This window comes from Pseudophryne corroboree, chromosome 5 (genome assembly GCF_028390025.1).
Source record: "Pseudophryne corroboree isolate aPseCor3 chromosome 5, aPseCor3.hap2, whole genome shotgun sequence".
In the NCBI taxonomy this organism is placed as follows: domain Eukaryota; kingdom Metazoa; phylum Chordata; class Amphibia; order Anura; family Myobatrachidae; genus Pseudophryne; species Pseudophryne corroboree.
The window spans coordinates 104,079,526-104,656,241 of NC_086448.1; the positions used below are offsets into that span (position 1 = coordinate 104,079,526).

General features: G+C 46.2%; 1 protein-coding gene, 1 long non-coding RNA gene and 1 pseudogene across 2 annotated transcripts; 2 read left to right on the top strand and 1 right to left on the bottom strand.

Moving 5' to 3' along the window:
* Positions 1-43,409: 43,409 nt before the first annotated feature.
* On the top strand, positions 43,410-384,077 carry LOC134927292 (macrophage mannose receptor 1-like). Its single transcript, XM_063921538.1, has 30 exons — positions 43,410-43,627; positions 64,436-64,831; positions 116,244-116,417; positions 131,664-131,825; positions 138,855-138,968; positions 140,364-140,507; positions 141,928-142,110; positions 143,688-143,845; positions 144,494-144,604; positions 158,927-159,042; positions 187,959-188,107; positions 195,106-195,305; positions 219,800-219,930; positions 229,248-229,335; positions 233,805-233,949; positions 294,137-294,178; positions 296,794-296,957; positions 298,401-298,468; positions 299,791-299,891; positions 305,367-305,509; positions 310,886-311,000; positions 318,841-319,007; positions 320,392-320,494; positions 326,475-326,707; positions 357,250-357,415; positions 370,910-371,059; positions 372,384-372,500; positions 374,438-374,605; positions 381,430-381,465; positions 382,924-384,077. Exons 1-30 carry the CDS (start codon positions 43,570-43,572, stop codon positions 383,163-383,165), a joined length of 4,344 nt encoding a protein of 1,447 aa, XP_063777608.1. The 5' UTR covers positions 43,410-43,569; the 3' UTR covers positions 383,166-384,077.
* Positions 269,755-390,521, bottom strand: LOC134927293 (uncharacterized). Its single transcript, XR_010177596.1, has 4 exons — positions 389,010-390,521; positions 380,418-380,548; positions 270,042-270,110; positions 269,755-269,965 (listed from the first exon to the last, which is right to left on the bottom strand). It is a non-coding gene; the product is annotated as an uncharacterized LOC134927293 (long non-coding RNA).
* Positions 390,522-452,690: 62,169 nt separating this feature from the next.
* On the top strand, positions 452,691-452,808 carry LOC134930447 (5S ribosomal RNA; annotated as a pseudogene).
* Positions 452,809-576,716: the final 123,908 nt, after the last annotated feature.

Genomic DNA, 576,716 nt, shown 5'->3' on the forward strand with positions numbered 1-576,716 from the left:
GTTTTGCAGTTTGCTGACACAGTGACCACCAGTATACTATATATAGCAGTACGGTACGGAAGGCCACTGCTGTACCTACCTCTGTGTCGTCATTAAGTATACTATCCATCTACATTCTATACCTGTGGTGCATTTTAGTTTTGCAGTTTGCTGACACAGTGACCACCAGTATACTATATATAGCAGTACGGTACGGAAGGCCACTGCTGTACCTACCTCTGTGTTGTCATTAAGTATACTATCCATCTACATTCTATACCTGTGGTGCATTTTAGTTTTGCAGTTTGCTGACACAGTGACCACCAGTATACTATATATAGCAGTACGGTACGGAAGGCCACTGCTGTACCTACCTCTGTGTTGTCATTAAGTATACTATCCATCTACATTCTATACCTGTGGTGCATTTTAGTTTTGCAGTTTGCTGACACAGTGACCACCAGTATACTATATATAGCAGTACGGTACGGAAGGCCACTGCTGTACCTACCTCTGTGTTGTCATTAAGTATACTATCCATCTACATTCTATACCTGTGGTGCATTTTAGTTTTGCAGTTTGCTGACACAGTGACCACCAGTATACTATATATAGCAGTACGGTACGGAAGGCCACTGCTGTACCTACCTCTGTGTCGTCATTAAGTATACTATCCATCTACATTCTATACCTGTGGTGCATTTTAGTTTTGCAGTTTGCTGACACAGTGACCACCAGTATACTATATATAGCAGTACGGTACGGAAGGCCACTGCTGTACCTACCTCTGTGTCGTCATTAAGTATACTATCCATCTACATTCTATACCTGTGGTGCATTTTAGTTTTGCAGTTTGCTGACACAGTGACCACCAGTATACTATATATAGCAGTACGGAAGGCCAATGCTGTACCTACCTCTGTGTCGTCATTAAGTATACTATCCATCTACATTCTATACCTGTGGTGCATTTTAGTTTTGCAGTTTGCTGACACAGTGACCACCAGTATACTATATATAGCAGTACGGAAGGCCAATGCTGTACCTACCTCTGTGTCGTCATTAAGTATACTATCCATCTACATTCTATACCTGTGGTACATTTTAGTTTTGCAGTTTGCTGACACAGTGACCACCAGTATACTATATATAGCAGTACAGTTCGGAAGGCCACTGCTGTACCTACCTCTGTGTCGTCATTAAGTATAATATCCATCTACATTCTATACCTGTGGTGCATTTTAGTTTTGCAGTTTGCTGACACAGTGACCACCAGTATACTATATATAGCAGTACGGTACGGAAGGCTACTGCTGTACCTACCTCTGTGTCGTCATTAAGTATACTATCCATCTACATTCTATACCTGTGGTGCATTTTAGTTTTTCAGTTTACTGACACAGTGACCACCAGTATACTATATATAGCAGTACGGTACGGAAGGCCACTGCTGTACCTACCTCTGTGTTGTCATTAAGTATACTATCCATCTACATTCTATACCTGTGGTGCATTTTAGTTTTGCAGTTTGCTGACACAGTGACCACCAGTATACTATATATAGCAGTACGGAAGGCCACTGCTGTACCTACCTCTGTGTCGTCATTAAGTATACTATCCATCTACATTCTATACCTGTGGTGCATTTTAGTATTGCAGTTTGCTGACACAGTGACCACCAGTATACTATATATAGCAGTACGGTATAGAAGGCCACTGCTGTACCTACCTCTGTGTCATCATTAAGTATACTATCCATCTACATTCTATACCTGTGGTGCATTTTAGTTTTGCAGTTTGCTGACACAGTGACCACCAGTATACTATATATAGCAGTACGGAAGGCCACTGCTGTACCTACCTCTGTGTCGTCATTAAGTATACTATCCATCTACATTCTATACCTGTGGTGCATTTTAGTTTTGCAGTTTGCTGACACAGTGACAACCAGTATACTATATATAGCAGTACGGTACGGAAGGCCACTGCTGTACCTACCTCTGTGTCGTCATTAAGTATACTATCCATCTACATTCTATACCTGTGGTGCATTTTAGTTTTGCAGTTTGCTGACACAGTGACCACCAGTATACTATATATAGCAGTACGGTACGGAAGGCCACTGCTGTACCTACCTCTGTGTCGTCATTAAGTATACTATCCATCTACATTCTGTACCTGTGGTGCATTTTAGTTTTGCAGTTTGCTGACACAGTGACCACCAGTATACTATATATAGCAGTACGGTACGGAAGGCCACTGCTGTACCTACCTCTGTGTCGTCATTAAGTATACTATCCATCTACATTCTATACCTGTGGTGCATTTTAGTTTTGCAGTTTGCTGACACAGTGACCACCAGTATACTATATATAGCAGTACGGTACGGAAGGCCACTGCTGTACCTACCTCTGTGTCGTCATTAAGTATACTGTCCATCTACATTCTATACCTGTGGTGCATTTTAGTTTTGCAGTTTGCTGACACAGTGACCACCAGTATACTATATATAGCAGTACGGTACGGAAGGCCACTGCTGTACCTACCTCTGTGTCATCATTAAGTATACTATCCATCTACATTCTATACCTGTGGTGCATTTTAGTTTTGCAGTTTGCTGACACAGTGACCACCAGTATACTATATATAGCAGTACGGTACGGAAGGCCACTCCTGTACCTACCTCTGTGTCGTCATTAAGTATACTGTCCATCTACATTCTATACCTGTGGTGCATTTTAGTTTTGCAGTTTGCTGACACAGTGACCACCAGTATACTATATATAGCAGTACGGTACGGAAGGCCACTGCTGTACCTACCTCTGTGTCGTCATTAAGTATACTATCCATCTACATTCTATACCTGTGGTGCATTTTAGTTTTGCAGTTTGCTGACACAGTGACCACCAGTATACTATATATAGCAGTACGGTACAGAAGGCCACTGCTGTACCTACCTCTGTGTCGTCATTAAGTATACTATCCATCTACATTCTATACCTGTGGTACATTTTAGTTTTGCAGTTTGCTGACACAGTGACCACCAGTATACTATATATAGCAGTACGGTACGGAAGGCCACTGCTGTACCTACCTCTGTGTCGTCATTAAGTATAATATCCATCTACATTCTATACCTGTGGTGCATTTTAGTTTTGCAGTTTGCTGACACAGTGACCACCAGTATACTATATATAGCAGTACGGTACGGAAGGCCACTGCTGTACCTACCTCTGTGTCGTCATTAAGTATACTATCCATCTACATTCTATACCTGTGGTGCATTTTAGTTTTGCAGTTTACTGACACAGTGACCACCAGTATACTATATATAGCAGTACGGTACGGAAGGCCACTGCTGTACCTACCTCTGTGTTGTCATTAAGTATACTATCCATCTACATTCTATACCTGTGGTGCATTTTAGTTTTGCAGTTTGCTGACACAGTGACCACCAGTATACTATATATAGCAGTACGGAAGGCCACTGCTGTACCTACCTCTGTGTCGTCATTAAGTATACTATCCATCTACATTCTATACCTGTGGTGCATTTTAGTTTTGCAGTTTGCTGACACAGTGACCACCAGTATACTATAAATAGCAGTACGGTACGGAAGGCCACTGCTGTACCTACCTCTGTGTCGTCATTAAGTATACTATCCATCTACATTCTATACCTTTGGTACATTTTAGTTTTGCAGTTTGCTGACACAGTGACCACCAGTATACTATATATAGCAGTACGGTACGGAAGGCCACTGCTGTACCTACCTCTGTGTCGTCATTAAGTATAATATCCATCTACATTCTATACCTGTGGTGCATTTTAGTTTTGCAGTTTGCTGACACAGTGACCACCAGTATACTATATATAGCAGTACGGTACGGAAGGCCACTGCTGTACCTACCTCTGTGTCGTCATTAAGTATACTATCCATCTACATTCTATACCTGTGGTGCATTTTAGTTTTGCAGTTTACTGACACAGTGACCACCAGTATACTATATATAGCAGTACGGTACGGAAGGCCACTGCTGTACCTACCTCTGTGTCGTCATTAAGTATACTATCCATCTACATTCTATACCTGTGGTACATTTTAGTTTTGCAGTTTGCTGACACAGTGACCACCAGTATACTATATATAGCAGTACGGTACAGAAGGCCACTGCTGCACCTACCTCTGTGTCATCATTAAGTATACTATCCATCCATATTCTGTACCTGTGGTGCATTTTAGTTTTGCTGTTTGCTTACACAGTGACCACCAGTATACTATATATAGCAGTACGGTACGGAAGGCCACTGCTGTACCTACCTCTGTGTCGTCATTAAGTATACTATCCATCTACATTCTATACCTGTGGTGCATTTTAGTTTTGCAGTTTGCTGACACAGTGACCACCAGTATACTATATATAGCAGTACGGTATGGAAGGCCACTGCTGTACCTACCTCTGTGTCGTCATTAAGTATACTATCCATCTACATTCTATACCTGTGGTGCATTTTAGTTTTGCAGTTTGCTGACACAGTGACCACCAGTATACTATATATAGCAGTACGGTACGGAAGGCCACTGCTGTACCTACCTCTGTGTCGTCATTAAGTATACTATCCATCTACATTCTATACCTGTGGTGCATTTTAGTTTTGCAGTTTGCTGACACAGTGACCACCAGTATACTATATATAGCAGTACGGTACGGAAGGCCACTGCTGTACCTACCTCTGTGTTGTCATTAAGTATACTATCCATCTACATTCTATACCTGTGGTGCATTTTAGTTTTGCAGTTTGCTGACACAGTGACCACCAGTATACTATATATAGCAGTACGGTACGGAAGGCCACTGCTGTACCTACCTCTGTGTTGTCATTAAGTATACTACCCATGTACATTCTATACCTGTGGTGCATTTTAGTTTTGCAGTTTGCTGACACAGTGACCACCAGTATACTATATATAGCAGTACGGTACGGAAGGCCACTGCTGTACCTACCTCTGTGTCGTCATTAAGTATACTATCCATCTACATTCTGTACCTGTGGTGCATTTTAGTTTTGCAGTTTGCTGACACAGTGACCACCAGTATACTATATATAGCAGTACGGTACGGAAGGCCACTGCTGTACCTACCTCTGTGTCATCATTAAGTATACTATCCATCTACATTCTATACCTGTGGTGCATTTTAGTTTTGCAGTTTGCTGACACACTGACCACCAGTATACTATATATAGCAGTACGGTACAGAAGGCCACTGCTGTACCTACCTCTGTGTCGTCATTAAGTATACTATCCATCTACATTCTATACCTGTGGTGCATTTTAGTTTTGCAGTTTGCTGACACAGTGACCACCAGTATACTATATATAGCAGTACGGTACGGAAGGCCACTGCTGTACCTACCTCTGTGTCGTCATTAAGTATACTATCCATCTACATTCTATACCTGTGGTACATTTTAGTTTTGCAGTTTGCTGACACAGTAACCACCAGTATACTATATATAGCAGTACGGTACGGAAGGCCACTGCTGTACCTACCTCTGTGTCGTCATTAAGTATAATATCCATCTACATTCTATACCTGTGGTGCATTTTAGTTTTGCAGTTTGCTGACACAGTGACCACCAGTATACTATATATAGCAGTACGGTACGGAAGGCCACTGCTGTACCTACCTCTGTGTCGTCATTAAGTATACTATCCATCTACATTCTATACCTGTGGTGCATTTTAGTTTTGCAGTTTACTGACACAGTGACCACCAGTATACTATATGTAGCAGTACGGTACGGAAGGCCACTGCTGTACCTACCTCTGTGTTGTCATTAAGTATACTATCCATCTACATTCTATACCTGTGGTGCATTTTAGTTTTGCAGTTTGCTGACACAGTGACCACCAGTATACTATATATAGCAGTACGGAAGGCCACTGCTGTACCTACCTCTGTGTTGTCATTAAGTATACTATCCATCTACATTCTATACCTGTGGTGCATTTTAGTTTTGCAGTTTGCTGACACAGTGACCACCAGTATACTATATATAGCAGTACGGTACGGAAGGCCACTGCTGTACCTACCTCTGTGTCGTCATTAAGTATACTATCCATCTACATTCTATACCTGTGGTGCATTTTAGTTTTGCAGTTTGCTGACACAGTGACCACCAGTATACTATATATAGCAGTACGGTACGGAAGGCCACTGCTGTACCTACCTCTGTGTCGTCATTAAGTATACTATCCATCTACATTCTATACCTGTGGTGCATTTTAGTTTTGCAGTTTGTTGACACAGTGACCACCAGTATACTATATATAGCAGTACGGTACGGAAGGCCACTGCTGTACCTACCTCTGTGTCGTCATTAAGTATGCTATCCATCTACATTCTATACCTGTGGTGCATTTTAGTTTTAGTTTGCTGACACAGTGACCACCAGTATACTATATATAGCAGTACGGTACGGAAGGCCACTACTGTACCTACCTCTGTGTTGTCATTAAGTATACTATCCATCTACATTCTATACCTGTGGTGCATTTTAGTTTTGCAGTTTGCTGACACAGTGACCACCAGTATACTATATATAGCAGTACGGAAGGCCACTGCTGTACCTACCTCTGTGTCGTCATTAAGTATACTATCCATCTACATTCTCTACCTGTGGTGCATTTTAGTTTTGCAGTTTGCGGACACAGTGACCACCAGTATATATAGCAGTACGGTACGGAAGGCCACTGCTCTACCTACCTCTGTGTCGTCAAGTATACTATCCATCCATACCTGTGGTGAATTTCAGTTGTGCGCAGTATATATAGTAGTAGGCCATTGCTATTGATAGTTACTGGCATATAATTCCACACATTAAAAAATGGAGAACAAAAATGTGGAGGTTAAAATAGGGAAAGATCAAGATCCACTTCCACCTCGTGCTGAAGCTGCTGCCACTAGTCATGGCCGAGACGATGAAATGCCATCAACGTCGTCTGCCAAGGCCGATGGCCAATGTCATAGTAGAGAGCATGTAAAATCCAAAAAACAAAAGTTCAGTAAAATGACCCAAAAATCTAAATTAAAAGCGTCTGAGGAGAAGCGTAAACTTGCCAATATGCCATTTACGACACTGAGTGGCAAGGAACAGCTGAGGCTCTGGCCTATGTTCATGGCTAGTGGTTCAGCTTCACCTGAGGATGGAAGCACTCATCCTCTCGCTAGAAAAATGAAAAGACTTAAGCTGGCAAAAGCACAGCAAAGAACTGTGCGTTCTTCTAAATCACAAATCCCCAAGGAGAGTCCAATTGTGTCGGTTGCGATGCCTGACCTTCCCAACACTGGACGGGAAGAGCTTGCGCCTTCCACCATTTGCACGCCCCCTGCAAGTGCTGGAAGGTGCACCTGCAGTCCAGTTCCTGATAGTCAAATTGAAGATGTCACTGTTGAAGTACACCAGGATGAGGATATGGGTGTTGCTGGCGCAGGGGAGGAAATTGACAAGGAGGATTCTGATGGTGAGGTGGTTTGTTTAAGTCAGGCACCCGGGGAGACACCAGTTGTCCGTGGGACGAATATGGCCATTAACATGCCTGGTCAAAATACAAAAAAAATCAGCTCTTCGGTGTGGTATTATTTCAACACAAATGCGGACAACAGGTGTCAAGCCGTGTGTTGCCTTTGCCAAGCTGTAATAAGTAGGGGTAAGGACGTTAACCACCTCGGAACATCCTCCCTTATACGTCACCTGCAGCGCATTCATCATAAGTCAGTGACAAGTTCAAAAACTTTGGGTGACAGCGGAAGCAGTCCACTGACCACTAAATCCCTTCCTCTTGTAACCAAGCTCCTACAAACCACACCACCAACTCCCTCAGTGTCAATTTCCTCCTTACCCAGGAAAGCCAATAGTCCTGCAGGCCATGTCACTGGCAAGTCTGACGAGTCCTCTCCTGCCTGGGATTCCTCCGATGCATCCTTGAGTGTAACGCCTACTGCTGCTGGCGCTGCTGTTGTAGCTGCTGGGAGTCGATCGTCATCCCAGAGGGGAAGTCGGAAGACCACTTGTACTACTTCCAGTAAGCAATTGACTGTCCAACAGTCCTTTGCGAGGAAGATGAAATATCACAGCAGTCATCCTGCTGCAAAGCAGATAACTCAGGCCTTGGCAGCCTGGGCGGTGAGAAACGTGGTTCCGGTATCCACCGTTAATTCAGAGCCAACTAGAGACTTGATTGAGGTACTGTGTCCCCGGTACCAAATACCATCTAGGTTCCATTTCTCTAGGCAGGCGGTACCGAAAATGTACACAGACCTCAGAAAAAGACTCACCAGTGTCCTAAAAAATGCAGTTGTACCCAATGTCCACTTAACCACGGACATGTGGACAAGTGGAGCAGGGCAGACTCAGGACTATATGACTGTGACAGCCCACTGGGTAGATGTATTGCCTCCCGCAGCAAGAACAGCAGCGGCGGCACCAGTAGCAGCATCTCGCAAATGCCAACTCGTTCCTAGGCAGGCTACGCTTTGTATCACCGCTTTCCAGAAGAGGCACACAGCTGACAACCTCTTACGGAAACTGAGGAACATCATCGCAGAATGGCTTACCCCAATTGGACTCTCCTGGGGATTTGTGACATCGGACAACGCCAGCAATATTGTGCGTGCATTACATCTGGGCAAATTCCAGCATGTCCCATGTTTTGCACATACATTGAATTTGGTGGTGCAGAATTATTTAAAAAACGACAGGGGCATGCAAGAGATGCTGTTGGTGGCCCGAAGAATTGCGGGCCACTTTCGGCATTCAGCCACCACGTACAGAAGACTGGAGCACCACCAAACATTCCTGAACCTGCCCTGCCATCATCTGAAGCAAGAGGTGGTAACAAGGTGGAATTCAACCCTCTATATGCTTTAGAGGATGGAGGAGCAGCAAAAGGCCATTCAAGCCTATACATCTGCCCACAATATAGGCAAAGGAGGGGGAATGCACCTCACTCAAGCGCAGTGGAGAATGATTTCAACGTTGTGCAAGGTTCTGCAACCCTTTGAACTTGCCACACGTGAAGTCAGTTCAGACACTGCCAGCCTGAGTCAGGTCATTCCCCTCATCAGGCTTTTGTAGAAGAAGCTGGAGACATTGAGGGAGGAGCTAAAACAGAGCGATTCCACTAGGCATGTGGGACTTGTGGATGGAGCCCTTAATTCGCTTAACCAGGATTCACGGGTGGTCAATCTGTTGAAATCAGAGCACTACATTTTGGCCACCGTGCTCGATCCTAGATTTAAAACCTACGTTGTATCTCTCTTTCCGGCAGACACAAGTCTGTAGAGGTTCAAAGACCTGCTGGTGAGAAAATTGTCAAGTCAAGCGGAACGTGACCCGTCAACATCTCCTCCTTCACATTCTCCCGCAACTGGGGGTGCGAGGAAAAGGCTAAGAATTCCGAGCCCACCCGCTGGCGCTGATGCAGGGCAGTCTGGAGCGAGTGCTGACATCTGGTCCGGACTGAAGGACTTGCCAACGATTACTGACATGTCGTCTACTGTCACTTCATATGATTCTCTCACCATTGAAAGAATGGTGGAGGATTATATGAGTGACCGCATCCAAGTAGGCACGTCAGACAGTCCGTACGTATACTGGCAGGAAAAAGAGGCAATTTGGAGGCCCTTGCACAAACTGGCTTTATTCTACCTAAGTTGCCCTCCCTCCAGTGTGTACTCCGAAAGAGTGTTTAGTGCAGCCGCTCACCTTGTCAGCAATCGGCGTACGAGGTTACTTCCAGAAAATGTGGAGAAGATGATGTTCATCAAAATTAATTATAATCAATTCCTCCGTGGAGACATTCACCAGCAGCAATTGCCTCCACAAAGTACACAAGGACCTGAGATGGTGGATTCCAGTGGGGACGAATTAATAATCTGTGAGGAGAGGGATGTACACAGTGAAAGGGGTGAGGAATCGGAGGATGATGATGAGGTGGACATCTTGCCTCTGTAGAGCCAGTTTGTGCAAGGAGAGATTGATTGCTTCTTTTTTTGGTGGGGGCCCAAACCAACCAGTCATTTCAGTCACAGTCGTGTGGCAGACCCTGTCGCGGAAATTATGGGTTCGTTAAAGTGTGCATGTCCTGTTTATACAACATAAGGGTGGGTGGGATGGCCCAAGGACAATTCCATCTTGCACCTCTTTTTTCTTTCATTTTTCTTTGCATCATGTGCTGTTTGGGGACAATTTTTTTGAAGTGCCATCCTGCCTGACACTGTAGTGCCACTCCTAGATGGGCCAGGTGTTTGTGTCGGCCACTTGTGTCGCTTAGCTTAGTCACACAGCGACCTTGGTGCGCCTCTTTTTTTCTTTGCATCATGTGCTGTTTGGGGACTATTTTTTTGAAGTGCCATCCTGCCTGACACTGCAGTGCCACTCCTAGATGGGCCAGGTGTTTGTGTCGGCCACTTGTGTCGCTTAGCTTAGCCATCCAGCGACCTCTGTGCAAATTTTAGGACTTAAAATAATATTGCGAGGTGTGAGGTGTTCAGAATAGACTGGAAATGAGTGGAAATTATGGTTATTGAGGTTAATAAAACTATGGGATTAAAATGACCCCCAAATTCTATGATTTAAGCTATTTTTTAGGGTTTTTTGTAAAAAACACCCGAATCCAAAACACACCCGAATCCGACAAAAAAATTTCGGTGAGGGTTTGCCAAAACGCGTCCGAATCCAAAACACGGCCGCGGAACCGAATCCAAAACCAAAACACAAAACCCGAAAAATGTCCGGTGCACATCACTAGTCATAATGTGTAAGGCACATTATGTTTATAAGGACATTAATAAGGTGTCTCATATGTGTAAGGGGCATTACTGTGTGGAATGTGTGTAAATGCATTACTAATGTGTGGCATTATGGCCCTCATTCCGAGTTGATCGCTCGCTAACTGCTTTTAGCAGCCATGCAAATGCTATGCCGCCGCCCTCTGGGAGTGTATCTTAGCTTAGCAGAAGTGCGAACGAAAGGATCGCAGAGCGGCTACAAAATAATTTTGTGCAGCTTCAGAGTAGCTCCAGACTTACTCCTAGCTTGCGTTCACTGCAGACTATTTAGTTCCTATTTTGATGTCACGAACACGCCCTGCGTTGGGCCAGTCATGCCTGCGTTTCCCCAGGCATGCCTGCGTTTTTTCACTCACTCTCAGAAAACGGTCAGTTACCTCCCAGAAACAGAAAAAAGAAGAAAAAATTGCTGCGCCTATGTCTACCAGTTATAAATTATGCAGGACTGATATCCTCAACCTGGAATTAAGTGTCAAATGTACGTACGCCTCTATAAGGAGTTGTGTGCTACTCCTGAGCTAGAAGGATCGAAAAGAAAGAAGAAAGAATGAAAGAATGAAATGAGCGCCTCTATTTAACCCTTTTCTTTTCGAACCTCCCAGAAACGCCCACTTCATGTCAAGCACTCTGCGGCAAGCAGTGCGACTGAAAAGCTTCGCTAGACCTTGTGTGAAACTACTTCGGCTGTTGTGAAAGTACGTCGCGCGTTGCGCATTGCGGCACTTACGCATGCGCAGAAGTGCCGCTTTTTTGACTAAACTCTGCGCTGCGAATGAAAACTGCTAGCGAACAACTCGGAATGACCACCTATGTGTATAAGGTGCTCTACTATGTGGCGTTGCGTATAGAAAGGGCACTTCTGTGTCATCTAATGTGAATAAAGAGCAATAGGGTGTGGTGTAATGTGAATAAGGAGCAATTCAGTGTGATGTAATGTGAATAAGGGGATCTACTATGAGGAGTAACGTTTATAAGGTAAAGTGATACTACTGTGGGATGTAATATGAGTTATGGACACTATCGCATGATCATATGTGAATAATGTTGCAGTACTGTGTGGCGTAATTGGAATTGGGGTTATTGTGTGGCCACGCCCCTTGCCAACAAAAACACACCCCTTTTTGGGCTGTGCGCCAAATGTGCGAACTGTTCCTATTTAAAATATAGGGGGTACAAGGTCAGAGGCGGAACCAGCGGTGGTGCTAGGGGGCACTAGCCAAAATCTTGCCTAGGGCATCATATTGGTTAGGGCCGGCTCTGCCTGTGTATCTAAAACGGCTTCCTCAGGGGAAGAGCTCTCTCCATTTTCTGACATATCACAAACGTGCACTTTCACACCACAATCATACAGGGGAGGTATCGGAGACAGACCCACACTAAAATCTGTCAGAGAAACGCAGAGAGATTTGCCAGTTCACACACTGCGCCCTATATGAAGAGAATTGTATATGTATATTTATTATACAAAACCTTCAGCGCTTTATTTCAATATTAGGCACTCTCACCTAATGTAATAACCCCCCCCCCCATCCCCCTCTATAACACCCTGGTACTTGTTTCAGCATTGTTATGAGGAAACAGTGTCTGTCAGCTTCTCTCTGTGATCTGCAGGAGAAAATGGCGCTGAGTGAGTGTCTGGCAAGTCTGAGGAGAAGCCCCGCCTCCTGTAATAGTCCTGCCTCAGCAACAATGATTTTTATACTGGCTGGGGTTTGTAAATCAGAGGCTATACATGTATTTACCGTTTTTCCCGTGAGAGTAAGGATTTTTCATGCAGCTCAGGGCGCCCCCCTCCGCGCCCTGCACCTTGTGTTGTGAAGGGCTGTGTGTTTTGAGATGCATGGTCGTGCAGCGTCCCGCCGCTGCGCTGTACCTTTTTACCGCCAACGATGACTGGAGGGCCCCTCTCTTGTAGGTCTCCGGTGATATACTCACCACTCTTCTGACTTCTGGCTGTGTTAGGGGGTGGCGGCAGTGCTGTGGGAGTGAGTGCTAGCCAGGCTTGGGCTATGTTCAGTACCCCTCAGGAGCTAATGGTGTCCTGTCAGCGGAAGCAGAGCCATGAAACTTAATGAGAAGTTGGTTCCTACTTCCTCCTCTAAGTCCCACGAAACAGGGAAGCTGTTGCCAGCAGCTTCCCTGTAAAATAAAAAACCTAATAAAGTCTCTGTAGAGCTCCACTAGCGTGCGTCCAGTCTCACCGGGCACATTTTCTAAACTGAGGTCTGGAGGAGGGGCATAGAGGGAGGAGCCAGTTCACACTGTAAAAAAGTGCTGAAGGCTCCTGCGGACCCGTCTATACCTCATGGTACTAAATGGACCCCAGCATCCTCTAGGACGTTAGATAAAAATTTATTATGCTATGTGTTTTTTTCACTCTTTCTTGCATGTACTGAAAAAATATGAGACATCATTGAAAGAGGCATTTAGCACAGTACTGATGAAAGTTCTATTGGAAAAAATTGAGGATTTTGGATTCTATGTTTTAAAGGGACAGTACATGTCATAAAGGAAAGTGATTACATTTGGTCCTAGCGCCATCTAAGGATTCACTCACCTTTTACATCTAATTTCTCAAGAAAAAGTATGCCTTTTTGCAGATGACTCAAAGGTATGCAACAGGGTAGACACGCCAGGAGGGGTTTGTAGGAGGATCTAGGTAGACTGGTCAAAAATGTGGCAACTTCAGTTTAATACCAAATCATGCACTTGAGTTTCATTAGCACAAAGGCCAAATAAAGAATTAACAGCACTATAATGGAAACTACTGAGGAGGATTGGGACCAATATATATCAGGTCGAGTATCCCTTATCCAAAATGCTTGAGATCAGAAGCATTTTGGATAATGAATTACTCCGTATTTCGGAATATAAAAAAAAAAAAATTGCCCCCACTATAATGCCAGATACAAGTAATACCCCCAGTATAGTGCCCCTGCCATCCTCACCCATTCACCTTCCCCCTCATCCAGTCACCTGCCGCCTGCCACCAGGGCCGCAATCGTGGGGGGAGGGGGGGGAGGGACTGGGCGCACAGCAGTCAGGCTTGGCCTCTCTGACAGTGAGCGGAGTGCCCGGGCAGCTCATGCCACTGTCTTGAAGTCAGCCAGCCACAGAACCTGTGTCATTTTTATGTATCCAGAATTAAAGGGATGGGGTGGCAACCCTACATGCAGTGCTTTATTGAAAATGTCCTTCCCAAGATGGTCACCGCCACAGAGAAGACAGTTATTAAAGATACTAGAGGAGGCCTCATAACTGTCTACTCTGAGACGGCAGCCATTTTTGGAGGGTCGTTTTCAGTAGTTTGAAAGCAGGCAGGCGCAAACAATGCTGCTGTCCCCGCCTGGACATTAGCGTACTTGCATCTAGGGGAGGAGAGCGGCCTCCGGCTCTGTCTTTCCAGCAGCGCGATCTGCCCCCAGCTCCAGCCAGCATAAACAGCATAGTCAGGTCAGCAAGACAGAGGAGCTCAGAGTGCAGAGACACCCTGCCCCTGCTCACTGGCTGCCCCAACAAAAGGCCAGCACCCTACTCTGGTATTGGCACTACTGTATTTTCTCCTACATCTATGTGGTGTGTGTACAGTGTGCTGCTGTGTGAGTGTGTGTGTACAGTGTGCTGCTGTGTGAGTGTGTGTGTGTACAGTGTGCTGCTGTGTGACAGGGACACCACTGGATTGCCAGGAGCGGGGCCCGGTGATATAAGAGGCCGGGCAGGTGGGCAGAGCAGCATCGTGCTGCAGGTGAGATGCTGGGCGGGAGGTGATGGAGTCGCTCCCTTGCTCGCTGCTCTCGCTGGCCGTGCTATGTGTGCTGGGGGCCATGCTGCTGGCCTGTGATGGGAGCCTCCTCCTCAGCCTCGGTCTGCTGCCCCTGCTCCAGCCCACTCCCATCCTCGCTCTCTGCTGATGGCCGGAGCCCGTTCCTGCCCGCGGTGCTGCTGCCGCTGGGGGGTGGCGGCTGCTGAGCCGGCCCCTGGTCATCCTATGGAGCACGGATGAGGTGGGCTAAATCTCGAATCGGGGGCCGGAGCTGGACAGACACCTCTAACCTGGTCAGTGTTCTGGCTCAATTTCCTGCCAATGGACCACATTAGAAGAACCCCTGGCCAGGGCCACAAAAGGATGCGGTTTGGGCCGCATGCGGTCCGTGTGCCACAAGTTTAACACCCCTGCTGCATAGTTATTAGCGACAGAAGGGGTGGGGGTAGGAGACAGAAACAGTCAGGAGATGCTGGGTTTCAAAAAAGGGGGGAAGCTGCAAGTTAAGTAATTAAAACAGGTAATTGACAAATGCCAACAGCACCCGACCTTGAAGCGCTATGTGCGATGCACCCTCCGCACACACCTATTTATGGCCCTGTGAATCGCATCAAATCCCACCCGTCTCTATGAACACCTACTGGGCAGGGGTGTGATGCTCTTCTTTCACTTTCCTCTTCCAATATATAGAACAACTCTGGTAACCAAGCTCCTTTGTACCTGTTCTTTCCATACCTCCCAGAAGCAAGATGAAAACTATTGCTATGACCTATTGGTGTAGATCCTGGTTGGTAGTAACAGGTACTAGTGAAATTGAGGTTAGTCCACACTGGTTCTTAACCAGGCTTGCAGGTTGTTGATAACAGCGGTAACACACTGTGATAATTGACGGAAACTCTGCAATGGTATAAACTTTCTAGTTTTTTGAAAATGAGTCATTTGCACTACTGGCGCTAATAATGAGAATTAGTAAAAATACATTCCTTCAATACTTATGACAGTGAAGTAGTCGTTCTGTATGCAGTATTTGTTCCACAATATTCATCCATAAGCCAATGTCAGAAATCGTTAATGCAGCATTGCCTGGACAACGTGACGACGTCACCACAAGGCGCCCCCGCACGCCAGGTAGCCGCTGACCCGCCCGGTGCTCAGGTGGCACGGATTATGGTGATTACACAAGTATTTCAGGAGGGTGAGTTATGTTATTCATGTTGTATGTGTCTACTTTTGTATGCTGCATCATATCCTGACGACGGTGCATGCTGGCACCGAAACGTTGATATAATGAAGTGATATAATGCTGAATTTCAATACACGGTTTTTGCATTTATCAAAGCCTCTGAGCGCTGTCCCATATCGATTTATATATATATATATATATATATATATATAAAATGAAACTATAACTATATCATGGGCACTTTAAGAGAGGAGGATGCTCGTGTGCTGCCTCCTCCGTTCGGGCCACCTCCTCTCTGCCAGCAGCGCTGGAGAGTCTGAGCAATAGAGAGCTCAGACTCTACTGCATATGCGCAGATCACGGGGATGATGGCATGGCAGCAATTTTCCCATTGATTTCTCTGGTGCGCATGTGCAGAACACTGTGAAAATGGCCACTGCGCTATTTTCACGGTGGTTCCACAGCGTTGCTGACATCAGTGCGGGATTCCGGAGGGTTAAGTATTCAAAAAATGGTTGCAGCGTGTGCGGTGGGGTCCCCCTCTGAGTCCCTGGCTTGTATACAGAATGTGTGGTGAATTAAACAAAAGTCACTGGTGACTCTTTCTAAACATATGTGGAGATATTACTCGGACTCCTGAGGGAAACGCACTCTTTTGCAAGTGACTTGTTTTTAGTGCATTAATCACATGAAAGATCAGCGCTCCCTAATTCCTGGATCTCTGCACCAGCAGGAGAGAATAGACAGAATATGCACAGTGTCTTCGGAAACCGAGTGTCCTGTTAATTCCAGGAAGTGAATGTTATTTCCTTTTCCTATAATCAGAAGTGTAAAAGTGAAACTTTAAATGGACCTTTCAACTGCACCTCCCTCTTAAAAAATGTGATGATTTTAGAGTAACTGTGGAGAACCAGAGGATATTAACTGGTTGCTGACCTTTGACTGCAACATTTAATGTTGAAAATCCTTTCTGAATGACACGATAACTGTCATTTCGTATTGTTGCTATTTGTGGAAATTATCTACCGCCAAAATGTATCAAAATCACATCCAAAAGGAGCCGGTCCCTGCGAGGTGCGCATCACCGGCCACTTCATTACTATGGGGCGATTTCAGACCTGACCGCTGCTGTGCGTTTTTGCACAGCAGGTGATCAGGTCTGAACTGAGCATGCATATGCACCACAATGCGCAGGCGCGACGGATCGCAGCAACGGGGATCGCCAGGCAGCGATGGGATGGTACGAAAATCCGAACGCACTGGCGATCGCAAAGAGATTGACAGGAAGAGGGTGTTTGTGGGTGGCAACTGACTGTTTTTAAGCAGTGCCCGGAAAAACGCAGGAGGGACCAGGCGTTTGGAGGGAGGGTTTCTGACGTCAGCTCCGGCCCTGATCATTGCACTGATTTTGCGAAGTGCAGCCCATAGACTCCAGATGGCATTAGCTCCTGGGGCCAAACTCTGGAATAAATCTGATAGCTTCACAGCCCCCATAAACACCTCCTTAATACATACAGGTATTTGCGGCAGCGCCGTAACTACCTATGTGCCAGGTGTGTCTGGCACACAGCGCAGTTACACTGAGGGCGCACGGCGAGCAGCATGTAATGAGTCAAATTGACTCATTACATGCCGCCTCTGCTGGGTGCCGTGCGCCGCGCTGGAGGGAGAGCAGCGCCGGAGGCAGAGAAGGAGGAGGAGGGAGGGGGACTTGAGCCGCAGCAGTGCTATGTCATTGGTAGCGGCGCCGCTGCAGCACTCCCCTCTCCTTCTGTATTGGCTGCCCGGCACTGCTGTGAATGCTGGGATGCGGTTCTTTCATCCCAGCATTCTCAGCAGCGGCCAGCCAATACGGAAGGAGAGGGGAGTGCTGCAGCAGCGCCGCTACCAATGACATAGCGCTGCTGCGGCTCAAGTCCCCCTCCCTTCTCCTCCTTCTCCACTGTGGCTGCCCAGGATCTCTGCCAGCATGAGGAGCCTGAGAGATGGTAAGTATATAGCTCTCTCTTTCTGTCTCTCTCTCTTTCTTTCTTTCTCTGTCTCTCTCCCCTTCTGTCTCTCTCTCCTTTTCTCTCTCTCTCTCTCTGGTGTCTGTCTGCCGCAATGTGTAAAAAGGGGGACTGGCTGCCGCAATGTGTAAAAAGGGGGACTGGCTGCCGCAATGTGTAAAAAGGGGGACTGGCTGCCGTAATGTGTAAAAAGGGGGACGCTGTCTGCCATAATGTGTACAAATAGGGGATGCTGTCTGCCGTAATGTGTAATAAGGGTGACGCTGTCTGCCGTAATGTGTAATAAGGGGGACTCTGTCTGCCGTAATGTGTAATAAGGGGGACATTGTCTGCCGTAATGTGTAATAAGGGGGACGCTGTCTGCCGTAATGTGTAATAAGGGGGACGTTGTCTGCAGTAATGTTTAAAAAAGGGGATGCCATCTGCCGTAATGTGTAATAAGGGGGACTCTGTCTGCCGTAATGTGTAATAAAGGGGACGTTGTCTGCCGTAATGTGTAAAAAGGGGGACGCTGTCTGCCTTAATGTGTAAAAAGGGGGACGCTGTCTGCCGTAATGTGTAATAAGGGGGACGTTGTCTGCCGTAATGTGTAAAAAAGGGGATGCCGTCTGCCGTAATGTGTAATAAGGGGGACTGTATGCCGTAATGTGTAGAAAGGGGGACGCTGTGTGTCGTAATGTGTAATAAGGGGGACGTTGTCTGCCGTAATGTGTAAAAAAGGGGATGCCGTCTGCCGTAATGTGTAATAAGGGGGACTCTGTCTGCTGTAATGTGTAATAAGGGGGACTGTCTGCCGTAATGTGTAAAAAGGGGGACGCTGTCTGCCGTAATGTGTAAAAAGGGGGACACTGTCTGCCGTAATGTGTAAAAAGGCACGCCTTCTGCCGTAATTTGTAAAAAGGGGCTCTACCCGGTGTAGTGGCTCTACTGTGCAGCGTAATTTGAATAATTGAGACTACTATGCACCGTAGTATGAATTGGCATTATTTTTTGGCCACGCCCCTTCCCCATGAAGCCACGCCCCTATATATTTTTTGCGCGCCTCCGCCGCGCACTGCTCCTGTCTTGCGTAGGGGGGGCGCCAATGCCATTTCTTGCACACAGCGCCAAAATACCTAGTTACGGCACTGATTTGCGGTATCTCCCAAACAAATGGGTGTTTCCGGGGGATATGCCACAAATATAGTGTGATAAATAGGCGCCAAAGTGAGATATACTAGTATAGACAGGTGTAATAAGTTTATGCTATGGGGAGGTTTATAAACGAAAAAAAAATAGGATTTTGATAACCTATCGGTTAATCCTTTTCTCCTAGTCCGTAGAGGATGCTGGGGATGACATCAATACCATGGGGTATAGACGGGATCCGCAGGAGACATGGGCACTCTAAAGACTTTTCATTGGGTGTGAAATGGCTCCCCCCTCTATGCCCCTCCTCCAGGCCTCAGTTGTAGGAACTGTGCCCAGGGAGACTGACATTTCGAGGAAAGGAATTACTTAACTAGTGGTGAGATATCTATCAACTCACACCCTCAACCATGCCGCACACATGGCATTCAACATAACACACGCCAACAGGCATGAACTAATTGCAGCAACATGCTGAAACCAAGATAATAACTAAACTGCAGGTAAAGTATGCACTGGGACGGGCGCCCAGCATCCTCTACGGACTAGGAGAAAAGGATTTACCGGTAGGTTATCAAAATCATATTTTCTCTCATACATCCTAGAGGATGCTGGGGACGATATCAAGACCATGGGGTCTATACCAAAGTTCCAGTACGGGCGGGAGAGTGCGGATGACCCTGCAGCACCGATTGACCAAACTTTAGGTCCTCATCGGCCAAGGTGTCAAACTTGTAGAACTTAGCAAATGTGTTTTACCCTGACCAAGTAGCTGCTCGACAAAGTTGTAATGCCGAGACCCCCCGGGCAGCCGCCCAGGATGAGCCCACCTTCCTAGTGGAGTGGGCCTTTACTGACATCGGTAACGGAAATCCAGCCGTAGTATGAGCTTGCTGAATGGTATTTATAATCCAACGTGCAATAGTCTGCTTGGAAGCAGGACAGCCAATCTTGTTGTGATCATACAGGACAAACAGAGCCTCTGTTTTCCGTATACGAGCTGTTCTAGCAACATAGATTTTCAACGCTCTAACCACATCTAGAGACTTTGAATCAGTGAATGTGTCAGTAACTACTGGCACCATAATAGGTTGGTTTATGTGAAAAGCAGAAACCACCTTAGGAAGAAAATGTTGTCGAGTTCGCAACTCTGCCCTATCTTCATGGAAAATCAGGTAAGGGCTCTTGTGAGACAAGGCCCCCAATTCAGACACCCGCCTTGCGGATGCCAATGCCAAAAGCATCACCACTTTCCAAGTGAGAAACTTCAACCCTATCTTTTGTAGAGGCTCAAACCAATCCGATTGAAGGGACTGCAATACCACGTTAAGGTCCCATGGTGCCACTGGAGGCACGAATGGAGGCTGGATGTGCAGAACCCTTTTCACGAAGGTCTGAAACTCTGGAAGAGAGGCAAATTGTTTTTGGAAGAACACTGACAAGGCCAAAATCTGGACCTTGATTGATCCCAATCGTAGGCCCACCTCCACACCATCCTGCAAAAAAATGGAGAAAACGTCCTAAGTGAAACTCTTCCGAAGGAGCCTTCTTGGATTCACACCAAGACACATATTTTCTCCAAATACGGTGGTAATGTTTTGACATTACTCCCTTTATGGCCTGAATAAGGGTGGGGATAACCTCCTTAGGAATACCCTTCCTGGCTAGGATTGGGCGCTCAACAGACATGCTGTCAAACGTAGCCACGGTAAGTCTTGGTACACACACGGCCCCTGCTCCTATGAGTAACTGCTGAAGATCTGGGTACCAAGCCCTGCTTGGCCAGTCTGGGGCAATGAAGATTGCTCGAACCCTTGTCTTTCTTATGATCCTGAGTACTTTTGGGATCAGCGCAAGTGGAGGGAAAACATACACTGACGGAAACACCCAGTGGGTCACCAGAGCATCCACTGCTACTGCTTGAGGGTCTCTCGACCTGGAACAGTATCTCTGAAGCTTCTTGTTGAGACGAGACGCCATCATGTCTATTTGAGGAAATCCCCAAAGACTTGTCACCTCTGCGAAGACTTCTTAGTGGAGGCCCCACTCTCCTGGATGGAGATCGTGTCTGCTGGGGAAGTCTGCTCCCAGTTGTCTACTCCCGGAATGAATATTGCCGACAGAGCTTGTATTTGTTTTTCTGCCCAGTGGAGGATTTTTGTCGCCTCTGCCATTGCCGCTCTGCTTTTCGTTCCGCCCTGCCTGTTTATGTGTGCGACTGCTGTTACATTGTCTGCCTGGATCTGCACGGGACGGTCTTGAAGAAGATGTACCGCTTGTAGAAGGCCGTTGTAAATGGCTCTTAGCTCCAGAACGTTTATGTGAAGGCAGGCTTCCTGTTGTGACCAACGTCCCTGGAAGTTTTCTCCCTGAGAGACTGCTCCCCAGCCTCGGAGACTTGCATCCGTGGTTACTGAGACCCAGTTCTGAATCACGAATCTGCATCCCTCTAGCAGGTGAGAGCTGTGCAACCACCACAGGAGTGAAATCCTGTCTTTTTACGACAGGATTATCTTTCTGTGCATGTGTAGGTGTGACCCCGACCATTTGTACAACAGGTCCCACTGGAATACTCTGGCATGGAACCTGCCAAACTGTATGGCCTCGTAGGCCGCCACCATCTTCCCCAACATCCGAATGCACTGATGGATCGACACACTTGATGGTTTCAATATCTGTTTTACCATTTTCTGGATTTCCAGAGCCTTTTCCAGCTGAAGAAATACTCTCTGAACTTCTGTGTTCAGAATCATCCCGAGGAAAGACAACCTTGTTGTCGGTTCCAACTGTGACTTTGGGTAATTTATGATCCACCCGTGTTGTTGGAGTATTGACAGGGAGAGGGATATGTTTTGTAATAACTGCTCCCTGGATCTCGCCTTTATCAGGAGGTCGTCCAGATAAGGGATTATGTTGACTCCTTTCTGACGAAGGAGGACCATCATCTCCGCCATCACCTTGGTGAATCCCTCGGCACCATGGAGAGACCGAAAGGTAACGTCTGGAATTGGTAATGGCAATCCTGAATCGTGAATCTCAGATAAGCCTGGTGAGGAGGATAAATGGGAACATGCAGGTAAGCATCCTTTGTGTCCACAGACACCAAGTAGTCCCCCTCCTCCAGACTGGCAATCACCACCCGAAGTGCTTCCATCTTGAACTTGATCCTTTTCAGGAAGAAATTAAGATCTTTTAGATTTAAGATCGGTCTGACCGAGCTGTCCGGCTTCGGATCAACAAAGAGGCATGAATAAAAACCCGCCCTTGTTGTGACAATGGTACCAGGACTATGACCTGGTCTTGACATAATTTTTGGATTGCCGCTGTTACTGCTTCTCTCTCTGGCGGAGAAGCTGGCAAGGTCGATTTGAAAAATCGGCATGGGGGAACATCTTGAAACTCTAGTTTGTATCCCTGGGATACTATTTGCAACACCCAGGGGTCCAGGCCAGATAGAAGCCAATCCTGGCTGAAGAGTTTGAGATGTGCCCCCACCCGAGCGGCCTCCCGCAAGGGAGTTTCAGCGTCATGCTGGGGGTTTGGCAGAATTAGGGGTATACTTTTGCTTTTGGGAACCTGGAGCCGGTGTGGGCTTCTTTCCCCTTCCCCTTCCCCTACCTGCAAAGAAGGGGGAACCTCTCGTCTTTTTGTATTTATTGGGCCGAAAGGACTGCATTTGCGGGTGATAGGTCTTTTTTTTTGCCGGTGCAGACGCAGAAGGCAAAAATGTTGACTTACCTGTGGTAGCCGCCGAGACTAACGCATCCAGGCCATCACCAAATAAGGCCTCACCTTTATATGGGAGAGCCTCCATGTTTCTTTTGGAATCTGCATCCGCGTTCCACTGGCGAATCCATAAGTCCCGCCTAGCCGATACTGCCATGGTAGCGGCTTGTGAACTCAAGAGTCCAATATCCTTCATTGCTTCCAGCATGTAGGTGGCAGCGTCCTTGATATTCCCTAACTTAAGGAGTATCTCATCTTTATCAATCGTGTCAATTTCTGATGACACGCTTTCTAACCATTTTTCAACAGCGCGACTCACCCATGCGCAGGCAATAGTGGGCCTGAGCAGTGTACCATTGGTAACATAAATAGATTATAATGTTGTTTCCATTTTGCGGACTGCCGGCTCTTTAAGAGAAGCCGTGCCAGGAGCAGGGAGAATTACCTTCTTTGTGCACTGTCTAACACAGGGGGTGACTCCCATTTTTTCCTGTCTTCAATAGGGAAAGGATAAACTATGTGAATCCTTTTGGAAAACAATTTTTTTTTATCAGGATTCACCCACATCCCTTCAAACAGAGCATTTAGTCCGTGTGAAGGAGGGAACGTGACTTTGGTTTTCTTTTCCTTACATAAATAAGCTTTCTCGTGAGGTACAGGAGTGCTTTCTGTAACCTCCAACACATCCCTTATAGCCACAATCATATATTGTATACTTTTTGCCAATTTATGATCTATCTCTCTGGATTCACTATCGTCGACACAAGAATCAGAATCCGTGTCGGTATCAGTGTTTACAACATTTGCAAATGGTCTCTTATGTGACCCAGAGGGGCCGCCCGCATAAGGAATAACAGCATCCTGAAAAATCACATCTTCCACAGATTTTCTCCAGCATGCAGCCTTAGATTCAGACTTATCCAATCTACGGTTAATCAGATGCATAATGTCACGTAGCTCTTTCACCCATGCAGGCTCTTGGTGTGCCGATAGCGCCACCACATTACAACTCTATGTCCCTAAAATGGCTTCCTCCGGGGAAGAACTCCCTACCTCAGACATGCCTCACACTTGTACAGCACTCACAGACACACTGGACTTATTTGGGGACAGACCCACAGTAAAATCTGTCAGAGGGACACAGTATAGGAGCAGCCAGCCCACAACCCCAGCGCCTGTATTTAATGTCTGTGAACACAGAATGCCCACTGACATGCAGCGCTCTTTACACAGTAAAACACATTTGTAAAGCACCCAAATCGCTTTGTGCGCCCCTTATTTACACCCTGAATACTTGTAGTCAGAAGTGGAGGAGGACCAGCTATATCTCTGCAGCCTGAGGAGAGAGAGAGAAAATGGTGCTGAGCAGTGTGCTGGCTGCCTGAGGAAAAAGCTCCGCCCTTTTTACCTCAGAGACTGTTTGTAATATTTATACTGGTGAGGGTAGGGCTGTGCCTGGGCATCTTATGCCCCCTATTAGCCAGTTTATAGAGGTATTTTGCTGCCCAGGGCACCGCCCTCCCTGCGCCCTGCACCCTGCAGTGCCTGTGTGTGTGGGCAGCAATGGCGCGCTGCGCACCCGCCAGCCGCGTCGTACCTCAGCCGTCACTTACTTGATTGAAGTTCAATTTTCTCATACTCACCTGTCTTCTGAATTCTGGCTCTGTGAGCGGGGTGACGGCGTGCTGTGGGAGTGAGCATCTAGACACGGCTAGCGTTCAGTTCCCTTCAGGAGCTAATGGTGTCCTGTCAGCCAGAAGCAGAGCCATGAAACTCTGAGGAAGTTGGTTCTGCTTCTGCCCCCTCAGTCCCACGAAGCAGGGAGTCTGATGCCAGCAGATCTCCCTGAAAATAAAAAACCTAACATAAGTCTTTTCAGAGAAACTCAGTAGAGCTCCTCAGAGTGCATCCAGTCTGCCTGGGCACACTTCTAAAACTGAGGTCTGGAGAAGGAGCATAGAGGGAGGAGCCAGTTCACACCCAATGAAAAGTCTTTAGAGTGCCCATGTCTCCTGCGGATCCCATCTATACCCCCATGGTCTTGATGTCGTCCCCAGCATCCTCTAGGACGTATGAGAAATTTAGGTAACTGTAATCTACAAATCGTGGCATCATCAAATACTCCTTCTATTTTACAGTATCAGTACCTGGGTTCCAATGTATAGACAGACAATGCTTAGGTCGACAGTCAATAGGTCAACCCTATACGGTCGACATGCATTAAGTCGACATGGACAAAAGGTCGACCTGGAAAAGTTTGACAGGTACAAAAGGTCGACAGGTTCAAATGTCGGCATGTCAGTGGTCGACACAAGATGACAACACTTTTTAAGGGGTTTTTGCATCTTTTTTTTTTACACCTTTTTCATACTTTACTATCCACGTGGACTAGGATTGGGAATAGCAACCAGTGGCGAGTGCAGTGAGGCGCCTTGAGGCGAGCCATGCAAGGGATGCGGTACACAACTACACTTTTTGAAATGTTGTTTTGAACATTTCTCATGTCGATCTTTTCATATGTTGACATTTTGTCTGTCAACATTTGCACGTGTCAACCTTCCATAGGTCGACATTTTGTCCATGTCGACTTTTTTGTCAGTCGACCTAATGCATGTCGACTTTATGGGTACGACCTAATGACTACCGACCTAGATATTGGAGATCTTCTATATCACACCCTCGGTACCTGGTAGAGCACACCCATTTTTAGCCTATGGTGCCTTGTATGCTTGCCTTTGGCCCCAAGTCCAAGTCACATTGGAAAAAGTATCCATATCAGTGGGGTATCTAACATGTTCACTACATGCAGAAATAGGTATACATGGAAATTAATGGAACAGTGAAATTAGAAAACATCTTAAAAAATAAAGATAAAAACAGCCCATTCCCCCTACCCTCCAAAAATACAAAATCCTCAACTTTCTTCCTACTAAAATGGTGGAACAAGAAGTGTTAGGGTTCCCTTCCAGAGTGCTAACAAGCCCCAGGTTGGTTGATGTATGGCTATAACGGATCCCGTTATATCAGCTTTACTGACAGAAAAACGCAAAAAAAACAACAACATTGCTTACTGTACCAATAAAAATGAAAAATGTTTATTTGTAATCCAGTGGGATCTTTATCTTGTGATCCACAGTGAAATTATCTTTGCTTAGAATCCAATGCATTATCTTTTTTATAAATAATGCAAACTGCTCAGCTTGGAGCCTGCAGGGGAATATGTGAACAGAAGACTGTTAACGATGATGAAGTAGACTTTGTTAACGATCTTCCTGGTAAGAGTGATGCTGCACAAACACAATTATTTTGTATATTTTGTCTATGACAATTCAGGCTCCCAGATATTTTGAAAATGCAAACCCATATTTCACAATAATAGCATACAGGGGAGAGAGCCAGATAACAATAGTATTATGCCTATGCCCTATAATGCAGTTTTATATTTCTTACGCAATCATTTTATACTGCGCTTGTTTCTCCCCTCTCTTCTTGGAAAGATACATCATCATTTCATGTATTTTAGAACAAAAACAGCAGCTAATCTGTGCAATAATCATTTTTCCACCTTCCGGTCAGCCACACTGAGAATGGCAAATGGTCTGTCTTACCTGTGTCACTATTTCTCAAAGCTCATGATGTTTTACGTTATATTCTCCTCTTTTATGTAAATCCTGTATAGTACAGGTTGAGTATCCCACATTGGCGTTTCTATAATGGGTGCAATGCGGTGCACACGGGCCACTGGGTCCAGGGGGGACCCACACCGCACCCATTTTAATCCTTACCTTTCCAGAGTCCAGCGCCGGGAGCTGTGATCGCACTGTAAATCGCAGCCAAAATGGCCGCCGCCCATGCGTGGTAGCCAAATTGGTTTCCGGATCATGGCGGGCGCCATGTTTCCGGAGACCTGCGCATGCACAGTAGACTCTGGCACAATGCCGGAGTCTACAGCGCCGTGCAGAAGAGGGGACACAGCCGGAGGTGCACACTGGCCCCCTCCTCTGTAGAAACGTCCCTGGTATCCCATATCCAAATATTCCTAAATACAAAATATTCCGAAATACGGAATTTTTGGAGTGAGAGTGAGATAGTGAAACCTTTGTTTCCTGATGGCTCAATGTACACAAAGTTTGTTTAATACACAAAGTTATTAAAAATATGGTATTAAATTACCTTCAGGCTGTGTGTATAAGGTGTATATGTAACAAGGTGTGGTATAATGAGAACTATGGCAATTACAATGTATCATAATATGAACTGGAGGAGCATTATGTGGCACAACATAACCTGGGGCACTACAATGTGACATAATATGAAGTGGGGGCAGTGTGTGGCATGATGTAATCTGGGGTACTACAATGTTGCATAATGAGAATTGAGAACACTATGATATTGCATGATGTGTCTTTCAGCCACAGTTATCAAGTATCCAGTCTTCAGTGTTCTTCAGCCAGAGTTATTAAGTATCCAGTTTCATCCTAAGAGTCAGTCGCCATAGACATCAAACAAGTATTCCAATCCTACACTCTAGTTCCATCTCTTCATCTGAAGAACCTCCGGGAACATCAAAACCAGTCTCGTGACCGTGACATACAGTATTGTGCATAGGGAGCACAACATTGTAGTATAATGTGACCAGGAGGCACTACAACGTGGCAATATATGAACTGGAGCCAATGTGTGGCATAATATAAACTGGAGGCACTACAATATTGCATAATATGAACTGGAGGCCATGTGTTGTAAAGTGGCATAATGTCAACTGGAAGCAACGTGTTACGTAATGTGAACTGGACACACTACAAATGTGGCATAATATGAACTGAAGGCCATGTCTGGCATAAAGCGATAATGGGGCACTATAATGTGGCATAATATGAACTGGAGGCCATGTGTGGCATAATGCGATAATGGGGCACTATAATGTGGCATAATATGAACTGGAGTCCATGTGTGGCATAATGCGATAATGGGGCACTATAATGTGGCATAATATGAACTGGATGTCATGTGTGGCAAAATGTGATATTGGGGTACTATAATGTAAGCATATTATGAACTTGAGGCCATTAGGGGTGATTCAGATCTGATTGCTGTGCTGCGTTCAGATAGTCACTGCCCAAGGGAAGTGTATATTCACCGTACATGTGTGCAATCGCATGTGTACGCCGAGCTGCTAAAAATCCCTCAGTCAATGGACAGCTACAAATCTGTTCGCACCTCACTCACCACTGAATGATTTTTGCACTGTGTGCAGTCTGTACGCAGCTTAGGACTTACTCCTACAGTGCGATGAGAACAGGCTGATCGGGTCTGGAGCTGACGTCACACACCCTTCCTGAAAATGCTTGGGAACGCCTGCGTTTTCCCTGACACTCCCAGAAAATGGTCAGTTATCACCCACAAATGGCCTCTTCCTGTCAATCAGCATGTAAAGGGCTGTGCATTTTTTGCACCAGCCTGTCGCTGACCGGCGATGCTGTTTGCCGACGCGTGTGCGCATTGCGGTGCATATACATGCACAGTCTATTGCTGATTGTCCGCTGTGCGAAAACGCACAGCAGCAATCAGATCCGAATCACCCCTCATGTTTGGTTTAATGTGAACTACTGTAGGTGCACCGTGTGGCATAATGGAAAATATGGCACTACCATAATATAAATAATCTAGGTCATTAAGATGTTACATAAAAATAATAAGGGCATTACTAAAATATAAATCACTGCATTGGAGACCCCGTCAAAATGTTGCTGTGGGGCCACTAACTTCTAGTTACGCCCCTGCTGGCAGGTAATCCTTTATCTATTTAACTTCTGATTGATTCAGTTTTTGCAATATAACAACTGCAGCAGGAACTGAACCAGGAGCCAGGGTACCGATCCTCTGAGAGGGATGTGGTACGGTATGTTGACAGTCATGATGTCAGCATTCATCATGTTGACATGGTCATAATATTGACATTCATTATGTAGACAGTGATGAAATGTTGACATGTTAGAAATATTGACATATTGCCCTTGGTGTGGTGATTTGCCTGTTCCTGATGTCAGCTCTAGCTAGGCCTATGGGGCCAGTGCCAGATTAAGGTCCACATGGGCCTGGAGCTGACATTTTTGACGGGCCTATTGTGTATTGCGCAGTGGGTGTGATTAGCGTCACAGGGAATATTTTACGGTGTGGACATGGGGTGATGTGGCATACTACATCACTGCACTTCCTTCCCACACTACATCTCTTCACTATATCACTACTACAGTACATACGTACTATGGGGGTCATTCTGACCAGCGGTTCTTCGCTGTGGTGCGAACGGGTCAGAACTGCACGTGCGCGGCGGCTGCAATGCGCACGCGCGTTGTTGCCCATCGACAGCCGTCGCCGGGCAACGACCAGAAGAGAGAAGAAAGTGATCGCTAGCGCGATCGCAAGGAGATTGACAGCAGGGAGGCGTTCCGGGGCGGATACTCACCGTTTTCCGGGCGTGGAGATCCAAACGCAGGCGTGACCAAACGTTTGGAGGGCGGTTGTCTGATGTCAATCCCAGGACCTTCATCCCTGGATCCATCGCACAGGGTAAGTAAGTCTCACCCTGGTCTTGTTTTGTAGAAAACTTTTTTAGTATAGCAGGGCTGCACAAGCGATCCCAGCCCTGCTATGTTATAATACACTCCCCCATAGGCGGCGTCAGGTTGATCGCACGAGCAGCAAAAAATTGCTACATGCGATCAACTCGAAATGACCCCCTATGAGGCATATTTATCACAATCCACATCAGAGATGTGGATGGGATGCGATAAATTCAACCAAAATCGCATTGTGATAATTGAATACATCATAAGGATGTATCAATTATCACATAAAGGGGCAGAGCTTGCGAGAAAGCTCCGTCCCCGAAAATCCAGTTACAACAATTCTCAGGGTATTCTTCATGAAAATGGCCCTGAGATTGTAAAGCACATGTACCACCACCGGCTAACAACCACCACCCCCCATCCCTGTGACCCTTTAGGCCTCAGGAGTTTTTGTTAATAATTGTTTCCCAGACTGAGTCCTCACATGCTCCCTCCATGATGTGCTTTGCTTTATTTCATGATTTGTTGTCGTCTTCCATGGCATGCTTTTTTGTCAATGTTAATGTATAAATATTCTCATACACCACACACAGATGTGTACACACAGTCTCTCATGCAGTATTGTACTGTACAAACACAGACACTATCATACACAAACATGCCCACACACCATGCACATGTATACACATTATCACATAAAAACATGTGATTTAATAATGTACACTGAAACATATTGTTCATACATAAAAAAAAAAAAATAGCCCAAATATCAACAGATACAGTAGTATCTGACTTACTAGTGGGAAATGTGGTTGGGAATGTACACCACCCCAGCCAGACCCTCATGCAGCCTGCCCACCTGGAAGCCCTGAGCCGGCAGCTGCTGCTCCTGCCCAGCTAATGGCACCTGGAAGTGCCAGCAAGCCAAAGCAGATGGCAGCCTCTGGTTTGCGTTCCACAGTGGAGTGAAAATCCTGGAAGCGTTGCAGCCAGCCCAGCAGACGTATGAATTACCCTGGGCCGGCAGAGCCGAGAACGGGACTGGCCCAGCGGAGACTTAAGGTGCATACACACTGGGCGTTTTTGCCCAGCGTGTATGCACAGAGATGATGGCTGACATCGCTGGGCTGAAAAGCGCTCAGTGCGTACACACTAAGCGCTTTTCCCCCCGCCCAGCAAAGTCAGCGGGGGTGAACGGCTTTCCATAGCTATGGAAAGCCGCTCACCCCGCCGTTCATCTACTGGTAATACCAGTAGATGAACGGTGGCCGCCAGCGATGAAGCGTAAGCGCTCATCGCCGGGGCATACACACTGTGCGGCTTTGAGCTGAAAGCAGCTCAACACACCAAAAGTGACCTGCTCTCAGCTCACAATCGCCCAGTGTGTATGGGTCTTTACAGTGTAGATGAATCCGACACTCTCCTAGCAGAAGCCTGTCCCCCAATGATTAAACAATTTCCCAACAGACAATAAAGAGCTCTCATATCACTCTACTCCTACCAGGCATCCTCTGGCACTAACACACCCACTATAAGCTGAAGGGTTAATACAGGCAGAACACAGGGCCCAATGTAACGGCACCTACATCAGCTTCTACCTGGGCACATCCTCCCCTCTCTACTCCACAGCGGCCTCTATCTGACCTCAGAACCCAGCACTTGCCTGCTACCAGCCCAGCTGAAGCAACTTAACAAGGGGTCTCACCCATGGCAGTGTCACCCGCGGCTGCTCCAGCTGACCAGGGCGCTGCACGGCTCCTCTCTCAGTTGGTGCTGGGTGGCTCCTCTCCTTGCGGCGCTCCCACCATCAGACTCTCCTCCTGAAATGTCTCCGGCAGGGCAGGCTTTCCGGGTCTGACTCCTGGGGGTCCTCCAGACAGGGTGCTCACTGCGGGGCTCCTCTCTCACTGCCTGCGCCGCGCCCGGGTAATGCAGCCGGGCTCGTCTCTGGCCCTGCCTCTCCCAGCATCCTCTGATCTCCTCCATCCTTCCAGAGCAGGTGCGGGTCCTTGTTCCCCGGTGGTGGAACTCATCAGGGTCCATCGGTGCGGCGCATCCCTGCCCTCCAGCATTCAGGCAGCCGCAGCCTATCCACAGCCGGGGTCCTGACAGTCATAACTCGGACTGACATAGGAGAGAGAGGCTTCTGTCGGACGGCTGCGGGCAGGGGTAATTACTAGGTGGTGTTATTTTGGATGGGCGGAAGGGGAGTGAGATGGGCTGTAGTGGTGACAGGAAAAATGTTTTCCTGTCACCACTTGCTGAACTGCCTGGGATGCTTTGGGCCTATTTTCAATGAGGGGCCTGGAGCTGCAGCTCCATCCGCCCCATTGTTAATCCGGCCCTGTATGGGGCCGGTGGTCACGTGACTGTTACTTCCAGGTCAGACTTCTGATCCTCCAGCATTTCAGTATTCCTCCCCTAAACCTAATTCCTACTCCTAACTTTCTATCTATTGCTTAACCCTACCCACCTTCCCGTGCAGCCTAATCCTATCCTGCCACTAGTGCCTACCCTCCCATCTGCAGGACATTGTGGTATTGACATTTTGAATGTCAACATTGTAAATGTAGTCCTAATGACTACATTCCCTTTGAGAGACATATTGTAAGGGCATAGTAATGTCAGCAGCTCCTGGTGTAATAAGTACTGATAGGCTGGGTGAAACGTGACCAGAGTGTCATGACTGTTTGTTATGTGAAGTCTGTGGGGGTAACTGAAGGACTATGTGTGGAGTTGGCTGGTTTGAAGGGAGCAGTGCGATGGAGAGGCAAAGAGCAATCCCTGACCGGGAATCAAACCCGGTCTCGGCAGAGAGCCGTATCCTGACCACTGGAACACCAGGGACTTTGGTGTTGATGACAGGATGGTCAATGTAGTAGGGAGGAGTGTAGTAGTGGATTAACCGGCTGAGTACTGGATGGATACGGTGGGTAATAATATAACACTCTCCTTACTTGATAAGTAATATGGCAGGGTGATGAGCGAGAGTTAATAGGACCAATGTTGAGCAAGGTTTGGCTGGAACCAATGATGATACTTTGGGATAAAAACCAAACTGGAGGTCTGACCGAGCTGGATCTGGGAGAACTGGACTGGAACCAGATTGTAATGCAACCAAACTGGAACAGGACAAACCAGATTAGAATGCAACTGTACTAGAACCGGACTTGAGTAAAACCGGACTGGTACAAGACAGACCGGATTCGAAAGCAACTTTACTGGAACTGGACTTCAGTGCAACTGGACTGGAGTGCAACCGGACTGGAACAGGACAAACCGGATTGGAGTGCAACTGGACTGGAACAGGACAAACTGGGCTGGAATGCAACTGCTCAAAGGATTACAGGTATTAAGGTAATATCTGTAACTCTGGGAAGCTCAGCTACTAGACTCACACACTGAGCTGTGTGATTCATGGAACTGGCAGATTCTGAAACTCAGGTCTCCTTACTTATACCCCTTGGTGCTTGAGGATTGGGGGATAGAGTCAGGTGATTCAGGTAGTCTCTGTCTGGCTCAGGAGTGGATGGATCATGGTCAAGTGATCAGAACCTGTCACATCAGTAATCCAGGTTAGGCTCTGATGTGGATTGAGGCCTAGCAGGCCGGGAATAACTGAAGCCTAAACACCAGGCATCAGAGCACTATGGAGAATCAGATGCTGAACTGAGGAATTCTCACACAGGTGACTTGATTATGGTTTTACACTGCAGCTTGTGTGCTGAACTGTGAAGCAGGTGCATATTCGCAAAGTATATTGGGCTGCAGAGCAGATGCAGGCTTGCAGGAAATACTGAGGTAAGTACACAGAACATGAATGATTTAGTCAGGACCGTGACACAGAGTTTGTGTGAGTTGGTTAGACAGAATGTATCAGTCCAAGATGGTGGCACTCATGATACAGAGCAGCTGCAACCGCCAGGAGAGGAATGCCAGCCACATTTACAGATAAGTGATAAATAACAGACTCAGGGAGGGATGTAAAATATGGTCAAAACCCAGAAACATGGTTTGACAAAGCTCCAGAACGTTTTGCTTATGGGCTTTTTTTCCCATAGTGTCCAGAGAGGGATCAAATAGGATCCTTCCCAGTGTTCCCTGAATGCACAGAAGGAGTCCTGGGTCATAAACCCGGGTGTGCTTATCAGGGCCATAACTAGGGGTGTGTGAGTGCAAGGCTCTGTGGGTGGCACCTTCGCTTCCCATCAGCCCTTTCTTCTGGCTAGCTGGGTGCATGGCTCATTGCCACGTATCATTGTGGCAGTGCCGCCTAGAGTGACCCACTCTGGGCATGCCATGTACCCTGTCACCTGTAAGTGCAGCTGCTGTTTTATCGCACAGGACATCTCTAAACTTATGCTGATGCTGCAAGAGGCGGGATGTTTTGCATTTTCTTGATACCTCCCACCCTCAGGCGTCTCACAAGGACACAGATGGCAGCAAAGTGACATCCCTAGACCCAGTAACGGAGACCCGAACTCTGATGTATGACACTGGCATTCCTTACGGATTGCTTTTTCTTACTACCTGCCCCATTCTTGGCTATCTATTGTGTAACATCCATTCGGATGTGTCTGCAATCCAGGCTGCTGAACTCCAGTAACAGTTACCAGACACCCTTCCCGTGGCACCATTAACTCTACCAGAATTTTATACAAGACTGGCTCATAACAGTAGTTAGTGCAGCCTGCCATATTGTTCTTCAGCGTTCCTGGCAGTGGCAGGACAGTACTGGATTAATGGGAGGGGGCCAAGCGATTGCCTGTGGGCTCCCACACTATCCATCTCTTTACGTGAATACTGTAGGTGCCCAGAGGCACCTGGCCCCATTGTCCATAGGTATTCATTGCAACAGTATCCCCTGGCCATGGAAGTAGATTCCTCCATGATAAAAGATCTCCAGTGGCTTTATTCCTCCACCCACATGTCCATGGGTCCCCATTGAAGAATACTCCCATCCAGTGGCCTGCAAAGTGCAAACCACTTTTCTCTGACGTCCTAGTGGATGCTGGGGACTCCGTCAGGACCATGGGGATTAGCGGCTCCGCAGGAGACAGGGCACAAAATTTAAAAGTTTGACCACTAGGTGGTGTGCACTGGCTCCTCCCCCTATGACCCTCCTCCAAGCCTCAGTTAGGTATTTGTGCCCGTCCGAGCAGGGTGCAATCTAGGTGGCTCTCCTAAAGAGCTGCTTAGAAAAAGTTTTATTAGGTTTTTTATTTTCAGTGAGTCCTGCTGGCAACAGGCTCACTGCAACGAGGGACTTAGGGGAGAAGAAGTGAACTCACCTGCGTGCAGGATGGATTGGCTTCTTAGGCTACTGGACACTAGCTCCAGAGGGACGATTACAGGTACAGCCTGGATGGGTCACCGGAGCCGCGCCGCCGACCCCCTTGCAGATGCCGAAAAGAGAAGAGGTCCAGAAACCGGCGGCTGAAGACTTCTCAGTCTTCATGAGGTAGCGCACAGCACTGCAGCTGTGCGCCATTGCTCTCGGCACACTTCACACCAACGGTCACTGAGGGTGCAGGGCGCTGGGGGGGGCGCCCTGGGCAGCAATGAGAAATACCTATTCTGGCTAAAATACATCACATATAGCCCCTGGGGCTATATGGATGTATTTAACCCCTGCCAGGTTTTCAGAAAAACCGGGAGAAGAAGCCCGCCGAAAAGGGGGCGGGGCCTATTCTCCTCAGCACACAGCGCCATTTTCCTACACAGCTCCGCTGCTAGGAAGGCTCCCAGGCTCTCCCCTGCACTGCACTACAGAAACAGGGTAAAAACAGAGAGGGGGGGCACTTATTTGGCGATATTAACAATATTTGAGCTGCTATAAGGGGAACACACTTATTTAAGGTTGTCCCTATATATTTATAGCGCTTGGGTGTGTGCTGGCAAACTCTCCCTCTGTCTCCCCAAAGGGCTAGTGGGGTCCTGTCTTCTATCAGAGCATTCCCTGTGTGTCTGCTGTGTGTCGGTACGCGTGTGTCGACATGTATGAGGACGATGTTGCTGTGGAGGCGGAGCAATTGCCTGTAATGGTGATGTCACCCCCTAGGGAGTCGACACCAGAATGGATGGCTTTATTTATGGAATTACGTGATACTGTCAGCACGCTGCAAAGGTCGGTTGACGACATGAGACGGCCGGCAAACCAGTTAGTACCTGTCCAGGCGTCTCAAACACCGTCAGGGGCTGTAAAACGCCCTTTACCTCAGTCGGTCAACACAGACCCAGACACGGACACCGAATCCAGTGTCGACGGTGAAGAAACAAACGTATTTTCCAGTAGGGCCACACGTTATATGATCACGGCAATGAAGGAGGTTTTGCATATCTCTGATACTGCAAGTACCACAAAAAGGGGTATTATGTGGGGTGTGAAAAAACTACCGGTAGTTTTTCCTGAATCAGAGGAATTGAATGAAGTGTGTGATGAAGCGTGGGTTACCCCCGATAGAAAACTGCTAATTTCAAAGAAGTTATTGGCATTATACCCTTTCCCGCCAGAGGTTAGGGCGCGCTGGGAAACACCCCCTAGGGTAGATAAGGCGCTCACACGCTTATCAAAGCAAGTGGCGTTACCGTCGCCAGAGACGGCCGCCCTCAAGGATCCAGCTGATAGGAGGCTGGAGAATACACTAAAAAGTATATACACACATACTGGTGTTATACTGCGACCAGCAATCGCCTCAGCCTGGATGTGCAGTGCTGGCGTGGCTTGGTCGGAGTCACTGACTGAAAATATTGATACCCTGGATAGGGACAGTATTTTACTGACTATAGAGCATTTAAAGGATGCATTTCTATATATGCGAGATGCACAGAGAGATATTTGCACTCTGGCATCAAGAGTAAGTGCGATGTCCATATCTGCCAGAAGAAGTTTATGGACGCGACAGTGGTCAGGTGATGCGGATTCCAAACGGCATATGGAAGTATTGCCGTATAAGGGGGAGGAATTATTTGGGGTCGGTCTATCGGATCTGGTGGCCACGGCAACAGCCGGGAAATCCACCTTTTTACCTCAGGTCACCTCCCAGCAGAAAAAGACGCAGCAAAAGGACATTCATATTTGCCCCGAGGCAAAGGAAAGGGTAAGAGACTGCAGCAAGCAGCTCCTTCCCAGGAGCAGAAGTCCGCCCCGGCTTCTGCAAAGGCCTCAGCATGACGCTGGGACCTTACAAGCGGACTCAGGGGCGGTGGGGGGTCGCCTCAAGAATTTCAGCGCACAGTGGGCTCACTCTCAGGTGGACCCCTGGATCCTGCAGGTAGTATCTCAGGGTTACAGGTTGGAATTCGAGAAGTCTCCCCCTCGCCGGTTCCTAAAGTCTGCTTTGCCAACGTCACAGGGCGACGGTATTGGAAGCCATTCACAAGCTGTATTCTCAGCAGGTGATAGTCAAGGTACCCCTTCTACAACAGGGAAAGGGGTATTACTCCACGCTATTTGTGGTACCGAAGCCGGACGGCTCGGTAAGACCTATTCTAAATCTGAAATCTCTGAACCTGTACATACAAAAATTCAAGTTCAAGATGGAGTCACTCAGAGCAGTGATAGCGAATCTGGAAGAAGGGGACTTTATGGTGTCCTTGGACATCAAGGATGCTTACCTTCATGTCCCAATTTGCCCTTCACACCAAGGGTACCTCAGGTTCGTGGTACAAAACTGTCATTATCAGTTTCAGACGCTGCCGTTTGGATTGTCCACGGCACCCCGGGTCTTTACCAAGGTAATGGCCGAAATGATGATCCTTCTTCGAAGAAAAGGCGTATTAATTATCCCTTACTTGGACGATCTCCTGATAAGGGCAAGATCCAGAGAACAGCTGGAGGTCGGAGTAGCACTAACCCAAGTAGTGCTCCAACAGCACGGGTGGATTCTGAATTTTCCAAAATCCCAACTGATCCCGACGACACGTCTGCTGTTCCTAGGGATGATTCTGGACACTGTTCAGAAAAAGGTATTTCTTCCGGAGGAGAAAGCCAGGGAGTTATCCGAACTCGTCAGGAACCTCCTAAAACCAGGGAGAGTGTCTGTGCATCAATGCACAAGAGTCCTGGGAAAAATGGTGGCTTCTTACGAAGCGATTCCATTCGGCAGATTCCATGCACAAATTTTTCAGTGGGATCTGCTGGACAAATGGTCCGGATCGCATCTGCAGATGCATCAGCGGATAAAATTGTCGACAAGGACAAGGGTGTCTCTACTATGGTGGTTGCAGAGTGCTCATCTGTTAGAGGGCCGCAGATTCGGCATACAGAACTGGGTCCTAGTGACCACGGATGCTAGCCTGAGAGGCTGGGGAGCGGTCACACAGGGAAGAAACTTCCAGGGCGTGTGGTCAAGCCTGGAAACGTCTCTTCACATAAATATACTGGAACTAAGAGCAATCTACAATGCTCTAAGCCGGGCAAAACCTCTGCTTCAGGGTCAGCCGGTGTTGATCCAGTCGGACAACATCACGGCAGTCGCCCACGTAAACAGACAGGGCGGCACAAGAAGCAGGAGGGCAATGACAGAAGCTGCAAGGATTCTTCGCTGGGCAAAAAAATCATGTGATAGCACTGTCAGCAGTGTTCATCCCGGGAGTGGACAACTGGGAAGCAGACTTCCTCAGCAGACACGATCTTCACCCGGGAGAGTGGGGACTTCATCCAGAAGTCTTCCACATGATTGTGGTCCATTGGGAAAGACCAATGGTGGACATGATGGCGTCCCGCCTCAACAAAAAACTGGACAGGTATTGCGCCAGGTCAAGAGACCCTCAGGCAATAGCTGTGGACGCTCTGGTAACACCATGGGTGTACCAGTCAGTGTATGTGTTCCCTCCTCTGCCTCTCATACCCAAGGTACTGAGAATTATACGGCAAAGGGGAGTAAGAACGATACTAGTGGCTCCGGACTGGCCAAGAAGGACTTGGTACCCGGAACTTCAGGAGATGCTCACGGAAGATCCGTGGCCTCTACCTCTAAGAAGGGATCTGCTTCAGCAGGGACCGTGTCTATTCCAAGACTTACCGCGGCTGCGTTTGACGGCATGGCGGTTGAACGCCGGATCCTAAGGGAAAAAGGCATTCCGGAAGAGGTCATCCCTACCCTGGTCAAAGCCAGGAAGGAGGTGACTGCACAACATTATCACCGCATTTGGAGAAAATATGTTGCGTGGTGTGAGGCCAGGAGGGCCCCGACGGAGGAATTTCAACTGGGTCGATTCCTACATTTCCTGCAAACAGGATTGTCTATGGGCCTCAAATTAGGGTCCATTAAGGTTCAAATTTCGGCCCTGTCGATTTTCTTCCAAAAAGAATTGGCTTCAGTTCCTGAAGTCCAGACTTTTGTAAAAGGAGTACTACATATACAGCCCCCGGTTGTGCCCCCAGTGGCACCGTGGGATCTCAATGTAGTTTTGGATTTTCTCAAATCCCATTGGTTTGAGCCACTCAAATCGGTGGATTTGAAATATCTTACATGGAAAGTAACCATGCTACTGGCCCTGGCTTCAGCCAGGAGAGTGTCGGAATTGGCGGCTTTATCGTATAAAAGCCCATATCTGATTTTCCATTCGGACAGGGCAGAATTGAGGACGCGTCCTCAGTTTCTTCCTAAGGTGGTATCAGCGTTTCACCTGAACCAGCCTATTGTGGTGCCTGCGGCTACTAGCGATTTGGAGGATTCCAAGTTGCTGGACGTTGTCAGAGCATTGAAAATATATATTTCAAGGACGGCTGGAGTCAGAAAATCTGACTCGCTGTTTATACTGTATGCACCCAACAAGCTGGGTGCTCCTGCTTCTAAGCAGACGATTGCTCGTTGGATTTGTAGCACAATTCAACTGGCACATTCTGTGGCAGGCCTGCCACAGCCTAAATCTGTCAATGCCCACTCCACAAGGAAGGTGGGCTCATCTTGGGCGGCTGCCCGAGGGGTCTCGGCGTTACAACTCTGCCGAGCAGCTACGTGGTCAGGGGAGAACACGTTTGTAAAATTCTACAAATTTGATACCCTGGCTAAGGAGGACCTGGAGTTCTCTCATTCGGTGCTGCAGAGTCATCCGCACTCTCCCGCCCGTTTGGGAGCTTTGGTATAATCCCCATGGTCCTGACGGAGTCCCCAGCATCCACTAGGACGTCAGAGAAAATAAGAATTTACTCACCGGTAATTCTATTTCTCGTAGTCCGTAGTGGATGCTGGGCGCCCATCCCAAGTGCGGATTGTCTGCAATACTTGAACATAGTTATTGTTACAAAAAAATCGGGTTGTTTATTGTTGTGAGCCATCTTTTCAGAGGCTCCTCTGTTATCATGCTGTTAACTGGGTTCAGATCACAAGTTGTACGGTGTGATTGGTGTGGCTGGTATGAGTCTTACCCGGGATTCAAAATCCTTCCTTATTGTGTACGCTCGTCCGGGCACAGTATCCTAACTGAGGCTTGGAGGAGGGTCATAGGGGGAGGAGCCAGTGCACACCACCTAGTGGTCAAACTTTTAAATTTTGTGCCCTGTCTCCTGCGGAGCCGCTAATCCCCATGGTCCTGACGGAGTCCCCAGCATCCACTACGGACTACGAGAAATAGAATTACCGGTGAGTAAATTCTTATTTTCCAGACCCTGCACACGCTTATGTTAATTACTGACTACTACTACTGACTGTAGTTATGCATTTGTGCACCTTTTCGGGGGAAATTAGATTGTAAGCTCTACTGATGCATAGACTGATACACAGGAATAAACATTCTCTTACTTTACAATGCTGCATAATATGTAGGTTCCATATAAATAAAGGATAACAGTGACAATAAAGTAAGAAAGAATGCTGTCCGACTCCTTACCACCTCTGTCATCACAGTCCTGCTATTGCAATTGGGAGTAAATATGTGAATACAGAGTTGGACGTTGTTAGGGAAGCATCCCATTCTGTGACTGTGGAGTTGCTAATCGTTCTGTAGAGAATATTATCTGTGGTTCACATTTTACTAACTGTACTTCAAAGACAACGCGTCCTGTGTGCAGGAGGAGATACTGAAACTAGTCTAGAACCTGGAAGGATGATGCACGCAAATAATATTGTGCAAAGCACAAGATAAATGAGACGCAACAAATGTTTCATGAGATATTAAGCTTCTGATAGAATTAGAGATAAGTGTAGAGCGATCTGACAGAACTGAATTCTGGGATACCGAGCTGAAATGAGACATAACTCGGTTGTGCACTCCAAACTCGGAACCCAAATGAGGCAAAACATAATTTTCCTGGAAATGCCAGGAGTTTTGTATCATATATAGTTTGTCAAAAATAAGGTACAGTATCCGAATAATGCAGAAGTAGCTGCAGCAGATATCAGAGAGCAGCCCCCATCGGCTTCTATAAGGTATTATGTTTATTGGGGGCTAAATTGCTATTGTAAATGTCCCAGGGTGACATAGGGGGTCATTCCAAGTTGATCGCTCGCTAGCAGTTTATAGCAGCCGTGCAAACGCATTGTCGCCGCCCACTGGGAGTGTATTTTAGCTTAGCAGAAGTGCCAACGGTTGTATCACAGAGCGCCTGCAAAAAATTTTTGTGTAGTTTCAGAGTAGCTCAAAACCTACTCAGCGCTTGCGATCACTTCAGACTATTCAGTTCCGGATTTGACGTCACACACCCACCCACCCAGTGTTCGCCCAGCCACGCCTGCGTTTTCCCTGGCACGCCTGCTTTTTCCCGAACACTCCCTGAAAACAGTCAGTTGCCACCCAGAGATGCCCACTTCATGTAAATCACTCTGCGGCAACCAGTGCGACTGAAATGCATCGCTAGACCCTGTGCAAAACTGCGTCGTTCGTTGTGCCCGTACGTCGCGCATGCGCATTGCACCGCATACGCATAACTGCCATTTTTTAGCCTGATCGCTGCGCTGTGAACAAATGCAGCTAGCAATCAACTCGGAATGACCTCCATAGTGTGCCTGAGTTGCACGCAATGTTAATGTTCATGGAGTCAATTTTCTGCTACGGAAATCCCTAAAAACTCATACGGTGCACGTGTCCATGTCCAATGTTGCACATTCAGGAATGAAACGCCCAGTAATGTGTATGAAAAATATGCTGGGCGTTTCAGGTAAGTGACTGGGAGGTGGCTATTGCGATGTCTTTTGGCCATTTTATTGGGGTGTCACAGGCTTGTTGCTGATGTGGTTGCGTACACAGATGTTTAATCGCTCACACTGGAGGACATACTCCAAAAAATCACTGAATTTTAGATCCTCTCAACTCTTTAGAAGTTTTGATACATCTCCCAATAAGTCTGGTCTCTCAAATGTCAAACCAAGAGAAAGAACATAGTAGCGCATCCCAAACTCCTTGATACCTCAAAGCCATAACTTTGTGTCCTGTAGATCCATGGTGGGGGTGCTATCGTGCCCTCTATGATCAATGTAAGAGACAAAGCTTATTCTAAAGAAATATCCACCGTGAACTACAACGTTCAGTGTATCCCATTCGTAAGTTGGCATATCTGGCAGAGATCAGAGTTGCCAACTCTGCAATTGAAAAGATTGTGAATTCAGATAGAGAAGCTCGGGCTTATCCGTAGTGGGGCACGCTTTGGGTGTGGGTTGGCCAGACAAGATGCATGCTTTACTTTGAAGTGGTGATGTTCCCGAAAGCCCAACACACAGGAAGCAGGTGTGCGGGGCGAAGCGGGGTGGGGGGTACTTTCTCACAAGCATATATCTTGAGGGGAATATAATAAATGTAATTATTTTTTCACACAGACTTCCAATTACAGACAAACATCATGGCCACTTTCTTAAGAAGCCAATGAACCAACATTCATGTTTTTGGACTGTAGGAGAAAACTGAAGCACCCAGAGGCTGTAAGCAGACATAGGCGGAACACATAAACCCCACATCTATAGCACCATGATTGTGCTCACATCCAGTGTCTGCTACCCACAGTCCTTCCTCTCAGTGAAAACTAATTCTATAGTTTGGCAGACATACATTATCAGAGGTGCAGAGAGGGGAAAGGTACTGAGTGATTACCCAGGCCTTTTGGAAAGACTTGGAGGGGGCCCTGGTCAGCTGCTGAGGGGGAGAAATGTCCTTCTTTGCAGTACACAGTATGGCTTTGTGGCACAGCACATAGTACTTTACATTGTTTTGTTCAGAGGTCATGCCTCAAAGATTGGCCATGCCCCCTCAGTACCCAGGCCCTGTTATTGTCTAAAGGGCCCTGTACATTAGCACTTGTAGGTTCAAAATTCTGACAATGGGCCTGATTTAGATGTGGTTGGAGGTGCGCCCTGTGCCGCAAAGTACCAATTATTGATACTTTGCGAATACGCAGGATGGCAGCAGACGGTCAGTGATTGATAGTCTGCTGCCGCTTAAAAAGCAGGGAAGGTGATGAAAATGGAGGCATGTTGCCGCCATTTAGGGGGAGGGGAGAGGCCAGGGATCTCCGTTGTTGCATGGAAATTACCTGACCTCTGCTATGGGTGGCTTGCATGTCCCCATGGGTGCTGCAAGCCGCATGATAGTGAGTGTTCCAATGCCTGCGTCTTAGGTTGGATCAATACTGCAGCATTAGACTTCTGCTTGTAATAGACGCCTTCTGCTGCTTTACCATACAGAGCTATCACTGCTGCTTCCAATTAAGCAGCAGTGATAGCAACTCCAACCACATCTGAATTTGCCCCAATGTGACAGCCAGTCGTGTATCTGTGTTTCGGCAACCTATGCTAGATTCTGTATTTGGCACCCCTGACGCTGACACAGTATAGACAACAAATGAAGAATGACAGGTGTGCAAATCCTTAATCGTATTTTTCTTTCTTGTAAAAGGAAGGATGTTAATGACTGCATTTCAGAATACGTTTTCAAGTGGGTGTTTTTCTCCACCCAGGAGGACATCCTGTTTTGTAATTTAATTCTTTTTTAGAAAGATACTATCGGGAATTTGGGAAATCAGCCTACACCGAAACATCAAATGGCAATAAACTGATTCATACTGTATAAGAAATACTGAAATAAATTCCAAGAAATCATTCAACGTACTGGTCAAGAGGAAAATGCCGTATCATCAGAACTGCAGGCTCGTCTACTGAGCCAATAAGAGAGGACAACAGAATTTAGCTTATGAAAGCAAAGTTAGGACTGGGAGTTCCTGTTTGCCTTAGTGCCCCATGTGACAGGATACTTCCTTATCATTTACAGGCCACAACTTTCCCTGGATGTCGCAGTATGTCAGAAGTCAAGGATCAGTTTGGTTCTCCATCAGTTTTAACTCAAGACTCCTAGGACTGAAGCCTTTACATCTGCACCATTTCTTCCTAGACACTTGGCAGAGTATATAATGAGATTACAATGACTGCCTCCATCATTCTCATACTTCTGTACTTTATCCGCCCATCGCTTCAGCTGGGTGAGTTACCTCCTACCTACCTTTACTGCTGTGATGTGTTGTAGTTTTTGTTGTGTTTACAGGTGGGAATGTGCACAATGACAGAGTCTTATATAATCACTGCTAGGAACAACACAATGCACATAAATGATATGAAAGAACACAAGGTGGACACTATTATACAGTATATGTGCACTATAGCATTTATCTTGCATTCTAATGTACTTACAGTATTTATCTAGTAGTCTATCTATCTATCTATCTATCTATCTATCTATCTATCTATCTATCTATCTTTACATGGTATATGAACAATCGCCATACATAACAATGTCTGCATATACAATTGCTATATGCATACTATAACAACACTGATTACAATTACAGTTGTTATATAGACAACAATTGCTACGTATATACTATACTATAGCAGTACAATAGTATACTATAATATACAATAATTGCTGCTATGATAATATATAATAATTGATACATGTATAGCAGTGTCTATATATACAACAACCATAATGGCTACATGTATAACAACAGCAATATTTCATATATACATATATATATATATATATATATATATATATATACATATATATATCAATTTGGAATTGTAGGCACTCACCAGTAGTTTTTCAACAGGCAAACAGCTGTTTCCTGGTTGTTTGTTCAATGATGTCTTGAAAAAGGTCCTAAGGTGACCGAAACGTCGACATAATATTCATGTATCCGTGAGTTATCATTAAATTTGCCTTTTGAAAAACTACTGGTGAGTGCCTACGATTCCAAATTACTATACACTGGCCTCTGGGGCCCTTTGTGGAGCACCAAACTGTTGTTTTTTTGAAGCCTGGAGTGTGGACTTATTCAAATGTGTATATATATATATATATATATATATATATATACACATATATATATATATATACATATATATATATATATATATATATATATATATATAATTTACAATTGCGTCTGTGGTCAGCTTACATGCTCATGTGCATCCTAGCAAACCGATTGCGGCAAGAGTGCATATGCACGCACCCACCACATTTATAGCACCTAATTCGCAGGTGCGACTATACTCACCTCGGCGCAGCTAACCTTAGACGCGATGCATGCGCATATGCATTGCATGTAAGAGAAACACATCTGTATATATATATATATATATGAACAGAAAGTATGAGCGCAAACAGACGGTAATATACTTTCTTAAATATGTGTATACATATATAAACACACATAGAAAGTCCAGTAGAACTAAAATGTCCACAGAATTAGATGAGAAACAATGTTCCTTAGGTTCACTGACAGCCAATATCGTTTGGAAAGGAAAATTTGTCAGTGTGCACTTCTGGAGCTTCCAGCTGTCGCCTCCCCAATGTTACCCGATCCCGAACGGGTGATAATCCTGACAAAAAATTGAAGAAACAGGGAGCGCCAATAGTGCATTAAAAGAGTACAATGGTTTTTATTTTTTTAAAAATCCAGATCGGTCACAAGTAAAAAACCCGTACCATAAAAGGCGGTCAAACCACCGCTTGTATAACCAGCATAAGATTTTACCCCACTGTGCGAAGCAGTATTCTCGATTTCAAATCCACGACGTCAGACCACGCCCATACGCGTTTCGTCATTCGACTTCGTCAGTAGGCTTGGTCTGAAGTCACAACAAAAATAATAATAATAATAATTTTGTTTTAAATAAATAAATCACTATACAGTTTAACCCATATAACTTACATTCAAATGGGTATAAACATGACATAAAATATAATCAAATCTCTCTAGTGCACAGATAATTAAGAATAATGGATATTATATATCCACATAACAAACAATAATTTATAACAGAGAAATTCATCCAGACATCAAGATATATAAATAAATGGCAGTGGAATACATAAAACCAATTAAATCCAATTATACAAATGAGCAATAACAACATAAATAAGCGAAAATCGCTTAATTTGCTGTTCGACATATTATATTAAATGAAGACATATTGTGCATATCGCGTTGAACAAACACCTCTATATTTAATTCTATTCATCCTAAGAACTCCTTGTTTTGAGAGTAGTGATACTTTTATTGGTTGCAGTAATCGCAATCACTTTTGCGCCTGATACTTGGTATTTCTCCCTGTGCTCCCTTCAGCGTTGGACCTATAACATTAATCCTGCCCCTTATTTTATTTAATCCATCACGTGACTCACGTCACTGCAAAGTGGAACAGCACCCGTTCCGAACATATATATGCATTGTATACAGGTATATGAACCAATCCAAGCATTAATAGACCAGGACTTATTTGAAAAATATGTTAGGACAAGGGGAGAAAGAAATTGACGGGTATATATACACCAATCAATATATTAAAAAAGGGGGAGGGGAGGGGGGGGGAGAGAGGGCTCGCGCTTACTTAAGCACTGAATTTATATAGATAGAAAAGATTGACTGCGGTGGGTTTTATTCCAATCGTGGGGAATATGGAAACAATGATGATAACAACGAAGAAACATAATAAAAATAAGACATAATAAAAAATGATTGCTTGGGCGAGCAAATCCACAAACATAGCTGAACTTCCTCCGTACCACGCACTGTTTATTCTAAGAATAAAGATAAAGATACCTTTGTCAATCACAGCACTCGCAATCACTTTAGCGGCCGACAATGGATGTCTCTCCCTCCGCTCTCTTCAGCGTTTAACACACATCGCGTTACTCTTGACCCTTATATTGTTTAAACCGTCGCATAACTCCCGTCATTGCAGGATAGAACTACACCCCTTCCTAACGTATATGGGCATCGTATACAAGTGTATCAATTAGTCAAGGATGTCAGAAATTTTTTAAAGGACCAGCTCTTGCTCTTATTTTAGTGCTGTATTAATAACGAGAGAGGAAGATTGACCAGTATATGAATCAGTCAGTATTTTAAAGAACGATTGCTTAGACAATATAATCATGGGGATGAAACAATTAACTACGGCTAGTTTTATCCCAACAGTGCTGGATGTAAAAACAAATAACTAATATATAAAAATGAAAAGGAAAATCATGATAAAATTAATAAAGAATAAATCCTCAATTTTTGACATCCTTGACTAATTGATACACTTGTATACGATGCCCATATACGTTAGGAAGGGGTGTAGTTCTATCCTGCAATGACGGGAGTTATGCGACGGTTTAAACAATATAAGGGTCAAGAGTAACGCGATGTGTGTTAAACGCTGAAGAGAGCGGAGGGAGAGACATCCATTGTCGGCCGCTAAAGTGATTGCGAGTGCTGTGATTGACAAAGGTATCTTTATCTTTATTCTTAGAATAAACAGTGCGTGGTACGGAGGAAGTTCAGCTATGTTTGTGGATTTGCTCGCCCAAGCAATCATTTTTTATTATGTCTTATTTTTATTATGTTTCTTCGTTGTTATCATCATTGTTTCCATATTCCCCACGATTGGAATAAAACCCACCGCAGTCAATCTTTTCTATCTATATAAATTCAGTGCTTAAGTAAGCGCGAGCCCTCTCTCCCCCCCCCTCCCCTCCCCCTTTTTTAATATATTGATTGGTGTATATATACCCGTCAATTTCTTTCTCCCCTTGTCCTAACATATTTTTCAAATAAGTCCTGGTCTATTAATGCTTGGATTGGTTCATATACCTGTATACAATGCATATATATGTTCGGAACGGGTGCTGTTCCACTTTGCAGTGACGTGAGTCACGTGATGGATTAAATAAAATAAGGGGCAGGATTAATGTTATAGGTCCAACGCTGAAGGGAGCACAGGGAGAAATACCAAGTATCAGGCGCAAAAGTGATTGCGATTACTGCAACCAATAAAAGTATCACTACTCTCAAAACAAGGAGTTCTTAGGATGAATAGAATTAAATATAGAGGTGTTTGTTCAACGCGATATGCACAATATGTCTTCATTTAATATAATATGTCGAACAGCAAATTAAGCGATTTTCGCTTATTTATGTTGTTATTGCTCATTTGTATAATTGGATTTAATTGGTTTTATGTATTCCACTGCCATTTATTTATATATCTTGATGTCTGGATGAATTTCTCTGTTATAAATTATTGTTTGTTATGTGGATATATAATATCCATTATTCTTAATTATCTGTGCACTAGAGAGATTTGATTATATTTTATGTCATGTTTATACCCATTTGAATGTAAGTTATATGGGTTAAACTGTATAGTGATTTATTTATTTAAAACAAAATTATTATTATTATTATTTTTGTTGTGACTTCAGACCAAGCCTACTGACGAAGTCGAATGACGAAACGCGTATGGGCGTGGTCTGACGTCGTGGATTTGAAATCGAGAATACTGCTTCGCACAGTGGGGTAAAATCTTATGCTGGTTATACAAGCGGTGGTTTGACCGCCTTTTATGGTACGGGTTTTTTACTTGTGACCGATCTGGATTTTTAAAAAAATAAAAACCATTGTACTCTTTTAATGCACTATTGGCGCTCCCTGTTTCTTCAATTTTTTGTCATATATATATATATATATACATATATGCAGAGGGAGAGATAACTGCTACATATACAATTGCTACAAACAGTATATGCTATAATAAGTGTCTACTGTACATATACAATAATTTCTACACATACAACAATGGATATTTATATAAGACCAGCAGTAGCTACATATACATCAATGGCAATACAGGTTGAGTCTCCCATATCCAAAAACTCGATATCTAAAATCTTCTGAAATCCCAAATCTGTGGAGTGTGACTGAGATAGTGACATCTTTGCTTTCCGATGGTTAAATGTACACAAACTTCATGCACAAAATGATTCAAAATATAGCCTTGAGAAAATGTATACAATATTTACATTTATATAAAAAGGTACAGATGGAACCATCAGTTATTTTGGAAACTTTAAGCGCTATTTATGTTGTAGTTAAATATGCGTATAAGGTATAACTGAAACATAAATGCATTTTGTTTTCAGACTTGGGTCCCATCCGCAAGATATCTAAAACACTTAATTTTGCATATGGGAGACTCAACCTGTATATGCATATACAACAATGACTATATATATATATATATATATATATATATTTTAGTACACACATACTGTACACACAATTCCTGCAGTATTTTTTCTGCCCAACTCTTAAAAAGAACATCACCGGCTGTCTGATGTTTTCCGTTTTTTTTTAAAAATTTTAGGACAAGACAGGGTAGTAACTGGCGGTATCCGGACTCTAGGTCAACATCAATTAGGTCGACACTAGAAATAGGTCGACACGGCTATTAGGTCGCATGAATAAGGTCGACATGAAAAAATGTCAACATGAGATTTTCAAATTTTTTATTTTTTTGGACTTTTTCATACTTTTTCATACTTAATACGATCCACGCGGACTATGATTGGGAACGGTAACCTGTGCCGAGTGCAGCGGAGCGAGGCACCTTGCCCGCAGCATGGCGAGCGAAGCGAGCCATGCAAGGGGATGCGGTGCACTAATTGGGGTTCCCGGTCACTTGATGCAGAAAACAACACCAAAAAAAACATTAAAAACTCATATCGACCTTTTTTCATGTTGACTTAATGACCGTGTCGACCTATTTCTAGTGTCGACCATGGGTGTCGACCTAATGGGTGTCGACCTAATTGGTGTCGACCCTGAGTCCCATACCCGTAACTGGCATATGTGACTTCAATTAATACATCAAATGAGTTATCTCATTAAAAAAAAAATACATTGCCACATATACAGTATATCTTATGAAGTTGGAATTGTTGAATTGCTTTAGACATGCAATGTGAGTGTTGGCAGCACTTTGCACTGTTATCTCCATTATAAGGCTAATTACATAATGTGCATATTGCATTGTTAATGAGGTGAATAATATTTTGTTGCATTAAAACATTGTAATTATTTGGATACTTTGTATACACATGCAGTGATTCCCTCTACAAGTGCACTGCTGGACAAGTGAATCCATTGGTGTATTGGTTTATACCCATGCTTTCTGTATTGTGTCTGCCTGCCGAAGGGAACACTACTGCCGTGCATTAGCGATCCTGATGCAGGATGAACGCAGACACCAAAGAGAGGTGTGGATCATTAGCTCTACAAGCAAAAAGTCTACAGTCATTAGATTGACCATTAATGGTCAACATACATTAGGTCGACAAGGTCAAAGGTCGACAAAGTCATCATATTGACATGAAAACGTTTGATAGTATTAAAGGTCGACATTGTCAAAAGGTCGACACGTGAAAAAAAGGTGACACAAAAAAGGTCGACCTAAAATTTGACCTTTTTTTGGTGTCCTTTTCGCCATCAAAGCACGTGGAACCCCACTTAGTGTACCGCGTTCGCTCACCATGCTTCGGGCATAGTGCCTTGCTGCGCTCAGCACAGGTTACTATTCCCAATCGTAGTCCACGTGGATGGTAAAGTATGAAAAAGTTGATGAAAATGCTAAAACCCCCAAAAAAGCTGTGTAGACCTATTGACCATGTCGACCTTTTGATCATGTTGACCTAATGCATGTCGACCATTAGTGGTTGACCTAATTACTGTTGACCTTTTCATGGTTGACTGGATACCCCAAAGAGAATGCTATTTTTATTTTCTTTGTATCTACACTAGTCCAGTTATGCAGATTCATCTTACTTGATGACTGAGCCGCGCGCTGCTGACGTGTCTGTGATTCTATGCCACTGCTAGTAACAGCCCCCCTGGGTGCATCTGAATGTGCAAGGTGAGACTCACTGAGCTCTCATAGATAAATTGGTGAATTTTAAGAGGTAAGGTCTATGGTACTCAATGGTGTAAACCTTTAGGGAGCACCCTTTAATAGTATAGCAGTAGGAGACTCCCATTTCAGTAAGTACAGTTGTCAGGGTGCTCAGGTAACTTCTGCAGGAAACACCCAGGGCAGCCATCAGGGGGGGACTGTGGGGACTTGGGTCCCAGGCCCATACAGGGAGGGGGGCCCACCCTTGGCTCCTACCGCCAATAGCTGTAGAGCTGCACCAGGCTGTGACTCAACATCAGGCTGATCACAGGGAGGACACCTTAAAACAATCTTTATTTGAGCATCAGCTCTCTGTAAACAGTTCCTGTAGGTCCGCAACACTCCATCTATTTGTAACGTCACAACGTATGACATCACATAGGGGTGGAGCAGTATGGCAGAATCTATTTTTTTGTGGGAGGGAGGGGCCCTGTCTATTTTGTCAGTCCCAGACCCCACAATTTCTGATGGCAGCCCTGGAAACATCTATTGTGCCTATGACACAGTATGTCAGTACGTCCATCGCAATCACTCTACATCCGTGTATCTGTGTGTGTGTGTGTGTGTGTGTGTGTGTGTGTGTGTGATACAGTCCAGCAGGGAATACACCCAAGTATCATAGACCTTAGCTTTTAATATTCTGCACTGTACCTATGAGAGCATGCAGGGGTGTCTCTAGAGAGGAGGGGACCTGTGTGCATACTCCATGTGTGGACCCCTCCTCTCCCATAGCCGTCACAACGCTGCTAGTGCTCTGAGCACTGTAGACTCTGGAACAGTGCCAGAGTCTACAGTGCATGCGCAGGACTCTGAAAAATGGCCGCCGCGCCATTTTTTCGGAGTCCTGCGCATGCGCTGTAGGCTCTGGCACTGTGCCCGAGTCTCTAGTGGTCAGTGCGCTAGCAGTGGCGCGACGGCTACGGGAGAGGAGGGGGCCCACACACGGTCAGCAATGGACTCCGGAAAGGTAAATATACGAGAAATGGGTGCAGTTTGTGCGGTGTGGATCCCCCGGGACTCAGGGGCCCGTGTGCACCTCACACACTGCACCCATTATAGAAACGCCAATGCGAGCATGTGACTCTCACTTGTATTTTAGGCACCATCTGCGGTGGGAGTGGGGGGTGGTTGTAGGTTTAGGCACTAAGGGGGAGAGTTAGGGTTAGGGTGCGGGGAAGGGGGCAGTTAGGTTTAGGCACCTCCGGGTGGTGGCTAGGGTTAGACTGCAGTTACGGGAGAGGGGGGAACAATCTTACCTCCCCCCAGGATTTACACTATCGGGACGCCGATGTCGGTATTCTAACTGAATCCAGATGGACTTATAAAAGTACAAACAAAGGCTAGTATTATGGACATATCAGCGTGCATATCAAAATGCATGACTCTAATCCACAATTAGAAATAACATGTAATCCAGAGTTCTTGTGCCCTTGATATTATTACTAATAATAATTGTCTGTCAAACTCACGCTTATGGGTGTACCTGAATAAAGTTTTAGAGTCCAAGGGAACAGTGCAGGGGTTAATTGGCTGGGGGTAGGGTTTTGATGATAACATTTGCATAAGCAGACCCCTCCCACTACTGCCAGGAAGGGACTGATGATGCAAAACATGGTTCTGTCCACCTCACATGAAGCAGGACACAGGTGGGCAACATGCTCTCCCCAATATTCATGAGTCTCCGAGTCATTCCCGGAGAATCGGCAAGCATGTCTTTAGGTTGTATTCTGAAATAGATATAGTCTATTTAACTCATATTCGCCTACTCTCCTGGAAGTTGCAGGTAGTGATGACCGGGTTCGGTTTCCGAGAAACCGAACCCCCCCCGAACTTCACCCTTTTTAGACGGGTCCGAGCCATACTCGGATTCTCCCGTATGGCTCGGTTAACCCGAGCGCGCCCGAACGTCATCATCCCGCTGTCGGATTCTCGCGAGATTCGGATTCTATATAAGCAGCCGCGCGTCGCCGCCATTTTCACACGTGCATTGAGATTGATAGGGAGAGGACGTGGCTGGCGTCCTCTCCGTTTATATAGTTATATACTACACAGTTGATCTGATTGCTTAGCTTATTGTGGGGAGGATTGGGGAGCAGCTGTTAGGAGGAGTACAGTGCAGAGTTTTGCTAATAGTGACCACCAGTTTTTTATCCGTTCTCTGCCTGAAAAAAATGCTCCATACCATATCTGTGCTCAGTGTGCTGCATGATATATCTGTGCTGAGTGCTCACACTGCTTAATTGTGGGGACTGGGGAGCAGCTATAGCAGGAGTACAGTGCACAGTTTTGCTGACAGTGACCACCAGTATACGTTTGTCTGCCTGAAAAACACTCCTGTGGTGTCTTTTTTTTTATACTATAAACGCAGTCTGCTGACAGTGTCCACCAGGTCCATTATACTGTATATAGCAGTACGGTAGGCCACTGCTGTACCTACCTCTGTGTCGTCACTCGTCGCCATAAGTATACTATCCATCCATCTACATTGTATACCTGTGGTGTCTTTTTTTTTAATACTATAAACGCAGTCTGCTGACAGTGTCCACCAGGTCCATTATACTGTATATAGCAGTACGGTAGGCCACTGCTGTACCTACCTCTGTGTCGTCACTCGTCGTCCATAAGTATACTATCCATCCATCTACATTGTATACCTGTGGTGTCTTTTTTTTTTAATACTATAAACGCAGTCTGCTGACAGTGTCCAGCAGGTCCATTATACTGTATATAGCAGTACGGTAGGCCACTGCTGTACCTACCTCTGTGTCGTCACTCGTCGTCCATAAGTATACTATCCATCCATCTACATTGTATACCTGTGGTGTCTTTTTTTCTTTATACTATAAACGCAGTCTGCTGACAGTGTCCACCAGGTCCATTATACTGTATATAGCAGTACGGTAGGCCACTGCTGTACCTACCTCTGTGTCGTCACTCGTCGTCCATAAGTATACTATCCATCCATCTACATTGTATACCTGTGGTGTCTTTTTTTTTATACTATAAACGCAGTCTGCTGACAGTGTCCACCAGGTCCATTATACTGTATATAGCAGTACGGTAGGCCACTGCTGTACCTACCTCTGTGTCGTCACTCGTCGTCCATAAAGTATACTATCCATCCATCTACATTGTATACCTGTGGTGCCTTTTAGTTGTGCGCATTAAAATATGGAGAACAAAAATGTGGAGGTTAAAAAAATAGGGAAAGATCAAGATCCACTTCCACCTCGTGCTGAAGCTGCTGCCACTAGTCATGGCCGAGACGATGAAATGCCATCAACGTCGTCTGCCAAGGCCAATGCCCAATGTCATAGTAGAGAGCATGTAAAATCCAAAACACAAAAGATCAGTAAAATGACCCAAAAATCAAAATTAAAAGCGTCTGAGGAGAAGCGTAAACTTGCCAATATGCCATTTACGACACGGAGTGGCAAGGAACGGCTGAGGCCCTGGCCTATGTTCATGGCTAGTGGTTCAGCTTCACATAAGGATGGAAGCACTCATCCTCTCGCTAGAAAAAAGAAAAGACTTAAGCTGGCAAAAGCACAGCAAAGAACTGTGCGTTCTTCGAAATCACAAATCCCCAAGGAGAGTCCAATTGTGTCGGTTGCGATGCCTGACCTTCCCAACACTGGACGGGAAGAGCTTGCGCCTTCCACCACTTGCACGCCCCCTGCAAGTGCTGGAAGGAGCACCCGCAGTCCAGTTCCTGATAGTCAAATTGAAGATGTCAGTGTTGAAGTACACCAGGATGAGGATATGGGTGTTGCTGGCGCTGGGGAGGAAATTGACAAGGAGGATTCTGATGGTGAGGTGGTTTGTTTAAGTCAGGCACCCGGGGAGACACCTGTTGTCCGTGGGACGAATATGGCCATTGACATGCCTGGTCAAAATACAAAAAAAAATCAGCTCTTCGGTGTGGAATTATTTCAACACAAATGCGGACAACAGGTGTCAAGCCGTGTGTTGCCTTTGTCAAGCTGTAATAAGTAGGGGTAAGGACGTTAACCACCTCGGAACATCCTCACTTATACGTCACCTGCAGCGCATTCATCATAAGTCAGTGACAAGTTCAAAAACTTTGGGCGACAGCGGAAGCAGTCCACTGACCACTAAATCCCTTCCTCGTGTAACCAAGCTCCCACAAACCACACCACCAACTCCCTCAGTGTCAATTTCCTCCTTACCCAGGAAAGCCAATAGTCCTGCAGGCCATGTCACTGGCAAGTCTGACGAGTCCTCTCCTGCCTGGGATTCCTCCGATGCATCCTTGAGTGTAACGCCTACTGCTGCTGGCGCTGCTGTTGTTGCTGCTGGGAGTCGATCGGCATCCCAGAGGGGAAGTCGGAAGACCACTTGTACTACTTCCAGTAAGCAATTGACTGTCCAACAGTCCTTTGCGAGGAAGATGAAATATCACAGCAGTCATCCTGCTGCAAAGCGGATAACTGAGGCCTTGGCAGCCTGGGCGGTGAGAAACGTGGTTCCGGTATCCATCGTTACTTCAGAGCCAACTATAGACTTGATTGAGGTACTGTGTCCCCGGTACCAAATACCATCTAGGTTCCATTTCTCTAGGCAGGCGATACCGAAAATGTACACAGACCTCAGAAAAAGACTCACCAGTGTCCTAAAAAATGCAGTTGTACCCAATGTCCACTTAACCACGGACATGTGGACAAGTGGAGCAGGGCAGACTCAGGACTATATGACTGTGACAGCCCACTGGGTAGATGTATTGCCTCCCGCTGCAAGAACAGCAGCGGCGGCACCAGTAGCAGCATCTCGCAAACGCCAACTCGTTCCTAGGCAGGTTACGCTTTGTATCACCGCTTTCCAGAATACGCACACAGCTGAAAACCTCTTACGGCAACTGAGGAAGATCATCGCAGAATGGCTTACCCCAATTGGACTCTCCTGGGGATTTGTGACATCGGACAACGCCAGCAATATTGTGCGTGCATTACATCTGGGCAAATTCCAGCAAGTCCCATGTTTTGCACATACCTTGAATTTGGTGGTGCAGAATTATTTAAAAAACGACAGGGGCATGCAAGAAATGCTGTCGGTGGCCCGAAGAATTGCGGGCTACTTTCGGCGTTCAGGCACCGCGTACAGAAGACTGGAGCACCACCAAACACACCTGAACCTGCCCTGCCATCATCTGAAGCAGGAGGTGGTAACGAGGTGGAATTCAACCCTCTATATGCTTCAGAGGATGGAGGAGCAGCAAAAGGCCATTCAAGCCTATACATCTGGCCACGATATAGGCAAAGAAGGTGGAATGCACCTGTCTCAAGTGCAGTGGAGAATGATTTCAACGTTGTGCAAGGTTCTGCAACCCTTTGAACTTGCCACACGTGAAGTCAGTTCAGACACTGCCAGCCTGAGTCAGGTCATTCCCCTCATCAGGCTTTTGCAGAAGAAGCTGGAGACATTGAAGGAGGAGCTAAAACAGAGCGATTCCGCTAGGCATGTGGGACTTGTAGATGGAGCCCTTCATTCGCTTAACCAGGATTCACGGGTGGTCAATCTGTTGAAATCAGAGCACTACATTTTGGCCACCGTGCTCGATCCTAGATTTAAAACCTACGTTGTATCTCTCTTTCCGGCAGACACAAGTCTGCAGGGGTTCAAAGACCTGCTGGTGAGAAAATTGTCAAGTCAAGCGGAACGTGACCCGTCAACAGCTCCTCCTTCACATTCTCCCGCAACTGGGGGTGCGAGGAAAAGGCTAAGAATTCCGAGCCCACCCGCTGGCGGTGATGCAGGGCAGTCTGGAGCGAGTGCTGACATCTGGTCCGGACTGAAGGACTTGCCAACGATTACTGACATGTCGTCTACTGTCACTGCATATGATTCTCTCACCATTGAAAGAATGGTGGAGGATTATATGAGTGACCGCATCCAAGTAGGCACGTCAGACAGTCCGTACGTATACTGGCAGGAAAAAGAGGGAATTTGGAGGCCCTTGCAGAAACTGGCTTTATTCTACCTTAGTTGCCCTCCCTCCAGTGTGTACTCCGAAAGAGTGTTTAGTGCCGCCGCTCACCGTGTCAGCAATCGGCGTACGAGGTTACTTCCAGAAAATGTGGAGAAGATGATGTTCATTAAAATTAATTATAATCAATTCCTCCGTGGAGACATTCACCAGCAGCAATTGCCTCCAGAAAGTGCACGGGGACCTGAGATGGTGGATTTCAGTGGGGATGAATTAATAAATCTGTGAGGAGGGGGATGTACACAGTGAAAGGGGTGATGAATCGGACGATGATGATGAGGTGGACATCTAGCCTCTGTAGAGCCAGTTTGTGCAAGGAGAGATTGATTGCTTCTTTTTTGGTGGGGGCCCAAACCAACCAGTCATTTCAGTCACAGTCGTGTGGCAGACCCTGTCGCTGAAATGATGGGTTTGTTAAAGTGTGCATGTCCTGTTTATACAACATAAGGGTGGGTGGGAGGGCCCAAGGACAATTCCATCTTGCACCTCTTTTTTCTTTCATTTTTCTTTGCATCATGTGCTGTTTGGGGACAATTTTTTTGAAGTGCCATCCTGTCTGACACTGCAGTGCCACTCCTAGATGGGCCAGGTGTTTGTGTCGGCCACTTGGGTCGCTTATCTTAGTCACACAGCTACCTCATTGCGCCTCTTTTTTTCTTTGCGTCATGTGCTGTTTGGGGAGTATTTTTTTGAAGGGCCATCCTGCGTGACACTGCAGTGCCACTCCTAGATGGGCCAGGTGTTTGTGTCGGCCACTAGGGTCGCTTAGCTTAGTCACACAGCTACCTCATTGCGCCTCTTTTTTTCTTTGCATCATGTGCTGTTTGGGGAGTATTTTTTTGAAGGGCCATCCTGCGTGACACTGCAGTGCCACTCCTAGATGGGCCAGGTGTTTGTGTCGGCCACTTGTGTCACTTAGCTTAGTCACACAGCGACTTTGGTGCGCCTCTTTTTTTCTTTGCATCATGTGCTGTTTGGGGACTATTTTTTTGAAGTGCCATCCTGCCTGACACTGCAGTGCCACTCCTAGATGGGCCAGGTGTTTGTGACGGCCACTTGTGTCGCTTAGCTTAGCCATCCAGCGAGCTCGGTGCAAGTTTTTGGACTAAAAATAATATTGTGAGGTGTGAGGTGTTCAGAATAGACTGGAAATGAGTGGAAATTATGGTTATTGAGGTTAATAATACTATGGGATCAAAATGACCCCCAAATTCTATGATTTAAGCTGTTTTTTTAGGGTTTTTCGAAAAAAATCCGACAAAAAAATTTCGGTGAGGTTTTGCCAAAACGCGTCCGAATCCAAAACACGGCCGCGGAACCGAATCCAAAACCAAAACCCGAAAAATTTCCGGTGCACATCACTAGTTGCAGGTAGTCCCCTGCACCCCAGGCATGCCGCCCGCTTCCTAGTGAAGCAGGCATGATGGGACTATAATCAATGGAATCAAGGCGCGCTTTAATGATGTGAATCCTGTCATTTTAACCCCATCCCTCCCCATGAACCCTCAAATCGCGACATTTTCCCGTGATGGAGACAGGGCCTAATGATGTGAGAACCTGGCCCCACTCCTGAAATTGCCAGCACCGTCTCCTCTCCAGGCTTCTCCCAGAGAGGAGAAAGAAAATGTTGGCAAGTATAATTTACCTATGATTACCATACAACATACACCTTACTAGAGATGAGCGCCTGAAATTTTTCGGGTTTTGTGTTTTGGTTTTGGGTTCGGTTCCGCGGCCGTGTTTTGGGTTCGAACGCGTTTTGGCAAAACCTCACCGAATTATTTTTGTCGGATTCGGGTGTGTTTTGGATTCGGGTGTTTTTTTCCAAAAACACTAAAAAACAGCTTAAATCATAGAATTTGGGGGTCATTTTGATCCCAAAGTATTATTAACCTCAAAAACCATAATTTACACTCATTTTCAGTCTATTCTGAATACCTCACACCTCACAATATTATTTTTAGTCCTAAAATTTGCACCGAGGTCGCTGTGTGAGTAAGATAAGCGACCCTAGTGGCCGACACAAACACCGGGCCCATCTAGGAGTGGCACTGCAGTGTCACGCAGGATGTCCCTTCCAAAAAACCCTCCCCAAACAGCACATGACGCAAAGAAAAAAAGAGGCGCAATGAGGTAGCTGTGTGAGTAAGATTAGCGACCCTAGTGGCCGACACAAACACCGGGCCCATCTAGGAGTGGCACTGCAGTGTCACGCAGGATGGCCCTTCCAAAAAACCCTCCCCAAACAGCACATGACGCAAAGAAAAAAAGAGGCGCAATGAGGTAGCTGTGTGAGTAAGATTAGCGACCCTAGTGGCCGACACAAACACCGGGCCCATCTAGGAGTGGCATTTTTGTTCTCCATATTTTAATAGGCACAACTAAAAGGCACCTCAGGTAAACAATGGAGATGGATGGATTGGATACTAGTATACAATTATGGACGGGCTGCCGAGTGCCGACACAGAGGTAGCCACAGCCGTGAACTACCGCACTGTACTGTGTCTGCTGCTAATATATAGACTGGTTGATAAAGAGATAGTATACTCGTAACTAGTATGTATGTATAAAGAAAGAAAAAAAAACCACGGTTAGGTCACTGGTATATACAATTATGGACGGGCTGCCGAGTGCCGACACAGAGGTAGCCACAGCCGTGAACTACCGCACTGTACTGTGTCTGCTGCTAATATATAGACTGGTTGATAAAGAGATAGTATACTCGTAACTAGTATGTATGTATAAAGAAAGAAAAAAAAACCACGGTTAGGTCACTGGTATATACAATTATGGACGGGCTGCCGAGTGCCGACACAGAGGTAGCCACAGCCGTGAACTACCGCACTGTACTGTGTCTGCTGCTAATATATAGACTGGTTGATAAAGAGATAGTATACTCGTAACTAGTATGTATGTATAAAGAAAGAAAAAAAAACCACGGTTAGGTGGTATATACAATTATGGACGGGCTGCCGAGTGCCGACACAGAGGTAGCCACAGCCGTGAACTACCGCACTGTACTGTGTCTGCTGCTAATATATAGACTGGTTGATAAAGAGATAGTATACTCGTAACTAGTATGTATGTATAAAGAAAGAAAAAAAAACCACGGTTAGGTCACTGGTATATACAATTATGGACGGGCTGCCGAGTGCCGACACAGAGGTAGCCACAGCCGTGAACTACCGCACTGTACTGTGTCTGCTGCTAATATATAGACTGGTTGATAAAGAGATAGTATACTCGTAACTAGTATGTATGTATAAAGAAAGAAAAAAAAACCACGGTTAGGTCACTGGTATATACAATTATGGACGGGCTGCCGAGTGCCGACACAGAGGTAGCCACAGCCGTGAACTACCGCACTGTACTGTGTCTGCTGCTAATATAGACTGGTTGATAAAGAGATAGTATACTACTAATATTATATACTGGTGGTCAGGTCACTGGTCACTAGTCACACTGGCAGTGGCACTCCTGCAGCAAAAGTGTGCACTGTTTAATTTTAATATAATATTATGTACTCCTGGCTCCTGCTATAACCTATAACTGGCACTGCAGTAGTGCTCCCCAGTCTCCCCCACAATTATAAGCTGTGTGAGCTGAGCAGTCAGACAGATATATAATATATATAGATGATGCAGCACACTGGCCTGAGCCTGAGCAGTGCACACAGATATGGTATGTGACTGACTGAGTCACTGTGTGTATCGCTTTTTTCAGGCAGAGAACGGATATATTAAATAAACTGCACTGTGTGTCTGGTGGTCACTCACTATATAATATATTATGTACTCCTGGCTCCTGCTATAACCTATAACTGGCACTGCAGTAGTGCTCCCCAGTCTCCCCCACAATTATAAGCTGTGTGAGCTGAGCAGTCAGACAGATATATATAATATTATATATAGATAATAGATGATGCAGCACACTGGCCTGAGCCTGAGCAGTGCACACAGATATGGTATGTGACTGACTGAGTCACTGTGTGCTGTGTATCGCTTTTTTCAGGCAGAGAACGGATTATAAATAAAAGTGGTGGTCACTGGTCACTATCAGCAAAACTCTGCACTGTACACTACTGAGTACTCCTAATGCTCCCCAAAATTAGTAAATCAAGTGTCTAAACGGAGAGGACGCCAGCCACGTCCTCTCCCTATCAATCTCAATGCACGTGTGAAAATGGCGGCGACGCGCGGCTCCTTATATAGAATCCGAGTCTCGCGATAGAATCCGAGCCTCGCGAGAATCCGACAGCGTCATGATGACGTTCGGGCGCGCTCGGGTTAACCGAGCAAGGCGGGAAGATCCGAGTCGCTCGGACTCGTGAAAAAAAACATGAAGTTCTGGCGGGTTCGGATTCAGAGAAACCGAACCCGCTCATCTCTACACCTTACATTCGGAGAGTAGTGATGTCACTTGTGTCATGTGATTTAAAGTGTCACTGTTTGCTAATGACACGTACTGTCAGTGAGGAGAACATGAAGATGGTGTCAGTTCCCGTTGATGAATATGCTGTGGAGGCTTCGCTCCACTAGTGATGAATGGGTCTGTTACTTACATGCGGAAACTTTCAGCTTAAAGAGTAGGGGGTAGATTTATTAAAGTGTGGGTTTATAGAAGTGGAAGTGTTGCCCATAGCAACTAATCAGCTTCTACTAAACATTTATCTAGCACCTTCCAGAAAATAATAGCTGGAATCTGATTGGTTGCTATTGGCAACAGCTCCACTTGCCTGTTTTAGAAGCTTTAGTAAATTTACCCCGTGGCCTCTCAATGTAAACATCTACCCATCTCCCTGCTGTCATTCCAAACATATTCTATTATTACACTCTCCCTGATCTTCACAGTTACAGTCACTAGGCCTACGCTCTTACTTGTACGCAGTTACTGTACTCCACAAGAGCTAAGGCCCCCATACACTACAGCGATAGTCTGAGGCTGAAGTCGAAGGCGATTCCCGGGAGTGGTTCCATACGATTCCATACGATTTGGTACATTTTGAATGTGATATATCGTATGCGATCCCAGCCATGCCTGCGGGAACCGACATATCACGAGTGCAGCACTAACGATCTAGGGGAGCCGATCCAACCCGACCCTCACGGTAACGTGCTTCGGATCGCATCGGAAACGCATCCAAAATGCCCGATTTCACCCGCTATATCGTCCCGAATGCACAAAATTGGATGAAATCGGGCATTATCGTTCTAGTGTATGGGGCCCTTTACTCTTAGCAGCTTTTAACTTGTAACGCATTAGTCTGCCTCTACTCTTTTATCACAGCTCAGCTTCTCTTTACTATATCACAGCTCTGCATCTCCTTATTACTGCGATACATCAGAAGATGGCATTAGCTAATGGGTCCACACTTGGTAAATTGGCCATGTTCCCAGTCCCCATCAAAAATAATGGGGACTGCTGTCTGCAGCTTTAGGCTCCCATTTATCAAGCCTTGGAGAGTGATAAATAGCACGGTGATAAAGAACCAACCAATCAGCTCCTAACTTCCATGTCACAGGCTGTGTTTAAAAAATGACAGTTAGGAGCTGATTGGTTGGTACTTTATCACTGTGCTATTTATCACTCTCCAAGGCTTGATAAATCTGGGTTTTAGTCTGCCTGATATTTTTTTAAGTAGCCACTATAGTGAACTCAAATAGAGTCAAGCAGCCAGACACTAGAGAAAGTAAAACTTTGTACTGAGTCAGTGGGCCTAATTCAGACCTGATCGCTGCTGACAGCCGATGGCCATCTCAGCCCAGCGATCGCCTCTGCCTGATTGACAGGCAGAGGCGGTCACTGGGCGGGAGGGGGGGCGGGAGGGGTGGGCCGGCGGATTTGCCCGCCATTTTGGGTTCGCGGTCCGCACAACGTTCGGGGGGGCTGGCCGCGGCGGCTGCGTGACTTCACATGCAGCCGCTGCGACCCGGACAGCGACGGGTAGCTCCCTGCCAACGCGCAGGAGCTGCGCTGGTAGGGAGCTACTCGTCAAGTACAAAGCATCGCCACTGTCCGATGCCTTTGTACTTGTGCGGGGAAGGGCCAGACATGAGGGGCGGACTAGCCCTGTGCTGGGCGTCCCCCCGCATGTCTGAGTAACTGATCGTAGCCGTGCTAAATTTTGCACGGCTACGATCGGGTCTTAATTAGGCCCCGTATGCATTCATAGGGTGCTCAGTCTGCATTGCCCCTGTGTTTGAGTTGAGCTCCATTCATCTGCCTTTGAACAGAAGCAAATTCAGCTTTGACTAGGTCGAGGAAGGCAAGAACCACTTACAGTCACTGATCCCTAAATCACAGACGTGCACATGGGGTGTGCACGGTGTGTGAGCCATCACCATACCTCCCAACATGACCCTCTCCAGGAGGGACAGAATGCTCTGCTCCTGGGCTTCCCTCTTAATTTATGATTGCCATCACCTGCGTGAAACACCTTTCTTATCCAGTAACCTGTTCAATACAGGTTCCAGCAATAATACATTAAGAGGAAAGCCCAGGAGCAGAGCATTGTGTCCCTCCTGGAGAGGGTCATGTTGGGAGGTATGCATCAGCCTTTAGGCAGCCTCAAACTCTACCGTAATTGTCTTTTTGGGTTCACTACGATATTCCGGTGGTCGGGCTCCCGGCGACCAGCATACCGGCGCCGGGAGCCCGACCGCCGGCTTACCAACAGTGTGGCGAGCGCAAATGAGCCCCTTGCGGGCTCGCCACGCTACGCGCGCCACACTATTTTATTCTCCCTCCAGGGGGGTCGTGGACCCCCACGAGGGAAAATAAGTGTCGGTATGCCGGCTGTCAGGCTCCCGGCGCCGGTATGCTGGTCGCTGGGAGCCCGACCGCCGGCATACTGAAGACCACCCGTCTTTTTCCTGCATCTCAGCCGGCTCCCAGGGAAGAGGTGGCCTCTGTAAATCCAAGCTGGTTGATGTGAAATTTCCTTTATCTTGATAAATTAAATTAAAAATGAATCTTCCTCCTCCCTTTGAGCCAACTGAGGTGCGTAGAGGAGACAGTGCTGCCCAGGTGTGTAGTGTTTACAAGGAAAGGGGAGGCTTTTATCTTCTATCTGGGGGCGGGGTTTGGTAGTCTATGTCCAGGGGGAACAGGTGTCAATCTACTGTATGTCCTGAGGCCACTGTCGCACACCCCTTGCTCTGCACCTGCGCTCGCCTTTGATCCCTATTAAAGTTAATTGAAGCCGGTCTTTCTTTGCCAGTCCATCCTGTTTTTGCTTCACTATAACTACTGCAGTCAATGAAGAGCTAATAGATAAATGGGGTAATATTAACAATGGCACTATATTTAAACATCATCAGTTGTAGTTTTTAAAACATGTTTTTGTATGTTTTGACCCATTCATCGTTACTTTGATTTATTTAAATTCAGCTACCAGTGGTGACTGTTCTACCCAGAAGCCCTTGCAGCAGAAGTAATGAGCTGGAGTTCCATTACATGAACTATTGCTCTGTTTTGTCATTATAATATTTTGGCAGCATCCAATCAATTTACAGTTGACATTTTATTTGCCACGGTTAGAGATCATTTGGTTAGAGATCATTTGTGCACTTTTTTTTTTAATGATATAAAATAAGCTCCTATATGTAATGGATCCTGGGCCTTATTCAGATTTGCAAGCAAAGCCAAAAAGCACACAACTGGGCAAAACCATGTTGCACTGCAGGTGGAGCAGATGTAACATGTGCAGAGAGAGATTTAGATTTGGGGCAGTTATATTTTTCTGTGCAGGGTAAATACGGGCTGCTTTTGCATGCATCTCATAAATACTGGACAGTGTTATTTTTACACTGCAATTAAGATTTCAGTTTGAACACACCCCACCTAAATCTAACGCCCTCTACACGTTTTATCAGCCCCACCTGCAGTGCAATATGGTTTTGCCCAGTTGTGTGCTTTTTGGCTTTGCTTGCGACTCTAATCAAGTTCATTAGCCACACTACCAATAGCAAACAGTGTATTAATAAACAATCTTTTTTTTATTCAGACTCGGACACATTTTTAATCTACAATGAAGATCACAAGAAGTGTTTAGAAGGTCAGAATTCCCTCATCTCAGTCACTACATGTAAAGAGAGCAGCAACGCCCAAAAATTCCGATGGATTTCCAAACACCAGCTTATAAATGTAGGATCTTCCCTGTGTCTGGCAACAGCATCGAAGAAAGACATGGCATTAGTGACTTTATACCAATGTGATGGTGCTAGTGAGCTCCAGAAATGGGATTGTAAAAATGATACATTGTTTGGAATCCAGGGGGATAATCTTCACTTGAACTATGGTAACGCAAAAGAAAAAGTTATTCTTTATAAAGGGTCAGGATCATGGAGCCGGTGGAAAATCTTTGGAACTCCAGATGATTTATGTGTTAAGGCCTATGAAGGTAAGGAGCATATATTTTATATATGGTATATGGTTAAGGACATAGATGACATATAGTATCAGGAATGTACATATAAACTGAAAGATTGAAGGGTAGGAAAATGTAAAGTGTATAGATACATTGGTAAACATTTTAAAGCCTATTTATAACAACTTTTGGCAAGTGAAGCGTCATGATGTATCTTGAATCCTCTGTGTAGCAAATATACAAAATCAAGCTGTGTGTGCCTACAGAGCCAGGGCCAGATTAAGGTTTGTGGGGGCCCCATGGCAACAAATTTGTGCCCCTCACTCCACACTCCCCCCCCCCCCCCCCCACTCCCCGGGGGGGCGGAGCAGATTGCGTCCGGGTGCTGCTGGAGTGTCGGAAGTGAAAATAGGGGGAAGACAGGTTGTGTCTGGGTGCTCTGCCTCCTGGAGTGTTGAAAGTGAATGGGGGGTGGGTGTCTGGGTGCCGGATTAAGGCAAGTTTCTCCAGATCCTCCTCTTTCAGGGGCCCCCTAAACCTATAGCTGCAGTGCAAAGCAGGACCACACTGCGAACTGGAGAAGAGAAGAGGGAGGTTGAGTCCGGACGGGGCTACATGGCACTGTGCAGTCAGTGCCAGCATCAGCATGGGAGAGAGGAGCTACCATAGGTGCTGGGAGTGCAGCTGCTGTGGATTCTATAGCTGAGAGGGACCCACCTTCCCGATCAAACGTACATGTGTTATATACATTTTTCATTATTGGGTGGTACATAGGATCCTTACAAACTTTTGCCTTGGGGCCTACAATATATCTAGTTATGCCCTTGGACCTGCTCATTGTAATGTGGCATAAAGTGAACTGGGGGCACTGTAATGTGACATAGTATGAACTGGGTACACTGTATGATACATGATTTGTATTGACAGCCCTGTAATGTGACACAATGTGAACTAGGGCACTACTATGGGGCATAAAATTAACAACGTCTGCGGATAGGTGTCTCTCTAGCATTGGGACAAGGCTCCTTCAAAATATTGCTATGGGACCCACAAAGTTCTGCTGACACCCCTGGGAGGAGACCTGACTATCCAGTAGCCAGCCTATATGGTGAGAGTAACTCAGGCAAGGGACACTGTACGTATGTCGGTCTGTGTAACTACTGTACTACTGTGCGTGTGTGTGTGTGTGTATATGTGTGTGTATGTGTGTGTGTATATATATATATATATATATATATATATATATATACGTACGTACGTACGTACGTACGTACGTACGTACATTGTGCGTGACTATTTACTGCACTGTATGTGTATACTGTATATGTGACTGTATGTATGCATGTATGTGACTGTATATGTTTAGGTGTGTGACTATGTATGTATATCATACCTCCCAACTGTCCCAATATTCGCAGGACAGGCCACAGTGTCCAGCGGTGGTGGTGGGGGGTAGTTGGGAGGATCCTGCACTCGCTGCTCGGCTCCTGCGCACAGTGTCTATTCACGAGAGACAGAGTGGGGGCATGCCCACGAAGCCACGCTCCCTTTATTGAAGCCACATCCCTTTTTGGGCAGGCGTGGCTTTGCCACGGAAGAAGTGTCCATCTTTGCAGGCTCAACATGTTGGGAGGTATGATACATTATATATATATATATATATATATATATATATATATATATAGTGTGTTTATTACTGTATGTATGTGTGTGTATAGGTGTGTTTGTTTGCATGAGTGTGACTGTATGTGTATATATGCACAGTATGACTGTGTGAGACAGTATGTATGTGTATACGTGTGTGATTTTATGTATGTGTGGCTCATACTTGCCTACTTTTGAAAAAGCATTTCAGGGAGATTGTGAAAGTAACACCTATCAGCGCGGACGTGTACTGCTACATCTGAGGGGCGTGTCATGAAAATGACTTACAGCCAAATGTAAATGAGCCCCAAAGTTAGTAAGATCTACTTGGTGAAGAAAAGACACTGATATTTTACAGGATTTGATTATGGATTGTGTTTTACAAGAGGTTACATATACTGTAAGGGGCCACGAGAAACCTTATTTAAAATGCATGTAGCCATAGGGATCATTGTGCCTTATAATCAGTGTAGGGAAATGGCAGTGATGATCCCATTTAAATGTATATACCTGTATCTCTGATTTTTTTTTTTACCAGTTTGATAATGGGGGTAATGTGCAATCAGGGAGATTGTTGGTCTATTCAGGGAGTCAGGGAGATTGCTACTGTTTCAGGGAATCTCCTGCAGAATGGTGTGGCTTTATGTGTGTGACTGTATTGTGTATATATTGTCAAAGTCAGAAAAATATCACTATGCACACTGCCATATTTGCACCTCATGCGAGCTCCCGCTGCGCGTGCAAGAGCTCTCCCGTGCGTGCGCATACTCGCCTTCGCGTGCACCCGCGGGCGCACGATATACGGATTTACGGTAGAGTTTGTATGCGTCTAGCGGGCGACTCAACCGATATATATTTTAACCATATAATGTATTTTGTAGATCATGGTCCCTTTGATAGATTCTGAAAGTTTAGTTAATGTAGCATGTTCATGGACAGAGAGATCCCTCTTTGTCTGATACAAGGGGTCAGACAAGGATTATACAGTGGTGTTTAGTATCCATCGGAAGAGTATTTAATTAGCAATATTCCGGTGTTAGTTTGGAGCAGATTAATCGCTCGTGCGAATAGTTATGGACATAAGAAGTTTATGTCCATTTACTATTATTTGCACTTACTTATCCATGCGGCGGGAAACCTAGTTTCCCACCCACCTGAGCAGTTGGAAGTAGACACAGCCCACCTGTATGAATCAACCTATGACCTTTTGTTTTAGTGCGAAGACGAATTCCTGTGTCCAATGAACAATGAGATTGTAGGGACCATTGAATTGTATTGTGTGTGGGGCATAAATAGACAAGCCGATCTTATCCAGCTCTCACTCTTCAACGGTTCTCATTGCTGATAATCGGGAGCTGGATATCCAAAGGCGCATGCGATCGTTCCCCTTTGTGCGTAAGTTTTTCTCCGCAATCATATTGCCTTTCTTGTTATTCTGAGCCATATCTCTCTCTCTCTCTTCTCTTTCTCTCTCGTTTCTCTTATATAGTTATTGTACTGATATTGTATTTCATGTGTAGTCATCTGGTTAGGTAGTCTATGTTATATTGGTAGTGTATGACTTGTATTGTATTATTCTTTTGAACGTTCATTCATTTCCTTAAAAGGCGTTAGACCCTTAGACCGGTATTGTGTGTTCATTATATTTCAGTGGGTAATAGGAGCGGCTCTATCGCTCAAACAGCTTTAGTGTAAACCCGCTTACTAAGTGTTGCATTCTCATCTTATCACTACACCAAGGTTTACTGCATAATACACTGTTTTATGGTATAGTTATAAAGGTTTAACATTGTGAGCATCTGCGCCGCTGGTGATCTCCTCGTGGTCCCGAGCGTCCGCTACGCTATAGCGAATCATTACGTTAGTCGGCAGCCAATAGCGTGCCTGCCTGTGATCCCTTGGCCGTGAGCGAACGTGGCGCTTGAGCGTCTCGACTACGGATAAGCGATTGTTACGCAACGTGCGTACCCTTACGGTATTCCATACGTTAATAGCGTACATTGTTCTTAGACCTCTTAAAGGGTTTTAAGTAAGATAAATATTTAGCTTTATCAATTGGCGGCTCGTCCGTCCTTCACATATCTCTGCTAGGTAATTCCAGCAGACATTATCCATCAGCAAAGGGCGGGAGATCATATTCCTCGCAGTGCTGTCTGGATAAGCGTCTGCTTCGCTTAGTAAAGGGTGCTGAGGGAATCCGGAACCGGAGGTAAGAACAACACGTTAGTGTCTTTTAAAACTGTTTATTTCTATCTTGCGTACGCACACACGCATATCTGCATTTCTTTTTATTCGTGTATTTTCATATATCACTCTCCTGTTTGCCATTTTATAATTGATAAACGTGCTAAGAGAGATTTGTCGCTATTTCATAGTTAAAGTGTAAAAGTAATACATTAAGGGATAAATTGCAAAGCACGCACGCAGCTCCACCTAAAGATACAAGGAGAGATTGGTGTGGTGCTCGGTAGATGATCAAGGATCATCTACATTGATAAACGTGTTAGTTGTGTTACGGTGGATATCTGCATTGCGTACACGTGTCTCTAACAAAAGGCTGAGACTCGCGCACGCAACTCAAAGGCCGACGCACGCAGCGTATATTACGCAACGGAGTGTCTGGGTACGCCCACGTAACTCATCACACGATAAGTGTTATTTTAGCAGGCGAAGAGGTGGCAGCGCGATAAATAGCGCAAGTCTATTTCAGTGTCCGAAATTTAAGCTAATAGATCCTTCTCCAATTTACAACACATCTGGTCTAAAGGAAAGAAATTTCTGCGCAGAAATAGAAATAGAAACAAAAGTGTACATGTGGTGAGTGTTTGCAATTATATAAGTTTTTACAATTTTGGGGATTGAACCACAGAAATCATCGAGTTCTCGTGAAGTACATACGTGTAAGTGACATACATGGTGGCTAGGGAGGCATCCCTTGTTAAACATATAAAGAGCATTAGAGTGTAGCAGACCAGGAGGTCATATTGTAAGCAGACCAGGAGGTCAGACCAGGAGGTCGCATAACAGACCAGGAGGTCCAGGTACAGCAGACAAGGAAGTCCGCTATAGAGTCAAGTAGCCCAACACCAAGAAGGGTTGGGGCGGAACCCATATAGGCCATAAAGCTCAGGCTGAAGGAATTCGCAGCTGCTGAATGTCGATTCCACTGGTCGCTCCGTACATAAGATTAGTTGCTTATGTACTGAACGATTGTACCGCACGTAATTGTGTGCATTAGTTAGTAACTTGACCTAGTACTATTTGTGTAAAAAAAAAAAGGGTCATAAACGCTATTTGTACATTCTAACGTGATTTGTGTAATTTTTTATTTTTAAAAGGGAAGTTCGCTGGTCACTCAGGAATTATCCAACAACCCCACAGTTACTGGAAAGGGTTAATGCTCTGCGGATCACACTCACATGTTCCAGTAAACAAAGGTTCATAGGGGCCCTGGGTCGAGTACGCCAGCACTATATCAGTGTGAAGGTCGTATTGGTCGGCGTGGGCGAGTAAGTGGGGTACTCGGTAAACCACCACCGTCAACCTATCCTTGAATATTTGGGGGTTTTGTAAGGGTTCGCTGAAGACCCTGATATAAAGGTCAGAGGTAGAGCAAGCAACACCTGCAAATTATGGGGGCCAGTTGTTCAGGAAGGGGGCGATCAACCTCGGTTCGGGTTGATTTAGTGAACCGACCAATCGGGTCGGCAAGGTACGTAATGTGTGAAAAATACGGCTCACACACAGAAGTTTTATGTGATGAATGGGAGAGAATGACGGTACATGACGGGGAGAAGTTCCCAAGAGTAGGCAGCTTTAGCCCAGAAGTGTTACAAAATCTAAGGAGAAGGATATGTCTCATTAAATCAACAAAGAGACGAATCAAACATTATGATTATTTGCAGTTATGGCAACAGGAGGGTGAAATACAGAGAGGATTGGCTCAGGCGGCGGGATCTAATCCTATCAGGAAACTGATAGCCACGGCCCCGCCGCCACCATACATATCAGGAGAGAAATTGGTTGCGGAGAATGACGCATCAGGGGGTAACAAACAGGCACTTAGCAACTGTATAAATGTTAAGGATAATGTTAATAAGTTAACCAATGCAAGTATTAACCCGTGCAAGTTGTACCCTGTTTTGAACTTTCCCCAGGAGTGTGATCAAGAAGACGAAGCATCAACAATATCGGCGCTCTCTCTAGCAGCCACCATATCAGAGACAACAGTAGGCACGGCCCAACCCTTAAGATTAGTAACAAAGGCTCCTAGCGGAGGGACAGGTGAGGTCGTATCAACGGGTAAGTACGGCACCTTACACTATGCTGAAACCATTTCACCACAGGCTGTAGAATCTAATCAGAATGAGGTTATTAAACTTGCTCCCGTTAGGGTAATAGCTGTTCCAAATGGGAAAACGGACACTACAGGAGTCACTCCCATTAGGAACATTGCCATGTATAGCCCATTTTCCAGAATGGAATTAAGAACCATAGTGTCTGAATTCCCTGATCCTAGGAAAGATCTAGTTGCTAGCCAAAAATACATCAGAGACCTAGGAAATACTGTAGAGCCAAATAACAAAGACTGGCAGATATTGCTGAGGGCATGTTTACCCTCCAATGTCGACTCAGCTCAATTTTTAGCTGACTGTGGATTGGATCAGGATGTACCCCTTACAGATGTGTACAACAAAGACAATGTAAAAAGAATAAATTTACAGTTAAAGGAGTATTTCCCAGCTGTAGCCAAATGGAATAGAATTTTTTCCATTAAACAAAAAGAGTCAGAAACAGCTGCTGAGTATTTTCACCGGGCACTATTAGAAATGGCAAAATACACTGGCATAGAGGACATTAGGACCAATGCAAATCATCAAGAAGTAGCAGTATCTGTGCTAATGGATGGTTTAAAAGAAGCATTAAAGACAAGGGTACAGACCACGCAACCATGTTGGCGAGGTCTGTCGGTGGCTACTTTGAGAGAGGCTGCTATTGATCACGACCGGAATATCACCAGACACAGGGAGTCACAAGGTGATAAGTTAATGGCCGTAAGTATACAGGCCCTGACCACAAAGCAGCCTTTGTATAGATCACCAAACCCTGTGGGTAAGTCAAATGTGGTAACATGTTATTTTTGTCATAAACAGGGACACATAGCACGAGATTGTAGAGCGAAAAATTCACAAAGATCATACCAACCCCCTAGACAACGACATGACACACGAAATTGGGATCAGGGTCCACAGAGACGGAGTTATGAGCCACATACAGGGGAAACAAAAAGATATTCCCCAAAAGGAGACTGGCAAACTTCTGGCAGTTCCCATTTAACCCCTTCACAAGTAGTTGCTGCCAGCGGGATTCAGGGAGGTCACCATACCCAATAGGGGTGTGGCCATACCTGTAATCTGCAGCCAGTAAAATTGATTGCAAATCTTGGAAGTGAACCCGAAATTGCAATAAATGTAGCTGGTAAATCATTAAACTTTCTTGTAGATACGGGGGCGGCCAAATCAGTGATAAATTCGACAGTGGGCATGAGAACCACTGGTAAGACAGTTCCAACCATAGGAGTAACGGGAGTAGTCCAGCACTACCCTGTTAGCAAACCAGCCGAGATTACAATAGGGCCGTTACATACCAAGCATTCCTTTTTGCTGGCTGCATCGGCACCGACTAATCTCCTGGGAAGAGACTTATTGTGTAAAATGGGGTGCGTCATTTATTGTACTCCTGAAGGTGTATTCTTGGACATACCTGAGAATCACACTCAGGAAGTGCGAGACATGTTAGACTCCCCATCAAAATTAATGTCACATACCATTATGACAAATAGGACTCCATCCCAAGTAGAAGAAATGACATCCCAGATACCAGAGTCACTTTGGACTAAAGATGGACAGGACACTGGATTAATGGCAAACGTAGCTCCGGTAGTTGTACAAGTAAAAGATGGTAGGATAGCTCCAAAAATCCCACAGTACCCTCTGAAGCCAGAGTTAGGAGTGTATCCCGTAATAGAGCGCTTGCTACAACAGGGCATTCTGGTAAGAACGTCCAGCACTGCCAATAGTCCCATCTTCCCTGTGAAAAAGAGTGGGGGGAGGGGTTACCGGCTAGTGCAGGATCTAAGGGGGATTAACAAAATAGTTGAGAGTCAGTTCCCCGTAGTGCCAAATCCAGCTGTCATCCTTATGCAAATCCCTCCCACTGCAAAATTTTTCACTGTTATTGACCTCTGCTCCGCTTTCTTTTCGGTACCCCTGCATCCTGACAGCCAATATTTGTTTGCATTTACATACAGAGGAGTCCAATACACATGGACTCGATTACCACAAGGTTTCATAGACAGTCCAAGTATATTTTCCCAGGCTTTGCATGATTGTTTACAGTCTTTCCAACCAGAGAGTGGATCAGTATTGATACAGTACGTGGATGATTTACTACTGTGTTCTGATTCAGTGGAAGCATCCCTGAAGGATACGAAACAGCTCCTGTTTCATCTTTCAGACACAGGACACAAGGTTTCCAAAGACAAGTTACAATTATGCCAAACTAAAGTAAAATATTTGGGACACTGTCTAACACAAGGACTGAGACACCTGACCGCTGATAGAATTCAAGCAATTAGAGACATGACTCTGCCACAAACCCAGCAACAGATCAGAACATTTTTAGGAATGTGTGGGTATTGCCGTAACTGGATCCCAGGATTTTCCATTCTAGCATTACCTTTGCAGGAGATGGTTTCCTCAAACAAGCCTGATCGGATTTCGCATACAGACGAGTCCGAGATGGCATTTGAGAGACTTAAACAGTGCCTAACGCAGGCGCCAGCATTAGGTATGCCAGACTATGGGAAACCCTTTGAGCTGTACGGAACAGAAAGTGCTGGTTGCGCGGCAGGCGTCCTAACCCAGAAGCACGGTGATGCCAGCAGGCCAGTAGCATACTACAGCGCTCAGCTAGATACGGTAGCGCGATCCCTCCCCACATGCTTGCGAAGCGTTGCTGCGATAGCATTGCTAGTAACGAAAAGCGAAGATGTAGTGCTAGGTCACAACCTCACAATTCATACACCACATGCAGTGTCAGCCTTGCTAAATTCTGCCCAAACCAGGCACGTCTCATCAGCGCGGTTTACAAGATGGGAATTGGCACTAATGGCCCCCGTAAACATCACCATAAGGAGATGCAGTGCATTAAATCCTGCAACATATCTCCCAGGTGTGCCTGGACAGGCACAAAGGGTGGAGGATGAGAGTGGTGGGGAAGGAGGATTTAATACAAAGGATGACACACATGATTGTATGGAATATTTGACCCAAAATTTCACGGCAAGGCCTGACATCAGTGACAACCCACTAGAAGATGTAGACTTTACTTTCTACACTGACGGTAGTTGTCACAGACAGTCAGACTCGGGAGACTTGTGTACTGGATACGCAGTCGTAGATGACCAAGGCACCATAGAAGCTAAACCGCTAGGCCCACCTCACTCAGCCCAGGTTGCTGAACTGGTCGCCCTAACCAGAGCATGTGAATTGGCTAAGGGCAAGTCAGCCAATATCTACACCGATTCTAGATACGCCTTCGGGGTAGTCCATGATTTCGGAGCCCTATGGCGCCTCAGAAATTTCATGACAGCAGCTGGTACACCGGTAGCGCATGCAGCTCACATCAAAAGGCTTCTAACAGCGATACAGGAACCCGACAGAGTGGCTGTTATCAAGTGTAAAGCACACACATATAGCCAAGACCCAGTATCACTTGGTAACAGCCGAGCAGATGAAGCTGCTAAGTTAGCAGCTGGTACCCCCAGACAGACAGACACCACACAACTGATGGTATTTAATACCATCAACACACAGAAGCTGTGTGAAATGCAAAATTTGTGTTCCACACAGGAAAAGGCAGTCTGGAAGGCAAATGGATATGGCCAGGAGTCCTCAGGACTCTGGACGGATGGACAAGGTAAACCAGTGGCCCCCAGAGCATATCTTCCATGTTTAGCTGAGGCAGCACACGGGCTGACTCATCTGGGCAAGGAGGGAATGTGTAAGTTGGTAAGAGCATATTGGTGCGCCCCAGGATTTTCATCCCATGCAGGTAGGAGAGCAATGTCATGCCTTACCTGTTTGAGAAAGAATATCGGAAAGGCAATACCAACAGAACCATCTCATATCCCACCTACAGGCGGACCTTTTCAGGTAATACAGATTGACTTTATCCAATTACCCCCTTGTCGAAATTTGAAATATGTACTTGTTTGTATAGATGTGTTCTCAAATTGGGTCGAAGCATTTCCGGCGGCCACAAATACCGCTATGTTTACTGCTAAGAAAATTGTGCAGGAATTTGTATGTAGATATGGTATCCCTAGAATAATTGAAAGTGATAGGGGTACCCATTTTACAGGTGATGTCTTTCAAGGAATGTGTAAGTTGATGGGAATTGATAGCAAGCTGCACACTCCATACCGTCCACAGGCGAGTGCGAAGGTGGAAAGAGTGAACAGCACTATTAAAAATAAACTGAGCAAAGTCATGGCAGAAACAGGATTGACATGGCCAGAAGCTTTACCCATTGTACTATACAGCATCAGAACCACTCCCAGGTCCCCTCTTAATCTGTCTCCCTTTGAAATCTTGTTTGGTCGACAACCGCATGTTATGATTAACCCTCAGGATGATTTGAAGTGTAACAATGAAGTGACTGTAAAATACTTGATTAACATGAGTAAACAGCTAAGGAATCAAAATGATAATTTGAAGTTGGTGATTCCTGATTTACCAGATAGTAATTGTCATGACATTGAACCTGGGGATTATGTAATGATACAGAATTTTCTACGCTCAGGTTGCCTTATTGACAGATGGGAAGGACCATACCAAGTCTTATTGACTAGCACTACAGCATTGAAGGTTGCCGAGAGAGAGACTTGGGTTCATTCGTCCCATTGTAAGAAGGTTGCTGATCCAGAGAGGTCCCGTGATAAGGAGCAGACGGTAGAGGAAGTTGTATCACTGGAGTGTCTGTTCCAGGAGGACTGAGGCGGCACCTGAGCATTGAAAATCACAAGATCAAAAGCAGTTGTCGATTCCCTGTTCCCTTTTATTATTTTTCTCCACTTCCCATCCCCTCTCCCTCAAATTATTGATTCCCCCTTCTCATTCTTCTTCGTTTCCTCCTATAAGATGGACTTGCCCCAAGAGACTGTGATCCGGATTTTCCTGTTGACCATGATGTTGACCAGAGCAGTCTGTTCCGGCGAGAGTACCATGGAGGTCGAGAGAGGTTCTGGAATGGGTTCTGATGATAGAGATGGAGGCGTAGTTTCCCAAGAACAACATAATCAACAAGCAAAGGCGAGTATCAGAAAACGATCCGATAACATAGACCATCGAAGGAATTGTGAAGGATTGTTAGCCGAAGAAAACTGTATCTGTAGGCTCTGCGACAATGTAGTTGAGGATGGGTGTATCAAGAAATGCCAATCCAGTTTTAATATCCACATGGACCGGCATCCATTGAGTGACTATCACTCCTTAGTGGGTAATGTGTTAAATCAGACAGATTGTTGGGTATGCTCTCAAGTACCTCAAGGCCATAGTAAATCAGGCTTAGTACCATTTCCTTTAACGATAGGGGAGGTACTTGAGCTAAGTGGTGGGAGGCCGGTGGACAGGAGGTTTAATATCTCCAGTCCTCCTAGTTTGAAGCTCCACCAATATCATGTGGATAGATCCCTAATATGTTTTAACATTTCCAATCCCCGAAAGCCGGGAAATTGGGAAGTGTCATGGAGTAACCAAACCATGACCTTTTCATATAGAGCAGATAGAATGCCGACAGATACAGAGCTTATACGCCACATAGCCAGTAGAGGAAAATCTTTCCGATATAGGTATACCCTAGGAAGTAGGATTACGAGAGTTGGAGAGGTATCACCAGGATACTGTGCACATATCGTACAAACTGATACGTGTACTAGACAGATGGGAGAATTAGGGTTAGGAGATTTCACATGGAAGATGTGTAATATGGTTATGTCCTATTCCGTCCCATATGTTCTCCCCGATGATGCATATTTCATATGCGGGAGGAAGGCGTATAAGTGGCTTGCCCCAAACTCTGAAGGATTGTGTTATATTGGAAAAGTACTGCCTGAGGTAATGACTGTATCACATGCCAAAATGAAAGATATACACCGTGGTGCCCAAGCTCCTTATACTCATACTCATTACGAGCACGTAGTTAAACGGCACCTGATAGAAAGAACAGAGCATCCGGCCTCTGACATGATCCATGAATCCACCGGGATTCAGTTTCTACTTGCGTTAGACATCACTCGCACCGCCAGAGGAGTGTTGAATTATAAATACATATCTGCGCTCGCAAATTTGTTAGACAATATCACAGAAATGTATGACGACACTTTTAGGTATACTGGAAGAGAGCTTCAAGCTTATAAAACAGAACTGGTTCAGCATAGAATGGTTCTTAATTATCTCACGGCAGTGACAGGTGGATATTGTGTCACACTGGCAACGCAGTACGGCGTGAAATGCTGCACATATATAACGAATAGTACTGAGGACCCGGTCGAGGTCATAGACCAAAAGATGGACGACATTCTCCAATTAAAGTGGGAATTTCGCAGGAGACACAATCTCACCCTTGCTGCTGTGGGTAATGAGCTGACTGGTTGGGTGTCATGGTTGAACCCGCGAAATTGGTTCTCTGGTTTAGGAGAATGGGCTCAATGAGTCATAATGGATGTAGGGAAGTTTCTTCTATGTATCTTGGGTGTTGTCATATCGATTGGCTTGATATTTAGATGCGGTCAGGCTTTAATTAAGTGCAAACGTAGTACCAGGGTAATGAGTCTAAGGAGTGAGGAAATTGTAATTCCAATGGATTTGATCTATGACCCAACGGTAGAGACAATGATGTGATGAAAATGCGATTATACGGTCCGTTTCTTTCACCTGTTTTTCCGTTTTCTCCAAGGTAAAAAGACCCACTTGGATGAGGAATTTGATGATCCTGTATACAGACAACTGATGGATTAAAGAAGAAGTTTTGACAACCTTATACACAGATATTTGATGAACTATGCCATAGACCCCCAGTTTCCCTAGAAATTTTAAAATTACGTTAGCCCAACACTTTTGTAAGTCTATGGACATTGACAAAGCTTTTGCTCACACCTATTGGCAAAAGCCCAAAGAAGACTGCATTCAACAGATACCGAACAAGACTTCAACCGACAAATGTTCATTAACCTGACATAGAATACCACTGCATTTACCATAATTGTGTCTTATCTTCACCTCTACAACCTTCAGGTAATAACACACATAGTCGATAGGGAATACCAGCACAGATATCAGCAATCACATATTCCCCCATTCATGTATCATCAACTAAAATGTGCTTCCCCATTTTGTTACAACCACAGCCGAAAAGAGCTCGGTAGAGTTTGGCAGCCCATCCACAGACCCGTACCACGGGATAAGAAGGAATTCGAATGTATACTTCGCAATACCTCGAAGCTTGATTTAAAACACGTACGGCACGATGATATATGACCCCCCAAACATGGATTCATACACACATGCTTCTGCTATCTCACTAGGTCATACCCTTTTCCTACCTTCTCCTCTCCTCCCTTACCCAATCATGGAAAGGTATTTACACTTGACATATATTTTTCTCGTTTTGAAATGTTTTAGGAAGTGGCAGTTATTGTTGACTGCCAAAGGGTGGACTGTCAAAGTCAGAAAAATATCACTATGCACACTGCCATATTTGCACCTCATGCGAGCTCCCGCTGCGCGTGCAAGAGCTCTCCCGTGCGTGCGCATACTCGCCTTCGCGTGCACCCGCGGGCGCACGATATGCGGATTTACGGTAGAGTTTGTATGCGTCTAGCGGGCGACTCAACCGATATATATTTTTACCATATAATGTATTTTGTAGATCATGGTCCCTTTGATAGATTCTGAAAGTTTAGTTAATGTAGCATGTTCATGGACAGAGAGATCCCTCTTTGTCTGATACAAGGGGTCAGACAAGGATTATACAGTGGTGTTTAGTATCCATCGGAAGAGTATTTAATTAGCAATATTCCGGTGTTGGTTTGGAGCAGATTAATCGCTCGTGCGGATAGTTATGGACATAAGAAGTTTATGTCCATTTACTATTATTTGCACTTACTTATCCATGCGGCGGGAAACCTAGTTTCCCACCCACCTGAGCAGTTGGAAGTAGACACAGCCCACCTGTATGAATCAACCTATGACCTTTTGTTTTAGTGCGAAGACGAATTCCTGTGTCCAATGAACAATGAGATTGTAGGGACCATTGAATTGTATTGTGTGTGGGGCATAAATAGACAAGCCGATCTTATCCAGCTCTCACTCTTCAACGGTTCTCATTGCTGATAATCGGGAGCTGGATATCCAGAGGCGCATGCGATCGTTCCCCTTTGTGCGTAAGTTTTTCTCCGCAATCATATTGCCTTTCTTGTTATTCTGAGCCATATCTCTCTCTCTCTCTCTCTTCTCTTTCTCTCTCGTTTCTCTTATATAGTTATTGTACTGATATTGTATTTCATGTGTAGTTATCTGGTTAGGTAGTCTATGTTATATTGGTAGTGTATGACTTGTATTGTATTATTCTTTTGAACGTTCATTCATTTCCTTAAAAGGCGTTAGACCCTTAGACCGGTATTGTGTTTTCATTATATTTCAGTGGGTAATAGGAGCGGCTCTATCGCTCAAACAGCGTTAGTGTAAACCCGCTTACTAAGTGTTGCATTCTCATCTTATCACTACACCAAGGTTTACTGCATAATACACTGTTTTATGGTATAGTTATAAAGGTTTAACATTGTGAGCGTCTGCGCCGCTGGTGATCTCCTCGTGGTCCTGAGCGTCCGCTACGCTATAGCGAATCATTACGTTAGTCGGCAGCCAATAGCGTGCCTGCCTGTGATCCCTTGGCCGTGAGCGAACGTGGCGCTTGAGCGTCTCGACTACGGCTAAGCGATTGTTACGCAACGTGCGTACCCTTACGGTATTCCATACGTTAATAGCGTACATTGTTCTTAGACCTCTTAAAGGGTTTTAAGTAAGATAAATATTTAGCTTTATCAATATGTGTGACTGTATGAATACATGCATGCATGTGACTGTGTAAGTATGCATGTCTGAATGATGTATGTCTGAATGTATGCGACTGTATACAGTATATCTGTATGTATAAGTGTATGGCTATGTATGTATGTATGTATGTATGTATGTATGTATGTATGCACAGCCTCCAACTATCCTGATTTTGATGGGATAATCCTGCTTTTCAGGTACTATACCCTCTTTAGGCTGCTGTATCCCACGGGGAGGAGAAATATGGAGGAAATGCTATTTCTGTACCTGCTCTTCATACAAGGCAGGGGGCAGCACAACCACTGGGAAAGCAATGTACAGTACATGTACCATGCGTGACATGAAATGGATGCATAGCAACCCGGTCCCTGTACCTTAAACCAGCTCTGATGCGTTCTGCTGGGGTGTTGTCAGTGAAGTGGGGTGGTGAGGGGATGTATGTCTGGCTGCTGCTGGGGTGATAGTAACGAACGTGGGTATGAATGTGTCTGGGAGCTGTTGTGGTATTGGGAGTGAATGTGATTTAGGGGGAGTGTGTGTCTGAGTGGTGCTGGGATTTCATACCTCCCAACTGTCCCGATTTTCATGGGACAGTCCCTTTTTCTTTTCTTTTTTTGGGACTGTCCCGCTGTCCCACCCGTGGGCCACAGTGTCCCGCGGTGGGGGGGTGCAGTTGGGAGGCTCCTGTCACTAAGCAGGGCAGCGGTAAATAGACGCTGTGCGCATGCAGATATTGAAAGGTTGGGATGTATGGGATTTGGGTGTTGTTAGTGATGGCACCAACAAGTACTTTACCTCTGGTCTCATGGTATAAACTTTCGCCCCTGCCTGAGAGTGTGAACGCACATGTGATGCCGGCTAATATCTTGAACTTTTTCTTGAGCTGTTCTTGTGATCCAATATGTAGACAATAAGTGGGTAACCAAAACATGAACTTTTTCTTTTATATAGTCATACTGTATGTAACCAAAAACCATTATGTTTCTATTATCCAATGATATAATGTACGTTTTTGTTGCGGTGCCACTAGAATAGTTTGTTTGGTCTTTTCACAAAAGATACCAGTAGAATATCTGCAGAAGGCAATGGTAACATGCACTCTCTGAAGCAGGTTAACACTCTAAGGGGACAGTTCATAAGGTCTGGGCCAGTGAGGAAGGTGTCAGTTACCAGCGCACCTGTAATATGATGCTTGTTCTTCCTCCTGACTTTCCTATTTACTGTAGCTTTTATACAAGATTCATCCACTCCATCTGCATTCCATCACAAACTTACTGTTACCTTACCTGTAGTTAGGTCCTGATGCAGTCATTTCATGTCCACTATCATGCGCATCTGTGACATTTTGAGGGCCGCAGTACCACTGAGTGGGGAGTGGCCACATCTTGACTGCCTCTACCTGGGCCCCACCAGGTCCCTCAGACAAGCTCGGGCTTAGGCAATTAGTACCACACCCTCTCTGCGTCCCTGCCACTATCTACAAAAACCTTTAAACATCCACAAGGAGCCCAGATAAGAAAATGATTACTTTACGCTTGTAAAAATGCTTCTAAAGGTGGGTACACACTGATAGATATATCTGCAGATCAATTGATCTGCAGATATATCTATGGACGGATTGGGCAGTGTGCTGTGCATACACACTGCCCGATCTGTCTGGGACTGACGTCCTGAACTGGGCGGGCGTGTACACACGCCTGCCCAGTTCAGTTGTCAGTCACCGCCGACCGCCGCAGCATGTGTACGGACAGTCGGCTGATCGCCCGTACACACAGCGATGCGCCAATATATCGGTAGATATATTGGCCGTCGGCTGTACTGCGGGGCCGACGCGATATGTCTGTGAACGACGAAGTTCACAGACATGTCGCCCGTACACACTGACCGACACACACTGGCCGACGGACCCGCGATATATCGGTCGTTCAGTAGAACGGCCGATATATCAGCCAGTGTGTACCCACCTTAAGAATCTTTGAAATAGTATATATTATTAGAAGTTATTATTGTTTTGTTTTTATTGCATCAACATATTACTTAGCACTAAACATTGAAGGGACCTTGATACATACAAATAACCTACAATGACATGAAACAGAAATTTAAGATGACCCTGTGCTAACCATCTTATAATCTAAGTAAGAGTTATGGAGTAGATGTGATACATAAGATAGCAGCATAAATTGTTGCTGTTGGGGATACATACTGTATTCATAGATACAGGCAGTATTTTAGTTGCTGACTCCAGCTGCCCGCCGGCTATAGTGTGTAAAGGAGCTGGGCGCACCTCACTACGGGTGGCAACGCTGCAGCTAGCGGTGGGGTTGCCGGGGCTGGAGATAACAGAGGCAGTACGGAAACTGCACAGCGGCAGGTGCTCCACAAAACTGCAGCTAAGAAGCGTGGAGTGTGCCAGAAAGTGACGCTCCTCCGCGCCAGAGAGCCCCTACTGAGTATGCTGATGTGGGGGGTCAAGCACACAGTAAGCCGGTGCCCGTCTGTCTGTACGGCATACCCCCTCACACACCCCCATACCTCCCAACTGTTCCGATTTTCGTGGGACAGTCCTATTTTTTGGGGTCTGTCCCGCTGTCCCACCGGCGAGCCGCAATGTCCCACGGTGGGGGGGGGGGGGGCAGTTGGGAAGCTCCTGTACTCGCTGTTCTGCTTTGTAGAGCAGCGGTGAATAGACACTGTGCGCATGCGCACAGCGTCTATTTAGTGGAGACAGGAGGAGAGGGGCAATCAGGGGGTACGGATTAAGGGGGGGCCCAGGGGGTACGTACCCCGGGCCCCACAGTTTTAGGGGGCTCCCCGGCTGGAGTAGCTCTGGCCCAGCTCTGAAGCTCCCCCGTCCTGCCAGCAACAGCAGCAGCATTGTTCTACAGTCAGCACACGCTGCTGCGTGTTGGCAGGCCTGTGGTGTTGCAGGGAGGCAGCAGCCTCCCTGCTTTCTTCTGCCTGTGCGGGTGTGTAGGGGGGAGCGACCACCCCCTCTGGATTTACCCCTAGCTGAGGGGCCAAAATCCCATTTAAAAAAACACCAATTCCTGGAATTTGCATAAGGGGGCGTGGCCACGAGTCCCGCGATTAGGCCACGCCCCAAACCCGCAGCTGGCACAGCAATGAGATAGGGCCCCCCTGTCTCAAGTGCCCTGGGCCCCCCGGACTCATAATCCGCCCCTGGGGGCATGCCAGCAGCTCACAGAGCGCTGGGCATGCCCCCTCCAGGGCCGGTGCAAGGTTTCTCGGCACCCTAGGCAAAACTTCTGCCTACTGCCCCTTTTTCCTACCTGATCTTCAGGAGAAAGGCATACTGCTGCTCTCCCCCACCCCGTCTGTTGTATGGCTGCTCTCTTCTCCCCATCTCGCCAGTCTGTGTGGTCACCTGCTTCCCCCCCCCCAACCCCACTCTTTTAAATGTCTTCTGTTCTATCCCCTCCACCATCTGTGTGCATGCCAGCTGCTTATCTCCGACCCTCCTCCCTCCCCCAGACTGCTGCTCTCCCCCTCTTTTCTTATTAAATGTAGAGAGTGCACTGTGCAGCCACCTTACCTGCAGGCTGCGATGAGGAGTTGGGACTGAGTAGTCTGTGAAAGAGCCTGGAATGAAGAGCAGCACCGCATGTCACCCCCAGCCAGTACTCCAGGAGCTGTCAAAGTTACTGCCTGTGCCAGGTGGCGCTGGATGCTGCAATACAGGAGCTTGGCAGTCGCGGCTACTGTAGATATGAGTGCCAGGGAGATTGCGGCGGCAGTGAGATGTAGGACCACACTACCTTTTTCATGCAGCTGTAGCAGACCGCCCCTTCAGGTCCCGGCGCCCCTAGGCAGCAGCCTAAAGCTGCCTAGTGGAAGCTCCGGCCCTGGCCCCCTCACTGACGAAAATGGGGTGTGGCTCGCAATCGCGGGTCCTCCCACGAAGCCACACCCCCTTTTTGGGGGTCATGCCCCCCTTTTGCTGCACGTGTGTCCCTCCTTCTGCCTGAAGAAAACTGAGAGGTATGCACCCCTGCCTGTGCCATGCCCATACCATCTGCTTCTGTTCCTAGTCTCCTATAGAATTGCCCAGATCTGTGACTCAATTGACTAACTCCGCCCAGTGTTGTGACTCCCCCGAGCATTAGCAAATGAGGCACAAAGTCACAGATCTGGGCTATTATATAGGAGATTTTTTTCTGGGCAGTTACTTCTTGCAGGAATTTCAGCTTCAGGTCAACTTTGATCTCCATTGTATATCCCAATATGCCCATGATATACCCAACTGATACAGTACAAACAAATGGCATTAGGAAATTTTTCCAGTGTTGGGTGTAGTATATAAGTCAGATATAGGGGTAAATTTACAAAGAATCGGTTTAGGGTGAATTTACAAATTGCCCCTAATCGCTGGAACAAAAAACTCACATTTTCTAACAAGCGTTATCACTTGCGTCTTTTTCTTCCACTGGTGTATTAGTTGCATTGTGGAGTGTTTGATTTTGTGTTGATTTTGGTGCTTTAGTATAGGAAGTCACTTCAGAATTTGCAGTAGAATGCGTCACAAGTTGCACTCCAACACAAATTTACTCACGTTGCAATTTAAAAAATTAGTCGCACTTACGTAGGCTTTGTGGCACCCCTACCTGCTGGTTCCTCTGTTCTGTTGCTTGCTCCAGGGCCCTTATGTCAGCTGGAGCAAAACACAAGAAATCACTTTCTACATTCAGGCTACTGCCATGGTTCTGAGCAGAAAGTGAGCGCAGATGAGTGGATGGGCTTTTATTAGCATTCTGATTGGTTTAATGTAAATTACAATGTATTTCACATGTTGCTTTTTTGGAATTGGTGCATTGAGGTGCAGTTTTTGTGCGACTTTGGTGGCTTTTGATGAGTCTTAGGCAAAAAAAATCTTGTTCAATGTGAAAACGCTCCAAAAATTCAGTGCATTGATTTAGTGCGACTTTGACACGATTTTGGTGATTCTTAGTAAATTTGCAAGTTTTATGATACCAATGTTATTTGGACGATGTTTGCACCAATGGTGAATTTCCACGATTTGGAGTACGAAGTCGCATTTGACATGAGATTTCCATGCATGTTAATCCTTAGTAAATTAGTGATTCACAAAGTTTTTCACACAAAAAAAGGCAAATCTACCAAAATAGACCTTTAGTAAAGTTCTCCCATTACATTAATCTTATAAAACAGTATAACCATATGTGCAGATCCTGTATCAGTCTTTTGAAGATCCAATGCAAACTAAGAGTGAGGAAGTTTTGAAATATAGAACTAATATTATCTTTCAGCATTGAGTAAAATATGCAAAGCTGATCAGTATGTGTATATTTCTAAAATAACCTTGTTTCTGGTTTCCTCTCCAGGGTGTGTCTTTGTGAGGCAGGTCAGTCAGTGACCTGCTTCTTGTTAGGATAGAGTAAAATGCGGGTAGTGTCACCCAACTGTTCCATGTCTCTAAAAATGTCTTTAGCATTTTTTTTTAATAAATAATTTTTCTTCCATTGAAGGACAAGTATTGTTGGCAGAGTGTTCTGGGCTATCTGGTGCAGTCTGGTGACGTCAGTCCATACACTTTGTGACTTAAACAGTAATGCAGGTTTATTTAGTGAACACAGGTGACACAGATGTAACTCTGATAGCGGTAATCAGGAGCCCATATATCACACAAGGTAACAGCATTAGGTAACAGTACTTATCAGGAGATGTCTGTGGTGGTGAAGCATGGAGGACTGCACAGCCGTGCAGTCTGACTTCCACTGTAGAGAAGATGATGCGATGCCCGGATCAGTGTCAGCTCTGGAGCTGGGATGCATGCACTGGAACACTGTGAGTCTCTGTAACTGAGATCTGCTCCCAGTCTCAGCTCTGCACACTTGTACATACAGGACTCTTTCTCTCAGTCTCTGTGTATGTGTGTCACACTCTCCCTGAGATGGAGGAACAGGAATTACATTATAAGACTCCACCTCCAGTGATTCCTGGCACTAGAGGTCTAACACTAGGGGATGCACCCATAGAGTGATACACAGAAGAAGACAGGTACAGAGCACACCATATCCTAACACTCCCCCTCGCTCAAGACTGTCTCCGGTCACAAGTTTAAAGAACATGACATTTTATCAAACAAATCAATAAAGTCACTCCTGTAACCAAAAACATGACGTGAAGCAAAAACAGTAAGAATAAATCAACATTAACCATATTCTAGTCCACATTCCATCAGAAATGCAAGTAGCAAGTGTGATGACAGTCCTTTTGCCAACATGCCGCCAATATTTTCTTCACTTGCAAGATATTCCAGATTGACGGACTTGTTTTCAAACAACTCCCGAACGAAATGATGTCTTATAGCAATGTGCTTAGACCGTCCATGATGCTTTGTGCTACAAGAAAGATCAATTGCTCCCTTGCTATCACACTTTATGTTGATGATCTCTCTGTGGTAAGGAAGGCCTATTTCGCATATAGTCTCTCTTATCCAAAGCGCTTCTTGTGAATTTTCTGTGAGCACCATGTACTCTGCCTCTGTTGTAGAAAGAGCAACTGTGGGTTGTTTTTTTCTTACTTAACATAGAAAGATAGAACATAGAATTTGACGGCAGATAAGAACCACTTGGCCCATCTAGTCTGCCCCTTTTTTGCCTAGCTTACGGCTGCACCTGCTAGTGCGAACAAGTATCCAGTATAAGAATGTCTATCATCCTCATCTGATTCCCAGTTGGCATCACAGAATACTTTTAAGCTGGTATCTGATGATCTTGTAAATTTCAGCTTTCGTGAACTTGTACCTTTTGAGGTACCTTAGTATTCTCTTTACTGCAATCCAGTGTTGTCTCCTAGGATTATTTGTGAACTGGCTTGCCCGACTCACCATGTGTCATGTCAGGTCGTGTCCCAATGCTTTCATACATCAAACTACCAATGGCATTTTGCTGATTGGTGACGTGGCCTTGACCATCTTTGTACTTTTATCAATGGGTGTCACGTCTTGCAAAGTTTGAGGATCCGTCAGCTGAGACTTGCCCAAAGAGGTAGGTGGCTGTGGGTGAACAAGATGAGGGGGTTGGATATAGTTCCTTCGCATGGGACACGGAGCAATGAAGAACGTAGGCGGGGTTGAGAGTCAATGAATAGTATTTATTATATACAGGGCTGAGGTAGAGAACTGTGGCTGGAACACGATGGTTAAAGAACGTAGTTGCGGATAAAGAACTGCAGGTTGTGGCTTGAAAGACGAGGTTGTGAATCATGAACTGCGGAACTGTGGATAGTGGTTAAAAGACGTGGCTGGAGGCAAGAACTGTGGACTGTGATTTGAAAGACGAGACTGTAGATGATGAACTGTGGATGGTAGTTGAAGACGTGGCTGGAGACCAGGACTGTGGTTTGGAGGATGAGGCTGAAGATAACAATCTGCAGGTTGTGGTCGGTGGTACAAAGACGTGGCTGGTGAAGTAGATCTGTGGAGTGTGGCTTGAAAGACGAGGCAGAAGACACGGGGCCGACTGTGCCCAAAGAGTCTTACTGGACCGGGTTTTCCAGGAGCGCTTCCACAGGCATTAGCAGATTAGGAACGGCAGGACTGCAGCAGCAACAGAGAACCGACCAAGCAGAATCAGGAGTAACCAGAATACGACAAGGATCCCGGGAGCACAGGCTAAAGCACCTACAACAGGGTTGTAACTTGAAGCACTGGCGTCCCTGTCCTAAACCAGCCCCCTTTTATAGGGAGAGCTTCCCCTGGATTGGCTGGAAGAAACAGGAAACAGGAACTATGCTTAAAACTTGGTCTCCAACATGGCGGCGCCCAGTAATGCAGACCTTTCTGCAAAGCCACATCGCTCACTGCCTCTGGTCTCCTAGCAACAGCTCAGCAAGAGTGACCCGCTGTAGCGGCGTCCTACCGCCACACGCGGACCCCCTCACCGCCGCCACTGCTGCCCACAGACCCGGTGCAACAGCCCACCTCTGCCGCTGCCCGCACAACGCCAGAGAAGCTAGCCCTGTGGCCCCAGCGTACCGGTAAGACTCCGGAAGCTGACAGTACCCCCCCCCCCCCCTTTGCGGGTGGACTCCGGACACCTATATGGTTTAGTTGGGAATTTAGCATGAAACGTCCGAAGAAGTCTTGGAGCATGGACATCTTCTACTTCTACCCAAGATCTCTCCTCTGGTCCATATCCCTTCCAATCAACAAGGTACTGGAGGCGACCATAATGTCTGCGAGAATCGAGAATCTTGTGAATCTCAAATTCGTCTCCTTGTGCTGATTGGATCTTGGGTGATTTAGGCAAAGCAGCTCTGAATCGATTAAGTACCAAAGGTTTTAAGAGAGAAATATGAAATGCATTAGGGATTCTTAACTGCGGAGGTAATTTCACTTTATAAGCCACAGGATTCAAAACTTTTTCGATTGGGTAGGGCCCAATAAATCTGGGAGCAAAGTTTTTCGTAGGAACCTTTAATCTTAAAAAAAAACAAAAGATAACCCAGCGCAGGCTGATAATATTCAGATATCTGCAGCCTCTAAAGTGGGTATGCTCCTCCCACAAAAAGACAACGAAAGACTAGAAAAAATTCCCCTTCCACAAGTGAAAGGAAAAAATGGAGGCGCTGATATGAGAATATTAATAATACACACGTCTATGACAACATATATAATTAATAATTACTTATTTTATTTTAAGCAATAAAAACAATTTACTTATATATTGATACCGGCCGGTAATTATTTAGGAGTACTTTACATAATGAGTATATTTCTTAAAACTAGATAATATAAAACAAAGATATAAAACAAATTTATCCCTAAAAAAGAGAGGAGAAAATATTGAACAAAAAGGTCCTTAGTAATAGACACTTATCAGGACTTTTAGAATCTATTGCATCAATGTGTATGCCCAGTTCAATGGTAATATTCACTCTTCCCGTCCGCTGGTAGCAGTTCCTTTTAGTGCGGACCTATCTGGAAGTAGGATATGTGCAAATATTGGGCTTTCTTGTGTGCAATATTGAAACTGGATGATAGTTTGTACGGCAGTCTCTTATTTATTAAGGCACAGAGGAGGCACAAATAAGCTTATTTATGCAAGTGGTGATATTACTTCACAGCGGGAGAGCTGTATGGTGATAATTCCATTTATGTGAGGTGTATAATGAAGTGCTCACCTCGTCTTCTCCTCCGAAATATACACCACTTCAAAGCTTGGGTGCCGATGCTGTCTCCAGCGCTAGTCTCTCTCGCAGCCGCTGCTTGGTCTGCTCCCTCTGAGCTGCGGTATCAGACTCTGGGCTGCATGCTGCTTGGAGTCACAGCTGTCTCCTAATGATTCCTCTCTGTGGCTGCAATGTCGATCTCCACAGAGCCCATATGCCGCACAATGATTTGCTATACCCAGCAATACTTCTCCTCCTATATCCACAGGTTTTTTAGCCGTAGAAGGCAAATGAATAAGAAAAATGAATTGCCGGCTTTTGGTAGAGAGTGTAATAAAGGTTTACGCGTTTCTCTGCCTTTGAAACAATTCGGCAGCTTCCTCAGAACCTAATGAGACCTTTAATCTTAGGTTACGTGTGGAAACCCAAACCCGATCTCCTACCTTAAGGCTTGGTACAGCTTTTCGCTTCAGATCTGCATAGGTCTTATACCTCTTAGATGTCTTGAGCAAGGCCTTGTGAATTTGTTTCCAGGTTTCAGTAAATTGTCGAAGTGTTGACTCTGCAGCAGGAACCTTGAGCGTAGGCAGAGGTTGGAAGTCAGGAACTCTCGGATGGTAACCATAATTAATGAAGAATGGAGAAGATTTTGTAGCAGAGTAATAGAGATTGTTATGGGCAAATTCTGCGAACGGGAGGAAGTCCAGCCAGTCGTCCTGTGAGGAGGACATGAATAACTGCAGAAAAGTCTCCAGATCCTGGTTCACTCTCTCTGTTTGACCATCCGTTTGGGGATGATATCCCGAGGAGAAGTTAAATTTCACACCAAGAGCGGAACATAGGGATCTCCACAACTTGGCCACAAACTGAGGACCTCTATCAGACACGAATTACTGCGGTAGACCATTAAGTCGAAAGATCTCTGCTATAAATAATTTTGCCAACTGGGATGCTGATGGAAGATTAGCCAAAGGAACGAAGTGTGCCATTTTAGAGAATCGGTCAACTATGACCCATACGGTGTTCCGTCCACCAGACGTAGGTAAATCAGTAATGAAGTCCATAGAAATATGCATCCATGGTCTTAGTGGCACAGGTAGCGGATGGAGTAACCCGGCTGGTGGACCTTTGGGACTCTTATGCTGGGCACATTTTGGACAGGCTGCCATGAATTCCTGAACGTCAGTCCTGAGATGAGGCCACCAGTAGGAGCGCTGAACGAATTTGCGTGTTTTATGACCGCCTGCATGGCCCATGAAGGAGGAGGAGTGAGCCCATGTAAGAAGTTTTTTGTGAAGATTTGGTGCAACGAAGATCTTTCCTGGAGGAGGAAGTGGAGAGGTATTAGTTGCTTAAAAAGAGGTGGATTCCAGGATGAATTGTTCTTTTGAAAGGTCAGAGGGTTCTTCAGAATTTAGGGAGCGAGATAATGCGTCTGCCTTTTTGTTGAGGGAACCTGGTCGGTAACTAAGTTTAAAGTAAAAACGGGTAAAGAAGAGTGCCCATCTTGCTTGGCCTGGGTTCAGACATCGGGCTGACTGTAGATACAGGAGGTTCTTGTGATCCGTGGTTACCGAGATTGGATGCTGAGCTCCCTCCAACAAATACCTCCACTCCTCAAAGGCCAACTTAATCGCCAGTAATTCCTGTTCCCCAATAGCGTAATTCTGTTCAGCGGGGGGGAAATCTTTGAGAAGAACGCACACGGATTGACCTTCTTGTCTTTGAAGAGCTGGGATAATACTGCTCCTACTCCTACAGTAGAGGCATCAACCTCCACCAAGAACGGACGGCTGAGATCAGGTTGTCGAAGAACTGGAGAGGTCATGAAGGCCTCCTTTAAAAACGAAAAGGCTTCCAAAGCCTCCGGAGACCACTTGGCAGGATCGGCTCCTTTCCTAGTTAATGCGGTTATGGGAGCTTTGACAGAAAAATAATTTTGAATGAATCTTCGGTAGAAGTTAACGAACCCCAGGAAATGTTGAATTCCTTTAAGGGTAGCTGGAAGTGCCCAATCCTGAATCGCCTGGACTTTAGCGGGATCCATTTGTAACCTCTGCCCCGAGAGGATGTAACCGCGGAATGGAATCGTGGGTACTTCGAAGGTGCACTTCTCTAATTTACAGAATAATTGATTCCTTTGTAAATGAGTTAGTACTTATCTGACTTGTTCCCGATCGGGCTTCAGATCCCTAGAAAAAATGAGGATGTCATCCAGATACACTACCAAGCAGTCATAGAGGAGGTCTCTGAAGATTTCGTTAATGAACTCTTGAAAGACGGCTGGGGCATTACATAGGCCAAAAGGCTTTACCAGGTATTCGTAATGACCGTCGCGGGTATTAAATGCCGTCTTCCATTCATCACCTGGACAAATACGTATAAGATTGTAGGCCCCCCGTATGTCCAGCTTAGTAAATACAGTAGCTCCTTTAACACGGTCGAACAGTTCTGGAATCAGGGGTAACGGATATCTGTTCTTAGTTGTTATGTCATTGAGACCTCTATAGTCAATACAGGGCCGCAAACCACCATCCTTCTTTTTGATGAAGAAAAACCCCGCCCCGGCCGGAGATGTGGAAGACCTGATGAACCCTTTATCCAAGTTCTCCCGAATATACTCCGACATGGCCTGTGTCTCGGGAAGTGAGAGAGGGTAGATTCGACCTTGGGGAGGAGTCTTACCAGGTACTAGCTCAATGGGACAATCCCAAGTACGATGCGGGGGCAAGGTGTCCGCCCCATGCTTACTTAAAACATCTTGAAAGCCTTGGTATTCCACAGGAAGGCTGGAAGGACTGGAAGAACAGAGAGGTCTTATTGAAGGTAAACAGTTCTGGAAGCAGTCTTGTCCCCAAGAGAGAACATCCATAGTTTGCCAGTCTATGTGGGGATTGTGTCTGATTAACCATGGAAACCCTAGGATCAGTTCATGAGAGGCTTTAGGAATTACAAGGAAAAAGATTTTTTCTGAATGAAGAACTCCGACCTTCATCTTGAGAGGAATAGTACTAAGGGATATAATACCCTCAGGGATATAACTTCCATCCACCGCAGTAATAGAAAGGGTACGATCCAAAGGAACCGTTTGTATTCCAGATCTTTTGACCAGAGCTGATGTAATGAAGCTTTCGGCGGCTCCAGAGTCGAGTAGTGCTGGGATGAGAAGAGAAGAAGAAGGGAGCTCCAATTGGTTTAACAAGACAGACTCTTTCTTGGTATGTAATTCTGAGAATTCTCCTAGCTTGACCTCTCCAGCACAAGCTAGGAGCGTGCGTTTCCCGGATGTAGATTGCATGTTATGACAAAGTGATCAGATGCACCACAATACAAGCAGAGGTTCCCTTGTCGCCATCTCTGACGTTCTTCGTTGGAGAGGCGGGAGCGGTTGATCTGCATGGGTTCTTCCGCAGTTGGTGATGATGGTTTTGGTGGAAGAACAACTCTAGGCTTAGGGCGATCATACTGCGACCTCTCCATACAGTGTTCTCTGTACCTCAGGTCTAATTTATTGCATAAAGAAATTAATTTATCCAACTTATCAGGTATGTCCTGAGTTGCGAGGTCATCTTTGATCTTTTCGGAGAGACCGCTCCAGAAAGCTGCAATGAGAGCCTCCTCGTTCCAGTTCAGTTCTGAGGAGAGAGTACGAAACTGGATCACGTACTGACTGACCGTACGCGTGCCCTGACGCAGGCGCAGGATCTCCAATGAGGCGGCAGAAGTCCTGCCTGGTTCGTCGAAGATTCTTCGAAAGGTGGCCACGAATTCTGAATAGTTAGACAGGATGGGATCCATCCTCTCCCACAAGGGTGAAGCCCATTCCAATGCTTGCCCGGTAAGTAAAGAAATGATATAAGCTACTTTGGTTTGTGCTGATGGAAAGCTGGCAAACTGTAGTTCGAACTGGATTTCGCGCTGGTTAAGAAACCCGCGGCATTGCTTTGGATTCCCATCGAACTTGCTGGGAGATGGCAAATGCAACCGTGGAAGTGGTACTGGTACAGGAGGAAGCGTGACCAGGGGTGCTAGCAGCTGTAGATACTTGAGGGGCCATCATGGCAACACAGAGAGAGTCGAGACGTTCGGACATATTCTGCATGAACTGCACAATTTGAGATTGTGTGGCCTCCTGCTTACTTAAGCGAGACCAGATATCTGCAGTTGAATCCCCTCCTGAGGCCTGATCACCCGTCGAATCCATTGGGCCAGTGCTTACTGTCACGTCTAGCAAAGTTTGAGGATCCGGCAGCTGAGACTTGCCCAAGGAGGTAGGTGGCTGTGGGTGAACAAGATGAGGGGGTTGGATATAGTTCCTTCGCATGGGACACGGAGCAATGAAGAACGTAGGTGGGGTTGAGAGTCAATGAATAGTATTTATTATATACAGGGCTGAGGTAGAGAACTGTGGCTGGAGCACGATGGTTAAAGAACGTAATTGCGGATAAAGAACTGCAGGTAGTGGCTTGAAAGACGAGGTTGTGAATAATGAACTGCGGAACTGTAGATAGTGGTTAAAAGACGTGGCTGGAGGCAAGAACTGTGGACTGTGATTTGAAAGACGAGACTGTAGATGATAAACTGTGGATGGTAGTTTAAGACGTGGCTGGAGACAAGGACTGTGGACTGTGGTTTGGAGGATGAGGCTGAAGATAAAAATCTGCAGGTTTTGGTCGGTGGTACAAAGACGTGGCTGGTGAAGTAGATCTGTGGAGTGTGGCTTGAAAGACGAGGCAGAAGACCCGGGGCCGACTGTGCCCAAAGAGTCTTACTGGACCGGGTTTTCCAGGAGTGCTTCCACAGGCAGTAGCAGATTAGGAACGGCAGGACTGCAGCAGCAACAGAGAACCGACCAAGCAGGATCAGGAGTAACCAGAATACGACAAGGATCCCGGGAGCACAGGCTAAAGCACCTACAACAGGGTTGTAACTTGAAGCACTGGCGTCCCTGTCCTAAACCAGCCCCCTTTTATAGGGAGAGCTTCCCCTGGATTGGCTGGAAGAAACAGGAAACAGGAACTATGCTTAAAACTTGGTCTCCAACATGGCGGCGCCCAGTAATGCAGACCTTTCTGCAAAGCCACATTGCTCACTGCATCTGGTCTCCTATCAACGGCTCAGCAAGAGTGACCCACTGTAGCGGCGTCCCGCCGCCACGAGCGGAACCCCTCACCGCCGCCACTGCTGCCCACTGACCCGGCGTAACAGCCCACCTCCGCCGCTGCCCGCACACCGCCAGAGAAGCCGGCCCCAGCGTACCTGTAAGACTCAGCGCGCTGACAATGGGAGTACTTACTGGTTTTGCATCTGTCATTCCGTACTTGGAAATCATTGCCTCAATGTATGTTTGTTGGTCAATTGTGACAGTTCCTTCGCGAACAAGATGGATGAGCTATCCCTGCTCATGAGCGATGCAAGGTCGGGCACTGTTGGGTCATCCATCCTATGCTTAACTGAGACGTGGCTGGACGACATAATTGCAGACCCCACACTGTCACTGCCGGGCTACAGCCTCTTCAGGGCCAACCGTGATAAGGACCTCACCGGAAAAACCAGAGGCAGTGGCATCTGCTTCTACATAAACAAAGGGTGGTGCGCCAACATTACGATCCTAAGTAAATCAAGCAGCCACAATTGGAGACGCTCATCATAAACTGCAACCCGTTCTACTCCCCCTGAGAATTTGCCTCAACAGTACTGGTGGGGGTGTATATCCGCCCCAAGCAAGCGCAAACGATGCCCCGCAACAGCTGGCCACCAGGATAACAGGTACAGAGCTCAAATATCCAGACTCACTGCTTATAGTACTTGGAGTCTTCAACAATGCCAACCTGAGCCAGGAGCTACCTAAGTACAAGCAGCAAGTCAAGTGCCATACCAGGAAGAGGCCAACCATGGACCCCTGCTATACTCCATCAAGACAACTTCCCCCGCATAGCCCTATGCCTCTCCGACCACTGCATATTCCATCTGCTCCCTACAAACATCCAGAAGCTGAGGACAGAAAATCCTGTGGTCAGGTTCATCAAACGCTGGACAAGCGTAGCAAAGCTGAAGCTTCAGGCCTGTTTTGACTGCACAGATTGGAGGGTTTTTGAAACTTCTGCTACCGACCTGGATGACCACCAACTTCCCTATCCTGGTCTCCACTCCCAGGCACTGCAGGTGGATCAGAAAGAGGTAGAAGGAATGTTCAGAAGGGGCAAACCTAGGAAAGCCACAGGCCCGGATGGAGTATCGCCATCTGCCCTAACTGTGCTGTTCAGCTTGCCCCGATCTTCTCCAAGATCTTCAACATCTCACTGGAGACGTGCAAGGTCCCCTTTTGCTTTAAATGTTCAACAATCGTCCCGATTCCAAAGAGTGCAGCTGCAAATGACCTAAACGACTACAGACCAATCGCACTAACATCTGTGGCAATGAAAGTGTTTGATCGGCTGGTGCTGAACCACTACAGAGAAGTGACTAACACCCACCTAGAACCCTTGCTGTTCGCATACTGAGTGAACAGGAGTGTCGAGGACGCAGTTAACTTGGGGCTGCATTACATCCTACAGCACCTAGACCGACCGGGCTCTTATGCGAGGGTCCTATTTGTCGACTTCGGTTGGACATTCAACACAATTGTCCCCAGTATCCTGCAAGCCAAACTCCTCTCCTTAGGGGTCCCAGAATCAACATACTTCTGGATCGTCGACTTCCTGACAGCAAGGAAACAGGTGGTGATAGCTGGGTCATTCACGTCTAGTGGGCGCACGATCAGCACAGGGGCCCCTCAAGGATGTGTCCTCTGCCCCCTGCTCTTCTCTCTATGGGGGTGATTCCGAGTTGTTCGCTCGCTAGCTGCTTTTAGCAGCATTGCACACGCTAAGCCGCCGCCTACTGGGAGTGTATCTTAGCATAGCAGAATTGCTAGCGAAAGCTTTGCTAATTTTCTTGTAACGATTACCCCGCAGTTTCTGAGTAGCTCCAGACTTACTCAGCCATTGCGACCAGCTCAGTCCTTTTCGTTCCTGGTTTGACGTCACAAACACACCCAGAGTTTGCCCAACCACTCCCCCGTTTCTCCAGCCACTCCTGCATTTTACAACTCAAACGCCTGCGTTTTTCCGCACACTCCCATAAAACGGCCAGTTTCAGCCCAGAAACACCCACTTCCTGTCAATCACACTACGATCAGCACAGCGATGAAAAAGCTTTGTTATGCCGTGAGTAAAATACCTAACTTTTGTGTAAAATCACTAACCACATGCGCTCTGCGAACCTTGCGCATGCGCAGTAAGTGACTAATCGCAGTATAGCGAAAATCGGCAACGAGCGAATGACCCCCTATATACCAACAACTGCACCTCGGCCGAGCAATCAGTAAAAATTATAAAATATGCAGACAACACCACCGTCATTGGCTTAATCAAGGATGAAGATTAATCTGCATACAGACGCAAAGTGGAACGGCTTACACAGTGGTGTGGCAAGAACAACCTTGACCTGAATCCCCTCAAAACAGTTGAGATGGTGGTGGACTTCAGACGGAAACCCAGTGCCATGCAACCACTCGTAATAGACAACAGCGTGGTTTCGTGCATCGACTTCAATTTCCTATGGTCAAAAATTTCCCGAGACCTCAAATGGGGACCCAACATCAGCACTGTCGTAAAGAAGGCCCAGCAGCGATGTTCTATATGAGGCAACTCAGGAAATGCAACATCCCGCAGAAGCTGCTGCTCATCTTCCACACAGCAATCATAGAATCGGTCCTATGTTCCTCGATCACAGTCTGGTATGGAGCTGCCAATGAGAGTGACAGATGGAGACTGCAAAGGGTGGTGAGGACAGCTGAAAAGATTGTTTGGGCTGACCTCCCTCCCGTCCAGAAATTATACCAGTCAAGGGTCAGGAAGCGAGAGGAGAAAATCGTGGCAGATATGCAGCACCCAGGCCACAAACTGTTTGAACTGCTTTCATCAGGCAGATGCTACAGGTCCATTCCCGCGAAGTTGACCAGATCCATTAAAAGCTTCTTCAGACTAGCTGTCCACCAGCTGAACAATATATAAAAAGTCTAACATGTATAATATGTCAAATATGTTGAGTCTATCATACAGTTGCAATGTGCAGTATGAACTCATACATTGTTAGGCGCCGGGGTCCGCTCGTCGGTGCGGCCCGGCGCCTAGCAACCAGGGACGCCGTGCCCGTACAGCCGCCGGCTCCCTGGCAACGCTAGACGCCGGACGCACGGAGCCGCACGGACCCTAGCAACGGGGACGCCACTGGCGGACCGCGTTCCCCGTTGCTGGGTCCATTTAAATTAGTAAGGGCACCTGTTTCCTGGCCGTGCAGCAAGGCAGCTGCACGGCATTCATGCAATCAGCACTGGCAGCAGTTGATTGGAGGGCTTCGGTTTATATGCTCTTGCAGTGCCTCACACAGACGCCGGTAATAGCTTCCTGCATGCTGTATCTGTTTGCTGAGAGTGTTTCCAGTCCTGCTGTGTCCGGTCGTTCCTGTCCTCAGTTGTCCTGCACTCGGAAGTCGTCATCTGTTCCTAGAGTCCTGACTGAGCACCGTTAAACATCCAGTGGTGTTCGTGAGTCGCGGCGTAGCCGTGTGTTGCGGCTTGGCCGCTTTATTACTTATTATTTATTATTTGTGTTTCGGAGCTTTTGCGGAGGATTCCGCTCCCACAGATCCACTCTGGTATCCAGCGGTGCTGGGTAGGAGTAATGGACTAGTGGATTTTGGTTGTCCTTTTATCTGGCGGTTTTTCCGCGCATACTTCAAGTTTGGTTAGTTAGCTTGTTGCCCTTGGCCTGTTGTAGTCAGAGGTCCTCTTGTCATCATCCTGCCTCGGATTTCCCTTTGTCTCTCACTAAGACCGGGGGGCACCGGAGTTGGGCAGACATAATCCGCCTTTCAAACGTGGCTGCCAGGGGCTCAAGAAACCATAGTCTCGCAAGGGATTTCCGATAGCACGGGTGAGACAATAGAGTTAGGGCGCCAGGGGCAACTAGTCTTTTCTGCTCCCGTAACCAGCATTCCCTTCCAGTACTCTGGCCATTGTCATAAGATCTCCTCCGGTCAGGAGTACTGGAATCATAACATTATTACCGGCCAAACCAAAACTTAAAATTAAACAGGGTTTGATTTTTTCCTTATTCAGTTTTGTAAGAGTTATCGGCCTCATTAATCCCACAGGTTTAGGGCCAAATCCTGGTCAGCTCCTAGTCAGCCAGATTCAAGAACTTACTCAGATGGTTCAGGATCTTTCCCTGCGGGTGAAGTCGCAGGAAGATCTTTTACGAACTTCCCCGAGGGTAGTCCCTGAACCAAAAATGCACTTGCCTGACCGTTTTTCTGGTGATAGGAAGGAGATTTTTAATTTTAAAGAATCCTGTAAACTTTATTTTCGTTTAAGACCGATCTCCTCAGGTACTGAATCTCAGCGGGTTGGAATCATTATTTCTTTGCTCCAGGGGGATCCTCAGACCTGGGCATTTGGTTTAAAAGCAGAGGATCCGGCATTGTTGTCAGTCGACGCTTTTTTGGGGTCTTTAGGGCTTTTGTATGATGACCCTGATAGAGAGGCATCCGCTGAGAGTCAGTTACGCGCTCTCAGACAGGGTAGAAATCCTGCAGAGGTTTATTGTACAGAATTTCGCCGTTGGTCGAACGACTGTTGCTGGAATGACCCAGCCCTGCGCAGTCAGTTTCGCCTCGGCTTATCTGAGTCTATAAAAGACAGTCTCCTTCAGTATCCCGCTCCTGAGACTCTCGATAAACTCATGGAGCTTTCTATTAAGATTGATCGACGTCTCAGAGAGCGGAGGGCTGAAAAAGGAGCACCAGTCAGGACTACTCCATGTGTATTTTCCATTCCTGAGGACGTAGAGGAGCCCATGCAGATGGGTCTCTCCCGACTGTCTCCAGAAGAAAGAGCCAGAAGGCAAAACTCTGGTCTTTGTTTGTACTGTGGGGGTAAGGGACATTTTGCCCGTAATTGTCCGAACAAGTCGGGAAACGCCTCGACCAAGTGAATTGTGAGGGGGTTAACTTTGGTCTGCAGCTTATCTCCTCGAATAACTCCCTTTTAGTCCCAGCTAAAGTTTTCTTTGGCAGCCTCAGTTCTTCGGTGTCGGCTTTTGTCGACAGTGGAGCTGCAGGGAACTTTATGGACTTAACTTGGGCCAAGGCCTTAGGTATTCCTCAGTTAGCCTTGGGTAGGTGTATCACCATGCATGGTTTAGATGGGAGTCCCTTGTCCAATGGGGTTATTTCCCTCTGTACACCTCCTGTACTACTTACGGTAGGAGCTCTTCATTCCGAAAAGATCGAGTTCTTCCTTACCCATTGCCCAGCAGTTCCAGTGGTTCTGGGTCACCCTTGGCTGGCCTTTCATAATCCCACCATTGATTGGCAGTCGGGGGAGATTTCACAATGGGGTACCATCTGTAATAAGGAATGTATTACGTTTCCCGTTAGAATAGCTGCTGCCATTCCCGAACTCATTCCCGTGGAATACCAGGACTTTGTTGATGTGTTTTCCAAGGGCAATGCGGACATTCTGCCTCCCCATCGGCCTTATGATTGTCCTATTGAGCTAATTCCCGGTGCCACATTGCCAAAGGGAAGGTTATATGCTTTATCCGGGCCAGAAACTGCGGCCATGAATGAGTATGTTAAGGAGAGTCTAGGGAAAGGATTTATCAGGCCATCTAAATCCCCTTTAAGTGCAGGCTTCTTCTTTGTGGAGAAAAAAGATGGATCACTCAGACCTTGCATTGACTTTAGAGCCCTGAATAAGATCTCAGTTAAAAATACTTATCCTCTGCCGCTGATTTCTGTCCTCTTTGATCAGCTGCGTTCGGCTGTGATTTTTTCTAAAATTGACCTGAGGGGAGCATATAACCTCATCCGAATCAAGTCTGGAGATGAGTGGAAGACTGCTTTCAGTACTCAGTCGGGTCACTACGAGTATCTGGTGATGCCGTTCGGCTTGTCTAACGCTCCGGCAGTTTTCCAGGATCTCATTAACGATGTGCTCCGTGACTTTCTAGGAAGATTCGTGGTCGTTTACTTAGACGACATCCTGATCTATTCTGACTCAATTGAACAACATGTTACCCAGGTGCGTCAGGTTCTTCAAAAATTACGTGAAAATCATCTATATGCCAAGCTGGAGAAGTGTGAGTTTCATGTCACGGAGGTATCCTTTTTAGGGTACATTATTTCCCCTCGGGGATTCTGCATGGAACCTAAGAAGCTCCAAGCCATCCTTAGTTGGGCGCAACCCACCAACTTAAAAGCAATTCAGCGCTTTTTAGGGTTTGCGAATTATTATAGAAGATTTATTCATTCTTTTTCCGACCTGGTTGCTCCCATGGTGGCACTGACTAAGAAGGGAGCGGATCCTACCAACTGGTCACGTGAAGCTGAGTTATCCTTTCAGGCCTTGAAACAAGCTTTTGTCTCAGCTCCAGTCCTCAGACATCCCAACCCAGAATTGCCCTTCATTGTTGAGGTTGATGCCTCGGAGGTTGGAGTGGGGGCTATCCTATCTCAAAAGGATCCGGAGTCTCTGGAACTACATCCTTGTGCCTTCATGTCCAGGAAATTCTCATCCGCTGAATCCAACTACGATGTTGGTAACCGGGAGTTACTGGCTATTAAATGGGCTTTCGAGGAGTGGAGACATTGGCTTGAGGGAGCAACACATACCATTTCAGTATTGACTGACCACAAAAATCTTCAGTACATCGAATCAGCTAAGCGGCTGAATGCCCGGCAGGCTCGTTGGGCTTTATTTTTTACTCGTTTCAAGTTTATTATCACCTTTAGGCCAGGTTCCAAGAATACCAAGGCGGATGCGCTGTCACGCAGTTTTCTTCCAGTTCATAATAACAGTCCTGTTACTCCCATACTTCCGTCTTCAGTCATTTGGGCAGGCCTCACACAAGATTTATTTACCCAGTTAAAGCAGCTTCAACATCAAGCTCCTGGAAATACTCCTGCTGGTCGTCTTTACGTCCCTGAGTTTTTGAGAGCTACTGTTTTGACTGAATTTCATGATAGCAAAGTTGCCGGGCATCCGGGGATCTCTAAGACTTTGGAATTAGTCTCCCGCTCAGTATGGTGGCCTGGTCTTTCTAAAGACATTAAGGAGTTTGTTTTTTCTTGTCAGGTCTGTGCACAGCATAAGGTTCCCCGTTCCTTGCCTATCGGGCAACTTATGCCCTTAAATGTTCCTCTCAGGCCATGGTCTCATATTTCCATGGATTTTGTGGTAGACCTCCCTCTGTCAGCCGGATTCCGAGTCATATGGGTGGTAGTGGACCGTTTTAGCAAGATGGCTCATTTCATTGCTCTTCCCCGACTGCCATCTGCCCAGGGATTGGTTGTTTTGTTTCTCCGCCATGTTTTCAGACTTCATGGGTTGCCCACTGATATTGTTTCTGATCGGGGTCCACAATTCATTGCACAATTCTGGAAGTCCTTTTGTGCCTCATTAAAGATGAAATTGTCTTTAACATCCGGTTACCATCCCCAATCCAACAGGCAGACCGAGCGAGTTAATCAATCAATCATTAAAACAGTATTTGCGTTTGTACTCAGCCAAACTCCAGAATGATTGGTCCGAGTTTCTTCCTTTGGCGGAGTTTGCTTACAATAATTCTTGTCATTCATCCACTAATGTGTCTCCATTCTTTTCAGTTTTTGGTTTTCACCCCAGAGCTAATTCTTTTTTTCAACATTCTTCTGTTTCCTCGCTAACCTTAACCTCTCATCTCAGAGTCATTTGGAAAAAAGTGCACCTTGCCCTCAGAAAAGCGGCATTTCGAGAGAAAATTTTTTCGGACAGGCTCCGACGTCCTTGCACTTTTAAGGTGGGAGACAGGGTATGGTTGTCGACTCGTAACATTAGACTTCGACAAACCTCAGCTAGATTGGGCCCCAAATTTATTGGACCATTTCATATAATTAAAAAAATCAACCCAGTTGCTTTCCGGTTACGTTTACCAAGAGCTCTCCGGATCGGAAATACGTTCCATTGCTCCCTGTTGAAACCATACGTTTCTTCCAGTAGATTTCCTCGGAAGATCTCTCAGGGGAAATCACCAGTAGATGTACAGGGACAACAGGAGTTCTTGGTGGAGAAGGTTCTCGATTCCAAATTGTCCCGGGGTCGGCTTTATTTTCTGGTGCACTGGAGAGGCTATGGTCCAGAGGAAAGGTCTTGGGTCCTGGATAAGGATCTCCATGCCCCGAGGCTCAAGAGGGCATTTTTTCGGGAATTTCCTCGGAAACCTGGCTTTAGGGGTTCCTTGACCCCTCCTCAAGGGGGGGGTACTGTTAGGCGCCGGGGTCCGCTCGTCGGTGCGGCCCGGCGCCTAGCAACCAGGGACGCCGTGCGCGTACAGCCGCCGGCTCCCTGGCAACGCTAGACGCCGGGCGCACGGAGCCGCACGGACCCTAGCAACGGGGACGCCACTGGCGGACCGCGTTCCCCGTTGCTGGGTCCATTTAAATTAGTAAGGGCACCTGTTTCCTGGCCGTGCAGCAAGGCAGCTGCACGGCATTCATGCAATCAGCACTGGCAGCAGTTGATTGGAGGGCTTCGGTTTATATGCTCTTGCAGTGCCTCACACAGACGCCGGTAATAGCTTCCTGCATGCTGTATCTGTTTGCTGAGAGTGTTTCCAGTCCTGCTGTATCCGGTCGTTCCTGTCCTCAGTTGTCCTGCACTCGGAAGTCGTCATCTGTTCCTAGAGTCCTGACTGAGCACCGTTAAACATCCAGTGGTGTTCGTGAGTCGCGGCGTAGCCGTGTGTTGCGGCTTGGCCGCTTTATTACTTATTATTTATTATTTGTGTTTCGGAGCTTTTGCGGAGGATTCCGCTCCCACAGATCCACTCTGGTATCCAGCGGTGCTGGGTAGGAGTAATGGACTAGTGGATTTTGGTTGTCCTTTTATCTGGCGGTTTTTCCGCGCATACTTTAAGTTTGGTTAGTTAGCTTGTTGCCCTTGGCCTGTTGTAGTCAGAGGTCCTCTTGTCATCATCCTGCCTCGGATTTCCCTTTGTCTCTCACTAAGACCGGGGGGCACCGGAGTTGGGCAGACATAATCCGCCTTTCAAACGTGGCTGCCAGGGGCTCAAGAAACCATAGTCTCGCAAGGGATTTCCGATAGCACGGGTGAGACAATAGAGTTAGGGCGCCAGGGGCAACTAGTCTTTCCTGCTCCCGTAACCAGCATTCCCTTCCAGTACTCTGGCCATTGTCATAAGATCTCCTCCGGTCAGGAGTACTGGAATCATAACATACATGTAATGTATGCTATGTTTCCCCCCCCTTTTTATGCTATGTATTCCCCCTTCATGTTGCTACTTGGCGAAGCACTGTACCGCAAAAAATTCCTAGTGTACGTGAGTACACCTGGCCAATAAATCTGATTCTGATTCATCAATGAGAGTCATGAAATACCTGTAGCCACTGATTGATTCCTCCTCCATTGGACCACACACATCTGAGCTAACTGTTCTATTAACTGAGGGGGTAATTCCAAGTTGATCGCAGCAAGATTTTTTTTTTGCAGTTGGGCAAAACCATGTGCACTGCAGGGGAGGCAGATATAACATTTGCAGAGAGAGTTAGATTTGGGTGGGTTATTTTATTTCTGTGCAGGGTAAATACTGGCTGCTTTATTTTTACACTGCAATTTAGATTGCATATTGAATACACCCCACCCAAATCTAACTCTCTCTGCACATGTTATATCTGCCTCCCCTGCAGTGCACATGGTTTTGCCCAACTGCTAAAAAAAATCCTGCTGCGATTAACTTGGAATTACCCCCTCCCCTGACTGTGGAAATGGGTTGCGAGTTTGCTTGCCTTTTATACAACTCTCACACATGAGTCTTTCAGCGTTGCTCACGGTGATCCCTGTTACCATTCCATCTAGCAGTTTCTGGATGTTGTCATAACCCAGATGACCCAAGCATGTGTGCCACAGCTCCATTGACTGTTTTTCCTCAGTAGCCATCATTGCAGTACACTCCTCAGTGTCCAGGACATATTGGGGGTAATTCATACCTGATCGCTTGCTAGCGTTTTTCAGCTCTGCGATCAGGTCAGAACTGCCCATGCATATGCACCGCAATGTACAGGCGCGTTGCACGGGTACAAAGTGGTTCATTGCTCTGCGATGGGTTTCTGTGAAGTATACATTTGCATGGGCGGTTGCAAGGTGATTGACAGGAAGAAGGCGTTTGTGGGAGGCAACAGACCATTTTCTGTGAGTGTCTGGAAAAATGCAGGCGCGTCCAAGCATTTGCAGGACGGGTGTCTGACGTCAATTCCGGGCCCGGACAGGGTGAAGTGATCGCATCGACTGAGTAAGTCTTGGGCTACTCAGAAACTGCACAAACTCTTTTTGTACCGCTCGGCTGTACATGCGATCGCACACTTGCACAGCTAAAATACACTTCCCGGTGGGCAGTGACTATGCGAACGCAGCACTGCAAAAAAACCCTAGTGAGCAATCAGGTCCGAATTAGGCCCATAGTTGTTTGCAATGGGTTGCTAAAGCAAAAACAGTCCCTCTTTTATTCTGCACCATACACTTGCCCTTCTGAAATTGGACTTTGTAGCCTTTTTTTCTCTAGGACGCTGATGGCAATGAGATTACTTCCTAAATCAGGCACAAACAGATGGGTCCTCCGTTATCTTGGCTGGCTGAGGCGTTAGTCGCGATCGGGCATACGCAGCGTACCGGGTCGCAGATAGGCACGCCTAGTCGCAGAGAGGCGCGCCAAGTCGCAAGGAGGCGCACAGAGCGTTTATCGTTACCTTTTAAGTGTAATACCTGCGATCATCCACCAGATGTCGCTTTTTACAATCACCACTGTGCATGCTTGTGGCCTCCCGTAAAATACAATACTGAAATACATAGTAAGAACTACTTTACTAGTGCATCTCATTACGCTACATTATTTCATATAGTATATACTGTACAGTACAAACGCAAATAGTACAGCAGATGCAAACAAATGTGATAAAGCCACAGTATGGTCCATTTACAGTATTAGGAATATGTGAGTGTCCAAGTCAGATAAATCAACATTAAACCAGTAGTATACACAGACACAAACAGACGTGTTACATGCACATTGTTGCCTATTGATGTTAGGGATATTGTATGTTAGCATCCTAATCCCGTAGCCATTATGGCATAATCAAAACCAATTGATTTATTCATCTGTCAGCGGCGAAATGTCCGAGTGGTGAAGTGTTCCGCTTCCTATGCCTAGAGTCCTGGGTTTGATTCCTAAAGTACGAATGCATGTTAGTTTCTTCCAGACACTTTATTATTTTTTTATTTTTATATCTATCATACTGTAGTATACTTTCACATTCAATACAAGTGTGCACACAAGTTTTACATAAAGCAGGGGCTTTTCTACTGTTAAGGTTCTATGCACCGTACGGTACACATACTGTACTATACAATTCTGTAGCAGGGCAGACTCAATTGAAATGGCTTCTGCCTGTGACTCCTTGCCCCATGGAGGCACTCGGCTACGGAGCAAGTAACAGCACAGGTTTTGCAGGCTATGGGCCAATGCTGAGGGAGCATCACAATCCCCTAGCTAAAATATAGTACACATGGGCGATAGGGATAAGCGAGGTCTATGCACATAACGATACACTGGACTCGATCGCAACGCAAAGTGACAAAATGTTAGAGGCACGTGAACCCCCGCCTTGTGGCAGCACTCTGCTATGGAGCGAGCGACGGTATAGGTTTTGCAGGCTATGGGCCAATGCTGAAGGAGCGTCACAATCCCCTAGCTAAAATACAGTACACAGGAGCGATAGGGATAAGCGAGGTCTATGCACATAATAATACACCGGACTCGATCACATCGCAAAGTGACAAAATGTCCGAGGCACGTGAACCACTACCTCGTGGCTGCACTAGGCTATGGAGCGAGCGATGGTATAGGTTTTGCAGGCTATGGGCCAATGCTGAGGAAGCGTCACAAACCCCTAGCTAAAATACAGTACACAGGGGCAATGAGGTCCCGTAGAATGATCAATTAATAAATACTGTATAGTGTACGGTATACAGACACAAAACAAGGAGTTTAAGCAACAGTGCAGTCTATTGAAATCAGGGATAAAGTACAGAAAAGTAAGTCAGCGGCCAAGTCTCCTAGCCATTAGGGCTTAATCTAAAACCAATGTCAACGGATCACTGCTTACTGTACTTTTAGACATGAGCTTGTGTATCTGTCATGAGTTTTTTTTTTCCCCTGACACTATTTTTTTTTTCTCAGCATGGGAGGTGGGAGCCTTCATTGCTAGCCCACGACGCTTCATGAGAGATTCACAAGTTCATGTGTAAAAGTACTGCAAGAGCGATTCCTTCCCATTGGTGTTGGTTTATGCCTTAGGGGACTCGGATGCTCATACAGTACATGTATTTCAAAAGCACGGTATTTTCCACTGCCTACCCATACCCCCATCGCCCTTCCCCCATGAGAGTCCGCACAGTTCATGCAGTAGACAGGGAGGGAGTTCAGGTCAGGTACAATATGCAAACGCCGATGATCTACAGTACTGTGTTGCTCAGTTAGTTGCAGCAGAATACACTAATTTATACTTATTACCACTGTGTATTGTACTGTATATAGCGGTATGAGTCACTCCTGTAGATTTACTCTCATTTACAGTATGTGAAACTTGTGTGCACCCTTCCATTGAATGTATAACACAGAAAAAAAATAAAAAAGTGAATGTCATGGGAACACCTAAAAAAAAAAAAAAAAAGTTGCCACTTCCTTCCTATTGGTGTTGGTTTATGCCTTAGGGCAGAGGTTCCCAAACTGTGTGCCGTGGCTCCCTGGGGTGCCTCGGGACACTTGCAGGGGTGCCCTGGGTTGATGGTCCAGGACCAATTCAAATTATTCATGGTCAATATAATAGGCAAAACCAGTGCTGGTGGCTGCAAGTCATAAAATATGTGGCCAAACAGAAGCAAATCCTGTCCCTCACCACACAACTGACCCTAAGGATGACATATAAACGCGATCTACTTAATGTAATATTTCTTTCTAAATTTCTCAATAAGAAATTTTTGGCCTAGGGGTGCTGTGAAAAAAAATCTGATACTCTAGGGCGCCGTGATTCAAAAAAGTTTGGAAACCACTGCCTTAGGGGATTCGGACGCTCATACAGTACATGTATTTCAAAAGCAGGGAGGGAGTTCAGGTCAGGTACAATACACAAACGTCGACGATCTACAGTACTGTGTTGCTCAGTTGCATCAGAATACACTAATTTATAGTGGAATGAGTCGCTCCTGCAGATTTACTCTGATTTATGTGAAACCTGTGTGCACCTTTCCATTGAATGTATTACATAAAAAACAAAAAGTGAATGTCACGGGAACACATTAAAAAAAAAAAAAAAAGTTGGCACTTTGGGACTCGAACCCGGGACTCCCAGTGTGGGAGCCTTCATCGCTAGCCCACGACGCTTCATGAGAGATTCACAAGTTCATGTGTAAAAGTACTGCAAAGAGCGATTCCTTCCCATTGGTGCGCTCCTTCCCATTGGTGTTGGTTTATGCCTTAGGGGACTCGGACGCTCATACATGTATTTCAAAAGCACGGTATTTATGCGCTGTACATCCTTTCACACATTAGTTGCGTCTGCATACACAATCTTGTGTCTGCATACACAAGTGTTTTATCATGTTCGTTTGTCTCTGTATAAACTATTTTTTTTAACTCTCTCCGTCTGACTATTGGTCAGTATCTATTAACATTACAGTCATCACTGACCATTTGCCAGAGCTGTAGATCAATCCGCCTCTATTCGATCTAAAGTACTGGATTAGTGGAGCATTAGCCACCCAGTGGTGGAGATGTGTATTGTATGCTGAGTATCTAAACGCGCCTGGAAAAAATGTGTCAGGATGGTCCTAACTGGCGCTAAGCTGCTCGGATGTAACAGATTTCAGAATAAATGTCACCACATTTAAATCAAGAAATAGAAAACCAGCAATTTGAAACACTGTCATACACCACAAGCGCTAAGATGAGATATCACCATAACGTCCCTTTTAGGCTGAGTGACGGATCCTTTCCTCTCAGGTGTATCTCCCATTCAGGTAAACAACTATAGGATTCCCAGGTGTGGATATCATAAAAAACATGAAATAACAAAAACAACCAATGTGTAGTACGTAATGTCAAAACCTATTGATATACATATGATGCCTTTAGATGATTGATATGAATTCAGAGCGTACCCCACTCACACTAAAAGTGGAAGTGTAAAACACATCAAGGTTTCTTTTATAGAGGTAACCTTAATTTATTCATATGGCAGCCGGTGTATCAGAAATAGAGTATCACTCAAACTCAATAATAAATTGTGATAATTCCCTGAAGCGGGCAGGAGATGCGTACCCCAACACTCACACTCTATAAGTGGGCTGTAAACATATAAAGGTATCTTTCTCTCCTTCAAGGGTAATCCAAAAATCGCGTACCACAACTCACAATTTGGAGAACTGTATGACTCCTATCAAGGTATCTTTCAATTTTCATATGAGGATGACGACTGGGAATTTCTAGTGTAGTCTCCCGGCATGAGTCCTAAAGGAATAGAAACAAACCAATGTGTAACAGATCACATATGTCAAACACCTTAAGTGTATAGCAGTTTTTTAATGGTTGAATATGCCCGGGATTCAAACGCCCTTCAAAAGGTGTAAGCTAATGCGTACCCCAACACTCACACTCTAGAGGTGGGTGGTAAACTCATAAAGGTATCTCTTATTTCTCCCAGAGTAATAGATGATAATTCAATGTTGCGTACCCCAACTCACAGTTTGATGTGTTAGAGGACTCCTATCAGGGTATCTTTGGGCTTCAGGTGACCGGTGCAACTTATGTATTTAAATCACGTATTTTTCCGTTAGCCCCCCAAAAAAAGGAAAATGGCAATGCTCATACCAAAGTAGGTAAAAAAGGGGGTTACAGATTTTATTTAACAATACATGCCATTAAAATACACGCATGGAAGACCATGCATAATGGTACATAAGATAAATGAAGACAGATGAATAAAAATGGCAAAGAGAGATGGTAAACTCTTGCAAAAAAAAAGGGAAAAATTTTAAAAAATTGGGAAGCAAAATACAATATTAAAAAATCCGGATAAGATAGCTACTCACACTCCTGTTAATCGACGCGTTTCAGCCCACATCTGGGCCCAGATGTGGGCTGAAACGCGTCGATTAACAGGAGTGTGAGTAGCTATCTTATCCGGATTTTTTATTATTGTATTTTGCTTCCCAATTTTTTAAAATGTTTCCCTTTTTTTTGCAAGAGTTTACCATCTCTCTTTGCCATTTTTATTCATCTGTCTTCATTTATCTTATGTACCATTATGCATGGTCTTCCATGCGTGTATTTTAATGGCATGTATTGTTAAATAAAATCTGTAACCCCCTTTTTTACCTACTTTGGTATGAGCATTGCCATTTTCCTTTTTTTGGGGGGCTAACGGAAAAATACGTGATTTAAATACATAAGTTGCACCGGTCACCTGAAGCCCAAAGATACCCTGATAGGAGTCCTCTAACACATCAAACTGTGAGTTGGGGTACGCAACATTGAATTATCATCTATTACTCTGGGAGAAATAAAAGATACCTTTATGAGTTTACCACCCACCTCTAGAGTGTGAGTGTTGGGGTACGCATTAGCTTACACCTTTTGAAGGGCGTTTGAATCCCGGGCATATTCAACCATTAAAAAACTGCTATACACTTAAGGTGTTTGACATATGTGATCTGTTACACATTGGTTTGTTTCTATTCCTTTATGACTCATGCCGGGAGACTACACTAGAAATTCCCAGTCGTCATCCTCATATGAAAATTGAAAGATACCTTGATAGGAGTCATACAGTTCTCCAAATTGTGAGTTGTGGTACGCGATTTTTGGATTACCCTTGAAGGAGAGAAAGATACCTTTATATGTTTACAGCCCACTTATAGAGTGTGAGTGTTGGGGTACGCATCTCCTGCCCGCTTCAGGGAATTATCACAATTTATTATTGAGTTTGAGTGATACTCTATTTCTGATACACCGGCTGCCATATGAATAAATGAAGGTTACCTCTATAAAAGAAACCTTGATGTGTTTTACACTTCCACTTTTAGTGTGAGTGGGGTACGCTCTGAATTCATATCAATCATCTAAAGGCATCATATGTATATCAATAGGTTTTGACATTACGTACTACACATTGGTTGTTTTTGTTATTTCATGTTTTTTATGATATCCACACCTGGGAATCCTATGGTTGTTTACCTGAATGGGAGATACACCTGAGAGGAAAGGATCCGTCACTCAGCCTAAAAGGGACGTTATGGTGATATCTCATCTTAGCGCTTGTGGTGTATGACAGTGTTTCAAATTGCTGGTTTTCTATATCTAAACGCGCCTGTCTGTGATTAAACTCAGCAACCTAAGCTATCACCTAGGTGTGACTAAACCTCCGTCTAGGTGCAGAAACCGTCAAGATAACGGAGGACCCATCTGTACAACACATCTTAAATCTGTAACAACTATCTCACCTCCAATTCTTAAACGTAATGTGATTGTCACAGCTTGTAATGCAGTAAGGGCCTTATTTGCAATCCCTGTAACTGTAGTGGGAACATACGGTGTTAAAGATTTAAACCAATGCTTATTGCAAGTGCAACGGAAATGTCTAGTGGCCCCTGAGTCCATGTACCAGCGATCCTTCCTGTGACTGTCTGCTACATTCAGTGCTGACTAGCTTGGCTTGTCACGCTGCTTCTGCACGCACAAGTGGCATTTCTCATCTTGCAATCTGAAGCTTTATGTCCTATCTCAGCGGCGCACGCAGGGGGGTTTCTGAGTACCCAGAAACCCCCCCTGATCAGTGCTGGCTGGCAGACACTGTTTGCATTTGTGACCGGAGGACAGCTGTTATGAGCCAGCTGGATGCGCTGACAAGAGAGCAGATGCAGTTAGTATCAGTGTCACTGCCGAGTGCAGTACTTCCGGGTGCCTCTAGATGTCCCCATCTCCATTTGTGGTGTCCACACTGCAAGAAGTCATCCCTGAGCACAAACTGGATGCTGAGCTGACATAAGTCATGCAGCAGCTCAGAGGCAGGAGCACGAAGCGTGGGGGAGAGACCTGTCACAGGGGATTCCAGAGATCTCACTCAGGAGCTGGGATCCTACAGAGGAAGAGTATGTTTGGCTTTGTGTATGATCTATCTACAGTCTCTCTCTCTCGCCATCTCCCTCTCTCCACCCCCCCCCTCTCTCTCTCTCTCTCTCGGTTTCCATCTGTCTCTGTCTATCTATAGCCTCTATCTCTCTCTAGGGGGTTTCTATCTATCTACAGTGTCTCTTTCTTACTCTCCAGGGGCTTCTACATTTATCTTTCTATCAGGATTCTACATCAATCTGGGGACTGGTTTTATATTTATATATATATATATATATATATATACTAGGTGATTCATCGCGCCCTACGGGCGCTCCTCACACCGTCGGAAGGGGCTACGCCCCCGTAACCCCTGCACGTAGTTGTGTGAGTGGGTAAATAGTGCACGACGAAAGTGTGTTTGATGGTGAAGGGGGCGTAAGCCCTTTAGTGGGTGTGAACAGTGGCTGCAGGGCACGATTGTCAGAATGTAGCGGGTGCAGGGGTGACCGCGTATGGGGGAGGGTGTCTGTGGGTGGAGGGGGGGGGGGTGGATGCTGGGGGTGTGTGCGGATTGGAGAGGGGGGCGGGAGGTGGTGGAGGAGGGGCAGGGGAGTGGGGGTGGTGGATGGGGTCTGGATGCAATGTGGGTGGGGTAGCATTGGAGGGGGTGGGGGAGGGGTCGGTGCAAGGCTCTCATGGATGTAGAAGCGGTTTCGGAAGCATTGTGGGTGGGTAAGGGGTGGGTGTGCTTGCGGGTGGTGTTGGGGGTCCGGTGGTGCCGAGGGCAGGTGAGGGGCTGGGGTTCATTGGGTGGGTGAGGTGTAGGTGTAGGGGGTGCGGTGGATGGTGGAGGGGGTCCATAGGTGGTGTAGGGGCGGCCGTGGGTGGGATGAGGTAGGTATCTCCTATATATTAGGACAGATCTGTGACTTTGTGACTCATTGCTAAAGCTGGGTGGAGTCAAAACACTGGGCGGAGTCAAGTTACAGATTTGGCCAAATATATAGGTGAGAATAGGAGAACACTGGCCAAATATATAGGAGAGAATAGGGGAACACAGTGGCCAAATATATAGGGGAGAATAGGAGAACACAGTGGCCAAATATAAAGGGTAGAATAGGAGAACACAGTGGCCAAATATATAGGAGTGAATAGGAGAACACAGTGGAAAAATATATAGGAGAGAATAGGAGAACACAGTGGCCAAATACACTGCTCAAAAAAATAAAGGGAACACTAAAATAACACATCCTAGATCTGAATGAATGAAATATTCTTATTAAATACTTTGTTCTTTACATAGTTGAATGTGCTGACAACAAAATCACACAAAAATTATCAATGGAAATCAAATTTATTAACCCATGGAGGTCTGGATTTGGAGTCACCCTCAAAATTAAAGTAGAAAAACACACAACAGGCTGATCCATCTTTGATGTAATGTCCTTAAAACAAGTCAAAATGATGCTCAGTAGTGTCTGTGGCCTCCTTGTGCCTGTATGACCTCCCTACAATGCCTGGGCATGCTCCTGATGAGGTGGCGGATGGTCTCCTGAGGGATCTCCTCCCAGACCTGGACTAAAGCATCCGCCAACTCCTGGACAGTTTGTGGTGCAATGTGGCATTGGTGGATGGAGCGAGACATGATGTCCCAGATGTGCTCAATTGGATTCAGGTCTGGGGAACGGGCGGGCCAGTCCATAGCATCAATGCCTTCGTCTTGTAGGAACTGCTGACACATTCCAGCCACATGAGGTCTAGCATTGTCTTGCATTAGGAGGAACCCAGGGCCAACCGCACCAGCATATGATCTCACAAAGGGTCTGATGATCTCATCTCGGTACCTAATGGCAGTCAGTCTACCTCTGGCCAGCACATGGAGGGCTGTGCAGCCCCCCAAAGAAATGCCACCCCACACCATTACTGACCCACTGCCAAACCGGTCATGCTGGAGGATGTTACAGGCAGCAGAACGTTCTCCTTGGCGTCTCCAGACTCTATCACGTCTGTCACATGTGCTCAGTGAGAACCTGCTTTCATCTGTGAAGAGCACAGGGCGCCAGTGGCGAATTTGCCAATCTTGGTGTTCTCTGGTAAATGCCAGACGTCCTGCACGGTGTTGGGCTGTAAGCACAACCCCCACCTGTGGGCGTCGGGCCCTCATACCATCCTCATGGAGTCTGATCGTTTGAGTAGACACATGCACATTTGTGGCTTGCTGCAGGTCATTTTGCAGGGCTCTGGCAGTGCTCCTCCTGTTCCTCCTTGCACAAAGGCGGAGGTAGAAGTGCTGCTGCTGGGTTGTTGCCCTCCTACGGCCTCCTCCACGTCTCCTGATGTACTGGCCTGTCTCCTGGTAGTGCCTCCATGCTCTGGACACTACGCTGACAGACACAGCAAACCTTCTTGCCACAGCTCGCATTGATGTGCCATCCTGGATGAGCTGCACTACCTGAGCCACTTGTGTGGGTTGTAGGGAGGTCATACAGGCACGAGGAGGCCACACACACTACTGAGCCTCATTTTGACTTGTTTTAAGGACATTACATCAAAGTTGGATCAGCCTGTAGTGTGTTTTTCCACTTTAATTTTGAGGGTGACTCCAAATCCAGACCTCCATGGGTTAATAAATTTGATTTCCATTGATAATTTTTGTGTGATTTTGTTGTCAGCACATTCAACTATGTAAAGAACAAAGTATTTAATAAGAATATTTCATTCATTCAGATCTAGGATGTGTTATTTTAGTGTTCCCTTTATTTTTTTGAGCAGTGTATGTGTATATATATATATATATATATATATATATAATATAAAATCAAATGGTGCTGCACTACTAGCATACAAACAACATCCACTGCTGTAACACTGTATAATACCCCTTTCACACTGTCAATGCCGGATCCCACACGGGAATTGGAAACAGGTACATCCTGGGTGGGATCCAGCATTGGACGCTGTTGCTGGCTTCCCCGACCCGGCAATATGCTATAGCGGCAGGGGGCGGAGGCGGCTCTGGGAGATGAGATCATCGGTGCGCTGCCTCTCCCAGTTGTAGAGAACGGGTCCCGGGTCGCATCGAGCCCGTTTACGCTGCCATTGACCTGGTATTCAACTCGGGAATAACACTGCTTTATTCCCAGATTGAATTGCCGGGTCAGGCGACCCGGGATTTCAGCTATGGCGCTTTCATACCGCACGCTGACCCATTATATATAATGTATATACTGTATATAGATGTGTCCTGCTATGGTCTTGCTACATCTTGTCATTCAAAATGTGGGACGCATGTTCTCGCTATCCATTAACTGCAACTGAGCACGTCCTACCGTGATGCATAAGTATCACAGTGTGCTAGTAAATGCTTCTTTATGCAGCAACAACATAGCAACACACACATGGAAACCCACCCTTATAAATCCTGCATTTGCCCCTGTATCTTGGGACATACAAAACACTTGAATTTGTGCTTTTTGGACCTTGTGCCCTTTGTGATCAAGGCAGAACCCTCAGTTATGGTCTCGACAGGAATACGTTCTTTGAACTGCAGCAACTTGGCTCTTACAATCTCCATTGTCAGTTTAGTGTCGTTTGACTCTAACGCAACCACCAAAAAATCAAATTCTGGTGTGAGATTCTGTAACATAGCCATTGCAACTTCTTCCTCATCCACCTGTGCCCCCACAGATGCCAACTGCTGAGCTATTGCCAATAACTTATCAATGTAATCATTCCTGTCCTTACTGGCACTCCGTTTCATTCAATATAGCATGCATCTTAAACTTAGCCTTCTATTTAGATCTTTAGCTTCATATGCATTTTGCAGGGCTGTCCACATGTCCTTAGCTGACACTTTCCCACTGACTATTGAATAGACATGCTGCTCCAAAGCTAAACCTATCATCCCGATGGCTCTATCTACATCATCTGGGTTTGGACCTGCTCACAGGCCTATAGTAACCTTCCACAACTTTTCCCGCTAAAGCTGCATCTCCATGGCAAACTTTCAGGTAGCATAGTTCATGTGGTATCCTGTATTATACATCCTTTCTGCACTTGTATAAAATGTCACTTTAAACTGTGTCACTGAAATTATTCAACAGCACTCAGGAGGGTAATCTTCAAGTACACGCGGGTCTGGGCTCGAGACTGGGCCCATAACCTGTTGGCAGAGTGTACTGGGCTATCTGGTGCAGTGATGTCAGTCCACACACTTAGTGACTTAAACAGTAATGCAGGTTTTTTTAATGAACACAGGTGACTCAGATGTAACACTGAGAGCGGTAATCAGGAGCCCATATATCACACAAGGTAACAGCATTAGGTAGCAGTACTTATCAGGAGATGTCTGTGGTGGTGAAGCATGGAGGACTACACAGCCATGCAGTCTGACTTCCACTGTAGAGAAGATGATGTGGTGCCCGACTCAGTGTCAGCTCTGGAGCTAGAATGCATGCACTGGAACACTCTGAGTCTCTGTAGCTGAGATCTGCTCCCAGTCTCAGTTCTGCACAGTTGTACACACAAGACTCTGTCTCTCAATGTGTGTCACACTCCCTGAGATGGAGGAACAGGAACTACATCATAAGACTCCGTCTCCGAGTGACTCCTGGCACTAGAGATCTAACACTAGGGGATGCACCCATAGAGTGATACACAGAAGGAGACCGGTACAGAGTGCACCATATCCTAACAAGTATAACGTAATCTTTCATTGTTCTGGGATATTGTTATTGAGACCAGGGTCACCCTTATTATTGGTGGAAACCTCTTAGCTGGTCCGAGCATATAACTTTGTTGCACTCTACTGCCAGGTCTCTCTTTTGTAAAAAAAAGGATTATCATGGCTCAAAAATGGATACACGAGCATCGTCCATCACAATGAATTTACATTGCCTGGTGTATACTGTAAATGTTGCCTTCTACTCATATTCTACAAACCCAAGTTGAGTCTTTTTGTGTAGGGTTCATTGTGAGGGCAAAGCTTATGTACGTACACTCAGCATGTGTTTGTATTCCAATATACGCTGTAGGGAATCAAACATTATGGGATAGATGGAATGTTTACAATGATATTGATGGGACCAGGAGCGGACTTTATATTCCAAGTACTTTCTGTTTTAAGACCAGTTCTATGTTTTTAATGAATGAAAATGCCCAGCTCTTCAATTCCAAACCATGTTGTACTATTATATTCCACAGAATTCTACACTCTAAAGGGAAATTCTAATGGTCAGCCCTGCGTGTTCCCCTTCAAGTATAATTCCCAGTGGTATGCGGATTGCACGCTTGCAGGAAGGTCCGATGGAAGGCTTTGGTGCTCTTCGACTGCAGAGTACGACAAAGACAAGTTATATGGATTCTGTCCATCTAAAGGTAAGTGTAACCTTTATTCATCATACTAAGATGATGGGGGAAATTCAAGGCTGTACTTGTGGCAGATGACTGTATCTTTCTATACATGTAGCATGTGACCGATGTGTCCTGCTTGGGATGCGTTTAGAAGCCACTTCCTGGGCGCAGCCACTTCCCACATCTTTTTTTCTTCTTTTTTTCTTCTCTTTACTTACCTTGCGTCAAGGAGGTACCCATTACAAATCCCCCCCGAATCAACTGTCTAAAATTAAGAGCATTCCTTATTAAAAATGGCAAATATTCTGATGTAAAAGCCTAAATTAATGATTTTAGAACCTGATGGTAGATTTGATAATTCTTAAATGTAACAATTGTTTTAAAGTAAACACCAATCATTTGCATATGTTCATTATTGTGTCCATAAATACATGAAGGTGTTAGTGCCAAATCAGAACCAAAACACAAAATGAATACAGATCCAAAACCATAACACAGGTATTAATGAATTGATTAGTAATTACAGATGTGCACTTACCCCGTTACTTAATTGGTGCATGGAAAGGTGCTCTCCCATGAGAAAGAAAAGGTAACATATGCAACATGTATAAAAAGGATACTGTTACCGTATAGAGGCCCTGGTTTTACTAGAATGAGATAATATGTGTGAGAAGTATCAGAATGGTAAGGATGGACGATTCTGGACAATGGTATAGTGCACAGGTTCTCAAACTCGGTCCTCAGGACCCCACACAGTGCATGTTTTGCAGGTCTCCTCACAGAATCGCAAGTGAAATAATTAGCTCCACCTGTGGACCTTTTATAATGTGTCAGTGAGTAATTAATACACCTGTGCACTTGCTGGGTTACCTGCAAAACATGCACTGTGTGGGGTCCTGAGGACCGAGTTTGAGAACCACTGGTATAGTGGAAATGTGGTGGCCATGTAATCTATATTGTTGGGTCAGAATGTGTGCTGTGAAATTTATGAGACATAAGCATGGGAGAAAAATAAGATAATACATTGGGATGCATAGAGGAAGATGAAATGGCTAGATGTATTTGTAAAAAACAAAAACTGATAGTTGAAAAAAAATAAGTAGAAGATCCATTGTAATAAGGAATAAAACAATATTCATACTGTTCTATAGAAATGCAGGAATAGATCTCCACTTGGGTTTTAAAGATGATTTTCAGAATTTCCGTAATACAGCAATTACATTCTTAGCCCATTATTGTGCATATTTAAACTCACAGTTGTTTTCCTTTATCCTATACATCTAGATCTAGCTATACTATTCCTCATCCTATTACAATTACCTATTATTACCTTCTATCATACTGTATATACAATTACGTATCTCCACTACCATCTATACTTATGTGATATTCAGTCATTGACAGTCTGTTGCCATATGGGGGGCGGGGAGGGGGCATCAACGGTCTCCGTTAACCAAAATGAAGGCTTGTTGCCGCCGTTTAGGGGGACTTGAGAGGCCAGGGATCTCCGTGGTTGCATGGAGATTTCCTGGCCTCTGCAACAGGTGGCCAATGGTGAGTTAGTGATCCGATGGTGCATCTTAGGATGCAGGTTGGATCACTGCTGCAGCAGGAGGCTTCTGCTTGTAATAGCCGCCTCCTGCTGCATCACCATGCAGAGCTAGAACTGTTGCTTCCAAGGAAGTGATAGTAACTCCAACCACACCTGAATAACCCCCTATTTAATCAACACAACGTTTCATTACAGTTTCCAATATAGGATTCAAGGAGGGATTTTTAAGCACACCAACACAATCTCATGAATGGCCCTTTCCTTCATATTTTTTAAACAAAAACAATTTTTTTTTCCGTAGTCTGTAGACCTTACTGCAACCATGTCAAAAATTAGATTTACAAGTCTTTTTTATTTAGTTTGGAGCGGACAGAGAAATTTGTTTTCAGGATACAGTTCCAAAATGGAACTACAAAGCTAAAGCGTATGCTGATTGACATGTATTTGTGTATTAGCAAAAAGGAGGAGATTTCTCTGTGACTTTCAGTCTACACGATAACTCCTTCTAGTCCAGCCTTTGGGTTGTTATACTGTATGTCACTTGGAACTGGTGGCGCATTGATAAATGGGCTAAATTATGCAACAGGTCAGACAGAATGGGACCAGAATGAGCAGGAAAAACCACAACCAAGGTCAACCTGGCAAAGGACAATACTAGCCAGAATAAAGCATTTATGTTATTTATAATGCTGAATATTATACTATAGCCCCACAGTCATATTATAATCTGATATGGAATGTACCAAATAGTAAGGCTAGCCTTCAAACATCAGTGGTTTGCAGTCATTAATGGTCTGCGGTCTATGGTAAGTGTTTCTGCCATCAATGCCACACCATTGTCGGCAGTAGCACAAGGTTTAAGGACAGGAACGGCACAATGTTGTAGGTCTACGCATGCTCAACCATGTATGGTTCAGAACCATTGATGGTAGAGCATAACCTTTACGATTACACACAGAAAAAAGACAAAATGTAGGTTCACACTTTATATACTAAACACTGCTAATCAGAATTATAATAATACTAAACTGTGAAATCTAACAGAGCAAAATTGAGGTGCTTAGCATAATTTTTGACCAAAAATATGGGCTCACCAATCACAACCAGGTGACCTCATCTGGTGGGTCCCTACAGTCCGAAGATTCAAGTCTAGAGTGCCTCAATTTTCTTCCATGTTAGATCGCAGAGTTTATTATAATTATTCTGAATAGCAGTGTTTAGTATATAGAGTGTACACCAGCATTTTCTGTTTTGTTTTCTGCGTGGAACTACAAGTCTCAGCATGGTGGCACCTCTCATTAAGTTTAGAATTAGGGTGTGCATTCCAGCCCCCTATATAAACTGTATGATTATTGAAAGGCAAGAAGAATAAAAATAGTGATATACAATAGGCTATAGTGTGAAGATATAGTAGTGATACAGGTTGAGTATCCCATATCCAAATATTCCGAAATACGGAATATTCCGAAATACGGACTTTTTTGAGTGAGAGTGAGATAGTGAAACCTTTGTTTTCTGATGGCTCAATGTACACAAACTTTGTTTAATACACAAAGTTATTAAAAATATTGTATTAAATGACCTTCAGGCTGTGTGTATAAGGTGTATATGAAACATAAATGAATTGTGTGAATGTAGACACACTTTGTTTAATGCACAAAGTTATAAAAAATATTGGCTAAAATGACCTTCAGGCTGTGTGTGTAAGGTGTATAGGTAACATAAATGCATTCTGTGTTTAGAGTTAGGTCCCATCACCATAATATCTCATTATGGAATGCAATTATTCCAAAATACGGAAAAATCCCATATCCAAAATACCTCTGGTCCCAAGCATTTTGGATAAGGGATACTCAACCTGTAATGGTGAATAAAAAATATATTAGTGACTAAAACATATTTCTTGAAGTGTGGGGTACACCTCTATCTGCATTCTTTATAGCTGCATTCCAAGTTTTATTGCGCATACGCATTGAAAACATTTGTTACAGCCTTTAAAACATATAGCAGCAATACATTTTTTTTTTTTTATCCCACATGCCATAAATTCTGTATTTTCTCCTAAAGTAGTTTAATATTAAGAGAAAGTAAGGAAGGGAAGGGGGGGGGGGGGGGGGGGGGGGCCCTATGTGTCAACACTATTGTATGTTATTTTAGGCAAAAACAATGCAGATTACCAGCATAACATCAAACATCTGCTCCGGTCATTAACCTTTGCTAATGTTTCTCTCATCAAAAGATCCAGATCACTCTCACTCTCTGATATTTCCTTTTTGTCAGCAAATTGTCTGCTTGTAATAATCTTTCTGGTAAATCCTCATTACACTAAAGGCGAAATTAGTGTTAACGTCTGCATCTGAGTAAGGCCACAAGTTAATTACTGTTTCTTGAAATATCCTTACCTTCGTTGTCATTATTTTTTATTACAATTTTTTTTCTCTGCTCATCAGAACAGTTTAATGTATTCAACCAAAATACACAAATATACTATATTAGGCTGTGAATTTCATACTGTAAATCATGTTCTAAAATTGTGTCTTGGACTTATGCCATCAGTCCCAAATATAATGGGGATCCGGTCTCTAGGTCGACACTATCTAGGTCGACCACTATTGGTCGACAGTAACTAGGCCGACAAGGTTTCTAGGTCGACAGGGTCTCTAGGTCAACAGGTCAAAAGGTCGACATGAGTTTTTCACGATTTTTTTATTTTTTTGAACTTTTTCATACTTAACGATCCACATGGACTACGATTGGAACAGTAATCTGTGCCGAGCGAAGAGGTAGTGGAGCGAGGCACCTTGCCCAAAGCATGGCAAGCAAAGCGAGTCATGTGAGGGGACGTGGTGCACTAATTGGGGTTCCCGGTCACTCTACGAAGAAAACGACACCAAAAAAACATAAAAAACTGTCGACCTAAAGACCCTGTCGACCTAGTTACTGTCGACCAAAAGTGGTCAACCTAGACACTGTTGACCTAGTTACTATCTACCTTCCATACCACACCCATATAATGTAAGCCAAACATGCATAATACGATAAAAGTAAGCAACTTTAATCAGCCACCACCCCTCATAACTTACAGCTTTATCGTTTTTCGATAGTATATCTGATCAATGGGCAGTGGCTTGTTCAGGACTTTAAATAGGGTGATGTCAACTAAAGGATTGGCGGCTGCATGTCTTTCAGTGCAAATATAAAATTCCAAGGGTCGAGGCTGCGCAATCTCAAATAAAAGCAAGTCTCAGAATAAAAAGTGCACATTACTGCTTGCTAGCAGTTTTTTTTGCAGCGCTGCGATCAGATAGTCGCCACCTACAGGGGAGAGTAATTTAACTGTGCAAGTGTGCGATCCCACCGCACAGCAACGATCTGCTTTGTACCCGAGCGACAGGATGTAGTTTGATACTATTACATGTAATGTAATAGCGAGCAATCAGGTCTGAATTAGACCCATAGTCTCCTATACAGTATAGTAATTGGATGAATCATTCAGGTAGTGCCTGGATTTGAAGATATAACGGATGGCACAATTAGCAAACTGTCCCAGTTGTCCTAGTTACATGCATTTCTGACAACAGTTTTGTCCTGGGTATATTAGCCTCTGATTTTGGAAAAGTTGTAGGTTTCCAACAATCTTAGGTTAGTTGCAAATCATCATATACAATATATGGAGCAATAGAGGGTTAGTCAGAGCAAAATTATCAGAAACCTGCCTTGTTAAAAAATGAATCGCCACAAGTTGCCATCCTGAATTTTTTAAGCGTTTATAGTAGAGATGAGCGGGTTCGGTTTCTCTGAATCCGAACCCGCCAGAACTTCATGTTTTTTTTCACGGGTCCGAGCGACTCGGATCTTCCCGCCTTGCTCGGTTAACCCGAGCGCGCCCGAACGTCATCATGACGCTGTCGGATTCTCGCGAGGCTCGGATTCTATCGCGAGACTCGGATTCTATATAAGGAGCCGCGCGTCGCCGCCATTTTCACACGTGCATTGAGATTGATAGGGAGAGGACGTGGCTGGCGTCCTCTCCGTTTAGACACTTGATTTACTAATTTTGGGGAGCATTAGGAGTACTCAGTAGTGTACAGTGCAGAGTTTTGCTGATAGTGACCAGTGACCACCACTTTTATTTATAATCCGTTCTCTGCCTGAAAAAAGCGATACACAGCACACAGTGACTCAGTCACATACATACCATATCTGTGTGCACTGCTCAGGCTCAGGCCAGTGTGCTGCATCATCTATATATATTATATATCTGTCTGACTGCTCAGCTCACACAGCTTATAATTGTGGGGGAGACTGGGGAGCACTACTGCAGTGCCAGTTATAGGTTATAGCAGGAGCCAGGAGTACATAATATTATATTAAAATTAAACAGTGCACACTTTTGCTGCAGGAGTGCCACTGCCAGTGTGACTAGTGACCAGTGACCTGACCACCAGTATATAATATTAGTAGTATACTATCTCTTTATCAACCAGTCTATATTAGCAGCAGACACAGTACAGTGCGGTAGTTCACGGCTGTGGCTACCTCTGTGTCGGCACTCGGCAGCCCGTCCATAATTGTATATACCAGTGACCTAACCGTGGTTTTTTTTTCTTTCTTTATACATACATACTAGTTACGAGTATACTATCTCTTTATCAACCAGTCTATATATTAGCAGCAGACACAGTACAGTGCGGTAGTTCACGGCTGTGGCTACCTCTGTGTCGGCACTCGGCAGCCCGTCCATAATTGTATATACCACCTAACCGTGGTTTTTTTTTTCTTTCTTTATACATACATACTAGTTACGAGTATACTATCTCTTTATCAACCAGTCTATATATTAGCAGCAGACACAGTACAGTGCGGTAGTTCACGGCTGTGGCTACCTCTGTGTCGGCACTCGGCAGCCCGTCCATAATTGTATATACCACCTAACCGTGTTTTTTTTTTCTTTCTTTATACATACATACTAGTTACGAGTATACTATCTCTTTATCAACCAGTCTATATATTAGCAGCAGACACAGTACAGTGCGGTAGTTCACGGCTGTGGCTACCTCTGTGTCGGCACTCGGCAGCCCGTCCATAATTGTATATACCACCTAACCGTGGTTTTTTTTTCTTTCTTTATACATACATACTAGTTACGAGTATACTATCTCTTTATCAACCAGTCTATATATTAGCAGCAGACACAGTACAGTGCGGTAGTTCACGGCTGTGGCTACCTCTGTGTCGGCACTCGGCAGCCCGTCCATAATTGTATACTAGTATCCAATCCATCCATCTCCATTGTTTACCTGAGGTGCCTTTTAGTTGTGCCTATTAAAATATGGAGAACAAAAATGTTGAGGTTCCAAAATTAGGGAAAGATCAAGATCCACTTCCACCTCGTGCTGAAGCTGCTGCCACTAGTCATGGCCGAGACGATGAAATGCCAGCAACGTCGTCTGCCAAGGCCGATGCCCAATGTCATAGTACAGAGCATGTCAAATCCAAAACACCAAATATCAGTAAAAAGCCTCTTTTTTTCTTTGCGTCATGTGCTGTTTGGGGAGGGTTTTTTGGAAGGGACATCCTGCGTGACACTGCAGTGCCACTCCTAGATGGGCCCGGTGTTTGTGTCGGCCACTAGGGTCGCTAATCTTACTCACACAGCTACCTCATTGCGCCTCTTTTTTTCTTTGCGTCATGTGCTGTTTGGGGAGGGTTTTTTGGAAGGGACATCCTGCGTGACACTGCAGTGCCACTCCTAGATGGGCCCGGTGTTTGTGTCGGCCACTAGGGTCGCTTATCTTACTCACACAGCGACCTCGGTGCAAATTTTAGGACTAAAAATAATATTGTGAGGTGTGAGGTATTCAGAATAGACTGAAAATGAGTGTAAATTATGGTTTTTGAGGTTAATAATACTTTGGGATCAAAATGACCCCCAAATTCTATGATTTAAGCTGTTTTTTAGTGTTTTTGGAAAAAAACACCCGAATCCAAAACACACCCGAATCCGACAAAAATAATTCGGTGAGGTTTTGCCAAAACGCGTTCGAACCCAAAACACGGCCGCGGAACCGAACCCAAAACCAAAACACAAAACCCGAAAAATTTCAGGCGCTCATCTCTAGTTTATAGTTACAAATTGCCATACTTAAAACAAATTATATATATAATGTGTGTATTTTAAGTACAGCATGGCACTAGTCACCGTAAATCTATAGGCTGTAACATTCCAGTGTGTTCTTTACTTAAGTTGAGCATACATTTTGCAATATCAGGCTAATTCACTGATTATTGGTGGATTGGGCCAATAATCACATAGTGTGTTGCCGCAACCGTTCAGCAATGATTGGGCAGTCGAGCATGGGAAATCTTCCAACATGTTCAACTGGTCCGATCGTCAATCGGTTGCACTGGACAGTGTTTTCTGCAGCTGACCGTTCAACACTCCCCTGTTCCTTCACAGGGGAGGAACAGGGAAATGTCTCCTCCCCACGGGAGGAGCATAAATATCTCTAGTGGCCACGATATTTGTTGAGTTACAGACTGTCAGATAAAATGTCTATCGGTCTGACAGGCAAATTATCTGACCTTCATCGCCAGATTAAGAGAACGGCGACAGGGGCGGTCTTTAAAGGCCCCCCCCACACTCCTGTTTGAAGTGGAGTAGTCCCCCTCTTGTGGCTCAACTGTTCATTAACAGCGGTCACCAAGGAGGTCCAACGTCTATAGCAGTCCGTTGTGCAGGATAGTGCAGTGTACCAGAGACATTGGGGTATATTCAATTGAAGTCTGATCCATTCCAACATTCATTTGTCGGAATGCATCCGACCTGGCCTATTCAATGGACATCTCAATTCGACTTTTACAAAAGTCGAATTGAGATGTGGGGGGGCGAGATGGGGGAGAGTCGCGAGCAGACGGGGGAGAGCAGCGCTACAGCAGCGGCTATATAGCCGCTGCTGTAGCGCTGCTCTCCCCCATCTGCCCGCGGCTCTCCTCCATCCCTCCTGTCTCACAGCTGCCGCTCTGTCCTCCGTCACAGCCGCCGCTCTGTCCCCCGTCACAGCCACCGCTCTGTCCCCCGTCACAGCCGCCGCTCTGTCCCCTGTCACAGCCGCCGCTGCTCCCCGTCTCCCCCTCTCTCACAGCCGCCGCCGCTTCCCGTCTCCCCTCTCTCACAGCCGCCGCTCACGGCAGCGTCCACCCGGCTCCAGCAAGCGAGGTCTCGCTTGCTGGAGCCGGGTGGACGCTGCTGTGAGTGGCGGCTGTGACATCCTCCAGAGCTGCTCACCCCATCCCTACCTCGGCTCTCCCCGTCTCCGGCGCTGCAGTCCCCATCTCGGTTCGACTTTTTTTAAAGTCGAACTGAGATGGTAGAAAAGGGGTCCAAATCCTGTCGGTTTTGGCCCCGTTTTCGACACAAGCACGTGGATCGGCAGCTATTCCGCCGATCCACATGCTTTTCGACAAGTCGAATTCCACGACTTGTCGAATAGGACTGAATAGGTCAAATAACGATTTGACGTTAAAAAGTCGAAAACTGCCGTCTTTTCGACAGACGGCAGTTTTCGACACCAATTGAATATACCCCATTGACTTTGAGTCGTAGCTCCAGCGCGCTGTTCCGTCCGAGTGTGTGTGTGTCAGTGAAGTGCAGTCAGGGTACGCAGGGGCGGCAGAGTCTCTCCTGTCATACTCCAGTACACTCCAGAGTTTTGACTATACAAATTATTTTGAATAATACAAAGAAGATATTTATATAATTAGAAATATCATTGTGTATTATTCATTTCATCTTTGTATTACAGGTTGAGTATCCCATATCCAAATATTCCGAAATACGGACTTTTTTGAGTGAGAGTGAGATAGTGAAACCTTTGTTTTTTGATGGCTCAATGTACACAAAGTTTGTTTAATACACAAAGTTATTAAAAATATTGTATTAAATGACCTTCAGGCTGTGTATATAAGGTGTATATGAAACATAAATGAATTGTGTGAATGTAGACACACTTTGTTTAATGCACAAAGTTATAAAAAATATTGGCTAAAATTACCTTCAGGCTGTGTGTATAAGGGGTATATGTAACATAAATGCATTCTGTGCTTAGATTTAGGTCCCATCACCATGATATCTCACTATGGTATGCAATTATTCCAAAATACGGAAAAATCCCATATCCAAAATACCTCTGGTCCCAAGCATTTTGGATAAGGGATACTCAACCTGTATTTTAATAAATCTTTATAGTGAAAACTCCCAACCAAATCATATGTGTGTGTAAATCTGGCTCTTATAATAGCCAGTGCCTCCCCAGCCATTGACCTCACCACACCTCACGTGTGTGTGTGTGTGTGTGTGTGTGTGTGTGTGTGTGTGTGTGTATGTATGTATGTGCGTGTGTATGTGTATGTATGTGCGTGTGTATGTGTATGTGTGTACACGGGGGGATGTACCAGCAATTTTAGTAGTAGGGGCCCCCACAACTTCATTGCCCCTGTGCCCCCACCAGCCTTAATACGGCCCTGCTGACCGTGTATGCAGGCCCGCCGCTACCCGCTCAGCGAAGGGATGCAGTGCAGGGAGGCGCTGGGACAGAGAGGCGCTCTTCCTGCTCTGAATCCCTTCACTGCTGCGCCGTCCTGTCCCCCTGCTGCTGCTGTGACTGTCACGGTATGACAGTCACTGGCAGCAGCGCCTGCTGAATGAAAAACCTCCTGCCTCCCCTCCCCGTGTGACAGCGGCTGAGTACGGGACAGAAGGGGGCGGAGCTAAACGGTCCGAAAGGGGGCGGGGCTAAACGGGATAGAAGGGGCGGAGCTACACTGACCAGGCTGCAGTACAGAGGGAGACTGGCTTAGGTAAGTGGTGTGTGTGTGTGTGTGTGTGTGTGTGTGTGTGTGTGTGTGTGTGTGTGTGCGCGCATATGGTGGGTGGGTGTGTATGTGTGTGTATATATGTGTGAATTGTGTGTGTGAGGTATGTCTGCGTACGCGCACTTTATGGATGCTAGTATTGGGGGGGCATTACGTATAATGACGCTACTACTGGGGGAGGCCATTACATGCAAGGACGATACTACTACTAGGGGGGCATTACGTATAAGGACTCTACTACTACAGGGGGGCATTACGTGAAACTACGCTACTACTGGGGTGGCCATTATTTATAAGGACGATACTACTACTAGGGGGGAATTACGTATAAGGATGTTACTACTACTGTGGGTGCACTACGTATAAGGATGCTACTACTACAGGGGGGGCTTTACGCGTAACGACTCTACTACTACTGGGAGGGGGCATTACGCGTAACAACGCTACTACTGCTGGGGGGGGCATTACTTATAAGGACGCTACTACTACTACGGGGGAATTACATATAAGGAGGCTTCTACTGGGGGTGCATTATGTATAAGGACGCTACTACTACTGTGGGGCATTACGTATATGGACGATACTACTATTAGGGGGAATTACGTATAAGGACGCTTTTACTACGGGGGGTGCACTACGTATAAGGACGCTACTACTGCTGGGGGGGGCATTACGTATAAGAACGCTACTACTACTTGGGGGCATTATATATAAGGACGCTACTATTACTGGGGGGGCATTACGTATAAGGATGCTACTACTGGGGGGGCATTATGCATAAGGACGCTACTACTACAGGGGGGGGGGCATTACATGTAAAGATGCTACTACTGGGGGGGGCATTACGTATAAGGACGCTACTAGTACTGTGGGGGGGCATTACGTATAAGGACGCTACTACTACTAGGGGGGAATTACGTACAAGGACGCTTCTACTACTGGGGGTGCACTACGTATAAGGACGCTTCTACTACTGGGGGAGGGCATTACGTATATAAGGACGCGTCTACTACTGGGGGTGCACTACGTATAAGGATGCTACTACTACTCTGGGTGCATTATGTATAAGGATGCTACTACTACTGGGGGGGCACTATGTATAAGGATGCTACTACTACTGGGGGCATTATGTATAAGGATGCTACTACTACTGTGAGTGCATTATGTATAAGGGTGCTACTACTACTGGGGTGCATTACATATAAGGACGCTACTACTACGGGTGGGGCATTACGTATAAGATTAATAAGATTGTGCTACATTGTGGCGTAATTTTAAATGGGGGTACTATTGTGTGGCCATGCCCCTTATTTGTGAGACCACACCCCTTTTCCCGGCGCACGCCAACGGAATATGGGAGGGCGCAATTTTATAGTTTGCAGGGGGGCGCCGAACACCCTAGCACCGGCCCTGCGTGTATGTCAGTATTAACTATGGCCTCTGACAGACGGATGGATAAGGATAGCATAACCTGTGTCTCTTATATTTGCCAAAGGAAACCAAAACAGATATGAAATGTCTGAAAAAATAGAACCTCTATGTATAGAAAAGACAATCTGACCGTTCTGAAACCCTGTTTAAGTTAAAGAATGCTTCTAATATAGAACGAGGAAGTGACCCGATGGTGTAAGCCCAGCACTATACACACTGGTTAGAATGAAAGCGAGTTGCTTCCTTTTTCCTGTCTTCTACATCGGAGGAAAAGGATCACTGCGAACAATAGGCAGCACAAAAATAATTTCACGTGTTAATAAGTCCTCATGCGTTTCATTTCCTTCCACTGACAGGTATCAGAGAGTCGCTGGTTACTTGGCTCCATAGGGATACTCTGTAAGCGAATCTGTGGCAGTAGCAATAAAACTACAGCTGTAGTTTAACGAAAAACAAATTACCAAATTGTTGTACGGTAATTAAGCTGACTTTGCAGATGCATTAGTAACATTCTGTCATTTTTTTAAACAGTACTAAGATTTATTTCTTTTTTGTTTACCAACATTTTTGTTTTATAGTTTTGAATAGCATTTATGTTATCTCATTACATTTGAGGAATCACCTATTTTTTTTCATTTAGTCTTTAAGCTGTTAGTGGCATGTCTTAAATAATAATCATCATCATTTTATTTATATAGTTCTCTTTCTTCAATAGGACTCAGGTACTCTCTGTGTGCATAAACATCCTAGTGATATTTGGTGGACCCTTTCATTCTAACTAAAGCATTCGTTACCTCTAATACCAAGAAATAAAGACACGGAGACTTGAATTTGGCAGAAAAATTGCTAGCTATTTATTTGACCCTAACCATAGCAAACCTGTAAATGAAAACTTTGTTAAAATGCCGATTCAGCCGGCATATGGTGGCAGAAAAAAGAACGGCTCTATTAAACTGATGCTAACCTTAAAATGCTAAAATCAAAACCATCCTAATTTAACTACAAACTATCAAAACGGTAATAGGTGCTAGCTCAACCCCCACAGTGACTACCCAACCTGATGGGTGCCCATACCGCTGCCTCCCGGTCGGGTGGTCGAGCGGTCAATAAGTCGATGGAGGTGAGTGCACCTAAACCACATCAAACTGTAAATCACTACAGCTTACCATACAACTACAAACTGCCGTTCTTTTCCGCCAATAAATAGCCAACGATAAAACCAGCCAACAATTCAATGCCAAGGCACTCCGTGCCCGAACCTCTACCAACAGGGCAGGAAGGCAATTTCACCAACAAGAGAGAAACAAAATGGCCTATCCTTTCCTATATATACTAACCCTCCCCTTTTTCCAAAGGGCTGTACTTCCTTCCAGCTAGGTCCACCCCTCACAAGATGTTTAACTCATTCCTTTCCTATGCTGTCAATTCTCTCTCCTTTGGGTGCCACCTGTGTGTCCAATACAATACAAAACTTTCTAAAAACTTTGCTGTGACTTATTTTTGTAATCTGTAGCTAGGCCTGGGGAACACAACCTACAACCTATCCCTAGAGGTATAAATAACTGTGATAGTTAAGTACAGTAAGTAATACATATGCTTGTCTTATTGTGCCAGTGACATGCAGTATATAACATTAGTTAAACTGAAAAGCCTCATTGCATTATAGGGTACTAGGAGTTAGATGCATCAAACTAGAGATGAGCGGATTCGGATTTACTCGTTTTTTTACGCCAGAATTATCGACATTTCTTATTTTCTGGATTTTTCTTATTGGCTATCCAAAACACGTGACGTCCGATAGCCAATAAGGAGATTCGGGTAAATCCGAGTAAAACCGAACATGCTCATCTCTACATCAAACCTAAACGGAAAAGTGGAGAAGTTGCTCACAGGATCCAATCAGCTTCTAGCTAACATTGTCATGTACATCCTATAAAATGACAGCTGTCAGTTGATTGGTTTCTATGGGCAACTTCTCCATTTGTCTTCTTTAGAAGGTTTGATACACCTCACCTTATGTACTATGGTGGTCATTCCGAGTTGATCGCAGCCAGCAACTTTTTGCTGCTGCTGCGATCAATAGTCCACGCCTATGGGGGAGTGTATTTTAGCTTAGCAGGGCTGCGATCGCTTGTGCAGCCCTGCTAAGCAAAATTTTTTTCACTCAAAACAAGACCAGGCCTGGACATACTTACCCTGTGCGATGGATCCAGCGATGATGGGCTCGGCTTTGACGTCACTCCTCCGCCCTCCGTTCTCCTGGGCACTCCTGCGTTTTACTGACTACTCCCCAAAAACGGCTCCAAACGGTCCGGATCCGCCCTGCACCGCCCTCTTCCTGTCGATCTTCTTTGCGGTCCGTCCTACGACCGATTTCCTCTTTAGCCGCGACGTAACCCGGCGACACCTGTCGCCGGGCAACGACGCGCACGCGCACTGTGGCCGCAGCGCATGCGCATTCTGCACCCATTCGCACCACAGCGATAAACCGCTGCATGCGAATGGGTCGGAATGACACCCTATGTACGCAATGTGCTCTCCCAAAGAACTCCATTATATTGTACTTCACTTAGGCGTGGTTTTGCCTTGTAACTGATTGCCCCTTTAAAAAAAAAAACATCTTGCACCTCCAGCGATCTTGGGCGCCATTACATCCAGCCCCTTAGGGAACACTGATTAGAATGTACAGAGCAGTTCACTGACAGTATTTGTATAACTATAAGAGTTAAAGTACATTTGAGAGGCTATAAGAATGTGTGCTGAACTTATATTGGCTTGGGAAGTATTATTATTATAATTATTATCCTTTATTTATTCAGTGCCACAAGGGGTTCACAGCACCTTACAAAGTACGTAAACAGAAACAGTATGAACAAAGCAATACAAGACATAGCAGATCATGGACAAGGTTTATAAACATTGCTGCACCAGCTGTCATTATACTTGAATTGGCAGCAGGACGGCTAAACCCAAAGGTTTAGTGCTGATTTGGCAGTGGGGAGGTTATGGTACAAGTGAGGGAAGGAAGAGGGCCCTGCTTGTGAGAGCTTACATTCTAAGCCTGCCAGATGCAGACATGGCGCCATTCTGGCGAGTCTGCCTGTATTATTAAAATGGCAATTATTAACTTTACATCAGTCACCTTCATATTTACATATCATTAGTCATTAGTAACCCCTTTGATGTGGATTATGAGTGGGGCTTTTATTTTGTGTGACCTTATGGTCCTAAAATTTCCTAGTGTATGCTTTTATTTGGATATTTGGAATCCTTTATCTAGCACCATCAAAGTCTTGACATAGTAACATAACATAGTAACATAGTATAGTATTTGAGGTTGAATAGAGGCAAATTGGCCATCGTGTTCAACCTGTTTTAAGTTGCTGTCTTAGTAAAACTTTTTTTATTCTCAGCTATCGCTAACAATTGGTGGACAACAGATTCGGTTACCGGTGTCAATTATCAGATTATGGCGGATTCGGCCATTACTTGGTACCAGGCGCGGAGAAGCTGCCAGCAACAGGATGCCGAGTTACTAAGTATAACTGAGCTACACGAGCAGGCTTACATATCAGGTGAGACTCGGGTGGAAGCAGATTTGGTGGGGTCACATCTCATCTTCACAAACCGTTCCCTTCATGTGTGCTCATCACCAACATATAGAAGAGGGAGCAATTGTGAGAGCTGGATTAATAATGATGATACAGCAAGCTAGCCATTTACTATAATACAATGGCATCACTGAGCCATGAGGCACCAAGTGACTATGATACATATTGGTTCAGCTCTCAAAATGTCGCCACATCATACAGTATAAGGGACAGAGCAGAGCTGCTGCACATGCCCAGTGGTAGCAGCTTCTTCTACCAAGTTTGCTGTGTGTGTGGATCTGAGTCCTCAATCCGTGCACTGGACCAGAGAGTAGCTACCAGGAAGAAGAGACAGGAGCCGTACAATGAGGCGGGAGAATGTGAGCTTAGAATGTGCAGTACTGGTTCTATTATTTTTATGTACTTACTTATTATGGTATATTTAACCCTTTCCTGACCACTTTATTATATTATTAAAACGTTTGACACAGCCTATACTAGAGACCATCTATAGTATTAAATATTAAACTGTATTCTGTAAAGTATCCAGTGTATAAAAAGACCAAGGTGTACATTAATGTCCAGGGTCGGTACTAGGTTCTTCTACTGCTCCTCCAGACTTCCGTACTTGCTCTAATATTCCACAGAGCGGGAGATTGTGGACTTCATTTGAAAACCCTCCTGTAGAAATCCTGCGTTTGCCACTGAGACTCCGTTGTATACAGGTCATACTTGTCTATAGTCCAGTGGCGCAGAGAGTGGGAGAGCAGGAACTATTTACCTGGGCCTGGGTGACCCCCCTCCTTTTTACCTGTTAGTCGGCAGCAGCCTCATTCCATAGCCCAGCACACGTTCCTGTATGAAGGGCTGAGGTGGTCCAGGGACGCTGCTGACATTATTTTCCAATTTTTATCACAGCTTTGAAATGGGGGTAAGGTGCAGATGTGATAGAAGACTGTGCTTTGAGCAGATGATGACATCCTCGCAGTATTGCACCCACCTGACCTGGTTTTAGAGAGTTTGTGAGACTCTCCAAGGAGTTAGGGAGAGCACTAATATTTGAGGGAGCCTTCATGACATTCAGAGAGAGCCACAGAGATAATAGAAGTAAATTCTGTATGGATCTGGAAGGCACTGTAAATGATAAAGAAACAGCAAATAGATTAAGTGTTTATTTAGAAAATGTAGTACTGTCATTCTCAAAGTTGCACATACATAATCATATTGATGCTAATAAGAGAATAGTGTCAGACTGGGGCATGAAGGGCCTACCGGGGAAATACATAGGTAAGGGCCCATATTTAGAGGCTTGGCCAACTTATAGTGTATGGTCTGGGCCCCTTGATAAATATATAGAGTAAATACATAGTCCTGTGCAGTATAAGGTAACCTATGTATAGTGTATAATTCAAGTGCGGAGTCTGGAACCTGATCCCTAGAGGAGGATGTGGGCCTCTGGGCAGTGGGGCCCATCGGTGGTTTCCCTTGTACCCCTGTGGGACAGTCCGCCCCTTTAAGAGAACATGTGTAACGCCTGCTGTTTGCTGAGCTCAGTCTGGTGTATAAAAGTGAGGGGAAACCCTTTTCTAAACCCCTTTATTAAACCTTCTTCTGAATGCCAAAAGTAGTTACCACAGCTATTACACATGTCTTGTGTACAAGCCCTTTAATATTCATACACAGACTTTTCCTTTTCAATTGCCCAAGTTGAGTAGTCTTAGGAACAATTTAAAGTAGGCATTAAGAAATGCAGAATCTGGGCAAAATAAGACAATCGCCCAAACCCCATCCAGAAACTTCCCCAAAATGCCCATTGGAGGAAACATTAGCCATTTGTGAGAGCTGCCTTTTCCAGGTCTGCTAATGGAAATTGTCCCATATCGGAGGTATGCTTTTGGATAAATCACAAAACTTATTATAACATACTTGGCATGTCGATATTGATCACATTAACATTCATCATGTCAAAAGTAATGAAATGTCAACATGATTAGAAAGTGGACAAAATGTCCCTTGTGGTCCAGTGGGAACTTACTTGGTATGGCAGGTCCTTTGGCTCCAGCGGTATCTTCCAGGTCCAATGCTTCTGCCAATGAGTATATCCCTAACCCCAACCCTCCCCTTAGTGCCTAACCCTAACCTCCCCTCTCACAGTCAAACCCTAATCCTCCCCCTACTGCAAATCCTAACACTCCCCTCCCATAGCCTGACCCTAACCCTCTCCCTACTGCAAACCCTAACCATCCCCTTCCATAGCCTGACCCTAACCCTCCACCTACTACAAACCCTAACCCTCCCCTTCCATAGCCTGAAACTATCCCTCCTCCTACTGCAAACCCTAACCCTCCCCTTCCATAGCCTGAAACTATCCCTCCTCCTACTGCAAATCCTTACCCTCCCCTGCCATAGCCTGACCCTAACCCTCCCCCTACTGCAAACCCTAACCCTCCCCACCCATAGCCTAATCCTAACCCTCTCCCTACTACAAACCCTAACCCTCCCCTTCCATAGCCCGAAACTATCCCTCCTCCTACTGCAAACCCTAACCCTCCCCTTCCATAGCCTGAAACTATCCCTCCTCCTACTGCAAATCCTTACCCTCCCCTGCAATAGCCTGACCCTAACCCTCCCCCTACTGCAAACCCTAACCCTCCCCACCCATAGCCTAATCCTAACCCTCTCCCTACTACAAACCCTGCCATAGCCTCCCCTGCCATAGCCTGACCCTAACCCTCTCCCTACTGCAAACCCTAACCATCCCCTTCCATAGCCTGACCCTAACCCTCCTCCTACTGCAAATACTAACCCTCCCCTTCCATAGCCTAATCCTAACCCTCTCCCTACTACAAACCCTAACCCTCCCCTTCAATAGCCTGACCCTACCCCTCACCCTACTGCAAATCCTAACCCTCCCCTGCCACAGCCTGACCCTAACCCTCCCCCTACTGCAAACCCTAGCCATCCCCTTCCATAGCCTGACCCTAACCCTCCTCCTACTGCAAATACTAACCCTCCCCACCCATAGCCTAATCCTAACCCTCTCCCTACTACAAACCCTAACCCTCCCCTGCCATAGCCTAATCCTAACCCTCTCCCTACTACAAACCCTAACCCTCCCCTGCCATAGCCTGACCCTAACCCTCCCCCACTGCAAACCCTAACCCTCCCCACCCATAGCCTAACCCTAACCCTCTCCCTACTGCAAATCCTAACCCTCCCCTCCCATAGCCTCACCCTAACCCTCCCCCTACTGCAAATCCTTACCCTCCCCTGCCATAGCCTAATCCTAACCCTCTCCCTACTACAAACCCTGCCATAGCCTCCCCTGCCATAGCCTGACCCTAACCCTCTCCCTACTGCAAACCCTAACCATCCCCTTCCATAGCCTGACCCTAACCCTCCTCCTACTGCAAATACTAACCCTCCCCACCCATAGCCTAATCCTAACCCTCTCCCTACTACAAACCCTAACCCTCCCCTGCCATAGCCTAATCCTAACCCTCTCCCTACTACAAACCCTAACCCTCCCCTGCCATAGCCTGACCCTAACCCTCCCCCACTGCAAACCCTAACCCTCCCCACCCATAGCCTAACCCTAACCCTCTCCCTACTGCAAATCCTAACCCTCCCCTCCCATAGCCTCACCCTAACCCTCCCCCTACTGCAAATCCTTACCCTCCCCTGCCATAGCCTAATCCTAACCCTCTCCCTACTACAAACCCTGCCATAGCCTCCCCTGCCATAGCCTGACCCTAACCCTCTCCCTACTGCAAACCCTAACCATCCCCTTCCATAGCCTGACCCTAACCCTCCTCCTACTGCAAATACTAACCCTCCCCACCCATAGCCTAATCCTAACCCTCTCCCTACTACATACCCTAACCCTCCCCTGCCATAGCCTAATCCTAACCCTCTCCCTACTACAAACCCTAACCCTCCCCTGCCATAGCCTGACCCTAACCCTCCCCACTGCAAACCCTAACCCTCCCCACCCATAGCCTAACCCCAACCCTCTCCCTACTGCAAATCCTAACCCTCCCCTCCCATAGCCTCACCCTAACCCTCCCCCTACTGCAAATCCTTACCCTCCCCTGCCATAGCCTAATCCTAACCCTCTCCCTACTACAACCCCTAACCCTCCTTTTCCATAGCCTAATCCTATCCCTCCCCCTACTGCAAACCTAACCCTCCCCACCCATAGCCTAATCCTAACCCTCCCCCTACTGCAAATCCTTACCCTCCCCTTCCATAGCCTGACCCTAAGCCTCCCCCAACTGCAAATCCTAACCCTCCCCTGCCATAGCCTGACCCTAACCCTCCCCCACTGCAAACCCTAACCCTCCCCACCCATAGCCTAACCCTAACCCTCTCCCTACTGCAAATCCTAACCCTCCCCTCCCATAGCCTCACCCTAACCCTCCCCCTACTGCAAATCCTTACCCTCCCCTGCCATAGCCTAATCCTAACCCTCTCCCTACTACAAACCCTGCCATAGCCTCCCCTGCCATAGCCTGACCCTAACCCTCTCCCTACTGCAAACCCTAACCATCCCCTTCCATAGCCTGACCCTAACCCTCCTCCTACTGCAAATACTAACCCTCCCCACCCATAGCCTAATCCTAACCCTCTCCCTACTACAAACCCTAACCCTCCCCTGCCATAGCCTAATCCTAACCCTCTCCCTACTACAAACCCTAACCCTCCCCTGCCATAGCCTGACCCTAACCCTCCCCCACTGCAAACCCTAACCCTCCCCACCCATAGCCTAACCCTAACCCTCTCCCTACTGCAAATCCTAACCCTCCCCTCCCATAGCCTCACCCTAACCCTCCCCCTACTGCAAATCCTTACCCTCCCCTGCCATAGCCTAATCCTAACCCTCTCCCTACTACAACCCCTAACCCTCCCCTTCCATAGCCTAATCCTATCCCTCCCCCTACTGCAAACCTAACCCTCCCCTCCCATAGCCTCACCCTAACCCTCCCCCTACTGCAAATCCTTACCCTCCCCTGCCATAGCCTAATCCTAACCCTCTCCCTACTACAACCCCTAACCCTCCTCTTCCATAGCCTAATCCTAACCCTCCCCCTACTTCAAATCCTTACCCTCCCCTTCCATAGCCTGACCCTAACCCTCCCCCAACTGCAAATCCTAACCCTCCCCTGCCATAGCCTGACCCTAACCCTCCCCCACTGCAAACCCTAACCCTCCCCACCCATAGCCTAACCCTAACCCTCTCCCTACTGCAAATCCTAACCCTCCCCTCCCATAGCCTCACCCTAACCCTCCCCCTACTGCAAATCCTTACCCTCCCCTGCCATAGCCTAATCCTAACCCTCTCCCTACTACAACCCCTAACCCTCCCCTTCCATAGCCTAATCCTATCCCTCCCCCTACTGCAAACCCTAACCCTCCCCATCCATAGCCTAATCCTAACCCTCCCCCAACTGCAAATCCTAACCCTCCCCTTCCATAGCCTGACCCTATCCCTCTGCTGCTGGTTCGTGCAGAATGTCGACATTTCAGATGTCAATATTGTAATTATGTTGACATTCTGCACATGCCAACATGTTTAATGTTGAAATTTAAAAAAAAAAGTAATATCCTACCTGTAGACATTGTGACGTCAACATTATTTCAACATTGTAAGCATAGACAATGTCACTATGGGGTCTATGTACTAAGCCTTGGATGGAGATAAAATCTCTGGAGATAAAGTACCAGCCAATTGGCTCCTAACTGTCATTTTCAAACACAGCCTGTGGCATAGCAGTTAGGAGCCGATTGGCTGGTACTTTATCTCCAGCGACTTTATCTGCATCCAAGGCTTAGTAAATAGAGCCCTATATCTCCTAATACAGTAATTCGTTTGCCCCTGCAGGGAGCTTTCAAATCCTTCTATGAAAACCAACATCTACTCAGGAAAATAAAATGTCAGCTTGGGAAATCTATCCAGCTTGTCCTCATCTCAGCAATGCACCCAGGGGGTCATTCTGACCCGATCGCACGCTGCAGTTTATCGCAGCGGTGCGATCAGGTCAGAACTGCGCATGCGGTGCACGCTACGATCGTCTCTGCCTGATTGACAGGCAGAGGCGGTCGCTGGGAGGGGGGGCAGAATGGCGGCGCTTGGCCGCCGTTTCGTGGGCGCGGTCCGGCCAACGCAGGCGTGGCCAGACCGAACGGGGGGCGGGCCGCAGCGGCTGCGTGTCAGTGTGAATGATCGTAGCTGTGCTAAATTTCGCACAACTACGATCATCTCTGAATGACCCCCCCAGTCTCTTCTACTACAAACAACAATGTGGGAAACGGTAGCAGAAAACATGGCGCTGGAACACATTAAACAGAATTAGGGAGTGAAGGGACAGCATTAAACATGTAATTCCCAGTATTTAGAGATTGTGGAACTAAACACATACAAAGATAAGTTCTCTTGGCTCACACTATGGGGGTCATTCCGAGTTGTTCGCTCTGTATTTTTTTCTCACAACGGAGCGATTAGTCGCTAATGCGCATGCGCAATGTCCGCAATGCGACTGCGCCAAGTAAATTTGCTATGCAGGTAGGTATTTTACTCACGGCATTACGAGGTTTTTTCTTCGTTCTGCTGATCGTAATGTGATTGACAGGAAGTGGGTGTTTCTGGGCGGAAACTGGCCGTTTTATGGGTGTGTGCGAAAAAACGCTACCGTTTCTGGGAAAAACGCGGGAGTGGCTGGTGAAACGGAGGAGTGTCTGGGCGAACGCTGGGTGTGTTTGTGACGTCAAACCAGGAACGACAAGCACTGAACTGATCGCAGATGCCGAGTAAGTGTGGTGCTACTCAGAAACTGCTAAGAAGTGTCTATTCGCAATTTTGCTAATCTTTCGTTCGCAATTTTGATAAGCTAAGATTCACTCCCAGTAGGCTGTGGCTTAGCGTGTGCAAAGCTGCTAAAAGCAGCTTGCGAGCGAACAACTCGGAATGAGGGCCTATATATGACCCATCATATAATATTTGCTTTTCTTCCATAGGATTAACCAATGACCTCACAACAGCTTTATGGGTTGGACTCAACAGTCTGGACTTTAATGCAGGCTGGCGATGGGACAATGGAAGTCCTTTTCGATATCTGAATTGGGTTCCAGGTGAATATTTATATTTCTGTTTTTAAATGTTTTGTAACATTTTTTGTAATGTTAAAAAACCAGAACCAATTATAATAGTTATCTAGTCTTCCTGTTAGTAAATAGGTAAACTCTAGGAGCGCCAATAGGGAGAGCATGTCAAAGCGTAAACAGCCACGCTCCCAAAAACCATGCCTATTTCAGTGGCATGCCTCCATGGCAACATCTGCTTATGGGGCCATAGCCAGTGATTCACAAAATATGTGACCACGCCCCCCACATATTATGGCCACACCCACCTTAGCATCTGCTGCAAAATAACATCCTCAAACAGTGTCAAAAACATTGAAATGTCAGGATTGGCTGTTCGCATTGATGGATATGTTCTCTTCAAGTTAGTGCCACGTTACCCTGTGGTTCAGCTGCAGGCTGAACAAGTGTTTGGGGTTATTTGTTACCCGCTGATCTGTAACCTCAAGTTGCCTCTGGTGCTTAGGAATCAGAAATGAATTCATATGACACGCTGTAAAAAAATTACGTTAAATTATGAATTCTTTAAATGTAGCACATAAAATAGGACAAAGTCCCCAATGTGTGCTGCCTCTCCTTCAGTCTGCGAGAGTTTTATTATTTTAAAAGTGCTCTTTTGGGAAATACCTGCAGTAACAAAACACAGGGGTATCCTATTTAGTGCGCGTTAATTATTCACATGGAAAAAATGGTCTTTTATTATCACACTTTTTGTCGGTGGCAAATATCTGGCAATTATAGCCATTTTTTCATGTGAAAAATTACCCTTTTTTTGTGCCAAAATACATAGGGTCCGCAAAAAGCCACAGACCTTGGGGGTAATTCCAAGTTGATCGCAGCAGGAATTCTGTTAGCAATTGGGCAAAACCATGTGCACTTCAGGGGAGGCAGATATAACATGTGCAGAGAGAGTTAGATTTGGGTGTGGTGTGTTAAATCTGCAATCTAATTTGCAGTGTAAAAATAAAGCAGCCAGTATTTACTCTGCACAGAAATAAAATAACCCACCCAAATCTAACTCTCTCTGCAAATGTTATATCTTCCCCCCCTGCAGTGCACATGGTTTTGCCCAACTGCTACAAAATTTCCTGCTGCGATCAACTTGGAATTACCCCCCTTATGTGTTCTTGCGGCAGTGATCCCAGAAAAAATGCATATGAATCGGGGATTTGGTTTTGCCTGCCTGGGGCAGATGAAACAAATCCCTGAAAAGTTCCGGCATTGGGGCTAATGGGATAGCCCCTGGCGAGTCAATTAGTTCCGGTAAATTACAGCGGCTAGTTTGATGCCATCCTTAGACATGAGGATCACGTCGTACACACTAATTTTTAATAATCTATTGCTCACTGTCTTTTCTAACTAAAGTCAATTTGTCATCTTCTATAGGAAATCCATCAAATGAACCTGGGAAAAACTGTGCGGTGCTAAACCCTGGGAAAAATGCCAAGTGGGAAAGCAGGGAGTGCGGTCAGAAGTTGGGATACATTTGTAAGAAAGGCAACAGCACCTCGTCTTACATCCCTCCTTCAGGTAGAAGACAAATGACTTATGACTGTATGCAGAAACGTTGCATAATATTTAGAGATGAGCGGATTCGGTTTTACTCGGATTTACCCGGTTCTCAAAACGGCATCTGATTGGCTATCCAAAACACGTGACATCCGTGAGCCAATAAGATGCCATTTTGAGAACCGAGTAAATCCGAGTAAAACCGAATCCGCTCATCTCTAATAATATTATCACTAACCTATATTTATATATAGTACCAATACAATATATATATATATATATATATATATGCAGCACTTTACAGAATTTGTTTAATCGTTTACATATATATTGTCTGGCGGAGATACCGCTGTGCATCATGGGTAAAATGGAATCCTGTTTTACAGTGAAAATGATACACTATTTATAACAAGTCTCCTTTATTGGCGATGAGACATTGCTTTTCATATTGGCATAATTAAAAAGTTCTGATGTAGTCGGTGGTATCACAGGCTGTATATTTGCATCTAGGTTATGTGTATGGGGGGGGGTTGACTTGGTGCACAAGTATTTCTAATATTTTAAATGAGTTAGTGAACCCAGGGGCATAGCCAGAACTTTGTGGGCCCCATAGCAACATATTGATGGCGCCCCTGTACATGTGCTTCTAGAGAGATTCTACTTCACAGCAATTGCTAATGTTATGCCCCATAGTAGTACCCTAGTTCATTTTCTGAACCATAGTAGTGCCGTAGTTCACGTTATGTCACATTGTCGGGCTGAAAGTGCACATTATGGAACATAGTACCCCCAATTTACATTATAACATACAGTGCCAGATGCATCATCGCTTGGAGAGTGAAAAAGTACCAGCCAATCAGCTCCTAAGTGCCATTTTTCAAACACGTCCTGTGACATGGCAGTTAGGACCTGATTGGCTGGTACTTTTTCACTCTCAATTTTATCACTTTCCAAGCGATGATGCATCTGGCCAACAGTGTCCCCAGTTAATGTTGTACCATATTACAGTGCCCCAAATTCATATTATGCTACACTATAGTGCCTCCACTTTATATTTGGTGCATTATAATGCCCCAGTTTATATTATGTAACATTAGAATGCCCTATAGTTCATTTTATACCACATTACAATGAGCAGGTCCAGGGTATACCAAGATATATTGCAGACCCCAAGTCAAAAGTTTGTAAGGGCACCTATGTATCACAAAATGGTGAAAATGTATGTAACGCATGTAACTTTGGTAGAGAAGGTGAGCCCCTCTCAGCTCTGGGCCCCATAGCAGCTGCACTCCCTGCACCTATGGTAGCTATGCCCTTGAGTGAACCCTAACTGTAAGTGGCGGCTTTGAACTTGATGCCTGACTGCAAACCTCAGGAGAGGATGCCTGTGCCTGACAGACGTTTACTCAGAACTCAAACATGTTCTTATGTTTTGTCACAGGGACCAATGATCCCATCTCCTGCCCACCACTCTGGATACCCTATTCTGGGTACTGTTATTCTCTGCATAAAGAGGCCAGGATTTGGAAGGATGCAATGTTAGCATGCAGGAGGGAAGAAGGGGATCTCGTAAGTTTGCACAATATTGGGGAAGCAAGCTTTGTCACCTCACAGTTTGAGTTTGGTAAGTATCAATAAATGAGCAACTATATATAAATTAGCATTAACCATAGACCGCAGCTAGGACAACATTATGCAGTGCTTTCAAACAGAGAAAGAAATAAGCCTGTGCTGAATTGTATTTGCAAAATATCCAAAATTATACATGGCACTAGTATAAGGGGGGAATTCAGTTGTTTTTATCACAGGTTTCCGCACACAGGTGCAAGCATAAATCAGGCCAAAGTGTGTGTCTGTGTGTGTGTGGGGGACATGGGGGGTCATTCCGAGTTGATCGCTCGCTAGCTGCGCAGCAGTGCAAACGCTAAGCCGTCACTCTCTTGGAGTGTGTCTTAGCTTAGCAGAAGTGCGAATGAAAGGATCGCAGCATTGCTACAAAAAAAGATTGTGCAGTTTCTGAGTAGCTCCAGACTTACTCCTAGCTAGCGATCACTTCAGACAGTTTAGTTCCTGTTTTGACGTCACAAACACGCCCTGCGTTCGGCCAGCCACTCCCCCGTTTCCCCAGGCACGCCTGCGTTTGTATCTGACACGCCTGCGTTTTTACACACTCCCCGAAAACGGTCAGTTACCTCCCAGAAGCACCCACTTCCTGTCAATCACTCACCGATTAGCAGTGCGATTGAAAAGCGTCGCTAGACCGTGTGTGAAACTGCATAGTTTTGTGTGAAAGTACGTCGCGCGTGCGCACTGCGCCCTATGCGCATAAATGCTGCTTTTTCACCTAATCGCCGTGCTGCAACCGATAGCAGCCAGCGAACAACTCGGAATGACCCCCATGGTGCGGTACTGGAGAGCATGGCATGGGAGTGAATGCATATTAGGGGCGTAGGGGCTGTTCTGGGGCATGTATGTACGTTACGTCATTATGGCCTCGCTCCTGCCACACAATGCTGAGATCACCGACATTGTGAAGCAGAGAGCCAGGCCATGATGACGCGATTCAGAGCAAATCGTGTCATCGGTCCCTCAAGGGGTGTGGGGGGAGGGGGAGTGGGGAGAAGCGGTGGTCTTGTGTCTGGCTGGTAGTCTTGCCCACTCTTCTCGGGGGGCCGGGAGCACCATGTCTGTCATGGATTCTAAACAAGATGGATGTTGTAATCACTTGTCCTCTCTATTGCAATTTGTGTGTATGTATGTATATATATATATATATATATATATAAAATCAAAAATAAATGTATGTGCTACTAGCTTATATTTTTATCAAAACATTTAAGAGTGCAGTCCACGTCAGTTTATGGCTTACAGGAATTAAGAAGCCGTAACATTGGCTGGAGTCTTAAATGTTTTGATCAAAATATGAACCAATACCTCCTACTTGAGGCCTAACGTATAGATGTATATGGTGATTTTCTATGAAGCACTGACTCCTTCCCGTTAAAATAAAAAAACAGTGTATAAAACACAGGAAAGAGTTCAATAGTGCCATCTGGTGGACAGACATCTCCGTACTGTTTTCAAGAAATTAACAGAACAATAATTTATGGCAAGCACTATCATGAAAACGGCTTTGCTCTTCACTTTACTCTAGTTTTGTCAACATCAAAAATAATTAACTGTTTAAATTCTGTTTTCTAGAAAAAATAGAGTATGTTTGGCTGGGATTAAACGACCTGAAGGTGCAGTTGTTTTTTGAATGGAGTGACGGGTCTCCAGTAACATATACAGTCTGGCAGAGAGGAGAACCATCTCACCTCAATAACAAAGAAGAGGATTGTGTTGCATTATACACTAAGGTGAGACACTGGCCCTTTATATATCATTACATACTGCATTTACTGCAGGAATCAGGGGGAGAAGGAAGGAAGAATGTCAGAGTGAAAGCAAAGCAAAACAAAGCTCAGAGGAGTGTTCCAAAGCTCCTCTGCTTACTACATCCTGTGACTGTGGTTTCCATGGTAGTAACAAAACTTTGCAGATTTTACACCATTATCAATCAGTAAAACCAGTCTGAGCAAAGTAAAGGGAAAGGAAATTACCAAAATGCTTCTTATAACCACATTTTCTCATTGATCTGCTACTTTAAAGTGCTACTTAGTCCAAAGTAAAAATGTTCATGTTTGTTCATTATCATGCCTACCAAGCTAGATTCACATTTTTCTTTGTCATTCCTCCTTATAGCTCCAACAACATAAGTGATTTTTCATGTGGGGTTAGTGAATGAAAAGTTACTCCACTAAAAGCTAAGAACAAATATGGATTGGGAAGTTGGCATTTGCAGGTACCCCCGGGGAACGATATCAATGACTCCTAGGGAATTCATAGGCTCATACAGTTTGGGTCCAGTTACAAAATTGCTCCCTCAACTTTGTGTAGATAAGGGTAAATGTTGTGACTTACACCTGGTGCTAACATTATAAAATGATGTCATCTCCCCACGGCAGGAAGGACATTGGGCAGATCAGATGTGTGAGAAAAAATTGCCCTATATGTGTAAGCGAAAGCCATTGCCAGTTGCCCATGACCAAGTCCCTGTAGACGAGGGGTGTGATAAGGTACTGTACATTATTTAAAGGTCATTTTTAGAGTGTTGCTTTAATATATAACCACATCTGTCATTTACATCCTCTACTGACAAATAATGCAGTGGATTAGGTGTTACAGAAGGAATCTCTGTAAGTCGAAAGTGGCGTGACTTTTAGCCTTAACCATTCTACACAAAAATGAATAGTACATTTTACTGGCGCCCCATAATATTTGTGTCTGATCAGCACTACAATCCTCACTCCATAGTCTGATGATATTGTATTACCTACACTTCCCCCGCCCCCCAACCCCCCGTGTAATAACTGCTTACTTAGCACAAAATCTTAAGTGTACATATTTCTGCTTAAAACGTGTTTGCAAATACCCAATGTTGTGTTGACAGCGGTGTAACTGCTGGAATTTTCCTTTACTGCAGTGGAACATTTAGCATGTAATGAGAATGGAATATCGCATAGATGTTATCCAACCAATGGCATTTTTGTTACTGGAAATACACTGATGGTGTAATGGATCAATGGCGGCTGATGCTGGTTAGGTGATGGGTGACAGTTGGACAACTAAAAACTGAGTGCACCAGTGGCGCTGAAAGTAGAGATGTGCGGCTGGCAATTTTCGTGTTTTGGTTCTAATTCCATTTTCGTGTTTTGGTTTTGGCTTGGTTTTGCCAAAAGCACTCTTTCGTGTTTTGGTTTTGGTTTTGGATCTGGATGATTTTTGAGAGAAAAAACCATAAAAACAGCTAAAATCACAGAATGTGGGGGTAATTTTGCAATCATTTCCACTCATTTCCGGTCTATTCTGAACACCTCACAATATTGTATTTAGGCCTAAAAGTTGCACCGAGGTGGCTGTATGACTAAGCTAAGCGACACAACTTTGCGGCACAAACACCTGGCAGATCTAGGAGTGGCACTGCAGTTGCAGACAAGATGGCACTTAAAAAAAACTAGTCCCCAAACAGCACATGATTCAAAGAAGAAAAAGAGGTGCAATGAGGTAGCTGGATGGCCAAGCTAAGCGACACAAGTGTGCGGCACAAACACCTGGCCCATCTAGGAGTGGCACTGCAGTTACAGACAGGATGGCACTTAAAAAAACTAGAGATGAGCGGGTTCGGTTTCTTTGAATCCGAACCCGCACGAACTTCACTTTTTTTTTCACGGGTCCGAGCGACTCGGATCTTCCCGCCTTGCTCGGTTAACCCGAGCGCGCCCGAACGTCATCATGACGCTGTCGGATTCTCGCGAGACTCGGATTCTATATAAGGAGCCGCGCGTCGCCGCCATTTTCACACGTGCATTGAGATTGATAGGGAGAGGACGTGGCTGGCGTCCTCTCCATTAGAATAGATTAGAAGAGAGAGAGAGAGAGAGATTGTGCAGACAGAGTTTGCCACAGTGACCAGTGCAGTTGTTGTTAAGTTAACTTTTATTTAATATATCCGTTCTCTGCTATATCCCATCACTAATATCCGTTCTCTGCCTGAAAAAAACGATACACAGCAGTCACACAGTGTGACTCAGTCTGTGTGCACTCAGCTCAGCCCAGTGTGCTGCACATCAATGTATAAAAGCTTATAATAATTGTGGGGGAGACTGGGGAGCACTGCAGGTTGTTATAGCAGGAGCCAGGAGTACATAATATTATATTAATTTAAAATTAAACAGTGCACACTTTTGCTGCAGGAGTGCCACTGCCAGTGTGACTAGTGGTGACCAGTGCCTGACCACCAGTATAGTAGTATATTGTTGTATACTATCTCTTTATCAACCAGTCTATATTAGCAGCAGACACAGTACAGTGCGGTAGTTCACGGCTGTGGCTACCTCTGTGTCGGCAGTCGGCACTCGGCAGGCAGTCCGTCCATCCATAATTGTATAATTATATACCACCTAACCGTGGTATTTTTTTTTCTTTCTTTATACCGTCGTCATAGTCATACTAGTTGTTACGAGTATACTACTATCTCTTTATCAACCAGTGTACAGTGCGGTAGTTCACGGCTGTGGCTACCTCTGTGTCGGCAGTCGGCAGGCAGTCCGTCCATCCATAATTGTATTATTATAATATATACCACCTAACCGTGGTTTTTTTTTCATTCTTTATACCGTCATAGTGTCATACTAGTTGTTACGAGTATACTACTATCTCTTTATCAACCAGTGTACAGTGCGGTAGTTCACGGCTGTGGCTACCTCTGTGTCGGCAGTCGGCAGGCAGTCCGTCCATCCATAATTGTATTATAATATATACCACCTAACCGTGGTTTTTTTTTCATTCTTTATACCGTCATAGTGTCATACTAGTTGTTACGAGTATACTACTATCTCTTTATCAACCAGTGTACAGTGCGGTAGTTCACGGCTGTGGCTACCTCTGTGTCGGCAGTCGGCAGGCAGTCCGTCCATCCATAATTGTATTATAATATATACCACCTAACCGTGGTTTTTTTTTCATTCTTTATACCGTCATAGTCAGTCATACTAGTTGTTACGAGTATACTACTATCTCTTTATCAACCAGTGTACAGTGCGGTAGTTCACGGCTGTGGCTACCTCTGTGTCGGCACTCGGCAGGCAGTCCGTCCATCCATAATTGTATTATAATATATACCACCTAACCGTGGTTTTTTTTTCATTCTTTATACCGTCATAGTGTCATACTAGTTGTTACGAGTATACTACTATCTCTTTATCAACCAGTGTACAGTGCGGTAGTTCACGGCTGTGGCTACCTCTGTGTCGGCAGTCGGCAGGCAGTCCGTCCATCCATAATTGTATTATAATATATACCACCTAACCGTGGTTTTTTTTTCATTCTTTATACCGTCATAGTGTCATACTAGTTGTTACGAGTATACTACTATCTCTTTATCAACCAGTGTACAGTGCGGTAGTTCACGGCTGTGGCTACCTCTGTGTCGGCAGTCGGCAGGCAGTCCGTCCATCCATAATTGTATTATAATATATACCACCTAACCGTGGTTTTTTTTTCATTCTTTATACCGTCATAGTCAGTCATACTAGTTGTTACGAGTATACTACTATCTCTTTATCAACCAGTGTACAGTGCGGTAGTTCACGGCTGTGGCTACCTCTGTGTCGGAACTCGGCAGGCAGTCCGTCCATCCATAATTGTATTACAATATATACCACCTAACCGTGGTTTTTTTTTCATTCTTTATACCGTCATAGTCAGTCATACTAGTTGTTACGAGTATACTACTATCTCTTTATCAACCAGTGTACAGTGCGGTAGTTCACGGCTGTGGCTACCTCTGTGTCGGCACTCGGCAGGCAGTCCGTCCATCCATAATTGTATTACAATATATACCACCTAACCGTGGTTTTTTTATACCACCTAACCGTGGCAGTCCGTCCATAATTGTATACTAGTATCCAATCCATCCATCTCCATTGTTTACCTGAGGTGCCTTTTAGTTCTGCCTATAAAATATGGAGAACAAAAAAGTTGAGGTTCCAAAATTAGGGAAAGATCAAGATCCACTTCCACCTCGTGCTGAAGCTGCTGCCACTAGTCATGGCCGAGACGATGAAATGCCAGCAACGTCGTCTGCCAAGGCCGATGCCCAATGTCATAGTACAGAGCATGTCAAATCCAAAACACCAAATATCAGAAAAAAAAGGACTCCAAAACCTAAAATAAAATTGTCGGAGGAGAAGCGTAAACTTGCCAGTATGCCATTTACCACACGGAGTGGCAAGGAACGGCTGAGGCCCTGGCCTATGTTCATGGCTAGTGGTTCAGCTTCACATGAGGATGGAAGCACTCAGCCTCTCGCTAGAAAACTGAAAAGACTCAAGCTGGCAAAAGCACCGCAAAGAACTGTGCGTTCTTTGAAATCCCAAATCCACAAGGAGAGTCCAATTGTGTCGGTTGCGATGCCTGACCTTCCCAACACTGGACGTGAAGAGCATGCGCCTTCCACTATTTGCATGCCCCCTGCAAGTGCTGGAAGGAGCACCCGCAGTCCAGTTCCTGATAGTCAGATTGAAGATGTCAGTGTTGAAGTACACCAGGATGAGGAGGATATGGGTGTTGCTGGCGCTGGGGAGGAAATTGACCAGAAGGATTCTGATGGTGAGGTGGTTTGTTTAAGTCAGGCACCCGGGGAGACACCTGTTGTCCGTGGGAGGAATATGGCCGTTGACATGCCAGGTGAAAATACCAAAAAAATCAGCTCTTCGGTGTGGAGGTATTTCACCAGAAATGCGGACAACAGGTGTCAAGCCGTGTGTTCCCTTTGTCAAGCTGTAATAAGTAGGGGTAAGGACGTTAACCACCTCGGAACATCCTCCCTTATACGTCACCTGCAGCGCATTCATAATAAGTCAGTGACAAGTTCAAAAACTTTGGGTGACAGCGGAAGCAGTCCACTGACCAGTAAATCCCTTCCTCTTGTAACCAAGCTCACGCAAACCACCCCACCAACTCCCTCAGTGTCAATTTCCTCCTTCCCCAGGAATGCCAATAGTCCTGCAGGCCATGTCACTGGCAAGTCTGACGAGTCCTCTCCTGCCTGGGATTCCTCCGATGCATCCTTGCGTGTAACGCCTACTGCTGCTGGCGCTGCTGTTGTTGCCGCTGGGAGTCGATGGTCATCCCAGAGGGGAAGTCGTAAGCCCACTTGTACTACTTCCAGTAAGCAATTGACTGTTCAACAGTCCTTTGCGAGGAAGATGAAATATCACAGCAGTCATCCTACTGCAAAGCGGATAACTGAGTCCTTGACAACTATGTTGGTGTTAGACGTGCGTCCGGTATCCGCTGTTAGTTCACAGGGAACTAGACAATTTATTGAGGCAGTGTGCCCCCGTTACCAAATACCATCTAGGTTCCACTTCTCTAGGCAGGCGATACCGAGAATGTACACGGACGTCAGAAAAAGACTCACCAGTGTCCTAAAAAATGCAGTTGTACCCAATGTCCACTTAACCACGGACATGTGGACAAGTGGAGCAGGGCAGGGTCAGGACTATATGACTGTGACAGCCCACTGGGTAGATGTATGGACTCCCGCCGCAAGAACAGCAGCGGCGGCACCAGTAGCAGCATCTCGCAAACGCCAACTCTTTCCTAGGCAGGCTACGCTTTGTATCACCGCTTTCCAGAATACGCACACAGCTGAAAACCTCTTACGGCAACTGAGGAAGATCATCGCGGAATGGCTTACCCCAATTGGACTCTCCTGTGGATTTGTGGCATCGGACAACGCCAGCAATATTGTGTGTGCATTAAATATGGGCAAATTCCAGCACGTCCCATGTTTTGCACATACCTTGAATTTGGTGGTGCAGAATTTTTTAAAAAACGACAGGGGCGTGCAAGAGATGCTGTCGGTGGCCAGAAAAATTGCGGGACACTTTCGGCGTACAGGCACCACGTACAGAAGACTGGAGCACCACCAAAAACTACTGAACCTGCCCTGCCATCATCTGAAGCAAGAAGTGGTAACGAGGTGGAATTCAACCCTCTATATGCTTCAGAGGTTGGAGGAGCAGCAAAAGGCCATTCAAGCCTATACAATTGAGCACGATATAGGAGATGGAATGCACCTGTCTCAAGTGCAGTGGAGAATGATTTCAACGTTGTGCAAGGTTCTGATGCCCTTTGAACTTGCCACACGTGAAGTCAGTTCAGACACTGCCAGCCTGAGTCAGGTCATTCCCCTCATCAGGCTTTTGCAGAAGAAGCTGGAGGCATTGAAGAAGGAGCTAACACGGAGCGATTCCGCTAGGCATGTGGGACTTGTGGATGCAGCCCTTAATTCGCTTAACAAGGATTCACGGGTGGTCAATCTGTTGAAATCAGAGCACTACATTTTGGCCACCGTGCTCGATCCTAGATTTAAAGCCTACCTTGGATCTCTCTTTCCGGCAGACACAGGTCTGCTGGGGTTGAAAGACCTGCTGGTGACAAAATTGTCAAGTCAAGCGGAACGCGACCTGTCAACATCTCCTCCTTCACATTCTCCCGCAACTGGGGGTGCGAGGAAAAGGCTCAGAATTCCGAGCCCACCCGCTGGCGGTGATGCAGGGCAGTCTGGAGCGACTGCTGATGCTGACATCTGGTCCGGACTGAAGGACCTGACAACGATTACGGACATGTCGTCTACTGTCACTGCATATGATTCTCTCAACATTGATAGAATGGTGGAGGATTATATGAGTGACCGCATCCAAGTAGGCACGTCACACAGTCCGTACTTATACTGGCAGGAAAAAGAGGCAATTTGGAGGCCCTTGCACAAACTGGCTTTATTCTACCTAAGTTGCCCTCCCACAAGTGTGTACTCCGAAAGAGTGTTTAGTGCCGCCGCTCACCTTGTCAGCAATCGGCGTACGAGGTTACATCCAGAAAATGTGGAGAAGATGATGTTCATTAAAATGAATTATAATCAATTCCTCCGCGGAGACATTGACCAGCAGCAATTGCCTCCACAAAGTACACAGGGAGCTGAGATGGTGGATTCCAGTGGGGACGAATTGATAATCTGTGAGGAGGGGGATGTACACGGTGATATATCGGAGGGTGAAGATGAGGTGGACATCTTGCCTCTGTAGAGCCAGTTTGTGCAAGGAGAGATTAATTGCTTCTTTTTTGGGGGGGGTCCAAACCAACCCGTCATATCAGTCACAGTCGTGTGGCAGACCCTGTCACTGAAATGATGGGTTGGTTAAAGTGTGCATGTCCTGTTTTGTTTATACAACATAAGGGTGGGTGGGAGGGCCCAAGGATAATTCCATCTTGCACCTCTTTTTTCTTTTCTTTTTCTTTGCATCATGTGCTGATTGGGGAGGGTTTTTTGGAAGGGACATCCTGCGTGACACTGCAGTGCCACTCCTAGATGGGCCCGGTGTTTGTGTCGGCCACTAGGGTCGCTAATCTTACTCACACAGCTACCTCATTGCGCCTCTTTTTTTCTTTGCGTCATGTGCTGTTTGGGGAGGGTTTTTTGGAAGGGACATCCTGCGTGACACTGCAGTGCCACTCCTAGATGTGCCCGGTGTTTGTGTCGGCCACTAGGGTCGCTAATCTTACTCACACAGTCAGCTACCTCATTGCGCCTCTTTTTTTCTTTGCGTCATGTGCTGTTTGGGGAGGGTTTTTTGGAAGGGCCATCCTGCGTGACACTGCAGTGCCACTCCTAGATGGGCCCGGTGTTTGTGTCGGCCACTAGGGTCGCTAATCTTACTCACACAGCTACCTCATTGCGCCTCTTTTTTTCTTTGCGTCATGTGCTGTTTGGGGAGGGTTTTTTGGAAGGGACATCCTGCGTGACACTGCAGTGCCACTCCTAGATGGGCCCGGTGTTTGTGTCGGCCACTAGGGTCGCTTATCTTACTCACACAGCGACCTCGGTGCAAATTTTAGGACTAAAAATAATATTGTGAGGTGTGAGGTATTCAGAATAGACTGAAAATGAGTGTAAATTATGGTTTTTGAGGTTAATAATACTTTGGGATCAAAATGACCCCCAAATTCTATGATTTAAGCTGTTTTTTAGTGTTTTTGGAAAAAAACACCCGAATCCAAAACACACCCGAATCCGACAAAAATAATTCGGTGAGGTTTTGCCAAAACGCGTTCGAACCCAAAACACGGCCGCGGAACCGAACCCAAAACCAAAACACAAAACCCGAAAAATTTCAGGCGCTCATCTCTAAAAAAAACTAGTCCCCAAACAGCACATGATGCAACGAAGAAAAAGAGGTGCAAGATGGAATTGTCCTTGTGCCCTCCCACCCACCCTTATGTTGTATAAACAGGACATGCACACTTTAACAAACCAATAATTTCAGCGACAGGGTCTGCCACACGACTGTGGCTGAAATGACTGGTTTATTTGGGCCCCCACCAAAAAAGAAGCAATCAATCTCTCCTTACACAAACTGACTCTACAGAGGCAAGATGTCCACCTCATCATCATCCTCCGATTCCTCACTCCTTTCACCGTGTACATCCTCCTCACTGAGTATTAATTTGTCCCCACTTGAATCCACCATCACAGGTTCCTGTGTACTTTCTGGAGGCAATTGCTGGTAAAGGTCTTCCCGGAAGACTTTATAATTCATTTTGATGAACATCATCTTCTCCACATTTTGTGGAAGTAACCTCCTACGCCAATCGTTGACAAGGTTACTGGCTGCACTAAACACTCTTTCGGAGTACACATTGGAGGGGGGGGGTCACTTAGGTAAAATAAAGGCAGTTTGTGCAAGGGCCTCCAAATTGCCTCTTTTTCCTGCCAGTATACGTACGGACTGTCTGACATGCCTACTTGGATGCGGTCACTCATATAATCCTCCACCATTCTTTCAATGGTGACAGAATCATATGCAGTGACAGTAGACATGTCAGTAATCGTTGGCAGGTCCTTCAGTCCGGACCAGATTGTCAGCTTTCGCTCCTGACTTCCCTGCATCACTGCCAGCGGGTGGGCTAGGAAATGTTATCCTTTTCCTCGCAGCCCCAGTGGCGGGAGAAATTGAAGGAGGAGCTGTTGATGGGTCACGTTCCGCTTGAGTTGACAATTTACTAACCAGCAGGTCTTTGCACCTCTGCACATTTGTGTCTGCTGGAAAGGGCGATACAACGTAGGCTTTAAACCTAGGATCGAGCACGGTGGACAAAATGTAGTGCTCTGATTTCAACAGATTGACCACCCTTGAATCCCGGCAAAGCGAATGAAGGGCTCCATCCACAAGTCCCACCAATCGCTCCGTCTTAGCTCCTCCTTCAATTTATCCAGCTACTTCTGCAAAAGCCTGATGAGGGGAATGACCTGAATCAAGAAGGCAGTGTCTGAACTGACTTCACATGTGGCAAGTTCAAAGGGTTGGAGAACCTTGCACAAGAGGGAAATCATTCTCCACTGCGCTTGAGTCAGGTGCATTACCCCTCCTTTGCATATATCGTAGGTGGATGTATAGGCTTGAATGGCCTTTTGCTGCTCCTCCATCCTCTGAAGCATATAGAGTGTTGAATTCCACCTCGTTACCACCTCTTGCTTCAGTTGATGGCGGGGCAGGTTCAGGAGTATTTGCTGGCGCTCCAGTCTTCGGCACGCAGTGGCAGAATGCCAAAAGTGACCCGCAATTTTTCGGGCCACCGACAGCATCTCCTGCAGACCCCTCTCATTTTTCAAAAAATTCTACACCACCAAAATAATTGTATGTGCATAACATGGGACGTGCTGGAATTTGTCCAGTTTTAATGCACGCACAATATTGGTGGCATTGTCCGATATCGCAAATCCCCAGGAGAGTCCAATTGGGTTAAGCCATTCTGCGATGATGTTCCTCAGTTTCCGTAAGAGGTTGTCAGCTGTGTGCCTCTTATGGAAAGCGTGATACATAGCGTAGCCTGCTTAGGAATTATTTGGCGTTTGCTAGATGCTGCTACTGGTGCCACTGCGGGAGGCCATGCATCTACCCAGTGGGCTGTTACAGTCATATAGTCCTTAGTCTGCCCTGTTCCACTTGTCCACATGTCCGTGATTAAGTGGACACTGGATACAACCGCATTTTTTAGGACACTGGTGACTCTTTTTCTCGGTATCGCCTGGCTAGAGAAGTGGAACCTAGATGGGATTTGATACTGGGGACACAGTACCTCAAACAAATCTTTAAGTGACTCTGAACTAATGGTGGATACCGGACGCACCTCTAACACCAACATAGCTGTCAAGGCCTCAGTTATCTGCTTTGCAAAAGGATGACTGCTGTCATATTTCATCTTCCTCACAAAGGACTGTTAGACAGTCAATTGCTTACTGGAAATAGTACAAGTGATCTTCCGACTTCCCCTCTGGGATGACGATCGACTCCCAGCAGCAACAACAGCAGCGGCAGCAACAACAGGCATACCACTCAAGGATCCTATGGAGGAATCCCGGTTAGGAGAGGACTCCTCTGTCTTGACAGTGACCTGGCCTGCAGGACTACGGACGTTCCTGACTGAGGAAGTTGACATTGAGGGAGTTGGTGATGTGGCTTGCATGAGCTTGGGTAAAGGAGGAAGAAGGGATTTAGGTGTCAGTGGACTGCTTACGCTCTTACCTAAAGTTTCTGAACTTGACAGTGACTTCTGATGAATGCGCAGCAAGTGACGTATAAGGGAGGATGTTCCTAGGTGGTTAACATCCTTACCACTACTTATTACAGATTGACAGAGGCAACAGATGGCTTGACACCTGTTGCCCGGATTTGAGGAGAAATAATTCCACACTGAAGAGGTGGCTTTTTTGGTAGTTTGCCCAGGCATCACAATGGGCTTCTTCGTCCCAAAGACAACAGGTGTCTCCCCCGGTGCCTGACTTAAACAAACCACATCACCATCAGAATCCTCATCGTCAACTTCCTCCTCAGCGCCAGCAACACCCATATCCTCATCCTGGTGTACTTCAATAGTGACATCTTCAATTTGAATATCAGGAACTGGACTGTGGGTGCTCCTTCCAGCACTTGCAGGGGGCGTGCAAATGGTGGAAGGAGCCACCTCTTCCCGTCCAGTGTTGGGAAGGTCAGGCATCACAACCGCCGACACACTTGGATTCTCCTTGGGGATTTGTGATACCATGTCAGAGCGCACAGTTCTTTTCTGTGCTCTTTCCAGCTTAACTCTATTAGTTTTTCTAGCGGGAGGAAGAGGGCTTCCATCATCATGTGAAGCTGATCCACTAGCCATGAACATAGGCTAGGGCCTCAGCTGTTCCTTGCCACTCCATGTTGTAAATGGCATATTGGCAAGTTTACGTTTCTCCTCAGACGATTCAAATTTCTTTTTTTGGTTCTTTTTACTTAACTTTGGCTTTTTGGATTTTACACGCCCTCTACTATCACATTGGGCATCTGCCTTGGCAGACGACGTTGATGGAATTTCATCGTCTATGTCATGGCTAGTGGCAGCAGCTTCAGCACTAGGCGGAAGTGGTTTTTCTTGATCTTTCCCTATTTTCTCCTCAAAAGTTTTGTTCTCCATTATTTTTGGGGAGTTATATGAGACAATATGCGTCACAGGAATGACTGGAATTACTGATGGCACAGGACACTAACACTGGTCTGATGCAGCCCAACAGGTTGTTATAATTGTTATACTGCAGCAGTGGATATATATAGCAGCAGCGTATATCTTCACTGGAATTACTGATGACACAGGACACTACCACTGCTCTGATGCAATCCAACAGGTTGTTATAATTGTTATACTGTAGCAGTGGATATATATATAGCAGCAGCGTATATCGTCACTGGAATTACTGATATATATACTGGAATTACTGATATATGGCAGCAGAGAACACCAACACTGTGAATGGCTGGACTGATACAGCACAATACACTGACCAGTGACTACACTGGACTTGCCTGCACAACACAGCACCACTTTACAGCTACAGTGGATATATCTGCCTGGACTGATACAGCACAATACACTGACTACACTGGACTGATCTGCACAACACAGCACCACTTTACAGCTACACTGGATATATGGACTGGACTGAGCAGCACAACACTTGCCACCCCACTTTCCCGCCCCAATAAACAGACACTGAGCACACTGAATACACGTCCTCTCACTCTCCGAGACTGGAGTGAAAATGGCCGCGACGCGCTGCTCCTTATATGGAATCCAAATCCCGCGAGAATCCGACAGCGGGATGATGACGTTTTGCCGCGTTCGGGTTTCCGATTCAAGAGGGAAAATCCGAGCCTGGCTCGGATCCGGACTCAGAAGGCAAAGTTCGGGTGTGGGTGTGTGTGTGTGTGTGTGTGGGGGGGGGGGGGTTCGGTTCTCTGAGAACCGAACCTGCTCATCTATAGCTGAAAGGGATATGGCATGTGACAAGGAGGTGCTGTTACAGTGATCTATAGATTGTTCTGTTGTAGTGATCCAAGGAATGTTCTGTATAAGGAAGATGCTGTTGTAGTGATCTAAGGAAAATACTGTTGTAGTGAAAAAGGAAGATTCTGTATAAGGAAGGTTCTGTTGGATGTAAGTGATCGAAGGAAGGTCCTGTTCTTCACTTTCACATCCTGCGGGCCATAGGCCAACATTGCTGTGTGACCGTGGCATAAGTTAATTCATCCCAGATGCCCGGAGGCAAGATAACTATAGGTGCCCAACACCCCTGCCCCCTGCTATATATTGATAAATAAATGTATGTGTGCATGTATGTATGTATGTATGTATGTATATGTATATATATATAATATGTGTGTGTGTGGAGTGTTCTGATAAAAAAAATGTATATACTGTGTGTGTGTGTGTGTGTGTGTGTGTGTGTGTGTGTGTGTGTGTATGTGTGAGTGTGTGTGTGTATGTGTGTATACATACAGGGGGTCATTCCGAGTTGTTCGCTCGGTAAAAATCTTCGCATCGCAGCGATTTTCCGCTTAATGCGCATGCGCAATGTTCGCACTGCGACTGCGCCAAGTAAATTTGCTATGCAGTTAGTAATTTTACTCACGGCTTTTTCATCGTTCTGGCGATCGTAATGTGATTTACAGGAAATGGGTGTTACTGGGCGGAAACAGGCCGTTTTATGGGCGTGTGGGAGAAAACGCTACCGTTTCCGGAAAAAACGCAGGAGTGGCCGGAGAAACGGAGGAGTGTCTGGGCGAACGCTGGGTGTGTTTGTGACGTCAAACCAGGAACGACAAGCACTGAACTGATCGCAGATGCCGAGTAAGTCTGAAGCTACTCAGAAACTGCTACGAGGTGTGTAATCGCAATATTGCGAATACATCGTTCGCAATTTTAAGATGCTAAGATTCACTCCCAGTAGGCGGCGGCTTAGCGTGAGCAAATCTGCTAAAATCCGCTTGCGAGCGAACAACTCGGAATGACCCCCACAACAATGCATATTAGAACAATACAGGGTACACAGAACTTAACATCACAGAAAACTAAAACAGAGCACAGGTAACACCACAGTTCTCAGTACACACTGAGATGTCAGGAAGCAAAGAAGTAATTGGCATACTGTACTACTGGTGGCGGGCAGCCATAGGAAGAGATGAACAGTCACGAGCAGCAGGAAATGCAGGTATAGACAGTCAAAATCATCAATCATTTGTTTTACTCCTCATGGTGTGTCTACTCTGTTGCAAATCTTTGTGTCATCTGCAAAATGCCATTCTTTCCCTTCCATACCATTTGCAATGTCACCAATCAAGATATTAAAAAGCGCTGGTCCAAGTACAGATACCTGGGGTACTCCACTGGTAACATTTCCCTTCTGTGAATGCACTCCATTTACCACAACTCTCTGTTTTCTATCCTGCAACCAAGATCTTATCCATTCAACTACCTTAGGCCCTCATTCCGAGTTGATTGCTCGCTAGCTACTTTTTGCAGCCGTGCAAACGCATAAGAGCCGCCCACGGTGGAGTGTATTTTCGCTTTGCATGAGTGCGATCGCATGTGCAGCCGAGCGGGACAAAAACGTTTTTTTGCAGTTTCTGAGTAGGTCTGAACGTACTCAGCTCTTGCAATCACTTCAGCCTGTCAGGTCCCGGAATTGACGTCAGACACCCGCCCTGCAAATGCCTGGACACGCCTGGGTTTTCCCTACCACTCCCAGAAAACTGTCAGTTGACACCCATAAACGCCCTCTTTCTGTCAATCTCCTTGCGAACGGTTGTGCGAATGGAATCGTCGCTAGAAGCATTGCATGGCAACAATGCTGTTTGTACCCGTATGATGCGCCTGCGCATTGCGGTGCATACGCATGCGCAGAAGTAACCTGATCGCTGCGCTGCGAACATCGCCAGCGTGCGATCAACTCGGAATGACCCCCTTAGTATCCAATCCCAAGTTTATTTAACACTTTTCAGTATCTATGCCCCCTTCCCCCCCCACTCCTCCTTTATCTATTAATTTTGTCACCCACTTAAAAAGTCAATGCAACCTGGTTGTGCTGATATAATGGGAACATGACAGTGAATTCAGTCACTTCTTTAATTTGAGCTCCTACTGTATGGGGCACATTATGATTGCAAGCATCAAGGTGCTGCACGTAGTGCACCTTGTTGAGTCCAAGGCCCTGATGAGTTTATGGTGTTCTCTGGGCACATCGGAGAGCAGGTCACTTTTGAGTAGATGTAGCTATTACATTTTCTAAAACTTTTTTAAACCTCGTAGCTGCCCTTGAATTGGTCCATTATAGCTATATCTATAGCGTTAGTGTTTCATCCCCCTGTTCCTAATTTTAGCATGATCACACTACAGTATAGCTGCATCACAATGGTATGTTCTGTACATGGATTGTGTTTATATCATATCATCTTATATGTTGACAGGGCTGGAGAAGACATGGCTACTACTGCTACTCTATCAGTGAGTCATCTACAACATTTTCGGAAGCGAACAGCACATGTAATAATAAGGCGGCCTTTCTGATGACTGTTGAAGACAGGTACAGTAAAAAAAATGAAAAACAAAAGCCTGGGTTATCCACAGGGAAACATTACTGAGCTAATATGTGGTCAGTAGGGGGCACTCAGAGTTCGGCTGCGGTACTGGGAGGCACTGCTGCCCATGTCATACACCAGTGATCTGATCTGGCAATAAAGGGTAAAACAATCACATTATCTTAATTATGAATCTGTAACATACTGGCAACTACAGTCACCTATAGTTACATAACTTATAGTAGGAAGGCTCTAAAGCAGGACCACCATCAGGGAGGGACTGCTGGGACTGGAGCCCTGGAGACTAGAGCCATGGGCCTGGACAGAGAGGGGGCCCGCCAATGGCTCCTACCACCTGTGGCAGAACTAGCAGTGGTGCAGCCGATGCATTGCAACGGGCCCCACTGCTAATAAGGCCCTCAGCTAGTGGCTTTATAATGAGTCAAGACTGACTCACTAGTGCGCTGTCACTCTTTGGACCATGACTAAGAAGACACTGTCCAGCCAGAGGAGGGGCAATAGGGCCACCACCATCATTTCTTCCTGGCTCCTCCTGTCTTCTGAGTGACTTGGACTGGCTGGGAGGGGAGGCTGCAGCACCGGGCATGATGTCTCAATTTCGACAGAGTAGATAGGAGGAGCCACATTGCCCCTGTCTGAGTGCAGTGCCAGCCCATCTCACTGACTGAGTGAGCCATGCCAACGATACTACTCTGCCATGGCCCTGGCCCCAGCAGTAAGTAACTCTATGAGTGTCTCTGCTTGCTGTCACCTCACAGCTGTCATCCACTGCCTCTCTCTGTCACTCTCTGCCTTTCACTGTCACCCACTGCCTCTCCCAATGACACTCTGCCTTCCCCTGTCACCCTCTGCTTCTCCCTGTTACCCACTGCCTCTCCTTCACCCACAGCATTCAAGTGAGTACTCAGGGGCACTATGTAGCATACATGGAGGTACTGTGGGGTATATTGGGGGGACTCTGTGGGGCAAGGTAAGAGGCATAATGGCAGCAGAGTGTCAATTTTATTGCAGGGAGCCGCCACAATTTATACTACTTTCACACATTCAGCTGAGTCCTGGGTTTTTGCATGTCAATACTCATCAACCCAAAATTTATGCATGTGTAAATGCATACTACTCGGGACTAAGTCCTGGGTCCCCAACCATGCCCTTTACCAGGGTCAGGCCTTAGAACCAATAGCGTGTCTGAAAGAGGATTAGTTGTCCCAGCATTAATCCGGCCCTGATTATATGGTAACGCTGGTGTAGTCAACGCTGGCACTGTAGGATCATGTGACAATACTGCTAGAGTCAATGTGGCATGATCATGTGACAATACTGCTAGAGTCAATGTGGCATGATCATGTGACAATACTGCTAGAGTCAATGTGGCATGATCATGTGACAATACTGCTAGAGTCAATGTGGCATGATCATGTGACAATACTGCTAGAGTCAATGTGGCATGAGTATTTGGCAATACTGGTAGAGTCAATGCTGGCATGATCACGTGGCAAACTTGATAGAGTCAAGGCCGGCATGATTATGTGGAAATACTGGTAGAGTCGAGGCTGGTATGATCATGTGGCAGTACTGGCAAAATTACTATTATGGTAATCTTAATATAATTAATATGGTGCAATGCTGATATATTTAAAATGTGGCATGGATAATATAATTAGTTTGGGAACTATGTGAATATAATTAGCATTGGACACAGCTGTTATGCTTCATATGGGTGCTGCAAAGTTGGTATATGTAATGTGCTAGTGAAATTAATATGGGTGATCCTTACAGACAGAATCACTGTGTAATAGGCCCTACACACTGGGCGATAATAGTCAAAGATATGAACGATCTCGTCCATATTTGGATGCACTTATATGACGGGGGGAGTGAAGAAACTTCACTCCCCCCGTCACTGCCCCCCCCACCGCCGTATCGGCGTCGGGCGGCTCGGCGGCGGATCGTTAAATGTGTAGGGCCCTTGAGAACTGCTGGCATAATTACTGAGGGTCATTTGCAGAGGCTCTGCTGATAGAAAGTGTGTGGTGTGTTGATGGTATGATCATTGTACAGAGTGGCTGCTGGTATGATGGTACTGTAGCAGTACCGGAATAATGAATACAGCAGAATCCTGCATTGTTAGACACAGCTGATACAATCCCTTTGTGGAAAACATGATGATGTAATCAATGTGACAGTGTATAGAAACTGCTGGTACAAGGTGTAGCGGCATTGTTAGCAATGTGGGGTGGGGGGAGAGCGGCTCTGTCATTTGTATATAGGTACCTCTAAACTAATGGGCCCTACACATCAGGCGACCCGCCGCCGAGGTGCCCGACGGCTGATACGGGCGACCCGGCAGCGGCGTGCCGGGGGGGAGGGGGGGGGCAGTGCATGCTAATATGGGCGAGATTGTTCATATTGGCTTGCATGCATAAGTGACCCTGCACCAACGATGAACGAGCGCGGGGCAGTGCATCGTTCATTGTTGGTGCCTACACACTGAACGATATGAACGAGTTCTCGTTCATTAATGAACAAGAACGTTCATATCGTTTAGTGGTATCAGCAAGTGTGCAGGGCCCTTAAGTCACATAAGGACATTGCTGGTGTAAAATGTGATCTACAGGTATGATCATGGTCACAGAGCGAAGGGGAGAATAATAAATGGGGCTTTTGCAGCATACAGTAGGCGACAACTGTTACTGAGGCAGTTTAGATGAATTCTAATCTTTGGATTTGTGGAGCGGCGCCATTTTCCCGGTGTTTGGCGCATGAATATTAAGGAAATCAGTGGGAGAAGGGTCACTGTGCCATTTTACCAGAGGTCTGCGCATGTGCGCTAGATTTTGAGACAGCGCTAGGGTAGCTACCAGCTAGAGAGGAGGGGGCCCAATTGGAGCCTGCACATGGGCCTCCTCCTCTCTAGACAAGCCCCTAGGTGAGGGTTCCCCCCCAACATGCATAACCAGCCCCACGCTCTGTGAGCTGGTCCTTGTTTAAAAAATACAGGGAGCAAAACGTGTAGGGGTCCCCCATCTTTAATGAACCAGCACCAAGCTTTTGGAGCTGGCCCTGGTTCTAAAAATAATATGGGGGGTGGAATGAGTAGGGGTCCCATCCATATTTTTAGAACCAGCACGTGGCTCCATTATAAGGGATGTAATGACACAGCCAGGGAACACACCTGACGGGGTCCCCCCTGCCAAGGCATTAACCCCCACAAACTAGTCAGCCCAGGCTGGGGACTCCTGAGGAAGTGAGAACCTCCTCAATAAAGGTGCTGGTTCATTAAATCCCGGGGACCCCTACACGTTTTTGTTTCCTGTATTTTTTTGAACATGGGCTGACTCAAAGGGGGGGGGGGGGGGGAACACATTTTTTGTCTCTGATTTTTAAATATTTCTTTACTGTTACACATGGGGCGTGGCCTCACATGAGGGGGCATGCCCTTTTGGCCCAAACCCCCCGTTTTCGACACTCCAGGGGTTCGGGAGATGTGGGCTGCCCCCGGGGAGTGCTGTGGCTGCAGTGCCGACTCCTACACAGTCCAGGAGCCAGGTGCTGCACATAATGTTACAGTGCAGCACCCGGCTCCTGTCACTGAGCAGGAGCAGGCATTTTGTGTGACGCCTCGGCGGATGTCACCAGGGTGTGGCCCTTATCTGATCTGTGCAGACTTCTCCAAATACGCTGCTCACAGTGACATCTGTTTAAAAAGTGTATTTTGTCCAGAGTTTGCTCATTGTTTTTAAACACGTTTCTTAGTAAGTTTCCGTGTTGTATTCTCATCTATTGGAAGTACCCGTGGAGCTGCACTCATCTAGTGTGGCTCCATCGCAGGCGTGTACTCCCGGCGGGACTAGGCGAACCGGCGCCTAGCCCCGCTACGGAAGTGCACATAGACTCTCCCATTAAAGTGAATGGGGCGCGTGCGCATCTCGGATGCGGTGATGGGCACGCCCAGGCCCAGACGGAGCCATGGTTAGCGTGGCTCCATCTGTACTTGTGAGTTGGTTCGATGGTGTATTGACTTACAATATATGTGCAGATTCATCCGTGTTTGCAGTTCAAATCGTGATTTTACTCCCGTGTTTGCCTTTAGTAAATCTCAGAGTTTGAAAAAAAAAAAAAGGCTAAATATGCCTGAGAATGCACACTGGGACCAACATGATTCTTAGTAAATTTTGTTCTACGCGTTTTACCTCTCTGGCCTCCTACAGCTGTAGGGGAGATCTGCAGCCTGCGCTCACTGCTGAGGGACTTTCCGAACTCCCTGTAGAAGAATATCTGCAGAACTAGAAAGGCTTTCTTCCCTGTGAGACTGTTGTTCACCTTTACTCGACTATTAACATGCTCAGACACAGAAAACATTGGCCCTCATTCCGAGTTGATCGGTCGCAAGGCGAATTTAGCAGAGTTACACACGCTAAGCCGCCGCCTACTGGGAGTGAATCTTAGCTTCTTAAAATTGCGACCGATGTATTCGCAATATTGCGATTACAAACTACTTAGCAGTTTCAGAGTAGCTCCAGACTTACTCTGCCTGTGCGATCAGTTCAGTGCTTGTCGTTCCTGGTTGACGTCACAAACACACCCAGCGTTCGCCCAGGCACTCCCACCGTTTCTCCGGCCACTCCTGCGTTTTTTCCGGAAACGGTAGCGTTTTCAGCCACACGCCCCTGAAACGCCGTGTTTCCGCCCAGTAACACCCATTTCCTGTCAATCACATTACGATCGCCGGAGCGAAGAAAAAGCCGTGAGTAAAAATACTTTCTTCATAGTAAAGTTACTTGGCGCAGTCGCAGTGCGAACTTTGCGCATGCGTACTAAGCGGATTTTCACTGCGATGCGATGAAAAAGAACGAGCGAACAACTCGGAATGAGGGCCATTGTCATGAAAAAGTGACATACGATTGCATCACGTATAGTGAATGATGGATTAATTACATTTTTGTTCACATTCAAAATGAAACATGCGGATTTGAGACTTGCTGTTTTCATTTACAGATGCTGAGCACTATGGGACAAAGGGGGTCATTCTGACCCGCTCGCTGCTTTTTGTCGCAGCCGAGCGAACGGGTCCCTACTGCGCATGCCAGACGTCCGAAGGCCATAGCAGGGCTGCGATCACCTCTGCCTGATTGACAGGCAGCGGCGACGATCGCTGGGCGGGAGGGGGCGGAGCGGCGGCCTTTGGCCGCCGTTTCGTGGGAGCGGCCCGGTCAACGCAGGCGTGGCCGGACCGAACGGGGGGCGGGCCGCAGCAGCTGCGTGACGTCACGCGCTGCCGCTGCGGGCCGGGGAGCGTCGAGTAGCTCCTGGCCAGCACACTAAAGCTGCGCTGGCCGGGAGCTACTCTTGAAGTGCAAAGGCATCGCCGCTGTGCGATGCCTTTGCACTTCCGCGGGGGTCCAGCACTGACATGCGGGGCAGACTAGCCCTGTGCTGGGCGTCCCCCCGCATGTCAGTGTGACATTTAAATTTAGCACAGCTACGATCAACTTGGAATGACCCCCAAAGCCTTAGAGTGCCTGACCTTGTAGCCCCTGTTACATTCTGCAAACATCAGCTGATATGTTCTTGCAAAGAACTGTTATCAGTCATTTCAAAATTGCTGATGCTGTATCCAAGCTGCTAAGGCTTCCTGGGGACAGCTGGCCTCAAGAACACAGGCCGATAAGAGGGGAAAACTGTCTGGCAGGTTTTTGAGGAAGCTTTAAGTCAAATAAGCCTCAATGGGACTGAGGGATTGTACTAAGATAAATAGTATCTGTAAGGGTCAGAGGTTTACCAGTAAATTATGGTATTGTGGTGCATTAAGTTGACTTTACGCAGGATACTAATTCCCATACAGAACCGCAATTAAAATTGTGCTGCAATCAGACAGGATATTTGTAATCACCCCTATATTCCTATCCAAAAGGTAACAGTGGCATAATCTATTTAATTTATACTACACATAAGTTTGCTGAATCAAACCTCAGTCATTTTTGTTATAAAACTGTAGTAAAATAGATTAGAGAGAGAGAATGTGAGAATGTGACATACAAATAACTCATAGGGTTAGATTTACTCACCTGACTGCGAAATTAAAAACAAAAATGTTATTAATGCAAAATACATCTGGCATGGGTTTAATATTGCATGGAGAGGACCATGTAGAACTCGAGAAGGCGGCACCCTGGATGAGTTTCACTGAACACTATGGACCCTCATTTACCTATCAGTTCTTCAAATGGTGTCTATACAGTGGCATCACAAAGCGGGTGCGGTGGTGCAGCCGCACCTGGGTGTGACACCAAAATGTGGGCTCCTCCACAGTGACAGGAGCCAGGTGCTGCAGTGTGAAAGTCTGTTACAGAACCCAGCTCTTGTCATAGAAGAGGAGCCGACAGCGCTGGGACACAGTCTCCAGGAACGGCCCAGTAGTGACGATTGCTACGAGACCATGCCCCCTCCATTTACAGCCATGCCCCTTTTTGCCGCGAGCGGCCCCCGGAGTGACGATCCCGGAGACCACGACCCCTTTAATTTCGGCAGAGCCCTCTTTTTTGCAGCGAGCGTGCCAGAGAGCGCTGGGAGATCAAAGGTGCGCACTGGGTGTATCCACACCAGGTAATGCCTCTGTGTCTATATATAGTGCATCCATAAAGTATTCACAGCGCTTCACTTTTTCCACATTTTGTTATGTTACAGCCTTATTTCAAACTGGAATAAAGTCATTTTTTCACAAAAAATTCTACACACAGGGCCTAATTCTGAGTTGATCGCAGCAGCAAATTTGTTAGCAGTTGGGCAAAATCATGGTGGTCATTCCGAGATGTTCGCTCGTTGCCGTTTTTCGCAACACAGCGATTAGGTGGAAAATGCACATGCGCATGGTACGCAGCGCGCATGCGCTAAGTAATTTAACACAAAACTTTGGAAATTTACACAAGCTCGAGCAACGTTTTTTCAACGCTTGAGTGATCGTAGTGTGATTGACAGGAAGTGGGTGTTTCTGGGCGGAAACTGGCCGTTTTCAGGGAGTGTGCTAAAAAACGCAGGCGTGCCAGGTAAAAACGCAGGAGTGTCTTGAGAAACGGGGGAGTGGCTGGCCGAACGCAGGGCGTGTTTGTGACGTCAAACCAGGAACTAAACGGACTGAGGTGATCGCAGTCTAGGAGTAGGTCTGGAGCTACTCAGAAACTGCAGCAAATTATTTAGTAGCAGTTCTGCTAATCTTTCGTTCGCTATTCTGCTAAGCTAAGATACACTCCCAGACGGCGGCGGCCTAGCGTGTGCAATGCTGCTAAAAGCAGCTAGTGAGCGAACAACTCGGAATGAGGGCCCAAGTGCACTGCAGGGGGGACAGATATAAAATGTGCAGAGAGAGTTAGATTTGGGTGGGGTGTATTCAAACTGAAATCTAAATTGCAGTGTAAAAATAAAGCAGCCAGTATTTACCCCGCACAGAAACAAAATAACCCACCCAAATCTAAAGGTGTGCACACACGGTGAGATCCCTGCTATGCCCGATGTTGACTATGCGATTTCCCTCGAACTCCCCCAGAGCCCAGATAGCACAGATTGTACAGATTTTGACTATCTGTGCTTGAGATTTTGTCTATGTACGATTTTGACTAAGTGCCAATTTTGACTATACTTTGTACTAGATAGTACACTAGATAGTCAAGATTGACTTGCCTGCACAGTCTATCTAGCCTTGCGATACCGACCCCACGGGAGCGTGCATCGGGATCGAATCTGTATCTCAAGCTGCCTAACACCTTGAGATATGCACTAACTTTTCATAAGATTTTGACTATATAGTCAAAATCTTACCGATTTATCTCACCGTGTGTACACACCTTTACTCTCTCTGCAAATGTTATATCTGCCCCCCCCTGCAGTGCCCATGGTTTTGCCCAATCGCTAACAAACTTGCTGCTGCGCTCAACTCCGAATTACCCCCACAATACCCCATAATAACAACGTGAAAAACGTTTTTTTGGGGGGGATTTTTGCTAATTTATTAAAAATAAAAAAACTAAGAAATCACATGTACATATTACATAAGTATTCACAGCCTTTGCCATGAAGCTCAAAATTGAGCTCAGGTGCATCCTGTTTCCATTGATCATCCTTGAGATGTTCCTACAGCTTAATTGGAGTCCACCTGTGGTAAATTCAGTTGATTGGACATGATTTGGAAAGGCACACACTTGTCTATATAAGGTCCAACACTTGACAGTGCATGTCTGAGCACAAACCAAGCATGCAGTCAAAGGAATTGTCTGTAGAGACAGGATTGCACAAATCTGGGTACAGAAAAATATCTGCTTCTTTGAAGGTTCCAATGAGCACAGTGACACCATCATTCATACATGGAAGAAGTTCCGAACCACCAGGACTCTTCCTAGAGCTGGCCGCACGTCTAAACTGATCGATCGGGGGAGAAGGGCTCTAGTCAGGGAGGTGACCAAGATCCGATGGTCACTCTGTCAGAGCTACAGCATTCCTCTGTGGAGAGAGGAGAACCTACCAGAAGAACAACCATCTCTGCAGCAAACCACTAATCTGTATGGTAGAGTGGCCAGACGGAAGCCACTCCTTAGTAAAAAAGCACGTGGCAGCCCACCTTTAGTTTGCCAAATGCACCTGAAGGACTCTCGGACCATGAGAAACAAAATTATTAGTGATGAGCACCGGAAATTTTTCGGGTTTTGGTTTTGGGTTCGGTTCCGCGGCCGTGTTTTGGGTTCGAACGCGTTTTGGCAAAACCTCACCGAATTTTTTTTGTCGGATTCGGGTGTGTTTTGGATTCGGGTGTGTTTTTTTCAAAAAACCCTAAAAAACAGCTTAAATCATAGAATTTGGGGGTCATTTTGATCCCAAAGTATTATTAACCTCAATAACCATAATTTCCACTCATTTTCAGTCTATTCTGAACACCTCACACCTCACAATATTATTTTTAGTCCTAAAATTTGCACCGAGGTCGCTGGATGGCTAAGCTAAGCGACCCAAGTGGCCGACACAAACACCTGGCCCATCTAGGAGTGGCACTGCAGTGTCACGCAGGATGGCCCTTCCAAAAAACACTCCCCAAACAGCACATGACGCAAAGAAAAAAAGAGGCGCAATGAGGTAGCTGTGTGAGTAAGCTAAGCGACCCTAGTGGCCGACACAAACACCTGGCTCATCTAGGAGTGGCACTGCAGTGTCACGCAGGATGGCCCTTCCAAAAAACACTCCCCAAACAGCACATGACGCAAAGAAAAAAAGAGGCGCAATGAGGTAGCTGTGTGAGTAAGCTAAGCGACCCTAGTGGCCGACACAAACACCTGGCCCATCTAGGAGTGGCACTGCAGTGTCACGCAGGATGGCCCTTCCAAAAAACACTCCCCAAACAGCACATGACGCAAAGAAAAAAAGAGGCGCAATGAGGTAGCTGTGTGAGTAAGCTAAGCGACCCTAGTGGCCGACACAAACACCTGGCCCATCTAGGAGTGGCACTGCAGTGTCACGCAGGATGGCCCTTCCAAAAAACACCCCCCAAACAGCACATGACGCAAAGAAAAATGAAAGAAAAAAGAGGTGCAAGATGGAATTGTCCTTGGGCCCTCCCATCCACCCTTATGTTGTATAAACAGGACATGCACACTTTAACCAACCCATCATTTCAGTGACAGGGTCTGCCACACGACTGTGACTGAAATGACGGGTTGGTTTGGACCCCCACCAAAAAAGAAGCAATTAATCTCTCCTTGCACAAACTGGCTCTACAGAGGCAAGATGTCCACCTCATCATCATCCTCCGATATATCACCGTGTACATCCCCCTCCTCACAGATTATCAATTCGTCCCCACTGGAATCCACCATCTCAGCTCCCTGTGTACTTTGTGGAGGCAATTGCTGCTGGTCAATGTCTCCGCGGAGGAATTGATTATAATTCATTTTAATGAACATCATCTTCTCCACATTTTCTGGATGTAACCTCGTACGCCGATTGCTGACAAGGTGAGCGGCGGCACTAAACACTCTTTCGGAGTACACACTTGTGGGAGGGCAACTTAGGTAGAATAAAGCCAGTTTGTGCAAGGGCCTCCAAATTGCCTCTTTTTCCTGCCAGTATAAGTACGGACTGTCTGACGTGCCTACTTGGATGCGGTCACTCATATAATCCTCCACCATTCTTTCAATGGGGAGAGAATCATATGCAGTGACAGTAGACGACATGTCCGTAATCGTTGTCAGGTCCTTCAGTCCGGACCAGATGTCAGCATCAGCAGTCGCTCCAGACTGCCCTGCATCACCGCCAGCGGGTGGCCTCGGAATTCTGAGCCTTTTCCTCGCACCCCCAGTTGCGGGAGAATGTGAAGGAGGAGATGTTGACAGGTCGCGTTCCGCTTGACTTGACAATTTTGTCACCAGCAGTTCTTTGAACCCCAGCAGACTTGTGTCTGCCGGAAAGAGAGATCCAAGGTAGGTTTTAAATCTAGGATCGAGCACGGTGGCCAAAATGTAGTGCTCTGATTTCAACAGATTGACCACCCGTGAATCCTTGTTAAGCGAATTAAGGGCTCCATCCACAAGTCCCACATGCCTAGCGGAATCGCTCTGTGTTAGCTCCTCCTTCAATGTCTCCAGCTTCTTCTGCAAAAGCCTGATGAGGGGAATGACCTGACTCAGGCTGGCAGTGTCTGAACTGACTTCACGTGTGGCAAGTTCAAAAGGTTGCAGAACCTTGCACAACGTTGAAATCATTCTCCACTGCGCTTGAGACAGGTGCATTCCACCTCCTATATCGTGCTCAGTTGTATAGGCTTGAATGGCCTTTTGCTGCTCCTCCAACCTCTGAAGCATATAGAGGGTTGAATTCCACCTCGTTACCACTTCTTGCTTCAGATGATGGCAGGGCAGGTTCAGGCGTTTTTGGTGGTGCTCCAGTCTTCTGTACGTGGTGCCTGAACGCCGAAAGTGTCCCGCAATTTTTCTGGCCACCGACAGCATCTCTTGCACGCCCCTCTCGTTTTTTAAATAATTCTGCACCACCAAATTCAAGGTATGTGCAAAACATGGGACGTGCTGGAATTTGCCCATATTTAATGCACACACAATATTGCTGGCGTTGTCCGATGCCACAAATCCACAGGAGAGTCCAATTGGGGTAAGCCATTCTGCGATGATCTTCCTCAGTTGCCGTAAGAGGTTTTTAGCTGTGTGCGTATTCTGGAAAGCGGTGATACAAAGCGTAGCCTGCCTAGGAAAGAGTTGGCGTTTGCGAGATGCTGCTACTGGTGCCGCCGCTGCTGTTCTTGCGGCGGGAGTCCATACATCTACCCAGTGGGCTGTCACAGTCATATAGTCCTGAGTCTGCCCTGCTCCACTTGTCCACATGTCCGTGGTTAAGTGGACATTGGGTACAACTGCATTTTTTAGGACACTGGTGAGTCTTTTTCTGAGGTCTGTGTACATTTTCGGTATCGCCTGCCTAGAGAAATGGAACCTAGATGGTATTTGGTACCGGGGACACAGTACCTCCAACAAGTCTCTAGTTGCCTCTGCAGTAATGATGGATACCGGAACCACGTTTCTCACCGCCCAGGATGCCAAGGCCTCAGTTATCCGCTTTGCAGCAGGATGACTGCTGTGATATTTAATCTTCCTCGCAAAGGACTGTTGGACAGTCAATTGCTTGGTGGAAGTAGTAAAAGTGGTCTTACGAGTACGACTTCCCCTCTGGGATGACCATCGACTCCCAGCAGCAACAACAGCAGCGCCAGCAGCAGTAGGCGTTACACGCAAGGATGCATCGGAGGAATCCCAGGCAGGAGAGGACTCGTCAGACTTGCCAGTGACATGGCCTGCAGGACTATTGGCATTCCTGGGGAAGGAGGAAATTGACACCGAGGGAGTTGGTGGGGTGGTTTGCGTGAGCTTGGTTACAAGAGGAAGGGATTTACTGGTCAGTGGACTGCTTCCGCTGTCGCCCAAAGTTTTTGAACTTGTCACTGACTTATGATGAATGCGCTGCAGGTGACGAATAAGGGAGGATGTTCCGAGGTGGTTAACGTCCTTACCCCTACTTATTACAGCTTGACAAAGGCAACACACGGCTCGACAGATGTTGTCCGCATTTCTGTTGAAATACTTCCACACCGAAGAGCTGATTTTTTTTGTATTTTCACCAGGCATGTCAATGGCCCTATTCCTCCCACGGACAACAGGTGTCTCCCCGGGTGCCTGACTTAAACAAACCACCTCACCATCAGAATCCTCCTGGTCAATTTCCTCCCCAGCGCCAGCAACACCCATATCCTCCTCATCCTGGTGTACTTCAACACTGACATCTTCAATCTGACTATCAGGAACTGGACTGCGGGTGCTCCTTCCAGCACTTGCAGGGGGCGTGCAAATGGTGGAAGGCGCATGCTCTTCACGTCCAGTGTTGGGAAGGTCAGGCATCGCAAACGACACAATTGGACTCTCCTTGTGGATTTGTGATTTCGAAGAACGCACAGTTCTTTGCTGTGCTTTTGCCAGCTTGAGTCTTTTCATTTTTCTAGCGAGAGGCTGAGTGCTTCCATCCTCATGTGAAGCTAAACCACTAGCCATGAACATAGGCCAGGGCCTCAGCCGTTCCTTTCCACTCCGTGTGGTAAATGGCATATTGGCAAGTTTACGCTTCTCCTCCGACAATTTTATCGTCTCGGCCATGACTAGTGGCAGCAGCTTCAGCACGAGGTGGAAGTCGATCTTGATCTTTCCCTATTTTTGGAACCTCAACATTTTTGTTCTCCATATTTTAATAGGCACAACTAAAAGGCACCTCAGGTAAACAATGGAGATGGATGGATACTAGTATACTTATGGATTGACGAGCGACTGCCGACACAGAGGTAGCTACAGCCGTGGACTACCGTACTGCGTCTGCTGCTAATATAGACTGGATGATAATGAGATATAAAATATATATATATCACTACTGCAGCCGGACAGGTATATATTATATAATGACGGACCTGCTGGACACTGTCAGCACTGCAGACTCCTAAAGTAAGCTACTAGTATCAAGAAGATAGAAAAAAAAAACACCACAGGTAGGTGGTATACAATTATGGATGGACGAGCGACTGCCGACACAGAGGTAGCTACAGCCGTGGACTACCGTACTGCGTCTGCTGCTAATATAGACTGGATGATAATGAGATATAAAATATATATATATATCACTACTGCAGCCGGACAGGTATATATTATATAATGACGGACCTGCTGGACACTGTCAGCTCAGCACTGCAGACTCCTAAAGTAACAAACACATAGATTCCTGCGCTAATTAACTCTACAAAATGATATGGCTCAGAGTTTGCTTGACTCAATAAAAACAAAACAAAAAGGATAATTAAATATACTTTATATGATTCTTTTTTATTTTTATCACACATACATACATGTATGCTTAAAAATTAATTTAAGAATAAATTGATTAGACCGGTCTAAATAAAACATAAATCAAAAAAGCAAAAATCAGAACATAGTAATAAGCTAATAATAAGCTAAAGGAGGTGGAACATAAGTAAACTCCTGTGCACAGAAAAATCAATAAAAATACTAAAAATAAGTCCTTTGTATAGGATCGTGCAAATAGTTTGACCAGCTATAAATTGCAACAGTGTCTCGTTATGTTTTGTAGTGTTAGACACTCTTCATCAAATTGCCACTCAGCCAAAAAGTGCAACAGGTAAGTGTGACAAACGCTCCACAACGGAACTTTACATATGGTTCGCACCTGAAGCTGACATGCGGAACAGGAAAATAATGTGAGACGGTCTCGGGCTGCGGGAAGGCGCTTCGCTGGCGCCTGGTATGTTATTGTTAATTACCCCGACTTCCAGGCTCTGTGAGTCCGCGTCTTCGGGTGCCGTATGCAGACACCTGCGTCCCGTTAATAGGCACACCTTCACCGTTGATTCTCCTGATAATGCCTCTGGAGCCCGGCTTCCAGGCTCTGTGAGTCTCCGGGTGCCGTATGCAGACACCTGCGTTTTAGTGTTACTCACACGTTCACCATCAATTCTCCAGATAATGTCACTGGAAAAGATATGCTGTAAAAGTGCAATATAGCTGGTGCACAAAGGTCCAAATAGGCTGCTCCTCTGACGCGTTTCGCTCCTCTTATGGGGGCTTCCTCATAGAATAAACTCTCAATACTCCAGGACCCTTATAAAGGGGAGATCCTAGCTCCTATTGGTGTTTCAATTATTGAATAAAAAACACCTGGTGTATCGTTTACCTGATTCCACCTCCTGATCCAACCTCCTTATAAACATCACTTAACCTAGAACCAACACTAATATGTTTATAAAAATAGTATGCTATAGATATAGACAAATATAAGTATCAATAGATTATACTATATGAATTCATAAATAATTTTCAGACACTAATGCACATTAAATCCAATATAATATAATATAATATACACAGGCCCGCTTGTCCTTCCAATATCTTTTGTGTATGGTATATATTCTAACCATTCTTTAATCAATGATTCAAAAAAAAAACAAATTAAACAGATTAATTTATAAGTAGGGAGAAGAGGAGGGAGGAAATTACGTAAGAAAAGCCAGATTGTATTAGATCAAAAGGGCATTTTCAATTTAACAGACAGATCCTTAAACAATGAACAAATAACGCTTCTAAAAAAGGGATTGAATTTTGCTCCCACATGTGGTCCAAATTTGTTTGATCTGTTTGTTGAATTGAATTACTTTACACGAGATCTGTGCCGTAAGAGGTATTTTGCTTCTAAAAAATTAAAAAATGATGAAGTAACCCCAATAATATTAGACAATACAGATATGGGGGCCCTTTTGGAATTAGAAAACCTTTGGGAGGAGAATCATATTGATTCCCAACAGAAAGAACTGGTTCCCCTTTATAATGTTAACGATTCGATAAGAAATAATGAAGGGGCCAGTTCTTTCAAGAGGAAGTCGCAGTTCAATCCTGTATACCATAGATCCAATACTATTTTATATTTCTATAAGAAGACGATGGATGATTTTCAGAAGATTTGTGATAAAAAATCTAGCTGGTCTAATCTCAATCCAAGAGAACGTAGAGCATTGAAGATCTTGGAACAAGACCAGTCTCTGGTCATTAGATGTGCTGATAAGGGGGGGGGTGGGTAGTATTGATGACCAGGGATTTTTACTTAGAGGAAGCATATAACCAGTTACACAATATTACTTTTTACAAAAAGCTGGATAAAGACCCAACAGTTGTTTTTCAGGATCGTTTTAGGGGACTATTGAGGGAAGCTCTCCTAGGAGAAGTGATCTCCAAGGATGAATATTATTTTTTGTTTATCGAGCACCCTATCACACCCATTTTTTATCACATTCCTAAAATACACAAATCCCTCACATCACCTCCTGGTCGTCCCATTATTTCGGGTATAGGGTCCCTCACGTCTAATTTGTCACAGTTTATTGATTTTCACTTACAAAAATTTGTGGTCTCTCTGAAATCTTACATAAGGGATACTACCAGTCTGATAAATTCCTTAAGTAAGATAAAATGGGAATCAAATTATGCATTCCTTTCATTAGATGTACAGGCTTTGTACACCCACATTCCTCATGTAAAAGGAGTGGAATCCATTGGAAATTATCTTATGGGGAACTCAGACATTTCAGAGGGACTGGAACTTTTTTTGCTTTCTGCCATTAGATTTATTTTAGAGCACAATTATTTTGTTTTTGAGGGGGACTTCTTTTTACAAGTATTAGGGACGGCCATGGGTACCAGGTTCGCGCCGAGCTTTGCGAATTTATATATGGGAACGTTTGAAGACCAATTTATTTGGAATGGACCCTTCGGCGCGAACCTGATATTCTATGGCCGTTACATAGATGACCTTTTCTTTGTTTGGGATGGGGAGTTGGATTCTGCACTTGATTTTGTCACTTATTTGAACACTAATGATTTTAATTTGAAGTTTACACACACGTATAATAAAACCACGATTAATTATTTGGATCTCACTATTTCTTCTAGTGAAGATATTATAATCACAAAGAATTATAAAAAAGAGGTTGATACTAGTAACTTCCTGCATTATTCCAGTAATCATTATAAACCGTGGTTACGTAATGTCCCCTTTAGTCAATTCGGTAGGTTACGCAGGAACTGCTCCAATATTGAAGATTACACAGAGCAGGCTAATGGAATGACACATGAGTTTATCATGAGAGGTTATCCGAAAGATATGGTAATGGCAGCTAGTGATAAAATATCAAAGAGCGACAGGAGTACACTATTAACTAAGAAAAAAAGTGCTTCACCACATGGGGAAAACAACAGAGAGACTCCAGTTAAGATGAAGTTCATTACTAAATATAACAGTCAATCTATAGAAATAAAAAGAGTTGTGAAGGAAAACTTCAAAATTTTATTACAGGACAACTTGCTACAAACAGCTATCTTACCTGACCCACAAATTATATTCAAAAAGAATCGTAATTTGAAGAATATATTAGCACCCAGCATGTTAAGAAAGTTCTCTAGGGAACCCAACCATTCCACCTCTTTATCATGGCTGGGGAAACCGATTGTGGGTTGCTTCAGGTGTGGAAAAGGCAAATGTTTGACATGCAGTCATATAGTTAATAAATCGAGTGAGATAGAATCATTTATCACAAAAGAGAGATTTAGTATACAGGAATTTATTAACTGCGACACCACTTATTGCATTTACGTACTGCAGTGCCCATGCGGCCTGCAGTACGTAGGTAGGACCACTCGTTCTTTAAAAACGAGGTTTAGGGAACATCGTCTTAATATTATGAAGGGTTTCAACAAGCACAGTGTCTCCCGTCATTTTGGTCTGGTACATCAATCAAATCCAACAGGTCTCAGGGTTGTAGGGGTCCATCATGTGAAGGGAACTATTAGAGGGGGAGACCGTTTTCGGAAACTTTGCAGAAAGGAATCACTGTGGATCTTTCAGTTGAGAACCATATCGCCACAAGGACTCAACGAAAGTATTGAGTTCGAATCATTTGCTTAAAGAATTTTAATTGATTCAAATGGATTTAAAATAATTAATAACTAAACAGTTTTGATCATGTCAAATGTTAGATTTATACGGGGGAAGTTGAACATATCGCATATATAATATCCATATGTAAAATATTAACAATTTGGGATATAGAAGGGTTAGGTAGGGTAGTGGTAGATTAACCGTTTGGGATAGATATGATCATAAGTTCAATACAAGGATTGTTAATTGGAGTCCAATATTGTTTTTTTCTAGACTAATAATATTGGACATTATAGTAATAAATTTAATGCATCATATTATTCTATTTTACTTCTTAAAAATATTTAGTATATGAGATCTAATTTGATAAATATCCATCTATATGGGAATCACATGCTTTGTGCTCAAATTTACTCCTATGAATAATATGGAGTTTTGAATTATCTATACCATTGGAATTAGACATACACATGGAAACTGAGGATAGAGTAATGGTAGAGTATCGGACTATGAGAGATAGGGTACTCGGTTCAATTCACATGTGGGATTGTTAATTTATATTTTATTTATTTTTTATTTTTATTATGATTTTATTTTTTATGTACTTATAAATTAATCTGTTTAATTTGTTATTATTTTTTTTTTGAATCATTGATTAAAGAATGGTTAGAATATATACCATACACAAAAGATATTGGAAGGACAAGCGGGCCTGTGTATATTATATTATATTATATTGGATTTAATGTGCATTAGTGTCTGAAAATTATTTATGAATTCATATAGTATAATCTATTGATACTTATATTTGTCTATATCTATAGCATACTATTTTTATAAACATATTAGTGTTGGTTCTAGGTTAAGTGATGTTTATAAGGAGGTTGGATCAGGAGGTGGAATCAGGTAAACGATACACCAGGTGTTTTTTATTCAATAATTGAAACACCAATAGGAGCTAGGATCTCCCCTTTATAAGGGTCCTGGAGTATTGAGAGTTTATTCTATGAGGAAGCCCCCATAAGAGGAGCGAAACGCGTCAGAGGAGCAGCCTATTTGGACCTTTGTGCACCAGCTATATTGCACTTTTACAGCATATCTTTTCCAGTGACATTATCTGGAGAATTGATGGTGAACGTGTGAGTAACACTAAAACGCAGGTGTCTGCATACGGCACCCGGAGACTCACAGAGCCTGGAAGCCGGGCTCCAGAGGCATTATCAGGAGAATCAACGGTGAAGGTGTGCCTATTAACGGGACGCAGGTGTCTGCATACGGCACCCGAAGACGCGGACTCACAGAGCCTGGAAGTCGGGGTAATTAACAATAACATACCAGGCGCCAGCGAAGCGCCTTCCCGCAGCCCGAGACCGTCTCACATTATTTTCCTGTTCCGCATGTCAGCTTCAGGTGCGAACCATATGTAAAGTTCCGTTGTGGAGCGTTTGTCACACTTACCTGTTGCACTTTTTGGCTGAGTGGCAATTTGATGAAGAGTGTCTAACACTACAAAACATAACGAGACACTGTTGCAATTTATAGCTGGTCAAACTATTTGCACGATCCTATACAAAGGACTTATTTTTAGTATTTTTATTGATTTTTCTGTGCACAGGAGTTTACTTATGTTCCACCTCCTTTAGCTTATTATTAGCTTATTACTATGTTCTGATTTTTGCTTTTTTGATTTATGTTTTATTTAGACCGGTCTAATCAATTTATTCTTAAATTAATTTTTAAGCATACATGTATGTATGTGTGATAAAAATAAAAAAGAATCATATAAAGTATATTTAATTATCCTTTTTGTTTTGTTTTTATTGAGTCAAGCAAACTCTGAGCCATATCATTTTGTAGAGTTAATTAGCGCAGGAATCTATGTGTTTGTTGTTTCCAAGTTACCAGGGACTTTAAAGTGCCGGTTTCTTTCTGTTTGACTTGATTTACCCCAAGTCAATTTTTTCTTGCAGCTTGAACATATATTGTATTGGTTTAAATATTGATACTAAACATTGTATTAACACAACCATTTTAGTTGGGTTGTGGTATATTAGCGCCTGGTTAATTTTTGCATGGTAGACTCCTAAAGTAAGCTACTTTTTGGCTGAGTGGCAATTTGATGAAGAGTGTCTAACACTACAAAACATAACGAGACACAGAGGTAGCTACAGCCGTGGACTACCGTACTGCGTCTGCTGCTAATATAGACTGGATGATAATGAGATATAAAATATATATATATATCACTACTGCAGCCGGACAGGTATATATTATATAATGACGGACCTGCTGGACACTGTCAGCTCAGCACTGCAGACTCCTAAAGTAAGCTACTAGTATCAAGAAGATAGAAAAAAAAAAAACACCACGGGTAGGTGGTATACAATAATGGATGGACGAGCGACTGCCGACACAGAGGTAGCTACAGCCGTGGACTACCGTACTGCGTCTGCTGCTAATATAGACTGGATGATAATGATATAAAAAATATATATATATCACTACTGCAGCCGGACAGGTATATATTATATAATGACGGACCTGCTGGACACTGTCAGCTCAGCACTGCAGACTCCTAAAGTAAGCTACTAGTAGTATCAAGAAGATAGAAAAAAAAAAAACACCACAGGTAGGTGGTATACAATTATGGATGGACGAGCGACTGCCGACACAGAGGTAGCTACAGCCGTGGACTACCGTACTGCGTCTGCTGCTAATATAGACTGGATGATAATGAGATATAAAATATATATATATATCACTACTGCAGCCGGACAGGTATATATTATATAATGACGGACCTGCTGGACACTGTCAGCTCAGCACTGCAGACTCCTAAAGTAAGCTACTAGTATCAAGAAGATAGAAAAAAAAAAAACACCACGGGTAGGTGGTATACAATTATGGATGGACGAGCGACTGCCGACACAGAGGTAGCTACAGCCGTGGACTACCGTGCTGCGTCTGCTGCTAATATAGACTGGATGATAATGATATAAAAAATATATATATATATCACTACTGCAGCCGGACAGGTATATATTATATAATGACGGACCTGCTGGACACTGTCAGCTCAGCACTGCAGACTCCTAAAGTAAGCTACTAGTATCAAGAAGATAGAAAAAAAAAAAACACCACGGGTAGGTGGTATACAATTATGGATGGACGAGCGACTGCCGACACAGAGGTAGCTACAGCCGTGGACTACCGTACTGCGTCTGCTGCAGTGCTAATATAGACTGGATGATAATGATATAAAAAATATATATATATCACTACTGCAGCCGGACAGGTATATATTATATAATGACGGACCTGCTGGACACTGTCAGCAGAATGCGTTTATAGAATAAAAACACCACACGACGAGTGTTTAACTTTTTCAGGCAGACAATCACAATATACTGGTGGTCAGTGGTTACTGGTCTGTCACACTGGCACTGGCAGTGGCACTCTGGCAGCAAAAGTGTGCACTGTTAAAATATGTACTCCTGCTATAACTGCTCCCCAGTCTCCCCCACAATTAAGCTGTGTGAGCAGTGAGCACTCAGCACAGTCAGATATACAGTATTACATAGATGATGCAGCACACTGAGGGCACACTGAGGCTGAGCACAGATATGGTATGTGACTGTGTCACACTGTGTATCGTTTTTTTTCAGGCAGAGAACGGATTAATTAAACTGGTGGTCACTGGTCACACTATCAGCAAGTAGTACTCCTAATATGCTCCCCAAAATTAGTAAATCAAGTGTCTCTACTCTCTACTACTCTCTAGTCTACTCTAAACGGAGAGGACGCCAGCCACGTCCTCTCCCTATCAATCTCAATGCACGTGTGAAAATGGCGGCGACGCGCGGCTCTTTATATAGAATCCGAGTCTCGCGATAGAATACGAGCCTCGCGAGAATCCGACAGCGGGATGATGACGTTCGGGCGCGCTCGGGTTAACCGAGCAAGGCGGGAAGATCCGAGTCTGCCTCGGACCCGTGTAAAAAGCGTGAAGTTCGGGGGGGTTCGGTTTCCGAGAAACCGAACCCGCTCATCACTAAAAACTATCTGGTCTTATGAGACAAAAATTGAACTCTTTGGCGTGAATGCAAGGCGTCCTGTTTAGAGGAAACCAGGCACTGCTCATCACCAGGCCAATACCATCCTTACAGTGAAGCATGGTGGTGGCAGCATCATGCTGTGGGGATGTTTTTCAGCGGCAGGAACTGGGAGACTAGTCAGGATAGAGGGAAAGATGAATGCATCAATGTACAGAGACATCCTGGATGAAGACCTGCTCCAGAGTGCTCTTGACCTCAGTCTGGGGCGATGGTTCAGTTTTTAGCAGGATAATGACCCTAAACACACAGCCAATATATCAAAGGAGTGGCTTCAGGACAACTCTGTGAATGTCCTTCAGTGGCCCAGCCAGAGTCCAGACTTGAATTCGATTGAACATCTCTGGAGAGATCTGAAAATGGCTGTGCACCGACGCTTCCCATCCAACCTGATGGAGCTTGAGAGTTGCCCAAAGATAGGTGTGCCAAGCTTTCGGCATCATATTCAAAAAGACTTGAGGCTGTAATTGCTGCCAAAGGTGCATCAACAAAGTATTGAGCATAGGCTGTGAATACTTATTTACATATGATGTCTTAGTTTTTTATTTTTAATAAATTTGCAAAAATCTAAAAAAAAGTTGTCATTATGGGGTATTGTGTGTAGAATTTTGAGGGGAAAAGTGAATTTGTTCCATTTTGGAAACATCGTCATCCTGCTGTTGAATTCTCACAGGGTTTGGATTCCATATAAGTCGCCGCACGTCCCCGCCATTTTCACTCCGGCATTGGAGAGAGTAGAGAGAGGACCAGTGGCGTAAATTCATCCCAGTTGTGCGTGTGTGTGTGTGTGTGTGTGTGTGTAGTGTTCTGAAAAAAATGTATATACTGTATTTATACATTTAATTGTCTTTTACTTTAAATCACACATTTCTTAGCAGTCATACCCAGGATTAGAACCCATGACCTGTTACACTGACAGCAGACACTTTACTGATGGAGCTATTTGCTCCTGTATGGGAAGCATGAGAATTCTAACTATATAAAGTTATGTGTAATTGTCAGAGAAGTATCTTCATATAGTTAAAATTCTCATATATCCTATACAGGAGCAAATAGCTTCATCAGTAAGGTGTCTGCTTCCAGTGTAATAGGTCGTGGTTTCTAATCCTGGGTGTGACCCTTGTAAAATGTGTATATTCCGTATAATAAAGAGGGTGTGATTTGTAGGGTGCAGGGACCAGTGAGGAAGTCGGCCACTGAAAAGACAGCGACAGATATCAATTAACTTAATTCAATGGTGTCACAGAATGGGAGGAGAGGTGCCCCCCTTCAGAGCAGGAGCCCGGCGGCAGATGACTCCGTTGCCTCCCAGAGTTCTGCCTCTGGAGAGGACGTGTCTCCATCCTCAGTGTCCTGCATCAGTTCAGTGGTAGTGTCTTGTGCTGCATCAGTCCAGTCACAGTGGTGGTGTCCTCTGCTGCCATATGTCCAGTGCTGCTGTATAAGTCCAGTCCAGTGGTGCTGTGTTGTGCTGCATCAGTTCAATGGTGGTGTATTGTGCTGCATCAGTCCAATCACAGTGGTGGTGTCCTCTGCTGCCATATATCCAGTGCTGCTGTATAAGTCCAGTCCATTGCAGTGGTGCTGTGTTGTCCTGCGTCAGTCCAGTGGTGGTGTCTCTGTGCTGCTGTATATGTCCAGCGGTACTGCCGTACAAATCCAGTGATCCTGCCGTATGATTCCAGTGATCCTGCCGTATAAATCCAGTGGTACTGGCTTATAAGTCCAGTCCAGGGATACTGACGTATATGTCCAGTGGTACTGCCGTATAAGTCCAGTGATCCTGCCGTGTAATTCCAGTGGTACTGGCGTATAATCGAAATAGATGTGAGTGTGCGCTGTCAACGGCAGCCGGTATAGAGGTGGTCAGACCTCTGTAGGTATATACAAATGAAAAGAGATACTGGCGCTGGCAGTTAGTCCAAAAATTAAAAAGGACGTTTCACAATAAAAATGATAACAATTTATTACAAATTCATAAAAAAGAGGGATAGTTGCCACAAATCACATAAAACATAAATATACAAATAGCTTGTTGGAAATATTGACCTCCAGTAATCTCCTCAATAAAATGCTGTATTGCAATACTGGCTAGGGCTCATTCCACAGAAAATTATTACTCCTTCTAAAGCAATGGTATTACCCGATCTGTATGGTGCAGTCCCATAGGTATCCCAATGGCTTGGAGATCCAATTTTGTAATGGGCAAAGGAGATCCGGGTCCGAAGATACAGTATGCTTGATTCCAGGAAATCAGTGGTGACAAGTGAGTCCAATTTATTCCAGAAAGAATGATGAGGAGACTGTAGGTGAGTGGTCCATACAAGCAAGATAATTCCAGTGGTACTGGCGTATAAGTCCAATGATCCTGCCGTATAAGGTCAGTGATCCTGGTGTATAATTCCAGTGATCCTGCCGTATAATTCCAGTGGTACTGGCATATAAGTCCAGTCCAATGATACTGCCGTATATGTCCAGTGGTATTGCTGTATAAGTTCAGTGGTGCTGTCCTGTGCTGTATATTATTTACTCCAAATAAAGGGGTTATTAATATGTAATCCAAATCATTTTCACAGGGTTTGCCCTGTGTGGTGTAGAGGTACACTCTCCTGTACCACATATTGTTTGGAGGATAAAATAGGGAAAGATCAACAACCACTTCCTCCTAGTGCTGAAGCTGCTGCCACTAGTCATGACATAGACGATGAAATCCCATCAACGTCGTCTGCCAAGGCCGATGACCAATGTGGTAGTAGAGGGCATGTAAAATCCAAAAAGCCAAAGTTCAGTAAAAAGACCCAAAAAAAGAAATTTAAATGGTCTGAGGAGAAACGTAAACTTGCCAATATGCCATTTTACGACACGGAGTTCAGTGGGACTTAGGGTGTGTACAGTACACACGGTGAGATTTCTTTAGATTTTGACTATATAGTCAAAATCACAAGAAAAGTTAGTGCAGATCGTAAGGGGAAAGTCACCTTGCGATCCCGATTCGATCCCGATGCGCGGTCCCGCCAGGTCGGCATCGCAAGAAGAGATAGACTGTGCAGGCAAGTCAATCCTTGCTAGATCGGTGCACTATCTAGTTCATCTCACATGTCAATGACATCTCACATAAGCCAAAATCGTAAGCACACATAGTCCATATCTCAAGAAAAGTTAGTCAAAATCGGTGGTGCTGGGCTCCGGAGAGTTCAAGGGAAATTGCAAGTGAAAATCGGGAATAGCAAGGATCTCACCCTTCGAGAATTGTTTGAGATAGTGTGTCCCCGGTACTAAATCCTATCTAGGTTCCACTTCACTAGGCAGGCGATACCGAGAATGTACAGACGTCAGAAAAAGTGTCCTCAGTGTCCAAAAAAAGCAAGTTGTGGAACAGGGCAGACTAAGGACTATATAACTGTGACAGCCCACTCGGTAGATGTATTGCCTCCCGCAGCAACAACAGCAGCGGCACCAGTAGCAGCATCTCGCAAACGCCAACTCGTTCCTAGGCAGGCTACGCTATGTATCACCGCTTTCCGTAAGAGGCACACCGCTGACAACCTCTTACAGAAACTGAGGGACATCATCGCACAATGGCTTACCCCAATTAGACTCTCCTGGGGATTTGTGATATCGGAAAATGCCACCAATATTGTGCGTGCATTACATCTGGGCAAATTCCAGCACGTCCCATGTTTTGCACATACAATTAACTTGGTGGTGCAGAATTTTTTTTACAAATGACAGGGGCGAGCAGGACATGCTGTCGGTGGCCCGAAAAATTGCGGGCCACTTTCGGTATTCAGCCACCGCGTGCCGAAGACTGGAGCGCCATCAAACACTCCTGAACCTGCCCTGCCATCACCTGAAGCAAGAGGTGGTAATGAGGTGGAAGTCAACACTTTATATGCTTCAGAGGATAGAGGAGCAGCAAAAGGCCATTCAAGCCTATACATCCACCTACAATATAGGCAAAGGAGGGGGAATGCACCTGACTCAAGCGCAGTGGAGAATGATTTCCGTCTTGTGCAAGGTTCTCCAACCCTTTGAACTTGTCACACGAGAAGTCAGTTCAGACACTGCCAGCTTGAGTCAGGTCATTCCCCTCATCGGGCTTTTGCAGAAGAAGCTGGAGAAATTGAAGGAGGATCTAAGACGGAGCGATTCCGCAAAGTATGTGGGACTTGTGGATGGAGCCATTCATTCGCTTTGCCAGGATTCAAGGGTGGTCTGTTGAAATCAGAGCACTACATTTTGGCCACCGTGCTCGATCCTAGGTTTAAAGGCTACGTTGTATCTCTCTTTCCGGTAGACACAAGTCTGCAGACGTTCAAAGACCTGCTGGAGAGAAAATTGTCAACTCAAGTGGAACGTGACCCGTCAACAGCTCCTCCTTCATTTTCTCCCGCAACTGGGGCTGCGAGGAAAAGGATAAGATTTCCTAGCCCACCCGCTGGCGGTGATGCAGGGCAGTCAAGAGCAAGTGCTGACATCTGGTCCGGACTGAAGGACCTGCCAACGATTACTGACATGTCTACTGTCACTACATATGATTCTGTCACCATTTAAAGAATGGTGGAGGATTATATGAGTGACAGCATCCAAGTAGGCACATCAGACAGTCCGTACGTATACTGGCAGGAAAAAGAGCCAATTTGGATGCCCTTGCACAAACTGGCTTTATTTTACCTAAGTTGCCCCCCCCCCCCCTCCAGTGTGTACTCCGAAAGAGTGTTTAGTGCAGCCGGTAACCTTGTCAGCGATCGGCGTAGGAGATTACTTCCACAAAATGTGGAGAAGTGATGTTCATCAAGATGAATTATAAATTCCTCCGGGAAGACCTTTACCAGCAATTGCCTCCAGAAAGTACACATGGACCTGGTATGGTGGATTCCAGTGTGGACGAATTAATACTCTGTGAGGAGGAGGATATATACACTGAAAGGGGTGAGGAATTGGAGGATGAGGAGGAGGTGGACATCTTGCCTCTGTAGAGCCAGTTTGTGCAAGGAGAGATTGATTGCTTCTTTTTTGGTGGGGGCCCAAACAAACCAGTCATTTCATTCACAGTCGTGTGGCAGACTCTGTCGCTGAAATTATTGCTCTGTTAAAGTGTGCATGTCCTGTTTATACAACATAAGGGTGGGTGGGAGGGCCCAAAGACAATTCCATCTTGCACCTCTTTTTCTTCTTTGCATCATGTGCTGTTTGGGGACTAGTTTTTTAAAGTGCCATCCTGTCTGACACTGCCATACAACTCCAGGGGTACTGCCGTATAAGTCCAGGGGTACTGACATATAAGTCCAGTCCAGTGGTGCTGTCTTGTGCTGCATCAGTCCAGTGGTGGTGTCCTGTGCTGTATATTATTTACTCTAAATAAAAGGGTTATATACATTACTTATATTATTATCCTAATAATTTTTTACAGGGTTTGCCTTGTGTGGTGTAGGGGTATGCTTGCCTGTGCTGCATATTATTATAATAGCTCCAAATAAAAGAGTTATTATTCTCCAACTTAATTTCACAGGCTTTGCCGTGTGTGTTTGGTTTAGGGGTACGCTCTCCTGTGCCACCAATACTGTGCCACCAATATTGTGCATGTATTACATCTGGGCAAATTCCAGCATGTCCCATGTTGTTTGTGCCGCACACTTGTGTCACTTAGTTTAGTCATGCAGCTACCACATTGCACCTCTTTTACTTCTTTGCATGTTGTGCTGTTTGGGGACTAGTTTTTTTAAGTGCCATCCTGTCTGCCACTGCAGTGCCACTCCTAGATGGGCCAGGTGTTTGGGCCGCACACTTGTGTCGCGTAGCTTAGTCATACAGCTTCTCAGTGCAATTTTTAGGCCTAAAAACAATATTGCGAGGTGTTCAGAATAGACTGGAAATGAGTGGAAATGAATGTTATTGAGGTTAATAATACCGTAGAATCAAAACTACCCTCAATTTCTGTGATTTTAGCTGTTTTTATGTTTTTTTCAAAAATCATCCAGATCCAAAACCAAAACCCGAAAGGGTGGTTTTGGCAAAACCAATACAGATCCAAAGCAGAAGGATGGAACCAAAACTACAAAATAAACACAAAACACGAAAAGTGCCCGCCGCACATCTCGTATGTATGTATGTATGTATGTATGTATGTATGTATGTATATATGTGTGTGTATATATATATATATATATATATATATATAGTTGGTTCGTCGATCACTCAGCTCAGCAGGATTTCCTGATGAAAGATAACTGAAACGTTGGCAGTGACAGGCAGTTTCTTTTTACAACTACAGTCCTTTGAGTACTGACTGAACCTACTTTCCACATCTCCTCTCCGGGAGAAGTCCAGAGAGGAGACGCTGCCTGGCATTTCGGGTGCGGGGATGGTTGTCACATCACTTTTGCAAATTTCTGTCTTTTAGCCCTGCCCCCTCTATTCAGCACTGGGATTTCCCTGTTAAGCTCCTTTTCCTGCCCACTTCATTAGGAAGCCGGCGGGATGCATGAGATGTGACCACTCTTCTGTGGGAGTGTGGGACTACCCGAAAAATTGTGAATCTTCCACAACTTGAGAAGGCACGTATGCTCTGTTGTTACACTGCATGTGGAAGGCAAGTTGGCTTGTTTGGTCGCACGAGTGCTGGTTCATCTGAGATAAATAAAATACCATTAGTTCTGAAATGACAACATATTATTCTTCAAATAAGAGTGATTCAAATGTAAAATTGTAAAATGGTTTCCAATATGGAGTTGACTTAATGGTGCTGATGTAGGTTTGGACGCATGTTCCGCACAAATCTAAAGCATAAAGTGCACAGCTTACAGAGCATCTGGAGATGTGCCCAGCTCTGCAAGGGTATTATATACCTTAATTTGTCAGCAGAAGAAAACAGTGGATATGTGCCAGATAGATACCAAGAGAAAACATTAGTACCTGTGCCTGGTACACACCTGGAGACGGGGCGTGACTGTGTTAGTAGTAAATGCTAAAGTTGCAGTGCCCAAGTCATACACAGAATGGTCCTGATTCAGATGTGGGTGGAGGTGCTATCACTTCCTTGGAAGCAGCAGTGATAGCGCTGTATGGTGATGCAGCAGAAAGCTTCTAGTATAAGCAGATGCCTCCTGTTGCAGTAGTGATGTGACATCAGATCAATGACTCACCATCGGGTAGCTTGCGGCATCCATGCAAACCACCCATCACAGAGGCCAGGAAATCTGCATCCAATGACTGAGATCCCAGGCCTCTTCCCTCCCTCTAAATACCGGTGACAAGCCTTCGTTTTAACAAACAGAGGCCATGGCTGTCCCCTCCCCCACCCTCCGAACGGCACCAGACTGTCAATCACTGCTGTCCTGCTTCCAGCATCGCAGGACCTGTTCGTGCACACGCAGAACAGGTCCTGCACATGAGTAAAGTACTGATAATTGGTACTTTGCGGCAAAAGCAACTCCAACCACATCTGAATAACCCCCAGTATTAACCCTGGATTCAATCTGGATTTATAAGCCTTGCCAGGGTCCACAGAGGGCAGACACTACCGAGCAGCCGGTTTGTCAAGCACCAAGGGAGCCTCCTCCAGCCTCTGCTCCAGTGCCGGAACATTCAACTTGTTATCTTTTTCAAACCTAAAATAGAACATATTAAATTTTTCTACCAAGGAACTATTGTGCCACTGTGCCCTGACCTGTCCAATAAAGCTTTTTCCACCTGTATAGAAAATTAGAAATATAGATAAAAACGTGAAATTATAGTTTTTTTAATTGATTTTTTTATTACAGGTTTGAACAGGCTTATTTAACGAGCCTGATTGGACTTAGACCAGAGAAATATTTCTGGACAGGACTTTCCGATACGGTGGAAAGGGGAACTTTCAAATGGACTAGCAGGGAAAGGGTTTTGTACACACACTGGAACACTGATATGCCGGGTAAGTTACAGATTATTTTGTGAAAGGGGTGGTAAAATAGGCAGGAGGCAAGATGCAATGTTTCATGTTGGAGGTAGAGATAATGGTCCATGGAAGCAGTAGGACATGCATTCAAAATATACAAGTTGAGATGTGAATATTTAGAGAGCGCCTCAGGCAGCTGCTGTTATGGCAAGTATTCACTACCTGCTTTGAAAAAGAACACAAGGCAAATAAAAATAACCCTAATCCTTCTCCTAGTGCCTAACCCTAACCGCCTCTCTCGCAGTGTGACTCTAACCCTCTGTATAGCACCTACCCTTACCTGCCCTCCCACAGCATAACCCTAACCCTTCTAGTGCCTAACCCTAACCGCCTCTCTGGCAGTGTGACTCTAACCCTCTGCATAGCACTTACCCTTACCTGCCCTCCCACAGCATAACCCTAGCCCTTCTCCTAGTGCCTAACCATAACCAAACATCCCGCAAATTAACCCTCCCTATAGTGCCTAAACCTAACCTGCCCTCCCCACAGCCTAATCCTCCCCCTAGTGCTTAACCATAACACTCCGCTCCGGAAGCGTAACCCTAACCTTCCCCCCTGGTGCGTAACTCTAACCTCCCCTCCAGCAGCGGATTCCTAACCATTCCCCTAGTACCAAACCTTAACCCCCCCCTGCAGTGGAACCCTAATCCTCCCCCTAGTGCCTAACCTCCCCTTTTGCAGTATAATGCTAACCCTCCCCCTAGTGCCTAACCCTAACCTCCCCCCATCCACCCACCCACCCACAGTGTAACTCTAATCCTCTTCCTAGTGCCTAACCCTAACCTCCCGTCGCTTGCAGCAGCACAGGCTGAGCAGTACCAGGCAGGATTAGTCCTGTCCCCTATTGCAGGTGTTAGCAACCGGGGTGCTAGGACAGAACCATTTAACTCTGCAGCAGTAGTGGGAGCATTGCAGAGCTCCATTGGAAGAGCAGTGGTCACAAATTGATCCCGCTGTGACAACACAGGTTCTGCTGTACATGCAGGTGTCCCTTCAGGACTTGGAGCCCGGAGAGTGGCATCTCCATTGGCTCTGGCAGTTACGTCCCTGCCTACGCCTATTTGTACCATTGTTTTGTGTGGGCACTGGCTCTGTAAGTTTAAGTTGCCTTGGAAGTACCAGACCATAAGTTTGTATGTGTGTATGCGTGTGTGTGTAACGAGGCTGTGCCCCTTTTTGTCGCACGCAAATATTTCATTTTTAAAAATTGGGGTCGGAACACGTTTTTTACTGTTCCCCTCAGGGCACAGCACAGCTCCTCTTATAGCGCAGCACACCACACCTACCCTCACAGCACAGCGCACTGAACTGTCTCCTTCCCCTCAGAGTCCTTGGCGTCATTTTTAATTTGGTGCCAGCTTCGAGCTAATCGTGGCTCACAAATCGGCAGACAATTAGGGGCATGACTGGTTCGCAGCAGATGCCTGATTTAGGCGCCTATTTATCAAGCTTTGGAGAGTGATAAAGTAGCACAGTGATAAAGTACCAACCAATCAGCCCCTAACTTCCATCTGTTTATGACATGATTCCAAAAGTGCACAGTGCTCCACAATAAATCAGTGGATTACACTTTAAGGATACAAATTCTCCATTCTATTATGTAAATGTAATAGGTTCTCCAGAAGACTATATTGGTGGTGGTGATCACAGTACATTGTATTGGTTATAGATTACTATTTCCTGTAGGCTGTTGTTGGTGATTTACAGTATGTTGCAAAATACAGAAGGCTTAGGTGTTAAAGCCCCAATACTTCTGTACCCTGATTCCCTGACCCAAGCAGCACAGCCGAGCAATCGATTATCATGTCCCGTCAGAGAATAGGGGAAATTCTGAATTTTAAAAATACCCAATTACCGGATCCAGACTGTTTTTGGTCAGGATCGAAGGAAATAAATGACAAAGCTGATTGGTCCCTTTGGTCAACTTCTCCAAGGCTTGATACATCTCCTCTTTTTACTGTTACATTTAGTTGCATTTTTGTTAAAATACACATTTTTGTTCAAACATTCAACTATCCAAAAAAGTTTGATAGATTATTAAGCAGCTCTATAACACAGACGTGCTATAGACACATGTACAATTTAGGAAGATGGTTACACCAGCACATAAATAAATATATAGAATACTCCTTTTGAAGTAGACACATCAAAGGAGGATCCGGTCAGGATCCCAGCGGTAAGGTTTAGGTTTAGGCTGCGGAGGGAGAGTTAGGGTTAAGCTGCGGGGAGGGTGGGTTAGGTTTAGGCTGCGGAGGGAGAGTTAGGTTTAGGCTGCGGGGAGGGGTGGTTAGGTTTAGGCTGCGGGGAGGGGTGGTTAGGTTTAGGCACCCCCAGGGGAGGGTTAGGCTGCTGGAAGGGGGGGGAGGGGAGCTAGGTTTAGGCACCACTGTGGAGGGTTAGACTGCGGGGGGGGGGGGGGGGGGGGTTAGGTTTAGACTGCAGAAAGGGAGGGATAAGGGTGGCATTGGGGTAAGGTGAGTATACTTACCTTCCCCATGTCGGGATTCTAAGCTTCGATCAGTTTTTTTGCTGGAATAGAATATTGATATTGAAGGAGAAAAGCAGAAGTACCTTTGATGTGTCTAATTCAAAAGGAGTATTCTATATATTTATTTAGGTATCCGGTCTCTAGGTCGACAACACTGTCTAGGTCGACCACTGTTGGTCGACAGTAAGTAGGGCAACATGGTTTCTAGGTCGACGTGACAAAAGGTCGACATGAGTTTTTCACATTTTTTTTTTATTTTTTTTTACCTTTTTCATACTTTACAATCCATGTGGACTACAATTGGGAATGGTAACCTGTGCCGAGCGCAGCGGTAGTGGAGTGAGACACCTTGCCCGAAGCATGGCGAGCGAAGACGGTGCACTAATTGGGGTTCCCGGTCACTGGGGGTCATTCCGAGTTGTTCGCTCGCTAGCAGATTTTAGCAGCATTGCACACGCTAAGCCGCCGCCCTCTGGGAGTGTATCTTCGCTTAGCATAATAGCGAACGAAAGATTTGCAGAATTGCCAATAGAAAATTCTTAGCAGTTTCTGAGTTTCTGCTCACAGCTCAGCCCGTTTCGTTCCTGGTTTGACGTCACAAACACGCCCTGCATTCGGCCAGCCACTCCCCCGTTTCTCCAGACACTCCCGCGTTTTTCCCTGACACGCCTGCGTTTTTCCGCACACTCCCAGAAAACAGCCAGTTTCCGCCCAGAAACACCCACTTCCTGTCAATCACACTCCGATCACTTCAACGATGAAAATTCTTCGTTCGGACGTGAGTAAATCTACTAAGTTTTGTGCTAAAATACTTACCGCATGCGCACTGCGAACCATGCGCATTTTTGCCTTAATCGCTCCGTTGCGAAAATCGGCAACGAGCGAACAACTCTGAATGACCCCCACTGTACGGAGAAAATGACACCCAAAAAAGTGCAAAACTCATGTCGACCTTCTGTCATGTCGACCTAGTACATGCCAACCTAGAGTCCCTGTCGACCTAGAAACCATGTCGACAGTAAGTAGGTAAATTAATGGGTGTGGTATGCAAGGTCGACCACATTTAGGTTGACCTAGACAGTGTCGACCTAAATGTGGTCGACCTTGCATACCACACCCATTAATTTATGTGCTGGTGTTAACATCAGTATTTGATCAATTTTAGGTTTAAAAACATGTACAATTTAACAACTCCACATCTACTGCACTTTCTCCCAATTATGCTATATAACATCCTTTATTTATATGGCATCACTAGGGAACCATAGAGCTGTATATATGGGAATGGAGCAGGGAAAGCAGAGTTTAGTAGGGGAGGTGGGAGGCTTGAGTGAAGAGATGAGTCTTTAGGACATATTTAAATATGAATGGTCACATGAGGGCATTCTAGAGGTTGGTGGAGAAATCCTGCAGCCGGGAGGAGATGATTAGATAAGAGATGATACAATCATTGGCCGAGTGAAGAGGTGGGCAGAACCACAACTAGGGGCAGCCAGTAGCGCTACTGCAATGCCACCCAGATTATCCTTAGAATGTAGTGCTCTACTTACTAGTGCTGGTGGCCCTGCTCCCTAGGTGTGACATCATTACATCATGGGTTTTGGGGAGGGGGGGGGGGGCAGCACGGTACGCACTACCACGTTGTTACAGTGCTATAGGTGGGGGAAGGAATGTGAGTCAAGTTGAGCCGGGAGATGTATGGAGGAGAAAGGTGATTAAGGGCTTTGCTGGTGAGTGAGAGGAATATGAATTTGATTATTTGAGGGATGGGGAGCTAGGATCACTACTGTGTGTGTGTGTATGTGTGTGTATGTATGTGTGTGTGTATATATATATATATATATATATGTATGTATATACTGTGTGTGTGTGTGTATATATATTGGTGATAAGCGGGTTCGGTTCCTCGGGATCCGAACCCCCCCCCCCCCCCCCGAACTTAATCCATTTTACACGGTTCCGAGGCAGACTCGGATCTTCCCGCCTTGCTCGGTTAACCCGAGCGCGCCCGAACGTCATCATCCCGCTGTCGGAATCTCGCTACATTCGTATTCTATATAAGGAGCCACGCGTCGCCGCCATTTTCACTCGTGCATTGGAGATGATAGCGAGAGGACGTGCAGCGTTCTCTCAGTTTCTGTGTTCAGTGTGCTGCAAATATCTGTGCTCAGTGTGCTGCAAATATCTGTGCTCAGTGTGCTTGCAAATATCTGTGCTCAGTGTGCTGAAAATATCTACGTTCTCTGCCTGAAAAACGCTCCATATCTGTGCTGCATTGTAGTATATAGTAGGAGGACAGTGCAGAATTTTGCTGACCACCAGTATATATATAGCAGTACGGTACAGTAGTCCACTGCTCTACCTCTGTGTCGTCAAGTATACTATGCATCCATACCTGTGCTGCATTTTAGTTGTGCGCAGTATATATAGTAGGAGGACAGTGCAGAATTTTGCTGACCACCAGTATATATATAGCAGTACGGTACAGTAGTCCACTGCTCTACCTCTGTGTCGTCAAGTATACTATGCATCCATACCTGTGCTGCATTTTAGTTGTGCGCAGTATATATAGTAGTAGGGGACAGTGCAGAATGTTGCTGTGACCACCAGTATATATATAGCAGTACGGTACAGTAGTCCACTGCTCTACCTCTGTGTCGTCAAGTATACTATGCATCCATACCTGTGCTGCATTTTAGTTGTGCGCAGTATATAGTAGGAGGGGACAGTGCAGAATGTTGCTGTGACCACCAGTATATATATAGCAGTACAGTACAGTAGTCCACTGCTCTACCTCTGTGTCGTCAAGTATACTATGCATCCATACCTGTGCTGCATTTTAGTTTTGCGCAGTATATAGTAGGAGGGGACAGTGCAGAATGTTGCTGTGACCACCAGTATATATATATAGCAGTACGGTACAGTAGTCCACTGCTCTACCTCTGTGTCGTCAAGTATACTACAAAAGTTCAGTAAAATTACCCACAAATCAAAATTAAAAGCGTCTGATGAGAAGCGTAAACTTGCCAATATGCCATTTACGACACAGAGTGGCAAGGAACGGCTGAGGCCCTGGCCTATGTTCATGGCTAGTGGTTCAGATTCACATGAGGATAGAAGGACTCATCCTCTCGCTAGAAAACTGCAGTGCCACTCCTAGATGGGCCAGATGTTTGTGTCGGCCACTTTTGTCGCTTAGCTTAGTCACACAGTGTCCTCATTGCATCTCTTTTTTTTCTTTGCATCATGTGCTGTTTGGGGACTATTTTTTAAATCTGCCATCCTGTCTGACACTGCAGTGCCACTCCTAGATGGGCCAGGTGTTTGTGTCGGCCACTTGGGTCGCTTAGCTTACTCACACAGCTACCTCATTGCACCTCTTTTGATGATGATGATGCAAAGAAAAAAAAGAGGTGCACCAAGGTCGCTGGATGGCTAAGCTTAGCGACCCAAGTGGCCGACACAAACACCTGGCCCATCTAGGAGTGGCACTGCAGTGTCAGACAGGATAGCAGATTTAAAAAATAGTCCCCAAACATGACATGATGCAAAGAAAAAAAGAGGTGTCATGTTTGGGGACTATTTTTTAAATCTGCTATCCTGTCTGACACTGCAGTGCCACTCCTAGATGGGCCAGGTGTTTGTGTCGGCCACTTGGGTCGCTAAGCTTAGCCATCCAGCGACCTTGGTGCACCTCTTTTTTTTCTTTGCATCATGTGCTGTTTGGGGACTATTTTTTAAATCTGCCATCCTGTCTGACACTGCAGTGCCACTCCTAGATGGGCCAGGTGTTTGTGTCGGCCACTTGGGTCGCTTAGCTTAGCCATCCAGCGACCTCGGTGCAAATTCTAGGACTAAAAATAATATTGTGAGGTGTTGTTAGGAAGCTTAAATTTAACATACTGTAGGTGTTTTTCAGGTGGGAAATAGGAAAACGACGTAATTTTAATTTATTAAACCTCCCCTAAGAGGATGAAAAGGGGGTCGACATAATGACATCATTACCTATGCGTGGCTTGCGTTGTGTGAACGGTAACGCCCAAACAGACAACCAGATCAATGCAAAGATTGCATCATTAGTGTGTAGAATTTAATAAACAACAGAAATGGTCCTGTCACTTTTTACCGTATCTGCTATGGGTGCTCCTCCGGTAACGCCAAGAACCATGGATTAATATTTACTTACATTAAGACGTCTTAAATTTACATCTCTATAGATTTACCAAGTTTTTAACACTCATTTATATTTACAACCGTGAAAATCAGAAACTCCCGTGTGAAGAATGGGTAGAACCCCTAATATACATACTGTATATGAGAGAGAATGTTTCTCCACCGAGTGACATGGCTGGAAACCACAAGTAGATTTGTTTATGAAATTTTGGACATGATTGTTGTAGCCACTGGTAACAGTTACAGCACATCCTATTTACAATCTGCATTAATATTTGCATCATAACATTATTTTCAATTACAACCTTTGAAGGAAGAAAACAAGGCTGTGTTGTTATGAGAACTGGAAACAAGGGCGGATTGTGGGACGTTGTCAACTGTGATGAGAAAGCGAAGTACGTCTGCAAGAAAGGGGCATTGGGAGTGACACCACCTCCTGCCCCAACGACAACAGCAGAACCAACATGCGAGGAAGGATGGACAACATCCAACCGTTTAAGTGCATGTTACAAGGTAAGTAGACTGATAGACGTACAATTGATATTACAGGATACTGTCACAACTAGAACTGCACCTACGTTTGCAAGCAGGTGTAATAATCAGATAATGCGCAGTATGCAATAGCGTAGGCATCACATCAAAGTCCGACCTCCTAGAACTTTAAAACCACCAATTTCACTGAATCAAAAGGTTTTATCAATTCTCTTGTAAATTTCTGCTTAGGTTAGCGTTATTGTGTGGCATCAGTAGGGCTGAAAGAAGGGCCGGCCATACCACCAAGTTGTAAGCGTAAGGTACCAGCTTTTGGGTGGCACAATGTCAGCAGCTGGCACCCTCTCCCTATGCCCCAGCTGTAGACATGGAGGAGCAGTAGTTGGCAGCTTCTTATCTGTGAAGCTGCTAGTTGCCCCTCCGTGTTGGTAATGAACTTAGAATGCAGCACCGGGATATAATGTCACAGCCTGGTGCCACACTCCTGGTGCCTGCTCCCACACCACGCAAGGTAAGCAGTAGGAGTGAGGCAGCACTCGTGCACTATCTATTGTATCAATGTGGTACACCCTGACCTTGGTTTGAAGGATGTCTAAGGCTGAGCAGTCCATTGTAACAAGCGTTTGGCAGTTCAACTTCAGTCTTCCTATTCTATAGTAGTCACACCTACTGTTTTGGCCAATGCCAGAGATGACATTGGTGTATTTAAGTCTCTTATGTGCTGCCCATGTGCATAGAGAAAACTGATGCTGGTATTAGATGGTACCCTGCTCCCTCATGTAGGAATGAGGAATACGAGGACCAACATCATTTTGCAGGTTGCTTCAGTCAGAAAATAGGTGAAAGTCATCCTGCCTCGCAGGGCTGTTTCTAGCCAATTTGGCTCCCAGTGCGAGATTTAAAAATGCGCCCCCCCATGACATAAAAAAATGTGCCCCCCCCCCACTCACCTAGATAAAAAAAAAACTTGCGCGCGCACCCGACAAGGGGGCGTGACCTCATCTAAATGGGTGTGGCCTCATTTCAATGGGCATGGCCTCGTCTGAAAAGACTACCTCACAATCCAGTTTTTGACCCTGCTCCAACAGATCACGACCACCACAGGAAAAAAAAATTCTACCATATTAAGCCCCACACAGTAATGCCCCCTGCACCATATTATGCCACACACTGCAATGCCCTTGATACATTAAATCCCCACACTACGGCAGGCAAAAGTCCCCATTTCACACATTACGGCAGGTGTCCCCATTTTACACATTGAGAGAGAGAGAGAGAATACTTACAGAGGCGATTACCGCTCTTCGGCCCGCCTCACCAGTAGCTCCTCGCGCCGGCCTTTCCCTCTTCCTAACTTGGATCCCCCTCTGTACTCCGCTCGGGGGGGGGGTTCGCGGAGTGACGGGGTTGCGTCGTGAAGTAACGATTCAACAGCGTCATTCCGTGAAACTCCGCCCCCCCGAGCGTGTTACTCGGGGAGAAATAGGAGGGGGACGCAGGGAGCCACAGTTAGTGCCGCGGCGGGCGCCCAGTGCAGTTGCACTGCTCGCCTGCCCCAAGAAACGGCCCTGCTGCCTCGAAACTAGATGTGCTGATCGGTTGTCCAGAAATCCAGTTCCACATGAGGAGATCCCATCCGAACATGAGTCCCGGTTCAAATCTTCCCGTGGTTCGGAATTCAGATTTTAAAACCACATTTTAGGCTTTGGATTGCAAAAATGACATGATTTTAGTAGGTTTTATCGATTTGTAGCAATGATTATCGTTTTTTTTTTTTTTTTTTAAACCAGACCAAGATCCGATCCTGAATCAAAACATTTGAGGGTGATTTTACCAAAACTAAAACATGATGATGAAAAATCGGGAGAATGTACAATTCTCAATTTGAAACTGTCCCAATCTTGGCATCTATTCAAGCACGAGAGAGACTGGGGGCATGTCCAGCAGCTCCTGGAGTACTGTGCATGCCTCCACAGTGATCAAAATGGGGACGTGGATCCAGAGGCGTCACTGGCTGTGGAGACACCCGGTGCACATCCTTGATCTCCCCACATGTCGGAGGCGTGCTTGCGGTGAAAAGGGGGCATGACCACTCATAGAGGGGGCGTGGTTCTATCGAGGGGGTGACCTCATGGTGATACTGAGATCGTCACTCTGGGGGCGGGCCCAGCAATCTTCGGAGATGCTGGGCTGCCCCTGGAGACAGTCTTCCTGCGCTCCTTATCTATGACAGGAGCCGGGTGCGGTATGAGACTGTCACACTGCAGCACCTGGCTCCTGTTACTGCTGAGGAGAAGGCATTTTGGTGTCATAAGCCGCTCATAACTTTATTGTGATTACCTAAACCTTTACTTTAAGCTAGCTTATCACTAAAATAAAACCACACCACACACTGAAATAAAGACACGGACACAGTAGCTGGAGTTAAAGGTCAGACGATGTTTATTAATCGCTGACCAACTCTTTAAACTAATAATTGAGGCCGAATTAGAATTGATTTGAATATATATTTAACTTTAGTTTGGAGGATGGCAAACAGAAAACCGCTGCCCAACACCAGCACCAGTCACCTAGATGAAAACCACCAAACCAAGGAGGGGAGTACACCTACCCCGCCTCCTTCCCGCATAAACCGCATTGTGCTGGCCTTACCCCTCTCTCTCTGGCAAACGTTCGGTTCCCGCAGGGGAACGTCTAAATGTCCAACCGCAAGAAAAGGACACACCTGCCGTCCTTCTAAAGAGGGAGCCCCACAATGACCACTTATGCCTGTGTGACAGCTGGTTGGCAGCGATTTCCCGCCAATCTGGCTTTCAATAGCCCACAGCAAGAACAAAAAACGTAGACGCATTCTGGGAGGGCGGGCGGGCATAAACTGAATGGCAAGAGGAAGTCTAGCAAAATGGCCACCACCTATATACTAACCTAAGACCCTCCTCTTCATCTTGATGCACAACCCTCTAATCCAATAGGAAAAAACCAACCGGGAAAACTGATCTGCCTAGCAACTGCTTAGTCATTTAAACAACCAATCACAAAAAGTTGATCGCTTATATGGCCTCAGGCTTATGCAGCCTTCAGCTTATCTAAGCCGCTCATAACTTTATTGTGATTACCTAAACCTTTACTTTAAGCTAGCTTATCACTAAAATAAAACCACACCACACACTGAAATAAAGACACGGACACAGTAGCTGGAGTTAAAGGTCAGACGATGTTTATTAATCGCTGACCAACTCTTTAAACTAATAATTGAGGCCGAATTAGAATTGATTTGAATATATATTTAACTTTAGTTTGGAGGATGGCAAACAGAAAACCGCTGCCCAACACCAGCACCAGTCACCTAGATGAAAACCACCAAACCAAGGAGGGGAGTACACCTACCCCGCCTCCTTCCCGCATAAACCGCATTGTGCTGGCCTTACCCCTCTCTCTCTGGCAAACGTTCGGTTCCCGCAGGGGAACGTCTAAATGTCCAACCGCAAGAAAAGGACACACCTGCCGTCCTTCTAAAGAGGGAGCCCCACAATGACCACTTATGCCTGTGTGACAGCTGGTTGGCAGCGATTTCCCGCCAATCTGGCTTTCAATAGCCCACAGCAAGAACAAAAAACGTAGACGCATTCTGGGAGGGCGGGCGGGCATAAACTGAATGGCAAGAGGAAGTCTAGCAAAATGGCCACCACCTATATACTAACCTAAGACCCTCCTCTTCATCTTGATGCACAACCCTCTAATCCAATAGGAAAAAACCAACCGGGAAAACTGATCTGCCTAGCAACTGCTTAGTCATTTAAACAACCAATCACAAAAAGTTGATCGCTTATATGGCCTCAGGCTTATGCAGCCTTCAGCTTATCTAAGCCGCTCATAACTTTATTGTGATTACCTAAACCTTTACTTTAAGCTAGCTTATCACTAAAATAAAACCACACCACACACTGAAATAAAGACACGGACACAGTAGCTGGAGTTAAAGGTCAGACGATGTTTATTAATCGCTGACCAACTCTTTAAACTAATAATTGAGGCCGAATTAGAATTGATTTGAATATATATTTAACTTTAGTTTGGAGGATGGCAAACAGAAAACCGCTGCCCAACACCAGCACCAGTCACCTAGATGAAAACCACCAAACCAAGGAGGGGAGTACACCTACCCCGCCTCCTTCCCGCATAAACCGCATTGTGCTGGCCTTACCCCTCTCTCTCTGGCAAACGTTCGGTTCCCGCAGGGGAACGTCTAAATGTCCAACCGCAAGAAAAGGACACACCTGCCGTCCTTCTAAAGAGGGAGCCCCACAATGACCACTTATGCCTGTGTGACAGCTGGTTGGCAGCGATTTCCCGCCAATCTGGCTTTCAATAGCCCACAGCAAGAACAAAAAACGTAGACGCATTCTGGGAGGGCGGGCGGGCATAAACTGAATGGCAAGAGGAAGTCTAGCAAAATGGCCACCACCTATATACTAACCTAAGACCCTCCTCTTCATCTTGATGCACAACCCTCTAATCCAATAGGAAAAAACCAACCGGGAAAACTGATCTGCCTAGCAACTGCTTAGTCATTTAAACAACCAATCACAAAAAGTTGATCGCTTATATGGCCTCAGGCTTATGCAGCCTTCAGCTTATCTAAGCCGCTCATAACTTTATTGTGATTACCTAAACCTTTACTTTAAGCTAGCTTATCACTAAAATAAAACCACACCACACACTGAAATAAAGACACGGACACAGTAGCTGGAGTTAAAGGTCAGACGATGTTTATTAATCGCTGACCAACTCTTTAAACTAATAATTGAGGCCGAATTAGAATTGATTTGAATATATATTTAACTTTAGTTTGGAGGATGGTAAACAGAAAACCGCTGCCCAACACCAGCACCAGTCACCTAGATGAAAACCACCAAACCAAGGAGGGGAGTACACCTACCCCGCCTCCTTCCCGCATAAACCGCATTGTGCTGGCCTTACCCCTCTCTCTCTGGCAAACGTTCGGTTCCCGCAGGGGAACGTCTAAATGTCCAACCGCAAGAAAAGGACACACCTGCCGTCCTTCTAAAGAGGGAGCCCCACAATGACCACTTATGCCTGTGTGACAGCTGGTTGGCAGCGATTTCCCGCCACCAAGGTTTACCAAACCGCCACCGCCATCCGCAAACAGAACATTAACCAAACCAGAAACTAACTAGCTCTACCGAAACAGACCAAAAATATCCTCCAGAAAAAATTGCACTCCTTCCGGAGAAAGGTGAACCCCATCGTCTCTGTAGAACTGCCTGTTCCGCAGCACCAGCAGAGGATGCTTAATTGCCACTCCGCCTATGGCCTTGACAAAAAGAGACTCCGTAGCATTCACCTTTTTGCGTGCTTTCTCCAACGCCGAGAAACGCACCGCGCCACGCCAATGGAAACGGGGCACCATTTCCGACCAGACAATGCATACCCCAGGCCAGTGACAACGGATCGCCACCACATCCGCCTTTATAGACAAAATCAAGTCTATGCCTTTGACTCGGCCTAGATCATTACCACCCAAATGAATGATAATACAACTGGGGCGACCCCAGCGGCGCTCCCGAGAAAAAAGGACGCGCAACAGATCACCCCATAACATACCCCTAACACCTAACCATCTCAATTGCCTGGACCCAAAAATCTCAGTCGCCCTAGATGCCATGGGATGTTTCTCCGCCCAAAACATATAGGAATGACCAACCATCCATATGTGGTCTCCAAAATTGATGACAGCTGTAAAAGAAAATATCCTAACGTCAGATTATGCACATAATCTGTAACTTAAACACAACGTAACCAAATTAAACCCAAGTGAAGGAGAAAACTCAAAAAACCTCCCGTGGACCTTGATAGAACAGCCAATTGATATTAGGCCCCCTCGGAGGAAAAATTTTAAAAATTCACTTCACACCCTCGATTCCTGAACGGTAAGCGTTCAAGAACCGACGAGTAAACACGTTTTTGGGTTAGCGCAACAGGCGCACTTATAACTTATCTATACGGACATAGGACTTATAGGAGGCCGACTTCCAGCGACCCAACTCCCGAATAGCCGCCGGTGATGAACCAGCGGCCGCCGCATGGGTAGCCCCCCCAATCCGAAAGGAATGAGTACCGAAGTCCGCCTCCTGCAAGCCCAGTGCCGTCAAACATTTCTTGAACACAGATGAGAACTGAAACTTTGTCAGAGGGTCCGACTGCGCGTGCACCAGCAACTGGTTGCCCCCCGGAGGTCTTAACCGCACATACTCTTGCGTCAACCGCAGCGGGCAAACGCCCATTCCTTCCTGAGCCTCCAAGGACAACCAGCGACCCCGACCTGTTTGATCTGTCTTGGATCGCACAATCCTACAGAGCAACAGGCCCTCCTGCAAGCGCACATTCTCGTAGAGCAGACCCGATTCCCGGGACGCCTTACTGCTAGCCACTAATTCGCTCACCCGAAAAGCCCCGAAAAAGGCCAGGGCATACGCGCTACTAAACAATGCCACCTCAAACTCCGAGGACGCAATCTGAGGTAGCACACGCAGCAATTCTGCTAGCAGCTGCAACGTTATAGGCCTACGTGAATCCGCAGGCGCCGGGTGCAACCTAGCCCAACCTTTCAGCGCTCTGGAAAGGACAAACGACCCCGTGGGGTCCGTCGTCCCGTGGAGCCGCGAGTGAAAGGCGATGCCCGCAAGGGCAGTAGCCATGGCCGCTTTTGACCTACCGTTTTGGTAATGCTCCCAAACAAAGGTCAACAGGGCGTCGGCCGAGGACTCACCTGCTACCCCGTACCTACTCTGAAAGGCTGACCAATCCCGCCATGCAGCATCATACGCTCGTAGCGTGGAGGGAGCCAGAGCACACCTGGCTAAAGCCGTTAAACCGATTCGACCATCTGCCAGACAGAAGGTGGGCATTGTAACCCCTCTGCCTCCGCTCCCGGAACCAACGTCCTGAACTTGTCAAATTGGAACCGGGACAATGCATCCGCAATTCCATTGTCAACTCCAGGAACGTGGCGAGCCCTAAAATTAATATTGCGCTGCAAACAAACCAACACTAAATGCCTTAGCAGTCTCAGTGCCTGCGGTGAGGAGGAACGCTGATTATTAATCGCATGCACTACCCCCAAGTTGTCGCAAAGAAACAAGATGTCCCTATTTGCAAACCGTCCGGCCCATAACTCAAGCGCCACTAAGATCGGGAACAATTCCAGCAACAGAAGGTTCTTGGTAAACCCGCGCGTTACCCAAGATGCCGGCCAAGCCGCAGCGCACCATTCGCCAGCGAAGAACGCGCCAAACCCTCGACTGCCTGAAGCATCCGTGAACAATTGCAGCTGCTTACTGGAACAACAAGGAGCGGGCCACAACACCTCCCTGTTGAAGGACACCAGGAAAGAGACCCAAATCCGCAAATCATCTCTGATCTCGCGGGAAAGGTACACGGAGTGATTCTGCCGTACCGTCCCCGCCGTGGCCCGCTCGAGTTTGCGACAGAAAATCCTACCCATGGGGATAATCCGACACGCAAAATTGAGAGAACCGAGCAAGGACTGCACCTGCTTAAGCCGAACCCTGCGTTTTCCTAAACAGTCTGTAATTAAACCCAATAGCTTCCGCACCTTATCCTCGGGCAAGCGACAGCACCCCCCTACCGTGTCAATTTCGATACCTAAATAGCTAAGACAAGTGCAAGGGCCCTCGCACTTATCTTGAGCAACCGGCACCCCTAAAGCGCAGAATAACGACCTGGCCACCGAGAGAATGTCCCCACAGACCGAACTGTCCCCGGGCCCAACAAAGAGAAAGTCATCCAGGTAGTGAGCCACCCCCAGTTGTCCGGAGGCGGTCTGGACGCACCAGTGTAAAAATGTGCTAAAGCACTCAAAGTAGGCGCAGGAGACAGAGCAACCCATGGGGAGACACCGATCAACGTAGAATTCGCCCCCTATTTTGAAACCCAGGAACCGCAGGGAATCTGGGTGTAGCGGGAGTAGACGAAAGGCCGACTCCACGTCCAATTTCGCCAACAGACTCCCCGGACCACAATCCCTCACCAAGCGCAGCGCGTCGTCAAAAGACTGATATCGTACCCTGCACTGGGCCTCCGGGATAGCGTCGTTGACCGACAACCCCGGCGGGTGCGACAAGTGCTGTATCAAACGAAACTTGCCTATGGCCTTCTTGGGCACTACCCCTACTGGGGAAATGCACAAGGAGGGCAGAGGGGAAAGGGCGTAGGGCCCAGCCATGCGCCCCAGCCCGATCTCCCCGTCAACCTTCCGCCGGACTTCCTGCGGGAATTCGCGAGCCGATCTCAAATTCTGGCGCGCAACCACATACACCGAATCCGAAATCGGCAAACGAAAACCGTGCTGAAAGCCCTCCAAGAGAAACGATGCCGCCGACTCATCGGGGTACAAGGTAAGCCAGCGCTGCAACTCGGGAACTATAATCGGGGAGAAGGCCTTACTTGCCAATTCCACCGGCCTCGGTGGAAACGGCAGGCTTACTGCCTGTCGCCGCGGTGCATTCCTTGGCCGGGTGACCTGCTCCGCACAACCTGCATGAGTGGCGAAAACGACAACCCGTTCCTTTGGCGCATTTGCCGTCGTTGTAGGCAAAGCATTTGCCTTTCCCCGTCAATCGGGAACCCGCCGCCCCGGCCGCCCCGGGCTTCTTGGCCGTGACATCCAGGGTGGGTTTGAACTGCTGTGTGACCTCCAACCACACCTCCACATCCTTAAAACCCGCGGGGAGGATGGGGTTGCCATCCTGATTGCGACAAAACTTCTCGTCGTAATCACGCCAGGCGGAACCCTTGGATTTCAAGTACATATCGTGTACCAGAAACAAATATTTAACTAAGTTGGCATACTCCGAGGGCCGAGATTCCGTGTAGCAAGCCGTGAACACCAAAAACCCCCGTAGCCACTGGTGAAAATTGCGGAACGCACTTTCCCCAATACCGCCCGACTTCTTGGCTGCGTCAAAACCTTGCCGCATTTCCTCCGTAAGGGTGAATATGTCTACATACTTCCCCTTACGGATTTTTTTTTCCTGCATGCGCTTGCGAACCCCCCTTGTAACTGCCGTGTTGGCGCAATGTACCATCTCCCCGTAACGGGGGGGGTCAGAGGGGACCACCTGCGCAGGAGCGGCCACCCTATGCGCCTCCTTAGCCATTCGCCGCGCGATGAGTCTAGCTAATTTACGCGGGCGCCGCGGAGAGCCGGATGATACGCTGCTAGAAGATGAGGAACTACAAGTTGAAACGTGTAAAGGAATGTTTAGCTCACCGGAGTTCGAAGGACCCGGAACCGCGTCGCCCGCTGCATCCGCCTCCGCTGATGGCCGCAACTCCACGTTCGCAGTCGCGGTCGTCCGCGACCTTCGCCTCCTGACGGGCGTAGCCCCTGAATTAGGCGGGACCTGTGAGGGGGAAACAGAGGGGACAACAGGCACAGGGGGAACCAAAACATCATTAACCAGTGGCTGACATTGCGGAGGCGGAGGGCCCGCCCCGCCGCTCCGCGGCGGACGGCCGCCCGGCAGCTGCAGGGAGGGGGCCCCCACCGAGGTGTACCCGACCGACTGCGTAAAGGCCGACCCGCTCACTGCACCAAAACTCGCGGGGTAAGACGGCCGCCACGCCGTATGCGGCGGGCAGGCGCTTGCCCCCGCCCATCCGGATGACGCCGGAAGGAACTGAGGGGGCGCCGGGAGAGGGGGCCAACCCTGTGCCACCTGATACCCACCGCCCGGTGCCTGACCTGACTGCAGGCCCGCAAAGGCCGGAAAGGGCACCGCGACTCGGGGGCCACCGACCGACCACGTGGACTGCACGCCGGCGCCCGCGCCGGACCCGTGCGGGGAAAATTGTGTGCCGGACACCGTCATGAAGCCCATGGAAGGCATGCTGGCGGCTAAGGGGAATGCCGAAGCCGGAGGCCAAGCAAAACCCCCGGGGAAGGACTGGCTCCCCGTGAAGCCTTGCTGCGCTGCTACCGAAAGCGCCCCGCCGGGCGTCATATAAGCCGCCGAGACGGAAGCCTGCGTGGACCCGAACTGAAAAGGACCGGGAAGGGCGTGGGGAGGGGTTTGAAACCCTGCAAACGGGGGCGCCGTTAATGGCGGCGGGGCGGCTGACGACCAGGGGGCGCTCGAGCAGGCCCCCGAGGCCGGGGGGAAACCCTGCCATGTGACTGCCGCCGGGGCGGGTGTGGCGGCAGCCGCTGACACGTCCCCCACCCCAGCCACACTAGGCCCAAACGGCCCCACATTAGTTAAAACATCCTGGGGTGTGCTAGTCCCCTCGCTGGAGGGGGGTAGGCTGGGGCCCTGTGTTGTCCCGAGGACAGCGGGAGCCACTACCCGCTGTCCTGGGCTCATATTCCCCCGCTGATCATTGACCCCCCCCTCGCCCCCCGCAGCTCTGCCGCGGCCGTCCAGCACCGCTTGTGCCCCCAGGACGCCGCCGAGAGCCGTCCGCGGGGATGGAGGAGGAGGGCCGGAGGCACTGATAGAAGGAGGGTGAGGCGATGGCTGACCCGCGGGGGGTGCCGGGGCGCGCGGCCCCGCCGGGCCGCGCGTACCTGCGCCATGTGCCGAGCGCCCGCTGGCCGCCGGAGGAGGAGGACTGAAGGCGCCTGGAGCAGGAGGGCGAGGAGAGGCCTGTCCCGCTGCGAGCGCCCCGGCACCACGTGACGAGCGGCCGCTGGCCGCCCGTCCCCGTGCGGCAGGGGAGCGGGCTGTAACTGCTTGCCCCCGCCGCCTGTCTGCAGCAGGGGAAAGGCCTCTCTGAGGTGCAATGCTCGGGGAGCGGGAGCGGAAGGCGCTCCCCGCATCCGCGAGGCGACGGGGGGGGGGCTGATCGTCTGGGACGAGGCATAGCGGAGGGAGGGAGACGTTGGTAAAAGCAAAACAAATGCACCGCACAGAGAGGGGGCAACCAGTATTATATAATGCCCAGTGAAGGCAAATTAAAATTAACCAATTTATAACAAGTTGAATAAGCAATAATATACTTATCCTTCCTGGGCATAAACTGAATGGCAAGAGGAAGTCTAGCAAAATGGCCACCACCTATATACTAACCTAAGACCCTCCTCTTCATCTTGATGCACAACCCTCTAATCCAATAGGAAAAAACCAACCGGGAAAACTGATCTGCCTAGCAACTGCTTAGTCATTTAAACAACCAATCACAAAAAGTTGATCGCTTATATGGCCTCAGGCTTATGCAGCCTTCAGCTTATCCTCCCTCCGAGGGTGACAACCGGGTGCAGGCTTTACCCTCCTTGTGACACCACTGCGTGGATCACTGGTACGGTAATTCCAGCAAGGCCACGTCCCATAATTCTGGGTACACGCAAATATCACTCTTCCTGGCAGGAAAAGCCTGGGAGGTATGTCTAAATACAAGTTAAATTTATGTTCTGTGTGGTTCACAAAAGTTTGGGGAAAATGAGGAAGCTGTATGTGGCTTACTGTTTGCTCTCTTTTCACCTCATGCAGCTCATTCATTGGTGTTACTATAATGGGTGCAATGTGTGCAGTGCACACGGGCCCACACAGCACACACTGCACCTCTATGTTACTTAACTTTCCAGAGTCCCATGTGGGGCGCTGCAGCTACAGACAAAATCACCACCAAAATGGCTGCCATGCATGTGCAGTAGAACATGGCAGGCTCCCAATTACTTTGCTTTTGGCCACTTATAAACTTCTATACTGTTATCCAATGTTAGTTTGCACTTTTTCCTGCAGGGTCCACAGGGTATCTACAGGATACATTGGGATATGGTGGAGCGACAGTGGATTTGCACCAAACGCTCAAAGCTTTTCGGCCTCCCATCATGCAACAGGCCCGTCTATATATCCCGCCTCCTGGCTCAGGCAAATCAGTTTTTTGTTTGGTGCGGCAGGAGCCGGACCATGGTCAGAGTGCTGCTGGTTTTTAGCAGCCATAAGCTTTTTTAATTTATTTTTATAGTCACTATTTTTTCTGAGTGATCTTTCAAAACAGCGTCTTATACGTACCTTAGAAAGAGATGCTCCAACAACTCCCTCCCTGGCCAGAGCACGGGGGGGGGGGGGGGGGAGAGATAAGGCATCGGTTCCACTTAGAGGAGGAACACGGACACAGCCGCACTGTTTTGGGATGGAGACTACCAAACAGTTGCTGACACGGCTGCCACCGAGAGTGCACCAGCGCAAGGCCTTAGGAATCATAAGCTCCAGGGTAGTATGAGGCCGCGACCCCTAGGGTTGATGTCAGCAGTGGGGAGCCAGATGCTCCCCTGGTCGCCCCTCCCCCGGTTCATGACCAGTTTCCTCCGAGTCTCCTGCCATGAACTGTTTTCCAGCTTCCGTCCGAGACGCTGTGTACTAAAGGGGACCCAGTTGCAGCATAGGTGGCTGTGTGACTGGTGCGCCAGTGTTCACTTGGGCGTATGTGTTCACTATAGGTTCACGGAGCGGTGGTGTACACTAATAGCGTCTGAATCCACTTAGCATTCACAAACGTATTGATCGGTCCTGGAAGAGGGGTAAGTCTCCCTGTATCCCACTCTACTGAGTATGGGTTAAACAGCACTAAGTCTCTAACTACCTTTGAGTACGAATAGTTGGATAGGTGCATACTGCATATGAGTCTGATAATATTACTGTGGGTTCTTTTGCTATGCATCTGAATATGGTTAACAACTTTTAGAAAGTAATGTAGTAATATGTTTCTCCTACATACTTGAAATGTATTTGTAGTTGATTATGTGCTCATATTGCTTATTATACTAATGTATAACCTGTGACTGACTGCTAGTGTGATTGCTGGCTTTGCTATATTTCTGTCAGTTTTCTCTGTCTATTCTGATCCTCAATGCTGGTTCTAAGCAGGGTAGGGTCGGATTGTAGGTCACTTTAACAAGCCTTAAAGTGATTACAGTCACAAATTGTGTAGTACACTGTGAAAGTGTCTGATTATTTATCATGTCTAAGAACGCAAAGGGTGAGGAAAATACACTCACAGTAGCACCAACACTCATATCATGTTTGTAATGCAAAGCTGGGTTAACCTCTCAGGATCTGGTTCAGGATGGGTTGTGTGCAAATTGTTTGTTTTAGCTTTCACCAAGGTCTCTTGAAAAATTCAAGGCTGATGCAGGTACAAGTTGATCCCCCATGGGCTATGTTTGCACAGTCATTATCCAGTATAGCTGAGCGGATAATTCCAACTTCTGTACCAGGGATAGGTTACACTATTAACCCTTATGTGCTGCATTCCACCTGCGGTTTATCATTTCCAGCAGGGGAAGCAGCAGCCTCTCAACAGAACCAGGCTGAAAAGCCAGTGGTAAGTAAATCACATAGACATGAAACAACTTCTTGACAGTCTACATATGTTTCAGATGAGGATTCATCAGAGGAGGAAGACTCATTACATTCTAGTTCTGCATACAAAGATGAGGAAGAAGGTCTCAGCTAAGTCTCAGCTGAGTTGATTAATGCAATGAAAGCCATTCTATCCTTAGAGGAATCAGCAGAGCCTGTGTTAAAATCCAAGGCACCTGTATTTAAATGTCCCAAAACAGTTAAGACTGAGTTTCCAGGTCGGAATAGCTGGCAGAAATTATGAAAGAGGCTTGGGCTGCGCCCAGTAATAAATTTAGAATTCCTAGGAAATGGAATTCCAGTTATCCTCTTCCGGATGGGGACTGTTTAAAGAGATAGCCCCTAAAGTAGATATGCATGTTATTCGATTGGTGCGAAAATCTTCATTACCTCTGCCATCAACATCATTAAATGATGTCACGGATAGGAGACTAGATGGTTTTCTAAAAAACATTTTTCCCTGTCTGGGGCAATCATAAGACCAGCCATGGCTTCAGCTTGGATGGCTAAATCAGTGGCGGCCGGGGCAGATGCATTGGAAGGGGAAATTTTAATGATGTCTAGAGAGCAAAAATCCCATGTGGCACATATCAAACAGGCTGCAATATTCTTGGAAGAAGCAGCCTTGGATATGGGTACAATTGCCTCTCAAGCATCAGCCTCAACAGTAGCCGCTCGCAGAATAGTTTGGCTACGCACATGGAAAGCTAATTCAGAATCCAAGAAGGTTTTGGAGTCTTTACCCTTTACTAAAGATATTCTGTTTGGTAAAGAGTTAACCAGTATTTTGGAATCAGAAGCAGACTCCAAGAAAATAAAGTATCCTTCCACTAACAAATTTAAGCCTAAAAACATAGCTTTTCAGCCTTTTCGGTCTCAAAGAAAAGCTAAAGGAAAAGGTGATGGCAAACAGTCCCAATACAACAGGTCTGGTTAGACTAAAAGGCATTGGGCTACCAGAGGACCAGCTTTAAAAAGAAGAAGATAAGCCATCAGCCTGATGGTGCGGGCCTCCACCTGGGGGACCCCAGGGTGGGAGTCCGACTTCTTCATTTTGCACAAATCTGGCAGCAGTCTACGACAGATGCCTGGGTGCAAGAAGCGGTATCTCACGATTATGTGTTTGCTTTCAGGAAAAACCCTCCTCAAAGGTTTTTTTGTACCAGCCCATCTTTGGTAGAGACGAAGGCTAGGGCTTTGCAAGAGGCAGTTCAGAAATTGCTTCAGTCAGGAGTAATTATTCCAGTTCCTCCTGCACAAAGAGGACAGGGTTTCTACTCCAACCTGTTTTTAGTCCAGAAGCCAAATGGGTTGTTTCGGCCCATACTCAATCTGAAAATGCTAAACAAGTACATTTGGGTACCTCGTTTTCATATGGAGACTTTACGTTCAATCATTTTGGCCATGGAGCCAGGGGATTTTATGGTGTCCCTGGATATCCAGGATGCTTACCTACATGTTCCTATAGCCCTATCCCATCATTGCGATCTCAGGTTCGCTATCCTCCAACATCATTTTTAGTTTCAGGCTCTACCATTTGGATTGGTCACAGCCCCCAGAGTATTTACCAAAATTTTTCCATACCTCGACGATCTTTTAATCCTGGCACATTCTCAGGAATTACTTCTGTGTCATCTGCAACAGACAATAGAGTGTCTGCAGAAGCACGGTTGGCTCAAAAATTGGGCGAAATCATCTCTGTTTCCGTCACAGCAGATGACTCACTTGGGGGGGCTGTATTGGATTCGAGCCTTTAGAGAGTAATTTTACCTCTGAACAAAATAGCCAAACTTGAGTTAAGGATACAGGAGCTTATACACAGTCGAAGGTATCCATTCACGCAGCAATGCGTGTGACGGGATTGATGGTGTCTACATTCGACATGGTAGAGTATGCTCAGTTCCATTCAAAATGGAATGGTTTTCATCTCTGATATGGGCCAATAAAAGACCTAGAATAAAGTTAAATACCCTCACTAGACAAAAAGTTGGTGGCGGCTTGGCCTTACCTCACTTCCAACTATATTACTTTGCGGCCCAGCTGGCACACATCAGTATCTGGTTGCGGGGAGGAGATGAGGCTGGGCGTTTCTCCGATGTTACTACCCGGACCTCTCTCCGGCGCAGATTCTGGTGGGGGGGAGCGCTTCTCGGCTGTCCCCTCCTATTGTTTTTCAGGCCATGAAGATCTGGCAGGCTTTGATACGAATGCTCAGGTACGATAGTATGGATCCGGATACTCCCCTTTGGCACTCAGCATCACTCCCTGAACTGGGGTCTCTTGAGGAAGGGGGGGAGGTTTGGGCCCCGTATTCAGTAACTTCCATATTTCAGTTGTACAACAATGGTACAATGAAGTCCTTTCAACAACTAAAGGAGGAGTTTGGTCTCCCAAACTTTTACTTCTACAGATTTTTACAGCTCAGGCACGCTCTACAATCACAGTTCGGGGATTCTCCCCCTGCGCTCCTCCCTTTCCCCATAAATGCGTTTCTATGCGCATTGGGTCGAGTTAAGGTGATCTCCTTCACTTACTCGTACCTTATAATAATAATTTATGCGGACCCGCTCTCGAACCTTCGGGAGCGCTGGGAGCGTGATCTGGGCCCCATAGATGTTGAGGACTGGGAGGTGGCGCTGGGGAACTCGAGCCAGGTCACCAAATCACTAAATCACTACGGTTCCAACAAATCCAACTCTTTATATTACATAGATCATATATGACACCGAATAGGTTGGCCAGATTTGGGGCTGGTGGCGCAGCCGCCTGTCCTAAATGTGGAGCCGCTGGCGGATCGTTCTGGCACCTGGTGTGGGAGTGTCCATCCTTACAGGCGTTTTGGGCTGGGGTCGGGTCGATTCTGGAACGTACGGAGATACTGAGAGGAATGTTGACTCCGGGATTTTGCATTCTGGGAATGGGGGGACCTGAATCTGGGTCTAGGTGAGAGGATTTGTATGCTCGCCGTATCTGCGCCCTCGCCAAGGTGTGTATTGCGCAGACATGGATGGCCCCACATTCCCCTACGATGTCTGCTTTAAAGGCCCTGGTGAATGACACAGTACTGAAGGATCGGTATATCTATATGAAAAATAATGCCCTTCCTAAACATGAGAAGATATGGTCCTATTTGGATTAATTCTACATATTCTTCCCCTGCCCTTAGAATTTAGAATTTAAAGAATTCATTAATTGACATGCCACACGCCTTCTACGACAGCCCGGCTGCCTGGGTCCCGTGGGGACGAGCCAGGCTCCTCTCCCGTATTACACACTATAGGGCACCTCACTTCGCACAACTGTATGAATCTAGGCTAGATGGAGTTGTTTTGATTTGCTCGGTTTATGGTTTGTAGGCTTTATCAGGCCTTATAGTTGGGGGGGGGGGGTTATTGTAGTATTTCGGGGAGAAAACAAGAAATGTTAGTATGTGTTTGACACTTGACTGCAGACTTCAGAGAACCTGGTATATGCGGAATGACAATATACGGTCCTGCGACTACCAGCTTCATCACGCATTATATATATTGTTTGAGAAGGATATGGGCATGAACATATTGTGTAATAATAATTGAAGTTCCCAGTGTACACTGAAATGTCTGTAACGATTTTATCCTTGTTGAATAAAAATACTCTATTCAAAAAAAAAAATGGAATGGTTTTCATCAGACAATAAAAACTCAAACTATGCTTCTTACTCACAAAGTAAGGAGGTCATTAGCCTGGTGGCTACAGACATCCCATCTGGACAAAGGGAGACCCTTTTGGATATCAGATTGGGAAATTCTGACAATGGATGCCAGCCTTCGGGGCTGGGGAGCGGTGTCAGGAAGATATTGCTTCCAGCAGTGAACCAAAGAAGAAAGTTGCCGTTGAGTCAAGCCAAGGACATTCTTCAAGAGAAACCAGTCCAAATCCGCTCGGACAATGCAACGGCAGTAGTGTACTTCAACCATCGGAGTAACTCGCAGCCAGAAAGCGATGAAAGAGGTAAGTCACACGTTAAAGTGGGCAGAACTTCATCTTACAGCCTAGTCCGCAGTGTTCGTTCCAGGGAACGTATTTTCTCAGTCGGCACACCATTCATGCAAATGAATGGACTCTACACCCAGAAGTCTTCCAGACCCTGGTCAACAGATGGGGGTTGCCAGAGATAGATCTCATAGCATCCCGTCAGAAATACAAGGTTTCCGCATATGGATCAAGAACAAAGGATCCAAAAGCGATCTTTGTGGATTCCCTGTCGGTGAGATGGGACTTTCATCTGGCCTATGTGTTTCCTCCCATCGCCCTGTTACCCACGGTGGTGAAAAAGGTAAAACAAGGAAAAAGTGCCATGATACTAATAACTCCAGCTTGGTCCAGAAGACATTGGTACACAGATCTGCAGAGGATGTCGATGGATGCTCCAATCCTACGCCCTCAACGTCCAGATCTAATGATTCAGGAACCTTGTCATCACAGACATCTGGATCATCTGTTTTTGACAACGTGGCTCTTGAAACCTCTATCCTGGAGTCAAAAGGATTTTCACAACAGGTTATTCAAGCAATGCTCAAGGAAACCTTCCTCAGCTCACATTTATCACCGAATATGGCAAACCCATATTCAATGGTGCAGTGAACGGAAATTTGACCCCAGGTCTTTCCGAGTTTCCAGAATCCTAGCTTTACTTCACGCAGGAATGGATAAAGGTTTAAGGGTGGCTTCCTTGAGAGTGCAAGTGTCAGCACTGACTGTATGGTTCCAAAAGAAGATTGCCAACCTACAGAATGTGCACACTTTTTTCCAGGAAATACTGCAAACACAACCTCCTTTTATTCCTCCTACAGTGCCTTGGGACTTAAGTTTAGTTCTAAAGGCCCTTCAAGTTGCCTGATTTGACCACTTAAAAGAGTGTATCTTAACTGGTTGACAGCTAAAGTTCTCTTTCTACTGGCTATGGCTTCAGCTAGAAGAGTTTCAGATTTAGGGGCATTGCTATGTCATTCTCCATTTCTGATTTTTTATCCCGATAGAGCAGTTCTCAGATCTAAATCTGCGTATCTTTGTAAAGTGGTATCTAAATTCCACCTTAACAAAGAAATTGTAGTCCCGGCTTTTCAAGGGTCTATGGGAGATGCATCGTTGGATGTAGTCCATGCTTTAATGATCTACGTACAATAGATCGTACCAGTGCTAGAAGAAAGACAGATTCTCTCTTTGTTCTCTACGGATTTCATAAGAGAGGATGGCCTGCTGATCAGCAGACAATGGCAAGATGGCTTTGGATGACGATTTCAGAAGCATATTCTCAAGCTGATCTCCCTATTCCGGATAATGTCTCTGCTCACTCCACTCATAAGGTAGGTCCATCATGGGCAGCACAGCGTGGTGCTTCAGCAGAACAGATATGTAAGGCAGCCACATGGTCTTCTATTAACACATTCATTAGACATTATGCTGTTGATATCTTTGCCTCTCAGGATGCTGAATTCGGGCGAAGTATTCTCCTGTTCAATCAGGAGCGTTCCCACCACTAAATTGCTTTGGGACATCCCAATGTATCCTGTGGATACCTTGTGGACCCTGCAGGAGAAATATACGTTATGGTAAGAACTTACCGTTGATAACAGTATTTCTCCTAAATCCACAGGTTCCACAGGGATCCCACCCTGACGCACCTGATTTGAGGATCCTTTTTACTCACTTACCTCTTCCCTTTTGTACGGAAGGGTGTGCATATGTGTTCTTCTCACGTGATTAGGGCTCTACATGATGCTCCTGATTTGAGGATCCTTTTTACTCACTAACCTCTTCCCTCTTGTACGGAAGGGTGTGCATGTGTGTTCTTCTCGCCTGATTAGCGCTTTACATGATGCTCCTGCCTTGAGCTTTGGAAAACAACTGATTTGCCTGAGGCGGGATATATGGACGGGTCCGTTGCTTGCTGGGAGGCCAAAAAGCTTTGACCGCTTAGTGTAAATCCACTGTCGCTCCACCATATCCCGATGTATCCCGTGGAACCTGTGGACTTAGGAGAAATACCGTTATCAAGTTGTTACCATAACGTATATTTTTCGATGTACGGGTTGATTTCCTTTTTCTTTTACCTCACACTTAGGGGCCGATTTTATTTTTGTGCTGTGATAATATCGGCCCAATACGTAATGCAATAATTGAGTGCAATACATTGCACCATATATGTATCAACTATTGAATGCAAAAACAGAGCTTGCGAGAAAGCTCTGTCCCTGTGATGCCTCTCCGCAGCCAAATCAGGGTATTTTTCACATATGTGCTGCGCATGTGATGGCACCAACATTGCTGCCACTAACACCGCCGCCGTCACCCCCCTCCCCGTCGCAGCCCTCCCCCAACCCTGATCATACTCACCTCAATACCTGGGGATCACACTGCCGGATCCCCACACAGCTTACTCTTTATAAGTTATTAAAAAAAAATAGAATTAAATGGTTTGGAGTAGCTTTTCAGGGAACTGCTACAAACCCTTTAATTACCTTTTTTTTTAAATTATTTTGTAACCAGATTGCATTTCCAATACTTATAATGGGAAATGCGATTTGTCCGATTTTATTTAATGTGTCTAACATCATAGAAAATTACCACGCAACCACTTTTACTATTGGATTGAGCATTAATTGGCGCTAAGGTAAATGACCGTGTACTAGTCCCATTAATTCAAGTTGCGCAAACATAAATTTCACCATAGATAGCGGCAGTGGAGGAAAGTAAATTCTGCACAGTAGTAAACGACCCCTAGTGGTCAAGATCAGTAAAACAAGAGTACGTTTACAGTATCTAACATTTTTTCTTTATGAGAGTGATTCACATTGTTTCTATACTATCTGCAGTGCTGCAAGTATGGCGGCACGGGGCGGTACTGTGTACCGGTAAGAAATTGACAGCCGGTACACAGTACCACCGGCTCGACCGCCATGCTTGCAGCCTTGCTTGTGTGAGGGAAGGAGAGCGCAACGCCTCTCCTGCCCCTCAATGCTCAATACAGTCTGGTCTCTGGTGGCATGAATCTCAAATGAGGCGCCGGATCGTTAGCCAATCAGAGCTTAGACCAGCAGCCGCGGCTCCTGATTGACTGTTAGTCTGCGAGCTGTGATTGGCTAACGAACCGGCGCCTCATTTGAGATTCATGCCGCCGCCAACCCACGGAGACCAGACTTCAAGTTCACTGAGTATTTAGAGGCAGGAGAGGTGCTGCGCTCTCCTCTCCTCACTCAGCAGTGGTGGGCAGCAGGGAGTGGTGGATTTGCACTGTGGGGCATATGTGCATCTGGCACTGTGGGGCATATGTGTATCTGGCAGTGTGGGGCATATGTGTATCTGGCACTGTGGGGCATATCTGGCACTATGAGGCATATGTGCATCTTTCATTGTGGGGTATATCTGGCACTGTTGGCGCATATCTTGCACTGCTGGGAGCATATGTGTATCTGGCACTGTGGAGACATGTATCTGGCACTGTGGGGGCATATGTGTATCTGGCACTGGAAGCATATCTGGCACTGTGGGGCATATGTGTATCTGGCACTATTGGGGTCATATGTGTTTCTGACCCCTCATATGTGTATCACGCCCCCATTTTCATTGGCCATGCCCCATTTTGGCAGAATACAGTATCCCCATATTTTACTGCACAGAGAAAATTGTGGTTGCAAAGTGCTGGCATACGGTTATCACTTTGTGGCCATTAGATGCAATCGAATTGTCTGTATATGTACTGTGAATTAAAAAGGGTCCATATATTTTCGTGAATGTTTTTAGAAAATTAAAGTTAAAATAACAGTAATATTCTACTTAAGTTACACATTAGGACCTCGAAGTTCATAAACTGCCTGAGATTTTTACTTTACAGTGTGGACATATTTTGTTACTGTGGATGTACTAAAACTCATATGACACATGCGTTACACAAAGCCGTAGTTTCAGTTGAGATGCACGTGATCAGAAATGTAGTGGATACCTTCTGGTCATGTGCAGGCTGGTGCTAGGGTGTTCAGCCCCCTCCCAAACTGTAAAATTTGCACCCATCCTCAAATCCGTTCTATTGATACCCAAAGTATTGAAAAAACGTATTGCCCAACCATCCCACTCTAGGTATGTCCATTAAGCATTGATGAATATAAACCAATATTGATGGCCATCAACCATCGATGATTCATATTCATCTGTGGCTTGTGGCTGATGTTGGATACTTTTGCCATTCATGAAGGAGAGCCAGACCATTTACCTCCCTCAGTGGCACAGCATGACCTAATGGCTTTTCTTTTAATTACAAGGTGCCTGGACATGGAGCATAGCTCCCGCCCCCTGACACACACGAAACCTTAGTTACTGATTGGCGCACGGACAGGGCCTGCTTAAGGGTACCAACCGCCCTAGGCTAATACAAAAATGGCCACCTCCCCCTTCTTCCTCACCCCCCACTACCAATTTTTTAGCTTAGATTGTTATTGCTCATATTCAGCTACAAATAGATACACATATGCCCCCACAGTGCCAGATATGCCCCCACAGTGCCAGATATAAATATGCCCCCACAGTGCCAGATATAAATATGCCCCCACAGTGCCAGATACAAATATGCCCCCACAGTGCCAGATACAAATATGCCCCCACAGTGCCAGATACAAATATGCCCCCACAGTGCCAGATACACATATGACCCTATAGTGCCAGATACAAATGTGCCCCCACAGTGCCAGATACAAATGTGCCCCCACAGTGCCAGATACAAATGTGCCCCCACAGTGCCAGATACACATATGCCCCTATAGTGCCAGATACAAATGTGCCCCCACAGTGCCAGATACACATATGCCCCTATAGTGCCAGATACAAATATGCCCGACAGTGCCAGATACAAATGTGCCCCCACAGTTGCAGATACACTTATGCCCCCACAGTGCCAGATATAAATATGCCCCCACAGTGCCAGATATAAATATGCCCCCACAGTGCCAGATACAAATATGCCCCCACAGTGCCAGATACAAATATGCCCCCACAGTGCCAGATACACATATGACCCTATAGTGCCAGATACAAATGTGCCCCCACAGTGCCAGATACAAATGTGCCCCCACAGTGCCAGATACAAATGTGCCCCCACAGTGCCAGATACACATATGCCCCTATAGTGCCAGATACAAATGTGCCCCCACAGTGCCAGATACACATATGCCCCTATAGTGCCAGATACAAATATGCCCCGACAGTGCCAGATACAAATGTGCCCCCACAGTTGCAGATACACATATGCCCCTATAGTGCCAGATACAAATGTGCCCCCACAGTGCCAGATACACATATGCTCCTATAGTGCCAGATACAAATATGCCCTCACAGTGCCAGATACAAATGTGCCCCCACAGTTGCAGATACACATATGCCCCTATAGTGCCAGATACAAATATGCCCCCACAGTGCCAGATACAAATATGCCCCTATAGTGCCAGATACAAATGTGCCCCCACAGTGCCAGATACAAATGTGCCCCCACAGTGCCAGGTACACACATGCCCCCACAGTGCCAGGTACACACATGCCCCCACAGTGCCATATAGAAATATGCCCCCAAAGTGCCAGATAGAAATATGCCCCCCACAGTGCGACATATGCCCCCACAGTGCAAAATACACATATGCCCCCACAGTGCCAGATACAAATGTGCCCCCACATTGCCAGTCTATCAGGTACACACATGCCTCCACAGGACAAGAGAGGCTGGGACGGAGCACGGCATCTGAGGGGATCAGATCAAAGATACTTCACAGTCAATTGCTGGCAGAATGGGAAAGTCGTCCCCCCAGCCTGGAGCCCTCCTTAACTGCTGGCCATGCCTGCCGCATTATGCCAGCTCTGACTGCAAGCCAATCTCTTTACATTTGTAATGCATACAGGTTCTGAGCACTATTCTTATTCCCTATTCTTTGCTATCAATGATGCACAAAAAAAATCTACTTTTCAGTATGATGAATGGGACAGACACATTTTCATTTCTATAATGGGTGCAATGTGTGCGGTGTACACAAGTCCCTGGATCCAGGGGGGGCCCACACTGCACACATTGCACCCATACTTTAATACTTATCTTTCCGGAGTCCAGTATAGGTTGCTACAGTTGCTGTGAAAATCACAGCCAAAATGGCCGCTGCTCATACGCAGTAGTCAAATTGGTCTCTAGAACATGGCGGGCACTATGTTTCCGGAGACCTGTGCATGCGCAGTAGACTCCGTCACAGTGACGGAGACTACTGCATACCTCCCAACTGTCCCGATTTTCGCGGGACAGTCCCGTTTTTTGGGGACTGTCCCGCTGTCCCACCCGCGGGCCGCAGTGTCCCGCGGTAGGGGGGGCAGTTGGGAGGCTCCGTCTCTCGCTGCCCTGCTTAGCAGAGCAGCGGTGAATAGACGCTTTGCGCATGCGCACAGCGTCTATTCAGTGGAGTCAGAGGGAGAGGGGGCATGCCAGCGGCTCACAGAGCGCTGGGCATGCCCCCTCAGTGACGAAAACGGGGGAGTGGCTCGCGATCGTGGGTCCTCCGCGAAGCCTCGCCCCCTTTTCCACAGGTTACGCCCCCTTTTCGGGAGCGCGCGCGGCTTCGCCGCGCATGTGTCCCTCTTGCCGACGGGACAAAGTTGGGAGGTATGCTACTGCGCCATGCAGAAGATGGGTGAAAACAGACCCCCTCCTCTGTTAAAATGTCCTGAATAGACGGCTGATTTGTGAAAGTGTAGAAGGGTTTATGGTTCTTTTCTACAAGGAAGTACAGTCTTTACTTCTATTTTACAAATGTAATGTATCTTATCTGAGAATGACCCATCGCTATTAACTCATGGGTGCAAGTAGACGTATAAAAGTATATCCATTAACATACAGTAGGTTAGAACTGTATTAGAGCTGTATTTACATATTCAGTTGTCAAAGTGGAAATTTAGAAGTGGTGGTATGGAAAATGGAAGTGATTGGAAATTTGGAATGTAGTTTTGCTATAAAAGCATTAGGAGAAGTAGCAGTAAGGCATGCCATCATATAACAGTCCACTTCCACCACTGCACATATTACATGTTATTTGTATATTTCTCCAGCATTACTATAAAGAAGAAGCCGATGAGAAAAAGTCATGGTATGAAGCCAGGGATTTTTGCCGAGCAATTGGAGGTGACTTACTCAGTATTAGCAGTAAGGAAGAAGAGCAAACAGTATCAACAATGCTGATGTAAGTATCATTACAGTGCATTACTGAGCCAGCATACTCAGCAGCACTTTACAGTTGGAGACAAACATAGTAATAAAGCAAGAACGGAGATAAAAGAGCCTTGCTCACAATCTTGCAATCTACTGGAAGAAACGGGTCACGCAGTGAGAATAGTAAGGATGAAGGTAGTGAACTAAATGGGGGTGGAGAAGGGGGGAGGGAAAGAGCAGCTGGCATGGGGTATTGAGGGTATTACCAAGGGTATTGCAAAAACATTAACTAACGACGATTATGGGTCATCAATACTGCATATAGGAAATGAAGTCCCTAGCACCAGGGGGAATACTTAGCTTAATTGTATATATGTAAACGCTAGACGCCTTGCAGGAAAAAAGGGGGAACTAGAAGTCCTTGCTGTAAGCAAACAGTATGATATTATAGACATTACTGAAACTTGGTGGGACGAATCTCATGATTGGACAATCAATCTAGAGACAAATGTAAGGTAATGCACTTTGGTAGCAAGGAAAACTATACCACCTACATACTAAATGGGGTAAAATTAGTGGATTCTATATTGGAAAAAGACTTAGGTATTCACATAGATAACCAACATAGCAGCAGTACCCAAAGTAGGATTGCAGCAAAGAAGGCTAACAAGGTATTAGCATGCATAAAGCGTGGAATTGACGCAAGGGATGAGAATGTTATACTCCCATTATATAAATCCCTAGTGAGGCCACATCTTGAATACTGTGCACAATTTTGGACACCATACTACGAAAAAAATCTCCTGGAACTAGAAAAGGTTCAGAGACGGGCGACCAAACTGATTAAGGGGTTGGAGACTCTGAAATACGAGGAAAGGCTTGCTAGGCTAGGCATGTTTACTCTGGAAAAGAGGCGACTAAGAGGAGACATGATCAACATTTACAAATATATAAGGGGACAATACGCAGAGCTTGCGAAGGATCTGTTTTTGATAAGATCGACACAGAGGACACGTGGACATCCGTTTGGGTTAGAGGAGAGGAGATTTCGCACACAGAGGCGAAAAGGTTTCTTCACTGTAAGGACAATGCGTGTTTGGAATTCCCTTCCTTGGAGAGTAGTTATGGCAGACTCAGTCAATACTTTAAAAAATGGGCTAGATAAATTCCTAATGGATAAGGGTATACAGGGTTATGGTGGGTTGATCACGCACTAGGGAAAAAAAAGGAATATACATAACAGCTGACTTTCACAACAGATAAAATTAGTCGTAAAAATAATAGTGTAGGAGACCACAAATAGAAACTATGTTACTATGTTACAAGAGTTCCATAAGTGAGGTTAAGTGATAGATTGTAAGCTCCTTAGAGCAGGGCCCTCTTCCCTCCTGTTCTCACAGCCCTCTTCTCTTGCACTTCAATTACAGCTCTCTCCTACTCAGTGACTGTCTATACCTGTATTTCCTCTTGCTTGTGACTGTTCATCTCTTCCTATGGCTGCCCGCCCCCAGTAGTACCCTGATTACTCCTTTGCTTCCTTACATCTCAGCTGCAGTGTGTACTGAGAACTGTGGTGGTAATTGTTACCTGTGCTCTGTTTTAGTTTTCTGTGATGTTAAGTTCTGTATCCCCTGTATTGTTCTAATGTGTGGTGTATATACGGTGCTGGAAAACACTTGTGGCGCCTTATAAAACAGGCAAGTGGAGGTGTTGGCTATAGCAACCGATCATTTTCTAAAATGCAAGAGAATGGCGGCTAAAATCTGATTAGTCGCTATAGGCAACATCACTCTTTAGAAGCTTTAAAATAATAATTCTACCCCAACTGTATGTGTCACATACTGCATATTGATCCAGACAGCCATGGCAAAAATGCTTACTGGGAATACATGAACCAGGGTTTTAAATGTCCAAGGAAGGGCTGGGGTAATAGCTCAGGTTATAAGGGGGAATGTATTAAACCTCCACAAGAGGGAGGAGACTCAGCTTCTAGCTAGCTTTTATCAAGTACATCCCATAAAATAATAGCTAGAAGCTGATTAGCTGCTATGGCATACTTGCATACCCTCCCGGAATGGCCGGGAGGCTCCCGAAGATCGGATGACACCCTTCCTCCCAGCCCCCCGGAAGAGCAGGCAAGTCTCACGATTTCAGTGGCCCCCCCGCCCGGCCGCCCACTTAGTGAGTAAAGTGGGCGGTCTGAGCAGTCGATGACGCGATTCTTGTTGAATCGCGTCATCATAGCAATGACCCCTACAGTATAATGCCGGCAATAGCATCATTACACAGCGGGGGATAGTGGCTATACATTAGCCACCCCCCCACCCCACTTCCGCCCTGCCCCCATTCCGCCCCCTCTGCTCGTCACTACCCTGCCCCGCCACCTGCTGAGCCGACCTCAGTCGGTAAGTATATGCTATGGACACCTTCTAAACCTGTCCACTTCTCCACTCCTTGACATATCCCCTCCATGGTTTGATTAGTTTACCTTAGCGGGCCATTTGAGCAACTTACTGTATACCGTTTTTACACCAATATCGCGGGTCGCAGCCGGGAGCCTGATACAGGTACTACCTGGCTGCGACCCGCGTCATCCCCCTTTCCCACCGCAATCACCAGGCGGCATATTGCCGGGTTGGTGACATTGCCTGTGACGCAGGGGGGGCAGCACTGGGAGATAACATGGTCTCCAAGCGCCGCCCGTACATTCACTGTAAACGTTTACAGTACACTGCACAGATTGCCGGGTTGAACACGTGTTCAACCCAGCAAACTACCTGAGTTGGAATACCGGGTCACTCGACCCGGATTATTCCAACTCGCCCCTTTTACACCGAGCAGCAACATAGGTTATGCACGTTCATGTGCAATAACCCGTGTTATATGCTGGCGGTGTAAAAGGGGTATAAGTCAGCTGATCGTTAGTAAATGTGTTGAGGTGGAGTTGATAACAATCAGGGTAGCTTAGTATAATAATATTTACATCACTGATCAAGAACTAACAAAGGTGGGAGGATATCGGGGTAATGTTTAGGTTTTATCGCACTGACAGCCAGCTGGTCTAGTACCGTATGTAATTATTCCAAGAACAACAACAGCTGAAACTTTTGGGATATGATGCACTGTACTTGTGATTAATTCATGTAACTAAAATTAACTATATTCAATCCATAAAAATATTACTACATAACCATGATGTTCGCAGAGAAATGCAGTTCCAGTGAAAAGAAGGAAAATTATGTTTTTGCAGCAGGGTACATTTGTTTCCACAAGGAAACATCGGGGGGTAGAGTGGATCTTGATCCAGAGGCACCAACAGGCTAAAGCTTTAGGCTGTCCCAGGATGCATTGGGGCCTCTTCTCTAACCCCGCCTACAGGCACTGAGCTTAGTTTTTGACTTGGTGCCTGCAGCTGCAGGTCACCTAACAGTAGGGCTGCACTGGGCAGCCCTGATAAAGGTTTTCTAAGAAGATTTCTTCTCTGGGCTGTCAGCGCTGTATGTCAGGGTAACACTTCAGTGCTGCAGCTCCATCACCTCCCAAGCAGCATTGCATACTCCCGCGGCTCAGTTCCTGGGTACTTGCGGCGGTGACGTCCGGCTTAGGCACACAGTCACAGACTGCTCTCCTGGTTCGCATGGCTGCTACGGGGAGGAGGTAAGAGGGTCCCCCAGACGGGACCCGCCAATAAATCGCGTTCCGTTCGTGACCTAGGGAGAATGGTCGCGGCGCTGATGTGCACACTGTCACCTAGCAGGGACCCCACTAGACCTCTGGGATGTCTGAGTACAGGTCAGGTATACTAACACCCCATTTAATAAGGCTCACAGTACCCGGGGTGGAAGTCCAGCATAGGGGAGGTGGCGTTTGACCTGTAGCCCCTACCCTGGCCCCTGGCGTCATCTCCTCGCAGATTTCCCGCCCTGGAGCTGCTCTCCCTCACTCCCTGACTGAGATGCTGGGTGCTATCTTCTGAGCATAGCTGCGGCTGGTCTCCGGGACTGCAGGGCAAGGTCTCCCTTGTAAAAAAGCCAGAAATATACACAAAATCTCCTGGCGCCGCTATTGAACAGATAGACAGCTGCTTTCCCTGGGGTAATTGGTATAAACCCCTTTTAATAAAAACAAAAAATGAAAAACAATGGGAGAGTGCTAATAAATCTGTTGTAGATTTTATTTAAATATTTTTTTTTATATCACATATAAAATATTGGATACTGGCCAACACCTTTCACACATATAAACTATACATGTAATACATGTTCTAAAAACTATGTCTATATAAATCACAAATAGCAATCATAAATCAATTGCACTGCAGGACTGATATGCAACAAAGTCTCCTTCGCGTACTCTTCAGTGATACTTTGTACCACCTGGAATAATTAGTAACATGCACTTGAAAGCTGTTAGCAATTGGGTTAGTAGTTAGACTCAACGTCTCTTAGCTCTGTAATGGCATTAGTAGCTCTGCTTATAACTCTCATTAGATTAGTGGAAAATGTCTATGCATATCCATGCAGTATTAGTGGACAACGTCCAGATAACTCATAACAGGTTAGTTACCATAGATGTCAATATGGACCTTGCAATGGCCTCTGTTATATTCACGGAGTTGATGGTGGTCCTCCCGGCTGGAGCTCCTCCCGGCAGCCTTATCTGGAGTCAGTATGCACTCACTTTTATCACTCCATCCCCTCTCTTTGGCTTTGGGGTCTGCAATACGCTGGCCAGCGAATATATAATCTGAAGCTGTGTCCCGTTTGTTTGGGAGACGTACAGACGCGTTTCCCCGCCTTCATTTCCTCGGCAGCTTCCTCAGTGTAAAAAACGGATATGTTTAAACAGCAGAAGGTGGTTAAAAATGTATTACCCCCATTGTGACCATTTAGTGGACATCAGGCGGAAGCCCTGGTCTTCTCCAGTGAAGAAATTCCCTCTGTCTAAACGAGCCTTGGCTCGCTATCCTCTCCCTGCAGAGTTATGTAACAAGTGGGAAAATTCACCACTAGTGGAATCTCACATCACCCGCCTAGTGGTGTCGTCCACTTTGCCTGTCACCACTGTCACTTCACTGAAGGAACCGACAGATAAGCATGTGGAGGGATGCCTGAAATCTATTTGCTCCCTTACAGGAGCTGTGCATAGGCCCTCTATTGCTGCTTCTTTGGCTGCAAAAGGTATTGAAATGTGGGTTCAGGCATTGGAGGAGGAGATGCCCGAGGATATTTCTGACTGTCAAACAATACATGTCTTACATTACCACCACCGCCTGTTACATTCAGGAGGCGTCCTCTGAGGCGGGTGTGTTGGCAGCCATGGCATCGACTGCGTCTATCCTGGCTCACCATTTTCTGTGGTTGAGGTCATGGAAGGTGGACCTAGACTCCAAAAAGACCTTGGAGGTACTCCCCTTCACTGGGGACATTTTGTTTGGGAAAAACCTAAATAAAATTGTGTCTGAATTAGCGACTGCTAAGGCTGCCTTTCTCCCAAATACTAATCCTTCTGCACAGAAGGCAAAAGGTACCACCTTTCATTCCTTTCAGCCTCAACTGAAAGCAAAAGGTCAGGCATACCCGAGACAGTCTTGTGCTCCCAAAACTACCAATCCCAAGGCAAAATAATCCTGGGCAGCCCATCAGCCTGCTTCTAAGCAAGACAAGCCTGCTGCACGATGAGGCGGGCTTCCCCCTGGGGGACCCCAGGGTGGGAGGCCGACTTCTACAGTTCAGCAAGTTTGGTTAAAGACCACTTCAGATGCATATGTGTGATAAGTTGTCTCTCACAGGTATGCAGTCTCTTCAAGAGACGTCACCCTTGCCAGCTTTGCACCTGGGTTCTTCCTTCGGATCCGTTAAAGGCGCAAGCTTTTCTAACAGTTGTCAGTTCTCTCCTGAGTACAGGAGTGGTTGTGCCAGTATCTCAGTTTTAGCGAGGTAGAGGTTATTACTCGACCCTGTTTCTGGTCACGAAACCCAATGGGTCTTTCCGGCCTATACTCAACCTTTTTAGAGTGTCCAGGTTCCGTATGGAATCAATGCGCTCAATTGTACTGGCTATGGAACCCGGAACCCGGAGACTATATGGTATCCCAGGATATACAGGATGCATACCTGCATATACCTATTGCCATGTCGCGTCAGCAGTTTCTGCGGTTTGCTATTGGCAATCTCCACTGTCAATTCCAGGCTCTCCCATTTGGATTGGCTATGGATCCTCGGATCTTCATCAAGGTCATGGCCGTGATGATGGCCCATCTCCATTGCCAGGGAGTCAGAATCCTGCCATATCTGGACGACCTGCTGATTCTGGCAAATTCCCACAAGGTCCTCCATAGTCATTTGCAACTGATGGTGACTTTCAATTGGAAGAAGTCCTCGCTGGTCCCAGCTCAGAGCATGGTGCACCTGGCGGCACTCTTGGACACACAAAGTAAGCGGCTTTTTCTGTCTCCAGAAAAGTCTTGAAGCTTCAGGACAGGATAAGATGCTTCCTTGTCGCCCCAGAGTGTCGATACACTCGGCGATGCAAGTACTTGGCCTGATTGTGTTGGCATTCAACATGGTAGAGTACACTCAATTTCATTCCCGGAGGTTCGTCTGTCAATGTCCTGGTGGTTACAGGACCAGCAATTAAGTGGGGGCTGTCCCTTCCTTCTGGATCCCCGACTGGGTTCTACTGATAACGGACGTCAGTCTGAGGGGATGGGGTGCGGTGTTGGGGCAACACTCTTTCAGGGTCGGTGGACCAAGGAGGAATCACTCCTCTCAATAAACATTCTGGAGATGAAGGCGGTGTTCAATGCGCTATCTCTCGCCCTGCCTCTGGTACAGAACAGATCTGTTCAAATGCGGTCAGACAATGCTACCACAGTGGCGTACATAAATCATCAAGGTGGCACTCGAAGCTGCATGGCAATGATGGAAAAATCCTTCGTTGGGCGGAACGCCATCTGCCAGCAATATCGGCAGTGTTCATTCCGGGCATCCTAAACTGGGAAGCGGACTTCCTCCACCGACCGGACGTGCACGCCGGAGAGTGGAGTCTTCATCCAGAAGTCTTTCAACTCCAAGTGGACAGGTGTGGCCTACCAGATGTAGACCTGATGGCGTCTCGACACAATTACAAGGTTCCTTTCTTCGGATCTCGGACCAGGGATCCTCAAGCAGCATTCATGGATGCACTAGCAATTCCATTGAACTTTCGGCTGCTCTATGTGTTCCCTGCAGTGTCACTCCTGCCCAGGGTCTTACAGAAGTTCAAGCAAGAAGGAGGAGTGCTTCTTCTAGTGCTCCAGCGTGGCCCAGATGGCATTAGTTCTCAGACCTGCAGGGTCTGTTGACAGGGCATCCCCTTCTACTTCCTCAGCGGCCAGACCTCTTCGTACAGGGCCCCTGTGTCTACCCAGACCTGGCCAAACTGGCTTTGATGGCGTGGCTCTTGAAGCATCACTCCTGAGGGACAAAGATTTTTCTGAGGCGGTTATCCAAACTATGTTGAAAGCCTGCAAACCGGCCTCTGCCCGGATTTATTACAAGGTTTGGAATTCTTACTTCACCTGGTGTGCTGATAAGAATTATGATGTCTCTAGGTTTAGAACTTCCAGAATTCTGGATTTTCTGCAACAAGGCCTTGATTTAGGTCTTTGTCTCTCCTCCCTCAAGGTTCACATATCCTTGGCAGTATGGTTTCAGAGAAAGATTGCGTTTAAAGCTGACGTTCATACCTTCACTCAGGGTGTCCTTCTGATTCAGCCTCCCTATGTCCCTCCTGTGGCTCCATGGGATCTGACTGCTGTACTAAATGCCCTTCAAGAGTTTCCATTTGAACCTCTTGAGTCGGTGTACCTTAAATGGCTCACGGCCAAGGTCCTGTTCTTGCTGGCTATTGCCTCTGCAAGACAGGGGTCGGACTTGAGTGCCTTGTCCTGTCGACCAGCTTTTTTGATATTTCACCGTGACCGGGCAGTTCTACGAACTCGACCGGGTTATTTACCTAAGGTGGCTAGCTTCCGGCCTTTATTTCTTCGGACTTGTCTCCCAAAGACCATTCTTTGGATGTGGTAAGGGCTCTCCGTATTTATGTGGAGAGGACTGCCTCTATCAGGAGGTCAGATTCCCTTTTTGTCCTGTTTGGTTTCCACAAACATGGCTGGCCTGCGAATAAGCAAACCCTGTCCAGATGGATTAGAAAGGTGATTGCACAAGCTTATGCGCAGGCTGGTCTCCCAGCTCCTGCTGCTATTAAAGCCCATTCTACTCGGTCTGTTGGACCTCCTTGGGCTGCCCACCGTGGCGCGTCTGCAGAACAATTGTACAATGCGGCTACATTGTGCTCCGTAAATATGTTTCTTAGGTTCTATGCCTTTCGCCTCCCAGGATGCTTCCTTTGGACGCCGGATTCTCATATCCGCTAAGGCGCATCCTCTCCCTTGAGGAACTGCTTTAGGACATCCCCGATGTTTCCCTGTGGAAACCAATGTACCCTGCTGCAGAAAAGTAGTGCTATGGTAGACTTACCATGGTTAACACTCTTTCTGCAAGGTATATTGGGTTGCACAGGGTGCCCACCCTGACGCACCTTGCTTCTATGGGTTTGTATAGCATTTGCCGCTGGTCCCTTCTCCTGTCTTGAGAATGTGGTTCTATGTGACCAAAATCTGCGTTCTCTCTTGCCTGCTCCTGCTTTGGACTGGTTAACAAAACTGAGCTCTCAGTGCCTGGAGACGGGGTTATAGAGGAGGCCCCAATGTATCCTGGGACAGCCTGAAGCTTTAGCCTGGTGTATCAAGATCCACTCTACACCCTGATGTTTCCCTGTGAAACCCAATGTACCTCGCAGAAAGAATGTTAACCATGGTAAGTCTACCATAACACTCCTTTTACTATATCTGTGTTTCCAAAACTTTCTTGATTCACGGTTCCCTAGAGTGTCAGCATTTTTGGGACACCCTTGGGATAAAAGTTTTTTACTGATAAATTTGAAAACAAAACAAAAAAAAACAATACATTAAATTAAGTAAATTGTGCCTACCTGTCATCCTTAGGTTCAATTATGTGGTGGTGTACAGTTGTACATCTGACAGTCCACATGTTTTATGATTGGCATCCACTAGCACTACTTTTGCCTATCACTTTTACCATAAATGACTTGATTTGGTCCTGGACCACCAACCCGAGGCACACCTGTAAGAGCCTTACGGCAGCCCAGAGTGCCTAGGCACACAGTTTGAGAACCACTGTACTATATACTTTGTATATAGATTATGTCTTGTAATAAAAATGAAATGTATCATCTACAACTGAGCATGTTGCAAATAATATGTAATTGTTATTTTATTTTAAGGCACATTGGTGTTTACCGTCAGGCCTTCTGGGTTGGCCTACTGAATAGTGATCCCGATGAAGGGTTTTTGTGGTCAGATGGTACAGCTGTAAGTAATTAATTGTATGTTGTGAATTATACATCTCTTTTAAAATATTGATCCTACTTTCTTAACTTTTTGCAGTTTTCATATAATGTTGTGGCAGATGCCATAGGGGGGTATTCACTTAGTGCAGTTTTTAAGACTAGGTGAAAAAACTGCACTTATCGCTATATTTTATGAGAATGGGGATTCGCCCCATGCAATACCAGGTTCATTTTTCCGCCTAGGCGAAACATTCGGCAGGAGCGAAAAACACATGGATCAGCGAATCCATGTGTTCACACCTGCGCCAGTGAAAACGCAGTCTGTTTTAGATGCTTTTCAGGCATTTTTCGTTACTACCTTTTCACTAAAAAAGAAGTGAAAAGGCATTGTCGAAAATGCCTTAAAAACGGGCGAAAATGGCCCGCAATTAGATACGCAGGGGGGTAAATCGATAGCTCCGAAAAAGCTAATTGAATTCCTCCCCATAGTTTATTTCATTGTTATGTTCTAAATCAGTAATCGGGAACCAGATACATTTCAGGGTTTACATGGGCGGCTCCTCAACCTTATATAGGACACCTATCTGTAATAATGGTGTGTAGTCACTTTGCTGACAGTGACTTTGTTGAAATCAGAATGCCGGCGGCATTTCAACTATGCGTGGGCTTTATAACTGAACATGCTGGTAAAGTGTCTCTCCTTGTGCCCCTGTGTCTCTCCAGCCTTATATCCCCATTTTTTTTTCCATTTTTGTCCTCCCTCTGTGTCTCTCTCTCATCTCTGTCACTCCTTTCACTCAGATCTCTGATTCGCCTTACTCCATCTCCCTCTCTCTACAATCTTTGTACCACCCTCACCTTGTTGGGTGGGGGTGTTTATAGGTAGATCCTCAAGGGGTGTTGCAGTTGGGGGTGGTTCAATGTATGCTGATACAAGAGGGCAAGTTACAAGTGCTCTCGTCCGCTGCTCTATCCCGTTTTGCCCCCTCCCCAGAGCCGGCCTTAGGCGTAGGCAAACTAGGCAATTGCCTAGGGCACTGGTATGCCATGCCTATATTCTGTGTGTAGCATTTCGTATGCAGATACAGCCACAGTCGCACACAGTACATAGGCATGCTGCATATCATTTTAATCAGCAGAAGCTTCTTGTGCATTCTAGCCACATAGCAATGCAAATAAGATGCATTTTCATAAAAAATAGGCACCTGACGTTAGCAGAGCTGCCAGTTGATTCACACCAGGAACTATATGTTTCATTATTTGTATAAGGGCATTAATAATGTGTAACATATGTGTAAGGGGCACTATGTGTGTCATTATGTGTTTAAGGGCACTAATAATGTGCAGCATAGGTGTAAGGGACATTATGTGTGTCATGTGTATAAGGGCATTAACAATGTGCGGCATATGTGTAAGGGAAATTATGTGTATAAGAGCATTAATAAGGGTTGGTATAATGTGTAAGGCGCATTATGTTTATAAGGACATTAATAATGTGTGTCATATGTGTAAGGTGTATTACTGTGTGGTATTATGTGTATAAATGCATAACCAATGTGTGGCATTATGGGTATAAGGTGCTCTACTGTGTGGCGTAACATATAGAAAGGGCACTACTGTGTGGTCTAATGTGAATAAAGAGCAATATGGTGTGGCGTAATGTGAATAAGGAGCAATATGGTGTGGTGTAATGAGAATAAAGAGCAATATGGTGTGGTGTAATGTGAATAAGGAGCAATTCAGTATGATGTTATGTGAATGAGGGGCACTACTGTGAGAAGTAACGTATATAAGGTAAATTGGTACTACTGTGTGATGTAATGTGAATACACTATCGTATGATAAATTGTGAATAAAGTTGCACTACTGTGAGGCATAAGTTGAATTGGGGGTACTATTGTGTGGCCATGCCCCTTGCCAGCAAAAACACATACCTTTTTGGGCAGTGCGCCGAATGTGCACACTGTTTTTTTTAAATTACAGGGGGTAGGGAAAAAAAAAAAAAAAAGGACTGCTATGGGTGGGGGGTGATCATGCTGGGAAAGGGGTGCAGGGTCAGAGGCGGAACTAGCGGTACTGCTAGGGGGCACCAGCCAAAATCTTGCCTAGGGCATCATATGGGTTAGGGCCGGCTCTGCCCCTCCCTCTCTCTCGTGGCTGCATACTTAACATTCTTGGCGGGTAATCCTCTTCAGCTATGGTCTACCTTAGAAGATGAATATATAGATATATCTATAGATAGATTGATATAGCTCCTACATAATTACAAACACTACTGATTCTACAAATGCATAATGTATCAGTAGAAATGTTTGCTGTCAGTGAAATGTTTTAAAATGATCATCAAAATTATCAACCAAGGGTTGGCAACGCTAATGAGGAGTCATCTTGGGGTATATCGACCCATAGGATAGAATGCCTTTAAAGAGTATGTCACTTTCTCATACCACCCAACTTTGGAAATCTGAAAAGGGGTGGAGTTTTGACAAAAAGGGGGTGTTTCTTGGGAGATCAGTGCGGTGCTTGGGAAGAGCAGGGTGGAGCTAATTGTGCTCTAAATTTGCATTTCTAAACATTAAGAGACACTGAAAGGTATTCCTTATTGTGTTATTTTTGGAGCTTAATAGCCATAGCCAGAAAATGTATCGCCTAGAATGAGTAGAAGATCTGATGCCCCCCATAGCCCTCAATTTTAACCAAATGAACCCCAAAAATAAATTACCTACAAACTTCTTCACATTTGAGCCCAAAGCGGCTGCTCCTCTTTTCTGCTCCGGCTCAAGGTATGGTGTATGAATTTAGTCCTCACATAAGATATACAGTATAGGCAGAGATGTATCAGGCCTCCTAAAGAGTGGAGAAGAGGACAAATGGAGAAGTTGTCCATAGCACCCAATCAACTACTATCATTTATAAAGTACATTCTATAAAATGTTAGGTAGAAGCTTAGTGCCTGCTATGGGTAACTTCCCACTTCTTCACTCTTTAGAAGGCTTGATACACCTCCCCATACTTTATTACTCTATGGGGTAAATGTAATAGAATGTGAGTCCTAGAAATGTGCGGGTTTAGTGCACATGTAATTGGGTACAGGAACATGCATAGTCATACTCGCATGTTTCTGCCTTTATCAAATCTCGCAATGGACAAACTCGCATCCAGATCTTTTCCCATTTACAACATACAAGTCACCCAATGTAATAGAGTGCAAATTTACAATTCACACCCAAAACCTTACCAAAACTCTCCAAAATTATAGACTTGGTTCAGATACAGATGGTTCAGACATCTTGCCTCAATACGCCACGCAATGGGAGATGCCTGGAGTGAGTGAGCTGACAGGTTCTGTGCAACTCCAACACCGTTGGGCGTCTTTTCATGCCATCGCTATGTGCATAAGATGCACAAGCAGACGTTGCTAATTAAATTGATATTAAGCCTGTATATGCATATGAAATGCTACATTACAGGGTTTTCTAGGAAAAAACTGTAGCATAGCATTTCGTATGCAGATACAGCTGCGGTTGCACACCGAATATTGATATGCTACATGACTAGAAGGGCTGTTTAATGTACAGGGAGACTAGATGTATGTGGTCACATCTGTAGGCGAGTGTAACAGCGAGATCCATGCATGCTTTTGTCTGTAAAAGTTAAGAAATAGTGAAATATAATAAAAATTACGTGGAGCCCCCACAAAGTATGAGCTAGTCCTGGTTCAAAAAACACAGGGGAAAATTGTGTAGGGTTTCTCTGTATTATAAGAATCAGCACCAGGCTTTTGGACCGGTCTTGGTTTAAGAAATATGGGGGAGAAAAGAGACATAGGGGTCGCTCGTATTTTTTAAAACCAACACCGGGCTCCACTAGCCAGGGAGATAATGCCACAGGCAGGGGATATGCTATAAGCCCACTAACTATTCAGCCATGGCTGGGGTTCTCTTGGGGGGGGGGGGGGGGGAAGACCTCCTTAATAAAGCCCCCACTCAGGCACCCAAGGCCAGGGCTGAAGCCCGGGGCTGTCCCCAGCCAATATAAGTGTGTCCCCTGGCTGTGGCATTACCTCCATGGCTAGTGAAGTATGGTGCTGGTTTTGCCCTAGGGGGAACCCCACGTCATTTTTTCATAACTTTTACAGACAGAAGCATGCTCGGATCTCACTGATTTGTGCATGCTTCTGTCTAACTCGCACATTGTAATGAAACTCACATTGCAAGGTCCGAGTTTACATACGAAAAAACTTGCATGGACTCTCATAATGTAATAGCCTCAAACTCACAAATTTGTAGGATATTACATTTGCTGAGTTGTGGGACAAACTCGCACCTTCAGATGTGCAAAAAGATTCAAGTTTGACCTGCACTGAAAACTTGAACCTTATTGCAGGTAGCCCTATACGTATGTTCTGTGCTGGAGTGCCAGATCAGAGTACACTGGCCTTTCTCTATCATTAGCTGAGTAATAATATCCTTTCACTGTCTTCTACCTTAGTTGGGCTATGAGAACTGGGGATATGGAGAGCCAAACAACTACCAGGGAATGGAGCTCTGTGGGGAGGTGCAGACTGATTTCCGCTTGTCCTGGAATGATAGAAGTTGTGATATTCCTGCACACTGGATCTGTGAGCTGAGAAAAGGTACAGTATGTACCGCAGAACATGTATGACTCTTTTACATGTAATCATGGTTATTCCTGCATTCATTGCATGTGGTGTTAAAAACAATGCATTATGGGGGTTATTCAGACCTGGCCGCAATAGCGGCCCTCAGTGCAGTTTGCCGGTGGTGGCAAACTGTGCATGTGAAGCAACTGCGCGAACACACATTGCGGTTGCATCCCTGATGTATATGACCGCAATGCGATTGACAACGGTGGCCATTTTTGTGGCGGCGACGCAGTGTTGGGTGGGGTGGGGGAGCGGGGTGAAAAGGTGCGGGCCAGGACTGTTTTGAGGTGGCTGTGTGACGTCACACGCAGCTGCTCCGTAAAAAAAAATGGGGAGGCGGCCCCTCACATGCTGTTCGGCCTTGGCCTGTGCTGGGCAGCCCCCAGCCTGTGCAGAGATGAATGCAGATCTTGCTGCATATGCAGCCATCTGCGTTCATCCCTGAATAAACATAGACACATAGAATTTCACGGCAGATAAGATCCACTTGCCCCATCTAGTCTGCCCCCTTTTTTTTAATTTTTTTTACCATATTTTTATCTCAAACCTTATTTGATCCTCATTTCTTTTTAAGGATATCCTTATGTCTATCCCATACATGTTTAAATTGCTCTACTGTCTTAGCCTCTACCACCTCTGATGGGAGGCTATTCCATTTGTCCACTACTCTTTCTGTGAAGTCATTTTTCCTCACAGAAAGGGTAGTGGACAAGTGGAATAACTCCATATATGTATTGCTTTTGTGACCCTCATACTGTAACATTGCAAGGACAAAAAAAAAAAACCTAATGAAATTCCTTGTCCCACTGATAGAAAACAACACCATCTTTAAGATAATGCAGACATTGATTTTTCTGGTGCATTTGCTGCACACTTGCATCAATGTCTTTTGTATGTATGTTACAGCACTTTGGATAATTAGCTGCTAAGTTAATAAAAGGTGAGGAAGGCTCTGACTATTAGGGCCATCAGATCCGGCCCAGGCGTAGTCAACCTAGGCAAATGCCTAGGGCTGGCAGAGGGTTAGGGCACCTGAATGGTGGCTCTGGCTAACATGATCAGAGCTCAGCTACAATTGGAAAGCTCAACATTCAGCCAACATCAGGGAGCAGATAGTGGGCAGCAGTGGGCCCACCCTAGGGCCGGCGCCAGTTTGAGGACCAGGCATCTGGTCGGTGTCAGTGGCTCTGGATTATGTGATTGGAGCTCAGCTCCAATCGGGGAGCTCACCATGCAGCCGGCAGCAGGAGGCTGACAGTGGGCAGCAACTAAAATGACCACTGGAGGGTCTGGAGGGCTGCTGTGCATCCCCGTGGAACTTTGTGGAGACCAGCAGGCTGCACTGACTGCCTGCAGCCTGCCAACCACAGGACTAGGTGCTGCTGGGTGAGGGGTGCCGTGCTGGAAGAGGGGTGCTGGATCAGAGGGGGAACTAGCGGTGGACACCAGCAAAAATGTTGCCTACAGCATCAAATTGGTTACGGCTGACTCTGAGGGCCATCACTAGGGGTGCCATTGCCTTGAGCACAGGGGGACCACACTATTGATGCCCCATAGAACCTGTATTTGGCCTGCACCCTGCAACCAGCAGTGATGCTACAAAGATGCCCTGGAGTTTCCTTTGGAAACTCCTAGCAGGTACCCTGCAGCCTTTAAAGCCACCCAGTACGTTCTTAGGATGCTCTGGCCAGTGCTCTACTTCAAGGTGCCAGCAGTTCTGCCCCCTTGAAGTGACATCACATGTTTGGGTGCAAGCACAGAGCCATGCTCCGGCACTGATATTTATGAGGATTTCCGGGATTCTGTGCAGGGTTGCGGTGTAAAAATGGTGGGGCAAGGAAGTGGTGTAAAAAGAGTGGGGGCAAGGAGGGCACCTGGATGCTGTTGAGCAGTGGTGCCTGTGTGGGGGCATGGTAAGACTACCGTAGGAGGAGGCATGCTTTAGCTTACAAAATCGTGGAGTTCTATGAGTGACCAGCTACCCAGATCCCGACTTCACCATTTCACGGCCAGTCTTCAGTGGTCCGGACCCCACTAGTGCTGCTGGTAGTTTCCATTTGCCTGAAAATCCCTGGGGTCTTCTAAACTTGCCAAAATCCTTGCTGAAAATGCCCCAGTCTTGTCCATGAATTGCATTCAGTGCTGGCCACCAGAGAAGGAGGATGTCAGCTGAACGCTATGTTCCGAAAGGAAGGCAGGTGATAGCAGGTTCAGCTCTGATACACCGAGTACAGGACATGTCCCAAACACTGACATCTTCTATTATTCCTGCATCTGTATCTCCCCCTTCCCAAGACCATAGCCCCCCTCCCTCATCCTGCTCTGTCTCTACCAGTGCCAGAGGCGGATTGGCCATAGGGTTCACAGGGAAGATTCCCGGTGGGCCGACGCACCCGTGGGGCCTGTTTTGTTTGAGGACATGTGGTCCTTTTTATAGACATAATGAATAAGATGCAAAATACAGTATTTTGCATATATGAAAATTACTTTGCCACTTAGCCTGTGATTGCAGATGATCTTGTGTATGCTCTCTCTGCCTGCTTGGCTGACATATAAGATTGAGTGAATAGTGATTGGGATATGGTTGGTGTAATAAGCAAAAAAATATATGTTTCTAAAGAATTATATAGTTTCCTAAATTCTGAAGGTGTATCATATAATGCGCTCATAATATTTAATTTTATTTCTTTTTAACTTCCCCCTTGATGCTGGACATGCCCACTATCTGGAAAGTCTTGTGGGGAGGGTTCTGCTGCCATGGCCCATGGCTAGACCTTACACCTCTGGTGCTGCCCATGTGGGGCCACTAGTACAAATTTTTCCAGGGCCGCTTTTTGTTCCCAATCCGCCCCTGACCAGTGCCGTAACTAGACATTTTAGCGCTGTGTGCAAGAAACAGCATCGGCGCCCCCCCTCCATATACAAAACAGGGTCAGTGCGCGTGGTAAAAATATAGGGGTGTTGCTTCATGGCGAAGGAGCGTGGTCAGAGCTCCCTTTTACACAGTAAAGCAGGTATAGTCCCCTTTTACACATTACGGCAGCAGAGTCCCCCTTTTTACACATTATGGCAGCAGAGTCCCCCTTTTTTACACATTACAGCAGCAGAGTCCCCGTTTTTTACACATTACAGCAGCAGATTCTCCCTTTTTTACACATTACAGCAGCAGAGTCCCCGTTTTTTACACATTAGGCAGGCAGAATCCCCCTTTTTTACACATTACAGTAGCAGAGTCCCCCTTTTTACACATTAGGCAACAGAGTCCATCTTTTTTTACACATCACACAGCATACCCCCGTTTTGCACGAGAGAGAGAGAGAGTGTGTGTGTGTTTGTCTGTGTGTGTGGTGTCTCTGTCAGTCACCTGGAGGTGGTAGGCAGCATCCAGGCGCAGAGCCACTCCTGGGGTCCGGGACACATGCTGTGGCGATGCTACTTACAAGAAGCATGAGAGCGGGTCCGGGAGCAACCTGCGACAGCACTCCACACCCCGCCAGCAGGGGACAGCCAGCGGGACTCAGGGACGGAGTGGCGGGTTCACTGCTGTCCCATGACAGCTGCGGCACAGCTCCCATTCTACTGCACTCACAGCAGGACTCAGTCACACCGGCAGCAGAGCTCAGGGTTGGCAGCAGCAGGACATGGGGCAGCTATGTGTTGCTAGATGCCGGCTACAGCCACGCTCCCTCTCCCATGCAGAGGCGGGAGGCAAGTGGCGGCTCCGGCCCAGGGCTCTCACTACTGACTGAATGGCCGTACCGGTAGGCATGCTGCCAGATGGTGCGCCTTGCCCACATTTGCGCTGTGGGCAAGGCACCCTCGGCACACACCTAGTTACGGCACTGGTCTCTACCCACACACAGCATCCCTGTCTCCAAATGACCTTCTCCCTATGTGATTGCACTCTCATTGTCCTTTCCATGACTCTCTCTACTAAAAAGGGGTGGAGCTATCTCCCTCAGACACACTGGCGCCATTTTCTCTTCACAGTGCAGCTGGAAGAAAGCTCCCCAGGCTCTCCCCTGTAGTTTTCAGGCTCAAAGGGTTAAAAAGAGAGGGGGGGCACTAAATTTAGGCGCAATATTATATATACAAGCAGCTATTGGGGAAATTTCACTCAGTTATAGTGTTAATCCCCACATTATATAGCGCTCTGGTGTGTGCTGGCATACTCTCTCTGTCTCCCCAAAGGGCTTTGTGGGGTCCTGTCCTCAGTCAGAGCATTCCCTGTGTGTGTGTGGTGTGTCGGTACGGCTGTGTCGACATTTTTAATGAGGAGGCTTATATGGTGATGGAGCAGATGCCGATAAATGTGATGTCGCCCCCTGTGGGGCCGACACCAGAGTGGATGGTTAGGTGAAAGGTATTAACCGACAGTGTCAACTCCTTACATAAAAGGGTGGATGACGTAACAGCTGTGGGACAGCCGGCTTCTCAGTCCGCGCCTGCCCAGGCGTCTCAAAGGCCATCAGGGGCTCAAAAACGCCCGCTCACTCAGATGGCAGACACAGATGTCGACACGGAGTCTGACTCCAGTGTCGACAAGGTTGAGACATATACACAATCCACTAGGAACATCCGTGACTTGATCCCGGCAATAAAAAAAATGTGTTACACATTTCTGACATTAACCCTCTAAAAATGGGTTTTTATGTTGGGGAGAAAAAGCAGGCAGTGTTTTGTTCCCCCATCAGATGAATGAATGAAGTGTGTGAAAAGCGTGGGTTCCCCCCGATAAGAAACTGGTAATTTCTAAAAAGTTACTGATGGCGTACCCTTTCCCGCCAGAGGATAAGTTACGCTGGGAGATATCCCCTAGGGTGGATAAGGCGCTCACACGGTTGTCAAAAAAGGTGGCACTGCCGTTTTAGGAACGGCCACTTTGAAGGTACCTGTTGATAAAAAGCAGGAGGCTATCCTGAAGTCTGTATTTACACACTCAGGTACTAGACTGAGACCTGCAGATCGTGCTGCTGCAGCGTGGTCGGTGACCCTGTCAAACATGAGAACATATTAAAGACGTCGTCTTATATATGAGGGATGCACAGAGGGATATTTTGCCGGCTGGCATCCAAAATGAATGTAATGTCCATTCTGTCAGGAGGGTATTAGAGACCTGTCACTGGACAGGTGATGCTGACTTTAAAAGGCGCATAGAGATTCTGCCTTATAAGGGTGAGGAATTATTTGGGGATGGTCTCTGGGACCTCGTATCCACAGCAACAGCTGGGAAGAAATATTTTTACCTCAGGTTTCCTCACAGACTAGGAAAGCACTGTATTATCAGGTACAGTCCTTTCGGCTTCAGAAAAGCAAGCGGATCAAAGGCGCTTCCTTTCTGTACAGAGACATGGGAAGAGGGAAAAAGCTGCACCAGTCAGCCTGTTCCCAGAATCAAAATTCTTCTCTCGCTTCTTCTGAGTCCACAGCATGACGCGGGGGCTCCACAGGTGTAGCCAGGTACGGTGGGGGGCCGTCTCAAAAATTTCAGAGATCAGTGGGCTCGCTCACAGGTGGATCCCTGTTTCATTCAAGTAGTATTTCAGGGGTACAAACTGGAATTCGAGATGTCTCCCCCCCGCCGTTTCCTCAAATATGCCTTGCCGACAACTCCCTCAGGCAGGGAGGCTGCGCTAGAGGCAATTAATAAGCTGTATTCCCAGCAGGTAATACTCAAGGTGCCCCTACTTCAACAAGGACGGGGTTACTATTCCACACGGTTTGGGGTACCGAAACCGCATGGTTCGGTGTGACCCATTTTATATTTAAAATCCTTGAACACATACATAAAAAAATTCAAGTTCAAGATGGAATCGCTCAGGGCGGTTATTGCAAGCCTGGACGAGGGGGATTACATGGGATCCCGGGACATCAAGGATGCTTACCTGCATGTCCCCATTTACCATCCTCGCCAGGAGTACCTCAGATTTGTGGTACAGGATTACCATTACCAAGTCCAGACACTGCTGTTTGGACTGTACATGGCACCGAGGGTGTTTACCAAGGTAATGGCCGAAATGATGATACTCCTTCAAAAAAAGGGAGTTTTAATTATCCCGTACTTGGACAATCTCCTTATAAGGGCAAGGTCCAAGGAGCAGTTGCTAGTTAGGGTAGCACTATTTTGGAAAGTGCTACAACAGCACGGTTGGATTCTAAACAGTCCAAAGTCACAGCTGGTTCCTACGACACGTCTACTGTTCCTGGGGATGGTTCTGGACACAGAACAGAAATAAGTGTTTCTCCCGGAGGAGAAAGCCAAGGAGCTGTCATCTCTAGTCAGAGACCTCCTGAAGCCAAAACAGGTATCGGTGCATCATTGCACGCGAGTCTTGGGAAAAATGGTAGCTTCCTACGAAGCAATCCCATTCGGCAGGTTCCATGCAAGAACTTTTCAGTGGGACCTGTTGGACTAGTGGTCCGGATCACATCTTCAGATGCATCGGCTGATAACCCTGTCTTCAAGGACCAGGGTATCTCTACTGTGGTGGCTGCAGAGTGCCGATCTTCAAGAGGGCCGCAGGTTCGGCATACAGGACTAGGTCCTAGTGACCATGGATGCCAGCCTTTGAGGCTGGGGGGCAGTCACACAGGGAAGAAACTTCCAGGGACTTTGGTCAAGTCAGGTGACTTCCCTACACATAAATATTCTGGAACTGAGGGCCATTTACAATGCCCTGAGTCAGGCAAGGCCTCTGCTTCAAAACCAGCCGGTACTGATCCAATCAGACAACATCACGGCAGTCGCCCATGTAAACCAACGGGGCGGCACAAGAAGCAGGATGGCGATGGCAGAAGCCACAAGGATTCTCCGATGGGCGGAAAATCATGTGTTAGCACTGTCAGCAGTGTTCATTCCCGGAGTGGACGACTGGGAAGCAGATCTTCTCAGCAGACACGACCTCCACCCGGGAGAGTGGGGATTTCATCCAGAAGTCTTCCAAAGGATTGTACACCATTGGGAAAGGCCACAGGTGGACATGATGGCGTCCCGCCTCAACAAAAAGCTATAAAAGATATTGCGCCAGGTCAAGGGACCCTCAGGCGATAGCTGTGGACGCTCTGGTAACACCGTGGGTGTACCAGTCGGTTTTATGTGTTCCGCCCTCTGCCTCTCATACAAAAGGTACTGAGAATAATAGGAAGGCGAGGAGTAAGAACGATACTCGTGGTTCCGGATTGGCCAAGAAGAGCTTGGTACCCAGAACTTCAAGAAATTAGATCAGAGGACCCATGGCCTCTGCCGCTCAGACAGGACCTGCGGCAGCAGAGGCCCTGTCTGTTCCAAGACTTACCGCGGCTACGTTTTGACGGCATGGCGGTTGAACGCCGGATCCTAAAGGAAAAGGGCATTCCGGAGGAAGTCATTCCTACGCTGATTCAAGCCAGGAAAGATGTAACTGCAAAACATTATCACCGCATATGGCGGAAATATGTTGCTTGGTGTGAGGCCAAAAAAGGCCCCAACAGAGGAATTTCAACTAGGTCGATTTCTGCATTTCCTACAAGCAGGAGTGTCTATGGGCCTAAAATTAGGCTCCATTAAGATACAGATCTCGGCTCTGTCGATTTTCCTCCAGAAAGAACTAGCTTCAGTACCTGAAGTTCAGACATTGTAAAAGGAGTGCTGCATATTCAGCCCCCGGTTGTGCCTCCAGTGGCACCTTGGGTTCTCAACGTGGTGTTGAGTTTCTTAAAATCACATTGGTGTGAGCCACTAAAAACCGTGGATCTAAAATATCTCACGCGGAAAGTGGTCATGTTATTGGCCTTGGCTTCGGCCAGGCGTGTATCAGAATTGGCGGCTTTGTCATATAAAAGTCCTTATCTGATTTTCCATATGGATAGGGCAGAATTGAGGACTCGTCCCCAGTTTCTCCCTAAGCTTTTCACTTGAACCAACCTATTGTAGTGCCTGCGGCTACTAGGGACTTGGAGGATTCCAAGTTACTGGACGTAGTCAGGGCCTTGAAAAATTATGTTTCCAGGACGGCTAGAGTCAGGAGAACTGACTCGCTGTTTATCCTGTATGCACCCAACAAACTGGGTGCTCCTGCTTCTAAGCAGACTATTGCTCGCTGGATTTGTAGCACAATTCAGCTGGCGCATTCTGCGGCTGAACTACCGCAGCCAAAATCTGTAAAAGCCCATTCCACAAGGAAGGTGGGCTCATCTTGGGCGGCTGCCCGAGGGGTCTCGGCTTTCCAACTTTGCCGAGCTGCAACTTGGTCAGGGGCAAACACGTTTGCTAAATTCTACAAAATTGATACCCTGGCTGAGGAGGACCTGGAGTTCTCTCATTCGGTGCTGCAGAGTCATCCGCACTCTCCCGCCCGTTTGGGAGCTTTGGTATAATCCCCATGGTCCTTACGGAGTTCCCAGCATCCACTAGGACGTCAGAGAAAATAAGATTTTACTCACCGGTAAATCTATTTCTCGTAGTCCGTAGTGGATGCTGGGCGCCCATCCCAAGTGCGGATTGTCTGCAATACTTGTATATAGTTATTGCCTAACTAAAGGGTTATTGTTGAGCCATCTGTTGAGAGGCTCAGTTATATTCATACTGTTAACTGGGTATAGTATCACGAGTTATACGGTGTGATTGGTGTGGCTGGTATGAGTCTTACCCGGGATTCAAAATCCTTCCTTATTGTATCAGCTCGTCCGGGCACAGTGTCCTAACTGAGGCTTGGAGGAGGGTCATAGTGGGAGGAGCCAGTGCACACCAGGTGACCTAAAGCTTTCTTTAGTTGTGCCCAGTCTCCTGCGGAGCCGCTATCCCCATGGTCCTTATGGAGTGCCCAGCATCCACTACGGACTACTAGAAATAGATTTACCGGTGAGTAAAATCTTCTTATTACTCCCATGGCTGGATTAAGCCTGGGGGGGGGCACTTATGACAAGGGGGCCCTGGGAAAGGGACGTATATTAGAGGGTGGTCTTCAGTATGCCGAATGTCGGGATCCCGGCGCACAGTATACCGGCGCCGGAATCCCGACACCCGGCATACCGACATATATTCTCCCTCGTGGGGGTCCACGACCCCCCTGGAGGGAGAATAAAATAGCGTAGCGTGCCACCGTGCCCGCAGCGTGGAGAGCGCAGCGAGGCCGCAAGGGGCTCATTTGCGCTCGCCACACTGTCGGTATGCTGGCGGTCAGGCTCCCGGCGACGGTATGCTGGTCGCCGGGAGCCCGGCCGCCGGCATACCATACTACACCCATATTAGATTCTGACCCAATCCAGGAGGGAAAAAAATATCTGCTCCTGGACTCCCATTTTATGATTGGTGTCACCTGTGATGAACTATTTAAGTGATGAGAATGGTATTTCAACACAGAAGAGATGCTGGGATCCGTGGGTCACTTACAGCTCTACCGTTGCCCCCCCCCCCCCCTTTCCCCATCTCTCTTCTGTTCGTGCAGCTCCACAAGTAGGTCAAGAAATGTGATACTCCTGTGTTTCTGCACTGCATGGTTCTGTTGCTACACAAGAGGGAGAGCTAGTGATGTCAGTGTGCTCTGGCCAGGGGGTCCCTGACATAGGGGGGCCTCGGGAACAGTATCCCTTCCACCCCACCCTTAATCTGGCTCTGGTTACCCCCAGACCCTCTCTATCTCTGTGACTGTACTCTTTTTGTCCTGTCTCTGACCCCCTCCCCCCAACACCCTATCTCTGCTCTTGACACTCCCCCAATGTGACTGCACTCTCATCGTCCTGTCTCTAACACTCTCTGATCCCCCTTCTCTCATATATATATATATATATATATATATATATATATATATATAACACTTTGGAAAGTTTATCTGGAAGTCACAGCCTCTGTATCTGTGTCTAATACCCCCCAGGGACTCTGGGGAAAAGGTCAATCTTAGTGTCAGTGACATGTCCAAGTTTCTGGCCTCCTAGAGGTCACACGTTTCCATATTGGCTGTGGCGTAACAATATGACACCCTCCACCCCTCACATGGAAACAGCCCTCGTACATACCTCCCAATGTCCAGATTCCAGCGGGACAGAGTCGGGACAGTCCTGCTATTTGGGCACTGTTCCGCTGTCCCACCCATGGGTTGCAGTGTCTCGGGGTGGGGGGCAGTTCGGGAAGCCTTTGATCGCCCACTGCTCTTATCTGCAAAGTAGCTCGGAGATCACTGAATAGATGGTACCTATTCAGTGCTGGGAGGTGAGCAGGGGGTTTCCCAGCTGCTCGGGGAGTGCTGGACATGCCCATAAAATGACAAAAATCAGATCCACACAAGCCACACCCCCTCCCACTCAAGGCCACACCCCTTTAAAAATCGCGCGAGGCTTAGCCGCGTGAGCGTCCCAGCACACGTAATTGAAAAATTGGGAGGTGTGCTCGTGGGTTCATCACAGCGAAAAAGTTGCAAACGAATCGAATATTGCAGGCAGCAGTGTAAAAATGCTTGAAATATTTTCCAAAATATATGGTTACCAGAGGTGTCACTGGGTGTGGTGACACCTGGTGAGTACTCTGTACTGCTCCCCCTGCGGTCACCCAAAAAAGAAGTGTGGTCTAACAAAAGGGGCGTGTCCTCACTGAGAACTCCTTTTTGTCACTCCAAGGGCGTGTCAAGTGCTGCAGAGGAATATCACACTGCAACACCCGGCTCCTGTCACTGCAGAATAGTGGGCACTTTGAGTGGGCACTCTGTAGGTGACACCTGGGTGCGGGCTGCACCCCCTTCCCCCCCGCACCCGGCTTGTGACGCCACTGATTGTTACTAATGTTATATAGAAATATTTCGCAACAAGCATAAAAGCACATATATGCCCATATGTGGAGTTAGACACGCCCTTTGGGTGGAACATTACACGCCCCCTCAATGGCCACATTCTATTACTAGCTATAATTTTCCAGAAACTAGTTTTCAAAAGTAGGCAAGTATGAGGATACTGGTTGCCTGCAGACAGGGCCTGATTCATGTTTGTAACTAAAGCAAAACAAGCTGCAGCCCATAAAAGCTGGCTAGCATTGACAATTAGGCAGGGAGTGGCTTCCCACTGGAAACCAGCTCTCTGCTAATCGCATTCTGGACTGGCAGTCCCAGTGGTAGGAAACACCTCCCAATGGGACTGACTGTAGTGTCTGTGACTGACAGGTAGGAGTCGTACTTCCAATAGGAATTCACTACCAGTCACAGAAGCTAGTGTAGTCACAGACTGCATCTTGTTTCACTGACTCTGAGCTGAGGTGGTGGATTGTCTTGAAGGGGGCTCTAGTTTATGTCATGTTCTACATGAAAAGAAAAAAGCAGCCATCTTTGCAGTAACAGTAAAACTCTTAATATTTTTGTGAACAACTTAGGCATTTGGTTAAAAAAAATAAAGATGGTTCTTTCAGTTTAGTTTTTTTCTGCGTTCATAGTACTTCTGTAATAATTGCATAGTAAGCACACGTAAACTCACAGGACAGTTGTCACAATCTTATTCGCACTCAGATCGCTAGCTAAGATGGATGGTCATGACGGGTGATGTTTTTGGGTTACCTTATTACTAACAACACAAATCCTTTCACCACCAAGAGTTAGACTGGGAGATTCCCCTCCCACTGTGGCTCTTTGGTTCCGCTTTACCAGAAAAATCTACCTTTGAATCATTAGCTTATGGCCTTAGGAGATCGTGATCTAAGAATCACAGAGTATCAGAACTGAAAATGAGGTTTTCATTTTTTAGTAATCACTTTAAAGCTTATGGTTATAAAAGGTTACAAGGATTAGTAAAAGTTCACACAAGTTACTATCAGTTTCTAGAAAGAAAATAAAGGGGAAAACAAAATTCACATTACCTGGACAGGGTTGAACAATGGTGGAAGTAAGTTCTCTTCCTTAAGATACAGTATGATGCATTCTGACCGTCTGGTCCCCTCACAAAAATAAACAATGGCTGATCCCTGGACTCAGCTCGTATACTAGTTGGAACCTGTATTCTAGTTTGTCTCTGTACTGCAGGCTGCCCTGGTCAGAAAGGAGATTTCATGGGGCCATATGTAATGGGATGCAATATTGGCAAAAATGCGAGTTTAGCGCTAAACTTGCACATTTTGCCAATCTCACAAATGTAATTTGGTGCGGGAACATGCAAACTAGTATGTTTCCTGCAGTCCCAAAACTCACAATGGCAAAACTTGCATCCAGATGTTTTGCCATTCTACACATACAACTCGGGTAATAGGATTCAAGTTTATAACTCGTACCTAAAACATTACCAAAATTCACAAAAAACAATAGACCAGCTTTCTTTTACATCCTAGTGGATACTGGGGTCTTGTACTTTAGTACCATGGGTATAGATTGGGTCCACTGGAGCCTTGGCACTTTAAAACTTTGAGTGTCTGTAGGTGTGTGCTGGCTCCTACCCTCTATGACCCTCCTACCAGAGCCCAAGGAGCCGGGTGCACTTCTCTGGAGCTCAAGAGATAATTTTTTTACTTTAAATGTAGCTTATTATTTTCAGGTAGCTCTGCTTGGCAGACAGACTACCTGCTTCGTGAGACTTAGAGGGGGGACCAAACCAACCTCCTGAGGGTTAATGGTTTGTAATCCCAGCTAAACCCTCCGCGTGACGGTTGGCCCCAGCAGCAAGGCAACTTTCAGGTAGGTGCTCGCCTTCAACACTTCGCCCATGTGTGGGCAGAGTCCTGACGGGATCTTTGGGTGTGGGACCTCATTTGCCATGGATACCGGCTGGAATTCCATACACTCCCTCCGCACAGGTTTTTCAAGTCGGGCTTACCAGCTTTACCCGCAGCAAAAGTTACCTTACAAGAGGCTATTCAAAAACTTTTGCAGACAGGGGTGGTGGTTCCTGTACCTCCTTTGTTGTGCACCATGGGTTTTTACTCCAGTCTCTTTGTTGTTCCCAAACTAGATGGTTCGGTACGCCCCATCTTGAATCTGAAGTCTCTCAACCCGTATCTGCGGGTGTTCAAATTCAAGATGGAGTCTCTGAGGGCGCTGGTGTCTGCTCTGGAGGAGGGTGAGTTCCTGGTGTCTCTGGATGTCAAGGATGCTTACCTTCACATTCCTATGTGGCCCCCTCATCAGGCTTACCTCAGGTTCGCCATATTGGACAACCATTTCCAGTTTTAGGCCATACCCTTTGGATTATCCACAGCTCCGAGGGTCTTCACGAAGGTAAGGCTGTGTCCAGGGAACGTCTGCTACACAGCATCGATCTGACTACCTTCCTACTCACGGATCATGGGTGGATCTTCAAGTTCAAGATATCTCACCTGGAACCGACCCAACATCTTCAGATCCTGGGAATGATACTGGACACGGTTTCTCAAAAGGTGTTTCTCCCGATGGACAAGCCCTTGACTATTCAGGCTATGGTTCGCTCGGTGCTCAGTCCTTGCAATGTGTCTATGCATCTTTGCATCAGATTACAGGGCAAGATGGTGGCTGCTTACAAAGCAGTCCAATACAGCAGGTTTCATGCCCGGCCGTTTCATCTGGATCTGTTGGACAAATGGTCAGGTTCTCACCTGCACATGCATCAGGAAGTGACCCTGTCTCTAAAAGCCCAGTTTTTTCTATCATGGTGTCTTCAGATTCCTCACCAGGTAAAGGGCAGAAGTTTCAATATCCATTCATGGATTCTACTGACAACGGATGCCAGCCTCCGGGGTTGGGGAGCGGTGACCCAAGGGGCCCAGTTCCAAGGGTTATGGTCAGTCCAGGAATCGGCTTTAATGATAAACATCCTGGAACTCAGGGCGGTTTACAATGCTCTTCTACAAGCCTCCCCTCTCCTGAAGGGTCAGGCAATCCAGGTTCAATTGGACAACGCCATGGCGGTGGCATACTTAAACCGAGAAGGGGGAACAAGAAGCAGAGCGACGATGCGAGAGGTGTCAAAAATCCTCCTCTGGGCGGAGGCCAACGCAAGGGCCATCCCAGCTATATTCATTCCAGGAGTGGACAACTGGGAAGCAGACTTCTTCAGCAGGCACGACCTCTATCCGGGGAAATGGGGCCTACATCCCCAGGTGTTTCAACAGTTACTTCTCCGGTGGGGCTGTCCACAGATAGATCTGATGGCTTCTCATCTCAACAAGATGCTGTGCCGTTACTGTTCCAGAACAAGGGATCCACAGGCTGTAGCAATGGACGCACTGACGAAACCGTGGCTGTACCAGTTTGTATACCTGTTCCCTCCGCTACCGCTAATCCCAAGGGTTCTCAAAAGACTAAGACGGGAAAGCGTTCAAGCAATCCTAATTGCCCCAGGTTGGCCTTGACGGCCGTGGTACTCGGACCTCCTGACCATGTCTCTGGAGGATCCCTGGCCTCTGCCGCTTCAAGAAGATCTTCAGCAAGGTCCGTTCGTCTTTCCAGACTAACAGCAGCTACGTTTGATGGCTTGGAAGTTGAGAGGGAGATTCTAGCAAGAAAAGGTATTCCCTCCAGGGTTATTTCCAGCATGGTCCAGGCCAGGAACATGGTTACGTCGAAACACTATCATCGTATCTGGAAAAAGTATGTTTCCTGGTGTGAAAGTAGAAAGGTGTCTCCCGTGGAATTTAGAATCGGTCGTTTTGTACTTTTCCTGCAAGCGGGAGTGGATATGGGCCTACATTTAGGCTCCATCAAAGTTTCGTCGCTCTCTATTTTCTTCCAGAAACAACTTGCCGTGTTACCTGAAGTACAGACTTTCCTCAAGGGTGTTCTTCATATACAACCACCCTTTGTGCCTCCCACGGCTCCGTGGGACCTCAATGTGGTTCTGTCCTTTCTCCAATCGGATTGGTTTGAACCCTTGAATAGGGTGGAGTTAAAATTTATCACCTGTAAAACGGTGATGTTATTGGCTTTGGCGTCTGCCAGGCGTGTCTCTGATTTAGAGACCTTATCTTGTAAGAGCCCTTATTTGATTTTTCATGAAGACAGAGCGGAACTTAGGACCTGTCTTCAGTTTTTGCCCAAGGTGGTGTCGGCTTTTCATGTGAATCAGCCTATTGTGGTTCCAGTGTTGGCTGATGCTTCCATTGGTCCTGAGTCCTTGGATCTGGTCAGGACTCTGAAGATGTATGCCCGGCCCGTTTGTCCTTTATGATGCCTCCAAGATTGGTCGGCCAGTTTCTAATCTGTAGGATACAAATCAGCACTTTTTAATTTTATCACATACACGTTTTTCTCTTCATTATATTTTGCAGTGGCACTAATAATTATTTCACTATTTATTTCCAATTTAATAAGTCTGTAATCTGTTACAACACAATTACACTTGCTCATATTTCTCTGTATTATACTAACCGGAACATACAGTAAATTTTTACACTATGATGCACTTCACAAATAATATGATTCTTCAAACACACATTTTTTAAAAATTTTTTATTTATTATTTACACTAAATGATCTATTTTAGTTTACTCACGGCACTTGTTTTATCATATAAGTAATTAATCACATGTCACTATTCACATACATCACATCTCTTACTAATTAATTTGCAGTCATTATTGATTTGTATTAGAGATGAGCGGGTTCGGTTCTCCGAGATACGAACCCCCCCGAACTTCACCTATTTTACACGGTTCCGAGGCAGCCTCGGATCTTCCCGCCTTGCTCGGTTAACCCGAACGTCATCATCTCGCTGTCGGATTCTTGTGAGATTCGTATTCTATATAAAGAGCCGCACGTCGCTGACATTTTCACTCGTGCATTGGAGATTGAACGGAGATGACGTGGCTGCGTTCTCTCCCTGAAAATCTCTGTAATCTGTGCTCAGTGTGCTGCAAATATCTGTGCTCAGTGTACTGAAAATATCTACGTTCTCTGCCTTAAAATGCTCCATATCTGTGCTCAGTCTGCTGCAAATATCTGTGCTCAGTGTGCTTTATTGTGAGGACTGGGGACCACCAGTATAATAGTAGTACAGTAGGCCATTGCTGTATCTTGCAGCTCTGTGTCACTGCAAGTATCCATTCCATATCTGTGCTGCATTTTTGTGAGCAGTATATATAGTATTACAGTGTAGCATTTTGGTGACCAACAGTATATAGTTGTACAGTACAGTAGGCCATTGCTGTATCTTGCAGCTCTGGGTCACTGCAAGTATCCATTCCATATCTGTGCTGCATTATTGTGAGCAGTATATAGTAGGACAGTGCAGCATTTTGGTGACCAGCAGTATACAGAAATAGTACAGTACAGTAGGCCATTGCTGTATCTTGCAGCTCTGTGTCACTTCTAGTATCCTGATCAGTGCTCAATATCTGCTGCATTGTTGTGACCAGTATGTATACTGTACTGTGCGATGTCTGTTGTACACCTGGTGATTATACATCCTGTAATCTGTACTGAGCGATGTGTGAGATACACCTGGGGATTATACACCCTATATACTGTACTGTGTGATGTGTGAGATACACCTAAGGATTATACACCCTATATTATTATTATTATCCTTTATTTATATGGCGCCACAAGGGTTCCGCAGTGCCCAATTACAGAGTACATAAATAATCAAACAGGAAAACAGCAATTTACAGTTGATGACAGTATAGGACAAGTACAGGGTAAATACACATAGTTACATCAGCAGATGACACTGGAATAAGTATCAGGTGGCAGAAGACTGCTGGATGTGGTACAGTTGAAGATTATTAAAGTAAGACATAGAATAAGCACATGAGGGAAGAGGGCCCTGCTCGTGAGAGCTTACAATCTAAAGGGGAGGGGTAGACAGACATGGGTGACACAGATAGAGAACGTGGAACAGAGGGTTCGGATGAGATGTGGCTGGGTTTGGTGAAGAAGTGGACCCCCAGAAGGCACAAGTCAATACTTAACATTGCAACATTTTACTGGGCTATGCAGGAGAAAATTAAAAATAGGGAAAAAAAAAAAAGAATCGGTAACTTCTACCGCTTTCAAAAAGGTCAATGGAAGCTAAAATAATGGACAACTACCTAATGGAAGCCAGATACAGTATACCAAACAGTACTTAGCAGAGTTAGGAATGAGTGCTTATGAAATACAGTAACATTTTGGGGTCATTGCGAGTTGTTCGCTCGTTGCTGATTTTCGCTATACTGCGATTAGTCGCTTACTGCACATGCGCAAGGTACGCAGAGCGCATGCGCTTAGTTATTTTACTAAAAACTTAGCTGTTTTGCTGTAGCGTCTGTGGCGCTTTTCAGTCGCACTGGTGTTCGGTAAATGATTGACAGGAAAGGGGCGTTTCTGGGCGGCAACTCAGTGTTTTCCCGGCGTTGGCTAAAAAACGCAGGCGTGTCAGGGAAAAACGCGGGAGTGTCTGGAGAAAAGGGGGAGTGGCTGGCCGCATATAGGGCGTGTTTGTGACATCAAACCATGAACGAAACGGCCTGAGCTGATCGCAGTGTAGGAGTAAGTCTTGAGCTACTCAGAAACTGCTAAGAATTTTCTGTTCGCAATTCTGCTAATCTTTCGTTCGCAATTCTGCTATGCTAAGATACACTCCCAGAGGGCGGCGGCCAAGCGTGTGCAATGCTACTAAAATCAGCTAGCGAGCGAACAACTTGGAATGACCCCCTTTGTCATAATATTTCAGAAACTGCATGGCTGGTCTCTTGCACTCTTTTGCTCTAATACACCACCTGCTTTAGGATTTATATTCAAAAACATTATGTCTCCATAATCCCAAAAACGTCAGTCTTCTTGGAAAGTGGTTTGTTCCTTTGTAAGGGAAAGAGCACAAACGTTCTCAAACAACGGTTTCTCAATTTCTTTTTCCTCTGGGAAGGGATTGTGGATTCGCAGGAATATCTGAGCATTTCTGTAATCAGAAAGCAGAGACTTTCTACAAATATTTACAAATAATTCCAGTGATTTTGTCATTTTCTTCCAGTGATTTGGACCAATAATACCATTGATTAGAACAAATAATTCCTGTGATATTGAGGTGTTTGTGTCGCTTAGCTTAGCCATCCAACGACCACAGTGCACCTCTTTTTCTCTTTTCTTTGCATCATGTGCTGTTTGGGGCCAATTTTTTTAAGTGCCATCCTGTCTGACACTGCAGTGCCACTCCTAGATGGGCCAGGTGTTTGTGCCGCCCTCTTGGGTCACTTTGCTTAGTCATCCAGCGACCTCGATGCAAATTTTAGGGCTAAAAATAGTATTGTGAGGTGTGAGGTGTTCAGAATAGACTGGAAATGAGTGGAAATTGTGGTTATTGAGGTTAATAATACTATAGGATCAAAATTGCCCCCAAATTCTATGATTTAAGCTGTTTTTGAGGGGTTTTTGAAAAAAAAAACACCCGAATACAAAACACACTCGAATCCAACAAAAAATTTTCAGGGAGGTTTTGCCAAAATGCATCCGAATCCAAAACACGGCCACGGAACCGAATCCAAAACCCGAAAAATTTCAGGTGCACATCTCTAATTTGTATACATATTCATATTTCACAAAAAATTTAATTTTTTGGATCATTTTATTATTTATAATGCATATCATGTATAGTTTATGGTTTAAATAACGTATATCAAACACTGAAATATGTGGAAGAAACTTATTGACATTTTAACAATATAATAATACAGATGATATTGATTCATACAATATATATAACTATAAGATCGACTGAACAGCATATAATATTATAGGCGGCTAGACTGATGATTGCGGAGAAGTCGATCAGCTCCCGGCCACAGTAAAGATGGCGGATTCGTACGGTTACGGCATCTATATAGTTAATAAGGATACCAGGCTCTCTCCCTTCATACCAAGGTAATCCAGGCTAACGGACCTCGGCGTGTAATTATATTTGAATAGCCCGCGGGACAAGCGGATTGGTAGCAGACTAAATAAATTGACCCCACTTCCCCTGCCTCGGGTTACCTTGATAAAGCTAATTGCGAAACGTACGTAGGACCAATTGGGCGTCCTATGTGTCTGCTTGTTTATAACTGAACAAATGTATTTCTATATGCCTATACTTATCCGACGTATGTCTTGTTAAAAAATAAGATTTTAAACCTACCGGTAAATCTTTTTCTCGTAGTCCGTAGAGGATGCTGGGGACTCCGTAAGGACCATGGGGATAGACGGGCTCCGCAGGAGACATGGGCACTTTAAGAAAGAATTTAGATCTGGGTGTGCACTGGCCCCTCCCTCTATGCCCCTCCTCCAGACCTCAGTTAGAGAAACTGTGCCCAGAGGAGACGGACAGTACAAGGAAAGGATTTTTGTTAATCCAAGGGCAAGATTCATACCAGCCACACCAATCACACCGTATAACTTGTGATATACTACCCAGTTAACAGTATGAAAACCAACATAGCATCAGTCCAAGACTGATGAAAACTTATAACATAACCCTTATTTAAGCAATAACTATATACAAGTCTTGCAGAAGTAGTCCGCACTTGGGACGGGCGCCCAGCATCCTCTACGGACTACGAGAAAAAGATTTACCGGTAGGTTTAAAATCTTATTTTCTCTTACGTCCTAGAGGATGCTGGGGACTCCGTAAGGACCATGGGGATTATACCAAAGCTCCCAAACGGGCGGGAGAGTGCGGATGACTCTGCAGCACCGATTGAGCAAACAGGAGGTCCTCCTCAGCCAGGGTATCAAACTTATAGAACTTTGCAAATGTGTTTGATCCCGACCAAGTAGCAGCTCGGCATAGCTGTAGTGCCGAGACCCCTCGGGCAGCCGCCCAAGAAGAGCCCACCTTCCTAGTGGAATGGGCCTTGACCGATTTAGGTAACAGCAATCCTGCCGTGGAATGCGCCTGCTGAATCGTGTTACAGATCCAGCGAGCAATAGTCTGCTTTGAAGCAGGGCCACCAAGCTTGTTGGCTGCATACAGGACAAACAGTGCTTCTGTTTTTCTGATTCTAGCCGTTCTGGCTACATAAATTTTCAAAGCCTTGACCACATCAAAGGACTCGGAATCCTCCAAGTCACGTGTAGCAACAGGCACCACAATAGGTTGGTTCATATTAAAGGATGAGACTACTTTTGGCAGGAACTGAGGACGGGTCCGCAATTCCGCTCTATCCATATGGAAAACCAGATAGGGGCTTTTATGTGACAAAGCCGCTAATTCCGACACTCGCCTAGCCGAAGCCAAGGCTAATAACATGACCACTTTCCAGGTGAGATATTTCCACTCCACCGTCTTAAGTGGTTCAAACCAGTGTGACTTAAGGAAACTTAACACCACGATAAGATCCCAAGGCGCCACCGGAGGTACAAAAGGAGGCTGAATATGCAGTACTCCCTTCACAAACGTTTGTACTTCTGGGAGAGAAGCCAACTCCTTCTGAAAGAAAATGGACAAAGCCGAAATCTGAACCTTAATAGAGCCTAATTTTAGGCCCAAATTCACTCCAGTTTGTAGGAAGTGAAGGAAGCGGCCCAGATGGAATTCTTCCGTAGGAGCAATCCTGGCCTCACACCAAGAAACATATTTTCGCCATATACGGTGATAATGTTTAGATGTCACGTCCTTCCTAGCCTTTATTAGCGTAGAAATGACCTCATCCGGAATACCCTTTTCCGCTAGGATCCGGCGTTCAACCGCCATGCCGTCAAACGCAGCCGCGGTAAGTCTTGGAACAGATAGGGTCCCTGTTGAAACAGGTCCTGTCTTAGAGGAAGCGGCCACGGATCTTCTGTAAGCATTTCCTGCAGATCTGGATACCAGGTCCTTCGTGGCCAATCTGGAACAATGAGGATTGTTCTCACTCCTCTTCTTCCTTCTATTCTCAACACCTTGGGTATGAGAGGAAGAGGAGTAAATACATAGACTGACTGGAACACCCACGGTGTCACTAGGGCGTCTACAGCTACTGCCTGAGGGTCTCTTGACCTGGCGCAATACCTCTGTAGCTTTTTGTTGAGGCGGGACGCCATCATGTCTACCTGTGGCAGTTCCCACCGACTTGCAATCTGTGCGAAGACATCCTGATGAAGTCCCCACTCTCCCGGGTGTAGGTCGTGTCTGCTGAGGAAGTCTGCTTCCCTGTTGTCCACTCCCGGAATGAACACTGCTGACAGTGCGCTTACATGATTCTCCGCCCAGCGAAGAATTCTGGTGGCTTCCGCCATCGCCACTCTGCTCCTTGTGCCGCCTTGGCGGTTTACATGCGCCACTGCGGTGATGTTGTCTAACTGGATCAGAACCGGTTGGTCACGAAGAAAGGTCTCCGCTTGACGCAGGGCATTGTATATGGTCCTTAGCTCCAGGATGTTGATGTGAAGACAAGACTCTTGACTTGACCAAAGACCTTGGAAATTTCTTCCCTGTGTGGCTGCATCCCAACCTCGGAGGCTTGCGTCCGTGGTCACCAGGATCCAGTCCTGAATGCCGAATCTGCGGCCCTCGAGAAGGTGAGCACTCTGCAGCCACCACAGGAGTGACAACCTGGCCCTGGGGGACAGGGTGATTAACCGATGCATCTGTAGATGTGACCCGGACCACTTTTCCAGTAGGTCCCATTGGAAAGTCCTCGCATGGAACCTGCCGAAGGGAATGGCCTCGTATGATGCCACCATCTTTTCCAGGACTCGAGTACAGTGATGCATTGACACCTGTTTTGGTTTCAATAGGTTCCTGACCAGAGTCATGAGTTCCTGGGCCTTTTCTATCGGGAGATAAACCCTCTTCTGGTCCGTGTCCAGAATCATGCCCAAGAAAGGCAGACGAGTCGTAGAAACCAACTGCGACTTTGGAATATTGAGAATCCAGCCGTGTTGCTGAAACACTTCCAGTGAAAGTGATACGCTGTTCAGCAACTGCTCTCTTGATCTCGCTTTTATGAGGAGATCGTCCAAGTACGGGATAATTGTGACACCTTGCTTCCGCAGGAGCACCAGCATTTCCGCCATTACCTTGGTGAAAACCCTCGGGGCCGTGGAGAGACCAAACGGCAACGTCTGAAATTGGTAATGACAATCCTGTACCGCAAATCTGAGGTAGGCCTGATGAGGTGGATAAATGGGGACATGAAGGTATGCATCCTTTATGTCCAGAGACACCATAAAATCCCCCCCTTCCAGGCTTGCGATGACTGCTCTTAGCGATTCCATCTTGAACGTGAACCTTGTCAAGTATTGGTTCAGGGATTTTAAATTTAATATGGGTCTGACCGAACCGTCCGGTTTCGGGACTACAAACATGGTCGAGTAAAAACCCCTTCCTTGTTGAAGGAGGGGAACCTTGACCACCACCTGTTGGAGATACAACTTTTGTATTGCATTTAACACGATCTCCCTCTCTTGGGGAGAAGCTGGTAGGGCTGATTTGAAAAGAAGCAGGACCTTGCAACTCACATGTGTAGGGCTGCTTCTCTCCCCTCAGTCCCTCGATGCAGGGAGTCTGTTGCCAGCAGGCTCCCTGAAAATAAAAAACCTAACAAAATACTTTCTGTCAGCAAGCTCAGGAGAGCTCACTGAAAAGCACCCAGTCTCCACTGGGCACAGTATTAAACTGAGGTCTGGAGGAGGGGCATAGAGGGAGGGGCCAGTGCACACCCAGATCTAAAGTCTTTCTTAAAGTGCCCATGTCTCCTGCGGAGCCCGTCTATCCCCATGGTCCTTACGGAGTCCCCAGCATCCTCTAGGACATAAGAGAAATTTACATATATTCTCTAGACAACAAGCGGCATATGCATGCTGCTAATAGGGGATAATAATTAATATCAGCCCGATATAGCTAGAGACGCATGTCACAACTCTGCATATGTGTATAAACGTATCTTTCTATATATGTGTCTACCCAATGTATCTCTAGTTAGATAATTGAATATATGTTCTTTAGATGTTAAACGACATATGTACACCGCTAATAGAGGATATCAGTGAATATCAGCCAAATAAAGGCGGGGATATATGCTACAATCTTGCATATTATGTATATTATAGTTCTGATGTCTCTATTTATTTAGCTACAACAAGCTGCACTATTACATACAAGGCACTGTATAAACAGCAAAACATTGCTACAAACGCGGACCGATAACACTGCTGATATTTTTATGTGTATGGGACATCTATGATGATAAATATATTCGAACACAGCAATCTACGTCAGTGTAATTTTATGTGTATTATAAATCACAAGTGATACACTCTGGTATATACACTAAAGATATTATACATGGTGTATTTTCAAATATTAAAATTCAATCAGTTTCTTATTATTGTAAGTCACTAACAGTGTGTGATAGATCATATCTCCACTCCTCCTATCTTCTACATATATAATGAAGCAATATTATTTATGCACTTGGTAAATATTTAAAACAGCATCACAGACACGGGGGTATATTTACTAAGCTCCCGATTTTGACCGAGATGGTGTTTTTTCTACAAAGTGTCATCTCAGTCATTTACTAAACACAAATCTCGGCAGTAATGAGGGCATTCGTATTTATTTTGAAGTCAACGGAAAAAAATACGAATGAATACACCATCGGTCAAATACGCCTGTTATTTGGTAGAACTCGGTAATTTACCAAGAATTCGTATTTGTATTTTTCACTGTGAAAGGTCCATTACGTTCGTGTTCAAGATAGAATCGTAAAAAAATACGACGAAAAAATAGACCTGCTTTTGAAAAGCGTGTTTACATGTGTTACACCCTCACCAAAAATTACACATATAATTGTGATACTTTAAAATGTCAATAAGTACAAGATTAACATCTCACCCTCAGAAATGGTAGAAATAACGATTATCCACAACATTTTTATGTTTAAACCACAAATATGTTTATTAAAGTGTGAAAGTGTGTACATTGCAAACGTCAACAGACAGTGTTAACCCCACTTATGCATCTGCCATCTGCAGAGGCTGGCTTTATTTTTTTCCGTGTAGCCTTGGAGGCTTCAGAGGTGGGGCCAGGGACATGAGCTCTTGATCTGCTTGACCTCCTTATTGGGGAGGTCACTGGGGTATTTATTGGAGTTGTAGTTCCTGAGCTAGTGCTCGCTTGTTGGGAGTGTCAAGCACTTATGTTGTGGCTTAAGTTAGTGAGTGTAGCATTTAATTGGTTATTGGAGGCCGTGTTATTGTCTATAATTCTACCCAGACTTTCTGTAAGGCTATTGTTCCTTTCAAGGAGATGCAGGTAGTTTTGGTGTTGCCTCATTTGTTCATCCAGAATTCGCTGTAAAGTGGTCATCATGGTGCTGTTTTCTGCCCGCATTTGCTCCAGACATGTCGCCACACGACTGGTTTCCAAATGTTCTCTGCTGAGATTTCGACTTATGCGTGGCACGTAATGTGGCAGACTTGCCAGCAGCTGATTTTGTCTTTGGAGACAGTCTGAATTGAGCCTCTGGTGGTTTGCCCAGTTGGCCCAAAATGTCTGCTCTTCAGTTTGAGCCAGTGGTGTACTTTGGCTCATTATTGGTTGCGGACTTGTTTGTTGTGGAGGCGGGGCCACAGGTACCGTGCTAGGTTGCGTTGTCTGTAATGGGCGGAGATCCAGAACAAACGTGGCATCAGTTTGCAGTGTCTTCTGGTCCGTGGGCATGCTGTCATCATCTGTGTGTGGTATAAGAATACAACATTGTAGTAATATGCAACATGTATTTTATACTTCTATCATATTGCATTGCATTTATTATTCTGTTTGTCAAAAAATAACACACATATGTTTGTAACAAAAGCCACAACAAATATTTTTCTTAACGGAAGACCCTATTTTGTTTTAGGTTCGTGGTTTTGATTGATTTTAAAACATTAGACAATCAGGAATAGACAAAAAAACAATCATGTACAAACCCTGTTGAAGTAAGATGAGGCAGAAAACACAACATGAATGGCATAGTAGACCAACATTTTTTTCTTTTTTGTAAGGTCGCAGGAGCAGGGACTTCTTTCCTCCTGTTCCTTTTCTTTAATTATTTTCACTATCTTATACTCAATACTCCCTTTGATGGCACCTAACACCGGCTTTTCTAAACCTGTCCTATAAACATCCTAATGATACTCGGTGGACCCCTTCATTCAAAGTAAAACATTCATATACCTCAAATACCAAGAAATAATGACACTGAGACTTGAATTTGGCAGAAAAATTGCTAGCTATTTATTGTACCCTAACCATTAGCAAACCTGTAATTGAAAATTTTTGTTAACATGCCGATTCAGCCGGCATATGGTGGCAGCAAAAAGAACGGCTCTATTGAACTGACGCTAACCTTAAAAACGTTAAAATTCAAAACTATCCTAATTTAAATACAAACTATAAAATCGGTAATAGGTGCCCAACTCAACCCCCACAGTGACTACCCACCCTGATGGGTGCCTGCCGCTGCCCCCGGAAAGGGTGGTCGAGCGGCCCTAAAAGTCGATGGAGGTGAGTGCACCTAAACCACACCAAACTGTAAATCACTACAGCTAACAATACAAACTACAACCTGCCGTTCTTTTCCGCCAACAGCGAAAGACTCCTCCCCAGAGTCTTCGCACCGCCACCATAACCTTACCCTAACTTCTGCAACACTAGACACAGATCCTCCAGGAAAAGCATCATCCCCTCTTTGGATAGATGCACACCATCAGGCCGAAAAAGGTGACTGTCTCGGAACCGAATCCTAGGGTGGCGAACCACTTTGCCTCCGTGGGACAACACCCTCTTCGCCACCGCCCCATTCACCTTTTGCCTGGCTTCATCAATCAGGCAACCATCTGCCACACCTCGCCAACTCAACCTTGGCACCATCAAAGAGAACACCAAGACACAATTGGTCCATGCTGCGGCCACACTGGCCAGATCCTTTATCATGGCCCACCGCAGCTCCAAAGATGTCCTCTTCCCCAGGTCGTTGCCACCTAAATGGACAACCAGCACCCTAGGGACTCCATGCTCGCTGGCCTGACTGACTAGTCTACTCTTCAGCTCTTTCCACATCATCCCCCGCCAACCAAGCCAACGAACTCCCTGAGCCCTAGGAAACATCTGGGCCCCCTCCGAGGCCAAAAACCTGGCTGCCCAATACACATAAGAGTGGCCAACCACCCAGGTAGCCAAGTCATCGTCCAACCAACCTGAAGAGAAGGAAAGGTAGTAAAATTGGTTACTAATTATCTATAGCATTGTTATTAACGCATTAACCTGAAGGATCTGCCAAAAGAAAAAATTGAGTTTTCGTTTACTGCAGAAGTCACGGCCTAGCCGATCTGCACAAGCTTCCAGCCAATTTGAAGCAGAACATAAACACACAAATGGGAAGATCAAAATTAAATAAGAAATTAAACGGGGGGGGGGGGGTATAAAATGGGAAAAACATGTAAGCACTCAGCTGGAGGTGAAAGCGTAAAAACCTGCTGAGGGACTTTGATTAGAACTGATCAGCCGAATTGTGGATTAGAATTCAGTCCGTCAAGTCAGGCAAAAAATCGCAAAAGAACTCCAGACCCCTTCTGCCAGCAGCGGCGAGTGGCTAATCCCTGAGTAGGATAAAAAAAGGGGGGGACAAACAGACGCACAACACAAGAACGTACTGAACTGTACAACATAACTTATCACAACTACAACTTAAACAACCCCATGCAAGCCGACATCTCATGCAACGGGGCGAATATATCGTCTGTAACTTGACGACTTCCATCGCCCCACCGCCTGGATCTCAGCCACGGAAAACCCTGCCGACGCAGCCGACGTCGCAGCCCCGATGCGGAAGGAATGCGTCCCGAAAGCAGCGGGTGGAAGGCCCAAGCTCGCCAGACAGCGACCCAGCATCCAACGAAACTGATATTTCGTTACCGGCAGACCGTCATAATGCAGCAGCCATGACCCCCGACCATCGGGCCGTACTGCCGCATATTGACCTGCCAACCTCACTGGGCAAATGCTCTCCTCGAGTGCCGGAACCAAGGTGACCCAGCGACCTCTACCAACTTGGTCCGTCTTAGAGCGACGCAATCTGCACAGCAAGGACCTCTCACCCACCACCACGTCCCCGACAAGCATGCGCGAATCTGCTCGCTTAGAAGGCGCCACCAACTCCGATACCCGAAAGGCACCGTGATAAGCCATTGAGAACGCCAAACTGAACAGCAGCGACTCAAACATGGACGACGCGATACCACCAACCGCCCTGATTACAGCCGGAAGCAAGGCCGCATCAATGGGCCGCCTCCTATCAGGCGGCGTCGGCGCCACGCGCGCCCATCCCTTCATCGCCTTCAGCAGAATTCCGCTCTTCGTCACGTCAGGGACGCCCCTGATTTTGCTAAAGAACGAAATACCAGCCAAGTACCGGGAAACCACCGCTCTGGACCTACCCGTAACATATAGCTGCCAAATAAAAGAAAGCATCATCCGATGCCCGCTCTTACCTTGCTGACTTCGTCCTCGAACAAACTCCTCCCACTTGCTCCAAGCTTGCCCGTAAGCCTTAAGCGTGCTCGGCTCGACTGACCGCATCACTAGACCCTCCAGTCCAGCCCGATCACCTGCCAGACATAACCGGGACAATGAAAACCATGCTCGTCGGCCTCGGGTGCCAGCAAACAAAACCTTTCCCACTGCCCTCGTGACAATGCGTCGGCAATTCCGTTCTCCAGCCCAGGCACATGCTGCGCGCGGAACCACACGTTCCTACGCAGGCATGTCAGCAGCAACTGCCCCAGCACCCTCAGGACCACCAGCGACTTCGCCCTCTGGTTATTTATCACATGCACCACGCCCAGATTGTCACATCTAAACAAGATGCTGCGATGAGCCAGCCGATCGCCCCAAACCTCCAGCGCCACCATAATGGGGAAAAGCTCCAGCAGCAAAAGGTCCTTAGTGAAACCTTCGCGATGCCATTCCGCCGGCCACGAGGCCGCGCACCAAGATCCCTCCAGATAGCAACCGAACCCAGAGGAACCCGCCGCGTCGGTAAACAGCTGCAGCCCGGCACTGTCGACCATTGGGGCTTGCCATATACACACCCCGTTGAAGTCCTCCAGGAACGAGGCCCATACGGCCAAATCCCTCTGAATCTCGGAGGACAAACACACGAAATAATGTGGTCTGGCACAACCCGCAGTCGCCCTTTCCAGCTTCCGGCAGAAAACCCTGCCCATCGGGATTACCCGACAAGCAAAGTTCAAAATGCCCAGCAAGGACTGTGCCTGCAGCAGAGTGACCTTGCGCGACCTTCCGAACCGGCAGATAGCCTCGCGGAGCTTCGCAACCTTGTCCTGAGGCAGTCGACACGATCCCGCCACTGTGTCGATTTCAATCCCCAAAAATGACAAACAGGAGACCGGCCCCTCTGTTTTATCCTCGGCCACGGGAACGCCGAAGTGAAAAAACAGAGCTCGGATGCTGAATAGCAAGTCGCCACACCGTGGTGAATTTGCTGGACCCACACACAGGAAGTCATCAAGGTAATGGGCGACCCCGTGACCCCCTGACGAAGACTCCACGCACCAATGCAGGAATGTGCTAAACTGTTCGAAAAACGAGCAGGAAACGGAACATCCCATCGGCAAACACTTGTCGATGAAATACTCAGACCCAATCCGAAAACCCATAAAACGGAATGAGTCCGGATGCAACGGCAGCAACCGAAATGCGGATTCCACATCTATCTTAGCCATTAGAGCCCCAGGCCCGTAACTACGGACCAGCTCTAGCGCCTCGTCAAACGACTGATACACCACCGAGCAATGAGCCGGCGGTATCGCGTCGTTGACCGACGACCCCGATGGGTAAGAAAGATGCTGAATGAGCCTAAAAGCACCTGGAGTCTTCTTGGGAACCACCCCAACTGGGGAGATGACCAAGTCATCCACCGGGGGTGAGGTAAACGGTCCCTCCATCCTACCCAGCCTAACCTCCTTATCCACTTTCTCCCGCAGCACCGACGGCAAGGCACGAGCAGACTGGAGATTCCGTTGGGCCCGGACCGAAACCTTGCTCGCAACAGGCAAGCGAAAACCAAAACTAAAACCGTCAAACAAAAACTGCGCGTCCGCCCTATTTGGATACCACCGCAACCACTTGCCCATTGGCCCTCATTCCGAGTTGATCGGTCGCAAGGCGAATTTAGCAGAGTTACACACGCTAAGCCGCCGCCTACTGGGAGTGAATCTTAGCTTCTTAAAATTGCGACCGATGTATTCGCAATATTGCGATTACTAACTACTTAGCAGTTTCAGAGTAGCTTCAGACTTACTCTGCCTGTGCGATCAGTTCAGTGCTTGTCGTTCCTGTTTGACGTCACAAACACACCCAGCGTTCGCCCAGGCACTCCCACCGTTTCTCCGGCCACTCCTGCGTTTTTTCCGGAAACGGTAGCGTTTTCAGCCACACGCCCCTGAAACGCCGTGTTTCCGCCCAGTAACACCCATTTCCTGTCAATCACATTACGATCGCCGGAGCGATGAAAAAGCCGTGAGTAAAATTACTTTCTACATAGCAAAGTTACTTGGCGCAGTCGCAGTGCGAACATTGCGCATGCGTACTAAGCGGATTTTCATTGCGATGCGATGAAAAATACCGAGCGAACAACTCGGAATGAGGGCCCTTGTATCCAAACTAATTGGCGTTGGAGCTCTGCGGAGCGCTCCCGCTTGTGCCAGGTCTTGGGTAATTTTGCTTACCCCGGGCACCCTGGCGACTGCCTTTAAAGCAGGTAGAGGCTGGGTGGGAGCCGCCGCACTGCAAGCACAAATGTCGAAACCGACACTGCTTGCCGAAGGAACAGGTCGCGTTGTTAAACGCGAAGCATTTCCCTTTTGCGACGGCCTGCCCCCCTCCGCGGACGGCCGACCTACCTGCCTTGCCCGATCCACCATCCGCGCCGGTCCCTTGGGCGGACGATCCTGCGCGGTGCCCGTCCGCCCCCGGAATCCGGGGCTCCCTAGCCTGTTGAGAAGCCCGGGTGACTTGTAGCCAGACTTCGACGTCCTTGCAGCCGAAGTCTATCACTTGCAGGCAGTCCTGCTTTTCCCGGAATTTCTCGTCGTAACTCCGCCATTCTACGCCCGACGATGTGCGCTGCATGTCGTGGATTAAATGCAGGTAACGAATGACGTTCATATGCTCGTCCGGCCTGTCTTCCAGGTAACAAGCCGCGAAGACACAAAAAACGGCCAGCCAGTTATCGAAGGTACGGAAAGCCTCGGCCCCGATGCCCTTCTTGGCTGACGCCGACTTATAGTCCTTCTTTGCGTCCTTCGTCAATACGAACATATCAACGTAGTCACCCCTGCATATTTTCCTACGGCAGCTGTCCCTCAGCCCCCGCATCACGGCAGTGTAGTCGCAGTGGACTACCCCTGGCAAATTGCGGCGCTTCTTGGCCCTGCGCGCATTCTCGCTAAGCCGCTTGCGTCTCTTCTGTCTCTTCTGCTGACCCACCGCCCTCTTGGCGTATTTAGTCGCGCGCTTCTTCGCCCTAGTCGTACTACTGACTTCGGACGCCGGCGACGACAGAGAAGAGGAAGAGGAAGAAGAGGAAGAGCAGCTAGAACTAGAGCGCGTGTAAGAGCCCGACCCCGATTGCTCCACCTCACCTGATGCCGTCGACTGCTCAGACACGGAATCCTCCGGCGTGGCAAATCCGACATCCTCATCCTCGGTCTCCGTCATCTCCATCTCCCCGCGCTCACCTGCAGAAGAAAACGGAGCAAAGGACCCAGAAAGCAGTCGCGGCGCATGCCCAGCACCCCGGGGGGCAGGCGTACATGCTACACGCCCCTGCTCGTCCTGCCCAGCACTATGCTGCAGCTGCGCCGCGGCCGCCCCGAGCTCCCGGCAGGCACGAGCAACCCGCTGCGCTGCCGACACCGCCCGCGCACCGGACCCGCCTGTCACTGCCGGCGTGCCGGAACTGTGTGCCTCCCCCCCCCACCGTGGCGAGGGCCGACGCCAGTGTTCCGGAGGGGTCCTGACCCCCCAGAACACGGCGTCGTCCCCCGTGGGTTCCCCAGCCGGCGTTGGCGCGCGCCGGCCCGTCCGACGCCCGACAGGCGCCGACCGGTGCTCCGACGCCCTGCGCCCAGTCTGGCCCGGTGGGGAACCGGCAGCGCCCCTGACCGCCAGCGGCCCGGTCCCCCACCACGGTCCGCTCTCTTCATGCGGCCGCCCGTCAGAGCCAGCGCCGCCGTCACTCTCCCCCTCCCCGCGGGCACCCTCCCCCCGCAGGCCGGAGCTACCTCCGCCCGCTGGGGTGACCCCTCGGCGAGAGCTTCTGCTGTTCTGTGCAGCCCTGCTGCCTACTACCCATTCCCTGTCACTCCTCCTCCCCCGCTCCCCGCCGGACTCCGGCTGCAGTGGAGTGAGCTGGGGAGACGAGGAGACTAGCGGCGCCGCTGCGCGCACACGTGCGCGCACGGCGCCGCCTGCTGCGCGCACACGTGCGCGCACGGCGCCGCCTGCTGCGAGCGTGGGCGCGCGCGCACCCCGTGCGCGCGTCCCGCCTCTTCCCGCCGACCAGCCTCCGTCCACCTCACTCGTGGTATCCGACAAACGAGGCCTCGCGACGGGCCTCGTCCGGCTAACCGCCGCCTCCCGCCTGATTCCCCCCCCCTCGTCTGGCACCGCCGTGCTGCCCTGACGAGGGGGAAGAGACTGGAGACTACTGCGGCTCCATAGACGGGCGCCCACCGCGGCGCGCACGCGAGCGCCCGGCACTGCTGTCTCCCTCGCCGCGGTCGGAGGTGAGGGCTGCTGCCCTTCCACCCCCGGGCGGCCTGACTGAGCCTCCCGCCCTTCCCGCCGCCCGCGCCCGGCCGGCTACGCCGGCCCAGCCCCCAGCGGCAAGGCTGACCTAGTCCGCCGCTCCGTGTCCCTGCCAGAGCCCGTGAAGGCCCCAGGGGACGGGGCGCCGTCCCCAAGGCCAGCCAGCCCGTCCTCGGGCCCAGCCCCACCGCCCGATGCGCGGTACCGAGCTGAGGTCCCGGCGGAACGTCGAGGGCGGGAAGCCATGCTTCAATGGAGGGGGAATGCAGGGAGCTTGATATAATATAAATTTGAATACACCACAAGTTAATGGGGAGACTCTGCTATGCAGCACTCACCCACTCACAAGGCAATTCAGCAGCAAGAGAGACCGGGCTGTGCCTAGCATTCCCTATATATATTACCCCTCCCCTTTTTCCAAAGACTGTACTTTCCTCACAGCTAGGTCCACCCCCTCACAGGATGTTTAACTCTTTCCTTTCCTATGCAGTCAATTCTCTCTCCTTTTGTCCTGTAGTATAACTGTGCTTTTCAAGGTTTGCAGATTTAATTATGTACTGTGTTATGGGTGCTGCGGATCCCTTGTGCCGCCATATAAATCAAGGAAAATATTAATAATAAGATTAAAACCCAATAAGCAATGATACTCATGTGCTGAAGCTTGCCCAGCAGATTATGGTGTGCACTTTAATAAGCATTATATTACTGTATACCTCAAGTGTGAACTCGTGTAGTTTGGTTGATTTAGTGAGGAGGTGTTCAGCCCTTTACATTAATGTTTGTTTTAGTAGAAAAAAATTATACTGACTCTGCATTAGAGATGAGCGCCTGAAATTTTTCGGGTTTTGTGTTTTGGTTTTGGGTTCGGTTCCGCGGCCGTGTTTTGGGTTCGAACGCGTTTTGGCAAAACCTCACCGAATTTTTTTTGTCGGATTCGGGTGTGTTTTGGATTCGGGTGTTTTTTTCAAAAAACACTAAAAAAACAGCTTAAATCATAGAATTTGGGGGTCATTTTGATCCCAAAGTATTATTAACCTCAAAAACCATAATTTACACTCATTTTCAGTCTATTCTGAATACCTCACACCTCACAATATTATTTTTAGTCCTAAAATTTGCACCGAGGTCGCTGTGTGAGTAAGATAAGCGACCCTAGTGGCCGACACAAACACCGGGCCCATCTAGGAGTGGCACTGCAGTGTCACGCAGGATGTCCCTTCCAAAAAACCCTCCCCAAACAGCACATGACGCAAAGAAAAAAAGAGGCGCAATGAGGTAGCTGTGTGAGTAAGATTAGCGACCCTAGTGGCCGACACAAACACCGGGCCCATCTAGGAGTGGCACTGCAGTGTCACGCAGGATGGCCCTTCCAAAAAACCCTCCCCAAACAGCACATGACGCAAAGAAAAAAAGAGGCGCAATGAGGTAGCTGTGTGAGTAAGATTAGCGACCCTAGTGGCCGACACAAACACCGGGCCCATCTAGGAGTGGCACTGCAGTGTACATACAATTATGGACGGGCTGCCGAGTGCCGACACAGAGGTAGCCACAGCCGTGAACTACCGCACTGTACTGTGTCTGCTGCTAATATATAGACTGGTTGATAAAGAGATAGTATACTCGTAACTAGTATGTATGTATAAAGAAAGAAAAAAAAAACACGGTTAGGTGGTATATACAATTATGGACGGGCTGCCGAGTGCCGACACAGAGGTAGCCACAGCCGTGAACTACCGCACTGTACTGTGTCTGCTGCTAATATAGACTGGTTGATAAAGAGATAGTATACTCGTAACTAGTATGTATGTATAAAGAAAGAAAAAAAAACCACGGTTAGGTGGTATATACAATTATGGACGGGCTGCCGAGTGCCGACACAGAGGTAGCCACAGCCGTGAACTACCGCACTGTACTGTGTCTGCTGCTAATATATAGACTGGTTGATAAAGAGATAGTATACTCGTAACTAGTATGTATGTATAAAGAAAGAAAAAAAAACCACGGTTAGGTCACTGGTATATACAATTATGGACGGGCTGCGGAGTGCCGACACAGAGGTAGCCACAGCCGTGAACTACCGCACTGTACTGTGTCTGCTGCTAATATATAGACTGGTTGATAAAGAGATAGTATACTCGTAACTAGTATGTATGTATAAAGAAAGAAAAAAAAAACACGGTTAGGTGGTATATACAATTATGGACGGGCTGCCGAGTGCCGACACAGAGGTAGCCACAGCCGTGAACTACCGCACTGTACTGTGTCTGCTGCTAATATAGACTGGTTGATAAAGAGATAGTATACTCGTAACTAGTATGTATGTATAAAGAAAGAAAAAAAAACCACGGTTAGGTGGTATATACAATTATGGACGGGCTGCCGAGTGCCGACACAGAGGTAGCCACAGCCGTGAACTACCGCACTGTACTGTGTCTGCTGCTAATATATAGACTGGTTGATAAAGAGATAGTATACTCGTAACTAGTATGTATGTATAAAGAAAGAAAAAAAAACCACGGTTAGGTCACTGGTATATACAATTATGGACGGGCTGCGGAGTGCCGACACAGAGGTAGCCACAGCCGTGAACTACCGCACTGTACTGTGTCTGCTGCTAATATATAGACTGGTTGATAAAGAGATAGTATACTCGTAACTAGTATGTATGTATAAAGAAAGAAAAAAAAACCACGGTTAGGTGGTATATACAATTATGGACGGGCTGCCGAGTGCCGACACAGAGGTAGCCACAGCCGTGAACTACCGCACTGTACACTGGTTGATAAAGAGATAGTAGTATACTCGTAACAACTAGTATGACGACGGTATAAAGAACGAAAAAAAAACCACGGTTAGGTGGTATATATTATAATACAATTATGGATGGACGGACTGCCTGCCGAGTTCCGACACAGAGGTAGCCACAGCCGTGAACTACCGCACTGTACACTGGTTGATAAAGAGATAGTAGTATACTCGTAACAACTAGTATGACGACGGTATAAAGAACGAAAAAAAAACCACGGTTAGGTGGTATATATTATAATACAATTATGGATGGACGGACTGCCTGCCGAGTTCCGACACAGAGGTAGCCACAGCCGTGAACTACCGCACTGTACACTGGTTGATAAAGAGATAGTAGTATACTCGTAACAACTAGTATGACTATGACGACGGTATAAAGAAAGAAAAAAAAAACCACGGTTAGGTGGTATATAATACAATTATGGATGGACGGACTGCCTGCCGAGTGCCGACACAGAGGTAGCCACAGCCGTGAACTACCGCACTGTACTGTGTCTGCTGCTAATATAGACTGGTTGATAAAGAGATAGTATACAATACTACTAATATACTGGTGGTCAGGCACTGGTCACCACTAGTCACACTGGCAGTGGCACTCCTGCAGCAAAAGTGTGCACTGTTTAATTTTAATATAATATTATTTATCATGTACTCCTGGCTCCTGCTATAACAACCTGCAGTGCTCCCCAGTCTCCCCCACAATTATAAGCTTTATATACAATACATTGATGTGCAGCACACTGGGCTGAGCAGTGCACACAGACTGAGTCACTGTGTGACTGTGTATCGTTTTTTTCAGGCAGAGAACGGATATATTAAATAAAACAAACAACTGCACTGTCTCTGGTGGTCACTGGTCACTGTGGTCGTCAGTCACTAAACTCTGTCTGCACTCTGCACTCTCTTCTAATCTACAGTATCACAGCAATCTCTCTCTCTCTCTCTCTTCTAAATCTAATCTAAATGGAGAGGACGCCAGCCACGTCCTCTCCCTATCAATCTCAATGCACGTGTGAAAATGGCGGCGACGTGCGGCTCCTTATATAGAATCCGAGTCTCGCGAGAATCCGACAGCGTCATGATGACGTTCGGGCGCGCTCGGGTTAACCGAGCAAGGCGGGAAGATCCGAGTCGCTCGGACCCGTGAAAAAAAAAGTGAAGTTCGTGCGGGTTCGGATTCAAAGAAACCGAACCCGCTCATCTCTACTCTGCATTACTGTGTGTTTGTTTCGTTGACATAATTATCAGAAGTACACTGTGTTTGTTAGTGTTCAGATGTGTTATTTTATGGACTCACCAGCCAGATGAGGGGATTCTGCTTCCCGTGTTGGGGAAGGTGCCAGTAATTGTGATGGTGGCCTTGAGGACACAGTAGAGATGCGTCTGTGAGGGGGAGATGCAGATGTGGCCCTCGGGAGATCTGGCCGTGGTCTTTTCAACGCCACGTGTTTGCGGCTGGATGTTGGTTGTCCTGTGCGCATTTGCGGACTAAGGTGTGGCCTGGATGGGACTATGGAAAAACGCAATACATTAGTGTATTTTCAAAAATATATTTTGGCTAAAAAAACCCATAAAGGATACTTTACCTGTAGTAGCAGCAGCATCCTCCTGTGCAACATTTGTCCTGCTACTACGGGCTGCTCTTCTTTGTGACACTGAAAAATATTTAGCATTATGGTATGTATTTTTGGCAAAACATTTACAACATGATAATCAACATTAGCCATGTAGCCATTAGGAAAATCAAAACCATACCTGTGTTTTGAAAATTGTTATTAAAAATAGTCCGCCATATATTGTCGTCAGCAAGTACAGATATAATATACATCTAAAAATACAACAACATGACCACACCTGCTTACTTTGCCAAAAACACCTATGCTTACTACAACATAGATGTTTGCCACAAACAAGGAATGTGCAGTAAAACACTACATAACAAATGCTATATTCAAATACCACATATGCTTACAACTTATACATACAGTAGAACTGACAAAAATCAGCTGCAGCAAATATACCATCTGATACTGAAAACAAAAAACCATGCTAAGCACATTCAACATAAATGGATAAAGGTAATGGGTACAACTAGGAACACAATGTTTTACATACATCACTACTTCAACAATTTGTACCAGACAACGTAAGCCAATATTAATAGGTTTAAACATTAAACTATCAAACTGGGAACATACAAATTGCAAAAAATAAAGTATGGTCTGAGCCCCATATGGCACACATAATCGTTCCTTTTACATAACGTAAATGATGGTTAAAATCCCCCCAAAAAACAAAAAAAACACAAACATTTCATATGTCATAATACATATCCCTCACACACAAACACATTAAAACAACACATCCTCAATGCAACAAATATGCCAAACACTAAAAACAGTTTTGCCCACATTAAAACACATTTTTAAAACAATTACACTGATAAGAAGAAACAAAACAATACTCACCATCCTGCCTGGGCCGATCAGAATCTCTGACATGAGTGGCACGGACAACTTCGTGTGGAATAATGCGACGCACGGGCTCCTCCCACTCAGCATATGTGGCAATGAAAGGATGGCCACCCCCAGTTTGTCGGGCTGACTTTGCCTCCTTGGCCATCTTTGCCTTTACCCTGCGCTTTATGTCATAAAATCGCTTTCGGCAAGTGTCCTCAGTCCGCCTCACCACATCCTCGCAGTTCACTGCCGAAACTACTTGACCGCACAGCACAGCCTTTCTGCGAGATGTCATCTTGGAGGCCTGAGGGCCAAACAGGTGCCGATGATGACGCATTAACTCATTCACCAATGCCACATTTTCTGCGTGACTACATTTTACATTTCTGCGTGTCTTCGTAGTGGTGCGTGGCTGCGGAGCGCCATCAGCATCACTCTCACTCTCACTGGAGGCCGCAGCAGCAACCTCACCCTCCTCCTCTGCCTCACTAACCTCCTCCCTCTCACTCACTTCCTCGACCTCACTCACCTCCTCCACCTCACTCACCTCCTCCACCTCACTCACCTCCTCCCTCTCACTCACCTCCTCCACCACACTCACCTCTGACTGGGACATAATCAGGACAAACAACAAATAACACTGAGAAAAAAAAACAGTAAACACACTCCTCCACTACCACTACACACTACACACCACACACCAAACACACACACATACACTCACTCACTCACAAACAATGACAATAGACGTAAAAAAAAAACAAAGACAAAAAACTGGACAGACTTTTAAATAACTACACAACAAGTATGACAAGACTACTTACACACACAGTACAGCACTCAACAATCGCAAAGAACCTCCTCCAAACCGCCAAAAACTCCAAACAACTCACCAACTCCTAACACACCTGCCTCTCACCTCTCCACTAACTAAACCCACGAGGTGCGGCCGGTTTGGGGCGGATTTATAGTAATGAGCACTAGAGATGAGCGGGTTCGGTTTCTCTGAATCCGAACCCGCCCGAACTTCATGGTTTTTTTCACGGGTCCGAGCAGACTCGGATCCTCCCGCCTTGCTCGGTTAACCCGAGCGCGCCCGAACGTCATCATGACGCTGTCGGATTCTCGCGAGACTCGGATTCTATATAAGGAGCCGCGCGTCGCCGCCATTTTCACACGTGCATTGAGATTGATAGGGAGAGGACGTGGCTGGCGTCCTCTCCATTTAGATTAGAAGAGAGAGAGAGAGAGAGAGATTGACCTGATTTACTGGAGCTTAGGAGTACTGTAGAAGTGTAGAGAGTGCAGAGTTTACTAGTGACTGACCACAGTGACCACCAGACAGTGCAGTTTTATTTAATATATCCGTTCTCTGCCTGAAAAAAACGATACACACAGTGACTCAGTCACATACCATATCTGTGTGCACTGCTCAGCCCAGTGTGCTGCATCATCTATGTATATATATCTGACTGTGCTCAGCTCACACAGCTTATAATTGTGGGGGAGACTGGGGAGCACTGCAGTGCCAGTTATAGGTTATAGCAGGAGCCAGGAGTACATATTATATTAAAATTAAACAGTGCACACTTTTGCTGCAGGAGTGCCACTGCCAGTGTGACTGACCAGTGACCTGACCACACTGACCACCAGTATAGTTAGTAGTATACTATATTGTGATTGCCTGAAAAAGTTAAACACTCGTCGTGTGACTTCACTTGTGTGGTGTTTTTTTTTTTATTCTATAAAAAACTCATTCTGCTGACAGACAGTGTCCAGCAGGTCCGTCATTATATAATATATACCTGTCCGGCTGCAGTAGTGATATATATATATATTTTATATCATTATTTATCATCCAGTCTATACTAGCAGCAGACACAGTACGGTAGTTCACGGCTGTAGCTACCTCTGTGTCGGCACTCGGCAGTCCATCCATAATTGTATACCACCTACCCGTGGTTTTTTTTTCTTTCTTCTTTATACATACATACTACTACATCTCTTTATCAACCAGTCTATATTAGCAGCAGACACAGTACAGTACGGTAGTCCACGGCTGTAGCTACCTCTGTGTCGGCACTCGGCAGTCCGTCCATAATTGTATACCACCTACCCGTGGTTTTTTTTTCTTTCTTCTTTATACATACATACTACTACATCTCTTTATCAACCAGTCTATATTAGCAGCAGACACAGTACAGTACGGTAGTTCACGGCTGTAGCTACCTCTGTGTCGGCACTCGGCAGTCCGTCCATAATTGTATACCACCTACCCGAGGTTTTTTTTTCTTTCTTCTTTATACATACATACTACTACATCTCTTTATCAACCAGTCTATATTAGCAGCAGACACAGTACGGTAGTTCACGGCTGTAGCTACCTCTGTGTCGGCACTCGGCAGTCCGTCCATAATTGTATACCACCTACCCGTGGTTTTTTTTTCTTTCTTCTTTATACATACATACTACTACATCTCTTTATCAACCAGTCTATATTAGCAGCAGACACAGTACAGTACGGTAGTCCACGGCTGTAGCTACCTCTGTGTCGGCACTCGGCAGTCCGTCCATAATTGTATACCACCTACCCGTGGTTTTTTTTTCTTTCTTCTTTATACATACATACTACTACATCTCTTTATCAACCAGTCTATATTAGCAGCAGACACAGTACAGTACGGTAGTTCACGGCTGTAGCTACCTCTGTGTCGGCACTCGGCAGTCCGTCCATAATTGTATACCACCTACCCGAGGTTTTTTTTTCTTTCTTCTTTATACATACATACTACTACATCTCTTTATCAACCAGTCTATATTAGCAGCAGACACAGTACGGTAGTTCACGGCTGTAGCTACCTCTGTGTCGGCACTCGGCAGTCCGTCCATAATTGTATACCACCTACCCGTGGGTTTTTTTTCTTTCTTCTTTATACTTATACATACATACTACTACATCTCTTTATCAACCAGTCTATATTAGCAGCAGACACAGTACAGTACGGTAGTTCACGGCTGTAGCTACCTCTGTGTCGGCACTCGGCAGTCCGTCCATAATTGTATACCACCTACCCGAGGTTTTTTTTTCTTTCTTCTTTATACATACATACTACTACATCTCTTTATCAACCAGTCTATATTAGCAGCAGACACAGTACAGTACGGTAGTTCACGGCTGTAGCTACCTCTGTGTCGGCACTCGGCAGTCCGTCCATAATTGTATACTAGTATCCATCCATCTCCATTGTTTACCTGAGGTGCCTTTTAGTTGTGCCTATTAAAATATGGAGAACAAAAATGTTGAGGTTCCAAAATTAGGGAAAGATCAAGATCCACTTCCACCTCGTGCTGAAGCTGCTGCCACTAGTCATGGCCGAGACGATGAAATGCCAGCAACGTCGTCTGCCAAGGCCGATGCCCAATGTCATAGTACAGAGCATGTCAAATCCAAAACACCAAATATCAGTAAAAAAAGGACTCCAAAACCTAAAATAAAATTGTCGGAGGAGAAGCGTAAACTTGCCAATATGCCATTTACCACACGGAGTGGCAAGGAACGGCTGAGGCCCTGGCCTATGTTCATGGCTAGTGGTTCAGCTTCACATGAGGATGGAGGCACTCAGCCTCTCGCTAGAAAAATGAAAAGACTCAAGCTGGCAAAAGCAGTAGCACCGCAAAGAACTGTGCGTTCTTCGAAATCCCAAATCCACAAGGAGAGTCCAATTGTGTCGGTTGCGATGCCTGACCTTCCCAACACTGGACGTGAAGAGCATGCGCCTTCCACCATTTGCACGCCCCCTGCAAGTGCTGGAAGGAGCACCCGCAGTCCAGTTCCTGATAGTCAGATTGAAGATGTCAGTGTTGAAGTACACCAGGATGAGGAGGATATGGGTGTTGCTGGCGCTGGGGAGGAAATTGACCAGGAGGATTCTGATGGTGAGGTGGTTTGTTTAAGTCAGGCACCCGGGGAGACACCTGTTGTCCGTGGGAGGAATATGGCCGTTGACATGCCTGGTGAAAATACCAAAAAAATCAGCTCTTCGGTGTGGAGGTATTTCAACAGAAATGCGGACAACAGGTGTCAAGCCGTGTGTTCCCTTTGTCAAGCTGTAATAAGTAGGGGTAAGGACGTTAACCACCTCGGAACATCCTCCCTTATACGTCACCTGCAGCGCATTCATAATAAGTCAGTGACAAGTTCAAAAACTTTGGGTGACAGCGGAAGCAGTCCACTGACCAGTAAATCCCTTCCTCTTGTAACCAAGCTCACGCAAACCACCCCACCAACTCCCTCAGTGTCAATTTCCTCCTTCCCCAGGAATGCCAATAGTCCTGCAGGCCATGTCACTGGCAATTCTGACGATTCCTCTCCTGCCTGGGATTCCTCCGATGCATCCTTGCGTGTAACGCCTACTGCTGCTGGCGCTGCTGTTGTTGCTGCTGGGAGTCGATGGTCATCCCAGAGGGGAAGTCGTAAGACCACTTTTACTACTTCCACCAAGCAATTGACTGTCCAACAGTCCTTTGCGAGGAAGATGAAATATCACAGCAGTCATCCTACTGCAAAGCGGATAACTGAGGCCTTGGCATCCTGGGTGGTGAGAAACGTGGTTCCGGTATCCATCATTACTGCAGAGCCAACTAGAGACTTGTTGGAGGTACTGTGTCCCCGGTACCAAATACCATCTAGGTTCCATTTCTCTAGGCAGGCGATACCGAAAATGTACACAGACCTCAGAAAAAGAGTCACCAGTGTCCTAAAAAATGCAGCTGTACCCAATGTCCACTTAACCACGGACATGTGGACAAGTGGAGCAGGGCAGGGTCAGGACTATATGACTGTGACAGCCCACTGGGTAGATGTATGGACTCCCGCCGCAAGAACAGCAGCGGCGGCACCAGTAGCAGCATCTCGCAAACGCCAACTCTTTCCTAGGCAGGCTACGCTTTGTATCACCGCTTTCCAGAATACGCACACAGCTGAAAACCTCTTACGGCAACTGAGGAAGATCATCGCGGAATGGCTTACCCCAATTGGACTCTCCTGTGGATTTGTGGCATCGGACAACGCCAGCAATATTGTGTGTGCATTAAATATGGGCAAATTCCAGCACGTCCCATGTTTTGCACATACCTTGAATTTGGTGGTGCAGAATTATTTAAAAAACGACAGGGGCGTGCAAGAGATGCTGTCGGTGGCCAGAAGAATTGCGGGACACTTTCGGCGTACAGGCACCACGTACAGAAGACTGGAGCACCACCAAAAACTACTGAACCTGCCCTGCCATCATCTGAAGCAAGAAGTGGTAACGAGGTGGAATTCAACCCTCTATATGCTTCAGAGGTTGGAGGAGCAGCAAAAGGCCATTCAAGCCTATACAATTGAGCACGATATAGGAGGTGGAATGCACCTGTCTCAAGCGCAGTGGAGAATGATTTCAACGTTGTGCAAGGTTCTGCTGCCCTTTGAACTTGCCACACGTGAAGTCAGTTCAGACACTGCCAGCCTGAGTCAGGTCATTCCCCTCATCAGGCTTTTGCAGAAGAAGCTGGAGACATTGAAGGAGGAGCTAACACGGAGCGATTCCGCTAGGCATGTGGGACTTGTGGATGGAGCCCTTAATTCGCTTAACAAGGATTCACGGGTGGTCAATCTGTTGAAATCAGAGCACTACATTTTGGCCACCATGCTCGATCCTAGATTTAAAGCCTACCTTGGATCTCTCTTTCCGGCAGACACAAGTCTGCTGGGGTTGAAAGACCTGCTGGTGAGAAAATTGTCAAGTCAAGCGGAACGCGACCTGTCAACATCTCCTCCTTCACATTCTCCCGCAACTGGGGGTGCGAGGAAAAGGCTCAGAATTCCGAGCCCACCCGCTGGCGGTGATGCAGGGCAGTCTGGAGCGACTGCTGATGCTGACATCTGGTCCGGACTGAAGGACCTGACAACGATTACGGACATGTCGTCTACTGTCACTGCATATGATTCTCTCACCATTGAAAGAATGGTGGAGGATTATATGAGTGACCGCATCCAAGTAGGCACGTCACACAGTCCATACTTATACTGGCAGGAAAAAGAGGCAATTTGGAGGCCCTTGCACAAACTGGCTTTATTCTACCTAAGTTGCCCTCCCACAAGTGTGTACTCCGAAAGAGTGTTTAGTGCCGCCGCTCACCTTGTCAGCAATCGGCGTACGAGGTTACATCCAGAAAATGTGGAGAAGATGATGTTCATTAAAATGAATTATAATCAATTCCTCCGCGGAGACATTGACCAGCAGCAATTGCCTCCACAAAGTACACAGGGAGCTGAGATGGTGGATTCCAGTGGGGACGAATTGATAATCTGTGAGGAGGGGGATGTACACGGTGATATATCGGAGGATGATGATGAGGTGGACATCTTGCCTCTGTAGAGCCAGTTTGTGCAAGGAGAGATTAATTGCTTCTTTTTTGGGGGGGGTCCAAACCAACCCGTCATATCAGTCACAGTCGTGTGGCAGACCCTGTCACTGAAATGATGGGTTGGTTAAAGTGTGCATGTCCTGTTTTGTTTATACAACATAAGGGTGGGTGGGAGGGCCCAAGGACAATTCCATCTTGCACCTCTTTTTTCTTTTATTTTTCTTTGCGTCATGTGCTGTTTGGGGAGGGTTTTTTGGAAGGGACATCCTGCGTGACACTGCAGTGCCACTCCTAAATGGGCCCGGTGTTTGTGTCGGCCACTAGGGTCGCTTATCTTACTCACACAGTCAGCTACCTCATTGCGCCTCTTTTTTTCTTTGCGTCATGTGCTGTTTGGGGAGGGTTTTTTGGAAGGGCCATCCTGCGTGACACTGCAGTGCCACTCCTAGATGGGCCCGGTGTTTGTGTCGGCCACTAGGGTCGCTAATCTTACTCACACAGCTACCTCATTGCGCCTCTTTTTTTCTTTGCGTCATGTGCTGTTTGGGGAGGGTTTTTTGGAAGGGACATCCTGCGTGACACTGCAGTGCCACTCCTAAATGGGCCCGGTGTTTGTGTCGGCCACTAGGGTCGCTTATCTTACTCACACAGTCAGCTACCTCATTGCGCCTCTTTTTTTCTTTGCGTCATGTGCTGTTTGGGGAGTGTTTTTTGGAAGGGCCATCCTGCGTGACACTGCAGTGCCACTCCTAGATGGGCCCGGTGTTTGTGTCGGCCACTAGGGTCGCTAATCTTACTCACACAGCTACCTCATTGCGCCTCTTTTTTTCTTTGCGTCATGTGCTGTTTGGGGAGGGTTTTTTGGAAGGGACATCCTGCGTGACACTGCAGTGCCACTCCTAAATGGGCCTGGTGTTTGTGTCGGCCACTACGGTCGCTAATCTTACTCACACAGCTACCTCATTGCGCCTCTTTTTTCTTTGCGTCATGTGCTGTTTGCGGAGGGTTTTTTGGAAGGGACATCCTACGTGACACTGCAGTGCCACTCCTAGATGGGCCCGGTGTTTGTGTCGGCCACTAGGGTCGCTAATCTTACTCACACAGCTACCTCATTGCGCCTCTTTTTTTCTTTGCGTCATGTGCTGTTTGGGGAGGGTTTTTTGGAAGGGCCATCCTGCATGACACTGCAGTGCCACTCCTAGATGGGCCCGGTGTTTGTGTCGGCCACTAGGGTCGCTAATCTTACTCACACAGCTACCTCATTGCGCCTCTTTTTTTCTTTGCGTCATGTGCTGTTTGGGGAGGGTTTTTTGGAAGGGACATCCTGCGTGACACTGCAGTGCCACTCCTAAATGGGCCCGGTGTTTGTGTCGGCAACTAGGGTCGCTAATCTTACTCACACAGCTACCTCATTGCGCCTCTTTTTTTCTTTGCGTCATGTGCTGTTTGGGGAGGGTTTTTTGGAAGGGACATCCTGCGTGACACTGCAGTGCCACTCCTAGATGGGCCAGGTGTTTGTGTCGGCCACTAGGGTCGCTTAGCTTAGTCATCCAGCGACCTCGGTGCAAATTTTAGGACTAAAAATAATATTGTGAGGTGTGAGGTATTCAGAATAGACTGAAAATGAGTGGAAATTATGGTTTTTGAGGTTAATAATAATATGGGATCAAAATGACCCCCAAATTCTATGATTTAAGCTGTTTTTTAGGGTTTTTTGAAAAAAACACCCGAATCCAAAACACACCCGAATCCGACAAAAAATTCGGTGAGGTTTTGCCAAAACGCGGTCGAACCCAAAACACGGCCGCGGAACCGAACCCAAAACCAAAACACAAAACCCGAAAAATTTCAGGCGCTCATCACTAATGAGCACAGACACTCCTCCATCACGAAACAAACCAATCACGGACGAGTGAGAAAAACGAAACTTAGAAAAAAACTCGGCCGGGAAAGGATAAACACTGCCGTAACCGAAAAATTACGCAGTCGGTAAAAAAAACGCATAACACGGCCGCAAATCTACAAAATCGGCCGCATTCTACCTTTGAAAATCACGAATGACAGAATGACATCGACATCAGAAAACACGAAAATTTCAAATACGACAGCTTAGTAAATGAGTCGTAATCCATTCAAAAAGTTGCACTTTTACACATTCGATGTCATTCGTGTTTGAACTTTAAGCTCATTCTGAAAAATACGAATTTTAGTAAATATACCCCACAGAGTATTAATATCCAGAAACTCTATTTGAGTCCCATAAACTGTTGCTTTGTAAACCATATACTATAAATAATATAAATAATATTATAAGTGGAGAGTGACTATTACTGGTGAGATCAGTATTTTCGGTACCAATGAACAGTAATGATAAATACTGATACTGTATATATCTAACATTTGTCATAAGTAGCGTCTCCTTGTATGAAGCCATAACACTTCTTTATAATACAATCTATGATGGCAGTGTAGAAGTTTTATATAATTACTACTTACATTAGAGGTTAATTAGTAACCTAATCTAATGATAAGCTGGTATATCCAGCTATCAACACACATGTGACACTAATTATTAAACACGTTAACTATTGCTCTGCTCTTAACTAATAGATGCGGTCAGTGGCGTAAGTTCGTCCCAGTTGCCCGGAGGCAAGATAAATATTGGTGCCCCCCTATTTCCTATATCAAGATAACTGTGTGTGTGTGTGTGTGTGTGTGTGTGTGTGTGTGTGTGTGTGTGTGTGTGTGTGTGTGTGTGTGTGTGTGTGTGTGTGTGTGTGTGTGTGTGTGTGTGTGTGTGGAGTGTTCTGAAAAAAAATGTATATACTGTATTTATACATTTAATTGTCTTTTATTTTAAATTACACATTTCTTAGTAGTCATACCCAGCATTAGAACTCATGGCCTGTTACACTAACAGCAGACACTTTACTGATGGAGCTATTTGCTCCTGTATAGGATGCATGAGAATTCTAACTATATGAAGTTACGTGTAATTGTCAAAGAAGTATCTTCATATAGTTAAAATTCTCATATTTCCTATACATGAGCAAACCGCTTCATCAGTAAGGTGACTGCTTCCAGTGTAATAGGTAGTGCTGTGCACCGGACATTTTTCGGGTTTTGTGTTTTGGATTTGGTTCTGAGGCCGTGTTTTGGATTCGGACGCGTTTTGGCAAAACCTCCCTGAAAATTTTTTGTCGGATTCGGGTGTGTTTTGGATTCGGGTGTTTTTTTTACAAAAAAACTCAAAAACAGCTTAAATCATAGAATTTGGGGGTCATTTTGATCCCATAGTATTATTAACCTCAATAACCATAATTTCCACTCATTTTCAGTCTATTCTGAACACCTCACACCTCACAATATTATTTTTAGTCCTAAAATTTGCACCAAGGTCGCTGGATGACTAAGCTAAGCGACCCAAGTGGCCGACACAAACACCTGGCCCATCTAGGAGTGGCACTGCAGTGTCAGACAGGATGGCACTTCAAAAAAATTGTCCCCAAACAGCACATGATGCAAAGAAAAAAAGAGGCGTACCAAGGTCACTGTGTGACTAAGCTAAGCGACACAAGTGGCCGACATAAACACCTGGCCCATCTAGGAGTGGCACTGCAGTGTCAGACAGGATGGCACTTAAAAAAATTGGCCCCAAACAGCACATGATGCAAAGAAAAATGAAAGAAAAAAGAGGTGCAAGATGGAATTGTCCTTGGGCCCTCCCACCCACCTTTATGTTGTCACGACTGTGACTGAAATGACTGGTTGGTTTGGGCCCCCACCAAAAAAGAAGCAATCAATCTCTCCTTGCACAAACTTGGCTCTACAGAGGCAAGATGTCCACCTCATCATCATCCTCCGATTCCTCACCCCTTTCACTGTGTACATCCCCCTCCTCACAGATTATTAATTCGTCCCCACTGGAATCCACCATTTCAGATCCCTGTGTACTTTCTGGAGGCAATTGCTGCTGGTGAATGTCTCCACGGAGGAATTGATTATAATTCATTTTGATGAAAATCATCTTCTCCACATTTTCTGGAAGTAACCTCGTACGCCGATTGCTGACAAGGTGAGCAGCTGCACTAAACACTCTTTCGGAGTACACACTGGAGGGAGGGCAACTTAGGTAGAATAAAGCCAGTTTGTGCAAGGGCCTCCAAATTGCCTCTTTTTCCTGCCAGTATACGTACGGACTGTCTGACGTGCCTACTTGGATGCGGTCACTCATATAATCCTCCACCATTCTTTCAATGGTGACAGAATCATATGCAGTGACAGTAGACGACATGTCAGTAATCGTTGGCAGGTCCTTCAGTCCGGACCAGATGTCAGCACTCGCTCCAGACTGCTCTGCATCACCGCCAGCGGGTGGGCTCGGAATTCTTAGCCTTTTCCTCGCACCCCCAGTTGCGGGAGAATGCGAAGGAGGAGCTGTTGACTGGTCACGTTCCGCTTGACTTGACAATTTTCTCACCAGCAGGTCTTTGAACCTCTGCAGACTTGTGTCTGCTGGAAAGAGAGATACAACGTAGGTTTTAAATCTAGGATCAAGCACGGTGGCCAAAATGTAGTGCTCTGATTTCAACAGATTGACCACCCGTGAATCCTGGTTAAGCGAATTAAGGGCTCCATCCACAAGTCCCACATGCCTAGCGGAATCGCTCTGTTTTAGCTCCTCCTTCAATGTCTCCAGCTTCTTCTGCAAAAGCCTGATGAGGGGAATGACCTGACTCAGGCTGGCAGTGTCTGAACTGACTTCACGTGTGGCAAGTTCAAAGGATTGCAGAACCTTGCACAACATTGAAATCATTCTCCACAGCGCTTGAGTCAGGTGCATTCCCCCTCCTTTGCCTATATCGTGGGCAGATATATAGGCTTGAATGGCCTTTTGCTGCTCCTCCATCCTCTGAAGCATATAGAGGGTTGAATTCCACCTCGTTACCACCTCTTGCTTCAGATGATGGCATGGCAGGTTCAGGACTGTGTGCTGGTGCTCCAGTCTTCGGCACGCGGTGGCTGAATGCCGAAAGTGGCCCGCAATTCTTCGGGCCACTGACAGCATCTCTTGCACGCCCCTGTCGTTTTTTAAATAATTCTGCACCACCAAATTCAATGTACGTACAAAACATGGGACGTGCTGGAATTTGCCCAGATGTAATGCACGCACAATATTCGTGGCATTGTCCGATGTCGCAAATCCCCAGGAGAGTCCAATTGGGGTAAGCCATTCTGCGATGATGTTCCTCAGTTTCCGTAAGAGGTTGTCAGCTGTGTGCCTCTTATGGAAAGCGGTGAAACAAAGCGTAGCCTGCCTAGGAACGAGTTGGCGTTTGTGAGATGCTGCTACTGGTGCCGCCGCTGCTGTTCTTGCTGCGGGAGGCAATACATCTACCCAGTGGGCTGTCACAGTCATATAGTCCTGAGTCTGCCCTGCTCCACTTGTCCACATGTCCGTGGTTAAGTGGACAATGGGTACAACTGCATTTTTTAGGACACTAGTGACTCTTTTTCTGATGTCTGTGTACATTTTCGGTATCGCCTGCCTAGAGAAATGGAACCTAGATGGTATTTGGGGACACAGTACCTCAATCAAGTCTCTAGTTGCCTGTGAATTAACGGTGGATACCGGACACACGTTTCTCACCACCTAGGCTGACAAGACCTGAGTTATCCGCTTTGCAGCAGGATGACTGCTGTGATATTTCATCTTCCTTGCAAAGGACTGTTGGACAGTCAATTGCTTACTGGAAGTAGTACAAGTGGTCTTCCGACTTCCCCTCTGGGATGACGATCGACTCCCAGCAGCAACAACAGCAGCGCCAGCAGCAGTAGGCGTTACACTCAAGGATGCATCGGAGGAATCCCAGGCAGGAGAGGACTCGTCAAACTTGCCAGTGACATGGCCTGCAGGACTATTGGCTTTCCTGTGTAAGGTGGAAATTGACACTGAGGGAGTTGGTGGTGTGGTTTGCAGGAGCTTGGTTACAAGAGGAAGGGATTTAGTGGTCAGTGGACTGCTTCCGCTGTCATCCAAAGTTTTTGAACTTGTCACTGACTTCTGATGAATGCGGTCCGGGTGACGTATAAGGGAGGATGTTCCTAGGTGGTTAACGTCCTTACCGCTACTTATTACAGCTTGACAAAGGCAACACACGGCTTGACAACTGTTGTCCGCATTTGTGTTGAAATAATTCCACACCGAAGAGGTGATTTTTTTTGTATTTTGACCAGCCATGTCAATGGCCATATTCGTCCCAGGACAACAGGTGTCTCCCCGGGTTCCTGACTTAAACAAACCACCTCACCATCAGAATCCTTCTTGTCAATTTCCTCCCCAGCACCAGCAACACCCATATCCTCATCCTGGTGTACTTCAACACTGACATCTTCAATTTGACTATCAGGAACTGGACTGCGGGTGCTCCTTCCAGCACTTGCAGGGGGCGTGCAAATGGTGGAAGGCGCAAGCTCTTCCCGTCCAGTGTTCGGAAGGTCAGGCATCGCAACCGACACAATTGGACTCTCCTTGGGGATTTGTGATTTCGAAGAACGCACAGTTCTTTGCTGTGCTTTTGCCAGCTTAAGTCTTTTAATTTTTCTAGCGAGAGGATGAGTGCTTCCATCCTCATGTGAATCTGAACCACTAGCCATGAACATAGGCCAGGGCCTCAGCCGTTCCTTGCCACTCCGTGTCGTAAATGGCATATTGGCAAGTTTACGCTTCTCATCAGACGCTTTCAATTTTGATTTTTGGGTCATTTTACTGAACTTTTGTTTTTTGGATTTTACATGCTCTCTACTATGACATTGGGCATCGACGTTGGCAGACGACGTTGATGGCATTTCATCGTCTCGGCCATGACTAGTGGCAGCAGCTTCAGCACGAGGTGGAAGTGGATCTTGATCTTTCCCTATTTTAACCTCCACATTTTTGTTCTCCATTTTTTAATGTGTGGAATTATATGCCAGTATCAATAGCAATGGCCTTCTACTATATATACTGCGCACAACTGAAATGCACCACAGGTATGGATGGATAGTATACTTGATGACACAGAGGTAGGTAGAGCAGTGGCCTTCCGTACCGTACTGCTATATATACTGGTGGTCACTGTCAGCAAACTGCAAAACTAAAATGCACCACAGGTATAGAATCTGGATGGATAGTATACTTGACGACACAGAGGTAGGTAGAGCAGTGGCCTTCCGTACCGTAATGCTATATATACTGGTGGTCACTGTCAGCAAACTGCAAAACTAAAATGCACCACAGGTATAGAATCTAGATGGATAGTATACTTGACGACACAGAGGTAGGTAGAGCAGTGGCCTTCCGTACCGTACTGCTATATATACTGGTGGTCACTGTCAGCAAACTGCAAAACTAAAATGCACCACAGGTATAGAATCTAGATGGATAGTATACTTGACGACACAGAGGTAGGTAGAGCAGTGGCCTTCCGTACCGTACTGCTGTATATACTGGTGGTCACTGTCAGCAAACTGCAAAACTAAAATGCACCACAGGTATAGAATCTAGATGGATAGTATACTTGACGACACAGAGGTAGGTAGAGCAGTGGCCTTCCGTACCGTACTGCTATATATACTGGTGGTCACTGTCAGCAAACTGCAAAACTAAAATGCACCACAGGTATAGAATCTAGATGGATAGTATACTTGACGACACAGAGGTAGGTAGAGCAGTGGCCTTCCGTACCGTACTGCTATATATACTGGTGGTCACTGTCAGCAAAACTCTGCACTGTACTCCTCCTCTATAATACTGCTGGTCCCCAGTCCCCACAATAAAGCAGTGTGAGCACAGATATATGCAGCACACTGAGCACAGATATGGAGCGTTTTTCAGGCAGACAACGTATAATACTGGTGGTCACTGGTCAGCAAAACTCTGCACTGTACTCCTCCTATATAATACTGCTGGTACCCAGTCCCCACAATAAAGCAGTGTGAGCACAGATATATGCAGCACACTGAGCACAGATATGGAGCGTTTTTCAGGCAGAGAACGGATAAAACTGGTGGTCACTGATCAGCAAAACTCTGCACTGTACGCCTCCTATATAATACAGCTGCTCCCCAGTCCCCACAATTAAGCAATAAGCACAAATATTTGCAGCAACATTAATAAACGGAGAGGACGCCAGCCACGTCCTATCCCTAACATTTCCAATGCACAAGTGAAAATGGCGGTGACGCGCGGCTGCTTATATAGAATCCGAATCCGACAGCGGATACGACAAACGGGAGAATCCGAGTATGCCTCGGACCCGTGTAAAATGGGTGAAGTTCGGGGGGGTTCAGTTTCTGAGGAACCGAACCCGCTCATCACTAGTAGTAATAGGTTGTGGTTTCTAATATTGGGTGTGACACTTGTAAAATGTGTATAATAAAGAGGGTGTGATTTGTAAGGTGCAGGGACCAGTGAGGAAGTCGGCCACAGAAAAGACAGCTATCGATTAACTTAATTCAATGGTGTCACAGAATAGGAGGAGAGGTGCCCCCCTTCAAAGCAGGAGCCCGGCGGCAGATGACTCTGTTGCCTCCCACAGTTCTGCCTCTGGATGTGGTGTGTGAATTAAACTAAAATCTATAATTTAAAAAAATTTTGATAAAATTTGAACTATTCTTGGATACTTTAAATGGGAAGAGAAGATATACATTACGAACTTCTACGAGAGATATTACAATAAGGCCTGACACTAATAGGTGAGAGATCTTTAAGTAGAGGAATTTTCAGAAAATAATTACTGATTTGTACTCTGACCACAACAGGGGAGTTGGGAGATTATACTCTTTCATATTAAATGTACCTGACACTATAAGTGATAGGATGATTATACACAGACCTGACACTATAAGTGAGGGTGTGGATCATCAAATCGTCAGTGTCTAGGTCGACAATGTTTAGGTCGACAGTCACTAGGTCGACAGGGCTGGAAGGTCGACAGGGTTTCTAGGTTGACATGTGCTAGGTCGACAGGATTAAAAGTTCAACATGAGGTGTGTTTTTTGTGTGTCGTTTTCTGCTTACAGTGATCGGGAAGCTGAATTAGTGCACAGTGTCCCCTCGCATGGCTCGCGCTTCGGGCAAGGTGCCTTGCTTCGCTCAGCACAGATTGCCGTTCCAATCGTAGTCCAGGTGGATCGTTAAGTATGAAAAAGTAAAAAAAAAAATGAAAATGTGAAAAACTCATGTCGACCTTTTGACCTGTCGACCTAGCACATGTCGACCTTCCAACCCTGTCGACCTTCCAACCCTGTCGACCTAGTGACTGTCAACTTATAGTGGTCGACCTAAATATTGTCGACCTAGACAGTGTCGATCTTCAAACCGGATCCCATAAGTGAGAGGAATTCTGGTGTATCTTGAGTGTATACTCCCTAATATTAACAATTTGTGGAAGAACCTGGAGATTATACTCTTTAATGTAAATGTACCTGACACTATAAGTGAGAGGCTAAATTCCACACAGACCTGACATTATAAGTGAGAGGAATTTTGTTGTGTTCAGAGTATACTCTCCTTAATAACAAGAAATTGCAGGAAACATATTCCGAAATATAATTATACCTGACATTTTATGTGAGAGGTAAATAATTTTGTGTATTCATCTTATATCAAGAGTGTTAAGTAATTTGAAGTTCACAAATTATACCTTCTGCCCATGAGAACAAATACTTCTAATATAATAACTGTTAACACCCAGTTCCATAAGTGTAAGAGCATATAGACGTTTATAAGAGCTCACGTCTTTCTGATACATTACACTGGAATCAACGAGACAGACATTGCTTATCATAAATTATTATTATTATTATTATTACATTTTATTTATAAGGCACCACATGTGTTTCGCAGCGCCGTACAAAGGACAGTACAGGGAGACAAAACATAGCATTACAGTAAATAAATAACAGAAATAGAGTACAGGTAACAGAGCACCACACGTTCTCAAGACATAATACTAAGATGTAAGTATTGATCATCGTACTACTAGAGGCTGGTGGCCATAGATGGAGATGAGCCTTTACTAGCAGGATAAAGATGGTCATTGAGTAGGGGAGAGCTGCGAGTGAAATGTGTCGAGACGAGGGCTTAGATAACAAGAGGAAAGAGGGCCCTGCTCTGAAGAGCTAACAATCTAGTGGGGAGGGGCGACAGACAGATGACAAGAGGTGCAGGCAAGTGGGAGGTAGCCAGATGGCAGTATGCAAGCAAAGCTGAGGTGTTCATGGCATGAGGCAGGGGGGTGGAGGCGCGGCTTCAGCACTGGGTTATGCATCGGGAGGGTATGCTTTGATGAATAGGTGGGTTTTTAGTGCCCGTTTGAAGCTTTGCAAGGTCGAGGAGAGTCTAATGGAGCGGGGGAGTGTGTTCCACTGAAGGGGTGCCGCACGGGCAAAATCCTGAACTCGTGCATGGGAAGCAGTGACCAGGGCGGTGGAGAGGCGACGGTCATTAGTCGACCGTAGGGGGTGGGAGGGAGTATGAAGGGAAAGGAGGTTGGAGATGTAGGGAGCAGTGGAATTAGAGATGGCCTTGTATGTGAGGGTGAGGAGTTTGAAGAGGATTCTGTAGGGGAATGGGAGCCAGTGTAGATTTTGTCGAAGGGGAGTGGCAGATGTGGAGCGGCGGGAGAGGAAGATAAGCCTAGCTGCGGAGTTCAGGACAGATTGGAGGGGAGCAAGATGGGAGCAAGCGAGGCCAGTGAGGAGAACATTGCAGTAGTCAAGTCGTGAGATGACCAGTGAGTGGATGATGAGTTTAGTTGCACTCTGGGAGAGATATGGCCTGATACGAGCAATGTTGCGTAGGTGGAAACGACAGGATTGTGCCAGAGCTTGGATGTGGGGTGCAAAGGAGAGGGAGGAGTCAAGAGTGACGCCCAAGCAGCGGAGTTGGGGAATGGAGCAGATGGTGGTGGTGGTGTTGTCAACAATGATGGAGATATTGGTCGGGGGTGTTGCTCTGGATGGGGGGAAGATGATGAGTTCAGTTTTGTCCATGTTGAGCTTTAGAGAGCGTTCAGACATCCAGGAGGAGATTGCGGAGAGGCAGCTGGAAACCTGACAGAGGACAGAGGAGGACAGATCAGGAGATGAGAGGTAGAGTTGTGTGTCATCGGCATAGAGGTGGTATTGAAGGCCAAATGAGTTAATGAGCGCACCCAGGGAAGAGGTGTACAGGGAGAACAGAAGGGGTCCAAGGACAGAACCCTGAGGGACACCAACAGGAAGGATGGAAGGGTGTGAGGTGGTGCTGGAGGCAGACACAGAGAAGGAGCGGTTAGTCAGGTAAGAAGAAAACCAGTCAAGGACAGTGCTAGAGAGGCCAGCGTTTTGGAGTGTGCGGAGGAGGAGAGGATGATCTACGGTGTCAAAGGCAGCAGAGAGGTCCAGAAGGATGAGCAGAGAGAAGTGGCCCCTGGATTTGGCCGAAAGCAGGTCATTGGTGACTTTCACCAGGGCAGTCTCAGTTGAGTGGAGTGGGCGAAAGCCAGATTGTAGTGGATCGAGGATGGAGTTGTCAGAGAGGTAGCTTGTGAGACGGCTGTAGACTAGTCGTTCAAGTAATTTGGAGGCGAAAGGGAGAAGAGAGATGGGGCGGTAGTTAGTGGGTGATGAGGGGTCGAGGTTGGGTTTTTTGAGAATAGGTGAGACCAGAGCATGTTTGAATGGCGAGGGGAAGATGCCGGTAGAGAGGGACAGGTTAAAGAGGTGAGCAAGGTGGGAGCAGGCAGTGGGGGAGAGGGAGCGGAGAAGACGGGAGGGAAGGGGGTCCAGGGGGCAGGTGGAGGGGGGGGGGGAGGATAAGATGAGGGAGTGGACTTCCTTTTCTGAAGTGGGACGGAAGGAGGACAGGGTGGGATTGATGGAGGGGAGGGATAAAGGGGGCAGGGGGGTAGCAGAGGGGTGACGGCGGGAGATGTCGTGTTGGATGTCCTCAATTTTGGAGATGAAGAAGGAGGTAAAGTCAGTGGCAGTGAGGGAGGATGGGAGGGGAGGAGGAGGGGGGCGAAGGAGAGTGTTGAAAGTTTCAAAGAGACGGCGTGGACAGGAGGACTGAGAAGAGATGAGTGCTTGGAAAAAGGATTGCTTGGCGAGGGAAAGAGCAGAGCTGTAGGAGGAGAGAATAAACTTGAAATGGAGGAAGTCCGGCAGAGAGTGAGATTTCCTCCAGGAGCGTGAGCATTTTTGTAAGAAACGTGTTAGTTTGGTGTGCCAGGGTTGGGGTTTGGAGCGGCGCAGGGGGACAGAGGAGAGGGGGGCCACAGAGTCGAGAGCAGCAGTTAGGGAAGAGTTATAGAAGGAGGCTGCCTGGTTGGGACAAGTTATAGTGGAAAGAGGAGATAGGAAAGTCTCGATGGAGGACATGAAAGTGGGGTCGAGAGACCCGAGATTGCGTCTGGTGGTGGTGGGTCTGGGCGTGGAGAGGAGGAAGGAGGATGAGAGGGAGAAAGAAAGCAGATGGTGGTCAGAGAGAGGGAGGGAAGAGTTTGAGAAATCAGAGAGATCACATCGGGGGGTGAAGACAAGGTCGAGGGAGTGGCCGAGATTGTGAGTAGGGGTGGAGGTCCATTAAGAAAGTCCAAAGGAGGTGGGAAGGGCGAGAAGATTAGTGGAAGCAGCATTAGTGATGTCAATAGGGATGTTAAAGTCCCCGAGGATGACAGAGTATAGAACTGTAATCCATCAGTACACGATTTGCAATTACGGGACTACCAGGCAAACCTATATTTATAGGAACAGTCACCATTCTAGGCAAACTGCCAAGTACCTTGGATGAGCTCAACAGGTAACAATATTATTATATTTCAGTTATAATTGAAACACTGGGGTTTATTTACTAAAGTCCCGATTTTGTCCGAGTTTTTTTTTTCTTTCTAAGTGTCATCTCGGGAATTTACTAAGCACAAATATCGGCAGTGTTGGGGCTATACGTACTGGTTTTCACGGCAGAGGGCAGAAATACGAATGAATAGACCATCGGTCAAACGCATCTGTTTGTTCATACAACACGGGAATTTACTATTCATTCATATTTTGGTGTTTGTCCCTGAATGTTCAATTGCGGTTGTATTTTTTTGCTAATCGTAAAAAAAAAGCAACAAAAAAATACACCTGCTTTTTCGTGGCGTGTTTGGATAGTCATGCACGGATCACTGAGATCCGTGCATGGTTATCTGTGGGAAAGGGTCTGTTTAGGTTAAAAATCTTTAAAAAAATTGCGTGGGGGTCCCCCCTCCTAAGCATAACCAGCCTCGCGCTCTTTAAGCCGGTCCTGGTTGTAAAAATACAGGGGGAAAATTGCGTAGGGTCCCCCCATATTTATACAACCAGCACCAGGCTCTGTGTCCAGTCCTGGTTCCAAAAATACGGGGGACAAAAGATGTAGGGATCCCCCATATTTTTAAAACCAGCACCGGGCTCCACTAGCCAGAGAGATAATGCCACAGCCGGGGGACACTTTTATACTGGTCCCGCCGGTCGTGGCATTACCCCCCCATCTAGTCATCCCTGGTCAGGGTACCCTGGAGGAGTGGGCACCCCTTAAATCAAGGCCCCCCCCCCTCCATCCACCCAAGGGCCAGGGATGAAGCCTGAGGCTTTCCCCAGCACCCCTGGGCTGTGGGTGCCGGGCTGATAGCCTTTGTGTAAAAATAAGAATATTGGTTTTTTATTGAAGAACTACAAGTCCCAGCAAGCCTCTCCCCGCAAGCTGGTACTTGGAGAACCACAAGTACCAGCATGTGGGGAAATAACGGGCCCGCTGGTACCTGTAGTTCTACAAAAAAAATACCCCCCAAAAACCAAAACACACACACCGTGACAGTATAGCTTTATTTTACATACATACACACTTACACACTCACATACTTAACTATTGTCCCACGGAGCCCCTCGGTCCCTTTGTCCAGTAGAATCCACGGGGTACCTGTCAAATAAAAATTATACTTACAACCAATCCTGTGTAGATCTGTCCTCTTCTTATATGACAAAATCCATGGATTTGAATAAAAAAAACTAACCGAAATCCCGATCCACGCACTTAAAGGGGCACCATGTTTTACACATGGAACCCCTTTCCCCGAATGCCGGGACCCCCCCGTGACTTCTGTCACTGAAGGTCCCGTCAGCCAATCAGGGAACGCCATGTCCTGATTGACAGGCTTGGAGCACACAGCCAATCAGCAGGAGCGCACTGGCTAGAATAGAGGAGAGCGCTCCTCCATTATACTCAATGCCCTCATTCCGAGTTGATCGCTCGCTAGCTACTTTTAGCAGCAGTGCACACGCTAGGCCGCCGCCCTCTGGGAGTGTATCTTAGCTTAGCAGAATAGCGAACGAAAGATTAGAAGAACTGCTCGAAAATCTTTTCCTGCAGTTTCTGAGTAGCTCCAGACCTACTCCTAGATTGACGTCACAAACACGCCCTGCGTTCGGCCAGCCACTCCCCCGTTTCCCCAGCCACTCCTGCGTTGTAGCCAGACACGCCTGCGTTTTTTAGCACACTCCCGGAAAACGGTCAGTTTCCACCCAGAAACACCCACTTCCTGTCAATCACACACCAATCAGCAGAGCGACTGAAAAGCGTTGCACGCCCCTGTGTAAAATTGCTTAGTTTTGTGTGAAATTACTTGGCGCGTGCGCAGAACAGCCGGTTTTTAGCCTGATCGCTATGCTGCGAAAAACAGCAGCGAGCAATCAACTCGGAATGAGGGCCAATGATGGGAACTTTGCGGTTTGCGGTTAACCTCGAAGTTAACTGGGGTCACTCTGGTGGGTGACCCCAATACACATTTAGTGTATTTTTTATTATTATTTTTCTTCTTTATTACTCAGTTTTGTCAAACTTTTACACTTCCCATATATGTTTTTTAATATTTCGCATTAAGTTTATCCTCAACAATTGTGATAATTAATAGACACTAACTATTTGACTAAACAATTAAAAGTTACATTTTAAATCTTCAGTGCACCGGAAACAGATCCTTTTCCTTTTTTTCCTTTTCATTCAATGATATGATCTGTGGTAGCACCCCCAACCTTTGAATGTAAATATGATACATCAATAATAATAGGGGTCTTCATAAACTATTCTACCTAATAATGGAGATATTATTTCCTGTGCAACGGTTACTCCCTTCCCCCTTTTTCCCTTATTATAATCGGCCAGCTTCTAAGCAATCTATTGGTCGTTGGCTTCGGTTGACCATTCAGCAGGCCTATACTTCGGCGGCTCTACCTTTGCCGACATCTGTTCAAGCCCACTCGACGAGGACTGTGGGCTCTTCCTGGGCGGATGCCCGGGGTGTTTCGGCCCTACAATTGTGCTGAGCTGCAACTTGGTCTGGTTCGAACACGTTTGTCAAATTCTATAGGTTCGATACCTTAGCCAAAGAGGACCTTCAGTTTGGTCAGGCGGTTTTGCAGGGGTCTCAGCACTCTCCCACCCATTTGGGAGCTATGGCACTTCCCCATGGCACTAATGTACAAGACCCCAATATCCACTAGGACGTAAGAGAAAATAGGAATTTAATACCTACCGGTAATTCTTTTTCTCCTAGTCCATAGTGGATACTGGGCGCTTTGTTCCTGCTTACCTGTGTATGTATTGGGTTGGACCGGCGTTGCTATCCCATTATGTTGTTGGGATAGCTGTGCTATCTGGGTTTGGTTAGGTTGCTATCCTCTGTTCTGGTTAGCGCCCTCCTTTTGTTTCTGGTTGTGTGTTGGCTTGTTGCCTCACCGCTGTTGTATTATTCTTCTCTCAGATTATGTCCGTCTCCTCGGGCACAGTTTTCCTAGACTGAGTCTGGTAGGAGGGGCATAGAGGGGAGGAGCCAGCACACACATGCACACACTAAAAGTTTTAAAGTGCCAAGGCTCCAGTGGACCCGATCTATACCCATGGTACTAAAGTACAAGACCCCAGTATCCACTACGGATTGGAGAAAAGGAATTATCGGTAGGTATTAAATTCCTAATTTTGATTGGTGAGTTTGACAGAAGCATGCACATATCAGTAAGATCCGTGCATGCTTCTATCAGTTTTCAAATAGTTAAAAAAAGAAGAAAACCCCCCAGGTCTGATGCAATCGCATAGTGATTGACCGCCTGCGGGCGTTTGGGGGGGCGATGTGGAGTTGGGGGGGAGAAGTGTGGGAAATGCAGGAGAGTCATGGCTGTTTTCGAGGTGGCCAGGTGACTTCAAGTGGGTGGTTGGGGAAGGGGGGCAACCGGTATTCCTGATGTCTTCTCAATGTGTTCGCATTTAAAATGCGATAGCATAGCAGGACGGCACTTCACATGCTGGGTGGCCTTGCCCTGTGCTGGAAGACTCCCAGCATGCGATTTTGCAGTTGTGCGATTTTAGCAGAGCTGCTACTGAAGCTGAATAACCCCCTAAAGTCCAACGTCCCCCAACATAAACTGACCACCAGGCATGATGAAAATATTTCTCTTGCACACTCTTCAGACATAACTGCCGCCAAGTGAATTTGAATCAGTGTTCTGATTGATGGATTATTCTGATCAATGAAAATGCAGGTGCATCATTGCGTAATCATAATAAAATGATTATTTCGCTGATAGGTATACACGTTTCATACTGTAGTTACATTTCATTTTATTTTCTCATAAAAAATCAGACCAAACATTATATTGTGGAAGGAAATGGTTTCTGATGCTGAAATACATTGTCTTGTCCTTCATGTCTTGACTGAAGACATGAAATCACATGTTCTCGTGTAATTGGGCTAACTTTATTATTTTATTCTCAGGTGCCAAAGCAAAGGCAGAACCTACAAAACCGACAACGCCTGGTAAGCAGATTTTACTATAGTCTTTTTTTATAACCTGACACAGATGTGTCCACTTACATAGAGTCTCCCTGCACAATAAACAGCTCTTTTAGTCATGCCATGCAGTGACTGTAGTGCTGTGTGTCTTTATGTGCGATTTTTTCTATTAAAATGCATCTAATTTGCAAAACAACGTGAATAGGACGCACAGTGCTGCAATCAGAAATGATGGGGCCTGGGACTGACAAAATAGGCAGCCCCGCCCAATAAAAAAATAAAATAAAATTATATATATATATATATATATATATATATATATGTATGTATGTATATATATATATATATATATATATAAATTAATTGTATGCCCCTACAGTTATGTCCCTATCACATACTATGCCTCACACAATAATGCCCTGACAACATATTATGCCCCCACCTTAATGCCCTTGTCACCATTAAATGCAGTACCTGCTCATTGTCAGGGGTTCATTTCATTGTCAGGGGATTCCCCTCCCTGCCAACGCAGCCGCAGCAGACTGTTCCACGGTTTCACAACTTTAAAACAAATAATTGAAAATGTAGCTACCAAAAAGGCTACTGCCTTAGAGGAGACAGTTATTAAAGATACTAGAGCCTCCTCTAGTATCTCTTATAACTGTCTCCTCTGACACGGTAGCCATCTTGAGAGGGATCATTTTAACAGAGCTGGCGGACTGGGACCGGGACGGGTGGTGGCAGGCAGGTGGAGCAATGAGCGGCTTGGGCCCTCCCCTCTCTATTAGAGAGGCCAGGCCCGGGACAGCTGTGACCACAGCACCCCCCAGATGGTGGGCCTGAGGACGCACAAGCAGCGTATGCTGATTAAAATGATATGCAGCTTGTCTATATTATGGGTATGACTGCGCCTGTATCTGCATACGAAATAGTACGTTACAGTCTTCTCCTAGAAAACACTGTAACATACCATTTGTATGCAGTTATAGCAGCAGACACACACAGAATATAGGCATGCCGCATATCATTTTAATCAGCAGTATCTGCTGTGTGCTGAGGGGCACATTTATACTGGTTCCTGCGGCCATGGCATTACCCCCCCAACTAGTCACCGATGGCCAGTATTCCCTGGGGGAGTGGGGACTCCCCCAATAAAGTGGTCCCCCCTCCAGGCACCCAAGTGCCAGGGATGAAGCCCGGGGCTGTCCCCTGCCATTCGTGGGCTTCAGATGGCAGGCTATTAGCCCATGTGTAAAAAAAAAGATTTTATATGTGGAACTACAGGTCTCAGCAAGCCTCCCCTGCATGCTGGTACTTGGAGAACCACAAGTACCATCATGCGAGGCATTAAAAGGCCCACTGGTATCTGCAGTTCCACCTGTAAAAGAAACATTACAGTAAAGACAGTACACATGCACCGTGAAAGTGCAACTTTAATTACACATACATGCACACTTACACACTCACACATACTTACCTATCTAGTGTCCCACGAAGCCCGTCGATCCCCTTGTCAACGTAGAATCCATTAGGGTACATGTAAAAAACCCAAAACCATAGCGTTCTCCTGATTGGCTGTGCGCTCCTGGACTGTCAATCAGGCAAAGCGCATAGGCAGTAATGTGGAGAGAAATCCCTATTACTGCCTATGGTGGGAACCTGTGGTCTGCGGTAGACCTTGAGGTTAATTGAGGTCACTCTTGTGGATGACCTCAATTAACCACGCGGTCTACCGTAGACCGCAGGTAGATCCACAGGTAAAAGACAATATTAAATGTTTTTTTTTTACACATGGGCTATCAGCCTGCCATCCACAGCCCATAGATGGCAGGGACAGCCCCGAGCTTCATCCCTTGCCCTTGGTTGCCTGGTGGAGGGGACCATTTTTTTTTGGGGGGGGGTCCCCACTCCCCCAGGGATTCATGGCCAGGGGTGACTAGTTGGGGAGGGGGGGGAGGTAATGCCACAGTTGCAGGGACCAGTATAAATGTGTCGCCCGGCTGTGGCATTATCTCCTTGGCTAGTGCAGCCTGGTGCTGGTTTAAAAAATAGGGGGGACCCCTACCTCTTTTTTTCCCCTGTATTTTTGGAACCAGGACCGATCCAAGAGCCCGTTGCTGGTTGTAAAAATACTGGGGGACCCTTTGCAATTCCCCCCCGGTATTTTAACAAATAGGACCGACTCAAAGAGCCCAGGGCTGGTTATCCTTAGGAGGGGAAACCCCACACATTTTTTTTTTTACTATTTTTTAACTGTTTTCACACTTTTACACAGAAAAGGATGAGATCCGTGCATGATTCTCCAAACACACCAGCCAGAAGCTGGTCTATTTGAAAGTTCTATTTCTGCACAAATTCCATGCTTTTCCGGCTGTGTTTGTCTATTGTCGGCAGTGTTTGAGAATATGAATTCTTAGTAAATTCCCGTGTTATATGAGGTGGAGAGCAGTGTATCTCAATACGAATTCCCCCAACACTGCCGTGGTTTGCATTTAGCAAATTTCCGAATTGCATTTTCAGCCGAAAATGCATTCTCAAATGAAATCGGTACCTTAGTAAACTTCCACCTACTGTGTGTCTCTCCTTTTCACATGTATATGTTACAACTTAGCTTTTTTTTTTTACTCTGGACATAACAGAATATAAACTCTCAAGTGATGGTTGGATAATTCAGGATGATACCCAGTACTATATCAGCAAGGAGGAGCTGACCATGGATAAAGCGCGGGAATTTTGTAAAAAGAATTTCGGGGACCTTACCACCATCAGCAGTCTGACTGAAAGGAAATTTCTATGGAAATATGTAAGTGCTATATACTAATGTATTATTAAAGGGCATGTAATCATATTATCAACAATGAAAATCATGAGTTCAACATCAACACCAACATGTGGAATGTCATAATGTCAAGTCAACAGTTATAATATAGGCATGTCCAGGTCCGGAGATACCCGCTCAGCAAAAGGATGCAAAGTAGGGAGGTGCCAGGCTGGAAAGGTGCTCTCCCTGCTCTTCATCCCTGCTGAGGTTCCCTTCTGCTGCCGACTACTGCGCCTGTCCCCCCTGGTGCTGCCAGCTGTTGCACCTGTCCCCCTGCTGCTGCGCCTGCTGTTGCTGCCGGCTGCTGCTCCTGTCACACTGTATGACAGGCAGCGGTGCTGGCAGCTTCAAGCCTTCTTCCCCCACACGACAGCGGCAGTGTTTATCTTGAATATGGGGCGGAGCTACACAGGACTGAGGGGGTGGGGCTACATTGACTGAGGAGGTGGAGCTACACGGGTCCAGGCTGCTACAGAGGAGAATGAGCTGCTATAGATCCGGCCAACCATTCTGTTAGGTAAGACATTACGTGTATAAAACTGCACTACTACTGGGGCATTATGTGTATAAGCAGCACTACTACTAAGGATATGATATGTATAAGCAGCACTGCTATATGCGGTGCAATGTGAATAAGATTGTGCTATTGTGTTGTGTAATTTGAAGCGATGGTACTATTGTGTGGCCACGCCCCTTCCCACCAAGACCCTCTACATTTTGGCTGGAACAATAGGGGTCATTCAGTTGCTATCACTGCTGCTTCCTTGGAAGCAGTAGTGATAGCACTATATGATGACGCAGCAGAATGCATCTATTACAAGCAGACGCCTCTTGCTGCAGTCTTGATACGAGCTACTGTTTTTTTCGCAGCCGCGATCTTGAAAACACAGGGATCCGGGATACGTACTTGGATCCCTGCGTTTTTGCATGATAGTGGGTTATTTATATTATGAAAAAAGGCGCTTTAATTAAATTGCCTGTAAAAAAACATCAGGCGAAAAAGCCATTTTTTTTGGTGTCAAACTTACTGCTCAATTGAATTCCCCCAAAGGGCTAGATGCATCATCGCTTGGAAAGTAATAAAATGGAGAGTGAAAAAGTACCAGCAAATCAGCTGCTAACTGCCATTTTTCAAACACAGCCTGTGACATGGCAGTTAGGAGCTGATTGTCTGGCTCTTCTTCTTTCTCCATTTTATCACTCTCCAAGCGATGATGCATCTAGCCCTAAGTCTGTTACTACCCAGTCTTGTCTTGTTCCTATGTAAAGCAAACAAAAATATGCTGGCGATATATAAGATAATGTTAATATTAAATCTTAGTAACTGTACAGTAATGTTTTATTGTAACATTCTGATTTCTGTACTGTACTATATAATGTCCTAATAATAGCTATGTACCTTGATGTCCTCCTTCTCTCCTGTAGGCTTTAAAGAATAGGAAGAGTTCTGCATTTTTCATTGGTTTAAAATTAGCATTGGATAAAGAATTTAAGTAAGTGCAGCTGGTGTTTTGTTGTGTCTTCATTATCTCATGTTATAACATGTTGTATTACTGGCAGACATGATTAGGGGACTTAGGTCACGATTTTATGCAGGTTAGAGACGCATTCTTACAATGAGTTGCTCTGATCTGTGCCCCTATTCAAGATACTTGCTAAAAAGTAAAAAGTGAGGCTGGATACACACTAGGGAGACTGGCAATTGAGCCGATGGTCGGGGCGATTTCCCTCTCCCCAGCACCATGCTAGATTGCCGGTACACACTAAGCGATGTACTGAACAACGGAACAACATCCTGCTCCATCCTTCTTTACACTACATCAGGTTGAACATGGTATCTTCTGGATGGCCATGTAGCATAGTCAACCAGAAGATGTCGCATGTGACCCGCGGGAGCGCGCAATCATAAATACAGAATAGACGATCAGTGCAATTTGTCATTCTGATACGGCCAGCCTAACAGTGATGATAATATACAGTACTTGCTGACATTATAGACAAGCTGCTGGCAATCTTGACTATCCCAAAGGTGTTCTGACTGCATATTTTGCCGATAATTGAATTTCCTCCTGCACCTATATTCATGTACGTCTACCTATACACACGTTACATTTATCCTCCCACTGGGAACTCAAACAGGTTTATACAGTATATATAGACAATCTCCTCCCCCTTTCTTATCCTTCCAAACAGTCCCAGAGGCACATACAGTATATAGCATGGAACACATACTAACTGCAATTTCTCTAATCTAGATATTCTCAAACCATTACATTACAAGTTTTAAGGCCTGCGCATTGGGTCACTTAATCCATCTGTGTTTCTATAATGGGTGCAGTGTGTACGGTGCACCGCACACCCTGCAGCCATGTTTAATCACTTACCCATCCAGAGTCCCACGTCTGTGCTACTGCAGCAGGAGAAATCACTTGGAAAATTGCACAGTGGACATTTTCCCGGTGATTGGTACTTGCGCAATACACATTTGTCACTGGGAACATGGCAAGTGCCATGTTTTTGGAGACCCGTGCATGCGCACTAGAAATTAGTTTCTGGGAACACGGCGGGGGCCATGTTTCCTGAGAACTGCGCATGTGCAGAATCTACAGCACCACAGGTAGGAAGTGGCCCACACAGAGTCTGCACATGGGTCCTTCCAGTCTTAAAATGCCCGATTTAGGGCCTAATTCAGTAAGGATTGCATTCCAGGTTTGCAAATGCAATCCTTAGCAATACAAATGCAGAAGGCGGTGCATACCACCATATGTGAAAACTTATATATTGTGTAAGAACCATACTATTTATTTCTCATTAGGTGGATGGACAATTCTCCTATGGACTTTGTTGCATGGGCGAGTTATGAACCCAACTTTGCCAATAACGACGAGAACTGTGTTGTGATGTATAGAGACTTGGGTATGTGTTATACATATATAAAGCACATATGTGCCATTTTACAGCTATATAGTTCCTTCCCAGGAATGTAGATATATTGATGTCATTTAATATCAACTTTTTGTATGGGTTCATCCAAGCCACCTATCTCTCTGCTGTCCATGGGGAAAGTATCGGCAAAATAGGCAAATGAATGCCTTGATATGCTGCATAATTTCTATGGCGAAGTTCAGTTTCACTGCATCTACATACGCTATTTGTGTGGATGAACCCAATTTATCCTTAACTCTCTTAACTCTTATCCCACCTGCGTCCATAGACACAAATCTTCTAAACATGACCTGTTGGGAAAACTTGAGGGTTGAGGTTGAGAACCACTTCTCTAGTAACTTCCTTAAAAGGTGATGAAGCCTTAATAAATGCAAAAATATAGAAGTAGCTTTTAAGAACACATCTTTTGCTGTAAATTGTCAGGGAAACATTGGGATGTTATTCTGCAAAGATGACCCCATTTCTCTGCATTAAATTTGTCCTGTGGTGGTAAAAAAAAAAAAGCACACAACAGTGCTACTTAGTGGGTTATTATCAGAAAGATCTGTTGCCTACGGTACAGTATGTTTAACTGAAGATTTTGAAAAGATTAGTCCAGTGTTAGTCCCAAAGTAACGTACCTGATGCGTTTTGTTGTGGCAAACACAACTTCATCTGATTAAACTGTGGATACGCTACAGTTACACTACATTCGGACTACCATTGGGCCAATCCTTCCAAAGTCCTCAGCTTACTTAATATATAAAATACTTGTACAGCTGTAACAGCTATTAGAACAGGATGTAGTTATGTGACCAGCGGCAAGGAGACCACCGGTCACAATACCGGCACCTACATCCCGAACCCTCACTATCCCGACGGCCGGCATGCCGACCAACAGGGACTAATCCACGACACCCATAGAATAGACACGAAAAAAGAAAAAAGATGGCTGCGCTGCAAGGGGGAAAGAGCAATGATCCACTAAATGTGTACAATTTGATAAATTTATTAAAAACAAATTTATTAAAAGCGCTAACTAATTAAAAAACAGCAATATTCTGTACATTTAAATGTGCCATGTGCATACAAAAAATATATATGAAAAGAGAATTTTTTTACCCAGAATATTGGTTCAGGACATGTATCATAAAGCTCTGTAGGATCCGTTCCAAATATTGCCCTGGAGTGCTAAAAAGTCCAGTTATATTCCACTGTGGAGAGTCCCTTTTATATGGTATTTAGAGAGTCCTTTACAAGTTCCATATGCTCCACACTGGAGGACTTCAAAAAACTCTGTACAGATCCCCATTCTCAGAAACCCAAACATAATCTCAGTAAACAAGAAAGAAAAGCTCTAACTAAATTGACCAAAGACACCTCCATAATCATCAAAGAGGCAGATAAGGGGGGAGGCCTCGTAATCCAAAATAGATCAGATTATATAATTGAGGCAAAAAGACAGCTAGAAGACCCCACCACTTATACCAAATTACAAAGTGACCCTACCAAGGAATTTCAATTTGAACTGTTAGGATTGTTGGAAAGTGCTGTTGCCTCTGAGATCATCTCCAAGGAAGAATTTCGGTTTCTTTACCCAGAACACCCAGTCATTCCCATCTACTATCACCTCCCCAAGATACACAAATCCCTCACCTCACCCCCAGGACGTCCTATTATTTCTGGTATTCACTCCCTCACTGCCAATCTTTCCTTTTATGTAGATTCACATTTACAGCCACGGGTTTCTCTTCTCAGATCTCACATTAAAGACACCACCCACTTTATGACACTGATTTCAGGTATTGAATGGAAAGACACATATGCTTTTCTCACTATGGATGCACAGAGTCTCTATTCAAATATACCCCATCAGAAGGGGTTATCAGTTATTTTGGACTGTCTTAATCAAGATGGTGATCTTACTGCCAACCATCAAAAATTTCTTGTTGACTCTATTTCATTCATACTTCGACACAATTATTTTTTGTTTCAGGACTCACATTATCTACAAATACTGGGTACCGCCATGGGGACCAGGTTCGCGCACAGCTACGCCAACCTATACATGGGTCAATTCGAGGACCAACATGTGTGGGGTGGCGGGCACGGCGCGTCCCTGGTCCTCTACGGCAGGTACATAGACGATTTATTTATCATTTGGGATGGGGATGCACTTTCAGCACAAGCATTTGTTAATTCTCTCAATCACAACACATATAATTTGAAATTCACTCACCAGTACCACTCTCATTGTATTAACTTTTTGGATCTGAGCTTAGAGGCACGCAATGGACGAATTCATACCTCCAATCATGTCAAGGAGGTAGGATCAAATGCCTATCTCCATTACTCCAGCGCACATTATCCACCTTGGAAGAAAAGTATACCTCGGAGCCAACTCATACGTCTTAGACGTAATTGTTCTGACATAGAGTCCTTTGAACTACAAGCTAAAAATATGTTAGACTCACTAGAACAACGAGGATACCCCACACCTTTATTGTACAAGACACTAGAAGAGGTGAGAGGGCTGAATAGAGATACTTTATTGTCTAAGAAGAGGGGATCTATTAAAAACTCGGAAATAGATAGGGAATACCATTTGGCCTTTATCACCACTTATAATGACTATTGTCCTAAAATAAAATCCATTATAAAGAAAAATTATAGTATTCTAAAACAAGACAACTTGTTAAAAGATGTCCTCCCAACTAAACCAGCTTTCATTTTTCGGAAGGGGCGATCTCTAAAGAACTCGCTTGCACCCAGCCATCTAAGGCCTGAGAAGAAAATCAATATCACTAGAGAACCCTGGCTTCCGCCGATAATGGGATTCTATAAATGTGGAAACACTAGGTGTATCACGTGCAGATATATAGAAAAAACACAATATGTGAACACTGATAAGGGGGAGAAACAATATAAAATCAGAAGCCATATTAATTGTAATTCGATATATGTCATATATATACTTCAATGCGGGTGCGGCCTATATTATGTAGGCCGCACCACTAGAAAACTTAGGATCAGGTTTCTTGAACATCGTAGAAACATTCTGAATAGGGTTTCCACACACAGTGTTTCCCAACACTTTAATGATCATCACAACGGGGACCCAAAAAGCCTCAAAATAATAGGAATTGAACACATTCCTATTACAAATAGGGGAGGGGACCGCTTCAAAAAACTGTGCCAACAGGAGGTCTACTGGATGTTTAGGATGGGGTCTATCTATCCGGATGGCCTCAATGAGGCAGTAGAATTAAACATGATCATTTAATATAATAAATTGATGGTTTCTTGGATTTAGTATATACCTTTCTTGTAATATTTAATCTAAACACCTACCCACCATTCTCCCTTTCATCTCTACCAAAAAAATCTCTAATTAGTGACCTTCATTTTTCATATTTAATTTGTCCTATTGTTCCCCCCCCCCCCCCCCCTTTTTTTTTCCCTTCCCCTTTGCTTATTTTCATTTCTTTGGTTCGATACTATCAGTAACAGAGAGATACTGACATCCAGTTTAACCAAGTATTTTACAATATAGCATCTCCATGAATAATAATTGGTTTAGTGTATAATTAATATACTGTAAACATTAGTTTGTTGCCCTTATGTTCCAACAGCCAAACATGATAGAATCAGGACACTAGAGATGGTGCTACTATGTGGCATATGCACCTGCAGCACGCTATGTTTAATACATGGTGCTGCAGGGTCACCATGGAAACCGGCTAGGAGTGACACGCGTGCCTCCGCACACGTGATCACGTTCCTTGCCGAAGAGAAAACGGCCAGAATAAGCCGCGTTACCATGGGGACGTACGTGACGACGGACGGAGGACGTTACTTTCCCTCCGTCCGACGTACTAAGTGTGACGCGGCATTGAAGGACGAGTCTACTCCGGGCCGCGTCACTATGGCGACGGCCCGAGAGAGACTATTGGCGCACATAAGACCTACATCACTTCTGGTTCCCGTTGCTATAGCAACGGTCCGGGAGTATACGCTGGGCCCCTTCTAATCAAATAAATATATAGATAGAAGCACATCAATTACAACAAGCCACTAGCAACCGCTTTCTCTATATATCAGAACATAGGGCCTGCTTATAACTATATAGCCCAGAAATAAAATAAAGGGTTTTTCATATTGATCATGTGACACTAAGCACATGATAACTATTGATCACATGACTCCCAATTCGACCTATGAAATCCCTTTATGAATGGTCTCCATGGTTACAGAGCAATAAACAAAAGCTCCAATTGGATTAATATATTACATAGCAAGAGTTTAATGAACAAAATAAAAAACAAAAAACACTTATTGTTACTTGAAATGCAAATTTGTTATTACCAATGTTTCTTACATACAAGTAGGTCTGTCTTCTGTACACATTTTAGTTGTTTTTATTATTAGAAAGAGATATATATGTGACTAACAGGAAATGTGCATCCAGGTGCCAATTAAGCCACCATTTTGTCTAGGGTATATAAAGCCCAAACCCAGACAGTACAGTATACCTTTGAAAAAGCTGCAAGGCATACGCAGCGAAACGCGTCAGGTTTTTACCCATTGGAGCAGGACTTCTTCACAATTAGATCCGGACCAGCCCTTACCAATCCTTCCAGCTTTCCAGAGGAGTCCCAGAGAGGCACCATCCAATTACCGCACTGCATGAGGTACCCACTGCACATGGGACACTGTATTCCATCTTCAATCCTCTAGCGGCATATGGAACTTGTAAAGGACTCTCTAAATACCATATAAAAGGGACTCTCCACAGTGGAATATAACTGGACTTTTTAGCACTCCAGGGCAATATTTGGAACGGATCCTACAGAGCTTTATGATACATGTCCTGAACCAATATTCTGGGTAAAAAAATTCTCTTTTCATATATATTTTTTGTATGCACATGGCACATTTAAATGTACAGAATATTGCTGTTTTTTAATTAGTTAGCGCTTTTAATAAATTTGTTTTTAATAAATTTATCAAATTGTACACATTTAGTGGATCATTGCTCTTTCCCCCTTGCAGCGCAGCCATCTTTTTTCTTTTTTCGTGATTATACTGGGAGTGACTTCCCTCTCAAACTAGGCTGCCGCTTAGCCGAGCATCTCGCCTCACAGCGCCCGAATACCCTTGGGTATACATTATCCTTCTCGCATTTACCCATAGAATAGAACCTGTGGCGAGTACAGCGAGACCCCAAACCCACTGCGTGGCGAGTGCGGCAAGGGGCTTCGTGCGCTCGCCCCCCCTCCCCCGGCGGCCATCTAACAGCTGGGATTCAGATGTCGGTATTGTGATCGCCGGTCTCCTGACTGCCGGTCACGCATACCCAACCCATTAGAACAATGCAGCTTTCAGAATGAAGAACTTTTTTTGGACTCCAATAAGATTGTGTAATTCATCTTTACTAATAAGCTATTTCCCCATTTTCCATTAAAGGATATTGGAACGATATAAACTGTGGATATCCAAATGCATTTATCTGTGAAAGAAAAACCAGTTCCATTAATGTAACATTTGCACCAACTCTACCTGCACCGGAAGGCGGATGCCCAGCAGACTGGCTTTCATTTGGAAAACAGGTAATTTTCTACATTACTACTATTACTATGTTGTGTGATGTAGCTAATAGCATATAGGGCCTAATTTAGACCTGATTGCAGGAGCAATATCTTTCTCTAATGGGCAAACCATGTGCACTGCAGGGGGGGGGGGGTTGGCAGATACAACATTTTTTACACTACAGTTTAGAATTCAGTTTGAACACACCCCACCCAACTCTAACTCTCTCTGTACATGTTATATCTGCCCCCCCCCCCCCCCCCCCCCTGCAGTGCACATGGTTTTGCACATTAGAGAAAAAAATTGCTGCTGCGATCAGGTCTGAATTGGGCCCTTAGCCATTTGGGGTTGTATTTACTAAGGAGTTTAATAGTGCATGTAGCTGTACAATGTGGGGAGTTTGCTCCACGTAGAACCTCATATTTCTATTTTGCAGTGTAACTTTGTAGTAGAAGTTTATTTGGTTACCAGCCTATGTGCAGACCTGTATAATAATGACCAATTGCATCTACTGAGGAACAGTACACATTGATGTCATTTGTAGAACATCTCTTGTTTGTAATGACCACTTACTATCCGAAAGCTGAAGTTACTGGTCTGAATTTATTATGGTTGCTGCAAATAATGGCCCTCATTCCGAGTTGATCGGTCGCAAGGCGAATTTAGCAGAGTTACACACGCTAAGCCGCCGCCTACTGGGAGTGAATCTTAGCTTCTTAAAATTGCGACCGATGTATTCGCAATATTGCGATTACTAACTACTTAGCAGTTTCAGAGTAGCTTCAGACTTACTCTGCCTGTGCGATCAGTTCAGTGCTTGTCGTTCCTGGTTGACATCACAAACACACCCAGCGTTCGCCCAGGCACTCCCACCGTTTCTCCGGCCACTCCTGCGTTTTTTCCGGAAACGGTAGCGTTTTCAGCCACACGCCCCTGAAACGCCGTGTTTCCGCCCAGTAACACCCATTTCCTGTCAATCACATTACGATCGCCGGAGCGAAGAAAAAGCCGTGAGTAAAATTACTTTCTACATAGCAAAGTTACTTGGCGCAGTCGCAGTGCGAACATTGCGCATGCGTACTAAGCGGATTTTCATTGCGATGCGATGAAAAATACCGAGCGAACAACTCGGAATGAGGGCCAATGTCTGTCAAGTATTACATAGAAACATAAAATTTGACGGTAGAAAAGAACCTCTTGTTCCCATCTAGTCTGCCCATGTACATACACACACTTACACAATAAAGTTATTTTTTGTTAGGAGCCAATTCACCTACATGTGTATGTTTGGATTGTGGGGAGAAGCTGGAGTACCCGGAGAAAACCCATGCAAGCATGGGGAGAATATACAAACTCTACACAGTTAGGGCCATGGTGGGAATTAAACCCATGACCTCAGTGCTGTGAGGCAGTAATGCTAACCATTACACCATCCATACTGTCTGTATTCTGCTCCTACTTATTCTCTTTCACTGATTATTTCATAATTCCTAAGACTTTTGTCTTATAATTAATAACACAACATTGCAATGATTGACCCTTCTCACCCATAGCTGTACTAAAACGGGTCTGGGACTGAGGGTCGACACACCTTAGGTCGACGCCAATTGGTCGACACATCTTAGGTCAACATGGACAAAAGGTCGACATGGACAAAAGGTCGACAGGAACAGGGTCGACGTGGAAAAAGGTCGACATGAGTTTTTTATGTTTTTTTGGTGTCGTTTTCTTCGTAGAGTGACCGGGAACCCCAATTAGTGCACCGCGTCCCCTCGCTTCGCTCACCATGCTTCGGGCATGGTGCCTTCGCTCCGCTACCGCTTCGCTCGGCACACTTTACCGTTCCAATCGTAGTCCACGTGGATCGTTAAGTATGAAAAGGTTCAAAAAAAGAAAAAAATCGTGAAAAACTCATGTCGACCTTTTTCCATGTCGACCTTGTTCCTGTCGACCTTTTGTCCATGTCGTCCTTTTGTCCATGTCGACCCAAGGTGTGTCGACCAATTGATGTCGACCTAAGGTGTGTCGACCTTTGTGCTGTCGACCTGGAGTCCGGATACCACTAAAACTCTCTTAGCATCTCCTGCCTGGACTACTGCTGACCGGGTCTTCCTCTCACTCTTTCCCCACTTCAGTCACTCTATTTGTCAGGGCAATATTGTGCTATGCACACGGAAGGAGGCCCATGTGCAGTCTCCTTCTGGGACCCCTCCTCTCTAGCTAGCATAGCTCTTGCCTCTGGGCACAAGGGTCACTAGGAAACCCTAGCACTGTCCCATGTGCAAGTCTCCAGGAAAATGGCGTGGCTGCCATCTTCCCAGTGATTTTTCTTACTGTGCATACTTGAAACGCCGGGAAAATGGCAGTGATTTCTGCAGCACTGTTGCAGGGATGCGGGACTCCGGAGGGTAAGTATTAAAAGAAATGGGTGCAGGGTGTGTGATGTGGGCCCCCTTGGACCCACGTACTGCACTGTGCACTCATTATAAATATGTCAGTGCCACCACTCTGCTAGTGTCTCCCAGCTCTACCAGTCTTTGCAAGGACTACTCCTTCTCTACAGAAAGTAATGACAACTCCTCATGCTCACTTGTAATACCTCAGTCCCTCTAACATCCAATACAGCTCATTAACTGTATACTGTATACTTCCCCCCCCCCCCCCCACACCCCCTACCCACACTACCCCCCCTCCTGCACCATCTCCTCTATTCCAATGTCAGGCACTTCAACTCCATGCTGATAACCCCATTACACTACTTAATCCAGGCGATGGGTTGGGGTTTTCAGTTGGATTTCTGTCAATTTTGTAATCAATTGATTTATTAAAGGCAAACAGAAGACAATCCAATGGAACGTCTGACTCCTTATTGATGAATGTTTTAACAGTACAATTCTAGAAATCCCGGAGTTACTATGTAGGGTTAGAAAAATCTTATAACCAGACCCAAGCCTCTTAGCCTAGACTGGTATTGAAAATTAGGAGGGACAAATGGTGTGGGGTTCCTCCTGTCTTCTTTTCTCCTCCCACCTTGTCCAATTGTGCGTCCTTGTGTTGTGCCACCTACATGTGCCTTATGACACTGGTTATATAATTGGCCCACTATGTTGTATGCAGGTAATGATGCTTATTTTGTTTACAGACTATTGGGTAATACACTTTTGTTACAATACGGTGCTGCAGATTTTTGTGGCACCTTATAAACAAAGGATATAAATAACATGTATCACAATATGTACAAATATTTTATCCCACAATTATATTCTATTCTGACTTCAAAAAGTGTTTACGCTGTTTCGCTCCATTTAGCGGAAGATCGCTTGATGAATAAGGGCACATGTGCATATGGGGGTATATTTACTAAAAAGTTGATCTACGTACTGTAGGTCGATTTTTGGTCGATTTTTGATCGCTTTGTGTGTCAGGGTCTAAATCACACATTTACTGTCAGATGATTTTTTATATCATTTATAACTAAAATCATTGATTAGTAAATGTGGAATTTAGACCCTCAAATACAAAATCGACCAAACATCGATCAAAAATCGACCCAGATCGACTTTTAGTAAATATACCCCTAAATCCCACATTTACCAAGAGATGATTTGGGCATATTTTTTTTTTAAAAGGATGTCAAAGATCATCTGTTAGTAAATGTGTAATTTAGACCCTGAAACACAAAATCGATCAAAAATCAATCCAACATCGACCATAAATCGATCAAAATCAACTTTTAGTAAATATACCCCATGATGTCAGCAGATGGCCACGGGTAAAGTGGCGTGGCCATGCCCCTTTTCCTATACTTTCAATGGACGTTTGGAGAGCCAAAAATCGGTACAGACCATAAAAAAAAAAAAGCTACTGTACCTGCCAAAAAGGTACAGTTGGAGGATATGTATACTCTAAGCGCCTGGGTGAGAATTTATGTCTAGGTGCAATTTAAGTAATCATTGAGCCTTTATGTTAAACAATATCCGCATAAGAAGTGAGTTCTATGAAATGTGTGTATTACATTAAATAATACACCATGTACAAGTTACCTTGAATTTCTATAACGTGACATCTAATATCCATATAATTTACATTAGGAAGTGCATGACCCTATATGAACATTACTTTTGTACAGTAAATAATAATAATATTAAGCACCATAAGGGTCTGTGGGGGTCATTCCGAGTTCGCTAGCAGTTTTTATCAGCCGTGCAAACGCTAAGCCGCCGCCCTCAGGGAGTGTGTATTAGCTTTGTAGAAGTGCGACCGAAAGGATCGCAGAGCGACTACGAAAAAAAATTGTGCAGTTTCAGAGTAGCTCCAGACCTACTCAGCGCTTGCGATCAGTTTAGACCATTCAGTTCCTGGCTTGACGTCACAAACACGCCCTGCGTTCGCCCAGCCACGCCTGCATTTTTCCTGGCACGCCTGCATTTTTTCAAACACTCCCTGAAAACGCCCTCTTCCTGTCAAGCATTCTGCGGCCAGCAGTGTGACTGAAAAGCTTCGCTAGACCTTGTGTGAAACTACATCGGCCGTTGTGAAAGTACGTCGCGCATGCGCATTGCGCCGCATACGCATGCGTAGAAGTGCCTTTTTTTGCATCATCGCTGCGCAGCGAACAATTTCAGCTAGCGATCAACTTGGAATGACCCCCTATGTAATAACTGAAGCATGCAGAATACAGGTGATGTTACCCTAATCAAGCAATAAGACTGTACTGGACTGCGATAATCTGTTACCATATGAACCTTGCACAGTGATATTAGATGAGCCCACATATTGTACTGTGACACCTCATGAAATAAATGACAAATGATGGCCCTCATTCAGCACCAGTTGCAGTTTTGCTAAATTAGCAAAACTGCAACTGCTTGCTATCGCACGCTGGGGGCCACCCAGCACAGGGCAAGGCCACCCGGCATGCTAACGGCGACCAGCGATGTTATCGCAATTCAGTTGCGATCACAGCGCTAAATAAGAGAAGCCCCCTTGCCTCCGCAGCCTGGTTGCGAAGGCAGTCGGGCCGCCGTCATGTATCCTGTCGCAGCGGCCGTGTGTGCAGTCACGTGGCCGCACCCGGAAACAGGCCAGACCCGAACCGTTTTCGCCTCACCGTCCTCGCAGTGCCGCCCCCGACCGCCTCTGCCTGTCAGTCAGGCAGTTGCGCTTGCATCACTGAGATGCGATCGCATCTCCAGAGCTGCGCACGTTCCGAAAAATGGGCTAATGCGATTGCATCTAATGCGTTTGATACTGAATCAGGGCCTATATCTGTATTTAATTTTACACGAGCAGGATTTTGGTTGTATCCTGTTCACGAGTTATATAAACAGTCAGTGACCATTCAGATATCACAGAATGGAGAACTGTAATTTTAATATTATATTATCTATATTAAGTGTTATAGAATATTTGGAACAGAAGAAGATGAAGTGGTTGAATGGCCACAAGCAAGATCTGCGTGTCAGTCATTAAAAGGAAATTTGGTCAGCATACACGACAGCCTGGTACAAGGTAAATCCATTAAAATTTGTGTATTCTGGTTATTAGCGCCAAATAATTTTTTGGATTATGACAGCAATGAGTCAGCTATTCATAGGCAAACATTGGAAGGGGGGGAGGTGGGGAACAGGTGAATGGCTTTCTGTGATCATTATGCCTGCATGTGTCTGAAGTACTGTGTTACATAAACTGCACTTTGTGCCAGACTGTGGGCCTAATTCAGACCTGATCGCAGCAGCAAAATTGTTCTCTGGGGCAGATGTAACATGTGCAGATAGAGTTAGATTTGGGTGGGGTGTGTTCAAACTGAAATCTGCACAGAGAAAAAATAACTCACCCAAATGCATACCTCCCAACATTGGGAGATGACAAGGAGGGACACCGTGGCCGAGCCTGCCCGAAAATGGGGCGTGGTCTATAGAAAATGGGGCGTGGCTTCATGGGAGTGCCGCAATCGCGAGCCAAGTTCCCGTTTTCCGTCACTATGGGGGCATGGCCAGCGCTCTGTGAGCTGCTGGCATGCCCCCAGTCCCTCTGACTGAGCAGAGCAGTGACTGACAGAAGGCTCCCAACTGCCTTCCCCACTGTTGGCCGCGGATGGGACAGCGGGACAGTCCCCAAAAAGCGGGACTGTCCCGCAAAAATCGGGACGGTTGGGAGGTATGCACATGTAGCGCTCTCTCTGCACATGTTATATCTGACCCCCTGCAGTGCACATGGTTTTGCCCATTAGAGAACAATTTTGCTCCTGCGATCAGGTCTGAATTAGGCCCTTTGGCTTATTATATGCTAATTTTGCTTCCTTCATGGGCTGGCGACAATCGCTCTAAAATCAAACATTTAGAAACCCCCTTCCAGAAATCCTATATTTGCCCTGTCTATGGGCAATATATCTATCCGGATGCAAGTGTATATGTGAATGGATCTCTCAGATTTCAGCACACCATGCAGGCACCAGAGGAAGCAATCGGTGGCATATGCACACAAACGGAGATCTCTAGTGCATACGGATTGATGCGTCTGTCAATGAGCATTTCTGGTTGGTAACTGGGCTACGACCGGGCAATGTTGTGAGGCTTACTCACCTGTCAGCTAACCACAATAAGACCGAAACACCCACGCCGTCATCATGAATGACCTGTGCCATCTGTGTCTGGGATTCAGGTCTATTCCCCTTGCAACCTGAATCCCTCATCCTTCATGCAGCCTGGGGCGAGCACAACAGAGCCACTTGCGGGATCGGTGGCTCTATTTCCACTGTATAGTTGTCGTGGGCCCATGTATGGGAAAAGCCCAGTGGGTCGGCATTCCAGCTAGCAGCATTTTTAGCTTTTGGGATTCAGGAGTCAGCATGCTGACCGCTGGGATCACAAGCGCCGATAACATAACTACATTCCATAGCAACAGCTTCCTCCACGAGGGAGATGGGACCAACTCTGGAGAGGAGTATGTATGGGAGTTGGGGAGTGGGGGTCAGGATGGAGCTGCAGGGTCAGAGCCACGACAGAATGGAAGAGGGGCAGAAAGTAGGGTGTGCCCAGGCAGAGAGTAGAGTGTGGTGAGTGGGTGGTGGACATTGCATTATACTAGTGTATATGTATGTTTTATCCGGCAGTATCCACAGGTTATCCACAGGATCACAATGGGATATGATGGAGCGACAGCGGATTGGCACCAAACATCACAAGCTTTCAGTCCTTCCAGGATGCAACGGGCTCATCCATATACCCCCGCCCACTGGCTCAGGCAAATCAGTTTTTTGTTTGGAGAAGCAGGAGCCGGACCATGGTCAGAGGGCTGCTGTTCTTGGCAGCCCTAAGCTTTCTTATTTTATTTTTATAGTCTTACTATGTTTTGAGCGATCTTTCTTAACAGTGTCTTATATGCATATTGGAAAGAGTCCTTCCAACAACTCTCCACCAGGTCGCAACAACGCTTACCCATGTGTACAGTGCTGTCTCAACGGGCGTCTGTCGGATATACTAGCAGGTCCAGCAGACATTACCAGGCTGTGGCCAGAGCACGGGGAGAAGGTAAGGCATCGGTTCCACGTAGTCGGGGAATACGGACACAGCCGCACAGTATTGGAAGGAGACTACCAAACAGTAGCTGAAGCGCCGCCACCATGGGTGCTCCAGCGCTAGGCCTTAGGGATTATAAGTATGAGGCTGCGATCCCTAGGGTTGATGTCAGTGGTGGGGAGTTAGACGCTCTCCTGGTCGCCCCTCCCCCAAGTTCATGACCAGTTTCCGCGAGTCTCCCGCCATGAACTGTTACCTCACTTCTGTCTCAGAAACTACCATGAGAGGTCTCGGTCGCAGCATAGGCCGCTGCGTCTGTGTTCACTAAACGCTACTGCAAGGAGACCTGGTCGCAGTACAGGCGTCTGTATGACCGGTGCGTCTGTATGCACAGTGCGTCTGTGTCCACTTAAAAGTTCCCGGAGCGGCGATGTATACTAGTAGCGTCTGGATCCACTCAGCATTCACTAACGTATTGATCGATCTTGGAAGTGAGGTGAGTCTCCCTGTATCCCACTCTACTGAGTCTCCCTGTATCCCACTCTACTGAGTACGAGTTATACAGCACTAACTTTCTATCTGCTTTTGTCAGTATGAATAGTTAAATTTAAGTGCCTATTGCATATGAGTCTGTGTACATTACTGTGGTTTTCTTCGCATTGCGTCTGAATACTTTAAGATCTGTATAAAACAGAATTCAGTAATATGTACTCCTACATACTTTAAAATGTGTTTGTAGTTGATTATGTGCTCATATGAATAATATATAACATGTGACTGACTGCTAGTGTGATTGCTGACTTTAATATATGTTTGTCAGTTGTTTCTTCTGGTCCTCAATGCTGGTGCATGGGTAGGGTCAGATTGATATCACTTTAGAAGGTTAAAGTGATTACAGTCACAAATTGTGTAGTACACTGTGAAAGTGCTGATTTATTTATCATGTCTAAGAGCGGCAAAGGTGACGAGGGTACACTCACAGTAACACCAACACTCATATCATGTTTGTCTTGCAAAACTGTATTATCCTCTCAGGATCTGGTACAGGATGGTTTATGTGCAAATTGTTTTGCGTTTCAGCAGATTACAAGGCAGATCCCTGTTCAACGTCCGGTGCAGATAGATCCACCTTGGGCGATGTTTGCACAGACCTTATCCAGTATAGCTGAACGGGTAATTCATACAGCTTAACTACCAGGAATTGGGTACACTAATAACCCATACATGCAGCTCCCTACTTTCGGTATATCATTTCCCTCACCAGCTTCTCCTAAAAGACAAGCTGATAAACCAAGTGTAAGTAAACCGTCAACTTCACAGGCTACACAGGATGATTCATCGGACGATGAAAGCTCTATATACTCTACTTCGGCATACGAAGAACAAGTAGAAGGTCTCAGCTCAGTGGACATAGCTGAGCTAATTAGAGAAATAAAGGCCATTCTATCCTTAGAGGATTCAGCAGAGCCTGTGTTAAAAACCAAGGCACCTGTATTTAAACGGCCCAAAGCAGGTAAGACTGAGTTTCCAGGGTCAGACCAGCTTACGGAAATCATGGAAGAGGCTTGGGCTACACCCAGTAAAAAAAAATATAGAATTCCCAAAAAATGGGATTCCATTTATCCTTTTCCAGCGGGGGACTGTTTAAAATGGGAAGTGGCTCCCAAAGTAGATACGCATGTCATTCGATTAGTGCGAAAATCTATATTGCCTTTGCCATCAACGTCATTGGATGATGTCACGGATAGGAGAGTGGATGGTTTTCTGAAAACCATATTTTCTCTGTTTGGGGCAGTCATAAGGCCAGCCACGGCTTCAGCTTGGATGGCAAAAGCAGTTGCTGTCTGGAAAGAAGTACTGGAAGACGGTCTTTAAGCACCTTCAAGGGAGCAAGAATCCTATATAGCTCACCTAAAACAGGCTGCAATAATCTTGGAAGAAGCAGCATTAGGGCACTATCGCCTCCAGGGCATCAGCTTTAACAATAGCTGCTCGCAGAGCACTTTGGTTACGTACATGGAAAGCTGATTCAGAATCTAAGAAGGTTCTGGAATCTTTGCCTTTTTACTGGAAGCATTCTGTTTGGTAAAGAATTGACAGATATTCTGGAGTCAGAAGCAGACTCCAAAAAGGTAAAATTTCCTTCCACATATAACCACAAACATAGAGGTCCCGCTTTTCGGCCCTTTGGGTCACAAGGAAAAGCAAAAGGAAAAAGTGATCATAAGCAGCCCCAATACAATAAATTTGGTAAGGCGAAAAAACAATGGGCTACCAGAACGCCAGCCTCAAAACCAGAGAATAAGCCATCAGTTTGATGGTGCGGGCCTCCTCCTGGGGGACCCCCATGGTAGGGGGCCGACTTCTTCAGTTTGCACAGATATGGCAGCAGTCTACAACAGATGCCTGGGTGCAAGAAGTGGTATCTCTGGGTTATGTTTTTCCCTTCAAGAGGCATCCCCCTTGAAGGTTCTTCTGCACCAGCCCATCTCGGGTAGAGACAAAGGCCAGGGCTTTGCAAGAAGCAGTTCAGAAATTGCTTCAGTCAGGAGTAATCATTCCAGTACCCCCTGCACAACGGGGGCAGGGTTTTTCTCCAACCTGTTTTTGGTTCAGAAGCCAAATGGGTCATTCTGGCCAATTCTCAATCTCCAAATGCTGAACAAATACATTTGGGTGCCTCAGTTTCACATGGAGACGTTATGCTCCATAGTTTTGGCCATTGAACCAGAGGATTATATGGTATCCCTGGATATTCAGGATTCTTACCTACATGTTCCTATAGCACTGTACCATCAGTGCTATCTCAGGTTCGCTATCTTCCAGGAACATTTTCATTTCCAGGCATTACCTTTTGGGTTAGCCACAGCACCCAGAGTGTTTACCAAGATCATGGCAGCTTATCTTCGCAAGCAGGGGATAAGAATTTTTCCATACCTCGATGACCTCTTAATCCTGGCACAGTCACAGAAATTGCTCCTGTGCCATCTCCAACAGACAATATCATGTCTGCAGAGGCACGGAAGGCTCATAAATTGGGTAAAATCGTCCCTAGTTCCGTCACAACGGATGACTCACTTGGGGGCTGTACTGGACTCAAGTCTGCAGAAAATATTTTTACCTCGGGACAAGATAGCCAAGGTACAGTCAAGGACTCAGGAATTGTTACACAGTCAAACAGTATCAATCCACGCAGCAATGTGACTGATGGGTTTGATGGTGGCAACATTCGACATGGTGGAGTATGCACAATTCCACTCAAGACCTCTGCAGCGTCTGATTCTGGCCAGATGGAATGGAATACATCAGACAATAAAGAAGCAGACTATGGTACTTTCACACAAGGTAAGAAAGTCATTAGCCTGGTGGCTACAAACATCCCATCTATACAAAGGGAGACCCTTTTGGATATCAGATTGGGAGATCCTGACAACAGATGCCAGTCTTCAGGGCTGTGGAGCAGTGTCCGGAAGATTATGGTTCCAGGGACAATGGACTGCAGAAGAAAGTTGCCTGCCAATAAATCTGTTAGAACTTCGGGCCATATACATGGCACTGATCCGCTCGGACAATGTAACGGCGGTAGCATACCTCAACCATCAGGGAGGAACGCGCAATCAAACAGCAATGAAGGAGGTAAGTCACATACTAAAATGGGCAGAACTCCATCTTCCAGCATTGTCTGCAGTATTCGTTCAGGGAGTCCTGACTGGGAAGCGGACTTTCTCAGTCGACACGCCATTCAAGCAAGCGAATTGGCTCTACATCCGTAAGTATTTCAGACTCTAGTAGACAAGTGGGGTTTGCCAGAGATAGATCTCATGGCGGCCCGTCTGAACAATAAAGTACCCGTGTATGGGTCAAAAACAAAGGATCCCGGAGCGATCTTTGTGGATGCCCTGTCAGTAAAATGGGATTTTCATCTGGCGTATCTGTTTCCTCCAATCATCCTGTTACCCAGGGTGGCGAGGAAGATAAAAGAAGCAAAGGGTGCCGTGATTCTAATACAGAGGTTCTCAAACTCGGTCCTCGGGGGCACACACAGTGCATGTTTTGCAGGTAACCCAGCAGGTACACAGGTGTATTAATTACTCACTGACACATTTTAAAAGGTCCACAGGTGGAGCTAATTATTTCACTTGCGATTCTGTGAGGAGACCTGCAAAACATGCACTGTGTGTGCCCCCGAGGACCGAGTTTGAGAACCTCTGTTCTAATAGTTCCGGCTTAGCCCAGAGAATGTTGATGGATGCTCCATTTCTGCTCCCTCAACGTCCAGATCTACTAATGCAGGGTCCTAGTTACCACAGGCATCTGGATCGACTATTGTTGACGGCGTGGCTCTTGAAACCTCTATCCTGAAGTCAACAGAATTCTCACAACAGGTAGTTCAAACAATGCTCAGAGCAAGGAACCCTCCTCAGCTCGCATTTATCACCGAATATGGCAGGACTATATTCATTGGTGCAGTGAAAGAAATATGGACCTGAAATCTTTCCAAATTTCTAGGGTCTTAGATTTCCATCAGGCATGAATGGATAAAGGTTTGAAGGTGGCTTCCTTGAGAGTACAAGTATCAGCATTGACTGTATGGTTCCAAAAGAAAATTGCCAATTTACAGGGTGTGAGTACTTTCTTCCAGGGAATGCTGCGCATTCAGCCTCCCTTTGTTCCTCCTACATTGCCTCGGGACTTAAATGTAGTCCTGGAAGTCCTTCAAGTTGCTCCATTTGAACCACTTAATAAAGTGGATCTTAAATTGTTGACAGCTAAAGTTCTTTCTACTGACTATGGCATCAGCTAGAAGAGTATCAGATTTAGAAGCGCTGTCTTGTCGTTCTCCTTTTCTGACTTTTTATCCAGATAAAGCAGTTCTAAGAACTAGATCTAGGTATCTTCCAAAGGTGGTGTCTAAATTCCACCTTAATGAAGAAACTGTAGTCCCGGCTTTTCAGGTGCCGGGACTTTCTGCGGGAGATGCGTCGCTGGACGTAGTCCGGGCAATAAGGATCTACGTGGATCGTACCAGTGCCATCAGAAAGACAGATTCTCTCTTCATTCTCTACGGATTTCACAAGAGAGGATGGCCTGCTACTAAACAGACGCTGGCAAGATGGCTTCGAATGACTATTTCAGAAGCATATTCTCGAGCTGATCTCCCTGTTCCAGGTAATGTCTCTGCTCCCTCTACTCGTAAGGTAGGTCCTTCATGGGCAGCACAAAATGGTGCTTCAGCAGAACAGATATGTAAGCCAGCCACATGGTCTTCCACTAACACATTCATTAGACATTATTACTTGGATAATTTTCCCTCTCATGATGCTGAATTCGGGCGAAAGGTTCTCCTGTCTAATTAGGAGCGTCCCCACCACTAAATTGCTTTGGGAAATCCCATTGTTATCCTTCGTATAACCTGTGGACCCTGCAGGAGAAATATACGTTATGGAAAGAACTTACCGTTGATAACGGTATTTCTCCTAAGTCCACAGGGATCCCATCCTGACGCACCTGAATTGAGGATCTTTCTACTCACTAAACCTCTTCCTTCTTGTACGGAAGGGTGTGCATGTGTGTTCTTCTCGCCTGATTAGGGCTCTACATGATGCTCCTGCCTAAATGCTTTGGAATACAACTGATTTGCCTGAGCTAGTGGGCGGGGACATGTGGACGAGCCCATTGCATCCTGGGAGGACTGAAAGCTTGTGATCGTTTGGTGCCAATCCGCTGTCGCTCCATCATATCCCATTGTTATCCTGTGGAACCTGTGGACTTAGGAGAAATACCGTTATCAACGGTAAGTTCTTACCATAACGTATATTTTCTTCTTCTAGCTTTCCTGGTTAGTCAGTTAAAAGATTTTTATGTTGATGTCTGGATTGGAATGAATGATGTCAATTCAGAACACAAGTTTCTGTGGACGGATCAAAGTGGAGTGGTTTTTACAAACTGGGCCAAAGGTCATCCGTCAGGAAGTCACGTGTATGCCCATGATGATGATGTAAGTACTTCTCTAAAGCATTTCAATATTGTTTACAGAAATACTTTTTGGGATGTCAATATATATGCTATATGGCAGACTTTGACCTTCATATACAAAGCCATATGACATTATTATACCCAGAGCCATCTTAACGTATTAGCACACTGGGCAGCTGACCAGGGCCCCATGATTCTAGGGCCTTCGATCAAGGGTGGGCCAATCTGGGTGGCATCTGCTCCCTACCACTTCCTGGGCAGATGCCTCTGGAGCTACTTGGGAGGCAGGCAGAGAAGGCTGTCCGCTTCGATTGTAAATTACACACAATCAGTGTTGCCAGGCTGCATTCTCTACATGCCTCCCAGCCTGCAGCCAAACGGTGAATGACTGTCAGTATGCTGATAGGTGGATGGCTGGAGCTATCCATCAATCAGAGTGCAGCATTTTCTAGCTGGCTCCCAGCCTGCTGCCAGACAGTGAATGGCTGTTAGTATACTGATTGGTATATGGTTGGAGTTTTCCACCAGAATGCTGACAGCCATTCAATGTATGAAAGCATGTCATGTTTTTCATCTATTCCCATGAATGGGTGGGTAGGGGCCAAAGCGTACTGCATTACCCAGGCCTACAATGCAGCTAAGATTGCCTTAATTGCACAGGAAATTTTGTGTTAAATGATGCATGTGCTGCTAGATTTCTATCAAATTGCAACGGCTTGCAGATAAACATGGCTGGCATTTGAGTAGATTGAGGTTGTTTCTTGCTTAACACCTAGTTATACAGAGCAATGCAAATCCTAAAATCCACTCTGCAGAGTAGTGAAGATCCAGCAATAGAGTTTTTAATTTATGCTTTTGCTTCAGTTTTCCGTGACTTGTCCTTCAACAGAATGAATAGAGTTGTGACTACAATGGTCAGCTCATTTTGTTGTGGTTGGGGTGGGACTGGAACTGGTGAACACTTGATACCAAAGTCCTCTGGTGAAATGTGTAACATTTTGTAACTGAATGTGGAAGGAGACGGATATTCTGCAGAGCAACCTTAGAAATTTCCATCATCAGTCTCCCAGAGCTGGCTCTACCTTTTGGGTGTTCACCGCAAGTCACTAGGCACAGATTCTGTGGCATGCGAGTGGTTTAACAACTTGTGTTTCATGGACCACAAATGGTCCCAGATCCAGAACCAAGGATTCTTCAGGCCGTTCTATTTACCTCACATTTACTGTATTAGTAGAAGGGACTAAAAAGTGTTTCGAGTGATATGTAGAACAGCAGACACTACATAGCAGAACAATGCTCCAAAACTTGGATTACAAACCTTAGTTAGTTTAATAAAATGTAGCAAAATTTTCTAATTTGCAAATTTCTTCTAACGAGAGTCTTCTTCTCTGATGATTTTCATGTAGACCGACTGTGTGGCTATAAAACGTGGCCCTATTTTGGATGCTGGTTCATGGACCGAAGAAGATTGTGAACTGAATAAAGGATACATATGCCAGAAATCTAAAGGTGTGTATCTCCTATTTGAATGCAGCCCATGTACAGAGCCATATTTCTTTCCTAAGTGTGTGACCACTTACTGAATGCCATTTTCAAAATGGAGGTCATACAACAGAATCTATAAATCTGGGTTAGATGTCTTGGGAGGGCTGCAGTTATCATGCTGGCTGTCATTAATACCCCTTTTACACTCGCACACCCGGGTCACTCCCGGGATGCTTCCCGGGATGCATTCCAGGGACTGACCCCTTTCACACTGCACTAAGACCTGGGATCGACCCGGGACAGTCCCATTTACACTGATCCCTGGATATCCCTATAAGTCAGGTGCCGGGGGCGGAGCTGGAGGTGTGAAAAGGAGAGATGGACACATCGGAGCACCCTCATCGATGGCTACCATCGATAGCCATGTAATCACTAACCATCGATGGTATAAAAAAAAAACAAATGCATATATTAAAAATAAAAATATATATGTGATCATCTACCATCGATGGTTTTAAGCATCAGTGCTTCATTCCCGGGCAGCTCAGTCTGTTAAGCAAACTTGGGGAAGGAGGACGAGGGTCACACTAATGTGTGAAGAGCCGTCATCATTATAAAGATGAGGTCTCCGGCAAGGCGAATGGGCAATGAAAGATGACATCATCTTTTCTGAGCCCAAGACAGCTCCAATCCGATGCCTTTTAACAGTCCCGGGTAGTGAATCCCGGGACAGGCCCTTTCACACTACACAGCTTCTCGGGACAGTCCCGGATTCAACCCAGGTCGAGACCTGGGTTGAAATCCCGGGATGCTCGTCCCGGGAAATTGTCCCTGTACCCTTTCACACTGAAAAAAATCCCGGGATGATGCGCGTTCATGTGCAATATCCCGGGATTTTTCTGCGAGTGTAAAAGGGGTATTAGACAGCTCTATTATACTTTAGTTAATAACACATGAGAAACATGTGTACATGTGTATCTAAAGTCATTGGGAACTTTTATAAAAATTGGTATAATAGTTGATATGCACTTTCAAACGTGTGCGGAAAAATGATTGTTAAAATCTGATTGGTTGCTATGGACTACATAACCTGTTTTGCATGTTGACCGGTGTAATAGTGTTAAATAATGTTGACTATTTCTTCCCGAACTGAATAGAACAAGTATCTTTACAGATGCACAGTATATCAGTCTCACCCTGGCAACTCATGAAAGGTATACTATTTTGGTCACTACAGAACTTCTGTGGTGCTGTCTGTGAGCCAAATATTGGGGTATCTGTAATAGGGTCAGAGTTTGCCAGAGGTTTGCCAGGTTGGTTTTGCCTTGTAAAATGATTGGAGCTTTAAAAATATAGCCGTTATCGTCCGGCATCCCGCACCTCTGGCAAGCTCAGACCCTATTACATATACCCCATAGTATCCAAACTATAAGATAAGAGTTAAAATGAACAAATGGACAATCCATATTTGCTAAATTCTTAAAGAGGCATGCACAGCACAGATAGCACAGTGGATAACATTACTGCCTCACAGACCTGAGGTCATGAGCACAATTCTTGACCAAGGCACTATTTGTGTGGAGTTTCTATGTTCTCCTTGTGTTAGCATGCGTTTTAACCAGGTGCTACGCTTTTTTCACACACTCCAAATGCATACCAGTAGGTCTCTGTGTTAGTGAATAAAAACTTTTTAGGTTAAAAATAAAGCTATCCAGCATTTGTGAGCTACAGCAAATGTAAAAGCTGCCAATATTAACACTGCATACAACAACAACAAATACTGTATATGTGCACCCCTTGCAATGCTACATGATCTGTCCCAGTTGCTCTATTTTGCTTTACACCCGCATAGAATCAGGCATTGTGAGTTCCACAAGAAATAAATAGCGTGGGAAACAATACATATTTTGTCTTTCTTCACTTTCACACCCTCCTGACCCCAGGCCAACATTGCTGGGTGACCATATCATACAGCCCATTAAGAACCTTTGCAAGCTTGAAGCTGGCTGCACCATTATGCAATAGGTAGCATCTTTCCTTCTGTATCTGCTGGTCACAATACCGACCACTACATTCCGCCGCCTCAAAATCCCAACAGCCGGCATGCCGACTAACAGGGACTATTCCCTCTCGTGGGTGTCCACGACACTCATAGAGTGGGAATAGAACCTGTGGCGAGTGCTTACTGCATGGCCACCGAACTTGGACTTCATTACATCCTGCCCCTGGACTTGTATTAAAGTCTGACATTAGAAATTATATATTGTTTCATCTATATAATATAGCTCAGATAAAAACATCCTTTGAAACTGATTTTAAACATCATTGTTTTGTGCGTGATGTAAATCATGTAACTGTACGTTTTCCAGTGCATGGTAAACCAGAAGATCATGCATGATGATCAGAACAATTGGCGATTAAATATTCTGATTATCTTGGAAAAGGTTGAAAAGTGTGAGCGCATATCTAGGGCTTTGTCACGCGGCGGGCACTTACCGCTGCACAATGCTCGCCAGCTCTCCAGTGCGCGGTCACGGTCAACCGCTCTCCCACCGGTGCCTTCGGATTCCGCAGGATTCTCGTGGTGGTTCGCCAGGTTCAGCCTGTGCTCTTCATTCTCGTCTTCACATCATCCTGCAACCAGTCATCACAGTTCTTCATTCATATCTTCGCATCATCCAGCAACCAGTCTGCACAGTTCTTCATTCACGTCTTCGTATCACCCTGCAACCAGTCTTCACTGTTCTTCATTCACGTCCTCGCATCATCCAGCAACCAGTCTTCACAGTTCCACATTCACGTTTTTTACATCATCCGGCTACCCGTCTTCACAGTTCTTCAGCCTCTCCTTCGCATCACTCAACAACTCAACTTCACAGTTCTTCAGTCTCGTCTTTAAATTAACCTAAGTATATTCCTCACAGTTCTTCAATCTCAGCCTCATATCATTCAGTGACTTCATTCCCTGCAGTTTCGCTATCCTGAACTAATTAGTCTCAGTTTTCCTACAGTCTCATTCTGATCTGTTATCCTTAATAAATATATGAAAAGGAATTATCTTCGTCCTCCTTGTTTCCAGCACTCAGGGGCATCTGCTCCTTCGGTTGGTCAGAGTCCAACGGATCCACAAACACAGCCTGTTCTGACATTAGCAGCACAGCCTGTTCTGACATTAACACAGCCTGTTCTGACATTAAGCACTGGCCACATGGATCCAACAGGCGATGCTACGGCCAACATTCTCTCACGCCTGGAGATTCAGGAGTCCACTCAGTCGCAAATTGTTCAATTCATGCAAACCATATCAGACTGGTTAGAGGCTCTTCATGCTGCCATTAGCACCCCACAGTCCCCGGCTCCGGTAGTCTCTTCCTCTGCAGTAGTTCCTCCAGCGACAGTCTCAACATCACGACTGCAGCTACCTCCACCTAGCAAGCTCGATGGCTCTCCGAAACTTTGTAGGGGATTTCTTAACCAGTGCGAAATCCAGTTTGAGCTTCAGTCGGCCAATTTCCCATAGGCCCACCCAAAATATCGCATATGTTATTTCTCTCCTCACTGGTAAAGCATTGGAGTGGGCATCTCCGCTTTGGAATAGAGGGGACCCAATCCTCTCCAATTATGCTGAATTTGTTTCTTCATTCAGGAAGATCTTCAGTGAGCCGGGCTGGACCACCTCAGCGTCCCTTGAGATCCTTCGTCTTCGGCAGGGCTCACGTCCTGTCAGTCAGTATGTGATCCAGTTCCGTACTTTGTCTTCTGAATTGAATTGGAATGAGGATGCCTTGATCGCTGCCTTTTGGAATGGCCTTTCTGACAGGATTAAGGATGACTTGACGGTTCGGGATGTGCCCACGAAAGTGGATGAACTGATTTCTTCTTGTAACAAACTGGACTTGCGGTATAGGGAACGCTATCTGGAGAAATCTAGGTTTGAATGTCCAAGTCTTCATTTCCGGTTAAGACCTCGGCAAGATCCCTCTTCATCTCCACCTGCTCCAGGAACTGGAGAGCCGATGCAAATCGGTCACTCTTGGCTTTCGGAAGAAGGACGTTCTCGTCGCTGTACGGGGATCCTCTGTATGTATTGCGGCTCTTCAGATCACTTCGTGAAGTCCTGTAAACTCCGTCCGGAAAAGTCTCGCTCCTAGCTTACTGCAGAGAGGTTAAGCTAGGAGTTACTTTAGAGTCACGTACTGGAAAGGAACAAACTTTGCCCATTTATTTGGAGGTTCCATCTTCTGTCCTCTTTGTCTCAGCTTTATTAGACTCCGGAGCAGCTGTGAACTTCATTTCTTTTGCCATCGTCCAGCAATTTAAGATTTGGACTGTGCCCTTGGAACAGGCAATTTCCATTACGGAGTGGATGGGATTCGAATCCCCTGAAGGCATAATCACCTTTCAAACTACTTATCTTAGAATGAAAGTCGGCGTATTACACTCCGAATATATCTCCTTCCTCGTGATTCCCAAAGCCTCTCATGACATAATTCTCGGATTACCTTGGTTACAAAAATCATAATCCAAAACTCTGTTGGTGAACTATGGAGATCCAATCCTGGGGAGAATCTTGCACCAATGCTTGTTTGGCCTCAGTTAAACCTCTTCCTTCAGTTCATGTCTCTGAATTACCCACAGTTTACCAGTCTTACCTAGACATCTTCAGTAAGCAAGGGGCAGATTCTTTACCACCTCACCGTGAATGGGATTGCCCAATTGATTTGGTGCCGGGAAGGACTCCTTCCAGAGGTCAAATTTACCCATTATCTATCCCTGAGACTCAGGCTATGGCTGACTACATACACGAGAATTTGGCTAAAGGCTTTATTAGACCATCGTCATCTCCTGCGGGGGCCGGATTCTTTTTTGTCAAGAAAAAAGATGGTGGCCTGCGACCATGCATTGACTACCGTGGACTCTATGAGATCACTATCAAAAATCGGTATCCACTTCCGCTCATCCCTGAATTGTTTGATCAAGTGAAGTGGGCCACAGTTTTTACTAAACTTGATCTTCGAGGCGCTTATAACTTGATTAGAATCCGTGCAGGGGATGAATGGAAAACGGCCTTTAATACTCGGGATGGGCATTACAAGTGCCTTGTAATGCCGTTTGGTCTCTGTATTGCTCTAGCGGTTTTCCAAAGTTTAGTGAATGAACTCTTTCAGGATCTCCTCTATAAATGCTTGGTGGTATACTTAGATGATATCCTAATATTCTCCAAAGATCTTCACAGTTCTTCATTCACGTCTTCGCATCATCCTGCAACCAGTCTTCACAGTTCTTCATTCACGCCCTCGCATCATCCAGCAACCAATCTTCACAGTTCCACATTCACGTTTTCACATCATCCGGCTAACAGTCTTCACAATTCTCAGTCTTCCTACAGTCTCATTCTGATCTGTTATCCTTAATAAATATATGAAAAGGAATTATCTTCGTCCTCCCTGTTTCCAGTACTCAGGGGCATCTGCTCCTTCGGTTGGTCAGAGTCCAACGGATGCACAAACACAGCCTGTTCTGAAATTAACACAGTCTGTTCTGACTGGCTGAATACAATGGATTTCTCATGTTTGAAAACAGGAAAAAATACAAATAGCTACAGTATATAAAGTAAAAAAACTTTGCATATATACTATAAACGTGATCCGGTCAGGACCATGGAGGTTGGGATCCCGGCAGTCGAATTACCGATGCCGGAATCCTGACACTACTTAGAATATAGACATCGGCATCCAAACTAGGGTCAGATCCCGACCGAGTATGCGGCGGCCATCAGAGCGGTAAGCCACGGGGGGGTCTTTTAGGTTTAGGCTGCGGGGGGAGGGTTAGGCTGTGTCGGGGAAGGTTAGGGTTAGGGGTGCATTCGGGGAAGGTAAGTATACTTACCTTGCCCCTATCGAAATTCTCACCATCGAAATGCCATGGTTGGTATTCTGACTGCTGACATCCCATCTGGTTGCTGCTGTTGAACTAATTTACTTGTTTCCTGTTTGTGTTTTAGACCCTACTTTACCACATGTCCCTACTACTGTTCCCCCATCAAACAATTATCGATACGGCGACTCCAGCTACACCATTGTTAAAACCAAGATGAAGTGGGATGAAGCACGGCGGTGGTGCAAGGCCTCAGACTCTGAGCTAATCAGCATCTTAGACGAGTACACTACGTCGTTTCTGAAGGTCCATTTAAATAAATATAAGGAGCCTTTTTGGATTGGCCTCAACAGTAACATGGTTTGTAAAGGTTTTTTTGTGCAGATATATATGAAATAGGGGTCAGAAAAGTACTTCCTAGTGTAATATGTAACTAAATAACAATGTTCCCATCACCAAAGTAAAACACCGTACAAATTATAGGTGTACCGTATATGGTGGTAATAAAACACTTTTTTAATCACACATTCAATTCAACACAACCAGAGACGGTGCCAATGCAGTCAGGATATTCTGGGGTATTCTCCAACTCCATAGTCATAGGATGTAACATACAAGGAAAGAAAAATCGCTAACAAATAAGAAGTACTGGAAACAGTCACCAATAATTATTGTCTCAATGTCAAACATGTCCAATAATCACTCATCACTCCGCTTGACCAAAAATTAGTGATGAGCACCGGAAATTTTTCGGGTTTTGTGTTTTGGTTTTGGGTTCGGTTCCGCGGCCGTGTTTTGGGTTCGAACGCGTTTTGGCAAAACCTCACTGAATTTTTTTTGTCGGATTCGGGTGTGTTTTGGATTCGGGTGTTTTTTTCAAAAAACCCTAAAAAACAGCTTAAATCATAGAATTTGGGGGTCATTTTGATCCCAAAGTATTATTAACCTCAATAACCATAATTTCCACTCATTTTCAGTCTATTCTGAACACCTCACACCTCACAATATTATTTTTAGTCCTAAATTTGCACCGAGGTCGCTGGATGGCTAAGCTAAGCGACCCAAGTGGCCGACACAAACACCTGGCCCATCTAGGAGTGGCACTGCAGTGTCACGCAGGATGGCCCTTCCAAAAAACACTCCCCAAACAGCACATGACGCAAAGAAAAAAAGAGGCGCAATGAGGTAGCTGTGTGAGTAAGCTAAGCGACCCTAGTGGCCGACACAAACACCTGGCCCATCTAGGAGTGGCACTGCAGTGTCACGCAGGATGGCCCTTCCAAAAAACACTCCCCAAACAGCACATGACGCAAAGAAAAAAAGAGGCGCAATGAGGTAGCTGTGTGAGTAAGCTAAGCGACCCTAGTGGCCGACACAACCACCTGGCCCATCTAGGAGTGGCACTGCAGTGTCACGCAGGATGGCCCTTCCAAAAAACACTCCCCAAACAGCACATGACGCAAAGAAAAAAAGAGGTGCAATGAGGTAGCTGTGTGAGTAAGCTAAGCGACCCTAGTGGCCGACACAACCACCTGGCCCATCTAGGAGTGGCACTGCAGTGTCACGCAGGATGGCCCTTCCAAAAAACACTCCCCAAACAGCACATGACGCAAAGAAAAAAAGAGGTGCAATGAGGTAGCTGTGTGAGTAAGCTAAGCGACCCTAGTGGCCGACACAAACACCTGGCCCATCTAGGAGTGGCACTGCAGTGTCACGCAGGGTGGCCCTTCCAAAAAACACTCCCCAAACAGCACATGACGCAAAGAAAAAAAGAGGCGCAATGAGGTAGCTGTGTGAGTAAGCTAAGCGACCCTAGTGGCCGACACAAACACCTGGCCCATCTAGGAGTGGCACTGCAGTGTCACGCAGGATGGCCCTTCCAAAAAACACCCCCCAAACAGCACATGACGCAAAGAAAAATGAAAGAAGAAAGAGGTGCAAGATGGAATTGTCCTTGGGCCCTCCCACCCACCCTTATGTTGTATAAACAGGACATGCACACTTTAACCAACCCATCATTTCAGTGACAGGGTCTGCCACACGACTGTGACTGAAATGACGGGTTGGTTTGGACCCCCACCAAAAAAGAAGCAATTAATCTCTCCTTGCACAAACTGGCTCTACAGAGGCAAGATGTCCACCTCATCATCATCCTCCGATATATCACCGTGTACATCCCCCTCCTCACAGATTATCAATTCGTCCCCACTGGAATCCACCATCTCAGCTCCCTGTGTACTTTGTGGAGGCAATTGCTGCTGGTGAATGTCTCCACGGAGGAATTGATTATAATTCATTTTAATGAACATCATCTTCTCCACATTTTCTGGATGTAACCTCGTACGCCGATTGCTGACAAGGTGAGCGGCGGCACTAAACACTCTTTCGGAGTACACACTTGTGGGAGGGCAACTTAGGTAGAATAAAGCCAGTTTGTGCAAGGGCCTCCAAATTGCCTCTTTTTCCTGCCAGTATAAGTACGGACTGTCTGACGTGCCTACTTGGATGCGGTCACTCATATAATCCTCCACCATTCTTTCAATGGGGAGAGAATCATATGCAGTGACAGTAGACGACATGTCCGTAATCGTTGTCAGGTCCTTCAGTCCGGACCAGATGTCAGCATCAGCAGTCGCTCCAGACTGCCCTGCATCACCGCCAGCGGGTGGGCTCGGAATTCTGAGCCTTTTCCTCGCACCCCCAGTTGCGGGAGAATGTGAAGGAGGAGATGTTGACAGGTCGCGTTCCGCTTGACTTGACAATTTTGTCACCAGCAGTTCTTTGAACCCCAGCAGACTTGTGTCTGCCGGAAAGAGAGATCCAAGGTAGGTTTTAAATCTAGGATCGAGCACGGTGGCCAAAATGTAGTGCTCTGATTTCAACAGATTGACCACCCGTGAATCCTTGTTAAGCGAATTAAGGGCTCCATCCACAAGTCCCACATGCCTAGCGGAATCGCTCTGTGTTAGCTCCTCCTTCAATGTCTCCAGCTTCTTCTGCAAAAGCCTGATGAGGGGAATGACCTGACTCAGGCTGGCAGTGTCTGAACTGACTTCACGTGTGGCAAGTTCAAAAGGTTGCAGAACCTTGCACAACGTTGAAATCATTCTCCACTGCGCTTGAGACAGGTGCATTCCACCTCCTATATCGTGCTCAGTTGTATAGGCTTGAATGGCCTTTTGCTGCTCCTCCAACCTCTGAAGCATATAGAGGGTTGAATTCCACCTCGTTACCACTTCTTGCTTCAGATGATGGCAGGGCAGGTTCAGGCGTTTTTGGTGGTGCTCCAGTCTTCTGTACGTGGTGCCTGTACGCCGAAAGTGTCCCGCAATTCTTCTGGCCACCGACAGCATCTCTTGCACGCCCCTCTCGTTTTTTAAATAATTCTGCACCACCAAATTCAAGGTATGTGCAAAACATGGGACGTGCTGGAATTTGCCCAGATTTAATGCACACACAATATTGCTGGCGTTGTCCGATGCCACAAATCCACAGGAGAGTCCAATTGGGGTAAGCCATTCTGCGATGATCTTCCTCAGTTGCCGTAAGAGGTTTTTAGCTGTGTGCGTATTCTGGAAAGCGGTGATACAAAGCGTAGCCTGCCTAGGAAAGAGTTGGCGTTTGCGAGATGCTGCTACTGGTGCCGCCGCTGCTGTTCTTGCGGCGGGAGTCCATACATCTACCCAGTGGGCTGTCACAGTCATATAGTCCTGAGCCTGCCCTGCTCCACTTGTCCACATGTCCGTGGTTAAGTGGACATTGGGTACAACTGCATTTTTTAGGACACTGGTGAGTCTTTTTCTGAGGTCTGTGTACATTTTCGGTATCGCCTGCCTAGAGAAATGGAACCTAGATGGTATTTGGTACCGGGGACACAGTACCTCCAACAAGTCTCTAGTTGCCTCTGCAGTAATGATGGATACCGGAACCACGTTTCTCACCGCCCAGGATGCCAAGGCCTCAGTTATCCGCTTTGCAGCAGGATGACTGCTGTGATATTTCATCTTCCTCGCAAAGGACTGTTGGACAGTCAATTGCTTGGTGGAAGTAGTAAAAGTGGTCTTACGAGTACGACTTCCCCTCTGGGATGACCATCGACTCCCAGCAGCAACAACAGCAGTGCCAGCAGCAGTAGGCGTTACACGCAAGGATGCATCGGAGGAATCCCAGGCAGGAGAGGACTCGTCATAATTGCCAGTGACATGGCCTGCAGGACTATTGGCATTCCTGGGGAAGGAGGAAATTGACACTGAGGGAGTTGGTGGGGTGGTTTGCGTGAGCTTGGTTACAAGAGGAAGGGATTTACTGGTCAGTGGACTGCTTCCGCTGTCGCCCAAAGTTTTTGAACTTGTCACTGACTTATGATGAATGCGCTGCAGGTGACGTATAAGGGAGGATGTTCCGAGGTGGTTAACATCCTTACCCCTACTTATTACAGCTTGACAAAGGCAACACACGGCTTGACAAATGTTGTCCGCATTTCTGTTGAAATACTTCCACACCGAAGAGCTGATTTTTTTGGTATTTTCACCAGGCATGTCAATGGCCCTATTCCTCCCACGGACAACAGGTGTCTCCCCGGGTGCCTGACTTAAACAAACCACCTCACCATCAGAATCCTCCTGGTCAATTTCCTCCCCAGCGCCAGCAACACCCATATCCTCCTCATCCTGGTGTACTTCAACACTGACATCTTCAATCTGACTATCAGGAACTGGACTGCGGGTGCTCCTTCCAGCACTTGCAGGGGGCGTGCAAATGGTGGAAGGCGCATGCTCTTCACGTCCAGTGTTGGGAAGGTCAGGCATCGCAAACGACACAATTGGACTCTCCTTGTGGATTTGTGATTTCGAAGAACGCACAGTTCTTTGCTGTGCTTTTGCCAGCTTGAGTCTTTTCATTTTTCTAGCGAGAGGCTGAGTGCTTCCATCCTCATGTGAAGCTGAACCACTAGCCATGAACATAGGCCAGGGCCTCAGCCGTTCCTTGCCACTCCGTGTGGTAAATGGCGTATTGGCAAGTTTACGCTTCTCCTCCGACAATTTTATTTTAGATTTTTGAGTCCTTTTTTTACTGATATTTGGTGTTTTGGATTTTACATGCTCTGTACTATGACATTGGGCATCGGCCTTGGCAGACGACGTTGCTGGCATTTCATCGTCTCGGCCATGACTAGTGGCAGCAGCTTCAGCACGAGGTGGAAGTCGATCTTGATCTTTCCCTATTTTTGGAACCTCAACATTTTTGTTCTCCATATTTTAATAGGCACAACTAAAAGGCACCTCAGGTAAACAATGGAGATGGATGGATACTAGTATACTTATGGATGGACGAGCGACTGCCGACACAGAGGTAGCTACAGCCGTGGACTACCGTACTGCGTCTGCTGCTAATATAGACTGGATGATAATGATATAAAAAATATATATATATATATCACTACTGCAGCCGGACAGGTATATATTATATAATGACGGACCTGCTGGACACTGTCAGCTCAGCACTGCAGACTTCTAAAGTAAGCTACTAGTATCAAGAAGATAGAAAAAAAAAAAAACACCACAGGTAGGTGGTATACAATTATGGATGGACGAGCGACTGCCGACACAGAGGTAGCTACAGCCGTGGACTACCGTACTGCGTCTGCTGCTAATATAGACTGGATGATAATGATATAAAATATATATATATATATCACTACTGCAGCCGGACAGGTATATATTATATAATGACGGACCTGCTGGACACTGTCAGCTCAGCACTGCAGACTCCTAAAGTAAGCTACTAGTATCAAGAAGATAGAAAAAAAAAACCACCACAGGTAGGTGGTATACAATTATGGATGGACGAGCGACTGCCGACACAGAGGTAGCTATCGCCGTGGACTACCGTACTGCGTCTGCTGCTAATATAGACTGGATGATAATGAGATATAAAATATATATATATCACTACTGCAGCCGGACAGGTATATATTATATAATGACGGACCTGCTGGACACTGTCAGCTCAGCACTGCAGACTCCTAAAGTAAGCTACTAGTAGTATCAAGAAGATAGAAAAAAAAAAACCACCACAGGTAGGTGGTATACAATTATGGATGGACGAGCGACTGCCGACACAGAGGTAGCTACAGCCGTGGACTACCGTACTGCGTCTGCTGCTAATATAGACTGGATGATAATGAGATATAAAATATATATATATCACTACTGCAGCCGGACAGGTATATATTATATAATGACGGACCTGCTGGACACTGTCAGCTCAGCACTGCAGACTCCTAAAGTAAGCTACTAGTATCAAGAAGATAGAAAGAAAAAAAAACACCACGGGTAGGTGGTATACAATTATGGATGGACGAGCGACTGCCGACACAGAGGTAGCTACAGCCGTGGACTACCGTACTGCGTCTGCTGCTAATATAGACTGGATGATAATGAGATATAAAATATATATATATCACTACTGCAGCCGGACAGGTATATATTATATAATGACGGACCTGCTGGACACTGTCAGCTCAGCACTGCAGACTCCTAAAGTAAGCTACTAGTATCAAGAAGATAGAAAAAAAAAAAAACACCACGGGTAGGTGGTATACAATTATGGATGGACGAGCGACTGCCGACACAGAGGTAGCTACAGCCGTGGACTACCGTACTGCGTCTGCTGCTAATATAGACTGGATGATAATGAGATATAAAATATATATATATCACTACTGCAGCCGGACAGGTATATATTATATAATGACGGACCTGCTGGACACTGTCAGCTCAGCACTGCAGACTCCTAAAGTAAGCTACTAGTATCAAGAAGATAGAAAGAAAAAAAAACACCACGGGTAGGTGGTATACAATTATGGATGGACGAGCGACTGCCGACACAGAGGTAGCTACAGCCGTGGACTACCGTACTGCGTCTGCTGCAGTGCTAATATAGACTGGATGATAATGATATAAAAAATATATATATATCACTACTGCAGCCGGACAGGTATATATTATATAATGACGGACCTGCTGGACACTGTCAGCAGAATGCGTTTATAGAATAAAAACACCACACGACGAGTGTTTAACTTTTTCAGGCAGACAATCACAATATACTGGTGGTCAGTGGTCACTGGTCAGTCACACTGGCAGTGGCACTCTGGCAGCAAAAGTGTGCACTGTTAAAATATGTACTCCTGCTATAACTGCTCCCCAGTCTCCCCCACAATTAAGCTGTGTGAGCAGTGAGCACTCAGCACAGTCAGATATACAGTATTACATAGATGATGCAGCACACTGAGGGCACACTGAGGCTGAGCACAGATATGGTATGTGACTGTGTCACACTGTGTATCGTTTTTTTTTCAGGCAGAGAACGGATTAATTAAACTGGTGGTCACTGGTCACACTATCAGCAAGTAGTACTCCTAATATGCTCCCCAAAATTAGTAAATCAAGTGTCTCTACTACTCTCTAGTCTACTCTAAACGGAGAGGACGCCAGCCACGTCCTCTCCCTATCAATCTCAATGCACGTGTGAAAATGGCGGCGACGCGCGGCTCCTTATATAGAATCCGAGTCTCGCGATAGAATCCGAGCCTCGCGAGAATCCGACAGCGGGATGATGACGTTCGGGCGCGCTCGGGTTAACCGAGCAAGGCGGGAAGATCCGAGTCTGCCTCGGACCCGTGTAAAAAGCGTTAAGTTCGGGGGGGTTCGGTTTCCGAGAAACCGAACCCGCTCATCACTACCAAAAATGGTGGCTGCTTCTCTCCATTTGATGGCAGTTTTGGAACAACAGGCATTTTGGAGTGACAATTGCGCATTATTGACATCGAGACAATAATCACTGGTGACTTTGTCCAGTACTACTTATTTGTTAATATTTAGAGTGGAACACCAGGTACCACTGTTTGTTGTAAAAAAAAAAAGATTTTTTTTATATATATATATATATATATATTACAAGAATTCGTGAAAACAAGCGCCCAAGAGTGTGATAAATATATCCAGGGAAAAGAAGGTGAACAGAAGGGATTATAATAATTGGTTTAAGAGCACTTATCTGTTAAACAGAGGCTCAGTTCAAGCAGCACTCTTTTGTGGCTTAAAACATGTGAATAAAACAGAAAAAGACAAACATAGTGTGTACCGTTTTACATTTCGTATTGTGTTACTGCATAATTTCACAGGCCTAATTAGGGAACTAGTTTATTCCCAACAAGATCAATATGGAGCCTGGGCAGTATATATATTAAAATACAAAAATGTAATACACATAATCACACATAAAAATACATAAAAGTACATAAAAGCGGCTGAAGTGGCATGCGTACAGAATAGATAATTATTTAAAGCTTATCTGTCCATAAAAAATGGCTGGAGAGCATGCGTACAGAATTTAAATTTTTGTAAAGCTTATCTGTCCATAGATGGAGATGTCAGCAGGTATTTCCAACGCATTTCGTCCGTCAGCAACTGGACTTCATCAAGGGGATGACCACACAGAGCAAGATTACTCTATTTATACCCAAAAAGGGTGATTAGTGATGACATCACTTCCTGTGGTTGTCATTCATTTTACAAAAACATTATTGGAAACGGTTTTTAAGATTCTAATTGGCACTCAAAAGGGTGACAAATAGATTAAGTAGGAATAAACTATATAAGAACCAGAAAAAACTATATTAGAAACCAATAGATAACAGCTCCTGCTGTCGATATTACCGGTGGAACGCATGCGTCATTTCCGCCCGGCGTATAATTCAAAGCAATTGAACTGGTTAAACTTGGAGAAAGAGGGGGAGACATTCTTAATAAATTATCGAAACGAGAAATGTTTTGGATACATGAATTAAAGACCTTGTCACCGCTAAGACTGAATGAAGCATTTGAAATTGCTCGTTTCCTTTGATATTTCACTTCTCATCACACCTCCTATCTTTTTCCCCATCCACGCATACGACTATTTAGATAATTTGTTTCTCTTGGTATATTAATCTACACATAGTTCAAACTGATGTTATAAGTTATCATATGGTTCTTTTTCAGCAAATTCTGTTTTCTCTAACGTCCTAGTGGATGCTGGGGACTCCGTAAGGACCATGGGGATAGACGGGCTCCGCAGGAGACATGGGCACTTTAAGAAAGAATTTAGGTTCTGGTGTGCACTGGCTCCTCCCTCTATGCCCCTCCTCCAGACCTCAGTTTGATACTGTGCCCAGACGAGCTGGGTGCTTTTCAGTGAGCTCTCCTGAGTTTGCTGAGAGAAAGTATTTTGTTAGGTTTTTTATTTTCAGGGAGCTCTGCTGGCAACAGACTCCCTGCATCGCGGGACTGAGGGGAGAGAAGCAGCCCTACTCTCTGAAGCTAGGTCCTGCTTCTTAGGCTACTGGACACCATTAGCTCCAGAGGGATCGTACGCAGGATCTCACCTTCGCCGTCCGATCCCAGAGCAGCGCCGCCGTCCCCCTCGCAGGGCCGGAATACAGAAGCCGGGTGAGTATGAGAAGCAAAGAAGACTTAACAGGCGGCAGAAGACTCCGTTCTTCACTGAGGTAACGCACAGCACTGCAGCTGTGCGCCATTGCTCCTACACACCTCACATACTCCGGTCACTGTAAGGGTGCAGGGCGCAGGGGGGGAGGCGCCCTGGGCAGCATTTGGGACCTCTTTTGGCAAAAGTTAAAACGTATATACAGCTGGGCACTGTATATATGTATGAGCCCCCGCCAAAAATTGCATATTTAAGCGGGACAGAAGCCCGCCGCCGAGGGGGCGGTGCTTCTTCCTCAGCACTCACCAGCGCCATTTTTTCTCCACAGCTCCGCTGAGAGGAAGCTCCCCAGGCTGTCCCCTGCAGATACACGGTAGAAGAGGGTAAAAAGAGAGGGGGGGCACATAATTAGGCGCAAAAAAAAACAAAACAAAAAAACAATATATAAACAGCAGCTACTGGGTTAACATTAAGTTACTGTGTTATTCCTGGGTTTATAGCGCTGGGGTGTGTGCTGGCATACTCTCTCTCTGTCTCTCCTAAGGGCCTTGTGGGGGAACTGTCTTCAAAAAGGGCATTCCCTGTGTGTGTGGTGTGTCGGTACGCTTGTGTCGACATGTCTGATGAGGAAGGCTATGTGGAAGCAGAGCGGGAGCAAATGAATGTGGTGTCTCCGCCGACGGCGCCGACACCTGATTGGATGGATATGTGGAAGGTTTTAAATGATAATGTTAATTCCTTGCATAAAAGGTTAGAAAAAGCTGAAGCCTCAGGACAGTCAGGGTCCCAACCCGTGCCTGATCCTATGTCGCAGAGGCCGTCAGGGTCTCAGAAGCGCCCACTATCCCAAATTGTTGACACAGATACCGACATGGATTCTGACTCCAGTGTCGATTACGATGATGCAAAGTTACAGCCAAAATTGGCTAAATCCATCCGTTATATGATTATAGCAATTAAGGATGTGTTGCACATCACAGAGGAAATCCCAGTCCCTGACAAGAGGGTACATATGTATGGGGAAAAGAAGCCGGAGGTAACCTTTCCCCCCTCACACGAGCTAAATGAGTTATGTGAAAAGGCTTGGGAATCTCCAGATAAGAAACTGCAGATTTCCAAAATGATTCTTATGGCGTATCCTTTCCCGCCAACGGGCAGGTTACGCTGGGAATCCTCCCCTAAGGTGGACAAAGCTTTAACACGCTTATCCAAGAAGGTAGCCCTGCCGTCACAGGATACGGCTACCCTAAAAGATGCTGCGGATCGCAAACAGGAGGTTACCCTGAAGTCCATTTATACACATTCAGGTACCTTACTGAAGCCGGCAATCGCGTCGGCCTGGGTGTGTAGTGCTGTAGCAGCATGGACGGATACCGTGTCTGAGGAAATTGATACCTTAGACAAGGATACTATATTGTTGACCTTGGGGCATATTAAAGACGCTGTCCTTTATATGAGAGATGCTCAAAGAGACATTAGTCTACTGGGTTGTAGAATAAATGCTATGTCAATTTCTGCCAGAAGGGTCCTGTGGACTCGGCAATGGACAGGTGATGCCGACTCAAAAAGGCATATGGAGGTTTTACCTTACAAGGGTGAGGAATTGTTTGGGGAGGGTCTCTCGGACCTTGTCTCCACAGCTATTGCTGGAAAGTAAAAATTTTTGCCATATGTTTCCTCACAGCCTAAGAGAGCACCGTATTATCAAATGCAGTCCTTTCGATCACAGGAAAACAAGAAAGTCCGAGGTGCGTCCTTTATTACCAGAGGCAGGGGCAGAGGAAAGAAGCTGCACAACACAGCTAGTTCCCAGGAACAGAAGTCCTCCCCGGCCTCTACAAAATCCACCGCATGACGCTGGGGTTCACAAGCGGAGCTAAGCCCGGTGGGGGCACGTCTTCGAAATTTCAGCCACAAGTGGGTTCACTCTCAGTTGGATCCCTGGGCAATAGATATTGTGTCTCAGGGATACAAGCTGGAATTCGAGGAGATGCCCCCTCACGATACCTCAAATCGGCCCTGCCAGCTTCCCCCCATGAGAGGGAAATAGTGTTAACTGCAATTCACAAATTGTATCTTCAATAGGTGGTGGTCAAGGTTCCCCTCCTTCAACAAGGAAGGGGTTATTATTCGACCATGTTTGTAGTCCCGAAACCGGATGGTTCGGTCAGACCCATATTGAATTTAAAATCCCTGAACATATACCTGAAAAGGTTCAAGTTCAAGATGGAATCGCTGAGAGCGGTCATCGCAAGCCTGGAAGGGGGGGGGTTTATGGTGTCTCTGGACATAAAGGATGCATACCTTCATGTCCCCATTTATCCACCTCATCAGGCGTACCTCAGATTTGTGGTACAGGATTGTCATTACCAATTTCAGACGTTGCCGTTTGGTCTCTCCACGGCACCGAGAATATTTACCAAGGTAATGGCGGAAATGATGGTACTCCTGCGGAAGCAAGGAGTCACAATTATCCCATACTTGGACGATCTCCTCATAAAAGCGAGATCAAGAGAGCAGTTGCTGATCAGCGTAGCACTTTCTCTGGAAGTGTTACGGCAACACGGCTGGATTCTAAATATTCCAAAGTCGCAGTTGGTTCCTACGACTCGTCTGCCTTTCCTGGGCATGATTCTAGACACAGACCAGAAAAGGGTTTATCTCCCGATGGAGAAAGCTCAGGAACTCATGACACTGGTCAGGAACCTATTAAAACCAAAACAGGTGTCAGTGCATCACTGCACTCGTGTCCTGGGAAAGATGGTGGCATCATACGAGGCCATTCCCTTCGGCAGGTTCCATGCGAGTACTTTTCAATGGGACTTACTGGACAAGTGGTCTGGATCACATCCTCAGATGCATCGGTTAATCACCCTATCCACCAGGGCCAGGGTGTCACTCCTGTGGTGGCTACAGAGCGCTCACCTTCTCGAGGGCCGCAGATTCGGCATTCAGGACTGGGTCCTGGTGACCACGGACGCAAGCCTCCGAGGTTGGGGTGCAGTCACACAGGGAAGAAATTTCCAAGGTCTGTGGTCAAGTCAAGAGACTTGCCTTCACATCAACATCCTGGAACTAAGGGCCATATACAACGCCCTACGTCAAGCAGAGACCCTGCTTCACGACCAACCGGTTCTGATTCAGTCAGAGAACATCACCGCAGTGGCTCATGTAAACCGCCAAGGCGGCACAAGGAGCAGACTGGCGATGGCGGAAGCCACCAGAATTCTTCGCTGGGTGGAGAATCACGTAAGCGCACTGTCAGCAGTGTTCATCCCGGGAGTGGACAACTGGGAAGCAGACTTCCTCAGCAGACACGACCTCCACCCGGGAGAGTGGGGACTTCATCAGGAAGTCTTCGCACAGATTACAAGTCGGTGGGAACTGCCACAGGTGGACATGATGGCATCCCACCTCAACAAAAAGCTACAGAGGTATTGCGCCAGGTCAAGAGACCCTCAGGCGATAGCTGTAGACGCCCTGGTGACACCGTGGGTGTTCCAGTCGGTCTATGTGTTTCCTCCTCTTCCTCTCATACCCAAGGTGCTGAGGATAATAAGAAAAAGAGGAGTGAGAACAATACTCATTGTTCCAGATTGGCCACGAAGGACTTGGTATCCAGATCTGCAAGAAATGCTCACAGAGGACCCGTGGCCTCTTCCTCTAAGACAGGACTTGTTGCAACAGGGGCCCTGTCTGTTCCAAGACTTACGGCGGCTGCGTTTGACGGCATGGCGGTTGAACGCCGGATCCTAGCAGAGAAAGGCATTCCGGATGAGGTCATTCCTACGCTGATAAAGGCTAGGAAAGACGTGACAGCTCAACATTATCAACGTATATGGCGAAAATATGTTGCTTGGTGTGAGGCCAGGAATGCTCCTACGGAGGAATTCCAGCTGGGCCGTTTCCTTCACTTCCAACAGTCCGGAGTGAATTTGGGCCTAAAATTGGGTTCCATTAAGGTCCAGATTTCGGCCCTATCCATTTTCTTTCAAAAAGAGTTGGCTTCTCTACCTGAAGTTCAGACGTTTGTAAAGGGAGAGCTGCATATTCAGCCCCCTTTTGTGCCTCCAGTGGCACCTTGGGATCTTAACGTGGTGTTGAGTTTCCTGAAATCCCACTGGTTTGAACTACTCAAAACGGTGGAGTTGAAATATCTCACGTGGAAGGTGGTCATGCTATTAGCCTTGGCTTCGGCTAGGCGTGTGTCAGAGTTGGCGGCTTTGTCACATAAAAGCCCCTATTTGGTTTTCCATGCGGATAGAGCAGAATTGCGGACCCGTCCACAATTTCTGCCGAAAGTGGTTTCATCCTTTCATATAAACCAACCTGTTGTGGTGCCTGTGGCTACTACTGACTTGGAGGATTCCGAGTTACTTGATGTGGTCAGGGCTTTGAAGGTTTATGTAGCCAGAACGGCTAGGGTCAGGAAAACAGAGTCTTTGTTTATCCTGTATGCTTCCAACAAGCTTGGTGCTCCTGCTTCAAAGCAAACTATTGCTCGCTGGATCTGTAACACGATTCAGCAGGCTCATTCTGCGGCTGGATTGCCGCTGCCAAAATCAGTTAAGGCCCATTCCACTAGGAAGGTGGGCTCTTCTTGGGCGGCTGCCCGAGGGGTCTCGGCATTACAGCTTTGCCGAGCGGCTACTTGGTCAGGTTCAAACACTTTTGCAAAGTTCTACAAGTTTGATACCCTGGCTGAGGAGGAACTTGTGTTTGCTCAATCGGTACAGCAGAGTCATCCGCACTCTCCCGCCCGTTTGGGAGCTTTGGTATAATCCCCATGGTCCTTACGGAGTCCCCAGCATCCACTAGGACGTTAGAGAAAATAAGATTTTACTTACCGGTAAATCTATTTCTCGTAGTCCATAGTGGATGCTGGGCGCCCGTCCCAAGTGCGGACATCTTCTGCAATACTTGTATATAGTTATTGCTTCAATAAGGGTTAAGTTATGGTTGCATTAGGGTTTGACCTGATGATCTGTTATTTGTCATACTGTGAACTGGTTGTTATCACATGTTATACGGTGTGATTGGTGTGGCTGGTATGAATCTTGCCCTGGATTACCAAAATCCTTTCCTTGTACTGTCAGCTCTTCTGGGCACAGTTTCTCTAACTGAGGTCTGGAGGAGGGGCATAGAGGGAGGAGCCAGAGCACACCAGAACCTAAATTCTTACTTAAAGTGCCCATGTCTCCTGCGGAGCCCGTCTATCCCCATGGTCCTTACGGAGTCCCCAGCATCCACTACGGACTACGAGAAATAGATTTACCGGTACGTAAAATCTTATTATTACACCTGTGAGGAAGAGCATAATGTGGCTCAAAGTGGGGTGCAAGGACAAAGTTCACAGCCAAGCACCTTGTACATCATAAAAACAATGGACATTTGAAGGACCAAAAAGAGAAGGAGTCCTTATTACTGGATCCGATTCATTGGTCCACCCCATATAAAATTAAATTGGGCAAGATTCTATCTATATTGAATCAACAAATGTCTAATTGCACTCAAAATTACTTTATGATATACAATTAATATATAACACTGTTACTTTAAATACGAAGCACTGTCACTTTAATACATCAATATCTGGTGGGTCTCATAATGGCAAATATGACACAAATAATACTAATTATTTTAAAGGTCTAATGTCTGTCACTAAGTGTTTGTACTTTTTATATCCGAATCACGTAATCTAGTCACTTCAACCATAACTAAACACTTCCGCATCCCAGCAATGGCGGTGCGTGTCATTATGGTTTTAACTTCAACACAGCCGGATATCAATGGCGGTGCGTTCCACCGCACGCATGCGCACGTCACTCTCACTAGTCTGCTCACTTCCGCGGTTTCCGGAAGTGACGCGACGATCACAGCGGTGCATGTTACCGCTAACATCTTTCTAATGTACATATTTTCTTCTACTTCTCCACTTCCTATTGATTAGTTGTCACCAACTCTATCCCCCGCATCTAAATATATGGTGTCTGCATGTCGCATTGTACGGCAATAGCAATCTTATACGCCGGGCGGAAATGACGCATGCGTTCCACATGCGTTCCACCGGTAATATCGACAGCAGGAGCTGTTATCTATTGGTTTCTAATATAGTTTTTTCTGGTTCTTATATAGTTTATTCCTACTTAATCTATTTGTCACCCTTTTGAGTGCCAATTAGAATCTTAAAAACCGTTTCCAATAATGTTTTTGTAAAATGAATGACAATCACAGGAAGTGATGTCATCACTAATCACCCTTTTTGGGTATAAATAGAGTAATCTTGCTCTGTGTGGTCATCCCCTTGATGAAGTCCAGTTGCTGACGGACGAAACGCGTTGCGAATACCTGCTAACATCTCCATCTATGGACAGATAAGCTTTACAAAAATTGAAATTCTGTACGCATGCTCTCCAGCCATTTTTTATGGACAGATAAGCTTTAAATAATTATCTATTCTGTACGCATGCCACGTTAGCCGCTTTTATGTACTTTTATAGATTTTTATGTTTGATTATGTGTATTAAAGTTTTGTATTTTTAATATATATACTGCCCAGGCTCCATATTGATCTTGTTGGGAATAAGCTAGTTCCCTAATTAGGCCTGTGAAATTATGCAGTAACACAATACGAAATGTAAAACGGTACACACTAGGGGGTAAATTTACTAAGATTCGTAATTTCCGAAAAAAGGTCAAAGTTCAATCACGAATGACATCGACAGTGTAAAACTGCAACTTTTTGAATTGATTACGATGGATTTACTAAGCTGTCGTATTCAGGTTTTTCTTTTCTTCCGATGTCGATGTCATTCGTGGTTTTTTACCTATTTTTACGGCAGTGATTAGCAAAACACTGCCGACTTTTTTTACAATCAATCTCGGCCGGATCTGTGTGATCCGTGCTGGGGTTTATTTTTTTTTTTTTTTTTTTTTAATTAAACACTGTAAAATAATAAAAAAAAATGCGTGGGGTCCCCCCTCCTAAGCATAACCAGCCTCGGGCTCTTTGAGCCGATCCTGGTTGCAAAAATATGGGGGAAAAAATGACAGGGGTTCCCCCATATTTAAGCAACCAGCATCGGGCTCTGCGCCTGGTCCTGGTCCCAAAAATACGGGGGACAAAAAGAGTAGGGGTCCCCCGTATTTTTAAAACCAGCACCGGGCTCCACTAGCTGGACAGATAATGCCACAGCCGGGGGTCACTTTTATATAGTGCCCTGCGGCCGTGGCATCAAAAATCCAACTAGTCACCCCTGGCCGGGGTACCCTGGGGGAGTGGGGACCCCTTCAATCAAGGGGTCCCCCCCCCCAGCCACCCAAGGGCCAGGGGTGAAGCCCGAGGCTGTCCCCCCCCATCCAATGGGCTGCGGATGGGGAGGCTGATAGCCTTTGTTGTAAAAGAAAAGATATTGTTTTTAGTAGCAGTACTACAAGGCCCAGCAAGCCTCCCCCGCATGCTGGTACTTGGAGAACCACAAGTACCAGCATGCGACGGAAAAACGGGCCCGCTGGTACCTGTAGTACTACTACTAAAAAAATACCCAAAAAAAGACAAGACACACACACCGTGAAAGTAAAGATTTATTACATACATCCACACAAACATACATACATACTTACCTTATGTTCACACGCAGGTCGGTCCTCTTCTCCAGTAGAATCCAAGGGGTACCTGTTGAAGAAATTATACTCACGAGATCCAGGGGTCCAGGCTCCTCGGAAAATCCAGGGGTAATCCACGTACTTGCATAAAATAAGAAAACGGAAAGCCGAGCCACGAACTGAAAGGGGCCCCATGTTTTCACATGGGACTCCTTTCCACGAATGCCAGAAACCCACTCTGACTGATGTCTAAGTGGGTTTCTTCAGCCAATCAGGGAGTGCCACGTTGTAGCACTCTCCTGATCGGCTGTGTGCTCTTGTCCTCACTGACAGGCAGCACACGGCAGTGTTACAATGTAGCGCCTATGCGCTACATTGTAACCAATGATGGGAACTTTCTGCCCTGCGGTTGACCTAAAGTGACGTCACCGCTGAGCTGAAAGTTCCCATCATTGGTTACAATGTAGCGCATAGGCGCTACATTGTAACACTGCCGTGAGCTGCCTGTCAGTGAAGACAGGACCACACAGCTGATCAGGAGAGTGCTACAACGTGGCGCTCCCTGATTGGCTGAAGAAACCCACTTAGCCAGAAGGCAAAGTGGGTTTCTTGCATTCGGGGAAAGGTGACCCATGTGCAAACATGGGTCCCCTTTCAGTTCGTGGTCGGGACACCGTTTTTTTTATTTTTGGCAAGTACGTGGATTAACCCTGGATTTGCCGAGGAGCCTGGACCCCTGGATCTCGTGAGTATAATTTATTCAACAGGTACCCTTGGATTCTACTGGACAAGAGGACCGACCTGCGTGGGGCCATAGGTAAGTATGTATGTATGTGTGTATGTAAGTAATAAAATTATACTTTCACGGTGTGTGTGTCTTGTCTTTTTTTGGGTATTTTTTTAGTGGTAGTACTACAGGTACCAGCGGGCCCGTTTTTCCGCCGCATGCTGGTACTTGTGGTTCTCCAAGTACCAGCATGCGGGGGAGGCTTGCTGGGACTTGTAGTACTGCTACTAAAAACAATATCTTTTATTTTACAACAAAGGCTATCAGCCCTCCCATCCGCAGCCCATTGGATGGGGGGGGACAGCCTCGGGCTTCACCCCTGGCCCTTGGGTGGCTGGGGGGGGGGACCCCTTGATTCCCTTGATTGAAGGGGTCCCCACTCCCCCAGGGTACCCCGGCCAGGGGTGACTAGTTGGATTTTTGATGCCACGGCCGCAGGGCGCTGTATAAAAGTGACCCCCGGCTGTGGCATTATCTGTCCAGCTAGTGGAGCCCGGTGCTGGTTTTAAAAATACGGGGGACCCCTACTCTTTTTGTCCCCCGTATTTTTGGGACCAGGACCAGGCGCAGAGCCCGATGCTGGTTGCTTAAATATGGGGGAACCCCTGTCATTTTTTTTCCCATATTTCTGCAACCAGGATCGGCTCAAAGAGCCCGAGGCTGGTTATGCTTAGGAGGGGGGACCCCACGCAATTTTTTAAGCAAAAATAAGCACTTTCACACCCCTTCCCACTGATATACATGCACGGATCTCATGGATCCCTGCATGCATCTCAAATCACGGATAAAAAAAGCAGGTCTGTTTTTTTTTAGGACTTTTTTACGAGTTGTAATTTTTCACGGCAGTGTTTTGTGTTTTTTTGCTTTGCACTTCTTAGTAAATGACCGAGATTCATACTTAAACAGCCGCGTTTTGACCGATGGTGTATTCATTCGTAATTTTTTACCTGAACTAGCAAAAAATTACGAATGCCCTCATCACTGCCGTGATTAGTGTTTAGTAAATGACCGAGATTTACCGAGATGACACTTTGATGAAAAAAACGGCATCTCGGTCAAAATCGGGAGCTTAGTAAATATACCCCTATGTTTGTCTTTTTCTGTTTTATTCACATGTTTTAAGCCACAAAAGAGTGCTGCTTGAACTAAGGTTCTGTTTAACAGATAAGTGTTCTTAAACCAATTATTATAATCCCTTCTGTACACCTTATTTTCCCTGGATATATTTATCACACTCTTGGGCGCTTGTTTTCACCAATTCATGTAACAGATTATATGTACATACCTAGCACATTTCTATGCATTATAAGATGCCGCTCATACAAATTTATTGAGAAGTGTTTTAAAGTTTTTTATATAAAAAAATCTTTTATTTGTCTATTTCCAAAGGGATTTTATATACTAACTAGGTGCTTCATTGCGCCCTACGGGCGCTCTTCACACCGTCGGAAGGGGATGCGCCCCTTTAACCCCTGCAGAGACGCGCGGCGTCAGGGAGGGGACACAGACGCGGGGCGTTGGGGAGGGGACACAGACGCGGGGCGGCAGGGAGGGGACACAGGGCGGGGACACAGACGCAGGGCGGGGACACAGACGCAGGGCGGGGACACAGAGACGCAGGGCGAGGACACAGAGACGCAAGGCGACAGGGAGGGGACACAGAGGCGGGGCGGCAGGGAGGGGAGGCAGAGACGCGGGCGGCAGGGAGGGGAGGCAGAGACGGGATGCGAGGCGGCAGGGAGGGGAGGCAGAGATGCAGGGAGGGGACACAGATGCAGGATGGCAGGGAGGGGACATAGAGGCAGGGCTCCAGGGAGGGGACGCAGAGATGCGGGGCGCCAGGGAGGGGACGCTGGGTGCCAGGGAGGGGACGCAGAGCCGTGGGGTGCCAGGGAGGGGACGCAGAGACGTGGGGCGGCAGGAAGGTGACGCAGAGCGGCAGAGAGGTGGACGCAGAGACGCGGGGGAGGCAGGGAGGTGTCGCAGAGACGTGGGGCGGCAGGGAGGTGACGTAGAGACGTGGGGCGGCAGGGAGGTGACGCGGGGAGGGGACACAGAGGCAGGTCGAGGATACAGAGACGCGGGCGGTAGAGAGGGGGCGCAGAGGCGCGGGGAGGGGACGCAGAGGCGCAGGGAGGGGACGCAGAGGCGCGGGGAGGGAGGGGACTCAGAGGTGCAGGGAGGGAGGGGACGCAGAGGTGCGGGGAGGGAGGGGACGCAGAGGTGCGGGGAGGGAGGGGGACGTTGAAGCACGGGGAGGGAGGGGACGCGAGGCGCAGGGAGGGGAAGCAGAGACGCGGGGTGCCAGGAAGGGGATGCAGAGGTTCGGGGAGGGAGGGAGGGGATGCAGAGGCGCGGGGAGGGAGGGGACGCAGAGACGCGGGGAGGAAGGGGACACAGAGGCGCGGGGCGGCAGGGAAGGGACGCAGAGGCGAGGGGCGGCAGGGAAGGGGACGCAGAGAGGCGGGGCGGCAGGGAGGGGATGCAGAGAGGCGGGGCGGCAGGGAGGGGACGCAGAGAGGCGGAGCGGCATGAAGGGGACGCAGAGACGCAGGGAGGGGACACAGACGCGGGGTGCCAGGAAGGGGATGCAGAGATGCGGGGTGCCAGGAAGGGGACGCAGAGGACACGGGGCAGCAAGGAGGGGACGCAGAGAGGCGGAGCGGCAGGGAGGGGACGCAGAGACGCAGGAAGGGGATGCAGAGACGCGGGGTGCCAGGAAGGGGGATGCTGAGACGCGGGGCGGCAGGGAGGGGATGCAGAGAAGTGGGGCGGCAGGGAGGGGACGCAGAGAGGTGGGGCGGCAGGGAGGGGAGGCAGAGACGTGGGCCGGCAGGGAGGGGACGCAGAGATGGAACGCGGGGCGGCAGGGAGGGGAGGCAGAGACGCGGGGCGGCAGGGAGGGGACGCAGAGGCAGGGAGGAGATACAGAGACGTGGGGCGGTAGGGAGGGGGCGCAGAGACGCGGGGCGGCAGGGAGGGACGCAGAGGTGTGGGGAGGGGACGCAGAGTCGCGGGGCGGCAGGGAGGGGACGCAGAGATGCGGGCGGCAGGTAGGGGACGCAGAGATGTGGGCGGCACGGAGGGGACGCAGAGACGCCGGGCGCCAGGGAGGGGACGCAGAGACGCGGGCGCCAGGGAGGGGGCGCAGAGACGCGGGGCACCAGGGAGGGGGCGCAGAGACGCGGAGCGCCAGGGAGGGGACGCAGAGAGGCGGGGCGGCAGAGGGGGGACGCAGAGAGGCGGGGCACCAGGGAGGGGACGTAGAGACGCGGGGCGCCGGGGAGGGGACGCAGAGACGCGGGGCGCCGGGGAGGGGACGCAGAGACGCGGGGCGCCGGGGAGGGGACACAGAGACGCGGGCGGCAGGGAGGGGACGCAGAGACGCGGGGCGGCGGGGGGGGGCACAGAGACGCGGTGCTGCCTGTGCACTCTCTCTTACTTGTGAAGTTGGTGCAGCGGCCACAGTACCAGGCGTGCTGTCCCCCGTCTCTGGCTTGTGGAGAAGGCAGTCCAGGCATGTGGTGTGCAGTCCGGGTCTCTGGGATGGTGGGAGGCAGCGTTGTGTTCGGTGTGCGGAGGAGGCGGCGGATGTCTGTACGCGGCGCAGGGAGGGGAGGCAGAGACGCGGGGTGGCAGGGAGGGGAGGCAGAGACGGGACGCGGGGCGGCAGGGAGGGGAGGCAGAGACGCAGGGAGGGGACACAGAGGCAGGGCTCCAGGGAGGGGACGCGGGGCACCAGGGAGGGGACGCAGAGACGCGGGGTGCCGGGGAGGGGACGCAGAGACACGGGGCGCCGGGGAGGGGACGCAGAGACGCGGGGTTGCCGGGGAGGAGACGCGGGGCGCCGGGGAGGGGACGCAGAGACGCGGGGCGCCGGGGAGGGGACGCAGAGACGCGGGGCGGCAGGGAGGGGACGCAGAGACGCGGGGCGCCGGGGAGGGGACGCAGAGATGCGGGGAGGGGACGCAGATACGCGGGGCGGCAGGGAGGGGACACAGAGGCAGGGAGGGGGATACAGAGACGCGGGGCGGTAGGGAGGGGGCGCAGAGACGCGGGGCGGCATGGAGTGACGCAGAGACGCGGGGCGGCCTGTGCACTCTTTCACCTGTGAAGTTGGTGCAGCGGCCACAGTACCAGGCGCGCTGTCCCCCGTCTCTGGCCTGTGGAGAAGAAAGTCCGGGTCTCTGGAGATGGTGGGAGGCAGCGTGGTGTTCGGTGTGCGGAGGAGGCGGCGGGTGTCTGTACGCGGCGCAGGGAGAGCTATGAAGTCTTCTCCTGCGCCACCCGTCCCTCCTGATGTGTATGGCGGCGGCGCGGCAGTTACAGGCGCGGGTAACTGCACTGTCTTCATCCGTTGTGCGGACGGCGTCTGGCGGGACAGTGGGTCCCAGGCGCGGCTGCAGTGCTGGAGCTGGCGCTGGAGGTGTGTGCAGGGCGGGATGTGTGGTGCGGGCTGCGGCTGTCTGGTCGGCCGAGGTGCGGCCGGCGGGGCCCGGCCACCGTGTCCGTGCCGAGGATGGCTGCGGGAGGTGCTGGCTTGTGCGGCGGGTGGGATCGGTGGTGTGGGGTTAGGCTGGGCAGTGTGTGCTGGTGAGGTATGCAGGCGTCGGGGTGGGGGGTGTCTGGGCCATCCATGGCTGGATGTGGGAGCTGGTGGAGGTGGGGTTGGGGTGTGTGGTGCGGGTGTCAGTAGGGTGTAGGTGGCAAGATAGGGGTCCATGGTTACCTGGCACTGTGGGGTGTCTGTGCCCTGGTGGCTTCTGGCTGGGGATGGTGGGGGGATTCTGTGGCTGCTGCTCCCGTTCTGCTAGTGGTGTGCTGGCACTGGGACAGAGCAGGAGCTGCTAACTCCGCCCACCACTGTGACTCCACCCAGCGTTAGAAATGCAGTCACAGAGTCACAGGGCAAATATATAGGAGATGGTATAGATCTCACAAAATCGCACCTGAGCGCCGTTGTTTCCAATTCTATATATATATATATATATATGTATATATATATATACACAGTATGTATGTATGTGTATATATATATATATATATATATATATATATATGTCTAATGTTTTTCTCTAGCTCATTAATTATTAGTGCTGTGCACCGGAAATTATTCGGGTTTTGTGTTTTGGTTTTGGATTCGGTTCCGCGGCCGTGTTTTGGATTCGGACGCGTTTTGGCAAAACCTCCCTGAAAATTTTTTGTCGGATTCGGGTGTGTTTTGGATTCGGGTGTTTTTTTACAAAAAACCCTCAAAAACAGCTAAAATCATAAAATTTGGGGGTCATTTTGATCCCATAGTATTATTACCTCAATAACCATAATTTACACTCATTTCCAGTCTATTCTGAACACCTCACACCTCACAATATTATTTTTAGTCCTAAAATTTGCACCGAGGTCGCTGGATGACTAAGCTAAGCGACCCAAGTGGCCGACACAAACACCTGGCCCATCTAGGAGTGGCACTGCAGTGTCAGACAGGATGGCACTTCAAAAAATAGTCCCCAAACAGCACATGATGCAAAGAAAAAAAGAGGCGCAATGAGGTAGCTGTGTGACTAAGCTAAGCGACCCAAGTGGCCGACACAAACACCTGGCCCATCTAGGAGTGGCACTGCAGTGTCAGACAGGATGGCAGATTTAAAAAATAGTCCCCAAACAGCACATGATGCAAAGAAAAAAAGAGGTGCCTGACTTAAACAAACCACCTCACCATCAGAATCCTCCTTGTCAATTTCCTCCCCAGCGCCAGCAACACCCATATCCTCATCCTGGTGTACTTCAACAGTGACATCTCCAATTTGACTATCAGGAACTGGACTGCGGGTGCTCCTTCCAGCACTTGCAGGGGGCGTGCAAATGGTGGAAGGCGCAACCTCTTCCCATCCAGTGTTGGGAAGGTCAGGCATCGCAACCGACACAATTGGACTCTCCTTGGGGATTTGTGATTTAGAAGAACGCACAGTTCTTTGCTGTGCTTTTGCCATCTTAACTCTTTTAAGTTTTCTAGCAGGAGGATGAGTGCTTCCATCCTCATGTGAAGCTGAACCACTAGCCATGAACATAGGCCAGGCCCTCAGCCGTTCCTTGCCACTCCGTGTTGTAAATGGCACATTGGCAAGTTTACGCTTCTCCTCAGACGATTTTGATTTAGATTTTTGGGTCTTTTTACTGAGCTTTATTTTTTTGGATTTTACATGCTCTCTACTATGACATTGGGCATCGGTCTTGGCAGACGACGTTGATGGCATTTCATCGTCTCGGCCATGATTAGTGGCAGCAGCTTCAGCACGAGGTGGAAGTGGATCTTGATCTTTCCCTATTTTACCCTCCACATTTTTGTTCTCCATTTTTTAATGTGTGGAATTATATGCCAGTAATATATCAATAGCAATGGCCTACTACTATATATACTGCGCACAACTGAAATGCACCACAGGTATGGATGGATAGTATACTTGACGACACAGAGGTAGGTAGAGCAGTGGCCTTCTGTACCGTACTGCTATATAGTATATACTGGTGGTCAGCAAACTGTGCAAAACTGAAATGCACCACAGGTATGGATGGATAGTATACTTGACGACACAGAGGTAGGTAGAGCAGTGGACTACTGTACCGTACTGCTATATATATAGTTATACTGGTGGTCAGCAAACTGTGCAAAACTGAAATGCACCACAGGTATGGATGGATAGTATACTTGACGACACAGAGGTAGGTAGAGCAGTGGCCTTCTGTACCGTACTGCTATATAGTATATACTGGTGGTCAGCAAACTGTGCAAAACTGAAATGCACCACAGGTATGGATGGAAAGTATACTTGATGACACAGAGGTAGGTAGAGCAGTGGACTACTGTACCGTACTGCTATATATATAGTTATACTGGTGGTCAGCAAACTGTGCAAAACTGAAATGCACCACAGGTATGGATGGATAGCATAATTGACGACACAGAGGTAGGTAGAGCAGTGGCCTTCTGTACCGTACTGCTATATAGTATATACTGGTGGTCAGCAAACTGTGCAAAACTGAAATGCACCACAGGTATGGATGGATAGTATACTTGACGACACAGAGGTAGGTAGAGCAGTGGACTACTGTACCGTACTGCTATATATATATATATATATATAGTTATACTGGTGGTCAGCAAACTGTGCAAAACTGAAATGCACCACAGGTATGGATGGATAGTATACTTGACGACACAGAGGTAGGTAGAGCAGTGGACTACTGTACCGTACTGCTATATATATAGTTATACTGGTGGTAAGCAAAATTCTGCACTGTCCTCCAACTAGTATATATATACTACAATGCAGCACAGATATGGAGCGTTTTTCAGGCAGAGAACGTATAATACTGGTGGTCACTGGTCAGCAAAACTCTGCACTGTCCTCCTACTATATAATACTGCTGGTCCCCTGTCCCCACAATAAAGCAATTAGCACACTGAGCACAGATATTTGCAGCACACTGAGCACAGTCAGATATGGAGCGTTTTTCAGGCAGAGAACGTAGATATTTGCACTTGCAGCACACATTTCACAGATATTTGCAGCACACTGAGCACAGATATTTGCAGCACAATTTGCAGCTCACTGAACATAGAAACTGAGAGGACGCCAGCCACGTCCTCTCACGATCATCTCCAATGCACGAGTGAAAAATGGCGGCGACGCGCGGCTCCTTATATAGAATACGAATCTCGCGAGAATCCGACCGCGGGATGATGACATTCGGGCGCGCTCTGGTTAACCGAGCAAGGCGGGAGGATCCGAGTTGCTCGGACCCGTGCAAAAAAAGGTGAAGTTCAGGCGGGTTCGTGCTCATCACTCACTATTAATTATAAGCAAAATGACTAGCAAGATATATATTTTGAAAGATAATTTCTTTTTACTCAAGTATCGGAGAATTAAATATATAAGAAATTAATATGAGTCATTTATTTGATGCATAGATAAATATAGCTATAGCTTAATAGGTAATAGGTGCTCAAAAATATGGTGTATTGCCAATAAATATTATCTAGTGCATACAGGTTGAGTATCCCATATCCAAATATTCCGAAATACGGAATATTCTGAAATACGGAATTTTTTGAGTGAGAGTGAGATAGTGAAACCTTTGTTTTCTTATGGCTCAATGTACACATACTTTGTTTAATATACAAAGCAATTAAAAATATTGTAATAAATGACCTTCAGGCTGTGTATAAGGTGTATATGAAACATAAATGAATTGTGTGAATGTACACACACTTTGTTTAATGCACACAGTTATTAAAACTATTGGGTAGAATTACCTTCAGGATGTGTGTATACGGTGTATATGAATCATAAATGCATTCTGTGCTTAGTCTTAGGTCCCATCACCATGATATCTCATTATGGTATGCAATTATTCCAAAATACGGAAAAATCCGTTATCCAAAATACTTCTGGTCCCAAGCATTTTGGATAAGGGAAACTCAATTTGTATTTTAAATACCATACGCAAAGATGCAATATTAGCAATTCATTTGCAGATTGGAGGAACTTGGAAGGACTGCAGGAGTGGTGGGAAAAATGAAAAACTGCAATGCTAAAAGCAACAGACCTTTATATCAAAAGGATTAGGAAAAGCACCAGGAAAAGAAAGCCAGTGTGGTGTACAAAAGAAGTAGCAACTAGTTTGAAAGGTAAAAACATGGCCTTTAGGAAATATTAGCAAACTTAAAATAATAAAGACAAAGAGGAGTATATTGTCAGGCAGAAAGAGGCTAAGAGACGCGCAAAGGCACAAGCTTAGAAAAAAATGGTCAGTTGGTAAAGGAGGCAAAACTTTCTTCAGGTATATAAGTTAAAGGAGAAAAGCAGTCGGAGGGATAAAAAGACTTAAAACAGAGAGGGAGAGTCTGGTCAAAGGAGAAAAAGCAATAGCAGATCATCTAAATTATTTTTGCTCCGTATTCACTGGAGAGAGAGGGGAAAGGGACACTGTTAATTTGTAAGAACATTCATCAAAATTAGCTACAAGTACATTTACATAGGAGAGGGTCCTAGCAGAACTCTCAAAGCTGAAAGTGGATAAATTAATGGGACCATATGGGATACAGCCACAGATAATAAAATAGCTTAAAGGGGTGCTGGTAGTAACAGCATTAACATAATTGTTTAACCAGTCACTAGCTACAGGAGTAATTCCAGAGGACTGGAAAATAGCACAGGTAGTGCCACTGCAAAAAAGTGGGAGCAAGGAAGAGGCAAGCAACTACCACCAGTGAGCTTTACATCAGTAGTAGGACAATTGATGGAGACACTATTAAAAGTGAGAATTGTAGATTATCTGAAATCCAGAAATCTACAGGATCCCAAACAGCATGGATTTACGTGGAGGAGACCATGCCAAACAAATCTCATTGACTTTTTTGACTGGATGACTAAAATAATAGATGAAGGAGGGGCCGTCGAGGTAGCATTTCTAGACTTTAGTTAGTCTATTGACATGGTTCCACAGCACAGACTGCTAAAAAAACTCGAAGGCATGGGTTTGGATTCTAAGACGGTTGAGTGGATAAGAACTTGGTTGCAGGATAGGAAACAGAGAGTTGTAGTAAATGGAGGGCAGTCACAGGAGGGAAAGGTTACAAGTGGTGTCCCCAAGGACCAGTGATGTTTAATATCTTTGTTAAGGACATTGCAAGTGTATCAAAGAGAAAGTGTGCCTTTTGGCAGATAACACAAAAGTATAAATAGGGTCAAGGCAGGCTTTACCATTAGGCAGCTTTAGGCAGCTGCCTAGGGTGCCGGGAACCGAGGGGGGCGGGGGAGTAGAGAGGGCAGCACTGAGTCTGCCTTTCACAAGATTAAGGATGTATCTGAAAGACACATCCTTGTTGTACTTAATGCATGTGGTGGCTGTGGAATTTATAAGTCACACTTTCATCTGAAGGGCTGGGAAGTGGGTATTGGTGGTGGTAACGGGCGGTACACTGAAGTTTTGCCCTGGGTGCTGAGAAACCTTGCACTGACCCTGAATAGGGTAGACACAAAAGGAGGAGTGAAACAAATGATTGAGGATCTAGGTAGACTAGAGGAATAGGTCAGGACGTGGCAACTACAGTGTAATGTAAAAAAATGCAAAATCATGCACTTAGGTCTCAAAAACCAAAGGCTAAATATAGTATCAACTGCACTACAGTGAAAAGTCATGAGGAGGAAAGGGATCTAGGAGTCACTAATTCAGGTGACTTAAAGGCAGGTAAGCAATGTAACAAAGCAATGAGGAAGGCTAATCAGACGCTCAGTTGCATAAGGAGATGAATCAGTAGGAGAAAGAAAGAAGTAATAATGCCACTGTATAGGTCATTGGTACGGCCTCATCTGGAGTACTGTGTCCAGTTCTGGAGGCCATATCTTCAGAAGAATATAAATACATTACAGACTGTACAAAGAAGGGCAACTAAAATGGTGCATCACAAATCTTATATAGTAGGGAACGGAAATAGGGGACATGATAGAAACTTTCAAATAAACCAAGGAACAGGAGGGAAACATTCTTCAAATGAAGAGAAATATTGGAACATGTGGACACATGCTGAAACTGGAAGAAGGTAGGTTCAAAGACATTTTTTGTAAAAATGACTTTATAGAAAGGGTAGTGGACAAGTGGAATAGCCTCCCAGCAGAGGTGATACAGGATAAGACAGTACAGCAATTTAAACATGCTTGGCACAGACATATGAATATCCTTACAAAGAACTAAGGCTCAAATAGGGTTGAGGTTACCAAAAGGTAAAAAAGGGGCCCACTAGACAGGGCAAGTATAGGGGCATACTAGACAGGGCAAGTGGTTCTTATCTGCCGTCAAATTCTGTGTTCCTATGTTTAATAGGGTAATGTATAACATGTAAATACAGTTGTAGCATCATATCTAGATAATACATAAAACTTTTATCTGATAAATAATGAAGTGCATTTAAGTGATATTTGATAAATGAATAGGATTTAAAATGATAAAGTATATAATAAATATTATCTAATACATTTTATAGACACAATAGTGCATGCTTAAAGTAATAGTGTCAGCATGGTTAAATGCTTTAAGTAGCGTTACAACTGTGTTGTGATCCTGGCTTTTTTATGGCTCAGGAGTTGATTATGACACCCCGTGACACTACTGCAGGGGGCATTACGTGAGTAAGTGTCACTACTACAGGGGGCGTTATGTGTAAAATCATTATGTGCGTTGTCCCTTTGTAAAGTATGGGAGGGCGCAAATTTATAGTTTGCATGGGGGGCGCCGAACACCCTAGCACCGGCCCTGCATACAGATGTAGCCACACTTATTGTTGCTGTGCCTAGTCGCTGTTGTGACTAGGTTGCCACGATGCACATGCACGCCGGTGTGCGTGTGCATATATTCGCAACCATGATGCATACATATTGCATGGGCTTAGTCTCCGTTGTGAATAGGTGCAGCCAGGAGCGGCTAGGCATTGCCGCAATGTATATGCACATGCATACGCATTGCGGCAACAATGAGCCTGGCTACATCTGGGTGCAATATGTGTGGTCCTGGGTCCATGAGGACCCACACCAGACACTTTGCACTCATGTAAGTATACTTACCTCTACTGAGTCTCAGGTCAGCCGGTGCTCCAGAGCAGAAGATGGCAAATTACACAGAGATGTGCACAAACATGGCACAAAGAGGAGGGGGCCTGCACATAGGGCTTCTCCTCTCTGAAACTGCCCCTGCCTATACAAAGTTTAGTAACACAAGGGAGAGCACAAGGCTGTGTTATTGGAACACAGATAATTCATATTTGCCTACCTTCTCTCCGGGCTTCCTCTGGAGGAAGAAGATGATTCAGGTGGGCAGCGATAGGGGCGGGGGCAAGGCTAGTCATATCATTAGGCCTCACCCCAGCCATGTGCAGACAATGGTGTAACAATAATAAGAATTATATAAGTAGCAACTGATCCAACTACTGTTCCATACTCATTTTCAAATATAGTTAATAAAGAATTCCCACACATTCTGCCTCCATTGTCTAAGAAATGAAAACTCATGAAAAAGGCTAAAGTGGGACACCGTTGATTTCTTTCCTTATTCACCAGACACTTATGACAGTTTTGAACGGTTTCCTATCTATGTGATTCATCAGCAGTTTAAACCAGTTCTGAACATACTGTAGAAAATGCAGAGATATTACTTTGGTTCATGTCCCATGATCGCTATTTTTGGGGCCTTGCATTTTATTTCTCTGTCTTCAAGATTCCAGGGGAAGGGGGCTGGTGTCTGATCTCTCTACTCTACTGAAAGTATTCAGACCCCTCCCAAAAAATGTTGCCTGGTCTCCTTAGCCACTTAACTGCCGCTTTTTCCCCATGAAACTGCTCAGAAATTGTAATTTTTTTATATTACTTAATAAAGTTTAAAAAGTATTTTTAATAATATATTAAAATATTTTATTTAAAAAAAAAAAATCTAGGTGGTGTTTTTCCCCCTACCCCCGTGTCTATAGGCCCCCATTATAAAATAACTTCCAACCTCTTATTGGCAAAAGACCTCCCCCACCCCAGTGTTCTTGAATCATAATAGTACCCTCACATCCCCTTAGTAGTAAAATAAAATCCATGTTTATAAACCAACCCCCCTCGCTGCTAAGTGCCCCATGTTTGTTCCTTCCTCCTCCCCTGTGTCCAATGTATTTTTTATTTTATTTTAACCCCCCTCCCTACCCTCCAGCATAATTTAACTTTATTTTATCCCTCCCCCACCTCCACTAGTTTATTGATCACACAGATATCAGCCAAATAGTACTTGGAGGGGTACTGTGATTCCCCGGAGCATGCGCTCCAAAATGCCGGCCACACGGCATTCTGGGGCTCGATTCCGGAAGTTATGTTGGCGAGGTAAGGTACTCCTGGCACAGGTCGCGTCACATGCAACGTAGCCAGGCAAGGGGTTAAGACAGTTAATCAACCCTAATTGGCTTTTCATGTATCCTATGCTTTTTCAGACTGACAGCCAGTTCAGATGGATTGATAAATGGAAGCTTCGGTACACAAAATGGGCTGCTGGAGAACCAAAGAAGAAAAACGCCTGTGTTTATATGGATGCAGAATGGCAGTGGAAGACATCAGCTTGTGATGAGAATTATGCTTCAATTTGTAAGCAATCCAAAGGTAAGATGCTCATAATCCATTGAACATGTACAGACAATCAAATCTGTTTGCATGGATTTAAATAAAATAGCACCCCCTTTCAAGTTTATGTGTAGCCTAGACTACAGACTTACATTCTTACTGCCTACCAAAACATTTGAAATTCAACTTAAACTCAGTTAATTATGTAAGAATGAATAATAAATAATTCAAGTATTTTTCCTGTTACCGGGATAGAGCAACCTTTAACCAATCAAAGCCCTGGAACTGTCATAGGGCTAGATTATCTTGTAGCCAATCAGAGCACTGGAACTATAACAGGACTAGAAAATCTGTATCCAATCAGAGCAGAGGAACTGTTACAAGGCTATAGCATCCTCTAGCAAATCAAAGCACCGAAAACCACAATAGGTTGGTTAATATGAAACGCAGACACCACCTTAGGAAGAAATTGCTGACGAGTTCTGAGTTCAGTTCTATCTTCATGAAATGTCAAATAGGGGCTTTTGTGAGACAACGCCGCCAGTTCTGACACACGCCTTGTGGAAGTCAAGGCCAACAGTGTAACAGTCTTCCAGGTAAGAAACTTAACGTGAACCTCCTGTAAAGGTTCAAACCAGTCTGATTGCAGAAAACGCAATACCACGTTAAGGTCCCAAGGTGCCGTGGGAGGCACAAATGCAGGTTGGATGTGTAGAACACCCTTCAAGAACGTCTGAACCTCAGGAAGGGAAGCCAATTGTTTTTGGAAGAAAATGGACAAGGCCGAAATCTGGACTTTTATGGAGCCCAAACGTAGGCCCACATCCACACCTGCCTGTAGAAAAAAGAGAAAACGTCCCTGTTGAAATTCTAGTGCAGGAAATTTCCTGTTTTCACACCACGAGACATATTTCTTCCAAATACGATGGTAATGTTTAGCCGTTACCCCTTTCCTAGCTTGGATCAGGGTTGGAATAACTTGTTTGGAATACCTTTCCAGGCTAAAATCTGACGCTCAACTTCCATGCCGTCAAACGTAGCCACGGTAAGTCTTGATAGACGACCTGTCCCTGCTGCAGAAGATCCTCTTGCAGAGGTAGAGGCCACGGGTCCTCCAGGAGCAACCCCAGTAGATCCACGTACCAGGCCCTTCTCGGACAATCTGGAGGAATGAGAATTGCATGAACCTTTTCCCTTTATATTCTTTTGAGAATTCTTGGGATCAGTGGTAGGGGTGGGAACACGTAAACCGTCTGGTAAAGCCTGGAGTCACCAGAGCGTCCACCGCCATAGCTTGTGGGTCCCTTGACCTGGAACAATAGCGCTTTAACTTCTTGTTGAGACGAGAAGCTATCAGGTCTATCTGCGGAATTCCCCACCGACGTGTTAAGGACTCGAACACCTGTGGGTGAAGGCCCCACTCTTCTGGGTGGAGGTTGTGTCTGCTGAGGAAGCCCGCCCCCAGCTGTCTACTCCCAGAATGGAGATTGCCGACAACGCCACTGCGCGTCTTTCTGTCCAGAGGAGAATTTTTGTTACCTCTGACATTGCAGCTCTGCTCTTCGTTCCTCCCTGACGGTTTATGTACGTTACAGCCGTCACGTTGTCTGACTGAACCTGAATGGCTTGATCTTGAAGAAGATGTGACGCCTGAAGAAGGGCAATGTATATGGCCCTTAGTTCCAGAATGTTGATCGGAAGAATGGCCTCCTGACTTGACCATTTTCCTTGGAACTGTTCCCCTTGAGTGACTGCTCCCCAACCTCTGAGGCTTGCTTCGGTAGTTAGCAGAATCCAATTTTGAATTCCGAACCAATGACTCTCGGTCAGGTGAGATGTCTGAAGCCACCACAGAAGGGAGATCCTGGCTTTTGGCAACAGACGTATCCTCTGGTGCATGTGAAGATGCGATCTGGACCACTTGTCCAACATATATATCGCTGGAAGGGCCTTGCATGAAACCTTCCGTACTGTAGTGCCTCGTAAGAGGCTGCCATCTTTCCTAGGAGGCAGATGCAAATATGCACTGATATCCTGGACGGTTTCAGGACTTCCCGCACGATTGACTGGATCACTAATGCCTTTTCCATCGGAAGAAACACTTTCGGTGCCTCTATATCCAGTATCATTCCCAAGAACGGAAGTCTCCTTGTTGGATCCAGGTGAGATTTCAGCAGGTTCAGAATCCACCCATGATCCTAGAGTAGGCGAGTCAACAGGGCAATGCTGTGCACCAACTTCTCTCTGGACCGCGCCTTGATCAGCAGGTCGTCCAGGTATGGTATAATGTTCACCCCCTGCATGCGGAGGAGAAACATCATCTCTGCCATTACCTTGGTAAACACCCTCGGTGCCGTAGAGAGACCAAATGGCAGGGCCTGGAACTGGTAGTGACAGTCCTGCAATGCAAACCTTAATTAAGACTAACGAGGCATCCAAATCGGAACATGAAGATATGCATCCTTGATGTACAGAGGCACCAGGAATTCCCCCTCCTCCAGACTTGAGATCACCGCTCTCAGAGACTCCATCTTGAGTTTGAACACCCTTAAATACGGGTTCAGTGACTTGAGGTTCAATATGGGCCTTACCGAACCATCCGCTTTCGGTACCACAAATACAGTAGGCTGGAATAAAATCCTTTGTTTTGTAGGTGAATTGAAACTGGAACAATGACCTGGGTCTGTACCAGTTTCTGAATTGCTGCCTGTAAGGTCAAACTTGCTTATGGAGAAGCTGGTAAGTCTGATTTGAAGAATCTGAGAGGCGGGAGTTCCTGAAACTCCAGTCTGTAAGCCTGTGTGATAAGATCTTTTACCCAGAAATCTTGGCATGATGTTGCCCAGGTGTGACTGAAATAACACAACCTGTTTCCCACCTGTCTGTCTTCCAGGAAGTGTGCGCCACTGTCATGCTGAAGGCTTTGAGGAAGTAGACCTGGAGGCCTGTTCCTGAAAACTAGTGATGTGCACCGGACATTTTTCGGGTTTTGTGTTTTGGTTTTGGATTCGGTTCCGCGGCCGTGTTTTGGAGTCGGACGCGTTTTGGCAAAACCTCCCTGAAATTTTTTTGTCTGATTCGGGTGTGTTTTGGATTCGGGTGTTTTTTTTTACAAAAAACCCTCAAAAACAGCTTAAATCATAGAATTTGGGGGTCATTTTGATCCCATAGTATTATTAACCTCAATAACCATAATTTCCACTCATTTTCAGTCTATTCTGAACACCTCACAATATTATTTTTAGTCCTAAAATTTGCACCGAGGCCGCTGGATGACTAAGCTAAGCGACCCAAGTGGCCCATCTAGGAGTGGCACTGCAGTGTCAGAGAGGATGGCAGATTTAAAAAATAGTCCCCAAACAGCACATGATGCAAAGAAAAAAAGAGGCGCAATGAGGTAGCTGTGTGACTAAGCTAAGCGACCCAAGTGGCAGACACAAACACCTGGCCCATCTAGTAGTGGCACTGCAGTATCAGACAGACAGGATGGCAGACTTAAAAAATAGTCCCCAAACAGCACATGATGCAAAGAAAAAAAGAGGTGCACCAAGGTCGCTGTGTGACTAAGCTAAGCGACCCAAGTGGCCGACACAAACACCTGGCCCATCTAGGAGTGGCACTGAAGTGTCAGACAGGATGGCAGATTTAAAAAATAGTCCCCAAACAGCACATGATGCAAAGAAAAAAAGAGGTGCACCAAGGTCGCTGTGTGACTAAGCTAAGCGACCCAAGTGGCCGACACAAACACCTGGCCCATCTAGGAGTGGCACTGCAGTATCAGACAGGATGGCAGATTTAAAAAATAGTCCCCAAACAGCACATGATGCAAAGAAAAAAAGAGGTGCAATGAGGTAGCTGTGTGACTAAGCTAAGCGACCCAAGTGGCCGACACAAACACCTGGCCCATCTAGGAGTGGCACTGCAGTTTTCTAGCGAGAGGATGAGTGCCTCCATCCTCATGTGAATCTGAACCACTAGCCATGAACATAGGCCAGGGCCTCAGCCGTTCCTTGCCACTCCGTGTTGTAAATGGCATATTAGCAAGTTTACGCTTCTCCTCAGACGCTTTTAATTTTGATTGTTGGGTCATTTTATTGAACTTTTGTAGTATACTTGATGACACAGAGGTAGAGCAGTGGACTACTGTTCCGTACTGCTATATATTATATACTGGTGGTCCGCAAAATTATGCACTGTCCTCCTACTATATATACTGCGCAAAACTAAAATGCACCACAGGTATGGATGGATAGTATACTTGACGACACAGAGGTAGGTAGAGCAGTGGACTACTGTACCGTACTGCTATATATTATATACTGGTGGTCAGCAAAATTCTGCACTGTCCTCCTACTACTGCGCACAACAACTAAAATGCACCACAGGTATGGATGGATAGTATACTTGACGACACAGAGGTAGGTAGAGCAGTGGCCTACTGTACCGTACTGCTATATATTACATACTGGTGGTCAGCAAAATTATGCACTGTCCTCCTACTACTGCGCACAACAACTTAAATGCACCACAGGTATGGATGGATAGTATACTTGATGACACAGAGATAGGTAGAGCAGTGGACTACTGTACCGTACTGATATAATACTGGTGGTCACTGGTCAGCAAAATTATGCACTGTCCTCCTACTATATACTACAATGCAGCACAGATATGGAGCGTTTTTCAGGCAGAGAACGTATAATACTGGTAGTCACTGGTCAGCAGAATTCTGCACTGTCCTCCTACTATATACTAGTGATGTGCACCGGAAATTTTTCGGGTTTTGCGCTTTGGTTTTCGATTCGGTTCCGCGGCCGTGTTTTGGATTCGGACGCGTTTTGGCAAAACCTCCCTGAAAATTTTTTGTCGGATTCGGGTGTGTTTTGGATTCGGTGTTTTTTTTACAAAAAACCCTCAAAAACAGCTTAAATCATAGAATTTGGGGGTCATTTTGATCCCATAGTATTATTAACCTCAATAACCATAATTTACACTAATTTCCAGTCTATTCTGAACACCTCACACCTCACAATATTATTTTTAGTCCTAAAATTTGCACCGAGGTCGCTGGATGACTAAGCTAAGCGACCCAAGTGGCCGACACAAACACCTGGCCCATCTAGGAGTGGCACTGCAGTGTCGGACAGGATGGCAGATTAAAAAAATAGTCCCCAAACAGCACATGATGCAAAGAAACAAAGAGGCACAATGAGGTAGCTGTGTGACTAAGCTAAGCGACCCAAGTGGCCGACACAAACACCTGGCCCATCTAGGAGTGGCAGTGCAGTGTCAGACAGGATGGCACTTCAAAAAATAGTCCCCAAACAGCACATGATGCAAAGAAAAATGAAAGAAAAAAGAGGTGCAAGATGGAATTGTCCTTGGGCCCTCCCACCCACCCTTATGTTGTATAAACAGGACATGCACGCTTTAACAAACCCATCATTTCAGTGACAGGGTCCGCCACACAACTGTGACTGAAATGACTGGTTGGTTTGGGCCCCCACCAAAAAAGAAGCAATCAATTTCTCCTTGCACAAACTGGCTCTGCAGAGGCAAGATGTCCACCTCCTCCTCATCGTCCGATTCCTCACCCCTTTCACTGTGTACATCCCCCTCCTCATAGATTATTAATTCGTCCCCACTGGAATCCACCATCTCAGGTCCCTGTGTACTTTCTGGAGGCAATTGCTGGTGAATGTCTCCACGGAGGAATTGATTATAATTCATTTTGATAAACATCATCTTCTCCACATTTTCTGGAAGTAACCTCGTACGCCGATTGCTGACAAGGTGAGCGGCTGCACTAAACACTCTTTCGGAGTACACACTGGAGGGGGGTGGGGCAACTTAGGTAAAATAAAGCCAGTTTGTGCAAGGGCCTCCAAATTGCCTCTTTTTCCTGCCAGCATACGTACGGACTGTCTGACGTGCCTACTTGGATGCGGTCACTCATATAATCCTCCACCATTCTTTCAATGGTGACAGAATCATATGTAGTGACAGTAGACGACATGTCAGTAATCGTTGGCAGGTCCTTCAGTCCGGACCAGATGTCAGCACTCGCTCCAGACTGCCCTGCATCACCGCCAGCGGGTGGGCTCGGAATTCTTAGCCTTTTCCTCGCAGCCCCAGTTGCGGGAGAATGTGAAGGAGGAGCTGTTGACTGGTCACGTTTCGCTTGACTTGACAATTTTCTCACCAGCAGGTCTTTGCACCTCTGCAGACTTGTGTCTGCCGGAAAGTGAGATACAACGTAGGTTTTAAATCTAGGATCGAGCACGGTGGCCAAAATGTAGTGCTCTGATTTCAACAGATTGACCACCCGTGAATCCTGGTTAAGCGAATTAAGGGCTCCATCCACAAGTCCCACATGCCTAGCGGAATCGCTCTGTTTTAGCTCCTCCTTCAATCTCTCCAGCTTCTTCTGCAAAAGCCTGATGAGGGGAATGACCTGACTCAGGCTGGCAGTGTCTGAACTGACTTCACGTGTGGCAAGTTCAAAGGGTTGCAGAACCTTGCACAACGTTGAAATCATTCTCCACTGCACTTGAGTCAGGTGCATTCCCCCTACTTTGCCTATATCGTAGGTAGCTGTATAGGCTTGAATGGCCTTTTGCTGCTCCTCCATCCTCTGAAGCATATAGAGGGTTGAATTCCCCCTCGTTACCACCTCTTGCTTCAGATGATGGCAGGGCAGGTTCAGGAGTGTTTGCTGATGCTCCAGTCTTCGGCACGCGGTGGCTGAATGCCGAAAGTGGCCCGCATTTCTTCGGGCCACCGACAGCATCTCTTGCACGCCCCTGTCGTTTTTTAAATAATTCTGCACCACCAAATTCAATGTATGTGCAAAACATGGGATGTGCTGGAATTTGCCCAGATGTAATGCACGCACAATATTGGTGCCGTTGTCCGATGTCACAAATCCCCAGGAGAGTCCAATTGGGGTAAGCCATTCTGCGATGATCTTCCTCAGTTTCCGTAAGAGGTTGTCAGCTGTGTGCCTTTTATGGAAAGCGGTGATACACAGCGTAGCCTGCCTAGGAACGAGTTGGTGTTTGCGAGATGCTGCTACTGGTGCCGCCGCTGCTGTTCTTGCTGCGGGAGGCAATACATCTACCCAGTGGGCTGTCACAGTCATATAGTCCTGAGTCTGCCCTGGTCCACTTGTCCACATGTCTGTGGTTAAGTGGACATTGGGTACAACTGCATTTTTTAGGACACTGGTGACTTTTTTTCTGACGTCTGTGTACATTTTCGGTATCGCCTGCCTAGAGAAATGGAACCTAGATGGTATTTGGTACCTCAATCAATTCTCTAGTTCCCTGTGAATTAACGGTGGATACCGGACACACGTTTCTCACCACCCAGGCTGCCAAGGCCTGAGTTATCCGCTTTGCAGCAGGATGACTGCTGTGATATTTAATCTTCCTCGCAAAGGACTGTTGGACAGTCAATTGCTTACTGGAAGTAGTACAAGTGGTCTTCCGACTTCCCCTCTGGGATGACGATCGACTACCAGCAGCAACAACAGCAGCGCCAGCAGCAGTAGGCGTTACACTCAAGGATGCATCGGAGGAATCCCAGGCAGAAGAGGACTCGTCAGACTTGACAGTGACATGGCCTGCAGGACTATTGGCTTTCCTGTCTAAGGAGGAAATTGACACTGAGGGAGTTGGTGGTGTGGTTTGCAGGAGCTTGGTTACAAGAGTAAGGGATTTAGTTGTCAGTGGACTGCTTCCACTGTCACCCAAAGTTTTTGAACTTGTCAATGACTTCTGATAAATGCGCTCCAGGTGACGTATAAGGGAGGATGTTCCTAGGTGGTTAACGTCCTTACCCCTACTTATTACAGCTTGACAAAGGCAACACACGGCTTGACACCAGTTGTCCGCATTTCTGTTGAAATAATTCCACACCGAAGAGGTGTTTATTTTTGTATTTTGACCAGGCATGTCAATGGCCATATTCGTCCCACGGACAACAGGTGTCTCCCCGGGTGCTTGACTTAAACAAACCACCTCACCATCAGAATCCTCCTTGTTCATTTCCTCCCCAGCGCCAGCAACACCCATATCCTCATCCTGGTGTACTTCAACAGTGACATCTTCAATTTGACTATCAGGAACTGGACTGCGGGTGTTCCTTCCAGCACTTGCAGGGGGCGTGCAAATGGTGGAAGGCGCCACCTCTTCCCGTCCAGTGTTGGGAAGGTCAGGCATCGCAACCGACACAATTGGACTCTCCTTGGGGATTTGTGATTTAGAAGAACGCACAGTTCTTTGCTGTGCTTTTGACATCTTAAGTCTTTTAAGTTTTCTAGCAGGAGAATGAGTGCTACCATCCTCATGTGAAGCTGACCCACTAGTCATGAGGAACATAGGAGAGGGCCTCAGCCGTTCCTTGCCACTCCGTGTCGTAAATGGCCTATTGGCAAGTTTATGCTTCTCCTCAGACGATTTTAATTTTGATTTTTGGGTCATTTTACTGAACTTTTGTTTTTTGGATTTTACATGCTCTCTACTATGACATTGGGCATCGGCCTTGGCAGACGACGTTGATGGCATTTCATCGCCTCGGCCATGACTAGTGGCAGCAGCTTCAGCATGAGGTGGAAGTGGATCTTGATCTTTCCCTATTTTACCCTCCACATTTTTGTTCTCTATTTTTTAATGTGTGGAATTATATGCCAGTAATATATTTATCAATAGCAATGGCCTACTACACAGATATGGAGCGTTTTTCAGGCAGAGAACGTAGATATTTGCACTTGCAGCCCACTGAGCACAGATATTTGCAGCACACTGAGCACAGATATTTGCAGCACACTGAGCACAGATATTTGCAGCCCACTGAACATAGAAACTGAGAGGACGCCAGCCACGTCCTCTCACGATCATCTCCAATGCATGAGTGAAAAATGGCGACGACGCGCGGCTCCTTATATAGAATACGAATCTCGCGAGAATCCGACTGCGGGATGATGACGTTCAGGCGCGCTAGGGTTAACCGAGCAAGGCGGGAGGATCCGAGTTGCTCGGACCCGTGCAAAAAAAGGTGAAGTTCGGGCAGGTTCGGATCCCGAGGATCCGAACCCGCTCATCACTACTATATACTGGTGGTCCCCAGCCCCCACAATAAAGCACAATGAGCACAGATATTTGCAGCACACTGAGCACAGATATGGAGCGTTTTTCAGGCAGAGAACGTAGATATTTTCAGCACATTGAGCACAGATATTTGCAAGCACACTGAGCACAGATATTTGCAGCACACTGAACACAACTGAGAGAACACTGCACACGTCCTCTCCCTATCATCTCCAATGTACGAGTGAAAATGGCGGCGACGCGCGGCTCCTTATATAGAATACGAATCTCGCGAGAATCCGACAGCGGGATAATGACGTTCGGGCGCGCTCGGGTTAACCGAGCAAGGCGGGAAGATTCGAGTCCGCCTCGGAACCGTGTAAAATGGGTGAAGTTCGGGGGGGTTCGGATCCCGAGAAACCGAACCCGCTCATCTCTACTGAGAACCTGCAGCAGCAGGTTTTCTTGGTTTACCTCTATTCCCTTTGAAGGTTGTAGAAGAACCCTTGGATTTGCCTTTAAATTTTGCTGTCCGAAAGGATTGCAGAGTTGGGGCAGAGTAGGTTTTCCTAGCTGGTGTTGCTGCGGAAGGAAGGTATGTAGACTTACCTGCCGTAGCCTTGGATATCCACATATCCAGTTCATCTCCAAACAGAGCCTCACCCGTGAATGGTAGGCTTTCCATGCCTTTCCTGGAATCCGCATCCGCAGTCTACCGGCGTAGCCACAAGCCCCTGCGTGCTGACACTGCCATTGCAGTGGTGCGTGCGTTGAGTAGACCAATTTCTTTGATGGCCTCCACCATAAAGTTAGCAGAATCCTGAATATGCTGCAGGAGTAAAACAATATCGTCACTGGTTAAGGAATCTAAACCGTCAATTACATTACCTGACCATTTAGCAATGGCCCTAGTGATCCATGCACAAGCAATGGTGGGTCTCTGGGCTACCCCAGCTGATATGTATAAAGACTTGAGAGTGGTCTCAATCTTGCGGTCAGCAACGTCTTTTAAGGATGCTGTCTTACCGGTTCCCGGGGCTATCTTACGCGACAACCTGGACACAGATGCGTCCACAATCGGTGGATTTTCCCATTTCTTCCTATCCTCTGCAGGAGAGGGAAAGGAAGAAATCAATCTCTTAGGGATCTGAAACTTTTTATCAGGGTTTACCCACATTTCTTCAGAGTGCATTTAATTCCTTTAAAGCAGGGAAGGTAGCCGAGGATTTGTTTTTAGTATTAAAATGTCTCCTCTTCAACCTCATCCACCTTGTCAGGAATATGTAGGACAGTTCTGATAGCCTCAATGAGGACATGTATTCCCTGTGACAGGACGGCATCCCCCCCACTCGTATCCACTTCATCCTCCTCAGGATCTGATGTATTAGGATCCGTATCACCCTGCATGATTTGTGCCAGAGTACGTTTTTGCGGGCAAATGGCGAGAGCTTGGTGTGCAGGCATGGGAGCTGAATCTCTATGTATCAGGTCGTTCATAGACTGCCTCAAGAATTGTGTTTCCTTTTCATTATTAGACAGCTTAGTTGAAATCTGTGAAATCATCCCTTTAATGGAAGCCAGCCACGGAGGTTCAGCCCCACTAGACTGGGAGTGAATACTATCCTGAGTACAGGGTAGTGAGTCCCCAGGGGATGAGAGACATTCAGCAGTAAAAGAAACACAGTCTCTGGACATGATTGTAAAGGGACACACACACACACACACACACACACACACACACACACACACACAATAGGTGAAAACACCGCATATGTAGGCAGAGTCTCAGAGAGACACAGAGTTCAGAGCCAGCCACACAGCACCTCTTTAGCAGTAGTAAAACTAAGTTGGGTCGCAACAACCAAGCACCCAAGTAGTGCTTATAATATGCACACTGCTCCTCCCCTCACTAAGACCCCCGGGTACCGCTGAGGAGACTTGGGGTCTTGTCAGAGGAGCTGTGTGTCCCTTGTAATGCTGCTGTGTCTGAACTGCAGAGGGCAATGGCACTGGAGAGCCGCTGGATCCAATCAATGGGAAGCCCCACCCCCTAAAATTGCGTGCGGCTTCCCGCACTTTAGAATATTTATACTGGCCCTGAGGATTTTGTCATATGTGCTAACCAGCTGTAGAGACACCTGTTAGCAAGTGTTGCCAGTGTGGGTACGATGGGTGGCTCAGTGCGCCCCTCACAGCGGGACCCCGCCACAGCGTGTGTCCTGTCTGAGCCTCCCTGGAGCGCAGCATGCACTCAGAGCTGCGCTCCTACCCTCATGCCACCATTCCCGCCGGGGACACGCTAACCGGGACGCCGGCGCTGTACTCACCACTCTTCAAACTTCAGGCTCTGTTAGGGGGTGGCGGCTTGCTCCCTCAGGAGCTCAGTGTCCTGCCGGCAGAGAAACGGGACCATTAACTCTATAGGAAGTTCTCCCCCCTAAGTCCCACAAAGCAGTCAAGCTGTTGCCTAAACAGCCCTGACTGAAAATAACAAACATTAAAAATAAAAGTAGAAAACTCTTCAGGAGCTCTCCAAAGTGTGACCGGCTCCTCCGGGCACATTTTCTAAACTGAGTCTGGTAGCATATAGGGAGGAGCCAGCCCACACTATTGATTTCTTAAAGTGCCCATGGCTCCTAGTGGACCCGTCTATACCCCCATGGTACTAATGTGGACCCCAGTATCCTCTAGGACGTAAGAGAAATATGACTAATTATATGTCCTTTTTTCTTGACCCTTCATCACCCACTAGCTACCGCCGCATCTTTCTTCTCCCATTCGCCTCCAAACTACTTGAATGACTGGCCTACAGCCGTCTCACAAGCTACCTCTCTGACAACTCCATCCTTGATCCTCTACAATCTGGCTTTTGCCCACTCCACACCACTGAGACTGCCCTGATGAAAGTCACCAGTGACCTGTTTTGCCCAATCCAGGGTACACTTCTCTCTGCTCATCCTTCTGGACCTCTCTACTGTCTTTGACACCGCGGATCATCCTCTCCTCCTCCGCACACTCCAAAACATTGGTCTCTCTAGCACTGTCCTTGACTGGTTAACCTCTTACCTCACTTATCGCTCCTTCTCTGTGTCTGCCTCCAGCACCACCTCACACCCTTCCATCCTTCCTGTTGGTGTCCATCAGGGTTCTGTCCTCGCCCCCTTCTATTCTCCCTGTGTACCTCTTCCCTGGGTGCGCTCATTAACTCGTTTGGCCTTCAATACCACCTCTGTGCTGATGACACACAACTCTACCTCTCCTCTCCTGATCTATCCCCCTCTGTCCTCTCCCAGGTTTCCAGCTGCTTCTCCTCCATCTCCTCCTGGATGTCTGAGCACTCTCTAAAGCTCAACATGAAGAAAACTGAACTCATTATCTTTCCCCCAGCCAGAGTAACACCCCCTACCAATATCTCTATCACTGCTGACAACACCATTATCTCCCCCCGTTCCCCAATTCCGCTGCTTGGGCGTCACTCTTGACTCCTCCCTCTCCTTTGCACCCCACATACAAGCTCTGGCACAAACCTGTCGGTTCCAGCTACGCAACATAGCTCGCATCAGGCCATTTCTCTCCCATAGTGCAACTAAACTTATCATCCACTCACTGGTCATCTCATGGCTCGACTACTGCAATGTTCTCCTCACTTGCTCCCATCTTGCTCCCCTCCAATCTGTCCTCAACTCCACAGCTAGGCTTAACTTCCTCTCCCGCCGCTCCTCATCTACCGCTCCCCTTTCACAAAATCTGCACTGGCTTCCATTTCCCTACAGAATCCTCTTCAAACTCCTCACCCTCACATACAAGGCCATCTCTAATTCCACTGCTCCCTACATCTCCAATCTCCTCTCTCTTCATACTCCCTCCCGCCCCCTAAGGTTAGGGCAATGACCGTCACCTCTCCTCTTCCCTGGTCATGGCTTCCCATGCTCAAGTTCAAGATTTTGCCCATGCTGCACCCCTTTAGTGGAAAGCACTCCCCCGCTCCATTAGACTCTCCCCGACCTTGCACTGAAAACCCACCTATTTATCAAAGCGTACAATTCCGATGCATAACCTAGTCTTGAGGCTGCTCCTCCATCCCCCTGCCTCATGCCTTGACCATCTGTTTTGCTTACATCTTGCCATCAGGCTACCTTCCCCTTGCTTGCACCTCATTTCATCTGTTTCTCTTGCTGGTAAAGGCTCATCTCTATCTATGGCCACCAGCTCCTAGTAGTATTCTGATCACTCACTTGCTACTTACATCTAAACTGTATTATGTTTTGAGAATTGTGGCGCTTTTTGTTACCTGTACTCTCTTTTTGTTACTTTCTGTAATGTTAAGTTTTGTCTCACTGTACTGTCCTTTGTACGGCGCTGCAAAACACTTGTGGCGCCTTTATAAATAAGATGTAATAGTAATAATAATAATAATAATAATAATAATATTTGATGCATTTAGTTGTTGCTCCCACGGAACCACCACAAAAACCCGGAAAATGCCCAGAATCAACATCAAAATCCTGGATACCCTTCCGTGGCCATTGCTATCTTTTTGAATCATCTTACACCAGAAACTGGGCTCAAGCTTCCTTGGAATGTCTTCGGCTTGGTAAGCAGTTGCATGATCTATTAGGCCCTTTTCTGCATTTTTCACATTTTATTTTCTCCCATCATGTATTCAAATCAAATAGATTTATTTGGAAATTAGCACAAAATACTAGGTTATGTCACATTATAAAAATAAAACAGAACACAAGAACTCTTAAGTGAATTGATGAACTGGGGCATAAGAATAAATCATATTAGAACATCATACTTTTCTGTTTTATCTCCTGGGGCACACGCATTATCCTACAACATATACTAACTACACTCAGTGTTGGACTGGGGCATGAAGGGCCCACCGGGGGGATGCACGGGTAGATGCCCATGCTTAGGGGTCTGGTCAGCCCCAGAGGTAGTGTGGTCAGACACCACAGATGCTTGGCTAACCATTAGAGAGTGCACAGTCTGGGTCCCTTGATAAATATATATAGTAAATTCTGCTAGTGCATGCATGATAATTTACCAGATTAATAACAGCAATGCACTGTAGAGAATACACCATAGTCCTGTGCAGTATAAGGTAACATATGTATAATTCAGTACACAGTCTGGAACCTGATCCCTAGAGGAGGGGGTGGGCCCTTAGGCAGTGGGGCCCGCCAGGGGCTCCCCTGTACCCCTGTGGGCCAGTCCAACCCTGACTACACTGCTTTACCTTCCTAGCTTCCTTCATCTACTTCTTTATATGGCTCATCTCTGTTGTACTCTTTATACTGCATTCAATTGTGTATATAGGGCAGCTTTGCTTACAAGTCAATCAACACATAACTCCCAACATTTCCAGATGCCCAGGAGGGACTGAAAAAAGGGCATGGCCTATGTATTCACCGCTGCTCTGCTAGGCAGAACAGTGACTACAGGAGCCTCCCAACTGTCACCCCCCCCACCACCACCACCACCACCACGGGATACTGTGGCCCGCGGGTGGGACAGTCCCAAAAAAGGGACTGTCCCACGAAAATCGGGACAGTTGGGAGGTATTCAAACATACGAACTCAAAGAAGTCCTCTAAATGTGGAAAAACAATTTACTGTAACCTTGACTTATCAGGAGTCTCTACTTTTTGATTAATATGTTTTATTAATATTTGCGAAGACAGAAACTGGGAGCTTTGCCGGTAAAAGCCAGGTTAAGGGGACCCTGTTCTGTGCTAACATTATCTATCACTAGAATACAGTATATTATGCATTATCATCTGTGGCCAGTAGAATGCCCTTAAATCCTGTGGGTGAGATTTGAGGAGAGTGCAGGTGTTTGTCTAGGTAAGCAATATGGTTCACCATGAAATTTATTATGTGTGAATGTTTTTTGTTTGTTTTTAATTTTAGGTGCCAGTTTGCTGTCAATTGAAGATTTGGTTGAGTCAGATTTCATATTCCACCATCTGGAAACACTCCAGGACAGAGAGAGCACGTTTTGGGTGGGACTTTATAGGAATGTGGAAGGTACAGTAGCCTTTCTCAAACATAGCTATTTTCATTTTAAATACAGTATAAGTAGTTTTAACAATGTACATCTTGAAATAACACAAGCTGGTCACGTGTGGCACGAGTCGCAATAGGTTCAGTGTCCAATAAGTGCACAGGTAGGTGGCCAAATTGGACTGGTTTAGGCTATGTTGAGCATGTGCCCAGAATTGTGTCACCTTCTGGCTTTATTAGGACCTGCTAGTGAAGTTAGAAGCTAACCACATGCATGGGCTGATAGTGGACCTCTTCCAACCTCTTTTACCAACATGCCCGATAGTATTTTCAACTGAATATTATCAAGCATTGGAGCACACACCACTATGGCATGTGTGGCTAGTTTAGCCCACAGACTCCTCAAGAAGGAATAACTTAAAGGATTCCTTGGATATCGTTGAAGGACAGGCACTCTGCACTGCCTCTTTACTTGCACTAGCATATGCTGGACACTAGAATCCAGAGTCCCCATGGAGGTGCAGTCTACGAGTTGATGTACTATTGCACATGTGCAGCCATCTTTACTGTGTATGAATGTGTGCAGAACTGTGTGCAGAACTAAGCTCCTGAGGTGAGACACCCAGATACCTGCTACTACCCACTGCTTGATACCACTAAACCCATCATCCTGTTTAAGAACTCTCTATGTGGCATAACAGTCACTTTCACATACACTGTGCACCTACTGTGATCACCATTCCAATAGGCTATATATCATACTTGCCTACCCTCCCGGAATGACGGGAGGTTCCAGAAAGTCAGGCCCGAATCCCCGTGCACACCCCTGCACCCTCAAGAAACCTTCCATGCAGCTGTCCATTGAGGGCAGTCCCGGGGTGGGGTATATGACACGATTCATGCCGAATTGCGCCATCATGGCCCCGCCCCCTGCATCAATGACGGTAATCTCAGCATTGTGTCACAAGGTTGGGGCCAAGGTGCATGCAGACATGCCCCCTTTTCCTCCCCCTATTTCACATCATGTTCCCCTGCCACTCCCCCTCATGCTGCCCCCGCCAAAATGTAGGCAAGTATGTTATATATTTCAACAGATATAATGACAGTAAATAAAGTCCTCATTTATAGTGCCCTCATTTTTAGCCCCACAGTGGATCTCTTTTCTGAAGAGCACCAGATGTGTAGTGTGGTTTTGCTCCACAGGACCTAGAGGGTCACCCATCACAATCCTCCTCCATGCACACAATACAGGTATAATTAATATTACTGCTGATTTGAGTGGCATTTAAAGCATTAAAGTTTACATCCATATGAACAGTCAGTTGGATCTTACACTTAAGGCTGCTCGCTGCCCCATATGGTTGAAGAGGTGGATCGGGGAGGAGGAGTTGAGGATGGCTCCTAGACAGCGGGCTTGGCTTGTGTAACAGGAGAGATTGGGATGTTGTTAACTGTGAAGGAGTCTAGGAGAGTTGTAGTGGCTCCTGGGGTCAGTGCTGCAATCTGGGTGGGCACGTGCCCCGTGTGCCAGATTTGAGGGGGCGCCGAGATGGTCGGAGACAAAAAGTGGGAAACCCATAATGATCTTTATCTGATATCCAGTCCGGTGATTGTGACCCGGCTCCATGCCTACAGGTTGCTGTTTTACTGTTCTTACTCTCTTTGTAGATAGTTGTGCATCTGAAATACCACTTTAGATGCATCCATCAGTCGAACCTTGCACCAGCCCCATGCTAGGTGCAGATTCTCCATCAGAGTATGGCCTCCAATGTGAGAGGTTGTGTGTCTGAGATCACAATCACTACAGCTACATACTTTGTAAATCCCATAACACGTCCATAAGACGGACCATGAAAATGTTATATGGTGTGCCGCTCCTCCTGTGAATGGAAGAGCACTATTTATGGGCTGGATGTCCTAAAAATACTATTAAACTAGGATATATATGTGTTTACTTCTAGAAAAGTGGCTCTGGTTGGACAATACGCCATTGGACTTTGTGAACTGGAATACCGGTGAACCGTCTGAGCAAGCAGATGAACAGTGTGTGGAAGTATATTCCACAAAAGGGACGTGGAACAACCTTTATTGCTCCTCTTACAGGGGATACGTATGTAAGAAATTAAAAAGTAAGTAACTGTTGGTTCAGCTCATACTCATAACTTTATAAATGGTTAAAGAGCGCTAGTTATTTGTGGCACCTGTAAAAAAATAATTATTTAGTTAGTGCAAAATATATGTTTACAGCTTCTTAAGGAGTGATTTTTGAATGGGAATATGTACAATAGCTCCTGTCCGGTAGGAAAAATCTGTCCTTCGCTTGCCCTGACTGGATAGCCGGAATGGTGGTAGGTACCGGTGTCTCCTGGGATGCACTGTTGGCGCAGTGTGTTCTTGTCCGACTTCTTTAGAGTACATTCTTTGCTCCAGCAGTCCCACTAATGGGCCCTACACATTGAGCGATCCGCCGCCGAGCTGCCCAACGGTGGATATGGCCGACCCGGCGGCGGGGGGCAGTGACGAGAAAGTAAAGTTCCTTCATTCCCCCGGCTCCAGAGCAGTGCAGGCAAATATGGACGAGATCGTCCATATTGGCCTGCATGCACAGGCGATGGGGCACTAGCGATGAACGAGCGCGGGGCCGCGCAGCGTTCATCACTGGTGCCTCCACACTGAAAGATGTGAACGGTATCTTGTTTATTAAAACCACTTAACTGACGATTTTTCCCTTCAAAAGTGTTAACAACATTGTTTTTTAAGATTTATTTTATTTAATAAAGTTGAAAAAGTATTTTTAAAAATATTTAAACATTATATTATGCACATCTGCAGAACGGATCTCCTCGTCAAAAACGGGGCGACAGGGTGGGACGGCGCAGTTGAATGAAATCTGACCATGCCAGTTAAGTGGTTTTAATAAATGAGATCGTTCATATCTTTCACAAAAATCGCGCAGTGTGTAGGGCCCATAAGTCTTGCTGTGTCTGGCAGTAGCAGGTAGCGATTGATGACGTCAGTCAGGCACCGAAGCCGGCAGCGGGTGACGCTTGTAAGCAGATAACAGGGAGCATTGGCACTTGATTCCCTTTTGCCCCTAATGCGTTTCATACATCTGAATGTACTTTTTCAAGGATGGCAGTGTGTTACATAGTCCTTCCTTTTATAGTTAAAATACACTATTGATCATCATTAAAATCCAGAAGTCCTGACCAGAAGTCTATGTAAAATGCAAGAACCACATGATAAAAACATTTAATAGTGACTTTTGTTCCAAACATATGTTGAAAATATGAGAAAACTAAAAAGGGGGCTATAATTCAATTAAGGACATTATAAAAGCTTCTATATAGCGTTATTGTAAAAAAAAAAAAGTTATATGAAAACAGGTGCCACATTGTGTTGTAATTATGTTCTAAAAAATGTATCCTTGTTCTAAAAAAGCATTGACTTCTATGTCTATATTTAGACTAGATGGTCTCAATGTTTTTATTTCATAAATCCATTTGGGTTCTGTTTTATTTCATAAATCCATTCTTAAATATGTCACTATGGGGTATATTTACTAACATTCGTAATTCTCCCGATTTGGTGGGAGAATAATCACGAATGACATCGAAAGTGTAAAACTGCAACTTTTTGAATTTATTACGACTAATTTACTAAGCTGCCGTATTCTGCATTTTCGGGTTTTCCGATGTCGATGTCATTCGTGTTTTTTTTTGTTTTTTACGGCAGTGATTAGCAAAACACTGCCGACTTTTTCTAAATGAATCTCGACCGGATCTGTGTGATCCGTGCTGGTGTTCATTTTTTTTTTTTTTTAAATAAGCACTGTAAAACTGTTAAAAAAATTGCGTGGGGTCCCCCCTCCTAAGCCAAACCAGCCTCGGGCTCTTTGAGCCGATCCTGGTTGCAGAAATATGGGGAAAAAAATGACAGGGGTTCCCCCATATTTAAGCAACCAGCATCGGGCTCTGCGCCTGGTCCTGGTTCCAAAAATACGGGGGACAAAAAGCGTAGGGGTCCCCCGTATTTTTAAAACCAGCACCGGGCTCCACTAGCTGGACAGATAATGCCACAGCCGGGGGTCACTTTTATACAATGCCTTGCGGCCGTGGCATCAAATATCCAACTAGTCACCCCTGGCCGGGGTACCCTGGGGGAGTGGGGACCCCTTCAATCAAGGGGCCCCCCCCCAGCCACCCAAGGGCCAGGGGTGAAGCCCGAGGCTGTCCCCCCCATCCAATAGGCTGCGGATAGGGGGCTGATAGCCTTTTTGTAAAAGTGATTGATATTGTTTTTAGTAGCAGTACTACAAGGCCCAGCAAGCCTCCCCCGCATGCTGGTACTTGGAGAACCACAAGTACCAGCATGCGGCGGAAAAACGGGCCCGCTGGTACCTGTAGTACTACTACTAAAAAAATACCCCAAAAAAGACAATACACACACACCTTGAAAGTAAAGTTTTATTACATCCATCCACACAAACATACATACATACTTACCTTATGTTCACACGCAGGTCGGTCCTCTTGTCCAGTAGAATCCATGGGGTACCTGTTGAATAAATTATACTCACCAGATCCAGGGTACCAGGCTCCTCGGATAATCCTTTTGTAATCCACGTACTTGATTAAAATAAAAAAACGGAGACCCGAGCCACGCACTGAAAGGGGACCCATGTTTTCACATGGGCCCCCTTTCCCCGAATGCCAGAAACCCACTCTGACTTCTGTCTAAGTGGGTTTCTTCAGCCAATCAGGGAGCGCCACGTTGTGGCACCCTCCTGACCGGCTGTGTGCTCCTGTACTGACTGACAGGCGGCACACGGCAGTGTTACAATGTAGCGCCTATGCGCTCCATTGTAACCAATGGTGGGAACTTTCTGCTCAGCGGTGAGGTCACTTTCGGTCAACCGCTGAGCAGAAAGTTCCCACCATTGGTTACAATGGAGCGCATAGGCGCTACATTGTAACACTGCCGTGTGCTGCCTGTCAGTCAGTACAGGAGCACACAGCCGATCAGGAGGGTGCTACAACATGGCGCTCCCTGATTGGCTGAAGAAACCCACTTAGACAGAAGTCAGAGTGGGTTTCTGGCATTCGGGGAAAGGGGGCCCATGTGAAAACATGGGTCCCCTTTCAGTGCGTGGCTCGGGTCTCCGTTTTTTTTATTTTAATCAAGTACGTGGATTACAAAAGGATTATCCGAGGAGCCTGGTACCCTGGATCTGGTGAGTATAATTTATTCAACAGGTACCCCATGGATTCTACTGGACAAGAGGACCGACCTGCGTGTGAACATAAGGTAAGTATGTATGTATGTTTGTGTAGATGGATGTAATAAAACTTTACTTTCAAGGTGTGTGTGTATTGTCTTTTTTTGGGTATTTTTTTAGTAGTAGTACTACAGGTACCAGCGGGCCCGTTTTTCCGCCGCATGCTGGTACTTGTGGTTCTCCAAGTACCAGCATGCGGGGGAGGCTTGCTGGGCCTTGTAGTACTGCTACTAAAAACAATATCAATCACTTTTACAAAAAGGCTATCAGCCCCCCATCCGCAGCCTATTGGATGGGGGGGGACAGCCTCGGGCTTCACCCCTGGCCCTTGGGTGGTTGGGGGGGGGACCCCTTGATTGAAGGGGTCCCCACTCCCCCAGGGTACCCCGGCCAGGGGTGACTAGTTGGATATTTGATGCCACGGCCGCAAGGCACTGTATAAAAGTGACCCCCGGCTGTGGCATTATCTGTCCAGCTAGTGGAGCCCGGTGCTGGTTTTAAAAATACGGGGGACCCCTACGCTTTTTGTCCCCCGTATTTTTGGAACCAGGACCAGGCGCAGAGCCCGATGCTGGTTGCTTAAATATGGGGGAACCCCTGTCATTTTCTTTCCCATATTTCTGCAACCAGGATCGGCTCAAAGAGCCTGAGGCTGGTTATGCTTAGGAGGGGGGACCCCACGCAATTTTTTTTCAAAAAATTAACACTTTCCCACCCCTTCCCACTGATATACATGCACGGATCTCATGGATCCGTGCATGCCTATCCAATCACGGCTCAAAAAAGCAGGTCTGGTTTTTTTTAGCACTTTTTTACGAGTTGTATTTTTTCACGGCAGTGTTTTTTTTTTTTTTGCTTTGCACTTCTTAGTAAATGACCGAGATTCATACTTAAACAGCCGCGTTTTGACCGTTGGTGTATTCATTCGTATTTTTTTTGTTGGACTTCAAAAAAAATACGAATGCCCTCATCACTGCCGAGATTTGAGTTTAGTAAATGACCGAGATGACACTTTGAAGAAAAAACGGCATCTCGGTCAAAATCGGGACCTTAGTAAATATACCCCTATGTTTCCTCCTTCTCTTTATTTTCTGGATTGCTGTAAATTTTAAATCAATTGGTTTTTTTTCCTGCTTACCGAAAAGCAAAGCTGCTAATTAGTAGCAAAATATCAGAACAGATACACACATAGACAAAATGTACAAAATAAAAATATGTAATACATTTGCAGGATACAATACAAAACGATGTACAAAAATACAAAGAGTTTGTCAGCCAGTGCTATGGGTGATGTGCAATAATGGATAGGGATCTATCCTGTTAATCACAGTGTCTGGTATTGATTTAGGGTCTGATTTAGGTCCAGACACTGTGGCTATTCCATCACAATTCACCAATGGTTTTACATCTGCTCCTGATTCATCAGACACAGTGCAGTAGCAGATGTCGCTTGATTGACAGGCTGCTGGCATTTGTGAGTGGGGAGGGGGAGTGTTTAAGATACCGGGGGCATGCAGGCCCCATTTTTGAGCTGTGCCGAATCCAGTGGCTGCATCTTTGGATGCAGAAACTCTGGGCTGGGCAGCTTAGTTGTGGCGGGTATTCTGAGCACCTTTAGGGTTGCCCAGATGCCTGATTGCCTGCCAGATATTGTCAGATCAGATGCTGCTTTTTCGGACGCACGTAGCAGATCTGAGTAGATGGCAGTGGGCGTCCTGCTGCATTAGAATAAGTTCTCAGATCTGCTGCTACGGAATACACAGCACCAGTGGCGGATCTAGACTTAACTTTTAGGGTGGGGGGTGGAAGGCGGTTTAAGAATTATGACTCCTCACCCTAATCATAGCCCCTCCCACTTAGTAATGCCCTTCCCGTTCGCTTCTAAAATTTCCTATTGTTGCCATTACTAATAAAATGTTGCCAGTTAGTGGAGAGAACCCTGCGCACTGGTGATACAGACTGGCGAATCGCAATTCCTTCCATCAGGGGTGGTAGAGGCTAAGACAGCAGGGCAATTTAAACATGCATGGGATAGACATAAGGATATTCTTACAAAGAAATAAGGATCAGATAAGGTTAGAGATAAAAAATAATGTAAAAAAAAAAAAAAGGGGCAGACTAGATGGGCCAAGTGGTTCTTATCTGCCGACAAATTCTGTTTCTACAGCACACAGAATGAGCCGAAATTCACATTATAGCACACTGTATGAGCTGAAATTCACATTGTAGCACACAGTATGAGCCGAAATTCCCATTATAGCACACTGAATGAGCCGAAATTCACATTATAGCACACTGAATGAGCCGAAATTCACATTATAGCACACTGTATGAGCTGAAATTCCCATTATAGCACACTGAATGAGCTGAAATTCACATTACTGCACACTGTATGAGCCGAAATTCACATTACAGCACACTGTATGAGCCGAAATTCACATTACAGCACAGCGTGAGCCGAAATTCACATTACAGCACGTAGAATGAGCCGAAATTCACAATACAGTACACTGAATGAGTCAAAATAATGCAGGCACTGGGGGCAAGGGGAATCCTACCCCCTAATTAACTTACACTGGGGCAGCAAGGAAAAAAAACACAGGGGAGCCTGCCACCTTCTTTACTCCGAGTATTGCAGCGTAAGGGCTTAAACAGTATCTTACCCCAAGCTGCGGGCCTGCGGATCTTTGTCCCATGTCTCACTGTCTGAGGTCCGCTTCTGAACTGGAGGTCCTCTGCCAAATCAGTCATGTGTCCCGCCACTCCACTCAAATGGCCATCGAGCTGTCCCTGTCTTGGAGAGACATGGTACACAGGCACTTTAGCTAGGAGGAGGGGAGACGTGGCACACACACACTTTAGCTAGGAGGGGGGACATATCATACACTTTAGTTAGGAGAAGAGGGGGGAGAAATGGCACACAGACACTTTAGCTAGGAGCGGAGTGGGGAGACATGGAACACAGACACTTTAGCTAGGAGGGGAGACGTGGCATACACACACTTTAGCTAGGAGGAGAAGGGGGGGTGGAAGATATGACACAAACACACACACACACACACACACACACACACTTACTTTAGCTTGGAGGGGAGGAGACATGGCATACACTGACACCTACTCATATTTTGTCCGCAGCAGCATGAGGAGTCGGGATGGAGGCCGGGTCCCGCCGCGGTGTTGGGAACGGGGTGGAGAGCGGTGCAGCGCGGCGGGGGACGGGGAGAGAGAGCGTCCTGACGCGCGTACAGGGAGGAGGGGGCGTGGTCAGAACAGAGGCCGCTGTATGCGCGTCAGGACGCTCTCTCTCTTTCCCCGTCCCCCGCCGCGCTGCACCGCTCTCCACCCCGTTCCCAATACCACAGCGGGACCCGGCCTCCATCCCGGTGCCGGTATGTGTAGGGGGGGCGTTCGCCCTAATCGCACCCCGCTGAATCCGCCACTGCACAGCACTGACACCACTTGCGACCACCTCTGAATCAAGCCCTCAGACATCCGCTGTGCACTTCAGCAGCAGACGGAGAGAACAGTAAGAAAAGCCCTGGTTCCCCTATATGTCATGTGCTGTTGGCAGTTGTCAAATACAAGTTCACATTAAAATATTTTTTTTCTTTCAATATTGAATTTACAATGATCAGACCAATTTTTTAAATTTGTTGTATTTTGTATTTATAGCTCCCATACCTACAGAGAAGCCAATCGCGAAGCCAGGTACAGTACATCATTTTTGTTCTAAGACATTTTATCCACTTAATGTACATACAGTATGCGTCTTCATACATCTTGCTTGCACCACGCAGTTGGAGATGCCTGGTGTGAGTGAGCTAACAGGTCTGTGCAACTCTGCTAACATTGGATGTCTTTTTTTTTGCTAAAAATGCATCTTATTCATGTTATATGTGAATAAGACGCACAAGCAGGCTTTGCTGATAAAAAATTATATGCTGCATGTCTATATTCTGTGTGCAACCGCAGTTGTATCTGCATATGAAATGCTATGTTACAGGCACTGTAACGTACCATTTCGTATGCAGATACAGCCATGGTTGTACACTGAATATAGGCATGCAGCATATGATTTTAATCAGCAAAAGCTGCTTGTGCATCTTATACACATTGGCCCTCATTCCGAGTTGTTCGCTCGTTATTTTCCATCGCATCGGTTCGATTTTCCGCTAACTGCGCATACGCAATGTTCGCACTGCGGCTGCGCCAAGTAAATTTGCTAAGAAGTTTGGTATTTTACTCACGGCATTACGAGGTTTTTTCTTCGTTCTGCTGATCGTAATGTGATTGACAGGAAGTGGGTGTTTCTGGGCGGAAACTGGCCGTTTTATGGGAGTGTGTGAAAAAAACGCTGCCGTTTCTGGGAAAAACGCGGGAGTGGCTGGAGAAACGGAGGAGTGTCTGGCTGAACGCTGGGTGTGTTTGTGACGTCAAACCAGGAACGACAAGCACTGAACTGATCGCACTGGAAGAGTAAGTCTCGAGCTACTCAGAAACTGCAAAGAAAAATCTTTTCGCTATATTGCGAATACTTCGTTCGCAATTCTGCTAAGCTAAAATTCACTTCCAGAGGGCGGCGGCTTAGCGTGTGCACTGCTGCGAAAAGCGGCTAGCGAGCGAACAACTCGGAATGAGGGCCATTGTTTTTTGAATAAGATACATTGTAATGGGCATTGTGTGACTAGAAAGGCTTTTTAACATGCAGGGAGGCTAGATGTGAGTGGACACATCTGTAAAAGGACAATGCACAATATAGAGTTTGAATTTACCACACAAAAACAGTACAACATACTGATGCACAGGAAACTGCACCAAAAATGTGCTGTAACTATAGCAACTCATCGAATTCTTACGTGTATATTTCCAAAACTGCTGCCTGCCAGTTGATTCTTCTAGTGTCAGATTAAGAGCCACATGGTCCTGGCATTGACCATGATCAAGGGCCTATTGTGAGAAGAGTAGGAGGTGTGGCCAGTGCTGTGTGGGTGTGACCAGTGCTGTGTGGGTGTGGCCAGTGCCATGTGGGTATGTACAGCCCCTACACTATCAGACCCAATGTCTCTTTAAATATTTAAAAGTTAAAAAAAATTACATCTTTTTGCGTGGAAAATAGAATTGGGATTGTTTTTGTCTGTTTTTTTTAATCATCATTTTCCTTTACAGAAGAAACAAAATCAAATCCACCTTCACATGGCATGACGGGTGGCGTGGTTATACTTGTAATGCTTGTTGTTGCCGGAACCACTGTTGCAGTCTACTATGTATACAGGAGAAAACAGAACAAGCCTCCTCCGGACAGCAGTTTCGACAACTCGTTATACTTTAATGGCAGCCGTGTACCCCCGACACAGGATACAAATGTTCTAGTGGATAATATCGAGCAAAATGAACGTGCTATCTCTTAGTGTCAGTAAAAACTTTCCATGAAGGTAAAATAATTCCTACAGCAGGTTGTGACAGACTCTAAATGCTGAGGTTTACATTAATTATCCCAAATTTTAGTGACAAGCGCAACTCGGCAACATAAGTGAATCTGGTGCCACCGAACAAAATGTAAGAACAATTTTTTTAAATTTAAAAAATGTTAAAAACAACGTGCTGAGAAATAATGTTTTGTACATGAGGAAGACCCCCTTGTGCATGCAGGTAAATAACTGAAATGTTTGAAAAGCAAACTTAAGCGCACTGATCTCTCACTCCCAGAGGCGGCCATTTTGTAGGAAGAACCAATATTTATGAGGGTGCGGCTTATAAATTCTCTAAGAACTTATGCCGGCTCTGAGGTTAGAGGTATGTTGTGCCTCATGTCTCAAGCTGTGTTGACGTTACTAGTACCTATGAAATTATACAGTACTCTGCTTTAGCCCAGAAAATGGCTGTTCCATTTTGTACATCTTAAAAACAGGGAACATAATAGGACCCATCATTACATTGTTTAATTCCTAATTAGAAAATGGGGCCTGTATTCGCTTCCTCACATCTTGCTTCCTCAAATGAAACACCTTAAGGTCTAAGGCTCAGACAGTATTACTGCACCGAAACCTCATATACTATGGACTGACACTAGATTTGTCATTGTAACATGAGATGTTAGGTGCTTTTTGTGTACCACTACTTCAGATCATGCCGCTGACTACTGTACTCCACACTGCAACAGTATACAGTAAATACTTCAATGTGCCTTTTGTATAACCTCAGGAAGCACAGGTTGTGTCTCCCGACAGTAATCACTAATCATACACAGAGAGAAATTTCAGTTGTCTGTGTTATCCATAATCATTGTTACAGATGATATGTATATTAAAAAGTTTCTTTTATTTCTGTCTGTGCTTTATTTATTTTGTCCTTAAAGCAAACAGTGAAATATATTTACTATTAAACACAGCATGTAATACTGTATAGGTGTTGCAATGGCTTGCACCCAGGGCTGTTGCTAGGGTGTTCATCGCCTCCCTGCAAACGACACATTTGTGTCCTCCCTCCCATACTTAATAATGGGACAGCATGCATAGACAAACGCAGGGGGGGGTTTCCGGTTGCTCGGAAACCCCCCTCCTCTTGACAATTGGCTCACATTATAAGAAATAGCAATGGTATAAATATAATATGATTACTAGAGCAGCCATTACATGATGCAGTGTAAGGGACAGAGCAGAGCTGCTGCACATGCCCAGTGGTAGCAGCTTCTTCTACCAAGTTTGCTGTGTGTGTGTGTGTGTGTGTGTGTGTGTGTGTGTGTGTGTGTGTGTGTGTGTGTGTGTGTGTGTGTGTGTGTGTGTGGATCTGAGTACTCAATCGGTGCTCTGGAACAGAGAGTAGCTACCAGGAAGAAGAGACAGGAGCCTTACCATGAGGTGGGAGAATGTGTGCTTAGAAAGTGCAGTACTGCTTCTATTATGTTAGTGTATTTATTTACTATGGTATGCTTAACCTTTTATTGACCACTGTTTGATACAGCCTATACTGTAGACCATCTATAGTGTTAAATATTAATAATGTATTCCATACCATCCCCAGTGTAAAAAAAGACTAGTGTTTACATTAATGTCCAGGGTCATTACTAGGTTCTTCTACCGCTTCCCCAGACTCCCGCACTTGCTATAAAGTTCTGCAGAGTGGGAGATTGTGGACTGGCATTTGGAAACCCCCCTTTAAAAATCCTGCGTTTGCCACTAACAGCATGCACCACAAAAAAGGGGTGTGTTCTCACAAGGAAGGGTGTGGCCACACAATAGTATCCCCAATTAGAATGACAGCACATAGTAGCACACTGTTATTCACATTTCACCACACATAGTGACCCTGATTCATTTTACATCACATAGTAGCGTACCTTATTTGGGATGGAATTGGGATCCCGGGAATACTGACAGTGGCATCCCAGCGTGCAGAATCCTGACATTTGCTGGGTAAGTATTCTAACCCTAACCCCCTAACTCTAACCTTCCCTACCTGCTTAGTGTCTAACAGTAACCATCCCTCCCACTGCCTATCCCTAACCCTACCTCCCACAGCCTAACCCTAACCCTGAAAGCTTAGTGCCTAACCCTGACCCTCCCTCCCCACAGCCTAACCCTAACCTCCCCAGGTTCACTACGATATGCCGGCGGTCGGGCTCCCGGCGACCAGCATACCGGCGCCGGGAGCCCGACCGCCGGCTTACCGACAGTGTGGCGAGCGCAAATGAGCCCCTTGCGGGCTCGCTGCGCTTGCCACGCTACGCGCGCCACACTATTTTATTCTCCCTCCAGGGGGGTCGTGGACCCCCACGAGGGAGAATAAGTGTCGGTATGCCGGCTGTCGGGCTCCCGGCGCCGGTATGCTGGTCGCCGGGAGCCCGACTGCCGGCATACTGAAGACCACCCACCTCCCCTATACAGCCTAAGCCCAACAACTCCCCCTCCCATGTCCTAACCCTAACCAGCCCCAGCATACTTACGTTCGGGATGCTGACAGTCAGGATTCCAGCGCTGGCATTGTGATCAGCGTCTGTCTTCTGACCAGTGTCGGGATTCCGGCATTAGTATCCCGAAACCGGTATGCTGACTGTATCCCACTTATTCACATTATGACACACAGTAGTGTCCCTTATTCACATTACATCACACAGTAGTACTCCTTATACACAATGTGCACAGTTGTGTCCCTTATACACATAAGGTCCACAGTAGTAGTGCCCAGATCCGACAATATGCAGAGGCAAACTAGGCAAATGCCTAGGGCATTTGGAATGCCTAGGGGCACAAGCAGCTTCTGCTGATTAAAATTATATGCAGCATGCCTCTATATTGTGTGTGACTGTGGCTGTATCTGTAGTCCTGGAAATCCCTGTAATGTAGCATTCCATATACAGATACATCCACAGTTGCACACAGAATATAGGAATGCCATATATCATTTTAATCAGCAGAAGCTGTTTGTGCGTCCTAGTCACATAGCAATGCCAATAAGAGGCATTTTTGTCAAAAAAAAGGTGCTCAACGTTAGCAGAGCTGGATGGGAGCTGCCAGTTGACTCACGCCAAGCATTTCCTGCTGCATGGCGTATTGATGCAAGATGTACACAACTATCCAAGCAGAGGCAGAGGTCACAGTGTTAGCGGCCATGTGAGTGCTGTGTGCGGGTGGGTTGGTTGTGCATAGTGTTTGGCATATGTGTAAGAGGCATTATGTGTGTTATGTATAGAAGTGCATTAATAACGCATGGCATATAAGTGAGGGGCACTATGTGTGTCATTATGTGTATAAGGGCTTAATAATGTGCGGCATATGTGTAAGGGACATTGGGGCAGATGTATTAACCTGAAGAAGGCATAAGAAAGTGATAAACTAGTGATAAGTGCAAGGAGATAAACGCGCCAGCCAATCAGCTCCATTGTGTAAATGAACAGTTAGGAGCTGACTGGCTGGTGTGTTTATCACCTTGCACTTATCACTGGTTTATCACTTATGCCATCTCCAGGCTTAATACATCTGCCCCATTATGTGTATAAGGGCATTAAGAAAGGTTGGCATAATGTGTAAGGTGCATTATGTTTATAAGGACATTAATAATGTGTGTCATATGTGTTAGGGGCATTATTGTGTAGTATTATGTGTATAAAGGCATTACTAATGTGTGGCAGTAAGATTTACTACTGTGTTGCATAACATATAGAAAGGGCACTACTGTGTGGTCTAATGTGAATAAAGAGCAATATGGTGTGGTGTAATGTGAATAAGGGGCAATTCAGTGTGATGTAATGTGAATAAGGGGTACTACTGTGAGGTGTAACGTATATAAGATATAGTGGTACTACTGTGTGATGTAACGTGAATAAGGAACACTATCGCATGATATAATGTGAATAAAGTTGCACTACTGTGTGGCATAATTTGAATTGGGGGTATTATTTTGCAACCATGTCCCTTCCCAGCAAGAACACGCCCCTTTTTGGGCTGCACACCGAATGCGTGCACTGTTCCGATTTAAAATATAGGGGCTAGGAGCACCAAAATGAGAACTGCTATGGGTGAAGGGTGATGGTGCTGGGAAAGGGGTGCAGGGTCAGAGGCTGAACTAGCGGCGGTGCTAGGGGGCACCAGCCAAAATCTTGCCTAGGTCATCATATTGTCAGGGCCGGCTCTGGCAGTGCTTCTTACACATAACGCCGACAGTACTAGTGACCCTTACACATACTGTAACCCCCACAGTAGTAGTGCCACACATAATGCCCACAGTAGTAGTGCCCCTTACTCATAATGCCCACAGTAGTAATGCCACTTGTACTAACGCCTACACTAGTAGTGCCACACATAATGCCCCCAGAAGTAGTGCCCCTCACACATATGTTCACAGGAGGACAGAAGGGGAGGGGAGAGGGTGGAGTGCAGTACACGGGAGATCAGCAAGTGGATTAGAGACTAAAGAGTCGCTGCTTCAAGCTGCTGACGCCACTACCTGTCATACAGCTTGGAAGGTGCAGCAGGGAGGAGGGAAAGGAGAGAGAAGGGAGGGAGCCGGAGGGACCTGACATGGGGAGACACGATACAGTATGACAAGCGCAGTGGCAGCCGGCTGCAACAGCAGTTTAGCAGAGCGGGTCGAGCGCATCTCCAGCCTGGCGCCACCCTGCATTACATTCTCTGCTGAATGTGTTGCACTGGTCCTGCTTGCACCATTACTGTTGAGTCTACAGTGCAGACCATCACCTGAATTACAGTACAGGCAGACATTTTAGAGGCTCAATCAATATTGAGAATTTAACATATTTCTTTTTTTCCTTGTAACAACACTAATAGGATGCATTCTCACCAGTATTGATGCTTGCTATCTTCGGTGCAGATACCAGTGCCATATTTACAAAGTAGAGCCAGAAATAGAGCACCAGATATGCCACAGATTGATGTAGGGAAGTCTGTATTGATGTATAAATGTGTCACTTTGTGAAGGTATTTACGGTATGCACTTCAGAGACTTTGGGGTCTACAGTATGTACAAAGCCTTGGGGAAATATAAAGTGGACGGAGATAAAAAGCCTGCCAGTTAGCTTCTAACTGAAATGTTACAGGCTGTATTTGAGAAAATGGCACTCTGGAGCTTGTTGGCTCGTACTTTATTCCGTCCACTTTATCTTTCTCCAAGGCTTAATACATAGACCCTTTGTCCTGGAAAGTCATAACGTCACAATTACTCTCTTATTTTTTTATAAGAAGTGACATCTCAGGCCTGCTAGTATTATTTTACCCATCAGTGGACAATGCATCTAAGGGAGATACAATTATCTGTGGAATGAGTCACACGTTCTATTCCCTGAGTAAAAAGTGTTGAAAGCTATTCAATTGCAGAACCACAATTAACCTGTGACGCAGCACTTTGAAGCAGTTAAAGCTCATTTCTGCTTGCATCCCCAGAGCATTTTGGGAGTCCAATAAATGCCAATGTTCTACACTGCAAAATCAAGATAAATATAGGTTGGTCACAGTGTAACTAGAAATCACGGTAGAAAGGGAGAGTGCAGAGGGAGTGACCGCTCCACCAGCTGAAAATCATGCCAAATCTAGCAGTGCACTTCACTTTTTTTTATTACTGCAAGTTACTGAACCAGGCAGCAACATGGATACTAAGGGGGTCATTCCGAGTTGATCGCACGTAGCAACTTTTTGCTGCTCGTGGGATCAACATGACGCCGCCTATTGGGGAGTGTATTTTAGCATAGCAGGGCTGCGATAAGTTTCCTACAAAACAAGACCAGGGTATGAGTTACTTACCCTGTGAGACGGATCCAGCGCCAAAGGTCCCGGAATCGATGTCAGACATCCGCCCTCCAAACGCCTGGATCCGCCTGCGTTCGCCTCACCACGCCTGGAAAACGGTCAGTTGACGCCCTGGAACGCCTTCCGCCTGTCAGTCTTCATGCGATCAGCGCTGCGATCACTTTCTGCGCTGGCGGTGTTGCTGCCTGTGGCACAGGTAATATTTCTGAGAATATTATCTTAGATGTCCTTGCCTTTAGTTTCTAGCCTAAATCCCTATAATCTTCTTTAGGGACATCCCACCTATCCACTAACTTTGTCGTTGGTGCCAACGTGCATCAAGACTGCCGGGTCATTCTCAGCCCCACCCAACAATCTTTCTACCCGGTCAGCGATGTGCCATACCCGAGCACCTGGGAGACAACAGACTGTACAGCGATCACGATCCTGGTAGCAAATTGGCCTATCTGTCGTCCTGATAATAGAATCCCCTAGCACCACAATCTGACTAGGTACCTCTCTTTTTTTTGTCCCATCTGTGTCAGAGGGACTGCTCCTCCGGTTGCTAGGGAGAACAGTCTGCTCCAGCTCCGTCATTTCTTCACTACCATCCACCGAATCTTTGTCCAATCGGGTGAATTTATTGGGGTTTGGTAGTTCAGAGATGTCGTGCCTCCCCCTCTTTTTCTTCCTTCTAACTGTGACTCAGCTGGATACCTGGTTGTCCTCAACTGCCGGTGTGTGTCCCTGCAACTCCTCCACTGTTCTATCTAAGCTTTACTTGAGTTTGTGAATATCTCTCAGTCTTGTAATGGTCTGCTCTAGATCGGTTACCTGGGCTTCCAGGGCAGCCATTCGCACACATCTCGCGCATTTCGGTGCGCATACATCATACATGACATGCACTGAGTGAGATTCTCAATCACAGCCCCACCCGTTTAATTGATGACTCTAACTCCCTATTACCTTCTGAAAAACAATACAAACAATACAAACTATGCAATACAATACTGTACTATGGTCTAGCTGTGAATAGAAACAATATTCACAACAGAACAGAAATTGGTAATTCAATCAAGGACAAGGGGAGAGAAAAAAGAAGAAAAACAATCACTTATACAATAAAGTAGGAACGCTAATACTTATCTACGAGGGCACTCTACTGCGGCACCACTTCACCTCCTCCCTTCTCTCTCCAGTGTCTTCTTCCCTTGCAGTCGCTCAGGCTCAGTGCACCTCCGTCCCACTTGCTGATGTGCACCTGGCTTCCGGCACTTCACCTGCTCCTCGTTCACAGTGCAGTCTCTCCACCAGCCAGTAACATCGACCTTCAGCGTCCTGCACCTTGCTTCCGGGACCTTATTCACACTTGTCCTGGCTCTTTCACAAAACTTCCTGCTCCGTGCACCCCAGTTCCCAACTCCTGTAGCCGGCACCAGAGCCTGCAGCCCGCTCTTTCTCGCTCCTTTCCGCTCCGTGCACGACACTTCCAGTTCCGGTCCTCCATGTGTCCCGGCCAGCAGCAGCGTCTACAGCATCTACTAGATTAAAGATTATTAGATGTGTCCTTTTACAATGTTGCTGAAGTTGTGATAAATACAGTAGCCCCTCTCTCCTCCCCAGGTCCCGGGCAACTCACTCTTGTTCAAAATGCATGTCATAATCGCATAACTAAAACAAGTGAGAAAGACAAAACTACTTTTCTAGTAGTTTACACTGATCAATTTAATGTGCAACATTTGTACATCTGTGTGCGAATGCATCTGAATCTGCATAAGAAGTGCTACGCTGCAACAGCCATAATCTATTGTACATCACCTGCATCATTGTATGCTCATATTTCATATTTTATAGTATTATGCTTTAATTAGTGTTTCCCACATGTTGCTTTAATTATAATGGTTATTATTTAGTAAAGCTTTAAGAGTTAATCAACATAGTTTGCAATAAGATAATTAGAAATCTGTTAACGTGGGAAAATAATGTGTTTCTGTTTCTATAACCTTATATGAACGTGTATCCGGGTCTTTGGTCTGAATGCTATATAAACTGAGAGATTACGCTATTTCTTCAGCCTCAGACTCTGTATGACCATGCAGCACAGCCAGTCAATCTAATGACAGCCAATATATCCTGTTTCTGATCTGGCTCAGCAAGAGAACGGGGCTCCCGGATCTCTCGACCACTTGAACATACCACTCAGAGGCACATATCTGTAGCTAAGTATATTTAACGTTTATTACTTATAACTGTTTAAATAAAGCAAATTTTTACTTGATATACTTTGGGGGAGATTCAGATGTTTGAAAAGTCGGTTGGGTGTCTGTTTTTTTCCAGTCTATTAGACAGCTAGAGATTTCTTTAATGGTCAAGTGGAGCTACAAGTCAAAACCAGCGAGTATGTTGTCTTAAGTGAACTCCTGCAAGTCATGGGTAATACCCTACTAACTCATGGTATGTAAGGGCCCCAACTGCACAACATTTTTATGAGTGACCGGGTATCTCTATGTAAATACTATGTTCATGTGGAGGATAGTTTTTTGTATTGCATGCACTAACTTTATGTATAGGCCTTAGACAGTGGGATAGCGGGTATTGTATTGGGTTTGTTCATGCCTGTTATGTAGGAAACATCAGAAGAGAAAACACGTTAGAGGTACCCAATTGTATTATAATAAAGAAACTCACCTGGGGTATCCAGAATATCAGTCTTCTGAGAATAGATTCCGCCTGAAAGAAAGAAGAACAGGAACAGGTATAGTGCTGTGCATTACACCCTGCCATATATGTCATAAGCATCACACACTACAGCTGTAGTTACATAGGGGTTAGAGTTGGGTGTAGTACTACCACCTGCACCCCAGGCTTAGCCAGGCAAGCCTAGATGCCACGTGTAGTCTGGGTGGAGGCACTTAGCTATCATGTGACCGGTAAAGGGGCTACCCTCAGTATTAACCCACTGATAGACAAGGGTTACAATAGTAATCTCAGAGACAATCTGCTGCTGCAATCCTTAAGTCACCTTCACAATGTGTCAGGCAGCTTGAAATAGAGATTGAGGAAGTAAAAATTGAATTAAACGTAATATGCGATAAAACACCCGTTTTCGAGGGTTTTATCGCATTTTCGTATGTACTATCACCCAACCGCCGCGTTTTCCTCCATGAGGGTATCTATCGCCCTCTCTGGATGGCGATACCCTATAGAAGCCTATGGGCTTCTTTTCACCGGCTGCTGCAAACCGCCGCCTCCAACAGAGCCCCACTGAAGACAGGTCATACATAGCCCAAGAGTTACAGAACTTGAATAATGAATGAATCATTTATTCACACACACTATGGTAGAAGAGTTATTCACTTTCATGATGAAGGTACAATTATCCCACCGCACGTCACTGATCTACAATGATTACTAATTCCTTTCTTATCAAATATAGACATACAGCTTGAGTATCCCTTATCCAAAATGCTTGGGACCCGAGGTATTTTGGATAAGGGATTTTTCCGTATTTTGGAATAATTGCATACCATAATGAGATATCATGGTGATGGGACCTAAATCTAAGCACAGAATGCATTTATGTTACATATACACCTTATACACACAGCCTGAAGGTCATTTTAGCCAAGATTTTTAATAACTTTGTGCATTAAACAAAGTGTGTGTACATCCACACAATTCATTTATGTTTCATATACACCTAATACACACAGCCTGAAGGTCATTTAATACAATATTTTTAATTACTTTGTGTATTAAACAAAGTTTGTGTACATTGAGCCATCAGAAAACAAAGGTTTCACTATCTCACTCTCACTCAAAAAAATCAGTATTTTGGAATATTCTGTATTTCTGAATAATTGGATATGGGATACTCAACCTGTACTATAATAGAACTAATATATATTCTCAATGCTATAGCATTACCAACAAATAGAGGGTGCTGTTATTATGACTGACAGACTAATAATAATAATAATAATAATAATAATAATAAATATAATAGTAAAATGAATTACTATTAAAGGATATTTCAATAGAGGAAGCTATCAGTGCAATGAATGATACAGTAATATTTAAACACTATGTGTAATACCTTTACATTACCAATAGAGGGTGTCATGAGCTTAATTTTATATTATATTTACATGACACCAAAATGATATTTTTTTATATCATGTAGATGTATACTGACCAGGGCTGTAACTATGGTGGTGCGGCTCATGCACACAGCACACAGCAATGTAGGGGGGCGCTGTTGGCGGCACTTGTCAATTATCTGTTTTAATTATTTTCACTTGTAGCGCCACCCACCCCTTCCATCGCTAAGAAATCTACAACATTCATGAACAAGATGTTGACATACTTGAGATTCAAACCCATTGCCTGTGGCATTGCAGTCAGACACTCTATTCATTGAGCTATCTGCCCTTGCATAGAAAGGTAGAGAATTCTAAGTTGGAGAATTCTAACTATTTGAAGCTTACCTTGTACTTTGTGGAAAAAATTAACAGCATTGCAGCTGAACAGATCTATGTAGTGTGCAGTTAAAATGACATCCTGGGAATGGCAGTATATTGAAATGTGTTATTTAATTAAGGGTATTTAACTGAATAACAATGAGCTCTCAAGTTTAGTGCATGACTTATGGTATAAAGAGGATTTGTTTCCAAATCCATTTTCTTGCAACGTTCTATAAGTGTGTGTATTATATATAAAATTTTGGAAGGGAGATCATAATGTGGGCTTGCTCCACGATCAGTTTTGTCATGTCAAAATACCGACGCTGGAGTTCCGAGACTACTGGGAATGCCTACACTGACACCACGAATATGCTCACAGGCCCAACACCGGAATTCCATCCGCCGAGAACCCGAACTAGCGCTTGCCGGTCCGTCTGACATAGGGTTGTCCCTGTAGAAGGACAGGGGAACAGAAATTTTACCTCTTTGTGGGGGCACTTAAAATTCTTGTGAAGGAAACAATAAAGAAGGTTCCTATTTTCTCTATGAATTAGCAACCCCTCTCAACAATATCATCACAATGAGACTTTAATAAATGATTTATAATAATTTATAAATGGGTGAAAATATAGCTTTGCAGTGTTTCTAGTAAGAGTTGATTTTTCCAATCACTGTCGGGCACTGTAGGACAATTCCTAGAGAGAGAAACATAGGTCTGTGCACTTGTTTGTGCATACACTCAGGCATGAAAGAGAATTATGCTGCCAATATATAAAGGTAATTTTGATAGTCATATACTCTCTTCCCATAACTTCCTTCAAGAGTTAAAACATGTATACATACTTTGACATGTGGTATTGAGAGATAAAGATACCAGAGCCGGGTATCCAGCAACCTCTGCTTCCTTCCCATGTGTGTATGAACACAGTGAATGGGAGGTGAGAGTGGTAACTGGCCGGTGCTGATAGGAAGGAAGAAGCGGTGTGTCTGCTGTTGGAGGCTGCAGTTCTCAGCGGCTCTGGTAACCTCCTGGTCATTGCAGAGCTGCTGGTCCCGCTGCACCCCAATGAGAGGACACCAGAATACCTGTAATGTATGAGTGTCGGCTCCCTTCAATGATTTCAGAGCCGCAAGTGTTCCTCTCCGTGCCCGCTAGCCGGTCCCAAGTGCGCTGCATGGGATTCCGGAAGTGACGTCTGCTGACGTCAGCTGAACGTACGTTTCAACCAGGGCAGGGCTTGCTCACCGTGACAGGCATGGAAATGGAAAATCCAAGTTTGATAAAGTGTTTTCCAATAAAGAGGGGAGAGACCACAAGTCAGTCAGACTCAGAAGAGACAGAATCATAATCCAGCGGAATGTGACATGGCAACATCTCCTACTTCATTTTCTCTGGCAACTGTCAGAGAAAACTAGATTTTCCAAACCCTGTCTGAACCCGCTCATCTCTAGTAGATATATCTTCTAGTGTGCACTGTGTACCCAGCATTAGAGAGAGGTTCTTCACAATTATTTCATGTTAGGGACTCAAATAAATGGCTCCACTTAGTCAACGTTAATTTTGATTTATTTATGTTCCACATTTTGGGATTATTTACAAGATGCACATTTTTTGTACAGGGTTCTTTTCCTTTATTTTGTAAATGTTTTCTCATTAATAATTGTACAATGTAAGAGCTGCATAGGGTTATCGCAAGACCTTGCGGTGTTAGAAGAACAGAGTTTCAGTGATCTTGCATTACATCAGCATTATCTGTGATCAAGCTTTGTGAAACGTGCATGATAGCCGATAGCGTGTCACATGGTGCGCACACATGACACGTGGGTCCGTAAGCGGACACTGACTGCCTGGAGCAGACACGCAAGCACCAGCAGCTGGAGTCACCGCCACAGTATGGGACGCACCTCCGTTCTCCACAGCAAGAGGGCTCCCCGTCCGGGAATACCATGACAGCCCACCCTCCCTATCCTCCTTGATACAAGTCCCTGGATGGTAGCTCTAATGCAGCCGATCTAGCTTGGCAGTCAAACGGCCACACGTCTTGTTATTATATCCTCCATTTGCCTGACTTTGAGACTATAGTCAGATTAGCATGAGCGAATGCTCATCTTTATAGCAATAATAGGATTATATGTGCTAACTTTAACAGTCACTTATGTCTCCTTGAGTAGTGTTCATAGACAATTACAGTCTATAATCAATGAATATGCACGCTCATGCCTTTTTTTCTGTTTCGTTTTTTACTTAAAGTTTGCATGGGAGTAAGATATTCATATTAATCACAGTCTCTCTTTAAATAGACAGTATAAAACAATTACTGTTGTGGCCATTCTGTATACAGTGGTTTTTTGGTTCCCTCTGTGAGGAGTGGATTTAAACAGCTACTGTTGCTATTTATGGTTAAATATGTTTCTTTCAAGAGACGGATAGCTACTGTTGCATTTCATACAAGTGGATTTAAACAGCTACTGTTGCTATGTATGCTTATATATGTCTCTTCTAAGAGGATAGCTACTGTTGCGATTCATGTTTATACATGCTTCTGTTATTATCCTCTTTGAACACAATGTATCTCTAAGCAACTGAGCCATAATTGTGCCACACTGAATCTTCTACACTGTGTATTTCTCTTACGTCCTAGAGGATGCTGGGGTCCATTTAGTACTATGGGGTATAGATGGGTCCTTTGGGAGCCACTGGCACTTTAAGAGTTTAATAGTGTAGGCTGGTTCCTCCCTCTATGCCCCTCCGACCAGACTCGGTTTACAAAATGTGCCCGGTCACCGCTAGGGGAGCTCCTAGGAGTTTTTCTAGTTTTATTTTTTTTCTAAGAGTTATTAGGTATAGGAAGGCTGCTGGCAACAGCCTCCCTGCTTTGTGGGACTTAGTGGAGGAGTAGAAACCAACTCTTGAAGTTAATGGTTCTCTATCTCCGCTGACAGTACACTGAGCTCCTGAGGGTGCTGATCGCAAGCCCACGAGGCAACCGCTCACTCCCGCAGCACGGCTGCCACCCCCTAACAGAGCCAGAAGAAAGAAGAGTGGTGAGTACAGCACCGGTGTCCTGGTTAGCGGGTAGCCGCCAGGAATGGCAGCACAAGGGTGGGAGCGCAGCTCTGACAGGCTGCGCTCTGGAAGGCTCAGCAACACACTGTGTAGGCGCTTGAGGGGCGTCCTGGGCCTGCGCAATACACCCTAAACTGGTCACTAAGCTAACAGGGGGTTAATCATGCTGTTAGCAGCAAACAGCTCAGGCCAGTATAAACAATTTAGTGCGGGAAGCCTCGCGCCAAGCCTCGCGCCTCTCAGAGCGGATCCAGCTCTCACCAGCACCATTTTCTCCCTGCAGATCATAGGAAAGAGACGCTGACAGGGAGCGATGCCCTCCAGATAACTCCAGCTATACCTCTGCAGTACCAGGGTGTTATAGACAGGGGGAGGAGTGGTGATAACTGTACTAGCTACCCTATTAAGGTTAGTCAGCGCCGGGCTTTTATCATAATAAATGCCTACTGGGGCGCTGTGTGGCTGGCTCCTTATACTCTGTGACTCTCTGAAGGTACTCTGGGGGAAACTGTGTCTGACATTTTCCTGTGTGTGTGTCTAAGTGTGTATATTCACAGTACCATGTCTAAGGACTCTGTATCCTGAGCTACAGAGTGTGTATCTTCTCCTGAGGAGTCTATTTCATGTACTCAGGACTGCAATATTTTGCCTCAGCCTTCTGAATCTGAACCCCCATGGGTGGATTCTCTAAGGGGAATGATATCCCAGATTTCAACAAGGATGTCACATACTGAGAAAGAGACGCAGTTTTTGAGAAAATCTGTAGAGGGTTTGAGGTATTCAGCTCCCTCCACTTCATCAAAACACCCACCTACATACCCGAAAAAATGTACACCTGCCTAGATAATGCAAGCTGACACTGATACCGACTCTGATACAGGGGATGGTGATGGGAATATGCAGAGGGGAGATGCATCCCTTGCTAAATGGGTGCAGCTGATGATTGAAGCCATTAGGGATGTTTTACACATTTCTGAGAAGGTAGAGCAAGTAGAGGAACCTTACTTTACAGAAAATAAGAAATCCTCGCTTACCTACCCTGCTTCTAAGGAGTTAAACTCCTTGTTTGAAAAATCGTGGGAAAACCCAGAGAGAAAAATTCCTGATCCCTAAAAGAATTCTCATTGCTTTCCCTTTCCCTGAAGAGGATAGAAAGAAGTGGGAGACCCCACCTATAGTAGACGCTTCTGTATCTAGGCTGTCTAAAAAGGTGGTTCTACCTGTCCATGTTTCAACTGCCTTAAAGGAGTCGGCTGACCGCAAGATTGAGACTACACTCAAATCACTATACACTGCTACAGGCGTGGCTTTATGGCCCACTGTTGCTAGTGCGTGGATTTCTAAATTCACCTTCTGCGAGAGATGGTAGCCTCATACGAGGCTCTCCAATACGGAAGATTCCATGCACGATTCTTCCAGCTGGATCTCCTGGAGAAGTGGTCGGGATCACATCTTCACATGCACCAGAAGATACGCCTGTCGCTGATAGCCAGAATTTCGCTCCTCTGGTGGATGCATACTTCTCACCTGCTCGAGGGCCGCAGGTTCGGGATTCAGAATTGAATCCTTCTAACCATGGATGCAAGTCTCAGAGGTTGGGAGCAGTCACCCAAGGGGAAAACTTTCAAGGAAAGTGGTCAAGTCAGGAATCTCTACTCCCAATAAACATTCTGGAACTAAGGGCCATATTCAACGGCCTTCTACAAGCGGCACATCTTCTGCAAGATCAAGCCATTCAAGTTTAGTCGGACAACGTCACAGTGGTGTCCTACATAAACAGGTAGGGTGGAACGAAGAGCAGAGCTGCAATGTCGGAGGTAATAAGAATGCTCCTCTGGGCAGAAAGACACGCGTTGGCGATGTCAGCTAGCTTCATTCCGGGAGTGGACAACTGGTAAGCCGACTTCCTCAGCAGACACGATCTCCATCCAGGAGAATGGGGCCTCCACCCGGAGGTGTTTGCAGAGGTAACAAGCCAATGGGGGGTACCTCAGGTAGACATGATGGCCTCTCGCCTCAACAAGAAGCTTCAGAGGTACTGTTCCAGGTCACGAGACCCACAGGCAGTGGCGGTGGACGCCCTGGTAACTCCGTGGATGTTCCAGTCAGTATATGTTTTCCCTCCATTTCCACTCATCCCAAGGATTCTCAAACTCATAAAAAGCACAAGAGTTCTGGCGATCCTCATTGCTCCGGACTGGCCAAGAAGGGCTTGGTACGCGGATCTTCTGGCATTGCTGCTGGAGAAACCGAGGCCTCTTCCTCTTCATGAGGACCTTCTGCAACAGGGGCCATTCACCTATCAAGACTTACCACGGCTACGTTTGACGGCATGGAGGTTTGAACGCCAGATCTTGGCTCGGAAGGGCACTCTGAACAAGGTAATTACTACTCTGATCCAAGCTAGGAAGGGAGTAACGTCTAAACATTACCATCAGATTTGGAAAAAGTATGTTTCTTGGTGTGAATCCAAGAAGTTTCCTACGGTGGGGTTTCAACTGGGACAGTTTCTCCTCTTTCTGCAAGCAGGTGTGGATGTGGGCCTACGCTTGGGCTCCATTAAGGTCCAGATTGCGGCCTTGTCCATTTTCTTCCAGAAACAATTGGCTGCTATACCTGAGGTTCAGACTTTCTTGAAAGGAGTTCTGCACATCCAGCCACCCTTTGTGCCTCCTACGGCACCTTGGGATCTTAATGTGGTGCTGCAGTTCCTGCAATCGGATTGGTTCGGACCTTTACAGGAGGTGGGCCTAAAATTTCTTACTTGGAAGGCAGTCACGCTGTTGGCCTTGGCTTCTGCATGACGTGTGTCAGAATTGGGAGCATTGTCGCACAAGAGCCTCTACTTGATTTTCCGTGAGGATAGAGCTGAGCTTAGAACGCGTCAGCATTTCCTTCCAAAGGACGTGTTGGCTTTTCATATCAACCAACCTATTGTGGTGCCAGTGGCTACTGACTCCTCAATTCCCTCAAAGTCCTTGGATGTTGTGCAGGCTTTGAAAATGTATGTGAAGAGGATGGCTCGTCACAGGAAGTCGGACGCACTATTCGTCCTTTATGATGCCAACAAGATTGGGTGTCCTGCTTCTAAGCAGACAATATCTTGCTGGATCAGGCTTACTATCCCGCATGCTTATACCACGGCAGGTTTGGCATGTCTGAAATCTGTTCAGGCCCACTCTACTCATAAAGTGAGTTCTTTCAGGGCGGATGCCGGGGTGTCTTGGCTATTCGGCTTTGCAAAGCAGCTACTTGGTCTGGGTCGAACACGTTTGCTAAGTTCTACAAGTTCGATACTTTGGCCTCTGAGGACCTAAAGTTTGGTCAATCTGTTCTGCAGGAACCTCAGCACTCTCCCTCCCGTACTGGGAGCTTTGGTACATCCCCATGGTACAAAATGGACCCCAGCATCCTCTAGGGCGTAAGAGAAAATAGGATTTTAATTACCTACCGGTAAATCCTTTTCTCATAGTCCGTAGAGGATGCTGTGCGCCCGCCCAGTGCTTCGTATTCCTGCATTGTTACTTGGTTCAGTATTGTTGGTTCAGCTGTTGCTGAATTGTTCCAAGTTGGTTAACCTGGCTTTCCTTTTTTGATATGTGTGAGCTGGTGTGAATCTCACCACTATCTGTGTATTTCCTACTCTCAAAGTATGTCCATCTCCTTGGGCACAGTTTCTAGACTGAGTCTGGTAGGCGGGGCATAGAGGTAGGAGCCAGCCCACTATTAAACTCTTAAAGTGCCAGTGGCTCCCAAAGGACCCGTCTTTACCCCATGAGCCTAAATGGACCCCAGCATCCTCTACGGACTATGAGAAAAGGATTTACCGGTAGGTAATTAAAATCCTTTTTTTTGTTTCATATATTGAATGCTGTTGTGTAAAACAATGCACAGGAATTTCAAACTGTGACATACATTGCTGCTATTTATTCTCTTCTCCTTTTTTATTAGTGTTCCGCATGAAGGTTGTCAGTCATTTTTTCCCTTGCACTGCCCACAAATTGGCATCAGGGGATATCTGACACACAACCTGAAAGCTTGATACCTTACTTATCTTCCTTCAGGTTGGGTTAGGGTGCCCACCCTCTCTCATTCTTCATCCTATACCATTGCAGCAAGACGTCTGAACAGCAGAAGGGCGGTTATCCCTGTATCCCAGCCTCTTTACACAATCTCCTCTCAACTTTTTAAGTCTAAATTATACATATGTGTCAAATGATATTGAATAAGATATATATGACTGCATTTAACAATCCTAAATACAATGGGCAATTATTTAAAGCTTTTTATGTGACTTTTGATAGCACTATATGATCTCTATATATATTTTTCCAGGCAATTATACCATCCGGTACACATACAGTACACTTGGGCCAATATTTACTAAGATTCGTATTGCGTTCGTTTTCAATCGATGTGTTGTTTTTTTTCTAAGTGGCAATTCGGGCATTTACAAAAGGTCAAATTCGGCAGTGTTTGTAGCATTCGTATTTTTTTGCACTGTCGCACACAGAAATACGAATGAATACACCATCGGTCAAATGCGCCAGTCAATTAATAGAAATCTGTGATTTATCAATGTTTCGTATTTGTAGAATCGGCAGTGAAAAGCTTAAATGCGGGTGCAAAACTATACGATTCGTAATTTTTTGCACTTTTCAAATAGAACTGCTTTTTCCTGGCGTGTTTCACACTTCACTACTGTACAATGTTTTTTTTTGGCCTCAACATACGTATTGCTGGTTTGTAATGTATTTTGTGTGTATTTGTGAATTTCTGAAATGTAGTAAAATGCACTCACCATATTTTTCAAGATTGGAAAAAAGTTTGCAAACAACAAAAAATTGTTAGACATGAACCTTACATAGCATTTATGCTTCACTCATGGTCAAATGCAAATGATGCCTAAAGAAGAAACGTCTAAGGTATTAAAAAGCATCAAACATAATTGAAATAAAAAATAGTCAAGTTTTTTGATAAAAAAACATCACCTGTGCTGCATCAGTACTAATTGTCACATAATTACCACCATGCATATTGTAATACTTAACTGTTGTTATTATTATGTTCACTTAGCAAATACACACAACACACGTTTTGTTAATGACTGCTTTACTTGTGCTTTTGACTTCAAAATGTATAACTATTATACGTGTGAGCGCACATGTATTAAAAAATTTGGTTAATTAGGCTGCTGGTTTGGTAAATAAAAAATGTTTTTATTAATATAAAACAGACTAAATAAACATTTACAGAATAAAAACCATCACAATGGAAATCGCAGAATAGATTTATGCATATATCCCCGCTATAGCCAATTGGACTTTATATGATTAGTCTTGATCATGCATGCCTATAGAGTTAGCTGGTTAGTTAGAACTAGAGATGAGCGGGTTCGGTTTCTCTGAATCCGAACCCGCCAGAACTTCATGTTTTTTTTCACGGGTCCGAGCGACTCGGATCTTCCCGCCTTGCTCGGTTAACCCGAGCGCGCCCGAACGTCATCATGACGCTGTCGGATTCTCGCGAGGCTCGGATTCTATCGCGAGACTCGGATTCTATATAAGGAGCCGCGCGTCGCCGCCATTTTCACACGTGCATTGAGATTGATAGGGAGAGGATGTGGCTGGCGTCCTCTCCGTTTAGAATTAGAATAGATTAGAGAGACACTTGATTTACTAATTTTGGGGAGCATTAGGAGTACTCAGTAGTGTACAGTGCAGAGTTTTGCTGATAGTGACCAGTGACTGACCACCACTTTTATTTATAATCCGTTCTCTGCCTGAAAAAAGCGATACACAGCACACAGTGACTCAGTCACATACCATATCTGTGTGCACTGCTCAGGCTCAGGCCAGTGTGCTGCATCATCTATTATCTATATATAATATTATATATATCTGTCTGACTGCTCAGCTCACACAGCTTATAATTGTGGGGGAGACTGGGGAGCACTACTGCAGTGCCAGTTATAGGTTATAGCAGGAGCCAGGAGTACATAATATAATCCGTTCTCTGCCTGAAAAAAGCGATACACAGCACACAGTGACTCAGTCACATACCATATCTGTGTGCACTGCTCAGGCTCAGGCCAGTGTGCTGCATCATCTATTATCTATATATAATATTATATATATCTGTCTGACTGCTCAGCTCACACAGCATATAATTGTGGGGGAGACTGGGGAGCACTACTGCAGTGCCAGTTATAGGTTATAGCAGGAGCCAGGAGTACATAATATATTATATAGTGAGTGACCACCAGACACACAGTGCAGTTTATTTAATATATCCGTTCTCTGCCTGAAAAAAGCGATACACACAGTGACTCAGTCAGTCACATACCATATCTGTGTGCACTGCTCAGGCTCAGGCCAGTGTGCTGCATCATCTATATATATTATATATCTGTCTGACTGCTCAGCTCACACAGCTTATAATTGTGGGGGAGACTGGGGAGCACTACTGCAGTGCCAGTTATAGGTTATAGCAGGAGCCAGGAGTACATAATATTATATTAAAATTAAACAGTGCACACTTTTGCTGCAGGAGTGCCACTGCCAGTGTGACTAGTGACCAGTGACCTGACCACCAGTATATATAATATTAGTAGTATACTATCTCTTTATCAACCAGTCTATATTAGCAGCAGACACAGTACAGTGCGGTAGTTCACGGCTGTGGCTACCTCTGTGTCGGCACTCGGCAGCCCGTCCATAATTGTATATACCACCTAACCGTGGTTTTTTTTTCTTTCTTTATACATACATACTAGTTACGAGTATACTATCTCTTTATCAACCAGTCTATATATTAGCAGCAGACACAGTACAGTGCGGTAGTTCACGGCTGTGGCTACCTCTGTGTCGGCACTCGGCAGCCCGTCCATAATTGTATACTAGTATCCAATCCATCCATCTCCATTGTTTACCTGAGGTGCCTTTTAGTTGTGCCTATTAAAATATGGAGAACAAAAATGTTGAGGTTCCAAAATTAGGGAAAGATCAAGATCCACTTCCACCTCGTGCTGAAGCTGCTGCCACTAGTCATGGCCGAGACGATGAAATGCCAGCAACGTCGTCTGCCAAGGCCGATGCCCAATGTCATAGTACAGAGCATGTCAAATCCAAAACACCAAATATCAGTAAAAAGCCTCTTTTTTTCTTTGCGTCATGTGCTGTTTGGGGAGGGTTTTTTGGAAGGGACATCCTGCGTGACACTGCAGTGCCACTCCTAGATGGGCCCGGTGTTTGTGTCGGCCACTAGGGTCGCTAATCTTACTCACACAGCTACCTCATTGCGCCTCTTTTTTTCTTTGCGTCATGTGCTGTTTGGGGAGGGTTTTTTGGAAGGGCCATCCTGCGTGACACTGCAGTGCCACTCCTAGATGGGCCCGGTGTTTGTGTCGGCCACTAGGGTCGCTAATCTTACTCACACAGCTACCTCATTGCGCCTCTTTTTTTCTTTGCGTCATGTGCTGTTTGGGGAGGGTTTTTTGGAAGGGCCATCCTGCGTGACACTGCAGTGCCACTCCTAGATGGGCCCGGTGTTTGTGTCGGCCACTAGGGTCGCTAATCTTACTCACACAGCTACCTCATTGCGCCTCTTTTTTTCTTTGCGTCATGTGCTGTTTGGGGAGGGTTTTTTGGAAGGGACATCCTGCGTGACACTGCAGTGCCACTCCTAGATGGGCCCGGTGTTTGTGTCGGCCACTAGGGTCGCTTATCTTACTCACACAGCGACCTCGGTGCAAATTTTAGGACTAAAAATAATATTGTGAGGTGTGAGGTATTCAGAATAGACTGAAAATGAGTGTAAATTATGGTTTTTGAGGTTAATAATACTTTGGGATCAAAATGACCCCCAAATTCTATGATTTAAGCTGTTTTTTAGTGTTTTTGGAAAAAAACACCCGAATCCAAAACACACCCGAATCCGACAAAAAAAATTCGGTGAGGTTTTGCCAAAACGCGTTCGAACCCAAAACACGGCCGCGGAACCGAACCCAAAACCAAAACACAAAACCCGAAAAATTTCAGGCGCTCATCTCTAGTTAGAACAAGTCATGGTCCTCAGATCCAGTCTTGGTCCTTTGTAACTGTTTGCTCCCTCTAGGGGATTTTAAATGGAAGTGTTAGTGTTAATTGATTAGACAAGAGCCAGAAGTTGTCCCTTAATACATAATAGTGGTACAGTCCATTTGGATAAGACAGCTTTCCTCAAATGATGTTAGATAATGCCAGTTAATACTGGATGAAAGTGTGATACTGATAAATTTTGTAATCAGTTAATCCGTCGTGACACTCGTATGGGCAATGCTTACCCTCCCACTCTGCGGCGGTTTCTTGTGTCTGCGGCTGGGCTGGATCACACTGGAGGCATGAACTTCGTCCAGCTGAGCGGTGGCACGCTCCAAGAAACCGCCACCCACAAAAGGCGGAGAAACGCATCAGGTGACTCAAAGACGTCAAGTGGAACGCAGGTGGAGCGCGTCGGAAACCGGAAGCCGGAAGCCCCGTCCAACCCGGAAGCCGCGGCGCGCGGCCGAGCGCTCCCTGCTACACCACACGCTTGGAGCGTGCCACCGCTCAGCTGGACGAAGTCCATGCCTCCAGTGTGATCCAGCCCAGCCGCAGACACAAGAAACCGCCGCAGAGTGGGAGGGTAAGCATTGCCCATACGAGTGTCACGACGGATTAACTGATTACAAAATTTATCAGTATCACACTTTCATCCAGTATTAACTGGCATTATCTAACATCATTTGAGGAAAGCTGTCTTATCCAAATGGACTGTACCACTATTATGTATTAAGGGACAACTTCTGGCTCTTGTCTAATCAATTAACACTAACACTTCCATTTAAAATCCCCTAGAGGGAGCAAACAGCTACAAACGACCAAGACTGGATCTGAGGACCATGACTTGTTCTAACTAACCAGCTAACTCTATAGGCATGCATGCTCAATACTAATCATATAAAGTCCAATTGGCTATAGCGGGGATATATGCATAAATCTATTCTGCGATTTCCATTGTGATGGTTTTTATTCTGTAAATGTTTATTTAGTCTGTTTTATATTAATAAAAACATTTTTTATTTACCAAACCAGCAGCCTAATTTACCACATTTTTTAATACATGTGCGCTCACACATATAATTCTATTGTTTAGGTACTGTGTCCCTTTATTTAGGAGGACATCCAGATCCTCCTTGTGTGAGCTGCAATTAATTATTTTAATTGACAGTATAACAAACTTAGCGCCCATTATATTATTTATTAAAAATGTATAACTGTGAATGTTTTAAAATCACCTCGAAAGAAAAACTAATAAACAATATAAACAAAGGCCAATTATTATTCCTTGTGACTCTTTTCAGTGCCTGTCCCCTTTCCACTGGAGTGTCTCCGAGTTCTGGCAGACCGTCTGGGTGGTGACGTGACAGGAGTCACTATGGGGGTTGTTGTTGTTGAGCTCGAGCTTGTGTGGTTCCCTTGATGTGTCATATGCATTGTTAGATTTGTAAGAGTCAAGTTTAAGTCTCTTGTTGCTGACGTTTGACTCTCCATCATTCGGACCATGTTGTCTTGGGTTGTTTGTGTGGCCGTAAAAAGCTGCAAGTAGCCTTGATGGAGCCTATGATTATCATCTATCACTTGTTGGTATATGTCGATCAGTCTATTGTTGTCTGCCCTCATGAGTTCCACTGTGTTGGCCACTCTTGTTAGCTCCATTGTTTGCCTGCTGCTGGTTCTGCATAGGCGTGGTATATGATGGGCTACACTTGCAGTGGACTGTGTTTGTTGTCGTAAGCAGTCCAAAGTATTGCTCTGCATGCTGGCCCAGCTGGCCCAAAAAGCTTGTTCTTGTGCCTGTGGTGTTTGGGGGGTTGGGCTTGTCTGTGGGACAGGTGTGTGTGGAGTGGGAGGTGTGGCAAAGTGAGCGTTAGTTTGCTCATGCGGTGGTATGGGTGTAAACTGTAACACAATTGTATCCTCAGTGGTTGTTTGCTGGCGTTGGGCAGGCTGACTTTCCATCACAATGACCTCTGCTGGAGAAATAAAAGTGGTTGATGTAAGTATATATTTGTGTTGTAATTGTACGTAATACTGATGTGTACTTTGGGCCACATTTATCCCACAATGTTAAGCTAAGTTTGTTAAGTATTTTTTTAAGTTTTTTTTTAACATTTGTTGGGTTAACAAACTCATTGTCACATTTTTTGGTACAATTTCAATGTAACACTACACTTTATTGTGACTATAGTGATGTGCACCGGAAATTTTTCGGGTTTTGTGTTTTGGTTTTGGGTTCGGTTCCGCGGCCGTGTTTTGGGTTCGGACGCGTTTTGGCAAAACCTCACCGAAATTTTTTTGTCGGATTCAAGTGTGTTTTGGATTCGGGTGTTTTTTTCAAAAAAACCTTAAAAACAGCTTAAATCATAGAATTTGGGGGTCATTTTGATCCCATAGTATTATTAACCTCAATAACCATAATTTCCACTCATTTTCAGTCTATTCTGAACACCTCACAATATTATTTGTAGTCCTAAAATTTGCACCGAGGTCGCTGGATGGCTAAGCTAAGCGACCCAAGTGGCCGACACAAATACCTGGCCCATCTAGGAGTGGCACTGCAGTGTCAGACAGGATGGCCCTTCAAAAAAATTGTCCCCAAACAGCACATGATGCAAAGAAAAAAAGAGGCGCAATGAGGTAGCTGTGTGACTAAGCTAAGCGACCCAAGTGGCCGACACAAACACCTGGCCCATCTAGGAGTGGCACTGCAGTGTCAGACAGGATGGCCCTTCAAAAAAATTGTCCCCAAACAGCACATGATGCAAAGAAAAAAAGAGGCGCAATGAGGTAGCAGTGTGACTAAGCTAAGCGACCCAAGTGGCCGACACAAACACCTGGCCCATCTAGGAGTGGCACTGCAGTGTCAGACAGGATGGCACTTCAAAAAAATACTCCCCAAACAGCACATGATGCAAAGAAAAAAAGGGGCGCACCAAGGTCGCTGTGTGACTAAGCTAAGCGACACAAGTGGCCGACACAAACACCTGGCCCATCTAGGAGTGGCACTGCAGTGTCACGCAGGATGGCCCTTCAAAAAAATACTCCCCAAACAGCACATAATGCAAAGAAAAAAAGAGGCGCAATGAGGTAGCTGTGTGACTAAGATAAGCGACCCAAGTGGCCGACACAAACATCTGGCCCATCTAGGAGTGTCACTGCAGTGTCACGCAGGATGGCCCTTCAAAAAAATACTCCCCAAACAGCACATGATGCAAAGAAAAAAAGAGGCGCAATGAGGTAGCTGTGTGACTAAGATAAGCGACCCAAGTGGCCGACACAAACATCTGGCCCATCTAGGAGTGGCACTGCAGTGTCAGACAGGATGGCACTTCAAAAAAATACTCCCCAAACAGCACATGATGCAAAGAAAAATGAAAGAAAAAAGAGGTGCAAGATGGAATTGTCCTTGGGCCCTCCCACCCACCCTTATGTTGTATAAACAGGACATGCACACTTTAACGAACCCATCATTTCAGTGACAGGGTCTGCCACACGACTGTGACTGAAATGACTGGTTGGTTTGGGCCCCCACCAAAAAAGAAGCAATCAATCTCTCCTTGCACAAACTGGCTCTACAGAGGCAAAATGTCCACCTCCTCCTCCTCGTCCGATTCATCACCCCTTTCACTGTGTACATCCCCCTCCTCACAGATTATTAATTCGTCCCCACTGGAATCCACCATCTCAGGTCCCCGTGTACTTTCTGGAGGCAATTGCTGCTGGTGAATGTCTCCACGGAGGAATTGATTATAATTCATTTTAATGAACATCATCTTCTCCACATTTTCTGGAAGTAACCTCGTATGCCGATTGCTGACAAGGTGAGCGGCTGCACTAAACACTCTTTCGGAGTACACACTGGAGGGAGGGCAACTTAGGTAGAATAAAGCCAGTTTCTGCAAGGGCCTCCAAATTGCCTCTTTTTCCTGCCAGTATACGTACGGACTGTCTGACGTGCCTACTTGGATGCGGTCACTCATATAATCCTCCACCATTCTTTCAATGGTGAGAGAATCATATGCAATGACAGTAGACGACATGTCAGTAATCGTTGGCAGGTCCGTCAGTCCGGACCAGATGTCAGCACTCGCTCCAGACTGCCCTGCATCACCGCCAGCGGGTGGGCTCGGAATTCTGAGCCTTTTCCTCACACCCCCAGTTGCGGGAGAATGTGAAGGAGGAGCTGTTGACGGGTCACGTTCCGCTTGACTTGACAATTTTCTCACCAGCAGGTCTTTGAACCCCTGCAGACTTGTGTCTGCCGGAAAGAGAGATACAACGTAGGTTTTAAATCTAGGATCGAGCACGGTGGCCAAAATGTAGTGCTCTGATTTCAACAGATTGACCACCCGTGAATCCTGGTTAAGCGAATGAAGGGCTCCATCCACAAGTCCCACATGCCTAGCGGAATCGCTCTGTTTTAGCTCCTCCTTCAATGTCTCCAGCTTCTTCTGCAAAAGCCTGATGAGGGGAATGACCTGACTCAGGCTGGCAGTGTCTGAACTGACTTCACGTGTGGCAAGTTCAAAGGGTTGCAGAACCTTGCACAACGTTGAAATCATTCTCCACTGCGCTTGAGACAGGTGCATTCCACCTCCTTTGCCTATATCGTGGCCAGATGTATAGGCTTGAATGGCCTTTTGCTGCTCCTCCATCCTCTGAAGCATATAGAGGGTTGAATTCCTCCTCGTTACCACCTCCTGCTTCAGATGATGGCAGGGCAGGTTCAGGTGTGTTTGGTGGTGCTCCAGTCTTCTGTATGCGGTGCCTGAACGCCGAAAGTGGCCCGCAATTCTTCGGGCCACCGACAGCATCTCTTGCACGCCCCGGTCATTTTTGAAATAATTCTGCACCACCAAATTCAAGGTATGTGCAAAACATGGCACGTGCTGGAATTTGCCCAGATGTAATGCACGCACAATATTGCTGGCGTTGTCCAATGTCATAAATCCCCAGGAGAGTCCAATTGGGGTAAGCTAGTCTGCGATGATCTTCCTCAGTTGCCGTAAGAGGTTTTCAGCTGTGTGCGTATTCTGGAAAGCGGTGATACAAAGAGTAGCCTGCCTAGGAACGATTTGGGGTTTGCGAGATGCTGCTACTGGTGCCGCCGCTGCTGTTCTTGCAGCGGGAGGCAATACATCTACCCAGTGGGCTGTCACAGTCATATAGTCCTGAGTCTGCCCTGCTCCACTTGTCCACATGTCCGTGGTTAAGTGGACATTGGGTACAACTGCATTTTTTAGGACACTGGTGAGTCTTTTTCTGAGGTCTGTGTACATTTTCGGTATCGCCTGCCTAGAGAAATGGAACCTAGATGGTATTTGGTACCGGGGACACAGTACCTCAATCAAGTCTATAGTTGGCTCTGAATAAACGATGGATACCGGAACCACGTTTCTCACCGCCCAGGCTGCCAAGGCCTCAGTTATCCGCTTTGCAGCAGGATGACTGCTGTGATATTTCATCTTCCTCGCAAAGGACTGTTGGACAGTCAATTGCTTACTGGAAGTAGTACAAGTGGTCTTCCGATTTCCCCTCTGGGATGACGATCGACTCCAAGCAGCAACAACAGCAGCACCAGCAGCAGTAGGCGTTACACTCAAGGATGCATCGGAGGAATCCCAGGCAGGAGAGGACTCGTCAGACTTGCCAGTGACATGGCCTGCAGGACTATTGGCTTTCCTGGGTAAGGAGGAAATTGACACTGAGGGAGTTGGTGGTGTGGTTTGCAGGAGCTTGGTTACAAGAGGAAGGGATTTACTGGTCAGTGGACTGCTTCCGCTGTCGCCCAAAGTTTTTGAACTTGTCACTGACTTATGATGAATGCGCTGCAGGTGACGTATAAGGGAGGATGTTCCGAGGTGGTTAATGTCCTTACCCCTACTTATTACAGCTTGACAAAGGCAACACACGGCTTGACACCTGTTGTCCGCATTTGTGTTGAAATAATTCCACACCGAAGAGCTGATTTTTTTTGTATTTTGACCAGGCATGTCAATGGCCATATTCCTCCCACGGACAACAGGCGTCTCCCCGGGTGTCTGACTTAAACAAACCACCACACCATCAGAATCCTCCTTGTCAATTTCCTCCCCAGCGCCAGCAACACCCATATCCTCATCCTGGTGTACTTCAACACTGACATCTTCAATTTGACTATCAGGAACTGGACTGCGGGTGCACCTTCCAGCACTTGCAGGGGGCGTGCAAATGGTGGAAGGCCCAAGCTCTTCCCGTCCAGTGTTGGGAAGGTCAGGCATCGCAACCGACACAATTGGACTCTCCTTGGGGATTTGTGATTTCGAAGAACGCACAGTTCTTTGCTGTGCTTTTGCCAGCTTAAGTCTTTTCTTTTTTCTAGCGAGAGGATGAGTGCTTCCATCCACATGTGAAGCTGAACCACTAGCCATGGACATAGGCCAGGGCCTCAGCCGTTCCTTGCCACTCCGTGTCGTAAATGGCATATTGGCAAGTTTACGCTTCTCCTCAGACGCTTTTAATTTTGATTTTTGGGTCATTTTACTGATCTTATGTGTTTTGGATTTTACATGCTCTGTACTATGACATTGGGCATCGGCCTTGGCAGACGACGTTCATGGCATTTCATCGTCTCGGCCATGACTAGTGGCAGCAGCTTCAGCACGAGGTGGAAGTGGATCTTGATCTTTCCCTATTTTTTTAACCTCCACATTTTTGTTCTCCATATTTTAATGTGCACAACTAAAAGGCACCACAGGTATACAATGTAGATGGATGGATACTAGTATACTTATGGACGACGAGTGACGACACAGAGGTAGGTACAGCAGTGGCCTACCGTACTGCTATATACAGTATAATGTACCTGGTGGACACTGTCAGCAGACTGCGTTTATAGTATAAAGAAAAAAAGACACCACAGGTATACAATGTAGATGGATGGATACTTAGTATACTTATGGACGACGAGTGACGACACAGAGGTAGGTACAGCAGTGGCCTACCGTACTGCTATATACAGTATTATGGACCTGGTGGACACTGTCAGCAGACTGCGTTTATACATAGTATAAAGAAAAAAAGACACCACAGGTATACAATGTAGATGGATGGATACTTAGTATACTTATGGACAACGAGTGACGACACAGAGGTAGGTACAGCAGTGGCCTACCGTACTGCTATATACAGTATAATGGACCTGGTGGACACTGTCAGCAGACTGCGTTTATAGTATAAAGAAAAAAAGACACCACAGGTATACAATGTAGATGGATGGATACTTAGTATACTTATGGACGACGAGTGACGACACAGAGGTAGGTACAGCAGTGGCCTACCGTACTGCTATATACAGTATAATGGACCTGGTGGACACTGTCAGCAGACTGGGTTTATAGTATAAAGAAAAAAAGATACCACAGGTATACAATGTAGATGGATGGATACTTAGTATACTTATGGATGACGAGTGACGACACAGAGGTAGGTACAGCAGTGGCCTACTGTACTGCTATATACAGTATAATGGACCTGGTGGACACTGTCAGCAGACTGCGTTTATACATAGTGTAAAGAAAAAAAGACACCACAGGTATACAATGTAGATGGATGGATACTTAGTATACTTATGGACGACGAGTGACGACACAGAGGTAGGTACAGCAGTGGCCTACTGTACTGCTATATACAGTATAATGGACCTGGTGGACACTGTCAGCAGACTGTGTTTATAGTATAAAGAAAAAAAGACACCACAGGTATACAATGTAGATGGATGGATACTTAGTATACTTATGGACGACGAGTGACAACACAGAGGTAGGTACAGCAGTGGCCTACCGTACTGCTATATACAGTATAATGGACCTGGTGGACACTGTCAGCAGACTGCGTTTATAGTATAAAGAAAAAAAGACACCACAGGTATACAATGTAGATGGATGGATACTTAGTATACTTATGGACGACGAGTGATGACACAGAGGTAGGTACAGTAGTGGCCTACCGTACTGCTATATACAGTATAATGGACCTGGTGGACACTGTCAGCAGACTGTGTTTATAGTATAAAGAAAAAAAGACACCACAGGTATACAATGTAGATGGATGGATACTTAGTATACTTATGGACGACGAGTGACGACACAGAGGTAGGTACAGCAGTGGCCTACCGTACTGCTATATACAGTATAATGGACCTGGTGGACACTGTCAGCAGACTGTGTTTATACTTAGTATAAAGAAAAAAGACACCACAGGTATACAATGCAGATGGATGGATACTTAGTATACTTATGGACGACGAGTGACGACACAGAGGTAGGTACAGCAGTGGCCTACCGTACTGCTATATACAGTATAATGGACCTGGAGGACACTGTCAGCAGACTGCGTTTATACTTAGTATAAAGAAAAAAAGACACCACAGGTATACAATGTAGATGGATGGATACTTAGTATACTTATGGACGACGAGTGACGACACAGAGGTAGGTACAGCAGTGGCCTACCGTACTGCTATATACAGTATAATGGACCTGGTGGACACTGTCAGCAGACTGCGTTTATACTTAGTATAAAGAAAAAAAGACACCACAGGTATACAACGTAGATGGATGGATACTTAGTATACTTATGGACGACGAGTGACGACACAGAGGTAGGTACAGCAGTGGCCTACCGTACTGCTATATACAGTATAATGGACCTGGTGGACACTGTGAGCAGACTGCGTTTATAATTAGTATAAAGAAAAAAAGACACCACAGGTATACAATGTAGATAGATGGATACTTAGTATACTTATGGACGACGAGTGACGACACAGAGGTAGGTACAGCAGTGGCCTACCGTACTGCTATATACAGTATAATGGACCTGGTGGACACTGTCAGCAGACTCCGTTTATAGTATAAAAAAAAAGACACCACAGGTATACAATGTAGATGGATGGATACTAGTATTCTTATGGACGACGAATGACGACACAGAGGTAGGTACAGCAGTGGCCTACCGTACTGCTATATACAGTATAATGGACCTGGTGGACACTGTCAGCAGACTGCGTTTATAGTATAAAGAAAAAAAGACACCACAGGTATACAATGTAGATGGATGGATATACTACTAGTATACTTTATGTATGACGACGAGTGACGACACAGAGGTAGGTACAGCAGTGGCCTACCGTACTGCTATATACAGTATAATGGACCTGGTGGACACTGTCAGCAGACTGCGTTTATAGTATAAAGAAAAAAAGACACCACAGGTATACAATGTAGATGGATGGATACTTAGTATACTTATGGATGACGAGTGACGACACAGAGGTAGGTACAGCAGTGGCCTACCGTACTGCTATATACAGTATAATGGACCTGGTGGACACTGTCAGCAGACTGCGTTTATAGTATAAAGAAAAAAAGACACCACAGGTATACAATGTAGATGGATGGATACTTAGTATACTTATGGACGACGAGTGACGACACAGAGGTAGGTACAGCAGTGGCCTACCGTACTGCTATATACAGTATAATGGACCTGGTGGACACTGTCAGCAGACTGCGTTTATACAAAGTGTAAAGAAAAAAAGACACCACAGGTATACAATGTAGATGGATGGATACTTAGTATACTTATGGACGACGAGTGACGACACAGAGGTAGGTACAGCAGTGGCCTACCGTACTGCTATATACAGTATAATGGACCTGGTGGACACTGTCAGCAGACTGCGTTTATAGTATAAAGAAAAAAAGACACCACAGGTATACAATGTAGATGGATGGATACTTAGTATACTTATGGACGACGAGTGATGACACAGAGGTAGATACAGTAGTGGCCTACCGTACTGCTATATACAGTATAATGGACCTGGTGGACACTGTCAGCAGACTGTGTTTATAGTATAAAGAAAAAAAGACACCACAGGTATACAATGTAGATGGATGGATACTTAGTATACTTATGGACGACGAGTGACGACACAGAGGTAGGTACAGCAGTGGCCTACCGTACTGCTATATACAGTATAATGGACCTTGTGGACACTGTCAGCAGACTGTGTTTATACTTAGTATAAAGAAAAAAGACACCACAGGTATACAATGTAGATGGATGGATACTTAGTATACTTATGGACGACGAGTGACGACACAGAGGTAGGTACAGCAGTGGCCTACCGTACTGCTATATACAGTATAATGGACCTGGAGGACACTGTCAGCAGACTGCGTTTATACTTAGTATAAAGAAAAAAAGACACCACAGGTATACAATGTAGATGGATGGATACTTAGTATACTTATGGACGACGAGTGACGACACAGAGGTAGGTACAGCAGTGGCCTACCGTACTGCTATATACAGTATAATGGACCTGGTGGACACTGTCAGCAGACTGCGTTTATACTTAGTATAAAGAAAAAAAGACACCACAGGTATACAACGTAGATGGATGGATACTTAGTATACTTATGGACGACGAGTGACGACACAGAGGTAGGTACAGCAGTGGCCTACCGTACTGCTATATACAGTATAATGGACCTGGTGGACACTGTGAGCAGACTGCGTTTATAATTAGTATAAAGAAAAAAAGACACCACAGGTATACAATGTAGATAGATGGATACTTAGTATACTTATGGACGACGAGTGACGACACAGAGGTAGGTACAGCAGTGGCCTACTGTACTGCTATATACAGTATAATGGACAAGGTGGACACTGTCAGCAGACTGCGTTTATACTTAGTATAAAGAAAAAAAGACACCACAGGTATACAATGTAGATGGATGGATACTTAGTATACTTATGGACGATGAGTGACGACACAGAGGTAGGTACAGCAGTGGCCTACCGTACTGCTATATACAGTATAATGGACCTGGTGGACACTGTCAGCAGACTGCATTTATACATAGTATAAAGAAAAAAAGACACCACAGGTATACAATGTAGATGGATGGATACTTAGTATACTTATGGATGATGAGTGACGACACAGAGGTAGGTACAGCAGTGGCCTACCGTACTGCTATATACAGTATAATGGACCTGGTGGACACTGTCAGCAGACTGCGTTTATAGTATAAAGAAAAAAAGACACCACAGGTATACAATGTAGATGGATGGATACTTAGTATACTTATGGACGACGAGTGACGACACAGAGGTAGGTACAGCAGTGGCCTACCGTACTGCTATAAACAGTATAATGGACCTGGTGGACACTGTCAGCAGACTGCGTTTATAGTATAAAGAAAAAAAGACACCACATGTATACAATGTAGATGGATGGATACTTAGTATACTTATGGACGAGTGACGACACAGAGGTAGGTACAGCAGTGGCCTACCGTACTGCTATATACAGTATAATGGACCTGGTGGACACTGTCAGCAGACTGCGTTTATAGTATAAAGAAAAAAAGACACCACAGGTATACAATGTAGATGGATGGATACTTAGTATACTTATGGACGACGAGTGACGACACAGAGGTAGGTACAGCAGTGGCCTACCGTACTGCTATATACAGTATAATGGACCTGGTGGACACTGTCAGCAGACTGCATTTATAGTATAAAGAAAAAAAGACACCACAGGTATACAATGTAGATGGATGGATACTTAGTAAACTTATGGACGACGAGTGACGACACAGAGGTAGGTACAGCAGTGGCCTACCGTACTGCTATATACAGTATAATGGACCTGGTGGACACTGTCAGCAGACTGCGTTTATAGTATAAAGAAAAAAAGACACCACAGGTATACAATGTAGATGGATGGATACTTAGTATACTTATGGACGACGAGTGATGACACAGAGGTAGGTACAGTAGTGGCCTACCGTACTGCTATATACAGTATAATGGACCTGGTGGACACTGTCAGCAGACTGTGTTTATACTTAGTATAAAGAAAAAAGACACCACAGGTATACAATGTAGATGGATGGATACTTAGTATACTTATGGACGACGAGTGACGACACAGAGGTAGGTACAGCAGTGGCCTACCGTACTGCTATATACAGTATAATGGACCTGGAGGACACTGTCAGCAGACTGCGTTTATACTTAGTATAAAGAAAAAAAGACACCACAGGTATACAATGTAGATGGATGGATACTTAGTATACTTATGGACGACGAGTGACGACACAGAGGTAGGTACAGCAGTGGCCTACCGTACTGCTATATACAGTATAATGGACCTGGTGGACACTGTCAGCAGACTGCGTTTATACTTAGTATAAAGAAAAAAAGACACCACAGGTATACAACGTAGATGGATGGATACTTAGTATACTTATGGACGACGAGTGACGACACAGAGGTAGGTACAGCAGTGGCCTACCGTACTGCTATATACAGTATAATGGACCTGGTGGACACTGTGAGCAGACTGCGTTTATAATTAGTATAAAGAAAAAAAGACACCACTGGTATACAATGTAGATAGATGGATACTTAGTATACTTATGGACGACGAGTGACGACACAGAGGTAGGTACAGCAGTGGCCTACCGTACTACTATATACAGTATAATGGACCTGGTGGACACTGTCAGCAGACTCCGTTTATAGTATAAAAAAAAAGACACCACAGGTATACAATGTAGATGGATGGATACTAGTATTCTTATGGACGACGAATGACGACACAGAGGTAGGTACAGCAGTGGCCTACCGTACTGCTATATACAGTATAATGGACCTGGTGGACACTGTCAGCAGACTGCGTTTATAGTATAAAGAAAAAAAGACACCACAGGTATACAATGTAGATGGATGGATATACTACTAGTATACTTTATGTATGACGACGAGTGACGACACAGAGGTAGGTACAGCAGTGGCCTACCGTACTGCTATATACAGTATAATGGACCTGGTGGACACTGTCAGCAGACTGCGTTTATAGTATAAAGAAAAAAAGACACCACAGGTATACAATGTAGATGGATGGATACTTAGTATACTTATGGATGACGAGTGACGACACAGAGGTAGGTACAGCAGTGGCCTACCGTACTGCTATATACAGTATAATGGACCTGGTGGACACTGTCAGCAGACTGCGTTTATAGTATAAAGAAAAAAAGACACCACAGGTATACAATGTAGATGGATGGATACTTAGTATACTTATGGACGACGAGTGACGACACAGAGGTAGGTACAGCAGTGGCCTACCGTACTGCTATATACAGTATAATGGACCTGGTGGACACTGTCAGCAGACTGCGTTTATACAAAGTGTAAAGAAAAAAAGACACCACAGGTATACAATGTAGATGGATGGATACTTAGTATACTTATGGACGACGAGTGACGACACAGAGGTAGGTACAGCAGTGGCCTACCGTACTGCTATATACAGTATAATGGACCTGGTGGACACTGTCAGCAGACTGCGTTTATAGTATAAAGAAAAAAAGACACCACAGGTATACAATGTAGATGGATGGATACTTAGTATACTTATGGACGACGAGTGATGACACAGAGGTAGGTACAGTAGTGGCCTACCGTACTGCTATATACAGTATAATGGACCTGGTGGACACTGTCAGCAGACTGTGTTTATAGTATAAAGAAAAAAAGACACCACAGGTATACAATGTAGATGGATGGATACTTAGTATACTTATGGACGACGAGTGACGACACAGAGGTAGGTACAGCAGTGGCCTACCGTACTGCTATATACAGTATAATGGACCTGGTGGACACTGTCAGCAGACTGTGTTTATACTTAGTATAAAGAAAAAAGACACCACAGGTATACAATGTAGATGGATGGATACTTAGTATACTTATGGACGACGAGTGACGACACAGAGGTAGGTACAGCAGTGGCCTACCGTACTGCTATATACAGTATAATGGACCTGGAGGACACTGTCAGCAGACTGCGTTTATACTTAGTATAAAGAAAAAAAGACACCACAGGTATACAATGTAGATGGATGGATACTTAGTATACTTATGGACGACGAGTGACGACACAGAGGTAGGTACAGCAGTGGCCTACCGTACTGCTATATACAGTATAATGGACCTGGTGGACACTGTCAGCAGACTGCGTTTATACTTAGTATAAAGAAAAAAAGACACCACAGGTATACAACGTAGATGGATGGATACTTAGTATACTTATGGACGACGAGTGACGACACAGAGGTAGGTACAGCAGTGGCCTACCGTACTGCTATATACAGTATAATGGACCTGGTGGACACTGTGAGCAGACTGCGTTTATAATTAGTATAAAGAAAAAAAGACACCACAGGTATACAATGTAGATAGATGGATACTTAGTATACTTATGGACGACGAGTGACGACACAGAGGTAGGTACAGCAGTGGCCTACCGTACTGCTATATACAGTATAATGGACCTGGTGGACACTGTCAGCAGACTCCGTTTATAGTATAAAAAAAAGACACCACAGGTATACAATGTAGATGGATGGATACTAGTATTCTTATGGACGACGAATGACGACACAGAGGTAGGTACAGCAGTGGCCTACCGTACTGCTATATACAGTATAATGGACCTGGTGGACACTGTCAGCAGACTGCGTTTATAGTATAAAGAAAAAAAGACACCACAGGTATACAATGTAGATGGATGGATATACTACTAGTATACTTTATGTATGACGACGAGTGACGACACAGAGGTAGGTACAGCAGTGGCCTACCGTACTGCTATATACAGTATAATGGACCTGGTGGACACTGTCAGCAGACTGCGTTTATAGTATAAAGAAAAAAAGACACCACAGGTATACAATGTAGATGGATGGATACTTAGTATACTTATGGATGACGAGTGACGACACAGAGGTAGGTACAGCAGTGGCCTACCGTACTGCTATATACAGTATAATGGACCTGGTGGACACTGTCAGCAGACTGCGTTTATAGTATAAAGAAAAAAAGACACCACAGGTATACAATGTAGATGGATGGATACTTAGTATACTTATGGACGACGAGTGACGACACAGAGGTAGGTACAGCAGTGGCCTACCGTACTGCTATATACAGTATAATGGACCTGGTGGACACTGTCAGCAGACTGCGTTTATACAAAGTGTAAAGAAAAGAAGACACCACAGGTATACAATGTAGATGGATGGATACTTAGTATACTTATAGACGACGAGTGACGACACAGAGGTAGGTACAGCAGTGGCCTACCGTACTGCTATATACAGTATAATGGACCTGGTGGACACTGTCAGCAGACTGCGTTTATACTTAGTATAAAGAAAAAAAGACACCACAGGTATACAATGTAGATGGATGGATACTTAGTATACTTATGGACGACGAGTGACGACACAGAGGTAGGTACAGCAGTGGCCTACCGTACTGCTATATACAGTAAAATGGACCTGGTGGACACTGTCAGCAGACTCCGTTTATAGTATTAAAAAAAAGACACCACAGGTATACAATGTAGATGGATGGATACTAGTATACTTATGGACGACGAATGACGACACAGAGGTAGGTACAGCAGTGGCCTACCGTACTGCTATTTACAGTATAATGGACCTGGTGGACACTGTCAGCAGACTGCGTTTATACATAGTGTAAAGAAAAAAAGACACCACAGGTATACAATGTAGATGGATGGATACTTAGTATACTCATGGACGATGAGTGACGACACAGAGGTAGGTACAGCAGTGGCCTACCGTACTGCTATATACAGTATAATGGACCTGGTGGACACTGTCAGCAGACTGCGTTTATACTTAGTATAAAGAAAAAAAGACACCACAGGTATACAATGTAGATGGATGGATACTTAGTATACTTATGGACGACGAGTGACGACACAGAGGTAGGTACAGCAGTGGCCTACCGTACTGCTATATACAGTATAATGGACCTGGTGGACACTGTCAGCAGACTGCGTTTATACTTAGTATAAAGAAAAAAAGACACCACAGGTATACAACGTAGATGGATGGATACTTAGTATACTTATGGACGACGAGTGACGACACAGAGGTAGGTACAGCAGTGGCCTACCGTACTGCTATATACTGTATAATGGACCTGGTGGACACTGTGAGCAGACTGCGTTTATAATTAGTATAAAGAAAAAAAGACACCACAGGTATACAATGTAGATAGATGGATACTTAGTATACCTATGGACGACGAGTGACGACACAGAGGTAGGTACAGCAGTGGCCTACCGTACTGCTATATACAGTATAATGGACCTGGTGGACACTGTCAGCAGACTCCGTTTATAGTATAAAAAAAAAGACACCACAGGTATACAATGTAGATGGATGGATACTAGTATTCTTATGGACGACGAATGACGACACAGCGGTAGGTACAGCAGTGGCCTACCGTACTGCTATATACAGTATAATGGACCTGGTGGACACTGTCAGCAGACTGCGTTTATAGTATAAAGAAAAAAAGACACCACAGGTATACAATGTAGATGGATGGATATACTACTAGTATACTTTATGTATGACGACGAGTGACGACACAGAGGTAGGTACAGCAGTGGCCTACCGTACTGCTATATACAGTATAATGGACCTGGTGGACACTGTCAGCAGACTGCGTTTATAGTATAAAGAAAAAAAGACACCACAGGTATACAATGTAGATGGATGGATACTTAGTATACTTATGGATGACGAGTGACGACACAGAGGTAGGTACAGCAGTGGCCTACCGTACTGCTATATACAGTATAATGGACCTGGTGGACACTGTCAGCAGACTGCGTTTATAGTATAAAGAAAAAAAGACACCACAGGTATACAATGTAGATGGATGGATACTTAGTATACTTATGGACGACGAGTGACGACACAGAGGTAGGTACAGCAGTGGCCTACCGTACTGCTATATACAGTATAATGGACCTGGTGGACACTGTCAGCAGACTGCGTTTATACAAAGTGTAAAGAAAAAAAGACACCACAGGTATACAATGTAGATGGATGGATACTTAGTATACTTATGGACGACGAGTGACGACACAGAGGTAGGTACAGCAGTGGCCTACCGTACTGCTATATACAGTATAATGGACCTGGTGGACACTGTCAGCAGACTGCGTTTATAGTATAAAGAAAAAAAGACACCACAGGTATACAATGTAGATGGATGGATACTTAGTATACTTATGGACGACGAGTGATGACACAGAGGTAGATACAGTAGTGGCCTACCGTACTGCTATATACAGTATAATGGACCTGGTGGACACTGTCAGCAGACTGTGTTTATAGTATAAAGAAAAAAAGACACCACAGGTATACAATGTAGATGGATGGATACTTAGTATACTTATGGACGACGAGTGACGACACAGAGGTAGGTACAGCAGTGGCCTACCGTACTGCTATATACAGTATAATGGACCTTGTGGACACTGTCAGCAGACTGTGTTTATACTTAGTATAAAGAAAAAAGACACCACAGGTATACAATGTAGATGGATGGATACTTAGTATACTTATGGACGACGAGTGACGACACAGAGGTAGGTACAGCAGTGGCCTACCGTACTGCTATATACAGTATAATGGACCTGGAGGACACTGTCAGCAGACTGCGTTTATACTTAGTATAAAGAAAAAAAGACACCACAGGTATACAATGTAGATGGATGGATACTTAGTATACTTATGGACGACGAGTGACGACACAGAGGTAGGTACAGCAGTGGCCTACCGTACTGCTATATACAGTATAATGGACCTGGTGGACACTGTCAGCAGACTGCGTTTATACTTAGTATAAAGAAAAAAAGACACCACAGGTATACAACGTAGATGGATGGATACTTAGTATACTTATGGACGACGAGTGACGACACAGAGGTAGGTACAGCAGTGGCCTACCGTACTGCTATATACAGTATAATGGACCTGGTGGACACTGTGAGCAGACTGCGTTTATAATTAGTATAAAGAAAAAAAGACACCACAGGTATACAATGTAGATAGATGGATACTTAGTATACTTATGGACGACGAGTGACGACACAGAGGTAGGTACAGCAGTGGCCTACTGTACTGCTATATACAGTATAATGGACAAGGTGGACACTGTCAGCAGACTGCGTTTATACTTAGTATAAAGAAAAAAAGACACCACAGGTATACAATGTAGATGGATGGATACTTAGTATACTTATGGACGACGAGTGACGACACAGAGGTAGGTACAGCAGTGGCCTACCGTACTGCTATATACAGTATAATGGACCTGGTGGACACTGTCAGCAGACTGCATTTATACATAGTATAAAGAAAAAAAGACACCACAGGTATACAATGTAGATGGATGGATACTTAGTATACTTATGGATGATGAGTGACGACACAGAGGTAGGTACAGCAGTGGCCTACCGTACTGCTATATACAGTATAATGGACCTGGTGGACACTGTCAGCAGACTGCGTTTATAGTATAAAGAAAAAAAGACACCACAGGTATACAATGTAGATGGATGGATACTTAGTATACTTATGGACGACGAGTGACGACACAGAGGTAGGTACAGCAGTGGCCTACCGTACTGCTATAAACAGTATAATGGACCTGGTGGACACTGTCAGCAGACTGCGTTTATAGTATAAAGAAAAAAAGACACCACATGTATACAATGTAGATGGATGGATACTTAGTATACTTATGGACGAGTGACGACACAGAGGTAGGTACAGCAGTGGCCTACCGTACTGCTATATACAGTATAATGGACCTGGTGGACACTGTCAGCAGACTGCGTTTATAGTATAAAGAAAAAAAGACACCACAGGTATACAATGTAGATGGATGGATACTTAGTATACTTATGGACGACGAGTGACGACACAGAGGTAGGTACAGCAGTGGCCTACCGTACTGCTATATACAGTATAATGGACCTGGTGGACACTGTCAGCAGACTGCATTTATAGTATAAAGAAAAAAAGACACCACAGGTATACAATGTAGATGGATGGATACTTAGTAAACTTATGGATGACGAGTGACGACACAGAGGTAGGTACAGCAGTGGCCTACCGTACTGCTATATACAGTATAATGGACCTGGTGGACACTGTCAGCAGACTGTGTTTATAGTATAAAGAAAAAAAGACACCACAGGTATACAATGTAGATGGATGGATACTTAGTATACTTATGGACGACGAGTGACGACACAGAGGTAGGTACAGCAGTGGCCTACCGTACTGCTATATACAGTATAATGGACCTGGTGGACACTGTCAGCAGACTGCGTTTATAGTATAAAGAAAAAAAGACACCACAGGTATACAATGTAGATGGATGGATACTTAGTATACTTATGGACGACGAGTGATGACACAGAGGTAGGTACAGTAGTGGCCTACCGTACTGCTATATACAGTATAATGGACCTGGTGGACACTGTCAGCAGACTGTGTTTATACTTAGTATAAAGAAAAAAGACACCACAGGTATACAATGTAGATGGATGGATACTTAGTATACTTATGGACGACGAGTGACGACACAGAGGTAGGTACAGCAGTGGCCTACCGTACTGCTATATACAGTATAATGGACCTGGAGGACACTGTCAGCAGACTGCGTTTATACTTAGTATAAAGAAAAAAAGACACCACAGGTATACAATGTAGATGGATGGATACTTAGTATACTTATGGACGACGAGTGACGACACAGAGGTAGGTACAGCAGTGGCCTACCGTACTGCTATATACAGTATAATGGACCTGGTGGACACTGTCAGCAGACTGCGTTTATACTTAGTATAAAGAAAAAAAGACACCACAGGTATACAACGTAGATGGATGGATACTTAGTATACTTATGGACGACGAGTGACGACACAGAGGTAGGTACAGCAGTGGCCTACCGTACTGCTATATACAGTATAATGGACCTGGTGGACACTGTGAGCAGACTGCGTTTATAATTAGTATAAAGAAAAAAAGACACCACTGGTATACAATGTAGATAGATGGATACTTAGTATACTTATGGACGACGAGTGACGACACAGAGGTAGGTACAGCAGTGGCCTACCGTACTACTATATACAGTATAATGGACCTGGTGGACACTGTCAGCAGACTCCGTTTATAGTATAAAAAAAAAGACACCACAGGTATACAATGTAGATGGATGGATACTAGTATTCTTATGGACGACGAATGACGACACAGAGGTAGGTACAGCAGTGGCCTACCGTACTGCTATATACAGTATAATGGACCTGGTGGACACTGTCAGCAGACTGCGTTTATAGTATAAAGAAAAAAAGACACCACAGGTATACAATGTAGATGGATGGATATACTACTAGTATACTTTATGTATGACGACGAGTGACGACACAGAGGTAGGTACAGCAGTGGCCTACCGTACTGCTATATACAGTATAATGGACCTGGTGGACACTGTCAGCAGACTGCGTTTATAGTATAAAGAAAAAAAGACACCACAGGTATACAATGTAGATGGATGGATACTTAGTATACTTATGGATGACGAGTGACGACACAGAGGTAGGTACAGCAGTGGCCTACCGTACTGCTATATACAGTATAATGGACCTGGTGGACACTGTCAGCAGACTGCGTTTATAGTATAAAGAAAAAAAGACACCACAGGTATACAATGTAGATGGATGGATACTTAGTATACTTATGGACGACGAGTGACGACACAGAGGTAGGTACAGCAGTGGCCTACCGTACTGCTATATACAGTATAATGGACCTGGTGGACACTGTCAGCAGACTGCGTTTATACAAAGTGTAAAGAAAAAAAGACACCACAGGTATACAATGTAGATGGATGGATACTTAGTATACTTATGGACGACGAGTGACGACACAGAGGTAGGTACAGCAGTGGCCTACCGTACTGCTATATACAGTATAATGGACCTGGTGGACACTGTCAGCAGACTGCGTTTATAGTATAAAGAAAAAAAGACACCACAGGTATACAATGTAGATGGATGGATACTTAGTATACTTATGGACGACGAGTGATGACACAGAGGTAGGTACAGTAGTGGCCTACCGTACTGCTATATACAGTATAATGGACCTGGTGGACACTGTCAGCAGACTGTGTTTATAGTATAAAGAAAAAAAGACACCACAGGTATACAATGTAGATGGATGGATACTTAGTATACTTATGGACGACGAGTGACGACACAGAGGTAGGTACAGCAGTGGCCTACCGTACTGCTATATACAGTATAATGGACCTGGTGGACACTGTCAGCAGACTGTGTTTATACTTAGTATAAAGAAAAAAGACACCACAGGTATACAATGTAGATGGATGGATACTTAGTATACTTATGGACGACGAGTGACGACACAGAGGTAGGTACAGCAGTGGCCTACCGTACTGCTATATACAGTATAATGGACCTGGAGGACACTGTCAGCAGACTGCGTTTATACTTAGTATAAAGAAAAAAAGACACCACAGGTATACAATGTAGATGGATGGATACTTAGTATACTTATGGACGACGAGTGACGACACAGAGGTAGGTACAGCAGTGGCCTACCGTACTGCTATATACAGTATAATGGACCTGGTGGACACTGTCAGCAGACTGCGTTTATACTTAGTATAAAGAAAAAAAGACACCACAGGTATACAACGTAGATGGATGGATACTTAGTATACTTATGGACGACGAGTGACGACACAGAGGTAGGTACAGCAGTGGCCTACCGTACTGCTATATACAGTATAATGGACCTGGTGGACACTGTGAGCAGACTGCGTTTATAATTAGTATAAAGAAAAAAAGACACCACAGGTATACAATGTAGATAGATGGATACTTAGTATACTTATGGACGACGAGTGACGACACAGAGGTAGGTACAGCAGTGGCCTACCGTACTGCTATATACAGTATAATGGACCTGGTGGACACTGTCAGCAGACTCCGTTTATAGTATAAAAAAAAGACACCACAGGTATACAATGTAGATGGATGGATACTAGTATTCTTATGGACGACGAATGACGACACAGAGGTAGGTACAGCAGTGGCCTACCGTACTGCTATATACAGTATAATGGACCTGGTGGACACTGTCAGCAGACTGCGTTTATAGTATAAAGAAAAAAAGACACCACAGGTATACAATGTAGATGGATGGATATACTACTAGTATACTTTATGTATGACGACGAGTGACGACACAGAGGTAGGTACAGCAGTGGCCTACCGTACTGCTATATACAGTATAATGGACCTGGTGGACACTGTCAGCAGACTGCGTTTATAGTATAAAGAAAAAAAGACACCACAGGTATACAATGTAGATGGATGGATACTTAGTATACTTATGGATGACGAGTGACGACACAGAGGTAGGTACAGCAGTGGCCTACCGTACTGCTATATACAGTATAATGGACCTGGTGGACACTGTCAGCAGACTGCGTTTATAGTATAAAGAAAAAAAGACACCACAGGTATACAATGTAGATGGATGGATACTTAGTATACTTATGGACGACGAGTGACGACACAGAGGTAGGTACAGCAGTGGCCTACCGTACTGCTATATACAGTATAATGGACCTGGTGGACACTGTCAGCAGACTGCGTTTATACTTAGTATAAAGAAAAAAAGACACCACAGGTATACAATGTAGATGGATGGATACTTAGTATACTTATGGACGACGAGTGACGACACAGAGGTAGGTACAGCAGTGGCCTACCGTACTGCAATATACAGTATAATGGACCTGGTGGACACTGTCAGCAGACTGCGTTTATACTTAGTATAAAGAAAAAAAGACACCACAGGTATACAACGTAGATGGATAGATACTTAGTATACTTATGGACGACGAGTGACGACACAGAGGTAGGTACAGCAGTGGCCTACCGTACTGCTATATACAGTATAATGGACCTGGTGGACACTGTGAGCAGACTGCGTTTATACTTAGTGTAAAGAAAAAAAGACACCACAGGTATACAATGTAGATGGATGGATACTTAGTATACTTATGGACGACGAGTGACGACACAGAGGTAGGTACAGCAGTGGCCTACCGTACTGCTATATACAGTATAATGGACCTGGTGGACACTGTCAGCAGACTGCGTTTATAGTATAAAAAAAAAAAGACACCACAGGTATACAATGTAGATGGATGGATACTAGTATACTTATGGACGACGAATGACGACACAGAGGTAGGTACAGCAGTGGCCTACCGTACTGCTATATACAGTATAATGGACCTGGTGGACACTGTCAGCAGACTGCGTTTATACAAAGTGTAAAGAAAAGAAGACACCACAGGTATACAATGTAGATGGATGGATACTTAGTATACTTATAGACGACGAGTGACGACACAGAGGTAGGTACAGCAGTGGCCTACCGTACTGCTATATACAGTATAATGGACCTGGTGGACACTGTCAGCAGACTGCGTTTATACTTAGTATAAAGAAAAAAAGACACCACAGGTATACAATGTAGATGGATGGATACTTAGTATACTTATGGACGACGAGTGACGACACAGAGGTAGGTACAGCAGTGGCCTACCGTACTGCTATATACAGTAAAATGGACCTGGTGGACACTGTCAGCAGACTCCGTTTATAGTATTAAAAAAAAGACACCACAGGTATACAATGTAGATGGTTGGATACTTAGTATACTCATGGACGATGAGTGACGACACAGAGGTAGGTACAGCAGTGGCCTACCGTACTGCTATATACAGTATAATGGACCTGGTGGACACTGTCAGCAGACTGCGTTTATACTTAGTATAAAGAAAAAAAGACACCACAGGTATACAATGTAGATGGATGGATACTTAGTATACTTATGGACGACGAGTGACGACACAGAGGTAGGTACAGCAGTGGCCTACCGTACTGCTATATACAGTATAATGGACCTGGTGGACACTGTCAGCAGACTGCGTTTATAGTATAAAGAAAAAAAGACACCACAGGTATACAATGTAGATGGATGGATATACTACTAGTATACTTTATGTATGACGACGAGTGACGACACAGAGGTAGGTACAGCAGTGGCCTACCGTACTGCTATATACAGTATAATGGACCTGGTGGACACTGTCAGCAGACTGCGTTTATAGTATAAAGAAAAAAAGACACCACAGGTATACAATGTAGATGGATGGATACTTAGTATACTTATGGACGACGAGTGACGACACAGAGGTAGGTACAGCAGTGGCCTACCGTACTGCTATATACAGTATAATGGACCTGGTGGACACTGTCAGCAGACTGCGTTTATAGTGTAAAGAAAAAAAGACACCTCAGGTATACAATGTAGATGGATGGATACTTAGTATACTTATGGACGACGAGTGACGACACAGAGGTAGGTACAGCAGTGGCCTACCGTACTGCTATATACAGTATAATGGACCTGGTGGACACTGTCAGCAGACTGCGTTTATACTTAGTATAAAGAAAAAAAGACACCACAGGTATACAACATAGATGTATACTTAGTATACTTATGGACGACGAGTGACGACACAGAGGTAGGTACAGCAGTGGCCTACCGTACTGCTATATACAGTATAATTGACCTGGTGGACACTGTCAGCAGACTCCGTTTATAGTATAAAAAAAAAAGACACCACAGGTATACAATGTAGATGGATGGATACTAGTATACTTATGGACGACGAATGACGACACAGAGGTAGGTACAGCAGTGGCCTACCGTACTGCTATATACAGTATAATGGACCTGGTGGACACTGTCAGCAGACTGCGTTTATAGTATAAAGAAAAAAAGACACCACAGGTATACAATGTAGATGGATGGATATACTACTAGTATACTTTATGTATGACGACGAGTGACGACACAGAGGTAGGTACAGCAGTGGCCTACCGTACTGCTATATACAGTATAATGGACCAGGTGGACACTGTCAGCAGACTGCGTTTATAGTATAAAGAAAAAAAGACACCACAGGTATACAATGTAGATGGATGGATACTTAGTATACTTATGGACGACGAGTGATGACACAGAGGTAGGTACAGCAGTGGCCTACCGTACTGCTATTTACAGTATAATGGACCTGGTGGACACTGTCAGCAGACTGCGTTTATACATAGTGTAAAGAAAAAAAGACACCACAGGTATACAATGTAGATGGATGGATACTTAGTATACTTATGGACGATGAGTGACGACACAGAGGTAGGTACAGCAGTGGCCTACCGTACTGCTATATACAGTATAATGGACCAGGTGGACACTGTCAGCAGACTGCGTTTATACTTAGTATAAAGAAAAAAAGACACCACAGGTATACAATGTAGATGGATGGATACTTAGTATACTTATGGACGACGAGTGACGACACAGAGGTAGGTACAGCAGTGGCCTACCGTACTGCTATATACAGTATAATGGACCTGGTGGACACTGTCAGCAGACTGCGTTTATACTTAGTATAAAGAAAAAAAGACACCACAGGTATACAATGTAGATGGATGGATACTTAGTATACTTATGGACGACGAGTGACGACACAGAGGTAGGTACAGCAGTGGCCTACCGTACTGCAATATACAGTATAATGGACCTGGTGGACACTGTCAGCAGACTGCGTTTATACTTAGTATAAAGAAAAAAAGACACCACAGGTATACAACGTAGATGGATAGATACTTAGTATACTTATGGACGACGAGTGACGACACAGAGGTAGGTACAGCAGTGGCCTACCGTACTGCTATATACAGTATAATGGACCTGGTGGACACTGTGAGCAGACTGCGTTTATACTTAGTGTAAAGAAAAAAAGACACCACAGGTATACAATGTAGATGGATGGATACTTAGTATACTTATGGACGACGAGTGACGACACAGAGGTAGGTACAGCAGTGGCCTACCGTACTGCTATATACAGTATAATGGACCTGGTGGACACTGTCAGCAGACTGCGTTTATAGTATAAAAAAAAAAAGACACCACAGGTATACAATGTAGATGGATGGATACTAGTATACTTATGGACGACGAATGACGACACAGAGGTAGGTACAGCAGTGGCCTACCGTACTGCTATATACAGTATAATGGACCTGGTGGACACTGTCAGCAGACTGCGTTTATAGTATAAAAAAAAAGACACCACAGGAGTGTTTTTCAGGCAGACAAACTTATACTGGTGGTCACTGTCATCAAAACTGTGCACTGTACTCCTCCTAACAGCTGCTCCCCAATCCTCCCCACAATAAGCTAAGCAATCAGATCAACTGTGTAGTATATAACTAGTATATAAACGGAGAAGACGCCAGCCACGTCCTCTCCCTATCAATCTCAAAGCACGTGTGGAAAATGGCGGCGACACGCGGCTGCTTATATAGAATCCGAATCTCGCGAGAATCCGACAGCGGGATGATGACGTTCGGGCGCGCTCGGGTTAGCCGAGCAAGGCGGGAGGATCCGAGTCTGCTCGGACCCGTGTAAAAAAGGTAAAGCTCGGGTGGGTTCGGTTTCTCGGAAACCGAACCCGCTCATCACTAGTGACTAATACAGATGAACCCATCTTTATCCTGGCCTTTCCAAGGTGTTTATTTGCCACGACAGGCAGACTTCATCCTGTAATGTAATTACATACTCCACGGATGTTTTGATGTGTGACTAATGTTTTTATGTCATAAGCAAAACATGAATGCCTTAGCATAAATCACCATGGTGTGTGGAAGCTCTGCAGACATTACCAGATAAAGATGCCTGTATCTGTATATGTGTTCTCGCACTGCTTGTATTTTTTGAAATAGTAGTCATAACCAACTTTGATGTTTTTACATATGTTTTTTTAGGATTAGATTTTAATAGAATGTTTCAAGTACCTTTATGCTAAAGTGTCTGCTCAAAATGTGGTGTAGATTTGTGACACAATATGAAGGCTGCATTTTGACACTGTAAAGGGAGTATAATAAACAAAAATGTGATATGTGTGTTTTTGCAATTAAACTCACCTGGCAACTGTGGCGAATGCGGGGACATGGGTGGCGGACTCTCGAGCAGTTGATGTGGTGGTAATTCTGAGACTTTGGAGATGCGTCGTCTTGGTGAGGTCTGTGAAGCTGGTCTGGAGGCCCCAGTCAGACTTAACCTCCGTGTAGGTTCAACCTGTGTGGATGTTCCTGTGTGTGTGGTGGGGTGTAGTACGGCTGACCATGAATACCACCCGTGTGGTGTATATAAATAAATTTCTACCTACATTGTTTTCAAAGGCATTCCTGAAGAAAAATATTTACCTGCAGTAGCAGCATCTGGTTTCGCAGATTGAGAAGAACCTGGTCCAGAGGAAACTTTAGTCTTTTTATGTCCTAAATGAAATAACAACACTATTTTATGCGCAAAACCTAATATTGGCTACATTAACATTTAAGTACTTTTACAATTCAGTCAAATATAATAATTTAAAAAAAAAACATACACAAAACACTAGTGATGAGCGGGTTCGGTTTCTCGGAAACCGAACCCCCCCGAACTTCACTCTTTTTTACACGGATCCGAGCAGACTCGGATCCTCCCGCCTTGCTCGGCTAACCCGAACGCGCCCGAACGTCATCATCCCGCTGTCGGATTCTCGCGAGATTCGGATTCTATATAAGCAGCCACGCGTCGCCGCCATTTTCACACGTGCATTGAGATTGATAGGGAGAGGACGTGGCTGGCGTCCTCTCCGTTTAGTTATAGAGCCTTAGAGTTAGTTGATCTGATTGATTGCTACTGCTTAGCTTATTGTGGGGAGTATTGGGGAGCAGCTGTTAGGACAGGAGGAGTACAGTGCAGAGTTTTGCTAGTTTTTTTTATCCGTACTCTGCCTGAAAAAAACGCTCCATACCATATCTGTGCTCAGCCTTAGTGTGCTGCATGATATATCTGACTGTGCTGAGTGCTCACACTGTTTAATTGTGGGGGAGACTGGGGAGCAGCTATAGCAGGAGTACAGTGCACAGTTTCGCTGACAGTGACCACCAGTATACGTTTGTCTGCCTGAAAAACACTCCTGTGGTGTCTTTTTTTCTTTATACTATAAACGCAGTCTGCTGACAGTGTCCACCAGGTCCATTATACTGTATATAGCAGTACGGTAGGCCACTGCTGTACCTACCTCTGTGTCGTCACTCGTCGTCATACATAAAGTATACTAGTAGTATATCCATCCATCTACATTGTATACCTGTGGTGTCTTTTTTTTTTTTTATACTATAAACGCAGTCTGCTGACAGTGTCCACCAGGTCCATTATACTGTATATAGCAGTACGGTAGGCCACTGCTGCACCTACCTCTGTGTCGTCACTCGTCGTCATACATAAAGTATACTAGTAGTATATCCATCCATCTACATTGTATACCTGTGGTGTCTTTTTTTCTTTATACTATAAACGCAGTCTGCTGACAGTGTCCACCAGGTCCATAATACTGTATATAGCAGTACGGTAGGCCACTGCTGTACCTACCTCTGTGTCATCACTCGTCGTCAAACATAAAGTATACTAGTAGTATATCCATCCATCTACATTGTATACCTGTGGTGTCTTTTTTTTTTAATACTATAAACGCAGCCTGCTGACAGTGTCCACCAGGTCCATTATACTGTATATAGCAGTACGGTAGGCCACTGCTGTACCTACCTCTGTGTCGTCACTCGTCGTCATACATAAAGTATACTAGTGGTATATCCATCCATCTACATTGTATACCTGTGGTGTCTTTTTTTCTTTATACTATAAACGCAGTCTGCTGACGGTGTCCACCAGGTCCATTATACTGTATATAGCAGTACGGTAGGCCACTGCTGTACCTACCTCTGTGTCGTCACTCGTCGTCATACATAAAGTATACTATTAGTATATCCATCCATCTACATTGTATACCTGTGGTGTCTTTTTTTCTTTATACTATAAACGCAGTCTGCTGACAGTGTCCACCAGGTCCATTATACTGTATATAGCAGTACGGTAGGCCACTGCTGTACCTACCTCTGTGTCGTCACTCGTCGTCATACATAAAGTATACTAGTAGTATATCCATCCATCTACATCGTATACCTGTGGTGTCTTTTTTTCTTTATACTATAAATGCAGTCTGCTGACAGTGTCCACCAGGTCCATTATACTGTATATAGCAGTATGGTAGGCCACTGCTGTACCTACCTCTGTGTCGTCACTCGTCGTCATACATAAAGTATACTAGTAGTATATCCATCCATCTACATTGTATACCTGTGGTGTCTTTTTTTCTTTATACTATAAACGCAGTCTGCTGACAGTGTCCACCAGGTCCATTATACTGTATATAGCAGTACGGTAGGCCACTGCTGTACCTACCTGTGTCGTCACTCATCGTCATACATAAAGTATACTAGTAGTATATCCATCCATCTACATTGTATACCTGTGGTGTCTTTTTTTCTTTATACTATAAACGCAGTCTGCTGACAGTGTCCACCAGGTCCATTATACTGTATATAGCAGTACGGTAGGCCACTGCTGTACCTACCTCTGTGTCGTCACTCGTCGTCATACATAAAGTATACTAGTAGTATATCCATCCATCTACATTGTATACCTGTGGTGTCTTTTAGTTGTGCGCATTAAAATATGGAGAACAAAAATGTGGAGGTTAAAAAAATAAGAATTTACTCACCGGTAATTCTATTTCTCGTAGTCCGTAGTGGATGCTGGGTACTCCGTAAGGACCATGGGGAATAGCGGGCTCCGAAGGAGGCTGGGCACTCTAGAAAGATTTCAGACTACCTGGTGTGCACTGGCTCCTCCCACTATGACCCTCCTCCAAGCCTCAGTTAGGATACTGTGCCCGGACGAGCGTACACAATAAGGAAGGATTTTGAATCCCGGGTAAGACTCATACCAGCCACACCAACCACACCGTACAACTCGTGATATGAAACCCAGTTAACAGTATGAAACAACTGAGCCTCTCAACAGATGGCTCAACAATAACCCGATTTAGTTAACAATAACTATGTACAAGTATTGCAGATAAACCGCACTTGGGATGGGCGCCCAGCATCCACTACGGACTACGAGAAATAGAATTACCGGTGAGTAAATTCTTATTTTCTCTGACGTCCTAGTGGATGCTGGGAACTCCGTAAGGACCATGGAGATTATACCAAAGCTCCCAAACGGGCGGGAGAGTGCGGATGACTCTGCAACACCGAATGAGAGAACTCCAGGTCCTCCTCAGCCAGGGTATCAAATTTATAGAATTTTGCAAACGTGTTTGCCCCTGACCAAGTAGCAGCTCGGCAAAGTTGTAAAGCCGAGACCCCTCGGGCAGCCGCCCAAGATGAGCCCACCTTCCTTGTGGAATGGGCATTGACAGATTTTGGCTGTGGCAGGCCTGCCACAGAATGTGCAAGTTGAATTGTACTACAAATCCAACGAGCAATAGTCTGCTTAGAAGCAGGAGCACCCAGCTTGTTGGGTGCATATAGGATAAACAGCGAGTTAGATTTTCTGACTCCAGCCGTCCTGGAAACATATATTTTCAGGGCCCTGACAACGTCTAACAACTTGGAGTCCTCCAAGTCCCTAGTGGCCGCAGGCACCACAATAGGCTGGTTCAAATGAAACGCTGACACCACCTTAGGGAGAAACTGGGGACGAGTCCTCAATTCTGCCCTATCCATATGGAAAATCAGATAAGGGCTTTTATAAGACAAAGCCGCCAACTCTGATACTCGCCTGGCAGAAGCCAAGGCCAATAACATGACCACCTTCCACGTGAGATATTTCAGATCCACGGTTTTTAATGGTTCAAACCAATGTGATTTTAAGAAACTCAACACCACGTTGAGATCCCAAGGTGCCACAGGAGGCACATATGGGGGCTGAATATGCAGCACTCCCTTTACAAATGTCTGAACTTCAGGTACTGAAGCTAGTTCTTTCTGAAAGAAAATCGATAGAGCCGAGATCTGTACCTTAATGGAACCCAGTTTTAGGCCCATATTCACTCCTGCTTGCAGGAAATGCAGAAATCGACCTAGTTGAAATTCCTCAGTTGGGGCCTTTTCGGCCTCACACCATGCAACATATTTCCGCCATATGCGGTGATAATGATTTGCTGTAACCTCTTTCCTGGCTTTAATAAGCGTAGGAATGACTTCCTCCGGAATGCCCTTTTCTTTCAGGATCCGGCGTTCAACCGCCATGCCGTCAAACGCAGCCGCGGTAAGTCTTGGAACAGACAGGGCCCCTGCTGTAGCAGGTCTTGTCTTAGCGGCAGAGGCCACGGGTCCTCTGAGATCATCTCTTGAAGTTCCGGGTACCATGTTCTTCTTGGCCAATCCGGAACCACGAGAATTGTGTTTACTCCTCGCTTTCTTATTATTCTCAATACCTTTGGTATGAGAGGCAGCGGAGGGAACACATAAACTGACTGGTACACCCACGGTGTCACCAGAGCGTCCACAGCTATCGCTTGAGGGTCTCTTGACCTGGCGCAATACCTCTCTAGTTTTTTGTTTAGGCGGGACGCCATCATGTCCACCTGTGGACGACCCCACTGATGTACAATCATTTGGAAGACTTCTGGATGAAGTCCCCACTCTCCCGGGTGGAGGTCGTGTCTGCTGAGGAAGTCTGCTTCCCAGTTGTCCACTCCCGGAATGAACACTGCTGACAGTGCTAGTACATGATTTTCCGCCCATCGGAGAATTCTTGTGGCTTCTGTCATTGCCATCCTGCTTCTTGTGCCGCCCTGTCGATTCACATGGGCGACTGCCGTGATGTTGTCTGACTGGATCAGCACCGGCTGGTGTAGGAGCAGGGATTTTGCTTGACTTAGGGCATTGTAGATGGCCCTTAGTTCCAGAATATTTATGTGAAGGGAAGTCTCCTGACTTGTCCATAGTCCTTGGAAGTTTCTTCCCTTTGTGACTGCCCCCCAGCCTCGCAGGCTGGCATCCGTGGTCACCAGGACCCAGTCCTGAATGCCGAATCTGCGACCCTCCAGAAGATGAGCACTCTGCAGCCACCACAGAAGAGACACCCTGGTTCTTGCAGACAGGGTTATCAAGCGATGCATCTGAAGATGCGATCCGGACCACTTGTCCAACAGGTCCCACTGAAAGATTCTGGCATGGAACCTGTCGAATGGAATTGCTTCGTAAGAAGCTACCATCTTTCCCAAGACCCGCGTGCAGTGATGCACCGATACCTGTTTTGGTTTCAGGAGGTCTCTGACTAGAGAAGACAACTCCCTGGCTTTCTCCTCCAGGAGAAACACTTTTTTCTGGACTGTGTCCAGAATCATCCCCAGGAACAGTAGACGAGTCGTCGGGACCAGCTGTGACTTTGGGATATTCAGAATCCAGCCGTGCTGGTTCAGCACTTCCTGAGATAGTGCTACTCCCACCAACAACTGTTCTTTGGACCGTGCCTTTATTAGGAGATCGTCCAAGTACGGGATAATTAAAACTCCCTTTCTTCGAAGGAGTATCATCATTTCCGCCATAACCTTGGTAAATACCCTTGGTGCCGTGGAGAGTCCAAACGGCAGCGTCTGGAATTGGTAATGGCAATCCTGTACCACAAATCTGAGGTACTCCTGGTGAGGATGGTAAATGGGGACATGCAGGTAAGCATCCTTGATGTCCAGGGAAACCATGTAATAATAATCCCCCTCGTCCAGGCTTGCAATAACCGCCCTGAGCGATTCCATCTTGAACTTGAATTTTTTTTATGTACATGTTCAAGGATTTCAAATTTAAAATGGGTCTCACCGAACCGTCCGGCTTCGGTACCACAAATAGTGTGGAATAGTAACCCCGGCCTTGTTGAAGTAGGGGTACCTTGATTATCACCTGCTGGGAATACAGCTTGTGAATTGCCGCTAGCACCGCCTCCCTGTCTGAGGGAGCAATCGGCAAGGCAGATTTTAGGAACCGGTGGGGTGGAGCCGCCTCGAATTCCAGCATGTATCCCTGAGATACTACTTGAAGGATCCAGGGATCCACCTGTGAGCGAGCCCACTGATCGCTGAAATTTCTGAGGCGGGCCCCCACCGTACCTGGCTCCACCTGTGGAGCCCCACCGTCATGCGGCGGACTTGGAAGAGGAAGCGGGGGAGGACTTTTGTTCCTGGGAACCTGCTGTCTGTTGCAGCCTTTTTCCCCTACCTCTGCCTCTAGACAGAAAAGACCCTCCTTTTCCACGCTTGCTTTTCTGGGTCCGAAAGGACTGAACCTGATAAAATGGCGCCTTCTTAGGCTGTGAGGGAACATGGGGTAAAAATGCTGACTTCCCAGACGTTGCTGTGGAAACTAGGTCGGAGAGACCATCCCCAAATAATTCCTCCCCTTTATAAGGCAAAACTTCCATGTGCCTCTTGGAATCTGCATCTCCCGTCCACTGACGAGTCCATAAGCATCTCCTAGCAGAGATAGACAATGCACTTACTTTAGATGCCAGCCGGCAAATTTCCCTCTGTGCATCTCTCATATATAAGACTGAATCTTTTATATGGTCAATCGTTAGCAGAATAGTGTCTCTGTCTAGTGTGTCAATATTTTCTGACAGTTTTTCTGACCATGCAGCGGCAGCACTGCACATCCAAGCTGACGCAATAGCTGGTCTAAGTATAATGCCTGAGTGTGTGTATACAGACTTCAGGATTGCCTCCTGCTTTCTATCAGTAGGCTCCTTAAGGGCGGCCGTATCCTGAGAGGGTAGTGCCACCTTTTTTGACAAACGTGTGAGCGCTTTATCCACCCTAGGTGGTGTTTCCCAACGTGACCTATCCTCTGGCGGGAAAGGGAACGCCATTAGTACCTTCTTAGGAATTACAAATTTTTTATCAGGGAAAAGCCACGCTTCTTCACACACTTCATTTAGTTCATCTGATGGGGGAAAAACTACGGGTAGTTTTTTCTCCCCAAACATAATACCCTTTTTTTGTGGTACCTGGATGTAAATCAGAAATGTTTAACACCTCTTTCATTGCCTCAATCATGCAGTGAATGGCCCTGACAGGCATTAGGTTTGACTCATCGTCGTCGACACTGTTATCAGTATCCGTGTCGACATCCGGGTCTGCAAACTGAGGTAGCGGGCGTTTTAGAGCCCCTGACGACCCCTGAGGCACCTGGACAGGCACGAGCTGAGATCCCGGCTGTCCCACATTTGGCATGTTGTCAAATTTCTTATGTAAAGAATCTATACGTGCACTCATTTCTTTCCATAAGTTCATCCACTCGGGTGTCTGCCCCGCAGGGGGTGACGTCCCTTCAAAATGCATCTGCTCCGCCTCCACCTCATTATCCTCATCAAACATGTCGACACAGCCGTACCGACACACCCCACACACACAGGGAATGCTCAACAGAGGACAGGACCCACAAAAAGCCCTTTGGGGGGACAGAGTGAGAGTATGCCAGCACACACCAGAGCGCTATATATATACAGGGACTAACTGAGTTATGTCCCTAATAGCTGCTTTTCATATAATATATGTATATATACTGCCAAATTTAATGCCCCCCCCTCTCTTTTCCCTCTTACTGTTACTGTATATTGCAGGGAAGAGCCAGGGAGCTTCCTTCCAGCCGAGCTGTGAGGGAAAAATGGCGCCAGTGTGCTGAGGAGATAGGCTCCGCCCCTTTTTCGTGGCCTATTCTCCCGCTTTTTATGGAATTCTGGCAGGGGTATTTACCTCGTATATAGCCTCTGGGGTTATATATTGAGGTATTTTAGCCAGCCAAGGTGTTATTATTGCTGCCTCAGGGCGCCCCCCCCCCAGCGCCCTGCACCCTCAGTGACCGGAGTGTGAAGTGTGAGAGGAGCAATGGCGCACAGCTGCAGTGCTGTGCGCTACCTTGGTGAAGACAGAGTCTTCATGCCGCCGATTTTCCGGACCATCTTCTTGCTTCTGGCTCTGTAAGGGCGACGGCGGCGCGGCTCCGGGACCGAACACCAAGGACTGGGCCTGCGGTCGATCCCTCTGGAGCTAATGGTGTCCAGTAGCCTAAGAAGCCCAATCCGGCTGCAAGCAGGCGAGTTCGCTTCTTCTCCCCTTAGTCCCTCGCTGCAGTGAGCCTGTTGCCAGCAGGTCTCACTGAAAATAAAAAACCTAAGTCTATTCTTTGTAAGAGCTCAGGAGAGCCCCTAGTGTGCATCCAACCTCGGCCGGGCACGAATTCTAACTGAGGCTTGGAGGAGGGTCATAGTGGGAGGAGCCAGTGCACACCAGGTAGTCTGAAATCTTTCTAGAGTGCCCAGCCTCCTTCGGAGCCCGCTATTCCCCATGGTCCTTACGGAGTTCCCAGCATCCACTAGGACGTCAGAGAAAATAGGGAAAGATCATGATCCACTTCCACCTCATGCTGAAGCTGCTGCCACTAGTCATGGCCGAGACGATGAAATGCCATCAACGTCGTCTGCCAAGACCGATGCCCAATGTCATAGTACAGAGCATGTAAAATCCAAAACACAAAAGATCAGTAAAAAAATGACCCAAAAATCAAAATTAAAAGCGTCTGAGGAGAAGCGTAAACTTGCCAATATGCCATTTACGACACGGAGTGGCAAGGCACGGCTGAAGCCCTGGCCTATGTTCATGGCTAGTGGTTCAGCTTCACATGAGGATGGAAGCACTCAGCCTCTCGCTAGAAAAATGAAAAGACTTAAGCTGGCAAAAGCACAGCAAAGAACTGTGCGTTCTTCGAAATCACAAATCCCCAAGGAGAGTCCAATTGTGTCGGTTGCGATGCCTGACCTTCCCAACACTGGACGGGAAGAGCTTGCGCCTTCCACCATTTGCACGCCCCCTGCAAGTGCTGGAAGGAGCACCCGCAGTCCAGTTCCTGATAGTCAAATTGAAGATGTCAGTGTTGAAGTACACCAGGATGAGGATATGGGTGTTGCTGGCGCTGGGGAGGAAATTGACAAGGAGGATTCTGATGGTGAGGTGGTTTTTTTAAGTCAGGCACCCGGGGAGACACCTGTTGTCCGTGGGAGGAATATGGCCATTGACATGCCTGGTCAAAATACAAAAAAAATCAGCTCTTCGGTGTGGAATTATTTCAACACATATGCGGACAACAGGTGTCAAGCCGTGTGTTGCCTTTGTAAAGCTGTAATAAGTAGGGGTAAGGACATTAACCACCTCGGAACATCCTCCCTTATACGTCACCTGCAGCGCATTCATCATAAGTCAGTGACAAGTTCAAAAACTTTGGGCGACAGCGGAAGCAGTCCACTGACCAGTAAATCCCTTCCTCTTGTAACCAAGCTCACGCAAACCACACCACCAACTACTTCAGTGTCAATTTCCTCCTTACCCAGGAAAGCCAATAGTCCTGCAGGCCATGTCACTGGCAAGTCTGACGAGTCCTCTCCTGCCTGGGATTCCTCCGATGCATCCTTGAGTGTAACGCCTGCTGCTGTTGTTGCTGCTGGGAGTCGATGGTCATCCCAGAGGGGAAGTCGGAAGACCACTTGTACTACTTCCAGTAAGCAATTGACTGTCCAACAGTCCTTTGCGAGGAAGATGAAATATCACAGCAGTCATCCTGCTGCAAAGCGGGTAACTGAGGCCTTGGCAGCCTGGGCGGTGAGAAACGTGGTTCCGGTATCCATCGTTACTTCAGAGCCAACTATAGACTTGATTGAGGTACTGTGTCCCCGGTACCAAATACCATCTAGGTTCCATTTCTCTAGGCAGGCGATACCGAGAATGTACACAGATGTCAGAAAAAGAGTCACCAGTGTCCTAAAAAATGCAGTTGTACCCAATGTCCACTTAGCCACGGACATGTGGACAAGTGGAGCAGGGCAGACTCAGGACTACATGACTGTGACAGCCCACTGGGTAGATGTATTGCCTCCCGCTGCAAGAACAGCAGCGGCGGCACCAGTAGCAGCATCTCGCAAACGCCAACTCGTTCCTAGGCAGGCTACGCTTTGTATCACCGCTTTCCAGAATACGCACACAGCTGAAAACCTCTTACGGCAACTGAGGAAGATCATCGCAGAATGGCTTACCCCAATTGGACTCTTCTGGGGATTTGTGGCATCGGACAACACCAGCAATATTGTGCGTGCATTACATCTGGGCAAATTCCAGCACGTCCCATGTTTTGCACATACCTTGAATTTGGTGGTGCAGAATTATTTAAAAAACGACAGGGGCGTGCAAGAGATGCTGTCGGTGGCCAGAAGAATTGCGGGACACTTTCGGCGTACAGGCACCGCATACAGAAGACTGGAGCACCACCAAAAACACCTGAACCTGCCCTGCCATCATCTGAAGCAAGAGGTGGTAATGAGGTGGAATTCAACCCTCTATATGCTTCAGAGGATGAAGGAGCAGCAAAAGGCCATTCAAGCCTATACATCTGGCCACGATATAGGCAAAGGAGGTGGAATGCACCTGTCTCAAGCGCAGTGGAGAATGATTTCAACGTTGTGCAAGGTTCTGCAACCTTTTGAACTTGCCACACGTGAAGTCAGTTCAGACACTGCCAGCCTGAGTCAGGTCATTCCCCTCATCAGGCTTTTGCAGAAGAAGCTGGAGGCATTGAAGGAGGAGCTAAAACAGAGCGATTCCGCTAGGCATGTGGGACTTGTGGATGGAGCCCTTCATTCGCTTAACCAGGATTCACGGGTGGTCAATCTGTTGAAATCAGAGCACTACATTTTGGCCACCGTGCTCGATCCTAGATTTAAAACCTACGTTGGATCTCTCTTTCCGGCAGACACAAGTCTGCAGAGGTTCAAAGACCTGCTGGTGAGAAAATTGTCAAGTCAAGCGGAACGTGACCCGTCACCATCTCCTCCTTCACATTCTCCCGCAACTGGGGGTGCGAGGAAAAGGCTAAGAATTCCGAGCCCACCCGCTGGCGGTGATGCAGGGCAGTCTGGAGCAAGTGCTGACATCTGGTCCGGACTGAAGGACCTGCCAACGATTACTGACATGTCGTCTACTGTCACTGCATATGATTCTGTCACCATTGAAAGAATGGTGGAGGATTATATGAGTGACCGCATCCAAGTAGGCACGTCAGACAGTCCGTACGTATACTGGCAGGAAAAAGAGGCAATTTGGAGGCCCTTGCAGAAACTGGCTTTATTCTACCTAAGTTGCCCTCCCTCCAGTGTGTACTCCGAAAGAGTGTTTAGTGCAGCCGCTCACCTTGTCAGCAATCGGCGTTAGAGATGAGCGGGTTCGGTTCCTCGGAATCCGAACCCCCCCGAACTTCAGCCTTTTTTGCACGGGTCCGAGCAGACTCGGATCCTCCCGCCTTGCTCGGTTAACCCGAGCGCGCCCGAACGTCATCATCCCGCTGTCGGATTCTCGCGAGACTCGGATTCTATATAAGGAGCCGCGCGTCGCCGCCATTTTCACACGTGCATTGAGATTGATAGGGAGAGGACGTGGCTGGCGTCCTCTCCGTTTAGAGAGACGAGTGACATTTGATTTACTACTAATTTTTGGGAGCAGTTGTTAGGAGTACTCAGTACAGTGCAGAGTTTTGCTGATAGTGACACTGATACCAGTTTTATAATAATCCGTTCTCTGCCTGAAAAAAACGATACATACCATATCTGTGCTCAGCCTCAGTGTGCTGCATGATATATCATCTATGTATATCTGACTGTGCTGAGTGCTCTCTGCTCACACAGCTCAATTGTGGGGGAGACTGGGGAGCAGTTATAGCAGGAGTACAGTGCACACTTTTGCTGCCAGTGACCACCAGTATATTGTCTGCCTGAAAAAGTTAAACACTCCTGTGGTGTTTTTTTTTTTTATTCTATAAACGCATTCTGCTGACAGTGTCCAGCAGGTCCGTCATTCATTATATTATATAAATATTTACCTACAGTAGTGTTATATATTTTTTTTCATCTCTATCATCTTTATCATCTCTATATTAGCAGACGCAGTACGGTAGTCCATGGCTGTGGCTATCTCTGTGTCGTCAGTGCTCGTCCATAATTGTATACCTACCTACCTGTGGTGGGGTTTTTTTTTCTATCTTCTTCATACTAGTAGTTTAGGAGTCTGCTGACAGTGTCCACCAGGTCCGTCATTATATTATATACCTACAGTAGTAATATATTTAGTATATTATCTATACTAGCAGACGCAGTACGGTAGGCCACGGCTGTACCTACCTCTGTGTCGTCAGTGCTCGTCCATAATTGTATACCTACCTACCTGTGGTGGTTTTTTTTTTCTATCTTCTTCATACTAGTAGTTTAGGAGTCTGCTGACAGTGTCCACCAGGTCCGTCATTATATTATATACCTACAGTAGTAATATATTTATTATATTATCTATACTAGCAGACGCAGTACGGTAGTCCACGGCTGTGACTATCTCTGTGTCGTCAGTGCTCGTTCATAATTGTATACCTACCTACCTGTGGTGGGTTTTTTTTTCTATCTTCTTCATACTAGTAGTTTAGGAGTCTGCTGACAGTGTCCACCAGGTCCGTCATTATATTATATACCTACAGTAGTAATATATTTAGTATATTATCTATACTAGCAGACGCAGTACGGTAGGCCACGGCTGTGGCTATCTCTGTGTCGTCAGTGCTCGTCCATAATTGTATACCTACCTACCTGTGGTGGGGTTTTTTTTTCTATCTTCTTCATACTAGTAGTTTAGGAGTCTGCTGACAGTGTCCACCAGGTCCGTCATTATATTATATACCTACAGTAGTAATATATTTATTATATTATCTATACTAGCAGACGCAGTACGGTAGTCCACGGCTGTGGCTATCTCTGTGTCATCAGTGCTCGTCCATAATTGTATACCTACCTACCTGTGGTGGGGTTTTTTTTTCTATCTTCTTCATACTAGTAGTTTAGGAGTCTGCTGACAGTGTCCACCAGGTCCGTCATTATATTATATACCTACAGTAGTAATATATTTATTATATTATCTATACTAGCAAACGCAGTACGGTAGGCCACGGCTGTAGCTACCTCTGTGTCGCCTGTCACTCGTCATCCATAAGTATACTAGTATCCATCCATCTCCATTGTTTACCTGAGGTGCCTTTTAGTTGTGCCTATTAAAATATGGAGAACAAAAATGTTGAGGTTCCAAAAATAGGGAAAGATCAAGATCCACTTCCACCTCGTGCTGAAGCTGCTGCCACTAGTCATGGCCGAGACGATGAAATTCCATCAACGTCGTCTGCCAAGGCCGATGCCCAATGTCATAGTACAGAGCATGTCAAATCCAAAACACAAAAGATCAGTAAAAAAAGGACTCAAAAATCTAAATTAAAATCGTCGGAGAAGCGTAAACTTGCCAATATGCCATTTACCACACGGAGTGGCAAGGAACGGCTGAGGCCCTGGCCTATGTTCATGGCTAGTGGTTCAGCTTCACATGAGGATGGAAGCACTCAGCCTCTCGCTAGAAAAATGAAAAGACTTAAGCTGGCAAAAGCACAGCAAAGAACTGTGCGTTCTTCGAAATCACAAATCCACAAGGATAGTCCAATTGTGTCGGTTGCGATGCCTGACCTTCCCAACACTGGACGTGAAGAGCATGCGCCTTCCACCATTTGCACGCCCCCTGCAAGTGCTGGAAGGAGCACCCGCAGTCCAGTTCCTGATAGTCAGATTGAAGATGTCAGTGTTGAAGTACACCAGGATGAGGAGGATATGGGTGTTGCTGGCGCTGCGGAGGAAATTGACAAGGAGGATTCTGATGGTGAGGTGGTTTTTTTAAGTCAGGCACCCGGGGAGACACCTGTTGTCCGTGGGAGGAATATGGCCATTGACATGCCTGGTCAAAATACCAAAAAAATCAACTCTTCGGTGTGGAAGTATTTCAACAGAAATGCGGACAACAGGTGTCAAGCCGTGTGTTGCCTTTGTCAAGCTGTAATAAGTAGGGGTAAGGACGTTAACCACCTCAGAACATCCTCCCTTATACGTCACCTGCAGCGCATTCATCATAAGTCAGTGACAAGTTCAAAAACTTTGGGCGACAGCGGAAGCAGTCCACTGACCAGTAAATCCCTTCCTCTTGTAACCAAGCTCACGCAAACCACCCCACCAACTCCCTCAGTGTCAATTTCCTCCTTCCCCAGGAATGCCAATAGTCCTGCAGGCCATGTCACTGGCAATTCTGACGAGTCCTCTCCTGCCTGGGATTCCTCCGATGCATCCTTGAGTGTAATGCCTACTGCTGCTGGCGCTGCTGTTGCTGCTGCTGGGAGTCGATGGTCATCCCAGAGGGGAAGTCGTAAGACCACTTTTACTACTTCCACCAAGCAATTGACTGTCCAACAGTCCTTTGCGAGGAAGATGAAATATCACAGCAGTCATCCTGCTGCAAAGCGGATAACTGAGGCCTTGGAAGCCTGGGCGGTGAGAAACGTGGTTCCGGTATCCATCGTTACTTCAGAGCCAACTATAGACTTGATTGAGGTACTGTGTCCCCGGTACCAAATACCATCTAGGTTCCATTTCTCTAGGCAGGCGATACCGAAAATGTACACAGACCTCAGAAAAAGACTCACCAGTGTCCTAAAAAATGCAGTTGTACCCAATGTCCACTTAACCACGGACATGTGGACAAGTGGAGCAGGGCAGACTCAGGACTATATGACTGTGACAGCCCACTGGGTAGATGTATTGACTCCCGCCGCAAGAACAGCAGCGGCGGCACCAGTAGCAGCATCTCGCAAATCCCAACTCTTTCCTAGGCAGGCTACGCTTTGTATCACCGCTTTCCAGAATACGCACACAGCTGAAAATCTCTTACGGCAACTGAGGAAGATCATCGCAGAATGGCTTACCCCAATTGGACTCTCCTGTGGATTTGTGGCATCGGACAACGCCAGCATTATTGTGCGTGCATTATATCTGGGCAAATTCCAGCACGTCCCATGTTTTGCACATACCTTGAATTTGGTGGTGCAGAATTATTTAAAAAACGACAGGGGCGTGCAAGAGATGCTGTCGGTGGCCAGAAGAATTGCGGGACACTTTCGGCGTACAGGCACCACGTACAGAATACTGGAGCAACACCAAAAACGCCTGAACCTGCCCTGCCATCATCTGAAGCAAGAAGTGGTAACGAGGTGGAATTCAACCCTCTATATGCTTCAGAGGATGGAGGAGCAGCAAAAGGCCATTCAAGCCTATACATCTGACCACGATATAGGAGGTGGAATGCACCTGTCTCAAGCGCAGTGGAGAATGATTTCAACGTTGTGCAAGGTTCTGCAACCTTTTGAACTTGCCACACGAGAAGTCAGTTCAGACACTGCCAGCCTGAGTCAGGTCATTCCCCTCATCAGGCTTTTGCAGAAGAAGCTGGAGGCATTGAAGGAGGAGCTAAAACAGAGCGATTCCGCTAGGCATGTGGGACTTGTGGATGGAGCCCTTCATTCGCTTAACCAGGATTCACGGGTGGTCAATCTGTTGAAATCAGAGCACTACATTTTGGCCACCGTGCTCGATCCTAGATTTAAAACCTACGTTGGATCTCTCTTTCCGGCAGACACAAGTCTGCAGGGGTTCAAAGAACTGCTGGTGAGAAAATTGTCAAGTCAAGCTGAACGCGACCTGTCAACATCTCCTCCTTCACATTCTCCCGCAACTGGGGGTGCGAGGAAAAGGCTACGAATTCCGAGCCCACCTGCTGGCGGTAATGCAGGGCAGTCTGGAGTGACTGCTGATGCTGACATCTGGTCCGGACTGAAGGACCTGCCAACGATTACTGACATGTCGTCTACTGTCACTGCATATGATTCTCTCACCATTGAAAGAATGGTGGAGGATTATATGAGTGACCGCATCCAAGTAGGCACGTCAGACAGTCCGTACGTATACTGGCAGGAAAAAGAGGCAATTTGGAGGCCCTTGCACAAACTGGCTTTATTCTACCTAAGTTGCCCTCCCACAAGTGTGTACTCCGAAAGAGTGTTTAGTGCCGCCGCTCACCTTGTCAGCAATCGGTGTACGAGGTTACTTCCAGAAAATGTGGAGAAGATGATGTTCATTAAAATGAATTATAATCAATTCCTCCGTGGAGACATTCACCAGCAGCAATTGCCTCCAGAAAGTACACAGGGAGCTGTGATGGTGGATTCCAGTGGGGACGAATTGATAATCTGTGAGGAGGGGGATGTACACGGTGATGAATCGGAGGATGATGATGAGGTGGACATCTTGCCTCTGTAGAGCCAGTTTGTGCAAGGAGAGATTAATTGCTTCTTTTTTGGTGGGGGTCCAAACCAACCCGTCATTTCAGTCACAGTCGTGTGGCAGACCCTGTCACTGAAATGATGGGTTGATTAAAGTGTGCATGTCCTGTTTATACAACATAAGGGTGGGTGGGAGGGCCCAAGGACAATTCCATCTTGCACCTCTTTTTTCTTTCATTTTTCTTTGCATCATGTGCTGTTTGGGGACTATTTTTTGAAGTGCCATCCTGTCTGACACTGCAGTGCCACTCCTAGATGGGCCAGGTGTTTGTGTCGGCCACTTGGGTCGCTGAGCTTAGTCACACAGCTACCTCATTGCGCCTCTTTTTTTCTTTGCGTCATGTGCTGTTTGGGGAGTGTTTTTTGGAAGGGCCATCCTGCGTGACACTGCAGTGACACTCCTAGATGGGCCAGGTGTTTGTGTCGGCCACTTGGGTCGCTGAGCTTAGTCACACAGCTACCTCATTGCGCCTCTTTTTTTCTTTGCGTCATGTGCTGTTTGGGGAGTGTTTTTTGGAAGGGCCATCCTGTGTGACACTGCAGTGCCACTCCTAGATGGGCCAGGTGTTTGTGTCGGCCACTTGGGTCGCTGAGCTTAGTCACACAGCTACCTCATTGCGCCTCTTTTTTTCTTTGCGTCATGTGCTGTTTGGGGAGTGTTTTTTGGAAGGGCCATCCTGCGTGACACTGCAGTGCCACTCCTAGATGGGCCAGGTGTTTGTGTCGGCCACTTGGGTCGCTGAGCTTAGTCATCCAGCGACCTCGGTGCAAATTTTAGGACTAAAAATAATATTGTGAGGTGTGAGGTGTTCAGAATAGACTGAAAATGAGTGTAAATTATGGTTATTGAGGTTAATAATACTATGGGATCAAAATGACCCCCAAATTCAATGATTTAAGCTGTTTTTTAGGGTTTTTTGAAAAAAACACCCGAATCCAAAACACACCCGAATCCGACAAAAAAAATTCGGTGAGGTTTTGCCAAAACGCGTTCGAACCCAAAACACGGCCGCGGAACCGAACCCAAAACCAAAACACAAAACCCGAAAAATTTCCGGTGCACATCTCTAATCGGCGTCGAGGTTACTTCCAGAAAATGTGGAGAAGATGATGTTCATTAAAATGAATTATAATCAATTCCTCCGTGGAGACATTCACCAGCAGCAATTGCCTCAAGAAAGTACACGGGGACCTGAGATGGTGGATTCGAGTGGGGACGAATTAATAATCTGTGAGGAGGGGGATGTACACAGTGAAAGGGGTGATGAATCGGACGATGATGATGAGGTGGACATCTTGCCTCCGTAGAGCCAGTTTGTGCAAGGAAAGATTGATTGCTTCTTTTTTGGTGGGGGCCCAAACCAACCAGTCATTTCAGTCACAGTCGTGTGGCAGACCCTGTCACTGAAATGATAGGTTTGTTAAAGTGTGCATGTCCTGTTTATACAACATAAGGGTGGGTGGGAGGGCCCAAGGACAATTCCATCTTGCACCTCTTTTTTCTTTCATTTTTATTTGCGTCATGTGCTGTTTGCGGAGTATTTTTTTGAAGGGCCATCCTGCGTGACACTGCAGTGCCACTCCTAGATGGGCCAGGTGTTTGTGTCGGCCACTAGGGTCGCTTAGCTTAGTCACACAGCTACCTCAGTGCGCCTCTTTTTTTCTTTGCATCATGTGCTGTTTGGGGAGTATTTTTTTGAAGGGCCATCCTGCGTGACACTGCAGTGCCACTCCTAGATGGGCCAGGTGTTTGTGTCGGCCACTAGAGTTGCTTAGCTTAGTCACACAGCTACCTCATTGCGCCTCTTTTTTTCTTTGCGTCATGTGCTGTTTGGGGACTATTTTTTTGAAGGGCCATCCTGCGTGACACTGCAGTGACACTCCTAGATGGGCCAGGTGTTTGTGTCGGCCACTTGGGTCGCTTATCTTAGTCACACAGCTACCTCATTGCGCCTCTTTTTTTCTTTGCGTCATGTGCTGTTTGGGGAGTATTTTTTTGAAGGGCCATCCTGCGTGACACTGCAGTGCCACTCCTAGATGGGCCAGGTGTTTGTGTCGGCCACTTGGGTCGCTTATCTTAGTCACACAGCTACCTCATTGTGCCTCTTTTTTTCTTTGCGTCATGTGCTGTTTGGGGAGTATTTTTTTTGAAGGGCCATCCTGCGTGACACTGCAGTGCCACTCCTAGATGGGCCAGGTGTTTGTGTCGGCCACTAGGGTCGCTTAGCTTAGTCACACAGCTACCTCATTGCGCCTCTTTTTTTCTTTGCGTCATGTGCTGTTTGGGGAGTATTTTTTTGAAGGGCCATCCTGCGTGACACTGCAGTGCCACTCCTAGATGGGCCAGGTGTTTGTGTCGGCCACTAGGGTCGCTTAGCTTAGTCACACAGCTACCTCATTGCGCCTCTTTTTTTCTTTGCGTCATGTGCTGTTTGGGGAGTATTTTTTTGAAGGGCCATCCTGCGTGACACTGCAGTGCCACTCCTAGATGGGCCAGGTGTTTGTGTCGGCCACTAGGGTCGCTTAGCTTAGTCACACAGCTACCTCATTGCGCCTCTTTTTTTCTTTGCATCATGTGCTGTTTGGGGAGTATTTTTTTGAAGGGCCATCCTGCGTGACACTGCAGTGACACTCCTAGATGGGCCAGGTGTTTGTGTCGGCCACTTGGGTCGCTTATCTTAGTAACACAGCTACCTCATTGCGCCTCTTTTTTTCTTTGCGTCATGTGCTGTTTGGGGAGTATTTTTTTGAAGGGCCATCCTGCGTGATACTGCAGTGCCACTCCTAGATGGGCCAGGTGTTTGTGTCGGCCACTTGGGTCGCTTAGCTTAGTCATCCAGCGACCTTGGTGCAAATTTTAGGACTAAAAATAATATTGTGAGGTGTGAGGTGTTCAGAATAGACTGAAAATGAGTGGAAATTATGGTTATTGAGGTTAATAATACTATGGGATCAAAATGACCCCCAAATTCTATGATATAAGCTGTTTTTTAGGTTTTTTTTTTTAAAAACACCCGAATCCAAAACACACCCGAATCCGACAAAAAAATTTCGGTGAGGTTTTGCCAAAACGCGTTCGAACCCAAAACACGGCCGCGGAACCGAACCCAAAACCAAAACACAAAACCCGAAAAATTGCCGGTGCACATCACTACAAAACACACAAATGACACTTTCCAAACAATATACGTGCCGATTAATAAGACAGTTTTTCACAAACATTTAAATAAATCACAAAAATACAAAAACATACACAATGTCAAAGGCAACATTAAATACATTACAAAATACAAACTATAAACTGACCAGCCTTCTTTGGCCGATCGGAGTCCTTCACATAAGTCCCACTCGCGACCTCTATAGGAATGAGGCTCTGCAGGGGCAACTCATAATCCAAATACGTCGCCACAAAAGGGGCACCACCACCAGTTTGGCGTGCAGACTTGGCCTCCCTTGCCATTTTGGCTTTCACACGACGCTTTATGTCATAAAACCTTTTTCTGCAGGTCTCCTCGGTTCGCCTCACTAAGCCCTCACAATTGACTGCATCAACCACCTTATGCCACATTTGTGCCTTCTTCCTGGATGACACCTTAGCTGCCTCTTGGCCAAAAAGCTGGCGATGATATCGCATTATCTCATGAACCAGGGCCACATTCTCCTCATAAGTAAATTTTACATTGCGCCCTGATTTGGTTGTGGTACATGGCTGCGGAGCCACATCACTCTCACTAGAGGACTCAGGTGCCTCCTCTGCAACCTCCTCCTCCTCACCCCCCTCACTAACCTCCACCTCACTAACCTCCTGCACCTCCCCCGCCTCACTAACCTCAGAATCCGACATGATTGACACAAACAACAATAAACAAATCTAAAAAAAATAAAAAAATAAAACTCCTCTACCTCTAAAACTAACACAACATACACACACACACACACACACACACACACACACACACACACACACTTAGTGACAAGAGACTCATAAAAAAACCACAAGGACAGAAAATATGACACACTAATAAGTAACAATACAACAAACAACACAAGACACCTTTCACAGCACAGCACACAACAATAGAAAAACCACAAAACCACTCACTTACCAAACTACTCACAACGCTACCTCTCTCCTCTCCACTGACTAAACCCACGAGGTTCGGTCGTTTGGGGGCGTATTTATATGGTTGCGCATTGAAACTCCCTCGTATTCCTCGAAACCAATCATATGACTGACACTAGAAAACGAAAAGTTAAAAAAAACGGCCGCATTGGTGACGTATCACGGCCGAACACTCATAGTACAAATGACGCGTGGAAAAAAACATCTTCGGACAAAAAAAAAACACATTCGGGCGTGAAAAAATACGAATGACCGCGACATCGACCACTACGAATAGGACGAATACGAAAGCTTAGTAAATGACCGAACATAAATTCAAAAAGTTGCAAATGCACACTACCGATGACATTCGAGTTTAAACTCCCACCAAATCCCGACAAATACGAATCTTAGTAAATATACCCCTTGGTGTTTACACTTCAGATAAACACAGGCACTTGTTAGTGCCTTGAAGCAATGTATCCTTGTGACCAATGATTAAAAAATGTAATTGACCCATGATATATGGGCTATCACTGAACAGATGAGGGTCACTTTTTTACAAGCAAGTGTATTTTGTTTCAAGCATTTTATCCCCAAAAGAAAGGGTTCCTCAGCTCATTTGGTATCCTACTGACTCTGGTCCAAAAAAATCTTTCTACAATCATACCACACTGCACAGGCCCAATCTCGTCTGATCTTGGAAGCGAAACAGTGTTGGGCCTGGAAAGTATTTGCTGGGAGACCACCAAGGAATATCAGGTTTTGTAGTTCATAGACTTTAGGAGTACCACCTAAGAGAAGGACCTTTTCCATGCTGATGGACCTTACTTTATTCCAGCATATTAGCTGGGAACATAACACTATTTCCTAAATAGATTTTCACTTTGATCACAAAAATATTTAATAGTAATGTTATGTTTCATATGAACTCTATGCTTTTTAAGGTATATCTAATAAAGGTTACATGTTATTAAAATATATTTATTTGTGTTATTATAGCCTTTGTTTCCAGATTGAGAGTGCTCCCTTCCAGGGTTATCTTTTCTCCTTTCTGTATTTTCCTAAATACCTGTTTATAGACCCATGGGAGCACCACTGACCATCACAATAACATACCTTCATAGATTTACTATATAGGTGTAAAGGTGATAAATTGTGGGGTCTCCCTACATGTGTCAGTTTTTCTGGAAACTACTAATTTTACTTTATCTATGCCACTATATTCCTGTGCGGCTTCCCCAACCCACAACTTTCCATTATATCAGCTTTCCATTGCACTGCAGCACTAGATGGAGCTCCTGTGAGGCACAAACAGTTACTGAATAAGGGCCCAGTATGGAGTCTCATGGTGGCTTACAACCAGGAAGCTGTCTGGCTTGCCAGGCTGAGGCATGCTGGTTACACAGAGGTTAGCATTGCTTCCTCCCACACAAAGCCGGCCCTAATCAATATGATGCCCTAGGCAAGATTTTGGCTGGTGCCCCCTAGCACCACCGCTGGTTCTGCCTCTGACCTTGCACCTCTTTCCCAGCACCATCACCCCTCACCCATAGCAGTCCTTGTACCCCCTATATTTTAAATAGGAACAGTTCGCACATTTGACGGACAGCCCAAAAAGGGGCATCTTCTTGCTGGGAAGGGGCATGGCCACACAATAGTAACCCCAATTCCAATTACGCCACACAGTACTGCAACTTTATTCACATTTTATCTTGCGATAGTGTCCATAATTCATATTACATCCCACAGTAGTATCACTTTACCTTATAAACGTTACTCCTCACAGTAGAGCCCCTTATTCGCATTACGCTCCTTATTCACATTACACCACACCTTATTGCTCTTTATTCACATTAGACGACACAGTAGTGCCCTTTCTATATGCAACGCCACATAGTAGAGCACCTTATACACATAATGCCACACATTAGTAATGCATTTATACACAATTCCACACAGTAATGCCCCTTACACATATGAGACACATTAATGTCTTTATAAACATAATGCACCTTACACATTATACCAACCTTTATTAATGCCCTTGTACACATAATGTCCCTTACACATATGCCGCACATTATTAATGCCCTTATACACATAATGACACACATAGTGCCCCCTACACATTTGCTGCACATTATTAGTGCCCCTATACACATATTGACACACATACAGTAGTACCCTGTTACGGGTGGTCTTCTGTATGCCGGCGGCCGGGCTCCCGACATCCAGCATCCCGGCGCCGGAATCCCGACAGCCGGCATACCGACATTTATTCTCCCTCTTGGGGGTCCACGACCCCCCTGGAGGGAGAATAAATAGCGTGGCGCGCGTAGCGCGCCACCGTGCCCGCAGCGTGGTGAGCGCAGCGAGCCCGCAAGGGGCTCATTTGCACTCGCCCAGCTGTCGGTATGCCGGCGGTCGGGATTCCGGCGCCGGTATGCTGGTCGCCGGGAGCCCGGCTGCCGGCATACACTACTACACCCCCTGTTACACATATGCCGCACATTATTAATGGCCTTATACACATAATGACACACATAGTGACCCTTTACACATATCTTGCACATTATTAATGCATTTTTACATGACACACATATTGCTCCTTACACATATTCTGAACACTACTGCACAACCAACCCACTTACATGCACATAGCACTCACACTTCCACTAACACTGTGACCTCTGCCTCTGCTTGGATACAGATGTGTCCTCACAAATCATGCATCAATGCTAACGTCGGGCACCTTCTTTTAATGAAAATGCATCTTATTTGCATTGATATGTGGCTAGGATGCACAAGCAGCTTCTGCTGATTAAACTGATATGCAGCATGCCTATATACTGTGTGCGACTGTGGCTGTATCTGCATATGAAATGCTACACACAGAATATATGCATGCCGCATATCATTTTAATCAGCAGAAGCTGATGATGCCCTTAGGCATATCAAATGCCCTAGGCAATTGCCTAGTTTGCCTATGCCTATGACCGGCTCTGCTCCCACAGTCCTACTTGTAATATGAAATAAGTTTGGAGTAGAGTGGTAAGCTCCACTAGGGCATGGGCTGAATAACAAAAAAATCACTGCACAGTCCTGCTAAGTACTGTACCGAACCCATCCGAACTCAACTTGCCCGATCCGGGGCTGCTGTGGGAGCTCATGAGGGGCTACTAAAATATTTAAGGGGCTGCTTTATTTAAAAATAAAATATGAATCAAATAAACAAGACAGACAGGTATGCTCACATGTGTGTAACTGGGACACACAGGTATGCTCACATGCGTGATACTGGGAGCTGTGAAAAATGAAAATAGGGCATCTGCCACAAAATATGTAAATAAAAATGCAATTACAAATGAAACCAACGAGATTTTCACAAAATAAGTCTCCGGACTCCATGGAGGGGAAAATATCTCATCTTGATCCTGTGGTATAAAACAGTTTATGTGTATCCCAGCATTAAATCTGAGATTATTGTAATCCCTGAAAATGGAGAAGGGGGTACAAATATGGAGGCTTTGGCCCCTAGTTTTTCAGTTTGTCCAGTAATGTGGTAATTATACATTTGCTTGGTTAAAGTCCTTTCTGTTCCACACAAAGATAGGAGTGGAGGTGAAAGCCTGTGTGTTGTTCCTGATTGCATGTGCCTCTCTAATTTTTAATCACCTTCTTGATACTGTCCTCTTCCTCTTGCCTTTTCTCATAATGTGAAAAGCAGAGCCGTCCGTAACCAATATGATGCCCTAGGCAAGATTTTCGCTGGTGCCCACTAGTACCACCACTAGTTCCGCCTCTGACCCTGCACCCCTTTCCCAATACCATCACCGCTCACCCATAGCAGTCCTCATTTTGGTGCTCCAACTCCCTATTTTAAATAGAAACAGTGCACACATTCAGCGCACAGCCCAAAAAGGGGTGTTCTTGCTGGGAAGGGGCATGGCCACATAATAATACCCCCAGTTCAAATTGCACCACACAGTAGTGCAACTTTATTCACATTATATCATGCAATAGTGTTCCTTATTCACGTTACATCACACACTAGTACCACTTTACCTTATATACGTTACTCCTCCCAGTAGTGACCCTTAAATACACTTTACATCACACTGAATTGCTCCTTATTCACAGTACACCACACCATATTGCTCTTTATTCACATTAGACCACACAGTAGTGCCCTTTCTATACGTTACACCACACAGTAGTGCACCTTATGTACATAATGCCACACATTAGTAATGCATTTATATACATAATACCACACAATAATGCACCTTACACATATGACACACATTATTAATGTCCTTATAAACGTAATGCACCTTACACAGTATGCCAACCTTTATTAATGCCCTTATACACATAATGTCCCTTACACATATGTCACACATTATTAATGCCCTTATACACATAATGACACACATAGTGCCCCTTACACATATGCCGCATATTACTAATGCATTTATACACGACACACATAATGCCTCTTACATATATGCCGAACACTACTGCACAACCAACCCACCCGCACACAGCACTCACATGGCTACTAACACTGTGACCTCTGCCTCTGATACAGAAGTGTCCTCATACATCTTTCCTCAATATGCCATGCACCAGTCAGCTGGCAGCTCTGCTAATGTTGGGCTCCTTTTTTTTTACAAAAATGCATCTTATTTGCATTACTATGTGGCTAGGATGCAAAAGTAGCTTCTGCTGATTAAAATAATGTGCGGCATGCCTATATTGTGTGCGACTGTGGCTGTATTTGCATACGAAATGCTACATTACAGTGATTTCCAGGAATACATTGTAACATAGCATTTTGTATGCAGATACAGTCACAGTCACACACAGAATATAGGCATGCCGCACATCATTTTAATCAGCAGAAGCTGCTTGTGCCCCTATGCACTTCAAATGCCCTAGGCATTTGCTTAGTTTGCGTATGCCTAGGGCCGGTTCCAGTGAAAAGTCATCAAATATGGAGGTGGTATTTTTGTAGCTAGCTATGATTCAGAGATGTTGGCAAGCTTTTTCCAGGGGGCCCACCTGTCGCTGAAATGATGGGTTTATTAAACTGTGCATGCCCTGTTTAAACAACATAAGGGTGGGAGGTCCCGAGGACAACTCCATCTTGCACCTCTTTTTTTCTTTGCATAATGTGCTCTTTGGGGCCTAGTTTTTAAAACTGCCATCCTGTCTGCCACTGCAGTGCCACTCCTAGATGAGCCAGGTGTTTGTGCTGCCCACTTGCGTCACTTAGTTTAGTCATCCAGCTACAGATGGAGCCATACTAATCCAAAACACAAAACCCGAAAAGTGCCGGTGCACATCCCTAATTCTTTCTAGCCCCGGCTGGGTGGACTGTCTTAACTCTCCTCTGTGAGGCGGGAATTCCCAATAATCATCTCACCCCTTTGTGGGTGGAATTTTTAAAAATCCCTTCTTAGTGGGTTGCTACGTCACAAAAGCAAGCTACTATCCACATTTCAACTTCCTAGTCCTTATGGTTCAGGAGATTTTGTGATGAGTCAGTAGTGTCAATGTCGGCATTCCCAGTAGTGTCGGGACCAGGGCTACCATCAGAAATTGTGGGGCCCAGAAAAAAAATAAGATTCACTCTACCATTTTGTGATGTCACACATTGTTTTGGATATTGCAAATTTTTTTTTTGACCTTGCACCTGCATATGTCAATGTTGGAAGTGTGTTTGCGGCTCTTCTTGTGTGTGTCTCTCTCTCACTCTCTCTCTCTCTCTATATATATATATATATATATATATATATATAATTTGCACTTGTGTTCACTATTGTGAATAAGTCTTACTGTTACCTTGAACCAGTCAAGCTTATGCTCGTTAGGGAGAGACAGTTTAAAGAGACTATAAGGCCCCAGACATTATCTTCATATGCTGTTTACATGTCACCAGTCCTTAAAATCAAAGATTGTTTGTGATAGTGTAAAAAGCCACTAGTATGATGTCGGTGGGTGGTGCTTGTTTTACCAGCTTTCCTTGCAGCTATCATCTTTCCTGGCATTCTGGATGCCTCCTCACCAGGGGCGGATCCAGAATAAAATGATGGGGGGGCACCATGGAAGGGGCAAGTACATTTGCGTGCGGCTTCGGTGCATGTGAGGTGGCGCTTCTTATACAATGCCCACAGTTGTAGCGCTCATTATGCAATGTCCACTGTACTGGTAGTGCCCCTTATATAGACCCCATAGTAGTGGTGCCCCTTATGCAATGCCCGTATTGCCCCCAGTAGTAATGTTGCCTGTAGTAATGCCCCCAGTCATTTAGCGCCCTAGTAGTTATGCCCCCAGTGGTAATGCCCCTGCAGTTATGACTCCAGTAGTTTACCCCCCCTTTAGTTTAGCCTCCCAGTGGTAATGCCCCCAGTAGTTTGCCTGCTTGTAGTTTAGCCCCTGTAGTTATGCCCCCCTTGTAGTTTATCCCCCAGTAGTTTGGCCACTGTAGTTATCCCCCAGTAGTTTGGCCCCCGTAGTTATGCCCCAAGTAGTTTGGCCCCCCTGTAGTTTAGCCCCCAAGTAGTAATGCCCCTGTAGTTACGCCGCCAGTAGTAATGCCCTCCTGTAGTATGCCCCCAGTAGTTAGCCCCTTTGTAGTTGGCCCCCAGTAATAATGTCCCCCAGTAGTTGCCCCCCAGTAATAATTTCCCCCAGTAGTTTGCCCCCAGTAGATGCCCCCCAGTAATAATGTCTCCCAATAGTTTGCCCCCAGTAGATGCCCCCCAGTAATGTCCTCCAGTAGTAATGCCCCCTAGGAGTTTGCCCCCAATAGATGACCCCCCAGTAGTAATTCCCCCAGTAGATGCCCCCCAGTAATAATGCCCCCAGTAGATGGCCCCCAGTAAAAATGTCCCCAGTAGCTGCCTCCAGTAGTAATGCCCCCAATAGATGACCCCCCAATAGTAATGCCCCCAGTAGATGTCATGCCCCCCAGTAATAATGCCCCCAGTAGTAATGCCCCTTGTTGATGCCCCCCAGTAGTAATGCCCCCAGTAGATGCTCCCCCAGTAATAATGCCCCCCCACCCAGTAGTAATGTCCCTTGTTGATGCCCCCAGTAGTAATGTCCCCCCCTAGTTTGCCCCCAGTAGATGCCCCCGCTGCACTGAGGTAGAGAAAAGAGAACATACTTACCAAGCCACGTTCCCGCTTCCAGACCGCTGCAGTACTCCTCCTCCTGGCGTCCTCTCCTCAGCACTATGAGAGAGACGTCATGACTGACATCTCTCCCATAGCGCACGCCGCACAGTGACAGCGCCGGAGGCAGGAGCTCAGTACTGAGCTCCTGCCTCCGGCTGCCGCTGTGCAGGGAGACGGGCGCCCGCTGGTAACACAATTTCAGCGGGCGCCCGTCATCTCCCTGTGTGGCGCAGGGGGGGGGGGACTGGGGACGGAGGCACAAATGACAGGGGGGGCACGGGCCAGAGTGCCCCCCCCCCGGATCCGCCACTGCTCCTCACCACGCCTACTTCTGGACTCCCTTAGTTGTTAGGCAAAGAGATGAGGACCCCCAGAGACCCCCAAACTAAGACACTACTCGTGTGGACAGTGACTGAATTTTATTTAGCTGGAACCAGGAGTCACTGTTCTTTGGTGAAGGAAAAGTTAGTTTTCCAGAAAAACATATACAATAGAATTTACTTGTGACCACAGTTATCTACTTAACAGTTATCTACTTGCTTCAGGTTGTGCATGGATACAGAATATAACACAAAAGCAACTAAAACCTCTGAATAATATTACATTATTACATATCCATGTAACCTTTCCGCAAACTCATGAAAGGTTCTGTAGTATCTCAGAATGGACACTAGGTGGCGGGGGTGAGGTGGTATTACAGCACAAACAGGCAAGCTTCCTCACTTCCTAATGTCTGATGTGCAGAGTAAATAACACAGGGGGTAATTCCAAGTTGATCGCAGCAGGAATTCTGTTAGCAACTGGGCAAAACCATGTGCACTGCAGGGGAGGCAGATATAACGTGCAGAGAGAGTTAGATTTGGGTGGGGTGTGTTCAATCTGCAATCTAATTTGCAGTGTAAAAATAAAGCAGCCAGTATTTACCCTGCACAGAAATAAAATAACCCACCCAAATCTTACTCTCTCTGCAAATGTTATATCTGCCACACCTGCAGTGCACATGGTTTTGCCCAACTGCTAAAAAATTTGCTGCTGCGATCAACTTGGAATTACCCCCACAGTTCTCTGTGCTGTATGTAAGCCAGGGCCGGCCCAAGCCTACATTTTTTGGTAAGCGGATATAGATTTTGGCGCCCCTTGGTGTAAAAAAATAAGATTTTAAACCTACCGGTAAATCTTTTTCTCCTAGTCCGTAGAGGATGCTGGGGACTCCGTAAGGACCATGGGGTATAGACGGGCTCCGCAGGAGACATGGGCACTTTAAAGACTTTAGAATAGAATGGGTGTGCACTGGCTCCTCCCTCTATGCACCTCCTCCAGACCTCAGTTAGAGAAACTGTGCCCAGAGGAGACGGACAGTACGAGGAAAGGATTTTTGTTTATCTAAGGGCAAGATTCATACCAGCCCACACCAACCACACCGTATAACCTGGAATATACGTAACCAGTTAACAGTATGAACAAAACAGTATCAGCCAACGACTGATCTTAACTGTAACATAACCCTTATGTAAGCAACAACTATATACAAGTCTTGCAGAATTTTGTCTGCACTGGGACGGGTGCCCAGCATCCTCTACGGACTAGGAGAAAAAGATTTACCGGTAGGTTTAAAATCTTATTTTCTCTTACGTCCTAGAGGATGCTGGGAACTCCGTAAGGACCATGGGGATTATACCAAAGCTCCAAACCGGGCGGGAGAGTGCGGATGACTCTGCAGCACCGATTGAGCAAACATGAGGTCCTCATCAGCCAGGGTATCAAACTTGTAGAATTTTGCAAAAGTGTTTGAACCCGACCAAGTAGCCGCTCGGCAAAACTGTAAAGCCGAGACGCCTCGGGCAGCCGCCCAAGAAGAGCCCACCTTCCTAGTGGAATGGGCCTTTACCGAATTTGTACCGGCAATCCAGCCGTAGAATGAGCCTGCTGAATCGTGTTACAGATCCAGCGAGCAATAGTCTGCTTCGAAGCAGGAGCGCCAACCTTGTTGGCCGCATACAGGACAAACAGAGCTTCTGTTTTCCTAATCCGAGCCGTCCTGGCTACGTAAATTTTTAAGGCCCTGAATACCTCAAGGGATTTGGAATCCTCCAAGTCTCCCGTAGCCACAGGCACCACAATAGGTTGGTTCATATGAAACAATGACACCACCTTAGGTAAAAATTGAGGACGAGTCCTCAACTCTGCTCTATCCACATGGAAAATTAGATAGGGGCTCTTATGAGACAAGGCCGCCAATTCGGACACCCGCCTTGCAGATGCCAAGGCCAACAACATGACCACCCTCCAAGTGAGAAACTTTAACTCAACCGTTTGAAGAGGCTCAAACCAGTGAGATTTTAGGAACTGTAACACCCCGTTAAGGTCCCATGGTGCCACTGGGGGCACAAAAGGGGGCTGGATGTGTTGCCCTCCCTTTGCAAAAGTCTGGACTTCTGGGAGAGAAGCCAATTCTTTCTGGAAGAATATAGATAGGGCCGAAATCTGTACCTTAATGGAGCCTAAGTTTAGGCCCATATCCACTCCTGTCTGTAGAAAGTGGAGAAACCGGCCCAAATGGAAATCTTCTGTAGGAGCCTTCTTGGCTTAACACCAAGATACATACTTCCTTCAGATACAGTGATAATGTTTCGCCGTCACCTCCTTCCTAGCCTTTATCAGAGTAGGGATGACTTCTTCCAGAATACCCTTCCCAGCTAGGATTCGGTGTTCAACCGCCATGCCGTCAAACGTAACCGCGGTAAGTCTTGGAATACGCAGGGCCCCTGCTGTAACAGGTCCTCCCTGAGAGGAAGAGGCCAAGGATCTTCTGTGAGCAGTTCCTAAAGATCTGAATACCAGGCCCTTGTCCAGAAGGTTCCACTGAAAAGTCCTCGCATGAAATCTGCCGAAGGGGACGGCCTCGTAGGTCGCCCCCTTTTCCCAAGTACTCGAGTGTATTGATGGACTGACACTCTTTTCGATTTTAACAGGGTCTGACCATGTTCTGGAGTTCCTGGGCTTTTTCCATCGGGAGAAAAACCCTCTTTTGTTCTGTGTCCAGAATCATGCCTAAGAAAAACAGCCGAGTCATTGGAACCAACTGTGACTTTGGTAGATTTAGAATCCAGCCGTGTTGCTTTAGTACTCTCAGGGAGAGCGACACGCTTTTCTGTAACTGTTCCATTGATCTCGCTTTTATCAGGAGATCGTCCAAGTACGGGATAATTGTGACTCCTTGCCTGCGCAGGAGCACCATCATTTCCGCCATTACCTTGGTGAATACCCTCGGGGCCGTGGAAAGCCCAAACGGCACGTCTGAAACAGGTAATGACAGTCCTGTACAGCGAATCTCAGGTATGCCTGATGAGGAGGATATATGGGTACGTGAAGGTATGCATCCTTTATGTCTAGTGACACCATAAAATCCTCCCCTTCCAGGCTGTAGATAACTGCCCTGAGCGATTCCATCTTGAACTTGAACCTTTTTAAGTACAGGTTCAGGGATTTTAAATTTAGAATGGGTCTGACCGAGCCATCCGGTTTCGTGACCACAAATAGGGTTGAATAGTACCCTTTTCCCTGATGTCTTAGGGGAACCTTGATAATCACTTGCTGTTGACACAGCTTTTGAATTGCAGCTAAAACTATCTCCTTCTCTGGGGGAGAAGCTGGTAAAGCTGATTTGAAGAATCGGCGAGGAGGCACGTCTTCGAATTCCAGCTTGTAGCCTTGGCTGAAGAGTCGAAGACATGCCCCCACCGGTGCGGACTCTCTCAGTGGAGCTCCAGCGTCATGCAGTGGATTTACTAGAAGCCGGGGAGGACTTCTGTTCCTGGGAACTGGCCGTAGCAGGCATTCTTTTCCCTCTACCCTTACCTCTGGCGAGGAAGGAAGAGCCCGACCTCCTCTGGACTTATGCGACCGATAGGACTGCATCTGATACTGTGGTTTCTTTTGCTGTGGGGGAACATAAGGTAAAAAAGTAATTTTACCCGCGGTAGCTGTGGAAACCAGGTCCGCGAGACCTTCCCCAAATACAACCTCACCCTTGTAAGGTAAAACTTCCATATGCACCTTTGAGTCGGCATCACCCGTCCATTGGAGGGTCCACAGTGCTCGCCTAGCCGAGATCGCCATGGCGTAGGTCCTTGAACCTAGTAGCCCGACGTCTCTCTGAGCGTCTCTCATATATAAGACTGCGTCTTTGATGTGACCTAAGATCAACAAATTGGTATCCCTCTCTAGGGTATCAATATCAGCTGACAAAGTATCTGTCCAAGCTGCTACCGCGCTACAAACCCTAGCCGATGCTATTGCCGGTCTGAGCAAAGCACCCGTATGTGTATTGGAGACGGTAGCGCCACCTTCTTGGATAAGCGCGTTAAAGCCTTGTCCACCCTGGGCGAGGATTCCCACCGTACCCTGTCCTGTGCAGGGAAAGGATACGCCATAAGAATTCTTTTGGGAATCTGCAGTCCTTTGTCTGTAGTTTCCCAAGCTGTTTAAAATAATGCGTTCAGCTCATGAGATGGGGGGAAATGCTACCTCAGGTTTCTTTTCCTTAAACATGTGTACCCTCATGTCAGGGACAGAGGGGTCATCTGTGATATGCAAAACATCTTTTATTGCAATAATCATATAATGAATACTTTGGGCCACCCTTGGGTGTAACCTTGCATCATCGTAGTCGACACTGGAGTCAGAATCCGTGTTGGTATCAGTGTCTGCTATTTGGGATAGGGGACGTTTTTGAGACCCTGAAGGGCCCTGTGACACAGTTAAAGCCATGGATTGACTCCCTGCTTTTTCCCTGGACTCTGCTTTGTCCAATCTTTTATGTAATAAAGTCACATTTGCATTGAAAACATTCCACATGTCCAACCAATCAGGTGTCGGCGTTGCCGACGGAGACACACAGTCATCTGCTCCACTTCCTCCTTAGATGAGCCTTCCGATTCAGACATGCTGACACCCCCACACACTCAGGGATATATCGATATGGAGACAGTTCCCCCAATAAGGCCCTTTGGGGAGACAGAGAGAGAGTATGCTAGCACACACCCAGCGCCACCGGACTGGAATAAAATCCCAGTAGTACGGCGCTTTTATTGTAATATACACTGCTCAAAAAAAATAAAGGGAACACTAAAATAACATATCCTAGATCTGAATGAATGAAATATTCTTATTAAATACTTTGTTCTTTACATAGTTGAATGTGCTGACAACAAAATCACACAAAAATTATCAATGGAGATCAAATTTATTAACCCATGGAGGTCTGGATTTGGAGTCACCCTCAAAATTAAAGTGGAAAAACACACTACAGGCTGATCCAGCTTTGATGTAATGTCCTTAAAACAAGTAAAAATGAGGCTCAGTAGTGTGTGTGGCCTCCACGTGCCTGTATGACCTCCCTACAACGCCTGGGCATGCTCCTGATGAGGTGGCGGATGGTCCCCTGAGGGATCTCCTCCCAGACCTGGACTAAAGCATCCGCCAACTCCTGGACAGTCTGTGGTGCAACGTGGCGTTGGTGGATGGAGCGAGACATGATGTCCCAGATGTGCTCAATTGGATTCAGGTCTGGGGAACGGGCGGGCCAGTCCATAGCATCAATGCCTTCGTCTTGCAGGAACTGCTGACACACTTCAGCCACATGAGGTCTAGCATGGTCTTGCATTGGGAGGAACCCAGGGCCAACCGCACCAGCATATGGTCTCACAAGGGGTCTGAGGATCTCATCTCGGTACCTAATGGCAGTCAGGCTACCTCTGACGAGCACATGGAGGGCTGTGCGGCCCCCCCAAACAGGCGCCCTAGGCAAAGGTTCACAATGCTGCCCTCCGTTGCCCCCAACATCCTCCACCCTGCCCCTCATAACCACACATCCACTCCAGCCCCCTAGTAGTACACAAGTCCCAAGTCAGATTGTAGCTAGGAAAAGATGCACATGCCAGCTCCCAGGCACCTGACAGCTCAAAAAGCTGATAGTATAAATAACTTTTTCATAAGAGGGAAACAGACGTGGCAGCTGTGACCAACACAGGGGCAGAGGTGCATAAAGGAACATTAGACCCAATCACTAATAATACTGTATTATGGATTCAATTAGGATTACCACTGTTGCATTTACAGATTCCCGGAGGGGGCGATTGCCCAAAATCACAGTATAGTTACAGCCATTACTTTTCTCAAATTTCAGGCCCTCACATGTACATTTAAATGCCAGTAGATGCCAATGCTTGTCCCATTTATGTAATCAGCCTAATTAATGTAATCAGACTGCTCTACTATTCATGCCATCAGACCCATCCACATGCCACATATATATCATCACACTCCAAATGCCCCTGGTGTTACCATAGCCCTCTGGGTGTAGTATGGTATGCCGGCGGCCGGGCTCACGGCGACTAGTATTCCGGCGCCGGGAGCCTGACCGCCGGCATACCGACAGCGCCGGCATACCGACAGCGTGGCGAGCGCAAATGAGCCCCACCACGCTATTTATTCTCCCTCCAGGGGGTCGTGGACCCCCAAGAGGGAGAAAAAGTGTCGGTATGCCGGCTGACGGGATTCCGGCACCGGTATACTGTGCGCCGGCAAACTGAAGACCACCCTAGCCCTCCACATGCTCCTTATGTGTACAGCTCTCCATATGTCTCCTAGGGGGTCTATGTACTAAGACTTGGTGTCATCACAGCCCTCCATATGCACCTTATGTGTTACTGTACTATTCCACATATCCTTCAATCACCTAATAATCAATATATGGCCATGAACATTTTGCTGCTGAGGCCAATTCATACTTTCCTCCTCCAGCAAGGCCGACCTTTACTGGAGCACACTGACTAGTCTGTGACATCCGCATAATGGGGGTCATTCCGAGTTGATCGCTAGCTGCCGTTGTTCGCAGCGCATCGATCAGGCTAAAAATCGGCATTTCTGCGCATGCGTATGCACCGCAATGCATAAGCGCGACGTACGGGTACAAAGTCCTTTGTGGTTTTGCACAGGTTCTAGCAAAGCTTTCAGTCGCACGGCACAACGCAGGAAGATTGACAGGAAGGGGGGCGTTTCTGGGTGTCAACTGACCGTCTTCTGGGAGTGTTTGGAAAAACGCAGGCATGGCTGGGCGAATCAACGCACACGAAGAGTAACTACAGGGCTGGTTTTGTTTTGCACAAAATGTTTTTGCAGGCGCTCTGCTGCACAAGCGTTCGCACTCCTGCAAAGCGAAAATACACTCCCCAGTGGGCGGCGACAATGCGTTTGCACGGCTGCTAAAAGCAGCTAGTGAGTGATCAGAGTGATCAACTCGGAATGACCCCCATTGTTCAGAGGAGTTCCCATGAGTGCTCCTCCTTTCCCCTGGCAACAATCTTGCTTCTGCAACAAGCAACATTAAGCCACAATGACCCAGAAGAAGTAGGTGCAGATAGTAGATACTTATATATATACTGTATGTATATATATATATATATAAATATCTATGTATAATGTTACAAAGAACCAAACGCAGTACTCAAGAGGATTTGCAATAATAACGTGTATTTTTAAAACATTACAATGCAGCGTTCCCACATGATACAGCTTAGCTGTATAGTTGAGTCTGATATTTTAGGAGGGCTGAGAGTCCTTTTATCAATTCCGCTTACATCTGCACAGGCTCGGTGACAGGAGGGGGACAAAGGGTACAACTATCCTGGGTCCCTCGGTTCAAAGGGGCCCCGAGGTTGTTCCCCCTTCACACTGACCTCTGCATGCTGCTGACTTCCTCCCTGGCAACCACCACCACTGCACATCAGTGGGTCACATGGGCGGACATGTAACCCATCCCAGCTTCCCCCCCACCTAGGTCCCCAGCACACTTTGGGTATGCGTTACGCTGCTGGAGATCCCTGGGGTCAGCATACCGACTACTGGATCCCGGCGGTACAATGCCGGCAGGTGAGGGCGAACGCAACAAGCTTCTTGCAGGCGCGCTGTGTTCGCCATGCTGCGGGCTCGGTGGCTATGGGTGTTGTGGTGGGAATACTCACTGCTAGTCAGCATGCCGACTGTTGGGATTTAGAGGGGGGCGGCTTGTAGCCGTCGGTAATGTGATCAGCGGTCTCCTGACCGCTGGTCACATAACTACATCCCCCGAGCAACTCAGGACAGTTCCTCCTATAACACACCACCCAGCTAAACAGACAGGCTTCATCTATGGCCACATGAACTGCTAAACAGGATCATCATCATCCTCCAGTCTCTCTGCTCGTTGGTGGGTGCTACGCGCTCCCTCTGCAATACGTTTGGCACCAAGGGAAGCAGTCATGCACCCCTCCTGCTAGACACCCTCTATCCCTTCCTCCCTGCTAGCACTGACACCCATTATACATGATATTACATTTCCATTTTAAGATATATAGCAACATCTTTCCTAGGTTCAAGTTCAGGAAGGGGGGTGGGGCAGGAATGCAGAGTAGTATACTGTAGATTCAGGGACCACATGTGTTCCATTCCAGATCCCCATCTGATGTGCCTCCAGCAGTAGCAGAGGGGAGAGAGAGGTTTGCACACAGGAATGAGTTAGCCAAACTCAGGAAATTAAACTAATTAATTGTAGATGCTGCACTTTTGGGTGTCAGTTTATATAGAAACACAGCACATGATTAGGCTACTTACCACCAGACAGAACACAGCCTCTCACTGTAGTCTCAGTGTGCAGCTGATCACAGCACGAGCCAGCTCCTCATCTCTCATCTAGGGGGCGGAGCTACAATGCTTGGCTGGGAGAGTGAGAAGAAGGCAACAGCAGGGGATGGGAGCTAACGGGCTGGCTGTGTACAGTAACAGCACAGCACATGTGGCTAGTCCAGAGAGCAGTGGAAAGCAGACAAGGTAAGGCTTACAGCTGCTGCAACCATCATCATATGAAGCATCTGTCAGTCTCCTTCAGAATCATACTTCACTTCCTGTGGTGTGCGGCCAGGTCAGGGGCGCCCTCTGGTGGCCAGCGCTCTAGGCAGCTGCCTAAAGCTGCCTAATGGAAGCGCCGGCCCTGCCCCCAAAGAAATGCCACCCCACACCATTACTGACCCACTGCCAAACCGGTCATACTGGAGGATGTTGCAGGCAGCAGTACGTTCTCCTTGGCGTCTCCAGACTCTGTCACGTCTGTCACATGTGCTCAGTGAGAACCTGCTTTCATCTGTGAAGAGCACAGGGCGCCAGTGGCGAATTTGCCAATCTTGGTGTTCTCTGGCAAATGCCAAACGTCCTGCACGGTGTTGGGCTGTAAGCACAACCCCCACCTGTGGACGTCGGGCCCTCATACCACCCTCATGGGGGGAAATTTACTACGCTCCCGATTTTGCCCGAGATGGTGTTTTTTCTTCAAAGTGTCATCTCGGGAATTTACTAAACTCAAATCACGGCAGTGATGAGGGCATTCGTATTTTTATTACGGCTGTGTAGTAAAAAATTAAAAATACGAATGAATACACCATCGGTCAAACGCGGCTGTTTAGATGTAGAACTCGGTCATTTACTAAGCATTCGTATTTGAAATCTCTACCGTGAAAATGTATTTGCGGCCGGAATAAATTACTAATCGTACAAAAAGCCTAAAAAAAAGTAGACCTGCTTTTGAGAAGCGTGTTTACATGTGTTGTCAATTCTACATTAGTCACACCTGACTTTTTGGACCTTTAAAAGGGGCCCCAACACATTTTTCTCCTCTCTCAATCTGAAATGGCTGCTACTGTGTGTAGTACTGCTGTCTTGTTTGCTGGGGGATACCTGACACTGCTCCATGAGGCTACAATAAACCCTGGCCAGGAAAATCAACAGGGTCAGCAGGTTGTACATGTTCCGCGTAGGCTGGCCATGGCTTGTTTTTTTATTGGGACTTTAAACGATAACAAAATTGCTGATGACCATGTTATACAGATGCTCAGACTAAATGTATTTGTTTTTTTCCCTCTGTATGACCTTGTCAAACTGACCCTAGAACCTGAGACAGTACGCTCTCGCTCTGTCTCAGGCCTGCACAAACTCATGCCTGTGTTGCACTTTATGGCTACCGGCAGCTTCCAGCCTGTGACTGGCAATGTAATTAGTATCTCACAGGCCACCTTTTAAAAATATTTAATTCAGGTGAGTTAAAACATACATACATGTCTATGTCTAAGTGGTGCTTCTGTAATGTAATAGAAAACAGTATTGTATTGATTACAGGTCATGACACTCACCTTTAATTTTTAGAAGGGCCACTCAGGTTTTGGATGTCTTGGATGGCTACATAGATGCCTCTCTCTGCTTCCCTACCCAGGAGTCGCAGTGGTATGCAGTCAGGGTAGCTTTATCTGATCTTGCGGCCATGGACAATGTGCTGGGTGACATAGATTAGACACATGTTGAGTTGAGGACACCTAGGGGCAGGCAATATATTTCTAACAATCCACATCTGGCCCAAGACACTAATGTGCATGTGGTTTGTGGAGCTAATTAAACAATACACATATTGCGTGTTCACAATTTATTAATTTTAACACACAACTTTTAGAGACCAATCTAAAAGAAAAAACACTGTAATGGTCAATATATTCTGACCGAACATTATTAATGTTTTTTTTTTTTGTGTGCTGGGTGCTGAGGATTGTGCTGGCTCGTTGGTGCGGGTTCGACTTGAGCGTCGGACTGGGGAATGAACTGGGGTGTGGCTTGGTGTCGTTGTCCCAGAACTAGATGTGGCATGGTGTGATGCCAACACACTAAGGCTTTGGCTTAGATTGTTCAAGCTTGCTGTGAGCTGAGTGTTAGCGGCAGTGTTGTTAGCTATCATGCGTGAGAGGTTGTCGTTGATCATTTGGTTGTGTTGTATGATCTGTATAAGTGATTGTTGCTGCCGCTGCTGATCATCCAAGATGCGTTGGATGTTTGACTGCATTTGGGTGTTGTCTGCCCTCATCTGTTCCATGGAGTTAGCGATTCGGCCCACCTGCACTATAAGTCTGCCTGAGTTGCGACTCAGTCTAGGCAAATGATGGGGCAGACTTGACAGGTATTGGCTGTGGGTGTTGAGGCTTGCGCAGTATTGCGCCTGTTGTGACGACCAATGGCTCCAAAACTCAGGGCCCATTTGTGTGTCAACTTGTGTTGTGCTCAATTGGGGGCTGTGGGATGTTTGGGGTGGTTGGGGTATGTCCTGCGGCGTGGTTGTCTGATTCTGATCGATGGGCTGCAGGTGGAGTGTGAAGGTCTCCTGGTCACGTTCCTGCTGGGCATCCTCGTTGATGATGCCTGGGTCTGTATGGGGTTGAAGATAGCCACTATTTAGTAAATATGTATCATTGGTCTTACTATAGCTTTATCTCAACATGCATTACTTCTTAATATTAATGTTGTAATTGCTGTAAAGATTGTGGTATAAACTTAACTATGTTGCTCACCTTTTTTTAAAAATATGTGGCTTCTAACGTTCACTACTCATTTGTTTTTTTTAGGGGGGAATAGTAGGATTCTGAGCCATAATTACTGTTTAAACACGAAGAACTCTAACAAATACAAAGTACTACATTTACATATTGGGTATGAAGCTTCCTTTGGAACAACACAAACAATACAATAAATGTGTTTGCCAATACACTCATACATTGTTCAAGGCAGTCAGTGGTCTGCCAAAATCGATAAAAAATATAGTGGCCTAAAATGTACACATTAACAATGGCTGTAAAAGTATTAAGGTGCCCTATGTTTAGAAGTGGTGTTGTTGGCCATGCCAAACAATTGGCTGAGACTTAACATTTCTGTTGTTTTTTAACTCCAAAAATTATGCGTCAAAAATGTGTTGATATGGCCAACATCCCATCTGACAATTATCCATCTAAAAATACCAAAACACCATCTGCTTGTTGTTGTTGATTATTGCAAGGATGACTGGTCATTAGTGTATTTTAATTTTCGATGTACTAACAGTGAGGCAGATGTATAAACCTGGAGAAGGCATAAGGAAGTGAAAAACCAGTGATATGTGCAAGGTGAGAAAGGCACAAGGCAAACATAACCAATATGTACATTAATAGTTGTGTTTGTTTTGTACTGCTGCCTTTATCAACTTGCACATATCAGTGTTTTTTCACTTCCTTATGCCTTCTCCAGGTTAATAAATCAACAACACTGTTTGTTTGTTTGTTTACTTATTTACACGTAATTGTTATGTTTACTCACCAGACAACTGAGGGGATTGTGGATCGTCACTTTGGGGGCTGGCCAATAGAGCTAGTGGTGGCACGGCCGTCACTGCGGAGATGCGCCGTTGGGGTGGTGATGCTGGTGCTGGAGCTGGAGCCTCAAGACGGCGTCTCTTGGGTGGCCTCGTTGCCACAGTAACCGAGCCCTGTGATGGGCGCCTTAGTGTAGGTGGATTGGCCGAAGAAGAACCTGTGTGATAAGATAATCATTAAAATTTTGTGTTTCTATGTGTTTGCAGAATATGTGTATACAGTTATATCTTACCGGCATTGCCACCGTCTGCATCTCTTGGCAGTGTTGTCTGTGGCCTGGCTGTGCTGCTTCTCTGGCGTACTGTAGAAATATGAAGAATGTCCTTATGAACATACTATTTTGGTGATATGTTTATGCAAATTCCTTATTGTGATGTAAACATATGTTGTACCTGATGAGAATTAAACTAAACGATGCTTATGCATTTCTGCCTGACGTCATTGGGTGTATATTCTTTAAATTAGCATAAATTATGCAAAAAATACAATACACAAAGGCGCATAATGCAAACAATTATACTACTTAAAAACAAAACGTCGTAGCTTGACACAACCACAATATTGCACGCTAAGGTCCCAATTTTGGATAATATAAATAAAACACTAGTCCAAAATATCTTGTACAAATTTGAAACATCACAACCAAATATGCAAACAAAAACACATCAAGCACACAAAGGGCAAACCATACCAACACACAATAATCGTAAATGATATGAAAATGTATTTACAAAAAACCTTTGTTTAAAAATTAATAAATAAAAAGCATGAAAACACAACTACAAACATTTACTTTTGACTTACAACACCAGAAAAACTCCAAGGCAACCAGTAATAATTAAAAAAAAAAAAAAAAAAAACAGTACATCAGGCCTGGCCAACCTGTGGCTCTCCAGATGTAGTGAAACTACACATCCCAGCATGCCCTGCCACAGTTTTAGCATTCCCTAATAGCAAAACTGTGGCAAGGCATGATGGGACTTGTAGTTTCACAACAGCTGGAGAGCCACAGGTTGGCCAGGCCTGCACTACATCACCAACACATTAGAAGAATGAACAAACTGACAACCACAATTAGCTAGAAGACATTTCAGACAACTAAGGACTAAGCACACATGGTTAAATTGTTTTTTAAAAAACACAAATAACTCACCATCCTGCCTTGGCCGATCCGAATCCCGAACATAAGTGGCACCAACCACTTCTTGCGGAATGAGGGCACGCACAGGCTCCTCCCAATCGCGGTAAGATGCACGGAAGGGGGGTCCATCCCCGGTTTGGCGGGCCGATTTAGCCTCCTTGGCCATCTTCGCCTTGACACGGCGCTTTATATCGTAAAAACGCTTACGGCACGTGTCCTCGGCCCGCCTCACCACACCCTCACTATTCACAGCCGCAATGACCTTCCCCCACAGAACACTCTTCCTGTGTGACGACACCTTTGCAGCATCATGGCCAAACAACTGTCGATGATGCCTCATCAGCTCCCGCACCAAAGCCATATTTTCAGCATAGCTAAATTTGACATTGCGGCAAGTCTTTGTAGTGGTGCGTGGCTGCGGAGCCACAACACCATCACTATCACTGGAGGCTGCAGCAGCAGCCACCCCCTCCTCCTCACTAACCTCCTCCACCTCACTAACCTCCTCCCTCTCACTCACCTCCTCCCTCTCACTCACCTCCTCCACCTCACTCACCTCCTCCCTCTCACTCACCTCCTCCACCTCACTCACCTCTGACTGGGACATAATCAGGACAAACAACAAATAACACTGAGAAAAAAAAACAATTAACACACTCCTCCACTACCACTACACACCACACACCAAACATACACACACTCACTCACTCACTCACTCACTCACTCACTCACTCACTCACAAACAATGACAATAGACGTTAAATAAAAAACCTAGACAAAAAAATACACAAACTTTTAAATAACTACACAACAAGTATGACAAGACTACTTACACACACAGTACAGGACTCAACAATCGCAAAAATCCGCCTCAAATCCTCCACAAACTCCAAACAACTCTCCAACTCCCAAAACACCTTCCTCTCACCTCTCCACTAGCTAAACCCAAGAGGTGCTGACGGTTTGGGGCGTTTTTATAGCAATGTGCACAGACACTCCTCCATCACGAATCTAACCAATCACGGACGAGTGACAAAAACAAAACTTAGGAAAAAAAACGCGGCCGTGAACGGATAAACACTGCCGTAACCAAAATGTGACGCAGTCGTAAAAAAACCACATAACACGGCCGCAAAACCACTAAATCGGCCGCATTCTACCTTACAAAACTACGAATGACATCGACATCGGAAAACACGAAAAAGATAAATACGACAGCTTAGTAAATTAGTCGTAATAAATAAAAAAAGTTGCACAATTACACATTCGATGTCATTCGTGATGAACCTCACTCCAAATCGGTAGAAATACGAATTTTAGTAAATATACCCCATGGAGTCTGTTTCTGATCGTTTGAGTAGACACATGCACATTTGTGGCTTGCTGGAGGTCATTTTGCAGGGCTCTGGCAGTGCTCCTCCTGTTTCTCCTTGCACAAAGGCGGCGGTAGCGGTCCTGCTGCTGGGTTGTTGCCCTCCTACGGCCTCCTCCACATCTCCTGATGTACTGGCCTGTCTCCTGGTAGCGCCTCCATGCTCTGGACACTACGCTGACAGACACAGCAAACCTTCTTGCCACAGCTCGCATTGATGTCCCATCCTGGATGAGCTGCACTACCTGAGCCACTTTTGTGGGTTGTAGGGAGGTCATACAGGCACGTGGAGGCCACACACATACTGAGCCTCATTTTGACTTGTTTTAAGGACATTACATCAAAGTTGGATCAGCCTGTAGTGTGTTTTTCCACTTTAATTTTGAGGGTGTCTCAAATCCAGACCTCCATGGGTTAATAAATTTGATTTCCATTGATAATTTTTGTGTGATTTGGTTGTCAGCACATTCAACTATGTAAAGAACAAAGTATTTAATAAGAATATTTCATTCATTCAGATCTAGGATGTGTTATTTTAGTGTTCCCTTTATTTTTTTGAGCAGTGTATATATAAATACACTTCACTGCGCCAATTACATGTGCCCCCCCCCCCCTCTTTTATGCCCTCTGTAACCGTGTTCAGCAGGGGAGAGTCCGGGGAGCCAGCTTCTGCAGTGTGCTGTGGAGAAAATGGCGCTGGAAGGATCAAGCCCCGCCCCCTCACCGGCGGGCTTCGGTCCCGCTCAAATTATTTATACTGGCGGGGGTTTATTAATATACTGCCTCTGCAGTATCTATTTTATATGACAGTGTCCCTTGAGGTTAATAATGCTGCCCAGGGCGCCTCCCCCTGCGCCCTGCACCCGTACAGTGCCTGTTGTGTGTGATCTGTGTGGGAAGATCATGAAGTCTTCTGCCGCCTTTGAAGTCTTCTTTCTTCTCATACTCACTCGGCTTCTATCTTCCGGCTCTGTGAGGAGGACGGCGGCGCGGCTCCGGGACGAACGGCGAGGGTGAGACCTGCGTTCCGACTCCCTCTGGAGCTCAGGGTGTCCAGTAGCCTAAGAAGCAGAGCCTATCATTTAAGTAGATCTGCTTCTCTCCCCTCAGTCCCTCGGAGCAGGGAGCCTGTTGCCAGCAGTGCTCCCTGAAAATAAAAAACCTAACAAAAGCTTTTTCAGAGAAACTCAGGAGAGCTCCCCTGCAGTGCATCCAGTCTCCTCTGGGCACAGGATCTAACTGAGGTCTGGAGGAGGGGCATAGAGGTAGGAGCCAGTGCACACCCATTCTATTCTAAAGTTTTTAAAGTGCCCATGTCTCCTGCGGAGCCCGTCTATACCCCATGGTCCTTACGGAGTCCCCAGCATCCTCTAGGACGTAAGAGAAAACCCTCATACTGTATATTTACATAACTGTCATTTACTCAGTGTGTACAAGTAATAATGTAACAATGACCAGGGCCGAAACTAGGGGGGGGCTAGGGGGGCAGGCAACCTGGGCGCCGGATTGGAGGGGGCGCCGAGACCCCCTAACACCCACCGCGGCACTTTTAAACCCCCTTCTCCCGAGTGCCCAGCTCGGGGGGCGGGGTTTCGCGGAATGACGCGATTGCGTCGTGACGTCACGGCGCAAATGCGTCATTCCACGAAACCCCGCCGGAGGAGGGAGAAGGGGGAGCCGCGCAGACGAGGAGGGAGAGGCGGCTGAAGAGCGGCGAGAACCGCTTCAAATGTAAGTCAGCCCCTCTCCCTTCCTCTCTCTCTCTCCCTCCACCACCTGCCGCAATGTGTAAAATGGAGACACTTGCCAGCGTACTGTGTAAAATGGGGACCTGTGCCTGCCGCAATGTGTAAAATGGGGACACTTGCCAGCGTACTGTGTAAAATGGGGACCTGTGCCTGCCGCAATGTGTAAAATGGAGACACTTGCCAGCGTACTGTGTAAAATGGGGACCTGTGCCTGCCGCAATGTGTAAAATGGAGACACTTGCCAGCGTACTGTGTAAAATGGGGACCTGTGCCTGCCGCAATGTGTAAAATGGGGACACTTGCCAGCGTACTGTGTAAAATGGGGACCTGTGCCTGCCGCAATGTGTAAAATGGGGACACTTGCCAGCGTACTGTGTAAAATGGGGACCTGTGCCTGCCGCAATGTGTAAAATGGAGACACTTGCCAGCGTACTGTGTAAAATGGGGACCTGTGCCTGCCGCAATGTGTAAAATGGGGACACTTGCCAGCGTACTGTGTAAAATGGGGACCTGTGCCTGCCGCAATGTGTAAAATGGGGACACTTGCCAGCGTACTGTGTAAAATGGGGACCTGTGCCTGCCGCAATGTGTAAAATGGGGACACTTGCCAGCGTACTGTGTAAAATGGGGACCTGTGCCTGCCGCAATGTGTAAAATGGGGACACTTGCCAGCGTACTGTGTAAAATGGGGACCTGTGCCTGCCGCAATGTGTAAAATGGGGACACTTGCCAGCGTACTGTGTAAAATGGGGACCTGTGCCTGCCGCAATGTGTAAAATGGGGACACTTGCCAGCGTACTGTGTAAAATGGGGACCTGTGACTGCCTCAATGTGTAAAATGGGGACACTTGCCAGCGTACTGTGTAAAATGGGGACCTGTGACTGCCGCAATGTGTAAAATGGGGACACTTTTTCCTGCCGCAATGTGTAAAATGGTGACACTTTTTCCTGCCGCAATGTGTAAAATGGGGACACTTTTTCCTGCCGCAACGTGTAAAATGGGGACACTTGCCAGCGTACTGTGTAAAATGGGGACACGTGCCTGCCGCAATGTGTAAAATGGGGACACTTTTTCCTGCCGCAATGTGTAAAATGGGGACACTTGCCAGCGTACTGTGTAAAATGGGGACACGTGCCTGCCGCAATGTGTAAAATGGGGACACTTTTTCCTGCCGCAATGTGTAAAATGGGGACACCTGTCTGCCGCAATGTGTAAAATGGGGTCACCTGTCTGCCGCAATGTGTAAAATGGGGACACTTTTTCCTGCCGCAATGTGTAAAATGGGGACACCTGTCTGCCGCAATGTGTAAAATGGGGTCACCTGTCTGCCGCAATGTGTAAAATGGGGTCACCTGTCTGCCGCAATGTGTAAAATGGGGAATGGGGACACTTGCCTGTCATACTGTGTAAAATGGGGACACTTTTTCCTGGATATGAAATTTATGGTAGAAAAGGCAGTTTTTCAGGTAAAAAAGTTCTGAAAGAGATATAGATATATATATATATATATATAATATTTTTATTCATTTATTATTATTTTTTTTTTATTTTTTTTTTTTTTTATATATTTATTGTAAAAGAAATTTATTTATTTTTTGCGGGTGGGGGGGGGGGGGGGTGTCAAATGACTACCTTGCCCCGGGTGACAAAAATCCTAGTTTCGGCCCTGCAATGACACAAGGGAATCTGTAGATCAAAGAAAAACAAAACAAAACACATGATTCACATGATAAAAACACAACCTTTTCTTCATGTTACACCACAGTAGAGCCCCTCATATACATAACACCACATTAGAGCCACTTATACACATTACACCACAGCACAGCCGATTATACATGTTACACCAGTGGTTTTCAAACTGTGTGCAGTTGCACCCTGGGGTGCCGCGAGGATTTTGCAGGGATGGTGGTCAAAGACCAAATCAAATTATTTATGGCCAAAGTGATTGGCAGCCCCTAGCACTGGTTTTTCCTATCATAAAACATGTGGACAAATAGAAGCACATTTGTACACCACCACATAACTGAACCAAAGGATAACATATAAACACAATTTACTTAATTTTTTTAATTGCATTGGCCAATCCACCAACTAAACCCCCATCATTTATTTATTGATGTTGTGAGGACAAGTGAGCTTGCTATGGTGAGTGCTGAATTCTCTATTTCGTATGTATTTGGGTAGGTGGCCATGGGCTGCATGCACCCCACCCTATGAGTGGTGAGTGCAGACACTGCACCCCGCTTCTGGGGTGGCGAGTGCTGTGGTTTTCTATATTTGTTTGTATATATATATATATATATAATATTTTTATTCATTTATTATTATTTTTTTTTTATTTTTTTTTTTTTTTATATATTTATTGTAAAAGAAATTTATTTATTTTTTGCGGGTGGGGGGGGGGGGGGGGTGTCAAATGACTACCTTGCCCCGGGTGACAAAAATCCTAGTTTCGGCCCTGCAATGACACAAGGGAATCTGTAGATCAAAGAAAAACAAAACAAAACACATGATTCACATGATAAAAACACAACCTTTTCTTCATGTTACACCACAGTAGAGCCCCTCATATACATAACACCACATTAGAGCCACTTATACACATTACACCACAGCACAGCCGATTATACATGTTACACCAGTGGTTTTCAAACTGTGTGCAGTTGCACCCTGGGGTGCCGCGAGGATTTTGCAGGGATGGTGGTCAAAGACCAAATCAAATTATTTATGGCCAAAGTGATTGGCAGCCCCTAGCACTGGTTTTTCCTATCATAAAACATGTGGACAAATAGAAGCACATTTGTACACCACCACATAACTGAACCAAAGGATAACATATAAACACAATTTACTTAATTTTTTTCAAATATATAAAAAATTAGCTTTTATCCTATGGATGCCGTGAAAAAAATGCTGATACTCTAGGGCACCGTGATTCAAGAAAGTTTGGGAACCACTGTGTTACACTAAAGAAGAGCCGCTTATACACATTATGCCAGTGACGTGCGGTGAGGTAAATGGCTGGGGAGGCACTAGCTAATATCAAAGACAGATTTACATACCGTATATATGAACCCAATAGCAGAGCATGTCGGGGAGGGCTGCACTATGCTGTAGACTGTGCAGGCTACTGGCATATGTCATAAGGGACACATCCCTTAGCGCAAGTGACTGCACTGCCATTGCTAGGCACAGTACACACTGGCCAGAGTCACTTACAGTACAGTACATTATATAGTGGCCAGCAACTCTGACACACAGTCAGGCAGCCAGTGACATTGGGCCTAATTCAGACCTGATCGCAGCAGCAAAATTTTTCTCTAGAGGGCAAAACCATGTGCAGTGCAGGTGGGGCAGATGTAACATGTGCAGAGAGATGTAGATTTGGGTGGAGTGTGTTCAAACTGAAATCTAAATTGCAGTGTAAAAATAAGGCAGTCAGTATTTACCCTGCACAGAAACAATATAACCCACCCAAATATAACTCTCTCTGCAAATGTTATATCTGCCCCACCTGCAGTGCACATGGGACCTCATTCCGACCTGGTCGCACACAGGCGGATTTTTGCACTGCTGTGACCAGGTAATTGCCGCCTACAGGGGAGGGGGTTAGGGCTGTGTAGGGGAGCGATTGCTTGTGCAGAGAGCTGCACAAACAAAAAGTTTGTGCAGTCTCTGCACAGCTCAAGACTTACTCAGCCGCTGCGATGAATCTTCGTGGAGCTGACGTCAGGATCCCTCCCTGCAAATGGCCGGACATGCCTGCGTTTTCTTCGTCGCTCCCCGAAAACAGTGAGTTGACACCCCCAGCCAGCCTCTTCCTGTCAATCTTCTTGCATTAGCCGCTGCTAACGCTTTCTTTGTTCTTGTCGTAGCTGCTATCGCCGGGCAGCGAAGCGCCTGCTCATTGCGGCTGGCACGCATGCGCTGTTGATACCCAATCGCACGGCTGCAAAAAAACTGCAGCGTGCGATCGGGTCGGAATGACCCACATGGTTTTGCCCCTTAGAGAAAAAATTTGCTTTTGTGATCAGGTCTGAATTAGGCCCCTTGTCATTGTACCATACACTATAAGTAGGCTTTGTGTCCAGTTTCTTATGGAATACTTGTATTATTATTTTTTTGGGGGGGGTTCTGTACATTTTGCTAATAAATGCCATATTAGTTATTAATAAAACCCAGCGCACAAATTACCCAGTACATTGCCGGGTTGATATGGAAATAAAAGGTTGTTGAGGGGAAATCAAAGGCGATACTAAATGATTAAAACAAGGTAGAGAAAATAATTAAATATACATCACATGAAGTTTCGATGAACTGGTGATAATTTGAATTTCTTTCGCATCCAATGTCTACAATTTTCAATTCAAATCAATCTCCAACGTGAAATTCATAGGAAACAAAAATAGAAAAAGAGGCACACAATGTGTAATACTGTTTGTCATCAGACAATATAAACAAGTCCAGTGACTTCTCCAAAGGGAAAGGAACCCTATGTGGTGAAAATCTTGATAGCTGAGAAAGGGATAGTTCCTCACCACCTTTTCATTTCAGGATGAACGTACCAAGACTCACTTAAAATAGTGTAGAATCATACATATCAAGGTATCTTTATCATAAAATAGAGGACAATAATACAAGCAGAAATTCGTTCAATTTGAACGTACCACACTCACTTTCTTGGAGTGTGGGTATCCTCACGTAACGGTTTCTTTAAAATGGATACGAATGTAGTCGTTTCTTTCCAAAAAGATTTGTTTATTGTCACACAATTAAAAATTCCATAAAAAATATTTCTCCTTATATATTACCAACACAAGGTATATGCACAAAGGGTGGGTCAGATGGAATGAGACTACCATAGGTGAATTCCGGACTAACACCTAGGTGACACCCATGTACTATACCTTCACAGTTTGGATGGTAACAGGAGGACGCAGTAAAAGCACGGATAAATCACTGTCTGGGAGCACCGCACCAACGCCGTTTCGACTCAAAGGTCTTTTTCAAGGTGTGTGCCCAGACAGTGATAGACAGGATATTTATACCATAAAACAGGAAATAGTGAAGGAGCATGGGTAATGACTGCTAATAAGCTGACAGATTTATATTACCATTATCGATTCCTATCCATGAGACTAATTCATATGTTCAAAATATTCCATATATATATTTTAAAATATTCAAACACAAATAACCAGCTTAAAAAACCCAGACGAGATCGCGGAATGTCTACTTCCGCGTTCCAGCGTGCGTTCCACAGGACCGGAAGTAGACCGCGATCGCGTCATGTTAGAAAAATCCACTAGTGTGTGCCGGACTGATTCTCACAGTTATCAACCCTCTTTGTGTGCTACAAGACATTACCATCAGAGAGGGGATAAAGCCTGAGCTCTTACAGAATAAGATCGCGGGATGTTTTACTTCCGCGTCCCGGCATGCGCTCCACGGGACCGGAAGTGACCCGCGATCAAGTCACTGGTTTATACTCAGAGTCCCGGCGTGCGTTCCACGGGACCGGAAGTAGCCCGCAACAGAGTATAATTGGGATTGAATAATTTGTACTTAGTGTTAAATGATGAAACAACACTTCTATAAACTCACTAGAAGTGTATTCTGTATGGGCACTTTATTTTGGGATTAGATTGATTCCCTCATAGCTATTCCCTTATGGAAGCCGCACTTCCGCATTCCATTGTGCGTTCCATTTATCCAAAAGTGATCCACATACTAGTTATGAATTTCTAAATAGAGTTGTATGTTATAAATTTTATACATTTAAGGGGACGGAATTAACACACCTTTCATTCCCCTTATATTTGGTTCTCAATTAAAAATGCCTTCACATTGTATGGGGGAGAAAATGGTAAGAAGAAGAACAAAAAGAAGAATAAGAAGATACCGGACCAGAGTCTAGGAATTTCAGAGGATAATATTGAACGTAAAAACAAAAGAGTCACCTTTTCAAGGGATAACAATCACTATCAGGAGGAAAATATGCAAGTATATGAGGACTATGGAAGAGATCAAAGAAGCAGATATCCATCAAGAAATAGGAATGAAGAATATCACCAACAAAGTGATTGGAACTATCCGAGAAGATTTGCAAAAAGAGATTTCGGATATAACAGATGGAACAGAAGACCTCAGGTGAATACATATAATCGATTTGAAGCTCTAGACAATTTTAGAGGAGATCGGGGGCTTTTTTTAGGGAGACAGAACAACAGGTGGAATACCAGATATTAAAGTCAAGAAGTCGGGGTAAAAGAGGGGGACAAAAAAAGAGAGGAAAAAGAAAGAAAAAACAACAAAAAATATCAGGTGAGGAAGATGATAAAAGTGAGGGAAATGACATACAAATATTTAATTTAAGCTCACGTGTATTAACACAAGACGAAGAATGCCTCCTACAGAAGGGACTCAAATTTGCCCCCACAATGGATAATGACCCCTTTAATGCTCATATTGATGTACAGAAGTTTTCTAGGAAACTTACCTTAAAAAAATTCTTCGCCTCAGATACTATAACAAAAGCTACAGAAACAGATACGTTGGAAATTACTCCTTTTAGGAAGAAATCCACCTTTTTTCCTGCTCACATGAAGGGATGTATGGTGGAGAGTTTCACAAAATCCGTGTCGGAAGATTTCAAAAAGATCAAACCATCAGGAGCAACAGTAAAGAAATTCCATCGGAAGTGTAATATGACAAGAAAAGAAAGAATCGCTTTGAAAAATCTCAAGAGTGATAAAAACATAGTGATAAAACCTTGTGATAAGGGTGGAGGAATAACAATTCAAGATAAGGGAGAGTATATTAAAGGAATCAATATACAATTAAGCGCAAATGGTACCTATCAGAAATTAAAATCCGACCCTACAGTAAAAATTAAGAATAACTATCTTAAACTCATCACTAAACACCTAGAGAAGGGTACACTAACAAAAAAAGAATTTGATTTTCTGAATATTGAACACCCTAAAACCCCGACTATTTACACCTTACCAAAGGTTCACAAGAATCCAAAACAACCACCGGGACGTCCAATCATTTCGGGGGTGGGTGGTTTGACCACCAATCTCTCCGAAATGATTGATTTTTATCTACAACCGTTGGTTATTAAAGGAAAATCTCATTTGAAGGATACCACAGAAACTATTAAAAAGCTGGCAGAAATTAAATGGCCGGAAGGAGCATTTTTAGTTACAGCTGATGTTACATCACTGTATACTATAATCAAACATGAAGACGGCCTAAATGCGGTAAAATGGCACTTAGAAAAGTCAAATCTGAAGATGGAGAAGAGGGAATTTATTCTAGAAAGCATTGAATTTATACTTGAAAATAATTTTTTCTACTTTAACGGGGATTATTTTCTACAGAAGATCGGCACGGCCATGGGCACCAAGTTCGCACCGAGCTATGCAAACCTGTTTATGTCAAGATGGGAAGAAGAACATGTGTGGAGCAATACATCAGCCGGTGCGGACTTGGTGTCATGGTACAGGTATATAGATGACATCATTTTCCTGTGGAAAGGAGATCAACAACATTTAGAGGAATTCTGCTCCTATCTAAATTCTAATGATAAAAATATCAATTTAATATATAATATAAGTAAAGAGGAAATCAATTTCTTGGATTTGACAGTCTACATCAAAGATAATACCATACATACCAGAGGATATACGAAACCTACAGATTCAAATAGTTTTATCCCTTTCTCAAGTCAACATCACCCACATTGGTTAAAGGGCATTCCAAAAGGACAATTCCTAAGGCTAAGGAGGAATTGTAGCGAGAACCATCACTATGAGACCCAAAAGAATACCATGAAGAAAAAATTCTTGAAAAAGGGTTATAATCCACAGCTTCTGAAAAAAGCAGAAAGTGGAAAATATGGATAGGATAGATATCCTGACAAAAGAAAATAGAAATTCTAAATCAAATCAGGCGGAATGGGCATTTATCTCAGAATTTGGAGCGAACTATAAAAAACAGGAGCAGATTATCCGACGACACTGGCATCTCCTCTTAAGAGATCCAGTGTTGAAAGAAATCATTCCAGCCCAACCAAAGTTCATCTATAGGAAAGGAAAAAACCTTAAAAGCACTTTGGTAAAAAGCGCTCTTCCAGTGGATTCCACTAATCCAATACGTACGAAGGGATTCCATAGATGCGGCACATGCATAGCTTGCCGCACCGTACAGTCAGATACTTCAAAAATCACCAGTTTTACGGTCAACAATATAGAATATAATAAGAATTTACTTACCGATAATTCTATTTCTCGGAGTCCGTAGTGGATGCTGGGGTTCCTGAAAGGACCATGGGGAATAGCGGCTCCGCAGGAGACAGGGCACAAAAAGTAAAGCTTTCCGATCAGGTGGTGTGCACTGGCTCCTCCCCCTATGACCCTCCTCCAAGCCTCAGTTAGGTACTGTGCCCGGACGAGCGTACACAATAAGGGAGGAATTTTGAATCCCGGGTAAGACTCATACCAGCCACACCAATCACACCGTACAACTTGTGATCAAAACCCAGTTAACAGTATGATAACAGAGGAGCCTCTGAAAGATGGCTTCCTAAACAATAACCCGAATTAGTTAACAATAACTATGTACAATTATTGCAGATAATCCGCACTTGGGATGGGCGCCCAGCATCCACTACGGACTCCGAGAAATAGAATTATCGGTAAGTAAATTCTTATTTTCTCTATCGTCCTAGTGGATGCTGGGGTTCCTGAAAGGACCATGGGGATTATACCAAAGCTCCCAAACGGGCGGGAGAGTGCGGATGACTCTGCAGCACCGAATGAGAGAACTCCAGGTCCTCCTTAGCCAGAGTATCAAATTTGTAAAATTTTACAAACGTGTTCTCCCCTGACCACGTAGCTGCTCGGCAAAGTTGTAATGCCGAGACCCCTCGGGCAGCCGCCCAAGATGAGCCCACCTTCCTTGTGGAGTGGGCCTTTACAGATTTAGGCTGTGGCAGGCCTGCCACAGAATGTGCAAGTTGGATTGTGCTACAGATCCAACGAGCAATCGTCTGCTTAGACGCAGGAGCACCCATCTTGTTGGGTGCATACAATATAAACAACGAGTCAGATTTTCTGACTCCAGCTGTCCTTGCAATATATATTTTTAATGCTCTGACAACGTCCAGTAACTTGGAGTCCTCCAAGTCACTTGTAGCCGCAGGCACTACAATAGGCTGGTTCAGATGAAATGCTGACACCACCTTAGGGAGAAAATGCGGACGAGTCCGCAGTTCTGCCCTGTCCGAATGGAAAATCAGATATGGGCTTTTGTAAGATAAAGCTGCCAGTTCTGACACTCTCCTGGCCGAAGCCAGGGCTAGTAACATGGTCACTTTCCATGTGAGATATTTTAAATCCACCTTTTTTAGTGGTTCAAACCAATGAGATTTTAGAAAGTCCAAAACCACATTGAGATCCCACGGTGCCACTGGAGGCACCACAGGAGGCTGTATATGCAGCACTCCCTTAACAAAAGTCTGGACTTCAGGAACTGAAGCCAATTCTTTTTGAAAGAAAATCGACAGGGCCGAAATTTGAACCTTAATAGATCCCAATTTGAGACCCATAGACAATCCTGATTGCAGGAAATGTAGGAATCGACCCAGTTGAAATTCCTCCGTCGGAGCACTCCGATCCTCGCACCACGCAACATATCTTCGCCAAATGCGGTGATAGTGTTGCACGGTTACTTCCTTCCTTGCTTTAATCAAAGTAGGAATGACTTCTTCCGGCATGCCTTTTTCCTTTAGGATCCGGCGTTCAACCGCCATGCCGTCAAACGCAGCCGCGGTAAGTCTTGAAACAGACAGGGACCCTGCTGAAGCAAGTCCCTCCTTAGAGGTAGAGGCCACGGATCTTCCGTGATCATCTCTTGAAGTTCCGGGTACCAAGTCCTTCTTGGCCAATCCGGAACCACTAGTATCGTTCTTACGCCTCTTTGCCGTATAATTCTCAATACTTTTGGTATGAGAGGCAGAGGAGGAAACACATACACCGACTGGTACACCCAAGGCGTTACCAGTGCGTCCACAGCTATTGCCTGCGGATCTCTTGACCTGGCGCAATACCTGTCCAGTTTTTTGTTGAGGCGAGACGCCATCATGTCCACCATTGGTCTTTCCCAACGGGTTACCAGCATGTGGAAGACTTCTGGATGAAGTCCCCACTCTCCCGGGTGAAGGTCGTGTCTGCTGAGGAAGTCTGCTTCCCAGTTGTCCACTCCCGGGATGAACACTGCTGACAGTGCTATCACATGATTCTCTGCCCAGCGAAGAATCCTTGCAGCTTCTGCCATTGCACTCCTGCTTCTTGTGCCGCCCTGTCTGTTTACATGGGCGACTGCCGTGATGTTGTCCGACTGGATCAACACCGGTTTTCCTTGAAGCAGAGGTTCTGCCTGGCTTAGAGCATTGTAGATTGCTCTTAGTTCCAGAATGTTTATGTGAAGAGACGTTTCCAGGCTCGTCCACACTCCCTGGAAGTTTCTTCCTTGTGTGACTGCTCCCCAGCCTCTCAGGCTGGCGTCCGTGGTCACCAGGATCCAATCCTGTATGCCGAATCTGCGGCCCTCCAATAGATGAGCACTCTGCAACCACCACAGAAGAGATACCCTTGTCCTTGGAGACAGGGTTATCCGCTGGTGCATCTGAAGATGCGACCCTGACCATTTGTCCAACAGATCCCTCTGGAAAATTCTTGCATGGAATCTGCCGAATGGAATTGCTTCGTAAGAAGCCACCATTTTTCCCAGGACTCTTGTGCATTGATGTACAGACACCTTTCCTGGTTTTAGGAGGTTCCTGACAAGCTCGGATAACTCCTTGGCTTTTTCCTCCGGGAGAAAAACCTTTTTCTGAACCGTGTCCAGAATCATCCCTAGGAACAGCAGACGAGTTGTCGGCATTAACTGGGATTTTGGAATATTCAGAATCCAGCCGTGCTGTTTTAGCACTTCTTGAGACAGTGCTAATCCCATCTCTAGCTGTTCTCTGGACCTTGCCCTTATTAGGAGATCGTCCAAGTATGGGATAATTAATACGCCTTTTCTTCGAAGAAGAATCATCATCTCGGCCATTACCTTTGTAAAGATCCGAGGTGCCGTGGACAATCCGAACGGCAGCGTCTGAAACTGATAGTGACAGTTTTGTACAACGAACCTGAGGTACCCCTGGTGTGAGGGGTAAATTGGAACGTGGAGGTACGCATCCTTGATGTCCAAGGACACCATAAAGTCCCCTTCTTCCAGGTTCGCTATCACTGCTCTGAGTGACTCCATTTTGAACTTGAACTTCTTTATGTACAGGTTCAAGGACTTCAGATTTAGAATAGGTCTTACCGAGCCGTCCGGCTTCGGTACCACAAATAGAGTGGAATAATACCCCTTTCCTTGTTGTAGAAGAGGTACCTTGACTATCACCTGCTGAGAGTACAGCTTGTGAATGGCTTCCAAAACCGTCTCCCTTTCGGAGAGGGACGTTGGTAAAGCAGACTTCAGGAAACGGCGAGGCGGATCTGTCTCTAGTTCCAACCTGTACCCCTGAGATATTATCTGCAGGATCCAGGGATCTACCTGCGAGTGAGACCACTGCGCGCTGAAATTCTTGAGACGACCGCCCACCGCCCCCGAGTCCGCTTGAGAAGCCCCAGCGTCATGCTGAGGCTTTTGTAGAAGCGGGGGAGGGCTTCTGTTCCTGGGAAGGAGCTGCCTGTTGGTGTCTCTTCCCCCTTCCTCTGCCTCGTGGCAGATATGAATATCCCTTTGCTCTCTTGTTTTTAAAGGAACGAAAGGGCTGCGGTTGAAAAGTCGGTGTCTTTTTCTGTTGGGGAGTAACTTGAGGTAAAAAGGTGGATTTCCCGGCTGTAGCCGTGGCCACCAAATCTGATAGACCGACTCCAAATAACTCCTCCCCTTTATACGGCAAAACTTCCATATGCCGTTTTGAGTCCGCATCGCCTGACCACTGTCGCGTCCATAAACTTCTTCTGGCCGAAATGGACATAGCACTTACCCGTGATGCCAGTGTGCAGATATCCCTCTGTGCATCACGCATATAAAGAAATGCATCCTTTATTTGCTCTAAAGACAGTAAAACATTGTCCCTATCCAGGGTATCAATATTTTCAATCAGGGACTCTGACCAAGCTACTCCAGCACTGCACATCCAGGCTGTCGCTATAGCTGGTCGTAGTATAACACCTGTATGTGTGTATATACTTTTTTGGATATTTTCCATCCTCCTATCTGCTGGATCTTTAAGTGCGGCCGTCTCAGGAGAGGGTAACGCCACTTGTTTAGATAAGCGTGTGAGCGCCTTGTCCACCCTAGGAGGTGTTTCCCAGCGCGCCCTAACCTCTGGCAGGAAAGGGTATAAAGCCAATAACTTCTTTGAAATTAGCATCTTTTTATCGGGGGCAACCCACGCTTCATCACACACCTCATTTAGTTCTTCTGATTCAGGAAAAACTATAGGTAGTTTTTTCACACCCCACATAATACCCTGTTTAGTGGTACCTGTAGTATCAGCTAAATGTAATGCCTCCTTCATTGCCAAAATCATATAACGTGTGGCCCTACTGGAAAATACGGTTGATTCGTCACCGTCGCCACTGGAATCAGTGCCTGTGTCTGGGTCTGTGTCGACCGACTGAGGCAAAGGGCGTTTTACAGCCCCTGACGGTGTTTGAGGCGCCTGGACAGGCACTAACTGATTGTCCGGCCGTCTCATGTCGTCAAACGACTGCTTTAGCGTGTTGACACTATCCCGTAATTCCATAAATAAAGGCATCCATTCTGGTGTCGACCCCCTAGGAGGTGACATCCCCATATTTGGCAATTGCTCCGCCTCCACACCAATATCGTCCTCATACATGTCGACACACACGTACCGACACACAGCAGACACACAGGGAATGCTCTTAACGAAGACAGGACCCCACTAGCCCTTTGGGGAGACAGAGGGAGAGTTTGCCAGCACACACCAAAAGCGCTATATATGACAGGGATAGCCTTATAATAAGTGCTCCCTGTATAGCTGCTTTTATAATATAATTTTTGCCACTATTTTGCCCCCCCTCTCTTGTTTTACCCTGTTTCTGTAGTGCAGTGCAGGGGAGAGACCTGGGAGCCGTCCTGACCAGCGGAGCTGTGTAAGGAAAATGGCGCTGTGTGCTGAGGAGATAGGCCCCGCCCCTTTTTCGGCGGGCTCGTCTCCCGCTCTTTAGTGTATTCTGGCAGGGGTTAAATATCTCCATATAGCCCCCGGAGGCTATATGTGAGGTATTTTTTAGCCAAATAGGTTTTCATTTGCCTCCCAGGGCGCTCCCCTCCCAGCGCCCTGCACCCTCAGTGACTGCCGTGTGAAGTGTGCTGAGAGGAAAATGGCGCACAGCTGCAGTGCTGTGCGCTACCTTTAGAAGACTGAGGAGTCTTCTGCCGCCGATTCTGGACCTCTTCATGTTTCAGCATCTGCAAGGGGGCCGGCGGCGAGGCTCCGGTGACCATCCAGGCTGTACCTGTGATCGTCCCTCTGGAGCTGATGTCCAGTAGCCAAGAAGCCAATCCATCCTGCACGCAGGTGAGTTCACTTCTTCTCCCCTAAGTCCCTCGTTGCAGTGATCCTGTTGCCAGCAGGACTCACTGTAAAATAAAAAAACCTAAGCTAAACTTTTTCTAAGCAGCTCTTTAGGAGAGCCACCTAGATTGCACCCTTCTCGGCCGGGCACAAAAATCTAACTGAGGCTTGGAGGAGGGTCATAGGGGGAGGAGCCAGTGCACACCACCTGATCGGAAAGCTTTACTTTTTGTGCCCTGTCTCCTGCGGAGCCGCTATTCCCCATGGTCCTTTCAGGAACCCCAGCATCCACTAGGACGATAGAGAAAAAATCAATACTTTCATCACTTGTCACACAACCAATGTTGTGTATTTGGTAAAATGTGAGTGTGGTTTATTCTATGTGGGCAGAACGAGCAGAGCCCTAAAGACAAGGATAGCAGAGCACACACGCAATATAAAGAAAGGCCTGCAAACACACTCACTTTCCGAACATTTTTCTAAAAAACATAACTGTTCCACCTCCAAAATAACATATTTTTTGGGCATTCAGCAAATTAGATCTAATTGGAGAGATAGGGATATTGAGACCAATCTCGCTAAAGCTGAAATGCGCTGGATCTTTAGGTTAAATACTCTTTTCCCTTGTGGTTTAAATTCGGATTTCGAATTAAAATGGTTTATGTGAACTGTAATTCATCTACCGTTATTCCATTTAAGATGATTATTTTTCCTATTGTACGGTAAATTTTTTTGATATTATATATTATTATTATGGATTTTCCCCTTGTCCCGTTTATTTATACAATGTGAAGGCATTTTTAATTGAGAACCAAATATAAGGGGAATGAAAGGTGTGTTAATTCCGTCCCCTTAAATGTATAAAATTTATAACATACAACTGTATTTAGAAATTCATAACTAGTATGTGGATCACTTTTGGATAAATGGAACGCACAATGGAATGCGGAAGTGCGGCTTCCATAAGGGAATAGCTATGAGGGAATCAATCTAATCCCAAAATAAAGTGCCCATACAGAATACACTTCTAGTGAGTTTATAGAAGTGTCGTTTCATCATTTAACACTAAGTACAAATTATTCAATCCCAATTATACTCTGTTGCGGGCTACTTCCGGTCCCGTGGAACGCACGCCGGGACTCTGAGTATAAACCAGTGACTTGATCGCGGGACACTTCCGGTCCCGTGGAGCGCATGCCGGGACGCGGAAGTAAAACATCCCGCGATCTTATTCTGTAAGAGCTCAGGCTTTATCCCCTCTCTGATGGTAATGTCTTGTAGCACACAAAGAGGGTTGATAACTGTGAGAATCAGTCCGGCACACACTAGTGGATTTTTCTAACATGACGCGATCGCGGTCTACTTCCGGTCCTGTGGAACGCACGCTGGAACGCGGAAGTAGACATTCCGCGATCTCGTCTGGGTTTTTTAAGCTGGTTATTTGTGTTTGAATATTTTAAAATATATATATGGAATATTTTGAACATATGAATTAGTCTCATGGATAGGAATCGATAATGGTAATATAAATCTGTCAGCTTATTAGCAGTCATTACCCATGCTCCTTCACTATTTCCTGTTTTATGGTATAAATATCCTGTCTATCACTGTCTGGGCACACACCTTGAAAAAGACCTTTGAGTCGAAACGGCGTTGGTGCGGTGCTCCCAGACAGTGATTTATCCGTGCTTTTACTGCGTCCTCCTGTTACCATCCAAACTGTGAAGGTATAGTACATGGGTGTCACCTAGGTGTTAGTCCGGAATTCACCTATGGTAGTCTCATTCCATCTGACCCACCCTTTGTGCATATACCTTGTGTTGGTAATATATAAGGAGAAATATTTTTTATGGAATTTTTAATTGTGTGACAATAAACAAATCTTTTTGGAAAGAAACGACTACATTCGTATCCATTTTAAAGAAACCGTTACGTGAGGATACCCACACTCCAAGAAAGTGAGTGTGGTACGTTCAAATTGAACGAATTTCTGCTTGTATTATTGTCCTCTATTTTATGATAAAGATACCTTGATATGTATGATTCTACACTATTTTAAGTGAGTCTTGGTACGTTCATCCTGAAATGAAAAGGTGGTGAGGAACTATCCCTTTCTCAGCTATCAAGATTTTCACCACATAGGGTTCCTTTCCCTTTGGAGAAGTCACTGGACTTGTTTATATTGTCTGATGACAAACAGTATTACACATTGTGTGCCTCTTTTTCTATTTTTGTTTCCTATGAATTTCACGTTGGAGATTGATTTGAATTGAAAATTGTAGACATTGGATGCGAAAGAAATTCAAATTATCACCAGTTCATCGAAACTTCATGTGATGTATATTTAATTATTTTCTCTACCTTGTTTTAATCATTTAGTATCGCCTTTGATTTCCCCTCAACAACCTTTTATTTCCATTATTGCATGTGGTTTGAGATTGGGCAGACCACAAGAGGAGTGAGATTGGGCTGACACTTTAAACCGCGCCAGAATACACACACCATATTTGTTTTTAGTATTTCCGGGTTGATATGGGTTTAGGTGCGGTGTGAAAGGGGTATGTTCTGATTTCCCGCAGCGCATGGCCTGGTATTTCAACCCGGAAATAAAGCAGGGTTATTCCCGGGTCAGGTGCACAGTGTGAACGGGTTGCCGGGTCGATGTGATCCGCGATTCGTTCACATTATAGGGACAGGCGGCACTTGGATATTATCTGATCTCCAAGCACCGCCTCTGCACACGTCACTGCGCACCTCACCAACCTGGGTTGGTGCCGTCAGTCTGAAAGGGGTCATGTGACCTGCTTTAGTGATGTGAAAGTAGTATGAGTCTTGCAGCAGCACCATGTCAGTACAGGGGGAAGGTGGCTGAGCTTTCTTCCTGGCAGAGACCTGTGCCGTCTCCTCCTCCCCCCCTGCTCCCCCCACCCCTTCCCCACACAAACACACCCGCACAAACACACATACACACACACAATACAGATTTAAATCACTAAGGAAAAAATAAGATTTTACTTACCGGTAAATCTATTTCTCGTAGTCCGTAGTGGATGCTGGGGACTCCGTAAGGACCATGGGGAATAGACGGGCTCCGCAGGAGACAGGGCACTTTAAGAAAGAATTTGGATACTGGTGTGCTCTGGCTCCTCCCTCTATGTCCCTCCTCCAGACCTCAGTTAGAGAAACTGTGCCCGGAAGAGCTGACAGTACAAGGAGAGGATTTTGGAATCCAGGGCAAGACTCATACCAGTCACACCAATCACACCGTATAACTCGTGATAAACTTACCCAGTTAACAGTATGAACAACAACGGAGCATCAGATCAACCCTGATGCAACCCACATAACCCTTATTTTAAGCAATAACTATATACAAGTATTGCAGAAGAAGTCCGCACTTGGGACGGGCGCCCAGCATCCACTACGGACTACGAGAAAAAGATTTACCGGTAAGTAAAATCTTATTTTCTCTAACGTCCTAGTGGATGCTGGGGACTCCGTAAGGACCATGGGGATTATACCAAAGCTCCCAAACGGGCGGGAGAGTGCGGATGACTCTGCAGCACCGAATGAGCAAACACAAGGTCCTCCTCAGCCAGGGTATCAAACTTGTAGAACTTTGCAAAGGTGATTGAACCTGACCAAGTAGCCGCTCGGCAAAGCTGTAATGCCGAGACCCCTCGGGCAGCCGCCCAAGAAGAGCCCACCTTTCTTGTGGAATGGGCCTTAACTGATCTAGGCAGCGGCAACCCAGCCGCAGAATGAGCCTGCTGAATCGTGTTACAGATCCAGCGAGCAATAGTTTGCTTTAAAGCAGGCGCCCCAAGCTTGTTGGAAGCATACAGGATAAACAAAGATTCTGTTTTCCTGACCCTAGCCGTTCTGGCTACATAAACCTTCAAAGCCCTGACCACATCTAGTAACTCGGAATCCTCCAAGTCACGAGTAGCTACAGGCACCACAATAGGTTGGTTCATATGAAAGGATGACACCACTTTTGGCAGAAATTGTGGACGGGTCCGCAATTCTGCCCTGTCCATATGAAAAACCAGATAGGGGCTTTTATGTGACAAAGCCGCTAATCCTGACACACGCCTAGCCGAAGCCAAGGCTAATAGCATGACCACCTTCCACATGAGAAATTTTAACTCCACGGTTTTGCGTGGCTCAAACCAGTGTGACTTCAGGAAACTCACACCACGTTAAGATCCCAAGGTGCCACTGGAGGCACAAAAGGGGGATGAATATGCAGCACTCCCTTTACAAACGTCTGGACTTCAGGAAGAGAAGCCAGTTCTTTTTGAAAGAAAATGTATAGATCCAAAATCTGGACCTTAATGGAACCCAATTTCAGGCCCAAAGTCACTCCCGACTGTAGGAAGTGAAGGAACGGCCCTGCTGGAATTCCTCCGTAGGGGCATTCCTGGCCTCACACCAAGCAACATATTTTCGCCATATACGGTGATAATGTTTAGCCGTCACGTCCTTCCTAGCCTTTATCAGCGTAGGAATAACCTCATCTGGAATGCCTTTTTCTGCTAGGATCCGGCGTTCAACCGCCATGCCGTCAAACGCAGCCACGGTAAGTCTTGGAACAGACAGGGCCCCTGTTGCAACAAGTCCTGTCTTAGAGGCAGAGGCCATGGGTCCTCTGTGAGCATTTCTTGCAGATCCGGATACCAAGTCCTTCTTGGCCAATCCGGAACAATGAGTATTGTTCTCACTCTTCTTTTTCTTATGATTCTCAGCACCTTTGGTATGAGAGGAAGAGGAGGAAATACATAAATCGACTGGAACACCCACGGTGTCACTAGTGCGTCTACAGCTATCGCCTGAGGGTCTCTTGACCTGGCGCAATATCTCTGTAGCTTTTTGTTGAGGCGGGATGCCATCATGTCCACCTGTGGCAGTTCCCACCGCCTTGCAATCTGCGTGAAGACTTCTTGATGAAGTCCCCACTCTCCCGGGTGGAGGTCGTGCCTGCTGAGGAAGTCTGCTTCCCAGTTGTCCACTCCCGGAATGAACACTGCTGACAGTGCTCTTACGTGATTCTTCGGCCAGCGAAGAATTCTGGTGGCTTCTACCATCACCACCCTGCTCCTTGTGCCGCCTTGGCGGTTTACATGAGCCACTGCGGTGATATTGTCTGACTGAATCAGAACCGGTTGGTCGTGAAGCAGGGACTCCGCTTGACGTAGGGCGTTGTATATGGCCCTTAGTTCCAGGATGTTGATGTGAAGGCAAGTCTCCTGACTTGACCACAGCCCTTGGAAATTTCTTCCCTATGTGACTGCCCCCCACCCTCGGAGGCTTGCATCCGTGGTCACCAGGACCCAGTCCTGAATGCCGAATCTGCGACCTTTGAGAAGGTGAGCACTCTGCAGCCACCACAGGAGAGACACCCTGGCCCTGGAGGATAGGGTGATTAACCGATGCATCTGAAGATGTGATCCGGACCACTTGTCCAGTAAGTCCCATTGGAAGGTCCTCGCATGGAACCTGCCGAAGGGAATGGCCTCGTATGATGCCACCATCCTTCCCAGGACTCGAGTGTAGTGATGCACTGACACCTGTTTTGGTTTTAATAGATTCCTGACCAGTGTAACGAGCTCCTGAGCTCTCTCTATCGGGAGATAAACCCTTTTCTGGTCTGTGTCTAGGATCATGCCTAGGAGAGGCAGATGAACTGTAGGAACCAACTGCGACTTTGGAATATATAGAATCCAGCCGTGTTGCCGTTACACTTCCAGAGAAAGTGATACGCTGTTCAGCCACTGCTCTCTTGATCTCGCTTTTATGAGGAGACCGTCCAAGTACGTGATAATAGTGACACCTTGCTTCCGCAGGAGCACCATCATTTCCGCCATTACCTTGGTGAACATTCTCGGGGCCGTGGAGAGACCAAACGGCAACGTCTGAAATTGGTAATGACAATCCCGTACCGCATTTCTGAGGTACGCCTGATGAGGTGGATAAATAGGGACATGAAGTTATGCATCCTTTATGTCCCGAGTAAAATCTCCCCCTTTCAGGCTTGCAATGACCGCTCTTAGCGATTCCATCTTGAACTTGAACCTTTCCAGGAATATGTTCAGGGATTTTAAATTCAATATGGGTCTGACCGAACCGTCCGGTTTCGGGACTACCACATGGTCGAATAATAACCCCCTCCTTGTTGAAGGAGGGGAACCTTGACCACCACCTGTTGAAGATACAATTTGTGAATTGCAGTTACTACTGTTTCCCTCTCGTGGGGGGAAGCCGGCAGGGCCGTCGGTGAGGGGGCATCTTCTCAAAGTCCAGCTTGTATCCCTGAGACACAATATCTATTGCCCAGGGATCTAACAGGGAGTGAACCCACTTGTGGCTGAACTTAGGAAAGCGTGCCCCCACCGGGCCTAGCTCTGCCTGTGGAGCCCCAGCGACATGCTGTGGATTTTTGTAGAGGCCGGGGAGGACTTCTGTTCCTGGGAACTAGCTGTGTTGTGCAGCTTCTTTCCTCTGCCCTCGCCTCTGGCAAGAAAGGACGCACCTTGGACTTTCTTGTTTCTTTGTTCGAAAGGCTGCATTTGATAATGTTGTGCTTTCCTAGGCTGTGCAGGAATATAAGGCAAAATATCAGAATTACCAGCTATAGCTGTGGAGACCAGGTCCGAGAACCCTTCTCCACACAATCCTCAGCCTTCCATATGTCTCTTAAGTCGGCATCATCTGTCCATTGCATATTCTACAGGACACGTCATGCAGAAATCGACATAGATTTGACTCTAGGACCCAGTAGACTCATGTCTCTTTGGGCATGTTTGATATACATATATATATATATATATATCTCTTAAGACAGCAGCTTTAATATATATATATATCTCTATATATACATATATATATATATATATATATATATATATATACATACTAGGGTCTCAATCTCTGCTGATAAGGTACCTGTCCACGCTGCCACAGCGATATAAACCCATGCCGACACAATCGCCGGTCTGAGTAGTGTACCAGAATGTGCACGCTATCTGCAGGATCCCTGAGAATAGCTGTTACGTCAGGGCTACTTTTTGGGCAAACGTGACACCCTAGGGGAAGATTCCCATCCTATCCTAGCCCTAGTGGGGAAAGGATACTGCCTGAGAATTCTTTGTGGGAAACTGCAGTCTCTTGTCTGGAGATTCCCGCTCTTTTTCATCATGAGAGGAGGGAAATTTACCTCAGCTTTCTTCCCCTTAAACATGTGTACCCTTGTGTCAGGGACAGATGAGTCATCAGTGATATGCAAATCATCTTTTATTACAATAATCATATATTGAATACTTTTCTGCCATTTTGGCTGTAACTTTGCATTATCGTAGTCGACACTGGAGTCAACCTCCGTGTCGATATCAGTGTTTATTATTTTGGATAGTGAGCATTGAGAGACTCTGAAGATCTCTGCGACATAGGGACAGACATGGGTAGATTTCCTGTCTGTTCTCTAATCTTTTGTGCAATAAATTCCAAACAAGTGTCGGCGTTGTCGACGGAGACACCCTCACACACACATATTTGCTCTATCTCCTCCTTAGGGGAGCCTTTTACCTCAGACATGTCGACACACACGTACCGACACACCACACACTCAGGGAATGCTCATCTGAAGACAATTCCCCCATAAGGCCCTTTGGAGAGACAGAGAGAGAGTATGCCAGCACACACCCCAGCGCTATATGTCCCAGGAATCACACAGTAACTTAGTGTTAACCCAGTAGCTGCTGTATATGCTGTTTTTGCGTCAAATTTATGTGCCCCCCCCTCTCTTTTTACCCTCTTCTACCGTGATTCTGCAGGGGAGAGCCTGGGGAGCTTCCTCTCAGCTGAGCTGTGGAGAGAAAATGGCGCTGGTGAGTGCTGAGGAAGAAGCCCCGCCCCCTCAGCGGCGGGCTTCTGTCCCGCGTTTTTGTGTAAAAATATGGCGGGGGCCCATGCATATATACAGTGCCCAACTGTATATATGCCCACTTTTGCCAAGAGATCTCTTAATTGCTGCCCAGGGCGCCCCCCTGCGCCCTGCACCCTACAGTGACCGGAGTATGTGGGTTTAGTGTGGGAGCAATGGCACACAGCTGCAGTGCTGTGCGCTACCTCATATGAAGACTGGAGTCTTCTGCCGCCGATTTCGAAGTCTTCTTGCTTCTGTCACCGGCTTCTGTCTTCCGGCTCTGCGAGGGGGACGGCGGCGCGGCTCCGGGATCGGACGACCAAGGGTGCGATCCTGTGTACGATCCCTTTGGAGCTAATGGTGTCCAGTAGCCTAAGAAGCAGGACCTATCTTCAGTGAGTAGGGCGGCTTCTCTCCCCTCAGTCCCACGTAGCAGAGAGTTTGTTACCAGCAGATCTCTCTGAAAATAAAAAAACCTAACAAAATACTTTCTTTTTAGCAAGCTCAGGAGAGCTCACTAAGTAGCACCCAGCTCGTCCAGGCACAGATTCTAACTGAGGTCTGGAGGAGGGACATAGAGGGAGGAGCCAGTGCACCCCAGTATCCAAATTCTTTCTTAAAGTGCCCTGTCTCCTGCGGAGCCCGTCTATTCCCCATGGTCCTTACGGAGTCCCCAGCATCCACTAGGACGTTAGAGAAAATAAAAATATAGACTGCTGTTAATATATACATTCTTACTAAATACAGTAAAATGGACAGTACTGTGTTATATGCCACTAGAGAAGTACCTCCATACATAACATAAGACCAAATAGGAAACGTGTCACATAAAATCTTGCCATGTAAGAGTGTGCATGGGCAGTCACATAACACTTGTACCTTTTTAATTAGAGATGAGCGCCTGAAATTTTTCGGGTTTTGTGTTTTGGTTTTGGGTTCGGTTCCGCGGCCGTGTTTTGGGTTCGAACGCGTTTTGGCAAAACCTCACCGAATTTTTTTTGTCGGATTCGGGTGTGTTTTGGATTCGGGTGTTTTTTTCAAAAAACACTAAAAAACAGCTTAAATCATAGAATTTGGGGGTCATTTTGATCCCAAAGTATTATTAACCTCAAAAACCATAATTTACACTCATTTTCAGTCTATTCTGAATACCTCACACCTCACAATATTATTTTTAGTCCTAAAATTTGCACCGAGGTCGCTGTGTGAGTAAGATAAGCGACCCTAGTGGCCGACACAAACACCGGGCCCATCTAGGAGTGGCACTGCAGTGTCACGCAGGATGTCCCTTCCAAAAAACCCTCCCCAAACAGCACATGACGCAAAGAAAAAAAGAGGCGCAATGAGGTAGCTGTGTGAGTAAGATTAGCGACCCTAGTGGCCGACACAAACACCGGGCCCATCTAGGAGTGGCACTGCAGTGTCACGCAGGATGGCCCTTCCAAAAAACCCTCCCCAAACAGCACATGACGCAAAGAAAAAAAGAGGCGCAATGAGGTAGCTGTGTGAGTAAGATTAGCGACCCTAGTGGCCGACACAAACACCGGGCCCATCTAGGAGTGGCACTGCAGTGTCACGCAGGATGTCCCTTCCAAAAAACCCTCCCCAAACAGCACATGACGCAAAGAAAAAAAGAGGCGCAATGAGGTAGCTGTGTGAGTAAGATTAGCGACCCTAGTGGCCGACACAAACACCGGGCCCATCTAGGAGTGGCACTGCAGTGTCACGCAGGATGTCCCTTCCAAAAAACCCTCCCCAAACAGCACATGACGCAAAGAAAAAAAGAGGCGCAATGAGGTAGCTGACTGTGTGAGTAAGATTAGCGACCCTAGTGGCCGACACAAACACCGGGCCCATCTAGGAGTGGCACTGCAGTGTCACGCAGGATGTCCCTTCCAAAAAACCCTCCCCAAACAGCACATGACGCAAAGAAAAAAAGAGGCGCAATGAGGTAGCTGTGTGAGTAAGATTAGCGACCCTAGTGGCCGACACAAACACCGGGCCCATCTAGGAGTGGCACTGCAGTGTCACGCAGGATGGCCCTTCCAAAAAACCCTCCCCAAACAGCACATGACGCAAAGAAAAAAAGAGGCGCAATGAGGTAGCTGTGTGAGTAAGATTAGCGACCCTAGTGGCCGACACAAACACCGGGCCCATCTAGGAGTGGCACTGCAGTGTCACGCAGGATGTCCCTTCCAAAAAACCCTCCCCAAACAGCACATGACGCAAAGAAAAAAAGAGGCGCAATGAGGTAGCTGTGTGAGTAAGATTAGCGACCCTAGTGGCCGACACAAACACCGGGCCCATCTAGGAGTGGCACTGCAGTGTCACGCAGGATGTCCCTTCCAAAAAACCCTCCCCAAACAGCACATGACGCAAAGAAAAAAAGAGGCGCAATGAGGTAGCTGACTGTGTGAGTAAGATTAGCGACCCTAGTGGCCGACACAAACACCGGGCCCATCTAGGAGTGGCACTGCAGTGTCACGCAGGATGTCCCTTCCAAAAAACCCTCCCCAATCAGCACATGATGCAAAGAAAAAGATAAGAAAAAAGAGGTGCAAGATGGAATTGTCCTTGGGCCCTCCCACCCACCCTTATGTTGTATAAACAAAACAGGACATGCACACTTTAACCAACCCATCATTTCAGTGACAGGGTCTGCCACACGACTGTGACTGATATGACGGGTTGGTTTGGACCCCCCCCAAAAAAGAAGCAATTAATCTCTCCTTGCACAAACTGGCTCTACAGAGGCAAGATGTCCACCTCATCTTCACCCTCCGATATATCACCGTGTACATCCCCCTCCTCACAGATTATCAATTCGTCCCCACTGGAATCCACCATCTCAGCTCCCTGTGTACTTTGTGGAGGCAATTGCTGCTGGTCAATGTCTCCGCGGAGGAATTGATTATAATTCATTTTAATGAACATCATCTTCTCCACATTTTCTGGATGTAACCTCGTACGCCGATTGCTGACAAGGTGAGCGGCGGCACTAAACACTCTTTCGGAGTACACACTTGTGGGAGGGCAACTTAGGTAGAATAAAGCCAGTTTGTGCAAGGGCCTCCAAATTGCCTCTTTTTCCTGCCAGTATAAGTACGGACTGTGTGACGTGCCTACTTGGATGCGGTCACTCATATAATCCTCCACCATTCTATCAATGTTGAGAGAATCATATGCAGTGACAGTAGACGACATGTCCGTAATCGTTGTCAGGTCCTTCAGTCCGGACCAGATGTCAGCATCAGCAGTCGCTCCAGACTGCCCTGCATCACCGCCAGCGGGTGGGCTCGGAATTCTGAGCCTTTTCCTCGCACCCCCAGTTGCGGGAGAATGTGAAGGAGGAGATGTTGACAGGTCGCGTTCCGCTTGACTTGACAATTTTGTCACCAGCAGGTCTTTCAACCCCAGCAGACTTGTGTCTGCCGGAAAGAGAGATCCAAGGTAGGCTTTAAATCTAGGGTCGAGCACGGTGGCCAAAATGTAGTGCTCTGATTTCAACAGATTGACCACCCGTGAATCCTTGTTAAGCGAATTAAGGGCTGCATCCACAAGTCCCACATGCCTAGCGGAATCGCTCCCTTTTAGCTCCTTCTTCAATGCCTCCAGCTTCTTCTGCAAAAGCCTGATGAGGGGAATGACCTGACTCAGGCTGGCAGTGTCTGAACTGACTTCACGTGTGGCAAGTTCAAAGGGCATCAGAACCTTGCACAACGTTGAAATCATTCTCCACTGCACTTGAGACAGGTGCATTCCACCTCCTATATCGTGCTCAATTGTATAGGCTTGAATGGCCTTTTGCTGCTCCTCCAACCTCTGAAGCATATAGAGGGTTGAATTCCACCTCGTTACCACTTCTTGCTTCAGATGATGGCAGGGCAGGTTCAGTAGTTTTTGGTGGTGCTCCAGTCTTCTGTACGTGGTGCCTGTACGCCAAAAGTGTCCCGCAATTTTTCTGGCCACCGACAGCATCTCTTGCACGCCCCTGTCGTTTTTTAAAAAATTCTGCACCACCAAATTCAAGGTATGTGCAAAACATGGGACGTGCTGGAATTTGCCCATATTTAATGCACACACAATATTGCTGGCGTTGTCCGATGCCACAAATCCACAGGAGAGTCCAATTGGGGTAAGCCATTCCGCGATGATCTTCCTCAGTTGCCGTAAGAGGTTTTCAGCTGTGTGCGTATTCTGGAAAGCGGTGATACAAAGCGTAGCCTGCCTAGGAAAGAGTTGGCGTTTGCGAGATGCTGCTACTGGTGCCGCCGCTGCTGTTCTTGCGGCGGGAGTCCATACATCTACCCAGTGGGCTGTCACAGTCATATAGTCCTGACCCTGCCCTGCTCCACTTGTCCACATGTCCGTGGTTAAGTGGACATTGGGTACAACTGCATTTTTTAGGACACTGGTGAGTCTTTTTCTGACGTCCGTGTACATTCTCGGTATCGCCTGCCTAGAGAAGTGGAACCTAGATGGTATTTGGTAACGGGGGCACACTGCCTCAATAAATTGTCTAGTTCCCTGTGAACTAACGGCGGATACCGGACGCACGTCTAACACCAACATAGTTGTCAAGGCCTCAGTTATCCGCTTTGCAGTAGGATGACTGCTGTGATATTTCATCTTCCTCGCAAAGGACTGTTGAACAGTCAATTGCTTACTGGAAGTAGTACAAGTGGGCTTACGACTTCCCCTCTGGGATGACCATCGACTCCCAGCGGCAACAACAGCAGCGACAGCAGCAGTAGGCGTTACACGCAAGGATGCATCGGAGGAATCCCAGGCAGGAGAGGACTCGTCAGAATTGCCAGTGACATGGCCTGCAGGACTATTGGCATTCCTGGGGAAGGAGGAAATTGACACTGAGGGAGTTGGTGGGGTGGTTTGCGTGAGCTTGGTTACAAGAGGAAGGGATTTACTGGTCAGTGGACTGCTTCAGCTGTCACCCAAAGTTTTTGAACTTGTCACTGACTTATTATGAATGCGCTGCAGGTGACGTATAAGGGAGGATGTTCCGAGGTGGTTTTGGTATTTTCACCTGGCATGTCAACGGCCATATTCCTCCCACGGACAACAGGTGTCTCCCCGGGTGCCTGACTTAAACAAACCACCTCACCATCAGAATCCTCCTGGTCAATTTCCTCCCCAGCGCCAGCAACACCCATATCCTCCTCATCCTGGTGTACTTCAACACTGACATCTTCAATCTGACTATCAGGAACTGGACTGCGGGTGCTTCTTCCAGCACTTGCAGGGGGCGTGCAAATGGTGGAAGGCGCATGCTCTTCACGTCCAGTGTTGGGAAGGTCAGGCATCGCAACCGACACAATTGGACTCTCCTTGTGGATTTGGGATTTCGAAGAATGCACAGTTCTTTGCTGTGCTGCTTTTGCCAGCTTGAGTCTTTTCATTTTTCTAGCGAGAGGCTGAGTGCTTCCATCCTCATGTGAAGCTGAACCACTAGCCATGAACATAGGCCAGGGCCTCAGCCGTTCCTTGCCACTCCGTGTGGTAAATGGCATATTGGCAAGTTTACGCTTCTCCTCCGACAATTTTATTTTAGGTTTTGGAGTCCTTTTTTTACTGATATTTGGTGTTTTGGATTTGACATGCTCTGTACTATGACATTGGGCATCGGCCTTGGCAGACGACGTTGCTGGCATTTCATCGTCTCGGCCATGACTAGTGGCAGCAGCTTCAGCACGAGGTGGAAGTGGATCTTGATCTTTCCCTAATTTTGGAACCTCAACATTTTTGTTCTCCATATTTTAATAGGCACAACTAAAAGGCACCTCAGGTAAACAATGGAGATGGATGGATTGGATACTAGTATACAATTATGGACGGGCTGCCGAGTGCCGACACAGAGGTAGCCACAGCCGTGAACTACCGCACTGTACTGTGTCTGCTGCTAATATATAGACTGGTTGATAAAGAGATAGTATAATCGTAACTAGTATGTATGTATAAAGAAAGAAAAAAAAACCACGGTTAGGTGGTATATACAATTATGGACGGGCTGCCGAGTGCCGACACAGAGGTAGCCACAGCCGTGAACTACCGCACTGTACTGTGTCTGCTGCTAATATAGACTGGTTGATAAAGAGATAGTATACTCGTAACTAGTATGTATGTATAAAGAAAGAAAAAAAAACCACGGTTAGGTGGTATATACAATTATGGACGGGCTGCCGAGTGCCGACACAGAGGTAGCCACAGCCGTGAACTACCGCACTGTACTGTGTCTGCTGCTAATATATAGACTGGTTGATAAAGAGATAGTATACTCGTAACTAGTATGTATGTATAAAGAAAGAAAAAAAAACCACGGTTAGGTGGTATATACAATTATGGACGGGCTGCCGAGTGCCGACACAGAGGTAGCCACAGCCGTGAACTACCGCACTGTACTGTGTCTGCTGCTAATATAGACTGGTTGATAAAGAGATAGTATACTCGTAACTAGTATGTATGTATAAAGAAAGAAAAAAAAACCACGGTTAGGTGGTATATACAATTATGGACGGGCTGCCGAGTGCCGACACAGAGGTAGCCACAGCCGTGAACTACCGCACTGTACTGTGTCTGCTGCTAATATATAGACTGGTTGATAAAGAGATAGTATACTCGTAACTAGTATGTATGTATAAAGAAAGAAAAAAAACCACGGTTAGGTGGTATATACAATTATGGACGGGCTGCCGAGTGCCGACACAGAGGTAGCCACAGCCGTGAACTACCGCACTGTACTGTGTCTGCTGCTAATATATAGACTGGTTGATAAAGAGATAGTATACTCGTAACTAGTATGTATGTATAAAGAAAGAAAAAAAAAACACGGTTAGGTGGTATATACAATTATGGACGGGCTGCCGAGTGCCGACACAGAGGTAGCCACAGCCGTGAACTACCGCACTGTACTGTGTCTGCTGCTAATATAGACTGGTTGATAAAGAGATAGTATACTCGTAACTAGTATGTATGTATAAAGAAAGAAAAAAAAACCACGGTTAGGTGGTATATACAATTATGGACGGGCTGCCGAGTGCCGACACAGAGGTAGCCACAGCCGTGAACTACCGCACTGTACTGTGTCTGCTGCTAATATATAGACTGGTTGATAAAGAGATAGTATACTCGTAACTAGTATGTATGTATAAAGAAAGAAAAAAAACCACGGTTAGGTGGTATATACAATTATGGACGGGCTGCCGAGTGCCGACACAGAGGTAGCCACAGCCGTGAACTACCGCACTGTACTGTGTCTGCTGCTAATATAGACTGGTTGATAAAGAGATAGTATACTCGTAACTAGTATGTATGTATAAAGAAAGAAAAAAAAAACCACGGTTAGGTGGTATATACAATTATGGACGGGCTGCCGAGTGCCGACACAGAGGTAGCCACAGCCGTGAACTACCGCACTGTACTGTGTCTGCTGCTAATATAGACTGGTTGATAAAGAGATAGTATACTCGTAACTAGTATGACTATAAAGAAAGATAAAAAAACCACGGTTAGGTGGTATATACAATTATGGACGGGCTGCCGAGTGCCGACACAGAGGTAGCCACAGCCGTGAACTACCGCACTGTACTGTGTCTGCTGCTAATATAGACTGGTTGATAAAGAGATAGTATACTACTAATATTATATATACTGGTGGTCAGGTCACTGGTCACTAGTCACACTGGCAGTGGCACTCCTGCAGCAAAAGTGTGCACTGTTTAATTTTAATATAATATTATGTACTCCTGGCTCCTGCTATAACCTATAACTGGCACTGCAGTAGTGCTCCCCAGTCTCCCCCACAATTATAAGCTGTGTGAGCTGAGCAGTCAGACAGATATATAATATATATAGATGATGCAGCACACTGGCCTGAGCCTGAGCAGTGCACACAGATATGGTATGTGACTGACTGAGTCACTGTGTGTATCGCTTTTTTCAGGCAGAGAACGGATATATTAAATAAACTGCACTGTGTGTCTGGTGGTCACTCACTATATAATATATTATGTACTCCTGGCTCCTGCTATAACCTATAACTGGCACTGCAGTAGTGCTCCCCAGTCTCCCCCACAATTATAAGCTGTGTGAGCTGAGCAGTCAGACAGATATATATAATATTATATATAGATAATAGATGATGCAGCACACTGGCCTGAGCCTGAGCAGTGCACACAGATATGGTATGTGACTGAGTCACTGTGTGCTGTGTATCGCTTTTTTCAGGCAGAGAACGGATTATAAAGTAAACTGCACTGTCCTCACTAGTAAACTCTCTCCACTCAGTCTCTACACTTCTACAGTAACAGTACTCCTCCTAGTCAGCTCCAGTAAATCTCTCTCAGTCTCTTATAATCTAAATGGAGAGGACGCCAGCCACGTCCTCTCCCTATCAATCTCAATGCACGTGTGAAAATGGCGGCGACGCGCGGCTCCTTATATAGAATCCGAGTCTCGCGATAGAATCCGAGCCTCGCGAGAATCCGACAGCGTCATGATGACGTTCGGGCGCGCTCGGGTTAACCGAGCAAGGCGGGAAGATCCGAGTCGCTCGGACCCGTGAAAAAAAACATGAAGTTCTGGCGGGTTCGGATTCAGAGAAACCGAACCCGCTCATCTCTATTTTTAATAGACTGTTTCTTTAAAGAAACCTCTTCCCCCTCAGCAGCAGTGCAGTGGTCAGCTATATGTTTGCTGGGGCCAGTTACTGATAGCTTTCCCAAACTATGGTGCCCTCAACATTAAACGTTGCAGGATGATAAGGTGATAATAAAAGAGCTGGGGATCACTGTTGTTTACCTGTCTGGTGATCTGTATGAGGAAGCTGTCTCCTTATTGCTGTATCCCACGTTCAGTGCAGCACAGGGGAAGAAGGACGAGTGAGGTAGCTAATGAATATGCATAACTGAGGGGGCGTGCCTTGAGCCTGTGTCAAGGCACGCATGTCAGAGCTGCCTCAAGCTGGTGCTATTTTCAATGCAGGATTAATGCCTGACTTGTGGCTCCACCCCCAGCTCATGCAGCATTTGACAGCTAGAGAGAGGCAGATCTCTCAGTGCCTCTCTCTCCTCTCTGCATTTGCAGCGGAGTGCTGCAACTTCATATTCCAATGATAATAGCATCATTTTATACTGATCTGTGTTCTAACACAAATCAGTGTAAAAAACAGCTATTTTCACTGGAATATGACAGGTGAGGCTCTGCCTCCCCTGACTGCACGTCCCTGCATTATGCCATGGTAGAGCCCCTTAGCCACATTACACCACAGTAGAGCCACTATGGAAGTAGCGCAAGAGAGGAGAAAAAGGACAAGAGAAAGAGAGAGAATGTAAGGATGAGAAAGAGAGATGAGGACAAGAGAGAGAGAGGACAATAGAGAGATAGGTGAGGGAGAGAGAGAGAGGTGAGGACAAGAGAGAGAGGACAAGAGAAAGAGGTGAGGATGAGAAAGAGAGGTGAGGACGAGAGAGAGAACAAAAGAAAGAAAGCGGCAGAGAGGCAAGGGTGAGGGAGAGAAATGAGGACAAGAAAGAGGACAGAGAGGTGAGGGTGACAGAGAGATGTGAGGACGAAAGAGGTGAGGATGTGGAAGAGAGAAGACATGAGAGAGAGACACAGAGAGGTGAGGGTGAGAGAGAGAAAGAGGTGAGGACGAGAGAGAGAGGACAAAAGAAAGAAAGAGGCAGAGAGGCAAGGGTGAGAGGTGAGGACAAGAGAGAGGTGAGAGAGAGAGAGATGAGGACGACTGAGACACTGGGGAGAGGCATGCAGCAGCAGCAGACACAGAGCTGCCGCTACTAGAAGATGTGTCAGGGGCGCCTGCCATGACAAGGAGGCGCAGGCAGCAGATGCCGTGGGGGAGACGGCGCCCTTAAGAGCTCAGCGCCATATGCAGCTGCGTAGCTTGCGTTATTGGCTGGCCGGCCTTGATGTAAGCTGAAGTACAGTTAACACAACACGTTGCTGATATATGTCTCTTACTTGCAACCTGAGTCACTGTGCAGTTAATACACCACTGAGCTGATATACAGTAATACCCTTTTCATACCACCAGTAATAATCCAGGTTATTGCAGGTGAACAAGCAGTAGCCCAGGATGCGGTGCAGTCTGAAAGGGCCCTGCTGAAATAACCGGGGTCAGGAAACCCGTTATTTAAACTTGGGTAGCTAGCAGGGGTTCACTACGGCTGGCCGGCGGTCGGGCTCCCGGCGACCAGCATCCCGGCGCCGGGAGCCCGACCGCCGGCTTACCGACAGCTTGGCGAGCGCAAATGAGCCCCTTGCGGGCTCGCTGCGCTCGCCACGCTACGGGCACGGTGGCGCGCTACGCGCGCCACACTATTTTATTCTCCCTCTATGGGGGTCGTGGACCCCCACGAGGGAAAATAATTGTCGGTATGCCGGCTGTCGGGCTCCCGGCGCCGGTATACTGAGCGCCGGGAGCCCGACCGCCGGCAAACAGAAGACCACCCGCTAGCAGGGTTGAATATGTGTCCAACCCGGCTTGCGGTGCCATGTGAACGTCACCCGTTGACTGAATAGAAAGAGTCTTACTGACTTGAGGTACTGTGCACAAAGGAAGAATAAAGACCCCCTACTTGATTGCGCAATAAAATGTACCTGGCTGCCTTGTTTTACCACAAGAGGGGGACAAACACAATCCCTCAAATGACAATGGAAAAGAAAGGTGAAGTGGAAAAACACTGGCGCCGGTGCATAGGATGTATACCAAATAAAGAGTGAAAGTGGTTTCTATTAAATAGCCATTTCATTAACCATGGTCTCAGATAATACACAGCTATGGTTATTTAGGCAAAGAACAAAACACACTTTATTACACTCTAATCATATTTTTTTTTAACAATATTTACATAAACACATAGGATTGAAACAATAAGACTTTTAACCTACCGGTAAATCTTTTTCTCCTAGTCCGTAGAGGATGCTGGGGACTCCGTAAGGACCATGGGGTATAGACAGGCTCCGCAGGAGACATGGGCACTATAAAGAACTTTAGAATGGGTGTGCACTGGCTCCTCCCTCTATGCCTCTCCTCCAGACCTCAGTTAGAGAAACTGTGCCCAGAGGAGATGGACAATACGAGGAAAGGTTTTTGTTAATCTAAGGGCAAGATTCATACCAGCCCACACCATCCACACCGTATAACCTGGAATATACGCAACCAGTTAACAGTATGAACAAAACAGTATCAGCTAAAGACTGATCTCAACTGTAACATAACCCTTATGTAAGCAACAACTATATACAAGCCTTGCAGATTTTGTCCGCACTGGGACGGGCGCACAGCATCCTCTACGGACTAGGAGAAAAAGATTTACCGGTAAGTTTAAAATCTTATTTTCTCTTACGTCCTAGAGGATGCTGGGGACTCCGTAAGGACCATGGGGTTTATTATACCAAAGCTCCAAACCGGGCGGGAGAGTGCGGACGACTCTGCAGCACCGACTGAGCAAACGCAAGGTCCTCATCAGCCAGGGTATCAAACTTATAGAACTTTGCAAAAGTGTTTGAACCTGACCAGGTAGCTGCTCGGCAAAGCTGTAAAGCCGAGATGCTTCGGGCAGCCGCCCAAGAAGAGGCCACCTTCCTAGTGGAATGGGCCTTTACCGAATTTGTTAACGGCAATCCTGCCGTAGAATGAGCTTGCTGAATCGTGTTACAGATCCAGCGAGCAATAGTCTGCTTCGAAGCAGGAGCGCCAACTTTGTTGGCTGCATACAGGACAAACAGAGCTTCTGTTTTCCTAACTCGAGCCGTCCTGGCTACATAGATTTTTAAGGCCCTGACTATATCCAGGGACTTGGAATCCTCCAAGTCACCCGTAGCCACAGGCACCACAATAGGTTGGTTCATATGAAATGAAGAAACTACCTTAGGCAAACATTGAGGACGAGTCCTCAACTCTGCTCTATCCACATGGAAGGTCAAATAGGGGCTCTTGTGAGACAAGGCTGCCAATTCGGACATGACCACCTTCCAAGTGAGAAATTTCAATTCAACCATTTGAAGAGGTTCAAACCAGTGAGACTTCAGGAACCGTAACACCACGTTAAGGTGCCACTGGGGGCACAAAAGGAGGCTGGATGTGCAGCACTCCCTTTACAAAAGTCTGGACTTCCGGGAGAGAAGCCAATTCCTCCTGAAAGAAAATAGACAGGGCCGAAATCTGTACCTTAAAGGAGCCTAATTTTAGGCCCATATCCACTCCTGTCTGTAGAAAGTGGAGAAAACGGCTCAGATGGAAATTTTCCGTAGGAGCATTCTTGGTTTCAGACCAAGAAACATACTTCCTCCAGATACGGTGATAATGTTTTGCCGTCACCTCCTTCCTAGCCTTTATCAGAGTAGGGATGACTTACTCCGGAATACCTTTCCCAGCTAGGATTCGGTGTTCAACCGCCATGCCGTCAAACGTAACCGCGGTAAGTCTTGGAACACGCAGGGTCCCTGTTGTAACAGGTCCTCCCTGAGAGGAAGAGGCCATGGATCTTCTGTGAGCATCTCCTGAAGATCTGAATATCAGGCCCTTCGAGGCAAATCTGGAACAATGAGTATTGTTTTCACTGTTCTTTGTCTTATGATTCTCAATATTTTTGAGATGAGAGGAAGAGGGGGGAACACATAGACCGACTGAAACACCCAAGGTGTCACCAGGGCGTCCACCGCTACTGCCTGAGGGTCCCTTGACCTGGCACAATACCTCCGAAGCTTCTTGTTGAGGCGTGACGCCATCATGTCTATGTGAGGAATTCCCCAAAGACTTGTTATCTCTGTAAAAACTTCTTGATGAAGTCCCCACTCTCCTGGATGGAGATCATGTCTGCTGAGGAAGTCTGCTTCCCAGTTGTCCACTCCCAGAATGAAGACCGCTGACAGAGCGCTTACGTGACTTTCTGCCCAGCGAAAAATCCTGGTGGCTTCCGCCATTGCCACTCTGCCCCTTGTCCCGCCTTGGCGGTTTACATGAGCCACGGCTGTGACGTTGTCTGATTGAATCAGAACCGGTAGGTCGCGAAGAAGATCCTCCGCTTGTCGTAGGCCGTTGTATATGGCCCTCAATTCCAGTACGTTGATGTGCAGACAAGCCTCCTGGCTTGACCATAGCCCCTGAAAATTTCTTCCTTGTGTGACTGCTCCCCATCCTCGGAGGCTTGCGTCCGTGGTCACCAGAACCCAGTCCTGAATGCCGAACCTGCGGCCCTCTAGAAGGTGAGCACTTTGCAGCCACCACAGGGGAGAGACCCTGGCCCGGGGGGACAGGCTTATCTACTGATGTATTAGTAGATGGGACCCGGACCACTTGTCCAGGAGGTCCCACTGAAATGTCCTTGCATGAAACCTGCCGAAGGGGATGGCCTCGTAGGCTGCCACCATTTTCCCCCGAACTCGAGTGCATTGATGAACAGACACTCTTTTTGGTTTTAGCTAGTCTCTGACCATGTTCTGGAGGTCCTGGGCTTTTTCCATCGGGAGAAAAACCCTCTTCTGTTCCGTGTCCAGAATCATGCCTAGGAATGATAGTCAAGTTGTTGGAATCAATTGTGACTTTGGCAGATTGAGAATCCAACCGTGTTGTTGTAGCACTCTCAGGGAGAGCGACACGCTCTTCTGCAATTGATCTCTCGATCTTGCTTTTATCAGGAGATCGTTCAAGTATGGGATAATTGTGACTCCCTGTCTGCGCAGGAGCACCATCATCTCCGCCATCGCCTTGGTGAAAATCCTCGGGGCAGTGGAAAGCCCAAACGACAACGTCTCGAACTGGTAATGACAGTCCTGTACAGCGAATGTCAGGTACGCCTGATGAGGAGGGTATATGGGGACATGAAGGTATGCATCCTTTATGTCGAGTGACACCATAAAATCCCCCCCCCCCCTTCCAGACTGGAGATCACAGCCCGGAACGATTCCATCTTGAATTTGAACTTTCTCAAGTACAGGTTTAGGGATTTTAGATTTAAAATGGGTCTGACCGAACCATCCGGCTTCGGGACCACGAACAGGGTTGAATTGTACCCTTTCCCCTGTTGGACTAGGGGAACCTTGACAATCACTTGCTGTTGATACAGCTTTTGAATTGCAGCGAACACTACTTCCCTCTCTGGGGGAGAAGCTGGCAAGGCCGACTTGAAAAATCGGCGAGGGGGCACCTCTTCGAATTCCAGTTTGTAGCCTTGGGATACAATATCCATCGCCCAAGGATCCACGTCTGACAAATCCCAGACCTGGCTGAAGAGTCGAAGACGTGCCCCCACCGGTGCGGACTCCCTCAGTGGAGCCCCAGCGTCATGCGGTGGATTTAGTAGAAGCGGGGAGGACTTCTGCTCCTGGGAACTAGCCGAAGCAGGTGTTCTCTTTCCTCTACCCTTACCTCTGTCGAGGAAAGATAAGCCCCGACCTCTTCTGGACTTATGCGACCGAAAGGACTGCATCTGATATTGTGGAGTTTTCTTTTGCTGCGGGGGAACAAAAGGCAAAAAGGTAGATTTACCCGCGGTAGCTGTGGCAACCAGGTCTGTCCCTATCTAGGGTATCAAGGTCAGCTGACAAGGTATCTGTCCAAGCTGCAACTGCACTACACACCCATGCCGATGCTATTGCCGGTCTGAGCAAAGCACCTGTATGCGCATAAATAGACTTTAAAGTAGTTTCCTGTCTGCGATCAGCAGGATCCTTGAGGGCTGCCGTGTCCAGAGACGGTAGCACCACTTTCTTGGACAGGCGTGTTAAAGCCTTGTCCACCCTGGGTGAGGATTCCCAACGTACCCTGTCCTGTGCAGGGAAAGGATACGCCATAAGAATCCTCTTGGGAATCTGCAGTTTTTTTATCTGGAGTTTCCCAAGCTTTTTCAAGTAACTCGTTAAGCTCATGGGATGGGGGAAAGGTTACCTCAGGTTTCTTTTCCTTATACATGCGCACCCTCGTGTCAGGGACCGAGGGGTCATCTGTGATATGCAAAACATCTTTTATTGCAACAATCATATAATGAATGCTTTTGGCCACCCTTGGGTGTAACCTCGCCTCATCGTAGTCGACACTGGAGTCAGAATCCGTGTCGGTATCAGTGTCTGCTATTTGGGATAGGGGACGTTTCTGAGACCCTGAAGGGCCCGGTGACCCTGCCGAAGCCATGGATTGACTCCCTGCTTTTTCCCTGGACTCTGCTTTGTCCAATCTCTTATGTAATAAGGTCACATTTGCATTTAAAACATTCCACATGTCCATCCAATCACGAGTCGGCGTTGCCGACGGAGACACCACAATCATCTGCTCCACCTCCTTCTTAGCTGAGCCTTCCGCATCAGACATGCCGACACACTCGTACCGACACCCCCCCACACACAGAGATATAGTTTTAAGGAGACAGTTCCCCAATAAGGCCCTTTGGAGAGACAGAGAGAGAGTATGCCAGCACACACCCAGCGCCAACTGACACTGGAAAATAAACTCCCAGATAATAGCGCTTTTTATATAAATCACTGTGTTAATATACACTCACTGCGCCTTACGAGTGCCCCCCGCCCCTCCTCTTTTCAGCCCTGTGTCACCGTGTTCAGCAGGGGAGAGACCGGGGAGCCAGCTTCTCTGCAGATCTCTGTGGAGAAAATGGCGCTGGTTAGTGCTGAGGGACCAAGCTCCGCCCCCTCCATCGGCGGGCTTCGGTCCCGCTCAAAGTATCTCAAAACTGGCGGGGGATTTAAATAATTACTGCCTCCGCAATGTCTATTCCAATGCCAGATATAGAGGTTATTATTGCTGCCCAGGGCGCCCCCCCTGCGCCCTGCACCCATCAGTGCTTGCTAGTGTGTGTAGTGTGTGGGAGCAATGGCGCGCAGCGTTACCGCTGCACGCTTACCTCAGTGAAGATCTGAAGGTTTCTGCCGCCTTAAAGTCTTCTTTTCTTCTTATACTCAACCTGCTTCAATCTTCCGGCTCTGTGAGGAGGACGGCGGCGCGGCTCTGGGACGAACGGCGGGGGGGAGACCTGCATTCCGACTCCCTCTGGAGCTAATGGTGTCCAGTAGCCTAAGAAGCAGAGCCTATCACTTAGGTCTGCTTCTCTCTCCTCAGTCCCACGATGCAGGGAGCCTGTTGGCAGCAGTGCTCCCTGAAAAGAAAAAACCCTGACAAAATTCTTTTTCAGAGAAACTCAGGAGAACTCCCCTGTAGTGCACCCAATCTCCTCTGGGCACAGGATCTACCTGAGGTCTGGAGGAGGGGCATAGAGGGAGGAGCCAGTGCACACCCATTCTAAAGTTCTTTATAGTGCCCGTGTCTCCTGCGGAGCCCGTCTATACCCCATGGTCCTTACGGAGTCCCTAGCATCCTCTAGGACGTAAGAGAAAAATAAATACAAAGCGCCTTGTGCTTGATGTAATGAGTTATCACCCGGAATGGAAAGTGCAGTGGGCTTAGCTTATAAAGCTGATGTATTGGTCCCGGACTGAAGAGCCTGGCCCCACCGCACAAGGATTTTCCTCAGCACGTGGTCACTGGCGTCAGGTGTAGTCCTCACAGCTTGTCATCCAACATTCAACATGTTTCGGTCACTCAATGGACCTTTTTCAAGAAGTGGATAGCAGGCAGTGAAATTGATGCGTCTTATATACCCATCTAAATTGAATAATTGCTGTGTACTCGATCCTTGACGCCCTACTTCCGTATGTTTACTACCGGAAGTTGCGTCTGCGTTCCAAATCCCGTCCAATGTGCGTTCCACGGTAAACATTTCATTACATATCATGGGGATGCCTCATCACTCTTGGGGGGTCATTCCGAGTTGATCGCTCGTTGCCGATTTTTGCAACGGAGCGATTAAGGCAAAAATGCGCATGCGCATGCGTAAATATTTTAGCACAAAACTTAATAGATTTACTCACGTCCGAACGAAGAATTTTCATCTTTGAAGTGATCGGAGTGTGATTGACAGGAAGTGGGTGTTTCTGGGCGGAAACTGACCGTTTTCTGGGTGTGTGCGGGAAAACGCAGGCGTGCCAGGATAAAACGCGGGAGTGTCTGGAGAAACGGGGGAGTGGCTGGCCGAACACAGGGCCTGTTTGTGACGTCAAACCAGGAACGAAATGGGCTGAGCTGATCGCAGTGTAGGAGTAAGTCTCGAGCTACTCAGAAACTGCTAAGAATTTTCTATTTGCAATTCTGCTAATCTTTCGTTTGCAATTCTGCTAAGCTAAGATACACTCCCGGAGGAGCTGCCTATGGGCGGCAACACTTGAAAGGCGGCGCTGAGTGCAGCAAAAAAAAAAAAGGAAGTGACTGCTCTGCGCTCGCCATTTGGGATGTCAGGCAACCGCTTCCGCTACCCCCTAACCCGGTGTCAGAAAAGCTATTCCCACATCCGCCTCTTGTGTCACTCACTTCCCCCCACCCTCCCGACCTGATGACCATGTATCAGATGATCTGCTCCCGGCGCCGGGTCCCCAAACCAGCTAAGGAGGCAACAAATCTGCTGGAGCCCGTGGAGCAGGCGGAGGGCGGGACTTTCACCCGACGAGGAGAGGGCTTGTCTTTAACTGGCAGTACGGGGAAAGTCGTGGTTGTCTTCACCGGGAGCTCGGGCTGTCCCCCGCCCCGCCTCCCGCCTCTGCCTCCGCACACCTCGCAACTCATCCTCATCCTGCCGAGAGGTGAGTAGCAGCGCAGGGACGTTCAGGCGCCGCGCCATACATTGTGTCCTGCCAGCGTCCAGCATCTGCTCTCCCTACCCTACACCTGTGTGCTCCGTGCAGCCGACATTGAGCCACATCCTCCTACATTATGACCGCCGTGTGGGACGCTTAGGTTAGGTGTAGGTTGTGGGGGGGAGGGTTAGGGTTAGGCACACCTGGGGAGGGTTAGGCTGGGGGGGGGGGGCTATGTTTACGCTGCAGGAAGGGGGTGGTTAGTGTTAGGTACCAACGGGGAGGGTTAGGATTAAGCTGGGGGGGGGGGACAATTAGGGTCAGGCTGCAGGAAAGGTGTGTTAGGGTTTGGGGGGGTGGGGGTTAGGGATCAGGGTTAGCTTACTTAATTAGTAAGTGTCAGAATTTTACAATCAGCCTGGCACTCTGTTTTGGATGTTGATTGGCCCCGGTGCCCTGAGTGCGGAGGATAGTATGTAGGATGTGCGGAGGATAGTATATAGTCCAACGTTTCAGGGTGCCTAACCCCTTTGTCAAGGTGTGACAAAGGGGTTAGGCACCCCGAAACGTTGGACTATGTGATGTAAATTTTTTTGACAACACTTTGCTCTTTTTAAACGACTCCGAGTGGCGCAGTATCAATTCTATATACTATCCTCCGCACTCAGGGCACCGGGGCTAATCAACATCCAAAACAGAGTGCCAGGCTGATTGTAAAATCCTGACACTTACTAATTAAGTAAGCTAACCCTGATCCCTAACCCCCACCCCCCCAAACCCTAACACACCTTTCCTGCAGCCTGACCCTAATTGTCCCCCCTCCACAGAATTTAGAAAGCATATAAACATGTATTCAAAGCATTCAAATAACATGTGCAGACATAGTTACAGACACATATATATATATATATATATATATATATATAATATATTACAGTGCCTGAAGTGGACCGGTATACAATGGTATGGTATACCGGCACTTCTTCGAGCACTGTCCCCCGATGGCCCGCCACTGCAACAAGCTGACATCGGCGCTACTATTTCAAATCTGCCGCAGACCGGCAGCCAATCAGTAGCAGCAGCTCCTGATTGGCTGCCGGTCCGCGACAGATTTTAAATAGTACAGTGCCCGGCACCTGTCCCTGAGCCCTGACAAGTGCGGCTGCAAGGTTCGGCTCCCACATGCAGCATGATTACGCCAAGGCTCCGACTCCTGCCCCCCTGACAGCTCCGCTGCCCAGCTCTGGCTTTCTCCTGATAACAACACTGGTGGCCGGCTCCCGCTCCATAGCACAGAGGCCCGGCTCCAGCTCCCGTATGCTGATACCCCCAGCTACCCGGCAACTGGTGAGCAGAGGGAAACTGATGGAGGAGAGTGTCATGGTGGGGACAGTGTGTGTTTGTGTGTAAATATGGCTGTGTGTGTAAATATATATATGCATGTGTGTATACTGTATGTGGCTGTGAGTGTGTAGATATGTGGCTATGTGTGTGGCATAATGTGAATTTCGGCTCATTCCATGTGGCATAATGTGAATTTCAGCTAATTCCGTGTGCTCTAATGTGAATTTTGGCTCATACCGTGTGCTCTAATGTTAATTTTGGCTCATACCATGTGCTATAATGTGATTTTCGGCTCATGCTGTGTGGTATAATGTGAATTTTGGCTCATACCGTGTGCTATAGTGTGAATTTCGGCTCATACCATGTGCTATAGTGTGATTTTCGGCTCATTCTGTGTGCTATAATGTGAATTTCGGCTCATACCGTGTGCTATAGTGTGAGTTTCGGCTCATACCATGTGCTATAGTGTGATTTTCGGCTCATTCTGTGTGCTATAATGTGAATTTCGGCTCATACCGTGTGCTATAATGTGAATTTCGGCTAATACTGTGTGCTATAATGTGAATTTCGGCTCATACCGTGTGCTATAATGTGATTTTCGGCTCATACTGTGTGCTATAATGTGAATTTCGCCTCATTCCATGTGGTATAACGTGAATTTCGGCTCATTCTGTGTGCTATAACTTGATTTTCGGCTCATACCGTGTGCTGTAACGTGAATTTCGGCTCATACCGTGTGCTATAATGTGATTTTTGGCTCAAACTGTGTGGTATAATGTGAAAGGGGCACCAGTACTAGAAAGTATAAGGGGTCCTATAAGGGGTCCTACTGTTGTGGTGCAAAATGTGTATAAGGGGTGGTAAACTACACTGAAGGCATGCCCCATATGGAGTGGCCACGCACCCTTTTTCGGAGCAGCGTGCACATAATTACAACATTCACTTTTCCATACCCCCACTTTAAAATTTCCACTTCGACCACTGTGTGTGTATATATGTATATATATATATATACACAACACATACACATATATGTATGTATATATATATATATATATAATATATACACACACACACGTTTTAAATGTATCCATGTATGGCCACAGGTGACTTAATTAGCACCCTAGTCAATTTGATTTACCCATCTGTGCTGAGCCATGGATAGACCTAAAACCTGGACCGTTGGGGTTCCTTGAACAGTGCCGTAACTAGGCATTTTAGCGCTGTGTGCAAGAAACGACAGTGGCGCCCCCCCCATGTAAGATAGGGGCAGAGAGCGCCGTAGGCGCGCCAACATTTTTTAGGGGCGTGGCTTCACGAGGAAGGGGCGTGGCCACAAAATAATAGCAATTCATACTACGGTGCACAGTAGTCTACATTATTCAAATTACGCTGCACAGTAGCGCCACTACACCAGGTAGAGCCCCTTTTATACATTACAGCAGACAGTGTCCCCCTTTTTACACATTGCGGCAGCCAGTCCCCCTTTTTACACATTGCGGCAGATAGACCCTTTTTACACATTGCGGCAGCCAGTCCCCCTTTTTACACATTACAGCAGCCAGTCTCCCTTTTAACGCATTGCGGGAGCCGGTCCTTCTTTTTACACATTGCGGCAGACAGCGTCCCTTTTTTACAATTACAGCAGACAGCGTCCCCGTTTTTACACATTACGGCAGACGGTGTCCCCCTTTATACACATTGCGGCAGCCAGTCCCCCTTTTTACACATTACGGCAGCCAGTCCCCATTTTTTACACATTGCGGCAGCCAGTCCCATTTTACACATTGCGGCAGCCAGGACCCCATTTTACACATTGCGGCAGCCAGTCCCCATTTTTTACACATTGCGGCAGCCAGTCCCATTTTACACATTGCGGCAGCCAGTCCCATTTTTTACACATTGCGGCAGCCATCCCCCTTTTTTACACATTGCGGCAGCCAGTCCCATTTTTTACACATTGCGGCAGCCAGTCCCATTTTACACATTGCGGCAGCCAGTCCCATTTTTTACACATTGCGGCAGCCATCCCCCTTTTTTACACATTGCGGCAGCCAGTCCCATTTTTTACACATTGCGGCAGCCAGTCCCATTTTACACATTGCGGCAGCCAGTCCCATTTTTTACACATTGCGGCAGCCAGTCCCATTTTACACATTGCGGCAGCCATCCCCCTTTTTTACACATTGCGGCAGCCAGTCCCATTTTTTACACATTGCGGCAGGCGGTGTCCGAGAGAGAGAGAGAGAGACAGAGAGAGAGAGAGAGAGAGAGAGACAGAGAGAGAGAGAGAGAGAGAGAGAGACAGAGAGAGACAGAGAGAGAGAGAGAGAGAGGGGGGGGGAATATACTTACCTTCTCCCCGCTGACAGGCTCCTCGTGCTGCTCCCTCGGTGGCGGCAGTGAGATGAGAAGGAGGAGGAGGGAGGGGGAGCAGGGAGCCGCAGCAGCGCTATGTTATTGGTAGTAAGCGCCGCTGCAGCATCCCCCTCTCCTTCTGTATTGGCTGCCGGGCAGCCAATACGGAAGGAGAGGGGGATGCTGCAGCGGCGCTTACTACCAATAACATAGCGCTGCTGCGGCTCCCTCCTCCTCCTTGTCCGTTGCCTCCGGCGCTGGTCTCTCTCCTCCAGCGCGGCGCATGGCGCACACAGAGGCGGCATGTAATGAGTCAATTTGACTCATTACATGCCGCTGGCCGTGCGCCCCCAGGGCAACTGCGCTGTGTGCCAAGCCCCCTTGGCACACACGTAGTTACGGCTCTGTCCTTGAAGACCACGTTTGGGAACCTGTGCCTTAACCCAAACTGCTAAAACAACCCTAATATCCTATCCCTAAATTTTACCTGAGGGCTCTGTATTTTGGTGGGGGGGGCGGGCTGACTATTTGCCTAGGGTGCTGAGAAACCTTGCACCGGCCCTGCCCATATAGTCTGTATTCCTTAAGTTGCCTTTGGAACAGGGTATAGGGGATATTTGTGTAGCTGATGCCGGCGCTAATGTGAATGTCGATGATGTGGATGTTGTTTGTGTAAGTCAGGCACCAATGGAAGCAGTCCTTGCCTGTGATAAGAAGGTGGCCATTGTCATGCCTGGGCATAGGACAAAAAATCCACCTCTTATGTGTGGAATTATTTTTACACAAATCCTGATAACAATTGTCATGCCATCCATAGCATTTGCAAAACCACAGTAAGTAGAGCAGAGACCTTAACCATTTAGGAACCTCCTCCCTGTTATGTCATTTGCAGCGAATTCATGAGAAGTTTTTGATAAAACATGCTAAAAACATAATAAGCAGTCCAGCATCAGCTAGCGCCCTTCTCTTAGCTTAGATCCCAGCACCTGCAATCTCCACCGCCAACACCTTCATCAATATCACTTATGATAGGAGGTAGTTCTGCATTCAATTTGATAAGAATAATTGACTCCTCCCCTAACCAGGATTCTTCTCAGAAGAAACCTAGAATGTTAGCTCTGCTGGTGGTGCTGCTGCTAGGGGTGGATCTCCAACCCAGAAGGGGATCAAGAAATCTAATAGTAGTATTTAACAAAAAAAAAAAGACTGTTAAACAATTCTTTGCAAGAAAAAGTATGATAGCTTTCACCCAGTCACACAGTGTATCACTGATACCGTGATGGCTATGCTAGTATTAGATCTGCATCCAATATACGCCATTAATGCAGCGGGATATAGACAGTTAATTGAAATCTAGTGTCCCCACTACCAAATCTCATATCAATTCCATTTTACGAGAAAAGCCATACCTCGCCTGTACTAGGACATTTTTTTTAAACTTTTCTTTTTATTGAAGCAATAAAGGCATTTTGCAACAAATACATTCGTATGAGCGTGGTTCCATTAGACAAAATAGCAAATTACATCAGTGTGTGCTATATAATATATGGAGAAATTGTACACATTATACATACATACATACGTGAAAGGAAGGACCAGAGACCACGGACTTTCAGTTAACATCGTCAAACAGCAATAGGAGGATCTTGGAGGAAAACTCGAGTTTCATACCATATGGTATTACGGAAGCATTTAAGGATAGCTTCCTTAGTGGATTTAGGAAGAATCTCAATAAAGCTCTCCCAGGTAGAAAAGAAAATTTCAGTATGGGATTCTTTTTGGAGAGAAGCCACCAACCAATCCATGTGACAAATAAAAAAACAGTTTATCTGTAAACATATCCAAAGTTGGTACTGAGCTTTGTATCCACATTTGTAAAATTGATTTGCGGGCTGCAGATGATATTGCCAATAATAATTTCTTGACCGCTCTAGATGCTCGAGTATTTGGTGGTAATAGACCAAAGATTGCCCATTCAGGCGTATGGGGAATATAATTTACCAGGTGTTGAGAGGCAAAGCACCATACCATTAGCCAAAATTGTCTAAGAGAGGGACACGCCCAAATACAGTGGTAAAGGTCAGCGGGCTGTTGTCCGCATTTAGGACAATAAGGATTGTCCAATAGGCCCATTATATATCCTCTATGCGGTGAAATATATGAGTGATGAAAAATATTAAGGTACATCTCTGTATATTTAGCCGCTGGGAATGTAGTAATCGAGGTCTGTAGCATTTTTAATAAAGTGTCCATCGAAAGGGATGGAAAATGTTCCAACCAATTGGCAATACCAGTTTTGAGGGAAGAATGTTCCATTAAGGTTCTAAGACAATTATAATAAGAGGAAATAGCCCCTTTAGATGGGGGTGATTTTAGCAACATGTTATCCAGAGGGTTGCCCCAGTCACCCGCCGGGATTAGTTTAGCGATTTGACTAGCATAGTGTTGAGCTTGGAGAAATATAAGGTTGTGAGGACCAAGAAATGTGAATTTAGTCACAGCCTCTGAGTACGAGAGCAGTTTGTGAGAATCGGAATTGATCAATTGGCCTACTCTATAAAGTCCTTCTGACTTCCACTGAGAAAATGGGTGAGCGGCATTACCGTTTTGGAAATTTGGATTCTGTAAAAAGGGTAGCTGTATGGAGAAATTTTGGTGGATTTTATATTTATGTCGTAGTAGCAACCATACTTTTCTAGTGGTAAGAAGAAGAGGGTTGTTGGTCAAATCTAAAGGTAATTCTGCATCCGTCATGTGTAAAAAAGCTGCTAATGATAGAGCAGGAACGAAGTGTTGTTCGAAGGAAGTATCAGTATATGTATGCTCACAATGCAACCAGTCTGTAATGTAACGGACATGGGCGGCATAACTATATGTTAAAATATCAGGAAAATTAATTCCTCCGTTAGACTTGGGTTGACAAAGCTTTATCAGTCCAATTCGTGCCCGTTTATTATTTCAGATACATTTTCTGAAAAGGGCGGTTAACTGGAGTAAATCTGTTCGGGATAATAATATAGGGAGATCCTGTAATGGATATAGAATTTTTAGAAAATAAATCATACGAAGTATATTAGCTCTACCCAAGAAGGATAATTGGAGATGGCTCAACTCCTCGATCCCTTTTTTGATCTGCGAGATTGTTTTTTTGATGTTGATGTCATATAAATTAAATATGTTTTTGGGAAGAAGAATACCCAGGTATGGAAGTCTCGTTTTTGCCCATGTCAAGGATAATTGTCTAGCCCACTTTGGACGGTGAAATCCATGTTTTAAATAAAAAGCTTGTGATTTTTCAAAATTAACAAGAAATCCAGAAGTGCAACCTATCCTATCGATCAAATCCAAAAGAGGCCATAGAGCGCGTTTAGGATTTGATGTATGAATGAGGACATCATCAGCGAAGGCGGTGATCTTTATTTCGGAGGTTCCTATACGTATTCCCTGTAATACAGGCCAAGAATCTATGATTCTAAGCAGGGGATATAGTGATAAATTAAATAGTATTGGGGAAAGAGGGCAACCTTGACGGGTACCTCTGGACATTACGATCGGATCAGTTCTTATACCATTAATCAAAAGAGAGGTAGTAGGAGAGGTATAAAAAAAAAGCTATTAAATTAATAAAGTGATGGCCAAATTCCCTAGTTGAGAGTATTTTAAATAAAAAGGGCCAAGACACCGTATCGAATGCCTTTTGAGCATCAAGGCTCAGAAGCATATTAGGAATAGTGGGATTGTTATTAGCCGATACGATTGAGGCTATGACCGTACGAATACCTTTAACAGAATGTCTGCCACTAATGAAACCCAATTGATGTGATGTGAAGAGGGTAGATGAGAATGATTGTAATCTAGTTGAAAATATTTTAGAAAGGAGTTTAAAATCCACATTTAACAGAGTGATGGGGCGGTAAGATCCAAGTAATGTTGGATCCCTATCTGGTTTCGGAATTAAAGTGGTGAATGCATTATTAAAAGAAGGATAGACTGGACAAGATTTGTGTATATTACGATAAAGTTCTAGTAGTGTGGGAGTAATGTCCAATTTCAAAAGTTTAAAATATTCACCAGAAAAACCATCTGAGCCAGGCGCTTTGCAAGTGTGTAGAGAGGATATTGCCAAACTAATTTCTTCTTCAGTTATGTCAGAATCCGAAAATTCCCTTTGGTCATTAGTCAAATTAGGTAATTTAGCTTCTCGAATAATATCGTCTAAGGAGTCTGATACCAAAGGGTCCGCTGAATACAGCTTACTATAATATTCGTGAAAAGCCCTCGAGATATCAGAGGTCCGTGTCAAAGGGGAGGTGGTATCTCTATTTATGGAAACTATATGATTTTTCCGTTTATACGTTTTGGTCAAGGAGGCCAATAAGCGTCACGGTTGCGCTCCCCATCGATAATATCTATTTTTCGTAAAATCAATGCGTAACTGTGCTTGGGCCAATAAGAAATTATCTAGTAGACATTTAGTTTGTGTATATGTAGTAAATTTTTCTTCCGAAGGATCATCAACATACAAGGAAAAAGCTTGTTGTAAAGTCGTATAGAGGGTGTCATATTGTTTTTTCTGTAATTTATTACGTTGGGACACATATGAGATAATATGACCTCTCATTACTGATTTAGATGCTTCCCAAAATAAAATAGGGTCATCCCAATGAGCAATGTTATTATCCACATAATCTAGCCAGTGACTTTTTAAATAATCACGGAATTGTTCCGAGTGAAAAAGATATGTTGGGAATTTCCATGAACGATGTGAGGGACCCATAACTGGTATTTTAAGGGAGAACTCAATAGGGGCATGATCGGAAATTACTAGCTCAGTTATGTTGGCAGAAGATACCTCCGTTATCAAATTATTAGCGACCAGAAAATAATCTATTCGAGAGACCGAATGATGAACACCAGAATGAAAAGTGAAAGTCTTATCCGAAGGATGGAATAGTCTCCAGACATCAGTCAATTGTAATTTCAACATGAATGTGCTAAGGGCTGTCCAAGAAAGGGAGTGCAAAGAACAAGGTAATGGAGACTTATCTAACATTGGGTCTTTAACCGTGTTAAAGTCTCCTCCAATAATGAGGGAGAAAGTTTCACGTTGCTGCAATAAGAGAACAAGTTGATTTAAGAAATCTGATACCCGGGTATTTGGGGCATATATATTCAAAATCGTATATGGGGTATCACCTATCTTAACATCAATCAGAATATATCTCCCATTAGGATCTAATACCGTATCTAAAATTGTGTACGAAAGGCGACGTGCAAATAGAACGGCAACACCCCTAGATTTATTGGTATAGGAGGCCGAAAAACAGTTATTAATCCAATTAGCCCTGAGAAATGAGCCATCTCCAATCCTCCAGTGTGTCTCCTGCAAAAGAATAATATCTGGATCAAGCCGGCGTAAGTGTGTGGTCACTTTTTTGCGCTTGATAGGAGAATTAAGTCCTCCAATATTCCATGAGACGCAGCTAAGCAAAGCACAGGGAGATGAATAGGGTAAAGATTGTGTGTTATGGGACATTATCCAATCCTAATTTTGTTCCAAAGGTTAGTAATAGTTTTCAAACAACAATAAGAGGACCCCCCATCCCAGCAAGTGGAGGGCAACCCCCTGGATTTTGCGATGGTTCTCCGCCCCCCAACCACGCACATGGTAACGCAAAAGGAAAGGGTTAATTTGTCTACACTTATCACTCTGAATGCATAATATAAAATAACATTAACAAAGACATGCTTCAATATAATTTTCAAATTTTTTCCAAACCATATATAAACTTGGTGGACATCGGTGGGATCACCGATGTCGACCTGAAATATCTTTGTAATATATAGAATGAGCAGAAAAGGTAAACATATTTGTGGTGACATAAACTGTAGTACAACAGAGAAAAATAAGAATCACCTTGGGGGGAAATATACAACTAATTAGGCATAGTTTTGGTACATCACGGGAAAATTGCCAAAGGATCAACATTAGAAGATCATCACGAGCGCTGGATATCCTTCCTTCTAAACTATGGAATATATATAAATTTCCCAAAATCCCCAAATTAAGAATTAATCAGGCATGCTCCAGTGAAATCGCTGGAGCCAACCCAACATCTCCTCTCAAACCAAGAAATGAACGTATGCAAAAAGAATAATCATATACCATTGGGGATGTAAATAAACAGTAGGTCCTAATATCTAGGTGTTAGAAGAAATTACACTAAGATTATGTAATGGGGTTGTATTGATTCATCTCACCGATTGGGTGATTTTGTAGAAGAGGGTGCAGGTGAGCTCAATGAAGTAGGAGAAGATAGGAAGTGTTTGCGAGCATCTTCAGGATCATCAAATGTTATGGTCCGTCCGTTATCTGTAACTCTTAAGTTGGCGGGGTAGAGGAGCGCAAATCTTTTTTGCGATTCCACTAAAAATTTACAAACTGGTGAAAAAGCCTTGCGCTTCTGAGTTACCGCCAGTGAAAAATCTTGGAATATTAAAATACGGTGCTCATCAATGATCAATTGGCCCTGTTTTTTATATGTTCTCAAGATCAGTTCTTTGGTTCTATAATCGAAATAGCGAGCTATTACCGGTCTTGGGCGGGTGTTGGCGTCTTCCCTTTCTATCCCTATTCTATGTGCCCGCTCAACCTGAGGGAACTCTATTGTTTCAGAGATGCGTAAAGCTCGTGTCAGTTTAGATGACAAGAAGTCCCCTAAGGCTGATGGTTTCACTTGTACGGGAATGCCAATAAATCGCAAGTTATTTCTGAGATTTCTATTCTCAAGATCATCTAATTTCTCTTGAAGTTCCCTGATCATATTAATGGAAGAATCAGCCGAGGATTGTAAGGTCAAGGCCGAATCCTCAACGTCACTCACCCTTTGCTCCAATTCTGAGATTCTTGAGGTATTAGAAGCTACTTCCCGTAACGTAGATTGAAACGAATCTTTAAATTCATCCATTTTTTTATCAATGTGTGGCATAAGCACAGATAGAATTTCCCGGGCAGTTTGGGAAATGGGAGCTGAGGGATCCAATTGCGAAATTGGGTCAGAGTCCTCTGCAGTTGGGTCTGTGTGTTGCGATTCTTGGGAGGACAATTCGCCCTGTTTGTGAGATTTTGTCTTACCCATAGTATTTGGAGTGTTCCTGAGCGTGAATCTAGTTTGAGAATGAGAGGTCAAGAATTTCTCCATTAATTAGTCGAATCAGACAAGTAAGTCCGAGAGATGCGAATGGAGCTCACCAGCAAAATATAATTAGGAAACCATATACATTTTTAAAAATAGGGTACAATCCCCCCAAAGGATATATTGAGAAAAATAAAAAAAGGTCACATTATAATTGTTAGGTAAAGATATCCGGAATGAAGCTTATCAAAAATAATATATCCAAAAACAGTTAGTGAAGGATGCAAATACCCAAATGAACAACACAGATATAAATCCCCAAAAGATATGTGTTTGTAATATAACAGCAAGAACGAGCTGTCTGCTAATTTCCGTGAGACCAATAAAAATGGGAAGGAAAAAAAAAATAGAAAATTATATATATATATATATATATATATATATATATAGCAATAGAAGATAGGAGGTACGGCACTCCAAGCGACTTGAATAATTCACTCTTACACCAGCAAGAGTGTAAGAGTGAATTATTCAAGTCGCTTGGAGTGCCGTACCTCCTATCTTCTATTGCTGTTACCTCCTCGTTCGGGCACCCGGCGCACAGACAATATAAGGGAGAGCCGGACCATCTACTGTATATATATATATATATATATTTGAGTAGGACAATAAAGGTCAAGTGAGTTCAATGAATGAGTAGATGAAATACAAATTTACGGCAACTTGAGTAAAAATATCAGACCAAGTGAGAAATCAATAGCAGAAATGTGAGATTATCTGTTGAAACACAGGTCATTCAGCAAAGTGACCACAAGATGGCAGCAATTACTAATACATGCAAGTAAGGTACAGGTATTAGCATAATATAGTCATACAGTAAAATGGTCCCTAGGTGGCCCTGGGCATTAGCATATTATAAAATAATGCTGAAATACTTAAAATAAGTAAAGAAAGGATGAAGAGAGAGAGAAAAAAAAGGGGGGGGGGGGGGGAGGAAAGAAGAGGAGAAAAAAGTGGTAGTAGTAAGGCAAAAAGGAATAGGTAGTTCGGGAATAGGGGGTGGAATGGGGGTGACAGGTGGGACAAGGAGAACACTTAGGAGGGGAAGGATACAAGTAAGGGATAACAGAGAGAGTAGTGGAGATATTAGTGTAGTGCCGAAGGGGGGAAATAAACAATATCAGTACCCAGTAGATTTTTGCTGGAGAATTATAAGGCAGTCTCTATCATGCAGCTCCGTTCAGTTGCAGCAAGGCCACGGGAACTCTCTCAGTGGGGGAAGAGGGTAACCGTCAGTTTTGCATCCACGCAGGGCAGCAAGAGCACAGCAAAATCTCCCAGTGTATTTAGGCAAGCATCTCCAGGAATGTATCTCTGTATGAGCAGGGCGTAGAGAGGAGACAGAGCCGATGGATCCCTGCAGGTGGTATACAGTCAAGGAGCAGTAAGCCGTCTCCCCTAGGAATCAGCAGCTAGATGATTAGGAGCCGATTTACAGAAGGCACATGTCAAGGGTTAATAAATAATCTCACAGGAGGGACTGCTTTGGGGCGATCAGGAGCTCCTGCTTTATGTGCGCCTCGGGGGTATAGGGGTTCAGGGCTCCACACCTCCACAGTGATCCCACAAATCAGGTCCCCCCCAAGGAGCGCACAATCGCGGTGGGTGTATGGGCTATGCAGTTACCTTACCATGTCACTGAGTGTCCAGCTCACAGCACAAGGCAACCTCTGCAACGGCACAGCAAGCGGGCAGGTATGCTGAGCCGGTAGAGCAGCGGGAGACGGGAGAAGTATCACTGCAGTCCCCAGAGACACCAGGCAGCTTCCTCACACAGCGCTCGACGGTCCGGGTACAGCCGCGGTGGGCGCGCAGGCCACACATCCACTCCGCCACCGAGCGGCCAGCACACCTCCTCGTCAACCTCCGCAACAGTACTGCAGTCAGGCGGGCTCGTAGAGACTCGATGCCGAAAGGGCAGCGCCACCGTCACAGTGAAGGCGTCCCTATGGGGTAGCGCAGGAGGGAATCCGGCCAGGCAGCGGCGCCACGATTGGAGCAGAGCAGTACAGCCCCTGCCCCAGCGGACACGCAGCCACAGCCAGCCGGATCGAGGGGGATATAGCTGCACGGCCCCTGGTGAGCCAGTATTAGTAGTAGATCCAGCCAAGCAGAAGGACAGGGGGTACCGTCGTTCACCATGCGGCGGCCCGATCACAGGCCAGGCTCCGGGGAATAGGGCTCCCAGCCATGCCACCCATCCAATAAAGGTATCACCGGGTTCCAAAAGTAGTCAGGGAGCAGTCCCATGCAGATTAGTGAGTTAGGCAGTTCAGATTTGGGTGGATGGTCACGGATAGAGCTTATATGAGCGGAGCTCTTCTAAAATGTGGCCATCTTGGATGCGCCACCCACCGGAAGTCGTACTAGGACATTTAAAAAAAATTATTATTATTATTGGCCTACAAAATGCCATTGTACCCACTGTGACCTTTAGGTGGACAATTGGAACTGGGAAAACTAAAGATTACAAGACTGTGACAGTCCACTGGGTGGGTGTATCACATCCAGCAGCAGGAAAAGCAGCAGCATCTAATAAACACATGCTCATTCAGCGGCCCTCCTTGTAGTACCAGCAATTTGGAGGCCCTTGTACAAACTCAATTTGCATTAATTAAGCTGCCCACCCTCCAATGTGTACTCAGAAAGAGTTTTCAGGACAGCCGGGAACCTTGTCAGTAATCGACGTAGGAGGCTACTTCCCTGAAAATGTGGAAAGATGATGTTCATCATAATGAACTATAAATTACATGAGGAAGACACTTACTGGCAATTATGTCAAAGTACAGAGACTTCTGTATTGGTGGATTCCAGTGGAGATGAATTAATATTGTGTGAAAATGATGTACAGATGTGTCCTCCTACATCCTTGCTGCAGTCATGTTAAACAGCCCTTCTAGTTGCGCCATGCTGTTGCACGACTCGGTAGTGCCGACTGTCTATATGTGCGATTTTATTATGTTAAAAAGTGTCTTATTCACATGGCTATATGAATAGGACACATACGCAGCTTATGCTAATTAAAATGATATGCGGCATGCCTATAGTCTGTGTGCAATTGCATCTGTATTCTTCATACAAAATGCTACACAGCGTAGCACTTGGTATGCAGATACAGCCACGGTACTACACAAAATATTGGCATCCCACATATAATTTAAATCAACATAAGCTGCTTGTGCATCTTATTTGCATAGTGATTTGAATAAGATGAATTTTTGGCAACAAAAGATATCCGATGTTAGCAGAGCTGCCTGGGAACTGCTGGCTCACTCACGCCAGGCATTACGTGGTGCATGGCATATTGAGGCTAGATGTATGAGGACACATCTGTAAACACTGATAAGGATGAGGATGATTTGTGTCGAAGTCGAAAATATTATACCCACACGCATTACGTACAAACACCACATAGAGTGGCCTCCGTGCGTGTGCTTGTTCTGCCGTACGTGCGCTTACCCGCACGCTGCATACATTGGCTCGCGGGCCTTGCATATTGGCACGTAGTATGAGTAAATATGGTAGCAATACGCATACGCATAGAAATGCCACAAAGACATATTCTATATTTTATACACATAGTTCATTATTTACACACGCACCACACCAGCAACCTACACTTACTTGGAATGAATAACAACAGAGGGATTCAACTTTACAGGATGTGAGGGGACAGCATTAGGTTAGGACATGGTGTTTGGTATCCAGGTGTACAGTATTTCAAGGGCAATATTCTGATGGCAGGTTGCAGAAAGTAGCACGCTCCTGTGCATAGATATGCACAGGAATATATTATTAATATCACATTGTATTTACTGTACTCTTGATATTCGGCGGGAACCCAGTGGTGGACACCTGCAAGTGCACCTGGACCAGGCATCGCCCACCTATTCAAACCGACCTATGACCCCCTCATGTACTGTAAATGACCAACCCTTTGACCTATGGATAAAGGGCTTACAGTTTCCTTTGTTTCATGCTTTGGACTATTGTATAAAAGCCAAGCCTCCTGGCCAGCCTCAGTCTATTCTCTGAAGGTCATCTTTCCAGATTGACTGGGGACCGGATCCGGGTGGCGCAGGCGAACAAACGTATGTATCCATTGGTTGTAGCTTCTTCTCTGTAATAGTGTTGTATATTCTGTGTTACCCCTTTTAAGTAAATATTTGTTGCTGCGTTGGACCACAACATAACATATAACTACTGGGGTCGCATTCCATTTCTGTTAAGGGTTTAAGGTGTATTCAGCCACACGTGTAGCTACATTGTGCTCACTGCGTGTTGGCGTGCTTACGCAAATGTGTATACATATTCATAAGGGTTAAAAGTGTACACGTAGCGGCCGCAGCGGCCCGAACCACTGTGCAATAAGGTATTGGTTTTTCCTGAAAGTTAATCGAACTTAACAGTTGGAGGCTCGTCCGTTTCGCCACATACTCGGACTTGCAGGGCCACACAGACTTTGGTCTAGCAACAATGGGTGGAGACGCATCTTAAGTAACCTTGCATTGTTTTTAAAACTATCTTGTGTTGTTAGTCTTAGAGGTGCTGGTGTAAACCGAGGGACAAACAGGAAAAAAAATAATTTATTTTCTGCATGTGTAATTATTGGTGCGAAAACGTGCACAAAGCGTACCAATACTTTGCATACATTGTTGCCATAGGATTATAATAGTCATTATATATATCTGCATAGAATCGGATAGGTTTATTTGTTATATATTTAATATAGTTCGTTAATGGTGTAATTATATAAAAGCACAAAACACAGTTCCGGCCTAAACGTTTAGGTAAACACTCAAAAGGGGGATCACCTTTGTGGGCGACTTCCGGCGGGTGTAAGGAACAAGTGTATTGTGAAGTTGAGCAGTAGTATTTTGTTGCTCACATTTATCGTGATAGTGTGGAATAGGTAAGTGCAAACGCACAGTGAACACGTGGCACGCTGTGTGCGGTTGACATACAGGAACGCGCACGTGGCGTGGGAACGCACGGTAGCGTGCATACGCAGAGTTACGTGAAGAAGCGAGCACAAGTTATAACCACAAAATAGCATTTCAAGTTAAAGGCGGGGTAAAGGATTTGTAGTCATACAATAGCAAATAACTATCCAATTTTAAAAGCAGATTATTTTAATATTTTGTTTAAAGTGTAATACCTCTGGGGCAAGCTATCAATCAAAGGTAGTGGTATTTTTCTGTACAGAAAAACACTGTGTATTTGTGTGAGTGGAAGGTGGGAGTGGACGTATTGAACCCTGGAAAACGGAAATCCCGTGGAGAAGCTGAGTTGGCAGAGGCTTGGCAGCGTGTAAGGGTCGCAACCTTGCATATTAATCAGGTATTGAGGCACGTAGTGTGTTTGTAAAACATGCAAAGGAGCGTGATAGAGTATAGATCGTGAAGTATTAATTTAAGGTTTTAAGGTGTTACGCTCCGGCTGTGGAGCACAGCTTGTGAATTAGACTCCAGTGATCGTAGGGCGCATAGATAACAAGTATCTATATGCTGTGCGATTGGACCACGCGTTTGTGTGTGCGATACGTGGCGCAACGTGATACCATTTGCGTTCTTTTGCACAAATTGCATCATCATACACGCTGTGTAAAGCATACGCAAACGTGATTTGTGTATCGTAAAAGGAATTTTTCGCTTACTCTCTCTCAGGAAAATCTTCCTAGGTAAGACATTCACTGGAAAGGGTGATCGATAAGTTGTTTCTCATCCTACAAAACTTCCAGTGGATAGAGACCAGAAGCTTGTAGGTAACCTCACTGGGTACGTGGTGGTCACTATTGGAGTGAGTCGTGGTAGGTCAGCGGAGAAGGAGTTGGTGATAGAACTCGGAGGACTTTCACCGTCTGCTCGTATTGTGCATTTGGGGATTGTGTTTAAAAGGCCCACAATGGGAGCCAAGTGCACAATCGGGAGGCGTTCGGCAGCCAGGGTTCAGGCTGGAGAGATGAGGCCAAGAAGGTCTGCTCGGTTGATAATTTGTGGGAAGTATGGTCCACACGCAGAGGCGTTTTGTGATGAATGGGTATGTATGACTGCTGATGATAGGGCATCATTCCCTAGGATGGGTAGTTTTGAACCAGAGGTACTGCAAAATGTAAGGAATAAAATATGTCTGATCAAATCAAAGAAATAAAGGATCAGACATAACGACTGTTTAAATATATGGCAGCAAGAGGGAGATGTGCAAAAGGAGCTTGCTCGCGCAGCAAGTTCCAAACCAGACAGAAATGTGAATGCGAGCGCAGCTACAGCCAATGGTACATCTGTGAATGATAGAAACATGCATAACACTGGTATTAACCCTAATCCCTGCAAACTGTATCCTGTTTTGAATTCTCCCCAAGGTTGTAGTTATGAGGAAGAAGACGAGCCCAGCATGATCTCAGCCCTCTCCTTAGCGGCTACCATACGGGAAACCCAGGTGGGCACGGCCCAACCAGTAAGAGCAGTGGCGATGCCCTCCACTGGAGGGGCGGGTGAGATCATATCCACAGGTAAGTATGGAACCATCCATTATGCAGAGACAGTAACCCCCCGTGTTATAGAATCAAACAAAAATTATGTGGTTGAGTTAAATCCTGCCAGGGTGATTGCAGTCCCCAATGGGAGAACTGATAATCAGGGTGTGACCCCCATCAGGAACATTGCAATGCATTGTCCATGGTCCCGAACAGAACTGAGGTCAATTAGTCAGAATTCCCTGATCCCAGAAAAGATCTAGTTGGATGTCAGAAATTCATTAAAGAATTGGGCAATGCCCATGAGCCCACAAACAAAAGATTGGCAGATAGTGTTTAGAGCGAGCCTACCCTCTAATATTGACATTACAAAATCCAAAGCTGACTGCAAACTAGATGTAGAAGTGCCTCTCACTGACGAATACACTCAGGAGAATGTTAGGCAAATTAACATACAATTAGGATTGTATTTCCCTACTGTTGTTAAGTGGAACAAACTTTTCTCCGTAAGACAGAAGGAAAGTGAAATGGCATCCGAGTATTTCCATAGAGAACTGCAGGAAATGGCTAGATACACTGGGATAGAGGATATTAAGGAAAATACCAACCACAGGGAGATAGCTGTCTCTGTACTAATGGATGGACTAAAGGAGGCATTGAGGACCAGAGTGCAAACCTCTCTGCCAAATTGGAGACGTATCATGGTAGCTGCACTAAGAGAGTCCGCAATAGACCGAAATATCACTAAGCACAGGGAGTCGCAAGGGGATAGGTTGATGCTGGTAAGTATACAGTCTCTTGAAGGGATGTACAACCAACCTAAACCCCAGACTCCTGACAGTTGGAAACGGTCAATAACATGTTTTATTTGCAGGAGAGAAGGACACTTTGCCTGGGTTTGTAAAAATAACGGGACACATAGTAAATATAGACCCCCTAGACCTGAATACGAGCCATGATACCAAACACATAGACGGGATCAGGGAACACATGGGAGAGATTATGAGCCACATAGAGGGGAAACAAGTAGGTACCCACCGAGGAGGGACTGGCAGACCCCCGAAAACCCACAGCTATCCCCTGCACATATTGTAGCTGCATATGCTCTGCGGGAGGGTCCAAAAACACAATAGAGGTCAGGTCATACCTGTAGTCTGCAGACGGTGAAATTGATTGCTGGCCTTGGAAGTGAACCTGAGGTCATGGTCAATGTAGCTGGCATACCACAACCTATTCTTGTAGATCCAGGGGTGTCCAGATCAGTGCTAAACTCCACCACAGGTATAACTACCACGGGTAAAACAATTTCAGCAATGGGAGTAACGGGAAAAGTGCAGCAGTACCCTATGAGTAGTCCTGCAGAGATTACGATAGGGCCCCTGCATACCAAACATTCTTTCCTGTTGGCTGCATTGGCTCCAAATAATCTACTTGGCAGAGATTTGTTGTGTAAAATGCGGTGTGTCATATATTGTACCCCTGAGGGTGTGTTCTTAGATATCCCTGAGAACCATGCACAGGAAGTACAAGATATATTAGACACCCCTCAAAGGCTAATGTTACACTCCACCGTTATAGACACATGTCCATCGCAGGTAGAGGAAATGATCTCACAAATACTGGGTTCCCTTTGGACCAAAGATGGACAAGACACTGGATTGATGGCGAATGTAGTAGTACAAATAAAAGGTGGCAGGATAGCTCCAAAAATCCCCCAGTACCCTCTGAAACCAGAGGTGGAATTAGGAGTATACCCTGTCATAGAACGGCTGCTACAGCAGGGGATCCTAGTCAGGACGTCCAGCACAGCCAACAGTCCCATCTTCCCTGTGAAAAAGAGTGGGGGGAGGGGTTACAGGCTAGTGCAGGATCTAAGGGAGATAAACAATATAGTCCAGAGCCAATTCCCCATAGTGCCCAATCCAGCGGTCATCCTTATGCAGTTCTCTCCACCTCTAAGTACTTCACTGTCATCGACCTCTGTTCTGCTTTCTTTTCTGTCCCTCTTCACCCTGACAGCCAGTACCTCTTCGCTTTCACCTACAGGGGAGTACAGTACACCTGGACCCGTCTCCCCCAAGGTTTCATTGACAGCCCAAGTATTTTCTCCCAAGCACTGCATCACTGTTTGCAATCCTTTCAACCTGAAAATGGGTTGGTGCTGATGTTGATGACTTGTTGTTATGCTCTGACTCATTTGAGTCGTCACTGGCAAATACTAAACAGCTTCTGTTTCATCTCTCCCAGACAGGACACAAGGTTTCAAAGGATAAATTGCAGTTGTGCCGGACTAGGGTTAAATACTTGGGACACTGCTTGACGCATAGACTCAGACACCTGACCACTGACAGAATATAGGCCATCCGCAATATGACTCTGCCACAAACTCAGCAACAGATCCGCACTTTCCTAGGAATGTGTGGGTACTGTCGGAATTGGATTCCGGGGGTTCTCTATTCTGGCACTACCTTTGCAAGAAATGGTCTCTTCGAACAAACCAGAACGGGTCTCTCATACAGAAGAGTCCGAACTGGCGTTTGAGAGACTAAAACAGTGTTTGTCACAAGCACCAGCATTGGGGATGCCAGATTACGAGAGGCCCTTCGAATTGTACGGTACCGAAAGTGCTGGGTGCGCGGCAAGAGTCTTAACACATAAACATGGTGATGCCAGCAGACCGATAGCCTACTACAGTGCACAGTTGGACACTGTAGCACGGTCTCTCCCCACTTGCCTATGAAGTGTTGCAGCCATAGCTTTGCTGGTAAGTAAAAGCAAAGCCATAGTGTTAGGACACAACCTGACCATCCATACACCACATGCAGTATCTGCCCAAACCAGACATGTCTCATCCGCTCGGTTTACAAAGTGGGAACTGTCACTGATGGCCCCTGTAAACATCACCATAAAGAGGTGCAGCACACTTAATCCTGCAACTTACTTGCCAAGTGTGCCTGGTCATGCACAAAGGGTGGAGGATGAGAATGATGGTGAAGGAGGATTTAGTGCAGACACTGATATGCATGATTGTATGGAATACCTGAACCAGACTTTCACTGTGAGACCCGACATCAGTGACAACCCACTGGAAGGCGTACACTTTACCTTCTACACTGACGGTAGTTGCCACAGACAGACAGACAGACTCGGGAGACCTGTGCACCGGATACACAGTTGTAGATGACGAAGATATCATAGAAGCTGAACCCCTTGGTCCACCTCACTCAGCACAAGTCGCTGAGCTAGTAGCACTGACCAGAGCATGTGAGTTGGCAAAGGGTAAGTCAGCTAATATATACACAGACTCTAGATATGCCTTTGGAGTGGTGCATGATTTCGGGGCCCTGTGGCACCTCAGAAATTTCATGACGGCAGCTGGCACACCTGTAGCACATGTATCATGCATCAAGAGGCTTCTGATAGCCATACAGGAACCGGACAGAGTGGCTGTTATCAAGTGTAAAGCACACACTTACAACCAAGACCCAATTCCACTTGGTAACAGCCGGGCGGACGAAGCTGCAAAATCAGCAGCAAGCGCCATTATACAAACTAACACCACACAACTGATGACATTCAACACAGTAAACATGCAACAATTAATCGAAATGCAAAATTTGTGTTCCCTACAGGAGAAGGCTGTCTGGAAGGCGAAGGGATATGGTCAGGAGTCCTCGGGACTCTGGAGAGATGGACAAGGTAAGCAGGTGATTGCAAAAGAGAAGACAATCTTTCCCAGTATAAACGCCCTAATATACAACAGAACATATGTAATATATATGTCCCTTATCAATGTAGAAGTGTTGTTTCTTCAATTTCTTGGTCGTCTGGAATTTCAATTATGATGATTTGGTCTCATCAGTTTTATGTAAAGACAAGAATGAATAAACATACAATGTGTAATATCGTTTTGTATAGTCCTCTTTTTTGTTCAAAACAGTCCTTGTCCCATCAAAGTGGAAGGAACACCAGAAAAGAATGATCTATATGGGGTGCATACCGCAAACTCACACTAAAAGCAAGTGTTCATGCGTGTAAAGGTTTCTTTATATTTCTTCACCCTTTTTGTGGAACCTTCACCAGCTAGCATGCAGAGAGACGCATACCTAAACGCACTTAGAGGTATAGTCAAGTCAAGTGCATAAAGGTATCTTTTTCCTCTTTTGCAATTTCTGTTTCAGTGGGGTGTGCTGACATCCTGTTAGACAATCACCACCAGTTAAAGCTGCCTTGCGCACATTTTGAGTCCCCCATTCCTTTGTTGCCAAGGAAGCCAGTGGCCCCCAGGGCACATCTCCCAAGCCTAGCTGAGGCGGCACACGGTCTGACTCATCTGGGCAAGAAAGGTATGTGCAAATTGGTAAGAGCTTACTGGAGTGCACCAGGGTACTCTTCTCAGGCAAGCAAGAAAGCAATGACATGTCTTACTTGCTTGAGGAAGAATATTAGTAAGACAATCCCAACGGAGCCATCCCATATCCCTCCTACAGACGGACCTTTCCAGGCAATACAAATCGACTTCATACAGTTACCACCCTGTAGAAATTGAAAGTATGTTTTAGTATGTACCGATGTCTTTTCGAACTGGGTAGAAGCATTCCCCGCTGCACAAATACGGACGTATTCACTGCAAAGAAAATCATGCAGGACTTTTCTGTGCAGATATGGTATCCCTAAAATGATTGAAAGTGATAGGGGTACCCATTTTACAGGTGAAGTCTTTCAGGTCATGTGCAAACTGATGGGTATTAATAGTAAGCTACATACTCCATATCGGCCACAGGCCAGTGCGAAGGTAGAGAGAATGAATAGCACTATTAAGAACAAGCTGAGCAAAGTGATGGCTGAAACTGGACTGTTGTGGCCAGAAGCACTGCCACTAGTGTTGTACAGCATCAGAACCACTCCCAGGTCACCACTTTTAACTTATCACCCTTCGAAGTTCTTTTTGGACGACAACCCCATGTAATCATAGACCCCCAGGATGATTTGAACTGCAATAATTAAATGACTGCAATATTTGGTTAGGATGAGCCAGCAACTGAGAAACCAGCAAAGGAATCTGAAACTGGTGATTCCTAACAAACAGTAATTGTCATGACATTGAACCTGGGGATTATGTGAAGATTCAAAATTTTCTACGCTCAGATTGCCTCATTGACAGGTGGGAAGCACCGTATCAAGTTTTGTTGACCAGCATGACAGCACTGAAGGTTGCCGAGAGAGAGAATTGGGTCCACTCGTCCCACTGCAAGAAGGTCGCTGACCCGGAGAAAACTCATGACAAAGAGAAAGGTGAAGAGAACCCCGTATCACTAGAGGATCTGTTCTGGGAAAGCTGAGAGGCAGGACTGTTGGACGGCACCTGAGCGTGGAGAACAGCAAAGTCAAGGACTGTTGTCATAACATTTTTCTTCTCCCCCCCCCCCCCCCCCCCCCACACTGCATTTTTATTTTTTTCTCCCTTCCTATTTTTCTCCTTACCGAAATGGATCCACACCAAGAGACTGTGTTCTGGCTTTTTCTTGTGACTCTGTTTTTGATCAGGACAATTTGTTTTTGTGAGGACCCCTGAGACGTCGAGCAAGGATCTGGAATGAGTTCTGATGGAGAGTATGGATTCGTAGGACCCCAGGATCAGTCCATCACACTTTGGTCAAGGCTGGTATCAGTAAGAGATCTGGTAGTCACGGAGCTCGAAGGCAATGTGAAGGGTTGTCTGATGAATACTGCATATGTGCGCACTGCGATAACATAGTCGAAGATGGGTGCATCCAGAGATGTCAGTCAAACAGTAATATCGACATGAGCGGACATCCTTTGAGTGATTACCACTCATTAGTGGGTACAGTCTTAAACCAAACAGAATGCTGGGTGTGCTCGCAAGTACCTCAAGGACAGAGTAAGTCGGGATTAGTGCCATACCCATGAGGTACTTGAATTACGGGGGGGGGGGGGGGGGGGGGGACCGGTGGACAAGAAATTCAATATATCTAGGCCCCCTAGCTTGAAGCAAACCAGGAAATTGGGAAGTTACATGGAATAATCAGACAATGACCTTCTCACATAGAGCTGATAAAGTACCCATCAACTCCGAACTTGTACATAAGATAGCCACAAGTGGGAGGTATTTCCGATACAGGTATACACGTGAGATCAAAACCATGTGGGCTGGAAAAGTGTTGCAGGGATATTGTGCCCACATCATCCAGCCCGATACTTGTACTGAACAAATGGGAGAACTGGGGACTGGTTTCTTTATAAGAATAAATCTGTGATATGGTTTTGTTGCATTTTGTCCCTTATGTTCTTCCAGACGATGCCTACTTCATATGTGGAAGGAAAGCGTACAAGTGGCTTACTCCGATCTCTGAAGGTTTGTGTTATATTAGCAGAGTACTACCAGAGGTTATGACCATTGCACACGACAAAATTAAAGATATTCACCGCAGCGCTCAGACTCCTTATACTCATACACATTATGAACACATTTTCAAGAGACACCTCATAGATAGGACAGAGCCCGCAGCCTCTGATTTGATCCATGAATCCACCGGGATTCAAATTCTTCTTGCATTAGATATCACCCATACTGCCTGAGGAATTATAAATTATAGGTACATCCATGCGCTGGCGAACTTGATAGATAATATCACCAAGATGTATGATGACACCTTCAGGTATACGGGTAGGGAGCTACAGGCCTACAAGAAGGAGCTGGTCCAGCACAGGATGGTTTTAAATTATGTCACGGCTGTGACAGGTGGGTACTGTGTTACTTTGGCAACTCAATATGGTGTAAAGTGCTGTACGTATATTACGAATAGTACTGAAGACCCAACAGAGATCATCGATCAAAAGATGGACGAGATCTTGCAGTTGAAGTGGGAGTTCAGAAGGAAGCACAACCTTACCTTAACGGCTGTGGGTAATGAATTGATCGGCTGGGCCTCATGGTTGAACCCACTCAAATGGTTCTCTGGGTTAGGAGAGTGGGCGCAAAATGTAATTGCAAATGTGGGAAAATGCCTCCTCTGTATCCTGGGTGTCGTCATAATTATCGGTCTGATATTCAGATGTGTTCGAATTTTGACGCGGCACAAACACAGGACAAATTTGATGATTCTAAGGAGCGAGGGCGTTGTAACAGCGGCAGATTTGATTTATGACTCAACAGTAGAAACAGTGTTGTGATAAGGATTGTTAATGAATTTCATGGCCTGTTTCTTTCACCATTTTTCTGTTTTCCCCTCTACCCAGAGACATCCAACCGGAAAAGACTTCAGTATACCCAAATTTATGAAAATTTATTTTTATATGTCTTACCCTCATCTCTGCAATCTTCAGTTAATAACACACAGTTAATAACACAGTCGATAAATGTTACCCACACATAATAGCATACACATACTCTTCCCCACATGTATCATCAGATAAATGTGCTCCCCATTTGTTGTTATTAGAAGCCGGAGAAGGTGAGGGCTAATGGCCCTTGCATAGAAAGTGCGCGGTAATGTTTGTTTGCCCATATACAGACCCTTAATACAGGATGAGAAGGATTTAATGTATACTTCGCAGTACCTCGAAGCTTACTTAGAACATATACAGCACGATGATACATCCCCCTCAGACATTTACTCATGCATACATGCTTTTTCCTATCCCACTAGGCTATACATTTCCCACCTACAACTCTTCCCCTGTTACCCGAACTTTGTACATATTGTAAATGTAATATTTTCAGTATTATTAGTTGTGTTGCAGTTATTGATTATTGCCAAAGGGTGGACTGTCGAAGTAAAAAATATTATACCCACATGCATCACGTACAAACACCACACAGAGTGGCCTCCGTGCGTGTGCTTGTTCTGCCATGCGTACGCTTACCCGCACGCTGCGTACATTGGTGGTCATTCCGAGTTGTTCGCTCGTTGCCGATTTTCACAGTGCAGCGATCAAGTGAAAAAACTGCAAAAATGCGCATGCGCATGGTATGCAGCGCGCATGCGCTAAGTACTTTCACACAAAACTTTGTAGATTTACACAAGCTCAAGCGGCGTTTTTTCATCGCTCGAGTGATCGTAGTGTGATTGACAGGAAGTGGGTGTTTCTGGGTGGCAACTGCCCGTTTTCAGGGAGTGTGCTAAAAAACGCAGGCGTGCCAGGTAAAAACGCAGGAATGGCTGGAGAAACGGGGTAGTGGATGGCCGAACGCAGGGCGTGTTTGTGACATCAAACCAGGAACTAAACGGACAGAGGTGATCGCCGTCTAGGAGTAGGTCTGGAGCTACTCAGAAACTGCAGGGAATTATTTAGTAGTAGTTCTGCTAATCTTTCGTTCGCTATTCTGCTAAGCTAAGATACACTCCCAGAGGGCGGTGGCCTAGCATTTGCAATGCTGCTAAAAGCAGCTAGCGAGCAAACTACTCGGAATGAGGGCCATTGGCTCACGGGCCTTGCGTATTGGCACGTGGTATGAGTAAATACGGAAGCAATACGCATACGCATAGAAATGCCACAAAGACATATTCTATATTTTATATACTTAGTGCATTATTTACACATAGTCCACACGCACCACACCAGCAACCTACACTTACTTGGAATGAATAACAACAGAGGGATTCAACTTTACAGGATGTGAGGGGACAGCATTAGGTTAGGACATGGTGTTTGGTATCCAGATGTACAGTATTTCAAGGGCAATATTCCGATTGCAGTTTGCAGAATGTAGCACGCTCCTGCGCATATCTATCTGCAGGAATACAATATTAATATCACACTGTATTTACTGTACTCCTGATATTCGGCGGGAATCCAGTGGAAGACACCTGCAAGTGCACCTGTACCAGGCATCGCCCACCTATTCAAACCGACCTATGACCCCTCATGTACTGTAAGTGACCAACCCTTTGACCTATGGATGAAGAGCTTACAGTTTCCTTTGTTTCATGCTTTGGACTATTGTATAAAAGCCAAGCCTCCTGGCCAGCCTCAGTCTATTCTCTGAAGGTCATCTTTCCAGATTGACTGAGGACCGGATCCGGGTGGCGCAGGCGAACAAACGTATGTATCCATTGGTTGTAGCTTCTTCTCTGTAATAGTGTTGTATATTCTGTGTTACCCCTTTTAAGTAAATATTTGTTGCTGAGTTGGATCACAACATAACATATAACTACTGGTGTCGCATTCCATTTCTGTTAAGGGTTTAAGGTGTATTCAGCCACACGTGTAGCTACATTGTGCTCACTGCGTGTCGGCGTGCTTACGCAAACGTGTATACATATTCATAAGGGTTTAACGCCTACACTTAGCGGCCGCAGCGGCCTGAACCACTGTGCAATAAGGTATTGGTTTTTCCTGAAAGTTAATCGAGCTTAACATTTGACAATGACATCTTACATTGTAGAGATAATTGACAGCACTGTTAGCTTAGCTGCCCATTGGTAGGTTATTTTATGGGGGCCCAAACAAACCAAGCACTTCAGCCATAAAAGTGGCAGTGCCTGTCTCTGAAGTGCTTTGTTTGTTAAATTGTGCATGTCCTTTTTAATATCCAACATGAAGGTGGGTTGAAAGGAGGGCCCAAGAACAATTCCATATTGCACCACTTTTCTTTTCTGCCACTGCTGCCTGGCAGTGTTTCATAGATGTGCTATAAACTGCCATGTGTTTGTGCTGCTGCTATGTCACTTAGTAACCAGCCAGCTCACTACAGCCTTTGGTCAATATTGGTAAAAACAATAGTATGAGCTGTAATATGGTCAAAATTGACTGGAAATGACTGAAAAGGAATGTTCTTGAGGTTAATAATACTGTAGGATCAAATCATAGGCCTAAATTACATGATTTTTGCAGTTTTTAGCATTTTTTTGAAGACAAAAAATCCAAATCCAAAACCAAAACACGTGAGAAATTAAAATCAAAACATGAAATTAATACAGATCCAATACAGGGGAGTTGACGCACATCTTTAATTGATACACAAGGAATATGTGCTACCTATATGGCATAATGATTCTGCTAGATTGCAAAGGTTTTTAATGGGCTGTATAATAAACCCGCACTTTAGTAGATATACCCCTACCCATCTTATTTATTTATTACCAGTTATTTATATAGCGCACACATATTCCGCAGCGTTTTACAGAGAATATTTGGCCATTCACATCAGTCCCTGCCCCAGTGGAGCTTACACTCTATATTCCCTACCACATGTACACGCACACACAGACTTTGACTTTTTATCTTTATATTCTTGTAACTTTCTTTTCTGTAACATAAGCTTTGAAGTGTTTTACTTAAATTAAAATCTAATTTGGTTTTCTGTTGTGTGTCCAACCCAACTCTCTGAAAGAGGCGTTACCAAAATATTAATAATTCTGGGTGCAGGCAAAAGCCATAAGTTTGCCTTGGGTCATACCCTAAACGTTTGTACTTTGACTTGTGGCAGTGACCGTGTTGAAATTAACGCACGCGCTCAGGTACCCAGTAATGGTGTCACGTTGCAGGGATTCGCATATATCTGGGTAATTGCCATGCCTAGGATCGCGACAAACTTATAGAATGCATTCCCACCACCAGGTTTAGTATTACAATTCTGTGGCTTCACAAACAGAACAGACCTTATACTGGTAACCCTTCTTTACAGAGGACATGTGTAGATAGTCAGAAAGTCCACCTCCACCCCTCAAAAAGGAGCATGGCCTAGGAGGAGAGATGCTGGGCTTTCCTTGGAGACTCACCTAGCTGCACTGCTGGCTCCTTTTCTATGACAGGAGATGAGTGATGCATATAATGTCATAGTGCAGCACCGGTATCCCTGTTACTGAGGAGGAGACGGCATTTTGGTTTCACCCCTCGGAAACCTGGGTGTGGTCCACAACCTCCACATAATGCCACTGTGGCTCATCATCAGCATATACCTTAAAATTGTGGATGGTCTTTTCACAACCTGGCGTCCATGAAGTCATGGGCACCCATTTTTGAAACAGGCACTTATTTTCTGGCGATCTACCACTATCTACCCCTCTTAGCGACTATTGTCTCGTGATCACCAGATGATGGGGTAAGGGCATATTATGCATCTTCTCTCTAAGACTGGCCCACACAAATAGGGGGTGCCATGTTTTTAATTAGGGGAGTCTACTCTCTCAAACAATGGGGGTTTTTCAGATGGTTGGAGTTGCTATCACTTCCTTGGAAGCAGAACTGATAGCACTGTATGGTAATGCAGCAGGACGCGTCTATTACAAGCAGATTCCTCCTGCGGAAGTACTGATTAGACCCATATCCTAGGACTCAGGCATCGGATCCTTGACACACCATCAGGTGGCTTGCAGCCCCCATGGGGTTGCTCAAGCTGCCCATTGCAGAAGCCAGGAAATCTCTGTGCAACCACAGAGATCCCAGGCCTCTTTCCTCCCCCTAAACAGTGGCAACACAACTCTGTTTTGGGAAACTGGGGTCACTGCCACCCCCTCCCCGACCCCAGGTGGCAGCAGACTGACAGTCTGCTGCTGTCCTGCTTCCTACATTACAGGACCTGTTCAGGCATGGACAGAACGAGAAAGTACTGATAATTGGTAACGTAGAAACATAGAATTTGATGGCAGATAAGAACCACTTGGCCCATCTAGTCTACCCCTTTATTGTTGCATTAGAAGCAGCAATGAGCAATGACCAAACCTGGATGAGGTCCAATGTGGCCCTTAGTAGATATTATCTGTTGATGGTAGACAAGAGTGTACACACACACACACACACACACACACACACACACACACAACAAAAATGCAAATTCATTTATAATGCAGAGGGCAGATAAGGCAGGTGTGGGAACACCTAATTGCTGCAGTGGAGAATCAGACTGGAGGAATATGCACTCAGGGCAGGCTGTGGTCTGTGTATGCTGCCCTGTTGAAACAATGCCAGACAGAGCTCATTATGCTATTGAGCCATTAAGGGCCAGGAGGCCTGAGCCTAAACCTATAGGAGATAGAGAAGGCCATGAAAGTTTGGGACTGAGCTACACTTCATTGGGAAGAAGCCAAATGGGGAGGCCTGTGTTAAGCCTGCAGCTAGCGGGACTGAGACTGTGCATGGTACCTGTGAGAGACAGGATTGGGACTTTTCATTTAAGAGACTTTGGGGATAATTCAGAGTAGATTGCAGCAGCAAATTTGTTAGCAGTTGGGCAAAACCATGTGCACTGCAGGGGGTGCAGATATAATATGTGCAGAGAGAGTTAGATGTGGGTGGGTTATTTTGTTTCTGTGCAGGGTAAATACGGTCTGCTTTATTTTTACACTGCAATTTAGATTCAGTTTCAACACACCCCACCCAAATCTAACTCTCTCTGCACATATTACATCTGCCCCCCCCCCCTCCCCTGCAGTGCACATGGTTTTGCCCAACTGCTAACACATGTGCTGCTGCGATCAACTCTGAATAGGCTCTTTATGTTAACAGTTTGCTGCCCAAAGTTAGTCAGGGGTGAAGACGTGAGTTAGTACCCTTAATCAAGGCTAGGCATTTATTTTCTGTTCATTTGTGTTGTTCAATTTACATTGAAAGTAAAGTACCATTCCATTTATTTTTATCAGAATAGCTATACTATATGGACAAAAGTATTTGGACATCTGACTTTTATACCAACAAGGACTGTAATGACATTGTATTCAAATATATAAACTTTAATATGGAGTGTGTCCCCCTATTGCAGCTATAACAGCTTCCATTCTTCTTGGAAGGCTTAACACAAGATTGTGGAGTGTTTCTGTGGGAATTTGTGCTCATTCATTCTGTAGAGCATTTATGAGGTCAGGCACTGATGTTGGATGAGAGGGCCTGGCTCACAATCTCCATTCCAGTTCTTCCCAAAGGTGCTAAATGGGGTTGAGGTCAGGCCTCTGTGCGGGTCAGTCAAGTTCTTCCACACCAAACTCATCAAACCATGTCTTTATAGTCCTAGCTTTGTGCACTGGGGAACAGTCATGTTGGAATAAAAAAAGAGCCTTCCCCAAACTGTTGTCACAAAGTTGGAAGCATAGCATTGACCAAAATGTCTTGGTATGCTGAAGCATTAAGATTGCACTTCACTGGAGATAAGATTAGCCCAAACCCCGAAAAACAGCCCCATATCATTATTCCGCCTCTACCAAACTTCACAATTGGCATACTGCAGTCAGACAGGTAACGTTCTCCCGGCATCCTCCAACCCAGACTCACCCATCTCACTGCCAGAGAAGTGTGATTCGTTACTACACAGAACACGTTTTCACTGCTCCATAGTCCAGTGTCTGTGTGCTTTATACCACTCCATCCGAAGCTTGGCATTGGACTTGGTGATGTGAGGATTGCATGGAGCTGCTTGGCCACGGAAACCCAATCAATTAAGCTCCTGCCACGCAGTTTTTGTGCTTACATTAATGCCAGTGGAAGTTCAGAACTCTTCAGCTATGGAATCAGCAGAGTGTTGGCCACTTTTATGCACCATGTGCCTTAGCAGTCATTGGCCCTGCTCTGATTTTATGTGGTCTTCTGCTTCATAACTGAGTTGTTGTTGTTCATAAACGCAGTTAACTATGGATATCCAGCAGGGATGTCATTTCATGAACCGTCTTATTGTGTGTGTGTGTGTGTGTATATATATATATATATATATATATATATATATACACACATCAAAGGAGTGCCAAACTACACAGCCTGACAATATAAACCACCTGCCTTCATGGACCAGCTTTAACCCAGTGGATGTAAAGGACATTGCTGAAATTTCTCGGATTTTGCGTCCCACCACCTGTGATCTGGACCCTGCCTAAACCAAGCTTCTAATTGGTTGTATGGATATAATTGGTCCTGTCTTTGCACAAATTGTTCAGTGCTCTTTGCAGACAGGCATTTTCCTGGACCCCTAAAGGAAGCAATTGTTAGACCTCTTCTTAAAAAAACGAATTTAGATCCCGACTGCATGACCAACTACAGACCGGTATTAAACCTTCCTTTTCTAGGAAAGGTTATTGAGAAAGTAGTTGCAAATCAACTGGAAACCCGCCTGACAACGCATGATATCTATGATCCATTTCAATCAGGATTCAGTAGAAGACATAGCACTGAAACAGCCCTGGTATGTGTGTTAAATGATCTTCTGATGGCAAGAGACAGAGGTGACTGTTCAATAATAATCCTTCTGGATTTCTCTGCAGCATTTGATACCGTGGACCATGGGCTTCTGATTGAGCAACTAATACATTTTTGTGGACTGGATGGCACAGTCCTAAATTGGTTCAAATCATTTCTCACAGGCAGGTAGGTCACAGAGAGTATCGTCTGGAGTATACTCATCACCATTAGTGCAATTGCCATGTGGTGTTCTACAAGGTTCTATAATATCCCCCATGCTTTTTGCAGTATACATGCTCCCGCTGGGTGAAATAATCAGGCGCCATGGGCTGGTCTACCACTGCTATGCAGATGATACACAACTGTACTTGTCCTTTGCTCCGGGCACTGATAACCCAATAGTAACCCTAAATGGCTGTCTAGCTGAACTCCAGGAGTGGATGAGTGCCAGTTGGCTGCGACTGAACCTGGATAAAACAGAGGTCCTTATGATAGGACCGCAACATCAAAGGACAAGACTGCAGCATAGCCAACCAACTGGACTTACACTCGGGGATTCAGAATTACAAACCACTGATCGTGTGCGGAATCTTGGTGTTGTCCTGGATGGTGACTTGACACTTAAACATCAGATATCAGCCACAGTCAAATCCTTATTCTTTCACCTGAGGAACATAGCCAGAATCAAGCACTTAATTCCCTCAGGTGATATGCCAAAAGTCATACATGCATTTGTATCATCTCGATTAGACTACTGTAATGCCCTCTACCTTGGTCTTCCAACAAAAGAATTGCACCACTAACAGGTGGTGCAAAACACAGCTTCCAGGCTGTTACCCGACCATCCCCCATTCTAGCCACATAACACCCATACTTTAGTCCCTTCACTGGCTGCCTGTAAGATGGCGAATCATCTTCAAGATTGGCTTACTGAGTTTCAAAGCACTACATGACCAGGGCCCAAGGTACCTGAAGCAGCTTCTGACCCCATACTGCCCCACTCGATTACTGCGATCTGTAGATGAAGGACTTTTAGCAGTACCTAGAATTAGTGATGTGCATCGGACATTTTTCGGGTTTTGTGTTTTGGTTTTGGATTCGGTTCCGCGGCCGTGTTTTGGTTTTGGACGCGTTTTGGCAAAACCTCCCTAAAAATTTTTTGTCGGATTCGGGTGTGTTTTGGATTCGGGTGTTTTTTACAAAAAACCCTCAAAAACAGCTTAAATCATAGAATTTGGGGGTCATTTTGATCCCATAGTATTATTAACCTCAATAACCATAATTTCCACTCATTTTCAGTCTATTCTGAACACCTCACAATATTATTTTTAATCCTAAAATTTGCACCGAGGTCGCTGGATGACTAAGCTAAGCGACCCAAGTGGCCGACACAAACACCTGGCCCATCTAGGATTGGCACTGCAGTGTCAGACAGGATGGCACTTCAAAAAAAAAAGTCCCCAAACAGCACATGATGCAAAGAAAAAAAAGAGGTGCACCAAGGTCGCTGGATGGCTAAGCTAAGCGACACAAGTGGCCGACACAAACACCTGGCCCATCTAGGAGTGGCACTGCAGTGTCAGGCAGGATGGCACTTCAAAAAAATAATCCCCAAACAGCACATGATGCAAAGAAAAAAAGAGGTGCATCAAGGTCGCTGGATGGCTAAGCTAAGCGACACAAGTGGCCGACACAAACACCTGGCCCATCTAGGAGGGGCACTGCATGTGTCAGGCAGGATGGCACTTCAAAAAAATAGTCCCCAAACAGCACATGATGCAAAGAAAAATGAAAGAAAAAAGAGGTGCAAGATGGAATTGTCCTTGGGCCCTCCCACCCACCCTTATGTTGTATGAACAGGACATGCACACTTTAACAAACCCATCATTTCAGCGACAGGGTCTGCCACACAACTGTGACTGAAATGACTGGTTGGTTTGGGCCCCCACCAAAAAAGAAGCAATCAATCTCTCCTTGCACAAACTGGCTCTACAGAGGCAAGATGTCCACCTCCTCCTCATCGTCCGATTCCTCACCCCTTTCACTGTGTACATCCCCCTCCTCACAGATTATTAATTCGTCCCCACTGGAATCCACCATCTCAGGTCCCTGTGTACTTTCTGGAGGCAATTGCTGGTGAATGTCTCCACGAAGGAATTGATTATAATTCATTTTGATGAACATCATCTTCTCCACATATTCTGGAAGTAACCTCGTACGCCGATTGCTGACAAGGTGAGCGGCTGCACTAAACACTCTTTCGGAGTACACACTGGAGGGTGGGCAACTTAGGTAAAATAAAGCCAGTTTCTGCAAGGGCCTCCAAATTGCCTCTTTTTCCTGCCAGTATACGTACGGACTGTCTGACGTGCCTACTTGGATGCGGTCACTCATATAATCCTCCACCATTCTTTCAATGGTGAGAGAATCATATGCAGTGACAGTAGACGACATGTCAGTAATCGTTGGCAGGTCCTTCAGTCCGGACCAGATGTCAGCACTCGCTCCAGACTGCCCTGCATCACCGCCAGCGGGTGGGCTCGGAATTCTTAGCCTTTTCCTCGCACCCCCAGTTGCGGGAGAATGTGAAGGAGGAGCTGTTGACGGGTCACGTTCCGCTTGACTTGACAATTTTCTCACCAGCAGGTCTTTGAACCTCTGCAGACTTGTGTCTGCCGGAAAGAGAGATACAAGGTAGGTTTTAAATCTAGGATCGAGCACGGTGGCCAAAATGTAGTGCTCTGATTTCAACAGATTGACCACCCGTGAATCCTGGTTAAGCGAATTAAGGGCTCCATCCACAAGTCCCACATGCCTAGCGGAATCGCTCTGTTTTAGCTCCTCCTTCAATGTCTCCAGCTTCTTCTGCAAAAGCCTGATGAGGGGAATGACCTGACTCAGGCTGGCAGTGTCTGAACTGACTTCACGTGTGGCAAGTTCAAAGGGTTGCAGAACCTTGCACAACGTTGAAATCATTCTCCACTGCGCTTGAGTCAGGTGCATTCCCCCTCCTTTGCCTATATCATGGGCAGATGTATAGGCTTGAATGGCCTTTTGCTGCTCCTCCATCCTCTGAAGTATATAGAGGGTTGAATTCCACCTCGTTACCACCTCTTGCTTCAGATGATGGCAGGGCAGGTTCAGGACTGTTTGCTGGTGCTCCAGTCTTCGGCACGCGGTGGCTGAATGCCGAAAGTGGCCCGCAATTCTTCGGGCCACCGACAGCATCTCTTGCACGCCCCTGTCGTTTTTTAAATAGTTCTGCACCACCAAATTCAATGTATGTGCAAAACATGGGACGTGCTGGAATTTGCCCAGATGTAATGCACGCACAATATTGCTGGCGTTGTCCGATGTCACAAATCCCCAGGAGAGTCCATTTGGGGTAAGCCATTCTGCGATGATGTTCCTCAGTTTCCGTAAGAGGTTGTCAGCTGTGTGCCTCTTCTGGAAAGCGGTGATACAAAGCGTAGCCTGCCTAGGAACGAGTTGGCGTTTGCGAGATGCGGCTACTGGTGCTGCCGCTGCTGTTCTTGCTGCGGGAGGCAATACATCTACCCAGTGGGCTGTCACAGTCATATAGTCCTGAGTTTGCCCTGCTCCACTTGTCCACATGTCCATGGTTAAGTGGACATTGGGTACAACTGCATTTTTTAGGACACTGGTGACTCTTTTTCTGAGGTCTGTGTACATTTTCGGTATCACCTGCCTAGAGAAATGGAACCTAGATGGTATTTGGTACCGGAGACACAGTACCTCAATCAAGTCTGTAGTTGCCTGTGAATTAACGGTGGATAACGGAAACACGTTTCTCACCGCCCAGGCTGCCAAGGCCTGAGTTATCCGCTTTGCAGCAGGATGACTGCTGTGATATTTCATCTTCCTCGCAAAGGACTGTTGGACAGTCAATTGCTTACTGGAAGTAGTACAAGTGGTCTTCCGACTTCCCCTCTGGGATGACGATCGACTCCCAGCAGCAACAACAGCAGCGCCAGCAGCAGCAGGCGTTACACTCAAGGATGCATCGGAGGAATCCCAGGCAGGAGAGGACTCGTCAGACTTGACAGTGACATGGCCTGCAGGACTATTGGCTTTCCTGTGTAAGGAGGAAATTGACACTGAGGGAGTTGGTGGTGTGGTTTGCAGGAGCTTGGTTACAAGAGGAAGGAATTTAGTGGTCAGTGGACTGCTTCCGCTGTCATCCAAAGTTTTTGAACTTGTCACTGACATGATGAATGCGCTGCAGGTGACGTATAAGGGAGGATGTTCCGAGGTGGTTAACGTCCTTACCCCTACTTATTACAGCTTGACAAAGGCAACACACGGCTTGACACCTGTTGTCCGCATTTCTGTTAAAATAATTCCACACCGAAGAGGTGATTTTTTTTTGTAATTTGACCAGGCATGTCAATGGCCATATTCATCCCACGGACAACAGGTGTCTCCCCGGGTGCCTGACTTAAACAAACCACCTCACCATCAGAATCCTCCTTGTCAATTTCCTCCTCAGCGCCAGCAACACCAATATCCTCATCCTGGTGTACTTCAACAGTGACATCTTCAATTTGACTATTAGGAACTGGACTGCCGGTGCTCCTTCCAGCACTTGCAGGGGGCGTGCAAATGGTGGAAGATGCCACCTCTTCCCGTCCAGTGTTGGGAAGGTCAGGCATCGCAGCCGACACAATTGGACTCTCCTTGGGGATTTGTGATTTAGAAGAAGGCACAGTTCTTTGCTGTGCTTTTGCCAGCTTAAGTCTTTTCATTTTTCTAGCGAGAGGATGAGTGCTTCCATCCACATGTGAAGCTGAACCACTAGCCATGAACATAGGCCAGGGCCTCAGCCGTTCCTTGCCACTCCGTGTCGTAAATGGCATATTGGCAAGTTTACGCTTCTCCTCAGACGCTTTTAATTTTTGGGTCATTTTACTGAACTTTTGTTTTTTGGATTTTACATGCTCTCTACTATGACATTGGGCATCGGCCTTGGCAGACGACGTTGATGGCATTTCATAGTCTCGGCCATGACTAGTGGCAGCAGCTTCAGCACAAGGTGGAAGTGGATCTTGATCTTTCCCTATTTTACCCTCCACATTTTTGTTCTCCATTTTTTTATGTGTGGAATTATATGCCAGTATCAATAGCAATGGCCTACTACTATATATACTGCGCACAACTGAAATGCACCACAGGTATGGATGGATAGTATACTTGACGACACAGAGGTAGGTACAGCAGTGGCCTACTGTTCCGTAATGCTATATATTATATACTGGTGGTCAGCAAACTGTGCAAAACTGAAATGCACCACAGGTATGGATGGATAGTATACTTGACGACACAGAGGTAGGTAGAGCAGTGGCCTACTGTACCGTACTGCTATATATTATATACTGGTGGTCAGCAAACTGTGCAAAACTGAAATGCACCACAGGTATGGATGGATAGTATACTTGACGACACAGAGGTAGGTAGAGCAGTGGCCTACTGTACCGTACTGCTATATATTATATACTGGTGGTCAGCAAACTGTGCAAAACTGAAATGCACCACAGGTATGGATGGATAGTATACTTGACGACACAGAGGTAGGTAGAGCAGTGGCCTTCTGTACCGTACTCCTATATATTATATACTGGTGGTCAGCAAAATTATGCACTGTACTCCTACTATATACTACAATGCAGCACAGATATGGAGCGTTTTTCAGGCAGAGAACGTATAATACTGGTGGTCACTGGTCAGCAAACCTCTGCACTGTACTCCTCCTATATAATACTGCTGGTCCCCAGTCCCCACAATAAAGCAGTGTGAGCACAGATATATGCAGCACACTGAGCACAGATATGGAGCGTTTTTCAGGCAGAGAACGTATAATACTGGTGGTCACTGGTCAGCAAAACTCTGCACTGTACTCCTCCTATATAATACTGCTGGTCCCCAGTCCCCACAATAAAGCAGTGTGAGCACAGATATATGTGTAAAACCCCACTGGTACTAGGTATGCAAAATCTGCAGTCACTGTGTATAGTGCATCACACTTACTCTGCCCCGGCTGGTCATGGGTTCAGGCACAGATACCAGAGGGTTCCCTGAATAATCAGGTGTTTAATTACAGGTGCATTGTGGGAGTGGACTACAGGTGTCGCTGCAGCGCATAAAGAATTGGGTGCCAGGCCATCTCATAAAACAGCATAACGTTTATTTTAACATCAAAGCAGGGATAACTTCTTAATGCACCTCCTCCAGCACAAAGCATAATGGTTACATTAGATCACATATCAGGGCACCTCCTCCAGCGCATGACTTAATTGCAGCGGCATGAACATGGCGAACAGCATTATGTACCAGGGCATTCTGTGACCAGTAGTGCTACACATACCAGGTTACCGTCTCTCTCTCTCTCAGTCATAGCGAGGACTCTTGTCCATGGGGGGCTTCTAATCGTGGCTTCCGACCACTCCCCAGATACCTCCTCTCTCGAGACTCACACCTGTAACGCACATTCTTCTCCTGGCATCACCTTTCCACATGATTCTGAATACTGCTGCTCTCACACTGCGATATCTCCCTCTGTCAAGTGCCTTGCTGTAGCTGGCATCTCTCCCCACCAAAACATGTGGAGAGCCCTCACTGGGGCTACATCTTTCTGGCTAATCCACCACACTTCTGCTAGCTAATACACGTGCTTCTCCTGCTAACACTTCCTGCTTCTGGGCTGCAAAGACAACACACACTACTCACTGTCTCCTCACTGTCTGCTCACTGTCTCGTCTCCCCCCTGGTGCTGCAGGACAACCTTTTTATAACCTTGCATTCCCAGGGACACATTCCATCTGGGATTTCCCGCTCTGAGTTTCCCGCTCTGAGTCTGCAAATGGGTGAGTCATGCCCTTTGCATTTTGCAGACTGATATGTATTGCTGTGAGCTGGGCTGTTAACTCCTTCTGTGCTGCAAGCTGTAGGCTGCTGGCTCAGTTCTATATTACACAGCCATGCTGGCACCTGTAGTGCCACAGTTGATTTGTGCTTGCAGTTCCAGGGTATTACATATGCAGCACACTGAGCACAGATATGGAGTGTTTTTCAGGCAGAGAACGTATAATACTGGTGGTCACTAGTCAGCAAAACTCTGCACTGTACTCCTCCTATATAATACTGCTGGTCCCCAGTCCCCACAATAAAGCAGTGTAAGGACAGATATATGCAGCACACTGAGCACAGATATGGAGCGTTTTTCAGGCAGAGAACGTATAATACTGGTGGTCACTGGTCAGCAAAACTCTGCACTGTACTCCTCCTATAATACTGCTGGTCCCCAGAATAAAGATATTTGCACTTTTGCAGCCCCCTGAAACAAAGTGAGAGGACGCCAGCCACGTCCTCTCACTATCATTTCCAATGCACGAGTGAAAAATGGCGGCGATGCGCGGCTCCTTATATAGAATCCGAATCTCGCAAGAATCCGACAGCGGGATGATGACGTTCGGGCGCGCTCGGGTTAACCGAGCAATACGGGAGAATCCAAGTATGCCTCGGACCCGTGTAAAATGGGTGAAGTCCGGGGGGGTTCGGATTCCGAGGAACCGAACCCGCTCATCACTACCTAGAATCTCACGTAATTCATTTGGGGTGTCGAGCTTTTAGTCATGCGGCTCCGACTCTATGGAACTAGCTTCCCCGCACAGTGCGAGAGGCCCCAACTATAGAATCCTTCAAAAGTAGACTCAAGACTTTCCTGTTTACTCAAGCATTTCCATAATGTCCCTTTAGTATCTTCATGCTTCTGTATTTTATGAAAAGCTTTTCTGTACTTCATTATTTTCTGTACTATATTATGCTATGCATCTAGTAAGCGCCTTGAGTCCTATTGGAGAAAGAGCGCTATATAAATAAATGATTATTATTATTATTCATTATTATTATTATATACACAAAAGAATATTATGGAGTGCCATTATATATATATATACATATAGGTGTGGTATGGCTGACCGGCAGTCAGCATACCCGCGCCAGGATCCCGGCGGGGGTCGAGTGCAGCAAGCATGGGTCCTGTTCCCACTCTATGGGTGTCGTGGACACCCACGCGTGGGAATAGTCCCTGTTGGCCGGCATGCCGACCGTCGGGATAGTGAGGGGTTGGGATGTTGGGGGAGGGCATGTGACCTTTGGTCTTCTGACCGCTGGTCACATGAATACATCCCATATGTAAGTATATATATATATATATATATATACACACACACACTAGGTGCTTCATCGCGCCCTATGGGCGCTCTTCACACCGTCGCAAGGGGCTACGCCCCCTTAACCCTTGCATGCCTTTCTGGGGTTCAATATTTGTATTATATGGAGTATTACCTGCATTCCTTTGTTAGCGGTTAAATATTGCACAATGAAAGGTGAAGGAAGCGCAGCCCCTTGCGACGGCGTGAACAGCACCTGCAGGGCACAATGTACAGAATGTAGCGGGTGCGGGGGTTACTGCGGATTGGGAGGGTGTCTGTAGATGCTGCGGGTGGAGGGGGGTGGATGCGGGGGGGGGGGGGCGCCCGGGTGGGGAAGGGTCGGGAGGTGCTGCGGGTGGAGGAGGGGCAGAGGAGTGGGGGTTGCAGATGGGGGAGGGGTCCGGAGGCACTGCATGTGGGGGAGGGGCAGGGGTGCCATGGGTGGGGGAGGGGCAGGTGCAGGGATGTTGCAGATGGGTGAAGGGTTCCGGAAGTGCTGTGGGATGGGAAGGGGTGGGGGTGCCGGGGGTGAGGTAGGGGTCCGGAGGCGCTGCAGGTGGGGGAGGGGCAGATGGTGCGGTGGATGGTGAAGGGGGGCCGGAGGTGCTGCAGGTGGTGGAGGGGCGGGTGCGGGGGTGCCGTGGGAGGGGTAGGGGTGGGCCGCGGATGGAGGAGGGCATCTGCAGATGCTGCGGGTGGAGGGGGGGCAGGTGTGGGGGGAGACATATATAGGGGGTGGATGGTGGAGGGGGTCTGGAGGTGCTGTGGGTGGTGGAGGGGCGGGGAAGTGGGAGCCGCATGTGGTGGAGGGGAAGGTGCGGAGGTGTGGCACATTGGGGAGGGGTCTGGAGGCGCTGCGGGTACTGTACCTGCCAAAAAGGTAGTTGGAGGGTATGCAGTAACAGGGCCAGGACAGGTGTGACGGGGCAAGGACAGGGGTGACGGGGCCAGGACAGAAATGACAGGGACAGGATAGGGGTGACAGGGCCAAGGTAGGGGCGGCAGGACCAGGACAGGGGTGACAGGGCCAGGATGGGGTTGACAGGGCCAGGATAAGGGTGAAAGAGCCAGGATAAAGGTGACAGGGCCAGGATAAGGGTGAAAGGGCCAGGATAAGGGTGACAGGGCCAGGATAAGGGTGACAGGGCAAGGCCAGGGGTGACAGGGCAAGGCCAGGGGTGACAGGGACATGACAGAACACAGGGCACAGGACAGATTGGTATTAGGGACAAAACAGTGGTGACAGACAGATGTGTCTTACCGGAGTCACTGCTGCTGGCTGCTGCTGTTCCACTCCAACCTGCTGGAGACTTGGCATGGCTGACTCTCTCAGGCTGGAGTCCTGCTTCCTCTGCCCGTCTGCATCCCTCCCCCCCACTCCTCAGTCACACACCGCGGACCTCGCGCGGCTGCCGGGCACTGTGGTAAGGGGAGACTGGGAGTGACTGGTTAGCCCCCAGGAGACGCTGCGGCTGGAGGGAGGAGGGGGTCGGAGCCTGCAAGCAGCGGGACTTCTGCAGCTCTGCCCGCTGGCTAAAGTGTGTGAAGGAGCTGGGCACACCTCATTGCGGGTGGCAACGCTGCAGCTAGCGATGGGGTTGCCGGGGCTGGAGATAACAGAGGCAGTACGGAACCTGCACAGCGGTAGGTGCTCCACAAAACTGCAGCTAAGAAGCGTGGAGTGTGCCATAAAGTGACGCTCCTCCGCGCCAGAGAGCCCCTACTGAGTATGCTGATGTGGGGGGTCAAGTACACAGTAAGCCGGTGCCCGTCTGTCTGTACGGCATACCCCCTCACACACCCCCATACCTCCCAACTGTTCTGATTTTTGCGGGACAGTCCTATTTTTTGGGGTCTGTACCGCTGTCCCACTGGCCGGCCGCAATGTCCCGCAGTAGTGGGAGGGGGGCAGTTGTGAAGCTCCTGTACTTGCTGTTCTGCTTGGAGAGGGGCCATCAGGGAGTACGGATTATAGGGGGGCCCAGGGGGTACGTACCCCGAGCCCCACAGTTTTAGGGGGCTCCCCGGCTGGAGTAGCTCTGTCCCAGCTCTGAAGCTCCCTGTCCTGCCAGCAACAGCAGCAGCATTGTGCTACAGTCAGCACACGCTGCTGCGTGTTGGCAGGTCTGTGGTGTTGGAGGGAGGCAGCAGCCTCCCTGCTTTATTCTGCCTGTGCGGGTGTGTAGGGGGGAGCGACCACCCCCTCTGGATTTACCCCTAGCTGAGGGGCCAAAATCCCATTAAAAAAACACACCAATTCCCGGAATTTGCATAAGGGGGCGTGACCACGAGTTCCCACGATTAGGCCACGCCCCAAACCCGCAGCAGGCACAGCAATGAGATAGGGCCCCCTCTATCAAGTGCCCTGGGCCCCCCGGACTCATAATCCACCCCTGGGGGCATGCCAGCAGCTCACAGAGCGCTGGGCATGCCCCCTCACTGATGAAAACGGGGTGTGGCTCGCAATCGCGGGTCCTCCCACGAAGCTACGCCCCTTTTCTGTTACCACACCCCCTTTTTGCCACGTGTGTGTCCCTCCTTCTGCCTGAAGAAAGCTGGGAGGTATGCACCCCTGCCTGTGCCATGCCCATACCATCTGCTTCTGCTCCTATAGAATTGCCCAGATCTGTGACTCAATTGACTAACTCCGCCCAGTGTTGTGACTCCCCCCCAGCATTAGCAAATGAGGCACAAAGTCACAGATGATAGATAGATAGATAGATAGATAGATAGATAGATAGATAGATAGATATACACTGTGTCACAATCCATGTAGTTTCTCTTCCATGCCTGGGGTGGCGCTCTCTGCACTGGTGCTCAGCGTTCTGCTCTGTATCTGCAGCTTGATTTATCAGCTGTTAACACAGCTGTGAGCAGCACCTGAACTCACTACTTAGGCCAGCCACACAGGCTCCCTGTTGCCAGTTCATCGAGTCAAGATTGTTACAGCTCCTGGTCCTGGTCATGCTGGTCTCTGCTGCTAAATCGACCAAAGAACTGCCAGTGCTCTTGTTCCCGGCGAGTTTCTCCGCAGTCTACCCCAGTGTCTCCGGTGCTTCCAGCGTTAACTGCTGCACAGCTTCCAGCATTCTCAAGCAGCTTCTGGACTTTCATGTGTCTCGGTCATCAGCGTGCTGGGAGTCAGTGTCTGCATCCGAGTCTTTAATTATTATTCTCAAGTTCCTGGAATCATCAGCGTCTTCAGTCACCGTTTACTACTCTGCAAACCACCAGTGTCTTTAATTATTATTCTCAAGTTCCTGGAATCAGCGTCTCCAGTCACCATTTACTACTATGTAAACCACCAGTGTCTTTAACCATTATTCTCAAGTTCCTTGAATCATCAGCGTCTTCAGTCATCGCTTACAACTTTGCAAATCATCTGTGTTTTCAATCATAATTCTCAAGTTCCTTAACTCATCAGCATCTTCAGTCACCATTTACAAGTCTGCAAATCACCAGTGTCTTTAAATCATCATTCACAAGTTCCTTAACTCATCAGCACCTTTAGTCACCGTTCACAAGTTTACAAATCATCAGTGCCATCCTGTGATCCAGCTACAGTGCAATCCTGCAGTCCTGTTACAGTGCAATCCTGCAGTCCAGCTACAGTGCAATCCTGCAACCCTGGTACGTGCATACTCTACCACAGTCTACATCATTTTCATGTACTCACAGTCTCCGGGCATCCCATGTGCCCTCAGTTTTCCCTTTGTGTTCTCTAGTTATTCCTGCTTTATATTTATTGTTTACAGTTGAACACTGCTTTAATAAACTTGCTATTATACCGTGAACATTAGTCCCTGCTAATATGTTCTCACAATGGGAGATCCAAACGAATTCTGACAGTATGAACTGGCCAAAAACAAACAGCAGGGGAGATAATTGCAGTCTGCCTGAGGGAGTTTTCTCACAGCTCGTTAACCCCTCAGCTCCCGGGACATCACCTTCTTTAGATTTGTTACAACTGGGGATTTTAAAGGAGAAGTTAGACCAGCTACAGACTTTAGTGTCCGGTATTCTATGCGTTCTCCTGAATTCCTGGGGAGACTGGTGGACCCCAGTAAAATAGCTCCAGAAAAGGAGTTTTCTTCTGACCAATGGACTAGGCATGCTAGGGGCACCTCTCCTCCTCAGACAAGAGGCAAGTTCCAAAGTTTCCCTCGACCTAGCCTCTCTGAAACAGAACGCCAGTATCGTAGAGACTATAAACTTTGCCTGTATTGTGGGGGTCAAGGACATTTTATTTTAACCTGTCCCATTCGAAAACCAAGAAATGGGGGCAGAGTGTATCTCCAATCTTTAAATACCATCTGTCACAAAACTGGTCTTCCACCTAGAGTTTCCAAGCCTGTCGCCCCAGGAGGGGGTTCTTCAGAGTGTCCAGCCCCAAGAAGGGGTTCTTCAGAGTATCTTGCCCCAAGAAGGGGTTCTTCAGAGTGTCCAGCCCCAGTGAGGGGTTCGGAGCGTCCAGCCCCAGTGAGGGGTTCAGAGGGTCCAGCCAGAGAGACTACAGGGCGCTGCCCAGCCAAAGAGACTACAGAGCGCTGCCCAGCCAAAGAGACTACAGAGCGCTGCCCAGCCAGAGAGACTACAGAGCGCTGACCAGCCAGAGAGACTACAGAGCGCTGCCCAGCCAGAGAGACTACAGAGCGCTGCCCAGCCAGAGAGTCTACAGCATGGGTCTTCATCCTGTGGCCCTCCAGCTGCTGTGAAACTACACATCCCAGCATGCCCTGCCACAGTTTTGCTATTAAGGTATGCTAAAACTGAGGCAGGGCATGCTGGGATATGTAGTTCCACAGCAGCTGGAGGGTCGCAGGTTGAAGACCCATGGTCTACAGAGTGCTGCCCAGCCCGAGAGTCTACAGAGTGCTGCCCAGCCCGAGAGTCTACAGAGTGCTGCCCAGCCCGAGAGTCTACAGAGTGCTGCCCAGCCCGAGAGTCTACAGAGTGCTGCCCAGCCCGAGAGTCTACAGAGTGCTGCCCAGCCTGAGAGTCTACAGAGTGCTGCCCAGCCTGAGAGTCTACAGAGTGCTGCCCAGCCCGAGAGTCTAAAGAGTGCTGCCCAGCCCGAGAGTCTACAGAGTGCTGCCCAGCCCGAAAGTCTACAGAGTGCTGCCCAGTCCAGCCCAGTGAAGTGGGGGCTCTTGCCTCAGGCCAGCCCCGTGAAGTGGGGGCTCTTGCCTCAGGTCAGCTCCTTGAAGAGGGGGCTCCTGCCTCAGCCCAGCCCCGTGAAGAGGGGGCTCCTGCCCCAGCCCAGCCCCGTGAAGAGGGGGCTCCTGCCCCAGCCCAGCCCCGTGAAGAGGGGGCTCTTGCCTCAGCCCAGCCCCGTGAAGAGGGGGCTCTTGCCTCAGCCCAGCCCCGTGAAGAGGGGGTTTCTGCCTCAGCCCAGCCCCGTGAAGAGGAGGTTTCTGCCTTAGTTCAGCCCCGTGAAGAGGGGTTTCTGCCTTAGTTCAGCCCCGTGAAGAGCGGGTTTCTGCCTTAGTTCAGCCCCGTGAAGAGGGGGTTTCTGCCTTAGTTCAGCCCCGTGAAGAGGGGGTTTCTGCCTTAGTTCAGCCCCGTGAAGAGGGGGCTTCTGCCTTAGTTCAGCCCCGTGAAGAGGGGGCTTCTGCCTTAGTTCAGCCCCGTGACGAGGGGGCATTTGCCTTAGTTCAGCCCTGTGACGAGGGGGCTTTGAGCATTATGTCAATCTCAGAAGAAGAATCTAGCACTCTCGTTTCTCACAACACAGGCCTTATATCTAGACACATAGGCACTGTTGTAGTCCTGGGTTCCAATCCTACTACTAACTTGTTGGCTCACGATTTGGGTACAGCCCAGTCCCCCAGGACTTCCGGGAAGGACCAAATCCAAAAAGTACCATCCAAGTCTCTAGTCAAAATTCGGTTAGGATCATCATATATTTCTGACAAGTCTCCTGAAAGTCTGTCCCCTCCTCAATGTCCTGATGATCCATCTCCAGTGTTTCCAGAAAATCAAGTTTCCACTTCACAGAATTCATCCAACGCTCCATCTTTGGATTACTTTGATGGAGATTTAACGCAATACTTTGCACTAGTTAATCGATATCTTTCTATGATGGAGACAGATCCTTCCCTCGGAATTACTCCGTCCAACATAGTTAAATTTTTATTCCTGACCTTCAGAGGAGAAGCCGCGGCTTGGGCTAGTCCACTAATTGAGACCTATGACCCAGTTCTTCTCAATCTTGTGGCCTTCAGTGAAGTGGTAATTAAGAAATTCAATTCATGGTCTTACTAGTCTTCAGTCCCAATTGAGGTTGCTGCCCAGCCGGGGTCATCTAAGGTTCCTATCTATCTTGGTTCATCCGAAAATCCTGTTGCCAGCTTAGAGACTCCAGCAATCAGCTTACCTGTTGGTTTTCTTCAGCTCCAGTCTACTGTTCCTACTGGGAAATCCACAAAAAGGAGAAAGAAGAAAAAGGGAAAATCTAAGTTGAAAGCCTCTGTTGGACTTCCTTGGCAGCATGAGGATACCCTGATATGCCCTCTACCTTTTGATTCAGACTCTGACATGTGTTGAGCGTCTGGAATCCGCTCCTTAGGGAGGGGGTACTGTCACAATCCATGTAGTTTCTCCTCCATGCCTGGGGTGGTGCTCAGCGTTCTGCTCTGTATATGCAGCTTGATTATCAGCTGTTAACACAGCTGTGAGCAGTATCTGAACTCACTACTTAGGCCAGCCACACAGGCTCCCTGTTGCCAGTTCATTGATTCAAGATTGTTACAGCTCCTGGTCCTGGTCATGCTGGTCTCTGCTGCTAAATCGACCAAAGAACTGCCAGTGCTCTTGTTCCTGGCGAGTTTCTCCGCAGTCTACCCCAGTGTCTCCGGTGCTTCCAGCGTTAACTGCTGCACAGCTTCCAGCATTCTCAAGCAGCTTCTGGACTTTCATGTGTCTCGGGCATCAGCGTGCTGGGAGTCAGTGTCTGCATCAGAGTCTTTAATTATTATTTTCAAGTTCCTAGAATCATCAGTGTCTCCAGTCACCGTGTACTACTCTGCAAACCACCAGTGTCTTTAAGTATTATTTTTAAGTTCCTAGAATCATCAGTGTCTCCAGTCACTGTGTACTACTCTGCAAACCACCAGTGTCTTTAATTGTTATTCTCAAGTTCCTTAACTCATCAGCATCTTCAGTCACCATTAACAAGTCTGCAAATCACCAGTGTCTTCAATCATAATTCTCAAGTTCCTTAAATCATCAGCATCTTCAGTCACCATTTAAAAGTCTGCAAATCACCAGTGTCTTTAAATCATCATTCACAAGTTCCTTAACTCATCAGCACCTTTAGTCACCGTTCACAAGTTTACAAATCATCAGTGCCATCCTGTGATCCAGCTACAGTGCAATCCTGCAGTCCTGTTACAGTGCAATCCTGCAGTCCAGCTACAGTGCAATCCTGCAACCCTGGTACGTGCATACTCTACCACAGTCTACATCATTTTCATGTACTCACAGTCTCCGGGCATCCCATGTCCCCTCAGTTTTCCCTTTGTGTTCTCTAGTTATTCCTGCTTTTATATTTAATTGTTTACAGTTGAACACTGCTTTAATAAACTTGCTATTATACCGTGAACATTAGTCCCTGCTAATATGTTCTCACAATGGGAGATCCAAACGAATTCTGACACACTGCTCAAAAAAATAAAGGAAAAACACTTAAACAACACATCCTAGATCTGAATGAATTAAATATTCTTATTAAATACTTTGTTCTTTACATAGTTGAATGTGCTGACAACAAAATCACACACAAATTATCAATGGAAATCAAATTTATTAACCCATGGAGGTCTGGATTTGGAGTCACACTCAAAATTAAAGTGGAAAAACACACTACAGGCTGATCCAACTTTGATGTAATGTCCTTAAAACAAGTCAAAATGAGGCTCAGTAGTGTGTGTGGCCTCCACGTGCCTGTATGTACTCCCTACAACGCCTGGGCATGCTCCTGATGAGGTGGCCGATGGTCTCCTGAGGAATCTCCTCCCAGACCTGGACTAAAGCATCCGCCAACTTCTGGACAGTCTGTGGTGCAACGTGGCGTTGGTGGATGGAGCGAGACATGATGTCCCAGAAGTGCTCAATTGGATTCAGGTCTGGGGAACGGGCAGTCCAGTCCATAGCATCAATGCCTTCGTCTTGCAGGTACTGCTGACACACTCCAGCCACATGAGGTCTAGCATTGTCTTGCATTAGGAGGAACCCAGGGCCAACCGCACCAGCATATGGTCTCACAAGCGGTCTAAGGATCTCATCTCGGTACCTAATGGCAGTTAGGCTACTTCTGGCGAGCACATGGAGGGCTGTGCGGCCCCCCAAAGAAATGCCACCCCACACCATTACCGACCCACTGCCAAACCGGCCATGCTGGAGGATGTTGCAGGCAACAGAACATTCTCATTGGCATCTCCAGACTCGGTCACATGTGCTCAGTGAGAACCTGCTTTCATCTGTGAAGAGCACAGGGGGCGCCAGTGGCGAATTTGCCAATCTTGGTGTTCTCTGGCAAATGCCAAACGTCCTGCACGGTGTTAGGCTGTAAGCACAACCCCCACCTGTGGACGTCGGGCCCTTATACCACCCTCATGGAGTCTGTTTCTGATCGTTTGACTAGACACATGCACATTTGTGGCTTGCTGGAGGTCATTTTGCAGGGCCCTGGCAGTGCTCCTCCTGTTCCTCCTTGCACAACGGCGGAGGTAGAGGTCTTGCTGCTGGGTTGTTGCTCTCCTACTGCCTCCTCCACGTCTCCTGATGTACTGGCCTGTCTCCTGGTAGCACCTCCATGCTCTGGACACTACGCTGACAGACACAGCAAACCTTCTTGCCACAGCTAGCATTGATGTGCCATCCTGGATGAGCTGCACTACCTGAGCCACTTGTGTGGGTTGTAGACTCCGTCTCATGCTACCACTAGAGTGAATGCACCGCCAGCTTTCAAAAGTGACCAAAACATCAGCCAGAAAGCATAGGAGCTGAGAAGTGTTCTGTGGTCACCACCTGCAGAACAACTCCTTTATTGGGGGTGTCTTGCTAATTGCCTATAATTTCCACCTGTTGTCTATTCCATTTGCACAACAGCATGTCAAATTGATTGTCAATCAGTGTTCCCTCCTAAGTGGACAGTTTGATTTCAAGGAAGTGTGATTGACTTGGAGTTACATTGTGTTGTTTAAGTGTTCCCTTTATTTTTTTGAGCAGTGTGTGTATATATATATATATATATATATATATATATATATATATAAATAAGTGAAGAAAGCGGCGGCACTCGGAGGCTTTAAAGTTGCCAAAATGTATTTCTCAAACCAACTAACGTTTCGGGGTTAATATACCCCTTTGTCAAGGTGAACAAATGTATACTGCGTGAACAACATACCTTAAATAGTGAGAAGTCCCGCTCTGTGTAACACGCCCGCCCGGCCGCGCTGCTTCCCGCCTGTCTTCCGGCTTCATTCTGATGATGTCATTGAAGATGCGTCTGGTTGCCGTAGCGACCAGAGTCGCTGAACGGCCGGGCTGCGGCGCTGTATGAGTGAAAGAAAAAAGTGACTACATTTACAGCACCCAACCACCGCACTTAGAGAAAAAAAGGGAATTACATAAGCAGTCACTGAAATATCAGACTAGATAAAAGGGGATCATTGTAATTGAGCAAAAAATGCTGAGATATCTATATATTGCTTACAAACCAAAAAACACATTTAGGTAAAATTAAACGATGAACGCATAGCAAGACCCAGAGGATAATAGAGGAGAGGCCAACATAGAATGGATGGTTCAAAAGGGGGGAGTACAATAGGTGGGGACCTCACCCCTAATTTATGGCTACTCAACTTAATATAATCACTAACTGATATTTCAGAAGTCTGCACGAACAAATATTTCTTAATGGGAATTCAAGAAAAGAATTAATTATGAAAGCCTAAAAGGACAAAGCTATTTAAAGATATTGAGACTCAATTTTTCATTGAGGCCATTCGGGCTAGTAGTCCCCAGTTCATAGATCCAACGAGCCTCCAGCTGCAGTAACCTGCCATCCCTATCTCCTCCTCTAGCATGTTTAGGGACATGGTCAATAATTAGGTGGCGTAAGTCCTTCATAGTGTGACCTACTGTTGCAAAATGCCTCGCCACTGGTTGCTCGGATTCTTTACCCAACAGTGCTTGTTTGATGGCCGAGCGATGGAGGGCCATCTTTTCTCTGAGGGTCCTGATGGACTTCCCCACATAGTGGAGATCACAGGGGCATTTGATAATATAAATAATGTGTGGTCGTACATGTGAGAATGTGTTTTATACTGTAAATCCTTTCACGGTGGGGATGCTTAAAGCTCGAACCGGTGATCATATGTTCACATGTTGTACATTTGATACATTTGTAACAACCGGGTTTCTTCTCTAAAAATACAGAGTGAGGTCGCCCTTGCTTATCCAGTTCGGCTTGAAAGCCCGTAATATCTGAATGAACCAATCTGTCTTTAATATTTCTACCGTGCTGATAACACATCATGGGTCTTCTATTGTGAAGAGAAGAAAGAGCTTGATCAGAAGCCACTAATGGCCACAGGGCTCTAGTGGCTCTTTGCACTACAGGACTGGCAGTGTTATATCTTGTGAAGAAAGGAATGACAGGTTTCTGTTGTTGAATTTTTGGAGTTAGCAGTATCTCTCTAGGGATCTGCATAACTTCTTCCTTATGTCTAAGGAGAAGCTGGCGGTTGTATCCTCTCTCCAAGAACTTAGACACCATGCGATCCAATTCAAGTTCTAAGGTGAGGCGGTCACTGATGATCCGTGACACCCTGATCATTTGCGACCGGGGGAGGCCATCTTTGAGAGCTTTAGGGTGATGACTACTCGCTTTGAGAAGGGTGTTCCTATCTATGGGCTTACAATATAGACCCGTGTGAAGTCTCCCATCTCGAATGGAAAGTAACCTGGACATCCAGGTAATTTAAAGTGCTGGTGCTTGTCTGGTAAGTGTATTTAATGCTGGAGACTCTGGAGTTGATCTGCATAAGTGAATTGAACTGGTCCACACCCCCTGTCCACAAGATAAACAGATCATCTATAAACTGAGTGAACAGGAGGATTCTTCAAATTCCTCCTTAAACATAAAGATGTTGGCGAATGATGGGGAGACATTGCTCCCCATCGCACACCTGGTTCTCTGGCGGTAAAATTTACCGTTGAAAATGAAAAGAAAATAATTATTTTCTAATGTCATACGGAGGAGAGCCATAAAAAGTGAAAGATCAAGCGACTCCATTTTTTCATTTTTTAAGAATTCTTCCATAGCAGACAAGCCTGCCTCATGGGGGATACTGGTATACAGACTGACCACGTCTATAACACAGATCAAGGTGTCAGCAGAAACTTGTTTAATCTCTCCCAGACAATTAATAAAGCTCGTTGTATCTTTGATGAAGTTATTATGCTTAAGGATCAGAGGTTGCAAGATGCTGTCCAGAAATATAGACACCGGTTGGAATATTGAATCCCGAGCCGCAATTATGGGTCTGCCAGGCGGGAACTGGAGGTTTTTATGAACTTTGGGGACAGTGAAAAAAATGGGCACTAGAGGGTGTTCCTGCTTCAACGCTTTATAAAGCTTTGAAGTAATAGTACCCTCCCGTTTGGCCTGATCCAAGATGAAATTAAGTGCCTTTTGATACTCAACGGTAGGATCCTGCGGGAGTTCCTCATAGGTGGCTGAGTCAGCTAGCTGACTCAGTGGCGGATCTTGCCACGGGCAAGCAGGACTTTTGCCCGGGGCGCCACCTTCCGGAGGGCGCCGGCGCCATCCGGAGGGTGACGCACCATGGCAAGATCCGCCACTGTGCAGAGTGCCCCCCAGCAGTGCCCCCGCGCTGTGCCTCCCCCCGCTGTGAGAAGGGAATCAGACGCTATGCGTCTAGTTTACCTTCATGGAGAGGACCTTTGCTGTGCGCGATGACGTCATCACGCACCGCACAGCATTGTAGCACAGACGCTAGGGGTCATAATTGACCTCTAGTGCCTATGCTGTGCTATGGGGGAGACGTCATGACTGACGTCTCTCCCATAGATCCGAGGAGAAGAGTGGCGCCGGGGGGAGGTCTGCAGGTCTGGAATCAGGAGCGGGGTATAGTAAGTATACTTTGTTTTTTGTTTTTTTAATGTCCTTTCAGCAGCGCTACAAATGGGGGCGTGGCTGACCACACCCCCGCATTAAGCCACACCCCTAACTTTTGCCCGGGGCACCACAAGGGCAAGAACCGGCCCTGAGCTGACTGTAAATCTCATTCACATAATAGTCCAAGTCAAGCACCACCACTCCTCCCCCTTTATCCGCTGGACGGATCACAATATCTCTGTATTCCCCTAGCTTCTTTAAAGCACCCCATTCTGCCTGTGACAAGTTGCAGTGCGCTTTAGGTGACTCCGGGGCTGCATTGTATCTTATAACAGAGTCTTCCAGCAACCTCGTAAAAGATTTTATAGAGGCGTTTGTAGAAACAGGGTCAAAGGAGGATTTCAAGTGTTGGTTCAAAAAATTCTGATGCAGAGCGTCCAGCAAAGGGGGTGTAGGGGTGTCTCCAGTATTAGATTGAAAGTACTCTTGGCGCCTCAGCTTACGAGAAAACTGATGCAATTCAACATGCCAGGTAAAATCATTGAATGGGTTAGTGGGGACAAAAGACAGCCCTTTCTCCAACACAGACTGTTCCACCTCAGAGAGACTCCTCCTGGACAAATTATATACTAAGGTTTTGTGTTTGTTGAGGCACCTCTGGTCCCGCGTGTTTTGGCCGCCCCTGCGGGTGGTCGACCTCTTCTTCCTTTTTCTGTCGGCGTGATTGCAGTTACCCCTAAAGGGGCAGACGGCTGCTGGATTGGTCCTTCTGAATCAACCGGACCAAAGTCACTGTCGCTGTTGGAAGTACCAGTGGCACTCTGCTGCATCTCCCTCCTTTTCTGCCAGCTGTGTTTACTCCGAAAATTGTATGGCTTGGAATTAGCTGCATTATCCCCATTAACCATCTATAGACTCTGTTAGAGTCATAGACCTCTTTCACAATAAGTTTTTTATTGCGCTTGAACTTAACCAGATCACTTCTATATTTGTCGACTTGATTCTGAAGCTTCGTCATCCATTCGTGATTTAAATCACTCTGCAACACTGATTTGTATGAATTCTCTATGCTGGTAATTTTCTCCCGGGTGATACTCAGCTCCTTGCCTGCTTCTTCCACCACTAGCAGCATGAGATCTAAACTGCATTTGTTTAATATCCCGACCCATTTCCTGCAGAAGTCGGGACTAAACCGGCCTATGGTGGGCACATTTCTAATGCGGAATCCCCTTGGCACCATTTTGTGCCTATGATAGTCAGAAAGGGAGATTCCGTGCAGAAGGAAGTCTGTCTCCCGTCTCTTGAGTTTCAGTAACTGATGATAGAGATCCTCAATATTCCCTGAAGATTCTTTGGGATCAAGATGCTCTTTGAAACGCAGACGCTCTGTGTCATCGTCTGTGAAACTGAAGGACTCCCCTAATGTGGAAAAAATCCCCTTGCATCCAGGAGAATCGTCAGTGACGGCTGATTACATATTGGAAAAAGTGCTGTATGCTGAAAGTGAAAATACCACTAAAGTGCTGAGTGTCCAAAGTGCTTAAGTGCAAAGTGCAAAATATCCACTCCTGACAGAGAATGATCCTCAACTAGTGAGGCCTTGCAGTCTGCGGGGGGTGCCTTGTCCCAAGCTGATGGGGCTGCGAGAATCACAAACCAGCATCAATGTAATAGGTTCCACACGGACCGGCACTCCCTCCTCCACTCAGTAATAACTCCGGTGCCCTCCAAGGATATCCAAACACAAGTGAAGAAAGAGGCGGCACTCGGAGGCTTTAAAGTTGCCAAAATGTATTTCTCAAACCAACCAATGTTTCGGGGTTAATATACCCCTTTGTCAAGGTGAACAAATGTATACTGCGTGAATAACATACCTTAAATAGTGAGAAGTCCCGCTCTGTGTAACACGCCCGCCCGCGCTGCTTCCCGCCTGTCTTCCGGCTTCATTCTGATGATGTCATTGAAGATGCGTCTGGTTGCCGTAGCGACCAGAGTCGCTGAACGGCCGGGCTGCGGCGCTGTATGATTGAAAGAAAAAAGTGACTACATTTACAGCACCCAACCACCGCACTTAGAGAAAAAAAGGGAATTACATAAGCAGTCACTGAAATATCAGACTAGATAAAAGGGGATCATTGTAATTGAGCAAAAAATGCTGAGATATCTATACATTGCTTACAAACAAAAAAACACATTTAGGTAAAATTAAACGATGAACGCATAACAAGACCCAGAGGATAATAGAGGAGAGGCTAACATAGAATGGATGGTTCAATATATATATATATATATATATATACAGAAAAATCTAGATACACACACATATGAATAAAGCAGCAGGACCAGCACTCGACAGTCTGACTACACTAAAAGCCCTGGTGCCTTCCATCCATCCATCCAAAAAAACACATTACTGGACAGACAGAGGCAGCACTTTGAGGGACTTGTATGTACATCACAAATAATAAAGACACAGCAGCCACAGCATACAGTGTATATAGTCTCACACCTGTCTATCATTTTGATGGCTGTGGCCGGCGTACTATAATAAGTCAGAGTGATGACTCATTATTGGTACTGATGGTAATGCCATTGCCACTGGCTTCTGGCCCCTCAATTGCGGTGGGTCTCGGTGCAACGCACCGGCTGCACTGCTAGTAGTTGGCAACAGGTGTATGTTAGATCCTGATTGAGCACCTAGACACTGCACAAGTTCACCCCTCTACCGAATTACCAAAGTCATCACATTATGGCATACTTGCCTACGCTCCAAGTTTCTGTGGGAGACACCCTATTTTTCGAGTAGTCCCCCTCACCCCCGGAAGAGTGGGCACCCTTCCCTCATTCTGCTCACTTCATAGAGAAGTGGGCAGAATGCGGAGAAAAGTACAGGCCTAATGAGTCGTTACTATGGCAATCGGGTCATTCTGCCCGCCCCTGTGTGAATATGTTTCAATCGCGACAATTTCTCAGTGAGGGGGCGGGCTCTATTGACAAGATTAGCATAACCCCACCCTCGCTGCTGCCAACCTCCTTCTCCTCTCCAGGCATCTCCCGGAGAGGAGATTTAAAATGGCAGTAAGTATGCATTTTGGTGTAGAATTCTACACAGAAAATGTGGATTACAACAGCTTGATGGAAATATGGGGGGTAATTCTGAGTTGATCGCAGCTTCAAGTTTGTTAGCAATTGGGCAAAACCATGTGCACTGCAGGGGAGGCAGATATAACATGTGAAGAGAGAGATAGATTTGGGTGTGGTGTGTTCAATCTGCAATATAAATTGCAGTGTAAAAAAAATAAAGCAGCCAGTATTTACCCTGCATAGAAACAAAATAACCCACCCAAATCTAACTCTCTCTGCAAATGTTATATCTGCCCCCCCTGCAGTGCACATGGTTTTGCCCAGCAGCAGCGATTGCAGTCTGAAGCCCTTTGTGGAGTGCGCACCCCGGGAGGCCAGGTGAGATGCTAACAGAGTCTCAGGGCTGCAATCGCCTCTGCCTGATTGACAGGCAGAGGCGGTCGCGGGGCGGGAGGGTAGGGGGCGTACAAACTACAAACGGCATTAGAACGCTGTTGCAGGGCACAGCCCGGACAATGGAGGCGAGTCCGGACCATTGCAGTGCCGGGCCGCGGCGGCTGCATGACATCACACCTAGTGATGAGCGGGTTCGGTTCCTCGGAATCCGAACCCCCCCGAACTTCAGCCTTTTTACACGGATCCGAGGCAGACTCGGATCTTCCCGCCTTGCTCGGCTAACCCGAGCGCGCCCGAACGTCATCATCCCGCTGTCGGATTCTCGCGAGGCTCGGATTCTATCGCGAGACTCGGATTCTATATAAGGAGCCGCGTGTCGCCGCCATTTTCACACGTGCATTGAGATTCATAGGGAGAGGACGTGGCTGGCGTCCTCTCCATTTAGATTAGAAGAGAGAGAGTGAGAGTGAGACACTTGATTTACTGGAGCTTAGGAGTACTCAGAGAGTGCAGAGTTTACTAGTGACTGACCAGTGACCACCAGTGCAGTTTTATTATATTATTATTTAATATAATCCGTTCTCTGCCTGAAAAAAAACGATACACAGTGACACAGTAACAGTATACCATATCTGTGCTCAGCCTCAGTGTGCTGCATCATCTATGTATATCTGACTGTGCTGAGTGCTCAGTGCTCACACAGCTTAATTGTGGGGGAGACTGGGGAGCAGTAGCAGGAGTACATATTATTTAACAGTGCACACTTTTGCTGCCAGAGTGCCACTGCCAGTGTGACTGACCAGTGACCACTGTCTGACCACCAGTATATTGTGATTGTCTGCCTGAAAAAGTTAAACACTCGTCGTGTGGTGTTTTTATTCTATAAACGCATTCTGCTGACAGTGTCCAGCAGGTCCGTCATTAATTATATAATATATACCTGTCCGGCTGCAGTAGTGATATATATATATATTTTTTATATCATTATCATCCAGTCTATATTAGCAGCAGACGCAGTACGGTAGTCCACGGCTGTAGCTACCTCTGTGTCGGCAGTCGCTCGTCCATCCATAATTGTATACCACCTACCTGTGGTGTTTTTTTTTTCTATCTTCTTGATACTAGTAGCTTACTTTAGGAGTCTGCAGTGCTGACAGTGTCCAGCAGGTCCGTCATTATAATATATACCTGTCCGGCTGCAGTAGTGATATATATATATTTTTTATATCATTATCATCCAGTCTATATTAGCAGCAGACGCAGTACGGTAGTCCACAGCTGTAGCTACCTCTGTGTCGGCAGTCGCTCGTCCATCCATAATTGTATACCACCTACCTGTGGTGTTTTTTTTTTTTCTATCTTCTTGATACTACTAGTAGCTTACTTTAGGAGTCTGCAGTGCTGCTGACAGTGTCCAGCAGGTCCGTCATTATATAATATATACCTGTCCGGCTGCAGTAGTGATATATATATATTTTTTATATCATTATCATCCAGTCTATATTAGCAGCAGACGCAGTACGGTAGTCCACGGCTGTAGCTACCTCTGTGTCGGCAGTCACTCGTCCATCCATAAGTATACTAGTATCCATCCATCTCCATTGTTTACCTGAGGTGCCTTTTAGTTGTGCCTATTAAAATATGGAGAACAAAAATGTTGAGGTTCCAAAAATAGGGAAAGATCAAGATCGACTTCCACCTCGTGCTGAAGCTGCTGCCACTAGTCATGGCCGAGACGGTGAAATGCCAGCAACGTCGTCTGCCAAGGCCGATGCCCAATGTCATAATACAGAGCATGTAAAATCCAAAACACCAAATATCAGTAAAAAAAGGACTCAAAGATCTAAAATAAAATTGTCAGAGGAGAAGCGTAAACTTGCCAATATGCCATTTACCACACGGAGTGGCAAGGAACGGCTGAGGCCCTGGCCTATGTTCATGGCTAGTGGTTCAGCTTCACATGAGGATGGAAGCACTCAGCCTCTCGCTAGAAAAATGAAAATACTCAAGCTGGCAAAAGCACAGCAAAGAACTGTGCGTTCTTCGAAATCACAAATCCACAAGGAGAGTCCAATTGTGTCGTTTGCGATGCCTGACCTTCCCAACACTGGACGTGAAGAGCATGCGCCTTCCACCATTTGCACGCCCCCTGCAAGTGCTGGAAGGAGCACCCGCAGTCCAGTTCCTGATAGTCAGATTGAAGATGTCAGTGTTGAAGTACACCAGGATGAGGAGGATATGGGTGTTGCTGGCGCTGGGGAGGAAATTGACCAGGAGGATTCTGATGGTGAGGTGGTTTGTTTAAGTCAGGCACCTGGGGAGACACCTGTTGTCCGTGGGAGGAATAGGGCCATTGACATGCCTGGTGAAAATACCAAAAAAATCAGCTCTTCGGTGTGGAAGTATTTCAACAGAAATGCGGACAACATTTGTCAAGCCGTGTGTTGCCTTTGTCAAGCTGTAATAAGTAGGGGTAAGGACGTTAACCACCTCGGAACATCCTCCCTTATACGTCACCTGCAGCGCATTCATCATAAGTCAGTGACAAGTTCAAAAACTTTGGGCGACAGCGGAAGCAGTCCACTGACCAGTAAATCCCTTCCTCTTGTAACCAAGCTCACGCAAACCACCCCACCAACTCCCTCAGTGTCAATTTCCTCCTTCCCCAGGAATGCCAATAATCCTGCAGGCCATGTCACTGGCAATTCTGACGAGTCCTCTCCTGCCTGGGATTCCTCCGATGCATCCTTGCGTGTAACGCCTACTGCTGCTGGCGCTGCTGTTGTTGCTGCTGGGAGTCGATGGTCATCCCAGAGGGGAAGTCGTACTCGTAAGACCACTTTTAGTACTTCCACCAAGCAATTGACTGTCCAACAGTCCTTTGCGAGGAAGATGAAATATCACAGCAGTCATCCTGCTGCAAAGCGGATAACTGAGGCCTTGGCATCCTGGGCGGTGAGAAACGTGGTTCCGGTATCCATCATTACTGCAGAGGCAACTACAGACTTGTTGGAGGTACTGTGTCCCCGGTACCAAATACCATCTAGGTTCCATTTCTCTAGGCAGGCGATACCGAAAATGTACACAGACCTCAGAAAAAGACTCACCAGTGTCCTAAAAAATGCAGTTGTACCCAATGTCCACTTAACCACGGACATGTGGACAAGTGGAGCAGGGCAGGCTCAGGACTATATGACTGTGACAGCCCACTGGGTAGATGTATGGACTCCCGCCGCAAGAACAGCAGCGGCGGCACCAGTAGCAGCATCTCGCAAACGCCAACTCTTTCCTAGGCAGGCTACGCTTTGTATCACCGCTTTCCAGAATACGCACACAGCTAAAAACCTCTTACGGCAACTGAGGAAGATCATCGCAGAATGGCTTACCCCAATTGGACTCTCCTGTGGATTTGTGGCATCGGACAACGCCAGCAATATTGTGTGTGTATTAAATTGTGTGTGCATTAAATATGGGCAAATTCCAGCACGTCCCATGTTTTGCACATACCTTGAATTTGGTGGTGCAGAATTATTTAAAAAACGAGAGGGGCTTGCAAGAGATGCTGTCGGTGGCCAGAAGAATTGCGGGACACTTTCGGCGTACAGGCAACACGTACAGAAGACTGGAGCACCACCAAAAACGCCTGAACCTGCCCTGAAGCAAGAAGTGGTAACGAGGTGGAATTCAACCCTCTATATGCTTCAGAGGTTGGAGGAGCAGCAAAAGGCCATTCAAGCCTATACAACTAAGCACGATATAGGAGGTGGAATGCACCTGTCTCAAGCGCAGTGGAGAATGATTTCAATGTTGTGCAAGGTTCTGCAACCTTTTGAACTTGCCACACGTGAAGTCAGTTCAGACACTGCCAGCCTGAGTCAGGTCATTCCCCTCATCAGGCTTTTGCAGAAGAAGCTGGAGACATTGAAGGAGGAGCTAACACAGAGCGATTCCGCTAGGCATGTGGGACTTGTGGATGGAGCCCTTAATTCGCTTAACAAGGATTCACGGGTGGTCAATCTGTTGAAATCAGAGCACTACATTTTGGCCACCGTGCTCGATCCTAGATTTAAAACCTACCTTGGATCTCTCTTTCCGGCAGACACAAGTCTGCTGGGGTTCAAAGAACTGCTGGTGACAAAATTGTCAAGTCAAGCGGAACGCGACCTGTCAACATCTCCTCCTTCACATTCTCCCGCAACTGGGGGTGCGAGGAAAAGGCTCAGAATTCCGAGCCCACCCGCTGGCGGTGATGCAGGGCAGTCTGGAGCGACTGCTGATGCTGACATCTGGTCCGGACTGAAGGACCTGACAACGATTACGGACATGTCGTCTACTGTCACTGCATATGATTCTCTCCCCATTGAAAGAATGGTGGAGGATTATATGAGTGACCGCATCCAAGTAGGCACGTCAGACAGTCCGTACTTATACTGGCAGGAAAAAGAGGCAATTTGGAGGCCCTTGCACAAACTGGCTTTATTCTACCTAAGTTGCCCTCCCACAAGTGTGTACTCCGAAAGAGTGTTTAGTGCCGCCGCTCACCTTGTCAGCAATCGGCGTACGAGGTTACATCCAGAAAATGTGGAGAAGATGATGTTCATTAAAATGAATTATAATCAATTCCTCCGTGGAGACATTGACCAGCAGCAATTGCCTCCACAAAGTACACAGGGAGCTGAGATGGTGGATTCCAGTGGGGACGAATTGATAATCTGTGAGGAGGGGGATGTACACGGTGATATATCGGAGGATGATGATGAGGTGGACATCTTGCCTCTGTAGAGCCAGTTTGTGCAAGGAGAGATTGATTGCTTCTTTTTTGGTGGGGGTCCAAACCAACCCGTCATTTCAGTCACAGTCGTGTGGCAGACCCTGTCACTGATATGATGGGTTGGTTAAAGTGTGCATGTCCTGTTTATACAACATAAGGGTGGGTGGGAGGGCCCAAGGACAATTCCATCTTGCACCTCTTTTTTCTTTCATTTTTCTTTGCGTCATGAGCTGTTTGGGGGGGGTTTTTTGGAAGGGCCATCCTGCGTGACACTGCAGTGCCACTCCTAGATGGGCCAGGTGTTTGTGTCGGCCACTAGGGTCGCTTAGCTTACTCACACAGCTACCTCATTGCGCCTCTTTTTTTCTTTGCGTCATGTGCTGTTTGGGGAGTGTTTTTTGGAAGGGCCATCCTGCGTGACACTGCAGTGCCACTCCTAGATGGGCCAGGTGTTTGTGTCGGCCACTTGGGTCGCTTAGCTTAGCCATCCAGCGACCTCGGTGCAAATTTTAGGACTAAAAATAATATTGTGAGGTGTGAGGTGTTCAGAATAGACTGAAAATGAGTGGAAATTATGGTTATTGAGGTTAATAATACTTTGGGATCAAAATGACCCCCAAATTCTATGATTTAAGCTGTTTTTTTAGGGTTTTTTTTTAAAAAAACACCCGAATCCAAAACACACCCTAATCCGACAAAAAAAATTCGGTGACGTTTTGCCAAAACGCGTTCGAACCCAAAACACGGCCGCGGAACCGAACCCAAAACCAAAACACAAAACCCGAAAAATTTCCGGTGCTCATCACTAATCACACCCAGCCGCTGCGACCCAGGACGCAGCGGGTAGCCGCCTGCCAGCGCAGCTAGGCTGCAGGGGCAGGGAGCTACTTAGCGAATGCAAAAGCATAGCCGCTGTGAGATTCTGTTGCACCCTTGCGGGGAGGAAGGGGGGTAGGGCCTGACATGCAGGGATGGACTAGCACTGTGCCTGGCGTCCCCCCGCATGTCTGAGAAAATGATCTACAATCAACTCTGAATTACCCCCAATGTCTCTCACCTGCAGTGGCATACCTCCCAACTTTCTTATGTTCGAAGGAGGGACACACGCGCGGTGAAGCCGTGCACGCTCCCGAAAAGGGGTGTGACCTAAGAGAAGGGGGCATGACTTTGTGGGAGGACCCGCAATCGCGAGCCATGCCCCCATTTTTGTCACTGAGGGGGCATGCCCAGCGCTCTGTGAGCTGCTGGCATGCCCCCTCTCCTCCTGTCTCCCCTGAATAGACGCTGTGCGCATGCACACAGCGTCTATTCACCGCTGCTCTGCTAAGCAGGGCAGCGAGAGACAGAGTCTCCCAACTGCCCCCCCCACCGCGGGACACTGCGGCCCGCGGGTGGGACAGCGGGACAGTCCCCAAAAAATGGGACTGTCCCGCAAAAATCAGGACAGTTGGGAGGTATGCAGTGGGACAATGGAGATGTCCTCATTGTGGGCGTGATGTACTAAAGGGAAAATGTGCTAAAATCCACGTTTTCTGGGGTTTTACCGCATTTTCATATATACTAAACCCCGGACGCCGGGTTTTTTGACGATGAGTTCTTACCACCAGCTACCGCCGCCCCGTGTGCTC

What these genes read in the sequence shown, in the direction of transcription:
- LOC134927292 (XM_063921538.1), top strand. Translation starts at nt 43,570, where the DNA reads ATGACTGCCTCCATCATTCTCATACTTCTGTACTTTATCCGCCCATCG. An exon ending in CCGCCCATCGCTTCAGCTGG is followed by an intron (nt 43,628 to 64,435) that starts GTGAGTTACCTC and finishes TTTTTTATTCAG; the next exon opens with ACTCGGACACATTTTTAATC. An exon ending in ACAGTATCAACAATGCTGAT is followed by an intron (nt 219,931 to 229,247) that starts GTAAGTATCATT and finishes TTTTATTTTAAG; the next exon opens with GCACATTGGTGTTTACCGTC.